Here is a 576,716-nt window from a genome sequence, read left to right on the forward strand (position 1 = left end):
GGGAGAAGATGCGACCCTTTTCCCCCACCCCACCGATTCCCCAGCTCCAATACTGGCTTTAACTAACCAAAGTCAGCTGAGCTGAAGTGGCAGTAAATTGGGGTAAGGCACTGGGCACAAGCTCAGACATCCATACGCAGGGTCCGGTGTTTGCAGGTCTGGCACAAACCTCTGGCCACACAAAATGCTCTGTGGGAAGGACCAGACCCATTTGCCCTTGACAGGGACCATTTTCATAGCTGGTTGAATTTGTCAGGGGTTTTCTTTTAACATTTGTCAATGACCATTGTCAGATGTTGCTAAGGTTGCAGGAGAAAGGTTTCACTTGATTGGCTGAGCAACTGTATTCCATAACCAATCCAAATGCTGTGCCTGGGGGAGGGGAACTCAACATGATAGAACAATATCAAGCACAGGCAGACACATTCCGGGTACTAATAAGGTGTCTGGAAAAATAGAATTATAGTGTGCAGGAATCCCATACCCTTCTACAGCTCCAGCCATGGCTTGGTTGCTATTCAAAGTGCTACACCCTAAGTTAAAGCCATTCCCACTGATTGGAGGATATCAAGATTTCAAAACAGGGGAGTAGCAATTGTAAGAAGGAAGTAAAACTCCTTGCTCATTGTGTTTTACAGCCTTCCTTAGTAAAACTGCTGAATTGTAATTTAAAATATTCCACCCTTTCAAATAAATTAAGTGCAGCTTAAAAACAGGAAATGAGAGAGGCACACATGTATTGTCAACTAAACAGTCACAGGCCTTGTGCCACAAAGCAAAGTTGAAAATCACAGAACAGTCCCATGAATTCACTTTAGAAGGATGACAAAAAGGGTCACCACCAAGGGAGACGTTATGCCTCTGGCAGTGTACTCTTGGGCTGAAACCTGAATGCTAATTAGGAAACAAATGAAAGACAAACATCAGCTTGAAGAGAAATTTCAATCTTGCAAGATCATAGATATTCTGAGATTCAGATAAACCTTATGGTACTAAGGAAAGTTACAGCACACTTGACTGTAGCAATGGCTGAACTCTCCCTTCAGAAAACATAACTGCCAGTCAGCCAGATGTTCCTGTGAAATTCTGGCAATATATCAAAAGCAAACAGCATTATCTTGCCTAAAAAATAAGTTAAGCTTCTGTACAGTACTGATTTCCCATTGAGTTATCAATATAATCACCAAACTTTAGCATTTTTATTGTCAGTTTTTATTTAGTCACAAGAAAAGTTTGTTTAGTCTTCTTCCTTGCTATGGCTCTCCCTTTGCTCTCAGAATGTTCCTCCCAAAATGGAGCTGCCACCAAAGAAGACTAGTGTAAAAAAGGAAGGGCGGGATAAAGATGTGTGGATACCTCCCCCTTATTATCCGTTTCCCTTATCCAACCCATATCTTCTGCTCATGAAGGAACCCACAGTCAAGCCAAGTTGCTTGAACTTAGTTTCAGACTGAAATGGGGTTTCAGGGTTTTGCATTTTACTTTACATACAGTTTGAAGTAGCTCAAAATGAGAAAAAAATAAGAAAAGATTCCAAGGCTTAGTTTTGGACAATTTCACTTCCCACTTCCACTGATATAAAAACGACTTTGCATGAGCAGAAAATGATCTTGAAGAGGGTTGGCAACAGGACAGCATAAGAGTTGCACAGAAAGTACAGCCTTACAACCCTCCCCACCAAATTCAAGTACAGTATCCACTTCACTACCCACACTGCAGGCCAGTGGGACCCACTGAGCTCAGACTTTGCCCAAGATCCTCTGGTGCCATAATGGACACACTATAACAACAGGCCTCACTATTCCAAAGGGGAAAAAACTTGGTGAGTATTTTTGGTTCATTTTTTTGTTGTTGCATGTGATTCTAAACACAGATATTTGTGTTATTAGTGACGTCTTAGGAAGTGATTTAACCCACTTGCATAGCCTGGCATAATTTGTCACGTGGCCCTATGACTTGAACCCCATTCATTTCTCCCTTCTGATTACTTCAATCATCTTCGTATATTAATTACTTAGGACATATCTTTATTTCAGAGGTCCGGAAGTTCTACTTGATTTTTCTAACTCAGAACCTAGCCATCTCTCGTGCTGACCTTATCTGCTTTCTTCAGGAACAGTCCAGGATGCCAGAAAAACTTACCACCCACCAAACTTACCATCTATTCTTTGTACTCAAGCAATTGGATGAGGACTGGTGAGTTAGGAAACTCATCATTATTCTAGATCCTTTCCCAGCCTGGCAGGCACATCCAGAGAGTCATTGGTGAGTATTCTCCATGGCTAGAATTGCCCAGAGCTTTGCAAAGTGGTACTCTCTCTCCATAGTTCATATTTCAAGATAACTTCCAATGAGAATCGTAGTCAGCAAAATAGTAGATTATAAAAACCTACTGGATCAATGAAAAACCAAAATTCGACTGACAATTTCAACTTGCAATCACACAGTAAAGATCATCCATTTCACCCCTTTTCTTTCCTGAGTCACAGTCTCTAATAAAGAAAGAAAACAAAAATTGATGATAAAAAGTAGAGAAGTAAAGAAGCAAAAGGCCCGGGATAACCCACAACTAAATTAGTACTTGCAGAACATGAATGACCACAGGAGAAGATGAAATCAGAGATGGAAAGACACTCCAGGGAGTTTGTATGAAAGTTTGAAAGACCACATTCAGTCTGCACCTTCAAGAAAGTGTCTAAGAGAAAGTAGGCCAGAATAACAATGAAGTTAGGGTGAAAAAGATGTGAGTTTAGTTTTCAAAATGTCATGTCCGTATTGAGTGTCCCTTTGGTCCAAACAAGAAACAAAGGGAGAAATCGAACAGCTTCACTAACAAGCCGAGCAGTTGGCAAAGAGTCTGGGGTAAAATCTTGGGGGAAGTTTTAACATGTAGCCTAAGAACAGGTTGGAAGAATCACTAAGTCCCTTTAGCTGGTCTGTGTTTTTCCAAGTCCTTCTTTTCTCACTGCTGACTATTCCCCTTTTCAATGTTCTTAATTTTGCCCCATGCTATCACTGACACCTGGGTCTCTCTGAAATATTTTTTTGTTTAGTTTAATTTCAAGTCTTTATGGGAAAGACTTTTCATTCATTTGTGCCACACATTGAACAATTTAAAATATGATTTCTCAATAACATGATTAATTTATAAAAACCTATTTATGATGCTCATAGGAAGCGCTGACTTGATACCATAGCAAGATCATGACCAGGTTGTTTTATTGGTGGTGACTCTTTCCACAAATAAAACAGAAGTCTTGTTGTTATAAAGCAAAGTGAAAAGGGAGGTCTAGAATTTGCTTCCTTCTTTGGGATGCTCTTGAGAGTGAGTGTTTGCAGTTCACCAGGTTTTCCTCAGTTGGCCTCATTATACACGTAAATTGATGTTTCTTTAGGCAAACACATCTATTACAGTGAACCCAGTGAAGCTTTGCGTTTTCTTGAGCATACAGTAGATTTTGGGAACACCGTTTATTAAGATCGATGTGCTTTGTTTAGGTTAATGGAAGCAATAACCATAAAAGAAAAAATCAACAAATCAGACTTCATCAAATTATAAAACTTCTCATCTAAATAGACCATTGAAAAAAAGAACAGGCAAGCCATGGACTGAAGAAAAATTTTGTGAAACATAAACTTGACATAGAGGACCCATGTCCAGGAGGTATAAAGAACTCCCACTCAATAGTAAGACAAAATTTTTTTTGAATGGACAGAAGATTTAAACAGATAGTTCATAAAAGAATATCTATGAAAGGCAAATAAGCACATGACAACATATTCAATGTCCTTAGTCATTGGAAAAATGCAAATGAAACCTCAGTGAGATATCACTACACACGCACAAGGATGATTTAAAAACAAAACAAAACTGAAAACATGAAAATGTCATCAAGGATGTGGAGCTACTGGAACTCTCATCCATTGTTGGCGGGAATATAAAATGGTACAGCCACGTTAGAAAAAGCAATAGCAGTTTCTTTAAAAACTAAACATATCCTGTCATTCAGCAATTACACAAGTAGGTCTTTTCCCAAGGGAAGTGAAAACATATGTCTATAGAAAGACTTGTGTATGAATGTTCCCAACAGCTTTATTCACAATACCAAAAACTGAATACAGCCCAGGTGTCCACAAACAGCTGAATGACTACACAAACTGTGGGATGGTCATATAATGGCGTGCTACCCAGCAATACAAAGGAATGAACTCCTGTCACACACAATGACATGACTGAATCTCAAAAACAGTATGCTGCATGAAAGAAGTCTTGTATAAAAGAGTTCATTCTATGTGATTCCATTTATACAAAATCTTTGAATAGGCAAAACTACTCTGTAGTGAAAAAAATCAAAATAGTGGTTGCCTCTGGGAAGACGAATGGGGATGAGGATTGACAGGAAAGTGATATGAGGGAACTTTGTGGGGTGATGGTAATGTTCTATATCTTTATAGGGATTTGGGTACATGGGTATACATCTACAAAAACTCAGAAAATGTACACTGGAGATTTTACATTTTATTGTATATAAATTTTACATCAAAAGAAAAAAATAAATATTGAACTAAAGTTTTTAGGTGGAAATTGGTTGATGTCTACAATTTACTTTTAAAGGCATGAAAAAGGTAAGATGGATTAATGAAGGGGTGATGTATAGATATGTGATTTCAGCAAAACTAGTAAAATAGTAATGAGAGAGTCTACAACCAGATGGTGGGTGTATGGGTGTTCACTGTAAAATTCTTTCAACTTTGTGTATATCAGGAAACACTCATAATAAAGTGCTGGGGGGCCCTTTTAGTTTTGTTAGATCTGAATGCTCTCTCTTTTAATATTCATATTAGATTGTAAATAGGGAAGATGAAGGCTTGGATTTGGAAGAATCTCCTATCTGACTTCTTTTCCTTTTCATATCTAGTCTTTTTATTTTAGCAGACAAAAGAAGGCAGGAAATGCTTATTACGAGAGGAAGGGAGGGGGAGAGACCTGTGACCATAAAAAATAACAACAACAACAAAAAAACACCCTCCTACTGTAAAATATTGAATATCAAGAGCAGGCAGGCACTCCAGACTTGTAGAATCAAAAAATTAATGAAAACACCAAGACTGCATCATCTCAGAACCACTGAGGAATGATAATTACAGACAGTATTTCTGGAGCAGACACATAACCTTGATTCCCAGGATACCCCCTAAAGCACTCTAATAGTATGCTATTTGTGGAAGGTTTTTCCACCTTTAATAACAGAGAAATAATGTTAGAAGGAAAGAAATCCCTTATTTAGCCACTGGGGTGTCGTTATTGAGCCCAGGCTGAAGGCCCCCTTAAAAGCATCCATATGGTAAAAAAACATGTTTCCCCACAAAATCAAAACTGAGTACATCTGAGACTTCTGAACATCTTTTTCTTTGGATCTTAAAGTAGATTTGTGCATATTTGTGAAAAAACATTTATGATGTGCTATCTTCCAAAGTGAATGGTTATTTATAATTCATAAAAGACCTGAGCACAGGAAAATTCTTCCCTTTTATTAGCCCTGTAAAGTTAGACCAGCTGATCTTTTAGTACATATTACAGACATCAAATTCTCCGTATGGTTGAAGTTTCTCTCCTTGAACTAAATGCAGAGGCAGTGCGACTGAAGCTGTTGTTCAAAAGCTGGTGGGTCCAAATCTCTTTTGAGTAAATGTTAAATAAACAAAAAAAAATCACTCTCACAGCCAGTCTCTAAAGACACAGAAGGGAAACTACTTGGAATGCTAAACACGCTTTTAAAATCTTGCATGGCCTTTGTAAAATACAACAGCATATTTATAAACGGATTTTCTTTTCTGTTTCTAATGTTTAACCATCGTTTTCGGACATAGTTGCCACATCATTTCCTCTCAGCTGCTGCTGGCTGCTTGTGAGTCACAGCACAGGTTCATGAGCAGAAGAGTGACACCAGTCAAGGAGTATGGGCAGCAGCGATTTGGACCCTTTACAGGGAGCCCTGGTGCCAAGGGCTCCACCCAGCTGCATCTGCACGCCCTCATCATGATATCACAGAAAGTTTTCTTAAAAGAAGCCAGCTTTCTTAGCTAACCCTGCCAGAGTCACATCTACCTCGATTACTGGCGTGCCACGGACCCACATAAGAGAGTGTCACAGAATTTTTGGAGATCTCAGTTCAATCTTAAAATAGCACCTGCTTCTCCTTTCTTTGATGTTCCCTGCCCTCTGATATTCCAGATGAGCCTTTTGAGCTCTATTGTAGAACTATCTGCATAGAAACTCTTTATGTACCCTGCCTTTAAATACCTGACCTAAAGTATAGATTGCTAACTGCCAAACAGAAAAAGCCGACTCACCCATAAAACAGGATCCTTGGTCAGAGAGGATTGCCTCCCCTTGTAGGGATAGGGGATGAATGATTCAAATGCGCTTTGAGCAAGTTTTCCACCATCTTGTGCTGCCTGACTCAGAAGATAAGAATGAGGAGATCTCACCCCCTTGACGATGTGCCAGCTGCACTGTGTAGTACCAGCAGTGGGAATGCAAAAGGCAATATTTATTCTGAGGGCTGTGACAACATCAGCATTAAGTCATTCATCAACTCCTGAGTGCTTTGCATTTTACAAGGTCCAGGGAACAGAGAGAGACAGAGAGAGAGGCCCAGGAGCTATAATTCTAGGCATTTTCCCCCTTTGCAGCCTTACTCTTACATAACATATCTAAGCACCATTGGGAACGAGCTAGATAGATGACAAAACCAAATATGCAACATGCTATCATACTGGTTTTAGTTTTAACACTTTCAGAATTTATTTCCCTATAAATGAATGAAATCTTTCAAGTCCTTCCTCCTCATCTTCCACCACCCAAAATATGAAATCATTCCATAACACAAACGTGAATCAGTTATCTACCATGTTATATCCATCCACCCATCCATGCTACAAGTACTCCTTGAGTACTTACCATGCCCCAGGCCCAATTGTGAACATATAGACAGGAATAATTTCTATAATCCTTACCGTTCAGGAGCTCACAGTCGTGCAGAAGATGCCCTCATTTGTATCTCCTATGACTTCATTAAACACAGTTAACTTTCTGCTGTTACTTCATCAGGGCAAGAAGGCAGGAGAGCTTACTTTGCCCAGACAAAGCCTCTAGGTTCATGAACTTTGCCTATCCCATTTCTTGGCTTGCCACCCCTCCGTGCACTGAAATCTGATACACAGCCATGAGGAAAACTAATGTTTACTACGGTGGGAGCAAATGTCAGGGCATAGCTCAGAAAAGACACAGAATAGTGTCACATACTCACTCTCCATGTTTAAAATGTAAGCAGCCACTGCCCAGTACAGTGTATTTGATTTTGTCCCCCCCTTTCCGGGCGACTGACCCCTCCTTCAGTACTAGGCCTTTGGGGTTACAGTTCATCTGGCTAATTCACCCTAATCCACCCTTTAGTCCAATCATCTTTCTGGTCCCCAGAGATGAGCCCTGGGATCCTGGCTTTTGGGAGGCCCTAAATGTAGCTACCTTATTATCTAACATCCACTAAGCTGTGTCCTTTGAAATACTGCTGTGCTTTTAGGGGAGCGGGAGGGAAATTGAATCAGAAAGAAACATAGGTTGGGGAGAGGATGTCAAGAAGTCACCCAAAGCTTTCCTTTATGCTGCATCCCACACAGCTGCCAACATTCAGGTTTGTTTGTGGCGTTTCATAAACAGACCAGACAAGTTCCTTTGGCCAGAAGTTTCCATTCCCGAGGACAAGGCCAGAGCTCCACGGTCTGCCTGCTGTAGCTCCCCAAGGCTGGGCTCTAGGGATGCAAAAGTGTTACAGGTGTTTCAAGATGTGGAGCCCCTCAGCCCCAGAGGTAGCAGGCCCAGGCTGGAGGCAGCCACTACAAGAGGCAGGTCAGCTGTGCCCGTGGCTTAGCTCATAAGAGGCTTCTGGAGAGACAACCACAGACAGAGCCCCTTGTTTGCCTAGAAGCCAGAAATTCTGGTCTGCCCTCAGTCCCACGTACTGGCACTTGGTGCAGAGTCCTGCCCCTGTCCTGGAGCTTTACCCTTATCCTCAAAGCCTCCCAACCTTCCAGGGCAGGTTCTCCCACAGCCCTCCTTCCTTCTTGCCCTGAACCAAAGGTCAGATTTCTGGCTGCTTTTCTGCCCCGTGTTTATGACCTTCACTTTGGGTACCAGTAGCCCTGGGGCTCCCCAGCTTCTTTACCCTCAGTCTCCTTGGCCCAGCAGGTTCAACAGAATATAATACCAGCTACTTATGCAATTTAAAATTTTCTAGTAGCCGCGTTTTAAAAAGTTTAAAAAATAAACACACACATTTTTTTTTGGCATCCAAATGTAGTTCTTTTAAACAGCATTATTGAGATATAATGCACATACCATACAATCCACCCATTTAAAGTGTACAATTGAGAATATTCACAGAGCTGTGCAACCAGCCAGCACCACATCAATTTTGGAACATTTTCATCACCCCATAAAGAAACTCCATACCCATTAGCACTCCATGTTTCCCTCCCAAACCCCCAAGCCCTGAGCAACCACTCACCTACCTTCTGTCTCTTTGGCTTTGCCTCTTGGACATTTCATGTAAGTGGAATCATACAATGTGTGGCCTTTTGTGTCTGACTTCTTTTACTGAGCGGAGTGTTTTCAAGGTTCATCCATGTTGTAGCATTTATTTTAACAGTATATTTTGTTAGCCCAATCTTTCCAAAATATTATCATTTCAACATGTAGTTGATCTTACAAATGATTAACGATGTTTTTTGCATTCTTTTTTTTCCTACTAACTCTGTGATCTTTGGTGTGTATTTTATGCTTACAGCACATCTCAATTAGACCAGCCACACTGCAATGGCTCAATAGCCACATGTGGCGGGTTGGCCATTACTTTGGACCTCAGAGCCCCAGCCAGAATTTTTTCTGTTACTTTTTAAAAACAACAGCTCTCAGGCCGGCCCGGTGGCTCAGGCGGTTAGAGCTCCGTGCTCCTAATTCCGAAGGCTGCCGGTTCGATTCCCACATGGGCCAGTGGGCTCTCAACCACAAGGTTGCCAGTTCAATTCCTTGAGTCCCACAAGGGATGGTGGGCTCTGCCCCCTGCAACTAAGATTGAACATGGCACTTTGAGCTGAGCTGCCTCCCGGAGGGCTCAGTTGTTGGTTGGAGCACGGGCTCTCAACCACAAGGTTGCCAGTTCAATTCCTTGACTCCCGCAAGGGATGGTGGGCTGTGCCCCCTGCAACTAGCAATGGCAACTGGACCTGGAGCTGAGCTGCACCCTCCACAACTAAGACTGAAAGGACAACAACTTGAAGCTGAACAGCACCCTCCACAACTAAGATTGAAAGGACAACAACTTGACTTGGAAAAAAAAAGAGAAAGTCCTGGAAGCACACACTGTTCCCCAATGGAGTCCTGTTCCCCTTCCCCAAAAAAATCTTTTAAAAAAATAAAAAAATAAAAAATAAATAAAAACAACAGCTCTCTCTTCAGTACCACACTCTTGCACACACTCTCCACTCCATCAGCACCTCATCCTGGTTCACAGGTGGCTTTATGATTTTAAGGCATGCACTATGCTTCTCCTGCCTTGGAGAGAGCCCTGAGCCCGTGCACCCACCTGGGCAGTGGCTGCTAAAATCAGACAGAGCCTGCAGCAGGTAACGGAGCTCCCTCTGCCTGTTCACTTTCCTGACCCAGGTGCCGTGCTTGGATGATGTATCCTGTCAAAGTGAAACGTCCTGCTTGGAAAAACTTAACACGAGAAGATTTTCTCTTGCTTTAAAAAAACAAGTCTATCATTTCTTGATTTTCTCCCTGGTACATTTTTCCAGCCATTGTTTTGCTAATAATAGCACTAAGCACACAAATAAAGTTCCCTGGTAGTGATAGGTTGGGGAAATTGCTGCAAGCTTCCTCACAGCTTTATCCTGCTTCTGTCAGCCAATCCCCCCCACCCCCACCCCCACCCCCAGAATGGACGTTTAATCAGTGTGAGGCTGCAGCTTAGTAGTCTAGCTCGTCAGCTATCAGCTTCCAGGCTCGAGGGAGAAGACAGAAACCTGCAGCCCTGCCACCAAACGCCCAGGATGCAGAGATTTCAACAGGAAGCAGCACCTTTATGAACTAAGCACATGATTTATCTCAGTGCGGCTATGTCTACATGGTAATACGTAAGCTACTTCTAAACATTTGTGACGCTTAAGATTGGCACACGTAAATGTTTGTGAAATTACCTTTTTGTAGGAAAAGCTTACAAAATTGGTTATTTTAGTCTGCAAAATGGAAGATGGAGGGCAAGTTTAATATGTACACATTTAATAGAGATGCAAGAACAGCAATATCAAAATCTTTCCTGTTTCTCCTCAGAGCAGGAAAGGAGAGAATGAACTAAAGTTGCTGGAGAAGGGATTTGGGGTTGACTTCAGGAAGAACTTCCTGTAGAATAACATTGATGTGAAGGAGAATCTCATAGAAGGAGCTTCAGGTTTTGGTCAACATTCGTTCCACCAACATTTACTGAGCGCCTTCTAGGGATTTCTGGTTTGTGTCTAATTCTGTCCCAGAGCTAACTCGGAAAGATTTTATCCAAATGCTTTTGTGGACTCTGGTTTTCCTAACTTAAAGTATTGCATTCTCTTTCGCTCGCTCTCTCCCACCGCCCCCCACCCCCAACTTTTCATCTTTTTCTCAGCCACCTATGAAGGTTCAAAGGGCCCACAGTCCTGGAGCCTGCTATGGCCCCCCACCCCTATCAAAAAAAAAAAAAAGAAAAGAAAAAGAAAAAGAGCTTTGAAAATGAAGAATGATTTTAAAAGTAGAAAATCTGACCCACTACGCCAGTCAAGACTTTGGCCTCTTGACCAAACAGCTACTCATAAGGCAATGGCATTGTAAGAAAAGAGGCAGCAATAGTAGTCACCTCCGAGGTTCGGAGACTTGTTTATATTACCTACCTCCTTTTGCTCAACTGAAACTTTCTTTTGTACAGAAAATGGCAGCACCATTACCATTCTAGGATCCCCTGTACTAGGCCTCACCCAACAACTGCTCGGCTGCCTATCCAGAACAGTTAAAACACCCAGTGTCCCAAGAAATGTCATAAAATTTCACCATATTCAGTGACACCCTGTTCAAAGAATGGCAGAGAAACGAATCTTGTGGGCACTTGGCTATGAATCACTGACTAAGTGACCTCCATTTGAGATCTGATTTCCTGATGTAATTAATTTATCCACATGAGATGGAGGTACCTAACCTTTCTTAGGGATGCATGCCTAATTCCACATAACTCTGAGATTACTTCATTTGTTTATATGGCAATCTTGTCTGATCCCAGCAACTCCACTAGTACTGCTGTCATTTTGAGACCATTTAAAACATCTTAATAGTCTCTCTGTTTTTCCCCTTTTCCCTCTTCCTCATTTCCAAATGGAAGGAATTCTTATGAGGTATTAGGGTGGTAAGGAGAGAGACAGTTTACTTTACTTCTTGTTGGTTTTTCCATGTTATGCTTGAGGGGGTTATGTGCATCTGGTCTCTATTTGTTAACATGAATGGGCTATATTTGCATAACTAGATCAAATTATAAAAGGACTTCCATTTTGAATGGTTAACTCTCACCAAAAACAAAAACAAACAAGCAGAAAAAAAAAAAAAAAAAGAATCCCAAGCTCTAAGCTAGAGATACCATACCAGCCTTGGGAAACCTGTGCTGGAGAGAAAAAGAATCACTTAAAGTTCATCACTTTAAAGCCTTTCTGGTTCCAATTTCCCCTCTCCTTTTGAAATAAGATCTAATACCCACATCCCTCCACCTAAAGGAAAGTAGCTGGGACTTGGCAGGAAATGGCATGGCAGACCACCCATGAATTCAGCGTGTCTGATGTGGAAGGGGTAAGTTAAATGAAAATCTGAAGATGAGGTCCAGTAGATGAGAATGAGTCATCGATACCCAGGCTCCCTTTTCTCTCTAGTGGAAATCCCTATGCTGGAGTGTTCAGTTGACCATCCAGCTGGAAAGGGCGGGGCTAAGTCACTTTCCAGTTAATACTGAGGCCTCCAGGCAATGTACAACATACCCTTTCCAAAAGACCTCCAACACGTTTAAGTTTCTGAGAAACGTTCCTGTTCTCTAACCTCCCCAGGCTGTCTTCTGGCCACACACCTTTCTTTTCCCTTTACTCACACACGTTTCCTTATCACCGTCTGATGCGTTTTGTCCCTTCCAATAAACTGTGAGGTTCTTGATGCCAAACAACAGGTCTTATTCCACCTGAGTGTGCCCCACACCTCCCTGCCAATACCCGAGCCAGGGAGTTACTCAGTTCACACCACTGGGCTTGAGTTACTTAACCTGTTCATTATCGCTCTGGATCAAAGTTCTCGCTTTCAGATTGCTAGATTTGGAAGGGCAGCACCTCAATTAGTGAAAAGTGCAAGTGACTTCCTGCCAGTCAGCTTCACTGGTAGATGGAGGAAGCAATCATATCTGGGGTGTTGATTTGAGGGGTTTAAGAAACATCCTTTCACCTTCACCTTCTGAAATTCTACCAAGTCACCCCTTTTCATTTATGGTTTTGATCTTTGTTAACATACAAATGTCCCTGGGTACAGTAACACAATAAGTTACCTGTGGTTTAGAGCAGATAAGGAAAAGATACTGAGCCTGGGGAAAGAAGGAGATACCATGGGAAATTTGGGAGAAGTTTGTGGGTCAATTGGCCCCATTCACACCAAACTCTTTTCAAGAAAGTGTGATGGCAGTATTGATTATTCTCTTTCCAAAGGCCTGGTCCAGACTCCTCATGTATAGACCAGAATATAGATAAGGACAGGGGACATTTAGAGAGCACTTCCTATGTGCCAGAGTAGTCAGTTAAAAAACAGTAACCCATTACACCCCACAACTCACTGAGCTTGGCCCTATTATGATCCCAATTTAACAGATGGGGAGACTGAGGCATGGGGATCCAAAAGTTACATACCAGAAGGTGGCAGACCCAGGAAAAGAATAAGAATTATTGACACTTCTAAATAATTAAATTTGCCTTCCTCATCCTTTTCCCACATTCACCCCATGATTTTCATCTACTTCCCACCCTTGTCAAATGACTTACCTTAGACAATCCTAATGAATCTAAATGTGGAAAACAAACAGGTACCTAAGAAGACAGAAACAATATTCCAGGTGTACACGAGCTCTTTTATAAAGAAGTGTTTTCAAGGAATGGCAACCACATGTTATCACTGGTGACACCTACAAAAATGTACATTGTGATCCAATGCTTTAAAGGTACCCATGCCTATTTGGGGTGCTTTTCCCCCACACTATCCATGAAACAGAGATAACCATGGCAACTTTTACATTACTTGACACATACGAGGTCAGACAATTAAGTTCGCAAACATGTTGCAACGATGTTGCTAACCTTTTTTGGTATCAGAGGGCTTATTCACTATGAATTAGTACCAACTGGACAAACAGTTAACCAAGTTTACTATTTGGAAGTGCTGTAAAGGTTGCATGAAAAAGTTAGATGACCTGAACTTTTCGCCAACAATTCATGGCTCTTCCATCACAACAATGCACCAGCTCACACGGCACTGTCTGTGAGGGAGTTTTTAGCCACTAAACAAATAACTGTAATGGAACACCCTCCCTACTCACCTGATCTGGCCCCCAATGACTTCTTTCTTTACCTTAAGATAAAGGAAATATTGAAAGGAAGACATTTTGATGACATTCAAGACATCAAGTGTTATATAATGACAGTTCTAATGGCCATTCCAGAAAAAGAGTTCCAAAATTGCTTTGAAGGGTGGACTAGGCGCTGGCGTCGGTGCATAGCTTCCCAAGGGGAGTGCTTTGAAGGTGACCATACTGATATTCAACAATGAGGTATGTAGCACTTTTTCTAGGATGAGTTTGCAAACTTAATTGTCCAACCTCGTGTATGGAACATAGTCATCCTGAGAGAGGGGGCGCTGCATCTATGCATGTATGTGCTGTTTGTAAAATGTGTATAAACGTACACATGGGACTCATCCGACGACTTCTTTTCCTTGAGGAGTATGAGTTGGGAAAGTTCATCCTGTGCATCAGACTAGAGTAGACTCCTTATTAATCTTTAGATTGGAAAAATAAAATCAGCATTGGCTTCCTGGAATCAGAGGTGATTGTCTAATAATTTAAAGGAGACCAGGTGAAAAAAAAAAAGCAGATAAATAGAATGGGAGGTAGGGTGGTACCATGCTTTGTTCCCAATAGGCACTTATGTTTCATAAGGTTTTATTAAGTGGAAGGGCATGGGGTTGAAAATTGAATTGCTTGGAGAACACCATCACAGTGATGCTCACAGAGCAACTGGACTGGCAGATGACGTGCCTCTCTCAGAGGACCCCAGGATCCTCGCTGCCTGCAGAAGTTGGTGTTATAGTCAGGTGCAGCCAGGCTGTATGGCTCTATCCTTAGGGGCCTACAAGGACAGCTCCCAGGTTCTGCTGGGTCCTTCCTGGGAATGGCTCCTACCCGGCCAGCATCAGCAATCAGCAGCAGAAGGCAGATAGCTGCGCTTTCACTCTAAACTCCACAACATTTCTTGTGAGCCTGAGGTGTTCTTACATGTTGTGTGACTTTAAAACTTTTAAATGATCTTCACATAGTTTATACTAAAGAAATAGCTCTTTGAAGCACACTTCTTAAACTTTCAAAAATTGTCTTTATAATTTAAAGTCTTTGAGTTGATTCATTCTATGATGAGCTATGCAGAGAATTTCCCAAATTTATTCTTTCCTTTCATTATCACTGGAGGCCATATTTCATGTTCTTGTACATAAGCAGTGTAGGTTCAACTTGTTGAGGGTTTTGGAGACTTATAATTACCAATAAAGCATTGATAATTACTGTGCTTTACTCTTGCATTTGTAAAAGACATGTAGTATATTTTTTACTTGAAAGAAATTTCACTTTCGTAAAGACCTTGGCTTGTACGCATATTTAGTGCTAAGAAAAGTATTGATAGCTGGTGAAGTTGGGCATTTTCTGCTTTCTGTCATCCACGGTTAAAATTAAAGACACAGTAAGAATTCTGCCCAGCCCAAACATACCTACAGTTAACAAAAATTATAGGGGTTCTCTTTCATTCTGGAAAGAAAAGGAATATATATACGTATTTTTGTGATGACAGAACCCACCCTTGGAAATAAGCAGATTTTATAATGGGTTCAGATATCAACCTTCAGTTTCTCCTTATTAAGATGTACAAATTGCCAATTGTAAAAATAGTCATGGGTATGTAAAGTACAGCATAGGGAATATAGTCAATAATGTTGTAATAACTATATATGGTGTCACATGTAATAACTATATAGGGTACTAGACTTATCAGGGTGATCACTTTGTAAGTTATATAAATGTCTAATCACTGTTGTACACCTGAAACCAATATAATGTTGTATATCAACTGTAATTGAAAAATTAAAAATTATTTTTTAAAAAAACAACATAAATTGGAAAAAAATAAATAAAAGGTAAAAAAAAAAAGAACTGGTGGGAACCCTTAACTGTTGGGGCAAAGAAAATCTAATTGTTCACACCTGCCCTGGAGAACTGTTGGACATCCTATGAAATCTTCTCAGGTCTGTGTTGGAATGTCACTTTCTTTCTTCAGAATCTTTAATTGCTGATTCATTGGTTTCCTTTAAGTACTGTGTCTAGGTACTGAGTCCTTTTTGCCTTATTCCTGGGGGAGACTTTGGTCTCTAACACAGCTGTTGCTGAGTACACTGCAGCTTTTGGTATCTCTAACCTGGGCACTCTGTGTTCACAACCACATTTTCCTGGGGAGATCAGAGCTCTCAGAGGACCGTGGCAAAAGCAAGGGCATTTTAAACGCCCTACCTCGTGAGAACAATTTCTCTTTGCATGGAGTTTAAATGTAAATAGTTCCTTCATCATGGAAGAATTATGAATAAGACTATGGACTAGCCCTTGTCTCTCACCCAAGGTTTTGCTGTTTGAACACCTCATGTTCAGTGTCACCTTGAGTACACAACACCCACGGCCTTTAGGACATTCTGACATACAGGGAGGCAGTATTTGATGAAGTGGGTGGGCCAGCCAGGCCATTTGGCCATGGCATCTAGCACAAGGGGACCTCAGGTCCATTCTGTAGCAAATTTGTGCAGGAAAGCAGACAGTGTATCACCATCATGTGGATTCTAAACTAAATCCATCAAATTCTCATGGTATCTACTGGAGAAGGGCCAGATCCAGGAGTAAGGGGCCTAAAATTTGTAAGCTTCTTTGTCCTTTCTGAGGCGCCTGGACAAATACCTGTTGATGCAGTAATACTTTGCCAATTCCTACAGCCAGAACTGGATAGAATTTTGTTATATAAGCAGTTGTCAGTCAACAAACCTCTCTCTTGTTGGTAGGGTGCATCGAAGGCCATGACAATACCAAGAATGGCTATTAAGTGTCCCAACAGCAAAGGAGGCATCCATCACCCCCGTTGCTGGCCTATTGGTAAGAAACAGGACGTGTGGAGAAGTACACACGCTGGCCCAAACAAGGCGTGCAGACAGATGAGACAGCTGATCCCGGCAGCGTTCTGCGTTACCTCGAGGGGAGAGCCAAGCTCTAGCTCTTGGAAGAACTGCTCTCTCCACTTGCAAGCAGAGGCAGGGCACACAGGAGGGGCCCTGGGAAGCTGGGACGAGGCTCAGGCAAACGTGTAACTCAAGCTCTGAAAGCTAAACCCCAAATCCAAATATGCTGTTACGCAAAGCATTCACAGATTGGCTCGCGTTTGATTACCGTATGAGGTTACTTGTTGGCATGTGCTGAGTAATTCCCTGGCATGCCCATCGCTTGTCAGTGCCATTCCTTCCTGAGTCACCACTGGACCAAAAGCCTGGCTCAGGGAGCAGGGGCCAGAGCTGTCCAAGAGGCTATCTTTTCGATGAAGCCTAAAGCCCACAGTCACGGTTTGCTGATGTCACCACGCCTGCTTTTCCATTTCCAAAGATGAGCTGGTAGGCATTTCCAATGAGTGTTTGACAGACCAGGGGAAACATTTTGGGGGCCGCACATAACTGTTGAAGTGAGGAATATTTATCTGTCATCAGTTGGATGAGAAAAGTTAAACTCCCTGCCAGAACTCTGGAGTCCAAGGGAGATGGTATCTCTCAGGGGAACAACATTAGGCCAATTACAATGCTCAGCATTTTCCCAACACTCTAGGTTCAGAGCTCTTTGCGATCAGTTTGTTTCTTTAGCTGAGTTTCTTAAACACACACCACCCCTCGTGGAGCTCTTTGGGCCTCCACCCAAAAGCTAAAGGATACAAAGAGGAGGAAGAAAAGAGAGCAGCCAGCTCTACCCAAAGAGAGAAACCAAGCCAAACATTTCAGCGTTTCATTATTCTCCAAAAGCCTGTCAATACTTACAATGGGGGAAAACCAAGAGCAGCCAAAATGTGCAGCAATAGAAGATTGGCCACATACAACGTGGAAAAATAAGCAGTCATTGAAATCACGCTGTAGATTATAGAAGAAACTTTAATGACAAGGAAACATATCAACAATATGTTGTTAAGTGAAAGTAATTATAAGACAGCAAGGACAATACGGTTATATTTTGTAAATATACATGTATATTTCTTTGTGACATACACATATAGAGAAAAGATTGAAAGAATTAAAATGGTAATCGCATTATTTCTAGGTTGAGCTATATTAAAATGATATTTTTTCCCTCCAAACTCTCGATAACAAACATGTTTGAATTTTATTTACATCTTCATTATTATTTTCATTATCAAATAAAACATGCTTACAGTATAAGGTTCAAACAGTACAGAAATGTGTAAGGTCTAAAGTGAAATATCTCTTAATCCTGCCCAAGGGAGTCCCTGCAATATACAGATCTATATTTTTAAAGTTGTTCTAGACTATTTATGGGATAGAATTACATAAGTTTCTTCAATTTGCCTTTTTTTAAAGTTGTACAAGCAGGGCTCCGGCAGGCCAGCTGAGAATGGGAGGGACAGACACAAGCCCACAAGAGTGAGGGTCTCCGCCTTCCAGCTGCAGATAAGCAGGACAGTGAAAGGGCACTCGAGTCCCAGGATATCAGAGCTGAAAGGGACATTAAAGGGGACTTCATTAATCGACCCCTTTAGTGATGAACAGATGAAGGTCCAGAGACAAAAATCCAAGTCTTTTTACTCCATGTCCAATGTTGGTTTTTTTACTGCATAGCTTAAAATTCATAAGTGCCTTTCAAAAAGCTCTCATTTTGCTCACCTTTTGTTTCAGTCATAGCACCTGTTGAGGGAACTGGGGAGATTCTGTCTCCCATTTTACAGATAATACTAGCGAACACTTGCTAGGCACTGTGTGCCGGTTATAAGTGAAACGATTTGCCTGCACTGTTTGAGGTTGGTCCTATTATTATGCCCATTATACCGATGAAAAAAAATGAAGGCTCGGAGAGATTGAGTAACTTGTCAAGACCCCAAAGCTAAGACCTCAGGGAGCCAAGGCTTGAAGCGATCTACGTCTAGCACAGAAGTCCCTCCTTTTACAAGTTGCACTCTATCTCTTGTAGGCTCAGCACATAAAGTTCTCACATAAAACAAGTTTTAATTACTCTCTCCCTTTCTCTTTTGTTGTTACCCAGTCCTTCTCAAACATAGCAAAACAGAAATGACATTAGAGAATGCAGTTTAGTGTCAGGCTGGGTTCAGGGGCCCCACTCGGCGTTCAGGACTCCATGCCAAACACTGGGGTGAAAGCAAAACAAAACAAAACACCCAGTCCAACCACAGCTATTGTCACAGTTGGCAAAGGAGTCACTTGGCACTTTTCCTCTAGGGATTCTGCATGTCCCATACAAGGTGGTCAACTGCTTGCTCCCCAAGTATTTTTATTTCTTATGTAATTGTGCACTCACTTCAACTCGGCCAACACGTTAGCACTTGTAGGTAAAGCTGATCTTTTTTTTCAATCAGGCACGCGCTCTTGTGTAGAAGGCCCCATACAATGTTTTATTGTGAAGAAGCCCCGAGGGCCTTTGTCTTACAATGCTCACGTGTGTGTCACTGCCATGGAGAAAGGGCCTGCCTGATGCTGCAGCATGTTGGCCACCTGCACAGAGCAGCAAGAGGCCTTGGGTGTGCAGTGAGTGAGCTGTCACTTCACCCACCCAATGCTGGCCCTCCGGAAGCTGCTGTTTCCAAACTTTCCAGAACATTTATACTACAGGCTCCTTTATAATTTGTTCACCTTCTTCTCTTTCTATCCACTTTTAGTGTTCCCCTTTCTCTGCCCCCGTGCTTCCGTTAAATCTCTCTGTCTTATCCATTGTCTGCTTTGTTTCTTCTCCTTGTGTCCTGGCAAGCTGCACTAGTTCCACTATTGTTCCATAAAGCACAGAGCTGGTCCCCTTTCTCTTTCTTCCATGCTCCCAAGAGCCTCTTCTGTGCCCCACCCCCAGCCCCCATGCGTCATTCCACCTCCTTTCTCTACTCACCAGCTTCTCTTTGTCACTATTATATCCATTCTCAACTAACAGGCTGGAGCGCCGTCCTGAATATGGAGACTGCATGTGCTGAAGTGATTTCAGTGCATTGGCTCAGGGGCTCAGTTTGCTTGGGTAAACTTCTCGGCACTGCTATTTACTAACTAGGTAAGCTCCAGGGAGTCACCTAGCTTCTCTAAATCTCATGTTCTCTGCAAGTCAAATGGGGATAATGAAAGTCCCTTCTTCTTGGAATTGTTTGAGCCTTACATTATGCTCTGGAGCTTCGGATTTAGGTTCCAGACCTATATCCCTTCAATTCAGTGATCTTGGTACTGGGCTTCTCTCTGTCTCAGTGCCCTTACTAATAACAAGAGGATGATAATAATGCGACCTACCCTATTGATGTATTTGGAAGATTAGTTAATAAACACAGAAACACTGGAATAGTGCCTAGCACGCAGGAGACTTCCCTCACATTTTTCCATTGTGAGACATTTGTTCATGGATTTAAGATGCCTAGAGTGGCTCCCTAGAATGGCTGTAGACACTCAGTGAGTAACTGGTAGTTACTCCTTTGCTAGACATCTTTGTTCTCTGGCTGCCCGTCTACTGGAAAGCCTGATCATCATGACCATTCTACCCGAGTCTGTTCTCATGAGAACTCTTTTCTGCCTTCTGCACCAAGTCAAAACCAAACCATGGTAAAGCCCAGACTATGAACATACAACTAAAGAACTGAAACAGGAAGGGAATAATATGGCAGATTTTCTATCATAGTTTACTTTGCTTTTGTGCCAATTTCATAGGTGAAACAATGTCTTTCTCAATAGTTTTGCAAAATACCTTTTCTTAAATTTAATTTCTATCCTTAAATGAGAAAATGTGTACAAAGAGCTTTGGGCAAGGTTTGGGGCTCCGTAAATTGTAATTCTTGTTTGTTTTATTCTTGTAAGACTAATATAGCCACATTATAGAAAACTTAGAAAAGGAAAAACATACCCTTTCCTTAAGTCCACCATCACCACCTATGGTCATTTTGTATTCTCATATTTTAATGCACCATGAGAACTCATATTTTAAAGGAGTTTTGAGAATAATTTTGAAAAGTAAAGATTCTTTCTTGCATTAGTTAGGCTCTTCAAGATTGTAAGGAAAGGCTGTGCCTGGATTCTCCTTAGTAATATGAGGAAGCCCAGAGTATCATCTTCATAAGTGATCTCCAGGTCAGCACACTCTCAGCATCCCTTGGAAGATATTCTGGGCATTGGTGTCCCCTGCGTTTATATTTTCCAAAAGAGAAACTGATAGGATTCACTTGTCATCAACCAACTCAGAGGATGGAATATAGCACCAGATCACCTCAGAAGTACTTGAATTCACTTTTCTCAGAGGTGAGCCATGGTTGTGGGATATATATAATACATATATGAAGGTTAAGTCTCATGGATTTCTTTTTTGTAAAAATAACAGTGGTCACCTTGGTTCCCGTTCTATGGAAACTCAGCTTTTCTTCCAGTGGGGTTCACTTTCAGTGTGACATATATATTGGGTATGTAAGTGGTAAGTATACTGAGATCACTCTTACGACGAGTGAAGCCTTTATATTCTATGCTTTCACTGCCCCCTTCCCATCCGCACTAAAATATTCTTTATTTGGAGCCACTTAAAGTTTTTATTTCATAGGAAGAAAGAATATGACGAAGAAAAGCTTTTAAATTGGAAAGATAATTTAAACTCCTTAGAGTATCACATCCTAAAGGGCGGGAGAACTCTACAACAGCCACGGAATTGTCAGCTTTTAATAATAAGCTATATTTCATGGCACGTTGTCATTTGCAAAGCATTTTTTAACAGTCATTACATATTTATGCATTTGTTTACTTATTCTTTCAACACCAGGACCACATTACATCTTTTGTGGGCCCTAGGCCCTTTTGTCTTCTTGGGCCCCTTTCTCCATTTAAAAATCGTTAAAATAGTGAAAGAGATTTGGGGGCCCTAATAAAATTTTTTTTTTTTCTGTTATGAGAAAAACATTAAAAAATTTTCTTCCACTCTAACAGTTCTTTTTTTTTCTTTTGATTTTAAGAGAAATTAAAATTTTTTCATAGGCTCCTACGAGCTGGGGTTTAAAGATACAAAGATGAAATACATGGCTCCACCCTCCGGAGCTCAACAGTCCTGCAAACAAGCCATTCTGATGCTCTGCAACGAAGGCTAAGGCTGTGGCTGTCAGCAGTCCGACAAGAGCACGGAGGGGCCCGCTTCTAACTCAGGGGAGAGCAGAAGGATGGTTTTCTGGAGGAAGCATGACTTGCAGGACGCTTTAAGCCAGCATTTTTCAGCAATTTTGTGTGTGAGGCTCAGTTTCAAATTTTAGAATTCCTAGCAGGCCACTTCAGGTATTAAGAAATGAACAATGGGGCACAGAAGCGCGTTTCAGAGAACTGAAACAATTCACTATTTATCTTGGTAAGTGGAGAGACACACAATTTTATATTCTGATCATTATGTGAGATTTATTTCTGCTACAACTACGGGTATATCCAGTTCTCGGTGTCATCAGACAGTGTCAAGCTGAGCAGGTCCTGTGGTGCTGGGTGGATGGGAACACAACTGGCTGAGAGGGACAGGGTGGGAAACTCAGGACATCTCCCTAGTTCTACAGGAAGACCATGGGTTCATTGGGGGATGAAAAACTTTGCCCTCCTGATTCTCTGAAAAACCATCATTGAGACAGATGATAATCCTTCTCAATGCTGAAGAACCACCAAATAAACCAGGTGATGATAACATTTAGCCTCATTTATGAATAGGTTTTTATACTTATACTTGAATATGGGTATGTCACAGCATCTGAGCATTCCCTTATAACAACTTAATGAAGTAAGTTTGTGAAGAATTAGGTAGCTGCCCTCTCTGTCCAGGCTGCCCTCCTGCAATGGCAGTTCTAGGAAAATAAAAGTCCTTTCCCAGAATAATTCAAAGGTTTGTGCCCCTTTAGCTTTTCCTAGAGGAGAAGTGATGATGTGTCTCATATTGCTTTTCCACATGCAAAGAAAATAGAGTTGAAATGGATCAAGCAAAGCATTTTCTTTGGTATCAGTATAAATGTTGTGCAAGATGTATGGAACATAAAGTCATAGTAACGGCCATGGTTCCAGTTCCATTTCAACCAAAGTCTGTGATTTGGTTGAGGGGCTGACCTGTTAAACAGGAAGCAAGCCATTGCAGTTTACACTAAAAAGTTAAGATGATACGGATGGCTAAGGCTATAAAAGTTCAAAAGAACTGGAGACTGGAGAGAACTGGAAATAAGAGAAGAATTCAGGGGGGGGAAAGGATGACTTAAAGCTGGGCCTTGGGAGCTTTAAGGAAAAGGAGGACATTCCAGCTAAGAAGGATGAGAGCAGCACAAATGTGCACGAGAGTAGGGAAGGGGGTTCTATGCATGAGTGCTATAATATTAAGCAGCTAGGGTTCTCCCATTGAAAGTAAGTGAGATGTTTACAAAGCAACCTTCTCAATAGAGGAGGCACTAACAGTGCATAAAGAATAAGCAGACGCGGCCATAAAAGATAATGTGGCAAATCCAGCCATAATTAATTGGGAATCAGCCATAGTCAACATGTATCAGACTGTGACTCAGAATTATAATTCTTGGAACACCCACCATCCATGCATATTCAGATTGAAAAGTCCTGATATTTTCAGCTGATGAGAAAATTAGATTATGCACAACCGATTTGATTTGCTATGTAGCCAATGTTGTCATTAAGATGAACCTCCCCCCCCCAAAAAAAAAACTAGACATTGATAAATTCATGAATTATTTGAAGTTATGGACTCTGTGTGGCAGGTATTCTAGGCCCAAAGAACACAAAAGTAATGAAAATGAGCATAACATATATCTAGGTGTTTAAATGTCTGTATATTTCTTAAAGCCTGAGGTGGCTCTGAAAAATGAAGGACAAGGGCTAACGTGTCCACTGTGACAGAACCCCCAGGCAAATACACATTTCCATCAGTCTAATCACCAGTCTTCCCTTGTAGGAGGTGGAATGACCAAAAGTTCTGTCTATAGGACAGTGTGTCAGTTCGACCATGTTTAAAGTTTAAAAAAGTTCAGCTTCCTCACATATAGCCTGATATGCCACTTCCATTCCCCCCCCCCCCCCCCAACAGGCCTCTAGTGTAAGGAACTGGGCCCTAGAGAAGGAAGCAACTTGCCCAAGAATGGCATTGAGTGGAGCCAGGGTGCATGTCTCAGGGAAAACAAGTCAAAAAGCCAGATAGTCTACCCAAAGCAACTAGGAAAAGAGGGGGAAACCCCAGTATGTGCAAATATCAGACAGTGGGGCCTCACGGCAGTTGAGTCCTACTATTTATGAGAAAATTAAGCAAGCCATTGGAGGAAGTCAGGAAATCTCCTTCCATAAATATTTAGGACTTTTAAATACAGTATTTATTTAAAGACAAGTAAATGGGAATAATCAGTTCTTTCTGTTTATTTAAACATCTGCTCTCAAATATCTTTCTGTGAGACAATAATTTTTAAATCTTATTGGGAAAAAAATGGAAAAGCCCAAAGTAATCAAGTAAAAACTTTGTAACTGAGTGAAAACAGGAAGGAAAAAAAAATGCTTTGACATATGTTGAGACTCTTGGCCGCAAACAACAAAGGTTCTGTCAGGTTTTCTTGGAAAAATGGAGGTTTACCAGGAGAAGGTGTGTGAACTGGGGGAAGTCTCCAGGAAGAGTGGCAGCTCTGGGTCCAGCTGGTCTCCCAGCTCTGTGCGGTGGGCCACCCTCACTCACTCTCTTCTCCTGACCAGTTTGTTGACTTCATCATAATTTCTGCTCCCCCATAACTAGTTTGGATATGGCATTATGTCCTCTCAGGCCCCTCTCTAATCAAGACCCTTCAGTTTCAGCTCCCTCATACTAACTAGCACTTCCTTGCTGAACTTTAACTTCTCAAGAGATTAATCTGATAGGTCCAGGTCACCTGTTGGTGCCAGGCCACATTATAGGCCATCGTCCGGCCAACGCAATGGTTGCCCTCTGGTCAGATAACCACCACTGGTCCAGTTTCTGGGAAGTAAGAAGATCTGGCCAGGGCATTTCTCATCAGAAAGTGCTGGGGCATGGGCAGCTGTGTTTGTTATCTCTATTAAGACGTCATGGTAACTGGCGGTTGTTCAGAACTAGCCAAAGTGCTTTCAAACTGCAGCTTGAGGGGATATTTTATTATTTTATTTATTCAATCATTTATTCATTCTGATCTATGTCCTATCACAAAACATTTGAGGTGACTTACAAATCTACATTCAATATACAAGGATCAAATAATTGAGAAATGTAGGCAAATTTTTATTTTCCTAAAAATAGGAAAATAAAAAGCCAGGGACCAAATTATCATTATGTCGTGCATGACACTCAGCATTGGGAAATTGCTGAAGGCAGGCCTTGAATTTGTCTCTAAATCTGAGACCTGCCAATCTTAATAGCAAGTGGCTAGATGCAAAGGAAAAGTCCTGGCAGAAGATGTCATTTATGTTTGAACAGGCTACTAGCCAAGCCTGTGGAAGCCAGTCCCTCCAAAGAAACAGACTCTCTTATCTTTTTTTTTTCTTTTTATAATTTATGGGCCACCTCGATGAGGAAGAAGACTCTAGATTATGTCTCGAGGCTTCTTCTGGTCCTGATTTCATAATGATAGTTGAGAGTTCATTGATCAGGCAAGAAAACAAATAATTAAGAAGGCAAGATTTTATGTAGCTGAAACTAACCTCCAAGACAACTTCATTCCAATGATGCCTTAGCCCTCAGCCCCCTCCAAAACTGGAGACATAGTTTGAAAGCCTAGAAAGCAGATCATAAACTTATCATTTCTTTTTTATTGTGCTTTGTAAGGCAAGAAGTACATAGGAAGACTGGCTCAGTGATTTTTTTCCACTTCCCAGGTTTTTTGCCTGTAGCATTTCTGACATTCACAGATTTTCTGAGGTTCTTTATTTACTATTGCCCCCCCTCCCTTGTTTTGATTATAGAACAGCAGAAAGTCCTAGAAAGGTTGGTCCTGGAGCATGACACTGGAAGAGATCTACCCTAGAGAACCAGGTCTGTTGTGCTAGATGAGATGCACTGTGGGAGCTCTGGAAGCAAAATGGGATGTTTCCTCTCAGATTGTAACTGGGAATCATTCTATTTAAAAGGACAGCTGTCATTTAATATTCATTGAACAGCCACCCTGTTCCAAGTGCCATATGAAGCATATATGTGATGTGACATTTACAAAGAGGAGACTGGTTTTTATAGGAACCAGTTAACTGCTGATACTTGATTTGATGACTGTATAGAAAAGGGTGGATGGAAAGGATTCTTGGTGCTTTAACTTTTGCTAACTGAGAAAAAACACTAGGTGGATTGCCAAGATGGTGATCCTGAAAAACCATTTACAATATTCAATTAGCAATAATTAAGGCACTCAGTGGGAAGCTCCTCACTGACTTGCTAAATAGCAAAAATTGGTACTTGGCATTCCCCGTGGATCAGAGAAAAGATAATAAGTACCCCAAATCTAAAGACAATCGAAATGAAACCAATTATGATCAAATTACATTACTCAAATAGAAACACAAGTTGAATCAGGAATATTTAAGTTTTTGACAAGAAATATTAAAAAGAGATATAATAACATTTTAGCCATTAATTGATCATCTAATCTACTTTAGCTCTCGGAAGGGAGCTGGTTTATAAGCCTTCAAGTTTTACATATGTTGATGAGGGACCACAGTCTATTATAACAGCCTCATATTTTTAGGAACTAATAAAAGCTAATTTTCTGTTAATACAGTTAATAATGAAACATAATTGATTCTATTACCAATAGTATTAAAAAGACAGCTAGCTAGTCATTTAATCCATATTTTCACAATCACTTACAAATATTAATGCTAACTTGATTTATATATGCAACTTCAGTAATTTTAAACTCTTCTACTAATTTCCGATGGTGTAACTTCTTTACACAGTAGTGTCCTGTGGGGCGGCCTGCGGGGTCTCTGGTCCCGCTCCCCACATAAGAACGCAGGATATGGTGAGGCCAAAAAGGAACACCCACGGAGCCATAGGTAGGGGAGCCAGACCACTATATTCTCACTGGCGGCTGGGTTGGAGACACAGGAAGCAGGAGCCACACTATCCACAGCCTGCCGTCCACTACTTTGCAATCCACAACCCACACTCCACCGTGCTAACTGCAATCTGCGCTTGCTAGCTCAGCCACCATCTTCTTGCTAGCCCCCATTTGCTGCTAGCGTAGCCACAGCAGTTATATTAGTGGCCAATGGCTCACTGGTTACAGCTGACGGCCAACTAGCCACAGCTGATGGCCATCCAATCACAGTTGATGGCCATTTACTACCTGAGCCAGCACCTTTCTATGTGAGGCCGAGAGCCTGGAAACTGCTCTCTGGGGCTCTGTCCCCACAGTAGTCTCCCTTTATCCACTGGGGATACGTTTCAAGACCCCCAGTGGATGCCTGAAACCACAGGTAGTACCAAACCCTACATATATACTATGTTTTTTTCTATACATACATACCTATGATAAAATTAAATGTATAAATTAGGCAAAGTAAAAGATGAACAGCTTATAACAAAATAGAATTATAAAATATATTGTAATAAAATTATGTGCATATGATCTCTCTCTCTCAAAATATTTTATCGCATTGTACTCACCCTTCTTCTTGTGATGTGAGATGATACAATTCCTGAGATGATGTGAGGCGAATGACGGTAGGCGTTGTGACGTAGCATTAGGCTACTAGTGACTTCTGAGGATGAGTCACAAGCACTTTTCCGCTTCTCTTTGGCATACTTGAATTGCCAGCATCACTACTCTTGCACTTTGGGGCCATTTATTAAGTAAAATAAGGGTTACATGAACCCAAGCACTGCCACACAGCCACAGTCAATCTGATAACCAAGATGGCTACTAGCTGACTAACAGGTGGGGAGCATATACAGCATGGAAACATGATTCATATCCCAGGTGGGACAGAGCAGGACTCGCGAGATTTCACCATGCTACTCAAAATGACATGCAATTTAAAACTTACAAATTATTTATTTCTGGAATTTTTCATTTAATATTTTCCGACCATAGTTGACTGCAGGTAACTGAAGTCAAGGAAAAGGAAACAGCAGATATGGGGAAACCACTGTGTTTTCCTCACCTACTCTGTTAATTAACCTTCACATTCTCATCAATTTCCCCTCCCCCATATATTTGAAATTGTACAAACAACTTCAGACTTACAAGAATCCTCCAATACCCAATTAAGTGTAAGTTAGGGGTTGCGTGTATTTGCTTGTAATGCAGTAAATCTAAATCATGGAAGGCTTGTTAGATTTAATGTAATCCAATTTCTCCATTCCTATGTGAATATGTATATATGCATATTTTAAATTCACTAATATTTAAGTCTGAAAACCTAACCCAGTCTGATCTCTGGCAAAGAAAAAACAATTAGTGCATTCATCATTAATCATGCAAGCATCAGTAAAAGTTCTCTTTCAAATCCTCTGGTCTACTTTTCTGAGGTTATGTCCGAACCTCTGCCAACTCAATTAAACCTTTGCTTATTAAAACTTTGTATGTTTGAGCAAAACCCTTACATTTGAGTGAAGCTCAATCAACCCTTTCATATGAAAACAACTCTGAGGAAGGCATAAATCATGGCTATCATGCAGATGTAAACATATATGTTCATATATACAAACATGCGTATGTAGTATATATAAATATGGTTTTCAAAAACTTGATCATACTTTTCTGTGGCCTGCTTTTTTTCTTAATATGTTGTAAATATCTCTCTATTCTAATTAATAGATACCAATTTTACCAATTTAATGGCAGGATTAATAGTATGGATGTAGTTTACCTCATTTGATTAATCCTGTTGTTTAACATTTAGGCTCTTCCAATTTGCTTGTACATATTTATCTTTACACACTTCTTTGATTGTTTCCTTGGGTTGAATTTCTGAAGGATATATATATATATATAATTAGCTGAGACAATTAGAGAATATTAACAAACATGAGAGAAAACCTGTGCTGAAACATTTGCACCCAGTAGGTTGATACAGCAATGAAACCTCCTTACAGACTTTCAAAAACAAAGCCAAACTTTGGCAGCAAATAATCCTGAAATGAGAAAGAAGTTCTACTTTTCTTCATAAACTCTATGAAGTAGAACCTCTCTTTACTTTCCCTTTGTCTGCTGGAATCTTCATTATGAAGGAAGGAAGTTACAAGGAATGAACCATCTTGCAGAGGTGAGAAAATCTTTCTCTGCAGTGTTGCTGGATTTGCTCCTGGAACCAGCCACCTCTGTAGCTCTCTCCAATGACGCTTTTTCTTACAGCAGCCCAGGGAAGCAGATGGATTGAATGGCTAGCTCTCGTTACCTATGGCTGCCTGCCCAGTCCCCTGGGCATTCCAAGGCCCCACCTTCCACCTGGCCCGTGACCTCTGACCCTGGCCCTGTGGCCAACACGGGAGTGGGGGAAGTAAAGGGGGGCAGCGTAGGTATCAGGCTGCCTGGGCCCAGGCCACAAATGAAAGAGTCAGTTGTTTCCATTCCTCAGGCTGACTTGTGAGGTCCTGGGAGCTGCAGAACTGGTATTTCTCCAAATCCTGGCTCCTCACCCGGCTGTGTAGACAAGCTGTACTTACAGCTGTACATGTGTATGTGTGTTACACGGGAGGTAGCAGTCTGGCTTCCAGTCTCAGCTCTGACACCAACTCGCTCTGGGACTTCAGTGAGCCCCTTTGCCTCTCAGGAGCTTCAGTTTTCTCATCTGTGAAACAGGACAGTTGGATCCTTGTAGGTGCAGGGCAGGGCTGCTGCGGAAGCCCATCCATCCGGACCACGTCCTGCAGTCCTCCTGGCCACCACCCAGTCCACTCAAAGAATTCCACTTTTACCTGTCTCCCACTGTGTATCTCACGCAAGATTTGCTTTGTCAAAAGGGATCTGTTGCTTCTAAAAACCAGTGGAGTAGGCTATCCCTGAGTGACCTTCCCAATTTATTCTACAATTCCACGATTCCAAAACAAAAGACTTAGCCTTTTTAAAGGATTGCATGCTGTTTGGAGGGTGAGAAAATTATGGGATATGTGATGATATGTTTCTGATACTGAAGATTCTCTTATGTATCACTCCTACGGGGATATAAAGTTTCCAGAGCCCAAGACCTCTCCTTTGTTATACCCGATAAAGGCTCACATGTTAATTATTTAGCCACTGGCACTAACTGGAACATGGCCATATAATGAAGCGGCCTTTAAAACACTACCACTTAAAACATAAGGCTCTTGCAATTTGAACATATTTTTTCTTCTTTTGTATCAGCAGTTATTTTATGGACTGGGTTTAGACAGCTTGGCAACAAAGGGCACTGGATTGGTGAATTATTCATGTAATCTACATTTCCTGGCTGCTGTGGATAATTGACAGGTGTCATGTCACCTTTTACAAACATCCCACAATTAGGGACTATCTATCAGTGTTTGACTTCAATGTAATGCTCCTTTTCTAAGCCAGTTTCATATTTTATTTACAGCTTGGTGGCGTTTTTGACTTGGCTGCCTATTTCTTTCATTTTCGATTCCAAATCTTTTGCTTCACTTAATATAACCAGGAACATTTAAATAATAAGACTCCCTCTCTCTTTGCTAAAGGCAGTCACTCATTGCTGCTGTTTTTTATTCATTCAGCCATTATGATAGTCAATTTCTTGATTTAAGAAACCGAGGATGAAATGCAGCTGTAAAGAAACCATGATATAAATCTGTTTTTATGACTTGTTTGGTTCACAGGGAAAAAACTCAAAGCAAATCTTCCTGGGCTCTGACACAAGTTGTAAACTGTGGGGAAAGTTAGCTAGTTAAAGAATATGACTGACTTAATAGGAGCAATGGAATCATTCAGATCTCCACCAGAGTTGGAAGGCTTCTAGGTAATGAATAAAGCCAAGGTGAGGTCTATTTAAGCCAGTGAGAAAAATCAGGTAAGAAAATAAACCTGGAATTGATAACCCTGAATACTAATGAGAGAACGTAGTGTAGCCATGATTTAAACACTAGAGCAAAATGGAACCTTGGAAACCTTTAGTTCTACCTTCCCACTTTACCTAACAGGAAACTGAGGCTTAAGGCATGCAAGGGCTTGCCCACCATCCCAACACTAGTTAGTAGAAAAGCTAAAAGCTGGGTCAGCTGACTCCTACTCCAGCACTTTTACTGCTCTGCAACGTCACGGATCGTTCTTGCTACCTCACCAGTATCCACTCACCTCTTCTGCCAACAGTTACTTCTGTTCCTTGGGAAAATGCACCCATCTGCATTCTCCGTTAAATGATTTGTGTGAAATTATCTCGTGAATACTCTAGGCTTGAATGTGAGTGACTAAGTTCATCAGCAAATCCATTTTCCCAAATGGGTGCTTCGGGAATGGTCATGTGACCTAAATCAGACCAGTGAGAGAGAGTCCCAGCACTTCTCTAGGCACTGTTGGAAGATTTTCTGTCCCACTAGATTGAGCGGCATCATAGTGTGAGGTTTGTAGCTGTTACAGATATTTTGCTTCCCATGTGGAAGAGGCTGCAGCTATAAGGAATGGGTAGGGGGGAATTCATCATGTGATACCTAAGGATGAATTCTGCAACACAAAAAAATCTGAGCAGAGAAAAAAACCTTGGTTAAGTAAACATATCATTTATATTCTAACCTAGGACAACTTTGAGAATAAAGGAGGCAAGACGAACGCCTAGCAGACAGGATGCATAAACAGAACTGGCCTGGGCAAATAGGGATATATGTTCCTCCTGAGCTATGATGCCGTCATCTGAGCTGCTGTGTTAAGTCTTGCCTCCTGTTTAGGCTAGCTGGCACTCTCTTTGGCCTTTTCAGTCTAGGGGACAATGAACCTAGACTAAAAGGAACCAATTTGAGTTAGAGTTTTTTTGTAACTTACACATAATAGTTTTAACTGACACAAATATGCTGCTTCCTAAATATTATATTTTCTGAAATCTTATCCTGTATCATATTTTAAGCTTGCGAGTAATAGTGATCATCATATGCTTTAATTTTCATAAATGTTAAAACTTTCTATTTAACATTTTCCCTCAAATGATTAAAAAAAGTATCACTTGTAGAACCTTTACAATTTACAGAGAACTTTCAAGTTAATTGTGTTATTTACACCAATACCCCTGTGAAATAGGTATCACTCGAGGTTTGGAGAAGTTACAAAATTTACCAGGTTCACACAGCTGATGTGGCAGCGCTGCAGTGGTGACTCTCAGCGGGGTGAGGGGCACAACACTGAGTTTTATTGTTTGCCAATTTCTGTGGTGTAAATATTCCAGCAGGCATCAACCCGAAATCACTGAATGTGGAGTTGGGAAGAGGAAGATGCATTGGCTCTCCTGAATCAACTTCAGCACCTCTCTGCATAGAACATGAGTCCAAGACTTCTGACACCATTTTTTAAGTTTATCCTATTTTTCTGGTTCACATGTTTGTTGTGAGGCAGTCTGTTCTGAATTGTGGAATGGCACATGTGTCCCTGGGCCTGTAGCACTACATACAAGCCTTCAAAAGACATTTTCCCAGAGCAGAGCTGCATTGGCCAACCCAATTCAAACCTATGTTTCCTGTCCCTGGGTCTTCAGCATTCGCTTGGCTCCCCACTTGGATGTGGCTACTTCCCTGCCCCTCTTTTTCCCTGCTCTGCTTCTGCTTATCCTACAGCTGGTTTAGGTGATTTGTCCAGGTCCAATGCTCTGCTTCCAGGGCCACCACCTGGAATCAGAGTAGTAATATAGAAAGGTGCTGTCTCCCTTTGTCCCCAAGTGAGAAGCCGAGGCCTTGGAATATCCTATATCCTGGAGTCCTATGGGCTGGTTCAGAGACAGCAACTGTCTATGCTATTCTCTGATCACTGCTGTCAGACCTAAGCCCCCACAGGGGAGGGGACACTCACATTGCTAATCTCATTTGAAGGTCATTACCTGGATTGTGTGCTAAATGCTTTGCCTCAGTAGAGAAAGCTTGGAGAGCAGTTGAGTCGTGTGAAAACCCTAGTGGCAGCAACCTAATTTCCATTCCTGAGGCTTAGGGGAAATGAGGCAGGCTTTGTAGGGCTTACCTTACAATCTCAAACTCACCGATTGTGAGCAAATGCCACAGTAATGTTAATTATAAAACATTATGGAACCATTGAACCATGTGGTAAAGTAATTTTGCATCTTTGACATCCAGAATATGTAAAACTTGAGAATAAGAAGGTCTTCTAGTAACATTTCGACTCAAATATTTCTAGACCACTTTTTAATTGTGACTGCTATTTCCTCCCCGTGATATGGGGAAGATGGGAGTGATGACGACACCACGGGATTGACAACGGCTAATTCTACTGTGGTCAGTGCTCAACTGTCCATTGTCAGCAGGATAATTTAAACTGTCATTTAGGCTTCATTTTTGAATAGGTTTTTATACTTATACTTGAATATGGGTATGTCACAGCATCTGAGCATTCCCTTATAACAACTTAATGAAGTAAGTTTGTGAAGAATTAGGTAGCTGCCCTCTCTGTCCAGGCTGCCCTCCTGCAATGGCAGTTCTAGGAAAATAAAAGTCCTTTCCCAGAATAATTCAAAGGTTTGTGCCCCTTTAGCTTTTCCTAGAGGAGAAGTGATGATGTGTCTCATATTGCTTTTCCACATGCAAAGAAAATAGAGTTGAAATGGATCAAGCAAAGCATTTTCTTTGGTATCAGTATAAATGTTGTGCAAGATGTATGGAACATAAAGTCATAGTAACGGCCATGGTTCCAGTTCCATTTCAACCAAAGTCTGTGATTTGGTTGAGGGGCTGACCTGTTAAACAGGAAGCAAGCCATTGCAGTTTACACTAAAAAGTTAAGATGATACGGATGGCTAAGGCTATAAAAGTTCAAAAGAACTGGAGACTGGAGAGAACTGGAAATAAGAGAAGAATTCAGGGGGGGGAAAGGATGACTTAAAGCTGGGCCTTGGGAGCTTTAAGGAAAAGGAGGACATTCCGGCTAAGAAGGATGAGAGCAGCACAAATGTGCACGAGAGTAGGGAAGGGGGTTCTATGCATGAGTGCTATAATATTAAGCAGCTAGGGTTCTCCCATTGAAAGTAAGTGAGATGTTTACAAAGCAACCTTCTCAATAGAGGAGGCACTAACAGTGCATAAAGAATAAGCAGACGCGGCCATAAAAGATAATGTGGCAAATCCAGCCATAATTAATTGGGAATCAGCCATAGTCAACATGTATCAGACTGTGACTCAGAATTATAATTCTTGGAACACACACCATCCATGCATATTCAGATTGAAAAGTCCTGATATTTTCAGCTGATGAGAAAATTAGATTATGCACAACCGATTTGATTTGCTATGTAGCCAATGTTGTCATTAAGATGAACCTCCCCCCCCAAAAAGAAAAACTAGACATTGATAAATTCATGAATTATTTGAAGTTATGGACTCTGTGTGGCAGGTATTCTAGGCCCAAAGAACACAAAAGTAATGAAAATGAGCATAACATATATCTAGGGGTTTAAATGTCTGTATATTTCTTAAAGCCTGAGGTGGCTCTGAAAAATGAAGGACAAGGGCTAACGTGTCCACTGTGACAGAACCCCCAGGCAAATACACATTTCCATCAGTCTAATCACCAGTCTTCCCTTGTAGGAGGTGGAATGACCAAAAGTTCTGTCTATAGGACAGTGTATCAGTTCGACCATGTTTAAAGTTTAAAAAAGTTCAGCTTCCTCACATATAGCCTGATATGCCACTTCCATTCCCCCCCCCCCCCAACAGGCCTCTAGTGTAAGGAACTGGGCCCTAGAGAAGGAAGCAACTTGCCCAAGAATGGCATTGAGTGGAGCCAGGGTGCATGTCTCAGGGAAAACAAGTCAAAAAGCCAGATAGTCTACCCAAAGCAACTAGGAAAAGAGGGGGAAACCCCAGTATGTGCAAATATCAGACAGTGGGGCCTCACGGCAGTTGAGTCCTACTATTTATGAGAAAATTAAGCAAGCCATTGGAGGAAGTCAGGAAATCTCCTTCCATAAATATTTAGGACTTTTAAATACAGTATTTATTTAAAGACAAGTAAATGGGAATAATCAGTTCTTTCTGTTTATTTAAACATCTGCTCTCAAATATCTTTCTGTGAGACAATAATTTTTAAATCTTATTGGGAAAAAAATGGAAAAGCCCAAAGTAATCAAGTAAAAACTTTGTAACTGAGTGAAAACAGGAAGGAAAAAAAAATGCTTTGACATATGTTGAGACTCTTGGCCGCAAACAACAAAGGTTCTGTCAGGTTTTCTTGGAAAAATGGAGGTTTACCAGGAGAAGGTGTGTGAACTGGGGGAAGTCTCCAGGAAGAGTGGCAGCTCTGGGTCCAGCTGGTCTCCCAGCTCTGTGCGGTGGGCCACCCTCACTCACTCTCTTCTCCTGACCAGTTTGTTGACTTCATCATAATTTCTGCTCCCCCATAACTAGTTTGGATATGGCATTATGTCCTCTCAGGCCCCTCTCTAATCAAGACCCTTCAGTTTCAGCTCCCTCATACTAACTAGCACTTCCTTGCTGAACTTTAACTTCTCAAGAGATTAATCTGATAGGTCCAGGTCACCTGTTGGTGCCAGGCCACATTATAGGCCATCGTCCGGCCAACGCAATGGTTGCCCTCTGGTCAGATAACCACCACTGGTCCAGTTTCTGGGAAGTAAGAAGATCTGGCCAGGGCATTTCTCATCAGAAAGTGCTGGGGCATGGGCAGCTGTGTTTGTTATCTCTATTAAAACGTCATGGTAACTGGCGGTTGTTCAGAACTAGCCAAAGTGCTTTCAAACTGCAGCTTGAGGGGATATTTTATTATTTTATTTATTCAATCATTTATTCATTCTGATCTATGTCCTATCACAAAACATTTGAGGTGACTTACAAATCTACATTCAATATACAAGGATCAAATAATTGAGAAATGTAGGCAAATTTTTATTTTCCTAAGAATAGGAAAATAAAAAGCCAGGGACCAAATTATCATTATGTCGTGCATGACACTCAGCATTGGGAAATTGCTGCTGAAGGCAGGCCTTGAATTTGTCTCTAAATCTGAGACCTGCCAATCTTAATAGCAAGTGGCTAGATGCAAAGGAAAAGTCCTGGCAGAAAATGTCATTTATGTTTGAACAGGCTACTAGCCAAGCCTGTGGAAGCCAGTCCCTCCAAAGAAACAGACTCTCTTATCTTTTTTTTTCCTTTTTATAATTTATGGGCCACCTCGATAAGGAAGAAGACTCTAGAAATTCAAATATAGGTTTAAACTAGGCTTTTAAATAATAAAAGAAATCTATGCATATTTTGTATAAAACATGGAAGATAGAAGAGGACAAAGAGCTAAATGAAAAATCACCTACCTTATTTAAGTTTATAGACTTTGAAGGTGATGTCTTATGTAGTACACAGAACCAAAGATATAAATTCGGATGAATACAGAAGTAATCACTGATTAGCTCAAAGCCACATTTAAACTGATCTTTCCTGTGAAAAGATATTCGAAAAAGCAATCTAAAGAACACCTGTTTAGATGCACTAGCATCAACAATTAGGTTCTTCAGGGAATGGGGAGTTTTCAGCTGCCTTCACTCCAGTGAGAGGCAACAGAACTCAGTGTTTTTATGAATTTTACTGTAATCAGGAACATATGAGGGGCCAAAGGAAAATACGCACACCTACCTCTTAATCTTGAAGAGGAGGCAAGTCCCTAAATCACTTACTTGATTAGCATGGGCTGGGGCTGGAGGAGGGGGTGCGCCGAAGGATTCCCTCCTTGACACTATGTCTTTAAGAAATCTGGGTTCTAGAGTTTAGAGTAAAAGAAAAAAAAAAAAAATCAGTCTCCAACACGTGACCCAAGAAGGCCCAGGCAGTGAATCTGACTGGCTCAGAGCTGGAAAAGGCAAGCTTGGTGCCTCCACATGGCCTCTAGTCTAGAGTGGCTGGCGCTGCCCATCCCCTCCAGGGGTCAGTTTGAAGCCAGTAAAGCCGGCACTGCACAAGTCCAGGGAGCGTATCCCACAGAGACTATGATGAGAATATCAAGTGGGAAAGCTGGGCTTCACTCCTTGTTGTCCCCTCTTCAGTCACCTTCTAATTATAATAACAACAGCTAACATCTATTGAGTGCTTACTATTTGCCAGATGCCACGCATTCTATGTGCAAAATCCCATTGATTCCTTGCAACCACTCCATGAGCAGGTAATATTAATATCCCCATTTTGTAGATGGCAGAGTGACCATACAATATATTTATTATCCAACCAGGGCACTTTTGAGACAGAAAGGAGGTGCTATTACTAATGACACTGCAACAACAGGTATAAACCAGGAGTGACTCAGGTGAACCCGAGCGTATGGTCACCTTACTGATAAGAGTGCTTGGGTGCAGAGTGCTAGTTTGCATAAGACCCAGGATGCTTTGCAGTATCAGCCTCAGAATGTTTCCATTGCACAGCTTTCATCTTTGTGCCAGGACTTCTTGAGCCTTTGTGTTTTTATCTGTAAAATGGGGGTAATGAAACCTACTTCATATAGTTATGCAAGGATTTAATCTATGGTTATTAGCTCAAAGTGCTAGTCAATCAACCTCAGTTCCCTTCTCTAGCTTCCTCCTAGAGTCTGGGCAGCCATGTGACTTCAGGCAAGCCCCTTCAGTTTCCTCATCCATACAAGAATGGGGTTGGATGAAGCACAAACATCCCTTTCAACTTTGACATTCCTTCTCTGGTTCTTCTGAAATTCACTTATGTTCACCCATATGCACCAAGACGAATGCCCCTCTCCTGTGCCTGTAGTTCAGAGAAATGTCTCCTTTACGTTAGGCTTACTCTCATTTTCTCATGCTTTTTCTAGGAGGTTGAAAATGGTGGATGAGGGAAGACTTTTCTCTCCCCTGTTCCCATCTTTCCATTGTCATTTGCCTGTGCTGGAGCTCCTGATGTGGGTGACTCTTCAGTGGGGGCGGGGGAAGGGGGCAGAAATACCAGGAAACAAAGAATCCCCTTTGGTTTGGGTTGGATGGAATTTTCCCCCTGCAATTTCACATCTATCACCTTGTCCTTTCTTGGGACCACAAAATGGTTGTACAAGGAAAAATATGCCACAAACCGCATTCTGAATTCATAGTATATTGCCAGCATAAGGACAATTTTTCCTAAGAATCAACACTGGAATTGAGTTGACAATTAAACGCCTTCGTGAATCAAAGGCAGCAGGAGGTGAGAGAAGCATGCAAGGCTTGTGGTGTGAGGTGGTTCCTGTGATCACCGCAGGTCCTCACAGCACTGTGGCTTCCAGAACATTCTGGCATAACTTTTCCGTTCCTTCCTCGCTCCCTGTCCTTCTTATTCCAAAGACAGGAATTGAGCACCTACCATGTTATATCAGGAACGCTAGGCTTTAAGGGTTGGAATAAATCCAAAGTAGACATGGCCTCTGCCTTCACAGAGCTTCCACTTTAACAGTGAGAGATGTTAATCTAATACCCACAGAGATTAGGACACTGAGGAGCGCCATGGAGAAGTACACAGTGCCTTAGAGAGGTTTGACCTCATTGGGGAGGCTGGGCAAGGTCTCCCTCAGGAAGTGATGAGGCTCCGGAACCAGACGGAGAGGATGAGTCGGCGTTCCGGGCAGAGGAAGCAGCTTGTGTAAAAGTCCTGAGGTGAGAGGAAGCTTGGTGGGTTTGAAGAACCGAAAGAAGGTCAGAGCGTCTGGAGCCCTGAGAACAGGGGGGAGGGTTCAGGATGGGGCTAGAGCGGGAAGTGGGGCCCAGTTCAAGCCTGGCCCTGTAGGCCTTTATAAGCACTTAGGCTTCTCCTAAAAGCCACAGGGAACTCCTACAAGTGTTTTCCGCAGGAAGGTGAAGGATCAGAGTTTGCTGAAAATGATCACTCCAGGAAAATGGATTCAAATGAGTCAAGAAAGAAAGGAAGGACATAATAACGAATAACGGTAGCTCATGTTTATGGAGTGCATTACTCTGGAGCAAGTATTGTCCTATGAACTTTATCTCATGTGATCCTCACATAGCCCTATGGGCCAAATGCTCTTGTCCTTCTCTTTGCACGGAAGAGGAGATTGAGACACAGAATAACTAGGGCGATGTTGGTTGGCTAATAAGTGCTGGAACTAGGCTGTGACCTAGGCAGTTGGTCTCTAAGGCCCTCTGCTTAATCGCTACAACACAGGCTTCTCCCTGCCTGAGGGCCAAGAAGGCAATGCGGTAAAGGCTTGCTCCAGGCTAGTGGCTGTGCACAGGCCCTGGACCCATGAAGAGGTAAGAACTGACAAAACACAGAGCAGCAGTTGGGGTGAGCTAGAGTCCCAGGTTTCCATGTGTGTGCGAAGCTGGGAGGGAGTGTAAGTAACTCAGGGTGCAAGAGGGTGTGGGAGGGTTTGTGGTGGAAAGCATAGTTTGGTTGTCGGTACTTCTTTATAGCTCTGGATCTAAGGAAAAGAAAACAGCTTTGATAATCCAGTGTGAGCAGTCATTTTTCTTTTTTGCTTTCTTTTCCTCTTTCTGGGAATTCTATGAGAACTGCTAAGAACTAACCACTATAGTTCTCTTCTTTCAAAAACTAGACCTATGCCATTTCTTTTCCTGCTTTATTTATTTATGCAACTTGATGTTTAATTCTTTTAGTTTCTTAAAGTTTTACTTTCACTCTGACTGCATTCCTAGAAATCCTGTCTGAAGGTTGCTTGGACTCACATGAGCACTGATCTATTTTCCCCCTTTTCAGAGTTAATCTGAGCAAATAGACATATTTTCCAGCTTCCAAACACTTCATCTTCTACCAACAACTGACATTCTTAATTATGACATTAGTCAGCTTTGAGCCTTAGAAAGTATATATTGCTTTATTTCAACAATGTACTTTAGGTATATACATGTTAAAATTTCTTAAGCAATACAGACTGTACTTGTCCATAGCTGCCACTAAAATACATTTTTAAACACACAATTACTACATTCTTGCCTCAATATAATTTTTGGAAAACTTGCTAAAGAATAATTTTCTCACGGATTTCTAGTTCAAACCACTGGACTACAAAGACCAATTTGGCAGAGCTATTCTGTGACACACATGTGTGCGTGCACATACACACCACACAGAGTTTTAAAAAAGATGAAGGCATGAACTATTGCAAAATATATCACCAGAGGGACAGGTCTAACAAATTAGTCAAAATTATAATTCTAACTGTAAAGTACCTCAGCTAAACTATGTCTCCGTAATGATTCCACAAAAGCAGAAGACTCCATTTATGCTTCTTTGTAAAATGCATTTTGAAATAGGGCTCAGTTCGTACCTTCATCAAGTTGTGCCATGATTATGTGGCTTTTACTCTATGCCAGAGGCTATGGCAGGGGCACAGGAAGGCATAACTCCATCTTAATTGTCAACCTGAGGAGGAATCAGAACTAAAGAAGCAATTATGTGACAGAGTTTCTGGGGAAGAGAGTTTTAAGCTGCTACATGAAGCATAAGTAGAAGTTATCCAGGAGAAGAAGAAAAGAGTTCCAGGCAGAGGGTGCAGCGTAATGCAAAGACTCAGAGGTGAGCAAGAACAGAGAGTATTAAAAACCTTCAAGTTCCATAGGGCTGGAGTGTAGAATGCACGGGGGTGGTTGGTGAATGAGGCGAGCTCATGAAGGCTCTTATGTCTACCATGTTAAGGAATCTGAAGTTTATCTTGAGGGTAGGGAGAAGCCATTGAAAGAGTTACAGCAGGTAGTAAGGAGAATTGATTGAGGAGAAGCTGATCTAATGACACAGAGAAAATGGTGGCCTGAGCTAGGATAGTAGCTGAGGGGGCAGATTGAAAGGATAACTGGAAAGTTGGCTACAGGAGAGCAGAGGAGGGGAAGATGACAGGATGACTTCCGTCTCTGGCTTGGCCAGCTAGATGGATGACAGAGCCATCCACAGAGAGAGAACACTGAAGGGGAGATGGGTTTTGGCACGCTGAGGTTGATGTGCCCGTGGGATGCTTAGAGAAGATGACCGGTAGTCAGTCAGTCGAGGGATATGGACTAAAGATACGGACATGTTAACTGAAGCCAGCTGGAGGAGTAATGAGAAGTGTCGAGTGATTTTAGCAACATGGAGGTCACTGGTGATTTTGGGGAAGCAAGTTCAGGAGGGCGGTGGAGGCAGAAGCCAGTTTGCAGAGTGAGCAGGGAGAGGAGCAGGTAATAGGCAGTGTGGACAACTCTTCCAAGAAATTTTACCACGAAAGGACAAAGAGGGTTGGGGGTAGCATCCACGAACTGGGGGAGGAAAGAAAGTGGAAAAGGTTGGTGTGGTGCAGGAAAGAGTCTAGGCGTGGCTGCGGGATGAGTGGAAGATGTTCCCTCTGAGATTTTACTTCCCTGTTAGTGGAAGGCAAGATACTCTACTAAGAATGAGGGGTAAGGAGGGGAAAGTTTGCAGGATAGGAGGGTAGGAGAAAATGGAGGTTTCCTTAGAAAGAAAAAGCACTAGAAATTTTTTAATTAAAAAAGTGTGTGCCACGGTTTTTAAAAATCCACGAGTTATACAGTGAAATGTAAATCTGGGCTCCACCCCAGAAGCCCAGCCGTGGAGCCCTTCTCTCTGGAGAAAGCGACAGGCCTTCTCTTTGTACCTCCTTTCAGAGATGTTCTGTGCCATGATTGCTACCGCACTTTTTCACTTAATATTGTGTCTTGAAGATGGTTCCATGTCAGCACAAATAAATGCACCCCATTATGAAGCACACTTTCTTTAACCAGTTCTTATACACACTTCTTCGCTCACATGTGAGTGTCTATGTAGGAGAAATGTGGGGCCCTGGAATTGCCCTCCAAAGAGGTTTACACTGTGTTACATCAATTTACATTGTGTTCTATTCCCCCCCAGTCACTGACAATATTATTTATTAGTGAATAGTTTTCTTTTAGCCAATCTGATAGGCGAAAAATCAAATCTTTTGTTTACTTTGGATTTTTCAAATTGTGAGGAAGAGAATTATTTCATATATTTAGTCTCTTTTTGTGAACTGCCTGTTCATAACTGTGATGGCTCATTTTATGGATCAACTTGACTGGCCACAGGTGCGCAGATTACACCTTATTCTGGGTGTGTCTGTGAGGGTGTTTCTGGATGAGATTAGCATTTGAATCCGTGGACTCTTAAAGCAGATGGTTCCCCAGTGTGGGTGGGCAGCATCTAATCCACAGGGCCTGTAGACAACAAAAGGCAGAGGAAGGAGGGATTCACCCTTTTTTCTTGCTTCACTACTTGATCTGAGACATCTCATCTCATCTCCTCCTGACGTGGGACTGAGATTTACGCCATTGGCTCCCTTGGTTCTCCGGTCTTCGGACTTGGACAGAATTACGCCACCAGTTTTCCTGGATCTCCAGCATGGAGATGACAGATCGAGGGACTTCTCAGTCTCCATAATCATGTGAGCCAATCCCTCATAATCAATCCCTATCCATCTATCTCTCTGGAGAACCAGGACTGACACAACGCCCTCGTCCATTCTTCTGTGGGGTTGTTGGTCTTCTTCCTATTGATTTGTGAACATGGAGGAGGTTCTAAGTAGGCTCCACGGAAGAGAGGAAAGGGCTGAACAGGGTTGGTGTCAGGGCAGCTGCAAGGCCCCTCCTTCTTTGCAGCAGCAGGAGCGAAGTACAGAACTCTGCAGGCACTAGATTTCCACAGAATTGTCTGTTTTCAGCCCTGGCTTGTGATTTCATTCTCTGCGAGGTTTATAATTCTGAGGCTATTGCTGACCCTCGGGCCTGCAGTCAGAGAAGGAAGGAAGGAAGGCCCCATTCTTTGAGTTCCCTTTGTCGCCTGCGAGTGGGTGGGGGAGAAACTGCCTGAACCCCTGCGTCAGCCTGGGGAAGGGACTTGGGGGCCTCCTTGCTCAGCCTGTTTACTTTGGGCACCAGTTCCCGTTCTTGAGCTACAGGGTGTGGTCTTCCAGACCTGGAGTGAATCAACCCATGTCAGCTGTGCTGGACACTGTCCTTCTGGAGGCAACTACTGATGCTGCCCACCCCCGGCTGGGTGCCTTCTCGTCCACACACAGTCCTAGGCCCAAGAGCCAGAGGTAGGCAGACAACGCAGGATGGAGCTGGGGCTGCCTGGTCCTCAGCAGGTAGCTGGCTCCCTCTAGCCCTTTTGCATTGCCCAGAGTCCCACGGAGGAGGGTCAGTGCCTTGTGAAGCCAAGAAAAGTACCTTTTCCCAGGGCGGAACTTGGAGCTTCTGGCTACCCATGAAACCTCGAAGTGGTGTGAGTTGTTCTGTAAACTGTCTTACCACAACATACAAATCACACAGTTAAAAATGACCTAAGGAATACAAGTCATCGTTAGCTTGAAAGAATCTGCGTGCCAGAGTGGCTCATCTTGGGGCAGCCTGCCCTGAACCCCATCACACATTTCAATAATTTGTTAGCGCATGTGACGTGCCAGGTGCTGAGCTAAAGGCTTTACATGATTTGGCCCTTACAACACCCTATAAGGGAGTGACAGAAACGAGGCGTAGGGAGGTTAGGAAATGTCCCTAAATCACAGGGCTGGTAAATCACAAGGCAGGCATTGGAACTTAGGGCTGTATAATGCAGAACCTTTAAACACGGCACTAGACTATGGCTTTGTGTGCCTCCTGTGGCTCCCTCATCAATGTAACTGGCAAGGGAGGCCCTTACTGAGCGGCCAGTACTTCATGTTTCCCAGTGCTGTGCAGACTCTTCTTTTCTAAAACAGAGGCCCCTAGTTCTTGTGCTTCAGGATACTTACACGCATCACAGGTTGTCAAAAATGGACTCTTCTTATTAAGCCGACACTGTACCTGAGTCCAGTGGAGACTGTCTAGAGACTAGACGAAGGACTTACGGTGGGTGGATGATTACTTTTAGGTTCGTTTCTGTAATGAAAAATAATTTCTTGTCCCCACTTCCTGTCCAACCCCTTCGCTTGTGAGTGGAGGTTTAAGCTTGGAACCCTGGCATCTGTGCTCTGACTCTGAGTTAACGCATGCTGGGATGCAGACCCATAACTAGAATCCAGAGGGGCAGACTGGGTTCTCTTTCAACCTTCTTCTTTGCTGAAGGTGCTCAACACGTCACTATGTAACAGCTGAAAAAAAAAAAACATTGAACACAAAGAAAAAAATGACACACCCCTTAACCCACTATTTAAAAAGACAAACATTCAAAACACACGGACTGTGAAAGTCTCTTGTTTTTAAATCTTTTACTTCGTAAAGGTTACTAATGAGAGGTCTCACTAAAATAAAAAATTAAAAAAAGTTTTAACTTTATTGTTTTAGGCCTGACCTGAAAGTACTACCTTTCTTTATAATAAATGCTCTCACCATGGACATTTATGGAGAGTGAACCACATGGAAATGAGAACATGCTCCTATGGGTAGAAATTAACAATAGTCTTGTTAACGCCTCCAAAAGACAGGCAATTTTTATAAAATTGTTTCAATATCTGTTTCCCCATTGTCTCTAGAGCCCAAGATTTAGAGAATTCTTTCAGAATTCCTCAAGCTATTAAGTAGTACAGGGCTTCTGAGATGCAAAAAATGCCAAAATAGTACTTGCTATTCAATGTTCTCTCTCCTCTGTCAGTTCGTAAGTCACTACCGTGACTGTGACCATCTTCAGAGTGGGAAGAAGTGAAGCTTTTCTTCACAGGCAATGGAGGTGACCCCAATTGTAATTTTTAGTTTCGAATACAGAAAAGTGCAGCCAATTGAAGTGGCCCAAAATAAATTAGCGTTGAAACCAGCTTTTTAAACATTGGCATCGAAAAGGGTTAGTACTAATTTACAAATGACAAGTCACAGCGGAAGCTAGAATCAGCCTCACCTTCCAGGCTGACATCCAGGAGCACAGCTTGGCACCCCCGGTCAGGCCCTCTCTGAACAAGCCAACAGTGGCTGCCTGTGTGGAGTTCCTGTGTTTGAGAAACATACTTCCTAATGTCCTCGATGGTTTTTTTTGTTTTTTTCTCTTACGGGGGATGGGGGGCAGGTGTATAGAGGCAAAGTAGGAAGGAGATGGGGAGAAAGGAAAGTACGTTTCCGAGTTAGAGAAACTTCATGGCATGATAGCCTAATGGACGTGAACTAAATTTCACTGGCAACTGCACCCATAGTCAGAGCGACTAGACAAGGTCACTTCAAGAGGAAAATTCCAATTTCTGGAGTGAAAGCATGAAAGAGATCAATAGCAACTCCCTGAAGTTCTAAAAGCTGCCCTTCTGTTCTCTCTCCCCTCCCGTCTCCCCTCCCGTCTCTCCGCCCCCCGTTTACCCTACCCAATCCTCACTCTTAGGCTATCTCGTAATGTGATATTAGGAAACCTATGTCTGAAGAACATGTCCTCCTCAAGAAAGGCGTTGCATTGTCCGTTACAGAGGAGGCGACAGGGTCAGGCCCAGGTATGAATCTTGTCTCTCTCATTTATAAGCTGTGTGATACAGTCAAGGTATGTAACCTCTCTGAGTTTTAGCGTGCTCACCTGTGATATAAGGACAATAGAACCTACTGTGTGTATCTGTGAGGGGAACTGTGAAGAAGCACATAAATGCAAGTCTTTGGAGTCATATTGCTCATAGTCTCCTTTTCCCTGACCACATTCCAGCTGTGCTACCTCATGTAAATAACTAACTGAAATGTGTCTTATACAGCAGTTCCCCCTTATCCACGGTTTCACTTTCCGTGGTTTCAGTTACCCACAGTCAACCATGGTCTGAAAATATTAAATGGAAAATTCCAGAAATAAATAATTCATAAGTTTTAAATTGCTACCATGTTTCCCCTAAAATAAGGCCGAGCTAGACCATCAGCTCTAATGCGTCTTTTGGAGCAAAAATTAATATAAGACCTAGTCGGACCATCAGCTCTAATGCGTCTTTTGGAGAAAAATTAAGACCGGGTCTTATATTAATTTTTGCTCCAAAAGACGCATTAGAGCTGATGGTCCGGCTCGGTCTTATCTTTGGGGAAACAGGGAAGTTATTCTGAGCAGCAAGATGAAATCTTGCTCCCTCCTGCTCCACCCACCCAGGATGTGAATCATCCTTTTGTCCAGCATTTCCATGGGTATAGGCTCTCAGACCGTTAGTCACTTAGCAGCCATCTCAGTTATCAGATCAACCGTTGTGTCACAGAGCTTGTGTTCAAGTAGCCCTTGTTTTACTTAATAATGGCCCAAAAGCACAAGCTAGTGATGTTGGCAATTCGGATATGCCAAAGAGAAGTGCTTCCTTTTAAGTGAAAGGGTGAAAGTTCTCAACTTAACAAGGAAAGAAAAAAAAAAAATCATATACTGGGGTTGCTAGGATCTACAGAAAGAACAAATCTTCTATCTGTGAAATTGCCTAATTTATAAATTAAACTTTATCATCGATTAGTATATGCAGGAAAAAATGTAGTATAGATAGGGTTCAGTGCTATGCGAGGTTTTAGGCGTCCACTGGGGGACTTGGAACGTATCCCCTATAGATAAGGGGGAACTACTGTTTATGAGTTTCCTCATTTTTAAAGATAGTAATACCCACCTCAGATGGTCAGGGATAATAATATCCACTTTGTGAGGTCTTTCAAAAATTAAATGAGAGAGTTGGTACACCCCTTATGAGTATCTGGCACAGAGTAAATGCTTAATCAGTGCTACTTATTATTATTATTATTATTATTATTATTATTAACTAACATGTGTAATGTACCTATGACTTAGCAGAGGTTTGTTCTATAAATGGTTACACTTCCTACTTGTTCAAAAGCAGTAACGAGATACACTTTGATAAATCTTCAGTTATTCAAGCTAAATACACAGGCACATCTATCTGTAATTTTTAAATGTTTTATTGAAGTATAACATACATAAAGTGCAGACATCTTAAGTGTAAATTTAATTATATTTAACCTTGTTTTCAGGTGACTTTAAAAGCTAGTGTTTTCTGCTGAGTCTGTCAGAAGAAAGAAGATTAAGTTACCTAATTAAAAGACAGAAAAAGAAATGCGACATCAGATATACACAATTTTTACCAACAAACAGCATACATTTTATTTGTATAATTACCCACCATCTTGACTCATATTCTAAAGACTTGGATTCACTAGAACATTGGCAGTTGTTGCCAAGCAGAGGTGATACTTTCATAAAAGTGCCTGTAAGTTTGACCTCTGTAGCACCCCTGATTTAGAATCTTAATTTTTTTTCTTTAATTGGTTATATCTTGTAGGAAATTCAACAGCTTCTCTTGAAAGAGTTTGACAGACAGATGTTTTGCATTTGAGTGAAGCATAAACACCACCATCTCCTGGCTTTGAAAATTCTTTATTCTGAAAAATTTACAAGCAAATGACAATTCCCATTAGCAACTCCTCTACCTAGCAGTTGACATGTTTATTTTGGCAATAATTGTAAAGCTCATTCTGATATTCCTAAACATTCAAATGTGAAAAAGCAGGTGTCTTAGAACTGAAGAAACATTATTTTAATGTTATACTTTGCAACACACATTTCACCAAAAAATATAAGTTAGCTACATGTAAAAAAAAAAAAAATAAATAAAAGGACACTATGATTATGATGCTCTATTTGGCCTCATATCTTGAAAACTAAGTTGTAATAGGAGCCAGAGATTTGAAATGAGGAGTCTTTCATTCATATTAATAACTATCATCACTTTTGAGGGCCTTCTCTGCACTGGGCACTGTGCTCTCTGCATCATCGCTCGTAGTCTTTATAAAAAGCCCCATACAATTGGTATCATCCATTGTTACAGACAAAGAAACTGGGCTCAAAGAGATTATTATTTAGGCTAACTCATCTATGTGGAAGAGCCTGAATTTGAACCCAGGCTTCTCAGACTCCAATACCCTAGACTCTTTCAAGCACACACAATAATTTTCTTCAGTTGTTCCATGTTAAATATATTTAGTGTACTCAGAATATCATGCATGACTTCAAAGATCTGTTAGGGGTAGGGGGAGTGGAAAGAGAGCTAAATGTTTATATTCATATGTGTGTGTGTGAAACACACACACACACGCACACACACACACACCAAGATTCATTAGGGAATCTGCTTTCACTGAAGCTATATAAAACGTAAAAACCTCACTGGTGTGGACTATTGGACAGAAGGTCATATTGAATTACTGAAAAGTATGAATTTTAGTTTCATTTTAAATAAAATAGATTTTACTAATACCTTATGGATTTCAAAAATGGATTCCCATCCATTCTCTCATTTCATGCTCACAAAAACCCCTCGAACTAGGCAGAGTTTGTACTAAACTAATTTTACAGGTAAGAAAAACAAAGGCTGAAAAAGTTAAGTGCCTTGCTATTTAGCGTTAAACCCACACCTCCCTACAATACAGGGTCACCTAACAAATTCTTTCTGAATTACCCGATAATTATTGGATGAGACTGATATGTATTCTTATATTAATTATTCATATATAAGAGATGGCCTGAAGTGCTCAAAGATGTTATTTCAAACATTCCCCTTGTAATCACATTTCCATCATTCTTCTGTAAAACTTAACAAGACAGGTTTGCTAAATGAAGGAAAATTTCTGCCCAGATCCCGATAAAATTATTATAAATTCCAAATTAATAGGGTCTAAATAATTATGAGCTTATTATGGGGCTAAAAGCTGATAATGTTATTTGTTTCTGACATCTTTTTGCATTTGCTTCAGCCCCAAATTGAGCCTTTTATCTATTGCATTCCCACCCCCCACCCCCATTTCCTCATTAGAGAAACAGGACAAGAGAGGCATACAAGGAAAGAATTACTTGTATGTGAATAAAATTAATAACCCAAAATATAGAAGGGGGTGGAGAGGCATCTTTTTGGTAATTTATCATAATGTTTGGTAACAGCAATTTGCAGTAATGAAATAACTAATCTTTACTTCTCCTGGTATGTGCTGTGTTTATCGGTTTATGCTTTACTTACATTTTCTTATTACTCCATTTGTTAAATTATTTAAACTTACAAGGCAACCTCTAACTTATTAATAGTAAAGCAGCCTTCTGAAATGGGAGTCATGCAAACACTTATTTCATTTTTTATCCCTATTTTTAAGGTACCAAGCTGTTTCTGTCATTTACCCAGGGAATTATAGGAACTAAAAAGCTCAAGATCATTTACCACTGAGAACAGGTAACCCAGCTTGAACTCTAAGGGCTGTGAGAACTTATCTTTCTAAAGTAAACTTTATATAAAAGTCATCTGGGTGGAAATGTGGTTTTCCTCATGCTGGGTTTCCTGACGCTTTTAAAAGAGTCCTAAGGGATTAAGACGAGTGAGAGACAGGCTGATAGCATGAAAGGCCCAGGGCTCTTAGAGGTATTTCTTCCATGATTAAAAAATAATGATTTTTTTTTTTTTGTTTGCCAGGTGCAAGGAATAAACACTCCTAGATTCCCTCTGTTCTGTCGTTTCCCTCTAATCTACAAACACGCCACAAAGACTTCTCTGTTCCTTCCCTCAATCGCATTTCTCATTCAGACGTCCTTCCTGTTTGGGGTTCTATTTCTTACTTCCATTTGGTTCTTTCCTTTCCTGTATGGGCTTCTAGGTTTGTTTGTTTTCAGGTTTCTCACATTTTTCTATTTCTGAATTGTTGCTCTCTGCAGGACAATCTCCGTGTCTCACTCCTTTTTCATTTTGCTTCCTGTCTGTTACGTACCCCGTATTATTCATCATCTTTGTTTCTATTTATTTCTTTTCTCCTAGCTCTTATTTCTTTATCTCTGGCCTCTATTTCCTCTCCTTGATTCTCCTGTTCCCATCGCGATGCCCTTTGACCAAACATCCTCTCCCTACTCCCTACTTAAAGCAACGGAAGAAACGTGCCCCACTAGCATGGAACAGAAAGGATAGAATAGAACAGAAAGGTGGCAGACTGAACCCGGGAAGGGCGTGTTTAGTCATGTTAATAACTTCCCTGTCCTCTGTGGGTCCCCTGCAGTCTCCTCCACAGTCTGCATGTGTCCCAAGCCTGAGAACAAGGCAAACACAAGGTGAGGCCTTGGGGACGGCAACTGCGGAAGCTGTTTTTAAATTCAGTCAGGTCAGCATTCGTCTCAGAAACTACAAAACAGGATTGTATTTAAAGCACACAGTCACTCAGATCAGCTTTCCAACAAGCCAGAATCCATACCCTCTGGAATCTAAAACTAAAGGTAAGGGTAATCAGAATGTTTCCACTTGACCCTGAATTACTTTTAAACTACCTGTGGGAGGGTCTACTGCTGACCTCCAGAATAAACATTGCACTTCTCATGACTTGGCTATGACCCAGCCCCACCCTTGGCATCTTTTATTTTAAAAATATTTCCAGATATGTTTATAAATAAATCACGCGTTTTAGAACTGCCTTGCCCCCACTCAATTGTACAGCAGAGGAAAAATCCGTGACAGTGAACACTGGAAAGTTTGCTTCTCTCTTACCCTTCAGAAAGGGGAAAAAAAAAAAAAAAAAAAAGCATCATAGTAAGTATTTAAAAACCAGATGAATAAAGGTCTCAGAAAAACAACTTCACCAGCCCAGCAGTAGTAAGACAACCAAACGTACAAACAACTTGACCTTTCTTCCTTCCCCTCCTGACACCTGGGGTGCTGACACCAGGGGGGTCAGTCTTGAAGAATTGTGCACTCAGAAGTTTGGGGGCAGCAAGGACTGAGGAGACCCGTTAGTACTGCTGCTCGGGAAGGATGAGGACAGAGCTGATTCCATTTTTCCTTTTTCAGGCAGGTGTCAATGTGTTGATTTTGAAACTGAGTCCCAGGGAAAACACCTCACTGTTCAAATTCTTCAAAACAACAACAAACCCTGCACTTTTCACATGTTTTTTATTTTGACAAAAGAAGTCTCTTTTTAGTTTGTATTTTTAGGGTGAGGTAAAGCGGGGAAATTACCCTAAATTTGTAACGTTGTTTACAAGGATCCTTTCTGAGGTCAGTCCTTCCTGCCCTTCCACCCTGGCCTACTCTTTAGACAAAAGAGAGAAGGGCTGGGTCTTAGGAGGAATGAAGACAAAGGCTCAGGGCTTGAGGTTGTCTAATGTGGCACAGTGAGGTGGGGTCTAAGCAGAAGGGTGTGTCCCCAGGCATAGGACACCAGGAGTCCTTCCTAGGAAGGCAGCTTTCAGGCCGAGGTCTGCCCACTCACGTGGGCAGAGCTAAAGAGGAGAAATTACATACCGTCACCTGGGGACCTCTTGGTCCGGGAGCCTCTCTGTAATAGCATCTGAGGATTTTTGTGTTCACTTCCTGGCTTCAAAAAGATAAAAAGATGAGCTGAGAACTGAACCCATATAACAGAAGGACACACACAGAGAGGAATAAATTACATTCTCACAAATACACATACAAAAATTATGCACTGGGGTTTTAATTTTAGTGCTAATTTTTCCCCTCTAAGGATGGTTTAAAATAAAAAGACCCGAGAAACAAAAATGAAACAAGAACAATCATTGGCCAGGTAAGGTCCAGTTCCTGGTATTCTTGAGATTTTCAAGTTCAGTTGTTTGTGAACCCTCATGTCCCCGATTCCTGTCTCCATGGTCTCCATGGTCGGCACGAGAAGGGTCACTGCCTGGTCTCAGGGCCTTTATCCCCTTTGGGGAGCCAAGCAATCGTCCAAGTTAGGATGGTATGCTAGGCTGGGCTCTGCACCTCTCTTTTTCCTGCCACAGAGGGAGGGGTTGACTGGCTCTGCTTCCACCAGAAGAGAACTACCTCCAGGCCGATGTTCCCAGAAAAATGCACCAGCACAATGGAAATACCATGAACTCCTGTTACTTATTTTGTCACACAAACATCCCATGCTGGCATAGGCTGAGGTATCATCCTTCCTTTTCCTGACTCTTGTTAAAGACATGTGACTCGAGTAGATGTATTCATTTCCTAGGGCTGCCATAACAAGAATCCCAAAATGGGTGGATCTCTATTTAATAAGTAGAAACTTATTCTCTCACTTCTGCATGCTGGAAGCCCAAACTCAATGTGCTGGCAGGGCCACGCTCCCTCTGAAGGCAGGGGGGAAGGCTCTGTTGCAGGCTCTCTCCCAGCTTCTGGTAGCCTCGGGCATTCCTTGGCTTTTAGATACATCATCCAGTCCTGTGTCCTCTTACTGTGTTCTCCCTGTGTCTTCACATCTTCTTCCCTCTGTGTGAATCTCGCTCTGTATCCAAATTTCCCCTTTTTACAAGGACACCAAGTCATATTGGATTAGGGCCCACCCTAAGGGCCTCATTTTAACTTGGCTAAATCTGCAAAGACCCTATTTCCAAATAAGGTCACATTCTGAGGTTTGGGGGCTAGTACATCAGCATATCTATGCTGGGGGACACAATCCAGCCAATGCCAGTCACCAACCTTGCCGTTTAAATATTTTCTCAACTTATAAGAAAAACTACTCTCTTGTTTTGTGGGCCAGCATGTGGAATGTTCTGCAATAACTAGATTCAAACAAGCGGCAAAGGAGGGCTGCTTCCATAGGTTAAATAGTGGCCTTGGCTTTAGAATCCTCTGCTTAGCCACTTCCCCTTGTGTGGCCTGTGCAGTTGCCTCTTCCGGTTTCCATGAATGAAGTGGGAATCTGATTTGTACTTTCAACTGAGGTTTCTCTTTTCTAAGCTCTGCTCCAGCACTGGGACATATCAGAGTTGCCTTTCCTTTCTATAATAGTCGCTCTCACAAGTAACAAAACACTTATTATTGATGTGGTGGGGGGTGCTGGAAAAGGTGTTAACACAGGTACTTCTGGTTGCCCAATAGCAATTCACATACATTATTGTGCAGTTATAAGTCTGAAAGTGAAACTTAAGTGTTTTAAGATGCTGAGATGAAAATTGAAAAGAGTAATCGTTGAGGCTGGGTTGTCACAGAATTTTCTTAATACAATCAGAGCACATTTGGGTCAATGAACATCTCATCTCGGGTTCTCTAATTCTCTCAGCAATATTCATAACAAATCCAAGACAGCAGTTGTATCCTCCAGGGCTTACAAAGTGACACGGTTGATCACCTTTCATTTCCATCGCACTCCTGCCCTACCAGATTCTCATACCTTCCTCCTAACTTAGGGCAACAGATGTGATAAGCAGATGAGAAAAATGATGAGGTGCAAACTGTGGGGGCACAGCCCAGGTGGTCTCTGGGGGCCCCGGGGCCTGGGTCTCCAGCCTATGGCTCCTTTCCTTTCAGCTGGCTGCTAGCTCCATGCACAGGCTGGTGGTACACTAAAACATGTTGATTTCATTGACAGGTTGGGCTAGTTTTCAGTGTCTTGTTTGGACGTTCTGTTTTGATTTTGATTTTCCAGTTTTTCTAGTTGGGCAAGACTTGGGTAGATAAGTTGGATCAGAGGAGAGAGCTCTCACTTATCCCACTCTGACTACAAAGGTGCAGGTGAAATTTAAAAGGGAAATGGGTGAGAGTAAGCTTAGAAGAGCCAGGTGAGAGACAGAGCCAAACCCTTGTTTTTGCATAGAGCAGACAGGAGTGATTCATGCAAAAGTGGGAGGGAGGACTGGAGATCCTTTCTTTTTTAAAAAATTTTCCCACCAGTTGGAAAAATTTGTATTTTTCTTTCTGATAATCCATGAGCACTGTACAAAATTAAACAGCACAGAGAAAGGGAAGATTTCTGTGAGCTCAACACTTCCCCACATTGTCTGGGGGGGTGGGGGGCACACTGATGATAGTTCAGCGTATTTCTTCCAGACTTTTTATATAGGTTTACATCTCGATCTAAATAGAATCATTAACAGGATCATAACATTCTGATTATTCTGTACCTGTTCTTCCTCTTCTTATAGGGCAGAGATTTTTACGTATCAAACCATGAAGATGTAACCTATTAAAAAAATCTTTCACATTTTAAAATACAGCAATTCTTGCACAGATTCAAAGCATACAGCAAGCATACAAAATCAAATAAAAGTCTTCTGTCCTTTACCTCTAGTCCTTTTTCCCGAAGTTAACCACAAAACTCCACTAAGTTTCCTATATATCGTTCTAGAAAATACAATTAATAATATTTCCATATATGTACATATAGAAATTATTTTGTTCTGTACCTTGCTTTGTTTATATAATACGTCATGATAGTTTAAATCTATATATAGATATATCTTATTCTTTTAAACAGATCTGTAGTATTCCATTGCATGAATACATCATTATTTAATCAATCAGTTCTCTATTAATGGACACAAGATTTTGTAAGAAAACAAGCAATTCTAGAATAAACATATTTACACATACATCTCTGGACACAGAATAAAATATTGGTGCTCATTTCGCCACATTCTCACCAGCTCTGGGCATTAGCACTGTATTTACTGATTTATCTTTTTACAAATATTTTGCCAGGTTGGTGATGTTTTGCTCTAACTTTCATTTCTTTGGTTATTAAGGAATCTCATCCTATTTTATATGATTTGCTACCCTGAGTTGCCTGATCATGACTTTTGCTTTGGTGTTGTTGAAATGTTTATCTTTTTCTTATTGATTTATAAGAGGATGATTGTATTTCAAATGAAGACATGCATCTAGAACATCAATGATGCACCTCAAAGATTTAAAAGGCATGTATTTTTACATATTCATGATTCTGTAGTAAACTCAACAGACACCAAGCTGAAGTTTACATCTGTTAAAGCAAATTTTTCCTAATAAAGTGTAAATCATGTAAAAAAAAAAAAAAGATACAGAAGGAGAAAACAGCTCGTTTTCCAGTGTCTCTGGCCCTCAGAAGAGCACTTTTAGAGAGACAGTGAACATGCTAAGGAAATCCTTCTTATCTGTGTAACATTCATTCCTCAGAAGCAACTCTTTGCTAGCCTATCTTAAGATACACATCAGTAAAAATAATAAAACAATTCTAAGTGACAGATGTCCACTCATTCTGATTCCCCCTCAGTCCAGATCACCACAGTTTCCGTATGATACTTAAAAACAAGCCATTTTACAGAGCCAGTGACATCATGATGGTCAGCACTGCACTCGTTTTCACTCCCTCGCACACATTTTCCTACGGGATGAGTGGCTTCCTTGTTTAAATATGGAATTCACTGATCATAAAATGGATTCCATCCAGATACAAAATGTGAAAAAATGAACTCATGGGAAATGACCCTTGAAATGCACACCACCCTCAAGACTTGAAAGGATTTTCTATTTCATCAACTTTAGATGAGCCATAATAATAAAACATAAAATATTATACAAAGACTAGAAACATCAAGAGTCACATACCTCATAGTTCTTCCCAAATCTCGTCTTCTTAGCCTAACTCCTTCTCAGCATATACAGCGGGTCCACTTGGCCTCTCTCCAGGAATCACACGCCTTGGTTGGGCTAAGGGTTCCTTTTTGTGCTTCTAGAACACTCTGTGCATGCCTCTCTCCAATCACTTGCTGTACAATTTTGAAATGATATGGGAAGTGTCTTCTCCCCACCTTGATCGCCAGCTTCACAGGTTACGGACCGTGTGGTATTCTTCTTTGTGTGCCTGCCAGCTCTCACAGTGGCTTCTCAGTAATGACTTGTTTTGGTGTGTTATTGTTAATATTTTGAACTATGTGGAGAATAGCTTGCTCCCATTTTTGCTCAGCTGTGGCAAACACAGCAGATTGCCCACTTAACCGCCTTTGCTGCCACTTCCCCCTTTATCCTTGCTGACAGAGCTTTGATTTTGTTTGAAGGTTCACTCGCCACAAAGCTATGTGCTCAGGAAATGAGTCTTCTGGCTGAGCTGGCATGGGGACATGAATGGTGACTGGTCTGGGCAATCTTGGCCATCCCATTCCCCTGGCCTATGTATGGTGGCCCAATCCTAGCCAATGAGATCTGAGAGTACGTCATCTGGGGAGCTTTGGGAAAAGGCTTTCTTCTACTATAGACAGACTCATGAAGGAGATCCCACCTCTTCCTGGGCATTACTGTATTGCATGGGATATCTGTAACTGTGGCAGCTATCTTGCAACATGAGGACATCCTCAATGTGCTAAAGACTGCAGAGACATCTTCCATGGTTGGGCTGGAGCTGCCCTGCCTGCAGATTTCATTGAGAGATAATTAACCTCTGCATGTATCATAATGGTACATCACCACACTTCACAAAAATGGGGAGAAACCAGAAGGGATTTAGGAGCCCTAGGTTGGGGGAAACAGAGTCAAAATCAAAAGTTAGAAGGAATCAGGTTTTATCTTATGGTAGAGAAGCCTGTGTATAAACTTGGTTGCTGTTTTCAAGCTCAGGGAGGGTTTTATGGATGAGGTAACAAACAGTTATTCCCCATGACTTCTAAAGATTTAACTGGAAGAGGAAATTGAATTAAAGCAGGAGAGACTCTGGCTGGATTTAAGTGAGAATTTGCCTGTAGGGATGATAAAACCCTGTCATGGGCCACTGAGGATGAGAATCTGTCCCTTTGGAAAGGGACAAGAATGGAAACCATGAGTCTCTGAACAGTGTATTATTCACCTACTTAAGGCAATGAGAAAAACCAAATGACTACTGGAAATTTGTAATTTCATGCTACCCTAGATTACAGAAGCTACTGAAATTTAAATAGATGAGGAATCAGCTACAGACCCCCAAAAGCATTCATTGGGCTATAAGTTTGATCCAACAAAGCTGGAAATACCTGCTTTAGCCCTATCAGGCCAAATGTCAGCCTGACTCCAGTTTATAATTTACGTTGAACACACAATACTTACTTATCAGAGCTCTGTGAACAGTCACATGCCCCGAATGAGGACTTTGCATGAGAAATGTAGCCTCGGGGAAGGTGGCCGATTGGGTGCTTATTTCGGGGGTGTTCATTAGCAAGGCCGACCCTAATCTGAATCCACTTTTCTATGGAAGAATGTGAAAAAGAGTATCGGAATCGGTGAGTCCTCTGACCACGCTGACATTCTAAGGACACACAGAATTCAAGTCACCTGGCTGCCAAGTGCAGGGCAGCTCTGCTGAGGGCCACCCGTTCCTGAGTCCAAGGCCTGGGTGAAAGGAACTGCTCAAACAAATTATACTGCAAGTTGATTTACTAGCTGTGAAATTAGGGCATGGATCATAATGAACCCACGACAATGACTACCTCTCCTCTTACAACCAATTGTATATAAAGGCTATTATTAGCAAGATTCCACATTAACCCCAGGAGCTAATGTAAATACAATAAAGGCATATTAAAATCGGTTTTAAAAGGTTTGCTCTTGTTGATTCGATTATGTGCATATCACCACCTCATTTTACTGAGATCGCTGCTGGAATATTTCTAAACTTGTAAGGACAAATCTGAAAATGAAGAGTATGTGTACTGAAACTCATTCTTTCACAAATCAACAAGGACTCTTTTGGTCATAGCAGGCCTGTTTCTACTGAGGCTTTTACTGAAACAGCAGGAGCTGACACAGATACTGGCAGCAAATGTGAGTCCCCTCCCAGCCCCCTTTCTCCTTTTCCTTTGCACGGATTCTCCAACTCTCCTTTCCTCTTGTTTTTGAGACTCCCTTCACGCCCTGCCTAAGTCTCCAGTGCACTGGGGCACACACTCCTGACAGCTCACGAGCCCTGGAAACAGCCTGAGGGTTTTCAAAGACCTTCAGATGACACGTGGTGAGGAGCTGTGTGGGCTGCTGCTGTCTTATCCTTTCCCTCTCCCACCGGCCTGGTGCTTGCAGTGGATGGAGGCAAGTCTGTAAATTTAGTTGGTGCCAACCTGACTGTGTTGTTCTGGCCCTCAATCTTTCCCTTCAGCTCAAAGTACAGAACAAGCCCTCATACAGGAGGCTGGAACCGGACGTCTTAGCTTTGGAGTCACGCAGACCCAGGAACAAACCCTCCTCTGCCACCTAATAGCAGAAGGTCTTTAGGCAAGATATTTAATCTCTAAGAGCTTCAGTTTCCTATAAAAAGAGGATAATACCTACTTCCCACATTGTAAGGATTAAGTAACAGACATTTTAAAAGCATTTATCATTCAGTATCAATACAGAGAAGCAAATACCCCTTTTTACAATAAGAGACTTCTAAATACCTGCGCTCAGAACATAGCAATAGATAGTATGCCACTTGCACTACAGTCATTTCCTTTAAAAAGAAACCCCAGCATAGGGCCTCCTACCCCAGGAAAATATCTGCAGAGCCGAAGGACCTCATCCCAAGCACAGGGGAGACTATTTTCCTAGAGCCATGGAGGCGATAGCCACATTGCATGTAGCACATGCCTCCCTGGGACACGGGAAGGTTAATGAGATAACATCTAGGTGGAAAGTGCTGAGTGTGCTAAATATTACCATGTTGCAATTACCCTGATGCTGGAGCAAGCTTTCCTTTGTCCAGATTATTCAAGAGCATGCAGCTCGGAAAGAGAAGGTGCAGCAGATGGGATGTAATGTAGGCAAGTCAAACACACCCTATCCCAGGCAAACTGTTCAGTGACGTGGGGATCCGCAAATAGGGGAAGGACTTCGGCCTCTGTGTTGCTGCAGTTCAAGTGTTTCACTTTCTGGCTTTACAGTGAGATCCTGCCACGTTTCTGTGGCGCTTCCGAGAGGCCCCTGACTGCACAGCCGTGGTGGGCCCACTCCTCAGCCCCCGGACCTGGGGCAAGCCACACCACCTCTCTGAGCTTCAGTTTCCTTTCCTGGAAAGTGGAAAGAATAATCGCCACCTATTTCACTCGGTTCTGAGGCTAACAAAGCAAAAGGGCTTTGAAAATTATAAAGTGATGCACATGAATGTAAACTATCAGTTATCACTTGCTACTCTCTTCTTTCTTATCTGACCACAGCCAGCGTTAAGAAGTAAAGGTCTCTGATTCTAGTTGCAGGTCACCAACCATCATATCACAAAGTCTAGTTGAATTTCCACAAGGCTGAATTATGGATTAGGGGCACTAAGAAAAGAAGGTACTATTGGTTCTATTTTTAAGGACCAGCTTATCCACGGCTCAGTGCTTACAGCTTGTGGATCCACTAAGCCACGCTATTCTATAGAAATAGTATTAGCTTTTACGTATGTAGCACTGGGATTTTTCAAAACCTTCCACATATATTATCTCATGGTGGTGTTTAGTGTCTATCTGTAGGTTTCTGTCTCTCCCAACTAAATCTTTCGGTATACCTGCTTTTCTCCTCACTGTTTTTCAGCACTTTGCCTCTGGAAAAGGCACAAACCCAGAGATTCAGGGAGCCAGGGCGTGACCCCAGCAGCCTTACTGGATGTGGGCCTGTGGCAGCAATGACTAAGGAAATGAAGACGGCTCTGAGCTGCCCAGCCAGTCTCATGGACCGGACACAGACAGCCCTGTTCATAGGAAGACAAGCGTCCCTCCACGACCCGCGGTCACCAAAGCCGTTTCAGGAAAGGCTCCCCTGTTCCCAGACCTCGGCTGCTGGTGACTGACAAACCAGCCCCTCAATAATCTTATTGTACGTTTTCAAAATAATTCTCTGTAATGCCCCAAGAATGTCTGAACTTCTGTGTGAACTCACTAGTTTGCATATTTTTCATCTTATTAGTGGGAACTGCGATAGACAAGGCCCATGACCTTGCCTTTCCATGGATGCAAGGAAGGGCAGTCTCTCCTGCTGGTGACCTCGCAGTGCCCTGCTGTCTCCTGATTCTCCCTTACACCCACTCCAGTCTCTTTCTTCCCTCTCCGTCTTCACAACCAATGTTAAGAAAGAAATAGCTTTGCTTCGAGGACAGGGTCCTCATTAGAGAATGCCACAAGTTTCTGGTTCTGAATTTTCGTGAAGCAAGATTCTGAAAGGAGAGAGCAGAGCTGGTGCTGCCTTGGAGTGCCTGTTTACTCTGACCCCGTGCCGCTGGGACCGCTGGGAAGGGCGCACTCAGCTTCTGATTTCAGGATGACTGCACACGACCCCAGTTCTAATATAGCTTGTCATTCATAAATCCCAAGACATCACAGGCCCAACCAGATGTAATGTGGCCTGGCCTAATCCTTCTACGGTGATGCAAAGGAGAATGGAAGTTAATCCTTAATTAAAAACGAGACCTGATATTGGAAAATTGAGGTTTTAAAAATGCTTGGAATGGGCCTATTTGAGAGTATAGTCGAGTGTATGGATACATCGATTTAGGAGATACTATCTTATTTTGCTAGATGCAGCTAATCATGCAGAATCATAAAGAAGATAAATACCACATTTCATGGCTATAAGACAAAGTGCTTCCCCAAACCTCCACCTAGGCTTCAGCTATACACAGCACAATATGCTTTGATCCACACATGAGATTCCTCTCCATGAATTTCTAGTTGGAAGTATCTGTCACAGAAGAAATAGCCTCAGAGTTAAGGGCCTACAACAAGGACAAGGGCTGCACTGGTAAATAACATTTAAAAGTAATTCCCAAGTATTTGCTTAAGTCATCCATTCACTTATGTATTTATTCAGTTTTTCACAAGAAACCTTTATTCGTAACTAAATTTGGGTACAATACCTTGTATGTATGCTACATGCAATGAGAAGATATAGTCATTCTGGCTATTAAACAACTAAAAATCATGGTCAAGCAGACAGAAATTTACCTCTCAAACTAAACACCACTGCAAGAAACGTCACTGCAACTGTGTTATTAATAACCAAGTGACGGCTATAGAACACGAGGCCTGGGATCTGAGAAAGACAGACGAGCCTAAGTCGCCAGGCAAAGATCAGTGCTGAGCGGGACCTTAAAGGACGGAGAGTGAAGAATTTCAGCCGTGTTTCCACCTTTCCCTCACAACAAAAGGCAGAAGGAACTGTGCTCTTTTTTCACTGCTCCTCCAGGCTGAGATTCAGAACGAGAAATAGCAGATTCGAGGATGCACAGATTCAGTATCCTCCTAACACCCCAAAAAGTTAGAATTGACTCTAGCTTGGAGGGATGAGCCCTTTAAACTAGTAGCATCTGCTTCAGAAGAGGCCTTCAGTCATTAGTTGAATGAATGAATGACCAAGATGATCCCCAGAAGAACTGCCCCACTCCCAACTTTCACTCGCTTCCCAGGTGCCCTTGCAGCCTCCTGAAGTGAAAAAGGCAGAACTTGTCCCCAGGCTCTGTAAATGACTAGATTCTCATTGACAGCCTCCTTCCTGCAGAATGAGGTTATGCAGCGATTTGCAAAGGAGTCTGTAATGTTAGGTTGTTTTCACTCCTTGTCCACATTTCCTTGGGCACGTGAATGAGAATGTTTCTTGGGTCAGCACCTGGATACCTCCTCAGCTTTTCTAGGTATTGGTAATTGCTTTCCAAAGCAGCTACATCAATTTACACCCCCACTGACAATGTACAATAGTTCCTGTTTGATTACATCCTTGCCAGAACTTGGTCACCAAGATGAGAAGCGTAAAGTGACATCTCATTGTTTCAGTTCGCATTTCCCTGGTTACTGTCAAAGTTGAGTCTTTTCTCTGAAACTCCTATTAGATCAGTGTGAGAGCTTATCTACTCTCTGAGTCTCTTGGCTTCCTTTTCATACTTGTCATCTCTTTGTCTCTTTGTTCTACTTTATGAATAATGTCTTCCAGTTCACTTGCTTATTTATATTTTTACTATGCCTAATCTTCTGTTTAACCAATCCATTGGATTTTTAATGTCAGTGATAACATATTTTTATTTTCAGGAATTCTGTTTGTATTGCAAATTTTCAAGATCATTACTTTTAGTCTCTTTTTTCCTTATATATTTTAATCCCCTTTATTATTACTTTTTGCCAATTAAACATCCATTCATTTTATGTGTGACTGATAATTATAATATCCAGTGTCATTCGGGGTCTGATTCTTTTGTGTGGTTTTTTTTTTTTTTTTAATATCCCCCATGGTGTCTTGATTGCTTGTGTGTTTTTTGAGTTTGGCCGGTCAGGCAAGATTCTCCGGTGTTTCATTGTGCAAATATTTGAAGGTGGGTGCCTGCAGAGAATATTGGTTTTATTTCTGCCATGTGCTTGGAAGTAACTAACACCTGAAACCACTTTAAAATAAATTTTTAGCTTAATGTTTTTAGGTTTTCACAGATAATGGGAATTTTGGACCACACACCCCTGTGTGAGTTTGCTTGTGCTCATGAATTTTCAGGGGAGATTTTCTCCCCCCACCACCCAGCATAATGGTCAAGATAAACAAATTTCCTTGTTATCCCCATCTGTTAGGTGGGTTTATTTCTAGTTCACCTGTATACAGAAGGTGTGGCCCACTAGAGTCCTAGCTTCATTTGAGGGTCTCTTATTAGAATTCACCTTGGTTGGGCCCTGGCCTTGATCTCCGCTTTATCTTATGCCACCATCAAGACCCAAAGTTAATGCCAGCAGGGCTCTAGTGATGCGCCATAGAGAAGGTGAAATTCAGAGCACACTTACCTTTCAGGACTCCTGCTTTCACTTCATTTACCTCTGACTATTTCTTACTTTCTTACTAGCTTTGTGATGCATCTACAAATAATTTTTAGTTTTGATAGTTTATGTAGCATTTCTAGTTGTTTTCAGTGAAGGGTTGTTCAGAGTATCTAATTTGCCATACTGAAGGAAACAGGAGTTCTATTAAATCATTTATTGCATTTTTCTGTATGTTTGTAGTATTTTGTATCTAAAAGAATAACAATTTTAAGAAAAACTCCTGGAAGGAAATAGGCAAAAAAGTGTTAAGTTAGGATGGTGAGATTATTGGTGAGTATTCCCTATCCTCATTTTACTGTACAATGTACATACAAAAAATTAAAGTTGGTAATCAAATGAAAGTCTTTAGGATCACATCTTAAATAATGGTTCAGTTCCATTAACTGAAATGCCAAGTAATTCTTAAATAATTTTAATCAAGTAAGTTTAAGGAGCAAGTATACCTTCCCTCTGAAAAAGAACGAAGAAGTAGGTAACACTGAGAATTACTAAATGCACGAGTATAAAACCACTACCCAACTTTAAAATACATAAAATGATCTTATCTAAAGCTTGTTCTGAAAGAGATGAATACATAGTTTCCCCTTAAAAAACAATGTGATGTTTCCAATAAAAATATCTTAGGAAAATTAAAATTTAACACTTGCTCATTAAATAGTATAATTCTTTAAAAATCTCTTTTTGAATTTCTTAAAAATGTAAAAATGGCTGCATAGTGTTTCTTAAGTAAATAATTCAAGTTCATGCCACATTAATTATAGTATCTCAGTCTTCTGAGTATTTGTGGACTAATGGTACCCAACTTTATGGTACCCAAACGTCTCGACACTACCATAGAAAATAGCCCTTCTGACCTCGTCATTCCCACATTCATCAACAGGAGGTTATCAGACTCTCAAATTGTTGCCTACATGGTAGGCGAAATGGTACCTCATTGTGGTCTTTCCCCTTTTTGACAGCAGCATAATATATCATTACATGAAAGTAAAGTAATCTGTTTTTATCTCAATAACTTCTCTATTGATGGTGTTTTAGGTTCTTTCCAATTTTTTGTTATAAACAATGCCACAAACAATTTTTTTGGTGCATACATCTTCACACAATTGTTTTCGCACATCCTTAGGATAAATTCAATATTTTGCTACATGTTGCCAGACTGCCATACTTTGGAGGAGGCTCGAGTTCTTACTTTAGATAAAAGTTCTACATAAAAATCTAAATTCCTAGATTAAATTTCTAGAACTAAAATTTTTTTCATTTACATTTAAAAATTTTACGTTTTATTACTTTAAAGTCTCACTGCCTCCCATTAGCTATCGATGTATCATACTTTCAGAAAAAAATATGTAAATACAATAGCCCAAATGTACAAAACAAATAAGTTAGGGAAGAACGATTTGCATTACAAAATTATTATTTGCTTTACAAAATGGCACCAATTTAAATTGAAAGCACTTTGAGAATATTTGAAATATGACCAAATTTGCAAAAATTCAATTTATACATAACTTTTCCAGAATATCTCATGCACACAAAGTGAAGTATATTTGTTGCAACAGGATTTTATGAATCTGTGTTTGATTGAATCTGCTGCTGCTTTTTTGAGAGGCAAATTGTATACAGTATAAGGAATCCATGAAGGATTAACAAAACTGCAATTATGTGATATTTTTTCTCTAAAGCTCATTTTTTTTAAAGCCTGTGCTTCAAAAGTAGAAAGAATATGCATTTCCCCTCCCCTGCCTTTCAGACTTCCAAATGCATGCCAGCCAACAGAGTGGCATATGGCACATAACAGGCATAGTCAACCTCCCACCAGCTTATTTGCAGAACCAACAGTACATATTGAACTAAACCACACCTCATGTCAAAGACTTTTAATCATGCTTTACCCTTTGGTGTAGGAGAATGGTGGTAGTCGGGGGGCGGGGGGGCGGGGGGGGGAGGAGTGAGACCTGGCTGTTGGCAAGATCACTGAAGGGAATAGAAATATATCATTACCGGGCAGGGTGGTGGCCTTCTTATTCATTGGCTCTAATTCCCTTGCCAGACAAATGAAATGACAATGCTGTAGGGCTTACAAAAACTGGGGCAACTCTGGGGCAGTGGGTGGCCAAAAATGTATTAATGACAGCCTGCCTGGGCCTTTGAGTGGCAGATAAAGCTCAGATACACACTCCCCACATTTAACCAGCGCCAGTACTGTCTAACAGTCACCCAGTCTTTTGTTTCAATCACTCATTTTTTTTTAGCCTGATTCAGAAATATGCAACATACCATTTAAAACACTTTCGTTTTTGTAAGAAAGGTCTAACATAGAAGCTTGAGAGGGGCATTTTTCCAGTCAATTTGGGAATCCCCGCCTGCACCCCGCCCATAATTAGCCTGTGGCCTTCAGAATAGCCCAGGAGGAGGAAGGTGGGCATCGGCCAGGTCCTTCAGCACTTCCCTTCTTCCCTTCCACACTCCTGTCCCTCAGCTCCCATCAGGCCACCAAGCTGTACGCAGCACTTTCCAGATGCCCACTGGTCACCTCTAGATGGCCAAATGAGGTGCTGTGTCCAGGGCATGTTTGGCACTTTCAGACTTTATGGACTCTGGACTAGAAAAAGAATTGACCCGTTTTATTTTTTGAGGTCAGTGGGAAATCAATTAGTGGGAAAAGGACTAGACTGGGTATCAGAGACTTGGGTTTACTCCCAGCTGGGCCACTACTTAGCCGTGTGACCTTGGGCAAGAAACTCAATCCCTCCAGACCCAAGTTTTTTTAGCTGGAAAATGAGGGTTGAACTAAGGGATCTAGGGAGCAAACCAGATCCAACTCACTTGATCGATTTTGTGTGTTTGTGGGTGCTGTGTCTGTGCAGCTGTGTATGTGTATATGTGTAGAGTATAAAAAGATAAACCCAAAGAAAAATGGATTAAAGCAACCACAGTGTAAACACTCAGAAGTGAAAGTAAGCAGCTGGAATGAGGAGGAGGTGTGTCCAAGGAGAGAGCATCCCATTGGCTTGTATAAAAAGTTACCCTGTAATTTAGTGGTGTAAACCAAACACCAATTTGTTAAAAAACAATTAAAACAATATTTTGTGGGGTATGACTTCAGAAAGAGCTTGGTTGCTTTGCTGTCACTTGGGGATTCTCATGAGGTTGCAGTCAGATATTGAAGGGGACTGCAGTCTCCTGAAGGCTCAACTGGGCAGCGTGGCCAAGATGGCCCATCTGTATGGCTTGTGGTAGATGCTGGAAGCTCAGCTGGGCTGTGACGAGAGCTCTTTCCAGCAGAACTTTCTTAGGGGAGGCAGACTCCTTATGTGGCGGCCACCATTGGCCAGAGTAAGCGTCCCAAGAGAAAAAAGCAGAAGTGTCATGGCCTTTACAGATCTAGCCAGAGAAGTCACACAGCGACATTTCTGCTGTACTTTATTGGTAAAGCAGTCACCAGCCTGTCTTGATTCAGGGGAGGGGACAGCATTCCTGCTTTTGATGGGAGGATGTTAACAAATGTTGGGGTCAACTTTTAAAAGTGCCACAGGCACCTGACAAGAATGCTCTGATATTTTGCAATTCTTTGAAATGTCTTGATAGTTTATATACTTTAATCAGCTTTCTGAGATAAGAGGCTTCCTGAATAATCTGGTTTGCTGAATGCTTCTGAAGTGAATGTACTTAAAGAATCACTGAGCTTTTCAAGTAAATTATATAGCTCCGAATCTGAGGTAACTCACCTCCGCAGCTGCTTCATGTGAATAGTTAGCTACATAACTCCTCAGTGCAGCGAATAGGCAGAGAGCTGTGAAAAAGCAAATAACCAGACTATTATTTCTAGACTAATTTGGATGCTTTTCCCTCTGCACCTGGGAATCTGACAGCTCACTGTGAACAATGGGACAATGACGCCACCCAACATGCGGGGAAAAGACACCAACTCACCAGGAGTGCCTTGGAGTGAGCTGTTACAGAAGAAAATTCTCCAGAATTCATCTCAGGTAAAACGTAGGCTACCTGGATCCGAGCTGTCCTGATGCCGGTGGATGAGAGAAGCACATTTCACATGCTGTTCCTCAGGTCTGATTTCAATGATTATTCCTTCCCATCTTGGGCAGCTGCCGTCCGACTGATTTTAGTTCCTGGGGATTAAACAGTTTCTGAAGGTTGTTATCACTCCCCTTTGGTGGAACATATCTTCAAACACCTTCCTGGATAATTACCATGGCCCAATGATTGGGCAATCACCACAGAGTGATTTTATACACACCAACCACACACACACACACACACACACACACACACACACCCACCCTTCTCCAGTGTGTTCCTTTGTGTATGTTTTGTTTTGTTTTGCATTTTCAAAGTCCAGTGGTTTGTGAGAGACAGTAGAAGGACAAAATAAGAAGACATATGGTAGCGCTTAAATTATTCCCCAAAAGGGAAAGTGTCCAATATGAAATTATTCAATTTTTCTACTATTCTGGGGTGGGGAAGGAGGAATTTCAACCAAGAAAATCATAGTATACCCACAATGCCCAGAGGAGAACTGAATTATATTATCAACTTCCAAATACATTCTGCAATATCTCACCAGAAAAGCTGCTTTGCAAAAATTAAACCTCTAATGTTTACACTGGGAAATACCTCCAGTCCTTCTCTGCCATCTCCCCCAACCCCCTGTACACATGAATACACACACATACACACACAATTTGTTTTTCTTCCCAAGATCCTCTTTGTTTTGTTCACCTCTGTTATCCGAATATGTTCACAGGTGATTCTGTAGCGAGGTGTCTAAAATTTCTCCAAAAGTACAAATTACATAAAGTAGCATTTTGTCTCTTATATTTCAAAATGTTCTAAGAACCTATAGACTCATCTGATATAAGCCACGGAAAATGTCAGCCAGAAGGAAATCAATGAGACGATTTCTTGAGACTCTTTTTTTCATCTGAATTGATAAGTGGGGGAGGGAGGTGGGGTTGGGTTTCAGCTTCCTGTTGTTTTTACTCAGTTTATGCAAGTCCAATCCAGTCAACTCAGGTGTAGGCATGTTATATAAAGCTTTTATGAAAAGATAAACTTTGAGAAATATTCTTTACTTTTAAATTTAAAATAGGTGCTGCATTCACATGGTCCAATATGAAAACAATATAAAAACGTGTATGTTGAGAGGTTTGTCCCCATCTAGTCCCCTCTCTCCCCCACATAGGTAAGCACATTTTGGTTTCTTATGTGTCTTCTCAGCGTTTATGCTCATACAAGCAAACACAAACATCCATAGTTTCCTCCCTCTCCCATTATTTTTGAGAAACCCTTTAAGAGAGAAGAAACTGGCTTTGTCTGTGCCAGTGGCAGGAAAATAGAGTAGGGAAACCATAATGGGATATCGGAAGCTTATAAGAATGAAAGTGATTTCTCAGTTATTTAGCTTCCCAGAATCATGTTCTTTGACATTGGTTCTTTGGTTATATCTATTCTTTGGGCCTCTTAATTCTCTAAACTTCCCAAATCCTCATTGCTTGCACAAGCAAAGTTTCAGATAATTCATATAAGTTCCTTTCTTTTACCTAACAACAAAAACATGTCTATGCCACATGCTTAAGAAAAGAACAAAAAGTATAAAAGCAAGTACAATGCGGGTCACCTTAAGAAGGGCTCCCCTCACCCAGGAGTCTGAACATGGACGTCCAGACTGAGGGAAGAACGTTTATTCTGCCTGGGAAGGTTTTCTTTATCTTATACGTACCTATGCATAAAGAGCCTTAGAAACACCTTACTCTTCTGATACTTGGGAATCTACACTAGAGTAGTTTTGTAGATTTTAGAAACAACCACAGGAATGTGTATGTAACCATATAATTGATGCTGGGCATTGTGTGGGACTCTGCCAGACCCCAAAAACAATTAAATAATTTTAAACTCATATTTTGGAAATGAATAGGGAACAATGACAACTGGTCTGTTAAACATGTTGAAATACAACAATGATGTACTTTGTTGTCATTTTTTTATGTGTAGTATTATACTATATACCAGATGAATAAAAGAGAAACTAAATTGTGAATGACATAGAATAGATTATTGCATAGGTGCATATTATAACAATTGCTTTACGTAGTCGACGTTTTCCGAAAGAGTTATATAACGTGATAGGTCAGTTTGTGAAAATCAAATAAACTTTGATTAAATATGTAAAGAAATCCTTAAGATGATAGTTATTTTGCTTTTTTATTTGTTCACTAACTTTTTATTGAAAACGAAATCCATGAACATTCTAAGATATTTTAACAGTACAAAGTGTATAACACAACTAATCTTCCTCCCATCCCATCCCAGTTTTGCCAGCCCTGTTCTTCAGACACAACCAATATACCACTTTCTTATGTTTCCTACACAAATATTCTGCACATTGTAATACGTAAATACCCTATTCTTAAAACACAACCAAGAGCACGGTGGAAACCTATTCTTTCCTTGGCCTTAGTCTGCATTACACAAGCATACCTCTGCTGCCGAATATCTCACTGGAAGGAAGGCTCTCAGGTTATTCAGACTCTTTTATGCAGTAAATGTAAGAATCATTTGTAGAGTAAAACAGAATCACCTTCTAATAATCTCTCTTTATAAACATATCTGTCATACCCACATATCTGTATTGTCTGGCTCTCCCCTTTTGGCATCTGGAAACTCAATGGCTCCCTTCTCAGTGATCACCATCCTATGCTGCCTGATGTCCATGGTCTGAAAACCATTCTTACACTTTGCCCAGATTTCCAGTTGTTTTAGGCACGAGGATAAAGCCAATCCCTGTTACTCCATCTTGGCAACAAGCAGAAGTGTCATATTTTTTAAACACCGAAGTATTTCCTAAACCTGGATTATACAATCATCTGAGCAATTCATTAAAATAAAGATTCCTGGGCTCCCACCCAGAAATTCTGATTCGGAGGGTGACCTAGGAATCTGTATTTTAACCAGCACCTGGAGCAATGTTGATGCAGACGTGCCATGGACCAGACCTGTTGTTTGGAGGCCACAGGCTTTAATGGTGGTATTTATTTGTTGGCTGTCCTAAAGTGATACCACCATACGGACACTTTGTTTTTCAGATGGACAAAATAAAAATAAATGGTGAGATCGATTTCTTGCCAGACTTTGAATTATTGAGTTTTGGAAAAACACAGCCACCTCTGAAGAGTGTCTAAAGAGGCCAGAGTTCTGTTCTAAAGGGACAGCTCAGCTCAGCATGTGACACAGCAGACCCAGTGAGCTTGAAGGCAGGCTGGGCATCGAGTTGGAAGGGGCACATATACTTGTCTGCACAGAGAGGGCACAAATCCCAGCAGCTTCAGCTGAGTTCAACTCATTTTGGAAAATATTTTTGGCTTGTGTGGTTTTATGCTTTTAGAGTTCCATTTTTAAGCCCGGGGCTTGTCCAAACCCACTGAAGTTGAGCTGAAGCATCCAAGGAAGATGCTGAGTTTCACACTGATCTCTGCTGAGTCTGTAAAAATTTCTCAGATTTGTCCAAACTGCTTTGTTGAGAAACCAAAACAAAAATCATTAATCCCCGTGGGGTTTGTAGGGTCCTGTGGTTTTCATCTGAAACTACGGCAAAAGCAGTGGTCGGTCATGTGACTTACAAGCCTAAAGGTTTCATTATGAAACCTGAAAAAAAAAAAAAAAAAAACCACAAGCTTCAGTCTTAAAATATACTCCCATGAGACAAACCAAAAAGAAAAAAGGAAAAAAAAGAAAAAAGAAAATCTTCTTAGTTTGGCCTGGAAGTATAGACTAAGGAAACATGTCCAAACCAAATGTTGTCAGGACCCACTACATTTTAAATCCAAAGATGAATTTTATTCCACTGGAGTGACATTGTTTATTAACACTGTCTGTGGCAACTGGATTGTCTAGAAAAGTTCAGGAGAGCTGGAGGCCCTCTCTTGTTTGTGCCAGAAACAGAACTGGCCTACTGTCCGAGAAACAAAATGAGTTCAGCAACATGAATGATGATATATTATTTTACCATATCTTCCTTCCCCTAGGATGGGCAGGCAAATTATGAAATGAATCTTTTCTGTTCTTTAATATAAAGTTGTACTCATTAAATGTCAGCTCTCTTTAGGAGGACTCAAATTCTAGGATACACAAGAGAAACCTGCAAAATTTGCTACATCTGCATACTTGTTGCCTATGACTATGTAAAAAACTACCCCCAAACTTGGAAGCTTAAAGCAAGAACCTTTAAATGATTTTGTGGGTCAGGAATGCTGGCAGGGCACAGCTGGGTGATTCATCTGCTCTATGTAACTGGGGCCACCCATTGGTTTTCAGCGGGTGGCTGGTCTCACCTGGGGGGTCCCAGACATGCCTAGAAAATTGGAAGGGCCTACTATCAAGCTGACTCTTTTTCCTCTCCACGTAGTTTTAGGGTCTCTCCTGGGTTCCCAGAGACCAAGGCCAGGCCTGGATCTGGCATAGTATCACTTCATTACCCACAGCAATGGGCCAATTTCAAGGGGAAAAGAAGCAGACCCATCCCTAGATGGGAGAAATGTCAAAGAATGTGTGGTCATCTTTCATCTGCTACAATGCAAGTGCCAGTCGTAAAAAATTCTGATTTAGTTGGTGTGTGGTAGGGTCCAAGAATATGCATTCTTAGTAGATTAGATACCCCATGAGACTCTAGTGCAAAGGATGGTACAGCATACTTTGAAAAACACCACTTTATAAGACATGATGGATCTGTCCATCAAGTAACAGATACTGACTTAATTGTGTGAGATGAGACCAGAATCGTGTTAGGTGCTGTGGAGAGTAGAAAAGGAGCATAAAGAAAGCATCCCAGTCTGGAAGGTGCTCACACTTCACTGGAGATAGAGGTTGGAGGGGATGGGGGGTGGAGCCTGAAGTCCAGGATCCCCCCATGGAGAGAGCCAGGTGGAGGGCAAGGTGGGCTTGAATAGCTGAAGTGACTGAGGAAAGCACCTGGAGTGGAGCTATAGGATTCTGATCAAAAGGTGTGTTGGAATGAGCAGGTAGCCAGAATGGATTGCGGTGGGAAGGGAGACGGACTCTGTCAAGTTCCCAGGCAGAAATGAGGCTGGGGCAGAGCAAGGAAGCAGGAGGCATCATAGCTCCCAAGTACATTTTTCAGTGTGATTTTTCCTCCCAGGCTTTTGACAGTATCATTTCCCCTCGTCTTTTATTCCTCCCCAAGCCTGGCTTTCTTTCTGGTGCTATTTGCTGTGTTGCTCCTGTCCCAGCAGGCCACGCAGCTCAGCTCCAGGATAGGACAGCCAGTATTTCCAGTAACAACGTGGCCTTTCAGTGCTGGCTTGTGATAGCCTGCATATGGCTTCAGCAACCAAATTGTGTCTGGGTCCCAACTCCAAAGCAGGCAGTGTGTGTGTGCGTGCCTGTGTGTGTGTGTGTGTGCGTGCCTGTGTGTGTGTGTGCGTGCCTGTGTGTGTGTGTGTGCGTGCCTGTATGTGCATGCGTGCCTGTGTGTGTGTACCTGTGCTGTGTGCGTGCCTGTGTGTGTGTGTGCCTGTGTGTGTGTGTGCCTGTGTGTGTGTGCTTGTGTGTGTGTGCGTGCCTGTGTGCGTGTGCCTGTGTGTGTGTGCCTGTGTGCGTGTGTGTACCTGTGCGTTTGTGCGTGCCTGTGTGTGTGTGCCTGTGTGTGTGTGGTGTAAGGGGGTGACTCCGGGGGAGATACAAGGTTAGGAGGATCTTGGGAGTTCGGTCCAACTCTGACGGACGTTATTGACAGTCTGAGCACATTGCTGAAAACAATGCCGAGAAAGAGCACCTGTAATCTAGAGACGCGCAGATGAGATGACGGTGGTGTCATCTCTGTGAACGGGACCAGAAGGACAGAGTGGGAGGGGTGCTGGAACAAAAGGGTCCCAGAGGCCATCTGTAAAGAGAGGCATGTGTAGGATGCCCAGTGGTGCTGCTCGAAGATGTTTTATTGGGCTGGACTGAAACACTCCACCCCATGGAAAACAACCCCCTCTTGTCCTGATCAGAGGCTGTTGTCAGTGCTAAGCCCTTAAGTTTTTAAGCCCAGGGTCAGAATGGAAAGCCAGGGCCAGCAGCATCCAGGGATGGCGTCAGCAACCAGGCAGGAGTCTGGGCACAAATGGAAGTTCAGGGCTAAGCTGTGAGCCAGGAATCAACCAGGCGAGGAGCCAGAGGGCGGGCAGAGTAAGCTGGGCAGCTCTGGAGCCCACGGTGCAGGGCGCTCCAGGGGCTGGAGGATGCTCTGCAGACAGGCAGAGAACAGGGAGATACGGATCTCATGGGGGCAGGCGGGGAGATAGGCCAAGCTCACGCTCTTCCCCACATGGCTTATTCCCAGCAAGAGCTGGGGCAGGAAGCAGTCGCAAATCAGCCCAGGGCTTCTGGGTCAGTCCTCGTGACAGGATGGGACGGGAATACCAGGCCTCTGTGCCAATTAGATGAAGATGCCCCTCAGGCAAGCAGTTGATGCCTATGTGAGAAAGACGGGCACCCTCCTCCAGGCAGACGCAGGAGTCAACCCCCACCCCAGGTTTAGTGGGCAGAGTGCAGTCTGCATTCTGCCCTGGGCCCTCAGCAGAGCCTTTGTGCAAAGCACAAAGTATATAACCACATGAGGTGACTGGTGTGGAGGCAGGAATGAGGGCCGATTTTTGTCCTGAATGTTTGAATACACTGCCCAGATCTTGACATGTTTGACCGTAAGTCAGGAAAATTCTGGGTTTCTCTGTACCTCCTCAGACACAGGGGTGGTTAGATTAGTCATCACCAGAGGGGTAGGAAACATTAACACTGGAAGAATTAGGAAAACGGGGCAAGTGAGCGGGTCCAGGGCGCCTGGTGCCTAAGCATTGTGGTGCCAGCCTGGCCTGTCCAGTAAGTGGCTGGCTTGTGCAGGGGACAAGCTGAGAAAAGCTACTGAAAGGCACTGCTGCCAAAAATATTGTTCCAGTTGAATGGTAAGCCATGTTCCACGCCCTGGCAACTGGAGGACAAAAGCTTTTGCTGTGCTCCTTTTAAGATCAGGAAAACACCATCTCACTGTGGAGTTACTGCTGAAGGTTTCGGGACACGTGCATCAAAAAGCAACTGTGTTCTGCACACTTCGCTGTCCCAGGGGAGGCCAGTGCCCCTGACCAGTAAGCTTTTGTTTTTCTAGTCAAAGAAAGCCCTTAAAATACCTCTACTTCCTAATTTCTCACCCACCCATTTCCTTATCTGTAGATGCCAGCTTTTCCAGTGAGTGTGTTGGTTCTGGCAAGAGGTTCTTGACCTGATTTTTCTTTCAGTAGGTCTGACCAGTTAGGACTTACTTAAGCTAATCTGTTGTTCAATACTTTTCGAATGCTTGAGATGTCCTCAGGGAATGCAGAGATGATTATGACATGGTCCCTACCCTCAAAGAGTTTGCAACATGTATTGCAAACATGTATGGCCAGCGGCTGCCTACGCAGCACCCATCCTCTCTTTCCTCTTCTTCGCTGAATCCTAACATTGCTCTGACAGTGTTGTGAGTCCTCCCTTCACCCCACCCCCGTCCTCTACCTTCCCCATACTGCCGTGGGGGGAGGGTGCAGGGAGCATAAAGCCAGGAGCAGAATGAATGAGAAGCCAAGTTTAAGGGGAAAGGAGAAGGGCCTGCACTTCCAGTCTGCGCTGGTCCTGGGAGGACTGGCTGTCCCATCCTGCAGCAGAGCGGCACGGCCTGTTGGGATAGGAGCAACTCAGGCCAGCAAGACTGGAAAGAAAGCCAGTGTGTAGTTGTGCTGGCTATTTTCACGGTTCTAAAATATTACATTGTATGGATATACTACCATTTATTTATGCATACAGTCAATGGACATCAGATGGTTTCTAGCCTTGTAAAATTTTGTTTCTTTGAGGGGAGTTATTTGACTTTTGCTATTATAAATAACGCTGTTATAAACATTCCTAAACAGGTCCCCTGGCATGTAGGCAAATGTTCACATTTAGAGGATAGTACTAAACTGTTTTCCCCATTATGGCACCAACTGACATTTTCACCAGCAGTGTGTAAGTGTTCCACAGCCACACACTCACTTCGTTTTATAACATTTTTTAATTTAAAAAAAAGGCTAGTGATTTCCAATGCAAGTTTGATTTTGAATTTTTCTGATTACTGAAGAGATAAAGCATATTATCATGTATATTGGTCATTTGTTTCTGCTTCTGTGAAAGCTTGTTCAAGCCTCTTGCCCATTTTCATTTTGAGATAATTGATTTTAGGAGAGTCATTTATATTTTCTGAATGATAATCATCTGTCAGTTATGTTTGTTCCAAATACCTTCTTACATTTTGTAATGCATATTTTCACAATTTTTATAGTATCTCTTAATGAATAAATGTTCCTCACTTTTATGTATGCAGATTTATTAATATTTTCTTGATGGTTAGTACTTTTCGGGTCTTTTTTAGTTAAGTCTTTCTCTGCTCCAAAGTCATAGAGAGAATCTTTTATTTTCTGCTAAGAATGTTAAAGTTTTGCCATACACACTTAAGTTTAGTTCACCTGAGATTAATTATGTGTATGGTATGAGTTAGGGATCCAGTTTCACTTTTTTTCCATATGGATAACGAACTATCCCAGGACAATTTATTGAATTATCCTTCCTTCCTCCAATAACTGCAATGCTATCTCTGTCATATATTACATCTCCTTATGCACAGTTCTGCTGCTGGGTTTTCTATTTTGTTCTATTGCCAATTTATTTCATCCTGAGCCAATACCACCTTGTATTACTTACAATAACTTTATGAAAAAGTGTTGATATCTGGAAAGGCAAATTCTCCCACCTAATTCCTTTTTAAGAGCACTTAGCTATTCTTAGGCTGTGCTCATCAATATACATTTAGAATCGATTTGTCAAGTTCTTTGAAAACCTCTGTTGGGATTTTCATTGGAATTACACTGAGTTTATAGATCAATTTGAAGAGAATTGATATCTTTATAACATTGAGTTTTTCTATCCAGTGTAGCTCCATTTACTTAGGTCTTTTTTTCAGTGGTTTTATTCACTCAAAATTCAACTGGTCTGTGCCAGACACTACTCCAAGGGGCAAAAACCCTTGCCCTCACAGAACATACATTCTGGCAGGAAGAAGACAATAAACAAAACAAGTAAGTAAAATAATAACTAAAACAAGTAAGTAAAAAAATAACAAGTGAAAGGTCAGAAGGAAGTGAGGAAAGCAGCCACGTGCCTATTTGAAGGCAGAGGGACAGCCAGTTCAGGCATTTTCACAGGAGGAGTCTGGGATGGCTGAGTAGACACAACAGAGACAGGTGTTGTAGGAGATGAAGTCAGAAAGGAGACCGAGGCCCATTCACGTGGGTCAGAGAGAGGCTGGGTTGATGGGACTTGATCCGACTGTGCAATAGGGCAGCCCTGGCTGCTGCATTGAGAACCAGTGATATTGGAAGGAAGGAAGCAGGGAGGCCATAAATGAGGCTCCTACAATAATCGAGATGAGATGTGATGGTGGCTTGGACCAGACTGATGGCAGTAGGTGGTGAGAATGACCAGTGAGAAGTAGTGCCACGAGGATTTGTTGATGGACCAGTGTGAGGTGAGAGAAGATCCAAGGACTGATTCGTCCAAAGATATGCCTGAGCAACAGGACAGACTCCGTGGCCACGCACTGAGTGGGGAAGAACAGGTTGGAGGCGGAATGTCAGGACCTCAATACTGGACATGATAAGCTTGAGATTTCTAGGCGATAGCTCAGAGGCGTGCTCTCTGACCTGCTAGATACAGAAAACTGGAATTCAGAAGAGTGACCCCAAATAAAGTTATACATTTAGAAGTCATCTGCACTATATCAGTGAGGATCCCAACAGAAAATAATGGCAAACTCAAGTTAGGAGTATTTAAGGAGGGTTTATTTATTACAAAGGGACTATTTTGAGAGGTGGGAGTGTAGGGAAACCCAAGAAATAGTGGGACATCTCGGGTGTCCCAAATACTAACAGAAGAATGGAGACAGTAGTTATAGGAACTGGGAAACAGAGAGTTGGCTGGAAAAATGCAGTCTCAAGAGGAGTCATCTTTGGTTAAGAGTCCTCACACAGAAGGACACGAGGGCATCAATACCCCAATGTCACTCTTCTCTCTCCCCTAATATCCTGCCACCATTCACCACTGTTCACAACCAATTAGAAGCCAGAAGGCACAGAGGGCTGCTGATAAAATCCATACAAGCCAACCTCCTGAGGCAGAGACCAGGATGGAGGAAGATGGGAACAGATCTGGAGGGAAAGAGAAGAACCTGGAGCAAGCAGATGAGATGGTGTTTAAAGCCATGAGACTGGTTGAGATGACTAGAGAACGCCTGTAGACAGAAAAGAGGTCCTAGGGCTGAGCTCGGGAACATTCCAGTTCTTAGAAGCTGGATAGATAAGGAGGACTCAGCAAAGGAGACTGAGAAGGAGGGACCAGAAAGGAAGTCCAGGAAAGCATGCGGTCTTAGGAGTCAAGTGGAAAAACCGTTTCAAGGAGAGAGTGTCACATGCTGCCTACAGGTCCAGTAAGATGAAGCCTGAGAGCTGACCACTGGACAAAGCAAAGCAGAGGCCACTGGGGCCTTGACAAGAGCAACAGCAGCGGGAGGGGGACCCCACTGAAGTGGGTTGCAGAAAAAAATCAAAGAATTGAGAATAGATAACACTTTCAAGGAATTTTGCTATCAATTATGAAATTATACATAAAGGGGTTGAGGGAAATGGGCGATTGTTGGAAGGCAAAGACAGGTTTTTGTTTTCATTTTTAAGATGAGAGGAAATAATAGCATATCTGTATACCGTGTTTCCCCGAAAATAAGACCTAGCTGGAAAATCAGCTCTAATGCGTCTTGTGAAGCAAAAACTAATATAAGACCCGGTCTGATTTTACTATAAGGCCGGGTATAATAAAATATAATGTAATATAATACTATATAATATAATAATATAATACTGGGTCTTATATAAGACCGGGTCTTATATTAATTTTTGCTCCAAAAGATGCATTAGAGATGATCCAGCTAGGTCTTATTTTTTGGGAAACATGGTAGTAAGAGGAATGAGTGGAAGAGAGAGGGGAGTTGCTAGGGCAATGACTGCCCGGGAACACAAAAAGGGACAGGGCCTGGTGCACAGAGAGAGGGCTGGGGTTTAGTTAAAAGCTTGAGGAGTTCCTCGATAGGAGCAGGAGGGATGGTACAGCACGTGCCTAGCAGTACACAGACGTGGTGGGAAGTTTGTGGAAGTTCACTTTGGATTGCTTTAATCGTCTCAGTGAAGTAGAAAGCAGGGTCATCAGCTGACGGAATCGGGGAGAAACTGGCATTTTGCAAAGACAGGAAAAAAATATCAAGTAGTCAACTAAGCAATCATCAAATTTTTTTTTGCTTCCATACCTCCTAAAATAATTTTGAAAATGATATCTCTTCATACATTTTAAGGTGATAGCTAAAATTTTTCAGTATAAATTTAAATCATTGCAAAGGATATGAATTCACTTATATAATTGGTTGGGAAGAGGAGTTTTGTTAAAGCAAAGTTGTAGAATTTTTGAAACTTCTAAGTTATTTATCAAAATCTTACAGATTATAATCAAAACTTATTTTTATAAATATTTTATATCTATTATCAGCTGACAACTCAATCAGTCTTTGTTAAGTTTAGCTAAAAGCAAAGAATTGGAAAATAACTGAACTGCAGTAACAACTATTACCCAACAATAAGTCATTCATTTCCTCACCATATACAATAATATTTCAAGTGCTTTCTTTATCTGCTTTCTTTACCCACTGGGGCCATCCACCACAGTAAGACTTTTAATAATAGATGAGATGCATGATTTAAAAAAAATTTTTTCCATAGAGAAGGGCAAGTGTGAAAGCGGACCCCTGAATCCCAGACATTCTCAGGCAAATTAGTTTGGGGAAAGACTATATCTGCAAAGTGATTCCCTTGCCCACATGTTTCTTAGGAAGTATTCATGTGTCATTTTAAAAAAACTGTGGTAAAATATACATAATCCATTTTAACCACTTTAAGTGTATAATCAGTGGCATTAAACACGTTTAAATTGTTGCCCATCAGTCTCTGCTTTTAATTCTTTTGAGTATATACCCAGAAGTCGAATTGCTAGATTACATATTAATTGTATGTTCATGTATGCATTTTGAACACACTGGTCTAAGAGAATGGAAGCAAGAATGGAACAAGAAATAGCATAATTTCAGGGCAGTCGTAGGGCCCAGTTGAGATTAGCAATCCTGAATTTAAAGTGAAACCAGCCAGCATGTTTGTGTTATTTATTCTAGCTACATCCAATTGCACAGGTGCAGGTATACGGTAGATGGAGTGTTGGCTATAACCATGATGTTGGTTAGGCAGGCCAGCGTGTGAAAGCAATGAACAAATGCAGTGGGGTTGAGGATATACATATAACCTTTAGTGATTATAGTTATTGGTTATGGAATATAATCTAGGTAAGGTCTTCAAACAAATTTTGTAGTTTTTTCCATACTGCCCTGGAAGTCCTTTGTTAGGTTCAGTTCTAGGTTTTATTTTAAAATATGTTTTCCAACTGTTTGTTGCTAAAGTAAACAAATAAAATTAGTTTTAATATATTGATCATATTATCAAACCAGCTGGAAAAACCCTCTTATTAACCCTAATACTTTGTATATAGGTTGCTTTGGGTTCTCTTGCAGGTGGTCAAATCCTCCATAAGTATTATCAGTCATGTTTCCTGCTTTTTAATCCTTATACTTTTCTTTCTTTTTCATGTCTTGCTGTGTTGGCTAGTAACTCCAGTACAATGCTGAATACAGACGTGGTGATAATGACTACTATTTAAATGGAATGCTTCTAACACCTCAAAATTAATAAAGATGTTTACTCTAGGTTTTTGGTAGGTACTCCTTATCAAGTAAAGGAAATTTCTAAGAGTTGGCTAAGAGTTTTAATCACGATTAAATATTGAAATTTTTCAAATGCCTCTTCTGCATCTGCTGAGATGACAACATGGTTTTTCTTTAATAATTGGTTAATGGGTGGAATATATTTATGCATTTTTTATATTAAATGACTTGTCTATTCCTTGGGTAGTCCCAACTTGATCATGATATAAAATATTCTTTTGTGTGTGACTAGACTCTTTGAATATTCACGGGACATAGGATTTATTATACCTATTTTACAGATAAGAAACTGAGACTTAGAGAAAAACATGCACAAGATTTATACCTAGCAGGTGGCAGAACAGGGATTCAAACTCAGGTCTGTATGATTTTTAAGTTACGTGCTTTCCACCAGTTATTCTCCTTGAGGGCAGAAAACAAGTCTTTCTTCTATGTCTCAAATGCCCCCAGGGCAACGCTATGCTTGTAGTACCCCAAGAATCTAATCTGTGTTGAATAAATACTGAATGGCTGTTTCAGGACCCTATGGGTTCTTTAAAGGTTACTTAGCTGGATAAAAAACCAAAACACTTTTCCCATCAAATTCGTTTATGTTAGGTAATGGTCACAACATGATATTAAATGTAAACAGAAGAAAACATCTGTAAAAGTGAACCTAACAGATCATCCTAATAGTTCTTTATTATTGAAGTTCTACAAATTCTTTATCACATTGGAATGGATTTACAAAACTGAAGAGAAAGTCTCCTAAAAGGTACAGAGTCTCCCTTGGTCAGTGTTTCTACTCAGGGCCAAAGAGAAATCAAACCTATTGAAGCTCAAGTATTTGTGAGAGCACCTTCATCTCTTCAGTACAAACATGTGGTATTTCCTGGGCAGAAATGTTACAGAAAGATCGGGAATAAGCGTTTCCAATTAGAAAAAGAGAAAGATTGTGCAAAGGCATATCTGAGAACGGTGACAGGTAGAAAAACCAGGTCACAAAGGCTCTGGGAGGAAATCCCCCTCCATCCCACAAGACACTAGAATGGGCCTCAGGGGCACAAACAAGGGCAGGAGACTCTCTACTTAAAAGTTTTGCAAGACAGAATGAAGGAGTCAATCACTGTAGCCAAAACAACATTTTTATGCTTGTTGAAAAACAGGCAAGAGAAACTACACTGTCACCTCTTCTAGGAAAAACAAAAATAAACTTGTATTTCAACCTTAATTTTCCACCCTGTGGGCAAAAATAAAAGGAAAATTACTTCTGGGCAATACTGTACATATTACAGAACAACGCGCCATCTTAGGGAGTTGAGCAAGAAGCAGAGTAACCAACGTTCTTCTCCACAGAAAAGAATAATGCAGTAAGTTCCTTGACAGTAAACTTTACAAAGAAATACTATATTAAAAAGGAGATACAATGAGAGCCACCATCAAGGGTCATTCATAAGGGCCACACTTTCCTGTATTGAAGAGACAGTGTGACACTTGAGAATAAATGGGAAGTTTAGCATTTATTTGGGAGGCTGATCTGATTCACAAACGGCTCCACCACTGCCTCCTGGCCCTCTCTACTGGGAAGTCATTTTACATCAGTTTTCTTTGTTCTTTCTTCCCTTCCTCTCTTTCTTCCTTCCCTCCCTCTCTCCTTTTTATGTTTTAAATATTGATTCACTGAACAATCCAACAAGTTTTTCTGTGAAGCCAGGCATTATGATGACCCTAAACACTACCCGCTTTAGGACTGGTCTCTAACTGCACAGATGTCGCCTCTGTGTCTGTGTTGGCAGAATTCTAAGATGGCAAACACGATTCCTGCCCCTGGTGTCTAACTCTGTGTAATCGCCTCCCCGTGGTGTGAGAGGAACCTGTAAATGGGGTATCACTTCCATAATTATGTTATATGACAGACGGGTTTATAGATATAATTAATATCCTTAATTAGTAGATTTTGAGTTAATCAGAAGGGAGATGATCCTGGATGGGCCTGACTTAATCAGAAGAGCCTTTATAAGAGATCAGAGTGATTCGAAGTGAGAGAGATTTCTCCTGCGGGCCTTGAAGAAGAAAACCACCACATTGTAAACTGCTTTTAGAGGAGGCTGTGTGGCAACAGCCTGAGAGTGACCTCTAGGAACTGAGAATGTCTCTGACCAACAGCCATCAAGAAGCTGGGACCTCACTTCAACAAATGCAAGGAACTTAATTCTCCCGACAACCAGTGAGATTGGAAGAAGAACCCAAGCCTCAGATGGGATTGAGCCCTTGGTGACGCCTCGATTTCGGTCTGATGGAACCCTGAGCAGAACATCCAGTAACCCATACCCAGACTTCCAAACCATGGAAACTGTGAGATAATCAATACATTGTGCTTTAAGCCACTGAGTTTGCGTAGCAATAGAAACCTAATGACCCTATCCTTGAGCTGTAAAGTTTGATGACAGTATCCCTAATCCGAGGTTTTGAGGTGTGGTGAGGATTTATTGGGTAATGTGGGAGAAGACGCTAATGAGCTCCTTCATAAGCTGGGAAAAGGTGTCTCTATTGTTTTAGTTGAGGACATATGACAGTCATTTCTGCTGTTCACTAAGTGTTTCCATCTCTCCCTCACTCCAGACCTGCGACAGCCCTGCACTGTCTACCCCCCGAGAGCAATCCTTGTTGGGTGGACCATGTGCATCTTGTTGCTGATGTGTATCAATTCTGGGCCAGGGCAGTTGTGCTCAGTGCAAGAATCCCAGAGCCCTCTTTCCCTCTGCTGTAGGGCACAGCAATGCTTCTGGTAGCCTGGGTCCTAGAGGGGGGCAGAGACTATGCTGCTGACCCCTGATTTCACTGTAGAATGAAAAATAAACCTTGTTATTTGAAGACACTACAATTGTTACTGCAGCATAACTTGGTCCATGCCGACTTAAATAAGGAATTACTAAACTACACAGCCAAAGACAGCAGCCGGAGACACAGATATGAGAAGATAAGACAGGAGGACACACAACGTCTTACATGTTTTCATATGAGTAAATTATTTCCATTCCTCATTGTAAAAAAACACAAACAAACAAACAAACAAACCCGAATAAACAAAACAGTAAAAGCCTTAAGTAAGTACAAGAAGAGAAAAACCATGTGAACATCCACCATCCCTCATCTATGTCGAAAAGCATGAAGATCATAGGATCCACTAATATCTGAGAAGGGAGAACCAGTGAAGTGGCAGGCTCTCTACTCTCTGGGGGAATAAAGTGGGGACCGTCTTCTTGTTCAACTCTCCTTAGGACAAATGCCATCATCAGTCTTTGGGGCTTCCATGTTCCCTTCATTTTGAGAGCCTAGAAGTCAGTCCTCATATCCTGCTTAGCAAGATTGTCAAAGATAACTCAGAAGGATGGTATCTACCCAGCAGAAACAGCACAAACAAAAGGTCTAATTGAAAAAAAATAAAAAATTGGGGCCAGGGGTGGCCCGGTGGCTCAGGTGGTTGGAGCGCCGTGCTCCTAACGCTGAGATTACCGGTTCGTTCCCGGTTCGATTCCCACATGGGCCAGTGAGCTGTGCCCTCTACAGCTCAGATTGTAAATAACAGCTCTCCCTGGAGCAGGGCTGCCACGAGCAGCTGGAGGTTGGAGGTTGGAGGTTGGAGGTTGGAGGTTGGAGGTTGGAGGTTGGCGTGAGGCTGCTGTGAGCAGCTGACCGACTGCCTCAGCAGGGGCAAGACTCATAACACCAGCATGGGCCAGGGAGCTGTGTCCTATACAACTAGACTGAGAAACAACGGCTTGAACCGGAGTGGGGGGGGAGTGAAAGTGGGGGGAGGCGGAAGAAGAGGAAAAAAAAAGCACTATCATAGGAGAAAAAGGAGATGAACATTAAAATACTGCTTTTAAAAGGGAGAGAAACAGCATCAGGTTAATAGAAGATGTATGTTAACTAATTTGATCAGCTTTAAGGTCCTTTTGAAAACAGTTCAGATGGTTTCTGTGGCAAACATTAAACTTAGACCTTACAGGTAGAAGGTCTGGTAAAATGTTCTTTGGGAAATTAAGAGAAATTCCATTCTAGCAGATTTGGATTTTGAAGATAAAAATATCCCAGGCTCTGTGAATAGTGGCATACTAAAAGCAGACATGTATAAATTAAACTAACCCTATGTATATCTATTCAAAGTGTTCTTCTATTCAGACCACATCAATAATACATAGCCAAGGAAATGGACTGAGGAGGGAAAGAGATCTCCCAACGCCAGCAGCCAGTGCGTCTTGACCAGTTATTATAGACGTGACTAGATTATACTTCGCAGAGAGTTAAATTTGATAAAAAAAAAAAAGATGCATTACCAAGACGTTATTACTTGTAGAACATTTTTCAATTTGGATATATTAGCTGTGTCTATATAGTAAGAGGAAATGGAATACTGAGGCAATGAGTTGGTAATTTAGGCCATAAACTTCTATTTGCAATGAAAACATAAAGTAATTGTGACAAAAGAGGTTGTTAAATTGAATCACCTAAGTTGGTTGCTTCTATTCCCTCACCCCACCTTTTTTATAGGTATGTGGTCACAGCCTTTGGGGGAGATAAGGATACTGTGGGTGCTGAATGTTGGACTTATGTGCTAAGGGACACACTCCTAGTTAGAGACCAAAAGCTATTCTAGGTGCAAGATACTTGCCTGCTAGTCACATGCTCTTCTCACTCCAATGCTGGGTAATATTATTGGCATATGGCTTTCATAGGCAAGCTGGTTACTGTAGTTTTTAGGTTCTATCTATATCTGCCTGGACCTGTGCAATGAAGGCATCTGGATGATGGGAACAAAACACAGCATTCTTTAAAGGAATGTCATTCTGCTCTCACAACAGAGAGAGTAACAATTTAGGGTACATTTAAATATAAATGCATGCATTAGAATTAGCAAATGAATGCTCACTAAAGAGATACTGAAAGAGACAATCCATGATCTTTCATGCTCCACCTAAAATTATAAAAAGGTGGCACAAGAGGTAGTTTGGGTCTTTCGAAAGAATTGCTTCCTTTCTAAAACCAGTTATCCCCTCGGTTTCTCAGCTTTTCTTCTAAATAGCAATGCTGACGCTTTATTAGTTAATCAATAAGACATGATACAGAGTATGGTTATCATAAAATAATCATACCCTGGAGCATTCTGAGGCATGAGCCACTTGCCTCTAATCAGATTGAGTTGAGATTACCTTTGGATAACCACACTCTTGGGAACTGTCTCATTTCTATTATGAGTACATTTTATAATAGGGAAAAATGTACATTTCTGCAGGGGGAAAATGAAGTTGGCAGCTTATACCTAGCAATCATTTCAGTTGAGCCGAGAAACATTCCTCTTTTTGAACAAAGTCAAACTATGCTTCGTCTATTCAAGCAATGTCAGAGAAGAGACGCAGCTCACATGCGGTGTGGGTAATGCAATACAATGGAAACTGTATTTTACTTTGGCATTGCAAGCTTCAAATTATACGCAAACATTCAAAAAGGGCATTTGAAACTTGGCATGCGTGTTTATAAATGGCACATTCTGAATCTGGAGTGGGTTTAGGTGTCTAGGTTACAATAACAGATGATCTCCAATGTAAAAATGGAACAAAGCCCTTTTTTAACTTGCTACAGAGAAAGATGTTCATTTCTGCTTCAATTATAATCCCAGGCACACTGGAGATACCGTTAAGAGCAATTTCCCTGTATTTCTCCCTACCCTGACCAGCCAAATTTTTAATCAAATTACGTATATTGCAAAGTTAAGGACAGAAAAGCCCAGTGAGCCATGGAATCCACTTTACAACAGCGGGCAGAGCACTTACCCCATTGGTTTAGAAAGATGGAAAAATCTATTTAAAATGTTAGATGAACACACTGCGGGCTGCAGAGATGATTATAAACTCTTAGAGATCTACATTTTCATCCTATTTTCCTATGCATAGTATTTATAGCCAGGAATTTTTAACATGGGATAAGTGATAAGGAAAGAAAATGGATGGTGAAAATACGCAAATTGCTTTGTGATGGGAGTAAATATTTGTAACTGATAGTGAAAGGAAGATACAAGAAAGTTGAACAATACGAACAATATTCCTGCCATATGGATAGAATCAGATGATAGTTTTTGTGTTAGTCTTTGTTAGCTGTAGAGGTCTCATGATAAAACAATTATTTCAGGGTGATCTTTTGACTGAAAGGAGAGAAGGTGGGATGCAATCCTGGGACATCATAAAGAAAAATAGTCTCGCTTATGGATTGGTAACATTAGAATTAAATTTAACTTCTATATGGCAATCCTGCCCTTGATTAATGATACCCCCTTTCAATGCTGGTTATTTCAAGAGCCTCAGAATATCTGTCTTGGATCCAAAAATTGCTTAATCCTTCCTACTATTTCATTTCCTCAGAATTCTACTTGATTTCTGCAAAACAGCTAGGGCAGCTGGGCTCCTGGCTTGAAAGAAATGAGGCCTGGCCAAAAAGAAACCAAGCAAGGATTTTTACTCATCATTAAAAATTCAACTCACAGAACTAGATGGAGAGTCAAGTTTTAATCATTCAGAGAGCAGAAAGACTCCCTACCTCCGATTTACCCCAGTTGGTAGATTACTTGTATTTTCTGCTGAAAGTCTCATTTTGTCTTGTCCAGAAGAGGCCCAAACAGCCTAAATGCAAACTGTGGGGCTACCTCCTACATCCCAGAATGAAAGTTCATTGAGGGCTTTGTAAGCAGAGCTAGACTGGGAAAGCTCATTCTCTTCTAGACACAGTCTCTCAGGGCACAGCCCTGCCCGAGACTAACGTGGGAGTTCTCAGAGGCCGGGACTGAACATTCCTTTCCTACAACTTCAACATCCCCTGCCCCATTTTCCTGACAGCCTCTCGACTCCACCACAAGTTTTCTCCACTGTCACTGCATAGTCAAATAAATGGTGTTACCAACATTCTCCTTGAGGGTTTCCACATTCAATTCTATTAATCACCCAGCTCTTGAAATTCCGTCCTGCTTATGTGACAATTCATTATTAGTTCCTCTCCTGTATTCTGCTGCTCGTTCTCTACTTTGCTAGGTCCTTTTACTTCCCTAAATAGTAAACACCTTCCCCACACCAAGAGTGTCTCTGCTGCTTTGCTCTCCTCTCTCATAGCATCAACTATGTCAAACCCACAAGTCCAGCTTGGACTCTTCACCCACCATTAGCTTCTTGTCTCCCACGAACACACAAACCTGACACGGACAGACCTGACTTGTGTGGTCTGCAAATTCTAAGATGGCTCCCTGTGATTCCTGCCCCTGGTACGCACACGGTGCCATCCTCTTCCCTCCAGTGTGGGTGGAGCCTGTGCCTTGCTGCTAGCCAACAGAATATGGCAAAGGTGATGGAACTGAGCAGATGTTATTAAGGTCCCTAATCAGTTGACTGAGTTAATCAAAGGGGAAATTATCCTAGCTGGGCCTGAGCTAATCAGGTGCGATCTTTAAAAGAGGGTATAGGCCTTCCCTGAAAGAAAAGGCTCGAAGCAAGAAGGACACTCTCCTGCTGACCTTCAAAAAGCAAATGACCCTCTTGTGAACTGCTTTGGGACAGGACAGCTGAGGGCCCCAGGCCTATCATCACCAGGAACTGAATTCTGAATGACTTGGAAGACGACCCCTCCAGATGAGAACACCAGCCCTGGCTGACACCTTCATTACAGCTTGTGGGGCCCTGAGCAGAGGATCCAGATAAGCTGTGCCCAGATGGCTGACCCACAGAACTTGTGTATTGCTTTAATCCAATAGGTTGTGGTACTTCATTTTGCAGCTACAGAAAACGAATATTCTAAGCCTTACAACTTCTTGACTATTGTTCTCTCAGGTTCAAAGCTTGACAGTTACTTGTGACTCCTTCCCTTCAGCAGATATCAAGACTTGTCTTTTTTTTCTAGACCACTATTAACTGAACTAAGCTACATTCCTTTATTTTATTCAAACCCCTCATTTATGCAGCAAGTATTTGTCAGACAGTGTGTCCAGCTCTGGGTATGCAATGATGAATGAACAGGCATGCTTCCTGCCCTTCTGCAAAGTAAAGCTTAGTGGATAAAATGAACATGGAACATGTAATTGCAAGGTGCTTTGAGAGAGTTCTGCAGGGGACTTTAGCCCATCTGGTTTGAGGAGGAGGAAGGGCAGGTCTTACTATCTATTTCAAGCCCGAATTATTGTGCCAGCCTTCTAGTGTGTCTCTTTGCTTCTCATTCCTGCAGGCGGTACACATGGAGTTACTGGGGTTCACGTTTCTCAAAGACATTTTAAACTTATTGGCCTGTGAGGACTTTCAATGGCTCCCTCTTACCTCATTGCTATCATAAACAAAATCTTATTATGGGTGTAGCAAATGTCAACTGTCCCTTATCTTACATAGTCCCAGAGAGGTTTAAAGACTTGGCTGAAGCCACAGAAGTGGCAGAAACAGGACTGAATTTCCTGGAAACTAAGTGAATCAAATTCTCTTTTTACACTATTGGTACTTATTGATATTATAAAAAATTATCTAATCACGAGTATGGAGCTTACAAATGTTATAGATTAATCAGGTATAGTCTCAAGAGGAGAAACACTTAATCCATTTTTGGCCCTTATCTCAGGAACATTTTGATTAGTCTACATGCTTAAAGCTATTCTAAGATCAATATTTGGTTAATCCAGCTGGCCTCACAGCCTATGACTATAAAATAGGGTCACACTTACATTTAGACCTAAATTACAATAACTCAGAGACGCCCACCTGCCAAAGAGGAATAGAGCAGCAGGCTTGGTGCTCCTGATGCCAGGCCTCTCCTACTCTGGTTTGGATTGTGACAGGGCACAGCTTCCCTTTTCTCCGAAGAACTGCCCTCAGGAGCCTCTTCATTGGGAAGGCTGTTCCACCCTCCACTGTTCCATTGGCTAAACTGCAGCCAATGACTGGCTGATATACAGACTCCAGAAACTAGCCTCCTTGCCTCAAAGCGGGACCAATTGTGAGAAGCTAGTTACCCTCCAGAGCTTCAGGGTGAGGTCTGATTGAAGCTACCATCCAGCTGAGACCTCATTCTCAGGTGGTTGTCTTCCCCTGCCCCATCTGGCTTCCCTCGTGCCCTTCTGAGAACAGTCCTCAAATCAATCACTTGGATAAAAATTCCCACCTTAGGCTCTGCTTTTAGGGAACTTATTCCCAAACGATAAACTGCTCAAAGTATATCTAATTTGTTTCTGTCAGCCACCAAAGGGAGCCTCGTCTGTGTCTGCTGGTTAATCTGTCATGGAGTCTCACGGGGCGTCCGCCACCTTTTCCTCGCCCATTCTTCCCCACTGGCCAGGAATTTAGTTGAATGAATCCCACTGCTGAAGGCTGTCACTCTGAGAGTCAACAATGTCCAGGCCGAGGATACTGCTTTGGGCTATTCCGCAAACGGCCGGCCCTCAAGATGCCCCCGCTGACCTGGCCTCCATGCAAAATGGCAGAATGGCCTCCACTTGCACTTTTTGGACCCTGACATGCGGGACCCCAAGCAGCTCTTCTTGTGCCCAAAGTTTCCGGAGGTCTGGTTCTTGTCTTTATTTTTCTAATCCTGAGGGTTAAAACTCATTTCTAAGGGCAGGTGGCAAAGCTGACATCATCCCTTTAAAAGCTTCTTGCAGCCTATGCCCTTAACCAAACACATCCCTTCTGTTCCAGTGAAAAAGCAAAGCCCTGTGGGGTGCGTGAGGGTGCGGGAGGAAGTGCTGTCTACGTTAGCATCTCTGGCACTTAGTTCAAACATTTTTTTTTTAAATTTGGTTTTTATTTTAAGCTTGTATCAAGAAAACCTTCTTCCTGAAACTATTTTGGATAGAGGACTTCCATAAAGAAGAACAGATACAACCTGTTTTGAAGAAATTCTTCTTTTAGGAAAGTTATTAAAATGTGCTTAAATACACACTGGAGAAACTTTCAAAGTATAATGCTTCTAGCTTACAAAGTTTGTTTGGTTTTAAATAAGGAAATTCTAGGATGAAACCTAAGATGTTTCCTACTTCTCTTACAGTTTTTATGTTTACAATGGTATTCTCTCTAATATTTTATTATAAACATTTTCAAGCATACAACAAAGTTGAAAGAATTTTATAATAAATAAATGTAATAGAGATTTTACCATTAACATTTTTCTATACTTGTTTCACCATGTATGTATACATCTATCCATTCCTTTGTTAATTCATCTTCAATCTATGATGGTATTTTAATTATTTTTAAAAGGTATTTTTATGCTTTTATTTAGAATGAGAAAGTCTAAGTAAAAATAAATTCTACTGGATATTATCTCTTCAACAATAAAAATATTAGAAACATGATGTGTTATGGTCTTAAAAAGTTCTACAGAGTGGCCTGGCAAAGAAATCTTAAATTATGTTAAAAAACATTTCTGGGTGAATATTGCTTGAAAGCCATGAGTAAATCAGTTATGAAATAAATCACATGGAAAGTTGAGCAGAATGCCAGGTAAAGGTTTAAGTAATAATTCTCTAAGGCCGTGGTTTGTTCAATCATCAACGTGGGACGCTATTTTTTGTTTAATCAGTAGGTAAATGTGCCTATTCATTAACACTTGTGTATGAAGTCAGAAACTGAACTTCACTTACAATATCAATGCACTAAATGAAACCATATATTTTAACACAATGATTTACAAAGATCGCAATCACTTCTCTAACATTTACATTTATATGATCTAATCACTCGAAATGTGTTAAATTAGGAGCAATACTCCATGCTGTGACGTCATTTTTGATAGGGCTCCAAGAAGAGAGACACAGAAGTTTGGTTTAGCAAAAAGCAGACATGCATTTTGTTTCACTCTTGTAAAAGAAAAATTTGATCATGTTGGTACACCCAAGATAGTTTAATCATCTGAAATAAAATAACCAGATAGTTGACTCAAAGAGAGATTTGGCTGATTTATTGCCTAAAATTACAAGTTCTTTGAGAATGTTATAGGAGGATGGAATGGTGTTGAAAACCAGATCCCTACATAAAAACAGGGCGAAACCCAAAATCCATGGACTACATTTACACCCAACCTTGGTGACAGGGTATCTCTAAGAACCCCAAAATACAAGTGGGTGGGAACAAACCAATAACCACCACAAGATCTGCCTGGTTTCAGCCTCTGTGCAACGAGGAGCTATAGTGTATCTGCCTGTTATGAGAACATATCTCAAAACTGCCTACAGGAATCCAGTGAAAGCACAGCAGGCCAATTAGAAGACAGCAGCTGAAACTGGCAGGATTTTACCTCAGGAAGCTACTTGGCCCTTCTGCACGAGCTGGGACTGGGAAGGTAACACATGTGGGGCCCGACTCCTGAGCGATGGGGGTGAGATCCGATGGATACATGCTTCCTTTTTTATCCCTCAGACCAGTTCCGAGGCACATTTTGTAAGCTTCTCTGGGTTCTTATACATCAGGGTCTTCTGAATCAAGCACTAGTTGCACCCGTTTCCTACAGCCATGTCCAACTCTGTGACACAACCTTATGGGCTTTCACTCCTTCTCTGTGACCTCTCACTGTAGCTCCCTGGAATCCTTCCCCAAACAAATCACCGGCACACAAGTCTTTGTCTCAGGCTCTGCTTCTGGGAGAATCAAAATGTCAAGGAGAGAGGACTCGATTGCCAAGAGGTTAAGAGTCCACAGGATATGGCAGGTGGGATTCTTGGGGACCCTCACAAGAGCAGTTTCAGTGGAGTATTGGGGCAGAAGCTCAATCGGGGGAGGCTGGAGAGAACAGGAGATGTGGAAATGGAGACAGTGGACTGTAGATGCTCTCTCAGTGGTCCAAATCCTAGGCAGCCTTGACCTCTCAGCAGCATCCAACACAATTGACTCCTCTCTCCTTTTGAAATCCACCACATTGCCAGTGACTGGGAGAAGAGAAATGGGCCAGTAGCTAGAGCGGTATGGACTGTCAAAGAAAGGCTTTTTAAAACAAGGAGACAGTAGACCATGGGGATGGTGAGAATGTCCAGCAGAAAGGGGAAAGCTCATGCAAGAGAGAGAGAGGGGGGAAACTGAGAATGAGAGGAGGCAGGATCTTAAGCCAAAGTGTCAGGGTTGGTCTTTCATTCCCAGCAGCGGAGGGAAGACAGAGTACAGACAGGTATGGAGGTGGGTAGGTTTGATGGTTTAGAGGGTGGGGAAATAATGGAATTTATGTCTGGTTGCTTCTATTTTCTCAGTGAATTACATTGTCAGGTTAAAATCTGAGGGCAAAAGTAACGGGTGTAGTAAGTTTGAGAAAAGAAGAGGAGTGAAATAATTTTGGAAACTAAGAACACAAACATATTAGGCAAGTGACTGCTGAGTTGTACTGAGTGTCCATATATTTATTTCATCGGAAAGACAGCTAACTCATTTCTATCCCCTTTTCAGGGCAGGTGGCTTTTTAAAGGTCCAGGGTTACATCAGAGACAGTTTATTTCTAACAACTCTTTGCTACCCACATGATGGAGCTGGAAAGAAGATCACAAGAAAGAAGAGAAAGACAGCAATCTAGCCTCTCAAATAAACAGCAAGGTGGCAGTGAAGGACGGTGGCAGTAAAGGCCAGCCGAAGGACAACTGCTCAAAGGAGAGCGTGGTCCAAGGGGAGACGTTTAATTCGGGTCACACAACTGGCTCAATGTTGTCAATGTCCATAAAAAACTCCTGCAAATGCACGGATGATTTTTTTTCAGAAACAAAACAGTTCAGAATATACATTTTCCTCCAAACAATGCATTCAACAGAATGATACGGTTTCCCCTTAAACAAAGTTGTATGAATCTATTACAGAGGTGGAGGTGAGATTTATTAAATAACTGTAGGCTTCTGAAACCAAGAGCCTAAATAGAGAAGTTACTAAGTACCATGCTGAGCAGTGATGTCATTGTTTCCCTAGTTACCCAATGCAGAGGCAGATGAATAAGCTAGATATAAATGCAATATCTAATGGGGCGGGAGTGTTAGAACTTTTTATGGCCATGAGGTCGGTAAGCCTTATAACTCAAAATGTGGTCACTCAAAACATGTCACCAAAAAATGTCATGGGGCCTGTCAACTCTTTGCTTATGGCATTGGCAAAGTATGTTCTATATTCATTTCCTTTGGTGGGAGCTAAATGCAGTTGGTTCTCTGGCTATACCTAAAATCCTGAATTAGGGCTTTGTGGATATGTCAACACAAAAACATACACATATTTTGTATTTTACACAGAGTTAGCAGATAACAAGTATCTAGTAAATATCACAAGATTTAAAAGTATGTATGTGCTTATTTATATAATACACATGGTTCATTCCTTTTAGTTAAATGACACATACTCATGTAGACTGTACGCTGAAAAGCTGAAACCATCCTTTTCTTACCTTGATATGGTACTCAACTTCACTTTTCCTTTGTGCTTATCGTAATATGCAACAATCAAACAGTCCTTTAAAAAAAAGGGAAGAAAGAAAAGATTGTCAAAGACAATCATCTTAATTGTTTTTTGGAGTAACTCTAATAAGTAAACTAGAATGATTATTCCCATTTTAGCCTTAGCAAAACTAAAGCAAGAAGAAAAGTTCTGGCAAACTCAGCTTTTACTGTTATTGTAAATACCTTTCGTTTCACTAAGACTAGAAAGCCTAGTGGCCAAAGAAGGTAGCTTCTAAGGGTGCCTTATCCTTACATCTAGCATCTGGACAGTTGTATGAGGGACAGGTTTGATATACAGTAATTAGAAGATAAAACACACCTAATAGACTAATAGGCTAATAGACATAGTGCCAGAAATTCAGCCTCAGTAACTACTAAACATGCCTGAACAAAAGTGTATTTTCCATCCGAAGAGTAGAACAGGATTTTTCTGCAGTTTTGCAGAAATCCTCAGTTTTATTTTTAGCAAAGTGACATCATTTGCACAATATTTTTCTAGCCTTCTTTTTATCAAATTGTAAGTTTTCAATTATTGTTTGGAGTTTTTTCTTTAAAGCAGAACGATATCTCAGCTGTTTTTATAGCTCATGATTCCCAAATAAAAGTTGAACCTCTTTTCAGAATTTCGGGGCTGCACACTATGGTCATCAATCTAATATTGTGTTTCCCCGAAAATAAGACCGGGTCTTATATTAATTTGTGCTCGAAAAGATGCATTAGGTCTTATTTTCAGGGAAACAGGGTAAGAATTCATGCAAGTGAACAGCACATACTTTTTTTTCAGCTTTCTCTTTTTTTCAAAAAAAGTTAAAAGTAGGCACAGCATGCCTTTGCCATGTGGAAAATGGCAAAAGAATAGGTTGAAAACCAATTGGTTGAAATAATAGATCAACTGACTGGATGAATTTCAGGCAAACTGTCTTCAGGCACGAGTTTCCATTATTTTCTATTAAAATTAAAATTCTTTTAATTTTAGTTAGCCTGATAACCCCTTTTTATTATTTTAAACTTTTATTTTTTATCAGTTGTGAATTTTATAAACAGTTTAAAGAATCAAACAGCTTTAAAAACTTGTAATGTCAACTTCAATCCCATTGCTCCCACCACTAGCCCCCAGGCAACCATTTTGAACTCTCATAGCAGATTCTCTGGTTAATTTTCTTGGTTCTAAATAACATGAGTATTTTGTGACTTTTTCATTCTGGGCATTATCTATTAATTTCCCAGTATAAAAAGATGAGGATTTAGTTATCTTTTACTTCCTGCTCCTCCACACAAATACACACTTTCTATCCCCAATTTTGGCCCTATCACAATTTCAGTTAGATTGCCATTCAGTACTTACACTGATTAAATGTTATTCCTTCCATTTGTGCCACATAATATACTGTGATTATATTTCCTTCCCTACATAAATTCTTTATTTTAATTGAATCTAAGGTACACAGATATGGATTAATTATAATTCATGACAGAGTATACTTATCATTGGTCTCTGCATGGCCCTCTTGTATTTATGTAATTAGCTGTTTTTAGCAATGTAATTAGGTCCCTTGAACTGACATCTGAAACGAAAGTGAGAGCCTTGAAAATAACCTACATCTAACCATCTTCTCCCCACCCACAATCAATCCATCTTTCTGTCTCCATTTACCTGATTTAACCATAGTCCTGAATCATGTGTTTGTCATTTCCTTACTTTCATTTTTATATAACTTCATTGCATCTATACGTATTCCTACAGATAGGAGTAAACAGAGCTGCCGTGTTTCCCCCAAAATAAGGCCTAGCCGGACAATCAGTTCTAATGCATCTTTTGGAGCAAAAATTAATGTAAGACCCATATTATATTGTATTGTATTATATTATATTATACCCGTTCTTATATAAGACCCGGTCTTATACTATAGTAAAATAAGACTGGGTCTTATATTAATTTTTGCTCTAAAAGATGCATTAGAGCTGACTGTTCAGCTAGGCCTTATTTTTGGGGAAATACGGTAGTAGATAAAAAGTACCTTTTGGGAGTTCACTTTAATGACAAATTTTGTCATTAGGACCAACCATTTCACTAAAACAAATTGATATGTTAGCGAGAAATAGTTTTTTAAAATCAGTTTGAAATTACCAGAGAGATAACAAAACAGTAAACATCTGTAAGGTCATTAGAGAAGAAACCCAGAGAGGTGAGCCTGGAATTTGGGGTGTATTCCCCTTAGCCATCTGCTGATTTTGTAATAGGTGACTGAACAGTTGAGCAAAGCTTCTATAGACTCATAAGGCCAACAGGACAAAACTGCAGTTCCATGCCCACCAAGTAAAAGGGTGTCTAGGATATCTCCCAGGTTTTATGTTGAGGTAATGAAAAGCTAAATCCTAGGAGTAAAGTGGAACTAGACTCATCCTCAGAGAGAGTGAAGCCCGGATGAAATTTTCTCAGGCGTCTAAGGAATACAATATTGCCAATGCCTTTAGCAGTCTTCTGGAAACAAGTTTAAATTTTTGCTAGGGTAAGAAGACCTCATCTTAGACCTCAAAATATCTATGCAAGCTTTCATATAAAATGACTGGCATTCAAACCAGGATAACCAAATACATAACAATATGATGAAAAACCAAGAGAAACAACAAATAATAGAGGATGAAGATAATGGAGTTATGAGACATAGACTTTAAAATAATTTTGGTTAATGTGTTCAAAGAAATAAAACATAGAGACTTTTTAAAACAAATTGGAAGCTATAAGAGAGAATAGAAAAAATCTAAAACTTAAAAACAATAACTTACATTAAGACCCCAATGAATAGATCTGACAACAGATTAAACACAGTTTTAAAGAGAATCAATGGATTGGAAGATAGATGGGATAAAAACATCCTACATGAAGCAAGACAGAGAAGAAAATAAAGAAATATGTTTTTTCCTGTTCTTTCTTATAGCTTGCTTTCTGTAAGAAATATAGAGAACACAGTAGGGAAGAAGGAAAATTGGGCAAAAATAATACTTGAAAAAATAATGATTTAAGTTTTGCTAAAAGTGATGAAATAAGCCAAACTCAGATTCAAGTCATATTATAAATCACAAGCAGGAGAAACATACACACACAAACACACACACACACACACACACACACACAATCATAGTACAACTATAAAAACATCAAGGACAAAGAGAAAGAGAAAACCAGAGAAAAATAACAGATTGTCTTCAAAGAAACATACAGTACATGGGAGCTGTGGAAGCTGTAAGACAATGAAAAATATTTTTAACGTGGAAAAAGAAAATAAATCCCAACCTAGAATTCTGTTCCCAGAAAAAGAAATGCTCAAAAAAGGAAGTAAAAGAAATACATTTTCAGAGAAAAATTGAAATTAATTAAAGGATATTCATCAAGCAGAAGGATTAGTCAGAGAAATTCAGAAATGTAGAGAGGAATGAAGAGAAAAAAAAAATAACAAAAAAAAGCACCAGATAAATCTGTGGGTAGACCAACTCAATGTCAATTACAGAAAACAATAGTAATAATGGTTTGTGGGGTTAAAAGCATAGAGAAAATTAAAATACATGATAACAATGGCAAATAAGTAGGAAGTGATAAATGGAATTTAGGTGTTTTAAAGTCTAAATTATCAAGGAAGAGATAAAAATACTAATTCATGTTGGACTTTGTACATCAGGAATACAAGTTATAATCTTTAGGATAACCACAAGAAAAGAAAAAGAATATGACTAATAAGTGAATAGAATGCAAGAGGATTTTTAAAAAATTTTTAAATTTTATATAAATATATCATTCTGTATAATATTTGAAATTTACTTTTTCCATTTATGATAAAGTTGCTGAAATTCATCCATACATTTATCCATCTGTTATTTAGGTATCCAACCTTGTGGATTGGTCTTCTATCTTTTTTCTCTTCCTTTCTATATCTTCATCTTTTTATTTTACTTTCTGGGATATTTCCTAAAATCTTCCTTCTGCATCTACCTTCTACTTAATCTAAATCCCCTTAGTATCTCTTATCATCATTTTCATTTCTAAAAGTTTGGTTTTTTGTTCTCTGAGTGTTTTATTTTTAACATAGCACCATGTCCTTCTTTTGTGAATCTAACAACTTCTCTTATTTTCTGAACATCTCCATCACAGCAGAGGCTTTCCTTGAGCTTCTGGCATTCCCTGGCTGTTTGCTCAAACCAAAAGTTGTCCACCAGAAAGCTGATTAGAAACTGTGGAGGTACATGTGGCTTGTTGAGTGTTCTCTTCACTGCAGGGTTATCTAGCTGAGTCTATTCCTTGGGAGGTCACCAATGTCAAGATCTTAGTTCTATTCCTTGGGGACTTCCTGATATCAGGATCTTAGGTCTTTCCTCTGCCCCAGAGAAGAGTTCTATTTTTGTGCCAGGTGCATGTTGGTTGACAGCCAACAATCTGGGAGCTGAGAAGGTCAAGGGCTGTTGCTTTGCAAAGTGGGGGAAAAATAAAGAATAATTTCTTCATTAACACACTGTCAGGGAAGGCTTAACCCCCATCTTCATGCTCACCTTTCAGAGATACCTGGGTCTTGGGGGATTTTGCAATGTAAATTGAGTTTCTGTTTTCTTCACTGACAGTTTAGGATTGCTTTCTCTAGTCTGCTAAGTCAGTACCTATATGCTTTCCAGCCTCCAAAATTTTGAGACTGCTGTCTTCCTTCCTATTCTCCCTTGTGTTTTATGTTTGTGCCTTTAACTGGAAATTCAACTTAAGCTCTTTAAAAGATTGTCAGATCAATTCAACAAGCATATATCGAGCACCTATCATGTGTCAAGTTCACAGATCCATCACAACATTAATGGATTTGTGGGCTTTGGGCTGTTATTAAATGCTGAACTGGAATGATAGATGCTTCTCAAGTCTTTATTGTTCTCCTCACAACCACGGGGCTACTTTCTCCAGCTCTGAGGTCCTTTGTTTATTTTCTTATCTCTAGGGTATCATTAATTCTTTTCGTCATCTTCTATTGACTGGAAACATCTTTTCTTCTCTTAAATTTTCTTTTAGATTTAAGTACATAACCTATTTCTGAGTCTGTGTCTTCTTTTCTACATAAAAATGTCTCCTTTACCAATTTGGAATAAATAGAGAAGATTTTAAACTCTGTCTAGTATGAAAAATTACTTCCAATTTGTATTCAAGCTAAAAATGGATCAGCCTCCCTGCTCCTATTGGGCAGCGCCGTGATTCTTCCTGTGTCGTAGACCTGGCAATAGCGATTCAGAGCTATTACAATTAATCACTTTATACATTAAAATGGTCATTACTTACTACAGCTCACTATATACCCTGCTTCCCTGAAAATAAGACCTAGCCGGGCAATCACCTCTAATGATTCCTGGTCTTATATTATAGTAAAATAAGACCGGGTCTTATATTAATTTTTGCTCCAAAAGACGCATTAGAGCTGATTGTCTGGCTAGGTCTTATTTTTGGGGAAACACGGTATGTACTAGGAATTTTCCTATGTGTCGGGCAGTACACTTTCTGGAAGCATAGTGTCCGAATTTCAACTCCGCCAGTTATTAGCTATATGACTTTGGATGAATTACTTTTTCAAGCTTCATTTCCTCATCTATAAAATGAGGAAGATAATGGCACCTCCCTCAAATGACAGCTTTTTCTTCTGCAAAATGAATATAGTACGTAATCGTATCTCCAAAAGACCATTTTGAAGATTAGATGACTTAGTATATGTTAAGTCCTTAGCATAGCACTGGTTGCATAGCAGGTGTCATGTGCTATCTATTATCATTATTATTATAAGTATTTCTATCCTCATCCCATTTAGTAGATTAGTAAACATAAGTTCAAAGAAATTCATTTAATTTGTCCATGGCTGCTGAGCTGAATGCAAACTCTGGCAATTTTGATAATACTAACACCTTTCTTGGAGTGTCACTTTAACACGTGTCCATTTAAAAATGTAGTTCTTTTTAGTCTTATTAAGTATTTATTAATTGCCAATTATGTACTAGACGACATGGAGTTTAAATGGAATCAAATGGACTCAGTTGGCAGGAACAATTTCACAAATGGATGAGAAGAGAAAGTGGGAGGTGTCTGTGGAGTGGAGCAGTCTGGCACAGGCGTCAAAGCCTGGGTGGGTGAGGACGGCATCCTCACAGAGTGGGGACTGGGAAACACGGGGCGGCTGCAGCCCTGGGCAGGGTGTCAGAGCCCAAGTGGGATGAAGAAGGCATTTGTATGGGGAACGGGGCAGCATTGGCAAAGGGAGACTGGTTACGACATACAGGGGAGTTAATCAAATAAATAAATATACTAAAGATAATGGGAGACAGATTTCTCATTGTCAGAGAAGGGAGTGACAACTATGGAAAAGAAGAAAACTGACTTCGTGGTGTTAGGTTGGAATTGAGGGCATTGGTATAAACTGTATATCTGTTCAAGAAACAGTAGCTAATAACCTTCCCATAAGAAAAATGCCAAGCCCATATGGCTTCAGGGTAAAATGTTCTAAACATTTAGTGAAGAAATAATAACAATTCTATTCAAACTCTTCCAAAAAATACAGGAGGAAACATTTCCTAACTCATTCTATGAGACCAGCATTACAATACCCAAAACCAGACAAAGATATCACAATAAGAGAAAATTACAAAGTGATGTCCTTCATGAACATAGATGCAAAAATTCTAAACAGAATTTTAGCAAATGAAACTTAACAATATATTGAAAGGATAGTACATCATAACCAAGTGGGATTTATCCCAGACGGGCAGGGTTGGCTTAACATTAGAAAATCGATCCATGAAATTCAGTATGTAAACAAACTAGAAAGAAAAACATATGATCACCTCAGTAGATGCAGACAAGGCATTTGACAAAACCCAACTGAGATTCTGCTGCCACCTTGTCAAGGGAAGCCTCTGTTGAGAATCACAGTTTTAGAGGGAGTAACACAGACAACTGTCTACTCTGTTCTTGAAGGTACACAGAAGTGGGATTCCACAGCCATTCTGCTTACATGCTGCTAGCGTATATTCTAACTTTCAATTACCGCTTGCCTAAATATACTGGGGGTGCCAAAAAATATATATACTCATGATTTGTACTCACCTTTTGTTATCAGTATATATTATTACAATTTTAATAAAGTTTTTTCTTCTGTTAAAATGTGTATACATTTTTTTGTCACCCTCTGTATTAGGCTATAGTTTAACTCTGTGTTTCTCAAACTCCGTTCCTGAAAACACTAGCATCCTTTGAAATCTAAGTCTCTTCTTGTACCCATCGGATGCACTTTGATTTATTGAAAGTTCTAACTCCAAGGAAGAAACCATAGCCAAGATTTTTTCTTTCATGTGACTTTCAATCATTGCTGTCCTATCAGGGGAAATTATTCTCTATTTGCTACGAAAGCATTTTATTTTGACCCACCCATCTCTTCTTGCTTATATGTTGAATAATATTTACAGAAAAGAGCATGGGGTAGACCAGTCTGGACGACCTCTTGGAAGGATAGATGGTCTTGACTCTGGCCTGCTGCCTGTATAGCCTCCTTCAAACACCACTTTATTCTGCCACGTCCCAGCTTGTACGCCTTTCTACATGGGCCCGCTCTACACCGCTGGCACATTTTCTCAGCTACTTTTCCAATTCTGTGATTTTAATATCTTTTAATTTCATAAAAGAATCTATTTTCCCCCAGATTTATAAAAACAGTAAGTTGTCAAGGGGATATTTTAAAATCACAAAGGTATCAGTCAAAAATATACTTTCACTTGACTCGTGGAAGCCCTTTAAGGGGGCTTCTTCTCTCCATATGCCAAGAGAAAGCCATGTGTCAAAAATGAAATTGCTAGTGGTGTTTGCTAACTGCTATGGTCTGAATGTTTATGGCCCCCCAAAATTCGTATTTTGAAATCTTAACCCCTAAGGTGATGGCATTAAGAGATGAGGACTTTATGAGGCGATTAGGTCATGCGGGTGGAGCCTCATGAATGGAATTAATGCCCTTATAAAAGAGACCCACCTTTCCACCATGTGAGATTATAGCAAAAAGAAAGCTGTGTATGAACCAGGAAGTAGGCCCTCACCAGACATTGAAATCTGCCAGAGTCTTGATCCTGGATTTCCCAGCCTCCAGAACTGTGAGAAATACATTTCTGTGGTTTATGAGCCACCCAGTCTATGGTATTTTGTTATAGTAGTGCAATCAGACTAAGACACTAACACAGTGTTTCTTTCTATAAGCATGGAAAACACATTACAGGGAATTGTATTTTGTGAGAGGTGAGTCTATAAAGAAGCCAGGCATCAAGTCATAAACCTACCACAGAAAAACAAAATAAAATGGGAAACCCAGTAGAGCATTTTCCTTTTGTGTGTCCAGGGGATTAGTGACTTATTCTTTGTGCAAAGTACTGCACATCTTGGAAGCAAATAGTTTAAATAAGGTAGCAATATATTTAAGAGCACCTTTTGAAAGTTACAATTCCCAAGGAAGACAAACCATAAGAATCTTTTCATTGCCAAAAAGAATTCAAACACTTTTGTTATAGCAAAGGAGCAAAATGAATCGTGGTGTGGTTAGTATGCTGAATTCACAAGAAGCAGTGTTCTCTGCCAGCCTGATTCTGGATAAGTAAATTTTCAGTTAAAATGCCTTTGCCTCAACACTTGAAATAATTCCTGAATGAACTGTAAAGTGTTCATGTTAACTGCATTAGGCCAATGGTCATTTTGTACAAACAGGAACAAGACTTCAGCTAACCCAGAATAGTGTGACAAACATTTTATTTTGAGTCTCCCGCTAAAGCTTTAGAATGAAGCCCATAAAAACAGGAAGATACTGAAATCAATTGACCGTGATCTGGCCTTACCTGACAAAATCAGACCAAGCCCTAAAACACAGATGCTTTGAAGCACAGAATGATCAGAAGTGATAAACTTGCATCTTAGTGCATTTTCTATTTTGTCTTCCATTTCAAAAGGCAAATAAGCGGCCCAAATTGTACTTTAAAAAGACCTCAGAAATATACTAATATTAGCTAAACTTAGGACATGTAAGACTATGGTAAGAAAAATTATGGAGAAAACAGATTATTACATTGACTCATCCAAACTATTATTTTCTAACATTCAGGAAAGAGGTTTCCAAAACAGAAAAAAATCTAAGTTAAACAAATCCTCTCCTGCCCTCTTTTAAGGGACCTGCCCCTTGGAAATTATACCATTTATACAGATAATTTTAAAGCACACTCCAAAGTATACTTATTGAAGGAATGCATATTTAGTGGGACTTAACATCTTTCCAGCATTGCCATGGTTTCTGCAAAGAACATAAATGTTAAGATACACTTCCTGCCCTCTAAGGACATTTCATCCTGGTAATTTTAGAAATCTAGAAATAATACCAGAGGTAGTTTAAAGCGAAAATATTTTATTTTTATAATGAAACATACTTATATATCTGAATCTTAAGCAAAGGTACAATCCTGGACATTCTATTTTTTATTTACCTGGATGGAAATGGCCATGTCTGTGTCAAGACAGCACCTACCACCTTAGGTAACCAAAAGAATGGTTGTTTCCCTTCATTAGATTACTGGCTCACTAAATCTGTATTTAGCAAAAGAGAGTTTCATTGCCCACTGTGACATCATTAATATTTATTCGCTGGGACTATGTCCAACAGAAAAACATGCCCATGTGCCCCAAGACATAGCATAAGAATAGTCATAGAGTAGCATTACTTAAGTATGTGTGAACTGTAAACAGTCCAGAGGCTCAACACAGCAGGATGGATAAATAAATTATGGTATGTTTATACAAGAGAATACTACAAAGCAATGAAAATGGACAAACTGTAGCTACATTGAATGACGTGGGTAACAAATAGAAGAAGCAAGACTAAAGAATACAGCGAGTATGATTCCATTTATATAAAAGTTGCCAAACACACAACACTGAACTACATGGATGTTTCTGGTGCATATGAGGGCACACTCAAGTGGTAAGACTATGAGGAAAAGCAAGGAAATGATTACCTAAAAAGTAAGGCTAGACTTTATTCAGGGAGGAGGGGACAAAAGTGGGGAGAGAGCTGTGTTTGGGAAGAGATCCACGAGGCTTGTGACATATTGGTCAAATTCTTCTTTTTCTGTCTTTTCTTTTCCCCCACCACGACTGAGAGTTACTCTTACAACCGTTTGTAAACTATACGTGATGCAGTATCACTTTTTTACACGTACATTATACTTCACAGTATATTAAATGCATACCTATATACATGTGTGCATAATACACACACTAAACCCTTTCGGCTTCAAGGCAAAAAGAGTGATTCTGTATTAGACTTCTCTTGTTCTCCTGCTCTTCTGCTGAGCACATATTAGGAGTTCAAATGTATTTTAAAAAATGAAAGAGATAAGGATTTAAAAGTACACCAAAATGTGCTATTCCCTGTCATGAATGTGTCTGAAAGACAGACGTGGCTTTTTGGCTGTTGGTGGAATTGCATGTATATAGTCTTAGTCTCCCCTTTGTCTGTTGACACAACTTGTTGATATAATTACACAGAAGCATCTTCCTATCCTTTACAGCTGTGACACAGAAGCAGCTGTACTTTGATCTTATACCTAATGGTCTGCTCCTAAGTTTCCTGCTCCCACCAGTAATGTTGATTCTAATCTCAGAAAAAGTCCGCTTGTTTGAAAAACAACCCTAAATTAACCCAGCCGTGTCCACCTATAAGCTACCTGACTTGAGGTAAGCCTTAATCAACCTATTTTTCCCCATGTTCCTGAATTAGTTGGGTACTAGGTGACTGTGTTACCTTTTTATCTACGCTGGATTAAACCTGTAACAACATCTAAATACTGGTAATACGATATCCTCCAAGCCTCTTTCAGTGATCTGTAATGCTCCCAATACAAATCTTGGTAACAGACTGACAGTATCAAACTCTGACTTACCACACAGAGAGAGACTGGGTTTACCAACTGCCCACCTCTACACTCCAGAATAGATTTTCTAAAAGGAGCACAGAAAAATCTGTACAACTTTATTCTCCCCTCTGTGATTATTATTATTCTATAGTTCCTGGGTAGGTCAGAATCAATCTTACATTTAAGAATACCTGAATCTGATCTGTGCTCTTAGAAGTTAAATTTCATTTTTCAAAATCAATACCACCAAGTAATGTTCTATGGAAAGAACGTCGAGGGCAATGCAGTTCACTCTTGATCTTCCAAAGGTTTATCCACGGCACAGCTTACTTTAAGCAAACCTTGATCCAAAGCTTGGTAATAACCAACCATACTGCTTGTGACATGTGGCTATCACTCATTTAATCTAACATCCAGAATCAAGGCCTTAAAGGCAAAATAATTATTTGCCTCTCTTTATCCTGGCAAAGATAAACAATGAGTGAAAATGGGCCTCTCTTTTTAGGCTGGTGCTTTATTTCATCCTGAGTCAATCCTTCCTCGAATTGTTTTTAAATAAGGTGCCAAGGGATGAATTCTGCAAGGAGGAAAGGAAAAAGACAGAGATATAGAACAACGTTATAAAGAAGTTGCGTTATTCTACCTAAGTAGTATCTACATTACAGCTGATCACTTGGCTCAAAAATACTATGGGTAAAGGATATTTCCCCAAATCCAACTACATACTGTAAAAACATAACAGAGCTATAGACCATAACTGGTAAACCTGCTCCCCAACAACAGTGTTATAAATGGGGTGACGCTGAATTAGAATTTCCCAAAACATCACTCACATTCAAATACAAATTCTAAGACGTATTTCAAAATCAAATCTCATTGTGTTGGGATTAGTTACCATTTGGCTTATATATACCCTGGTTGCCCTCATTCATAATGAAATAAAAGAGTGACATACAATATATGACCTTTTTTATGGTGCAGAAGCAAATGTGTTCTAGGATAAAAATGTAAACTTTGTATATTAAAGGAGCATTTCAACAGAGGAAGAATAAAAATAATGCCACCTTACATCTGTAACTGGAATTCAAACCGAGGCCTTCCGATTCCACAGCTGTCTTTAGTTTCCTTAATAACCACTCATCCAAATCCTCACTTGAAAAAAGATGATTTTAGTAAGAACTGCAACATCTCAGTCTTTTGGTTTCAATAAGATACACATACATTCTCATTTGCTTCTACCACCTCTCTCAAATGATTACGTATAGAATAAAACCTGAGTAAAAAAACCATGCATTTTCTAAATAAACTTTTTCCCTGAAGAATTTCCCCTGGCAAACATGAGGAATTAGATCACAGCCCTTTTATGCCTTTTCCCCCCACTCTTTAGCAATAGTCAGTGACCAATGAATGAAACAAGCAGGATCTTGAGCCTGTACATAATAGTATAGACATCTGTAATTGAACAGTAGACCAGAAATTAAGTATAAATGGTTTCTAAATCAAATATGGTTTAAAATTAATTAAACACTTATAGCAAGAAGCTTACTTGTTAATTTATTAAAGTCAAGATCACACTTATTCAGAAAATTTCAACCATTCAGCAGCTTCAATTGCCATTTTATTTCCTTTAATTAATTTCTCTCAAGACACATATAGGCATATAGCAAAATCATTATTTTATTGGGTTACACTATTAGCTTTAAAATTTTATAGGCCAGCATGGTGGTTATTGTACAAATGTTACAGTTCTGTTAAAGGGTGTCAACCATGTAAATGCAGCATCTATGAGTAAACAGTTGTTATATTTAAAATCAAGCTTCTCAGCTTGTGGACAGCCAGTGGTTGCTTACGAGGATATAAATAAGTAATGTGCTGTGTGTGCACAGAAAATAAAATTTTAAATGCTTATCTTTGTGTCAAACTGTGTCTCTTCAAACAAGGCAAGTGGACAACAGTCACTCAGTGCACATCCCGCTTCTGGGTTAGATATTTTAAAGTTGACTTAACTCAAAGAAGGAATTCTAAAGCAATCACCCAAAGCATGACAAAAATGTTACCCTGGTGGACCAGAGTCTCATAAAACTAACTACATATGAAGCTCTCAGTGTCTGAAAATGGAATAGAAAAATCTGAGACGTAAAATGTTTGCTATCAGGAAAAATCACAACAAATACAAATAACTTCAAAAAATTTGCAGTCAGCTATTTTATATCCACTGGTGGTCTTTGATTAGTTAATTGTTGTCTTTCAGTGATTAATTTCCCTCTCCTTCAGTGCCCCTGCTTAGGCTCAAGACGACAAAAATTGATGGAGAAGCTGGACAGCAGAGACCCTCCCACCAAGGGCAGGGCGGGGAGTCTCAGAGAAGCCAACGCTGGGTGCTCACGAATCATGAAGGCACGGCTGTCAAGGTCGGTGGCCCCCAGGCTGGTCTGCACACTGGAGTCAACCGAGGAGTCAAAACACTCCTGATACCTGTGTCTGACCCCAAGAAAGTGTGATTTAATTGGTCTGGGGTGTGGCCTGGGCTTTGGAATTTTAAAGAGATCTCCAGGTATTTCTAATGTGCAGACAAATTTAGAAACAACTATTCTGTATTCTTTTATATTTTACCTTAAAATTTTTGGACAAATTAGGTGCATGTCCATTTTAGTATACTTTCTATATTAGTCTCATGACATTTTGGGAACTCTATGGAAGTACTACTCATTCTGGACTATTCCCACAACTCTAAGTCCATGGAGGTAAACCAAGACCCAAAAGCAAAAGTACAACATAACTGAAATATTATCATTGTCAAAAGGAGAATAAAAGTAGAAAGAACAAAGGCAGGAATAAGGTGAATTTCATAGAAATGTTTCTTTCTGACAAGAATTACTAGTGTATGGATGGTTTTTCAAATCCAAACCATAGAAACTTTACTGTTTGCCACACTAAAACCAGACGGAAAATTAGAGAACACTGCCTACAATACTCTGGGTTTAAACACTGATCTGGATTTGTATGACCTGCTCCAGTTTTCCACTTTATCAGATGGAGCAGGGGCAGCTCCTGGAACGAGGCTTAAGGAATTGGGTCTTACATATGAATAAAGCTGTTGAAGATACTAAGTTAATTAACGTTCTTGTTGGCAGGAATCAAAATGACCTGGAGGCAGCCAAGCTGCATTACAGGTTTGATTTACTTAAGAGATACATGTTATGTGGACATCAGCATTTTTTTTTCACATTAGCCTCAAGGCAGGCTTGATGACGAGACAGTGCAATCCCTCCTTTCACGGTAAGATTCAGTTGTATTTTCCTGTGGCTTCTCCGCCTTCTGTGGGGCTATTTGAGCAGTCCAGATTAGAGAAGAAAGAAAATAGTTTTAAAGATTCAAGTGTCAGTTTATCAATAGCAAATAATGGGAATACCAGATATCTGTGCTCCTTTAAAAAAAACCCCAAAATACGAAAAACAGCAGCCACTACAGATGAGTCGATTGAAACTGGAAAGCACAGGTCACAGTGCCAGGGATTTATACTAAAAATGTGTAACTTTGCTCTGATACATGGATTAACATGCTTTAAATAGACTGAAGTACTGAGCTGAGTGTGTTGCTCCTGTGAAATTAAAACAATGACCAGATCATAGGGAGGATATGTGGATGTCACCATCCAAATCCTTTCCACCTCACGACACAATGTCACCTGATGCAGTTCAAAATTCTGCAGAGTTGGGCAAACCAAGGCACTACTCACTTAAGTGGGAAGTGGGGCAAAGGTACCTAGGAAGTGTGTGGTGTGAGTAAACTGTAGCCAGTGGACAAAAAGAAATAAGGGAAAAGCAGCCTATGTGGTTCAGTTTTAAAGGTTTGTTTGGTTTAGTGAAATAGAATGCTTTCTAAAAGCCAGTATAGCGACTTCTCAAGAACTTCCCGGTCCTATTGAAAGCTGACCGCAAATCACCAAAACATATGGAGGCAAAACAGAAGCTATGTTCTCAATTACTTCCCAATACACAGAATCATCCACAAAGATGTGCTCTTTTGGCAACTGACATGGCAATTTGGTTTTCATTTCTAGTGCCAACGGCAACCAGTTGTTTCTTCTGAGGCTTTCCACTTAGGTCTGAAACTGTTCATTTCCGTCTTCTGCTTGTGCTGCGCCCATATTTGCTGCCCATTACAGTCTAACACCCACACAGTCGCAGAGCCAGAAGCTGGGGCTCCTCGTGGGCTCCTCCCCGGGCGTTTCAGTGTCTATTCGCAGGTCCTAGCCCGTCTACGTTCTCAGCTGCAACTGAATCCTCCCGTCCTCTTCGTTCCTTCAACCACATCCGCAGGTCATGTCCTCATCCTACCAGGTCTCTGTACCCTCATTTTGGGTTCTCTCGGCACTCGCCCTACCCCTTCCAGAGTTTGTCCTTTTCTATTACTCACGCATGAACAGGCCATCTCCCTGCTTGCTCTCTGACACTTTGTACCTTCACTCGTTACTCCGTTGTCTGCAATATTTATCCCCCATGGACTAGCTGACTAGCTTTTACACTTAGCATGAGACTTGGCCTAACATTGTCTGTCAAACCTCTTCTGACTTTACCAGGCTGAGGTAGGTGCTTCCCTCTTCTGTGCTTCTTACATCACCTTGTGTATAATTCTACTGGAGCACCTGTCATTGTTACCAGCTTGTTTACATGTTTGCCTTCTCTTGTGACATATGAATAAAGGGTGAGCTCTCTCTCATTCAATGGTACAGCTCCTACACCTGCCTCTCAGATGGGGCTTAATAAATTGATTTACGCAAAATCAGTAATTCTTCATCTACTCACTGGCATTACCTGAGGAACTTTTAAAAATACTGAGACCTGGACCCATTCAAACTGAATTTCTGGGGGCAGAGCCCAGGCACTTGTATTTCTTTAAAACTCAGTGTTGATTTGAATATTGTTAGTGGGTAAAAACCACTGTGCTAAATCATTTATCTGGAAATGTTAGTTAAAGCTGTACCAAAAAATTAATAAATACGTTAAAATAAGAAGTTTGCGCGTCTTTTGTGATTTTTTTCCCCCCTAGGACACTGTACTAAGCTATCTATTGTTAAGTAACAAATTACCCCTTAAAACAACCAACACTTATTATCTCAGTTTTTCTTGGTCAAGAATCTAGGCCCGTTGGGGCTCTGGGTTTCTCACAAGCCTGCATTCCTGGTATCAGCGGAAGCTGCCGTCATCTCAAGGTCTGACAGGGAAGAAGAGCTTGCGGCCAAGCTCACTCACGCGGCTCTGGGAGGATTCAGTTCCTCTCTGGCTTGGCCAGAAGCCCTCCTCAGTTCCCTGCCTGTCCACCGGGCAGCTCACAGCATGGCAACTGGTTTCCATTAAAGTGAGCAAGAGAGGACGAGCACGATGGAAGCCAGACTCTCTGTAACCTAATTTTGGAAGTGACATCCCACATTCTATTCTTTTGCCATATTCTATTCATCAAAAGCATGTGATTAGGTCTAGCCCACACTCAACGGGATGAAGTAACACAAGGGTATGGATCCAGGAAGTGGGTACTATTGGGAGTCAACTTAGAAGCTGCCTACCACAGACATTTAATGACACTGGCTGAAAAATGAACCTACCTTAAAGGAATCTCAACCAGACTGTCTTAGCATGAGGAGTATGCATTGGTTTCCCTGTAAAACTGATTCAAACTGCTTTGACAGAGATGAACTAAAAGTAAACTGACAGGAATACTTTCTAATAATAATTTTATATTTTTATTTCATTAGTTGTTTCATCTAACTCTAGATGCATTCATTTAAGGCCATTTGGACAAGATAATATCAAGGCAGGTCAGATTGCATAACTCTAGCCTTAGCATGGCCTTGTGAATTAGGTCAATGTGCTTTTCAAAGATTAAAAGTGCTCCTCTTTCTTTTCCCAACCAATTTTCCAGTTATACAAGTTCACAGAAAACAGGCCACTTAAAGGATGTAACATAAAATCTGTTTTTAGTGAAGGGTAGGTAATAGTAAATCTAAAAGTACAATAACAAGAAAGGTAGGCAAGTTAATGTACTGACTTTATGTTGATCAGAGTAAACAATTTTAAGTCTACCTCTCCTTTTGGAGGGAGAAGCCAATTTATTGAACGACACTGAATACTCATCTTAATAACCAAAATTTAAACTTAGCTCGAAGAGCTCATCAGTACAAATGGATTCATTTATCTTTGGACATCTTCCCATTTATTTAATGCTAAGATGACAAGTTGAAATTGCTTAACAATATTTAGCAAAACTAAACAAAGCACTAAACGCAAAAAGAAATCCTTGTTAAGGCATAGATGACTTGCATCCTTGAACTTGATGTTGACAGCACATTTACACAGAACCCTACATTTTAAAATTATAGTCCAACTACAAAATGCCATCTCCCCCAAATCAATTAGTTTTTGGTGCAGAGAGAAAAGTGCTAGCCTTCCAGATGAAGAGTACTGCCTTTGACAGCACTTTTTTTTAAAAATCATTTTCTAAATATTTGTTCAAAAATATTAGCAGCTCGTAAAGCCTGATGTGATTTTTATAAGGATATGATGGTAGCACAGGTTATAAAAGCTGTAACTGAGAAATTATATGTTAAGTACTTTATGCATGGGGAGAAATGAGTTATGAACAATCTATTGCAGTTTGCTTTTAAAATGATTCAACAGCACCTTTGGGGGAAAATTTGCCCCTTCCTTCAGCTGAGGTGGCAGTTCTCAGTGACATGATTATACTAAGACCTTGAAGATAAAGCCATGATCAGCTATTATTACCCAACATAAACAATTGTGTGTCAAACCACTATGAGTTACAGCAAACATGAGACTTGAAGTTAGTGATCTGGGCTGTAGAAGTGCAATACAGCCCTTTAAACATTCATTACCCAAGCCACCCAGTTTTCATAGTTTAGACATGCATAATTGGGGCTTAAGTTTGAATTTATCAACCTTACTTAAAAGATGGCTCAGATGGCTGCCAAACTGAGAGACGGGTTGGAAACAGATGGGTCACCTAAAAATCTGGTAAGTTCTCCTTTCACGGTCATATGAGTTAGCAATTCTAAAACTACCTTTCATGTATTCTAGCCGTGAGCAAATGAGTAAATAGTATATTGAGGATAATGGCAGCCAGGTTTCTTTCCGTTGAGGGAGTCACCCAGATGGAAAAGGGAAAACTAAAAAGTAGTGATAGACTGGAATTGAAGGTATTAGTATAAACTCACGGTTTATAAGATATAGAAGTAAACACAGATATTTGTGTATGCATCTGCCTGCTGAGAGGGATCCAAGCCATGACTCACTAACACTGAGCAAATCAAGCACTCAGATCTTGGTTCCTGAATACCATTTTCCACAAAAAGAAACCAGGGCTCCTTGAAGAAATGGCTGGTTCTAGGGCTGGGGCAGGGAAAGGACAAGGTTACCTTGGAACACGTGGTTGTACCGAAAAGGAAGGGCTCCAAGAATGGTGAGGACAAGGCACAATGGGGCTCCTGACACACACGGGACACATTCTGGGGTAACACTGCTCAAATCTGGGACAATTAAAACATCGAAGTAAATAATGATAGCAATGGATTTTAATATGTTGACTAAGAATCTATTAAGTCCATCAGTTATAAATAAATAAATGAACTGGGGAGAAGGGAGAACACTTCCTTTTATTAGAATATCAACTAACAAATACAGATGGAACGATGGAGTTAGACAATCAGTCCCTCACTTGGACGGGGCCTGGGAGGAGGGGCAGGTGTGTGTCCCGCAGTCAAGCATTCAGTCTCTATGGGGCCCAGTTACGTTCCAAGAGCTGTTTCTCAACAGACATACAGTTACCTGCTGCAGATGGCCTGAGCTTGCCCTAGAATCCCAGGCCTGTGTGGGGATCTCCCACTGGACTCGCCATAGATTCCACACGGCATCTTTTCCCACCACTGACACCACTGCAGTCTGCTGGATCCTGTGGTCCGAGGGCCAGTCAAGCAGGCTTGCCCTGAAGCCTGGAACCGTTGCACAGCCCTTTCCTGCTCTGGGCCCCTTTCAAAGCTGGCAGCCTTCCAAGTCACTTGGTGTGTGAAGCAGAGCATTATTCCAAGTTGTATGATGTGTTGCCTCCAGAAGCAAACGAGGCCTACGAAGTGCTCCACTTCCTTCTTCATGGCAGGGGCTACATGAGGCAGTGATTTGTCTTTCACGCCGGAGGGGCGATCCTGGCACTTCCCTGACGACGGCACCTCTAGAAACTGTGGCTCGTCCCTGAGTGTCCCATCCTCTGGAGTGCGTGTATCTTACCGAGGCCGTCAGCATACTAGCCACCCCTTGCTCATTCGTCCGATTGGCATGTCGTCAAGAAAATGGACCAGTGTGGGGTTCTAAGGGCAAGTTAGGCGGTCCCTGTTTCTTCATACCATATTGTGACTGAGGATGGGAGAGCTAACACAGCCCTGAGGCAAAACTCAGTCTAAAGGAACATTGCTCACTGTACTTAGTGTATGAGAAGCATTTCTGATCCTCTTTTCCAACTGGAATGGAAAAAACCCCAACTCGTTGCCAAATCCATGACGTAGCACGTATCCGAGGCCTCCTTAACGTGTTCCAGCACTGAGCCCAGCACACAGCAGCTGTGGGCAGGGTTATTACTTGGTTTAGTCAGCAGTAGTCTACAGTCAGACCCCAGGATCCATCCAGTTTCTTTAGTGCCCAGATGAGCAAATTAAAGAGATCGGACTGGGACTAGCACCCCTATATCCTTTAGGTCTTAAATAGTGGCACTAATGCCATTATTCCCCCAGGATACAATATTGTGCCTGATTCACTACCGTGGCAGGAGTGGGCTGGCAGTTTCAAAGGGTTGCATTTGGTAATCCCCACTTTTACAACTCCTACTCCACAAACCAGGGACCTAATATGGCAGTTACTCCAGTAACTGCCACATATATAAACTCCAATTACACACTTGGAGACTAGAAAATGACCACTGGGTGGGTGCACGGACCCAGTGGGCCCACTGTCAGACAAACTTTAGCCAGAACACCTGGTCTGATAGTCTCCCATTCTAGTAGGAAGGCCATGATGTTGTTTTAGATCTCTGAGTATCAGTATCAACACAGATTCTGTAACCAACAGTCCTCAAACCACCTGCGTTTTCCCCTTCCCCCATGTAATAGATGGCCATAGAGCCCTGAAAACTGTCTTAGGTCTGGGCACTGAGCAAGAGATGACTTTTTATTGCAGTGACTGCCCTCAGCCTTCTGCCCCTCTATTCTTGCTTTTTATGGTAGTAGGTGTTTTGCCCCAGGGAGACTATGCTCTATTAGCTGTCTCCACAACTCCTTGTAGGTCAAGCTCCTTTGGCTGCAAGAATGACCTTGCCAGTCATTATGGTAATTATGGCCTTCGAGCTTCTGGCACTTCATCAACACCACTGGCCTCTATTACTTCAGGGCTCTGTTATTCTCACAGATATTAATGAGCCAACTTTGTGGCAGCTTCTCCTCCCTTCATCACTGCCCTGGAGAGAAGACACATCAAAGTTCTTAGGAAGCCAGTACCTCTCTCACCAGCGCCCCATGGCCTTGGGCGGATGGTATATCCTCTGGGCCCTCTCACGGGCACAGTCCTTGGAGGGATCTTCTGGTCTTATCTAGTACATCCCTTCCTGCAGGTCCACTTCCCTCAGCTTCTTTATTTCTTCCTCTACAATCTGCCAGAGCAACTCAGACATTTTTCTCTTTGCTGAGAAGTGGCTGCTTTTTCCCCATTTCTAAAAGCCACCCCATTAGAAGGTTTCCCCCCACCACTGGGGTCTGTCTCAGTCAGTGTGGGCTGCTGTAACAGCATATCATAGAGCAAGTGGCTTAAACAACACTTTTCACAGTTCTGGAGGCTGGGAAGTCCAGGATCAAGGTGCTGGCAGATGTGGTGCCTGGTGAGAGCCCACTTCCTGATTCATAGACGCTTTTTGCTGTGGTCACATGGGGGAAGGGACAGGGAGCGCTCTAGGACTCCTGTCAGAAGGCACTAATCCCACCAGCCATTAAAGCTCCCCTCACATGACCTCATCCCCGCCCAAAAGCCCCGCTTTCCAATACCATCACAATAGGGATTAAGTTTCAACATATGAATTTGGGGGAGACACAAATATTCAGTCTACAGCAGGATTCTTGCAAGGGCATTAAATACTCCACACCTGAGAAAGCACCCCCAAGCCAATGAATTCTTATTTATCCAATCTCACAATCTGGCCCCCTGGAACCTTTAAAATCCAATTCCAAGAGTCCTCTTCTGGCTCCTGTCTGAACATGACAGTTAAACCCTACAAAGTTTTAGGGAGAACAGTCCCCTTTGCTGGGATTTAACCCAGTTACTGGCTTGTTGCAAGCCAGGAAAGGAGAAAGGGGGCAGCATAGGGAAGGAGGGCTACTGCCTTGTGGGCAAGAGGCGTCCGCAGCCTCTTCTAGTAAACTGGCTAGTTTTCACTAGAGAAGGGCTACCTCTGGGTCCACAGGGAGCAGCAGGGACATCCCATCCAGACGCCCTCACCCCATGTAGGATCCCAGGTTCCCCACCTGCGCAGACTGCCTTGGCTAAACATTCAATGCTCAAATGTCTCTGGAGCTCTGTGACTCCACAATTAGCCAGTTCTTCAGCTGCCCTTCCACTCCAGGTGATAGGACATCGTTATAAGCTACCAGAGGCTCTTCAGCTCGCACACTTAGCTATTTAACTGCGTGTTAACAGCTGTTTCTCATTTTCCTACTGCAGTGCTTCAATACAACCTGGGAGGAATCAGCCAAGTCTGTTGTCCTTGTAGGTATTATTCCCTTCATATTTCCAAAGACCTGTGTCATCACACCTACCACAGTTCCTCTCCAGTGGGACATTGTCCCAGGTCAACACTGGTGAAACCTTTAGCAATTAACTTGCAGCCTCATGCCTGCGGTGACGAGTACCCCACCTACCAACCAGGGTGGCATCTGCATGTCAGGTATTGTGTGAGCCTGTCCCAAATCCAAATGTTACTATCCCAGAAGCCGAGATGGGATTAAATGTGTACGATTTTTATCAGGGAAAATATCTGTGGGAGATAATGGGGAGGGAGCTGGGTGAGGCTGGTGGACTGTCACACCATGATGGGAGTCTGACCGTGTGTGAGAGAGGGCAGGAAGGTTGGGTGGAAGTGTCCCAGACTGCCATGTAGTCCCAGGCAGGCTTGGCAAGGCGATGCGGGCAGGCCTTGAGCCCTCGCTGGCCATCAGAAGTGTCTCCCAGAAATAGGCCTGCCTTAGCATCTCTGTCATGCTCAGTCACTGAGCTGTGAAAGAGGAAGGTTTTGGCACAAATGAAGTGACGGATTTCGGAGCACAGCGGCGGGGGCCCTTGGTCAATTAAGCTACTTGGAGTGAGGGTCTGTGAGATGCATTCTCAGAGCTGCCTCATCATCTAGCAAGAGGCAGAGCTGGAATTCAAACCAGGTACTTTGGTTCCAGAGACTATACTATAAGCACTGCACTAAGAATGCAGTTCTTAGTGCTGCAGAGGTCTGAAATAAATGGTTCTCTATCACGTCAAATATTTATATGGCAGGTTGAGCCAGACTGGTAAAAATCATTAGGCTCCTCTAAGGAGTTTGTACTTCATTCTATAGACTATAAAGTGGGGAGAGGGGCACATCACAGATTAATGTATATGAATGTATTTCGTATGCACTGCATACATACATAAATCATTTATAGACACATATGTAGCTTTAGTTTCCTGTGGTATACAAAGTTTTAGCAGACTTGAAAACAGCTGCAACAAACAGTGATTCCAGGACTGCATATATGGTAAGATGTATCACCCTGCATATATGGTAAGGTTGTCAGAAAGTGCTGACAAAGCATTCATACCTTTTAGGACATAAAAATTTGAAAGAAACATGGACTCAGAGAAGTTCATTTTCCATCAGTCTTTATAAAATCTTAGTATGTTACAAGGCAACCAAAATTCATTTAGTTTTTACTATTTTATTACCAGTATTGAAAACCATCTTCTATTTTTATGCAGAGGCACTCTTTCCACTTATACTCTGTGTCAAACAGGCATCTAGAAGCTAACTGAGGAACTTAACAATTATTTAGCACTTAATGTCCTGGAACTCTGAGTAAGCTCCCAACAATCAATTTACAAATGAATTTCATAGAATACAACGTTTTATAAAAAGGAAGCTACGTGTTTATTCATTAACTAGTGTTGCGAAAAACAGGTATCATTAACTCTATTTTATGGACATGGGAAGCTAGGCACTGAAATATTAAATGATTTTTTTGGTTCACATAACAAGATCAAATATGAACTTAGAACTAGAGATTAAATCAGAATCTTATACACCTATATTCATTAATAATATAAGTCTACAACTACAGTATAGTCCTACAACAAAACATTAAAACCTAGAGATAATAAAAATCTCAAGAGAATATCGGTCCAACTTTCTGTATGAAAGCAGGTATTGTTGTCTGTTACAGAGATGAAAAATTAGTTGATCAAGGACAAATCTAAAAATTAAGGAAAACTCCAAATTCAAAGCCTCCAGAAACGCATGATGTGCAGCACTATTATTTATTATATTTCAAGAGGAGATCTGTGACTCAGAATGGAATTTTCAGATTTCAGATGATTTCACTTCCTAACTTAGAGCCTGAAAACATAAACTGTAAACTCAGCAAAGGCAACTTATGAATTTGGGATTAGGATATGTCTCTAAATGACGGTTTAAGGAACTATATTTATAGTCTGGCATGAGTAAGTTTTTGTTCACTTTTTAAACCAGATGCCAAATACACACATTATATAGCCATTAAAGGCACAAACTAGCTTTTAGAATTAGACTTGGGGATGCAATTCCAAATAATGATTTCCAGTTTCCCTAGTTCTGAGTAATACGGTTATAATACAATTTTAAAATAAACATAACAGTTAGAATACAAAACTTTGAAATAAACATGAAAATTAGAATTAAAATAAACATAAAAATCAGAAATAAAATAAACATAAAATTTAGAATTTTGCTAGCAAATAGCTATTTGTTATTTGTCAAAAGTATAGAGTTCTGAATTTCAAACACTTGACCTACAAACTATACCATGACTTATTTCACCAAGAACTTGAGGTATATCACTTCATGAACATATACGATGATAGATACAGGATATCTGTCCTAGGAAAAATATACTTAAAAGAAATGTAAGTATGCAGGTCAGGATGGATGTTAAACATGAATTTCAAACTTGGCTCCTGAGCTTCCTGACAGTCAAATAAAAGGGAGGTAAAGTTCTTACTATCAAAAAGTGGCTTCCAGATCGAAACCATAAAACTCCTAGAAGAAAACATAGGTAGTAAACTCTTTAACATAGCTCTTAGTAATATTTCTTTTAGATATATCTCCTCGGGCAAGGGAAACAAAAGAAAAAATAAATGGGACAATATCAAACTAAAATGTTTTTGCACAGCAAAGGAAACCACCAACAAAACAAAAAGGCCATCTACTCAATGGGAGAAGGTATTCATCAATGATACATCAATAAGGGGTTACTATCCATAATACATAAAGAACTCATACAACTTAACACTAGAAAAACAAACAATCCGATTAAAAAATAGGCAGAGGACCTGAACAGACATACTAAGAGGACATACAGATGGCCAATAGACATATAAAAAGATGTTTGATGCCACTAATCATCAGAGAAATGCAAAATTAAAATCACCATATCACCTCACACCTGTCAGAATGGCCATCATCAATAAATCAACAAAAACAAGAGTTGGAGAGGATGTGGAGAACAGGGAACCTTTGTGTACTGTTGGTGGGGTTGTAAATTGGTGCAGCCACTATGAAAAACAGTATGGAGATTTCTCAAAAAATTAAACATATAACTGTATGACCCTGCAGTTCTACGTCTGGGTATTTATTTGAAGAAATCCAAAACACTAATGTGAAAAGATATATCCATCCCTATATTCACTGCAGTATTATCTACAACAGCCAAGATATGGAAGCAACCTAAGTGCCCATCAACAGATAACTGGAGTCATATATATATATATATATATATTACTCGGCCATAAAAAAGAACAAAATCTTCTCATTTGTGATGCATGGACCTAGAGGGTATTATGTTAAGTGAAATAAGTCAGACAGAGAAAGACAAATATCATATGATTTGACTTATACGTGAAATCTAAAAAGCAAAATAAATGAACAAACGAATAGACACAGACTCAGATACAGAGAACAAACTGATGGCTGCCAGGTTGGGGAGAGGGGTTGAGGGAGTGGGTTAAAAAGGTGAAGGAATTAAAAAGTACAAACTGGCAGTTATAATATAGTCACAGGATGCAGTACAGCATAGGGAATATGGTCAATAATATTGTAATAACTATATATAATGCAAAGTCGGGAACCACATGATTTCACACATATGTAGGATATAAAACTGAGAGCAACAAATGAACAAGACAAACAAACAAGCAAAAACTCAGAGACACAGACAATAGTTTAGTGGTTACCAGAGGGTAAGGAGGGAGGGCAGGCAGTAGAAGAGGGTAAAAGGGGTCAAATACATGGTGATGGAAGGAGAACTGACTCTGGGTGGTGAGCACACAATGCAATATATAGATGCTGTATTACAGAATTGTACATTTGAAACCTATGCAATTTTATTAATGAATGTCATACCAATAAATTGAAAAAAAAAAGTAGTTACCAGGGTTCAGGTCAAATTTTTATCCTACAAAATTGCTAATCAATCATGATATCAGGAAGGCACAGAGAAAATACCAATTGATGTTTAGCTACAGGTGATCCCATGGGAATTCTGCCACTTATTTTTATCAATAAAGACTCAGAAAAGACCCTGAATAGGCAAAGCAATATTGAGAGAGAGCAAAGTTGGATGTATCATGTTACCTGATATCAAAATATACTACAAGGCTGTAAGTAATAAAAATAGCATGGTACTGGCATAAAAACAGACACAAAGATAAATGGAACAGAATAGAAAGCCCAGAAATAAACCTACACTTATACGTGAATTACTCTAATACAAAGGAGGCAAGAATATACAATGAGGTAAAGACAGTCTCTTCAATAAGTGGTACCGAGAAAACTGGACAGATACAAGCAAAAAAATGAAACTAGATCACTTTCTTTCACCATAGACAAACATAAATTGGATTAAAAGTTTAAATGTAAGACTTGAAATGATAAAACTCCTAGAAGAAAACACAGGCAGTAAACTCTCTGACGTTGCTCTTAGCCAAATATTTTTGGATATGTCTACTTGGACAAGGGAAACAAAAGGAAAAATAAACAAAACGAAATACATCAAACTAAAAAGTTTTGCAAACTGAAGGAAACCATCAACAAAACAAAAAGACAACCTCCTGAACGGGAGACGATATTTGCCAATGATATATCCGATAAGGGGTTAATATCCAAAAATGTAGAACTCATATAACTTAACAAAAACAAAACAAACAAACCAAAAAAACAAAAAAAAAACCCAAATTAAATAGGCAGAGAATCTGAATAGACATTTCTCCAAAGAGAACATACAGATGGTCAACAGATATATGAAAAGGTGCTCAATGTCATTGGTCATTGGAGAAATGCAAATTAAAACCACAATGAGATATCACCTCACACCTGTCAGAATGGCTATATCAATGAATCAACAAACAAGTACTGGTGAGGATGTGGAGAAAAGGGAACCCTTGTGTACTACTAGTAGGATTGTAAATTGGTGCCGCCACCATGGAAAACAGTATGGAGGTTTCTCAAAAAATTAATTATCTTATGACCCAGCAATTCCACTTCTGGGTATTTATCCAAAGAAATCCAAAACACTAATTCAAAAAGACATATGCATCCGTATGTTCACTGCAGCATTATTTACAATAGCCAAAATATGGAAGTGATCTGAGTGTTCACTGACAGACGAATGGATAAAGATGTGCTACATAATGAGGGTGCCAAAAACATATATACATGACTTGTATTCATGTTTTGTTATCGGTATATATTGAACATTACAATTTTAATACAGTTTTTTCCTTTCTTAAAATGTGTATACCTTTTTTGGGCACCTTCTGTATATATAATGGACTACTACTCAGCCATAAAAAAGAAATCTTCCCATTTGTGACAACATGGATGGGCCTACAGGGTATTATGCTAAATGCAATAAGTCAGATTGAGAAAGGCTCATACATATAGGGAACAAATTGATGGTTGTCAGATGTAAGGAGGTTGGACAGAAGGGTGAAAAAGGTGAAAGGAATTAATAAGTACAAATTGGTAGTTACAAAATAGTCACGGGGATGTAAAGCACAGCATAGGGAATATAGTCAATGATATTGTAATAACTATGTATTGTGTCAGATGGGTACTAGACTTATCAGGGTGATTACTTCATACGATACATGTGTCTAATCACTATGTTGTACACCTGAAACTAACATAATATTGTATGTCGACTGTAATTGAAATATAAATTTAAAAATAAAATTAAAAAAAAAATTTTTAAAGTGGCTTCCCAAACTTTTTTAGAACCACTTTCTAACATTATCTTATATAAAAAGCATGATATGACACAAAGAACAATGTCCTTGACAACAGAGCAAATACAGTCAACATGTTTTATATGGTTACTTTGAGTAGCTTGCTTAGATGAAGGGTGAAGGTATGAAATTAAAATGCTACTCAGTGAAGGTGATGCCTGTAGGGGCTGCTTTTGCAATACATACTGCTTTTACACTGAAGAATTCAGATGTACGGGTTAGTTTTCCCAATTGGACAGCAATTCTTATTTAATGGCTAGGAGATCCCACATCAGAAATAAAAGGGGGCTTGACATGGCTAATATATCACTTAGGGATAGGCCTAATAATCGAAACTCTAGATTCAGCTGGAAAGCTTAAGTGTGTCTCACAACTTTAACAGGACTGCAACCAAGGCTTCCGAAGAATTTGCTGGAAATTTTACCACTTTAAAGGGTGCGCTCTAAGTACAAGGAATTAGTTTGCTGCAAATGCATGTATGTAGTACATTCTGGAGATATAGAATTGTAAAGATAAAGCATTTCAGTGTTCAAAAGCAGAAATACCCAATTTTCAGCATTAAGTAAAAAGAATTCTATAAACTACCCAAAGCAGCAATGTATAACCAACCACCTGTACTGACTGTGCTCAAACACAGTAAAATGTTTCTCAAATGCATGGAAAAGGCCAGGGGCAGCAAGGAATAATCAAGAAGAGAAGCATCTGCTATCTAATTCCAGTATTTTTTCCTGCAATCTGCATTGGGAATCATAAAGCTGAAAAACATCTAGAGAGGGCATCTAGCCTGCATATACACTCATACCCCATTTTCAAATACCAAGATCTCTGTTTAGATCTCTTGTTCTTGTTCTTATCTGCTTGTCCTTATCTTAAATCTTAGCACCTGTACAGTCAAGAACTAATTCCTTTTAGCTTATCAATGAAGATGATGAATCACATTGTTCCTTGTACATACTTTTACATACTTGGAAATCATTAATCAACTAGTCTTCCCTTATTAACAGGCTAACCACAATTATTTTTACCTTTCCCCAAACATCTTACTTGCTAATCTTTAGATTTCTTCTTACTGGGGCATCCCTTATTACTTTCAGAACATATTGCAACAGTTTGGTACTTTAATATGAGCTTCACAAATTCCCAGGATTTAGATTATTTCATGGTTTGTTCAAACACTAACAGTTTCATTTGTAATTAGCAATGCTATATCTTGGAATCAATTATGCAAAACAATATTCTAGGTACTGGGGTAACAAATCTCATATGGCTTACATTCTAGTGGGAAAAACAGACAATAAACCAGTAAACAAATAAGACGTCAAATTGAGGTACTGTGAAAAAAATTAAAGTGTTAGGGATAGAAAGGGCTTTTCTGAGGAGAAAGGAAGGCAGTAGCCCTGCAAAGATATAATAATAATGTTCCGAGCAATTTTTGACTAAAGTAGGTTTAACTAGTTATTCTGCTATATGTTTCTATGCATTCCTTCTGCATTACATATCCTTGTACTGCTCCCTACTGAACCTTCTTGTTATTTTGAAGACTAATTCTCTTTTAAAAGCATTTCATTACCTCCTTAAATGGTGTATCCCATAAGGTTTTAAGAAGGATGCCTTCTAATTTAAACAAGTATTTCATGATATTAGCTAATTATTTAGTTTAGGATGTGTCTCCACCACATTACATTTAACAATGGGTAAAAATAACAATATTTGGAAAAAAAAATTCTTTGTGCTACTGGATAGGACTAAATGAACTTTCTAGAAAATAATTTGGTGATACTTTGTAGGCAAAACAGGCTTGAAAGCAAATAGGCAGAGTATGACCCATTTAGAAGATGAGGTTGAACAGAGGATGGAAGATGGAGTGAATCACTGATCGGTTGGTCTAATAGTGAAAGGGCCCAACAGAAAAATAGAGGTTGGCAGACAGGTCATGTATGTGAAATGAAGAGGCAAATCAACCGGCAAGGTTGGGAGAGAACATTCTGTACCTCAACAGCTCTTTGAGACATGCTGCCACCACCTGGGCAATAGGCAATTTTGAAGTATGGGAAGATTTCAGTTGTGATTATCAGTTAATTAACAATTACAGATTTAAAAAACATACTTTAATTTTATGAAATCAGCATTTTTTTGTCAAGTCTTTGGACATTAAAAAAGAACAGGGATTTTGGCAGATGTCTTTAGAATCCTGCTCTACTTTTTAAGTCTCTGGTTCCGTAACTGTAAAATGGGTACCAGAATACTATTTCGTCAAGTTTAGATTATTATAATAGAATCTTATTCAGGTTTCACTCATTCACAATTTTGACATGAGTCAGAGTCAAATGAAACTTTTTAGCATCCAAGGGAAAAATACTCTGAAACAAACACATGACAAAGACTAGGAATTACCTTTCTAAGAGGAAAAAAAACTTAGAATTTTGTAAGAGTCCATTTTCAAAATATAATTGCAATAGAGCAACTAGTTTGGACGGGGCTGGTGGTGTGCTATGCTACACAGAAATTATTCTTATACAAAGATAAACCCTCCTTCATTAATTGTGTTAAGGTTTAGTTCATTTGGCTAGTTATGTGAATAAGATTTTATTTCTTAAAAATAAATACAAGCAGACTTTATGTCCTTGTTATTCTAAGCTGGATTTCTGCAGACGTTTGAGAATAAAAACCCAATTAAGGATCTTTTCAAATAAAGAATAGGACCTTAAGAAAACTGGCAACGATGTTTCCACTAAATTCCTTATTTTGATTCTGCTTATGAAACATAAGTTAGAAAAATGGCCAAACCCAGTCCAACTGACAGAATTTTAAAGTTGAAAGAACACCAGAGATGACATACTACGCTTTCCACAAATAGAAGAGGAAACAGGCTGAGAGTGACTTATCAAAGGATACAGATCAGCAGAGACAAGTAAATCTCAACTCACAAGGTAAGACTCTCACTACAGGAAGAACCAATCTTGACACCGTGTCTCATTAAGGCAATGCAGGTTGCATTAAGAAGCTCAGCTCTGGCAACCCTATGCCATTCCTGGGCTTGCAGCCTGCTCTGGAACGAGAAGCTAGCTCAGGAATTCTAGCCTGTGAAGGGCATGGTCTACACTAGAGCCAAAGAGCTATGGAGGCTTACTTCTTACGTGTCTTTTCTTCTGGCTCAAAACTCATGCCTTTAAAGGGATGCAGCAGAGCAAGTAATTGGGAACATTGTCTCTCCACAATTAAAGTAAAACTCACACACCTTGGCCTCTGGAATGAAGGATGTTAAAATAAATTCTGACCTCCTCACCTCCTGGAATGCCTATTTGGGCAAGTTTTTTAAAAAATCACATAAAGTTACCTTCAGCAAGTCAAGCTTTCAGTACACACAGCCCAGCGACTGAGTCTGCTTTTTCTGGCTACTACAGGTACAGGCTAGGTCCAAGCAGCCCAAGCTCTGAAACCATCATCCAAGTGTTCAAACAAGAATGAGTAAGAAAACAACTGCTACTAATACAACATACAAACATTAACACATGCCCAACGAACAGTATTTTAGATCATTAGATTATTTGCCAAAAGCCTGTTCCCTAGTAAATAATAGTTACTGTTGTTATACCTAAACTAGTTATACATGTCACAGCTTGCTCCTCAAAGGGAACATTCTATAGTCTTTCAAGAATAAAAACCTGCTTTATTTGGCATACAACAGTGAAGAGGTCTTGCAACATTTGCAGAAGTAGTCAAACAGCAGTTCCTTGCAAGCAATCAGAAATTTGGTCACCAACCAAACCAGAGCTAATCTCTCAGCTCCTGTAGATTTAGAAGACTATTAACGCACTCCTTCTGCTTGTTGACTTTTGCGTCCCTTCATTTGTGTATTGAAAGAACAAGTGCCTCTGTGGGAACTCTATGCCCAGACAGTTTAATTATTTATCGTTTACTTAGGGCAAATATCGATCATTCTTTTGTGAAATGAGTTAGGTTCTTAAATTAAAAACAAACAACAACAAAGAGCCCTCTTCACACAGCATGGCTGCATTTTCCCCTTAATAACAAGATTCAGTGGATCCACCACGGTCCAACTGCTTCTTTGTCTCCTTTACGTGAAGCTTTGACCACTGTCCAACTAGAAGATGAGAGGGGCAAGGGGTGGGGTGTGCACCAGAAGGAACTCGCAAGCATCCTTCAAGAGTCGTTGTGTGACCCTCACCTTGACTTTGGGTGGTTTGTGGGGACCAACTCCTCTCTTGCCGCCGCTCTTTGGTCTCAGTTTCCAGGGACCAACAGACCTCACCCACCCGGGCCCTCCACGAACTGGCTCCAGCAGTTTCCCGGCTGGCCCGGGGGGCAAAGGGAGCGGGCCCTCAGTGGTTCCGGACCCGTTCCCGGAGGCCTTAGCCCCCCGCCAACACCGGCAGGAGGCGCTGCACTCGGGCCCCGAGCCAGAAGCCAGCCCGGGCCGCGACCCCGCGCAGCCCCACCTGCCGCTCCCCGGAAACCCCAGCGCCGCCCCGCCCCCCCGCCTGGCGTCCTGGAAGTCGAGGACCCGGGACCCACGCAGCAATGGCGCAGCCGGAAACTGGGCCCTCAACTTCCTCAGGCCGGATCCCGGCTGGGGCCGACTTGTGGGCGGGGCGGGAAAGCGGGGGCTTCCGCCTTCCTGCTTCCGGCCTGGCGGTGAGTTGCGAGTGGGGGTCCGAGTCCAAGGTCCGGGGCGCGATGCGATGTGGGGGAGGCTGGTGGCGCTTGCTGTGGTGGTTTTGCCCTCGTGCCCGGCAGAGGCGGCCACGGCACCGGGGACGTGCGGTGGCGGGGCCGACCTAGGATTTCCCGGGACCGCCCGCTCTGCACCTCGCAGGGCCCGCGCTCGCCGAGGCCGAGGGTTTAGGGAACGTGGCCCCCCCAGGGTCCGGCGGCCGGGTGGGGTAACGGAGGAGGAATGAGCCGGGTGTGGGGGGGGACATAAGGGAGCGGAAGTGCGGAGGGCTGTGAAGTGCCATCCGTTATCGCTTCTGGCGCGGGTCTCGTCCGGAGATCAAGCCTGGTCAACTCCTTTCGGAAGGGGGAATAAGAATTATCCTGAAAGTGTGGGAAGCGAATGTGTGGGTCCGAAATTGAGGTGCACGGGAGGTTTGTGGCCTCTGGATGATAATTCCTTTTTGTTAATGGCTAAAACTTTGCCAAGAACCAGGCTCCTCACTCCCGTTTTACCCTTTATTGCAAAGTTATTTTGCTTATTTTTGAATTTTGAATGAATGCGTTACGAGGCTGAAGTTGAAACAGATGGCTCTCTCTAGAGCCCAGTTGCGGCTGTGAGAGCGGGGGCGTGTCAGTCGGGGGTGGGGGTGGGGAACCGGGCTAGGATATTTAACAATATCCTGAGCACTGTAGTGTGTCTTCAGTTGAAAATATGAAGAAACCGTAGAAGAATATAATTAAAACCAGTGGCAGTAGTTTCTTGAGGTGATGGGATTGTGGATGATTTATATTTTGATTATCTCTTCTGATTTTTCTGTGAAGAACACGAATTGTATAATAGGGAGGAAAAAAAAACCTTTAAAGAGTAAGGCGAGGTGTTTGACTTTGTAATTATGTACCTAAGCCTGTAAATAGTGGGCATTTTTAGTATAGAAAATTCAAGATCTAGGAATAGATAGGCTGTAACATCAGTGAGCAAACGTCTTTTTATGTCAGTGAGCTTCATAAATAGTTTTATTGTTGAAAGAAGTTATTTAGTAAAGTACATGATCTACAGTGATTAGAATTTTCTTACAGGGCATTTGCAGTTGTAGTAATTCTTTCTTCAAATTAGGAAAAAATTAGATATTAAAATGTCTATAATGTACCAGGCAATTTTACATGTCATTTATAAGTTGCATATATAGAATTTAGAAATTTTCCATTTAAAATTGTATAATTATCCTGTAAGTTGTGCCTTAAACTTTTCATTCTTTCATCTATTCTTTTCAACCCATCCAGTATGTAGAATTTAAACCTTCTCTCAGAAGTGTATAGTAGAGCTAAAGAAGAAGACAACCAACCAAGGGTCATCTGAAATTGTAATTGGCTCACTAATAATCCCAGGACAAAGTTAGAGATCACAACTCAAGCATAAGGTAGATAATTTTTTAAATCCCAACTGAAATTATAAGTGACTGTATATACACTCATTCCTACCCAGGTGTTCTAATTCTCCACTTTGAATAGAGGTTGACACAAACATGAAAGTTTGAAAAGCCTCTGGGGCAAAATACAAAATGTCATTCAAATCCACACTCTCCTCCTGTGCTATGTGGTCCTCCCTTACCAACTCAAAATGGAACAAAATGCATGGCAGCTGTTATGGTTAGCTTTCTCATTATTAAATACATTCTCATTTGTTAAATTGTGTCTTTAAGTAGGAGTCCTCAAAGCTGACAGAGGGCATAAAATAGCATATCACTGTTTGCTTAACGTCTCTTTGCATATGAATGTGGATATTATCATGGCTTCCTTACCCTTTTTATTCCTGGAAAGACTGCCATCCACTACCTCCCTTTCTCCAAGCATTTCACATACTCTGGCTTGTCCTTTCTAAACACCAAATTTGATGATTCATATTTTTGTTAATTAATACTTAGTACTAAGGCTATGTCAAAATAATGACAAATGGGACTCAGCTTTTTCTGGGAATGAATGCATAAAATGCAAGATTCTTACAAAAGTCTGCTGCTAAATAAAATTTGTCTTGACTATAGGAGGCATGTGAGAATGCATGGTCCTTCTGAGTCCACGTGGTTTTTACTTTTATTACCTTCACGTTAAGTGTTACTCTTCTGGTTGTCCTAGTTATTTCTTAACTGGAGATAATTTGTATTAAAATAGTACAAATTAGTACTTTAAAAAAAACATGATTAATGAGAGATTCTGAGTTAACTGATTGTATGATGTAACTTTTTCAAAATCTGATTAACCACAGTCTTTTTCTCTCGTTCTCTTCCCCCACCCCCCTTTCCTAAGACCGCTACAAAGATGTTTGATATAAAGGCTTGGGCTGAGTATGTTGTGGAGTGGGCTGCAGAGGACCCATACGGCTTCCTTACAACAGTCATTTTGGCCCTTACTCCATTGTTTCTAGCAAGTGCTGTACTGTCCTGGAAATTGGCTAAGATGATTGAGGCCAAGGAAAAGGAGCAAAAGAAGAAACAAAAACGCCAAGAAAATATTGCAAAAGCTAAACGACTAAAAAAGGATTGAAGGAATGAACAGGCTCCGCAACCAGAGGAAAATCATTTGGAAAATTATGCAGCTTTGGAAGGAGCCACTGTGCAGCTTTGGAAGGTTTCTTTGGATTTTATGGCAGTATTTAGTAAATGAAGTCTGAGCATATGGAAGAACCATGTTCTGACCTCTACTGTAGCAACTTTTAGGCTTTGGTGTAGAAATCTGTTGACAGTTATTGTAAATTGGCATTTATTATGCTATAATTTCTTTATACCTGATTTAGTCATTTGCCATTTTGAAGCTTAAATACTGAAATGTAAACATTCTGTGGATGAAAAAAAATGACTTTAGATTATGAACTCTTAAATAATGGCTTAATATGGGGTCCTGTTCTGGACAAAGGAAATTAAGAATGTAAAAATCAGAATTGTCCTGAGGTGAAAAGGGTGCTTTGGCTTAAAAGAGATAAAGCATGTTAACTACATCTCTTATCACTATTGCTTATTTCTTAGACTAGAATTATTTCTGGCTTTCTTAAAGCAAAATAATGAGTATTTTCTGCATTTTTCTCAGTTTAGCCTTTGAGATACAGGTAATTTTATCAGACATTCTACATTTTAAAAATCTAATTTTATAAAGAATTCTCTTATTATCTTGACAATGTAGAATACCACCTACTGGACATAACAATTTTTATGTTTATGAATACTGCTGTTTTCTTAGAGATGTCTTATTGAGTAGAGTAACACTGATTTAAAGCTTGCAGTAAAAATGCCAAACCTTGTAGTACTTTGGAACCATTTTATTCTAATTTGTGCTAAGTGGAAATGTGAAGTAGTTAACATGTCTTATCTGATAGTTTGCTGATTATTTAGGTATCACTTTTACTTTTTATTCCATTCTTTGTTTTAATTCATGTGGTAGTGATGTCCTATACTTTTTGATAAAACAGGTTTATGGTGAAAATTAAAATTTCAAATTTCTTTTAAGGAACTCTTAGAGTAACTCATATTTCATTAATGGTAAAGAAAAACTTAATGCTTGCAAAAATTTTGTTTGGCATAGTAATTGGATTAAAAAGGTCAGTTGTCAAAATGTGAATGTTATAATTAGAAATAAGCTAAAGGACATTTCCTTCACTTAAGTAGTATAACTGGAACTTTTTACTTTCAAACTTGGCTTTTATAAATGCATGGTCTAATAATTTCACTCACTGTCAGTATTTAATAGCTTATTAATGTTTCCTCACTTCTGATAATGAATTTTAAATTACAAAAATTGTCTAACAGCTTTAATTTAACAATGAAAGTAGATATGGAAATAAATTTGATACTTTTATAAGGAAGTTCTGGGGTTTTGGTTTCTTTTGGGGGGTAATTAAATTCAAGTTAGATCTGAAGTTAGACTTTTCAAAAGGTTATGAATTTCATTTATAGCTAAGCACTTGTAAAAGTGTGAGGGCAAATATGAGAACCTAAGGACCCCGGAGAGTTTTTATGGACTGGTTTGAATACTATTATTTTAGGTTGTCAGTTCCTACTTGATGTCATTGTAACCAATATATTGCAACCCCAGGTAAAGTGTTCAGTTATGAGTTAGTTTTCAGGTGATCTAGGATATGCTTTTTGTATTACTGAAATTAAAACCTCAAAAAAATGCTTAGGTATAACTACTGACCCTCATGGGTCTGCAGAGCCTAGTTTAAGAAAACTAGGTTAAGATAGATCTAAAATGCTTTTGGGTTTCTGCCATAAAGCTGTTCATGGAAGGACTTCATAGACATATGTCTTGCTTATGGTCACATTTTAGAATAAAAGTACTATAGCAAAAGATATACTCATCATAATTCTTAGTTATCTACTGTAATTTCATTGGTTCTGTTGTGATAAAGGTACTTAACTGATCTGTTTTTCTATAATCTCTTAAGTCCTAACACATGCCCATTTTATATTTGTTTGGCATATACCATTTGTTGTTTCTTCAGCTTTCCCCAACATTTGTGGAGACTTTATACATGTGAGGTCAACAAGGTTTTACAATGTTTGTGTCTATATATTTGTGTGTCTGTGTGCGGAGGGGGGGAATGAGATTTAAACAGACTATTGTGAGATTTGGGATTCTTCAGAAAAATCAGTCTTATTGTAACAAACAGTACTAATGTTGAATGAATCCCATTTAGTATTATCCATAATATTACTTTTAAAAATTGCCTACCTATTTGTTTCTGTAGTTCTGAGAAGTAATACAATCAATTACCTTTTTGGGGGCTGGTTTTGGGGAAGAAAACCAGACAGGTCACCTAAAACAGGACACCTACTCCCCCTCCCAAAAAGTGTGTGTCAGAATTTGATCCATAGTGTCCGTGTGATAAACTTCAGCATGTTATTGTTACTGTATCAGATGTGCAAGGGCATTTTTGTTTTTTATTTTTTTGAAATTACAGTAAGCAAATAAAATAAGCTTAGGAAGCGATGAGCTGGACACCCAATGTTGAAATACATTACAATTTACAACTCTCACCCATTCATACTTTCCTTACACATGAATAAAGTGGCAAGGGGGTACTTTACAGCTCTTCTGGTTTAAGTTAGATTCCTATTTAGGAATGATTGATGTTATGTTTGCAATTAGTTATAGAATCACTCATTTACTTCATGTCTGGAATAAATATATAAGGACAAATTCTGTATTTCTCAACCATATTAAAAGGGATTCCATGTTCAAATACCAATAGTTTGGAAGACAAGGTAAAACAGCATTCATTCTTGTGTGATTTCTTAAGTCTTTTAACTTAATTTGACTAGCATAGACTCTCCTCACCTGTTTTTCCCCAGTGAACACAGTTTGAGAAAGCCTGGTGTAAATAAATTCATGTTACATTTTGAATAGTGTGGTTAATGAAATAACATTTTTAAAAATCAGTATAATGGTATTGGTTCAAGGCTGATTAGAAAATAAATAACAGCTGCAAATCTGTTAGTAAAAGTAGGAATGGAAAAGGATAACAGGTGATGGGGAAAAAATTTCTTCCGTTTTTGTTCATTGTTAACTTTAAATATCCAAGGCATAGCTGTTAGGCTAGATTTATATGCTTTAACCCAACAGCCAACACATTTGCTATACTGGAGTAGTCTATAATGTAATAAGCCCATTACTGATAAAAATACACTATATGTATGTATTGTAGAGGCATAGGAAAACAGGAAGGATTTGCCTCTGAGAAAGTACATAATGTATATATTACACTGTTTTAAAATGAACATCTTTTGAAGTAAACTGCATAGGTTTGAAGTCTGTCTTGAAGAGATGAAAACATTTTCATGAAAAAATTATAAATGCCCAAAATACAACTATTCAAAATATGAAATTCTCTGGACAAGCTAACATTTTATTTAAAACTTGAATTCTGCTTTGCATGTACCAGGCCTATAAGCCAAGTATACAAAAAAAAATGTTAATTAGGCCAAGATTACAGTTCAATTTTTACATAGGACATTTCACTCTTCTGATACCACCTAACAGTGCAACCAGACAACCAAAAATGTTAGCTTTGAGGAAAGGAGTGTAGATGGACTACCACAATGTCATTCCCACCTGTCAGAATCACTTTGAAAGTGCGTACTCTACGAATTATGGTGGGCTAATATTATACTGTATCAGGTATTTTCCCACAAAAACTTGGCTAAAAGGTGTTTTTTTTGTTTTGTTTTTTTCTTGGTTTTTGTTGTTGCTTATTAAAAAAATGGAAACTAAAAAATTTGAAATTAATGTAAATTCTGTCAAGTATTAAGACATCTATCTATAAACAGGCTATATGGCAAACGTACAAAAGCTGTATATAGAATACAATTAATAAGCAAATGGGAGTTTGGCAGTAGAAATATTCTAGCATGTTAGAACATCTACAATTTTTCCTGTAGTCCAGGCTTCAAGAACATCTTAATCTTAATTTACAATGAATTATACTATAAATGTTACCTTTTTATATTGCCTGGTGGCTAGTTCCTTTTTTGTCGCTATGGTAAAATGTCGCATTTGTAATGATATAAACAGGGAATGGTTAACCTGATAGTAACAAGGCTGCTAGAACGTTAGTATCACCGAAGGCTTTTTTTTGTCCCTCAGTAAGTACGTTACAGTGATTACATGACTTAGTATATTTTATAAAGTATTTTTATGTAATTTTATTTCTTAAGCAGTAAAAAAAAACTACCATCTAACAAGTTAAAATCTTATCCTGTGTTTTTAGGAATTCATTGCTAACATTCAACCAAAGATTTCTTCATATTACTCATGATTGCCTAGTATAATGCTAAACATTATGAAAGAATTCTGTATTAGAGTTAGAACTCTAATTAGCAACAAAAACTGGGTTGTGCACTTCAGAAAATGTATGACCCTTCAAAAATGCTTTACTCTAAAAGCAGTGTTTTAATGTTGTCATCTGTCTACACTTTTCTTCAATATACAAGCCACTCGGATCCCACCATCAGTAGAATCACTTTCCAAGAACCTTCTCCTATTTTCCATTTTCTCAAAGTAATTTTTAGTTTCATAGAACTCTAGTTATTGTACCATTTCTCTGTTTACTATTCTTTCAGACTTTTGTGATGGATTGTGTGGTTCCTGTCTGCAAACTCCAGCCTCAATCCATAAGCTAGCGTTTGTCCCATCTACTCATCAAGGGGGTTAAGGTTTTGTTTTTGCTTCATTTATCAACTGAATTTTTTGGGCCGCAAAATGTTTTATCCAAGTTCATGTTCTTGATTAGTCCTTAGACTCTTACAGTCTCTCCGGAAATAGCAGTCTTCTCATTTTCTTTATATTTGATCATTTAGGAGACCTCACTATTTATCCTTATCATGTCTATCAAGACATATCTTGGGTAGTTCTTAAATGATCATAAAGATCCAAAATGTACTGAGCACTTACAGTGATACTTCTTAAGGGAGCAATATAATGGGAAAAAATTAAGTTCATAAACAGAGTGATGACTAAATCAAATGAAGGATTTAAATCTAAAAAGTTAGGTTTCTGTTGTCCATATGTCACATTTCTTATGCATACCGAAAACTAATTCTTCAGCTTAATGGAATAGAGAACTATTGTATAGTCAGAAAATACAAAGTAACTTTTTACCTTTTTTATTTGTTAAAATAGTCACATATCATTTAAATGAAATGATTTTATCACAGTGCATTTATTGATTGTGCCTCTTGCCATCTTGTGGCATCCAGGATCCTGGCTGAAAGGTTCTACCAGTGCTGGTGGGAGCCACTGAGGGTTCTTCCTTTCCGAAGTATGGAGCCGACGCATGCCCTTTAATCTGAGTTTCGACTGGTGGAGCCAAGAGTTCCTCATTGTTCTCGTTACTAAGGAGTTTTCCTTTTTCGTAAAAATCGCTGCTTTTTATTTTAATTTCTTCTCTCTGTTTTTCATTCTTTAATATTTCCTGTATGTATAAATTGGACAAACTTAAATTTCTAGTTAGAAAAAACCCCCAACTACAGGTTTTATTTAAAAATAGCTTAAAAAAAAGTACATCTATATATATGATACTTGCTTTGCATTTAAATAATACAGATATTACAGGATAAGTTTGAAAAAGCTGATTATATATCAGTGTTATTTGAAGTAAACAGCTCTGTCCTCATATACTAATAAAAAGACGTGAAGGACCACAACATAGAAATACTACACAAGTGAAATAAACTACTTACCCCGATATATTACAGAAGAGCCTAACAGTCACTCTATCAAAGATTTTCTAAGCATAACAGCTATTTTTGCCTCAAAGCTAATCATCAGTAGTAATTATACTTTTTATTGGAGATGAAGTGAAGGTGAGATGGCCTCAGAAGGATGCCCCTACCAGTCTTCCTTCCTCTGTGGGAATGAAAGCATGGATGCTAAGGCCACCCTCTGTCGTGCCAGAACCACCCCCATCTACTTCCTTTTCTCTGGAGTGGTATGGCATTGAAGAGGACAGGAATGGAGTCAGTTCAGCATGCCCCAGACACCAGTTCCAGAGAGGCATTTTGCGATTGGAAATGCTTCCTCAAATCAGTGCAAGCAATTTGTGCAATGCAGTTCTGTCCCACAGATTTGCTATTCTATCTGTAAGGATCTATACCCCAAATTATAATGAATCTATTACTCTATTAAATTGGATACAGGACCATCAATTTTAAGAGGCACCATTGTTATGTGTAATTGCCACTACTTAAAAAGGCAATTTATGCTCCTTCACACCTCTTGATTTCAGAGATGTTAAAATTTGAAAAGATGCGCATCTTAAAACAGATGAAATAAATTACATCTTTTTGTTGATTCCTTCTTCCTCTTTTTTTTCTATCTTAAAATGATTATTACTAAATGGGTGAAATTTTTAATGTTTTTTTTTGCTTACTGATTTTTTTAAAAGACATAATATGAAAAAAATTGTTAATGTAACTAATATCTGACAAGTTCTCCCAAGTTATTTTTTAATTTCGAGACTTAAAAGCAAAATCTCGGTATCTGAATGACGCAATCTGTTTCTAATATGAATTTCAAGTAATAATAATCCTTTAAAAATGTAAGCACCAGTATTTAAAATCACATTTAAAATAATGGTTTGTACTTAAAGGTTTGAAAATAAGGGTTTGGGGGGTTATAATGTTACAGACTTTCAGATTTAGATACAAAGGACCCATCTAATGAAACTTTCCCCTCAAAGCAAACGTGAGGGAAAGAATATATTCTTTTAATTTCCACAAAATGACTAATTCCCCATAAATAGTTTAATAACCACAGTAACTATGAGTTTAGGAACAGTTGCTCTGAATGAAGGTGAGAGTAGTCTGCCTTTCACACACCCTGTAGAATTCTCAGGTGAAGTGACCATATATCACAAAGGAAATCCCTCAATATGATACTGGAAATAGTGGAAGGAGATGAAAATACTTTTCCGTATCTCCATCATACTTTTCAAGATCCTCTATGTACTGCTGTGTCTTCATGGAAGCTCGTTCTCTTAAACAGAATGAAAGGTTCAGGACTCGGTTGAACTTGCACTAGTAACCCACCACAGGTAGTAACAGCCTACGGAGAAGCTGGCATGCAGCTCACTTGGTTTTTCATAGGAGGATCAGTCACGTGGCCTGCAGCTGCCCACGCCTACTTCATTTACTTCAGCTCTACTATGGCAGTATTGCAGCTGGTGCAAGCCTATGCCTTCTGCATAGAAGGAAATGGAGGGCAGAGAGCTGTTCTTTTTTCCTGCCTTCATATAATTTTTCTTTACTCACCATTACTGTGCCAAGGAAGTTCTTTCTTATAACAGCTCTTTCGGCAAAATGAAAAGCCAGTCAATAGAATGTGTTAACATACGAAGATGGAGTAAACATTTTAGAGTTAAAAACAGTTTTTCCTAGACTATAATTTTTCCTAGAAAAGAATTTTCCTTCTTGTCTTTAAAAAAAAACAAAAAAACAAAAACACCAAACCCTGCCCCCGAAAAACTAATTGTTACCAGACCCCTGCTAACAGCTTCCAGGAAAATTAAACAGAACATAAATCATTTATGAAAGGAAATCTACTTTTGTAAATATTTGGAATAGATAAAATGAAAGTAGGTAGGAAAAAAATAGGAATTTGTAGACTTAAAGATAAACAAATCATAAGTAAGCCTATTTTACAGTAGAAACTGCCACAAAGCATGGGTTTTCCTTATATTTCCTTGGAACAATATCACCTTCAGTCTCAATATGTTTACCAATAAAAACAGCGTGTTTGTTTCATTGTTTGTGTAGGGATAAACGAAGAGTAAGCGGGCCCTCCTTCAAATAAATGTTTATATATTTAACATAAATATCCTTTTACATACTGCATTTCTCCCTGTCAATAAATATTCTTTAACAGTAAAAAAAAAAAAGATGGCTGTGTCGTATTTTATAACTTACATTGTACCATGATGTACTTAATAACTACTCCATTGTTTCCAGTATTTCACTTTTTCATTTAAAAAAATAGCACTCTGATGACCATCCATATACAGTTTTTGGGCACAAATACAGTTTCAATTCCAAATCTACTTTACTAGCTATGACACCAAGAAAGTCACTTAACTTTTTTTCAGTCTCAGTTTCTTTATGTGAAAATGGGAATAAAGTGACTGTATAACTATTTACATCTTAAACACTTGTATGTATACTGTCCACATTGTTAGGTCTTCTGCAAGTTTCTAACAGTGGTTAAGAACATGGGCTCTGAAGCATGACTACCTGCAGACAAATTCCAGTTTTGCCATTTACTAGCGGTGTGACTCTGTCAGTGTTGCTTAAGCCATCTGTGTCTCAGTTTCCTCATATATAAGTGGAGATAACAATACTGTCTTCTTCAATGGGCTGTTGTAGGGAAAGAACTGGCTGCTGGGCCATGATCTAGTACAACAGAAGGGTATGCGTAGAGTTTTAAATAATGATTGTTTATTCCATTCCATTAAAAAATAAACATACCAAACTTATATCCATTCCTCTTATCTCAGGGTATAGTCTCAATACTTATACTTTTAAGTACTTAATAGCTATTTGTTGTGAAAATTTTGTAAACAGCAGAATCCCCACATCAACTGCTATCCTTATGAAGAATAAACAGACAAAATTCACAATTTGCTGGGATAAAAAATCTCTAGTGTTTTAATGTGCTACAGCCTCCAACAAAGGCAGCAATCATTAACAATGGATTGAGAACAAAGGTGTTAGGAAGATGTAATCTTAAGGCTTGAGAACAAGATGGAGTACTTGGTGCCAGATGAGTCCTCCTGCCATAAACAACACGAAAACTGGACACAAAAATAGTAAACTTTTCAGATAGTAAACACCAGGCAGTGAAGTACTAAGATCCCCAAGAGAGGGGATGCAAATGAGAGAAGCCTGGCATCATCTCAGTTTTCTGCCTGGCAGCATATTATGGGCTGCTGCCCAGGGTGGGGGAACCCAGGCAGAGGTTGGAGATCTTGCCGAGCTAAAGAGATTGAGATGGTTGGTTGGAGAGGCTGGAATTTGTGGTGCAGAGTACCAGAATACACGGAGAAAGAGTACTAAAATCTGCAGACGGGTCCACTCGAGTGTTGAGCCGAATATTAAGCTGTATATGGGTAGGGTGAGACTACAGGGCCAGGCAGGTCCATTCTTGGCTAAAGAATAACTACTGGGGAGCTATTAACTGAACAACTTAGAGTTTGCATGAGACTAGGAGACATTCAAGTTCTGATCAGCCAGAGATTCCTCACCAAATACGTAGGGCATTCATGTAAAGACTTCTGAAAGGTCACTCCTTAAGAGTAAGGATAAACTGGCATGAGGTAGAGGTAACTCTAGATCTGCACTGTTTAACACCACTAGCCACATGTTATTTAAATGGATTGAAATAAAATAAACAATTGCACCAGACACATTTCAGTGTTTAGTAGCCAATTGTGATGAATGGCTACCACATTGGAAAGTGCAGATATAAAACATTTCCATTGGGGCGGCCGGTTGGCTCAGTTGGTTAGAACGCAGTGCTCATAACACCAAGGTGGCCGGTTCAATTCCCACATGAGCCAGTGAGCTGCGCCCTCCACAACTAGATTGAAAACAACGACTTGACTTGGAGCTGATGGTCCTGGAAAAAAACACTATTCCCCAATAAAAACTGAAAAAAAAAAAAAAAAAACCCAAAAAACATTTCCATCATTGCAGAAACTCCTATTGGACAGCATTGCTTTAGATCCACCCTAACAAAACCTTAAAAATAAGCCTCTGAAAGTTTGTGCGGATTCAAATCTAAATTAATGTACTCCAAAACAATGGATTGAGAACATTTTTTAAAGGATGACAAAATACAGACAGTAAACAATACACCATTGCAATGTTCATGATCCAATTAAGAAATGAAGTGTGATCTAAAACCAGTCAATAGAAACAGAGCCAAATAATGACAGAAATGATGAAATTAACAGACAAGGACTTTATCACAACGACTAGAACTATGTCAAAAGCCTAAAGGGAAATTAACATAAAGAGAAAAAAATTGAAACTATTGAAAAGAACCAAATGGAACTTCTAGAGGTGAAAAATACAATACATAAGATAAAAAAAGTAACGCATATGCTTAACAGCAGATAAGACACTATAGAAGAACAATGAATCGGAAAAGAAGGCAATGGAAATGATCCAACCGAAGCAAGAGAGAGAGAAGTTTAAAAAATGAACCAGAGCCTCAGTGAGCCGTGGGACAAAATCATGCAGTCCAACATACATATATTTGGAGTCACAAAGAGAAAAGAAAGGGAGGAGAGGAAATAATGACTAAAAATATTCCAAATAGATAAATACATAAATCTACATACCCAAGAAACTAAAAAAAATTCCAAGCAGGATAAATATAAAACCAATATAAAATCAAAATCAGTTGCTAAAAGCTAATCAGCTACAGAAAAAAAGACATATTTATACAAAAGACAGAGATAAGAAACACTAGCGTTCTCATGAGAAACAATGCAAGGCATAAAACAATGGAATGACTTTAATGTGCTGAAAGAAAACAAAAACTGCCACTTTACAATCCTATATCCAGTGAAAAACACCCTTCACAAATAAAGGCATACTAACATTTTCAGACTGAAAATAACAAATTCAGGCTGTATTTGTCACAAGCAAGCCTCTACTACAAGAAACATTCAAGGAAGTATTTCAGGCTGAAGGAAAATGATGTAAGATGAAAACTTGAATCTACATAAAGGAATGAAGGACTTCATTGCTGGGGAAAATGCTAAGATTTCTGGACACTCTGCTAGGTGTTCAATACGCTGTAACTTTATGTCCACCCACCTCAAGCTCCTGTTCATTAAAGCACTATCCATTGAAACTACTGCTATGGATTTTGAGGCTTGTCATGATTGTACGCCCGCCAATAGGACATTGCAAGCTTTGCAAAGATATCAGTTACCACTGAGCTGAGAGGAAGTGCAGCTTGAAGAGAAGAAGACTACAGTGATCATATGCAGCCCTCAAATTAATTAAGCACTATCTGGGAGGCAAGACAATGCCTCGTTCCCTGCCTATTCCCATCTGACAAAGAGCTTCTGCCCACCAAGCCTTCCATGTTTACACCATTGTCCTGGCTTCCCTGGCCTGGGACCTGAAGCAGTGGACCTTCTCCATCTGAAGCTGAGCCCAGTGGAGTTGACAACTGGGAAGTCCTGCATGAGGACAACCCCATTCTAAGAAGGTATCATCAAAGAGTCCCCTGGTATGAAGTATTGAAGGATTCCGACCTCAGGGAAGGAGAGAAAGAAACCAGATTGACAACAGAGAAAGCATGAGCTGTATCAAAATCTGTTATTCCACACTTTTCCTTAAATACATTGTCTTTGAATGACTGTTGTTCTGTGACAACCTCTCTCCTTTCAACAGACAGCAGGGGTGTTTGGTTGGAGCAAATTAGCTTAGGCTTGAGTTGTTTATGGAGTCTTGACATTGGGTAAACAGACAAATTCAGTTGTGAAAGTATTATGTATTAAGTGTTTGAATTTATATCATTTTCTATATGAATTATCAGGTTATAAATTATCATTGTTTGTAAAGGATTACATTGAAAAGAATTTTTAAAAAAGGAAAAGCTCTGGATGCTTTTAACGAGCTCACCGTTTTTGTGGCATAGACAAGTTAACTGTCATTTATTGTGTACGACTCATTAGTTCAGTGATGTGAATGAACTCAAGCCCCCAAAGGGTTGTAGCTCGAGTCTTTTCCAATGCCATCTCCTTGCTAAGAGCCCTGCTTAGGCGCTCTTTTGGTGGCTGTACTATTGTTGTACTCAATGTTGTAAATTGCTAAGTGTGGTAATGATAAAAGGCTTAAATTTTTTTTTAATTAATAAAACACAGACGAAAACAATGCTTGAAAATGCAATCTACTAACCTGCTGACTCATAGCTCACTCACAGGCTTTAGTCACAACATATCCTACTCCAACCGTATGTGAACCCCTAGTACACAGGAGTTTTCCAAGACGGTAAGGAAATCCACTCTCATATATAGTGATACGTAGCTGTAGAAGGTATTAGATAACAGCACTGGATATTGGGACATAAAAAAGAAGTGAAACAACTGGCACAATAGGACTAGAGGTCTCTGCGATGATGCCTTGGAAGAGACAAAGGAAACCGAGGGAATGGAAACCTGAACCTTGGAACTGCACTCTGGCATCTGAGAAAGGAGGGAACTGAGCACAACTGCTGTCTGATGAAGTTACTCTGATTGGACGAAAGTTTAGTTTACTCGATAGGTACTGTGGAAAGAGAAGGGCCGAGAAATACCCAAGTTAAAAAAGTGACCCAAAGATTTTTCTGTCTCAGGTACCCAAGTCATTCTGCATCTCTGGGGTTACATTTGGGTCAGAAGTGTGTGTGTTAACAGTTCTGAGTCTATACTATTAAACAGAATGGCATATTTGGACGCAGATTTAAGCATACATACAAAAACACTTTAGAAATATTATCTGTTATTATACATATACCTAGTGAACAAGGGAAGGTAAATACAAATGATAAATTATCCATTTTTACTAATTTAAGATACGTAAAATGTCACTAATAGTTTTTTCATTTAATGTGTTTATTTATATGTATGTGCCATATGTATGTATAAATAAAAAAGAAAAATGGTTTTCATAATATATTCAAGATCTCAATCCCCTAACCCTATTTCTCTCTTTAGCATCTCAACCTGGTGAACTGAGAATTCGTCTATCAAGGAGTGTTTCAGTAATTCTCTATACATGTATGATGCTGCTGGTGTTATATTCATATTAAATACACAATTCCTTAATAATAGCCTTCAAAATTATTTGCATTTTTAAATAGAGACACACCTACAAATGGAACAGAGCTAATGGTCAGGCCTTTATTGGGGAACAATAAAGTTTGTTTCTGAAATGCTATGACTCCAGCTTGGAGGAAAGGCAGGCAGAATATACATATACATATCATAACCCGTTTCTTGTTTCTTCTTTGATTCTCTGGCTCCACACTTCTCTTCAGTATTTATGTAAACGATCTACATTTGGCTTCAAGTACTTGTGAATTAAAGTATGCCATATATAACTATGTTCAAACTTAAGTATAAAACACATCCCAAGATAAAATCTAAGTACAGTGTAAAGTAAATTCAACAGTGCTTCGTTGTTAGAAAGTTTACTATATTCAAGAGCAAGCAAAGACTTAGTTGGTCTTATGGATAATGATAAAATTGTGCTTGTCACTGGATATTTTGTTTGTTTGTTTTAGTCTTCTGTGGGAACAAAACTATGGCCATTTCATAACGATCAAGTTATATTACATAGAAAACCAGGAACCTGAATTTTTAAAAAAGTTTTAATTTAAAATTATATAATTAGAAATAATCTGTGGCAAAAGCTTAATGTAAATATATCTTTAGTAACTACTGGATCTAGATATGTACTTGTCAAAGTGTACATCAGATAAAGATATTATACAATGAAAGTTTTGGTTTCATAAATAGATCAACTTTTTAAAATATTTAAATTAAACTAAATATATTTTTCCTAGTCCATACATTTTTCAACTCTCGTTAGATATGTGCTATATGTAATATAAATATATTTGACTTTGATAGCTCCATTAATTTCTTTCCATAATTTAAATTACACATACTAATAAATAACTTTGTTTTAATGAACATTAAAAACTTTAGAGTATGAGTACATTGGCTTTGAGTGAATTTAAGAAACATTTTGAAGATAGATTATAGTAAATAAAAATAAGTAAATAGATTATATGTGAAAATTTGGCATAAGTATGTTCCAGGTCCAGAAACCATAGACATTTGGTTACTGTAAAATGGTCTCATCCAGGAAGGAGCCTCCCAGAGCGTGCTGCACCCCGCCACCCCACAATCAACATAATTATAATGGGAATATGGGGAACAACTGCTTCAAAATGTTCTCAACTGAATATTCTTTTTACAGTGTCAATTTTGTAACATAACAAGAAACAATTCAAGCCTAGCAAATCCAATAGCCATGCCTAAGCTTGAAAATATTGCCAAATTGTTTAATTAAACTACATTTTCTAGTTCTACAAGTTGAACTGCCAGGATGAAATAATAAGTTATTAGATCACCCTTTTTCAATATATGAAAGAGAGAAAACAAGGCAGGGGGAGGTACATAGGTCACTAAAAGATACTAGATGTTCAGACTCAAGGCACACCTGCTAGATTCGTAATCAAAAATGAATTTACTCTTGCCTGGATGGGAGCATAAACCCAAAGGGTAAATAAATGACAAAGCTGGGTTAGTACGAGAGCACAGGGGTGCTAAGAAATCTATGTGAATGAAACAACCAAGCAGGTTCTGTTTTAGCAGAGGCTGCTCCTGCTGTGTATTCCTGCCAGTCACCAGTGTGCCTCTGCCAAACCAATGTCACATTTAATTTATTCACATTCAAATCTACTGCAAACAGACTTTGATCAGTTACAATAATGAACATTCGACCGAGTTTTGTTGTTTTGACATGCTTTCTTGAACTTTTCGCCTGTATTTTTTCCAAAACATTTCTAATTGCAAGAAGTTGATCTCAATGATTCTTGTTATTTGAGGGGACAATTGTAAGGTTTGTTTATAATCCTTGCTGGCTAGGAATTTCTGGCACTGAGTTTTCTTTCTTTGAACTTGAGCCAGATTAATTATTAAATCTCAAAATGTCACAAAAATGAACTAATCACAGAGCTCAAGTCATTAATAGTTTTGTTGGTGGTTATTTCCTTTAATAATATACAAGTAAATGAACTTCCATATATATGGAAAAAAGACCTTTGAGCATAAAGATACAATTACTTAATTGAAAAAGAAATTTAGCCGTTAAACCTTAATAAAAAAATAATTAGAGTCTCTTAACTTTAGTCCTATTTAATTGAATTGCCCTGGTGGGAGACAAAGAAAACCTCGATCCCTTGTGTGAGAAGGAGAAAGACCATAATCCCTGGAAGAGAAAGCAATGTCAGATCCCCATGGCTTTCCAGGCTTAGGCTCAGGAGTGGGAAATAAATGGCAGAGAGGCTGGAGCCCTGGAGGAAAGAGGCGGCTCCATCTGTGAATGACTGCTAACATGTATGGAGCTGTTATGTGCCAGCTGCTGCAGGGAGAAAAGAGTTTTTCTCTCCCAGGTTAAGGGAAGGAAGTAGAGGAGTCGGGTAAGAGGAGGTGAGGCCCAGAGTCAGGGAAGCTGCAGCTCCAGCTTTACAGAGTCTGCCCTAGAAAATAAAAACTGCTGTGGCCAAAGGCTGCACTCCGAGGTATACTCATTTATGCATGCATTTTTCATTCTTCCTTTTATTCAATAAACACATACTGAGCACCTACAATTCAAGGACTTGGGGACCCAGAGAACAAAACCTGGCTCCTACTCTTACAGAGCTTCCTTGGGAGACGGGGACAGGCAAAGGAGGTGGCTTGCTCCAACACTGACTCATCCAGGGGGCAAGGTAGGGAAGAGGTGGGTAAGCGCCAATGCCAGTTACGTTAATGCTTGTGGGTTCTTTCCTACATTCTCACCTACTCATTCACTGGTTCATTCATATATTGAGAGCCCACCATGTGCTAAGGATACAGAGTTAAAAGACACAATTTTTACTCTGTCACAATCTAGGGAAGAGAGACAGGTAAAAAAGTAAATTACAATATGACACATTATGTCAGGGGTGTCCAAACTGCGGCCCGATCCATTTTGTATTGGCCCGCAGAAAGTTCCAAAAACATATTTAGTTTACTTAAATAAACCAGGTGAGGCAATACGTACTTCACCTCGAGTGAGTGGCCCGGCTGTTTGTGTATTTTACCGCATATGGCCCTTGGTGAAAAACGTTAGAAAAACGTTTGGACAGCCCTGCATTATGTGATAATATTAGCAAAAAATGACATGAAAAACAGAAGAAAAGCCGTTGCTCCTATTATTATCCATCGAGTGGGGAGTAGGGGGTTAGAAATGACTTCCCAGAGACGGTGATGCCTGAGTCTTAACAACAGGAATGAACCAGAGCACCGCGGAGAGAGGGGCCATTCTGGGGAGAGGTAAGCACACCTTCACAGGTATGGAGGAGTAAAGCAGTGCAGCAAATGCAGGACACTGCCAGCAGTTCATATGGCACTTGGGTCAGAACATGCTGACTCTTACAATGCAGTGTTAGGACACTTACATTTTATCCTGAAAGCCATGGTGAAATATTTTGACTTTGAAGCAAGACTAGGATTTCCAGATAAAAGAGTAGAACCCTGTTATAATTTGAACTTCAGAAAAGCAACAGTTGTTGTTTTTTAGTATAAGTATGTCTTAAATAAATTGCATGGGACATACCTACCTTTATAATTATTCACTGTTTGTTTCAAAGTTAACTTTAACTAGGTGCCCTATATTTTTATTTGAGAAATCTGGCAACCATAGAAATTGGATTGGGGGGAGGCAAGGCTGGAATCAGTTATTACAGAATGCTGCTGCAGAAATGCAAGCGAGAAATCCTCAGGGCAGGAATCAAAGCAGTGGCAGTGAGGTGGGGTAGAAAGACAGATTGTTCAGATAGTCAAAGGATAAAGGTCTTGGTCACCACGTATGTGGAGGTAAAAAAGATCAGGACAATCCCCAAGTTTCCGATGAGTGATGAGGGATAATGCCCTTGACCATGATAGGAAATAGAGAAAATGAGAAGGAGTCCCACTTTAGACACACCGAATTTGAGATTATCTGTAAAATATCCCAATATTTTGTATCAAACGGTTAGGCTCCTTCTTCTCAGCCAAACCTCTGAATACTGAAGGGCTTCAGGACACAATTCTGGGCCTTCTTCTTTTTTTATACTCTCTCTAAGTAATCATTTCCAATTTTATCAATTTAAATACTGTCTGTACATACTGAAGAATCTTAAATTTGTACTTTCAGGCCTGAACACTATCCAAGCTTCTGAATCCTATATCCAACTATCTAACTGATGTCTCCACTTGGATGTCTAACAGACATTTTACATGAAATATATCCAAGGTCACTGAGGCTCAGAGAACTAGCTCTGCGTCACACAATTTGCCTAGACTTGAAACAGAAGCTCTGTCTCCACTGTGTTCTTTCCACTGCTCCTTACTACCTTGCACAGTTTTCCACAAGCCCCACACTAGGCGCAGCAGACAGCTGAGCTCAGGATATGCAGCCTGACTACAGCGTTCCCCTGACCCAGACAGCCTGCCTCGTTTCAGTCGGCCCTTGCCCTATTCCCGTTCTTCACAAGCTTCAAGGTGACACCCCACTACACACACATAGAGAGGGGCCATGCAGCTAACGAAGCCCCAAAAGTTCACTACCATACTCTTAAAGTAGACCCTCTGACCTATCCAGTGCACACGAGTGGGGGGCTGGATCTGGGGGGAAGGAAGGGGCTACTGGGAGGTCCTCATGGTGGGAAGCAGCCTTCAGCCATCAGCAGCCTCCCTTACATAACTGTGTACATTTGCTAAAACTACTCCTATTTTCCCTCACCTTTTCCATCCACTTAGCACCAAATCTTATCAATTCCTCCACCAAAATGTATCTTTTATTTTTATTAGTTTCAGGTGTACAAAAGAATGCAATAGTTAAGACATTTCATCCCTCACAAAGTATTCCCCCAATCTATTGCCCCTCTGACATCGTGTATATCTATTATAATTCCATTGACTCTATTCCCTATGCTGTACTCCATATCCTGTGACTATATATATTAAATTATAGTTGACATACAGTATTATTCAGCTTCAGGTGTACACTGCAGTGATCAGGCACCTACACCATCCATGAAGTGGTCTCCCTAATAAGACATGTGCCCATCTGACACCCCCCAAAATCTTTACAACATTATTGATTATATTCCCCAAACTGCCTTTCATATCCCCGTGGCAATACTGTAGTTACCAATTTATGCAGTCTAATCCCTTCCCCTTCTTCCTCATCCCCACCGCGCTCCCTTTTGGCAACCCTCAGTTTTTCCTCAAAATGTATCTTGAATTGTGCAGTTCTTTCCACCTCCACTGCCAACAGCACTTCTTGCCTGGACTATAATGGTCTCCTCATAGGTCTCTGCAGTCCCTCTATGATCTAATGCCCACATAGCAACCACTGACCTTTCATTCCACTTCCCACTAACAATCACTTAATGGGTCCTCAGAACAAAAGCCAAACTTACCATGGCAGACATGGGGATACTCTGACCAGTTCCCACTTCAAGGAAGGACCTGCTTCCCAGCTGCAGGGAATGGTGAGCAGACAGCCTCCACTGTGCTGCTGGACCGCGGCTTATTAACAAATAGACATTTGGGTGGTTTCTAGTCTTCCACTATGCCACACTTACTCTTTCTATTAAGAAGTAGCCATGCGAATTATGCCAAATGGTGTATTTTCATCCGATGCCTAGAATAATGCCTAGAACATAATAGGTGCTCAATACATATTTGCTGAACGAATAAATTTGCCTCTGTCTGTGCACTTTACTCACCACTGAATGAGCAGATTGACTCTGTATTTTGCAATTGTGCTACAAATCCAAATCTACACTTAAATAGCTGTTAATCAAGAAGAAATCATATTCCATTATTAATAAAACAAATTCCGAGGCGAGATGACTTAAAGCCCTTCTCTTCATAAAGCTGAAAAAGCCTTAATAACTCCAAAAGTGAGAAAAGATAGGTACAAATTTATTTATACTCTTGGGAGTTACACTAGTTTTTTTAAAAAAAATCAGCGTGGTAAAGACTGTTGACGCTTTTGAAAATTAAGAAAAAAATTATTTCTCCTTTTTGTGTACCTTTTACCTGTCAACCTGTAAGTATTTAACTTAAAATATATCACCACCAAATATAAAACTCCTAACTTAAGAAGTCGATGCAGTATGAAACTTTAATAATAAATCAATTATTTTGGACCTAAAATACTTTGTTCAGAGAAACAGTGTTATAACGATGGTTCTATTTCTTGCCTAGTATATATTAAGCAATTTAACCACAGCGTAGCACATTTGCAATAAAAAATATAATGTGATAGAATCATAATACATCATCCACAGTGCCTATGACTGGCCAAAACTTGAAAACAGCCTGTTGTTTTTAGTCCCTCCGAGGGACTGCTGGTGCTGATTTCCCAAAGCGGGAAGGGTACTGTGGGAAGCCAGACGGGTAAGAGAGCCTCCGCTACTTCAGGTGGAACTCAGGACTCCACTCTCCTCACTCCAAAGCCAGGCCAAGATTTTCCCTTCCTATCATGTGATTGATGAAGGTAGAAATGAAAGCGCAGGATTGGGAAAGCGGGCTAGTGATGGAGGTGGGAGAAGGTGAGCATGTAGCAGTTAGATAAACGACTACCACACCACCAGCCATAATAATAACATCCGCTTTAGGCAACGTGAGTAGCACCGACAGACAGGCAGTCAGGCTGCCTGCAGCAATTATACTGGGAGGGGAGCAGAATTCCCAGAAGAGCAGCAGCTGATGAAACCAATCGAAATGACACTGTGGGAAGCAGGGAGGAACCGCTAAGAGAAAATGAAAGGGCTAGGGTATTACTAGGGTTATAGAGTGAGTTCTAAAGGTCAGGCAATCAGGTAAGCAAACAGGTGTAAGCTCAGTGGCGTGAATGGTAGCTCAAAAGCCACACTTCCTTTAGGTTTGGTGAAAAAGAGAGGCTCAGGGATGTCCCAGCAGTGATGGAGACAGGATGATGAAGAAACGAGGCGGGGTGAGAATTCTCATGGCACTTGTGGGAGGGCAGCAAAACAGTCACTGAAAAATAAGAACAGAGGCAAAAGGAAATCAAGGGCAGAGAAGGAACAGGGCCTTCCGAATGCACTCACCAAGAGACCTTGGCTGGAGCCCGTTTTCTTTCACTTTCATTCACACACTCATCCCATAACACTGAGCACCTACTCTGAGCCAGGCACTGTTCTAGATCCTAGAGACAAGGCCGGGAACAAAACACAGCCCTGCTCTCGTGAGGCTAAAACTCTAGTAGGAAGAGACAAACGATGAACCAACAAATAACACAGCTAGGAAAGGTGACTGCTATTGCAGAAATAATGACACCTCTCATTTAATCAGCCTGCCGTTTTGGGTTTGCTAAAAACAGGAAACGAACTAGTGTGGGAGTATTTGCAAAGGAGTAAACAGAACTTTTTTAGCTCCTTTTGAACGTTCTCTTTTCCCCCTGAAAATGGAAACCACTTAGATGTGCATTATCCTTCTTGGTGGCCGCTTAGTAGCTAGTGTTCCATTGTACAGAGGTACCACAATTTATTCACTCAATCCCCTATAGATGGATGTTTAGGATGCTTCATATTTTACAACGCTGCAAACAACATCCTTGTATAAAATTTCACACACTTGCCAGTCATCCCTTAGGATACGTTCTCAGAACTGGAACTACTACATCAAAAGGTTCCTATATGGAAAACTGGTCTCTAAAAAGTCAACATCAACTTACACCTGCACCTGTGGTGAATGATAATGCCTGTTTTCCCATAACTGTGTCAATACAAAAAAAAAAAGAAAAAGTCCTTACCTGTCCTGTATTTTATTTTATTTTATTTTTTTAAAAGATTTTATTGGGCAACAGTGTGTACTTCCAGGACTTTTTTCCAAGTCAAGTTGTTGTCCTTTCAGTCTTAGTTGTGGAGGGCGCAGCTCAGCTCCAGGTCCAGTTGCTGTTTTCTAGTTGCAGGGGGCACAGTCCACCATCCTTTGTGGGAGTCGAACCCGCAACCCTGTGTTTGAGAGGATGCGCTCCAACCAACTGAGCCATCCGGGAGCTCAGCGGCAGCTCAGCTCAAGGTGCCGTGTTCAATCTTAGTTGCAGGGGGCGCTGCCCACCATCCCTTGCGGGACCCGAGGAGTTGAACTGGCAACCTTGTGGTTGAGAGCCCACTGGCCCATGTGGGAATTGAACTGGCAGCCTTTGGAGTTAGGAGCACGGAGCTCCAACCATCTGAGCCACCGGGCCGGCCCCGTATCCTGTATTTTAGAACCCAGTCTTTGGTTTGTCTTTTAACTTTGTCTAGGATTTTGTTTTTGTAAAAAAGTAGAAATTTCTTATGCTGTCAAATTTGTCAAGTCTTTTCATTATTGTATACGACGTAGGTGTCATGTCACTCCCTCTTCATCTTGCTTGGTCCTTTTTATTCACCAGGTCTCAGTCTAAGTATCACTTCACAGAGCAGCTTCCTTAAACATCCCATCTAAAGAAAGCAGTCCCTGTTATTCATTCTTAGAATCTTTGCTTTTTTCTTTCAGAGTTCTTTTCACAATTTGTAATGATCCATTTTTGGTACTTGTTACATATCTGTCTTTCCCACTTGAATATATATATGCTCCATGAGGTCTACGGCGTTCCCCAGGTCATCTGCATATTTTCCACCACCCCTCCAACATCTAGCATAGAATAGACACTCCTAAATAATTTGGTGAATACATTTCAGCTTCTTCCTTCCGGGAGGCTACCGCTAGTTTCCCCTTGAACAGTGTTCCTTCTAAAAGGTAAAATGGATAGTAAAGACAGTGGAACTAAACCTTGACTAAAAAGTAATTTACAAGGAGGGAAGATAAATCTCACTCACGCCTTCTCCAAAACAAACGCATCCAGGTCGGGCACTGCTGGACCCAGACAAGTCAGGCAATCTTGGGCTGGGCTTAACTGAACACTGTAACATGGCAACTGTGGCAACTGAGTCAGGCAAGTTACATGATCTTTGAGGAAATTCTTCTGGTTCTAGGATTTGCAATATTGTTTTTATGACACCCAAGGGTGCATCCACGCAAAAATCTCAAGGATTTTTGATGGTTTAAAAACCTATCATTAGCTCACTTTCAAAAATGAGTACGTTCTATATTACTAATTTAGGATAAAAAAGTGTTGTGATGCCAGAGCACCCAAAAAGTTAGGAACTTGTAACTTAGCTTCTACTGATATCCTCTATGATAGCAATTCATCACTTATTTCAAGGAAAGTGACATATATTTCAGGTATTTAGGCATAAGCTTCAGCAACAGTGGTAGTCAATTCCTTGAATAGTACCAGTTAATAAGGTCACAAACTGAAGGTTAGGAGAGCATGTTTTGCCACTTGCTAGATAAAACAGTTCACTTCAAAGATATCAGGGGTAGTCCCTTTCATTCTGACAATAAAAAACTCTGTAATAATCAGCTTAGATGGATATTTTTTAGGATAATTCTTAATAATGTCTCTTTCCTTTTAGACTAAGATATCTTTTAATTGTGGCAGGAACCAGGGAAGTTCCACACTGGCAATTTTTCTCAATACCTGTAAATCAGGATTCAAAAGTCGAATAAACAAATTTGAACAACAGCTGAGATCTATTTTCATAGTGCAGGTTAATAATACTATTATCCTTTCCCTGTAAATACTTTTGCTTCTTAAATTGAGAGGCAAAAACTGATGGTTTCTTAGGTAAATCCATGTAATGTATTAACCTTCACTGAATATATCTTTGAACTTACGTCTTCTCCAAATCAAACGCATCCAGGTCGGGCACCGCTGGACCCAGACAAGTCAGGCAATCTTGGGCTGGGCAAATATTTGTCCAATACACAAATGAATTTTGTTAACAAATATTATTACTCCCGCATGATAATACACTCTGGCTTTTTTATAATTATTGCACTTAAATGACTATGCAATGTACATTTCTTGGCAAAAATATCCATCTGGTGATGAAAATTTGGAAATCATTCAATAGAAAATCTTATTAGTGAGGTTTATTCAATAAACACACATGAAACAAAATGTTTTTTATGATAAACTGTCATATAAATTGGGGACCAGCATAATGCAATTAGTCTAACTGTGTGAGGGAGAATATTACTGAATCCTTATGCTTATCAGTCCTCACTAAAAAACATCCTTTCCCTGTCTTAAGAAGAGAGACTGTCAAAACAGATAACTACAGAAAAGCTAGAAACAGTTTGAAAGAGTACAAAAAACTTTATTTTCCTCTTTAACATTTCACCTTATATCCAAGTGGGCAATTCAGAAAACATTTACCTTTATTATTGCATATCAGGAATTTCTTACATTAAAACTGAAAAGAAGTCAGTTGCAATTACAACAAAAAGAATGCTCAGGGATTTTCATCTTCAAATTCCTGGACAGGAAAGTATAAAAGTGACCCAGAGAAAAAAATTCTACTCACAAGAATATGATTGATCCTTTATGTACTAGTATTTGGCCCCTGATAATTTGAATCAATCTTTTTTTCCCCTTCTACATGTTTTGTTTTTTTTAAATATTTTTTTTTTTATTGGGGAAAGGGAACAGGATTTGGGGTACAGTGTGTACTTCCAGGACTTTTTTTTCCAACTCAAGCTGTTGTCCTGTCAATCTTAGTTGTGGAGGGTGCCGTTCAGCTTCAAGTTGTTGTCCTTTCAGTCTTAGCTGTAGAGGGCGCAGCTCAGCTCCATGGCCAGTCGCCATTGCTAGTTGCAGGGGGCATAGCCCACCATCCCGTGCAGGAGTTGAACTGACAACCTTGTGGTTGAGAGCCCGGGCTCCAACCAACAACTGAGCCATCCGGGAGGCAGCTCAGCTCAAGGTGCCATGTTCAATCTTAGTTGCAGGGGGTGCTGCCCACCATCCCTTGTGGGACTCGAGGAATTGAACTGGCAACCTTGTGGTTGAGAGCCCACTGGCCCATGTGGGAATCGAACTGGCAGCCTTTGGAGTTAGGAGCATGGCACTCTATCCGCCTGAGCCACTGGGCCGGCCCCTTCTACATGTTTTTAGTGATATCAAGTCCTTATTTAGCAGTTTAGAATATGCAAGACTTTTGTTGAGATCAGGTATTTTTCCCCTTATGAGTAATTCAGTGTTCAGCTGATTTGATGAGGTCTATCCACATTATGGAGAGTAATCTGCTTTACTCAAAGTCTACTGATTTAAATGTTAACCTCATTTAAAAAACAAACAAACAAACAAACAAACAAACAAAAAACAAGTATCTTCACAGGAAAATCTAGACTAGTATTTGACCAAATATCTGGGTACTGCAACCTAGCCAAGTTGACACCAAAATTCACCATCGCAGTTAAGAAACACATTTTACACTACAACTTGGTATACACAAACATGTGCGTGTGTGTATCTGAAACAAGAATTTCAGAAAAAAGTACTTATTCTTAGTAAGGTTTTGTATGCTGGCTTTTTCTATTCCATATTTTTTCTACTTCATTAAAAAGAAAAAATACTTATAACCCACTAAATTGATTTCACAATCCACTAATGTATCACATAAATTGAAAAACCCTACTCTAGATGACACATCCATTTACTCACGTTTTAGAATACTGGTAAAGAAATGCATCACAGTGACACCAGAATGTGATATTTGAGAAGGAAATTAAGTATATTTGAACGCATGAAACACAATGAATATATGTATATCAGAAAAAATACATAAAATGCCTAATTCCTTATTACCATAGCAACAACATCCACTTAGCAAATGAGTATAGTATTTTATCACTGTCGTAATAAGTACTGGAGAATAAAGTCTGGCATGCCTAAAGACATAACAAAATCAGAGGCAATCAACTGTGGCCTGGTGTCTTGGAGGGCACATCACCAATATAATCAATACATTTTCCTAAACACCATTATTTCCCCTCCGCTCCCATTTAAAGAAATACAATTACATCTGATAAAAGTGATCAGCATCAACTTATTTTTTAAATTTAAAATTATGAAGAAAATCATTACTTCTCCAGCATGGACAGAGTAAGAAGAAAATCACAAGAAATTGTTTTGGTGAGATAACTGAGAAAAAAGTGTAGATTAAAAAAAAAGCCTAACCTCATTTTAACTCCTTTAACCTTTTAAATTCTGGATGTAAGCCCAGTTTTAAAACCTAAATGAGACTTGTCTTAGTGACTAATGACATGACTCAGCAGGTTAACTATTCAGAACTAATTCTGTATACCTTTTAATATGCACCTAGTAAGTTATAATGGAACTCAGAAGAACCTGAGCACAAGCATATCTAAAAATAATGAATAATAGCACCTTATTTATATACAACTTAAAAAAAAACACACCTTTTATATTCCGCTCCTTAAAAGTCAGATAAAAGTCAAAATAGAAGAAAAAATATGCCAAGAATAAACTAAGCTCAAACTCAGACCTCAGCTTGTACAGAAGTATATAAGAAGCAATCCTTTAGATTCAGAAAGATGGGATGCTTGAAGTTTGAAATAGTACTTTTTAGTAAGATCCACCTAAAACCAATGTTTTGAAAACCAAAAAGAGTTACAACAGAAACTAGCATAAACATTTCTTGCACAATTAATAAATACCTGTAGTTAGAGAAGCACACTAGCTGTGGTTAAGAGTCCAGACTCTAAGGAGCTCAAAACGATTCACTTTCGTTTCTTACCACATTTCTCTAGAGAAGCATGGCACATTTTATATTTTCTTCATTTTTACAAAGCTAGAGATCAATAACAAGGAAGGTACATAGAAAAGCTATCTCTAAGTGTTTGCTATTATTTCAGGTGCTTGTTTTTATTCATTATGGTAGCTAAGAATACAGAACCAGAATACAAAATAACAAGTACGCCAAAATTACAGTTATGTACCAATGTATGCATGGGTAAATTAACTTGTTAAAGTTAAGAGTTGTGCAGCCATACAACTTGGGGTAATTTATTATTTCTATTAAAAAAGTTATTGTTGTATTAAATTTTTAATAAAACAGAAAAAAATCAAGTGAGGTCAGAGTACGGGCTAATAAGCCTAAGAGTCACAAAAGTGACCCCAAATTACACCAGCAGGTATAAACTGCAGGGCCTCAGGCACTCCTAAATGAGGACAGACCTGCTTCTTTGCCTGGTCAAAGGCTGGCAACAAATGGGTTAGGCACGAGGCAGGGCAAACGACAGGCATAAAAATCTGTCCAACAGGGACCTTTTATTGTGTGTGGCAGTAAACCCATTCAACCCTATCTTCTCCTTTGGGGAGGCAGAAATGCTAGTAGGTAAATAAAGAATGGGACATCGATCAAGCTCAGGATATATCCTTTCCAGTCTCGGAAACCAAAGACCCAAGAATGACTGTACTACTTAAGATATAATGCTCCTGTATAAACTTGAAATAAGATCCAATTTCTGAAGGCAATATGTGAATGTTTTTTCCCTGCAACCTTAAAGAATCAAACAATTTGGTTTCACAGAGGGAAAAATTATACTAAAAGTAGAATCTAAACATAATTTAACAGAGTTACGATATCTACGAAGTCTACAAAGAAATGATGTTAGCTATTAAGGACATAGCAGGTGCTTGATAAGTAACTGAATGAATAATAAAACTACATGAGCACTGGGGCTTTAAAGAGAATTCCAAAACCTGAGCCACAACACTGATTGTTTCTTATGCATATTGCTGTGATAACTCCTTAAGTGCTTTTGGTATTGTAGAATTTCAAGCATTTCACTTTTCAGTTTATTTTGAATATCTTGTTTTCCATCAGAGACCTAATGCGTTCTCAAAGTATGATACAGGTTTCATTGCTTTCTTTTTTTATAAAATAGTTCATATATATAAATAAATATAGCTAATAACGTAACATACACCCAAGTATAGCTAATAATATAACATATACCCACCATCCAACTTAAGAAATAGCACTGTAGTTATGACCAAAACACTATAGATATGACCAATAAAACACTCTGCGACCCCTCACTCTCATACTCTCTTTCCTTAGAGGTAATAACTACTTTAAATTTCCTGTCTATCATTTTCATGCATGTTTTTATACTTTCACTACATCTTTATATATCCATAAACAACAGTAGCATTGATTTTCTAATTTTTTTGCACATTTATCTCCTAAGACTTTTGAAAACTATGTACCACCTTGCACATTTAAGTTGACACTTAAATAATGGCAAAGGATGTATTTTTCAGTTTATTGCATATTGGATGCATGCTTTAAATATGTTTTGTCAAAGCCTTGAAGCTGCAGTTTAGCATATTCAATTTATGGAAAATATAACCATACAACTAATTGGCAGAGCCAATCCTCATTGTCAAACCCAATCAGCCAAATCTGACTTACTCTCTGTCAGAAAAAGTCTAACTTAATTTTAAAATTCAAATAAATGTGTTATTATTGTGTCTTCATGACAACTCTCACTTGTGAATTTTAATTTTAATATAGATAAATGGATACCTAGCTAGCTAGCTAGCAAGAGAAACTATAAGGTATGGAGCCTTGCCATGAGTTTGTCGCCTGGATGAAAGAATGTGTTGCCCCTTCAATAATTTTTATTGAAGCTTTCCCTGCTTTGCTCTCAAGGGACTCTCCCTCAGGAGAGATTCACTCTCCAACAGTCTCTTTGTTTGGTGCCCTGGAGATTTTTAAACCCCAAGGCAATGCACCATAGTAAGATTTAGTGTGGACAAGGGGTAAGCTTTTCTTTTGAAAAGTGGGAGACAGATGATTACCAAAGAAGTCAGAAAGGAGAACTGGCAGACCAGAAGGGAGTTCTCACGCAGATAATTTTTAGGAAAGACTACACATGAAAAGAGAGAATATGGAAATTAATTCTTTAAAGCTATTCATACCTGTATACCCCATAGAAAGTCTTTGTGTACCCAGTGGTATGGTATCCTGATTTGAAACCACTGACCAACAGCAGAGGTTAGCAAACTGGGATACACCTCGCACCTGTTTTGTAAACAAAGTAATACTGGACACAGCCATACTCACTCATTTACATATTGTCTAAAATTGCTTTCACACTACATTGGCAGAGTTAAATAGTTTCAACAAAGATTGTCTCACAATGCTGGAAATATCTACTATCTGGCGATTTGAAGAAAAACTTTCCTACCCCTCTTTCATAGCATTGTGTATGTATTTTTAGATTTCTTTTCTTCAAATCAAAGTTATATATTCACATAGTTTGTAGGGCCACATGGTTCTAAAAGGCTTTTTTATGAAAAGCAGTATTTCCCTTTCCCCAGAAAAAATCACTTTATATATTTTTAGCTAACGTTTATGGTTGTAGTAGAGGCCAAACCAGGGAGCCACAAAAGTGTTTGATAGCTATAAAGCAGACTAACCCTTCCGTAATATCTAAATAACATTCTCATTATTTCTTCTTTATTTTTCAGTTTTAAGCTTTGTATATTAACTTCTCTTTATTAAAAATGAAGATTTATTCCATCCTTCTTGTGACCTAATACTTTCAAGGTAGCTATAAATCAATATTCAATATTTATGTTATTTTGAGTAAACATTGTCAACAAGTGAGTTATCCAGTATACTAGAAATGCTTTTCCTTTTCCTAACCAAGTTTTGTTTTTCTTAGACATAGTAAGTGAATTCTGTTTATTTTCCATGTACTTATCTATAATTCAACTTCACATGATAGGTTTGGTATGTATGTGTTCATTTCATTTCTTTATTTTCAGACTGGTACCTCTTACCTCAAATTTGTCCAGAAAACAGACTGTACTGTTTTCTCTTTCCTATGAATAAAGTTCCAGTTTTCAAATGGGTAGAGAAGTTGCCTGGTTTTCAGACTTTCACAAAAGGAATTCAACAGCATCCATTTCTTTTTCTTCAGGAGATTTACAATTGATACAATGCTATTCTTTAATACATGGTTCATGTTCAAACTTCACCAATTACCCGAATACTGTCCTTTATAACTATTTTTCCCCCTCAATCAAGAATCAAGTATTACAATTAGTTGTCATGTTGATCAGTCTTTCTTTGTTGTTCATGACACTGGCATGACCAGTCTGGTGTTTCCTGAAATGTGTCCCAATTTAGGTTGTCTGGTTGTTTCCTCATGATTCGATTAAGGTTGTGTATTTTAAGAAGCACTACATAAATGATGTCTTATTCTCAGTGCATCATATAAGGAGGCATAGATGATGTCAAGTCTGTCCTACTTGGTATAACTTTTTACCACCAGGTTAAAGTGGTACCCTCTAGATTTGTCCACTATAAAGGTATCTTTTCTCTATTGTAACTAATAAGTAATCTCTAGGGAGATATTTTGAGACCATGTAAATATCTCATTCTCCAACAAAATTTAACCCAATGGTTTTAGGATCCACTAATGATTTTTCCCTGAATCAAGTATTAAAATGATAGTTGAAAAATGGTGATTTCTCAACTCTACTATTTCTTCTCCATTTACTGGTTACCAAATAATTGCTTCTAAACAGATCTTCAACCACGTTATTGTTTTCAGCACAAGCCTCTACTCCACTTTCAGTGTTTCCTGGCACTGTCAATTACTGAGCATTCTGGGGTTTTATGGTTTAAATTGGGTTGCATCTGGGCTTTCTCTTCTGCCAGATTAGGAATCATTCTTCTCAGTTTTCCTACATTTATTACCACTTCATCTGCTTTCCAGCTTCCGAAACATTGGTGCTGTTTTGCCTCTTCAATTTTCCTTAACCGTGTAGGTTTATACTTTTAAAAATAAATCCTTTTACTGTCATTCTCATTATGCTTGAAGAGAAAGTAAACTCATGTGTTTAACTTACTAACTTTCCTTGAAAGTTCATTTTTCTTTCCCTGCTTTCAAACTTTCTATACATGGCATCATACTGCATGAAGTCTTCTGCAGCTTGCTCTTTTTGCTCAATATTATGTTTCTGAGATTTGTCCATGTTGATAAACGCAGCTCTGGCTCAGTCATGTTATAACCCAGTGTACGAACACGCCACAGTTTACTTACCCATTTCTTCTATATACCAAAAAGTGGTATTGTGAGATTGGGGTAAGGATTTATTTTTTTCCACAAGGATATACATTCCATCTTTTCAATTTAAGACATTAGGAAAGTAGGATTACATATGCAAGAGTCAGTTTTAAGACATTTCAATTCTGTAACTTATAAAGTGAACCTAATAATACTGGGCACAGAGAACTCACTCAATAAATGTCAATTACTTGAAGATAGCAGTGAACTGGGCCTCAAGAATTCAGAAATAAGATTCCTCTTAATGTTAAACTGCAAGATCAACACATTATAGGCCAGAGTGGAGTAAGAAAAGAGTAAAATAAAAGAATAGCTGCAGGGCCAGCAACAGTTGACCATAATATAACTATTGTAACAGCAATAGGAATACTATTTCAATCAGAATGGGGAAGCGAAGAAAAAAGAATCATACAGACAAATGCTGGCAATCCCTAAAAACACTGTCCATGGGAGCAAAAATGTCAACCAGCAGGTGGCAATTTTTTCTATTCCAAATCATAAAGCCATTCATAGGATAAAGACAGATGTTGGTAATTCTAGCCAATTTTATTAAAATATTTCCATTCTATGGGTCAGACTATCCCTATTTTGAGATGAACATAACAGGCAATTTTAGGCCTGATCCAATTAAACATTTATTTCACTTAACTCCTCTTATCCTATCGCCATACTCACCAGGTAACCTACTGTTTTTTCCTGTGCCAATTTAATTTCTTACCATAAATTAATATACTGGAATTCTGGCAACTATTTCCAACTCACAGGTATTTTAGTCACTGTGGTATCTTTCAGAGCCAAATCGCCTTGGACAGGGACAAAAATGAGTCTTCGGGGCCTCTAGCCCAGCTCTGAGAACATGGTCAAGGAAGCAAAGTACTATGAACTACATGGTTCTACCCAGCGGCCCAGCCTTTCCTTGGACTATAGCATCACCATCTCCAATTCTATTCTTCACTGGTTTCTAGAATTTCCTCTTCATCTTTCATGAAGAATATGTATTAAAAATGCAGCAAGTGAGCTCTAAGTTGCAGCTTTCTTCAACTATCTATAAACCTATTGCTGAGTCATGTATTCTGTCATGGCATTTATTCGCTTTTGGCATTTATTTACATTTATTCACTCTTGCAAATAGAAAACTTTATTCTGTTTCCTGCTGTGTTGTCAGTATGAAAAGAGAAGCAATATTTCAAAATATTTGCGATATGTGGCTTCTAGTGGAATAGAGTTAGGACTAGGAAAAGTCTACCTCATTGATTTTTGTGAAATGTTAATTCAACTGTACTGCATTATTGAACAGGTACTGAACCATATTGGCAACCTTCAGTAATACGAATTTCTATGAAAAAAGTATAGGCAAAGCTCAACTTCAACATATGTTTAGTTTTACAGGGTTATTTTATAGTTGGTTGTTGGAAATTCAATCTCTGTCACAGGAATTATGTAATATACTTACATGGCGTTAAGATTTTCAAGTCTGCCAATAAAAGCCTATCAAATAATGAATCAGGCTCTGCATTAGGTGCTTACGAGTATGACATACAAATGAATAAGCACAATCCCTGTGCCATGTAGCTCACAATATAGTCAGAAAGATGAATAATAAAAAAATAATTACAATACTTAACTCAAAGGGTTATACAGGTACTCAAAGCAGTGTAGTTATATCAAGAAAGGAGTGATTAACTCTTTGAGAAGTTTTTAAAAAGTGTTGAAGAAACAATCAAGGATTTTAAAGGACCTTTTAAATAGAATTAAGCAAGAGGAGAAGAGTGCCAGCTGATGCCAGACGGAGAAGACATTAAGCTTGACAGACAGCCAGGAGTTCCTTGAAGAGTAGGGTGGGTATGACAAGTGTAGAGAGGAAAGCTAGAAAACTGGGCTGGACACAGATGAGGAGACCTTTTGGCCAGAACTTCCCCCGTAGTGTGCCTGACAATTGATTTTTCAAGGTAGCCAGGAGAGAAATTCTTGGGTAATAGGGTAAGGTGTGTGTTTGATTTCATAACAAACTGCCATTTTTTGAACATGGTTCTATCATTTTCACACCAACCAAACTAGTACTATATAAAAGTTATGGTTGCTCTAGTTATGGCTATTGTCAATCTTTTAAATTTTAACCATTTTTGTGGATGTGTAGTGTTATCTCATGTTGGTTTACCTGATGAAACTATGCTGTTGAGTATGTTTTCATATGCTTAGTGGTCATTGTTATATCTTATGAAGTGCCTGTTTAAGATTTTTACCCAATTTTTATTAGCTTTGTATGTTGCTTTTTTTAATCATACATCAGTGTGGCAGAGTGGCCTGGAGGTTGGCAAAGATAAAAATGACAAACAAGTAGAAAGAAGTATACTTTGATTGCAAAAGTACTACACTCGCCTGGGCCCACAAAACGGAAGAATATTTTCTTCCAGGGCTGGAGGAAAGTAGAAGCAGTGGAACCCACTTTCTTTCTGTGGCTTGTGGGAAAATGGGCACAATTCACCTCCAGGAAAGAAGAGACTTACAATCTTTCAGACACAGGCAGATTTCAGTTGAGGCTATGTAGTCAAGTTCCTAGGACGATATTAAATGATGAAGGGTAATTTGCGAACAAAGAAACAAATTCCTGAAACACAATGGAAAGGGTCAGGAGGGAAAGGGGTGTGTGTGTGTGTGTGTGTGCTGGGGAGGGTGTAGAAGAGTGTAAAGAACGATGTGGTTAATAGTACATTAGAAAAGAGGCAAGACAGGGCTCCTTTTTAGACATTCAAGAATGTGAGCACTACGGACGATATGCCTTGGTCTCACTGTTCTGACTGGAGCTTGTTTGAGATGCTGGGATTCCCTAAAACTTACTGGGTGGTACCTTAGGACTGATTATTGCAGTTGCCTCCATCTGATCACTTTGCATATCAATGTTTCCATGGAAGGAGGCTTTCAAAGTTCTGAGATAAAAGGAACACCTTTTGCTTCGAGAATAGTAGTAGCTCTTATTATGGCCAAGAGAAGGATAATCAGGTCTCCATGATCCATCAAACCACCTAGTGATACTTCTGAATCTTGGATCACATTGACTTCTTTTCCTTTTTATTCCAAGGTTCACTGATATCAGAAAGAAAGGTCTGAGAAGAGTAGGGCAAGGCCAAGATGGAAGCAACATACAAAGCTAGAAATGGGCTTAGAGATGTGCTCACTCAGATGTGGCCAAACAAACACTGATGGGGTCAGTATAGGAGCAATGGGTCGTTATGTGTTCTGCTCTGGACTACCCCCCCTCTCAACACATGAGGTCGAGTGTCAGAGCTCATTCATGTTGTCGTAAGGGTTTGTAGTAGTGAGGAAGCAGGGCAGAGAAAAGAAGAGGGAAGTCCTAAATAGTAGAAGAAGAAAAGGGAAAGGCAGTATACTAATCAATTTGGAAACTTTCTTTTTATGAAATCCATGTATTTCTTACCAAATAATTTTAGAACATTTTGTGCTACTTTTTTAAAATAAAAAATTATAAAATAAACATTTTAAAAACACATATACTACAGCATTGCTATGCTTTTTATTCTGCATATCACCAAAACTAAGTTTTTAAAGTCTTAAATAAAAATACAATTCAACTATTAATTACTGACTGTTACATGTTACCACCTAATTGTATACTTTAAAATTTCTTTGGCTACTAAATAGAGTTAAATTTATATAAAATTTTAAGTTTATAAAATAAGGGCAAATAAGCAGAGCATGATTTGAATAGAGCCAAGATATTCAGTGTTTCTCAAACTTTTCCACCAAAGCATCCATATCAGAACAGAGAACTCCCAGGGGCCAGAAGAAATATCCTGCTACAAGTCTAAACTTTCTATAAACTGTTTTTATTTTATTCTAAATTTTTATTATTTCATTTTAAAATTTATATGAATTTTGTTATATTCCATAATTTGTGATTTATCATAAAAATGTTTTAAATTATTTTCTGTGGAGTAAAATGCACACTTTGGTGTCTTGCATTTATTCTAGGGCTTCATGTATCCCTGGGGGTATAAAGTCCCAGCTGAGAAACAGCGTTATAAACCCATGCAATTTGAGTATTTTCCTTGTATATTCTTACCGCCATAGTAGGTGGAGTCTTTCTTGTTCTTCTAATCCAAGCTAGAAAGAAATATAATATTTAAATGTAAGTTTTCTATAATTTGCACAAACATTTTATTCATTTATGCATAATACAAATATTTATTGAGCACTTGTTATATATTGTTTTAGGCACTGTAGAGTCAACAGGGAACCAACCATGAGTTCCCTCTCTGTAGCATAGATACTAGGGAAGGGAGTACAGAAAAGAAACACACAAATATATGATGTCAGAGGTTATTTCTATCATAAAAAAATACAACAGTTTGGGAGGATAAAGAGGACTTTTTCATATCTAAAATCACACATCATATAATCATCTGAATTGAAGTTAGTGTATGTATGGCATACAGGCCAAATCACAATACAATAAACTTAAAGGCAATCCAAAAGTATGTTATCCTGAAAATCTGAAATAGTTATTGCTCAATTTATAAAGGAAGGGACATAGAAAGTTTTGATTTACAGAGATTTCTCTTCTAATCTGGTCTAGCAAGCAGCCTAACTCCTCTGGTTGGTATCATCAGGTCTTGGAGACAAGCCTCAGAGTAGAAAGAGCTCATATTTGTTAAATGCCTACTGAGCACTGACCACTATGCTAGATGCTTTATAGCAACAGGGAGGGAGTGAGCCAGCTGCCTCTATGGAAGTGAGTGTATCAGAATCACTGATATTAGAACGAAGGATCCGAAAAGAGCGTAAAGCATGATGTGATTAATAGCACACTTTGGTGCCTTGCATTAGAAGAGAGGCAAGAAAGGGCTCCATTTTTTAGACATTCAAGAAGACAGTACCATGGATGGAATGACTGGTCTCACTGTTCTGACTAGAGCTTGTTTGAGATGCTGGGATCTCAAAGTGTTTAGGAGAATAGAGGCAGACGTTCTGGGTTCAAATAACTTCATCACTTTCTAGCTGTGTCACCTGCGGCAAGTTATTTAATTTTCTAGGCATCAGATTTCCCATGTGTATAATATAAATTATAATAGTATCTATATTTTAGGGTTGTTAGTAAAGTAACATGAAATTATGCCTATATACTATATATAAATTTATATATGTATATATAAATTCTTAGCTCAGAGTCTGGCATATAGTAAACATGCAAATCTGTTGTTTACTACTATTATCACTATTATTCAAAAAGCATATTTTTAATAATAAACTGAAAAAAGCAAAATTAATAATATCAGTTTGGCCTATGAGGATATATAGGAAACTGTGAGAAAATATATTGTAGGAAATATGGTCTTTAGAAAGTAGAAAACCACTATTTTATCACTTTAGTTGATTCAACCTTTATTACAAAATTGTGTGGTATCCTTATTTTACAGAGAAATTAAATAGCTTTCCTAAATTTATGCATTAAGTGGTAATGGTGGGATTTGTAATCAGATTTGAACTTGTCTCTGGCTCCAAAAACCATCCATGCTCTCTGCTAAGCAGTCTCCCGAACTTTAGTAAACAAAAAGTAAAGCACACTCAACCAGGAAGAGAAATTGGTTGTGACCCTAACTACATGTAAGGAAATAACAATTATTGACACCATTTTACAAACTGAGAACTGAGGTTCAGGAAGATTAAGCAACTTGCCTAAACTCACTTAACTAGAGTAACACACTGGGAATCAATCTCTCGTGAACTGGCTCTAAAATCTTAATTCTGTTGGTTCACCAGCTACCTTCTCTTCTGACCAGCTCCACTAGCCTGCCTTCCACCATCCAAGTCCCTGACTTCATAACCAGCCCAGTGCTGAATGGATGTGGGGGCAGAAATAGCAACATTCAACTGCTGGCCTGGGATTGGTTCTTTCTCCTGCTCCGTTCTCTCCTGCACTGACGCCATACACCTATTTTTAATACAGTCCCAGTGTTTTGCCTTCTCTACTCCTGTTTCTGAACTTCTACCCCTGATTTGGTCCATGTCTAGCAACAGCTTGCACAGGTTTTATATTCTTTGTTGGGCTGTAAGGTTGTCTATGTATCCATGGGAGATTTATTTTTCTAGCACCTAAATGCTTTGAAAGAGTGCGTATTTAATAGAGCTGTTGAATTAATAATTCTACTATACAATAATTCCACTATAAAAATATTCATTTTAATGGGATTTTGACCTATAGTAGAAAATCCAGCTTAGTCAAGCAAGATTCCTCTGTGCAATCAAGGAAAGAGGTGGTTTATGGAATTTTTCAACAGCCTCTTTATGGTCAAAATAAAAGTTACTTATCTACACTTATAGGAATTTTTTCTAGCAAAGAGGCTTCTTCTAAAATAATTCAACGTGAGCCATATAACTCTAAAAGGTTTTAGGCTATAATTCTTTGGTTGTAATCTAGATTAGAAAATTAATTCAGAAAAATCAACTGGTAGGGCAGGGATTGGTAAACTATAGCTTGCAAGCCAAATTCAGCCAACAGCTTGTTTTCACATTTTCAAATGGTTGAAAAAAACAGTTAAACCAAATATATTGCATGACACATGAAAAGTATATAGAATTCAAACTTCAGTGTCCAAAAATAAGGTTTTATTGGAACACAGCCACACATATGTTTACATATTGTCTATGGGTGCTTTTGTGCTACAACAGCAGAATTGAGTAGTTGTAACAGACTGTACGGCCTACAAAGCCTAAAATATTTACCATCTAGGCCTTTAAAGGAGACATTTGCCAACACCTGTGCTAGGGCTACCATGACATATTAGCAACAACTGTATATCTTGATTCAAAAACACTTTCATATTACCTAAAATAAAAATTATTATTAACTATTACACTTTTTACTAATGATTACCATGTACTCTAGAGTCTATGAACACATACTGTTGGCAGTAGATCATGCTAAAAAAGTATAACGGCACAATGCACACTTACTATCAATATGAGCAAAACAACTCAAAACAACAACTTGCCTTATTGATAGCCTATGAAACAGAATTTAAGGTTTTTTGCAAGGTTGGAGAAAGAAAAATACTTCAATAGAATCCAAATAATTTTTTAAATCCCAAGGTAGATTAATAGGTTGAGGAAACTCTGATATGTGTTTCCTAAAGCTTACTAGTTTTGTATTAAGTTCATGAAATTCATTCATAGCTGTAAGAATGTAATATAACACAGATAATGTATTAAGTACCACCTAGACTATTCACTCTCGTGGGACACTATTCTCTAAGGAAAGATATAAGGGCTTCCTTTAGCTTTGCTTTAAAGGCTGAAGGAAAAAAGATCTTTGTTTAAAAAAATACATAAATGTAATTGCTGAAATGAATTTGTATATTTATAATTCTACAATAACTAGAAATGTCTTCATGAGATGATGTTTGATGCCTACTTTTTGTTATGTATCCAATAAAGGTTACAACTGGAAATTTTCTATTTGATCACTCATTTATACAATCATCCCTAGTTTTCCATTCACTACATACAACAAAGGAAATGTCCTGCTGAAGGGTGGCGAAGTTCAGGAGGAGGAAGAATAAAAATAAACATTAACATCAAATTATTTCTTTCTCTTTTTTTTTACCTCAGAAAAATCTGGCACTGAACCTCTATCCAATTATAAATTATATAATTATTTTGCCATTGCTAATTATATTTGTATGGTGGGGTCTGTATCAGTCTTCATTAAAATGTAACCATTGTTTGAATAGAATTTAGTAAGATAACTGGACAGTTTATGCCTTAAGATCCTAGCATTCTTTCATCAATGTTCATTTGCTTTCTCATCAGCATGCATGAGATTTTCATTGAACTTTAATACTCTTATTGGAACATAACATGCTATAATGAGTGTAAAAGTGAACGTGCAAATTAAAGTTCCATTAATCACTAAAAGAGACTAGAAGAAGCAGGCAGAAAAATACTTCATAAAGCACACGAGTACAGTCTTCAAATCTCCATAGGCACTGAAAATAGCTAATACACTTTTAGAAGCATTGCCAACAGGAGTTAAGGTAAATGAGACATTTATCACCAGATTCAGTAGATGACCATTCAGAACTAAAATTGTAGAAAGGTTCTCAACAGTCTGCATCCAAAAGTTATTATCTTAGAAATATGTGTTGTTTACTTCACTTAAGAAAAAGATGACATTGTAATAAAGCCTCATCTTTGTGTGTGTGTGTGTGGTATAATTGCTTTATTTATTTTTATTTTTTATTTTTTAATTCAAGTTTATTGGGGTGACAACTGTTAGTAAAGTTACATAGATTTCAGGTGTACAATTCTGTAATACATCACCTATATATGACATTGTGTGTTCACCACCCAGAGTCAGTTCTCCTTCCATCACCATGTATTTGATCCCCCTTACCCTCCTCTCCCACCCCCCTCCCCCCTTACCCTCTGGTAACCACTAAACTATTGTCTGTGTCTAGAGTTTTTGTTTCTTCATTTGTTTGTCTTGTTCTTTTGTTGTTTTCAGTTTTATATACCACATATCAGTGAAATCATATGGTTCTCGGCTTTTTCTGTCTGACTTATTTCGCTTAACATTATAATCTCAAGATCCATCCATGTTGTCACAAATGGTCCTATTTCATCTTTTCTTACTGCCAAATAGTATTCCATTGTGTATATATACCATAACTTCTTTATCCATTCATCTATTGAAGGACATTTTGGTTGTTTCCATGTCTTGGTCACCGTAAATAAAGCTGCAATGAACATTGGAGAATATGTCTTTACGGATAAATGTTTTCAGACTGTTTTCGGTAGATACACAGGAGAGGGACTGCTGGGTCATATGGTAATTCTACTCGTAATTTTTTGAGGAACCTCCACACTGCCTTCCATAGCGGCTGCACCAGTCTGCATTCACACCAACAGTGTATAAGGGTTCCTTTTTCTTCACAGCCTCTCCAACACTTGTTACTACTTGTCTTTTAAAAAATGATTTTTGTCAGTTGAGTATTGACACATCATAAAGAACTATAAAAATAAAAACTCCACATTTTTTTAATTATGAAAATTCTTCAAATGACTTATGAAATAAGTCATTGTCTGATTACTGACCCTTAAGCATATCTTAAGGATATTATTGGATTTAGTTACCACATTTAAGTTACAAATTTTGTGATGCTCATAGCTATTACTGTTCTTTTTCCTTAATCAACTTTATTGAGATATAACTTATATACAATACAGTGAGACCATTTTAAGTATGCAATTCCCTGAGTTCCGACAAATGTGTACAACCTTATGACCAGCACCACAATCAGTATACAGAACATTTCCATCACCCACAAAAGATCCCTGGTGTCTGACTATATACAAACACCCACCCATTGAGTGATATACTGTCGGTCACAATTGATTTATTTTGCCTCATCTATTATTTCATATAAATGGAATCTGAGAGTATGTACTCTCGCTTATTTTATTCACCACTATGTTCTTAAGCTCATTCATATTACTGTGTATAGTAGACAGACTCTTACGGTGGCCTCCACAGCGCCCACCTCTTGGTGTTCAGGCCTTTGTATGATCGCTTCCTTTTGAGTGAAGGCAGAACCTGTGACTTACGTCTAACTATGAAAATATGGCAAAGGTGATGGGATGTATTTAATTGCATAATTAATTACTTGTATCAACAGTGCAGAATTATTAGTCTTAGATTAAACTCTGCTCTAGTCCCACCTAACAAATCTTAAAACCAAGTCCTGAAAGGATCAAACTGTTTCCAAGTAACATAACTGTGTCTCAGAACAACACTCAAGAATATATAAAATATCCAGTATCCAGCTAAGCAAAAATTCAAAATGTTTGATAGCCGAGAAAACAAAGAAGCAGGAAAATAATTTCCATATTGAGAAGAAAGGAATCAACTAACTAAAACCAATTGAAAATAGACACAGATGATAGAATTAGCAGACAAGAACATTAAAAGTTATAATTGCACTCTGTATGTTCAAAAAAGCTACAGGAAAATAAAACATTTTAAGCAGAGACCTGGAAGATATAAAATAGACCCCTATCAAACTACAATGTCTAAAATGAGCAATACTCTAGATTAATAGGAATCTAGAGGATTTATAGGAATTTGACATTGTAAAAGGAAAGATTAATGAACTTGAAGATAAAGCAAGAGAAACTATACAAAATGAAACCCAAAAGAGAAAAAAGTCTCCACATATGAACAGGGCATCTGTGAGCTGTGACACAACTTCAAGAAGCCTAAAATTGTGAATGGAGTCCCCAGAAGAGAGGACAGAAAAGGACACAGGAAAAAAGTTTGAAGAAATGATGGCACAGAATTTTTCTAAATTTGATGGAGAATATAAATCCACAGGCCTAAGAAGCTCAAGAAACTCTAAGCACGAGAGACTACATCATAACAAATTGCTCAAAGGCAGTTAACAAAAAGAAAAACTTTAAAACAGCCAAAGAAGAAAATATATATTACATACAGAGGGATAAAGATAAGCATGACAACAGATTTGTCACAGGAACTGTTTGAGGCAGAATATCTATAAACTACTGAAAGAAAAAAAAAGAACAAAAAACTCTCAACGTAGAATACTATATCCAGAGAAATATCTTTAAAAATATATTTCAGACATATAAAAACTGAAAGAGTTCAACACAGGCAGACTCACATTTAAACAGATGTTAAAGGAAGCCTTATAGACTAACGGAAAAAGACTCCACGTGGAAATCTGGCTCTACAAAAAGGAATGAAGAGCATTATAAATGGTTGTAATGTGGATAAATATGTCATATTTTTCTAATTAAATCTCTCTAAATGCTGGTTCACTATTTAACTAAAAATAACAATGTAGTGTGTACTTTGTAACATGTTTAGAACTAAAACATACGACAATAATAACAAATATTGGAAGGGAAACAGGGTGGTATACTTTTATAAGATTCTTATACTCTGTATGAAGTGGAATAATCACATAAAGACTGATCTGTTGAAGATGTAGTCTGGAAAATCTAACCACTAAAATAACAACAAAAAAAGAGATATAGCTAATAACCTAACAAAAAGAAATAAAATTGAATCATAAACAATACTCAACACTAATGTATTAGTTTACTTGGGCTGCCATAAAAGCACCACAGATAGAGTGACTTAATCAATAGAAATTCATTTTTTTTGCAAATCTGGAAACTAGAAGTCTGAGATCAAGGTGTTGGGCAGGCTGGTTTCTTCTGAGGCTTCTCTTCTCAGCTTTTAGATAACGGTATTTTCTCTGTGTATTTACATGGTCTTCCTTCTGTACATGTCTGTGTCCTTGTCTCCTCTTCTAATAAGGATGCCAGTTATATTGGAGTAAGTTCCATCCTAACGACCTAATTGTAACTTAATTCCCTCTTACAAGACCTATCTCCAAATACTGTCTGACATATTAGGGGTTAAGACTTCAATATAGAATTTGGGGAGCTACAATCCAACCATAACAACTCGGTATGAGAGAGGTAACATCACTACAGACTCTAAAGATATTAAGAAGATAATAAGGGGATATTATGGTTGGTTTTATGCCAAAAAAGTTTGGAAACTTAGATGAAATGTACAAATTCTTTGAAAGACACAAGCTACCAAAAGTCACTCAAGAAGAAATAGATAACCTGAATATCCTAGATATAATAAAGAAATTGAATTTGTAATTAAAAACTCCAGGCCCAGATGACTTCACTGGTGAACTCTATCAAATATTTAAAGAAGTAATATCAACTCTATGTAAACTCTTGCAGAATGTTGAAGAAGGAATACGAGAAGATTTACAAAGCTTACAGTCATCAAGGAACTGAGACCTTCAGTTAAATAACCACGAAGGGCCTGAAGCCAGGCAATAGCCGTTTGAGTGAGCTTGGAAGGAGATGGGCTATGGCCTGACAACAGTCATGTGAATGAGCTTGAAAGTGGCTAATCCCTGAGAAAAGCCCTCAGATGGCTGCAGCCAGGCCAATACCGTGATTGCAGCCTTGGAGAGACCCTGAGCCAGAATATCCAACTAAGCCACCCTAGATTCCTGAGCCACAGAAACTATGAGATAATGAATGTTTGCTGTTTTAGGCCTCTCTCTAACTTTTGGGGGAATTTGTTATGCAGCAGTAAATAACTAACATATGTTGCTATCCTATTATCTGATGAAGGAGACCACTATCAACTCAATACTTCCCAGCCAAGCAACTTGGTTGAACAGCAGGTCCAGAGGCTCTGGTTGATTAGATACTTCTAGAGTTATATAATCATAGAACACTAGAGACAGATGGAACCTTAAGGATATTGAACCCAGCCTTTTAATTTTACAGATGAAAACCGGAGAGGTAAATTGATATGCCCAAAATGACCAAGATAGTAAATGGCCATTGAAGGACCTGAACATAACCAAGATCTTCTGATGCTGGGATAAGGATAACATCATACTTTGTCCATTATTTCATGAAGTTTACCTTGAAAATTCTTGGGGGGTAGTTCTTGCGACCTGAGAAAAACATGTTCACTAATTAAAAGTGCATTTTATACTGACAACAGTATATGCATTTTATCATTAACATTATTAATTTGTTAATGATAGTCAGGTGTGGTCTAAAAAGTATATCTAAAAAGTAATTTTTACCTGACTTTATTCTAAAGTTTTACTCCTACCTTTTTATGAGTATGTGTGATAAGGAAAGACTACCTCCTCATTAAAAAGAAATACTGGATGAGGGCTTCTGTCTTTTCCCTCTATATTCTACTTTGCAAGTATTTTAGGGTTTGCATCAATCATGTTTATTACTGTTAACAGCAAATGAGCTTAAGGTTACCAAAATCAAGAAAAAGGGAACAGAAATGGAAGATAAATGTCATCTGAATTATAGACACACAGCTTTTCAGTGGTTCTATATAAGAACAATATATCATGCCATGGATTAAACTTACAAGGGTCCCTGAAACTATAATATTGTTCAGTAGCTAGTACTAAACTATCTCCCACAGCTGAACCTCTGTCTGCATGTTCTATATGTTTGGAACCAATTGCTCTGGTGTGCTGTTCCATGCATTTCTTTTTAAAATGGACTATTTCCAGCAAGTCAGCAAAGTCTCTAAAATGTCTCTTCCTTATGTACTTTCAATTTAAAATGCATTCATCAACAAATATTGATTGAGCTTACATTTGTTTTACATTAATTGTTGAGCTAGGCCTTGAGGCCACAATGATGAACAAGGTAAAAACCCTATCGTAAAGAATCTTTAAGTCCAGGCAGAGGAGGTAGATAAGCAAGGAGGGAATATTTCATAGTGTGTTAAGTGTTATTCTTAGGGGAGGCATAAAGTGAAATGAAAAACAAAATAAGGAACATTCCACTTCGCACTAGGGGACGAGGGGTGGGGTCAGAAAAGATTTCTAAAGGAATCAGTGTCTACTCTAAAACCTGAAGTATAAGCAGGACTTAGCCGGGTGGTTGAGGCTGGCAATATACTCTAATATCAAGAGTGAAGACTTTGGTGACAGAGAATTTGGGGTCAAATCTTGGCAATAGCTGCTGTCTGTATTTAGGAAGTTCTTTAACGTCTCTGTGCTTCATTTGGAGGAATCGAAAGGGAACTGACATGAGTTCTCACTACTACCACATCTACCCATTTACCTGCATCCACGCCCATATGCTCTACTTTTCTGCTATTGCTACTGCTGAGCTTTCCATGCTCTTGCGAAAGGCCAGGGCTTCCACGTGGGTACTAGAGCCTGTCCCGTCCTGCTTCTCAAGAACTTTCTTTCTCCTGCATCATTAATGCTTCCTTCTGACTTGATATTTCCCATCACCGTTACAAAGTTGGGTTACTTCTCCTGCCTTGACTCCTCTTTCCTCTCCAGGTACTGCCTTAATACCTTCCTTTTACAGATAAACTCCTCATAAGCACTGTCTATACTCATTCTTTCCAAATTCTTTCTTGCCATTCTTTTTTCTACCAGGCTTTTGTTCCTAACACTCCACAGAACTATTTTTGTCAGGATCACTGACTTTTCTGTTCTTAAACCAAAGAGTTAATTCTCAGCCCTCACTTGAAATGGTCGATCACTTCTTCCTCCTTAACATTTGGCTTCCAGAATAGGACACTTTTCTTTTTTTCTCCTACTTTTCTGGCGGCTCCTTTTTTTGTCTTCATGTCTCTAAACCTTCGAGTAGCCTAAGGGGTTCAGTCTCTGAACTTCTTATTTTCTATTTACACTCATTCCCTTTGTGAGCTCATCTAGTCTCCAGCCTTAAATACTATTTATTTCCTATTAACTTCCAAATTTTATCTGCAACCCAAACTTTTCCATTAAATTCTTGGCTTATGTACAACTTAATATCTGTATTTGGATGTCTAATAGGCACCCCAAACTTAACGTTGCCAAAGCTAATCTAACTTCCCCCAAACTTGCTCCTGCCACAGTGTTGCCTCTCTGTCACCAGGACTACTGTTTTTTCCAGGTGAGGCCCAAAAGCTTAAGAGTCATCACGGACTGCTCTCTTACTCTCACATTCCACATCCAACCTGTCAGCAAATCCCATTGGCTCTACTTTTACAACAGACCCAGAATGCAACTCCTTCTTTCCATGCCCACTGCTACTTTGGTCCGTCACAATTATCCCTCACTTGAATTATTACAAAAGCCTCCTACCTCTATGTTGCTTACGTCACCTTTAGTCTCTCTGTAATGTAGCAGCTAGAGTGACCCTGTTAAACACAAGTCAGAGCATATGACTACACCTTTCAAACCGCCTATGAGGAAGGCCCTACAAGACTGGGCATCCTATTACCTTCCTAACCTTTTCTATTACTTTCCCTCTGGCTCTTTTCCAGTCACACTGGCTTCCTCGCAGTTCCTTAAACGTCTGAGCATGCTCCTGCCTCAGGGCTTTTGCACCTGCTCTCCAGGAATGCTAGTCTGCTACTTATTTGCCTGGCAAGCTTCTTCTTCTGCCTTTATTCAAAAGTCATCTTCTCAGCAACGTCGTTTCTTTACACTTTCTAAAACTGCAAAACCCTCTCCAACACTCTCTATTCCCTTTCTTTGCTTTATTTTCTGTGGCCATTAACATACTACACTGTTGTTTATCTGGTTTACTGTCTTTCTGCCTCCACTCTCCCACTCCAGAATGGAAACTCCATGAATGCAGAGATTCTCAAAGATGTTTACTAAATAAATGAATGTAAAGAGTAAACTGTCTAATACACATTGTGGCAGGATATGCAGCTTGTGGGTTCCTATACTCTGCTACTAATAATTGACAAATATATTTATCTGGACCTAAAAATACTTCAGATTCATTTGGTGTTAACACTATTTAACTTAAAAGTATTTTTTCTCTTTCCTTTCCTGTATACAGTGTTTTGTGTGTTTACTTACATTTTAATTTACTTTCTCACAGTACAAAGTTTTTTTTTTGTTTTTTTTTACATTAAATTGATGTGTAACACTATAAAACTAATTTTAGTTTCAGTGTTTGGTTGATACACTTGTTTTAAGGATATGCCTCATGAGATAGTTATGCTGAATTACTAGATCAGGACAGAGCCATAAAAAGCATTAGAACTTCATTCTAATTCTCTCAAAGTCTCAAAGGCTAAAAAAACAAGTTATTACCTATTTGTTTATTTATAACTTAATTTATTTCTATAAGCATTTTAATTTTATGCTATTACTGGAAAAAAATGATGAAATAGACTCATTATAAGAAGGCACAAGCATTATTTGAGAATTGCAAATGTAGCTTATAACATTGGAAAGTCTGTTAAAATAAGAAAGCTCAATTACTCCTCCTAGAAGTTGCCAGTTTTATGTTCTGTATTTCTTCAAAAAGTCTCTGGTATCTACCCACTTTTATGTTCGTTTTTCACAGTTCTAGTATTTTCATACTTAATAAGAAGAAATGGAAAATATTTACACTGACATGTTGGCATAAAAGTAACTTCACTCCTATAGCTGCCATATGTAAGGTATCACGCTACACCCATCACGAAGCAGTGGGTCTACTGCTTACACTGCGCAGCTCTGTGACACAGGCAGCTTATCTATTCATTTCAAACTTTAGATTCCCTATTTATTAAATGGATATAATTACAGTGTCTGCTTCATAGGATTGTTGTGATGATTAAACAATATAATGATTGTAACAGCAATGGCATAATACCAGGTGTATAGGGAAACACATGATAAGTGTTAAGTGATATTTAACCTAGGTATTGGTATTTTACTTAAGGTTCGTTTAGTTGCAAATAACAAAAGCTAACTAGAGATAGACTTCATATATTCAACGTGTATTTACTGAGCACTTACTAGGTGCCTCCCTATGTGTCAGGCCCTAGGCTAAGAACTGGTAAGGAAAAAGGAAAATTTTATAACAAGGATATCGGGTGGTACTTAGAACGCAAAGGCTGACTTGCAGCTGAACTTCATTCAGAAAGAAATGGAGCTGGGAACTGGAAGCTGCTGGAAACCTAGGAAATAGGCTCTGTCTTGTATACTTCTCTTGGCAGACTAGTTTCTGTTTTCTTCTTAGTAGATCAGCTTTTTTCTGCAACAAAGCTTAGAGAGTGGATTGAAGATAGCCACCCACAAGCTACCAAGTTCAAATGTCACTGTTCCCTACATACTGAGAGACTGACTGTTACTGTTTCCTCTCTCTTTGATCTTTTACCTTAATTCCAAAGTTTGATAGGGATCAAGTGTCCATCCTTCTCGAAACAGAAGGTCAGCTGACAGGGTCATTGTAAGTTGAAAAGATACTTTAAATGGTATCCACAGCAAGTATTATCCATTATCCACAATTTAGAAAAGATAAAAGTAAGACTGAGAAGTCTGAGTTACTTTTCCAAGTTCATGTGGGTAGTGAGTGCCAGAAACAGGACTCCAACCCCGGGGTTGGCAAGTGCAACAGTATATGACAGTGAGTGGGTCAGTACATGACAGTGAGTGCCTCCTTCAATTTTGTATTTTTGGAGTTTCGCTTGCCCGAGTCCCAGCTCTGCTAATGTTTAATAGTTCTTTTCACTACACAGGTGTTCCTTTACTAAAAAGTGACACCTTCACAACTTTCAAAGAAATGCAGTGTTGAAAAAAAGGTTTCATGGATTTAGACTGTAAAAGTTTTTGCAAAAAGAATAAACATATAATTATATGTGCTCTTATTGACTGGGTACAGAGTTAAACAATTGGCCTTCAAAAACATATTACTAAAAGCAGAAACTTACCTTCCCATTCTGTTGGGATAGTCCCTACTTCATAGTCCACTTCTCTTTTATTTGCTGCTTCTACAATTCTTCTCTCGCGAATAATCTGTCCTATAAGACAAAAGTGAATATTACATGTATAAATGAACCCACGACACAGTAATTACTACAAGTAATATTTTCTCTTTGGATATTGCACACCTCCTCATGTAAAAGAATTAACAGGAAAAACAGTAGATTCCATTTTTAAATTATGTATGTTAGAATAAAGCAATTTCTAAACTACTGCAAAGATGTTAATTTTCTACCACAGGATGCAAAATTAATTTTGGTAGAATAAATCTAGATTCTGCGTACAGAAAAAAGAGGAACCAATTAATCTGTAGGGCACTAATAGCCAATTAAAAAACATTTGAGTAATTGGCAGAGTATTCCATGCAAACTCTGCAAGTATATATATTAGAGGTGCTACTGCCCGAGGGAATTGATAGTCATGGCCTCTATTAGGTCTGTAATGAACCACAAGACTCTGCTGCCACCCTGTCCCCAAAGTACATTGGTGAACCCAAGGGAACCAAGTCATGGACTGCGCTCTGTGGCCCATCTGAGTGAGTACCGCTCAAGGAAATCTAAACAAAGAGAGACAAAAACTGGTGAGTTTCGGGTACGGTGCTTCAGGAGTGAGATCAACATCTGGAGCGGGATGGTAGCAACGCAGAAAACACAAAAGCAGAGAGAAGTAAAGAAAAAGTGGAAAGGGGTCGGGTAGGGACGAGAGTGTCTGTGTTTATATTTTTCAATAATAAAAAAAATTGATTAGTGTGTATTTTAAGGTCATAGGGGAGGCACAAAAATATGTGGTATCTTCTTCTGTCTCCGAAAGTCTTGATGATACCTTTCAAAGTAGGTTTGTCAAAATGGTGGTTTCCAAACATTTTTCATTTCATGTTCCTTTTTCATTTCATGTTCCTTTTTCATTAAACCTTGAGCCTGGGAAAACTATGTATGCTTTCTATTCTCCTAATAGTTAACAATTGTGCCTGCCTACTCCAGGGAACGTGAACTGAAACAGAGAAGACACTGGTAAGTAATGATGAGGGGGAGGAACATGGCTTAACAATGATCAGTCATGGAGAGGAACAAGCCTTACAAAACACTACTTTCTCTGTCCACTCCTAGGCCTGTGCTAAATAGAATGGGTGACGTAACTGAAGACACTGACCTTGCTGCCTGCAATGTCTCTCGTACACTGCCTAAAATTGTACTAACTACAAATTCCTTCAATTGCAGACAAGGAAACTCCTCCTGGGAGTGACTATGCAGGTGTCCTCAGGCCACCAAAGGGTAGCGTAAGGACACTGAGTGGACACTGAGTGCCTAAGTTTTATTTCCTCTGTTTAGTAAGTGAAAGGCTGGGATTTTGTGGACAAGCCAGTAATGGCTGATAACTCTGAAGTGTGGGATCAGGGAATCTATGATCTCACTTAATCAGGCTCATTTCATTCTAACACAGATGTTCCCCAAGTTTTATAAAGGGGTTTTGATCACCTTTTGTTTACTTTATCCAATAAATTTACAGTATGGGGAGGGATCAGTAGTAGAGTCTCTAGGGCGCAGGGACGAGGGTCAGGGTAAAAGGAACCTATAACAATGACAGCTGCATTATTCTCATAGCAGAGGCTCAATATATGTACATGTATTTTTATTATAATGCGATTTATATCCATATAATACACATATCGTAATAACAAGAGTTACCATAAATTCAGCATTAACTAAAGTAGTTTAGATGGCAATTTTCAAAATGTTTGAAAGAGTCAAAATACCTTCATACAGTCTTTATCTAAATACCTGGACGTAAGTATGTCTTTTTAGCAATAGCAGTATAGAAAGGAAAACTGCTGTATAAAATGCAAAATGCTAACAAATGGCCTTCTCAAAGTATGTGTGGTATGTGTGTGTTCTACAAGCTTTTAAATATATATCAATAAAAGCACATGGGGAGAGGATAGAGGGGTCTACCATTCACACTAGTACCACTAAATGCATATGTATTACAAGTATATCAATATGTCTGTGACACAAAAATTAACTTTTTATTTTACCATCAGATCTGTACACTTCATTTAAGGTATCCTAAGATTTTTAAAAATAAAAAGTCATACCTATGTGTGTGTATATGAAAAGACAAAAAAAAATTCATCAGTTTGTTTAATTCCTTGATAATAGATAGAAAAAAAACCCTTTGTTTACAAATAGACGACATCAAAGATGTACACATTTTAGAAATATAAAATAAGGCTGTTCATTTATTAAATAAACTCCTTGTAATCAGATATGGGTCTTGCCTCCCAAATAGTTTTAAAACTACTCCATTCTTTGGAATAAAGAATAAATTCTAGTTGTACAATTTTTATGAATTGGGAATGAAATTTATGCCTCCCACTGAGTAAGAAATTATGCATAAACTGCACACTTACTCATACTAATATGCTTTTATACAACAGTTGTAAAGACAATCCTACTTATCACAGCAAAAAAATAATTGCATCTACTAAATAGCAAATTTAAGTACCTGTTCAAGTGTCCAAATTTTAGGATCTAATTTCCACTAAAAAAATAACAAAAAATTTAAGCTAACATATGTATAGGTTTAATAAGAATAACACAAGAATAAACAGTTGACAGTGGTGAACTCAATGAGTATTAAGTAAAACAAAGCATAGTTGTTTAACTTAATATTAAACAATATTAGACTTAATTAAAACAGTCAAAATAAATGTTTGAATTCGGGTAGATCATAATGGTCAATGGTACATGGATTTAAAGACTATAGTATAAGTAACAATATTATTTCCCAAACTTAAAACATTTTAAAGCTAGCTGCCATTGAACTAATTGCCGTAGGAGGATAGCAGATTTCTTACCCCTTTGTTAAGAAAAATATGGAACCTATTTAGTTAAAAGAAGAAAAAAACAAAAGGCGTGATCCCCGGGTATTGGGTAGATGACAGGTTTAGGTACAAAACAGATTTCACCTGTTGTCCTGGGCTTCTGGATAGAGTATGGAAGGAAAGCCTGGACACAGACATGGGAAGGAGGATCTAAAGCAGAGACACGTAAACTTCAGTCACTCAAGTACCAGCTTTGCAATTTTTGTCACACCATGTAGTATTATATCCTTAACATTTTAATTTAATTTGCCTTGCTTTTTCCTTCAATATTCACTTTTATTTTACCCTAAAAAATACCATGAAATCACTGAGTTGCTCTACTAGCTGTATTTTGTGTCCAAACACACACAAAATAGATACATATCTTAAAAATTTAACAGGTTTGTCTTTGTAGACCCAAGAAGTCATCATGCAGACCTCATTTTGGAAACCACACTAGTCTCTAGAGACACACCCAGCAACACATATGGTGATACAGGACATAGGAATCAACACAGCAGTAAGAAATTCCTGTGGATGGGAACTGGCTGAATAAACTCTTTGTAATCAGATATGAATATTAAAGTCTTACTTGGATTATGTTTACCCTTCATTTTATAAAATCCTACGTTATGTACAACAGTCTTGTATTAGGTTTGAAAAGGAGAGGGCAGAGGTCCTAGAATTCCAGGGGTGAGCAGAAGGAAAAAAAAGCTAAAATTCATGGCATGTTTAACATGTGCCAGCCATTGAACTAAGTTTTCACTCTGTATGAGTAATTTCATTTAAACTTGACAATTCTATGAGGTGCTAGTACTACTTCATTTTATAAATAAAGAGACTGAGGCTTAAGAGAACTTTAGACATTTACCGCATGTCACACACTAGCTAACAGAAATGAGGATTTGAACATAGGTCTTCTGACTCCTGACCCTACACAGTTAGCCACTAGGCTATGTTGCCAGACTTTAAGACATCTACAAATGTTAAATCTGTAAACATACTACATTCCAGTTATTAATAGTAAAATACAAGGCCTAAGCTTATAGGAACAGTAACTGCCATTTCCCAGAAGATTAAAAATCTACTATTTCTCTCCAAAAAAGAAAACTATTGCCTTTCATTAGGGTATTTTCAGAATGTAGAAAACACATCTTAAATCATTTAATATAACAATCCTGACAATCATTTAACTTTCAATAAACATCCACTGAGCAAAATCTGGAAACCGCACACAGAAAAGAAAAAGAAAAAAAAAAAACCATCCATAACCTCACCACCCCCAAAATCATATTTATTTTTATTATATTTCCTCTCAGTATTTTGGCAATATATAGGTTATAAATACACAAATGCTTACATATACATAACACATATTTATAAGATTAAACATTTGTCCCTTCACACAACATAGAAAATATGAAGTTTCTCATGTTGTTATTCCATAACTTTAAAAGCATTAATATTCAGTTTCCAAACAGGTTCACTTGTATTCTGAGGAAGAAGCAAACTCTTATATAAGTGTGTATAATAACATTTCTTTTGTTTAATTGTGTTTTAAACGTACAGAGAAAAAAAACAGCGTGACTCTTTAAGAATAGGCAATAAAGCAAGCTAAAAAAATACTAAAAAAAATTTATACCAGTTAAGAGATAAGTATCAGGTAGGCCACGCAAAAGCAAGTTTTACAAATTAAGGCAGAGCTTCATGATCAGGAGAGAAAGAGGTAAAGTGAGGAGATGTGTTTCATATCCTAGTCACCAAAGGAGTCTTCTGAGAGACAAAAATCCGTCATGGGAAAAAGTCGTCTGTCCCGCCGCCCCGCCCCTCTCCCCCTTTTCTGGAAGAAAGATGAAGCAATACTGGGGAGAGGAAGATGCTTTTGGGAATTCCCTTTAGTAAGCCAGCAGTTACTTTCCAGAAAAAAAGGGTTCACTAAAGACCTCAAGCACCACTGGTAGAAAAAGCCCAGATGTCCTCTACTCTCAGATCAAGTTTCTTCAAGAGAATAATTAGGGTATGTCTTGTTGAAAGGCAAAAAACTAAGACTTTTTGATATTTTAAGCATCATTTTTAGGATGTAGATTCTATGGTCAGTCTGTGGTACTTCCTTTAAGATTTCAAAATTCATTTTGAATAGGCAATATAAGCCCAGTGTGGAAGTCTCCCTCCCATTTCCGTCTCTTGACCATTCAGTTACCCTCCCTGGTGGCACACACCATGGCCACTGTCTGAAGTAATCTCCTAGGGATAGCTTATAGATGTATAAGCAAGTGTGTCTGGAGGAAGACTTTCCTTTGGGGACACAAATGCTATCATACCAATTGTTATGGACTGCATGTTTGTGTCCCCCACCCAAATTCATATAGTAAAATCCTCACTCCCAGTGTGATGGTATTAGGAAAAGGGCCTCTGGGAGGTGATTAGGTCAGGAGGGCAGATCCCACATGACTGGGATTAGTGCTCTCATAAAAGAGACCCCGGAGAGCTCTCTGCTCTACATCATATGAGGATACAAGAAGACAGCCCCCTACAAGCCAGAAAGCAAGCCCACCAGATATCACATCTGCCAGTGGCTTAGTCTTGGACTTCCCAGCCTCCAGAACTATAAGCAATGAACGTTTGTTGTCTAAGCCACCCAGCCTATAGAAATTTGTTATAGCAGCCCGAGCAGACTAAGATGCCAATCATACTGTTTTGCATCCTGCTTTTCCCCCTTAACAACCTACCTCGGAGATGTTTACATGAGTATAAAAAGATCTGTGTTGTAATTTTTACACTTGATCTTAGCCAAAAGGCCGAGAAGCGATATGTGTTGTAATTTTTAATAAACATGAAATAGTACATAGAATGGGTGTACCATATTTTTTTAAATCAATTCGTTATTGATGAATATTTAGGTTGTTCCCAATCTTTTGTTCTTAAAAGGATGATGCAATGAATAATCTTATATGTAGGTCTTTTCATGTAAGTACAAATATATCCATGAACTAAATTCCCAGAAGTAGAATTGCTAGGTCAAATGGAATGTCCATTTGTGCTTTGGATAGCTGTTTCCAAATTACCTTCATAAAAGCTACACCAGTTTAACTTTCACAAAGAATGGATGAAAGCACATATTCCCAATGTCCTTACCCTTTGACCTTTGCCATAGGCAGATTAAAAATGGTTTCTTGCTGTAATTTTAATTTTTCTTTTTGTGAACGAGGTTGGCATCATTTCATTTTAAATCTTTGCACTTCTTTTTCTGTGAATTGTCTGTTCATGTCCTTTGACATTTTTCTATTTGTTGTTGCTATTTTAGTTAATTGCTCTTTCCTCTATATACAGGGAGTTCTTACACATTTGAAAGTTAAACGAGACTTACACGTTAAAAGGATGGTTGGGTTGGGAATTATAAAATTTCTACTTTGACCTCCAAACACTGCCTTCCTAGAGTCTTAATTACCCTGGAGGTGCCTGAGACCCTTGACAGGTGCCAGTCTGAGACAGGTGACACCAATGATCCTGAAGAATGAGACAGCAGACTTAGGCATTTCTCCTCCCTTGGGGCCACTGCTCCTTCCCGAATCCATCCACACAGGCCAAGGCAGATATTAGGGCAGCTTTTAATCTTTACATTTAGGGGCTTCAGAGCTCACAAGACACCCATCATAGTGGAGGGGGGAGCTTCTTCCACCAGTACCAGATCAAAGATGGAGGACTACCTTGGTTGCGGCCCACAAGCACATGAGATACTTGGTGAGAGTTTTCAACCAGCTGTCTATGCCCAGACCACTGGTGGGCACCACAAGGAGAAATGAATGAAATCTGGAGGTGACTTGGGGTGGAAAGATAGGTTGGTCTGAGTAAGGTGACACAGCTCTGCAATAGCTATCCCCTTGTAAAAAAAGCCAGATTCAGGCCTGTGATGCCTGACAGGAGCCCCTGGCTAGGTAGGACAAAGGTGAAGTAGGTAGTACAGCGAAGGTGAGGCCCTTTCTGACTGATGTCTGGCTCTTTATCCCCATGGCAGCAATTAGTGCAGCCAGGTGATAATTCTAAATCAGTTTGTCTGGTGATATATAAAAAACTGAATTTTGCATGTAAAAGGAGGCTTAGAAGTGTCAATGCATAATATGTGAAAGTGAGGGCTACTGAAAGCCAAGAACCACACTACATATAATAGATTTGGGGACTTCAAACCTTGTTATTCTGAAGCATTGTAAATTCAAAAATAAATCAATAAGAATTCTTACACTGAAAGCTACTTTCACATGTGACAAAGCATAATTTGACTGAAGTTACTCAGATGTAGCACCTATTTATCAAGAGCCTGCTATGTACCAGGCAATGTTTAGATGCCTTCCATATAGGGTCTCTTACGTTCAACACAATCTTTTACAGATGAAGTTAAAGAGGCACATAGGGTGACTAGCTTATCCAAATGTACATCACTAATTAAAGTAGTATAACCAGCATTTGAATCTGTGTTTTTCTAACTCCCAACGATAAGCATTTTCCATTGAAGATTTTGACATTAGCATTTACAAAGTTTGCATAAGGTATCATTATACATATCCAATTAAAAACTAACATTTTATTCATAACTATCATAAGTTATTATTTTCCCATAGTGATCAAATGAGGCATTTCTTGAAAATGTGATTGTATAATTTGACATATTCTACATATATTTGTGTGGGCATGGAAGACTATCTCAGCAGGTAACACTTTTGTTTTTTTTAAGCAATTAAAGAGGCTTTCCAGATAAGCTTTCAGAATGTTTAAGACTGCCAACTAGTTCAATGGATTACCTAAAATCCTATTAGCTTCCCCATATTTACAGGTTTCCCATAAGGAATCTCAGCTTCTTCCACTTTAGAAAATCCAAAATTACATCAAAATGTTTGGTTATTCTGAAATACCTTATATAAAATGGTTTAGCCTTTTAGGACCCAAAAGCTGAGAAGACTTAAACTATATCCAAAAGACAGCAGAAAAATTCCAAGGGACCTATTTCCTTTATTAGTGTAAAAGTTTTGTGGTCATTTCTAGCACGTCAATTTTTTTTGTTTTGTTTAAACCTCACTTCATTAATTTCTTAAAAGCCATAAATAAAATTTGTAAAATTTAAGTCTGAAAGTACATATGAAGACTATCACAACTTAAGAAAACAAGATGAACTTACTGCAAATTTGTCTGTGCTTTCCACATGCATAATAAACTCATATTTACTGTTTATTTTTTTTAAAGTTCCACAGCATTATTATATGCAAACAAAAATTTTAAGTTCTAAAAACATATTGTTCAGCCAAAAATTATATGTATTGAATAGTCTTTTGCATTAATCTAGGAAGATTTATAGTCAAAAGTTAAATAGGTTTTCTGATTGTATTCCCAAATCAAGCACATAAGTCTTAGAAATGTCTAGTATTTTACTTCATTTACTTCCTTTCCACTACTGTGGAAATCAAACATCTAAAATAGTTTTCGAAAAATAAAGAAAAAAACACTTGAATGTTATATGAAAAATCATTTATTTTCCAAAATGCCAAAAATCTTTGATCCTTAGAATTAGTGCAGCTGTAATTGCCCCCAACCCCCAAAAGGAGGTAACCATTAAAAAGAAAAATTCAAATAATGGATTCATGACTATTTAGTTCATGTAACAATGTGTTCACTCTGAAGAGCTGATAGAGAAGCAGCCATTTCAGGGTTTGATTGATGTGTAGGAAATCAGCATTTGAAAGTACTTTTTTCATCTAATACATTCTACAATACTTTGTAAAGCTAAATTATCTCCAATGGATAAAGTATATTTATAATTGACAATTTGGGCATTTAACAAAATAATAAAGAAACTAACATTAAGTGATTCTTCTATGACTACGTCTGAATCGTGGCAGATGAGTTAAAGTGTCTTAAATACATATAAAAAGGGAAAGAAATAAAAGGGGGAGAAAATTTGTTTTAGCTAAATTAAATAGGCTTTAAGATATACAGAAACTCCAGGTTTTAAAAAGACTATTTACAATGAGCAAATCTATGACTGACTGAAAAGTTTTCATTTTACAGTGACAGTTGCTAACTAAAGCAAGCAAATTCCAATCTGGTACACCATTAATGTAAAAAGGAATAATATTTTCTTCTCTCAAAATTAGCACACACTCATAGTGTGGTTTAAACCAATATAATTAAGTATTTAATTTTCAATTTGGGAGGCGAACTTGAACACTGGGGCTGTCAATAGAGAGAGAAAGAAACTGAAGAAATTTAATCAAAGCAGTGGCAAATATGACTAGACTTCAGAGAAGTATAAAATTATGCCACTTGTAACTAGCCCAAACTTTATTTTCAGATTTGTAATGCAGAAGATATGGCTAATTATTTGATTGACTTCTAGATCCAAATAGTTTCATAGAAATCCAGTTGTACTTGGTCATTTATTAAAGATCATAAAAGAGTCAAGGACTGCAATGTTAGCTGCAGTTACTAACTCACAGAATATATGACAGTTTTAAATATGAATACTTTAATGAAAATAAATAGAGTACGTTTTGTGGTGCATTAGTCTTAATTGTAAAACTATATATTTATTAATCCATGAAATTACTAATACCCTTCATTAATCTATCTAATTTAGTTACATCAGGCAGTACTTACCATTAATGAATAGAAATCTATTCTGATATAGAAAGAGACCACATAATCATCTAATGAAATGTGATATTCATCAACTTAAAAAGAACTGTACTAGTATTTTTGAAACAGATTCCTGAGTATAAACATTGGGCTCAGTTGGTAAGAGGTTGAGGAATCAATAATTTTCAAACTCTTCTTTAGAAATATCTTCAATGGAGGTTGAATTTATGAAACTGCTCAAAGCAGAGCTTCTCTGGTTGAGGCAGGGGTCCAGAGTATGGCTCCCCTTTTCTACCCTCCCCTTCCCTAGAGGCAACTGCCTCACATTCCTAGAACTCTAAGGAGCGCTGTAAAAATGACTTGATTCAGACCTAGTAGTAAGCACTTCAGAGACTGCAAAACTCGTCCATGAACACAAAATCAAGCTCTTGTGAGTAACCATAAGACCATCATATGTTTTGCTTCTCTCTCTATCTTATCTTTTACATGGTTAAGTAATCTGTGACAAACCTCTGAGTAATCAGGTGTAAAACAATGTCGGACTTTTCCTGCAGTTCCCTACCTCAAGGAGCTATAAGGCCTACTTAAATTGTGGCACTATGATTTAAGGCTGGAAATTGACTTAAGGCTTTGCTTCTAGTATTTAGACGGGATGAGTTAAGTGAGAAATCATTCTCTCGCTAAGGAGCAAGAAGTCCTTAGGAAAAGACAAAGAAGTCTGAATAGCAAAGAGGGAAAACAACACTGTTCAGTTCACAAGTTTTCAAGGAAGCATGCCTTCACGGGAGAGGCATTCTCAATACTTCCTTCATCCTCAGACCTGGAGGCTCCTGTGAAGGGAAAGAGATGGAGGTAGCCTGAGGCCAACCAAAAGCAGTGAAAGGAAAGACAGGAAAGAAAATTCCAGCAAGAACAATTTATTGATAGTGTCTCATTATTTTAGTCATTAGTTTAAACTTTCCTGAGGACAAAACTTTACCCTGGCTAATAACTAATAAAATTGGATGACGTGAATTTTACCTTTGTTCTCTACTTCAGTTCACTGGTAGAAAGACATGGTAATGAAATGTGATTTCACCAAAAGGAAGGCTGTAGGAACATGAAAGGGAAAGGTTGGTCCCATTTTGCTCATCAAAGTTGTAACAAAGACCACTTATCTTGCTATTTTTACTTATTTATTCCGTATTTTCCATTGACGTTGAAAAGATAAAGACTACAGTCGTGAATAGTGAAGATTTGTAAAATGTTAATATTACTTTAAGATACGTTTCTCCAAAAATACTGCACACATAAAAGTGAAAACTACGTCTACTCAAGGGTGTACTGGCAATTATATGTATTAGGATACTTACATACATGAAATACGTATTAGGATACTTACATACAGAAGAATCAAGAAATTGGACTTCGAAGATTCTTTAGCTTAGTAATAAATGATAAAGCATAACATTGTTTTTCCTAGTTTTTCCTACTTCTTGCTACTTCTTTATGAGCTTCCAGGGTCCAGAGATCATACAATTTAGTCTAATTTAGCCAAGTATCAATTACATTATATTAATATAGTTTATTAATCAATGTTATCTGACTCATTTAGATGAACAGAATCAGTTATTGAGCAACAATTATGTGTGTGGTACTTATTAGACACTTTTATTTTTATTTCCTTCTTTAATTCTCACAGCAATCTTCATTTTTATAATTGAGTAAAGTACAGCTCAAAGAAAATGTTACGGATGAGGAAAGGTGTGCTTTGAATTATACCAAATTTTCACATGGAAATTTAAGAAAGTGTACTAGTACAGTCACCTCCTGCGCTACAAAACCTCGTGTCAGCATTGTCCACATGTAATCACGTTCACAGGCCTTCCCCCCTTTTTTTCTTCCTCTCTGTAACAACCCAGTTTAAACCACTTTGCCTACACTTCTCACATCCTCTCTTTGCTTTGCACCCTGAAATACCTAACTGTTGTGTGGCAATACCACCACCTATTGGCTGTCAAAGGGACTGGAATAATCCAAAAGCATCAGCTTCCTTGCCCTTCAGGAAGGCGAAATGCATCATTCGGGCTCTTCTTTTTTTCCTGCCTTTTATTAAACCCACTTGAAAACATTTCAGCTGAGTTAAACCCACCTGAAAAATTTTTTCTCTCATCTTTCTCTCTACATAGACATCTTTTTTTCCTCCTTCATCTCTCCTTCTAAAAACCTGTAGAGTTATTGCATCTCTCTGGATTCCATTGCTAACCAATAAGTGTTTTTGCTAATGTGCAGCAATTCAGATGAATTGTGGATTAAACGGGATTTGTGAATTATTCTGGAAACTGAGTTACCACTTATAAATAGTTTCCATGAAAAAGTGTGTTGAATATAAACAGGCTGCTTAAATGGAACTTTAGGAATTCAAGTAATTTGTCTGTTGGGAACTTGCTATATTACTAAAACACATAAAAGTCTTTCACAGTAGTATCCAAGAAAAATAAAGGAATAGAATGCTTACACAAAGCAATATTGCATATATTTCCCGCCCTCTTCAGAGGATGACCACCTGCATTGTCCGGTGGAATCTGAATCTTGCATTACACATAATGGAACACTCAAATATTTAGTGCTAATAATAACGATCCATTGCCATTTTGTAGTGGCTCATTAAAGTGACACTAAGGATAGAGAAGTGAACAGATTCCATTATTTTAACTTTTATCTCTGTGATGAAAACTTCCAGGATTATATCTGTAACTCTAACCACTTAATGAACTTCAATCATGAACTTCTGTTAAAGCAATGCTCCACTTGGATGTCCTTACACTTCTGTTACACAGAGTTCTACATCGCCTTTAATACGCCCTTAGTAATCAATCCCTTAAATCCTCCTCTCTTTATGCTAAGCTCTGTACTTTCCCATCCGTGGGAATTTTGTGCTAAAGCAGGGGAAGCATGTAAGACACCTCAAACTGACTGGTCAATATGAAGTCACTTTTGTTGCTGGTACCAATCAGATAGCAAAGGCTTTTTGTCCCTTGGCCTTTGTCCTGTATCTCAGTTATAGAAACGGCTCCTCATATCCTGATTTGAGTCCAGTTTCTCATAAGCCGGAGAAGACTGCCACTGCCTTATACAATGTAACCATAACTGCCCTCACCTGCCTAGACAGAGCCTATTCTTGGTGGAAAGACAGACTGCACTTCCTTACACTGATTCCATGATGTACTGAGACCTGTCTGTGGCCTGAAGCTGGTGTCAAGTTCCTGGGTATATGAACTTCTCCTCACTGTTGGCTATATTCCTGCCTTGTCAGTTATCTGCCCAAGACTATTTTATTGGCTCCCAAGACTTGAAACCTATGGTCTAGCCTGTTTAATCAGTAGTTATGATTGTCAGCTCTCCTGAGTCCCAATATTTTCCTTTCCAATCTCTTAAATCTTTTGCTAGCACTATTATTTTACTCATTTCCTAATTTTAAAAATTCAGTTGTTTTTACAATATGAATATTGGTAACACTCAATTTTTATCACTGTTAGTAATTATGTTTTTACCACAATTAAAATTTTTAAAAATTATTTTTAAAAAATTTCAACTGGTTTTACTCCCTAACAAGACAAACTTTCAACAAGAAGAAAAGATATTAATGTTCCTCTGACGTATTCCTTTTATTTCATATTTACCCCACGATCCTCATCTAGGCCCTCCTTGTTTCATGCTTACATAAATGGAAAAATCTCTCTACCATATTTTGATGTCTATTGTTTATTGTTTAGAAATTCTTTCTTTAGAGAACCATTCACTATTCCCTTCCTTTTCATCCTGCTTGTCCATTGAGTTTGGGTGGTGCTATCACCCCTCTGTCTAGAGGCAGGACTGTAAACGAAGTTTGGCCATCGCATTACATTACTTTATACACAAAAATCATTTCAGGGATGACCTCAGCTGGGCTAATCCGTGTTTTTCTAGAACTTTTGCTGGCGCTTCCAGGAAAGACTCTTAACCTCTATGACCATAAGCTATAAAGACCATATAGACCTGGAACTACAGATGCCATCTATCCTACATTGTGGGGAAAACTTACCTATGAATGAAACCAATTTGGAGGAAGGTAGAGTCATGTGATAAGGGAGAACATATCCTGATGATATTAAGCACTTGAATCTAGTTCAATTTCTGTTCAGATACATTTTCTAAAATATTGTATTACTTGCATGTCGGCTAAGCTGTAGTAGCAAATAGACTTTAAAAATAAAGTAGCTGAAATGATAAGAAGGGTACATGTATTTCTTTCTTATGTAACAGTCCTGCATGGCTGTTGTTGGGCCAGCTCTATCCATGTAGTCATTTAAGGATCCAGGTTGATGGCTCTTTGCGATTCCGCTATCTTGAAACCTTCCAAGGTTTCCCTGAACATGGCCGTTTCATTCAGCAAGTAAAAAGAAAAAGCACTTAGCAACACGTATGGAGATTTAATTGGCCAGGACAGGAAGTGACTCACATCACTTCTACTTACAATGTACTAGAGAAAACTTGGTCATATAGCCACACCTCATTTCAAAGGAAACTGGTATATGTAGTCTAGCTGTGTGTCCAGGAAGACAGAGAACGTGGATTTTGGTGGAAAGCTAGTGGTCTGTACAAATAGAAAGTGCCAAAAAATGTATACACATTTTAAGAAAGAAAAAAACTGTCCTAAAATTACACTGATGGCAACCACTTTGAGCACGTCTTGTAATTGCAGAAGGCAAACGTGACTTGTAGTTATCTTTTGTTATCGGTGTATGTTATTACAATTTTAACACAGTTTTTTCCTTTCTTAAAATGTGTATACATTTTTGGGGCACATTTTTTGGCACCCTCTGTATATTCTTGGATAATGTCAAATCAACAAAGAAGTTGAATACCAGACCACAGCACAATGGCCCCCAGAAAAACTGTTTTCATTGAATTAAAACTCTGATGAAATACCATTATCCATATTTCAATGCTATTATAAGAAATACTCCAGAAAACAAATGCATCAAATCTATCAAAAGATGTTGTCAAAGACACTTGTTCATTATACTGTGTAATGTCTTCTAATAAAAATTGTGGGAGAAAGTCACATCAGACATCAACAGTAAGGAGAACAGAAAAATAAATGTAATGTTTGTCTTCCAGGACCAGGACAGATTACAACACTGGCAGCAGTACTACTGAGGGTGCAGGAAACGAACAGGCTCTTATACTGTTCGGGATGTAAATTAGCCAGTACAAATCATAAAACCAACTGTTTCTTTTTCTGAACAGACGGCAAAGAAGTTTAGGAAGAGAATGATCCTGTGACACAGTTTTATTGTATCACAACGCTATCACTCTTCCTACACAAAATTTAAAATTCTACAATGCATATATATTTCTTAAAAAGCAAAAATTATTCACTTTGGTGTTTACTCATTAAATATACATAAATACACATAAATATAAAAATAGAGAGAATAAATGTTTATGTACATACATATATACACTGAGTGCCTAGGTCAAACACTGTGCTGTGTACATATGGGAGAAAGAGAAAAAAGGCTCAGGTTGCTCACAGTCTGGTTCAATGGTCCCAATATTTTTTCTCACCGTGACTCACATCAGATAACCTAATGGCCTCACATTCCTGGAAAGGCCTGACCAAGACGTATGGTATGTACAATTCTCAGCATGACAGCAACAACTTTGTCTCCTTAACTTTTACTGGTCTGAGACATAATAGTGATCTAAGGAGTCAGATGGTTAATAACACAGATGGACTAAACATAGGTAAGAGTAAGAGAGAAAATGCTATATGCTATAATACAACATAGGAAAAAAATAAGGAACCCAAAAAAGTGGAGGAAGACAAATGGGAAACTTTATGTAAGAAATACGTATCATATTGGATTAGGCAGGAGAAGGAGGAGGAAAACAGAGATTAGAAGAATCATTCCAGAAAATGGAAAAATAAAAGGACAATTGGATTTTACACAGGAAAGATTGTGAAAATATTTCTGGGCACTTGAATATATGCTTTATACAGTATATCATCTTTTCTGCATCACTGAAAAATCAGTTAAATCCATATAATAGCATTTTTTTAGATAAAGGAAGCCAATTCATTAAAAAAATATTTCCAGTCTATCTTAATGAAAATAATTTCAAAATAAAGGGTTTTTTTTCCTGCCTTAGTAAATTTAACACCATTCATGTACTCAGTTTCTCTTTGGATCCCATGCTGATTATAAATAAAACATAGATTACTGTACTTTAACATGAGTAGGTCTTACTGAGATTGCATTTTTGACTTTTAAATGATTCCACTACATTACGATTCTCAGTTACTTCTTATTACCAATCAGTGTTACTGCTTCTAACTATTGTACGTCAGCTTTCCCCCCAATCTTTTATGTATAGAAAATTAGGGGCAAATTGGCAGAGAAAGGAATATTATTGAGCTTGTTAAATCCCTAATCTATTTTTACACACTACACCAAGTTAGCAGCTCTGCTCTGAGGATAGCTGTGTTCTGCACAATGTTCAAAGTACATACATTTTGTGATTTACTTTTTTTCACACAACCTCAAAGAAAATTTTACTGAGTTGTGTTCTGGTCAATTCCCAGGTAAGTTTTCCTGACTTCTCGAGCTGTCGTAAGCCTTACTCAAGGACTAGCATTTGTGCTACAGTGAAGTGGGAAAGGGTTAATTGGTAAGTACTCAAATTTAGACTTTTGCTATCATCTCTAAATGAGATTAGATTGTACATTCCATAATAATTTTTCTCTGTGTTAAAGTTTGATTTAAGATATGCTACCCATTAGGATAGCTACTATCAATCACCCACCCCTCACGAAAAAAGCAGAAAATAACATGTTACTGGCAAAGACAGTACAAACAGGAACCCTTGTACACTGTTGGCGGAAATGTAAAATGGTGCACCATATTATAGTGACCTGAAAAAACATAAAAAATAGAATCATCACATGACCCAACAATTCCACTTCTGGACATATAACCAAAAAACAAGCTCTCAAAGAGATATTTGTTTACCCATGTTCATAGCAGCATTACTCACAACAGTCAAAAGGTAGACACAACCCAACAATGGATGAACAAAACACGGTATATAGATACAACAACAGAATATTATTCAGCTTTAACAAAGGAAGGAAATTCTGACACATGCTACAACATGGAAGAACCTGGATGAAATTATGCCAAGTTAAATAAACCAGTCACAAAAAGACAAATATTGTATGATTTCCACTTATATAAGGTCCCTACAGAAGTCAAATTCATAGAAATAGAAAATAGAATGCTGGTTGCCAGGGGCTGAGGTGGGGAAAAGGGGAACAGAAAGCTGTTGTTTAATGGGGATAGAGTTTCAGTTTTCCAAGATGAAAAGAATTCTGGAGATTAGTTGCACAATGACATGAATGTACTTAATACTAGTGAGCTGTACGATTAAAAAAGAGTAAATTGTAACTTTTATGTGAAGTGTATTTTACCACAAATGTATATGTAATTTACAGATTTTATAACTGTGTTTTAACAATTTTTCAATTCTTGGTAATTAGGGAGCAGAAAGCAAGTAAGTGGACATAGAACAGTCCTGGGTGTACTACAGAAAGTTAGAACAAGTATTTTTTAATATCTTTCATCTAGATCTTGTTCTCTAAGTGAATTGCACACTCCTTATCTATAAACACAGTGTCTTCTGCTTGTTTCAGATAATATTCTATACCACGCAAACAGAAAGCAATTAATGCTTAATGACATGAGAACGTTCAGCAGCATGTGCCTGTATCTCCAAATTGGCATATGACTTTAACATAACAACATTAGAGCTGCAAGAAAACTTGAGAGATGAGAATTGTTAGTCATCGAGCCATACCTTAAAACTCTTAAAAACCAAGAGATGGAAACTCATACTCTTTGCTGGCGGAGGGTCTTACCTTCAATTTGTAAAAAACATGGTATCTGAGAAGCACAATAAAGGAAAGTGCCATAAAGTGAGGATGGCCTGTATTGTACACTTTTAAATGGTTAATTTTCTGTTATGTGAGTTTTATCTCAATTAAAAACTATCCTCATATACCTCTGACATTTAAAGATTCCCAAGGACAAGTGCTAAGGCATGAAGAGCTGAGGCTGGTCATGCCCATGGACACTGCACTGAAACCTCACGTAAGCCTGACAAGAAAGGAAGGAATAAAACACTAAAATGAAAAGTAACTAATTTTTAAGTGTGGTGCTGCTTGAAAAGTATTTTATGGTAACAGGGTGACACAAGATTATGTGAACTGATATACCTTACCACCACCACCACCACAGACCAAAATTATATATAAAAGACAACAAGCCTGTGATTTGGGGCTCTTTTCATTTGGCAAACTCCTCACTTATCAGGTCTCAGAATCAAAGGGGTCAAAGTGAGTGGAATCAGATCATGGAAAGCCCAAGTATGCAAAGACAAGGTGCTTGGAATTTTTCCTTGAGACAATAGGGAGTCACTGGCAAATTTAATAACACAGGAAAATAACATGTTCAAAGATGTGTTTTAAAAGAATCACTTGGGTGGCAACACTGAGGATAATTAGAAGAGACAGGATTGAAATAATAAACAATATTTCAGAGAGAGGTTTATGAGGTGGAATAGGGTAAACTTTGGGACCAATTGAATATAGGGTCTAAGGCACGGTACTGGGTACAGGGTACTTTGCTTAAGTTACTCCTTTTAATCTTCACTTTGAAGCTTAATATTATTATTCCCATTTTAGAGATGAAGATAAACTTGGGTCAAGGTAACCTAATTAGTTACTAGAGAAACTGGAATTTTAATTATGGTCTGTATGACATCAAAACCTGTGTATGTATAATACATTTTCTACTACCCTGTAGTGTGAACCAAAATACAACCAAAGTAGTTAAACTGCTTTATATAACAAAAATATAAGTTTGGGTATACTGAATACTTCTTATCAACAGCAGATAGTCCTGAGGGAGGATAAAAATCCAAGTCTCATTCCATAAATAACTTTTCAGTACTTGATGAGATCCTAAATTACATAAACTAACAACAACTTTTACCTGTAAGTAATATAAAAAAAAAAATCTTTCTAAATAAAGGACAGTCTTTGCACCAAGTAAGACTGAACTTATAAAAAATTACTACTATGTCCTTTTCTGATCTATGTATACCATTTTTAATAAAAGGTTACATGAATATATTGACTCAAATAGTATATAATTAGAGGCAGTAATCCGAAGGGATATATTTGATCTTCAAAACTGCAAATTAAAATCCTTTTTATATGTATTACAAAAAATACAAAACTGACATAAACCCAAAATACTTAATTTTAGAGATTAATATATATTGGCTTTTAATATACCTTGGCTCCCACAGAGAGATGACAGGAATGGATAGTTTTACCTTGTGTGTTGTGTCAAAAGCAACTTGAGACACAACCACAAAGCCTGAAAAAGGGGACCTGCTGTGAATGCTCTTCAGCAGCCCTCCTTTCCTCTCTAATCACCCATCTTAATCCACTCTGGTCAGGACTTTGGTGTTCTTACAGTCTCAAAGATGGTACACAAAGATTACGGAAAGAATTCTTATTTATTTTTTGCGGGAAACGAGTAAACTCGTCATATCGCTTTTTATACCAAAGCGCGGGAGACGAGAATAACACATATTTTGCACCTCTTTTTAAACTAAAACACTGAAAGTTTCATAGAAAAATATCAAATAGATCGAAAGATATGAATATTTTACGGAAAGTCTAATTTTGGCGAGAAAATGTCAAAAAAGCCCCGCGTTACGACGCGATTTGGCGGGAAAATGCCCGCTTACAAAGTGTTAAGTACTAGGTTTAAGATCACCTTTGCTGAGACTGGGAAATAAGGTGATCAGCCCAGGTAGATTGGCTTGAAGAAAGTTGCCTGGGAGATAAGTTTTGACACCAACCTCTCGATGCAAATTATCAAACATTTCCATTACCCCCATCCTTAGGCAAATTTACTATCCAACAGGAATCCTACTTTTATAACTCTAATGCCTCATTCTTCAAATATAAAAACAAAAACTGTCCATCCCTTTGAAACAGTTCAAGGTACCCTGTCTAATTATAAAGCATACATATTTAAAACTCAACCTCCTTTTCAAAAAGCTTAATCTGAGTAAGCCCTAATCCCAGGATACAAAAATAATTTGACAACTGAGTTATTTGGCAAGAAATGATATGAATACTTATGTGTTTTCTTGATTTAAAATGGATAAACAAGCAGATATATCTCCCCACTGAGAGTCACCGAACCTAATTTCAAAACTCTCCAAATTGTAACGGGAAGAAACAGCCAAGGGAATGAATTTTTAAACTAAGGTTCAGTACATATTATAACTTAAAAAAAAATTAGACACTGGGTCTTATTCAGAGAGACACTTAAATTTGTTATATGAAAGAGAAATGAATTCATTCGTCAATAATAAGAAGGCCATTTTGAAGGGGAAAATATGAAAAGAAACAAGTCTATTGTGATTTTTTTCACTTCATGTTTAATAAATTGCTTGGGAAGTAAACTTTCTTTGTTCTTTCATTCCATCTACCATGAAATAAGGACTATAAACTCATTGGTAAATGGCTAGAAAGGCTTTCCTTTCCATAGTGACAATATATACACTTACACAAATGCCATTTCAGCTGCCTCTAGGCAGACACGGCATCACCAAACACTGCGTTTTACTCCCTTTACTTTTCCTGACCTTAATAATCTCAGTAGGAAGCCCTACTCGGATGAGATATTATTCTGGGAATAGTTGGGTTGATTCCTTTTTAGGTTGTGGACTCTGTGGCAGGTTATAATCCTACCTGACAAAGACAAGTTTCTCATCACAACATGAAACATCAGCCAGAAGAGAGGAAAATGGTTGCTACAACACTGAAGTACACAGGCGGTGTGTACCTAGTGCAAACCATGCGTCGGTTCACCAGTTGCTGAGGTCAACCCTCATCTTAAACAGTTATAGCAGTGTCTTACCTCACAGGCCTCTACAAATACCAAGATTACCTTGGAATGCCTTGCCACCAGCGAAGCTAAAAAACAAACGCTGAATAAACTTAGATTTTTTTTTTTTTTTTTTTTTTTTACTGCACAGGCGATGGGTAAGAGCACTGACTCTAGAGCCAGATCAGCTGGTTCTGAAATTTACCAGTTTATATTCTTTAGTATTATTTAATTTCCCTTCACCCCGGTTTCTCTATCTATAACATAGGAATAATAAGATCAAATAGGATCATAGGATAAAATGAGCTACTACATGTAAAGTGCTAAGAATAGTGTCTGGCATTTAGTATTATATGTATATTATTATCATTATTATTATCATCATAAATTATTCTGTTGGTTGATTATCGTTTAAAAGTCATACTACAAACCAAATAAAGAGTTTTTTATACTGAGCTGAAAGAGATAACAATCACTTGAGGCATCAACAGCAAAGCGCTACAGAGGTTTGCAACAGTGCTCTCCCTACGCACCATAAGGCTGCTGGGAGCAGAAAGGCCACCCTAGGTCAGGTTTGCACCATTCATTGGAACTGTGTTTAAGATCTGGCAGTTCTGCTGCTGAAAGGCAGGGGTGGGCAAAGGGAAGTCCTGGCACTCTTGACGTTCAGACCAGCCTGGCCACCTGCAGGGCAGCCATACTTTTGCCTGAGAGCTCTAATGACTTCAGATCACAAGAGCATCTCAGAAAAGGCGGCAGAAAGGTCAAAGGGAAAATAATTGTGGAAGTAAGGGGAGGGAAACAAAGGCAACTTAGGACTAAGCATCTATGGCAGCACTACTGTCTTCCCGAGCATGGGGAGCCCTTCCCTTTTCTGGGATTCAGATACAGTGCACAACAGAGTAGAGCTCATCATGTCACCCACCCTCAATCCGAAATTTCACTGGTTTTATTGCTTAGCGACAGGTGATCATGAATTGTGGTTAATTCTGGTCCTTCACAAAATACACATCTGAATTGTTAAGTTTTTCTCTTTCCCAGATGTGCTGTCACTATCCAAGCCTCTTAGAAGAGATCTTATGATAGATAAGAAAATATATTGCAAAATGGATATTAGAGACTATGTAAGAAGTCAAAATGTGTTACCAGAGGGTAAGGGTGAGGGGGATGGTAGAAGAGGGTAAAGGGGGTCAAATATATGGTGATGGAAGGAGAAGTGACTTTGGGTGGTGAGCACACAATGTGATACATATACAGATATTATAGAATTGTACACTTGAAACCTATGTAATTTTACTAACCATTATCACCCCAAGAAATTTAATTTAAAAAAAAAGTTTTGGGTATCTACCCCCAAATTTTGAAACACGTATTTATAAAGATACAGGTGCCATTATATTCACGGCAGCATTACTTACAATAGCCAAGACATGGAAACAACCTAAGTGTCCTTCAAACAGACTCAAAAGTACAGACAACAGAATGATGGTTACCACAGGGGAAAGGGGGTGGAGGTAGGACAAAGAGGGTAAAGGGGTCAAATATAAGGTGATGGAAGGAGACTAGACCGTAGGCAGGGAGCACATGATCAAGTATACAGATGTTGTATTATAAAGTTGTGCACCCGAAATTTATAGAATATTATTAACCAATGTATGCCAAGAAATTTTTTCAAAAGTCAAAACGTACAGAGTAACCCACAAAACAATCTCGGTGGCCTAGGAAAAGCACGCCCTTATATTCTTGGGATACTTTTTTGAAGGTTAATATTTCAGACATAAAGTGATATGAGTGGGTTTTTAAAAAATAATCTTGGATTGGAAATGTCCTTTCTATACATGACAAGAAACCCAGAAACTTTCAAGAAATGTGTTGTATAATTTTTTTATAAAAATAAACTTCTGGGAAGCAAAAAATTACCATTAAACAAAGTCAAAAGACCAAGCAAAAATTTGGAAAAAAGAAGTTTTAACCAAATGAAAGTCAAAGGGCTAAGTGTTCCTAATATACAAATAGGTTGAACAAAAATGGAGAACCAACTAATAAAACTATGGACAAAGGACATTAATAGTTTCATATAGAGAGAAATATGTAAATAGGCAAATAAAGATGCACAACCTCACTAATAATTAAAGAAGTATCGATTTAAAAGGCATTCTCATCTGTCAGATGAATACATAGTAGCATGAACAGAGAAAACAGGCAGTAATACTGTGGTAGAGCTTCCCATCGCTCATCTGTATCAGTGCTCCTCTCCACTTCCTTTGCCCGTGAAGATGGGCCTCTGGCAATGGGTCGTGAACTGCAGTAAAGCCTCTCACCACTATTCCAAATATTTAACTAATGTGAAAAGAAGCTCTAGAGCGCCATTTCCCTGCCCAAGTATCTGAAGACACCACATGTTCTAGGTCTTGAAGCTACAATATCTCTCCATCAGCCAGGTTCTCAACGTGTAACTGGCACCCCCACCCCTCACCTGGAGCAGCAAGTGAGAAAGACACCTCTGTCATGTTAATTAATCCACTGGGATTTCATGCTTATTCTGTTATCACTGCACAAGTACCTATCCTGACTCATATACCTCAAACTGCAAAGCAGTTATACCTTTTATTATTACTTTTATAATTAGAAAAAATGGTAAAAATATAAGAATAAAATGGTGACATCTAAAAAAAATAAGAATAAAATATAAGTATAATGTTGGTAATAATTCCCCCCGATTTGCACTACTAAATTTGGAGAAATATTTCTTATTTAGGTTGATACATTTGTCTCTGAAAGACTGCCAACAGGCATTCTTTTCGGCATCCTCCTATTCATAAATAGATTTTGGTAGGGTCATATTGGATTTATTACCAATATCCAGGCCCCAAAGATAATTATTTCCATAGAACACACAGAATTGTGATGGATACACAGAACAAAAAAAGAAAAAAAAGAAAAACCCTATGTTTCACTTGACAAGTTAGTACTTCGATAAGGAAAATGAATGCACATAAAAAAGCATCCACGTTGCTGGTAATCAAAATTACTGTCCTATGAAGTGGAAAGCTCTACAACCATCCTCCTAAGGTTGTCAAGGATAAGGCCAGCCTAACCTCACCTCTATCCATTTGATTTTTCTGGACACAACAATACAAGTCAAATTAAACTTATAAATTTTCATGAAAATATTTCAAGGGCTGCCTTGGGAGGAACCAGGTTCCAGGGAAACCCCTTCCTTCTTCCATCAAACTCTTCATTTCAACCAAAACTGCTCGATTTTTAGGTTTTCTCCACTGTTATGCCACATGAGATTTCGTCTGTAGAAATGACCTCGAGAAAAAGACAGAAAATACTTTATCTGAAATTGTGATGATAGGAAAATAACACAGACAAAACATTAAACTCCACAAAAGAAATTGCATTATGGTGCTTGCCTTTTGATTTCCAAGTGGTCAATATCCAGGAAAGGATTCTAATGACTGCAAAGCACACAACATTGCCAAAAATCAAACATACATATGAGTATTCTACATGAGATATAATTATGGTCAAGTCTCTGTTCTCAGTGAAACGGTACACCTGATCAACCAAGCTCGTCTAATCTAGTCATAAGAGCGTATCCAACTAGTTCTTCTGTAGAAGTTGGTAAGTTTTATGGCCCAGTTCATCTGCACTGAGTGTACAGACAAGACTTTACTGGTGAAGTCAGCGGGCATTGAACTCAAGGACAGACACTAAGAAGATAGAGTTGCATAACTGGTGAGATTGCTAGGACTTGGGTTTCAGACAGGAAAGGATTACATAGGAGGTATATTTCATCAAGTCTCACAACAATAGGCAGGTACCTTTATGGAAAGACAGCTTCACAGGATAGTAGAGAAAATCTCCCGAATACAAACTGCATGCTTTTTATGCTGTCCTATAAGGCAGGGACCTATTTAGGACATCTCCTGCCCAATGGCAGAGCAGCAGCTTCAACAGGTGACAGTTGTCAGTAGCTTCACAGAGTTATCCAAAAGCGAATAAAACTGCAAAATTTGTCACCAGTGCTAGTCACACCAAACCATGTATTTTCTTGATTAACTCATATCAATCTCCACATGCAACTGTTTTTAAACTTGGTTTCTGCTTACTGGGTTTTTCTTAAAGCAGAATTCACCAGCATACTTTTTTTTTTTTTCACCAGCATACTTTCAAAAAACATAACTTCCTCTCTCCCCCTTTCTTTTTCCCTTTCCCCTCTCTCCCTTTACATCCATCCATCCATCCATCCATCCATCCATCCACATGGTTGAAACGTAAAGCATACAATGGTATACAGAAAAAATGACACTCCCTCTCATGCTTATGTCTTATATCCTACGCATATGCCCTGCTGATTTCCTATCCCTGCACAGATGATACAACTGGCAACCCCTTTATTAGTTTGTTTATCTTTACAAAAATTATTTTTATACACACAGAAGTCAATATAAATGTATATATGTGTGTTTGTAAAATACACACATACATATAAATGTATATGTATATGTGTAATATAAATGTGTATGTATATGTGTGTGTAACATACACACACACACATACATATAATTTCCCCTTTTGTGTTTTCATAAATGTCTTACTCTACAAACTTTTCTACACGTTTCCTTTTTACTTAGTAACATATATTGGAGATTTTCATATTAACACATAAAATACCTAATACCCTCATTATTTTTTACAGCTTCATCCATTGTGTATGTGAAACATAATTTATGCAACTGGTCCTCTAATAATGAGCATTTGGGTTTAAGAGAAACTTAAATTACAATCATGGAATTGTTTATAAAGAAACAACAAATTTGAAACGAAAGGTAAATAGTCTTTTATGGCCAAAATAGTGCTATCAAGGTTACTGGACTCATTTGGGTATTTAGAATAATAGTTCTAAGTCCACAAGTAAAGACTCCAGTATGACAAATATATTTGCTCAGACCTGGATTTTTGAGTTTATTACAGATAATTTTGCCCATATGATTCACTCATATGATGTGTCAGGGAAATTGTCAGGCTTCAAGCAGCATACCTGGTTTGCCCATGGCTGCCACAGTGATTTTTATTTTGATTCATGGCATGTGAAAGCATTGTTGGAAGGCAGAAAGAAAATAATTACCAAGTGGCCCTTAAAATCTTCACTTTCCTCTAGGAAACATGGTGAACAACTGTCTGCAAAGAAATCTCCTCTACTAACAAAAACAGTAACTCTTTTCTCCTTATTAGTAGTAGATAATTTGAGTGTCTGCCCACGGACATATATTTAACCATTACAACTGGTTGGATAAACTAAATTCTGCTTATAATTAATAATTCATTAGTTTATGTAACTAAAGGAGACATATATTTAAATATTTGCCAAATTTTAAATTTGGCATTCTCTTATTCTAGTACTGGTTCATTTCCTATAATGAGAAAGCAATTAATATTTCTTACTTAAAATCTCTAAGAAGGGTGAGAATTTAATATACAAAGACTGAGAATCTTTGTATTAAATTCATGAATATTAAAATTCATGAAAAAAGATGGGACAGGTGAAAACAATCTACAACCACCTCAAAGAGTCATTAGTGCTTCTACTGGCAATAATTCAACTCTTGGGTAAAAATATTCAAAGGGATAATTTAAAACTACTTCTAATTAAAGAGAGATAAAAATGATACTAGCAAATGAAGAATATACCTAAATTGAGACATAAGAATATTATTTAATGACCATTTTTTTATAGCTTAGAAATTTAGGCTATAAACCTATCCTTTAAAATGAAAAAAATTTAAATATATATCCATTTAGATGTTAATTTTAAATATCAGTTCTTCATAAAACACCATGTTACTTTAATTTCTATATTTTTAGTTTTTTACTAAAATGTTAACCTTTGTAAATGATCCATGCTTTAGGACAGAATTTTGATAGTTAAGCAGCTGTTTATTTTCAGCTGTGCTCTATAATGTTAGAGTAAAACTGTGACAAAATAAATATTCTCTTGAGAATTCATATTGAAAGCTCTTTAGAAATTTCATTTACTTTAAAACTCACTTTGGATCTTATCTTTCACATGAATGGGATATAAAGTGCTAGTAAATAGTTAGTATACCTTTTCTAACTATGGAAACCTAAGCCTAGTAATTATCTACAACCTTTTCCATACAGGTTATCCTTATGGTTATTTATATGCTCATCTTTCAAAAATATGCAAATTAATAAAAACTAACATTTTTATTCATGAAGAGTACATTTGGGAACCTTGAGAAATAACAGTGTACACACAGTTATATGATAATAAATATTTTGGGGATACTGAATTATGTGGTTAATATAGATGAGTCCGCATTGTTCTGCCCTCGAGGACTTCACCATTTAGCAGAGGACAAATATATGAAAATAAGTATTTGTAAAATATAAGTTTATTTTTATATGTTTTATATTTTATATATTTTTATATTTTATGTTTTATATGTTTTATATTTTATATGTTTTTAAACATTATGGAGAATGTTTAGGAATACTGACTGTCTTGGTTTCTTAGGTTTGCCGTAACAAAGTACTGCAAACTGGGTTGCTGCAAACAACAGAAATTTATTCTCTCACTGGAGGCAAGGAGTCTGAAACCAAGGTGTAGGCAGGGCCATGCTCCCTCTGAAGAATCCAGGGGAAACTACAACTTTGCCTCTTCTCAAGGCATTGACCTTCCTTGGCTTGTAGCTGCATCATGCCCCTCTCTGCCTCCATCTGCACACGGCCTACCCTGCGAGTGTCTCTGTGTCCTCTCTTCTACAAGGACACTAGTCCTTGGATTTACAGCCCACTCTAATTTAGGAGGATCTTAAGTCATTACATATGTAAAATCCCATTTCCCAAAGATCACATCCTGAGGTTTCGGGCAGACTCTAACTTTTGGGGGACACTATTCAGCCCACTACACTAAGCATGTATGAGGGGGAAAAGCAAAACAAACTCGTCAGACTATGTGAACTTTGTGTTCTACAATTTGTGTGTCATGGTTAAAGTCAGAGAAAGAGAACAACTTAGCAAATTCTTAAAAGTTCTTAAAGTATTCAGTTAAGGTTTGTATAAATCTTCATTTCAATAGTAGATGTGAGATAATTTAATAGAATATCCTCAAAGTCCAAAAGTGTTATTGTGTCTTGATGTATATGAATGGCTCTTCAAAATTTCACCCATGTACTATTACAAATAACAAAATAAAGTCAGGATGATTGTTTTATCCATTCCTGCTTTGCAGCAGTGTATCTCAATCAGAATTAAGGGCAAGGTTCGTTTTCTTTTGGATGAAATATCAACAAGATGCTGTTTGATTTTTATTAAGTATAATTCATGCATCCCAGAAAGAACAGAAATACAACCATAATCATTAAAACAAAAGACCAGCTGTCCCATCATTTGAGGGATTCTTAAAGACACAAGACGTCCCCCAGATCACAGCTTGACAATTGATGATCTAAGTTAATTGGAAGAACAGAGGTTAAATATACATTATATCATTACTTATACTATTTACCAAATACGATTTCTATGGTAGAAAATGATAAAATTATTCACCAATATTCAGTTTGAAATTTGTGCTTAATTACTATTTTCTAAGAGGTAAAAATAGTTGAGTTTTTGGATTTTAAAAATAGATTTATGTCACAGCATTCATGGTTTCCTGTTATTTTGAGAACTATTATATATTTGCTTTGTGTGCTTTATAAAATGTCTGATAGATGTTATACCTTCTTCAAAAACATGATTCTTTACAAAATGAATTCTATAATATGCTTGCCACAAATATGGTCTAGTTTCATCTCTTTTTTCAAAAGTAGTTTAAATAATGCAAGTACAAATGCCACTTCTTTAAATATCTGATGGGTCCTCAGCACTCTGGCATGTGGTAGCTTTGTCCCCAAGCCTTTTTTTTTTTTTTTTTTTTTTTGCCTGTCAGCTGTGAGAAACAGTTTTCTACCAATTACTGTCACAATATGAATAAATTCAAAACTGAAAATATAAGCACTGAATATTTTCAGTAAATTTATCCCAAAACTACATTAAAATAGGAATTTAGCATGTAAACAAGGAATTTAGCAATAAGGAAGAAGCATTACATTGTACTTTGTCTTCTATAAATAAAAACACAATATAAGGGGAAAAAAAGCATTCATGCACAGAAGAGATATGGGCAAATGACAGCAAGCATACGAAATGAAAAGGAAAAAAAATGTTACAGTTGCAAAGAGAGCGTCAATTAAGAAATATGACTCCCAAAATTTTGGTGGATTTTCCCCTTTTTGAATGATTAATTATGACTTAATAACAAATAATTTTCAAAAGATTTATACAGTATTTCTGTCTTTGTCCAGCACCAGCTTCTTTTAGGATGTGTCTCTAAACAAACACCAGGCTAGCAGCTGGTTGCTAACAAGATCTTGGTTTGAAAGGTGTTAAGAAACATGCTATAAAAATTCACAATGTTCTTAAGTTATTACTGTTAATAAAAACTCAAATAAACAAGACATAGGTGGCTCTTACTCTAAACTGGTTTTGCGCCAAATTTTTTTTGGGGGGAGGAGTTGATAAAAATCCTGTTTACAGTCATGACTAATAAATACACATTTTTGTTGGCTATGTCTATACAATCCCAGTGGTCTGGCCCATCAAACTGGTTTGCCAGACCACTGTTCTTCCAGTCTCTGAATCACGGGCCATGTTCACACCATGGTGATGATTCACAAGTATTCCAGGACACATTCTTTTAAAATCACTTTCAGAATAGGCATTTATTGCCCAGTGTACTGCTACTCATTCTTTTCAAATGCCCTTTTTTATTCTTTCTTCTTGATGGTCTGTGTACATTATAGATTGCAGTTAAACTCACACAGGACTAGAAGATTTGGGTCTGAAAGTCAGTGTGTGTCATTACGGATCTCTCTCTCTCTCTCTGACTTGCCATCCTCTCCCTCCCTCTCTCTTACTACCCATATGGAAAGTCACAAAGTTATGTTATCATTTCTTTCCTACTGTCCCTCACAAGCATGCATCTTTTACAGCCAACTACCACCCTTTGCTTCCGAGTAGCACTGCCTGTGTTACTGCACTAGCAATAGCTTCCTAAGTGACCATCTGCCCTCCATCTTGCATAACACTACCAGAATAATCTCCCCAAAATACCCCTTCAGAATACCAGAGTTTAACAAGAGTTTAACATATTTTAGTCAAAAAAAAAAAGTGTGGATTCTCTTGCCAAGTATAGCTTAACAGAAAAGTAGTTTCTGAACAGACAGATTTTTCTGAGCTTTTAATATGCTAAAGACATATTACATATATTCAAGGGTGGGAAAGTGTATATTTCCCAAATTTATTACATTGCAGAAAAGTCTTTTACTACACAACACCTTGTAACCTCTCCCAGAACACTACGACAGTTTTTAAAAAGCACAAACTCCTTAGATTGCTCTTTATGATTCTCTAAAGTCTGACCTCAAACTATTCTAAATTTACCTCACTAACTTTTATGTGAATGTCTACCTTCAACTAGACACTACACTCAACTGTATTCTGAGCAGGCTACGTGTATGTAGGACTTTGTCCTCCTCCTGGGCTATGAAAACACTGTCAACCCCTCACGGCCAAGTTCAAGTTCTGGTTCCTTCACAAAGTCTCTCCGAACAATTTAAGAGCACAGTCATCTCCTCCTCTTCTGAACTATACCAATTACACGTCATCTAATGCTCCACGTGGCACCTAATCACTGCCTGAACACTCGTATTCTAGAGTCTTGCCTTTGAATTCAGTTTTTGCTTGTGGTTCTTTTTCCCTTTACTAGAGGGCAAGATCCTTGAAGGAAAAGGCATACCTTTGTATATGCCCCATAGTACCTACAGCTTTGCAATGAACAGGGTCTCAAAATATGTGCCAACTATATGGAGTAACGTTTTTAGGATAGTGTGCTATCTGCTCCTCACATCCAGTCTCCACCTTTCTGCCCTCTGCTCCAGAAAGCGGGCTACATCAACAATTCCCTTGTGCTCTAGCTTCCTCTGGGATTCAGATAATAGGGAACACCAACAGGAGACGAGGGAAGGAAGAGAGTGAGGTCAGATAATTTATTTTGCTGGCTCACTCTCTGAAAGGTCAAGTGGGCTGGCTGCTTCCCTGAGCCCAAGGTCACAACTTCAGGTCCCAGAAACCACTTCTCCTCACCCTCAGGCTTGGAAAGGATAACAACGCCCTCCTGCATTGCATTGCACGTGTGGTTTCCTACACACTGGTTTCCTTCCTAGACCCTGCTACCTTTAGTAGTCCCTTTATTACCTAATTTAATTTCGCCATCTCCCTTTGGCCTAAATTCTGACTGATACAGATGGTGGATACAAACTGTTTGGCTATTTAAAAAAAAAAGTTGTAAGTCTCAAAATACTAGGAATAGGCAATGGATTTGTTCTGAGACTCTAAAACTAAATACAAGCTACAGTCTACAATGAGTTTTGGATTGTGATCTACTTGAGGCAAGAAACCGTGACTTACTCATTTCTGTATCCACTCCTGTGCCTAGAAAAGTCGTGCACACTCTTTGCAATAAACATTCATCTAATTGAACTTAACCACCCATGGCAGAGGCAGTGCTCAGCAAACACGCACATGCTCCTCCACATTTTCCAGCCTCCCTTGCAGTTAGGTGGGGGTCACATGATCAGGTTCTGGCCAGTGGAATATGGGTGGGAGTGATGTATGCCTCTTCCAGGCCAGGCCTTTAAAATCATTCCAGGTGAGCCTTCAGCGCTCTCCTCCCCTTATCAATCTTGAAGACTTTTAAGTGAAGAAAATACAAGATAAATGAGAGCTGCCTGACTCAAGAAATAAACATTCATGTTTCAGCCCCTGAGTTTTGTGGCTTATTATTTACCTAATACAGAATCCAAGTATCCCCTACTTCTAACAATTTAGCATTTTAAATAACACAATTGACTTTAACTTCTGTTTAGATGTTATAGCTCTGTTATGAAAATTTTCATTACTTTAAGCTATATTAAATACTAATCATATGCTCTAGCTTATACAATGAAAACATATGCCTTAACAATAATTTATTATTGACAAATAGAAAAAAAACAGTCATTCTTTTCATTTGTTTAGCATTAAATAAGCTTAAGAATGAGACAAGTATAAAATGACATGATGGATGATGATCTGAGAAGTTCTACCTCCAGACTGAGTCCCAGGGGCAGGCCCCTGTCTGCTTCCTCTTGGTGCAGCAGTGAAGAGGAGGAGAGAAGGGGCTGCTCTACATCTATGGTTGAAAAAACAAGGTGTAAAGAATGGTGTTTCCAGAAGTTTGGATCATTTTTAGATTTGCTGGGTATTTGCTTCGTTTCTCCTCTTGCCTGTGTTTATTTTGTTTTCAGCTTAAAAGTATTTCTCTTCAGAACATAAGAAAAAGAAAGGAATAGAGTTTTCTTGTTCTCTGTCATCCATTAAAAATATACCATCTTCTCAAGCAGTGGGTTAAGCTTTAGAAAGTTTTATGTTCCAAATGTTTTTAGCCTTTCATGGATATTTAATACTCATATGTAGACTACAGAATATTATCAAAGGAAAACATATTTGTTATCTACATATATTTACCTAATGAAAAACAAATATATACACATACAGAAATTCATACATAAAAGATAGCCATTTTGTGTCATTTGAGAATTAAAAAAAAATCTCATGTCTTTTTGAGATTTAGTCTTTCTAGTATTATGTTTTATTGATTTGAGCAACTGTCTTTGGCTTTGTGTTCTTTTCATAGTTTGAACATGCTGTTTTGTTCATGTTTTTTCTTTAAATGCCTTAGATAATTATTAATTCATAATGTATCACAATATACAGTGTGTGCTTACTGATTATGTGGGAACACTTCAGGCCCCTCTCTGTTGCCATCACATTTCTTGTGGCTACAGTTAGACATTTTTGTGTGTCTGCACTTTTAAAACACTAGTTAGAGCTCCCCCGTTAGCAGACTACCATCTCCTTCTCATCAGGATCATTAACAGATATACTATCAACTCTTTTTTTTTTAGATCTTTCTTGAAACAGAAATACCTATTTTTCCTGCAAAACTTTCCAAAGCTTTCTCTTCTAGTGTATAGGTTAGAATATGCATCTAACTCCCTACAGCACTGCCTTTCTTAGCTATCATAAACTCTAAAATTATATGCTGATTTCTCTCAAGTTTCTACATTACCAATCAATTTTCTCTTTATGATCAGAATTATGCCACAAATAGTAGATGTTTCACTCTCCTTCTGACTAACAAATGAGAATCTCAGCCACTGATTTATCCCAAGAAACACGTGTGAGTGTGTGTTTGTGCATGTATTTATGTATTGTTTTTCCCTACAGAGTTAAATATAAAAGCACTCCTTTTGTTTGTCTAATGTCTCTTTATTCCTTTTCTTGCAAGAAGTTATGGCTCCTACTAAGAGGTCTTCTTAGTATAGCTTTGGTTTATCGCTGCTTTGATTTTTAAAAACACATGTGAACCAAAACATTTTCCAAGAAAAAAGTAATTCAATCTAAGGAGAGTTTAACGTTATCATTCTGTTACACAAATACTGAAATAAATGTAGTTGCATGTATAATAGAATTTTCAGTACTTACCATACAAGAAGTGTCCTAAGCAGTTCTAGGTTTATTAATTACAGGTCCCACTAAATGAAAGTGTAGAACTCCCATGATAAAAATCAAATCTAAACTACAAAATGGGTATCATATGGAATAATATAAAAGATTTATATGGTTAGGGATCATATATAATAAAGCTCCTACTTGAAAGGATGCCTTTAATATCTTCTATATTATTATAATAAATTAATTATGTATTGGCATAGATGGCATAAAAATCTGTATCACTGTATTTATATAATAATGAAGGTTCAGAAAAGCTCTATATAAACCCAATTTCTTAGAAGTTATCTATGTGAAAATATTATGGTTATTTCATGGTTGTTGAGAGGTAAAGAACTTGCCACCTATAGCCATGACCCTCACATGAGTTGAAATGATTGATAAACCTGATGGATACTATAAAGGGGTCTATACAAAACTAAGTTTAAGAGTAGCCAGAGGAACTAATCAGAAGAGCTGATGGTGATATGGTAAGGCTGTCAGGGAAAAGTGACAGAAAAATGGTATATCTAAGGCAAAAGATGATGATAACTAAAGCAGGGTCAGGGAAAATCTTAATGTTCTAGTTAAAAATTAAAAGGTTATATTATGTAAACTGCTTGGTCTTTTGCTAAAAGAGACCTCATTAGTTATCTGGGGAATTAGAAGTAATCTTCAAATATGCTTATAAATGTTAAAGAAAAAAGGAAATGAGGAAGGATGGAAAGACAAGGAAAACAGGAGGAAATAATTATTAAATTATCTAGGTACCATCATCTCTTACTTGTGAATTTAGATTATTGGACTTTTAATAAAACAGATGGAAAGTTTCACATTTAAAAAATGCTAAGAAAAAAACAACAGGTAAGGCAAAAAAGCAAATTGGAAAACATAATCAATGATTTGACATATTTAAGAAATCTAAATTAAGAAGTTAACACCCCCAAAAGAAAAGTGGTCTAAATGAAATAGTAAGATTTAATAAAGGATCAAAGAGCTGTTGTTGGCAGATCTTAGAAGAGTATTATTCCAAGTCTCAGTCTCCAAATTACCCCATGAATCTCTAACAAATAGTAGAAGAGCAGCATATACTTCGCTCACATTAAAATGGTAAGAATGAGTCAGATAGGAAACGCGAAGACACGGAATAGGAAGGCAAAACAGAACAGGCTATTCTGTGTAAGGCAACGCCAGATGTAGTTTGAAGAGTCCACACGGTTCCCTCCTTGTCATGCCCATCTGCCTATATTCTCAAAGCTGTATTTATCAGAAGTCTCTTGGATTAACCAACATATGTTCCCTGTCTACCAAAGACAGTATGGCACGTCCCCTCAGATTCCTGTATGTGCCACATTACTAAAACCACCTAAAAAGGCCCTGGCACTCATCCTACAGTAAAAACTTGAAACACCATCTGGCTCTAGACTAGTGAAAACTGAATAATCTTTGAGACCCACCATTTAAAGGCATGATTTCTGTCAACCAGGGCTTAATCAGGATCACATTTTCTTTTTTTTCCTGAAGTGTAGCTGCTCATGTAGACTACTTCTATGGTCACTCAGGCTCTTGCTGAGTCACCATAACTTCTAGTTCTCTTAAAGGATAAATAAAGGCAGAAACCAAAATATACTATAAACATAACCTTCTGGAGGTGGCTGTGACAAGGAGATTGGGAGAGCTGACAGCAAAATGACATTTCAACATTAAGATTCTAAAATGAAGAGACTGGTTGGGACTAAAGATAAACTTTCTTTACACTTTAGATCTGAAAATGGTAATAAACTTTTATCTTGTTGAAACAAACAGCTTGGCAAATGACAAACAGCTTTTCCCCTTGTCGGACCCCTGTTCACTGGTACACATCACATACTGAGGCGAATACACTTGCCCAATAAAGTGTCAACAATATTACTTCCAAAAATTTTGTAAGCCAGGCTTAGATTATGTATGTGATTTCAGGGCCAGAAAAAAAGACATAATAATCAGCAACAATCTGAAAAATATACCTGTATCCTGACCACAGTTAATGTGCAATGTAAGAAAAATGCTTGCTTAAATCCCATAGAGAAATAGTGTCAAAAAAAAGAACTTGTTTAACCTTCCAGGTAACGCCTTTTAAATGTAATGAGCTCTTTCCAAGATGGCAGTGCCCACAGAGCAGCGCCACTCGGGTGTGGCCATATTCCGAGCCCCAAAAAGCCGCGGGTGGCCACAGAACTGTCGCAGAAGCTGGTGACTGTGCCCAATATACCAGGCCTTGTGTTACTGAAGTAGTGGGGTCAGAGTGAATAAGACATATACTTAAACATGTATTAAAACAAAACATGGTAAGATTGCTAAAAAGTGCTCTGCATAATTCTATAAGGGCACATTGTGCCATCCTTCTAAAGTACCTGCCTAGAGTACACACAAACCGAGCAGGAGATAGATGACAGATGGGTCAGAAACATTCAGAGGTAATACACAAAACAAAGTTACCTAGCGCTAGGAAGGCTGTGGAAAAAAGGACAGTCACCTCCACTGCTGACTGGGACTTGCTCAGGCGTTTTTGGAAGTACTCTGGTAACATTTACTAATAAAATTCGCACATGTCCTTTGCCACAGCAATGCCATTTCTGGGAATTTATCTTACAGATGTAAAAGCATCAAGTCGGAAAGGATATTTGTACAAGATATTTACTGGAGCATTTTCAGTAGTAGTAAAAAAAAAATCACAAGCAACTCAAATGTCCATCAATATACTAATCAAAGGTTAAATAAACTGTGATATATCCATAATATGAAAATATATGCAGCTATTAAAAGAACTGCTTTTGGTCTATATCTTCAGACAGAAGTGATGGTCATGATTTACCGCTGAGTAAGGAACACAAGTACCAGAGAAAGGTAAATATGATTCCATTTTTTGTAGAAAAATAAACAATATCCCCTCCAAAAACTCTTATTTGTATGTATTTGTATGTAAATATACAAATTATATGAGCATACAAAAGTTATGGGAGCTACGGAAGCGTAATTCTAGACTACTAATATTGACTGTAACTACAGGATGGGGATAAGTGGAAAACACAGCAAAATCAGGGGGAAATGTTCATGGTATGTAAGATCAAGGGGAAATTTGTAGAACTTTACACTCCTTCACTTCACTGAGGTTTCTTTTTAAATGGCACATCCTCAAAGAGATTCCTTTGGAACTTTATCTAAATACTCACTGCATCCCCATTCTGTTACATTCTAGCCTCTTACTTTGCTTTTGTTTTTCATATTTCTACATGACATTATATTACATATTCATTTATTTATTGTCTATGACATTTGTCTCTGATATATAAACATCATCAATATTTGTTGAATAAATAATGAATTATGTATCGTGTATAACAACTAAAAATACACATGGGCAGGGACAAGAAGCCAAAATAGCAAATAAAGATACTGATTTGACTGAACGATGGGGTTGACAGCCACTTAAAATAAAGAAAAAGGCGACTTTTAATTAGCAGTAAATTAAATTAGTTAACCTCATACCTTTTGGAATGTTGAAAATAGTAAATCCTCAAATGGGGTAGGCAGGGAGAGAGGTAGAAAGAGGGGAAGCCTAGATTGAATGAATGATACTAAATGTCTGTGCCTGCATAATGCTGTGAAGAAAAAGTACAAGTGAGAAAACAGTTCTTCTAAATACTTTTAAACTTTATATGATAGATACAATGGTACCGCTCTCCTAAAATAGTTTTGCTTTGGTTTATAAACTAATGCACGAAGTAAAAATGTATTTCAATGGCATATGCTGGTATTAACACACAGGGAGTAAAACAATAGCAACTGATGTTGAAAAAAGCAAGCGTTCACAGACTCCTGGCAGAATAAACACACTCCTGTCATCTAACTTGAAGATGATTATTTAATACCCAAAGCAAATTCTGAAATGCTGAAAAAGGTCCACGCATGTATTTTAAACACAAATACCAGAAATGGTATACTGTTCTTCTCAATTTAAAATAGATTACAGTACAGACATAGTATATGTTTTCAAATATAATTACGAACCGAATGGAATCAGTTTCTATGTTCTTATACTCAAATAATCTAGTATGTTAAAAAATAAAGGCTAACAATTATGTATATATTTTCTGGGTAACAGACTTGCTTTTTATATTTAGACTATATAATTTTTAACAAAATGTAGTTGTTTGTTTTTCTCAGTAAGGATACAATTTTAACATATAGTTGTGCAAATACTAATTGTTAAATAAAGCCATATTAGGGTATCCTGTTATGGCTAAAACACACATTGTCCACAGAGACAAAGAACTCTGCAGGAACAATGAACATTCTTAAATCCTTTCGGTTCACCTACAATCCATGAATATTTTAAAATCATGTACCATATGCAATCTCTACAAGACAAGCATTAAACAAAAGAAGTAACTTTTTGTCAATTTTGCTAAAAAAAGAAAAACGAACACTTTAAAATGAGAATGAAATAATGTTCTTGAAAAGGCAACTTGTTATCTGTTTGTTATCTGCTATCTGTTGGCTGTCCGTTCAAAAAATTTTCTTTAATATTTAAAATAATGAGTTGCTATTCTACAAAAGAGAATTGTAGGTTAGTTGCAAAAACATGAAATGATTTTTCAATCCCATAAAACAACAAGCTGTACTGTGTTCCTACAATACTCATCTTCTGTCTTGAGAGGCTCTTATGAAAATAACTTAAACAACAAAACCTTCTCTAACTTAAAGAATTGCCGTATTTTTCTTGTTTAAATAGCAAAGATGAATAAACTGACTTTTAGGTTCACATTACATTTTTTACATATGACAAACACATATTTAGATATCAAATGTAGACATATTTAGCTAAAATCAATTAAACTGAGAAGTCCTTCCCTTCTGGCTGTCTATATTTTTCTTTAATCCTGGTCAGTGTAAACCCTTATTACCAGTAATTTGCCACTAGAACGCTGAGGAAAAATGCTAGCCTCACAATTTTTGTCATTTCTCCCCCCTCTTCCCCTGCAGGCTGCTACTCTTGATGGCCTTTATGGAAATATAAATTCAATCAGCAGTTGCAAATTTCATGAGACGTCCATCTTCATGCTGAATTTCTAACTGAGTGTCAAAACAATCTGTGGATTTCTCCCTGATGAAACACACATTGAATTGTAAATTTCTGCAATTTTCTCATGTTTGAATTTCGGCTGCAGCAAAATAGTGCTAGCCCAGATACACTACCTATCAGGCTGAAAAAAGTAATTTTCTCTTTTTATCCTTTCATGCTATTTAAAGAGTTAAATTTCTTTTAAAGCCATGAAACAAAATATCCCTCCCCATTAAAGAATTAAATTTTATATACAGTTATAAAAAATGAGGATATAAAAAACATTAACATATTTGGTGTGTTTTAAAAAGAGATTTCCCCCAAGAAACTTACTTGTTCTGCACTTGTATTTCCTCCCAAATCAAACAATTAAATTTTATGTACAGTTATAAGAAATGTGGATATAAAAGCCATTAATACAGTTTAAAAAGAGACTTTCCACCCAAGAAACTTAATTGTTCTATATTTATATATTTATTTTTACTGTATTTGGTGGTGAATAATGCTATGAGCTTTGATAAAATTAGTATTTCTATATACAATGTCAAGATAGTACATAAATGAAATGTAGTTACAAAATAATTATTAGTAAGTTCAATTTTAATGAGCTACATTTTCACTAAATATTGTCAAGAGTAAAAATATTAAAACAAAGAATTATAACAGCTAGACTAGGCATTCTTCTTACATATTTACAATTGAGTTAATTTTTTTCACCAAAGAATCTTCACCTGAATAGCTAAGTAGAATTGCTTTTAAATAATGCACTACTATAGGGCCTACATTATTTTGCAACTAACTACATTTTAAACATTAAATATGTTTTAAAAAGAAATCTTGAGTAACTCATTAAGCTACTTGCATGCCAAGTTATAAACTTATTATTCTTACAGACATCTTTTCATTAATATTACTCACAAAATAATTCATAGTGCTTTTAAAAATTCAACATGACACTGCAGTAAGAAAACCTTATCAATGGTCTGTAAAACAAGTAATGAAATGACAGTCATTCATTCACTCAACAAACATTTATAGAATATCGCCTATGTGCCAGGTAATTCCTACCAGCCCATGGGGATACACAGATGTGTAGAACACAGTCCTTTACCTCAAGAAGGTAATCTAATAGAGATTTATTAAAACATAGTGCTCAACTTCACTATTACAGAAATGCAAATCAAAACCACAATGAGATCTCTATCACCTCACACCTGTTAGAATGGCTATCATCAATAAGACAAATAAAAACAGGTGTTGGAAAGACTGTGGAGAAAAAGAAACCCTCATACCCTATTGGTGAGAATGTAAATTGGTACAGCTGCTGTGGAAAACATTATGGAGGGTCCTCAAAAAATTAAGAATAGAATTACCATACGACCCAGCAATCTTCTTCTAGGTATCTACCCAAAAAATCTGAAAACATTTATCTGTAAAGATATATGTACTCTGATGTTCATTGAAGCATTTTTTACAGTGGCCAAGACATGGAAAAAATCAGTGTCCTTTGATAGTTGATTACATAAAGCAAATATGGTATATATATACACAATGGAATACTACTGTGCCATAAGAAAAGATGAAATACTGCCATTTGCAGCACATAGATGGACCTTGAGATTATTATGCTAAGTGAAATAAGTCAGAAAAAGTCAAGGACCATATGACTTCACTGATATGTGGGATATAAAACTGAAAGCAACAAAGGAATAAGACAAACAAATAAAGAAACAAAAACTCATAGACACAGACAACAGTTTAGTGGTTGCCAGAGGGTAAGAGGCGGAGATGGTAGAAGAGGGTAAACGGGGTCAAATATATGATGATAGAAGGAGAACTGATTTCGGGCAGTGAACGCTAATGCACTATACAGAGGGTGCCAAAAAAATGTATATACATTTTAAGAAAGGAAAACTGTATTAAAGTTGTAATAGTATATACCGATAACAAAAGATGAATACAAGTCACGTTTGACTTCTGCAATTACAAGAGGCGCTCAAAGTGGTTACCATCAGCGTCCAGACACTTCTGATTATGGCGAACTTCACTATTAAAGAAATGCAAACGTTGACCAAAGTGTCCACTTGTATACATTTTTTTTGGCACCCTGGTATAGATGATGTATTACAGAATTGTACACTTGAAACCTATGTAGTTTTGTTGACCATTGTCACCCCAATAAATTTTAATTAAAAAAACAACAACGTAGTACAATAAGTACCATAAACTGGTACATTAAGGGAAGACAAATTTCGGAGAGCACTTAGGAGTCAGACAACTATCTCATGATCAGTTATGGAAGCTTTCAGAGAAAGTCATAGATTCTAACGACATATAGGAATCAGCCAGGCTAGAAGTAGAAGGAAGACATGTGCCAGCCAGAGGGCAGAATACTATAAACAACACGAAAGCATAAAATAGCTTAGTGCCTTTGGAAAATTGTTAGTAATTGGAGATGAAGAACAGGGTTGATAAGTGATGTGGTAGAACAGGTAGACTAGAATAAGGTCATGAAGGGCTATGAATGCCATGTTAAAATATTTATTTAAACATTATTCATAAGACCGCGGGGAATCCTCTGAAAGATTTTAAGTAGAGGTGCAGCAATAATGAATATCTCTCAACGAGATATAAAAGTTAAAGTATAATGATTAAGAGGACAGACAGTTCAAATCCATCTCTGTCACTTGTTAGCCATGTGATTTGAGGCAAGTTACTTTCTCTAGGTCTCAGTGACTTCATCGGTAAAAACAATTATAAAAATAATACATACTATAGAATGAGTATGAGAATAAAGTGCCTTCTAAGGATTTGAAGCCACTATTATTATTGCCATCCTTGTTGTCATCATCATCAGCCTTTTATAGTTTGGTTGGTTTTTTAGGTCTAACTAATATACATGAATCCTAAAGCAAATAATCTAATTAAAATCACCTAGAAAACTGGCACAAACTACACATTCAACTTATTTTCACTTAGAAAGCATTTACTGAATACTTATTTTGTACACAAACATGCAATAAAAATATTTTTTTAAAAAACCCACTGGAAGAAAAGGAAAAGTTAAAATAATCTCAAAACAGATGTTGTTTTTTTAATTATTAATGTAATCAATCAACATCCTTAAAATATAGACATTAAAACTCAATCAAATTTCATCAGTATTAAAAAGATACAGATAATTCTTATAACACCGTAGTCTAACCTGATGTATAGGAGCTTCATCCCTGCTATAAACATATAGAAGTTAGATATAAAATATTTGAAAAATAATACATTGTTAAATAATAAAAAAAGAGAATTTCTCAAGTGCTGGAAACAAACAGACATCAAAGCCAGAGCCCCAGTCTTGAATTGAGACAGTGGCAATCCCCAGGGTTTCAGACCCAGCTCTAGACCCTAAGGGCTGAAGGTTTGGAAGTATAGTTTTAAACTCCCTTGCCTGAGAGAAAACATACCTTTAGATGGTAAACATCTACACAAAGCTCACAGCACCTAAGAACTGTGCTAATCATGAAAAAGTAAGTAGAAAACTTTGCCTCCTGTACTTTGAGAAGGAACAAAGAAGAAGGAAAAATCATCAGTAAGAAATCTACAGATGAAGTATCACACGTATGAGGGTTTGAAATTTACACAATTGCATGGCAAGAACATCCTAAATTTAAAAATAACATAAAAATCAGCTGGACCTTGGAAATCTTTAAGGATCTAGAAGATGTTAATGTAAGTAGCCACATAAGGATACTCACATACTACACAGACTTCCACAGAAGAAATAATCCCTACTGAAGATGAGCTCCTAATAAAAAAAATTACAACTTAAGCCACCATGAGGGAAGTTTTAGATGATACAATAAACAGACAAATTCGCCTATTTTAGACAATAGAATAATCTGCAAATGACTAAAACAATTATAGATTTAAAAAAGGAAAAAAGCCACAATGAAAAAACAACTAAAATGTTTTCAAATGAACCAAAGAGAATCTCAGTAAATACGTAATCATTAAAAAAAAAAGAAAACCTCAAGAGACATAAAGAAGACAACTTAAATCTCTAATAGCCATTCTAGAAGGAAATGATGGGAAGAAGTAGAGAAGGTGCAATATTTAAAAAGCTAATGGCTGATAATTTTCAAAAATTGATGAGTCATCACATAAACCTCTTCCCAGGTCCAGGAAGGACAAGAATCAGGATAAATGAAAAGACTAAATAAACTAATAAAAATGCAGAACATCAAAGACAAAAAAAGGATCTTAAAACCAATCAGCAAAAAAGGGGCAGATTGTTTACAAAGACAAGGCAATTAGTTTGAAGGTAGATTTTTTTATAAGCAACAAAAAATGTTAGAAAACAACAGAATAATACCTTCAAAGAGCTGAAGAAAGAAGACATGTTAACCAAGAATTCTATACTCAGCTAAACTATCATTCCAGTTTGAGGGCAACATAAAGACATTTTCAGAGAAACGAAAACAGAATTTATTTCTATAGAGTCTCAGGAAATGTCTATTAAAGGGGAAAAAAAACTGAACACAGAAAGTAGGGTGAACTACAATAAATTATGTGAAAAGATATTGATAAACATATGGGTAAAGCTACATAAGCACAGAATCTTAATAACATAATAGTAAAACTGAATAATTTGCAGGGTGTGATGGTTTTATGTGCCAACTTGGCTAGGCCATGGTGCCCAAATATTTGGTCAGACATTATTTTGGATGCTTCTGTAAAAGTGTTTTTTGGATGAGATTAACATTTAAATTGGTGGACTGTGAGCAAAGCAGATTACCTTCCATAATAATATGGTGGGCCTCATCCAATCAGTTGAAGATTACTATAGAATAAAGACTAACTTCACCCAAGCAAGAAGGAATTCTGCCAACAGACTACCTTTGGACTCAAACTGCAACTCTTTAAGCCTGCTGGCCCAGTCTGTAGATTTTGGATTTGCCAAGCCACTACAATTGTATGAGCCAATTCCTTAAAATAAATCCTCCTCTTCTGGTTCTGTTTCTCTGGATAACCCTGACTAACAGAAAGGACATTTAAAAATAAAGGAAAACTGAAATGCTAGAGAATACAAGAAAGGTACAAAAGGAGACAGCATTCAAAAGTAAAATTTTAAGGTCTTTAGTTTTTGAAGCTCAACAGAGATATTAACTTCAGGCTTTGATAAGTCAAACATATACATTAAACATTTAGTAGTAATACTGGGAAGAAAACCAGAATGTAGAACATCCAAGATAGTAAAGGGGGAAGGTTGGAGAGGGGGAATACATAGAAAAGTTGATCAATCAGAGAGGTCTGGTAAAGATAGAATAAAGTAAAGGCATGATCAAGAGAAAACATGAATAAGGTGACAGAAATAAGTCCAAAAATTTCACAAAATATAAAATAATAAATGGGAAGATTACACTCACCTATTAAAAGACTGAAAAATCTCAGAATATTTAAAAATATCCACTTATATGTTGTTTGTAAGAGATTTACCTAAAACATTATATAACACAAAAAAAGGAAATAAAGTGATAAAGAAAAGACATACTAGACAAATATTAACCAAATAAGGTTGGTATAAAGTTCATATAGACAAAAGCATTAATAGATTTTGAAAGGGCCATTATTTAATGTTAACAGGAAAATTTACTGGAATGTAAAACAATTTGGAAGCTAAATACACCTAACAACATAGCCCCAGTATGTGTAAAGAAACAATTGATAGAATACAAGTTGAAATGTACTAACATTGAATAAAATTGGCAAATCTTAACATACACCTCTCATAATCTACTAAAGAAACAAAAATCAGTAACGATTTGGAGTATATGTAACAGGTTCTATCTTACAAATACGATCTTGCAGAGAACTACATATACACAACTAGATTCTTTCAAGTACATACCGGAATCTTCAAAAAAATTACCCATGTACTAGGCTATAAAGAGAGCCTCAACAAATACGAAAGAGTTTTGTTACATGAAGATATTCTAACCATAGTGAATGTGATGGGCAGAATAATGCCCCCCACCCCAAAGACGTCCATGCACAAATTGCTGGAACCTGTGTTACTTTACATGGCAAAAAGGACTTTGTAGATGTGACTAAGTTAAGAGCCTTGAGATGAGGAGATTATTCTGGACTACATGATAGACCCAATACAATCACAAGAGTGATAAAAGAAAGGCAGGCAGGAGGGTCAGAGTAAGAGACGATACTGTGTTTCCCCGAAAAGAAGACCTAGCCGGACCATCAGCTCTAATGCAGTCTTTTGGAGCAAAAAGTAATATAAGACCCGGTGTCTTATATCATATAAGACCCAGTATTATATTATATGACATTACATTATATTATATTAAAATAAGACCGGGTTTTATATTGATTTTTGCTCCAAACGACACATTAGAGTTGATGGTCCGGCGAGGTCTCATTTTTGGGAAAACACGGTATGAGGACAGAAACAGGTTTGAGAGTCAAAGCGACATCTGAAGATGGAGGAAGGAGCCATAAGCCAAGAAATGCAGGTGGTCACTAGAAGTCAGTCCAGGCCAAAAAACAGAACCTCGCCTAGAGCCTCCAGAAGGAACACAGCCCTACTAATACCTAGGTTTTAGCCCAGAGACATTTTGAACTTCTATCCTTCACAACTGTAAGATAATAAATTTGTGTTGTTTTAAGCCACTAAATTTATCGTAATTTTTTACAGAAGCAATAGGAAACTAATATAGTGTTAGAACCTTAAAAATGAGAAATCAGTAACAAAAGAAGCACCAAATCAAGTCACCTAATACATTTGGGAACTTAGCAAAAAAAAGTTGAAAATAATTCATGGGTTAAAGAAGAATTCACAATACAAATTACAAGACAGTTAAAACTTTATCAGATAAGCACAGTATAATGTACCAAATATTGAGGGATGTATTCAAATTATTATTTATAAGAAAACATATAGCTCTAAATGTTTATATGTATCAGAAAATAAGACTAGAAATTGGAGATCTAAAATTTAATTCAAGAAATTATAAAAAAAATACTTGGGGGTAAACAAAGGAAAAAGAATATATGAAATAACAGGAAAATTAATGTTTAATGAAATAGAAAGTAAAACAGTAAGAAGAAGATATAAAAGTGAAAACTGGGTCTTTAAAAAGAATCAGAGACAAATATCTTATTCGTTGGTTAGGTTTTTAAAGGGATGACATGAATAATATTAAAAATCTACAAATATATGTAAAAGTATAAGAATACTATAAACAATTTTATGTCAATAAATTTGAAAACTGAACAATTTCCCAAAATATATAAATAAAAATGGATCAAAGAAGAATTGGTTCTATTTAAAGCTGAAACTTCTAAGATTTAATTCATAGTCAAAAAAATCTTCCTGTAAGAAACACCACTGAGCATAGAAAGTTTAACAGGTACATTTTTCTGGACACACAGTAACTGGTATCCCTTGTCTTATATGACCAGTTCCAGAGAATAGAGAAGGAAAAAAATGCCACAGTTCTTTTTAAGAGATTAGATAATCTGATACCAAAGTCAAAGGAAGCCAGTACAAGGATGGAACAATAAAGCTAATCTCATTTGTAACAATATATGAAAAAATAATTTATTAAAAATATATTATCAGCTGGGCATTTTTATAACGTTATATTTTATTCAGTACTACTGAATATTTTGTAGCAGGAGAGTTTTCCATGTTTTAGTCTGCCTTGTCGCTGGAAAAAGTCTTTCTAAGAGACTTTAAAGTTCTTCCTAATTTGTTATAAACTTACTAAAGTGTATTGAACTTTTAAAGAATATTTCTTAATACTCTACTTGTGAAGAAGGAAAAGAGTGGTATTTTAGTATGAACTGGATACACATTCACCATCAACCCTCCAAAGAAAGGAAATGGACAGAAAACAAAGAGTAAGATAGGATAGGAGAGGAAAGGGAGGTGGGAAAAGCAAGGGGAAAAGGGGAGAGAGGGAGAAGAGGAGGAAGAATGAATGGTAGCTGATATTTATACAGCATGTGCTTTGTACCAGGAATTCTTTTAAATACTAACACATTTACTTACTGAAACTCCAAACTAACATGATGATGATAGGTACCATTATTATCCCCATTATACAGAGAAAGAAACAAGTGGAGAGATAAATTGCAATCATGCTCATTTTCTTCATGGGAGAAGATATACAGTGGACGCAGAAACAGTACTGAAAAATAAATCCCTATAAATGAAAGGTAATATTTTGATCGACCATCTTTTCTATTTTAAATATTATTTACTATAATCTCCTTATTTTAACGGATGAGGAAATAAAGCTCTTTAAAGAGAATGAGAAATACACATGAAAGGTAATAAAACCCCAAAATGACAGAGTCTGGACAAGAAAACAAATCTTCAGACTTTTCGTGTGTAGATTTGGATAAAACTTTCTTAGAGATGAATTAAAAAGATCGTTGCGGTATATTGTTAATGGTATCCTAATAGCATCAACATAAGATGCAATAGTGTCATTAAACTCGATAGAAGAATAGCATAGAGTTTGCTAAAGTTCCTTCTCTTTTTTCATTTTACTTGTTCCAAGTAAAGGTCTTCAAATATTCAAAAAGGCATTGGAAATTATTATTGGAAGTACAGTGACTCCTAAACCTGGCTGATAACAGGTACCAAGAGGGGAGATTTATGGAATGTAGGTTCTTAGGCCATCCATAAACTTATGGAATCAGAATCTCTAGGACACAACTCATGTTTTTGTTGTCATTCCTTTTAAAGTTTCTGTTACTTTAATCAGTCACTTAGGGAACTTTTAATACAGAGGCTAGCTGTGAGGATACTAAAATTTAAGAAAATACAAGCTAGCTGTTTATTATAAATGTATAAACATATCTCATGTTCTGGTCAGTAACTGAAATGGATGTATAAAAATACACTTTATTGACATTTGTGTAGCTTAAATGTAAAACACTTATGTTAAATCCTAATTTCTTAATTAAAAAATTAACGGTTTGATGAATTTAAACCAGTGGTATGCTAATATTAAAAAACTGGCTCTCTGAGTATAATTCCATGAATGTTGAATGGATTATAGTTTTTAAATATTGGAAGAATATTTCCTCAATTTTTGTACTATTCACAATATAATGACTACCAATACAATATGCACTATTAACATTTTCTCCATCACTTTAAGTGCAATCAACAAAACAATGTATCAAGCCCCGATTTGAAGCATTTGCCAATTTCTGTGGTATAAATACTCCACCCACGGCCAAGTTCAAGCTTCTAACATGATGTCACTTAACATGTCACTTCAACATGTCACTTAGAAGAGATGCACAGTAGCCCATCACTATGTAGTATTTCTACCATATATATATATATTAGGCATAAGTAACCTTTAAACACAGATAATAGTAAAATGTTGTCAATTAGGAAGTAATAAATTGAGTATTATCTTGTTTTTTACTATAACTTAATTTTAAGTTTATATGATTTAGTTTTTAATGTCTGTGTTCAACAATCAGTACATAAAATTCCTGAAAAGTTAACAGTCAGCTCTCACAAGTCAGTGCAAGCTGGCTTCAGAACACCTTTGAAAAATCTGTAAATACTATTGCTGTTTCTGAAATTTCACATAAAGTTGAAGAAATTCTAGTTATCTGATTTAGCAAAAGTCAATTCATAACAAATTACCAGTACGCTCAAAGAAAACACAAGTCAATAATCTGTTTGATTACATTTTAGTTAGAAGTTTTTACAAAGATTTTTAATTTAGATTATAAGATTATACAGAAAGAATTCCCACGCTTAAACTCGCTGGGTATGAGGTTTTTATTTTGCCCTAATAAACACTGTCAACATAACATTAACACAAATTTGTGATATTGCAAAATAATTTCATTAGGATATAATCAATTCTTATGAAACCAACTATTTATTGTAAGCTGTCCCATGCCCAACCCCACCTCATTAGAGTAGGAATGAATAGTACAGCATGGGGAATATAGTCAGTAGTATTGTAATAGCTATGTGTGGTGTCAGATGGGTGCTGCATTTATCAGGGTGATCACTTCATAAGTTATGTCTAATCAGTGTTGGACACCTGATACTAATATAATATTGTATGTCAACTATAATTGAAAAATTAAAACAAACAATTAAAATAGGAGTAAAAAATAAAGCGCTAAAAACAGAGAAAAGAAGGTACTTATGATTTGAGGCATCGAATCCTTAAACTAGAAAAGAGGGATAGAGAGGAGGAAGTAAGTCCTTTCTTTGGGATAGTCCTGACTTGTAACAACGGTGGCCAGGCCCTCAGGGGCTACGACTCCCGTATACGTCAGACGTGTAGTGAGACATCCAGGCTACCCAGGCACAAGCAACCTGCCAACCCTTTAGGAAACATACAGCTAAGAGCCAATGTCACACTTCAGTTTTTCAACATAACATTGGCTCCTAAACTCCAACTACCTGATTATAATCTAGACTCGTAAATCAGGTGCATATGTAAAACTACAAGCTTCAGCTACTGTAGGTGACATTTAGATGATTACAAAACAAAGGAGCAGCTCATCTGGGATCCTGTGGCTTTCGGGAGAGAACTGTCCCAGAAATTCCTACTGTGATTGCAGGGGAAACCATGGTAACTGCTGGAGCATTTATCTCCACCTTAAGAAAGCCACCATTTTAAGACAGAATATATTAATGTGGTAGAATGCAAAATGAATAAAAAAAGAACAAAGCTTCGAAGTCCCTCCTGACAGTTAATCCATAGTTTTCCCACCACATAGTTATTTGCTACCAGCTCTCATGCTACTTGGCTGCCACCTACCAGAAATGTCATTATTAAAATTTCAATATGCATGTAACCACAGCAATCATCCAACAGGATTTTGTTGAAATCAGTCCTATTTCCCCCAACATACAGTTATGTAATTCCAGTCTTTTGCCGCTCCAATTTACACAGCATCCCTTTTCCTACCTCTGCTTCCTTTTGTCTTTTTCTACTTTTATACAAAAAGGGCTCCTTACTGAATCCCAAAGGTGAGTAATTTTTAAAAAATACTGCTAGAAATGTACTTAATTAAAATATAATCCATAATTATTGTTGTTGTTTAACCTCTTTCCTTCAGATTTCAAGTCATTCTTTAAATAGAAGCTTGGAAATTTACAGCACTGATTGTTTTCTGACATGTAGAATTTTCTGTGCAGTAATGTGGAAAGATTTCTGAGTGCTGGAGAAGGCCAAGAAATATTTAAACAATCATCTTGTTTCCATGACTCTACTATTAAATATAGAAATACCAGAAACTGGGTGTTATCTTTAGTAACACTTTAAGTAATTAAAAAATAGTGTATCAGATAAATATACATTGGTTTAGTCACTCAGAACTTTTTTTAAATTCTACCATTAGTAATTACAAACTTTCATATTTAATAGTTCATACTTAAGCAGGTCTATTTCAAGAATGTCAGAAACTTTTCTACAAGTCAACCTTGCTTGTGATTGTTCTTTTACTTCAATTTAGTCTCAATAGGTAATAAACAATTACTTGAGAGGAAAAGAAGAATCTGCATTCTTATTAAATTCCTATATCATGGGTGTTCAATAAATATTAAACACATGCAAAAGAAGTTCTCTTCTCCCTGTAGATGGTTAGAGTTTCATATTATCCCTAAAACTTATAAAACCCAAGGTCTGCTATTTGGTTAATTACTAACAATATTAGGAAGTTTATCAGCTTTGGCATTTCCAAAACAGCCTCAAATAACAATTATGTCAAAATAAAAATTGAAAAACGGCCTACAATAAAGGGGGGAGAGAGGTGGTAGATGGGGGCAAACAGGGTCAATTATATGGTGATAGAAGGAGAACTGACTCTCGGTGGTGAACACACAATGTGATACATAGATGATGTATTACAGAATTGTATACTTGAGACATACATAATTTTACTAACCACTGTCACCCCAATACATTTTAATTAAAAAAAAAAAGAAAGAAATTAAACCTAAATAAATGGGGGGGGGGAAGAAAAATGCCTACAATCAAATTTAAAAATCTCCTATAGGAAATGTCCCAGGGTCCGTTGTATAAAACAGAATACCTATAAAAATGCTTTGTAAATGACTTACATAAATTATATAAATGTTGCAGAAACTTCTCAGTATATTTTCAAATTTCTAACTTTGTTTTCTCTAAACTATTCTTTTGAATGCTGAATTTTACTCTCATGAATTTCTAATTCTACAAAAGGAAGAGATAAACTTGGAAACAATCAAGACCAAAAGATATATTGCATAGGCCCCAGTGATGCACAAGCAATAGTCCACAGAATTTATGACTATAAAAGCATATTCGATGTCATATGATTCACAGCAATGAATATAAAAACCGGCTTCATTCAGAATCTTCAAACATTCAAGCAGATGTCAAATACAAAATAATAATTTATTAGAAACAAATCCACTAGCTTTACGATAATCCAAGTATACAAGGCACAGAGCATTATATCAATATATCAACAAAGAGGACTCTTAAAATACTTTATTTTAAGAGAGTTGAAAGAAATTATTATAAAGGGAAAAATTTCTTTTTATGTACCTTTGAACAAAAGACATTAAACAAAATTAAAATCCAAAAGAAACTGTTCTCTCATAAATTAAGTGTTTGAAAAAAATCTAATTAAGCTTACGGGTTTCAAATGAACAAAATTACACTAACATTTTTATGCATCAGCTATTTCCTGGGGGTGATTAAATATAAAAAGCTACCCTGCAAATTTCAATAATTTTCTCAACTTCCCTATTTGAATGTTTGCAATATTAACAACCAATTTTTATTTGTTATGTGGTTTAATAAGCCCCCAAAATGAAGAAGATGCTTTTCTTACAAGGTAAGCAGACTGTTGAGGTATCTAACTGAAATTGTCCTGTCATACTATTTACATGATTGCTGCTTAAAGATTTCAGGTAAGATGAAAATTTGGTTAAAATAAATTACTGTTATCATTTTCAAAACACTTAACTGAAAACGTCAAAGTGAATAAAAGATTATAGGTGAAATTTTTATATAAGAAATAAATGTAACTTAGTTTGACTATCTTTTCAATTACTATGTCCCATTTCTTTGTATGTTTTATATCACATTTTTCTGAAAGCTAAGATACTTATTCTACTTTGAAAATATTAAAAATTCTATTAAATAAAAATGGTAAATTAAAAGTGTTTAAAATGTAATTGAATTATTTCTTAAAGTAGACAAATATCGATGCCAATGTATTCTATAATTTAGGTCTATTTAATATGCAATACTAATGTATAATATTATTTGTGTCTACATTCAATAGTAAAGTCCTGGTACTAAACAGAATTGTGGAAATTATAAGCAGTCTTAATTGTATACTACTAGAAAAAATAGAAAGTACTAAAGAAAGAAAAAATATTGAGAATAAATATTAACTGTATTTACGCATGCATATTAACAATTCCAGCTAATGTGCTGAGAATTAGATTAAGCAAATGATTTAGATAATAGCCATATTTATAATATCTGTCTGTGGGGGAGCGATAACAGAATTTATTTAATTGTAGACATGTAGGATATGTTGAGTTTGAGAGGTGTGTGAGCTATTCACATGGAGATACTGACTTGGCATTTGGACATAGTGGTTTGAAGTTCAAGAGAAGGGTCTTGGTGGAAGATAAGGTTTAGTAGTCGTCATATATAGATACTGATGCCATAGGAGTGGGGGAGCTGAATAAAGAATTCTTGGGGAACACTGAGATATAAGAGCTGGCAGGTAATGAAGAATAGCTTCAGAACCTGAAAGAAACAGTCAGTAGACAAGTGGAGCTAAAGTGAAATTTACTGAGGTAGGTAAGCAAGTTGAGATCAGAGGCCTGGATTCCTCATTTAGTAAACAAACACAAACCACCGAGCACCTACTTAATGTGGCAGGCACTGAGCCACGCTGTACTCAGAGGCTAAGCACTGTGGGATATACTGACGAGTAGACATCCATCACAGCATTTACAGCCCGCTAGGGAAGACCAATCATGACTATTATCAGTAAAGGATTTTAACTGCATGCAACAGAAACCTTTGCTTAGTTTAAAGCAAAAAGAAAATGTTAGATAGTTCACACAATTGTTGGGAGGATAAAGAAACAGGCACAGAAACTATGTAATGAAGGAGGAAACCATGGAAAATGATGCCACCAAACCAGTCCAGTGAAGACCTCCCTGCTGCCAGGAAGCGCTGGCTGCTACAACTGGCACCACTTACCTCACCGGCACTGAACAAGGATGGTGCCTCCAGCCTCAGTGCGGTCGTGCTGCCCGCCCCCAAACTAATTTAACTGTGGAATCCTGGGTCTAGGGGATACCACATCCTGCCCACTAGACACCCATTTTTCCCTCTTGGAGATTCCCAGGGCACAACAGCAAGTAAAAAGCTCCAAGAAGTTCTCCATTTTGTTAGACAATCTACCTAACTCTGTCGAACAAATTGTTTCCCAAATTTATTGGCTTTCTTGTAACACCTAAACATACTCCATGATCTGAAAACACTGCTAGACACTTAACACAATGTAGGGGATTGCTGTCAACCATGATAATAATGAAAATAAACATGGATTAGTAGTCAAGACCACAGTAGAAGACATACATGACACCTAGAAATGATAATGTAGAAAGACACAAGCAGTAGAAATGAAGAAGCTCAAATAAAAGACACATTTTATTATTTATTTCCCGAAAGACACATTTTATTTATTTCCTTAAATAAATAATAAAATTGGAAAAACTGATGACAGACAAGGAACGCTATTCGTAAAAAGCTTAGAATGCTACAAATGCAAACCATCTTTCAAGGCCCCATTCAATGCTCTTTTCCCTACCAAGTTTAGTATGCTCTGCCTCTATAGAAGAGGTAATAATGGAAAGAGATGAACATGAGCTTTGGAATGAGAAGGATCTATGTTCACATCCTGATTCTGTCACTCACTCGCTTAGTCCACTAGCCAATATGTGCCTCACAAAATGCACATAATGATGAAGGTAACGGTAGTAACTGTGACTCCCATTTGTTTATCACTTACTGCATGTGAAGCCCTTTACATACTCACTACGGACAAAGCTTCAAGGTAGGTGGACTCATCCTCATTTTAGAGGTAATAAAACTGAGTGAGGTTCAGTGAGTTCAAGCAATTTTTCTAAGATCTGGAGATATCATTTTGAACATCAAGAGGAAGTATTCTGAAGGCTGTAAAGTGCCATACAAATTTTAGGTGTTATTAAATAAAAAAAATATAAATACCTTTCCTATCTGTATAACACATGCTTATTAATCCTTTTTATAAAGACTGCTCTTAGTAATGCCAGTTATCAAGATTTGGGAAATGTGAGCATGTGAACTAAATGTGAACCTTTAGTTTTAGTTCCTTAGGAACTAAACACTGATTGACAGCCTTTTTGTACTGTATTGTTTCAAAACCTGAGACTTGTATCGTGTTTCCCTGAAAATAAGATCGGGTCTTATATTAAGGTTTGCTCCAAAAGATGCATTAAGGCTTATGTGCAAGAGATGTCATCCTGAAAAATCATGCTAGGGCTTGTTTTCCTGTTAGGTCTTATTTTGGGGGAAACACAATATTACCAGTATTTCTGGAAGCTCTGGTGAGTCAAATACTTTGATCAAAATTATCACTGAATTTAAGTAAATAAAAGATCATGTTTCTATTACAATATTAACTAACTAGATAGTAATATCCATACTCAAGGACATTCTCTAGACACATCTCCAGGAATGATCAATTATGTGTTAAATACATTTTCTGATTAAAAGAATAAATGTACAAGTCCTACAGATATGATGGACATTTTATAGCCAGAGAGGATTAGTATTCCAGTGTCTGCAATGAGGCCAACCTAAAGACTCGACTGGACCATTTTGGGCTCAGTGCTATGGGTAACCCACCATAAGTCAGAAAACCTTTAAGTTCTTATGTATGTGTCCTTGGTTTGAAACAGCTCTTTGTATGTCTCTCTTCATGACTGGTGGAACTTGATCACTCAGACTCTATGTATTCTTCCACAGGCACAATGTTATTCATCTGTGAAAGTATGAGATACCCAGCTATGGTGCTGAGGCTACAAAACTTAATAAGATATAACATCTGTCTTCAAGAAACACTCAGTCTAGTAGGGGAGACACTATCACCATTGAGATTACAAGCCAATTTTATTTTATTTTATTAAAATATTAAGAATTTTATTCTTAGTTGTTTAGATTAAACAAACAAACAAAAAAACCCTAAATGGCATAACTCATTTGTTACTTCCATTCCGGCATCAAATTTCACAAAATGAACAGGCCATTTTAAAAAAATTAAAAGGCTAAAAGGAAATTTATAATGTCATCATATTTTAAGCAAGGAGACCTACTTAAAATCTTTCAATAGTTTCCAAATATATTTAGAATAAATACCAATCTCATTACCATAACCAGTAAATCCTAATTAATCTGGCCTCAGACTATCTCTGATCTCATTTCATATTACTCGCCATTTTGCTCCCTGGACTCCAGCTACAAGCCTTCTTTCTATTCTAGGAACAGAAAAGCATTCCTACCTTAGGGCCTTTTCTGACCATTCAATCAAAAGAAAAATCCACATGTCCCTGTCCCTATCTTGTTTATCACATATTCCAATTTATTTTTTCATAGCACTTCTAGTTATCTGACAGAATATTGTTTATATATTTGTTTATTGTCTGTCTTCCTCTTCTAAAATTAGAATGCCATGGCACCTCACATCTGTTAGAATGGCTATTATCAAAAAGACAAGATATAAGTGTTGGCAACGATGTGGAGAAAAGGGAACCCTTGTGCACTATTGGTAGGAATGTAAATTGGTACAGCCACTATAGAAAACAGTATAGAGGTTCCTCAAAAAATTAAAAACAGATTCAGCAATCCCACCTTTGGGTATACAGCCAAAAGGAAACAAAATCAATATTTCAAAAGAGTTATCTTTATTCCCATGTTCATTGAGGAGTTATTCATGTTAGCCAAGACATGAAAACAACCTAAGTGTCTGTTGATGGATGAATGGATAAAGAAGATGTGGAATATACATTCAAAGGATTATGATTTGACCATGAGAAAGAAGGAAATCCTACTATTTGCGACAATATGGATGGATCTTGAAGTCATTGTGCTAAGTGAAATAGTCAGAGAAAGACAAATACGGCATGATCTCATATGTGGAATCTAAAAAAGCTGAACTCATAGTAAAGGAGTAGAATGGTGGTTGCCAGAAAGTGGGGAATGGAGGAAATGAGGAGACATTGGTCATGGGGTACAAATTTCCAGTTATCAGATAAATAAGTTCTGGGAATATAATGTACCACATGGTGACTATAGTTAACAATACTGTATTATATACCTGAAAATTGCTGAGAGAGTAGATCTTAAATGTTCTCACCGCAAAAAAGTAAAAAGTAATTATGTAAGATGATGGAGGTATTAACTAACCCTATTGTGGTAATCATTTCTCAATATATATGTTATCAAATCATTATGTTGAACACACACAATGTTATATTTCAATTAAATCTCAATAACGCTGGAGGGGGAAATCAGAATGCCATGAGTGAACATGTACCTTCTATATCTTGTTTACCACAGTATTGTAGCACTTAGAATAATACCTGACACACAGTAGGTTCTCAATAAATATTTGTGAGTAAATCAAAGAATCACTAAGCAGTTGAGCTAGGATTCAAGTCCAGGTCTGATCAGTTACCCATCCTTAGAATTTGTCGACAATGGCATACAGTTTGTGATGACAGGGTTGGCTCTGACTTATCTTTGTGTCTCCCAGTACATTGCTGTGTATAAATTATGCTATCAATACACATTTAATGAATAAAGCAATATTTTAGATTTCGTGCCATAAGTTGTTAGCTACTGGAATAACAAAAACAGTATGTGAGTATCTGTAAGTACAGAACCAATTCACACCATTCCTTCTTCCTATAATACTTCCCTAATTCCACATCCCTCCTTTTTTCATTTAAAAAATTACTCTGCTTTCAAGAACCACAGCTTGTTTCTTTGTTTCTTTGTTTTCTCCAGCACTGAAAAAAACTGATATACAACTTCTGAACTCTCATAGCAATTTTTTCTTACCCTTATCATATGACTAATATTCCCCATAAGACCGTGAGCTAAGGCATGGACCTGACTTAAACTCTTTTTTTTAAATCTTTTTTTTCCCATTTCTTCCTTCTTTCCTTTCTTCCTTTTTCCCTCCCCTCCCCTCCCCTCCTCTTCCTTTACCCCACCCCTCTCTCTGTCTCTCTGTCTCTTTTCCTCCTTCCGAGATATCTCCACTTCTTCCCTCTTATCCTTTCTTTTCTTTTTTAGATGATTAAGGAGAGAGGTTTAAAATGCTTTTAAAACACAAGCACCTTTGCTCCTGGAATTATAATAAATTACAATCCTTTAAATAATGTGACTATGTCTTAAACACTATCTAGTAACACTTCCCACAAGAAAACTGTCAATAAGGGTAGACGATAACAAATGAAAGCATTCTCAGTGAAGCTGAGATGAGAATAAGAGTTTAACAAGAGCCTCTGTAGGATCACGAGATCCCAAAGACCTCAAATACTAGATTCAAATTTACTTAGCCTCCCATAACGTACACAAAAATATTTATTTTCATATTATTACAGGTAAAAGATATCTTAGATCTGGAATCTTTCAGTTCTGATGTTTAATACATTCAAGAACGCTCTTTATTTTCCAGTCAAGATGGCAGAGTAGGTAAACACTGGGCTTACCTCCTCTCACAACCACATTAAAATTATAACTAAACTACAGGAAAAAAATCATCATTGAGAATCACCTGAAGTTTAGCTGAATCAAAGTCCTACTACTATGGACAAACAGAAGAAACCACCTCGAGACTGGTGGGAAGGGGCAGAGATGTGAAACGGGCTGGACCCACACCCACGTGTGACCATTTCAAATCAGGAGGGATAGTTCGGCTGTGGAAGTCCCCTCTGAAGGAATGAGGGGGTCCAAGCACCACACCAGGCTCCCCAGTCCAGGGTTTCAGTGCCAGGGAGAAAGTCCCCATAACGTTTGGCTGTGAAAACCAGTGGAGATTGTGGTTGAGTGAGCCGGAGGACAGTTGGAATCCCAGATGCTCCTCTTAAAAGGCCCACGCAGGCCCATACTTGCTGACGGACTCACTTGCTCTGAGCTCCAGCACTGGGGCAGCAGCTTGAAAGGCAACCGGGACATATGGGGAGGAATTGAGTTGTCTGGCTTCTGGGCAAGGTCTGGAGGAGCAGCTTTCTTCCAGACGGAAGAGCTGGTGGAAGTCATTGTCTTTTTGTTGAGCCCTCCCCATTTCTGGCATATGTAGGCAGGCGGCCGCCATATCTGAGTCTCCATCAATCTAGCTAACACCATTCATTTGCCCCACCCTGGAGATTCTGAGACCCTACCCTACCCAACTTTTGGCACATCCAAGCCACTTCCAGGGGCTTTCATACAAACTGTCTGCCTTGGCTTATGCTGAAGACTTTCCAAAAATCTCTCAAAGGTTCACAAAACCCAAACAAGCAGCATCTGGCTTCAGTGTGTCCTGTGCCTCAGGCTGAGCAGCCTTAAGCCCGGCACTAGGGACTGTCAGCCCTGGTTTGCAGCTTGGCCACTTGAGGAACCTCCAAGTACAGTGCTGGCAGAAGTCATCTGTGGATTACTTTCTGGCTCATGTCAAGTGACCCCAGGTATGGCACAGGCTGGAGTTGAATTTGGCTTCAGTGGATTCCCCCCGCACTCCCCAGGAGGTCTCAGAGCTGACATGCCCAGTGGCCAGCTTTAGACCCACCTGGAGCATCAGCCAGCTGCCTCCAAGGATGACACACCCAAAGGGCAGACTGGAAAGGCACCAGAGCCCTGCTAAAACGAACCCTGCTCTGTTGAGTCAGTCCCTGCACCATAGCTCCTCCACTGTAGTCATGGCCAGTCCTCACAACAAATCAGCCAGAGGGTCAATCCCTCTCATCGATGTGCAAACAGCAACCATGGCTCAACTACAACATACAATCCACACCTGGAGCAACTGTCTCTGGTGACCAGAAAGACTGCACCACTGAGCCCCACAGAACACCTACTACATAAGGCCACTCTACTAACAGTGGGAAGCACAGCAGTCCTACCTAATACATAGAGAGAAAAAAACACAGGAAGTCAGCCAAAATGGGGATACAAAGAAACATGTCCCAAATAAAAGAACAGAACAAAGTTCCAGAAAAAGAACTAAACAAAATGGAGACAAGCAATCTACTAGATAGAGTTCAAAACACTGGTTATAAGGATACTTAATGACCTCAGGGAGAACTTCAACAAAGAGACAGGAAATATAAAAATGGAGATAGGAAACATAAAAAAGAACCAGTCAGAAATAAAGAATACAATAACTGAAATGAAGAATAAATTAGAGGGAATCAACAGATTAGATGAAGCAGAGGATTGAACAGTGACTTAGAAGACAAGGCATCAGAAAACACCCAATCAGAACAGCAAAAAGAAAAAAAGAATCCAAAAATATGGGGAGAGTTTAAGGGGCCTCTGGGACATTAAGCACACCAACATACACATCATAGAGGTACCAGGAGGAGAATAGAGAAAGCAAGGAATTGAAAACATATTTGAAAAAATAATGATGGAAAACTTCCCTAACCTGGCAAAGAAATAGATATTCGAGCCCAGGAAGCACAGAGAGTCCCAAACAAGATGAACCCAAACAGTCCCACACCAAGACACATCGTAAGTAAATTGCCAAAAGTTAAAGACAAAGAGAGAATCTTAAAAGTAGTAAGAGAAAGGCAGTTAGTTACCTACAAGGGAGCTCCCATAAGACTGTCAGCTGATTTCTCAACAGAAACTTTGCAGGCCAGAAAGGATTGGAAGGAAATACTCAAAGTAATGAAAAGCTAGGATCTACAACCAAGATTACTTTACCCAGCAAAGCTATAATTTAAATTTGAAGGACATATAAAGAGCTTGCTAGACAAGAAAAAACTAAAGGAGTTCACTACCACCAAACTAGGATTACAAGGAATCATAGAGTGACTGCCTTAAGATGAAAACAGATAAACAATATGAATAAAATAGCAATAACTACATGTCTATCAATAATTACTTTTAATGTAAATGGATTAAATGCTCCAATCAAAAGACACAGGGTGGCTGAATGGATAAGAAAATAAGACCCATACACATGCTATCTAGAAGAAACTCACTTCAGATCAAAAGACACACACAGACTAAAAGGGATGGAAAAAGATATTCCATGAAAATGAAAACAAACAAACGAAAAACAGGGGTAACAATTCTTATACCAGACAAAACAGACTGTAAAAGAAAGGCTAAAACAAGAGACAAAGAAGGACTCAATAATCCCACTTCTGAGTATTTATCTGAAGAAACCCCAAATGCTACTTCAAGGGGATGTGTGCATCCACATGTTTATTGCAGCATTGTTTACAATGGTCAAGACATGAAGGCAACCTGGGTGTCCCTGAATAGATGAATGGATAAATAGGTGGTGTATAATATATAATGTAATATTAGCCATTAAAAAAAAATGAAATTTTGCCATCTGCAATAACATGGATGGAGCTAGAGGATACTGTGTTGAATATAGTAAGTTAAAGACAAAAATCATATGATTTCACTTATAAGTGGAATCGAAGAACAACATAAACAAACAAACAAAACAGAAACAAACTCATAGATACAGAGAACATTTTGATGGTTGTCAGATGGGAGGAGGGTTAAGTAGGTGGGTGAAAAAGGGGAAGGTCTTAAGAAGTACAAATTGGTTGTTTCACAGTAGTCATGGGGATGTAGGGTATAGCATAAGGAATATAGTCAACAATATTGTAATAACTATGAATGGTGTCAGATGGGTATTAGATTTATCGGGGTGATAGATGGGAGGGGGACTAGGGGCAGGGTGAAAAAAGTGAAGGGATTAAGAAATACAAATTGTTAGTTATAAAATAGTCATAGGATGTAAAGTAAAGCATAAGGAATATAGTCAGTAATACGGTAATAACTATGTATAGTGCCAGGTGGGTACTAGTCTCATCAGGGGAATCACTTTTTAAATTACATAAATGTCTAACCACTATGGTGTACACCTGAAATTAATATAAAATAATATTGTATATTAACTGTAATTGAAAAATTTAAAAAAGGGAAAAAGGTAAATTTCCAGGTATAAAACAAAGAACTCATGGGGATGTAATGTACAGCATAGAGAATATAGTCAATAATATTGTGATAGCATGGAACTGTGTCAGATGGTTGCTGGACTTATCATGGTGATCATTTCTTTAGGTATATAAATGTTGAATAACTGTGGTGTACCCCTAAAACTAATATAATATTGCATGGTAGCTATATTTTAATAAAAATCTTTTTAAAATTAAAAAAAAGAGTGCTCTTTTATACCCTTATATGATATCCCAATGTATTTCACAATCGCTGCTTTTGAAATACACCATACAAGGTCTGACAATTAAGTTCACAAACTCATCCTAGAAAAAGTGCTGTATATCTCATTGCTGAATATCACTACGGTCACATTTGAAGTACCCCCCTTGGGAAGGTATGCACTGACACCAGTGCCTAGTCCACCCTTCAAAGCAATTTTGGAACTCTTTTTATGGAATGGACATCAGAGCTGTCGTCGTATTGCACTTGATGTCCTGAACGTCATCAAAATGTCTTCCTTTCAATATTTCCTTTATCTTCAGGTAAAGAAAGAAGTCATTGGGGGCCAGATCAGGTGAGGAGGGATGGTGTTCCATTACAGTTATTTGTTTACTGGCTAAAAACTCCCTCACAGACGGTGCCGTGTGAGCTGGTATATTTTCGTGATGCAAGAGCCATGAATTGTTGGCGACAAGTTCAGGTCATATAACTTTCTCATGCAGCCTTTTCAGCACTTCCAAATAGTAAACGTGGTCAACTGTTTGTCCAGTTGGTACAAATTCATAATGAATATTCCCTCTTGATATGAAAAAAGGTGAACATTGTTGTAACAAGTTTGCATGTTTAATTGTCAGACTACTGAGTAGTCTACAGTTGGTTACCCATTATATCAAAAACTTTACACCATAAGAAAACAATTTCAATTTAAAAATATTAGCTTTTAAATTGTTTAGCATAATATATCACTCAAATATAGTACTCTAACTTACTCATTGATTTGATCCACAGGAAATTATGTTTACTATAGGAAGGTACATGAAACATAGGAAAGTAAAAGGGATATCTATAAGCTGAAAGCATGGAAAATGAGAAAAAATAAAAATAATGACACAAAAACTCACTGAGTACAGCCATGTAGGATAAATAACATAAATGGAAACAACCCAATATGCTACCTCCAAAGGGCTACTGTGGGACTTCAGAACAAGTCACCCAAGATGTGCTTTTACGTTATGTGGATTATTTTGAGCAAAAGGCAATTTTAGCTTCAGGCTCAAGAGAAACTTCCCTATAACTACCTAGAAGAACTTGAATTAGGGGCCTTGCCATAATAAGAGATTCTCAGTAATACTCTCTTTTTGACCCACCTATATGGCAGGGCAAACTTTTATTTACTAAACATCTGCTCTTCTTATCATCCTGCAATGACACTTTGAAGTCCCAAAGTGCATTACCTCACCCCTAGCTCAGAGTGCCTTATATACCTCAATCACCCTTTCTATCTCCGAATCTCTCCTGCAGGTGGGGTCTCTGATTCTCTCATGTGTGCAGGATTCCCATACATACGTCTGTGTTAAATTTAGTTATTTTCTCTTGCTAATCTGTCTCATGTCTATTTGACTATGAGAGCAGCCAAAATAACCTTGGTGGGTAGAGGAAACTTTGTTCTTCCCCCACACTATGAAGACACAAAGATTTTACAGGATAGAAAAGTAAATGGTGGTCATTATTGCAATGTAAACCATCACATAATCTCTTCAAGAAGACAAGTAACAAGAGCCAGTACAGGATGTGTCAGAGATGTTTATTAAAAGTGTAGACATTTCAAAGAAACCCAGCTATCTAGAACAATTTTTTCTGGGGTTCAGCATAGCTGAAGTTTTAGTGTACTGCTATGTTTATTTTACATTGTTATGAAAATTAGTTATTTTAATCCTTCGCTTGAGGGAAACAATCTTGATTAATTCACTACACCTGAAAATGCTACCTGGTTCATCAATAGAAAGGTGGTTTGTTTCTTTTTTGGTTAATTGAAATTAGAATATTAATAGTAAAACTCTTTCTGCCATTTCAGTAACAAAACTTATTTGAGGCAATATTCTTAGTTCTTTAAGTAAAGAGTTAAAAACTTTAGAGACAGTATATTGCACAGGCCTCCTTAGCCAGTTTTCTAAAGTACAGAATGATCAATAAAAAATACCTTCCAAAAGTCGATCGGAAAGAGTCTGAATTCAATGGAATGCCAAATAGTACTGGCAGACATTTACTCTTATAGAAAGAGAATGCTATGTTTGCATTGTTCTGCTAATAGCATGCTAACAAGTATGTTTCCTTTAGGGTCACTAACGGGCACAGAAAAAATACATAAGAAAAAGTGAATAGTGGACAGCCATTCATGCTCTACTGGGCTACAGTTACTAGAGAGAAGAAAGAGTAAGTCCTATAATCTTAGGCAGCTATGAAAAAAGTACTCTCTCTTGTTAAAGCTCAAGAGAATCTGAAGAGGAAATTTTTAAAAAGTCAGATTATGCTGTCAATTTTAGTTGTCATAATGTGCTTTTAGACTTAAAACATTCCTCTGAATGGCAATTGAACAGATGGAAATTTTCATTTGCGGTTAACTGGCTGGAAGAATTGGACCAGTACCTAAAATGACATTGAAATGAAGCTCAAACCCCCTCCCACAAGAAGGAAACAGATGCATCACTCCAGATACAAAATAAATTATTGAACAGTGCATATATTATATTGGTATCATTGTATCCAACTGTACATCTGCACAATGTTTTAGTCTCCTGGTGAGAGAACAGACATTTCTGAAAGAGAAAATAGGCAACTATTGAAGTGAATCAGATAAGTATACCATTTGGGTAAGATAAGCCAAATAACACTTCACTGAATTTGAAGGTATTCATGCTGAGAGGGAAAAAGAGCCGTAAATTATACTGATTCCAATGCCCTTGAACTTATACATTGATTTAAATGTAGTAGATTTTGAAATATAAAATCACATTTTCAAGATTTTTGTAATCTTAAATCAGAATGAGTAAAAAATATATGACTGCTTAAGACTCTAAAGGGGTTAGGGCTGAATACGCTCCTTGCTTGACCAGAGAAGTGAGTGACTTATTAAATTAAAACTACATACCTTATCATAAGCTATGATTAGAGAGGACTCAGAACAGGTAACTAAAAGGAGACGCATTTGATAATTTAAAGTTAACAACTGACCCTGTGAGTTGTGTACTAAGAAAAGAGTTAAGATGAACTCCTTTTTACTCCATTGTAAGTTCCAGTCACACTGCTGACAATACTTTCCTACCCAGCCCTGGCGCATTCCTAGGGCTGATGCACGCAGGCAGCTAACACCAGCCAACACCCACATCCGTCTCCCTATGAATCCTGTCCACTCTTTCCCAACTCATTCAAACTTTAGTCCAGCTGTACAGGAAATATGAAGATACCAGCTTTACAGGGTAGGTAAGGGGCCTTGATTAAGCAGGGTTTATTATTTTGCTCTGTTTTTAAGGTATAATCTTGGTTGGTACTGCGCCAGCCACACTGCTGTGTTAGAAAAGGGGACTGTACAGAAGGTCAGATCAGGGGATGCAGATGACGACAGGACGTCAGCAGAATGAACCTGAGGTTGCACCGAAAGGAGAAACAGGCAAAAGGAAAAATGCCTTGAACACAAAACGATTTTATAGTTAAATCACAGAAATTCTACTTCTTTTTATTTATTAAACCATTCATCACAATGTAATAAGATTTTACTAAATATCCAAAGTGACAGAATTATTTCATCAGACATGACTCCCAATTAAATGTTATTTAATAAGGATTTACTATCTTGAATTATGCCTCCCAAGACTACTAGAGCAGCACAGGTGAGAAAAATATGTTCAAAGCAACCCTACAAAATATTAAAGGAGAGCAAATACCATGGCACAACGAGTTACAGGTCTGTATTGGTGCAGTCTTCACAATGGCATTCCCTTTAGAAAGAAAGTGGCACAGGGAAGTCATTCTTTGCATTCTCCCAATCGTTTTTAAACACAGGCAAATGTGAAACAGAGCTCATTAAAAAGATATAGAAAGACAAATATAACCTAAAAGTAACGTATAGGGAGGTTGGGCCCATCTGGACTTATTAGACAGAGAAAAGCCTTGAGGGGAATAGCTGGGAATGTGGGATAGGAGAAATAGTCAGAAGGTAATTGGGAAAGGAGAACTCGAGTTGGCTCCCTCCCTGGGGTGTTTCTGCCAAGGAAAAAGCATAAGAATAGAACCTTTAGGAATAGTATCATGTGGTGGCTGACGCCCAAAGAGAGTCTGTTGCTAGAAAAAGGCTATGGTATAATATGGTAATGATTCACGGAAGAATAAGAAGTGGACCAGAAATCGTATTTTGTCCCTTGGACTCATGCTGATGCTTTTCCCTTATTTAAACATAAGTTGCTTTATGGTTTCCAGCCACTTTTACCCACTCTGTTAGGCGTATCTCTCATTTTCGTAATTCATCTTAATATGAGTGGTATTTAATAGGTAACCTAAAACAAAAGATTTCACAAAACATTTCACATATTCAGGTGTCTGATCCCACTGGTCATGGGACTAACAGAGGCTGATGGGCCATCACCATGGAGCCAGGTGAAAATTTTTAAGTCACAGAGCAAGAGAACAGATAGGAGTCCCAGGTCTTCTTAAATGAGGGCAGAAAAGGAGCTCAAAAGGGCTAAACTGAAGGAAGCAGTGTGTTTTCATCTCTGGTTAAGGCTACCTCTAATTGCATTTAATTGTCAAGTATCAATAGATATTTAAGATTCTTATTTTGATATCTGTAAGTTTTCTTATCAAAGATAACACAGCATATCTTTACTGACTTTAAACTTGAGATAAGCTAATTTATGAATAAAGCATTTCTAAACATGGTGCAGAAAGTGTTGAAAGAACCTTTGAACAAACAGTACACATTCTGGCAAGTCTGATGGGAGGCTGAATTTACTTCTCTAAGTATAAAGCCTCAAATGGGGCAGAGAAAAGCTGAAGTACTATTAATGAAATCATATGTGGCAAGTGACCATTCAATCTACTCACCTTTCATTGAAAAGGAACACTAGAGACTAAAGCTCTTTGAATCGCTTTGCTCATCTTTTTTGGGGGCAGATAGATGATTAGCGCATTTTCAATGCTGAGCATGATGAAGATTTTACAATACTCTTTAGCAATCATTTATGACAATTTTAATTATTTTCTTCTATCACATTGTCTTCTAATATTTTTTATTTTTCCCATCAAAAATTATTATGCAAATTCCAGCCAAAAAAGAAAAAAATTCAATCGGGAACTCTCATTATTATTAGCTTTTCTGATTTGTAAAAGGCAAAAAACAAACACACCATACAACAAAGCAAAATACAGGACATCTAGTATTTTTGAGAACTTTCTAAATAGTTCCAGAATAAAGATTCCGACTTCACAGCAAACAATTTCCAAATTAAACTGTATTTGATATGCTGATATTGAGAGCATTATCCCTATGTACTCGTTATCCTTTTCTTTAAAAAAATCAAGGTGAGATTCACATAAGATAAAATTAACGCTACTAAAGTGCACAATTCAGTGGCAATTAGTACATTCAAAATGTTGTGCAACCACCCCTTGTATCTAGTTCCAACACATCTTCATCACCCCGAAAGAAAACCCCGCAGCCATTAAGCTGTCACTCCCTGTTCTCCCCTCCTCGCGCAATCTGCTTTCTGTTTCAATGGACTTGTTTTCTGGATATTTCATGTAAATGAAATCATACAGTATAGGACCTTCTGTGTCTGGCTTCTTTTATGAGGACAATATTAATACGTTCATAGGTTCATCCATGTTGTACCATGTGTCAGTACTTTATTTCTTTTTATGGCTGAGTAACAGTCCATCGTAAGTATACAGCACAATTTGTCTTTCCATTCATCCACTGATGAACATTTGGGTTGTTTTCACCTCTTGCGCACTGTGAATAGCGCTATTAACATTTGCATACAAGTATTTGTTTGAGTACCTATATCAATTCTTTTGGCTATATACTTAGAAATAGAATTGGTTGGTCATATGGTAATTCTATGTTTAACTTTTTGAGGAACTACCAAACTGTTTTCCAGAGCAGCTGCACAATTTTACGTTCCCACCAGCAGTGTATGAGGCTTCCAATTTCTCTACAGAGTCTCTGTCAGTTTTTATTTTTCATTTTAGTATTATAGCCATCCTAGTGGGTGTGAAATGGTATCTCATTATTTTGATTTGCATTTCTCTAATGACTACTAATGTTAAGCATCCATTCATGTGCTTGTTGGTCATTTGTATATCTTCTTTGGAGTAATGTCTATTCAAATCCTTCACCCATTTCTAAATTCAATTATTACTTTTTTGTCATTTGTTTTGGATACTAAATCCTTATCAGATATGATTTGCAAATATTATCTCCCATTCTCTAGGTTACTTTTTCACTTTCTTGATAATGTCTCTGATGAACAAAAGTTTTTAATTTTGATAAAGTTCAATTTATCTATTTTTTTCTTTTGTTTACTGTGCTTTCAGTGTCAGAACTAAGAATCCACTGCCAAATCCAAGGTCATGAAGATTATGCCTAGGAGTTTTATAGTTGTAGCTCCCATAGTAGATGGTTTATTTTCAGTTCATTTTCGCACATGGTGTGAGGTAGCCAACTACATTTCACAAGTGGATATCTAATTGTTTCGGCATGATTTGCTGAAGAGACTATTCTTTCCCCCACAGAATGGTCTTAGCACCCTTGCTGCAAATCAGATGCGCATGGAAGTGTAAGTTTATTTCTGAACTCTCAATTCTATTCCACTGGTCTGTAGTTATCCATTTAAACTATATTTTTCTAAGTGTTGAAAGCTTAAGTACAAAAGAGTTTGGATAACAAACACTACTCCAAGATCTCAGTTTGATCTAAACTTTCCCACTAAACTGGTGACATGCTTTCTCACTAATAGCCACCACATGGGTAATGTGACTATACCTTCGTAGGGATGATACTCTGAGCTGACACTGATTTTAAGCACCCTCTTCCTGGAGCTGGCTTGAGGAAAAATGGAGATTCTTTAAGTTTTCACAAATCAATTTCAGGTATCCTCATCATAAACTTCTATGGCACTGAGATAGCACTACCAACCTTCCTCTTTAACTCATCATCACTAGGAACAGAAGGGCGTAGAAGAAGAAAAAAGACACAAGCTCTACTCTCAGGAGATCTATAGCAATTGTTAGCAAAAGCTAATACACTTGGACCAGGTGACTAAGAAGTCAGTTTACCACATACCTATAACCATCTGCAACCATTGCTAGTAACCTCACAGCCACAAATACTGTGAAGGTTTCATTGGAAATTGTGTGAATGCTTACTGTTTGTGCAAATGGCACTCGTGTTCTGTTGATTTATTAATTCAGGAAAGAGTATGTGGAAATAGGCAAATGAAAGAAGTGAAAGGGTAAAATACTATTTTATGTTAGTTCCAACTTTGAAGCTACTTGCAAGACTCATTTTCAAGATAGTTTTAAGGAAAAAAAGTCTTGTGAATTATTTTTTTATCCCCATATTATGAAAAGTATAGGAAACTGTCTTTTTCCTTTTTAAAGTTTTTTCAATAATCTTCTAGTAGCTAAAACATACCCTAACTAGCCCTGATCTACCAAGTCTATTGTTCTCAACAATGAACACTGTTAAGGGATTTACTTATAACTCACAGAAGAATGACATTAAAAGGTAGACAGAGGGTCATAAATTCTAAAGTGTAGTATGATCATGGAAATCTCCATCATTTTTACTTTTAAGAGGGAGGAAGGTAGCCTCTTTGGTGCCAAAGATGCCATTAGAATTAGATGCTGCTTGAAATTTACTCATGAGATATCAGAATTCCGCTTCTTTCCTCATATCCTCCAGAGAAGCAGAACACTTATGAGAAGCAACCGAATCAGTCATCTGGCTGGAAGCTGTCAGCCCTTGTGTTGTGTACTGAGAGAACACTATCATGAAAAAAAGCTCTACCCCAGCGTGTCCCAGGATGTAACAATCCTGCTTCCTTACAGAAGAGGCTTTCTGAGTTTATAGGGAATCTCTTCTGAAGGCTTGCACATGAGAAAATATTCCACCTTCTGATAAATCATTAGGTAGGTGATGAGGGTCATACAAGAGGGAAATTTGACTTATTTCACCAACCTCTTTTAGGTGGTATATTTCTTAGCACATCTTCCTCTCTTCTTCCTCTTCCATGTTTGAATGTGGAAGTACCAAGGATACCTAATACTGAGTTGAAAAATAAGAGTCTAGAGTAGCCTGGACCAGACAGATCAGACTAAAAGGGCAGAAGACGGCTGTGGGGGAGCAGTGGGGACGGCGCGGCGGGTGGAAGGGTTGCTTTCTAAACGAAACACGCTTGCTTGGCTCAGACGCCCGTCACTCGGAGCAGTGCTTCTCAAACTTGAATATGCATGTGAATCACCTGTGGATATTGTGAAAATGAAGATGCTAATTCAGCAGGTCTGGAATGGGGCTGAGATTCTGCACGGACGTACAGTAGCTTGTATCTGTCAGAGGGAAGGAGGGTTCTCAGGGAGGCACCACGAGGGCTCTGAGCAAAACTACAAAGTCTACCTTGACCATTCGACTTCCTTTCCAAAATGTCTCTCCCATTTTATGGCTCCTCATTTTTTTGTATCTAAAAAGTCTTCCACCTCAGAGGTAAGCCTCACACGTAAGAGAGGAGGATTCCGCTCTCCTTAAACTACTAAAACGACTCCCAGTCTTAATGGCCCTTTAATCCAATTTGATACTATTATCCTTAATGGTTAAAGCAATCCAGATTAAAGTGAGAATAACTTTACTCCTTCAAAGGGGCACTTACACTTTAAAATATTATCAACCTATAGTAATATCCAGTGGGGACACTGTTACGTGGAAAATATTTTTGAGATCCTCTGTTCCTTACCCATCTGGGGTAACATGCCATTATTTCCACTAAACTTTAATTGGTCTGCTAGGGTTTTAAATACATAGAATCTATATTAAGAACATGTAGCCTCAAAGCTCCTAATTTCACTTCCCCTGCCATGGTAAGTGGCTTGTACTTCACAGTATACTAAAAATATGATACAGTGCACTGAAGTACTCAAAATTTTAAATCATAAGTCTCTGAGTACTACGGGTCTCCTATACTTAAAAATCTCATTTTAACAAGAAATTATCTAGCCAAAAAAGAAAAAAAAAAGAAAATTAAGGGACTTAGGAAGGTTTGGTAAAAATAACTTTCCAAGGTTAGATCATGGGAGGGAAGCCAGAGAAAGGTATCACATACAGTGTGGAATGTTATTAGGAGAGAAAAATGGGATTTTTGCAGAAAGAAAGGATGATGGCGGGGATCTGTGTTGAGTAACATTATCTTTCACTTTGGAGGGAGCTCGTGACTCAAACCTTTAGAACAGTTTCATGGTTTACTCGATAGCCTAAGTCTCTCAACATGCATACCACTCATAGGATAAAAATATGTTTTCAGCATGTGTGAACAAATAAAACTTTGTAAGTTTATTCCACAAATTTATTAAACAAAAGAAATATTTTTTAAAGGTCATCAAGCTACTATAGTTCCAAATCAGCAGTAATTTCTTATTGCTGAAACAATTTGTTTGGAGTTTTCACATATCCTATTTCATAATTTTCAGAAAACAGATATAGAAGAATAATCCTCCAAAATGATACATACTATAATTGAAAGAAAAGTTTTTTATCCTTTCGGTATCAGTTTCTTAAAGGACACAGTTAAATGTTAATGATCACAATTGCCCTTATTAAAATTAAAGCTTTAGATTTGTTGGTTTACTTATTCATTCATTCAAGATTGTAGTTGCTCCAAATGTTCCTGAATATGTCAGCTTTTTGACAATTTAAGCAGTAGCGACAAATTTAATTCTGCTGGCTCCAAACCTGACCCAGATGCATGTCTGCGACTCCCAGAGTTTAAAAATTTGACTATTTTCTATTCCCAAAAAAGATATAGGTGGGTGTCACTTATTGGCTGGGAGTCAAAGTACTTGGTTGCCAATAATTTAGCAGGACACTTCACAGGTGGCCAGTAAATAAGCTTTTCTCCAAGATGTTAATACCTCATTTAGAGGCTGCTATTTTAGACATTTAAACAATTTTGTTCTTGCACAAGCATGTAATTAAAAAATATAAGGAGGAGGGAATCCAAGCACAATAAAGGTAAGAATAGGAAGAGATATACTGAAAGATTTTATTTGTAAAATGGTGGTCATTAAGATAATTCAAAATTTTTTTTATTAGTTGTAAATAATTGTGCTTAATTCTTTTATTTTCTAATTAAACTCTAATGCCATATCAACAAGTTATCAAGATTTATCTTTCAGCTTGTAAATCAAAAGTAAGTTATCCAAAGAGAGTTCAATTAAGTTTTTAACTCCAATATTAGCAGCTCTAATTTAACTAGACAAATGGTTATATAGTAGCTGACTAAAATCTGACACTAGCTTTGACCCATTTTCCTTTGTTATAATTTAACCAATCATTTTTACAGTGTTTCCAATGATTCAGTTATTTTCTACATTTGGACATCCTGTCTAAATTTGGACATCCTGCAAACTTCTTAGTGAAGTCATACACAGTTATAGGAATATTGCACAATAGAGTCAGACTTTTTTAATGAGTTTCAAAAAAGTCTGATTGGAAACTATACTGCAATCACCAAACCTCTGTGTTGATGGACATGTTATAACACCATACTAGGTTACTATTGTTGGTACGTGTCAATGCTTCCATTATAAAACCTTGCTGCTGTCACAGTTTTGTGAACTAGCTAGAAAGCCTGATTTGGTTCTGATAAATAGAAGATCATTTTCATAAGAAAAACAGATAAAAAGCTGTAAATGTAGCAAACATGAGATACACACATATATAAATAAAGTAATAATGGCACTAAAGAAAGTTCAAATGGTATAAAAGAAGAGTAATGTATGTATTGCGTGGAGCATACTTATAAAAAGGAGCATAATACAAAATCACTTTAAAGATCATTTTTGTTAAACTATACTGGGAAAATATAGCCTGAGTTCCCAGGAGCTTTGGGCCAGTAACAATCTCTTTCAGATCTCAGTTACCTTATCCATAAATTAATAAAAATACCCATTCAAAAGGCCCTCCAATTGGCATCTAGGAGGAAATAATAGTCTTAAAAATACACACACGTATATACACAGAGACAAACAAGGTTAAAAATTTAAATGACTTAATGATTTCTTTACCTTTCTTCTTCAAGCTGATTATGTGGTTTCTAATATTAATATAATAAAATCAGAATAAAAGCATTTTAATTCTAATTTTCTATTGGAGTAACTTTCAGTGTTTAACAAAGACAGAAAAGAAAAAAATTCTGGAACTATTTAAATTAGAAATACTTTTTAATATAAATTGTGCTAGATCATTTTTACATTGCTCTTTGGAAAACTGCAATGCAAAGTCAGTGGTCTCACGTGGAAAACTTAAAAATCAAGCAAAAGAATCTGAGATTCAGAGAGGGAAGAAAACTTTGTAAGAGTCATGAAGGAAAAATATAAGGTGTCTTATTAAAAATGGATTTAGAGATGAGTGTGCTGTCTTACCAGCAACCACTTTCCTTTGGTACAGATGGTTGAGTGGTCAAAAGAAGCCTTGAGAACAAGAGTGCTTTGGAAAACACAGAGAACACATGTGAGATGAGTGCCTACTAATGATGTGTTTCAAATATCATTTGCATTCTGTTACTCCATAGTCATGTCATTGATAAAATACAATTGCATGAAAAAGTCTGCTTAATAAAAGCACAAATTTTACCATAGATTTGAAGTATTCTGCATGTGTTTTAGCTTTGATAAAAGTTAATTTTTAAAAGTTGTATTAACATGTACATAAAATTTAAATATCCCATGTCTACATTTAACACCTTCTTAATGGCTCATAATTTTATTTCTGACCTTGACAATGTATATAAATGTATATAAATGACAATGTATATAAATCTGTATTTGAGCGGCCAGTCGGCTCAGTTGGTTAGAGCGCAATAGTCATAACACTCAGGTCGCCAGTTCGATTCCCACATGGGTCAGTGAGATGCGCCCTCCACAACTAGATTGAAAACAATGACTTGACTTGGAGCTGATGGGTCCTGGAAGAACACTGTTCCCCAGTATTCCCCAGTAAAAATTAAAAAAAAATTAGGGGGAAAAATAAATTTATAGTAATATATTAAAAAATAAAAAAGAAAAGAAAATGTCTCTATTTGATTATATTGTATTTATTTTATGATTTTGATCATTAAAATATTTGAAATATTTTATTGCAAACTGGATCTTAGTATACAAAGTAATTTGTGAAAATGACACTTCTAAAAAATAAAGTCTATTAATTTTAAAGACACATACACACACACACACTCTTCTAGCAAATGCCTGTACATAGATGATATTCAATAACTAACTATTAAAGAGATGAATGAAAGTGGTAGAGAACAATATATCTAATTTAAGAAGAAAACAAAAGGTATTGGTAGGAACAGTCACTAAAAGTGCGTTCATTCCAAAGGCTTCAGAAATAACGTCTTAGAAAATCAAACTTTAGACGTAAAATAACAAGGAAGTCTTTAGGTTTAATGTGAAGCCATCTCATGGGCTTTTATATTTTCACTACTTTTCTCTTTATTTTTCTGCTGCTTAAGAAAGAGAAGCAGCACAAGCCCTGGAAGGCAGGAAATGAGATAAGGTAAGCCAAAGTCTACCCCTTTGGAGTCTATTTCTTTCAATTTAACAAACACTAATGAAATATCTAGTACATGTTAGATACCAACGTAAGTGCTGAGAATAACACCCCATTTCATTCGGAGTAAGAGCTCATTTACACCGCTATTTCCTCTGCGTGGCGCACGCTTGCTCCAGATCTCTACTTAGCTAACTTCCTCATCCCCTTTAAGTCTGTTCAAAATGTCACCAAGCTACCCTACACTAAGCTACCCTAACCATTCCCTTAAAAATTTCAATCCACTCCCTACTTCTAGGACGCCTGATACCATTACTTGGATTTACCTTTTCTTTTTTCCTTAGCACTTACAGTACTGTAACAATTATGTAATTTACTTTTTATGTGTACTTTTTATCATCTGACTCTCTTAGCTACAATGTAAACTCAAAAAGGGCATGGGTTTTTGAGTATTCTTATTTATTGCTATATCTCAAATGCCTAGAACTGTACGTGGCACACAGTGGGTATTCAATAACTGCCAGTCAAATCGATAAACAAGCTTTCCTAAATACCTGTTACAATCCAGACATTGTCCAGAAGAACACAGATTTAGGGAAGTAGGTACAAGAGCAATCAAGTATTTTTATTTATGCAAGTATTATACAAGTATTCTCTAAGTGTTGAATTTTGTACTATATGCCCCCATTGTACCTATGGGGGCATATAGTACAAAATTCAACACTTAGAGAATGGTGAATTCTAGGTGAGGGTTAAAATAAGTATACTGACTATGTTTTTAAAAACCTTGCCAGTGAGGGGAAGGAAAGCTCCAGAGGTATTTAAGTCCAGGAGTTCCTCACTGACTACATATTGATTAACCAGAGTATCTGAAGTTTCCAGTACATTCAGGAAAGCAATAGTTTTAACATAAATAAAAATACTTGTATACAAAGTTATAATATTATTCTACATTAAATATCTACTCAATATTTTAATCCCTACCACTCTTCAACACCTCTTTATTTATAAGTCAATTTCTGTAATTTTCCAATGTTTACAAACACAGCATCAGTTGAATAGAGAGTGAAACTGCAAATCTTGCAGAAGATAGTTTCATGAAGTCTATGAAAGTGATATAAAATTACAAGAAAATAATTTCTAATTGAGGTGGCCAGGATAGACCAATAAGGATTAGAATAAGAAAGGATATTAAAAGAATAATAGAATATTAATCAAAGATTAACAAAAATCCTTAGAAAATTTGATTAAGCCCTCAAATTATACAAAAAGGACTTTTTTCTTAATCCTACTGAAAAAGATAACTGTGAAATAAAGGATGTCATATTGTGCTATAATAATTTTGCCAGAAAAAAACTGTAAGAAATCAATATTTGATTAATTCTCAATTCTATTAAATAGTTTATAGTTAAAATTACACAATAAATTTTGTTGAAGATTTTAGGTTTCATTTTTCAACATAAAGAGCTAATCAAACTTTCTCTCTCTCTCTCTCTCTCTCTCTCACACACACACACACACACACACATCCGCACAAAACCACTACCACCATCAAAACAGCTTTTTTTCTAGAACACTTCATTCTTAAACAGGTCATTTTAAGAGGTCCCTTTTGAGTACCTTCTGTCCTCTTTGAGGGTGAGCAAACAATGAAGAGGAAAAGATGGGAAATGAATGAAAAGGAGAGAAGATGACTTTCAGAACAAAGCCCTGGAAAAAAGACTGGTTCAATGTATGTTTAAAAAGAATTATGCTTTTAATAAACAAAACATAGAAAATAAATAACTTTATACGATACATTTAGCAGAGGAAAAAGAAAAACTTAGTAAGAATCTCTGGCAAAGGTGCAATTTGTCACTTGGACCACAAGATGGAGACACTAATCACCTAGAAGGCAATAAACATAAAAGGAAATAGCTTTTTTAGTGTTAAAGTTACAAAACTTATTTTTAAAAATAACATATACATTCCCAAGTCATTCATAAAAATGTAAATTTTTTCTAACAATCAGATAGTAAAGTCTGCCATATGGTTCTGAAGATAATTCTCTACTCAACCCCATTCAATGGTCAACTCTCAAAAGTGAGCATGTTAACCTGATTTTGTCATTCTTGTAGAGTAACTAACACTTAGAAAGTTCTCAAATAGCAACAGAAATGAATTGTTGAAGTGCATAGTACTTTGAAAAGTGAGAGATAAGTAAGACAAGTAACGGTTTCATCTGATTGACACTGACGCAGAGAAACTGGGTTCCATGCACATAACACAAATGGAGTTCATCATTAAATGGCCTTTATGAATCAACACTAGATATATAATTTTTCCTCATGTGTTATAATAATTCCACAAATACAGTGAATCATAACTGCTAGGAATAGTGTCTAATTCACAGTATTTAATAATACTAATTATCATTATCGTCATTGACATTATAATTCTTAATGTAAAGCAATTATGAAACCCTCAAAATGGACAAGTGGACAAGTACTTCTTTTCTCTTACATGAAATATTTTCAGTGTCACTTAGAAACAGACATAACATAGCTTAGTCGCTCACTCATTACTAGTTTTCATTTCTTCTCAAAAGGTCCCATATTTCCCTGGCAGAGAAAGGCAGAATTCAAGATTAAAACTGCTTAAATTCATTTCAAAGCGAGCATAAAGGATCGACATATATGACTGTAGACATATTTCATCCCCATTTTTCTCTTGTAGGAAGTATGACATAGATGTGGTTCTACTAGTATGAAACAGAAATGTAATCAAGAACTACAGGAATGTTGGTATTTTCCCTTCACTGAAATACATAAAGTGTTTAAGTACATACATGCATATAGACACAAATTAAGAGAATTCAATAAGCAACTGAAATAGTCTCACAGAATAACACAATTAAGAAATGAAATCTTAAAATGAAGATCAGAAAATTAAAAGTCCAACCTTCAGACAACCCTGAGACAATACATATAAAAAGTTTATAATTATTATTTTATATTCAACCAAGTATTTTCAAGTAAGTTCAACTTTTTTGAGATGTCCCTAAATACAAGGCAAGTTTAAGCTAAAATTGTAATAGATTTTAGGCTATCCTATCAATTTGATGATGTCCATGGTGATGATTATGGGATCACTGACAACTCGACAGAAAATTAGTTACTGCTGGAAAAATTATATGTATAATTAAAAAAAATTTTTTTGTCAATTCTTTAAAATAGAATTGCCACTTACATCATTGTGCATTACTGACTACAAATAATCCATAGTGTCATTTTAAAATCCTTGTCTAAAGAATTAGCAGTTTATAAAGCAGTAATGCAGGGTTTATTTGGAGGAAAAATATAAAGCCAATTATTTTAGAGAAAAGGTTTCTTCCTCAAATTGGCTCAAAGAAAAATACCTGATAACCGGGCAACCTGCAATATTTTAAAACAATGCTGCCACCTGCTGGAAAAATCTGTAATGTCTTCACGATTTCCCTATCATGATCTTCCTATTACCGACAGAAACAAGACACACCTTCTTAATAATTTTGACCATTTAATTTATCTGATTCTTAATAACTACATCATAATTGAGTGCTAATTCATTATAGTTTTCAGTATATTTAAATACAAATAGTTTGAGGTGACATCATCAAAAACAACGCAGCTCTGTAAGGACACCTAACAGTGGATAAGGCAGGTTTTAAATTATCAGATGATGATATACTCTTTCTGAAATTAGTCTGGGTATCTTAACAGAAGTTTGATGCTAGCAATAAAACTAAATTTAAAAGATTACTGACTAACCTCCATCCAAACAGAACCACACGAGAAGTCATGGAAAAGATACTTTTATTTCTAATGAGAAGAATATTCTCCTCCCTGAAGAATAGTTGGGCCCATTTATAAAAAATAAAAATATACCTTAATCTCCCATTTTAACACTTTGCAAAACTACACTATCATTTCCTGTGGTTTTAAAATTTTGTTTTGCTGTTTTTGTTTTTATAGTTCTGGGCCCATAAAAATCTCAATTCATTTAACAGCTGTTTTTTGAGCACCTACTCAAAAAAAAACTTATATGTACCCATCCACATATAAATAAAGCTCATTTAAGTATCCAGAAATGAAACAATCACCCATGTTTAATATGAGGATAATAATCCCTAGTTATATGTTTGTTGTAAAGACATGAAATAATCAGAGTTAACATTCAATGAATGCTATCTATCATTAATGTAAGCATTACTAAAAAGATTGGAAGGTATGGTAAGTTGAGAATAAAATGGAAGAAAAATGTATTTCTAATTTGTTACAAACAAAATATGTAAAGTTCAGTTTAAAATAGCCATTGATTCATGTCTATCTCATTTATCTTTCCAAATCCCATTGAATTTATTAAAGAATTTATAAAGAGGTATGTAGCTATACTGGTAAACAGATAAAGGTACTAATAGGCCAGAAGATATGAAATACATAAAATGGATATGTTTTGCATAAAGCAGTGTTGAATAAATATTTGTCCCATGGGGAGATTAAATAATGGTACAGGATGAGTTAGAAGGCAAACTCAGCAGTGCTGACTGGCCTGTGAAACAGCGCAGACACATAGGCCACAAAGGAAAGAATCTAAATGGGTTTCCCAAAAAGAAATACTGGGGAAATCATAAGCTTAGCACAAGAGGCCTGAAAGCAAGGGGCAAATAAATGGTAAGGGTAAAGTCACAAAAATTTGGAAACGCTACCAGCGCTCCCACAGGGAGGTCTAGTTGCCACCAATATGAACGGCTTGTAAGATGTCACAAAATAAGGTAAAAAAAACAAAAACCTCTCAACAATAGCATGTGCTAGGTATCCCAATGGGCTCCTTCCTCATTTCTCATAGGCAACTATGATTCTGACCTGATACTGACATTAAGATTCGAACATGCCCGAGCTAGAAGTGAAGGCATCCTGAGGACTTAGTACAATTCTTCCAGAGAAATTCTACGAGAGCCCTCTGAGAAGCCACAGGCCTATAGCATTCCCTCAGGTCTCACTTGGTACAGATAGTCAATTTCAAGTAAAAAGAGGGCTATGCTGCAAAAGGCATCTAAGGAGGGTAGTCAGGAATAAGAAAACACAAATAACAGAAAACATAAAAAATAAGATGACTGAAGTAAGACTAAATGTACCACTTATTACAACAAATGTGAATGGGTTAATGCCATTATTTAAAAAAAAATTATCTGTGGCACTTACTCCCAAAAAAGCAGGGGTATGTGTATGAGAAAGAGATATGAGGAGGAAAAAATCAACATAAAGAGAGAACATTTAAATTACAAGAGGCTAAATACATATTAGCAATCATAATGTAAAGACTTTGGAACTCAATTTATATAAACTGCAAAAATAAGTAAACAAATCAATCATTAAATAAGAGCATACAGCCAAGAAAATGAGAGGGACAGGATAATGTTAAGGAATTGTTCATTTCTATGTGATGATGGTATTATTATATTTAAAAACATTAAATATTTAATTTGCGTTTAATGTTCATAGGTAAATTGACATGAAGTTTGGTATTTGCTTTAAAATAAGAAAGATGAGTGGGGGTAAGGCAAAACTAAAATTTAGCCATGAGTCGACAACTGTTGAAAGTGAGTAATGGGTACATGCAAGTTTCTTTCATCATTCTCTTTACTTTTTATGTTTGAAATATTTCATAATTCAATAGTTTAAAATAAATAAATGGATAAATTAAACACACGTGATTCTCAGGTTAGACCAAAAGGTAAAATCCAACTAATATTCTTTTTAAAAGGGGAGGAACATAGAAATGTTATAAAAATAAGCTTCAATTTTAAACAAAATTCAGTTATACATTAATAAACCTCAGTTTTAAAATCACACCTTTAACGTTTGGCTTACACTTCTGATTTGGCTTTCCCAAAGTGTTTTAGAACTCCATATTCAAAAGCCATCTTTCTTTTTTTTGAACCAAAAAGCATGAAATATAAAATTCAGGAAATGTTATTAAAATATTGTGTTTGACACAATGATAATCCAAATATATGTGAGTCTAAATATACTCACATAAATATAAAAAATATAAATTGGCAGTGAATCCTTTCATGAAAACCTTAGCACGAATTTTTGTTTTGCTCACAATTTTTATAAATGTACAATGCTTCATTAAAAACTGAACAAAATTTTAAAAATTTAGAATATAAGATTTTCTAAGAAACTGTTGAACTTGAAGGGATTTATTTCATAATTATTAAAAAGTGAACAGTTTGAAAATCACTGCTAGTACCCTAGTGTAAACAAAAGATACAAAGATGAAAAACCTAATGAAGGTTATACAGTTTTTAAAAATGTATTCCAAAAGTAAATCTACCATGATGAAACATGTGTCCTGCATTCTAACAGCAAGCATCACTGTTAACGGGTTCCGTCTACTCCTATCCCTGCCTTGCTCTCAATCGATTCCATTTAGGGAACATCAACTAAAGCGCAGTATTATGAAAAGTAACAGCAGAATACTACTTGGGGAGGACAAATACTCTGTCCGTGATCCCTCAGTTTCTAGGTATTAAATAGGTGTCCAAGCTGAGATTCTACACCATGCCGTTCTGACCCCAAAGTCTGAGATCTTTTGCATAGCGGTGTGGGAACCGCACAGAAGAGCTTCTGACGGCTGCTACGAGGTGTGATTTCAACCAACAAGAACGTCACCTAACTCCCCAAACTCCACGACAAACTTCGCACGAATCCTACACAGAAACATCACGATTAGAGTCAGGCATGTTAAAGTGAGTTCATCGGGGTGGTAAAGGTAACATGAAACCTTGTGGGGATCTCTTTTCCACACTGTGCACGGACCTACTTCTGATAGGTTTTGGTTGCAAGGAAGGCGACTGCATGGGGCCAGCCCTGGAGGCACTGAGAAAGGTCAACACCAAGCAAGACGAAAGCAGAGACGCCTAAAATACACCTCTTCAATTACACCACTCCGGCTGGATCGCAAGCGGGGCAAAGGCCACCTTTCTCGCCCTCCGAGGACCTCTGGTAGTAGACCTCCGTGGACTTGTCCCCGTCGCGTCGCCCAATGGCAAGGACCAACATTGGGGAGACCTCCGCTCGCGTGGTTGTCGGCGCCGGGACTACAGAGGTGTGTGCCCAACTCACGCGGGCCACGGGCCGGGCGCAGGGACCGCGGACACAAACCCGTCCGGGCAGCGGCACAAGGCCGCTCCGCGAAGGCCATCAGACTGAAGGGGCGGCGGGGTGAACAAACCGGGGCTGTCCCTCAGGTGACATCACAAATGTCGCACGTTGCATTAGTTAACGAGACACTCCCACTTTCCACTCATTTACTGACCACGCCACCGCTGCTCTCGCTCTCATCTCACCTCTCCAATTCTCGTACTCCGGGATATGGTAGTATTTGTTCCCGAACTGGTCTGTGCCCACTTGCTCCTTCACTTCCTTTGACAGCGCTCTCCACAGGGCGCGCAGCAAATTCTGCGACAAACCCATACCCGCCGCCTTGGTTCCAGCGCGAGTAGCAGCAGCATCCGTCGCTACTGTAACCAGAACACCCCAGCCGCTGACCCCGCCTACCGGCCCAGAAAAGTCCCTCCAGTAACGGCGATCACCATTGGTCAAATGGCATCATTGCTCTACCAATGGGAGACTCTGTTGTTACAGCCCCGTCTCTGAGCTTTGTCATGGCGGCGTCCAGAACTCTATCCAGTGTAAAAGAACGGGATGCTAGGGTTTTTGTCGGCGCGACAAACCGGATTGGACGACCCTCTTCGCCTACGAAGAGTGGAGTCCACACGAAGGTATAGGAAATCTTACTCTTTTTTCTAAAAGGCCAGTTAAAATTTGGACCAATGGCTGTGTTAGGCTTTCCTTCCACCAAACCCGGCTTTCCTCTTCTTTTAGAACACGTACCAAAATTCCTAGCATATACTAAAATTTCAGACTTCCAGAAGGAAAGCAAGTATTTAACATACAGCAAACTATTTGATTGCTTCAAATAGTTTAGTCAAGTGAACCATTCTTATCCAGGAATGATGGGAATCCCCCTGAATTCTTAGGAACCATGCAAGGCCCAGTCTTGAAAGCAAGCTTTTCTAAGGATAGCAGTCTCAGGCCTGCTATTGTAACTCTTTTTGTGTTTTTTTTTTGCACACCTTGTCTCCTCCCACACAAACTACCTCCCCCTTTTCCCTTCATCTTAACCCGTCCTAGTTCCGGAACGATTCAATCCTCAAGTCTTTAGGATGGACAGAGGTAGGCTTCCAAACACGGGCAGGGATTAGGCTGGCCTAGAGTGATATTTCAGAGCGTGAACAGGTTGAGAAAGTAGTCCAAGTGTGGGGACTGACAAGCTCAGGTGATAAGGGTGTTGCAGGAGGCAGAAATCAAAGCCCAAGCCTAGTGAGCGGCATCCTTGTAGGAGGAGAGGATGGTAGCAGTGAGGGGAGATTAGTTATATACAGGGGGATTGGTGAAATAAATAATTAATGATAATGGGAGGCACATTTCCCACTGGTAGAAAAGGACTCAAGGAAGGGATGATTAGCACACGTTTGTATATTTTACTTGTTACAAGAAGCTTATATTACTGTTATAATTTGAATAATCATCAAATAGGAAACGATTTTACGAAGAAATGGAAGATTCAGTAGAAAAATGTGAAAAATTATTTTCTGGTTGAATATTGAAGCTCAGAAGCGGCAGGACAACATAATGGTCTGGAGGAAAAAAAATGTCAGCGTTCAGATACAGTTCAGACAATTATTAGATGAATGACCTTGGACAAATTACTTATGTCTTAGTTTTATAATCTGGAAAAGCTCTTAATAATACAACCTACCATCTAGGAGGTCTCCCACTAATTATTACCACAGATTGCAATGTCAGCAAATAGTAGGATCTTAATTTTAACTGTTGTTATTGATCAATGTCAGAGGAGTAGTAAGTGTTAGAAAGTATTGGACTGGATATTTGAACCTAAGGCAAAAGTGCCTTCCAGAAGACAAAGGGCCATGTATATCTTGAAATCAAACACTTGATACTGCTAAAATGATTGCCAAAATGCTTTTAATTAGTACTGCTACTGTCAGTGTGTAAAAGTATCAGTTTGTACCTTTTCTAGCACTGTGTATTATTTTTTTTTTAAACTGATAATTTGATAGGGTAAAAAATTTCATCCAAGTTAGCATCATATTGATTAATAATGAATTTAAAAATCATTCTGGTTAAATTAATGTAAATTCTTTTTAACATCCAATAGATTAAGACAAATTTTAATAGTTAACATTCCCTAGGCACTTACTATGAATAGGAATTATAATGAGCACTTTTTAATGTATTAACTCGTTTAATCTTAATATCCTCACCAGAATAATGATGGTTCAGTTATGGAATATCAGAAACTTCATTTGTCTTAATTTGTGAGAGTACTTGTTCATCATTTTTATTTGTAAATATTTAATTAGCTTTATTTAAATGCACCTAATTGTTGAACATACTCATTTTGTATTTACACCTAAGGCATAAGAAATACTCTTGGGAATTAAAAAAAAAATACTGTTGTTTAAGCTTTTGTCCACTAGGTGTCCTCAGTTAAGTTTATCAGAATTTAATTTTTCATGGAAATTTATCTCTAAATATAATAACAATAAATATTTATTAAAATAATAATACTTATTAAAATAATAACTTAATAAAATATCTTTAAATGAAATTTAAGATCATGCTTCAGGATAAATTCTTTACATGTAATTGTTATTGTTGATTTTTTAAAAATTTGTATAAGGTCTTTAAAAATCTATAAATATCTTTAGATGTGTGATAGAAAGAGATCTAAGCATTACTTGTGATTTTTGTACTATATGTAATCTTGGTAAGGTAAGGACAGTTTTATGTTTAAATTACTTTCTTATTATTTAGTTTTATCTGTTTCCCCCATTTAATTTTTATATTTTTTTAAAGGGTTTTGGGACTGGAGTTAAACAAAGACAGAGATGTTGAAAGGATCCATGGCAATGGAATTAACACCCTTGACATTGAACCTGTGGAAGGGAGATAGTAAGTTTATTATATTTATACATTTTTCTTTCTAAGTGAGATGCAGTAAAGTCTTGCTTTCAGATTATGTAAAGGTTTATAAATACAAGTAAAAATATTAAATTGTAGCGTTTTTAATCTGATACTACTAATTTCAAATAAATACAGAACTTCAAACCTACAAATGTTGCCAGATAAACATTTCTAAACTATTTTAATATACGTATATTCATTTTTAAATCAGCAAACATTAAACTTCTTTTACATGCAGAAGGCTTTTAAGTGCTGGGGTATGTAACTGTAGATGCTATTTTAAGTCATAGTTGCTATTCTAAAGGAGTCTAATGGGAAAACAAATATTGAAATATTTTAGAGAATTAAGTTTAAAGCAAACCAGAGTTATATTTGAGTTCCTCTTGGTTTTACCACTTTAGGAGCTGTGTAACTATGAGCAATTTACCTAACTTTTCTAATTCTTAGTTGCCTTAGCTATACAATGGGAACAATAATACCTAACAAGTTTGTTGTGAAGATTCATTGAGATAATATATTTAACATGATTAACATCATGTTAAATAGGACCTGACATATCATAAATGGTTGCCACTGCTATTAATCAAAGTATTATCACCTATATTTTCTCTCCTTTCAGTATATTCTCCACACAGTAGCTGAAGTGCTTTGAAAAATGCAAACCCAAACGTGCTATCCCTCCACTTAAAACTCATCTTGACCCCACATGACTGTTACAAGAAAGTTTAAAACTCTTCATGTAGTCCATTAATTAGAACAAGTATAAAAGTAACTAAAGAAAAAGTTTATCATGTCATATTATGTTTAGCATTTGCCCCACAATTTTTATATTATAATGAGGTTATTATTACTATTATTACATACATTAAAATAAGCCAGGAAAGATTTGATAAAATTCTGTTTTTTATTTTCAGCTTCATGGTCTCACCTAATAGTATATGAGAAACAGGAACAGTGAACAAATTCTCACTTTAACACATGGTTACATCTAAAAGATGACCAGCGATAACTTATTTTTTCCTGAACTTTTCCAGGCTTAACATAACACCTCCTATTCAAGGACAGCTGTGGGCATTTGCTTATCAAATAATGCAGACATGAACAGCAAGGGATAGCTGATTATTTTCGGTCTTGGGTATTGGTGGAAAAAATATTCAGTACTGCTTCTGCAGCCAGCCATTTTGGATAGTGATCAGTTGTTTGACCTGTGAAGTACATGAAGCCAGTAGGCTACCAGTTGGCAGTGTCAATGCGAAATGTGGGAAATTATAGGTTATATATGCATGAAATGTGTGTGAGAAATACAGGCTGAAGAGTTTTGCAGAGCATATAGAGAAAAGCCAAGATTCTCACTAAAATGTTTTCTCTCCCTTTATTGCATGGTCAAAATCTACAACTATTTATTTCATTGTTTGCTGTATTTTGCATTAAACCTTTTTGGCAGAAAAGAAAGAAATAAAAAGGAAAATGGAAAATGTATGTCTAATGGAAAATTATATACTAAATTTTTTTTTCTTAAAATCAGTGCACATGAAAGTTGCTCAAAATAGTTAAGATTTATCAACCACCATGAAAGCTCTAAAACCAGAATGGAAAACAGAATACACAGATCTGGTAAAAAATTTATTTCCAAAGTTAGGAATTATTTTAAGAGGTCTACCTGAAAATAGTATTTTAAGAGGTGCAACTTCAGAGTGCATTTGCATTCTGTAAATCTTGACTTTTCTTTTGCCATTACAGTATTTTATTTTATTTTTTTTTTAAGGAGGGCACAGCTCACAGTGTCCTATATGGGGATCGAACTGGCAACCTTGATGTTATCAGCACCATGCTCTAATCAACTGAGCTAACCGGCCGCCACTTTGACTTTTCTTTTATAGCTTCAATTCTTCTAAGTTAATTTCATTCAATTTTGATACCAGGTTATTTTGTCCATATAAAAACATGAAGCCATATCTCTTAATTTACTCTTTACAGAATAATAACCTCACAGTTAAATAATCTCAGGGCCGTCATATACTTCAAATACAGTTGGTTAATTCCGATAATAATTCAGTTTTCTCATCCTATTAATGAACTCAAAGGAAGTCATTCTTGCAAAGAATGACTTTTTGGAAGTCATTCTAGCAAAGATGAAATATCTGGCATTTTTGTAAATACCATTCAAATTCAGTTTAAAAGTTCCACTTTGAAAATATTTGTTTTTGTTTTGATAATGCATGTAGTGCCATGGTAAAAAAAATATATATCTATTTCACAAAGTTCATATATGAAGTATAAATGTTTTTGGAATTGATTATGGTACACATGTAACTCGTATCTGTGTCTAAACAAGGTACAACTTTTTTACCAACCAAAATAAAAATTGTAGTTGTTAAAATTTACAAATATTTCTCTTTGTATACAATTAGAGTAACAGAACTACAAAATTTTTGTAATGAAGTCAACATTGAATATATAAAAAAAATACTTCAGTGGTATTACTTGCTGTCTTTCTTTACTGCCTATCATCAGTTGGACTTCAGAACTGTTTGAGCAAAGAACTTTGAAGAACTACTTTTAAATTAACCTAGCTGTTCTACAAATTGGTATTGCTACTTGGACATGCTCCTAGTTCATGGACCTTTTGTAACTGATTCACAACAAGATGAGCTTGTACCAACTCAAGAAAAAATTAGATATAAAAGAAAAATGTTTCAGAAATGAAGATTAAAGCATAAGGAATACAAGCAAATAAATACAAGAGATAATTCCTTAGGTGAAGGTAGAAAGTAGGAAATGCTTTAAATAAAAAAGAAGTGGAGAAAAAAGGATTCAAGAGATAGGGACATATGTAGATTATAGGCAAAGTACATCCACTGTACAGATAGTAGGCATTCTCAGAGAAGAAACCCAAAGAAAGAGAACAGAATAAATATTAAATCTATAATCCAAGGAAACTTTCCTAGAATAAATAAGATCTGAAACTATACGTAAGGGGGAAAAAATCATATTGTATCTTGACTTTGGTTTTGGGTTTTATGCCCAGAGAAATGAAGTTTTCATTTTTCATCTAAGATATTCAAGGAAATAAAATGAGTCAAAGATTTTATATGCAGTCAGACTGATTTTCAAGTACAAAAGGACAGAAAAATTGTCAATAACATACAAAAATTCCGGGAACGTGGTTCTCATTAGCCCTTTCTTAGGAACCTACCAGAGAATAAAATCAGAGAACCAGAATGAATAGAGAGACAGCAACATGAGGATTAATGGTGAGCAATAATATTAGCAAATAGCAATACTTTATGTAGATATATAAATTTGTAGATCTGTCTTCCCTACTGGATTTTAAACTCTGAGAAGAAAAGAACCATGCCTGTCTTGTTCACAGTTGTATTAGCAGAGTGCCTGGCATTTGCACTTCTCAAAGTTGAATGAATTGAATTGAGTAAATGTGTTTGTAATAGAGGAGGAAAAAAATCTAACATTTGTTGTTTTTTTTGGCCAGGTACTATAAAAGGAACTTTGCATATTTTATATTTACATCAACTTTATGATTTAGATAAAAATGTCCCGCTTTTCTAAAATGTTGAAAGGCTTAAATAGGTGAAATAACTTGCCCAGGATCAGATAGCTGGCTAGCATCAGTAATAGCTGTCTGTCTGATTCCATTTTCATTTAGCACAATTATAATTAGGACATTTAATATAATTTTGTAATATTTTACTTTATAGTAAGAAATATCTTTTACCATCTTGTTTCTACTGTCCTTTCTTTTTGGTATCGTGAAGATAAATTTTAAATGATCACAGATTGAGTCTTTCCATATTCATTCTTCTACAAATATTAGATTAACAGGATTTAGTTTATTGAAATCTATATTAATGAAGATTTAGTTGGTATTTGTGGGCATAACGCATATGGTTGTTTATAGATTAGTAATGTTCAAAAGTATGTAATCATAAGTGAACTACGTAAAATAAATTGATACTAACTTTTTCATTATTAGCATGTTATCAGGTGGTTCAGATGGTGTGATTGTACTTTATGATCTTGAGAACTCCAGCAGACAACCTTATTACACATGTAAAGCAGTGTGTTCTGTTGACAGGTGTGTATTAAAAATGTAATTCATGAAATTATAAACAGTTGAATGTTTTTTTTACATCAAATGCAAAGTGTGAAAATAGCAGTCATATGAATGTCTCAAGCAAATTGTTCCAGTAATCTATTTACATGAATAGCTCTTGACATTTTCTTGAAAATAATAACGGAAATTCAGATGTATATGTTTTTAACATGACTTTCCCCAAACAACTTTGACATCAATTTCCAAAAGGATTTTATTTAAAAACTTTTAATGATGTACTTTTTATTCTATACCTGCATAGCACACCTCAGTGACTAATTATAGTTTTTAGTACCACTTAGTATAAGATTCATTTGTTCGTCTTTCAGCTCATTATAAACACAAATTAGATTTTTCAACTGATATTAATAGAACAAAAAGATTAATGGCTAGAAGCAATAAATATACTGGCAATCCCTTACCAAACAGACACACACATGCAAACATAGCCTTCTTAACTCTCTACTTACTTACCCAAAGCTTCCTAACTTAAAAGTATACCTCTCTCTGTCTTGAGTTTTCTGACTATTCTTTACTGTCTTTCCAGTCTTGTGATAATTATTTTTAAATCTTTAATAAAATGTTTTTTGACTTTTTTGTAATTTGTTTATAATGGTCACCACTTAATTCTTTCTTAATTCTTTCTTGTCACCTGTATTTGATCTGGTAGCGAGCAGAGCTTTGAATTTACAGAGAGAATAGGTGTTGAGAAATGTTTTCAAGAGGATAAACTTCATGAACATTAATATCAACAACTACTCTGTATTAGAGCTCTTCCCAAAGCACTAGGATAGGTGTGTAAGTCCATGAAATATTTGTGAGGAGATTTATGATTGTTTCTTGGCTCTGGTGATTTACTTTGGGAATACAGACTTGGGAAACTTTTTCTGAACCTCAGATTCTTACAAGGTTTCTGTGAGAATTAATTATTTTTCAAAAAGCAACTTGGAAACTATAAAGCCACTGTGTAAATGGGAAGTTAATACAATTATAGAGAAACTTGGTACAAAGCAAAATACTACCTCAAATATTCTGAAACTTGGTTTCTAAGAGGCTTTACCATTTTATACTCTCCACTCCTACCAAAAAACCAAAAAAAAACACCTAAATTCTAAAGTGTAAGACATATTTAATTCGTTTTTATCTTATTTTATCTTAGCTAACATTTTAACATTGTGTAATTTTTTATGTAGCAAAATAGTATTTCCATGTATACCACATGGTATATAGATAATGTTACTCCACGAAGGAGCTGCTTTTCTGGCGTATGAGGTCAAGTAAATGCTTAGTGCATCAATCTTTTGCTTTACTATGATTTTCTTCTTGAATTCAAACTCTGTCTTTAAAAGTATGACTGGGAATGTAAATGGGCATATAGTGAGCATCTTTACAAAATAAATCAAGTAGCATATTTACATCCAAGGACTTTATAAACTAACTTGAAAAGATAATTTCAGTAAAAATCATTATTGAGTTAATGTGGCTTATGATGTTTCCTGATATTTAAGAGTTTTGGCTTTACTCAATGTATTTGTTCTGGAGCGCCAAAAAGATTCCTTTCCTCTACTAAAATTCTTATTAAATGTGAATGAGAATTATAGATCGTACATAGTAAAGGACTAATATAATATTTTGTCTTATTTTAAATTTTGATTTAAAATATAACTGAGCTTTTATTTGTGATCACTACATTAAAGATTTGTTTTATTTAAAACTGGAAAATCTCTGTATAGATCAAGATTCTAAGGAGCAAATAGAACTCAGTTCTGCTTAAGCAGAAATGTATTGGGAAGATAATTAGTATCTCACATAACTGGTGGGAAGGGGTGAAAATCAATGTAGAAAATGAGCACAAAGCCAGACAAACTAGGGTGGAGAACACAGTCGAGGTTACACGAAGGGACACTAGTTTGGGTTCTGCTACATGTCACCAACGCTGACTCTCAACTCCACAGCTGTAAATCATTGCGAACTATCCCTGGGATTTACGTTATTAGCTGGAGTTTTATTAGAGTCCCAGGCAGGATTGATGAAGCCCAGGACACATCTCCATGCCCTTGCTGCCAAGGAGAAGGGAAAGAGCATTTCTGGAGTCCCTTGCTTTCTGTAACGAGTCAGGGTCCCGCCTCTCAGTAAAACAAGGGGGCTTTCCCCCAAACAGGAGGCGTTTGGGTGCTCAGCAGCCAAGAAAAAGACACACGTCTACTACTGTCGACATTTGAATATCCAACATCCATATACGCCTTTCTTCCCATTCTTACCCTTCCTCTAAACAAACAAACAAACAAACAAAAAACAGTTCTAGCCTAGCATAATTAAAGTATCCACTATACAACCAAAAATGTATCACCTCTTTCTCTAAAGGGTGATGACCATCGGGCTGTTATTCAGTTACCACATCCAGCTCCAGTTCAAGATAATGTCCATTTTTCCAGTAGTTTTACATGATCTTACGTCAGTAGTATGTGAACGCAATTGTATAGTTAACCTATAATGGAGGTAAGAGAGAAGAGAGAAAGGTGAAATTAAATGAGTTAAAATATATAAATATATACATGACATGGAAAGAAAGGAAATATGGGTAGGCACTAGAGTCCTGGTATTTTTGTAGCTGTCTTAAGACGAGATCTGACACTTAAGACTTCCCTTTCTTCATGTTGTCATTCCTTCAGGTAGCGCTGCAAGTGTTCGAGGTCTTTTACCCTGTATTGTGAGCCAAACCTTCACCTTAAGGAATCGGAACTCATGATGGTCTTGTCTGCACAGGGTTGCAGTAATCTTCTGATGACTTTTATCATATTCTGGAAAATTTCTAACGTATACAAAAGTAGAAAGTAGTGTAGTGAGCTACGTACCCGTTAGCCAACTTCAACAACCGTCAGTCATAGCTAATCTTGTTTCATCTCTACCCCATCCACCCACTCTGAGGATTATTTTGAAGCAAATCCAGAATCATATAGTTTTAATCAGAATTATTTGCTTGTATCTCTAAAAGATACTTTTTATAACCATAACCACATCACTCACATACACAATAATTCCTGATATTAAATATCCAGTAAGTGTTCAAATTTCCATCCATTATGTCATACGTGTTCCTTAAGAGCCAGTTTGTTTGAAGGCAGATTCCGTGAAGTGACACACTGCGTGGAGCACCAGTTCAGAACACGTGCTGCCTCCTTCATGCCAGCACAGCACCCTCACCAGGTGGTGGATTGTAGCTGGTACCATAACTGTCATCTACACACCGTGTTTCTGTGGTGATGGGTAACGTAAGCGTGGTGAATCCATGGGCATCTACCAGTTGCATTCTTTTATCATAGAGTAAGTTCCTTGATCAAAAGTAATACCGTTTGGGGTACCATGGAAGTATGTGAGGCATTCAGCAATTCTAAGAATGGCAGTGCTGATCAAATGATACTGGGAAGAGCAAATCCCAAACCAGATTAGGTATCTTCCAGAAGGAGAAATCCCTGCCCCTTCCATGAATAGGTCCAGCGTAGCTGTATGGTCCCTCCAGGCCATAGCACAGAAATAGGCAGTCTCTCGGTGTGTGAGCCTTAGTGGGGAGCGGAAGCCTGAAACCAGAAGTGCCTGCACATTCTGTCTCCCTGGACAGCTGGGACACAGGCTTGTGGTCTACATTTGGCCATTCATATCATCCTTCCTGCAACTGCTATTTGTTAATCTAGGATCAGTTTCAAACTCACGTAAGTCAGTTATCTCTAAATGTTGATCGCTGTTTTGTAGAAACCATCCTGATGTTCACAAATACAGTGTGGAGACTGTCCAGTGGTATCCTCACGACACTGGCATGTTCACGTCAAGCTCATTTGATAAAACTCTGAAAGTATGGGATACAAATACATTACAAGTAAGTATATTAAAACCTTTCCAAATGCTCTGTAGGATGAAGGAGAATTTAATCCTAAACCCTCTCAGTATGATTATTTGCGAAGATAAGATGTATGTTAGATGTGAAAGCAGTGTAGTGGTTAAAGAGAGCTAGACTGCGTAAGTTCATATCTTGGTCTGCAGCTGACTAGCTGTGTGACATCAGGCACGTGTCTGAACCCCTCTGTTTTACTTTCCTCATCTGTAAATGTGGATAATGATTGTACCTTATCAGAATGGGTGTGAGGATTAAGAAGGTTGATATATGTAAAGAAACTAGAATAGCACCTAGCCTATAGTAAGTGCTAATAAACCATTAGCTAGTATTATCTTCATTATTTGAAAACGACTATGGTCTAGTGGATTAAAGAAGAAAATTGGTTTTATCTCCTATTGAACTAAAAATAAAAACTTAAAGGAAAAGAAAGTTATTAATATAGTTTAGTAAAGGTTGATAGTAGATAATAGTTTTTCCATCTGGTCAAATTTATATTTCTAGTGCTAATTTTTCCCGGAGCTCTAGTCCCATATTTCTCTACCTGTTTACAGAACCTCGTACTTGAATGTGGGGTCGTCTCAAACTTAACATGTAAACAAACTGAACATGATCATTCCTTAACCCATTTTGTTCTCCAATCTTAGTACTCTGTTCTATTTCCCTCCCCATCACTGGCTATCTAGACTACTACTGAAAACTCCTAACTAGTTTTCCTGCATTATTTTTCTTCTCACAGTTTCCGTGATAACTTCTACCCCAGAATTAACCTTATTATAAAGCAGCTTCATCCTGTCTCTACCCAGCCCCTTTGGTGACTCCCATTGTCTGTGAATTCAGCCTGGTATTCTGAGTTCTCCGACACCACTCCCTACTTCCTCAACCTTAGCTTCTACCTCTTTTCAACATAAATGATTTGCTGCCACTAAATTGGTCTCCTTTTGCCTTCTGATCACATTTTGATTGTATTGTATTCCCTGCCTCAAGTCCCGTTCCCTAGGCAACTTTTTCCTTCTCTTATTTGTCTTATAAGTTGAAGTTTGTACCCTATGACCAACATCTCCCCATTTCTCCCATCGCCCACCCCCTGATAATCACCATTTTATTCTCTTTCTATGAAATTGTTTTTTTGGTTTCAGATTCCACACATAAGAGAGATCAACTGGTATTTGTCTTTCTCTGTCTGACTTCACTTAGCATAGTTCCTTCAGGGTCCATCCATGTTGTCACAAATAGAAGGATTTCCTTTTTTCTCATGACTGAATAATATTCCATTACACACACACCATCTTTATTCCTGGACACTTAGGTTGTTTCCATATCTTGGTTATTGTAAATAATACTGCAATGAACATGAGGTGCATGTATCTCTTCAAATTAGTGTTTTCCTTTTCTTTGGATGACTACCCAGAACTGGGATTGCTGAGTGATAAGGTAGTTCTATTTTTAACTTTTTGAGGAACCTCCATATTGTTTTCCATAATGGCTGCACCAATTTACATTCCACCAACAGTGCACAAGCGTTCCCTTTTTTCCACATCTTCTCCAATGCTTGTTATTTCTTGTCTTTTTGATAATAACCTATTATTTTCTAACGTGTGAGGTGATATCTCATTGTAGTTTTGATTTGCATTTCCCTGTTGATTATTGATGTACCTTTATATGTATCTGTTGGCCATTTGTATATCTTCTTTGGGAAAATGTCTACTTAGTTTCTCTGCCCATTTTTTAATTGGACTGTTTGGGGTTTTTTTTTGCTATTGAGTTATATGAGTTCTTTGTATATTTTAGATATTAACCTCTTCTCAAATACATGATTTGCAAATATTTCCTGCCATTCTGTAGATTGCCTTTTCATTTTGTTGATGGTTTCCTTTGCTGTTGAGAAGCTTTTTAGCTTTATGTAGTCCCACTTGTTTATTTTTGCTTTTGGTGTCAGATCCAAAAAATCATCAAGGAGCTTGCCCCTATGTTTACTTCTAGAAGTTTTATGCTTTTAGGTCTCACATTCAAGTCTTTAACCTATTTTGAGTTGATATATTGGTATAAGATAATGGTTCAGTTTCATTCTTTCACATGTGGTAGTGCAGTATTCCCAACACCATTTATTGAAGAGACTACATTCCTCATTGTAACTCTTATCCCCTTTGTTGTAAATTAATTGACCATGTATGCCTGGGTTTATTTCTGGGCTCTCTATTCTGTTACTTTGATCTGTGTCTGTTTTTATGCCAGTACCACGCTGTTTTGATTACTACAGCTTTGAAATATGGTTGGAAATCAAGAAGTGTGATGCCTCCAGCTTTGTTTTTTTTCCCCTCAAGATTGTTTTAGATATTCAAGATCTTTTGTGGTTCCATACAAATTTTAGGGTTATTCTTTTCCATTTCTGTGAAAAGTAGGAGGAATTTGGGTGAAAAGGTTTTTTCTTGTTTTGTTTTGTCTTGGGGAGGAGTTTGCTGTTAAGATGAAAGAGAGTTGAACATTTTTAGTGCTGTTGGGAATGAGTCAGTGGGGAGGGAGAGGTTATAGATAACAGGAAGATAGAGGAGATAATTTGTGGGCTGAGGGGGGTTAACTTTAAATATGAGGAAGGATCATTTTTCCATAATAACAGGAGTGAAGAAGGAAGAACAGTAAGTGGAAGCAAATGTGTTGTGTGTTTGTTAATAAGACATTAAAGGAATTCTCATTGATTGGCTCCTATTTTCTCTTTGGAATAAAAGATCAGATCACCTGTTGTGACCAAGTGGAGATGTTTATGGAGAGTGGAAGTTTGAAATAGCTACGGATATTGCAGAGAATACTGGTGAGATATTGCAGGACTGGCAGTCAGTTCTCAAAGGCCTGTTGAGATGAATGATCTTTTATAGTGATACCAGTCTTCCCTATTATAAAACTACACCTTTGTAAAGCAGAGCTCAGCTAACTGTAACCAACAGGCCAAGTCTGGACTCCGAGCCAAGTGTGGATTATGGTCTCTTTTTGTAAACAAAGTGTTATTGGAACATAGGCGTGTTCATTTATTTTCTATGGCCGTTTTGAAGCACGAGTGGCAGAAATGAGTAGTTGGTCCTCAAAGCCTAAAATATTTATAATCTGACCTTTTACTTTAAATGTTTGCTGACGTCTGGTGTAGATCAACCTGAAGATAGGTGTACAGAAGGCAGATGTTTGGACTCATCCAGAATATAAGGCCTTGACAAGTGCAAGGATAAGGACAAAAGAATTGAAGATGTTGGTATTTGAAATATTGTACCTTGGAATCCAAGGTCAAGAAGGAAAAGAAGGGAAGACAGAAGGAAATGATAGGAGTTCTGAGCTTTATTTGGGTGTCTTAGAAGTGCTTGGGGAAAAAAAAGTTGAAAATGAGAGATAATTGTGGTCATATATAACTGAAATGTATGCTTTTAAAGGAGGAGCAGTTTAGGTGATGAGAGTGTCCTGGGTGTGGGAGCTGAGGTTGTGTGGAACTGAGAGGCAGAAGCTGGCGAGGTCACCTGCGTAGGTGCTGAAGTCCCTGGAATGGAGGAGAGAGGAAGGTGGTGAATCGGGGTTGTCTTTACTTAATCTCTGGGATCTATTAGAGAAAAACTGCTTTTTCTCATAAAAGGGATTAAAGGGTTATAAATAACAGGATTTAAAATTATCAGTTTTTTGAGGGTATTAACATTCCTATGTTTAAGTCAAATAAGTTGCTCACAGCCAATTTAAAAATTGCTAACATACGTCAATAGAAAGTGTGTTGCTTTTGTGACTGTAATTAGAACTTACACTTTTAAAATGTCTTTTGATTATCAGGCTGCAGATGTATTTAATTTTGAAGAAACAGTTTATAGTCATCATATGTCTCCAGTCGCCACCAAGCACTGTTTGGTAGCAGGTTTGTACATGCATTCTTTTTTTTTTTTAACATGTTGAAAATTTTCCCCCTATTAAGATCTACTTAGTTTTGATATAGACATTTTAACCCAGATGAAGATCACAATTCTTTATTTAAAAAAAAGTCTTAAGTATATGCTACTCTTTATATTCAGTCTAACAGATTTGGGCAAGTTAGGCACTGTGGTAGTGGCTAGGATTCAGAGATTAATTAAGAAAGTACATTTATTTCTGTTCCCAAAGAGTTACTTTTTAAACCACCGAAGTTTCAAAGATTTTTACATGAACGAAATTTGGCAACTTTTTCAATTTGACACAATAAAACAAGGAAATTATTTCTGTTTCTCTAAAATTGTGTGTGATTCAAATTAAACATCCATTTTTATGAAAGCACCTGTAATAAGAGTTTCATGTATATGGAAGAAAAAATGATTTTCTGGTATCGGGTATCAAGTTCCTGTGATTTCGTTATTTCTGTGGCACTGCTTGAATCTCCTCACCTGCGAACATCGGTTTAGCTACTCAACTGTAAAGAAGAGCTGGGCGCTAAATTGTCTTTGAGGTCCACCAAGTCTGTGTCCAGAGTTACTGTGAATATATTACTAGTGATTGGAAGTGTTTCATTATCATGGAAAAACTGAACTATTAAAATTTGATGTATAAAATAGCATATAATTATACACACACATTGTACCAATACAAATTTCCTGTGTTAATGTTGTACTAAATGTAGTACCTAACATATAAGCATTGGGGGAGCCTGGGTGAAGGGTATACAGGGCCTCTTTGCACTACCTTTGCAACTTCCTGTGAATAAATATAACTATTTCTAGATTTAAAAAAATAATGCAGTAACAGAGTTGTCTTGGTACTAAAGCATAACTACTATTAAAATAATTTTTCTAATTATAAACAAAAACTATTTGAAGTGTGTTTTTAGCATACATTTTTATATTTCTGCATGGATACAATGAAAATGTCATAATTTATAGTACCGTTTTTCCCTGAAAATAAGACCGGGTCTTACATTAATTTTTGCTCCAAAAGGCGCATTAGGGCTTATGTTCAGGGGATGTCATCCTGAAAAATCATGCTAGGGCTTCTTTTCCGGATAGGTCTTATTTTCGGGGAAACACGGTAGTAGTGTCTTATTTCCTTTTAATGGTGATTTACAATAAAATTGTCTTAAACCATTTTTGTTTTTGTTTTCCAGTTGGTACTAGAGGGCCCAAAGTACAACTTTGTGACTTAAAGTCTGGATCCTGTACCCACATTCTACAGGGTATTTTTTCATTTGTAACAACTACTTTGAGTAAACCATTCAATAAAAAGAAACATTACTAACAGTGTATTCTTTGTAAGTGACATGACTGATGTATTTTGTGCTAGTTGTTAAAAGTCAACAGGGAAATAAAGATCCTTCTGTGCATTATTCTTATAAAACTGAACTATTGAGGAGACATTTATATGAACAATGGTCATAGAGGAACCTCAAAGTATATGGAAGGTCTAACTAGAAACTTTGTTATTTCTACATGTTAAAAAATAAACTGCTTATGAAACTTACATGAATACATTTGTCTCATGAGCATTGTTTAATATTATTCTGACCGAGTAAACATTCTTAATATTTAGGTCCTTTTATTCTCAGTAAAAATACTTTAGAAAAAGATACTGAAATAATACTTGGTAAAAGTTTATTAATTTAAATTATTTTTGCTACTTTTTAAATCAATATTAAACCGTCTAATCCTAAACAATGAAAAGATGAGGTATAATTCAGAAGTATACATTCTTATACGTATATTAAACATAATATATATGAGGAAAACTTGGTAAAATGGATAGCATTTGTTTTACATTATCATGAATTTCTATTACTATAAGCTAAGTAGATGAAAATAACTGAATAGTTCGATTAGATAAAAGTGAATTAAAATACTGAAATCACTTATCGTTGAATTTATCACCTGTGCTTTCTAGAAAAATTTTTTTATACATATACTATTTTATAGTGAATTAAAATAATTTTTCTATTATAACTGAAAAGTTAGAGAACATTTTCATTATTTAGAATGTTTTTCTTGTATAGTGTATTGCAGTGGCTTTTGTTGTAGAAATAAATAAGTGAGCTTAAATTATATCACTTACTCATGGATTGACTTAGTAGGCCAACAGCTATTTTTAAAAAGAAAGACTCACTTGCTCTGCTTCTTCTTTCCAAAGCAAAACCGGGCCTTCTCTGATAAAATGCCCACGTGCAAGAAATGCCCAAAGACTTCACATTGATATTTCAACACAGATTATTGTAAAAGTGAAAAAATGTTGATCGTATAAATTTAGTTTTAATATTTAGTCTTCACTTCAGAATCAGACAAAATGAATTTCACTGTATCTTTTGATTTTTCAAATATTTTGCAAGACGTTTCATATAGTTGTATTTGCAGGTCACAGACAAGAAATATTGGCAGTTTCCTGGTCACCGCGTTCTGAATATGTCTTGGCAACTGCAAGGTAAAAATGTTAATTGTTTGGTTTTGAAGTTAGTAATGATGAGTATTTTGAAAAGAGTATATTTATGTAAGATGCATATTTAGTTATTAGGCCCTTCAAAACAGAATAATTGAGTTGCAGATTTTAATTCATATAACCAAAAGATGTCTTCCTTTGCATCATAGTTGAATCCTGACTATCTGTCTGGAAGCTGCTCACCTTTTAAAACAGAGAATGAGAGAATCTGCAATCTAGTACTGCAAATCTCGTACTGCCATTAAAACAGTAAAACAACTGTGTTGTGTCATTTTTGCATACAAAAGTATAAGCACTCTGTTAATATAAAAAGTAGCATTTTTATTCATTTTCTTTAATCCAGAATTATTTTGAATCTCATTTAACACATCTATCATTCATTGATTAAGTTTACTAACATTTAATGTCTGCCTCCCATGTGCCAAGCATCATGCTGGGGATAGGAGGCGTAATATGGAAAAAAGAGCAAGGGCACTTAACTCTGAGAACCAAGGGCTTGGGGGTCTTTTGTGTATGGGAGGGAAGAGTTTTGCACATTTACATGCTGAGGAGAAAGCACCGATAGAGAGAAGTTGGTGAAGATAAGAAATGCAAGGAATAGGTAGTATATCAGGACTTTAAACAGACTAGATAGGATAGTATCAAGGCCCAGGTAGAAGGGGGACACTTGATTTGACACAGGAACGACATCATGAGGCTAACCGGAAGGAGGAAAAGGTAGACATGAATGCGGTTAAATTTGTGGCTTTGCAGAGAAGCTCAAGAAATGCAAACCTAATGGCTTCTGTTGTTTTTTAGTGGAGTAGAATTTCATGTCATCTATTGAAAATACTGGAATAGGAAAGCAATGTTGAGGGAAGGTCGTAAAGATTTAGAGTAACCGGTTTAAGGAATGGGCTTGGGAGGTGGTTAGGGGCACACAGGAATGCTGGGCAGTGTTGTGTGCTAAGTTAAAGGTGTAGACCACAGCTGTGCAAAGCCACAGAAATCAAAACATTAGATGCCACAGATTTCACATTGTCTGAAAATTGTTCAAGTCATGGGTATAAGGAAGGAAATAAAATCACAGTCTTATGGGCTTAGAGGAGGAATCAAGGAAGGACCTAATGAAATAGAAGTACGATGTGTCTGAGTAAGAAAATTAAAAACTGAAGGGATAGGTAGTCAGAGATTTTGATACAGGCATTTTAACAAAACTTTTTGCAGAAGAATTATTACAAAAGCTCTTCAGATTTGTTTTATAAAGCTATGTGTCGACTTTTGTAAAACTGCCAGCTCTCTGTTTCTGTCCCAGTTTCGTCCTCAAAGAAGCTTTTGTTAATAGTTTGTCGAATGTGACATTGAAATGTACAATTTCTGAAGTTCTGTAGAACAAGGTCTAGAACAGGGGTGTCCAAACTCTTTTCAGCGGTTTTCACCAAGGGCCCTATGCGGTAAAATACAAACAGCCGGGCCACTCACTCGAGGTGAAGTACGTATTACCTCACCTGGTTTATTTAAGTAAACTAAATATATTTTTGGAATTTGCTGCGGGCCAATTAACAATGGATCATGGGCCGAAGTTGGCCCGCAGGCCGCAGTTTGGACACCCCTGGTTTAGCATGTAGCCGTAAGAAGGCTTGCTAAAGAGGTATGAAGGTGAGGAACTAGGTACTGGTTGTGGGTCCATGCTAGGGGAAATTTATAAGGTTTCTACCTAACTGGGTTTTCCTCAGATCAGAGGGAAGCTAAGAAGGCTTTCAGTTCTTAGAGTACCCCAGGAATTTGGATCAGTACCAGAATGAGCCTAGTAATCAGTTTTAGAAGTCAGGTATGTCTAAGGCTAATATGTTTTAGAAGAAATTTAAATCCTCAGCCTTATCCCATTGCAGACGTTTTCCCCAGCTGGAAAGAAAGAAAACCAACTTGAGAATGAGAAATGCTAGCTTTTTGCTAACTATTCTAATTGGCTAGGTTGGATGGTGATCTGTGAAATGAATCAAGATAATAGGAGGAGATAAACCCTGAATATGTATTTTAAAAGGTTTATAAATGAGAAAAGGATTTATGAAATGCAATGCAATGCTCCTAATTAAAATGGCCTGGATAAACCCAATGGGTTAGATATTGTTGAGGTCTTTGTGAGGATGTGATAGCATCTGTGGAACTGATTTATATGTTCTTTAGGAGTAGTTTAGAAACTGCAATGAATGTGTGATCATGGTTCTGCCTTTCTTTTTATTTCCTTGAAATAAAATGAGGATATGGGTCTAATTTCTAGGAGACATGTAGTTTTTGTATATCGGGCACTGATTTTGAGTACAGGAAACCAAATAAAATAAAAATATATTGTCATTATTCAACCTTGTTCTCAATTTTATGTCATATAAAAAGGGGGAAAAAACCACCACCAAATTTATGCCAAATGGATTCTTAAGCAAAATGAAATTAGTTAACTGCTTGATTGTCTAGAAAACATTTGAATAGCAAATAATAGTAAGGATGTATTAATAGTAACAAACTTGCTTAAAGAACAAGCTCTAAGCCTATCTAGTCCTTGAGGAGAAAAATGCTTTCAAGTCATTAAAAACAACATAAAAAGCAGCAGAATTCTGTCATTGATTTAAGAAAATTACTTTTTTTCCCCTGTTTTTTACTTCTTTGTTCTACTGTAGACTATTTGCTGAAAAGGCAAAAGTACAACAACCTAAATGTACAAATATACTGAGACCTCTTTGTGTCATAGTATCGGACAAGCAGGCGAGGCGTGCAGTCACTATCCTTGTTTTATATGACAATGTAACATTTATTTCTTCTCAGTGCTGACAGTAGAGTAAAATTATGGGATGTGAGGAGAGCATCAGGATGTTTGATTACTCTTGATCAGTATAATGGGACAAAATCACAAGCTGTTGAATCAGGTAATTAAGAATGCATTAATATACAAATATAACAATGATGGCATTTTTTATATTGAAAATTTTGAATGGAACCAAATAATAAAAATATGACAAATTACAAACTTTGTGATTTTTTTTTTAAAAAAAGGTATTCAGAATAAATCAATTATTAAATTTAAATAAACTAAATTGTGGTTGTCTTTCTTCAGGATACAAATAAGTATGGCATTTCATCTGTTCCTGAATTTTCAAGTGTAGAAACTTCTCTGGAACTTGTTAGCTTTTTTTCCCTCAGTGATGCCAGCTAGTACAACTTCATTGCCATTTTGGAAGTTACAATAAATTAAAAGAATAGTATTAACATTTCATGGCCATTGTGTCAGAGTAAAATTTGTAAGTTGTGTTGAATGTGAGTCAGCTGCAATCCAGGTGATAAAGTTCCTCAATTGCATTTTTATAATAGAATTTAATTTCTGTGTAGTTTAAAATTCTGATTCAAAATTAATTCTGGACCAGAAATATATTAGGATGAGCTATATGAAATCTATGTTTCTTTTAATATTCTTTTTACTTAATGGGGTTGTGAGAATTATGCTTTCTCAAATTTGTTTATTTTGAAAGTAATATAAATTTTGAGACTAGAAAAGTTGTCCTTCCCTGTTACAGTTTCTTTAATGGGAAATACTAATATTAATGATTTTTAATAATCCATGGAATGACTTTAGATTGAAAATAGTATATGAGATGTTTGAAAGCTATTTAATGTAAAATTTTAATGTTAAACTGAGCATTTAATTGAATTTGATAGCACAGCTTACTCTCTGATGAAAAATGTATTTGGCAGGATTCTTTCCCCTGTGGTTTTTCAGTTTCTCCCTATTTTTATGGTTCTAATATATATAGCTTATGTTCAAATAATCCAAAGGGATGATTAATTTTAAATATAATCAATTTATATATAAATGATTCAGATGTCCTTTAATATGTTTAAATAACCAGATCATCAAGCATTAAATGTATGCTGATTACAAGAACAGATAAACTGAATTGCATTTTTTTATTGCAGCTAATACTGCTCACAATGGGAAAGTTAATGGCTTGTGTTTTACAAGTGATGGGCTTCACCTCCTCACCACTGGTACAGATAATCGGATGAGGCTCTGGAATAGTTCCAATGGAGAAAACACACTAGTAAGAGATTGTAAATACCTCCAACCTTTTGGATATAAGTTAAAGAAATAGATCTATGTCATACATTTGATGTTTTTTTGTAGTTTTAACTCTCTTTCTTGCCTCTGAACCACAGCTTTTTATAACATTTTCCCATTGTGTGAACTAGTGCTTTTCAATTCAGGACAACTCCCCCCCACCACCACCACATTCTCCCCTTAGCACAGAATCATTGCTCTACTGAGCCATTGTGCATGATGGGAGTACGCCATATCTCTCAGAGTAGAGAAGAGTAAAAGATGGAGAACTGATATAAATTAAAGTTATAAAGTTAAAAGGTCAAATTTCATACTACATATGACTTATAAACAAAATCCAAAATTAATGTTATAGTACCAGAACATACAGTACTTTAAAAAAAGAAAATAATTTTATTTCTAGTACACCTACCAGTCCAGTCATTGGTTGGAGGCCAGAATTCCTGGTGGCTTTCGGTCTTCAAGAAGTAGGGGAGGGGAGAGGGTTCATTGAACACTCTTTATTGATTTCCCCAGAAAGAACTAAACAGGGCTATTGATCACCTCTACAAAAGCAGTTTGGGGGTGAAACTAGCGATTCACATTCATAAATATTTTTGCAACTCAATTATTGAGCATAAGATTGGGATAAGAGGTACATATGTACATGTGGGAGGTTAGGCAGTTAAGTTCATGAATATAGACAATGCCCGAATAAAATGAAGTGATGTTTTTAAAATGAGGTAACATTGAGCCTACATATCTATCTACAAAGAGCTGCATAACACTTCCGTGAACATATAGTACTTTAGTAATGGAATCAGTGTGTTTTAAAGGTGCTAGATTCTTATGTGGTAATTGATTTCTAGTACTTTTTAAAAATTTACATTACGGTCCTTAACCAGGTATGCCTATGTTTAGTAACTTTCAGAATAAACTACCAAAAGTTTATAATAATGGCTAATATTTATTGAGAGCTTATAAGCTAGGTACTCTGCTAATAAAAATTAGCATTTAATATATGTGCTAGTGCATATATGGTCTTATTTAATCATCACAACACTATGAAGGTAATTACCATTATAATACCCATTTTGCACATGTGGACAATGATACATAAAATAATTAGGTAACTTGCCTGAGTTTACACAGCTAGAAAGCAAGAGTTTGACTCTAGATTCCACTCTTACCCTGATGCTGATTATACCCAGACCTCTTAAAGCATTTACTTAATAACTTGTAGGTATTTAATATTAATTGTATTTCTTTCTTTAATCATCCTTTCTAGCTCTTTCACATACTCTAGGTATCACTTTCATTTTTAAAAACTAATTTTATTATAAAGTCAAAATTGTTTATACTAGATTACTTTAATCTTCCATATTCTTTATAAAATGCTTTTCCATCACGTCTCAGGCTAGAGAATCAGGCACTGTGAATTTTAATTTAGAATCTTACATTTATTATATTATGCCATGCCCGTAATTAGGTCACACCTTCCTTTCTCATTTTATTTATCTGTTTGATAAACACGTATAGAGTATTTCCTATTTGCCAGGCAGTACTATACAGCGGTAGAAAAAACATAGAAAAGTCCTATTCTCATAGAGCTTACATTCCATGTAGAGGAAGGAAGAAGCTACACAGACCCTGAGGTGGGAGCGTGCTAGGAGTACCCGAGGAACATCTAAGACACTCTTGTGTTGGAATAGAATAAGCAAGGAGGGAAGTGATAGAGGAAGAACAGGAGGAAGAGGACACCGGAGTATATAGGCTCATAGCTTTTATAAGGGCTTAGGCCTTTTCTCAGGGTGCGATGAAAGCCGCTCAAGGCTCTTGAGTGGAGAAGTTGACAGAGTCACTTTGGAAAAGTAGACTGGCATGTGCTTCAAAGGTGAATGATAAATGTAAGTGGTATTGAGTATGTGCATAAACTGATAGTGTGATTTCATTCTGGTTTTCTCCTTGAAGGTGATACTCATACCCTATGGATTTGCGCTAGTAAGTCTATATCTGGAATGCTGTGTGGAAGATGGATAATAGCATTTTTAAATGGACTTGATCAAAGTACGGTAGAAGTCATTCACACAAAGATGGCAAGAGTAGCCCAGAAACTCACCTACAAAGAACACTTAAAGGAATTTGGGACACTGATCCAGTCAGAGTAACTCTCGGGAAACACACTATCTTCAAATATTTAAGGGCCTATCAGAGTAAGAAACAAATTCTAGTCCTGCCATTTAGTAATTTGGGGACATTAGGCAATTTGTTTATAGTGACATCATGAGGGAACTACGGTTAGAGTTTCAGTGTCTCCATCGTGTAAGTCAGGATTGTTATGCACCTAACCAGTAACTGGAAGGGTAAAATGGGAATACGTAAAGAGCAGCACGGTACCTGCTAACAATAGGCCGTAATGATATTGTGTGGTGTTGCCTTAGCAGTAGGAGCCTTATTAGCTTAAAAAAGATGTATGAGTACACGCTTCTAATGTCATGATTTATGAATTATATACAAATGCTGTTGTGAGTCTATATAGTTTACCAAAGCTTAATTTCTTATGTTTTACATAAAAATGAAATAGAAATTCTGATTTTTTTTCTCACACCCTAATAGATCATCTTGCAGACTCCCTGAAGCATGGGAACTGCTCTTGGAAGACCATTGCCTTGTAGTACAGAACAAGTATTGGCAGGGAAAATTCACACAGAGGTAGCTTTTGACACAACAAAAGAAAAAAGAATTTCAAAAGTTGCCATTCTAGTGCATACTGTTTAGGTGCTGGCATTATCGTTCACTAGTCACCAATGTCCAGAAACTGGGAGTCTGTCCTTTATTCTTCCCTGTCCGTTGTCCCAGCTGTTAAATCAGTTACAAGTCTTGTTAATTCTTGATTTTTTTCATATCTCTCTTCCCTTTCATCCTCACTCTGGGCCTTTATGATCTCTATTTTATTATATTAATCTAATATCCTTCTAACCTTTCCCAAATTCATCTCCCAGTGGAAGTTTTTCAGTGTTTCCTCAGTACACTCAGGTTATTAAAACTGAATGCCTTTGCCTCTTGTGCACAAGGTCTTTTTTATACGCTGTACCTTCTAACTCGCCTGCTTTGTGTCTTGCCAGTTTCCCATTTTTTCCCGTCCTTAGCCGTACTGAACTACTTAGAATTCTTTAAATATACCATGCTCTCTCGCCCTTCCATTCTGCTGCACAGACTGCTGCCTTTGCTTTAGGACACCGTTCTTCTCCTTCCTGGCCTAGCTCCTCAGCTTTCCAGACTCCTCTCAGGCACAGTCTCTCTTTAGCTCCTCTCGTCCGGCTTAGGTGCTTCCAAGTACCCAGTGCTTGCTTGTGTTACCGTGTGCTGGATCATCACTTCATGGAATGAAAGAAAATTAATTTACAACAACGTGCACAGTTCTTTTTGATTAGTGTGATCTAGATTCAGTTTCAGATTCTGTCATTTACTAGCTGAGAGACCTTAATTGAAATACTTAAACTTTCTGTTTTCTTTTTGTATAATAATGCTACATATCACAGTATTGTTTTAGTATTATGTGAATAATGCATGTAAAATATTTAACATATTTTCTCATACTTACTGCAAACGTTGACATTTCGGTAAATGTTACCTGTCATTATTACTTTTATGCTGATCGTTATTTGACAATAAAATGAGCCACCTTGTGATGGAATCTCTGCATCACTGACGGGGTTCACATAGTGACCCGATGTATATATTTCCTGGCACAATAAAAAGGATTCATAAGATGGGGAATTGGGTTTGCCATCATCATATCCCAAGTCTGTGAAATCTTTCTCCCCATCAAACATCTTTTCAAAGCCTGCACATATTACCTTTAAGACATCACGGCCAAAAGTAGCCTGTTTCCTATATAGTAATTTCATAATAATACAGGTCATGCCATTTATCACACACTGCTTTTTATGGTAAGTCATAAAATGGGGACTTTAGATAATCTTTAGATAATCTTCTAGCAGTGTATGACACATAGTAAGCACTTAGTAAATGATAGTAAATGATAGATCCCTCTTTTCCTTAATCTGTTACTAGAGTTTCATTCCATAGGCATTGAAAAAATATTGATAGTTTTGAGCCCACAGGTGATTTGGTCACAGCAGTGGTTTACAAAGATTAATAGGCGTATAGATTGCAAAATGGATTGGTGGAAGAATGCCTAAGAACAAAAATAAAGGGTTAGTGAGCGGGTTCAATATTCATACCTAATTCAACACTTTCCAGTTCACATTTTGTAGAACATCGGTTTTGTAGCGAGGTGCTCTGATAAATGTGAATAAGATCACTGTAGTCTAGCAGTTCGTAATTTTTTAAGGAGGAGGAACAGAGAAGTGCTAGTTGAAAAGATTTGTGGTTTTCCTCCACCCCCCGCCCATGTTGTTCTACAAATTGTTGCACATTGTAAGATCAAAAGACGCAAATGGGGATGAATATTACACTTTTAAGTAAATATAGGAATTAATAATCTAGAGACTTGCTGAATATCTTTATGTCTTAAGTCCTCTCATATGCATTATTTCATTTGATTTTTCACAATAACTCTGGTAAATGATGTTATTTCCATTAACAGATTAGAAGAATAAAACTCAGAAGTTAAATAATTAGTTACTCATAGTGGCAAAAGAAAAGTGAGGGGGGAATGGAATGGGCTTTCAAAACCCAAGTCTACTGACTACAAGCTTGATGTTTTACTGTTGCAGTCTGCAGCGGGTGGCTGAGTGCATGTGATCGTTTCTGTTACATGTTAACTTGAAGGGTGGGTAAGCCAAGTGTAGTATGTTCAGATTATCAGCAGATATTCATTTTGGCCTCAAATATTTATACACACACGCACATACTCCCACCCACCCTTTAGGAAAAGGCAAATCACTGTCTGTTCAAACTCTAGTATTAGCCATAATGAAGGGAGATTTCGGTGCTCTGCATGCTCATATTTCCCAAATGATTAGCCACTGGTGTTTCACCTACTCTAAGCCGCCTACCTAAATTATCACCAGGAAGGAAACTTGACGGTCAATTTCTTTAGTCCAAAGTTTCTCAGACTTTGATGATTCTACAGATCACCTAGGAACCTTGTTGAAATGAAGATTCTAGTTCAGTGGGATTGGGAGAGGGCCTGGAACTCTGCATTTCTAACTGCTCAGGTGATGCTATTGTTATTCGTATCCCTTTGGCATACAGGTGGGGAATTTTTATTTTTTTTCCCCATGCACAATTACTTATATAAAGCTGTAATTATAGTATGCACACTATTTGTGTTCTGCGCTTTTTATACAACTTTCATCCCTATTTTGTACATAATTTTTATAATTATCATTTTCATTTGCTATATAAACTATACAGTTAACATTATAACATTATTAGGAATTTACATCTATTTTCGGTTATTTTGCCATTTTCTAGTTAATGCTGCATTGAATTCCTTCAGGCAGATAGCTTTTTGCTGTTTAATTATTTCCCTAAGATAAATTCCCAGGAGTAGTTACTAAGTCAAGGACCAAGATGATCTTTGTTGTTTAATGGATAGAGTTTCAGTTTTACAAGACGAAAAGAGTTCTGGAGATGTGAATGAACTGAATGTCACTGAACTGTACACTTAAATATGATTCAGATGGCAAATTTTGTTACAAGTATTTTACCACAATTGAAAATATTTTTTTTAAAAAAAGGTGATCCGCCCTCCAATCCCCACCCCCCAAAAAAAGAATATTTTTGTATTTAGTTGCATAATAAACCTATTTGGCTTTTTAGAAGGAATGACCAAATTACAGTGCCCCCAACATGTTTACCTCACTTGTACCAGTATTGAGTGGCTTATGATTTCTTAACATCTTTGCTAAATGATTGAAAATGATTCTTTAAGATTGCCTTAATTTGCGTTTTTATTTTTATCAAAGTTGAAATGTGAACATTTGCTTTCGTAGGGTTTTTACTATTTGTGTTTCCCTTGTCTATGAAACTGACATGTCATTATCTCTTACTTATATTAGGACATTGCCCATTTTCTTTAGATTTATAAGTTTATAGTATAGTCTAGTGTTTTAAGTAAATATTTCTTGTAATCTTTATTGTCTTTTAAATCAAATTTAAGAAGTTAGTAACTTTGTGATTTTACATCCTACAGGTGAATTATGGAAAAGTTTTTAATGACAGTAGAAAAGGATTGAAATTCACTGTCTCCTGTGGCTGCAGTTCAGAATTTGTTTTTGTACCATATGGTAGCACCATTGCTGTTTATACAATTTACTCAGGAGAACAGATAACTATGCTTAAGGGACATTATAAAAGTGTTGACTGCTGCATATTTCAGTCTAATTTCCAGGTAAGAATGGTACTTAAGGGAATTTAAAATGTTCATATAGTTAGCTCCAGACTAGTTGTGTATATGAGTAAATTGCAATTTCATTCTGAGGAATTATACTTTTAACCCACATTTGAGCTAAGGTTTATTTAAGAGAGAATAATACAGGATATATTTTTAGATGGTATAGGATATATATCTAAATTAGTGTAATACTGTACAACTTGAGTGGGATAAATTCTGTCTTTTGTATATGAGCTCCATTTACTTGGCTGTTGAAAATCTCTGGCAAATTAAAATAATTTCTTGCAAACAATCTTTTTGGAAAAAATAGAATATATGAGTCTAATCTTAAAATATAGTTTGTGTATCTTGGTATATGGATGTGTGGTCTGTCTAAAATTTTTTTTCCTTCCTCATTTTCTACTGTTGGCTAGTAAATTTGCTTTTGAGTTGACACAACTTACATCATTTCTTAAATACATGCCTATAACTGTTAACATCCTGACCTTTCCCTTTCATCTCACCAATGGAGCAGATTGTTTTTTTCAGAGAACATTTGCACAAATTACTTCATGTGCTCCTTTAAATGAGTCTTTAATAAATACCAAAATACCAAAGACTGTTGGTATTTTCCTTGTTTTGTGGGTAAGGGAAATGAGGTTCATGAAAGTTAAATACTGGTAGAATGAAAATTACTGATCATTCGAGCTAGGATGGACTTTTAAGTACCACCCTGTGAAGCTCTTATTCATTCATTTGTTAACACTAATTAATTTGTGCCTGACACTGTGCTGTGAGATGTTCGGGGCTGATTTTTCAGCCAGCACACATCAGTACGGCAATATTATTAAAACATTCAAATACACATCCTACTGTTTATTAAATTGCTGTTGCACCAAGCCCCCTAAGTGACCTCTGGCTTCATCCCCTTCCCTGGGGCTACCTACACTTCACCCCAACCCAACAGCTGAAAGGGACCTGCAGGACCTTGCTCCTACTTTGTGGCCGGTATCTCTTCTGATTGGTCAGTGTCCTGATGTACCACTTGTTAAATATTTTTAGTGTTGCTTCTGGGAAGAGGAAACTAAAGCCACCAGAGAGGTGCCATGACTTGCCTCAAACCTGCAAGTAGTTACTGACAGAGAATGATTATCCATTCAAAGAAATTCTTAGAATATTGTACCTCTTTCCTTGTCCCCGAGTCACTTAGAGACACAGCCAAGATTTTAGCTCAGGTATCTGATTATAAATTGTTGCTTTTCCGTAAATCAGAACTCCGTAACAGTTGTGCCTACAGTGGATTAAAAGTGTCAAAATATTGATTTCCCCTCAGTCTCTGGAATAGTTGGGACCATCCTGGGACAGCCAGAAACCTGGAGCCACTTGCCTCCTGACAAATACCATTTCTACATGTGCCGTGTACTCAGAAAGATTTGAATCACTGCACTACATCAGAAAGCTTCCAACTCTTATCCCATTCCATCTATTATGATTTTGAAAAGGAAAATAATAATAAATCGCAAAAGTAAAAGATGGTGGTACTTTTCCATCCATTTAGTAGCATAACCCTTTTCGCTATTAAATATTACACAAAACTTACTTTCTGAAAACAAAACTGATACTTATGGTAATTCTATCATAAATATAAAAATCTGACAAGATGTACCCAATGTCAAAATAAATAATGATAATAATGGATTATAACCCACTGACTAAAATAAAGATCCACAAATCCATCTGGTATAAGTAAGTAAACTAATAAATTTAAAGTCTGATGAGGAATAGGATATTTATATATGTCGAAGTACCACCCTATAAAATATTAATTAAAAAAGCAAAATGTAATTTTACTTTGAAAGAACCTGGCATACATTACTTTAATCAAATGATCAAACTTAATATAGTTATGGGACATCACTTCTGTGACGTTCCTCCTGGCAAAGACACATCACCTGAATTTAGTCATGAGGAAATATAAGACAAAACTTGAGGGACATTTCTACGAAATAACTGATGTGTGTCTTCAAAATCATCACAGTCAGGAAAGCCAAGGAGAGACTGAAGAACTGTTCCAGACGGAAGTAAAGTAAAGGGACATGACAACTAAGTGCAGCATGTAATTTTGAACTGGACCTTTTTGCTATAAAGGAATTATTGGGACAACTGGTGAAACTTAAATAGGGTCTAAGAATTAGCTAGTAGTAATATATCAATGTGAATTTTCTGTCTCGTTGATAGCATTGTAATTATGTAGGATAACTGAACCATTAAAGGGTGCTAGAACCTCATACCAGCAACTTACTCTCGTGTCAGGAAACAAAATCCTTTGTACTGCACTTGCAAATTTTCTGTAAGCTTTGAGATTTTTTTTTTAAACCTAATTTCCCTACACTTATGGCCAGAACTTCAAGACTCAATTCCAATACCTCCATTTAAGTGAAGTCTTTATTAATCATTCTGAGTGAAGTGCTGTGTCTTCCCAAGCTCTTTTTTTTTTTTTAACATCTACAGAATTCCTTTATATCTCCATCAGTGTAGCAGTATGGTGTTTTCCCAAAAATACGACCTAAGTGGAAAATAAGCCGTAGCATGATTTTTCAGGATGACAGCCCCTGAACATAAGCCCTAATGCGTCTTTTGGAGCAAAAATTAATATAAGACTTGGTCTTATTTTCAGGGAAACATGGTACTTCTCATGAATTGCCTTTTAAGCTTATCCGACCAAGTTATCTTGGGTGTGTATCTTGCTTTCTCAAAAAACTAAATTGCTCAAGGGTACTGAACATTATTATCTGTGGATAATTGTGCATTATCCACAATTAGTGCAACCGTATATTCTAGATGTAACAATACAGTTTATAGAATTTGTTCCATTTAGGAAATTTGATCATGTACAACTAAATCTAATTTACTTTAATTTTTTTACATCTATATTTCCTATAAATAACTTTATAATCTTATTTTCCCTTTACTCAGAACCCCTACTTTTTTTTTTTTTTAAGAAAATTACTAATTGTACCAGGCTTCAAATAGTTTTAGAGATGAACAATAATAAAAATAAATAATTGCATACCAGAGCAGGAAAAAAGTTATGTTGTTAAAAATATTTGTGTAGAAATACAGAAATACATTTGTGAAGGGGGAAAAATTATTTAAGTCACTCAGAGTTTTACAACCATTTAACATTTTGCTATTTTTTTCTTTTTATCCCTTTCTCCTTTGGATAGTAGCTTTTCTTTTCCTTTTTTTTTCTTTAACAGACCTAGTGTTTTAAATCTGTTTTTTTCCCTTCACACTATGAGTGTTTAGTTTACATCTTATCCTTCTCTTGTCATTATGAGTATTTTCCCATGTCATTAAATAGTCTTCAAAAATAAATTTAATGGTTATGTAATAACTCATCATATAAATGCAACATAAATTTATATAGAAATCATTACTTTTGGACAATTATTTCTATTTTTTATTATGAAATGCTGATGATATCCTTGAATTTCATGTATGTCTTTGGCATGACTTCTTAGAAATGCTTATAAAAACTTTTGATATACATTGAGATTCTATTCTCCAAACAGATTATACCAATTTATGCCCCCTGTATCTGAGAGGATCTATTTCACTGCCCTATAGGACTGTTTTCAATACTAGCCAATATCCTTAAGTTTTGTTGGGGAGGGAAATTAACATGTTCTGCCATGTGCAAAGAGCATATCCATAAAGAAATGGACATAGACTGTGCATCAACTCAGCTTCTTTTATAAAATAAACTTCTCAACAAACACGGCATGTGGATCTTAAAGCTCCTTCAGTTAACTAGCAGCCAGTTAAGCAGTTGTGAGATAAGTAAAACTTTGTGAACTTTTGGCTAATTTTAGCTAGAAACTCATATGATTTCTTCATTGGAGTCTTAATTAAAGCTCAATTATTGATGGAAAAAGACAAACTCTTTATTTCTTCCATTTTTTCCCCCTTTCTTTACTCCGACATTTGAAATAAATGGATACTATGGTTGATTAAAACCACTAGGATGTTGAATGTTTACGTAAATTTTCACATTGGCAAATTTCGACATATCATGATATTGTTTTTAAATACAAAAGAAAGCTTTACTACATCTTAAAAAACAAAAAAGGGCATCAGCCCTGGTTCTTTGGAGTAGAAATAGAAATAAATTGATCTAACCTAAGAATTAATCACTTAAAAATTGATGTAGTTTATTTCAGATTGGTACCAGCTTTAAATTGACCCACAATCTGCTTTCTGTGTTGTAGGAACTTTATAGTGGTAGCAGAGACTGCAATATCCTTGCTTGGGTACCAGCATTATATGAACCAGTTCCTGATGATGATGAGGTACGTATTATTTGTACAAATTACACAGTGATTTCTAAATCATAAACAAAAAGTTTTATTTACATGGGAGAAACTTTTAAAGCACTTCTTGCTATTTTCTGATTTTAAAAATAATTTGCCTGTTGCAACATTTGGAAAATTCAGAAAAATATTAAAAGAAGAACATACATTTCTAAAATTGAATAAATTTTTATTATTTTGATTTACTTTATTGTTTTCCTATGCATATGTTTTTTATTTTTTTAAACATACTTAATGTCATGCTTGGACCTACAATTTGGCATCTCATTTAATGTCCACTAAACCTTTTCCCATTTCATTAATAACTACTGTTTTTAATATAGCATTCTGTCATTTATATAGCACAATTTATTTAAATATTTACTAACTTGGAGACATTTCTTTTGATCATTATTAACAAATCAAGGTAAATATCTGTTCATAAATTGTTTACATTTCCGATTATTTCTTTCGATAGATTCCTAGAAGTAGATTTATCTCTTGAGTTATCATGCATGACATTTTTAAGGCTCTTTATTCACAATGTCAGATTTTACCAATATACATTCCTACTAACAGTGCCTATCTCAGAGTATAAATTGGTACAAATATGACAGTATGAGAAGAGCCTTAAAAGTATGGTGGGTAAAACGAGATGAAAAAGACATGATCCCTGGTCTTAGTAGTTTTTGTATTTTCCTTTTATGCCAAGCGGTCTATAGGTGGTATCTTTCCTACCAAAGATTATTTTACTAAGCACTGTTAATCATCCCATTCATCCTAATTTCTAAAAATCAATATTTACATATATATATAATTTTTTTAGTTGGAAGGAGAAATACTGTAGTTAGAAACAACTTAAGTTAATTTTACCTAAGATCATAGTAAAAATAAAGGTTCTTAAATGGAGATAGAAAAAAGTTGTTGCTAGAGCACGTTTGGAATTCTAGAAATATTTTTCATATATTTAGTTCCTTTATAAAAACAGAACTTTGTCCAAAATCACATGGAAATAAATTTTTATGGAGGTAGTTATTAGCATTTCACAGCTATTGACAATATATTTCACTCCTAAGTTTGCAACTGCTATGGTTTACTGCACTGTAAAGCCTGTGAATTATTTTCTTTTGGTCCTAATCCGAATGAAAGAGAAAAAATGCACAATGATAAATCTTAAAGCAGCTGGCCAAACACTGTATGAGTACTTCCAGATTTCATCACGTGCCTAATTTGGTTCATTATAGCATTAGTTAGCTTTAGCGGACATCAGCTTTAAATGACTGAATATTCTTCTGTAGAAAGCTTACTATGGTCAAATAGTTTGGTTCAGCCATTTATTTTGCATTACAATTTAATTACTGTTCCCTGCTGTTTGGGAATCACTGTCTACATTAAATCAAAGTAACAATACTATAGGTCCTGGTAAGAAGTATAACAATTATTTACCAAATTAAAACAATAAAAATAAAAGTAAATCTACTGTGATTTGTATTTGGAAAAAGGATATTAGATGAAAACTAAAATGCTTAATTTATAAAGACAGTATGTGATTCTGATGGTTTATTTCCTTATGTTAGTTATAGTGATAATTTGAACTCATCTACAAGAATTTTGGTATATGAGAAATTAAGCTGAACAAGTAGAAAATCAAATAGAAATACACAAGTTAGCTTTATTTTTAAGTTTTAGAGCTATAAAACCTTATCTTTGAAAATATACTTTTACATTTTACTGTTAAGATAGCCATCGTTCATGTATTAAGAATGATGTGACTGGTATGTGCTAAGATTATTTTCACAAAACTTTAGTTTGAATGATTCCTGTGAATGTAGGTGGAACATGAATGTGATCATGGTGCAGATTTCAGAAAAGAATTCCTTCCTGACATGCCCCAATTTCTTACATGTGGATTTACTGCTTGACTCATATTTAAGAGGTTTTCATCTCAACTGTCAAATAAATGAGTGCTGCAGCTTCCCAGAGAGGCAACACAGCAGTTCAAAACACACGCATACTCGCACATACATATACACTCACTTAGTTTCAGTTTCAGGTAAACTAAATAATAATACTGGTAACTGAGTTTGAGTCCCAGTTTTGCCATGTATTAGTGATCTGGGACAAGTTTATGGTATCTCCAAAGCAAAATTTTTCTTAGGTTTTTTTTTCAAATCCACCCTTGTGATTAGATTTACTTCCCCATCAACCAAGATATAATCCCTTACGGGTGTTTCTTCTGAAATCTAAGACAGAGGAGGAATTTAATTCTGTCATAAGACACTGAAGGGTACTGGGTGACAGGGACAGATTTTATGGTCGCTAAGCATAAATCCTATTATTTAATTTGCAGGCTGTTTTATTATATTCTGAGTAATCTGCCTTCTTTTTGCCCCTTCTTCCTAAAACTTAGTCATGGTCAAGGTAAACCTATATAACTCTCAACAGTTTGTCTTGTCGTTGTCTGAGATCTGTAAGTCAGCCACATTAGAGTTTCCATCTGACTTCTCACCAAGACTCTTATTTTATTTTGACAGTCACACTAGCTGTTTTGTTTACCATTTGTGTTGGTGTGTAATTACTTGCTGACTCAGACAACCCAATATTCTACCTATGGAGACTTTCCAGTAATTACCAGTAAGAAATTTAGAATTTATCAAGATGTATGTGTGGTAGATGTTAAGTTTGGTTTTGTTTTTTTTCACCTTATTTGGACCTGGACTCGATCTCTTCTAAAGTCATGCTTCCCTAGTTCCATAACATTCACAATTATCAGAACAGGCAACCTGGTGAGGTAAGGTTGGATATATGTGCAAGCATAGAAAGGTTGTCCCCTAGGGGGAGATATTGTAGAGAAAACTGAAGTAGGAGTTGGCAGTTACACTTGATCATTGGGTCTCAAACAGTAATATGGGTACCAAATCCATATATACATCATTTTTACTACAGCTTTTAAATATAAGTATGGTTTTTTGTATGTGATTTTTTTAGCAATAAAACACATTTCTTATAATACTGTAATGTGTTCATATTGTTACCCGTTATTAGTATGAACATTAAAATTTATATTCAACTGCATTTTGATTTTCACTTGATTATTTTTGTTTCTTTGCTCACCATAGCAACAACAATTTACAATAAAATATAATTTCGCTTCGCTGTTGAGCCTTCAAATGAAATGAAAATGTTTAATAGGTAACATATTGGCCTTACACAATGAAATTAGGAGGCATGACTTTCGTATGGCTTATCTACCCAGGGATGTTTTTGGTAGATAATTAAGGCAGAGTTAAAGGCTTCTGAAGGAGTAGGGAAGAAGAATCACCTAACCCCCAAGGACAATACATCTTTGAATAAACTCTCACTAAATAACCTAACTTAGGGCCGGCCCGGTGGCTCAGGCGGTTAGAGCTCCATGCTCCTAACTCCAAAGGCTGCCGGTTCGATTCCCACATGAGCCAGTGGGCTCTCAACCACAAGGTTGCCGGTTCAACTCCTCAAGTCCTGCAAGGGATGGTGGGCTCCGCCCCCTGCAACTAAGATTGAACATGGCACCTTGAGCTGAGCTGCTGCTGAGCTCCCGGATGGCTCAGTTGGTTGGAGTGCATCCTCTCAACCACAAGGTTGCGACTCCGGCAGGGATGGTGGGCTGTGCCCCCTGCAACTAGAAAATGGCAACTGGACCTGGAGCTGAGCTGTGTCCTCCACAACTAAGACTGAAAGGACAACAACTTGACTTGGAAAAAAAGTCCTGGAAGTACACACTGTTTCCCAATAAAGTCCTGTTCCCCTTCCCCAATAAAATTTTTAAATTATATATATATATATATATATACATATATATATATGTATATGTATATATATGTGTGTGTGTGTATATATATATATATGTATATATATATATACACACACACATATATATATATATATAAAACTTAGTAGTTAAGTCATACAACCAGAAAGGTAGGAAATTCAGTAAATGTTTGGATGAAAGAATAAATGAATGCTATTCTTGCAAATCCATGGACTACTGCTAGAAATAAGTGAATAGTTAGCTGAGGCTAAGTAATAATTTTGTACCTGGACATTTGGGGTGTAATGGAATTTTGTTTGTACGACTAAGTGATGATAGGCAACATTAGGTTAGTAATGGACTGTGATCTGTAGCTTTAACAGCTATAAAGAATCCCTCGACATGTTGTTTTCCAACTATCCTGGCTGATTCTTGGGGTAGTTACTGGAAACACCTATTTTTTCTACTGTGATCATTGTTTGAATTATAAAATTCTAAATCATCATGTTCATCAAAAAGGAAATGAATGTTCTCATACTTACAGTGGGGTGACCATTATCAAAAAAATATTGCTATATGTTATAAAAGGCAATACATGTAAGATAATTTAGAGTAATCTTGGTCCTAGTGCATTATTGGATTTTGGGTCTGAACAAACTTATAGCAAATGTAAAAGCTACAGAATAAGAAGCAAATCTGGCTCATAATATCCAGATACTCAAAAAAATCAGATCATCTTAAAGCCCTGTAGTCATTCGCTAGAGAATAAAAAGGTAGCCATTCAAAATGATTCCAAAAAAAGTGAATTGATTTGAAATACCACAGATACTTAAAATTCCTTAGTTGCTGATTACCTTTATTAGGCACAGCTCTAAAGTAAGAATACTGTGATGTTTTGTTGTTTTAAATAAACACCACCTACATGTATGTTATCTTTCAAAGAAATCTGCTAGGGACGCTTACGTGCTAATGACAAGCATGTTAACCAGTTCTGACACGTATCGCATGTGTTCTGAACTACTTTACCAGCTACAAAAAAAATGAATAAACCTCACGACTTAATAACCCACATCACGTTTTGAACCAAAAATGGTATTGCTTAGTTTGATGAACACCTTACGCCTATATGTGGATATTTGCTTATTTATAAAAGTCAGGTCCATCCAAATGATGAAAACTTGCCCACATTAATATTTTGGGCTGTCAAGTCAGACTGTTGACCTGATTTCCAAAGAGTTGCAGAAATGCCTTAAATAATAGCAGCATCTGTGTGTGTGTGTGTGTGTGTGTGTGTGTGTGTGTGTGCGCGCACGCTGAGGTAACTACTTTGAGGGAAACATAATTTGAATAAAGTCTTGTATGTTTATTTGAAATGAAGGTACATGATGTTGTATATGGGGTGTTTCTTACACTACTTTTGTTTTGAAATTAACGATTGTACAGTTTCTTTAAAAATAATCTAATTGCTTTTCACTTGATTTATTTCATAACTGTATTGTAAGCCTAAAATTATGAGGTAGATTAATCAAATCTTCCCTTCCCCCCCTTTTTTTAGACTACAACCAAGTCACAGTTAAATGCAGCCTTTCAAGATGCCTGGAGCAGCAGTGATGAAGAAGGATGAATATCAATCCTAAGTACCTTTGCGTCTCTGTTGGTGAAACTCTTAAAATGGGACTTTTTTCTTTAACTGTCCAGTGACAGCTAAATTAGCCCTGAGTTTGGGTGATTTCCACCCCCCCTCACCACCCCCATGTTTTAAAATGAGGTTACTATTTTAAAATCCTGAAACAAATTTCTGTATAGTTTATTTCATCAGAACATGTCTCCTTGATCCCCATTGGCGTGGCCCGGGAAGCCCTGTTGCCGCAGTCCAAGGAAACAAGTTGTGGCACCCCCATGTGGGACGCTGAGCAGGCTGGGAACAATAGCATGCGCTCTCCCAGGGTGAGCGAGTGGAGGTTATCAGCACGGACCTTCTCCTGCTGGCTGTACCATCACCCTGTTCATTTTCACTTTCAAGGATCATTATACTGAGGATGATTATATCAAAAATAATAGTTGAAACGTTCACATCAAAATTTTTTATTCTTTCTTATTCGTGTATGCAGTTTTTGCAATGATTTTATTTAGTTAACTATTGTCTAGCTTTATGTTCAGTATTTTTGTACTCAGTTCCTCTTACAATCCAAAAAGTGTATCACAGGAGTTTTTTAACTTGGGGAGAAACCCCATGTTTCCTTTATTTTCATGCATCAGATGGCAGCTCGTCCTCATACTTGAACTCCCTTTTTCTGAGTTTTGTTAAGATGTGATCAAGTCCTATGTCATTCATCGAGGCAGAAAATGTCCTGACAGGGATTCTGGTTTAAATAGAAATGTCATAAAATTTCTGTTTTATTGTCTACTCTTCTGTGTCACACCCACAAGTGATTATTATGAAGCTAATCTTATATTCCCTTTCTTCCTGATTCTTATCAGCAGGAGACTATTAAAAAGTTTTTGTGAGCTTGAATACCAAGTATACAATTGTTGAATTTTTAAGTGTGTGTTAGGCCTCATATCAGAACTTTCTGGCCAAATGTTGTACGTACATTTACTTCATAGTTGATTTTTCTTAAGCCTTTGTCATTTTACTCTCACTTTTGTCCCCCCTTGGTGACGATGCTTATGACCTTTGAGAATGCTACTGAAATTGGAAATTATTTTTTTTAATTTTAAGGAAAAAGAAGTCTTCCTCCAAACTGCAAATAACTGTATTGCTTCTTTCTAGTTATATAAATATAGTCAGCCCTTCAGATCTGTGAGTTCCACATCTGCAGATTCAACCAACTATGCATCAAAAATACCCCCCCAAAAAAGTGACATTGTTGCTGATATATACTATGTAGTTAGGCTGCATCTGCACTGAACACATACAGATTTTTTTTCTTGTCATTGTTTCCTAAACATTATACATTATAACAACTAGTTACATTGCATTTACATTGTAGTCAGTATTATAAGTAGTTTAGAGATTATTTAAAGTATACGGAAGATGTGCATACTATGTCGTTTTGTATAAGGGACTTGAGCATCCTCAGGTTGTGGTATTCATGGAGGGTCCTGGAACCAATCACCCATGGATCCCAAGTGACAACTGTACACAGGCTCATTGTAAATAATTCAAGCAACATAAAAAGTTACAAAAGAATGTCATGTTCACGTGGAATCATACCACCCTAAGGTAACCACTACTAACATTTTGGTGGCCATTCTTCCCTGCATCACTTTATGACACACATAATTATACATAATGGGATGTTCGATATGCTGTTGTTATAGAAACTCCTCCCACATCAGCACTTTCTTCCCCATCCCTTAGAATCCAAGTTATTAACCAAGGATTTGTTCTTTCACACTACAATCCTATATGGACCTATGTAGACATAGATGGGGAAGTATTTTTATTTTGCAAAAATGGGATATACACAATTCTGTCTTTCTTTTTTTTTTTTTTTTTTTTTCAGTTACAGCTCATAGAAATCCCTCTATCATTTGGTATAACTAAGTATATTGGCTGTATTTTCTCCTTCTCTGTATTCTTGATACTATGGCATTTGGGACCTTGATCCTAGTGAGACTGCGCCTTCCAGGACTGTGTAATTCAGAGAGAGAGCAGATGTCCCCCTGGGAGTGAGCCTTTGCAAACCAGCCATCTCCATTATCACACTCACACTCCAAGCCTATATTCCCCTGCCCTAAATCACCCCAGGACTAGCACCAGACCACTAGGGACCAGCACTGTAGCCCAGAGTCTACCAAAATTAGTCAAAGTATCCAACCCTAAATTTACTCAGTGTAGCCAGCCTGCCTTGCTAGTTCCTTCCCTGAAAACCTCCATAAAGGCTCTGGCCATGCTCTGTCCTCTCCCAAGAGAGGAGGCCTCCTGACAGAGCCTGGTCCTTCCCCCGTAGCCCTGATGGTATGAGGTGCCATGCCTCCATGTTCTAGGGATCTGCGAGTATAAACTTCCTTCATGACAATCCTTTCCATGTCTGCGTGTCTTACCACCTGATTAGAACAAATCCCAGGTCAAATCGTAACATAGTTGGCACAGCAAGCTGGGTGGTTTGACACCACAAGGAGATGATATGTCCTTAAACTGCTTTGGCTTACTAACTGGATCCAAAAGTCAGTGGCCACTGCCTGTTGTTGGCACACTTGCTGCTTGGTGGCTACTGCATGGTGTTGTTTCTTGTAGGGTATTGCCATGATATCCCAACCGAAATGGGGCAGGTACTCAACGTATTTCCCCACACTGGTGGAGTACCCAGGGTCCAGGAAAGAATCCCTGGGGGTGTACAGGTAATTGGCTACAACTCGAAAAGTTCCCTCCGAAGAGCATGAGGAGCAGCAATGGCAAGCAGTTGGCCCACCTGAGTCGTTTAGATGAAAGTACCTCATGTCTAAGAAGTTATATGCTTCTGGAGTCACTCCATCAACCACTTCCCTTTTCCTCTCTGAGCTTTGATGAGTCAAATTTCAGTCTGTTTCTTGGAGTAATAGGAGATTGCTTCCCCTTGAACATTTGCTTATGTGCTAAGGGCCTGGTGGATTTGATGTGAGGGCCTCCTCAGGAGGTCCTGGCTCCACACAGACGTCAGGTCACGTGTGAGCTCTCCTGTGTCTGCTTGCAGCCATTGCAAGAGACTTGTTCCCCAACCTAGTGAGGTGTAAGACATCCCATCCCTGGATACCAGTGGCTCCGTGTTTAATGCAAAAGGTGAGGAAGGGAAAGAGGCATCTGGTTCCAGCCCTCCCCCACCCCTGAAGAGGTGACCAATCAATAAAAAGTGCAAAACACTTAATCCATGTTCCTGGGCTCTTTTGAGAGCTGCTGTTTATCAGCCTACAAAGTGTCTCGTGCAAAACAAAAAATGTGAAAAAGCTGATGCCACCATTGCTCTAGATGTTGACCTAGTCCCTCTAAAATTGATTGGGACACCTTAGTGAGGGGGCTGCAGCTCACAGCAGAGGCCACTGGGGACCACCCAGAGCTTGGGTAAACATCCAAAAGGTAAAAAAAGGAAACAGTGTAGCTGCGTTGAAATACAAGCCATTCTAAAAGATTTTGTTTTAAAAAAGGTAGGGGTGTGAAGAAGGGACTGATTATTCTGTGGACACGGTAGGTCGTCCCAGGGAGAGGGTACCCAGAGACGGCTGGTCCCTGCAGCCAGAAAGAGAAAGCAAAGACGGCGCCTTCAGGGAGCAAAAGCCTGAACTAGGAAGAAAACGGAAAAAAGACTGCCCCTTTCTGTGGCTACAAGCTCAAGGGAAAAAATGGGAACTTTAAACCTTGGGTACTGAGCCAATGCCAGTCTAGCAAACAATGCTAGTCCTGGATTACGTACTGACTTAAAAGCAAAACCAAAACTACACCCCTAAATACAAGGGGAGAAAATAAAAAGTAATCAAATCATAAATACATACAGAATATGAAAGCTAAGGTTTATAATTTGATCTAATTAGAAATCCAAAACATCTATGCCGAATATACTGAAGAACTTATTTAACAGACATACAAAGGACACTTACGATGGATTATGGTGATGTTCATGTAGCCCCAGTCCATTGGGGCCCCCACACCCAATGTCCAATAGTATTAAAATTACTGATTGTGGTCAGTCACCAACCAGTAGGTATTTTGCTCTTGTAGACTTGGCTAACATGCTCTGTTCAGTGCCTATTTCTGCAGCCTCTTAGCTTCAGTTTGTCATTACCCCAAAGTGGCACAATACACCTTTTCCAGGCTACCTATCGGGCATCTCAACAGCTTTGCCATTGCACACATTCTTTTCAGACAAGATCTCAGCTACATCCGCCTTCTTCCAGGGGTGCAGGTGTGACATTACATTGATGACATCCTTCTCCAAGGAGACTCATCTGATACAGTCCTTTAGGATCTACAGGTCTAACATCTTTTAGTGCTTCTGGGGTGCTAAAGGCAACATTTTCTTTATTTACAATATTGACTTCCAAATTAAAATCAACAGGCACTCCCATTAGTCCCCTCAAGAACTCCTTCAATAAAGAGACTTTGGCACCTCTTGTCATGCCTCCTGGAGTCTCTCGACCGCTTAGGATGGCCATAAGTTTCCCAAGGAACTGCCCCTCAGCCTCATACTGTACTCCATTAAAACACAAAATAAAATATATGTGGGGCTCTCTGGCAAAGAGGCTCTCAGCCTGTGACCTTCCATAACCAGCTGCCTATTAAGCTTTCAGTTATGGAAACAGCACGTCAGAAAGGTGGCATGGACACCAAGGCCTCTTTGAGACAGGATGGAGCCACACCTGGGCTCTCCGGCATGTTTCACCTGCAGGAGGATGCGGCCTCCCCTGTCCTGTGTCTCTGGCCAGATGCCAAGGTGCTGGAGGATGCCCCCCCACCCGCAACCACATGGCTACTTTAGGATTAACTAAACGATCAGCAGTGGGAATACATAGACTACGTGCATGGCACTGCTGACCACCATGCATGATGGGGCTCAGTGCAATATTCCTGCTTTCCATCTCTTAGCCAGGATGGGACCCAAGAAACACTTGGCCAAACTTCAGGCATCTTAGTGCCAGATGCTCTGGCCCACGAGTATCCCCATCTCCACATTTATTATAAACTATCGGGCCATTGCCTAAAAAGAGTCCCTTTCAGGAGAAACACATAAACTTTGGGACTCTCTTTCCTCATAGATATGAAAAATATAAATCAAAATCATACATCTTCACATACATTAAGGCTGCAATACAAGGCCTTGCCAGGATACTCTGTATTACTTTCAGAGTTACAGATATTACTATAATAACCAAGACACACATTACTTCTCAAAATACACAATGCTTACCTCTTGGGAAAGGTATTTGGTAGAAACTTCATCTCCCTAAATGGTCCCAAATAACCAGTTTGAGAGACAATGCTTTTCCAATTCTAGCCAAATAAATGGGCCCCTACATGGGTCTTGCTCTAGGCCTTTATCTCTCTTACTGCAAGTCTCCTTGGCCAATGTGCACCTCACACCAACTTTAAAAACTTCCCATCACCCTTCCTTATAGGTAAAGGTGGATGTGTGTTGCCTCCATGTTTATAAAGACTCATTATGTGAGGCCACTTTTATAATGTCTTCCTCTATAAATTTTTTATCATCCCCACATTCCAGAAAGGCTGGAGGCTTGATCAAAGGTGTAAACTCTTCTGGGACCCATTAACCGGATTGGATTATCCATGGACCAGACATTTGCTCATCAGATACAGGACGCATTTGAATATAAACTTCCACCAAAAACCAAAAAGCCTGCCAGGCACAACTGTACACCTTTCTGTTGACTGTTGGTCTTATTACTGCTGGCCTGAGTGCTTTCATTAGTTTACAATCTGGAAGGCCAAACCCTTTAAATAAGCCATTGTTTCTACCAAACATGGCAAATGCGGAGCTCCACGTCACCTGCAGTGGATACCCTCTTGGAACGGATACCCCAGTTCCACACCCCAGATGACATCATGTTAGTCCAAGGCCTCACCACTGGAGATGATTTCACCCCAGACCCTAAAACCTTGGCCCCAGCAACACCCATGGGCTGCCTCCTAAATTGGACACAGGGCATTTTTGCTTTTGTTCCTTGATAGTAGGGGTCTCATTATGTTTCTGAGCTTACTGTCTGCTTAGCCCCTGATCCTGCTATAATCTGTTCTGTGCCCAAAGGCATAGCCCTCCCCTCCCATGACTGAAGGGCAATCTGATAGACGTTACTAATATATGCCTCATGCCAGTGAAATCCTTCAGCCCTCTGAGGAGAAGACCACCTACTTTCCAAAGCTTTTTCCTGCTCTCTCCTTCTGTCTTCTCCCCTGAGCCCCACAACTACTCTTTCCCCTGGTTACACACAATACCGCTGATCTTTACATATACTTTACTAACAAATCATTTCATACCCTCCAACAAAATAACTGCTGGACCTGCCACCTTGATGTATTATTATATGTAATAATAATATATAAAATAATATATGTAGATTATTATATATTATGTTATATATATACATATATATGTATATATGACTCATACTTTTAACACACTTTACACCTCCACCAAGATATTGTTAGAGACCCCAAGAATTTCAGATCTGTTTTCTTGGTTAATGCCATATGTAGAGAAAATCTAGTTATGGGCTGACCTGCAAGGATTCCTTATAACTCTACTTGTGTTCCTCCTTTCTACTTGCATAATAAAATGTTTACACACTATTTTGGGCAACTTATACCCTACTCTCCAAAAGTCTCCACTAGTATCACCCCAAAGTTTCTTAAGTAAGATGCCAAAGTATCACGGGGCTGATTGTATTGACTACATTTCCTTATTCTCTGTGTTCTTGATACTGTGACATTTGGGACTTCGATCCTGGTGAGACTGCCCCTTCCAGGATTGTGTAATTCAGAGAGCAGATGTCTCCCTTGGGAGTGAGCCTTTGATATGCAAACCAACCAATCCACAGAGTCCACACTCCCAAGCATCTCCATTATCACACTCACGCTCCTAGCCTGTATTCCCCTGCCCTAAGTTACCCCATCACTATAGCCCAGAGTCTACCAAAATTAGTCATAGTATCCAACACTAAATGTATCTCCCCTGTCTTGCCCATTTCTTCCCAGAAAACTCTAATAAAGGCTCTGGACTGTGCTCTGTCCTCTCCCTTGACAGGAAGCTACCTGACTAATCCTGGTCTTTTCCCCTGTGGCCCTGCATGGCGCAGTGTGCTGTGCCTCCTGCTTCCACGTCTGCATATCTTAGAACAAATCCCAGGTACAAATACACTAAGTCATTCTTTTTTATTAATTATATAATAGTCCGGACATCTTGTGAATATACTACAAATTTTTTTTTTTTTCACCCAGTGCCCCATTTATGGCCACATGTACAGCAGTAAAGATTGTGAACGGCACTATATTGTCCTTAGGTGGTGTATTTGGTTGATATATTTTAGTCATTGAATATCATCTTTTCGTCTGGCAGAGGAAGTGATCATTTTGCTGGGTATGGGATTCTTGGATTGTAGTCCTTTTCTTTCATTAGTCTTTAACTATTACGTTCTTTTTCTTTTTGCTTCTAGTACTGCAGATGAGAACTCCAAGACCAGTTTGGTTTTTTTCCTTTTATAGGGAACCCAATCTTAGCTGGCAGCTTGTCAACTATGAGATTTTTTTCCCCTCTCTTTATCCTTTGAGTTCTTTAAATTTCTCAGGATATCTGATAAGACTTTTTTCCCCCCATCACTTCTTGGATCTCTTGTGAGCTCTGTCAGTCTGAAGCCTCAAGTCTTTTCTCAGCTCAGCAATATTTTCTTCTAATATCTGTTTAATTGTTGCTTCTCCGTCTCTCTTTTTCTTCTTCTCTGCATCACCTAGTAATTGCATGTAAAGTCTACTTTGAGTTCTTCATAGTCATATCTTTTCCTTCCTGCTTGTCCTAGAACAGTGCCTGGAATATAGTAGCTGCTTAGTAAACACTGATTTTGTTGGTTCTGCTCTCTATATTTTGATATTTTGCACTTGATCTTCAAGGTCACTAATTCAGGCCTGACTGTGATCATCAGGAGAGACTTTTAAATGATTGTTTTTTTCTCCTCTCCACCCTAAACCTTTGTTTTGTTTTTAAATACTGGCAGAAATATATTGGAGAAACATGAGAGACCTGTGGAGGTTTCCACTTGAAACTTTAAAAAATTATTTCATTCAATTGATGTTTGTCCAGCCTTATTGACACTATATATCAGTGAACCTATTACAAAGGTAATGGTCACCTGTAATTTCTCTCCAGTGCCTTCTACATTTTACAAATTTTCCTTCCATGCTGTCTTGCCTAATGGGTGCTTGTATCCTGTCATATTTCAAAGGATATTTATGCCAATTGTTTACGTCACCTCAAATTTGTCCCAGTTTTAACTAAAGTCATTCATGATATAGCACGAAATGCCTAATTTAAAAAAAAAAAATATGTAGAAACAATAAATACATCTTTTATTGACTTAGCCCTGAGCCTATGCTTAACAGCAAGCCTGAAAATAGCATCATAGATAACTTTCATTCTTCCTACCAAGGCTTTTCTTTGCAATTAATTAAGAAAACACCATAATAGAGGAAAAAAGTCTTTTCTTCAACTGAAGCATTCTTTCTGTTCAGTTTATAATAAAAAGTCCCATTTAAACTAAATAAAAACCTTTAAAGGAAATTTGGAAGACAAACCCCTGAACTGTACCAATGTTTTTAACAGATGAAAATAACTTCAAAATGGAAACTTCAGTAATGGACACATAGGTATACAGAGCCTACTACTGATGAGACACCAGAAAACAAACACCTTTAGCTCTGTTATTTAAAATCTGATTGAGACAATAGCAGAAAAAGTTTGTCTCAACCAACCAATCTCAATTATCTTTCAAAAAAAAGTCACTATCTCACAATAGAAAGGAAAACCTCAAATTAGGAATTAAACTAACGGCTGCACAGTTCTACCTCAGTCATATTTCACTACTCTTCAGTTAAACGTACACCGATGCTTTGTGATTTTTAAAAAAATGTATCACTACTGAAATTAGAAAAGCTAAAGACATTTCTGTACATTAGAATTAACTGTAAATAAAAACATTGATAAATTTCCTTTTTAAACTTAATTTTTGTCTGTATATTCAGATGCCCTTTACTGACTAGCCACTCCTGTTTTTCCTCATGGGAGGGCTCATAAACTTTGTGCTAATGGGTTAATATGGGTCACCCAGTCTATGCTTTCCCAAGGCTTACAAAGAAATGAATGTTACAATCCTAACCTGGTTTGTTATCTGTCACTAAAAATACAAGTGAGTCAAGGTTGAAGGCCAAGTTACTCAAGCTCCTTATTTTTTTATGCCTGATGTTCTGTCAGTGGTTTTTGCACAGGTGGAGCCTTAGGCCTGGCCAGAGGCCTTGCTTCCTTGGCATCTGTGGTCAACTCTTGAAGTCAACAACTGATTGGCTCAAGTGGTTTCTCTTTTGTTCATCTTATCCCTCCTGGCAAGAGTTAGCAACAGCACTAAATTAGGGCCTGTTAACACAGTCCTGTGCAAACACCAGCAGGGCCAGGAGAGCTGCTACTTCCTAAGTGGCTCACTCCCCAACTTCTCTTCACCCCACATTGTGGCATCATCCACTCTTGTATGAATCTGTACATTTGCTATGTAAATATACTGTTAGAGTTGTGCTCAAATGAGAAAATAATATTCCTAATAAGTCTTTGAGAATTGAGTGAACTCTTTTTATTGTACTGTTTTTTCTATGTATATTGTATAGACAAAATTTTGTCAGAGTTTCAGTAAATACTGTGGGGAAAAATATTAAAAATAACTCAGTGATGATCACTATGAACATTAAAGAATGGTAAGATTATCAGAAAAGAAGTGTAATGATTTCATAAAGAAATAAATAAGAAACAATGGACTGGGAATCAGAAGACCTGAGCCTTAGTCTTAGTTTTACCACCAAGTCAACATATAAATTTGAATAATACATTTTTACTTTCTTTTCTCATTAGTTAAAAAAAAAAAGGAGGAAAGGAAGGGTACAGAAAACTGGAATAGAAAATTGTTAAGTTCAATCCACTCCAAAATCACACATTGTAACACTTAGAAAGCATTTTTAAGTGGTGTTTACTGTGTGAAATATGTAAATAAAGATTTTTGTTCAAGATTGAGTTCATTGAAGGCAAAGGTGGAGTGTCTTTATAAAAATGTCTTAAATTATCTTATACTGAATGAACATTCAAATTCTAATGGACTGAGAATGCTGTTTTGCCTAAACTGAAACTTTTTTTTTTAAATGTCTTTTCAATTCTGATAATTTTTTTTTTTAAGATTTTATTGGGGAAGGGGAACAGGACTTTATTGGAGAACAGTGTGTACTTCCAGAACTTTTTTCCAACTCAAGTTGTCCTTTCAATCTTAGTTGTGGAGGGCTCAGCTCAGCTCCAGGTTCAGGTCCAGTTGCCGTTGCTAGTTGCAGGGGGCGCAGCCCACCATCCCTTGCCGGAGTCGAGCCGGCAACCTTATGGTTGAGAGGACGTGCTCCAACACACTGAGCCAGCCAGGAGCTCAGCAGCAGCTCAGCTCAAGGTGCCGGGTTCAGTCTTAGTTGCAGGGGGCGCTGTTCACCATCCCTTGCGGGACTCGAGGAATTGAACTGGCAACCTTGTGGTTGAGAGCCCACTGGCCCATGTGGGAATCGAACCGGCAGCCTCCGGAGTTAGGAGTGCGGAGCTCCAACTGCCTGAGCCACTGGGCCAGCCCTAAACTGAAACATTTAAAGTAAAGTTTCCATCCAAATTATTATGGAACTGCCACTGATTAGCTGTTTTATTTAGCAATTTGTGAAAAGGGAATAAAATACACTTTACTGAGTTGAAATAAAGTTCTGACATCTAAGATTGTTCAGCTAATAGAACTCTTACTATTTAAAATCTCAAGATTATTGGGTTCTGAACTCTCACCAAAATTTTCTCAAATTTCACCTCCTTATTTATATTGCTTCCTTCTAGAATGTACACTCCGTAGGGCAGGGATTTTGTCTATTTTGTCTGTTTTGTCAGGACCTGGAACATTGCTTGGCAAATAGAAGATGAAAAAATATATATTTATTGAATTAATTAGTACGTAACACCATTATGAAGCACTTACCTGCAAAACAAACTCCACTCCCAATTTGCAAATGATGAAGTGCTTAATTGTGTTATTTTTGTAATTTACTATGTATAAAATTTTAACCGTTATTAAGTCTTAGGTAATAACCTGAGTATTACTTTAATCTTGTAGTCTCTCTTCTTGCAAAATGGCAAAGGGTCCTATTCGCAGGGTCATTGCTGGTCCAGTGTAGATCGTCCCTGAATCCTTTAGAGGCTACTGTTATAGTGGGGACTTGCTCTGTGGCTTTCAATAGCTAAACAAAATTAAGGGCTCTTTGAAACCTTGAGTTTAGATTTCTAAAGATGGTCTCCAACCCAAGCCCATTCCTACCAGGTAATGTATGGTTGGACTGAATTTCTCCATTGCCTTTGGCTCTAAAGTTCTCAGCTTTCTTTTCTTGTGACCCCAGTTATGGAAAAATAACAGATATTCTGGAAATTTTACATTTTTCAGGACATTGATTATCTTTGTATCCAGAAGGAATTCAGGAAACTCAAGATGCTTACAAAGGGCAGAAGAACATGATAAATGAGTGAAGGGGTTGGGGTAACAAGAATCAAATGGTGTAATACTTATAATCATACCCTTTATTTTTATTGCACTTTAGTATCATCAGCATGTAACATAATACTCGTAAATATATAATATTAGAGATTAAATTTTTCTGATTAGAGATTAAATTTAAAATTCAAATACCTAAATAAAAGTAAATGTTTTGGTTATTGAGTTTTTTTCTATAATTCATTTTTTACCTTGAACCAGAGAAATGTGACATTTTTTTCTATATTATATGGGAGCAATATTAATTTTATTAAATTAGTAATGCAAAAGTTTTTCACAGATATGGTTTTCCTAAAATAATCCTTGCTCAAAAATTTTTTGTATCTGTAACGTATCTGAGTTGTATGTAGAATTCAATTCATGGTTAGTTTTCAGAACTACACTTCAATGTACTACCTTTTTTTTTTTTTAGCTCTTCATTCACATTATCCATATTAAATGCAAAAAAGGAAACTGATTCCAGTTTTGTTCATTTTTATAAATATTTGAAATGAATAACTTTTTTACAATTCAGTGCTTAGCTCCACAAGGGGTAATCATCACTTAAATTTCTGGACAATGATTTCTCCATATGTAAGTAGGCCAGAATTTTCCTGGTTAACTGAGTTCCCTAAGGCACAATTTGGTTAGAAATTTGATGAATAAAATGGGTGATTCACTTGTGTAACAGGTTGTGAACCCACCTGTAGAGAAAAAGAGTGTATATAATGTCAACCAAACTCGCAATCTTTAACTAAATCTTCGCTAATAAGTTCAGCTGACACTTTCTTTAGAGAACACAAACCCATTTCTTATAACCATCCAAAATAAATCTCTTCAGTCTGGCACCGCATCTATTGTGCATACCATTCATCTCATAAAGAAAGCATTGACGCATGTCTCCTGGGGTTCAAACTATGGTAGTACATCCCTTTCATAGTATTCATTGCTACATTCATGACATGTTCTCTTTCTGTAAATTAAACATGATTCCCATTGGATTATAAAATAAGCATGTTGTATGACTCGTGCAAACTGCCATCATAGATTTCAGTTTTGTAAAACAAGCCCAGTAGTGTTAGCACTGACTTGCTGGATCACATCCTGCTGTCCTATTTACCCAATTTACCCATCACACAAAGGATAATTTCCTGGTATGCCCATTACTGGCCTGATGTCCAAACGCTATTCAAACACTTAAAACCTTGTGGAAACCACAAATGCTATAGCTAATTGAGTAGTATTTATATCTTTTATATCTGTAGTCTCTTTGGTTGGGGGAGGGAGGATATAAATGATTTAATCTTTTCATACAACTTTGTACTATAAGTCCTTTTGCTTCAGCTTCAGCATGCTAGGAAATATACCTGGTTAAACTCAGATTTGCAAATGTTAGTTTCTGTTCAGGAAGCAATTTCTGTTGCAATCCAGCTTTTGGTAAACCCATCCTTGGCAAAACGTTTTCATGCCAAGAAAATTTTTTTACTTAAGACATTTTACACCTCTATCACCACTATAATTCCAGTCTGTGTTTTCAGTCCATAAAGTTTTTTATTAAGTGAATTTTGTCATCACATATCTTAGCTATTCTGGTCATAATTCTTACTGTGGTTAGTTTCATAATAGCTTCTCAAGTCATGTACATTTTACAATGTGCATTAATAGTTGCTGTACAGTATTAGTGACATAGGAATAGTCTCTTCTTCCACAACGACATATGCTATTTTACTTCTCACCAAACACATGGCTATGTCTGTCTTTCATTTTTCTATTTTTGATGGAGGAAAAAATCTGATATGCTGATAACTGGCAACTGCTGGTCAATGTTAGGTCTATGATAAACCTGAAAACGGCAGCAGTTTTTATGAATTAGAATTAGGTTTACTTGAAAGCCCAAGCTAACATAGATTATATAAAATATAAATGCATTTCTTTTGATAAAAGTCCTCAGCTGGTATGCTGGTTCCAAGATCATCATGCATCTAGGCACTTTTTACCTTATTGCTTTCAAACCCTCTATTAGCAGCTTCCCCTTGTGATTCAAAATAATTTCAAGATTCATCCGTGTTGCAGCATGTATCAGTACTTCACTCCTTATTGTCAAATAATATTCAATTGTATGGCTACATCACATTGTATCCATCAGCTCATTAGTTTTTTTAAACCATTTATTTATTTATTTGTTTATTTATTTTTTAACATTTTTTATTAGTTTCAGGTGCACAAAACAATGTAATAGACATTTATCATTTATATCCCTCACACAGTGACAACCTCCTTCCCCCACCCACTACCCCTCTGACATCACACAGAGCGATTACATTTCCACTGTCTCTATTCCTAATTCAGCTCATTATTTGATAGTCATTTGGATTATTTCCATTTTTTTGCTATTATGAATAATGCAGCTACAAACATTTGTGCACAAGTTTTTGTGTGGATGTATATCTCAATTCTCTTGGGTAACAACTATGTGGCAGTGAACAAAACGGACTAAATCCTTTGCTATGGTTAAATATTTCCATTAAGAATGGATGTTATAGCGTGACTTTAAAATTGAAATTGAAGAAATGGAATGAGGAATGTAATTTTTAAAAGAATATATGGTCTTATACTGATGTGGAGGAAAAAGACAATAAATAGAGTGAATATAAAAAATCAGATATATTATTGAAAAGTGCACAAGAGAAAAGAGGGAATGCGAAGTGGGGGGAGGAAACAGCATTAAAATTTTAGATAGGGCAGCCAGGAAAATCCTCACTGGAAAAGATGAATTTTGAGTGATGACCCAAAGAGAGGGAGCTAGCTATGCAGACTTCTATGAAAGGTGGGTTTTTAAAATCTGTTTTATCGTCCTCCCTACCCACCCTCCCTGTTAATCTTGATCCTTTAGTCGTGATTCCATGCTTAAAACTCACAGCACAAACACACGGGCCACGTTTGTCTTGGTGCTTGGATCAGGACTGCAACCCCTGAGGTTATTTTTCAAGTTTCTGGAAGATTGATTGTTCAATTCCAGTGCATGATTTTGCTTTTTAAGCTGGTAACTTCTTTCGACTCCTATTTCGCTTTCCAGCTATTGATGCCATGATTCCAAAACGTAACAGCAGGTAAGAAGGTGGTAACCAAATACAAGGCCAGGTAAGTTAAAAAATAACGGAGTGCCTAACGCCCATCCTCACCTCACTTTCCAACCCGCCAGTAGCAGATAAGGAGAAAGTTTGCTAGTCTTTGTTCCCTGCAGCAGCTGCTGTTACTAACTAGGAAAGAAGTTAACTTAGATGATACACAATTTGATTTTAATTGCTCTAAAACCCCCCTCCACTCCCCGATATTTGCAGCAATTCTCCAGTATCTTAACAAGCAGGGGATGGAGGTGATCTAAATTGGGCTTCTCGCCCTGGTTGGGTCTGGCCTCCATTTTAAGAATTAACTCTTTTTAGTATTTAAGAATTAAGCCTTTTTCAGGAGCAGGGACGCCCCTTTTCTCCCTCTCCGCCGACAGCATCACACCTCCGCCAGATTTTCCTCATTTCAGATTTTCCTACAACTCATTCCTGAGTCATGCCTGACGACAATTTTCACACAGTTTAAGCCTCGAGATGACCTCAGGTGAGATGACCTCAGGTGATGGCATGTGTGCTCAGAAAGAAATGAAATTAGTCCACCGGTCAGAACCGATATCTCACAGCGGCCAGCGGTCGCCTGTGCACGGCCAGGCTCCGAGCGCCCGGCTAGCAGCGCCGAGCCGGGGAGGCGGGGTGACCGAGGCGCGCGCCCCTCCCGGGCGCACCCTCCTGGGCGGGCGGCGGCTCCGCCCACCGGCCCCTAGTGGGCACCTGGCGGCGGCGGAGGCGGCAGAGGCGGGCGGACTGGGGGCGGCGCCGCGCGACGTCACGCAGCTGGGTGGGAGAGCCCGCAGGTGACATCCCGGGGTCCTCCTGCCCTGTTTCAGCTCGGTCGGCGGCCGGGACAGCAAGGGCCGCTGTGAGGAGCTCCGCGCTCGCGCCGCCACGCGCCGCCGCCCTCTGTTCTGTCGCGCGCCGGGTGCTTGGGCTCCGCTCCCCGAAGGGTGAGTGCGGGGCTCTGGGCCCGCGGGCGGGTCCAAACTTTTCCTGGGCGCGGAGGAGAAGGCGTGGGAGGAGGGAGAGAGACCCTGAGGGTAGGGTTCGGGAGCAGCGGATGGAAGAACTTGGGCGCGGCGCGCGGGGAGTGGGGTCCGGGTGCGGGAGACTCAGGGAGCCTCGCCCGGCCCTACCGGGGCTCGGGGTGGGGGGCCCTTCGGAAGTTCCCACACCACGGCCTGCGGTGCAGAGGGCGAAGTCCCTTCCCCACTGGAGGGCGGGACCGCAGTGCTCACCTGCGCCCTCGGTGGGAGCCCCCCCCCCCCACATCCCCCGGCCTTCCCTGGAATCCCAAAGCGACGGTGATCCCAGGCCATCCCGGGGCTTCGCTCCTCCCCCAGGCGCTCCCACGCGGCGTGGGCCCTGCTGTTTCGGCGGGCATGGCAGAGGGGCTCGCCTGTGGGACTGGGAGAGAGAAGGACCAGCTCGACCTTGGCCACTGAGGTCATTTTCCCAGCTCCGGGATCTGGCCTCGCTAGGCACCCCGAGAATCCTGAGCCCCTTTCTCCCTGCTCCTTCCCTTCTGTGGCGCTTTTTTGTCCTTGAGGTAGGGAAGAACTTGGGGTGATGCTCTTGCAGCGGGGCGCTGCCTCTTTGGCTCCCCGAGCTGCATCCTGTCCCGGCGGCTGCTGGTGGCCGAGGAGCGGTGATAAGTAGTACAGAGCGGTGGAACAGGTCGTGCCGAACAAGGAAATGGGAAAGCCTGTTGTTTCACCTTCCAAGGTAGCGTTCATTAGGAAATGGGCCTCACCCCCTAAATAGTCGGCGTTGATCCAAACTTACCGATGCGCTCTTTTGAGCTCCCTGGGGAGCTGGGACAGGAAGGGTCGGCTCTCTACCCAGTCCATCTCCCTGTGTGATTGGAAAACGAGTCCCACAGCGACTGAAGCATAGTTTTGGCGAGCCAAGCCTTTTCCTTCTTGTTGAGATATCCCCACGGAAAGCATTTTCACTTAACCCTATACCAGCAGGTTAGTCTTTATTTCACCCCTCACTTTTATTGTTTAACTGCTGTGAGTCATGGATGCTGTGTGGCGTCCGTCTTATTGCTGTTCACTTGCTTATTAATTCTCTTACTTTGTAGTTTCTGCTCCTACTACTGGCCAGAAATTGTTCTCCCCAAGGTCACTGAGGACTAAAAAAGTCTTTTCCTCCAAGGGCAGCTATTTATCGAGTGCTTCACCAGGGCAGTGTTCTGAGAACTTGTATTAACTCTTAATCCTCCCAACGATCCCGTGAAGTAAATGATAATATTTGTGGATGGAGACACTGAGACACAGTAACTTGGCCAAGGGCACACGAGTAGCAGGAGGGGCTTCCCACTGAGGGGCTGTGGTTCAGTTCTGGGGGCTCCTAACCACTGTGCTACTGCCTCCCCTAGAGATCCTTTCTTCGTCCTTTTTTTCCTGAAGTACTGTGCTGTGTCAAGCATCATTCACCAGGCTCTTTCTCAGATCCCTCTTTTCCTTCTTGTGTCGTTTTGTACTAGCTTTAAGATGTCATAGAACTTTATTACTTCAGTTATCACCCCCACTTATTTGGCTTGAGAGCCTGTACTTTGCCTGTGTCTTACTCAGTTTGAGAATAGCATCTGTCACTCAGTGCATACTGTAATATTCCATTTGGACTTGCCCTGCTTTGCCCCAAAGCGTTTCTAGTTGACATGATTTCTGTCAGGGGCCCCAACATTTTTCTAGTCACCCAGGTGCCAAACTCAGTGGTCCTGTCTCCAGCCGCCCCTCTCCCAATCATGAAATCTCTTCTATTCAACTTTTCCCTTGTCTCTTCCTTCTAGTCTCCACCCCTGCCCGTCTTGTCTTCACTGGTTTCCCTCCTCCCCATCCCTGAACACTCATTTATCACTTATCACATGTCATTTTCTACTGTTGGTTATCTCCTTTCATAAATGTTTGATGTCCACGGAAAGATTGTAAACAACTTAGAACATTGCCTCTTCAGGACTTATAACGAGCAGTTGCTTGATAAATGTTTGCGCAATATGATCGATATGAATTAAGGTAGTACAGATCGGGTAGATTTGGTGACGGTAGAAAAATTTGAAATTTTTAAGCGAGGTTTCACACGATGTTCAGGAGTTTGCATGGGTAGACATGGGGGAGCTGGTAGGCCTCGTAGAAGAGGACAAAACCTCTGCCAACTCCATGGCTGCAGACAGGAACCCCGCTATCCTGGCTAAACATTACACTCTGAAGTGTAATGAAGTGGACCATATCAGCGGAGAACCATGAATCCTAACCTTATCTCAGCAAAACAAGGTATGAAACCGTAGTAAGTTACAAAAAAAGGGAAAAAACAACCCATTTTTATTGAAAAATAGAACATACATAAAAGTGAATAAAACACAAATGAAGGGATTACCACAGTAGATATATTTGGCTATAGAATGACTGTCTTATTCTGGCAGTGGATGTGATAGTTGGAAGAGACTGCAGACAGGCCAAACAGGAATCTTTCCCCCAAAACCTCTATATAAGGTGATGTGGGACTGGATTAATTCCAAAAGGCATTGTCAAGAAAGGATTGGCTTTTTGGGGGGAGGTTTGAGGGAAGAGAAAAGAAGACTGGAAGGAAGTACCGAAATGATGAGGAGCTAAGAAAAGAGTTCTGGGATACACTGAGCATAATTCTAGCACAATGAATATTTTTTGCCATTTACCTTTGTCTTTTTTTCCATACGTGTTTTCCTACATCGCTCCATGTGGAATTTTAGTATTCTGTGTGTTCCATGTAACATATAGTAAGCATTTTTCATCTTATGTAATTTCCAGAAGTCCTATTGACTGTGTTACATTCCACTAACTACAACGTGATTTACTTAACTAACCCTCTATTTTTGGACTGGTATATTAGCAACAAATTATAAACAACCTGTTACAGAAAGACTTATCTTTGCAGATATATCATTGAACAAATTGGGGTTTGTTTCTTTATGATAGTGTTCCAGAAGTGGAATTACTTTGTCAACAAATACGGTCATTTTTATGGTTCTTAATACACATTGTCAGATTTCTAAAAGAAATTTTAAAAACAGAGTGGATGTAATGTGCCTACTTTCTTCTCACGGCAGTCGCAGCCATCCAGTTCAATATGAAAAGGATTACTAAACTACTTCTGCGTGTTTGGCACATTTTCTAGGGCTGCTGTAACAAAGCACCACACACTGAGTAGCTTAAAACAACAGAAATGTTATTGCTCACAGTTCTGGAAGATAGAAGTCTGAAATCAGGGTGTCGACAGGGTGGCTTCCTTCTGAGGGCTTTGAAGGAGGGTCTGTTCCACACCTCTCTCCTAGCTTCTAGTGAGAGTGGCAGTTGTTGGCTTGTAGACGTTTTATTCCAATATCTGACTGTCTCCACGTGGCATTCTCCCTGTGTCTGTCTCCACATATGTTTTCTTATAAGGACACTACTCATATTGGATTAAGATATGATCGCTTCTTAATGAATCACATCCGCAAAGACCCAATTTCCAAATAATGTCACATTCTGAGGTACTTAAGGTTGGGATGTCAACATATCTTCCTGGGGTTCACGATTCAACATATAAGAGGGACTATGATGGATGTTGGGAAAGAACATGCATAAAAGAAAGCCTCTGTTCTTAACTAATTGCTAGTGGAGTTGAAGAAATAAGACTTTTCCTAATTTGTTTGTCTATTCTCCTTGGTATGCAACCATCAGAAGAATGTTATTTACCAAGCAAATAGTTTTGGAGCATTTGTAAATATGGTGGCATGTTAAGTTGAGAGATAACCTTGAATTTCTATAATACAAACCATATAACATGAAAAGAAGTGTGGACAACAAGTTATAAAGAAGTTCAAAACTAATACAAACTTGGTACTTTATATGATTGGTCTTCTAAAAAATTAAGATGTCTAATTATCCCTAATTGATTTAGATACATTAAAAGCATTTAGATTGCCAAGTAAAATTATCATTTTTTAAATGATAGAATTAGGCACACCATCCCCAATATTTCTAAACAGACTATTATCCAAATGAAAAAAGTTACTGTATAACTTATAAGTCTGCCGTCTTCATCCAGCTGGAGAAGCAGCCACACCGGCCATGAACACCAGCAGCCCAGCTTCTTTGTCCCCTTTAATATAAGGTAATAGAGCCAAACCGACCCCAAACGAGGGTGTTTCAGAAATGCCATATTCAGCAAAACATTTGAGTGTCAGCTTTGTAGGATGATAAAGCCAGTCCTGGTCTGTGTGGGTTCGAGGGAGGTCAGCAGTTACAGTGCAGTGTGATACTGATGATGAACACACCCAGGGTGTCGGGGAAGCTAAGCAGAGTAAGGCGACGTCGTCCTGCGGTGAAGGAAGGTAGATGGGGAGTTAGGGCAGCAGAGAAATGGGGTGAGGGCAGGAAATCAAATTCAGGCCAAGAGGACGTAGGTGTGATCAGAGAACTGGAAGTACTGTAAAGTCACCCAGAGGAGGCTGTGAAATGAGGTTGCCGAGGCGGACGTGGGCTGGGGTACTGAGAGCCTTGTTTGACCTATTAAAGATTTTGGATTTTATCCTACAGTTAATGGGGAGCCATTGCAGACCTATAAGAAGGGGAGACCTGTTAAGATTTGTATTTTACAAGCACCCCTAGGGCATTTACAGCTTCACCTCTCTTCAATCTCTCCTTCTCCTGTTGGAGGTTCTGTCTCATTTCTCTGATATGTCTCAAACCTCATTTCTCTATCTGATCTGGAAAGGACAGCTACCTTCGTCGTTTATATTAGCTATCTTGATTATGCTCAGTTTGCATAGCAATTTTGGACTAGAAAATAAACGTCATGGGTGTCCTCTGTGCCACACGTTTATAGAAGGCTCATGCTTGCACTTGTTTTAAACCCTTTGTTGACAATCGTGAAGTGAAAAGTTTTGGTACCTTTTCAATATCAGTAACAGTGGCAGGAAGGCACTTGGTATGCATTTTCTCGTAAATCCTCTGAAGCCCGCAAGGTGTGCACCATAATCCTCATCGTACAGGTGGGTACAGAAAAGTGAAGACAGGTGCTCACGTGAAAAAAGCAGAAAGGGTGCTCCTTGTACACTGTTGGAGCATGCAGCAGGATTTGAACCCAGGTATAATAACTGCAATGTTTGGGCTCTTCCGTTCTGCATGCTAACTCTGTGGGTTCATGTTTTAGAGGGTATAAGAGAGGCTAGAACTAGAGTTTTGTGTGGGCAGAAGGGCAACCATAAACACACACCTGACTCGGACGTTTTAGGGTGAGTGGTAGAAATGTTAGAACTAGAAAAAGAGGGTTTGCTCATAGTCCATCGACGAGCCCCTCCTCTTCCTTTCTGTCTCACATTTCTGGGTTTTGTCTTAATAGCACATTTGCGATTTACTTTTATTGTTATTATTATTATTATCAAATGACATAACAAGGACAGAACAAAAGTAAAGGGTGCTTGTATTTAAGGGGGGCTTATCCTAAGTGTATCCAGGAGCTTCTCTGCTCACTCCTCTCAGTACCTGTCTTTTTCCTGCCTTCTCTATGCAGGCAGGGCTGTGTGATTCCCGTGGGCCACAACGATTTTTGTCTCTGAAGCAAACCAACAAGCAAACAATCTAATGCTGACCTCACATCTGTTGTTTATCATTTAGTTAGCTAGAAGCACAGGTTTATGCCTTTAGCCTCTTTGAAATTCTAACAGGTGTGACTTCAACTTGACAAAAGAAAGAAGGTAGAAACAACATTCTTAGGAAACCGGAGTCCAATCACTGATTACTCAGTAGCTTAAGGTGAGTTCCTGAGGAAATGTGGAATGGCACTTAAAAAAAAAAAAAAAGTACTCACTGTTCAAAGGGAGAAAAAAATTGGTCTTAGATATAATATTTAACAGTAGTTAATAAAAAATACTGTAGCTTAGGTTGAACAGATGCACTAAGCTATCTCTCTAGCTACAGATAGTTAGATGTTGACAATTGCATGGGGTTCGTGTGCCACAAAGGTAACCCTCTTGACATCTAACCAGTGACCCCGTGAGCCTGTGTTCTTTGTTTCCCCACACAGCAGACAGAGTGCTGCCCAGGCTGCTGCAGGCCTGTGTCCTGCTCCAACTGTGGGGTTCCTGGTTCCACAATAACCTGTTGTATCTATTGCAAACCTTTTGATGCCAGTTACACTTGTTATTGTGAGTAGATAATGTAAATAAGGATGTAAATGTATGAAACATAAGTGCAAACAGAAAGAGTAGTATTGTTTCTGTGCAAGCAATGTTGAATTCTTTGTAAAGATTCCATAAAAATGAGTGACTAAAAAAATGGGCAGGAAAACTATAAAAGATTGGAGAGAAAATTGTAAAAAACTTGAAAAATAATATCCTGAACTTGCTTTACAAGTTTGTTGTTTTTGTTTTTCAGTTTTCACTTAGAAAATTAACACTGGAAATAGTAAAATAAAATCTGAGTGTGGTTTATATAAGAAAAATATTGGGGAGGTATTCCTTCTCAAGGAAAACTCGAAACTACTTCGGAAAATTGGGAATGAATGCATATTTATATATCTTAAGGTAAAGTAAATGTTTATGGTATGTATCTAATTTTTTGATTCTTTACTATAAACAATTTTTTTATTAACCAACCATAATCAGTTAAAATTACTGTTGCTATAGTCTGGCTAGAATAGTGTATGCCAGAGCATAGTAAGTAGTCAGAACCTTTGCCTCTGTAGTTATTCTAAGACCATACCTTAATAAAAGTGATATTTGTCGTTGGGAATGTAAAAAGCAGAGTACACGGAGATTTCTTTTTTCTTTGCTTAGCATACCATGCTAATGGTACACGATCAACTCATACTTTTTACTTTAAATTAGGCTTTTAACATCCATGTAACACTTAAGTTTATTTTAATAATGTGAACCAATATGTATAAACTAGAGCTGGCTCCTGCCTCCCTTAAATGACCTCTATAAAAATTGAAAGCAAAAATACATAGTATAGCATCAGCTGGAGTCTATTAAATTTGATAAATTTCTTAGTGCTATTAAGCTGACAAGTTGAGTTGGGCAAGATAAAACTTATTCTAGATTCAAATACTAACCATAGAAATATAGTAGGTTCTAAAGCTTTATAAGTTAGTGAGAAAAGACTGAACCTATAAAATGAGAAAATAGAAGTACATTTTATAATAACAGCATTTATTGAACACTTGCTATGTGCTGCGCACTGTGCTAATTTCCACATAAGCCTTATCTTGTGTATTCTTCACAAAAGCCCTGCCAGGAAGGGGATACTGTTTTCATTTTATAGACAAAGAAATGATGCATATAGAAGTTAAGTAACCCGCCCAAAGTCGTGTGGTTGGTACGTAACAGAGCTGGGAATCAGACCAATTTAGTATGAACGTCAGTGCTCAGATGCCCATGCGCTTACCACTTTCTAGCGTAGTACTTTTCATCTGAATTCTAATGTAATTTGTTGTTTTTTTAATCAGTTTGAGAGGTGATCCTAGGGTGTTGATGAAGATCCACTGCCACCACGGTGGGCACCAGGGACGCGCCTCAGAGGGATGCCCCCTAAGGAAGGGGGAAGAAGCCACACCTTTGGTGGGACATGAGTCTGTAGAAAATTTGCTAAAGACACGTTAAAGTGTGTCGAGCTGGAAAGGACTTTCGAGGTCATTAGGCCAACCTCCTCTTTTACGGATGAGGAAATGGAAACCCAGCAAGGCCAGCTCATTGGCCAGTGCCACAAGCCGCCTACGTACTCGGCATGCTACAACCAGGAGCAAGTTCCTAAATCAAAGTTCCTAAATCGCCCCGCCCCATCCTTGTCTATGAGTCACAAAATTAATTACTCTTGATCCTTTATTGTAGACCATGAATGGGGCAAGCGTTATACCTCCCCTGTGTTAGTACAAATGGGAAAACCGAAGCTCCACGCAGTGTCACGAGGTACCTAGTTCTGAGGCCCGTGTGGTATAAACCCTAACCCCAAACCACACCTGAAAGTGTAAAAGAAGAAAGATACATAATCTTAGCAAAGATGGCTGAGCCATCCAGCCCCAGCCAGAGCTCTCTCGTTTAACAACCCCTTCCCCTCCTTATTCTATGTCCTTAGCTCAAGTTCGCCCCCTTTAGGTGACTGCCTGAGAATCTCTTGGAACTAGCATTTGTGGATCTGGGTAGGGCTGAGGTCAAAGGAATGTTAGTGCCCACTGGTTTGCTGGGCACCCCCTAAAAAGCACAACTCCAGCCTTTGGTCTTCACCATTTCGTTAGTAGACAGAGCAAGGACAGGCTGTGAGCCGTCCTCTCATTAACAGCCAAATGTGTGCTGCAGCTGCCGCTGCTACTGTTTCTCCTCCTTGTCTTGCTTGACCTTTACACGCCATGAAACACTTCAGTGAGTTTTGCCAAGGTCACCTGGTGAGTGGCAGGTGCAGGTCTAGAATCCAGGTGTTCTGACTGGACACCCTGCCACCTACTCCATGTGCCTGTAGAGTCTCCTTCCTCATTTTTAGGAAGTCAGCATGGGGTAGGGCAGATGATGTGATTATGAAATAGGACCATTGAAAACTTTGCATGTGATAGTATATAATTTACATTCCACTTTTTTTTCCAAAAAAGATTTGAAATGCTCACAATAAATGCGTTACGATCCAAGCATAGAAGGAGAAAACCTAGGTAATGTAGTTGTGATAAATGGAACACTAAATTTTAACTATTAGCTGGGAGCTCATATTGAAAGAGTAAGAGATGGTTTCCACAACTCTAATGGTTTGCTTTTTAACCATGAAACATAAATTTGTAAGGTAGTATTTTTGGTCTCATTTTGGCAAGACAGTCTTACTGACTAATACAAGTGAGTACACATAATGGGTCCTCTAAAAGCAGATAGTATAGAAGACTCAGGCGTTTCTGGGAATGTGATATACAATACCTTATCTTCAATTTTCATTTGAAGCTTGTCTTGGGCAGGGTTCATGCCTAGATATTGATGTGAAGCTATGTTTTTTTCTGCCTAGAAATGAATTGTAAAAGGGATTTATCAAGTAAGTTCTTGTAAAGAGGCTCTTGAATTGCTTCACGTATAATATTTTGAATAACAGTTTTGCTAAAGATGCAAAGATATTCTTTAAATTAATATTGGTTCTTGATAACTCATTTATTATGGACATTAATGAAGGTAAACTCTCCGAAAGCATTTCTCCAAAGGCTCCAGGACTAGGCTAATAAAGTATAGGTTTTCATAATGGTTTACAGTAACAACTCACCTTAGGTGGAACAGGGCTTCTTCAACCTGAGCTTGGTCTATGGATGGACTTTGGAAGGTACATAAACTCTCCAAAATATCAAATTTGTGTATACACGTAATCTCTGGGGAGGAGATCCAAAGCACCTTAGTCTCAAAGGTTAAAGCTCTTTAGGAAAGGCATGAAATAATATGTGTAAAATGCTTAATAAAATTTAACTTACTATATGTGTGGAAAGGATTAGCCTTCAATGTTAATGTTAGAATTAGGCATATAATGTGGACATGAAACAACTATGGAGACTGTCCATGCTCGAAGGACACAATTACCACAGACAGTTAGACCCTAGAAAAAAGATACCTCCGGCATCCATGGTTTTCATGTCTGTTGTCCTAGTTCTCTAGGAAGGAAGGTTTCTACTTTTTAAATGTTAGATTAGTATTCACTCATTTATGAAGTAAACATTGGCTATAAACACTGGAGATGTAAAACTCTAGACGTCATTTGCTTTCCTCGTCTCTTTAGCTCATGTCCACGTCCAAGTTAGCAGCAGTCCTGTCAGTTTTGTACAAAAAATGTATCCTGAATCCATCTGCTCTAATAAACTCCTAATCCTACTGTCTCCCTGCAGTCATTTCTCTACTGAGCAACCAAATTCATTTTTAAAAATGTAAGTTAGAGTATGTCAACCCTTTGCTTAAAAGCCTCTGATGAGAGGTTCATTCCGTTTACCTGATGTCAAGAGTCCTAGAGATGGATGGTGGTGACGGTTGCACAGGAACATGAATGTACCTGTTACCTCTGAACAGTACACTTAAAAATGGTTAAGATGGTAAATTTTATGTGTATTTTACCATCATTTTTTTTAAAAAGAAAAATAGTATATAAAAAAAAGGCTCTGATGCTTTCCCATTGCACCTAAGAATAAAAGTCTAGCTCTCTAACTGAGGCCTCAAGACCAGCCTGTCCACTTCTCCCAGCCTTCTAGCATCACTCTCGTTCCCTGCTTTCTGTTAGCGGACATGCTAAGTTTGTTCCTGCCTTCGGGCCTTTGCCCTTTCTGTTGTGTCCTCCAGGACCACTCCCCCCTCAGATCTTCCCAAATGTTCTAGATCTTCCTGTATTTTAACAGTTGCAGTCCTATGCCTTTGGTGACGCTATCACATCACTCTGTCATGTGTCATTTCTTCATAACTTTTGCTGCTATTTGTCTTACATTTGTGTTTATCTTTTATCTTTGTATACTTGTGTGTCTTCCCACAAGGACAGTGATCTTGCTGTATGTGTCCCCAGTGTCAAGAAGTATGCTTGGCACATAGTAGGTGCCCAAATATTTATTGAATAAATGAATACAGATGTGGTCCCTTCCCTCATGGATCTTGCAGGTTCTGATGCTGAGTTTCAGGAACCCTGAGTCGTGATTATGAGCGAGGTCTTTGAGAGCGTCTCAAGGAGGTGTCACACACAGAATAAGCAGCTAATTCTGCCCAAAAGGAAATGATTATGGGGGAAGGAGGAGGACAGGACGATGTTGGGGGCAAAAGTGTCAAAAACACATGAGCTGTTTCCTCTTATTCAAGGATGGAGAGAAACTTTTCCTGTCTTCTACGTCCCCATCTAAAAGAAAAACAAGAGAAAACAAAAACATAGTTTCACATCAATATCCAAGCATGAACCCTGCCCAAGACCAGCTTCAATTGAAAATTGAAGATATCGCATATCACATTCCCAGAAATGCCTGACTCTTCTAGACTATTTGCTCTTAGAGGACCCATTATGAGTACTCAGTTGTATTAGTAAGACTGTCTTGCCAAAATGAGACCAAAATCTTATCAACTTTTTTTTTAATCATTTTAGAGTTATCTCCTCGAGCACGAGTTTCCCCAATAACAATCATAACTCACCCTTTCTAGCCTGCTGTCATACTATTGGTAGTTTTGTGGATAACTGGACTTTCATGTACATATTTTTCATGGTAAATATAGGAAAAGGTATAGAGATTTATGATATAGACAGATTTCCTGTGCTTGACATGTGAAATCATACTTCCACATGTCAAGCTATTACCACTAGGGTAATAGTATATGCTGATTTTAGAAATATGGACAACTAATAACAAAAAATAACAAAACAAAAACTTGGAACAAATAAGTAGACATTACCCATAATCCCACTGTCGATGTAAGAAATGTCCTGTAAATAATTTTTATGAGTTTATTTGAGACAAACTGATGATATATGCTGGAGAGCAAGATCTCAAATGCTCCAAAGAATAACAGTTTTGCAGTTTCTTTTACGCATTAAAAATTAAGGGGGGGTACATAGGAAGACTGGAGAAAGCATAACCAGGATTGAATTACAGGATAGTTAACAAGATTGTATGTTTTCTTGAGCATTAGGGGTATTCATTCCAGCATCTCAGAGATGTGTTAAGCTAGATGCACAAGAAAAATGGACAGGGCTTAAAACCTTTCACTAAAGAAGTTATAGGACCAGGGCGTGACTACCCACCATGACCTGCCCAGTTAAGAATTTGTGATCAGATCACCCTGTGAGGTTACTTTCCATAGAATCCCTGTTTGTCGTCCACACCACCAAGAAGAAATTACCGTTGCTAACATTTTGGTAAATTTCTTTGTAGCCTCTTGTAGGCATTTTTAAAAGGTTGTCAAAGTTTTTCTTGGAAAAAACTGGGAACTATTTAGATGAAGAAACAAAAACCATCTCCTAGTATACTTTAAAAAAACAACAAAAAATGAACAACCTTATAAGCATTTTCAACGTGGAAATTTTATTTCTTCCTTTTTAAAAAACTTATGGAAATTTCCAAACATTTATAAAAGTAGAGAGAATGATATAATGAACTGGATGCACACACCACCCAGACTCATGGCTAATCTTATGTCATCTATAAATATTTCAGTATATCTCCAGAAGATCAGTACTTAGCTAAAATTACTACAATACTATTATCTCACCTAAAACATTTTAAATATTGCATTAATGCCATCAAATATTCAATCAACAGAAAAATTATAAAAAAATAAATGTAACGCAGATGCTGATACAAGGTAGTAGTGTAGAAATCCTTGGCTAATAAGATGATATGCAGTCTACTTAACAAATTGTATAAGCCGTCATGAGAAAAGATTAAAAACAGTAGAAATTCACTTAGTAGTGCTTATTTCATGTAGATAAATATTAATGTTATTAAGCAACCTGACAGTTTGTATTTTAATAACTCTGCTATTTCTTTACTCCCAGTGTCCATCAATACCAAATGAATTTTAAAGCTCTCATGCATTTTGGGGGCTAATACAGGGGAAAAGTGTGAATTGGGAACATAAAAGTCAGCAATTAGAAATGTTCCTACATGTCCCATATTGTGATGCACTTAATACATATTCCTAAAGCTATAAACACTTTACCTGAAGGGGGATAAAAATGAGACAATGTTAAGCATACGCTCTGTTAAATTAAAGCAGAGCAAATCCATTCTTAGGGTTTATTTGAGTAGTAGAAGTAATTTTTATGCTCTTAAAGGTACATGATAACTTTTAAAGGAAAAAAAAAAAAGCAGCATCCTGAAAGTCTTCGGAATAATTTATTCCCATTACAATAGTTGTGAGGGTGTAACAGAGAATTCAGGGAACAGCAAGAAATTTTACTTGGCTGAGATTAGTTTATCAGGAGTCAAAGTGAGAGGGAGGTAGAAAGGAAAAGAAGTCCAGTTAATGAAGCGTATGATCAGGGATTTCAGCTTGGCTCAAAACCCCAATACAGATTTCTGAAAAGAGAAAGGACCTGATCAGACGTGTGTTGAGCTGGGTGATTCTGGTTGCTGGCTTTGCCACACATCAAGTGGAGAGGAAACCAGGGTGTGAAATAGGGGCAGAGAACATGAAGGGAAAGTGAAGAAGAGGAAGGTCTGGGATGAGGGAAGCATAGGAGGCCGAGGCTGGAGCCTGGAAACATGCGTGGGTTGTGGTACCAGAGTTGGTCTTAAGGAAACTGGGTCAGGGGAATATTTTGGTTGGGATCCTGGAAATTCCTTTATTCCTTGTTAATCATCGCAAGTTAAGTGAACAAATTACGTGTTCATTTGTAGAATTTGAGACTTTTAATCAAGGTGGCCTCTTCTGGGCAATTCCTTTATGATGGGGTATTTAGAGATTTAGAAACTGTTGAGATATTCAAAGATCAGATGATTAGAATTCAATGGTAGATAAAATCAGAATAACGAGAATTTTCTCCCTTGCCTCTCCTCCCCCACCAGGAGGAAAATCCATGGAAGTTAAGTATTCCATGTAAAATTAACTAGGAAGAAAATGTCCTTCTTTGCCTACCTAAATAAATAAAGGTAAACATTTGTAAATATTTGCCATGACCACTTTTATAGGGCAGTCATGGTTTTAATTTTGCATCGTCTATAATTTTTGTTTGTTGAAGTTGAGCTATTGTTTGAAAGAGCCATACGTGGAGGGGTCTACACTGAGACAATATTGAACTAAATTACATTTTTCTATTCAGATAAATAGTGGGGAGAAATGTTAGTCTTTCTAAGTTGTTGTTTCTGGAATCTTTCATATCAAAATTATCTCTAACTTAAAAATTAAGTAATGCTATTTAACAATACTATACTTTATTATAAATGTATAAGTATTTTCCATATATCATGCATTACATCAATTTGTCTTGTAGCCTAGAAGTGTAACCACACTTCTAGGGAAAATATTTTCTTTGGTTAAAATAATCAAATTATAAATTTTGATCTCAATTGAGAAATCTATTGCAGACATTGAATAAATACAAATCCTCTGTTGTTCTTAATACGTTAATTTTTAATTTATGAAACAGGCTTGAGACATCTTAATAATAATCACTTTGGTAGAAGTGAAGAAGGTAATATAGACACAGGAACAGCGTGCCAACCCAGAGGCCATTTATCATGAAGTTTCACAACCCACCCAAAATGCTGCTGGTCAGTGAAATCATCCCTGGGAAAAGAAAACAGTGTCCCTAAGTCCACTGAGTAAATCTCTACTTATAGGGATACCCTCTGTTTTCAATCACAGCCCATGTACATCCAACATCATTGGTTATCTCATTTCCCATCCCATAACAAATTAGGGACAGCAGATTAGAATGAATGGGTCTTGCAGAAACCGCAATGCTGGTGACAAACAGTGTAGTGGCTACCAAGCTGATAGGAAGAGGCAGGAAATCCACTAAAAGCAGATGCAGGTATTTGAAATGCCTGACAATTTGGAATTTTTTATTGTAGGGCAAAGGTCCATAGCCCTGGACATGGATAGTCCCAGAGGGTACTGCTGTGTTATTATAGCTCTTAATAATATGCCTGAATCATCCAGAAAAGTTCAGTGTATAAGATGATGAAATCTTTTGAAAAATGTTTTACATTTTTTCCAACAGAAAATTAAAATTCAAGTCATTGCACCTACAGATAAACATTTCAGTTATCTAGAATGTTCACTTCTCTGGAACACTGCATTCCTGGATGAGGCTAAATAAATGAATTTGTCCATAAATAGAAACAGGATGAATTAATTTAATCTTACTATTCGTTACTTATCCACTCTTTGAGCACCATTTTTATTCTCTCTAGAATTAATCCACGTGACCTACCCATCCAGCTTTGCATACCATCTCTCTCCCCCGATGGGGCTCCATGCCCCATTCCTTTTCCCACTGCACTGAACCTGTTACTGCCAATTCTGGCTTGTCCCAAAGGCAAGGTTTTGCGGGCAGTTGATTCCCACCTTTCCTCTCATTCTTGTAATTCTTGGTTACTGCCTAAAAGAAAACCCCCTTACTAGGTATTACAGCCTTTCTCTTGTCTCCTCCTGCCATTAACTACACTTTCAGCTCTGTCCTGTATCCTTTGAAACCTGTGTTCTGCTGTGTTCAAGCTCTTATATTCTCAGTCACATCAGCTTCCAAACATATCCCCTCACCCCACGCTATATACTGCTTATGAGAAGGTTCATCCGTTCATCCATCCAACAACTGTTTGAGTGTCTGCCATATCCCAGGCGCTGTCTCAGGTGCTAGAGGGTCAGCAGTGCACAAAAGAGAAAAAGATCTCTGCCCCCGAGGAGCTTGTATGTCTAGAGTTTTATTGGGAAATGGGAGGCTCAGACAACAAACAAATATAGCATACTGGTGAAATATATGTGAGTATAAAATGATGAAAAGTGCTACAGAAAAAACTAAAGCAATGAAGATAGGAAAGCTCATGTTGGTGGGGGCGTGAAGGTGACATTTTAGCAGAGAGCAGGAGGAAGTGAAACAGTGGGCATGGCAGATATCTGTAAGAAGAGAATTCTAGGTTGTGGGGAGAGAGTTTCAAATGCTTTGAGGTGAGAGCATTTCTGGTGTGTTCAAAGATGGGCAAGGAGCCCAATGTGGCTGCAGCTTAGCATGAAAAGTGAGAAGGAAATGTCTGAGAGGTCATCAGGGCCCCGATCACGAAGGGCCTTTGCAGCCATTACTGGGACAATGACTTTTCGTGAGCGAAGTGGGAAGACATTGGCACATTTTAAGCAGAGAAGTGACATGACTTGGGTGTTTTTCATTTTGTTTTGTTCTGCTTTTCCTTTAATTCGAAGAATACATTGAAGAGGGACAAAGGTTCCCTCTTCACCAGGTGAGAGACTATTTCAGTAATTCAGGTAAGAGAGGACAGTGACTTAGAATGAAGAGTGGGTGGATTCTAGAATGTATTTAGAAGATGGAGTTGTCAGGATTTGTGATGGGTTTGATGCAGGGGTGAGAGACACAGAGGCTTTCTCCCATATCCAGAGTTACTACATGTCTGGGTAGACTGGCCAGAATTCCCCTATCTTCCCATTGCCACATTTGAATCAGACTGTTACTCTTCACTTCTGTCATGCAGGGTGTCATGCAGGGTCTGAGCTCCCGCCCCCCACATAAGAATGCAGGACAAGGTGAGGCCAAAAAGGAACATCCACGGAGCCATAGGTAGGGGAGTCATACCACTATAGTCTCACTGGCGGCTGGGTTGGAGACACAGGAGGCAGGAGCCACACGATCCGCAACCCGCCATCCACTTGTCTCTGCCAAACAACTTCACTTGTTAACTGCAATCCACCTCTCTGCAATTCGCAATCCACAATCCGCCCTTGCTAGCCCCCATTTCTTGCTGCTAGTGTAGCCACAGCAGTTATATTAGTGGCCAATGGCTCACTGGTTACAGCTGACGGCCAACTAGCCACAGCTGATGGCCATCCAATCACAGTTGATGGCCATTTACTACCCGAGTGAGCACCTTTCCACGTGAGGCTGAGAGCCTGGAAACTGCACTCCTGGCTCTGTCCCCACAACTTCCATGGGAAAATAATACAAAACTCCCCTTTTCTGAACATCTCCCGCTCGAGCTTTGCCCTCTCTGCCTTTCTTAATCCTCGTTATCTATCCTTTCCGTCTTCAGCCCCATGTGCCTCGTGAGCTTCAGTCAGGTGCTGAAGGTCCATCCCCACACCTGCTGTAGCTCTGGGAGACTCCCAGCCCTTTCAGACAGTAGCCTCGTCAGACAAAGCTCCGTGTCTGACCCAACTGTGATAACCTCTGCAGCACTGCAACCGCCTGCTTTCGTCGCCAATCTCCGGGCCTTCTCACCTGGAAATGTGCCGAGAAGAAATCCTTAGCTCTGATATGCCACCTTCAAACCACAGCCTCTGGCTTTTCAGCTCTCTGACACCTCCCTCTCTTTACTCTCAGAGACCTGAGTTTTCCTGCACTCTGTCAGCTGTCTACTTGTCTCCCTTCCTTATTTATCTGGCAGAGCCTAACTCCAAATTAACCCTATGGCGGTCCTCTGCATATATACCCAGGCAGCTGAACGGTCTGTGGAAAATAGGGTGACATGGTGAATTGATAATCTACAAATTAATTGTTTCCAGTTTCAGCTAAACTCTAACCACCATTACTTAATCCTTTTATTCAGTGACTCTCAACCTTGGCTGCATAATAGAATCTTCTGGAAACTTTGAAAGACCCCAGTCCCATGGCTGCCCAGGCCAATTAAATCTGAAATTTCGGTGTGGGACTCAAGTAGTTCTTAATGTCCTCCAGGTGATTCCAATGTATAACCAAGACTGAGAACCACTGCTTTAAATTTGTCCTTGAAGTGTTTTCATTTTTCGTTCTTCATAAAAGCTATCCTGTTCTTTCACTACTCTTTAAAAACCCCCTACCTAACCCTATCTTATAAACTCTCAGCCATTGACCTATGTTACTAGAAAAATCGAAGCTTTTGTTGGTGAATCTCTTAATTTTTTGTCCCTGTGTAGTCAGCTAAACATTTAATTGGTGTCTCGTGTGTGCCAGGCATTGTGCGAGGCATTGGGCATAGAGTGGTGAACAGGACGAATACCGCCCTGCCTTCCTGGAGCTCACAGCCTAGTGCTGCATGTAGGCAGGGGAATTGGGCAACCGCAGCACAAGGTAAGGGCCATGGTGAGGCAAGAAGGTGTTCACTGGAGCAGCCAGGAAGGGCCCTAAACCACTGTGGGCCTGGCTTCCGCCCCCTTATTAAGTTACCTATGCCCCGCCCTCCTGTCTCTCTTCCCCTCTCGGAGGATGAGCTGTCACCTGCTCCAGTGGAGGAGGAGCACACCTTGCAGGCCTCCGTCTCCCTCCTTGCCATTTCTCCTCCAGACCTTCATTAGTTGTTCCTCCCGTCACTACAAAAATCCTTAAGGTTTTACCCAAAATGACAAGGTTTGATTTTATGCCTCCCCCCTGTTTTCTAGCCTTCACAAGCAGGCGTCTTGAGAGTGGCCTGTTCAGTGCGTTTCTCACTTGCCTTTCGAGTTTGGCTTCTACCTCATCGCTCTCCTTCAAGTTCCTCTCCCACAGTCACAGGGGCTTCCAGGTTCACTTAAGCTGGTGGAGACCACTCAGCCCTGTCACACTGTACCTCTCTGTGCATTTCGCTGGGTTCATCCCTGTCTCCTTCTTCAGAATTTCCCCCACTTTTGTTTCTGTGATTCTGCATGTACTCAGTTCCCCTCGCGTCTTTTTGACTCTTCCTTTGTCATCTTCTTTGTAAGATTCCCTACCTCAGCTTACCCCTTAAATGATGGTTTTAGTCAAGGGCCTGTCCTTAGAGCACATTTCTTTTCATCCATCCATTCTGATTGTAATCACCACCTAGATGGGAAAGCTGCCAAAATCTGTGTTTTGAGATCCCCTGACCTTCCTCCCAAGTCCCTGCTGGACACCTCCCCCTGAATGTCCCACTGGCTTGTTTTCCTGAAATTTGTGAATTTCCTCCCCCTTAAACCTGTCCAGTTTTCTTTGTTCCTTATTTCATCTAGTGACAGCATCACACACATTGTCACTCAGACCTACCCAGAAACTTTCCTCGTGCTCCCCTGTCCCTTTATTCTGTCTAGTGAATCACCAAGCCCTTCCCCAGTTGCCTCATAAACCTTTCTTCGTGGCTGCCATCACTGCACGTCCCAGACTCCCGCTGCCCTTCTCAGGCCCTTTAAGCATTTCTCATGGGATGACTGCAGTGAAAGCCTGCTTGGTCTCCCTGCCCTAGGCTCTCTCCGTCATATTCTTCCTAGCTCACGGCACTGGGTGAAAACCCATCAGGATGAAAGCCTATCGCTGGGTGAAAGCCTATCGCTGAGGCTTAGAGGCTCTGCAGTGAGGAGGGGCTTTGGGGTAAGCTTGCGGGGACCCGGGTGGTGGGACTCGGGCAGACCATCTGGTTGAGCTCTCGTACATAATTACGCTTCTGCACAGTGTTTCACCATGTGAAAGCTCCCCATTGCCTGTGCAGTATCTTTAAACATATTTCTCACTATTCCTCACTTGCACTCCTTCCTCAGTGCGTTTGCTCATCCTATTATCCGAAGGGCTCAGTTCCTACCAATCACTAAGAAGTAGCTCAGATTTCATGTCTTTCAGGAAGTCTTTGTATCGTTGACATGTGGATGAACTTATTCACTGATATTTACTGGACATCTGTGTCGTCTCAGGCAGCAACAACATCCTGAAGGTGAAAGACGAGAACACACCTGAGCATTAGGGCCGTGCTCTTCAGGACATGTGGTGGTGGACAGTTGGGCTTTTTGTGTTTGTTTCTGCTCTGCCAGGGACAAGAAGTGGTCCTGTTGCACGTGATTGAAATGCAGTTTGTGCCACACGTGAGTCATCACACAAACTCAGCAACACCCAAACTGGTTGATCAAGTATCACATACTTGGCTGTCATAGCGATGTCAATTTGCCATAAACATTTCTAAGTGCTTATACTTGATTTCTGGATTGCCTTGTGCCAGACTGGCAATAAACCATTTGTCCCTCTGCATCAGTCCACAGGCCGCCTTTGAGTAACCCAAACTACGAGGGTTTGCTGTAGATGCCTTGGTGGGCGAGGGGACAGTTTACGTCAGTGGCTCACAAGAGACTGGACACTTTTCCTGAGTGGTTGAACTGTCGGGAGAAGAAGCCCTGTTAGAGGAGGGTGAAGTCTTAAAAAAAAAAGAGAGAGATCTGCTTACAAGCCAGGTGAATAAGTTTTTTTATCCAGAAGGGGAAATTGGAACATAGGGAGAGACGCAAGATAGAGCTTGGAACTAATACTAGGGGAGAGAAAGGGGGCTGCTCTGAGGCGAGACAGGAGGTTGGAGAGTCAGATGTGGTTAATTTTATTCTAACTCAGCAAATACTTTCCAAGAATCAGCTATGTGCTGGATTCTTCCTAGGTACTGGGTTAGAAGCCACGCAGAGACAGTTATCACAAACTCTACTAGGGCAAAGTTTTTGTCCTAGTAGAGCTTAGAAGGGTTGCTAAGGATAGCCAAGGAGTAAGACTTTTACTGTAGGCAGCCTTCAAAGGATTTTGAGCTAGAGCATAGCATAATCAATTTAACCCTTGAAAAGATGACTGGTGGACTATGGAAAATGGATGGCTATTGAGTCAAGAAAGTTAGTGGAGAAGTTATTAAGATAAGGTGGAATAAGAGATGTTTAGGGCAGGAAATAGAAGCTAGGGGTTTGTGGGAAGCAGTGGGGGGTGAGGGAGAGAAAGGGACTTTTAGGAGAAATATTAGGGTGATATAAATCACAGGTCTTGAGGGGGTCAGTAGTGTTTAGGATGGCTTGCAATTTCTGATTTGTGATAAGGTTGGTGGTCCAATTCATTGGTAGAAAGGGAAAGAGTTAGGGAAGTGATAAGTAAAGCATCTGAGGATGTCACGCGAGTTAGGCGCCTCCTCTGTATTCCTGTAGGGCTTGTGATAACCTCTATCACAGAATTGTTCAATGAGTGTCTGTTCTTGTGACTCCTTGAGGACCTATACCTACTAGTCTGTCCTACACACTTGGCCCAGGGCCTAAATGTGGAACAGGCTCAACCAATGGCTCTGAAACTGAATAGAAAGACAGTATCAGTTTTTACTGCTGTCATAATGAGTTATCATCACACACTTAGTGGATTAAAACAACACAAATGTGTTATCTCACAGTTCTGTAGGTCAGAACTGAGGTTATCAAGAGTGATGGCTCTGCTCTGTGTTTCACATGGTGTTGGCTGTCTGGCCTCTTATCGGAAAGCTCTAGAAAGAATCTGTTTATAAGTTCATTCAGGTTGCTGGCAGAATCCAGTTTCTTGTGGTTGCAGGACTAAGGTCCCCAAGTCCTCGCTGGCTGTCGGCTGGGGGCTGCCCGTAGCTGCCAGGGGGCCTCTCTCCAGTCCTTGGACGTGAGCCCTACATCTCAGAGCCAGCAACAGTGCATTGAATGCTCATGCTTCGAATTTGTCTGCTCTCCTCTTCCGCCACATCTCTTCTTCCAACCAGAGACAGCTCTCTGCTGTTAAGGGCTCATGGGGTTATACTGGGCCGCCCTGGACAGCTCAGGATAATCTCCTTATTTTAAAGCCTGTAACCTTATTTACATCTGTAGAGCCCCCTTTACCATGTAACGTAGTCACAGAATCCACGGATTAAAGCATGGACTATTTTTGGGGGGAGCATTATTTTTCCACCCATAATAGTATTTATCCAGTAAGTCACATAAGGATATGACCACAGTTCTTAAACACCCACACATTCCAGCACCTCACATTTGCACAGGTTCTCACAGGAGACTAAGGCTTGCCCAGGGTCAGAGGTAATGGGAGCAGAGGTAGATCAAGCCCTTCAACTTACAGTCTTTCTTTTGATCACCCATTTGTTCATCTATTCCATCCATCCCATCCATTCACCCATTCAATTAGTCACTCATTCATTCATTCATAAATATTTGAGTACCTGCTTTAAGAGTCTATACTAGGCTAGGAAACGAGGGAGAGAGTGAGCTACAAAGATAAATAAATGAGCTGATTTTTGTCAGCTCGTTTTCCGTGTATTGGGGTCTACATCAAATTTTCTTAAATCCAGGCCATCTACTGATGAGTTTGGCCTGTCTTGATGCTGTTTTCTTCCCTGCTTAGTGAGTACTCTGTTTTCAGTATGCTGTGGCTTCAAACCACAGTAAACCACAGACTCAGTAAATGTATGTCATTGTGATGGTTACTACTTGGTTCACTCCCTTCTATGTGTGGTCATAAAATTAGGAAATATTAATAAATATATATATATAATTGTTTTACATTTTAATGGTATTTAGATAAGTAACAAATGTTACCAATTTCCTATTGATCTTTTTAGAAACATTCTGTGCAGATAAACGGAAGTATTTGTCTTGTACCTGGCATTAATTATCTATTTTAGCTATTATTGCATAGCAGCATAAGTAAAGCTACTTCACCTTTTTTTTTATAACTACGCAGTATTCCCTGGTATGAATATACCAGTTTGTTAACCACTTTCATGTTGGAGGATATTTGGAAAGTTTCCATTTCTTTTGCTGTTAAAAAATTGTTGTAAAAAATCTTGTACATACAGCTTTCACACAAGTATTAAGTATACACATAGGATGTTTATATTGCAACAGATATTGCCAAATCACTCCCACAGAGGTTGGACCAATTCATATTTTCACCAGCAACGTATGAGAGTGCCTGTTTCTTTACACCTTAGTCAACAATGTTATCTGACTTTATAGTCTTTGTCAATCTGATAAGGAAAAATGATATTTCACTCTAAATTTGCATGTGTCACATTGCTGAGTAAGGTTGGGCATCACCTTAGTATATACTTTAGAGTTATTTCTAATTTTTTTTCTATGCACTATTCATATCTTTTATCCATTTCTCTGTTGGATTGTTGGCATTTTTCTTGTTAATTTGCTGGCAGTCTTTATACAGAGGATACCAAAAAAAGTGTACAAACATTTTAAGAAAGGAAAAAAACTATTAAAATTGCAATACTCTACATATACCAGTCACGTTTGACTACAAGTCACGTTTGACTTCTGCAATTACAAGAGGTGCTCAAAGTGGTTACCATCAGACACTTCTGATTACGGCGAACTACTGCTTGAGCAACGTTGTCCAAAGTGTCCACTTGTATACATTTTTTTGGCACCCTTGGTATATTAAGGAAATCAGTCCTTTGGGATATGAGACGCATGTTATTTTCTTTGTTTGATTCGTCTTCTGGCTTTGTACACTTAGGCTTTGACATGCACAACCATTTAATTTTAGGTGGGCCTATTTAATTAATCTTTAAATCTATGACTTCTGTGCTTTGTGTCATGGTTGGAAAGCCTTCCTCATTTCAGTATTATAAAGTAATCATCTCAGTTTTCACCAAATAATTTTTTTAACTTTTTGTTTTGAATTAATTTCAGATTCACAGGAAGTTGCAAAGTTAGTACAGAGACATACTGTGTACCTTTCACTCAATTTCCAGCAACCACTATGTATTTTTACAGTTTCCTTTTTACGTTTAAATTTTTGATCCATCTGAAACTTATTTTGGTGTGAGATGAGATATAGATTCCAATTTATTTTTTTCCAGTTGGTTACCCATTTGTCCTAACCGTATTTATTGAACAATTTATATTTTCCCCAGTAATTTAAATGCATACGTATCAATCATGTGCTCAATTTTTGCATGCACTGGTTAATTTTTAAAAATATTTAAAGTATCACAACTTGAAGGGAAGCTCAACTCTCCGTGTATATTTTTTCAAGAGCTGAATGTTGAGATGATCCATGCTGATCTTGTTTCAAAGTCCTATTATGGTGTAATTTGGCCCATTGGTCTAGAATTGACTTTGAGGTGTTGTGGGTTGTGCTGGGGTACAGGTAAATAACATTCATTCCTTGGCCTCCAGGAGTTCGTCTTAGCTTATTGATCCCAATCTATTAAGATAAAGTCTTTAGATTATGTAGTGCTTAAGGTTAACCATGCAATTAATCCTCACAAAACCTTTCTGGGAGACATACTCTATTATACCCATTTTGTATATAGGAAGTAGAGATTCAGAAAGAGTAAAATTGCCCAGACTTTGGGTCTTGGAGCAAGACAGCAGAGTTCAGACAGGTTCCGGCCTTGTGATTCGTATCCAACACTATATTTCATATTATGCCCGAGATCTGCATGAGACGTCCCTTCCTTGATCTGAGATAAAAACCACCGTAACTTCTCGGCTCCAAAGTCACTCCACTGTTCCATATCTGCCTTAGCACACCTGAAGGCTTTCATCATACTTAGTTTCTCCTTTTTATATAAAGGTTAAACAAAGACAGATGACTTATCTGCTTATTTAGTCATGCTTATCCCCCTTTACCTGAATTTAGGGGGCAGGTTTAGATAATTCTTAAATCCTTTCCCAGCTCTATGATTCAGATATGTGTTTTTCCATCTTGGTAGTATTTCCCATAGTTTTATGTTCCCATATAGGAGGGAGTGAACAAAAGCATGTAAAGAATGACAAGTATTTTCATGTGGGTTATTTAGAGGGAAAACATGCGAGAAATTCTTTAGTCCAATTAAAAATCACATTTGTTAGGGGAAGTCATGTAGGCTGGTTATTGTATAATATAATAGTCTTAATATCAGTTCATTAGATTAGATTGCTAGCATTTGTTTAAACACCACCACCTAAAATTCTGTATGAGTCTTGAGTTTAAGGTTATCACTTCACACACCCTGTGAGGTCCTCCTACAGTTTCCTAACCTAGCTGCCGCGTAGTCCATGTGACGCTTTTCATGGGATAGGGATTTTAGGAGAAGTGAAGCAGGTAAGTTTCTAGCTCTGAATTTTCCTCTCCGTTAAGAATTATCACGGTAGCAAAGTAAGGTCTTCCGGATGATTTTACCCACTTCTCTTAGAAGTCATGTCTGTGTGGGGTCTCCATGGGCAGCCCTCAAACTGGCCGATTTGGATACATAGATACATAAGTGTGTTTTGCGGGGAGGAGTATATTCTTAGGGTCTAGTGAGTGAATACAAGGCCTGCCACGCCCAAGAAACTGGTTCATACACTAGAATCCCGAGTCATTCATTTAAAATTGGTTGTATATGTAGACAAAGCCAAGATTGAGCAAATATACAAGGGACAGTTGTGCTCAGGAGATCAAGGTCTAGGTGAGAAGGTTGGTAAAAATTAAAGCAAAAACAGCTTGACTAACCCCATGCTCCTTTTTAGAGGTGACTCTGTCTTTTAAAATCTTCATTCATAACACCCTTCTGTGTAGTGCTGGAAAACCCTGGTGAGTACGTTTCCAACTGTGGTTTTGAGTCTTTGAGGGGATCTCTGCCGTTTGCATTCAGTTTTAGGTCAACTTCCTTCATTTCAACAGAACTGTGATAACCTACAAAGTTTATTCACCATGTCAACTTTAAATTATTTCTTTTGTATGAAGGGCGGCACCTAATTGTTACCGGTAGGCTGGCTGGCTTTCATTCCCCGCCCATAGGCTAGCCAGACTTCTTCATGCAAAGACCTACAACTCCACATTAGCCTTCAACCTGTGAGGGTGGGTGGTTGACACTTAGATTTTGTCCCTGCATGTGGTGATTTGCCACATTGTGGGGCCTGAACTTTCTATTCCTGAGTGTACCTTTACAGCTTGCTGAGACTTTTCTTCATGATGGGTTAGGGAGATGAGCAATAATGTGAACCACGAGCCATCTCAGGTTTAAAAGTCAGTCTGATTATTGTTAAATAATCAAGGACAGATGGAATCGATTATATTGACTTTCTCTTATTAGATATTCCCAGGTTACGTTCCGCAGGATACTATATTGTTTTCACCAGCCTGGCTCCTACTTATTCTTTGAATGGTCTGCTCTAATATCACTTTCTCCAGAAAGACTCTCTTGATCTCTGCCCATGACTTTGGCTCCCAGGCTGGAGTAAGTAACCTCTCCTCTTTGCTGCTAAAGCACACTAGGCTTATTGCTATTATTCTGCATGTCCTATATATTATAACTGTTTACTTGTATATGAACTCTAAGAGGGCAGGCAGTTTGTCTAGTCCACATTTTAAAAAGCTTTATTGGGGTGTAATACACATACCATACAATTCACCCATGTAAAGTGTACAATTCAGTGGTTTTTAGTATGTTCACAGAATTGGACAAGCAGCACTGCAGTCAACTTTGGAACATATTCATCACCTCAAAAAGCATCCCAATACCCATTACCAGTCACTCCTCACTGTCCCTCTCCCCAATTCCCCAGGCTTAGGCAACCGCCAGCCTGCTGGCTATCTCTATGGATCTGCCTATTCTGGACATGTGAATGAAAGCATAGAATATATGATCTTTTGTGACTTACTACTTTGATTTAGCATAATGTTTTCAAGGTTCATCCATGTTGTAGCACAAATCAGTACTTCATTACTTTTTATTGCTTAATAGTATTATATTGGATGGATATACCACATATTTATTGGGTCATTAGTGGATGGACACTTGGGTTGTTTCTACTTTTTGGCTATTATAAATAATGCAGCTACGAGCATTTATGGACAAGTTGTGTGGACATATGTTTTCACTTCTCATGGGTATGCACCTAAGAGTCTTATGGTAACTCTATGTTTAGTATTTTGATGAACTGCCCAACTGTTTCCTACACAATCCCAATAGCAATGTATGAGCGTTCCAACTTCTCCACGTCCTCGCCAACGCTAGTTATTGTCTGTCTTTTTGATTATAGACATCCTAGTGGGTGTGAAGTGGTTGGTCCCCTTTTGAATCCCCAGCGTAGGGCCTGCTGTGGTGTTAGTACAGTTGGTTGGTGAGTTAAATCTGTCTTGCCATCTTGCTCTCTGACCACCCTTCACACTAGAAAGCTGTCTACTGCAGTGGTTAAGCATAGACTAGGGTCCTGTTGAACTGTGAACCCCTGCTCTGCAGCCTCTCGGAGCTTTATTTCCTTATCTGTGACAGGAAGATAATGATACCTCTTTCATAGGGTTGCTATTAAGGATGAAAAGATAATGTGAATGAAACAGCACAGTCCCTGACCTGGAGACCTTGATAAGTGGGCGCTGTTGTTATTCTCTTGAATAACTTGGGTAGCAACTTGCCCTACTCCCTTGCCTCGGGAAATAGGCAACATTTGATTTCAGATGTGCCTCGTTTCGCTGCCTGTGGTATGCAGGGTCAGCCCCCTTTCCTCCTTCCAGAAAACTCCCTGCCAATCTCCTCACATGATCTGTAAACACCTCTTTCATTTTTTGAGCAATACTTTGAGAGGATTGCTGAAACCTTATCAGAAAACTGATTGTCATCTGTGGTTCTGCTTCTTCCTTATGAATTTCTACTGAAGCTTTAACTGATCCATTTCACAGATTTGTTTGCTTCTACTAACTCATTTTTAAAATGGTATTCTTTTCAGAAGCACCAATTTTTAAAACTTTAATCAAGGCAGCTTTTTAATTGCAAAAATCCCTAATAATAAAGATTCCAAATTGGCACAGGTTGATTTGGGCGACTGAAAAAAGTCTTTCCGACTTTTGTCAGGGAAGTGGCTCAGCAGAACTTGTTGCCGCCTTGCTTTTGAACCTCTCGGTTAATTTATGAAAGCAAAGGAACTGCTTTCATCTGAGGGACACAGTGGTAAAATTCCCCTGGCAGGAAGTATTTGTTCTTATAAATCTCATACATGGTGGCCACAAGGGAGGCCTTGGTATTTTGTTTTAGTTCCTTGCGCTTCATTGTAATTCGTGATTGTTGTGGTGTTTTTCCCTGAGAACTAAGTCTCTAAGAGAAATCAGTATGACACAGTTGCCCTTGGGGATCTTTGTTATTCAGCCCCCATCTACCTGTCCAGTTATAGTGCTGCTTCTCCTCTTTACAAATCCTAACGTACAACTGGACTAACGGTGTGTAACAGGCGCCCTCTGAAGTTTCCAAGTTCCTATTTCTGTAAGTCGAAAAAATGTGATGGGAGCAAAACCAAACAGTTGATGACTTTTGGAGTTGGGAGGGAGGGAGAGGACAGGTGGGAAATAGCTTACTGGGGGGAAAGGAGATTTTAACATTAGAGAATAGTAGGGAGCGATGTGGGAAGTTGAATGGGGAGAGTGGAGTCAGATAATAGAGCAGAGAATATGGGGCTTGCTGTGATTTATCATAGGGAGTCATTGTAGGTTCTCGAGAAGGAGAAAAGATGGTGAAAGTGGTATTTTAGGAATTTTTCTTTTCTGGTAAAGACATTAACCCTAAGCATGAATTTAAAGGAAATACGAGTGGAGGCAGAAGTTGTCCAGGCCCACTTGCAGCAATACAGGGTGAAGTGGCGTTCTTTCTGGTTGTTAGCAGTGAGAATGTTGGAGAAAGTTTCCACCTAAGAAAAGTGAGAGGAATTTGTAACAGCGTGCAGATTAGAAGTGAAAGAGCATACTCGAAGGTGATTCCAGGGTTTTAGGTAAGAAGAAAAGTCAAGCCAGTTACACCGCTAGAGGTGTTAGACAAAGAAGCCATTGGTAGAAGGTAGAAATTGGGCAAAATGACTTTCTCCTGTGATTGGTTTGGTTTCCTATGACAGTGGAATATCCAAGTTATAATGTTTATTGGCAGTTGGAAATGGTGGCCTCTGGCTTGGGTGAAAGGTTGGGGCTCAGAATGCAGATTTGGGAGTCGTTAACATACTGTTAGGAGTAAGTAGATAAAAGGAAAAAGAAAGTGTCAAGGGTTGAGGGGAGAAACCCTCAGTCCAGGAGTATGAAGAAAAGCACCAACAGAACAAGTGAGTAAAGGCTGAACAATGGAAAGGCATGAGACCAGTTAGAAGAGTGGTATGTTCTGAAAGTCAAAGTCAGGGCTTCAGGAAGGAGGAGAGATCAACAGTGTGGGACTCTAGGGAAATAGGGTAGGTAAGAACTCAGGAAGAAGCCTTTGGGTTTAGCAACAGGGAGGTTCCTAGCCTGTATGCACAGTTTCAGTGAGCGAGGACACCTTTCACCAAGCGAGATGGTTATCCAAGGACAGTCACACCCTCCATCAGGCGCCCCTTAGAGATAGATGCTAGGGTCCAGAATCCCCACTGTATGAATCCCAGTATGACGGATCTACTCAAGAATGGTCCCTCTCCCTTAGTTCGTTACCATATGCTATTTTTTTTTTCTCCCCACTTAGGTTTAGCAACTTGTCTGTTCCAGCCAGTGAGGGTCTTCTTACTATTGCTATTGATCCATCAACATAGATCACAACTGGTTAAACTTTTTCCTATCACAACACATGTTTTATGACGAAAATGAAATATATACCAAACAGTAAGTTTTGCTGTGTGTTGTCAGACTTATTGGCACGTATCTCTGTTACTTTGTGCTCTTCCCTTTTCCCTCAAGAGAAGTTTTTATTGTTTATATTCTTATTTTTGCTTTTGCTTGTCTGAAGATTATGACTAGGTGAATAGAGAAGCATTGTTAGTAGATAGATAGACAGATAGATAAATAGATAGATAGAGTCTAATTTAAATATATTATGTCTTCCTTTGAGCCATGAGGATTTGGTCAAGTGGTCATAATTCGAATGAATAAAATGCAACTAATCTTATTTCTAAGGTTAAAAAGAGGTACAACTGACCTTAAAGAAAACACATTCCTCAAGTTTTCCAGAATCAAATCTTATTAAAGAAAATCTTTTGAGAAGATCAAGTACAACCTCCCAGTAGAAGTCAAGAACACAAACAGAATAGTTAAATAGCAAGAACTTGAAAAGTTGACCTTGTCGTGTGAGTTATTTAGAGATAAATATGTCCTATTTGCTTATGCATCTAATTTAAATTTGAATCTAAGAAAACTGGGCTTTTCTGCTAGCAGCAAATTGTGATCATCAGCTATGACAATTTGCTTTATTGATTAACTGTTGATACCATGACATTTAGTTTTTGCTTCCCCTCCCCTGGGTTAGTTCTATGTAATATATAAATTTGCATATGACAAACTTCCCACCCTACCCCACAAGAACTTACGGAATTTAGGTGACGTAAGATATGTCTACAAATCAAATAAAATGTATGATGACTACCAAATATATGACTTACAAGCTGGAGGGAGAATCAGCATAATTAACAACCACTGTGGCATGGATGTCCAGCCAATAGAATGGATGCCAGACATGAAACCCTGACTGGCTGTCCCAACGCACAAGAGTGGAATGTCAGTACTGGTTACATATACTGTGCTGTAGGATTGCATATAATTTGTATAATTTAGTACTGGATTCAGCTGAATAATAATATATGGTGATGGACTAATATATTACCAGTTTTGGACAGAACAATATTTCCGCATCATGAATTCTCCATTAAATCTCTTTAAGCAGAAGTTTAGGTAAGCAGTAGACAATAGCTAAACAGTAGGCTTAGAAAAATCCTTGTATGTAAAAACTTTTAACGAATGAATGAATTCACCTTCTCCCTGCCCCTTCAGTATGTGATTCTAATGTCAATGTCCTGTCCCATGAAGTGAAATGAAGATGTGTGTTAAGTATTAATATGTAGCTGGGAAAGGATCCTGACGCACTGCCTCAAGTGAGGCCAGCCTGCCTCTGCAGTTCTGCCCCAAAACATTTTCCTTCATACTGTAAGAAATGCTTTATTTCATTTTCTTAAGTGAAATAAAACTAAAATACTCACTTAAAAATTCACTGTGGTCACAAGCATTGTCTTAAAACAAAAACGGAAAATGATAGCACAGTGTTCCCCTAAGTGTGGTTGAAGGACCACTGGAATGGGATTGCCTATGTGGGAAGCCCTGGAAATAATGCCTTTTCAACAAGTATCTCAGGGAAGTCTAATGCACATTAAAGTGTAAGAATTATTGTTATTATAAATAATGATGCAATTGTTTTCTTTCCATCATCTAGCCAACATGAGTTGCAACTTCATAATCTGATGTTTTCATTTGTTGTTTGAGTGATTAGGTAATTGTGTACTTGGACCATTTTTGGTGGGGTAAAGGCCTTGGTACATAGCTATATTGGGTGAATGCTATTTAGGATAGAATGAGATCTCTGGGTATAAGATATATCCACGTGAATTTTGTCTTGAGGCCCTAGGAAAGGTGTTCTCTTACATCTGTTGTGTTGACTGTCACTATTTCCTAGAGCCTATGTTTTTGTTTCTTTCAAAATTTTGTAAGTGTTAATTCATTTATCATTGAATGTTGCTTTAGAGAAGTCTATTGCAGCCTAAAGTTTTTCTCTCTTGTATATGATTTGCCCTTTTTGTTTGTTTTTAATTTTTTAAAAAATTTACATTTAGTAAATTCACTCTTTTTATTTGATAGTACTACGAATCTTTGACTCATGCATAGAATTATTTAACTACCAATTAGATACAGATAACTCCATCACCCAAAAATTCCCTTGGGCTTTGCTTTGTTATCAACCCCTTTCCCCAATTCCATCCTCTGGCAACCACTGATCTGTTGTCTCTTAATAGTTTTGCTTTATCCAGAGTGTCATAAATGGAATCATATAGTGTGTAGATTTTTGAGTCTGGCTTATTTCACTTAATGTAAATGCATTTGAGATTCATTCATGTTGTTTTGATTATCAATAGTCCTTTTCTTTTTGTTGCTGAGGAGCATTTCATGGAATGGATATACCAGTGTTTGTTTATTCATTTATCAGTTGAGGAACATTTGAGTTGTTTCCAGTTTGGGGCTGGAAACATAATCTAGTGATCATGAAAAAAGTCACCAAAAACATTTATAGACAGGTTTTTGTGTACATGTAACTATTCATTTCTCTTGGGTTGATACCCAAGGAGTGAGATTGCTGGGTCATATACTAAGTGTGTGGGATTTTGATTGGGATCGTGTTGATCAATTCAAGGAAAATCGATATCTCAATAATAGTGAGTCTTCCAATCCATGAACATGGTACAACTTTCCATTTATTTAGATCTTCTTTGATTTCTTTAATTTGCTTTTCTGCGTATATGTACACTTATTTTTAATTCTTTCAGGCCACCAATTTAACCAGAATTTGTTTTGATAGTGATTGTTATGCATTAAATTTTCTTGCAATCTGGTTTTCTCAGTCTATATGTAAAGTCAGTAGGAAATTTTATTTTAGTTGACTGTTACTATATTTTTTTGTTGAATTTTGTACTTAAATATATCAGTTATTCTAATATTGGATCATCTTTGCCTTCTCTAATAGCTTTTCTCTATTGTTTTAACTTTGTCATTCTTATTTGATTATTTCAGCCTCCCTTCTGTATCAGGAATTCACTAGTTAGCTACAACTAGTCTGTTGCTGGCTATTTCTGATTTATTTATTAGTGCTATAATAATGCCTTGGACCTCAATTTGTTTCTGTGATTCTACATTCTCCAGTTCCATTTAATTCTTCTTTTTTTTTTCTTTTTCATTTTAAAATATGTGTTTTAAACTAAAAGCACTTCTGGAGAATTTCCTTTTGTTACTTTACCTTTTTTATTTTTGGCTGGATTCTTTGCCTGCTATGTGTTCTTGCTTTACTATTTTTTTTTCCATAATCTATTTGTGAAAAATTTCAGTCACTTTTTTTTTCCATTTTTTGAATACTTGGCACCTCTAATCAGACCATCTATCTACCCTTATATACCATGGATGCCGTGTTGTCCCTTTCCCACAGTATTTTTGAGTCTAGTTTTTTTTTTGTTTGTTTTGTTTTTTTTACTGAGCTACAGTTTGAGGGATGAGAATTTCAGTTTATATACAGTTTTCTATACCCTGAGGGCATGGAGAGTGAAAGAAAGAATTCAACTAAGGCAGGTTGGACCTGAGTTGTATTCTCACTTTTAAAATGTTGTTAAATATGCCAAGATTCACTTCTCAAAGGTGTATTCCATTCCTTTAAGGCATCTGTACCTGTTTACCAGTTAAGTGTGAAGCCTCTGTCACCAGAGTCTGTCCTGTTGTTCCATTCCCCAGCTAAAGAAGGGAAAATGAGATTATTAGTGCATTTGTTTCTCTTTAGATTTGAAGGAATTTGTGTGAATTCTCCGGTTCCTTTGCATCCTTGGTACAGCGGGGAAGAGACCATGTTGGCTTAGGAGCTTTGCCGTGGTATGGATGCCACTCTGCCCCAGAGCCTTTCCTGGGCCACAACTTTGTGAGATGTAGAACATCTTTCTGTAGCCCTTCCTTATTTTATTGCTTTTGTGAAATTTTTTGGGCAATTTTTGACCATGTATTTTATTTTTTTCAGTATCTGGACGGAAATTCTACCCGGCAGCTTTATTCTGTAGCTTTCTCTGGCTGTTGTTTCTTCATGTTTGTCCCTGGCTTCACTGTCTGTTTCCTAAACATGGGTGTTCCCTGAGATGCTGCCCTTCGCCATGTTTCCTTCTATATTATTTATCACAGACATTTATTCTGCTCCCATGTTATCATCTCTCTTTGTTTATAGTTAATGTTGTACTTAATCTTGAGCTCTAATTCTGGATGTTTCTTCAAGTTAGCTAAACATTTTTACTTGTTTTATTAATTTGCTAATGCTGCTGTAACAAAGTATCACAAACTGGGTGGTTTAAGTAACAGAGATTTGTCATCTTACAGTTCTGTAGGCTAGAAATTAAAAAGCAAAGGGTTGGCAGTGTTGGTCCTTTCTGATGGCTGTGGAAGAAGGATCTATTCCAGGCCTTTCTCCTGGAAAGGAGATGGTCATCTTCATGTTCTCATTGCATTCTTCTTACATCTGTCTCCCAATTTCCCATTTTGAAAAGGACACCAACTGTGTTGGGTTGGGCCTCACCCTAATGACTTCATTTTATCTTGATTATGTCTACCTCCAAATAAGGTCACATGCTGAGATACTAGGTGTTAGGAATTCAACATAGGAATTTTGAGGGGACCCAATTCAACCCATAACATTTGATTATTCACTCAGACCACAAATATTTTCTGCTGCATGCCAGACCCTAGGTTAGGCACTGGGAACATGAAGATAATGAGGCTTAGTCTCTTCCTTCTTGCTAAGTGGAAAGATAAGAATTAATACAGAGGCATTTGCAATGCTGTGCAATAAGTGCTAGCATAGATGAGACAAATTGTGATGAGAAACCTTAGTGGGACACCAGATCCTGACTGATCTGATTGAATCATGGATAACATCTCAGAGCAAGTAATACTTATATTGGATTCTTCCCAAAAGAATGCAAGAGTTGCGTAATCGTTCTCCCTGCTTCCAAACCACACCTTCAGGCACCCAGCCCTGGACTCTACCACCCAGTTCATCTTTCCAAACATCACTTTGATTAAGACAGTCCCTGGTTGAGAAACCGCAGTGACTCCTCGTTGTTAACAGAACTATGTCCAAAAAATTCTTTAGCCTGGCTCTTGGTTCCTCCACAATCAAATACCACCTCTGGAATATACTGTTCCTGTCTTGGTCTTTCTCTTCTTCCCCTCCTTAGTTCTGTACGTTACCAAAATGGACTAACAAACATTCTGGAAACATATGGTGCTTTTCTATAATTTCATGAAGACAGGATTTTTGTTTTGTTTTGTTTTGTTTTCTACTATTACATTGACACCTAATACAGTGCGTGGCATATAACAAGTAACTTAAGAGTATTCATTGAATAAACAAATGAATGAATTATGAATTTTCCCTTGGAGGTCCCTCTGCTTGGGATGCATGCCTCTTCTCTCTCCCAGGAGCACATATTTTTGCCTATTGAAATCTTATTCTCAAGACTCAGCTCATGTATCTTCTCTCCATGATGCCTTTCTTCTGTGTCATATGACAGATGTGAACCTTCATTTTGGGAGGCTGTGGGATTCTATGTAAACTGTTTGCGTGACCTTGCATTCTGCTTTGCATTTTAGGTATGTGTGTAGGCGTTTATTTTTCCTGCCAAACTGGAAGTTGTTTGAATTCAGGGACTGTATTTTAAAAATAATATTGTGTTCTGCTCATCACTTTTCACACAATAACAGATGCTCAAAAAATGCTTCCTGTTTGAAGAGAAAATGAATGAGAGGAGTACTGCATTCATTTGGGGGGGAAAAAGTGGAGACGAAGGCGTAAGGAATGGAATATTTGTTGTCCTTGCCGTCCCTTGTTTTTCTCATTTTACATTTTAAAATTCATTCAGCAGAGTTTTAGTGAGCACCTGTTTTACTCAAGGCATTGTAGTAAGACTTAGTTTACAAATAGGAATTAAACTGCTCTTGTGGTACTTATCACTTCTTCTGACAGCAAAACAAGAAACATTGGTTCCAATGGTCACGTTAGTCTATTAGTCTGGTGGGTCATACATAGTGTTATATTTCCCAGAGGCCTCTCATCCAGACAGTTTTTCAGATGCTTTTCTCTTCTCAGACTTATCCCATTTTCTAGAATCTTTCCACATGTTGAGGCTGCCTGAGGTCAAGGTCCCAGCTTTATCCTCTTCTCCTTCTTTACTACCCAGCACCATTTTATATCTGCTGGTGACTTGGTCAGGTTCTTTATTCGCCCTAAAAGTTCTCTGCCTCTTCTCTAAATTTCCCTTGTCTCTCTAATTATAGAATGCTGCCCTGGGACCAGAGACTTGGCAAGAATACTGATTGTTCTGCTTGGCCTGGGAGGCCCTCTGTTACTATAAGAGTAATAATAAGCACACAAAATAGCACATGGAGCATTTTGCTAAAGGTGCACCATGAATTGTATTTCCGTCTGGGGCCTTTTGCTAGTGTCATTGGTTTCTAGGACTCCTTCATTTCTAACAAGTTGTCCTATTAACACGTAGAGGTTGTTAAGTGAGCATCTAAGAAGTTTGTCTGCCTCTTTGCTCAAACTCACAAGTCAGGGTTGTGCTGCAGAGCTCGAACCAAACAGAAATGCAACCTGAATTAGTCTGGAGGGTCATGCATACAGTGTTATATTTCCTGGAGGCATCTAATTTTAATAGATCTTTCCATGAAGGGAAAGCGAAGTAGTGAAAATCAAGATGAAATAATGGAATAGTAAGAAATGGAGGGGACGGTAAAGATGCTTGTTTTGAACTCCTGCTTGACACGGACATTACAACTCTTATACCTGATTGAAGGGCAGGCTAAGTCTCTGCATATAGTATGTGTAGCATATGTTCTGCGATGTTATTGTTATTGGGGGTGGGAAACACCCATTTTATTTAAACATGCCACATACCAGTCAGAACAACATACATTCATGGGCGTGGTGTCACAACAATTAACAAGTATGAGCCCTATGCTGTCTGTGTTTATGGGTTTACGTATCTGTATCATCAAAGAGACTGTGGCACAAGATAATTCTAAATAGCAGATATATAAAAGTCACTAGAAAGTCTTATATGGTGCTGCACGGCATGCTTATTAATCACTTTTTGTTTTAAAAAACTACAATTAGTTTACCCTGAGCACATGTCCCCAGGACGGGCAGTGAGCATGCAGTTGGATGGACTCTCTGTCTGAGCTCCGTTCATATTTGATATGTCACCGCAGAGTAATCTCTTCAAGTCACAGTTCCAGCAGACATTGTTTCTCAAAGATAACCTCCTTTCTTCCTTGTGGGGTAACCACTCTTCTCCCTGTGTCAGGCTCTTCCTTCCTCTCTGAAGCTGTGTGCCTCCCCATGTGACTGAGGGGTGGGGGTAAATATAGTACCTATCACCCTAAAGAAACCACTGCAGTCCCAATTCATTTCCAGTGCTCGGGGTAGATACTGGCCTGTGACACAATTCTGGGGAGGGGAATTTAAGGGGCTTCTGAGTAGCCTTGGGGAGAGTTTTGAAGATCCTAAAAAGACACACCAGACCCTTTCAGTGCTCTGGGTGAAGATGTATGAGAATGTGACATTTGGAATGCTTGCCACCACCTTTCCCCACAGAAATATCAAAACGGAAATCAACTAACTCAGAAGACATTTGCCTACGTTTGGGCTACTTTTTCTGTGGGAAAATACATCCCCTTACAGCAGAAGCCATTCGGAGCATCTTGCCTGATAACATTCCCATTTGACAAATAAAAAGTTAGGTGTTTAATATCTTTATTTGATATTTGTGTTGACAGTTTTATTTGCCTAAAAGACAAGGCTTATATTCTAATTTTCTGTAGTTTACTAAGACCTAAGATGTAACAGTGTTTTTCTCTTTTACAGATGCTTGAGAACTTCAAGCTTATTTCACTCACGAAATAGGGAGTTAGTTTTCTTATGTCCTGGCTGTATGTGCTGACTCAAAGATCGCACATCTCTTGCAAGTTGTTCTGAATCACCAGAGAAATCTTTCTAGTATTGCTTGCCCCTCCGGTTCTGCCCTCTTGACCCTGATGCCTTATCATAGCCAGTGACATTCATTAACTGAATCCTTTGTCATGAATTTTGTGCCAATTCCTTCCATGGTGGTATTGTCACGTCTGAGACTGGTTTATACGGTATTAAGAAGAGGTTCCCAAACCTTTCCCCATCATCAGACTCTCTCCAAACATGCTAACTATATCCGAATCTCTCTCTAGTTGATTCTGATTACCCACCAGGTCCGGCAATCACTGATGTAAGAGATACAGAAGAGAGAAAAATAGTACTGACCTGATCCCAGACCTAAAGTAAATGGTTTCAAACCTCACTTGACAAAGTCAGCTACGTAAGAACAAAATTTTATTTCTTTATAGCTTAATTTTTAATCCAGTTTTCTTTCTTTTTTGGGGTGGTAGGAACCTATTTTAGTTAACTCTAAATACGACCACCACGCGCTGCCCCCTCTCTGCAAGTTAGATAAAGCTTTGGTAATATTAGGTTAGTTGGGGGGGGGGAGTCCTTTGAGCTCCTGACGCCCTCTGTCTACATGGTGGGCATCGGGCCCACATCCATGGTCCCATCGGCTCTTTGGCCTATGTTGTTGCGAGTTGCATGAATCCTTCATTTTCTACAGCTCCTGTGCAATATTCTCGCATCTGTTGAGCGGACTCAGAAGTCTGTCTGCTGCTCTTGCATCACGCTGGAGTGAGAGAAATTCTCTGTGGCTGCCTAAGTGCCCATCAGCTACCGGTTCCAGCTCTACCCAAGCAGAGAGCCTGACCCCTTCTGTTCTCTGTTCCCATAATCCCGCAGGGCACCTTGCCCGGCCTGTTCCCCTTCTCTCTGAGATCTGCACTTACTGCTTTCCCTCTCATTCTCCCTTTCCTCAAGCCTGAAGCATGCTCTTCTGTGCTAGGACCCATGGAAATCTCTGAGGTGTTCTTCCAAATCTCCTGTCTGTGCCCTCAAGTTCTTCTGTATAGCTAAGTGATTAAGCTCTTGTAATTCAAAAGCTGGATTAAGACTTTATGTTTCTCTGCCTTCTGCTGCTCTGTTTCACTCCCAAGGCAATTTGCACAGCCTAGCTATTAAATAGACATGGCAAAAGTGGGGCAGGGGGATGATAAAGGCAATCCCAAGGAGAAACATATATGTATGTATACATATGCATATGAGATATTGAAATAAAGTGCAAAATCCTGTATTGTAGGTATAACAAACATGTAATTTTGCTTCTGTGTGTGTGTGTGTGTGTGTGTGTGTGTTGCAGTACACATACACACACATACATAGTAATTAACACAATTGAAAATCTGTCATTTGGAGTAATTTTTCACTGTTTATTGATGTTCTAGATTCACTGTCTTTGAATTAGAGTTTATAATAAATGATAAAGATTAAAAGGATTTAAACTAATATGCTGTAATGTACACATCTAAGTGAGTGTTTCCTTTAAAATAGTCACCTCAGTCTACTATATATTTATTCCACTAATATTGCCTTTGCCCTAGACATTTCTGGATTTGTTCTTTTGGAATTGTCCTCATTTTCTAAACCCTGAGTTGAAAGTGTTAGAAGTAAATTATCATTAAACCCACTTCCACTCCCATATTCCCATCTAACATATCAAGATGTAGCTCAGCTTGACCCATTTTTAACTTATGATAAGTTATGAGCTTGATTTTTAGAGGCAATAGAAAGAAAGCGATTTAATGAAATTTTGAAAATTTCTGAAGTTGATTTGTAAAGATCAGTTCAAAAATTGTTTTGAACAACAGCATCACTGAAATAAATGGATACATTAGTCCCCCCAATCCTTGGTTTTGCTTTTTGTGGTTTCAGTTACCCGTGGTTAACCACGGTCTAAAGATATTAAATGGAAAATTCCAGAACTAAACAATTTATAAGTTTTAAATTGCATGCTGTTCTGAGTAGCATTATGAAGTCTCATGCTGTCTCACTCTGTCCCACCCGGGATGTGAATATCCCTTTGTCCAGCGAGCATATCCGCCTCACTTCATCTCATCGCACAGGCATTGTATTATCTCATCACAGATAGAAGGGAGAGTACAGTACAACAAGGTATTTTGAGAGCAAGAGTGAGAGAGAGCAAGCACATTCACATAACTTGTTAGAGTATATTGTTATAAGTGTTCCATTTTATTATGTTATTGTTGTTAATCTCTTACTGTGCCTAATTTAGAGATTAAACTTTGTCATAGGTATGAACGTATAGGAAAAAAACATAGTATATATAGGGTTTTGTGCTCTCTGCAGTTTCAGGCATCCACTGGGGTCTTAGAACGTATCCCCCATGGATAAGGGGCGACTACTGTAATTGCCAAAGTGATTACTCTGAAGCAAAGTGCTCTTATCTAGATGAATAAATGTTGGTAGTTTATTTTAAAACAGTGGTTCTCAACTCGGGATGACTTTGCCCCCAGGGGACATTTGGCATCTTCTGGAAACCTTTTTGGTTGTCTCAACTGGGGAATGGATATTCCTGGCATCTCGTGGGTAGAGGCCAGGGTTGGTGCTAAACATCCTACAATGCTCACAACTAAGAATGGTCTGGCCCAAAGGATCAGGACAGCCAAGGTTGAGATATTCTGTTTTAAACGAACAAATTATTACTTTATAGTCATCCTTCACATTTTAATATACTTAAAAGTTTCTGATCCCCTTTCCCCAGCCTCAGTCTTACTAAATTGTTGGGATAGAACAAAGTCAAGTAGCCAGATCTTTCTGTCCAGCACTCAGGCTCACAGCCTCTTGGAGGCCGTTCCTGCTTAACTACAGAGGGTGGAAGTGGGAGGGGGCAGTCAGTTCCAGTAAGAATACAGCCAGGGAGGGAAATACACAGGGCACACACAGATTAATATCTAGGTGGAAGTTTCCCTATCAATCTTTGAATTTTTAGTGAGAAATTTATGTCTTATCTCAGTGTTCTTCTTCCCCAAGACAGCAGGCGTAGAAACTCTATCTGAACCCCAGTTTTTCAGTCATAACCCAGAGAGAGGCTGTCTGTGATACGTTCACCTGGGAAGTCCTTTCACCCCCAGCAGACTGAGTTCCTACTGCCTGTTCTGACTCACTGCTGACGTTCCCTGTGCTTCTCTAATGAGCCAGGGTATGCTGCCTTCTCCTTTTGCTCTCTGAGCTGCCCCTCCTCTCCTCCCTTGCCACACCAGCTGCATGTGAAGGGGTGTTTCCCTTACCAGTTCCCGGATGAGCAATTACTATTGCTGTTGAACAGCTTGATTCTCCGCGTCCTCTTCTCCTCCCTTACTTTGTACAAGGGTAAAGCTTCAAACCACCACCCCAATATGAGGCCAGACTTGGCTTTCCTCAGAAAACGTCCCCAGTTCCTACCTCCATCCCATGCTGGTACCTTCGTGTCGCTCATTTAGGTGTTATGTCCCTGAGCAGCATCCATGGCTGGCCATGTCTATTTTTTTGTTTTGTTTTAATTTTTATTAAATTTATCGGGGTGACATTGGCTGGTAAAATTGTGTAGGTTTCAAGGATGTATTTCGATAATACATCATCTATATAATGCATTGTGTGTTCACCACCCAGAGTCAAGTCTGTTTCTGAAGGTTTGTCCCTGATACCTGATTTCCAAAGCAGAGCCTCCCAAACAAAAGAAAAAGGGAAAGCATGTGACCTTGTTCCTAGACCATAGACATGGCCTAAGAAAGTCATAGGATGACTCTACCACCCCTTCACCCCAGGGCAAGTGTCCCCAACACATTTTGCTGGGTTTGGATAAATCTCAACATTTGAGGGCCTGCCTGAAAGTGGTGGGCCATGGTTTTAGATTTCTGGACTCCCTGCGAGGTACTTCTCACCTCAGGCAACTCCAAGGTCCCGTCTCCACTGGAGTGAATTCCAGCCAGTTCTCCCAGATGAGTTCTGCCTTGTGGTTACTGTTGAGAAGGTTTGGGCAAAATAGACAAAGGGATCAGATACTTTAAGCACATCTCTATGTTGTGGTGTGAGTATCTCTGGTGTGTTGACATAAAGTGCCCTTGGGAAGCTGCCCTGTGGGAAGGGCCTTCTCCTATAGGCAGCAAGCATCTTTCCTATAGCCCTAAAGAAGTTAGTAGGTTAACTCCTTTCTGTACCAAATGACTCAGTTATCATGTGATATTGTCAAAAACAAGGAGCAAAATCTGTGGGTCTGTTGCAGATGCTGGGTGATGGGAGACCAGCACCAATCCCCCAGGAACAAACTCCTGTTTGCTCTACTCCTGCCACATACATGAGGCCTTTGCAGTCAGGCTGAGCTCAGACAGGCAGCTTTTCTCTCTTCCTCTGTAGCACCTCCCTTGTCTCTTCCATTCTTGATGGAAGTATGGTGATTTATCTGCTGTCCTTGAGTTTTAAATCTCTGCTTCACATCCTTGAGAGCTCTGACTTTTCTGGCATCTCTAGCCCTGAACTTTTATGCCATTGAATATTTAAATTGGTAGTTAAGGTGCCAGGTCTGCTATCAGCCAAATCTCTCTATACCTTCACCACGTAGAATAAGTTTCTTCCCATATCCGTACCATTGTCTAGCAATCAAGTGTCCATGTTAAATCATGGTAAAGGGCGTGGAGGGGGGAGACGTGCATGGCTCCAGTTCAGGGGCACCTCTATATTCGTGGAACAGCCCAGGTTGCCTCAAATTAAGGTGTTACTTTTCTAGACCAGTCCCTACAATGTAATGTTGGTATCCAGTCCATCATGGTCCCAGCTTAGAAGGAAATTCTCAGCTGTTTATGTTCTGTTTCACCAAGGTAAAGGGGTCAGGTTTTCCTTTCGTGTCCTATCCCTACAGAATTATAGCTGTTCCTTCTCTTCTGGTGGGCCCACAGTGTTAAGAACTGAGGGATGGCAGGTTATCTGCAAGGCAAGGATCAATGAGAGACTCTTCACTCCAGGAAACTTGGGCTAAAGGATTCCTTCCCTACCTCCCCAGGCCTCTGTCTCTCACCTGCTTGGAAGATGTCTGTTTCTGCCACTCCTTTCCCTCCAGTGTGATTGCTCCTCTGACCACTTGCCCTCTTCTTCCATCTCAGCCTTGTGTAGTCTTTGGGATTAGAGAACCTAGTTTTGTTTGCTGCCCTGACTATTTCTGGCCTGCAGTAGAGTGTAGTTTCTTTGAGTCTTTGTGCTTCCGTAAAGGTTGGGGAGAGGAAAACGGTGGAATGAGTGAAAAAAATGAGGAGGTGGGAATTGCACAGAAAACAGGAATAATACTTTGAAATGTAATTCAACCATATGCCATATAGAATGAGAATCTTTCACTCTGATTCTGAATAATTTAAACACCATAATTTTGGCTCTTTAATTACGAAAATAATGGCTTGAGTCTGTTATACCAGTGGTTAAGGTGACGGGAAAAGCTCTTAGCATGGTCTAAAATACTCACATCTAAACAATCGGAAAACAACAAGGGAAGAATCATGGGCAGTCTGTGACATACCAGCTCTTAAAATGAAAGTAGTAGAGTTTTCTCCAAATTGGTTCCATAAACTGCCGCTGTGCCTTACAAGATACTGAGTTTGGCCAGACATTTTCCAGTTAAATTGACACAGTTTGTCTTTACAAATGATAATGTCTGACTTTGATTGAATGTTCATTCTTTATCAGATTCTGTCCTCAAAACAACTCTATGAGTTAGTTTATTTTATCTTGGTAAATTGTAGAATTCCGATTTTACAGATTAAGAAACTGAGCTTTAATTTTGCCCAGGGTCACACAGCTATTAAGTGGTGGAATCAAACCAAGGTCTTTGTGACCCGAGAGCCCCACTCCTAACCCCTTCATCACACCTTCACTATGGAAACGATCCATCAGAAAACAAGAATCCAGCCTGACTCTGTCAAGATCCTGGCATCACCACAGCCAATCCTGAGTGTGAACTCAGCTGGAGGACACAGGATGTACCAAAGCAGAGGCCATGCTGAGATGTCTTCCTGGACTTGGAGAGATCCTCTGGAGGGGATAGACCCTTGAGGAATTAAGAAAACAATCTCACTTTTGTGTGTATGTGTATTTGTGTGTGGGTATTTAAGTAGGAATTGTCCCAGCAAAGGTGCAGCTGATTCTATTATTTCTTCCTTTATAATATTTTAATTCTTTACTTTTGGATAGATAATATACTCACATGAATCAAAAACCAAACAGTATAAGGTCTTTCTTCCAACCCTTCAGCCCAGTTGGTAGGTACCCTGTCCCCTTTCCCATGGATATCTTTCCAGAGTTCCTTTTATGCTAATATAACTACATGTAAATTTATATTCCTACTCCTTTCTTCTTTTTTTCTATATAAAAGGTAGTCATTTAAAAATTCTGTACCTCCCTTTGCTTTTTTTGACATAGAGATTTATCTTGGATAACTTTCCACATCAGGACACAGAGAGCTTCCTCATTCTTATTTACAATGACATATTATTTCACGATGTTAGATGTATTATCATTTATTAACCAGTCCCCTTTTAATGGACATTTGGCTTGTTTCCAGTCTTTTGCTCTTACTAACTGCTGCAATGAATACCTTGAATATATGTCCTTCTGCCTATGTGCACATGTATATATAGGATAAGTTTCTAGAAGTAGGATTGATGAGTTAAAAATAAAATATGCATTTATAATTTTTACTGATAATGCCAAATTGCCCCCCCTAAAGGTTGTACTAATTTACACCCCCACCAGCAATGTATGAGTTTCCCATAGTCCTGCCAGCAGAGTTAACACATTTTTGGATTTTGGCCCATCTGCCTGATACAAATGTTTGGACTTTGGCCCATCCAATGCAATAAAATATTGTAGATTTCTTACTATGGTTAAAGTTAAGAAACTTTTCATGTTTTAAGAGCCATTTGTATTTTTTTTTTCTGTGAAATTTGCCCATTGCTTTCTTGGCTTATAAATCTTATCAATTTCTAGGAACTCTATATTAGGGAGCGAAGCAATTTTCTGTGATATAAATTGAACATCTTTTTTTCTTATGTGTCATTTGCTTTTTATTTTTCTTCTTGATTTTCACATGGTTAAATTTGTTAGTCTTTTCTTATAGCTAATGGATCTTAAGTCAAAATTAGGAAGGTTTTCCCCACTCCAAGGTTATACAAGTGTTCTCCCATGTTGTTATTCAGTACTTTCACAGCTCTAGTTTTCTTATTTAAACCTTTGATCTACTTGAAGTGTATCTATATACTATATACATATATATAATATGTATTATATATATATAATATATATATTATATGTAGCCAAAAAATTGTATACACATTTTAAGAAAGGAAAAACTATTAAAATTGTATTACTCAATATATATACCAATAACAAAAGATGAATACAAGTCACGCTTGACTTCTGCAATTACAAGAGGTGCTCAAAGTGGTTACCATCAGCGTCCAGACACTTCTGATTATGGCGAACTATTGCCTGAGCAACGCTGACCAAAGTGTCCACTTGTATATATTTGTATATATCATTTTGGCATATATATATATATATATATATATATATATATATATATATATAGCTTTATTTTATAATGCTAGAAGGAAGTCTGATTTTCCCTATCTTAGACCTAGAGGGCTTTTTTTTTTATTGTAAAATATACATAACGTAAAATGTACCATTTTAACAATTTTTAAGTGTAAAGTTCAGTGGCATTAAGTACATTTGCATTGTTGTGCAACCATCACCGCCATCTATCTCTAGAACTTTTTCATTTTCTCACTGTATGATTTGGAATCAAATATACTATTAATTTTATGATATATTAGGTTTGTGCAAAAGTAATTGCAGTTTAAAAGATTAGAAATAACTGCAAAACCGCAATTAGTTTTGCACCAACCTAATACTATCCATTTGTAAGGTGTTAAAATGTGGGAAAACGTATGTCTTAGAATTTATGAAATACAGTTCTAAATTACCAAATGTATTTGGTATATTTCTGGATGTTCTGTTCTGTTTCATTGGTTTGCTTCTACATGTACCAGTGTCACACTGTTTTAATTATTGAAGATTTAGGATATCTTTTACTCTGTAATATAGGTAGTTTTGCTTTTCTGGTCTTTTTTAGAAGACTTCTTTCCCCAACTATTCTTGTCTCTCTGTTCAGATAAACTAGGCAGCTTCCCCCCAGGCTTTTGTAAATCTTCTTTCCTTCTCTCTTTCTACCTGTGTTCCACATAAATTGTAAAAACTTGCATGTAGAAGACGTTGTTATGCCTGAAGTTCAGCTATAAGTCTGGATCAGAGAAGCTTCTCTGAAAGTTTATGTATCTTCTCGACTTTATTCTCCTGGGTTTTTAATTGCCAAAGAGGTACAGTCTATTCCTGATCGATGCTGTCCCATAAAAGGGAGAGGCTCCCATAAAAGTTCTTAGAATCATTTACTTCTTTATACCTTGTATAGAATATCAGCCTTTTTCAGCAAAGTAAGCATTGTTCTTACAATGATGAAAAATCTTAAATGTTTGCAACGGCATCAGGGTTTAATATGGCTCACTAATGCACTTATCCTCAGGAGGAGCTTGTTGTTTTGCCAGTTATTACTATTAAATTTTTAGCATTTTTAATATTGAATTGCTAGAAACTTGGCTTTATTTGTATTCAAAGATGATAAACACATTCTGTTTTGTTTTATTGAAGAACCCATTGTAAGAGCCAGTAAATCCTGTGGAAAATGGCCTTCAGTGATCTTACATCGAGGACCGTGTATCTTTATGATAATTGGATCAAAGATGCTGGTAAGTAACCACATTTCCTAATTGAGTCTTATCCTTCCTTTTTATGTCAGGTTCCCAATTTAATAGGATTTCATTGAAACAACACGAGAGACTTTGTACCTTAACCCTCCCTCACAGACACCCACATGTTGATTTTTATTACTACTTAATGAAGATGAAGTATCATGTGTTTCATTGCAGACCCATACAATGGTAGAGGTAACCCCCGAATAATTCTGAATTGCTTGCCTTCCCCCCTGGCCCATTAAAAACACACACAGTGTTATAGAAGAACATTTAATACCACAACAAGACGTTTAAAATACATTAAATGAAAGCAGGTTATATTATAAAACACCACATGCATTTCTTTTGCAAGGATTAGCAGTTATCTCTGTGTGGTAGGATTATCGGTAACTTCTATTTACTTATCTATATCGAGCCAGATTTTTTAAAAAAATCACCAAATGTGTGAGACCCAGAGATGTGACTTGGCCAACATCATGATTAGTTTTTGGCAGAAAAAAATCTAGAACCTTTGTTTTCTGATTAGGTTTAGTATTCTGGTGGTTCACATTTGAATTATTTGGCACATATTCACCACTATCACCACTTTAGATTAGTTCTTACGTATCAGCCAGAAACTGTACATTCACCAAATTCAGGAGGAAAAAGTGCCACCTCTTGGCGTCTACCACAATTGGAGTTATATTCCAATTTACACTGGTTTCAGCAAAGGTACAATGTTTCGTGATTCCTGTCATTTTCAGTAGACTGCTAAAGACCAATTTTATTTCACTAAAAATGGTCCCAATAGTTTTACCCCAGAAAAATGCCAAGGATCTAAAAAGATTCCATAAATAGAGGAAGTTCACTCTGGTGGTGGATGAAGAGGGACTGTTTCCACTTCTTCTTCTTCTCCCCCTCCTCCTTCTTCTTTTTTAGTTTTTTCAACTTATGTAATGATGCAGAGAACATATAGGTTTCTTTAGAAATCATCCTTCTCTGAAGGTTTATAGAAGTTTGTTCAGATAGTTCAGTACTTAATTTAACTATTTTTTTGGTTTTCTTCCAATTGTTCTTATTTATTTATTTTTAAAAATACTAATATTTTAATGGCTTTTCAGAGTAGAGGTGTACCTTGCTACCTGAACTCCCAAGATTTGAACTAGGGAACCAAGTAGATTTGGGTACATTTTTTGAAATAGACCTGTTTGGAAGAAGAGAACCCTTGCTATCTAACTCTTGCTATTCACTATTCCAAATGCAGGCACCCAAGAGACTCACATAATCAATATGCTAGCTCAAGAGCCAAATCAATTTAGATGATGGTGAATATCTATACAGTATAAAATATTTAAAAATGAAATACTTCTGAATTCGACTTCTTTTATCCATGCATCAGCTCTTTAGTTTTTGTTAGGAATACTTACATTGAAAATCTGAATACTATTAGGCCAGAAAAAGTAGTAACCAAGGGTGTGGTTAAGGAGAGACAGGGTAAGCCCTGGAAACAGTGTTGTAAACAGTGCAGGGAGGGTGAGAGGAAGAGGCAGGCAGAGCTGCAGAAGGGGAGGGGAGGTATGGGATGTGTAATAAGAAAACCTAAATTTAAGTTCTGATAATACTAGTTAGGTAATCTTGAATAAATGATTTGTTGTCTGAGTCTGTTTCTTTGTTAGCAAAACAGAGATGAGAATGGTACCTACCAGCTACCAGATAATATGCATGAAAGCGCTCTGTCATTTAGGAAGTATCCCGATGCAAGTGAGGGTGGTGGTGGTGACGAGTGATTGATAGGACATTTTCATCTTAAAATACTGTTGATAAAGCATATCACCCTTTAGAAAAGTTTTTTCACATTTTTTCCCCCGTCGGGCTCTAAAAAGGTTAAAAAGTTTTGCGTTGAGATTTACATCTTTACAAGAATACTTTCAGGTATAAGAGGAGAGGCTTTTCTTCTGCTTAGTGTGGTATTGATCTCTGAAGGCCATTAAGAATCATTTCCGGCCGTCTTAGTTCAGTTTTACTTTGCTTACCCTGGGAAGGTCTGAGTCCTTGATCAAGGGCCAAGAATTTCAAGTGTATTCTTGGCTTTGGCCCTAATCTTGAGTAGCCTTTGGGAAACTTACTGATATTCATTGGTTTTCTGATTGCTAGAGAAGTGGTGGTCATGCATAGTTATTTCATGTGGAAAATTCCACAGCTACAGAATTTAAAATAGGTTTCATTATTATTTAAGCTATAAGAATATTTATTATGATTCTTAGATATGAAATGTCCAATTTTGAAATAATACTATAATATTTTTAATGTTTAAAAGCAACTTTCCTTGGACTGGATAGTAATAATGACTTGTCAGAGTCAGTTGTGATCTCTTTGCAAGAAGATGGAGACTGAGTGAATGTTGCCATCCTGAAGCTTTGGTGCTTCACAAAGTACATGCTTGCTTCTCCGTCCAGCTTTTTCATCTTATTGGTGCTTATTGGAATTTAGAGGATATACTCTCTGAGCTAGTACATGCTACTTAAGAAGAGAACACTCCCTTACAAGTAGTTGATGGACACGCTCATTAATATTCTATGTATGTGGCACTTGTATAATACTTCTTCCCCTGTATTCTCTCTCTCTCTGGATCACTCTTAGAAAAGTGATCTGGCTAGTAATAAGTCAGAATGGTGGTAGTCACGGCTATGGACTCTCAGACAGCCTTCCCAGCCTGTGCTTTCATTCCGGCTCTACTCGTGACTCTTAAACCCAACTCTGATGCCAAACAGAAAATACAGCATCAGCCTTTTGTCTCTGGGGAAAACAGCTCTGCTTGCTCACCCCTGAACCTTTTGCAATGCGTGGAATCACAGATGGAGTCAGGATTAACTTTAAATGTTGTCAAGCAGTCCCCTCTACAGCCCCCCATCAAGTCACCAGCTATACCTGCCTTGTAACATCTTGTCGTGGGGAAGCCACTGCCTCACACGGAAGGGGGCTCCCCATTCAGAAAGGTGTCAGTGTTGCTGAGAGAGAAGGCAGGAAAAATGAACAGTCATCAGAGTCATGAACGTATATTAAAGATTTTGAATTTTATCTGCTCAACAGGGAGAGCTGACTTAGCAGAAGAATAGTCTGAGCAGAACTGTACTTTTATGTAGTGAATTTGGCAGTTGCGTGGAAGACTAGATGTAGTAGATTGGGTCAGGAGGCAGGAAAACCACACAAACACCGAGTGAGGGACTCTGAGGCCCTGGATGTAGGAGAAAGAAGCTCATGGAACCCCTGGTTGTCAACTCTGACAGTTCATCATAGTCACTTGGGCAGGTTTTCTCAAAATATGGGTGACGGGGGCCCATACCCTACGATTCTGATTCAGTTGGATCAGGGACGTTTTTTGGCCACTTGACTTTTGACACTCCCGAGGTGAAGCTGCTGTGCTGACAGAATTGAGATCTGCAGTAGTAGCATCACTTACTGAGCATGTGCGGGGCTCTTTCCATGCAAGAACTCACGAAATCCTCTATGAGATATATGCTGTTTTATGTCCAATCTACAGATGAGGAAACAAGCAAAAAGAAGTTAAGTCAATGTCCCCAGGTCACATAAGGAGTCAGTAGAGGGTCCGGGATCAAAGCCCAAGCCAGCTGACTCGAGAGCTTTGCTGAAATAGGACTAAAAAGCTTACTGTTTTGTTTTATTATTTGCTTTAAAATAACAAGAAATCAAATTAACTGGTTTCCCCAAAGAATGTAATGATTTTTTCTTTAATCTATAGAACTTGAAAGTCACACACAGGGTTAAAAAAAAAAGGTGGGTGCTTAAAATGTTAAATTACAGGAAAAAGTTATTTATTTTAAAATTATTTTCTTCTGCTTGCTGAGCCAGCCCAGCGTGCTTTTCCTGGCTTGTTTTGTTTCTACTGCCACCAGTGGAATAACAGAAAGATGATGTCATTTGATTTTCTCCCCCCTGCTGAGTCAATAAAAGAGTAAAATGAAATACATCTCTAATTCAGGAATTCCTTTACTGACACTTTTTAAAACCCCTAGTTTTCAACCATACAAAAGAGGTGTGCTAACAGAAACGTTTAAAATTGCTTATAAAGAAAAAATAAAAAAATAAAAGTCATCCATACTGTTGCTATTTTTGAGGAAAGCCCACGTGAATATAGGATAAATTATCTTTAATAGCTAAAGCCATACCCTAGAACATTCGAGTGTCTAATGGGAGCATGTTCCCTAGCAATAAAATCGAGGCCAGCCGAGTCATCTATCATGGAGTCTATTGAAGAAATTTTTGCATTGGGAAGGAAGTCAGACTTGAAGAGTATTCATAGTTTTTTGGTAATTGGCTACATCAGTGGCAGTTTAAATGAGAAAGGGCTGTATTCTCCCATCTCTCTTTTCCAGTTCATAAAAATGATGGTATTTAGCAACCTAAGGTTAGTCAAGACTCAATTTTGAGTCTTGCACCTGGAAATTTGTCCATACTTCTTTTCCTTTATAATACCCTGGCTTTATGAGTCAATTTAGTAAAATTAACCCTGAGCTACCTAAAATTATTATAGAATTAATCACATGTTTTCATCTTGAGTTGCCATTTTTAATTCATCTAACTCTACTGGCCTGGAACTAGCAGTGATTGGGTAAATTGCATTTTACTTGTTGTGAGGCTAGCGATGATAACGTACTTTTTTTTTTTTTTGGTCAAAATATCAGGTTGACTAGCCCATGTTTTGAATACCTAGAACCCACATTTTAGATTCTTAGGTGATACTAAGGTTGCTTTCAATTCTGCCATACAGTACATATGGAAATGTCCCAAATTTCTTGGGGAAAGAAGAAAGGTAAGAAACAGAAAACAAACTTCAACATATAAAGGAATGTCTGGATGGAGAAACTCTAAAATTCTATGAGTGGCTATAGATGGATTGTAGGATCTTGCTAGGTGTTTTCTTGCTTCCAGCTCTACCCTGCCCGTTATGCTGGGCCCTGGAGAACGACCAGTATAGACTATATCCATGGGCTTTGTCCCCTTCCCTCTGGATTCTGGTTGGGTTCAGCCTGTGGAGAGCCCCAGAAAACTAGAGAGAGAGAGAGAGGAGGGTGGTGTTGGGGTGTCGGTTCCTCTGGCCCCTTACATAGAATTGCTTTGTGCTGCCTGAATTCTCTCAATGGAAGGTCACAGCTGCTCTCCACCGGGATTCTCCATAGGACTCGCCTGGGTTCTCCAGTACGTCCCTTGCCCTTCGAGGCATAGGGTGCTAACAGGCTCATTGTTTCAGGCCCCCTCACTATCCCTGGTGATTTCTCCTTCCTGAAGGGAGTAGTGATCATTGCCCAAATAGCCCTCTGTCAAAGTTAGGGTCTAGGCGCTCACGGAAAGAAATGCTGGTTGCCGTCAGTTACCTTTTGGCTAAGTGGATGTGCACTGACATCTTGTTTTTCTCTTAGATCCAAGAGTCGAAGACTGGCTCCTCATGTCCTCGCCTCTACCACAAACCATCATCCTGGGGCTCTATATCTATTTTGTCACTTCTCTGGGACCAAAGCTCATGGAGAACCGAAAGCCCTTTGAGCTCAAGAAAGCGATGATAACGTACAATTTTTTCATAGTACTCTTTTCTGTGTATATGTGTTATGAGGCAAGTGTCTTCAGTATTCCTAATGGGAGAATTCTGCCTGAGTCTTCCTGTTTATCTGTCATCATGTTTCTTGTTATGATTATAAAACTCTCCGAGATTTAAAGAAGTTTAGAAACATAGCTCACTAGAGCAGGGATTAGCCAAAAATTGTTCGTTATAGACCAGACAGACTTGCAGTAGTTTACTAGATGATTGAATGAATCATTTCTTTAGTTTTAAGAAAACTCAGACTTGGAGAAATGAAGTAACTTACTCAAAGTAGCACCGTTGGTAAGTGCAGGACTGATACTTGAATCCAGGTCTGTCTGACATCAGAGCTCATCTAACTCTAATGACTTATCACCATCATGGCAGGAACCTTTGGTTTCTACACGCTCTGAGGAGCTATAAGGTGGTGGACGGTTTGGGTGTGGTTTAGCTGGGCTTTGGGGAAATGAAGAACTTAGACTCACACAAAGTAGCAGGTGAGGGAGCCTGTCCCTAAATTGTCAGTAAGAGAGATGGGGATCTTTCAGGACCCAAAACAGACTCATGGATTCTCTTCTCTCCCTCTGCTACTAATGTGCCTCAGCCACCCTCACTTACCTGCTTTTCTCAGCTTCCTTGCTTCTTTTTCAGTGCTGGCTGGCTTCCTCTGCCTCTGCTCCTGCTTTACTTCCTCTGCAACAGTCTGTGCTTGCTCACACTGGGACTCAGGAGAGTCCAGCGGGATTCTGGCCTGTCTCAACACCGTGGCCTCTGCACATGCATCCTTCCCACCTGATTCCTTCTGTGAACCCACCTGATTCGGTCACCCTAAATGTATTCTGGCCTCATTTCTCACCTGCCTCCCTGAATTCTGGACTCACTTTTCTGCCTTCTGTTTCTTCTACTTTATTTCCAAAATTAACTCAAAGGCCACCTTTCTGGAGCATGAATAACTGAAAGGGAAGGAGTAATTGGGTGGGGAGCAGAGAAAATACATGCTCTTAGCGTGTTAGTAGAGATAGGAGATGGCCTACAATAGGACGGTGTTAAAATCAGACTTGGAAGCCAGGAGACCAGGAGCTAGTTAGTCCCAGTTACACTACTAACTAGCTCCCTGATTTTGAGCAAGTCATTTAATCTCTCTGTTCTTCAGTTCTCACATATTATAGAATCAGGATTGAACCAAATTGTCTCTCAGTTCCCTTTATGATCTGTGTCTGATTGTGTCATTGAATGTGATGTCCTCAAATACATTTTTTAGGAAGTAATTCAGTTATAACCAGTAAGTTTTGATTCCTAGTATAGCAATTACAGCATAAAAGAAAGTTTAAAAATATCTGAATTTGAGAGTTTCTATCTCCCATTAGCCTCTAATACTAGAATTACTTATATGCCCATTTTGGGATTTATTACCTGCTAAATGTAAATTATTACTTTTTCTTCTTGAAAGCTTGAAATATAGACATATGTGTGAAAAGCTCCACAGACTTTTAGAATGTTCTTAAATGTAATATCAGAAAAGCACTAAGTTCCTCTCTCTGTTTAAACAAAGACTTTTGACAGCTGTGCAGCATGTATACACATCTGCACATCTGGTTTACTGGGTGCAGCATGACTGCATTTGGTCTACAGAATAAACACCTCCACTAGGATCGCAGGGCAAAGATGAACAAGCTGAGACTGAAGTACGTTAGACTGAAGGAACCCATAGGCCTCGTTTTATAGTGATGGCTCGAATGCCCTGGTTACTTGGCACCAATCAGACACTAATAAGGAAAGACCAGTGAAGACCCAACCCACAGAAGGCCAAGTTCCTCAGTTTCGCCCGTTCAGCGCCGTGCTTGTTTGGGGTTAGGGAAAAGTGGAGAATCAGTCATCCCAGTTTAAGTAAATGGGCTTAGAGTGGTACTTACGTCAGTCACAAGTTCAGTCTGAGCTCAAGAGGATATGAGGAGGCTCACTGACACATCAGAACTTTGTGGCACAGAAGTCGTCATTTCTGTACTAGACTCCCTTGTTCCTTAGAGAACATTTATTGACTTGTGCTTGTAAGATTTTTCTCACGCATGAAATATTTTTTTTTTAAATTAAAGTTTATTGGGGTGACAATTGTTAGTAAAGTTACATAGATTTCAGGTGTACAATTCTGTAATACATCATCTATAAATCCCATTGTGTGTTCACCACCCAGAGTCAGTTCTTCTTCCATCACCATATATTTGGTCCCTTTTACCCTCATCCTCCAACCTCCTCCCTGCTTACCTTCTGGTAACCACTAAACTTTTGTCTGTGTCTATGCGTTTTTGTTTTTTTCCACATTTTAATTTTCAAGATTTCATATCTTACCAAGTTAGCAGTGTGATTATTATGTTATGAATCAAGCTAGGAGCTTGTTTCAGAGAAAGATGTTGTATTTTTATTTGTTTTTAATTTTTTAAAATTTATTTTTCAATTGCCATTGACATATAATACTATATTAGTTTCAGGTATACAACAGAGTGATTACTAGACATTTCTATGCCTTACAGAGTGATCACTCTAATAAGTCTAATACCCATCTGATAAGGATGGTGTTTTAAAAATACCACAGTCTAAGTAGATTTTTTCTTCTCTGTTTCTTCTCTTTTCTCCATTAAAATACCATTCTGATAATACCTCATAAACCTTTGCTTTTAGAAGTTAATTTATTGTAAAGTTGTCATTTTAGCTTTAACAGTAATTAAAAATAGGAATATAAAGTGGCAGAAGATGATATAAACGTTATACTGAGAAACAAGACATTCTAGGGACAGTGTTGGCACTTGTGAGAATAGGATGTCAGAGGAGAGAAGAACTGACCCCATTGTCAGAACTCTAAATTAAGCCAAACAGTTAATATAGGCATGAACTTAAAATTGTAGCCTGTAGTTTTTCATTTTCAGATACTGTTTTAAAGGAAGACCTTTCCACCATCGTACTGAAAGAATGTCAGTGTAATCTTTGAACTACAGTTCAGATTTATCAACAATAGGCTTTTTCTTCTAGTAGTCTGAGGTCACTTCGTGGGGGTGTTGGAATTAAGGCTTGCTAGATTGCCCTTTTGTTGTTGAGATTTTCCTTTCTTTTCATGTGAACCCAAAGCAAAAGGAATACCTGAGTCTTACATTTGGTCAACCTTGATTTTCAGAGCCGTGGATTGCCACTTCACATTACACCCACTAGCTGAGGACAGGAAAAACTCAGTCATTGAAACCATCTTCTGAGTACATTGAGGAATTTTGGTTTGCGCATTTATTTGACTAATTGGGAAGGTTGGAAATCACCAGAAAAGACTGAATTCGGATCCAGTTATTCCCTTTCGAGTATATAAACATATGCACAGGCATATATTGATAGACATATATGTACACATCCTAGCATATACCTACCAGTTTTGCTGTTTAAGCAAAGCACTCCCAGCATTTTGTTTGCCACTGTATTAGAATGAATGGGCATCTTAGTCCAGATACAGTTTATATAAATAATATACAAGTTTACAATTTTAAAAATTCTTGTTGCTTTCTTATCAAGTGAATTCCTAGTTCATAATTGTTCTAGCCTGCCTTTCCCTTTGCACTGACTGCTGACTTAGCTGAGAACATAATGAAGAGACAATCAAAACTACCTTTGTTTTAGTTTTTGAGTAAGTGCTTCCTTCTTTAATATTCATGTGTTGTCTTACAGTTTGTGATGTCTGGCTGGGGTACAGGTTATTCATTTCGATGTGAAATTGTTGACTATTCCAGGTCACCTACAGCGTTGAGGGTAAGTTTCTCTTTGGAAAAACTTGTAATTCAAAATCAATGTTAAAACTATTTGGATTCTATTTGTAACACTTTATGTAAACTCAGAATGAGTAAATGACTCAATTATTAGAATATAAGTATTCAAAGAACAAAAGCTAAACATTACTGGAAAGAATCAAAGAAAGTCAAGTATATTGTTTTCTGTAAAATGAAAAATTGTCTTTTTAAATTTCTTGCATTTAAAGGTAAATTCATATATGCTTCTGTAAAAAATTAAAAGTAGAATTACTATATGATCTAGCAGTTCCACTTCTGGGTATATACCTAAAGGAATTAAAAGCAGGGACTCAAAGAGATATTTATATACCCATATTTATATGAAACAGCATTATTCGCGATAGCCAAAAAGTGGAGACATCCCAAGTGTCCACTGATGAATGAATGGTTAAACAGAATGTGGTATATACATATGATGGAGTATTATTCAGCCTTAACAAGGAAGGAAATTCTGACACATGCTACAACATGGATGAGACTTGAGGACATTAAGTGAAATAATTCAGGTACAAAATGACAAATACTGTGTGATTCTCTTATTATATGAGGTACTTAAAGTAGTCTTCTTTCAGAGAACAGAAAGTAAAATGGTAGTTGTGAGTAGCTAGGGGGAAAAGATGATGGGGAGTTGTTTTATGGGTAGAATCTCAGTTTTGCAAGATTAAAAAAGTGTTCTATTGATGGATGGTGGTGATGGTTGCAAAACAATGTGAATGTACTTAATGCCACTGAACTGAACACATAAAAACAGTTAAGATGGTAAATTTTATGTTATGTGTTTTTTGCCAAAATTTAAAAAAAGAAAATTTTCTTCTATGTAAAAAATAAATAAATAAATTCATATCTATGTGGTTTCTGCAGATGGCACGCACTTGCTGGCTTTATTACTTCTCCAAATTCATCGAGCTATTAGATACTGTGAGTATGTAGTCACCACATTTAGTAAATGTTTGATTTTCCGTGAAAGCAATTAACTGTTATGAGTTCAGTTGTCTGATAACTTTGGTTATCACTCCTCCTCCAGCAGACTTACTATTATCTTTTACCTTTTATTATCAGTAATTTTAGAGAATAGATAGGATAAGCTTATTTTTCAGTCTGTTGTAGACTCCAAAAGGTTTTCTTAAGTATATAACACCTGTTTAAGATAAGTATGTAACTGTCACATACACTACAAAACTATCTTTTATGTAGATCGATGGCAGTTGTTTTGTGAAGCAAGTTTTAGAAAACAAAGCGCAGAGAACATTTCACCTTTTGTTCTTCATATCAGAGCACTGTGTCATTCATACTCCTTTAGGAGGATAAATGCTTCGAAATTCATAAACTTAAAGTATTAGGTTGGTGCAAAAGTAATTGTGGTTTTTGCCATTATTTTTAATTGAATGTTGAATTACCGCTGGAATATCAGTAATTCGGTAATAGCAAAACTACCTCCAGCAGCCCTGAAAGTCCATGCTTAGTGGGTTCTCTCTCTGCCTGATGATCAACTCTGAATTTAGGTGACTGGACCCTGGGAGAAACAAGTGCCATGGATTAGGGTCCATAGAGAGAGGAGAAAGCCATGCACTGTTCTTTCCAGAGTAGAAAAGCTGGATATGTATTGTATCTTTGTGGCATGTGGGTGTTAGTTATTTGGAATCAGCCCTGGACCTAAAACGGACAAGTGTGTTCTCTCTTCTCTCTCACTACATTTCTTGTAGCAAATCTCAACATGCTTTAACCTTCTCAGATGACTACGCATAATGTTAGAATTGGAAAGGACTTTAGGGAACATAGAATCAGTCTAGTGGTTCTCAAACTTGAGCATGCCCTAGAATCCCCTGGTGAGCTTGTTAAAAACACAGATCTCTATATCCTACCCCCAGAGTTTCTGATTCAGTACATCTTAGGTGGAGCTTAAGAACTTGTATGTCTAGCAAGTTCTAAGGTGCTGTTATTACTGTTGGTCCAACGTCCACACTTTGAGAACCCCTGCTGTTGTCCAGTGGTTCTCAACTCTCATGGTCCAGTAGATTTAACTGCATTAGAAAGCAAAACAGCTAGGGCCTCATCCCCAGAGATTTGGTGCCAGATGGTCTAGAGTAGAGACCAGGGATGGCTATTTTTAAAAGCTTCTTGGACATTGCAATATGCAGCCAGGGTTGAGAACTACTGAGGCATTAAAGTCCAAAGCCCTCAGTCTGAAAATACATTGAAGCCAAGAAGTTAAGTGACTTACCGGAAGGAATACTGCTACTGGGATGAGGATGCTGATTTTCTGTTGATGGCTTTTTTTGTTGCACCATGCTGTTCTGCCACATGCTTAAGCAAATACATGGTGGCTTTGTTGTTTCTGCTTTGTATGTTCTCAGTTCTAGCTGCCATAGGAAACTGTTGCCGCCTCCATGTTCTTCCTAAAAACCACACTTCTGAAATACTCCTACAAATATTTTTGTTTTATTTCTTCTACTTTGTTTAGTGACATATTTAGAAGTCTAACTCACCACTGGTCTTCCGAATTTCGAGTGTTTTTTTGAACATTTAATTCTGCTTTTGAATAGTTTTTGGGAAAAAAAAAGAAGAAAGTTTCCCTCAAATCTTTTCTGTTCATTCATTTGTTTGTTTGCAGAATTTCTGCAAACCACTGGGTACATTCAGTCTGGGTGGTGCCTTCATTGCCTTTCTCAGTTTACCTAGGCAGCTTTACTTCTTTTCCATCCTATTTCCCCAATGAGCTCTTTAAGTTTTCCCTTTTTATTTCACTTTCATAATAATTTGCTAACTTTTGATTTGTTGCAAGTCCTCTTTCAGTTTGCTTAAAACCCTGTGTAAATTGGTAGGATGTGTTTGAGAGCCATGTAGAATAATTTCAGTCATAAGAATTCAGATTCCCTGCTTTTCCATATACTTAAAAATCCATGTGGATTTTTTTTTCTACCAATAACATTTCTTTCAGTAAGTTTTGGCCATATTCTTCACTTTATAGCTTTGATTTTCAAGTCTGCTTACAATTTATTTTTACCTTTTTATTGATCCTCCCATGAGTAGGCATCATACCTAAGTTCCTTCATACTAATAAGCCTTTGAACTGCCCCTTGGAGAATCAGCTGCTCCTCTGAGCATTCCATAAGGCAATCCTTTCAAAGCAAATTTTGATGTGAACTAGTTTGGACTTTGCCAATATTTTTATAACATTAGATAAATTACTGCATGATTTTATATGAACTTGATTTTCTTTAAATTATTTCAGATCTTTTTTGTTCTGCGTAAGAAAAATACCCAAGTGACTTTTCTGCATGTCTTCCATCATACCATCATGCCATGGACCTGGTGGTTTGGAGTCAAATTTGCTGCAGGTAGCCAAGGGAGAGTTGGGATCATATGTTATCAATAACATTTTTGTATGCTGTAAACACAAAATCTATCCTTAAATTGATTTAAAAGCAACTCAAAACATCAAAGAGTCACTTTGATCAAACTTCTGGCTTTCATTATTACTTGAAACCTATATGCAGGATTCTTACCTAGATCCCTCCCCAACCCTCCATTCTATAGAAATGCATGACTGTGGGGAACAGTCTTCTACACATATTTTTCAGTTGTTTTGTTTGGATTTTATTCATTTTCCATATAGTTCTGTTAAATAAATAAAATGTTGAAAGCCTTGGTTTTATAGGAGTATATTTAGATATCAATCCCTTATATGTTTCCTAGAAGGGAGACTGTTCATCTCAAGTTCTAACTCTACCTTGTCTTCAAATTTCCAATAGCTGATACACACCCTAACCCCTAACAACTCTCTATAGATGTGTCAAATTGCAGTTTTCCTAACTACCTTTAAATATCCTACCACATTAAAAGATGTTTTGATAGTGTTTTTCAAGTCACAAATAGTTTAAATCAAAAGCTTGGGAAGCTGCAAGAGAAAGACAATTGTTACTTATAAGGGAGTTCCCATAAGATTGTTAGATGATTTCTCAATAGAAATGTTGCAGGCCAGAAAGGCTTGGCATGAAATATTCAAAGTGATGCAAAACAAGGACCTACAACCAAGACTACTCTACACAGCAAGGCTAGCACTTAAAATTGAAGGAGAGATACAGAGCTTCCCAGATAAGAAAAAGCTAAAGGAGTTCATCACCACCAAACCAATATTACAAGAGATATTAGAGGGACTTCTTTAAGAAGAAGAACGAGAAAAAATAAAAAGAATGTAAATATGAATAATAAAATGGTAGTAACTATGTATCTATCAATAATCACTTTAATGTAAATGCATTCAATGCTTCAATCAAAGAACATAGGGTGGCTGAATGGATAAGAAAACAAGACCCATACATATGCTGTCTAAAAGAGACCCACTTCAGAATAAAAGCCACACACAGACTGAAAGTAAAGGGATAGAAAAAGATATTTCATATGAATGGAAATGAAAAAAAAGCTAAGGTAGCAATACTTATATCAGACAAAATAGACTTTAAAATAAAGGCTATAATAAGAGTTAAAGAAGGACATTACATGATGATAAAGGAATCAATCCAACAAGAGGATGTAACCCTTATAAACATTTAGGCACCCAACATAGGAGCACCTAAATATATAAAGCAAATATTGACCAACTAAGGGAGAGATTAACAGTAATACAATCATAATAGAGGACTTTAATACCCTATTGACACCAATGGACAGATCTTCCAAACAGAAAATCAACAAGGAAACGGTGGCCCTAAATGACACACTAGATCAGATGGATTTAATTAATATATTTAGAGTATTTCATCCCAAAGTAACAGAATATACATTCTTTTTAAGTACATATGGAACATTTTCCAAGATAGACCATATGTTAGGTCACAAAATAAGTCTCAATAAATTTAAAAAAACTGAAATCATATCAAGCGTCTTTGAACAGAATGGTATGAAACTAGAAATCAATTACAAGAAAAAAACCTGAAAAACACACAAGCACATGGAGGGTAAATAACCTGCTACTAAATAATGAATAGGCCAACCATGAAATCAAGGAAGAAGTCAAAATATACCTGTTGAAACAAATTAAAATAAAAGCACAGTGACCTAAAAATCTATGGGACACAGCAAATAGAGTATTAAGAGGGAAATTCATAGCAATATAAGAAGCAAGAAAAATCTCAAACTATCTAACCTTACACTTAAAAGAACTAGAAAAAGAACTGCAAACAAAGCCCAAAGTGAGTAGAAGGAAGTAAGTAATAAATATCAGAGTGAAAATAAAATAGAGTCTAAAAAATAATACAAAAGATCAATGAAACCAAGAGCTGGTTCTTTGAACAGATAAACAAAGTTGATAAACCTTTAACCTCACTCATCAAGAAAAAAGAGGACCCAAGTAAATAAAATCAGAAATGAAAGAGGAGAAGTCACAGCTGACACCACAGAAATACAAAGGATTATAAGAAAATATTATGAACAATTATATGCCAAAAATTGGACAATCTGGAGGAAATGGTTAAATTCCTAGAAACATACAATCTTCCAACACTGAATCAAGAAGAAATAAAAAATCTCAACCGACAGATTACTACTAAGGGAATTGAACCAGTAATCAAATAACTCCCAACCAACAAAAGTCCTGGACTGGATGGCTAAATTCACAGGTGAATTTTACCAAACATTCAAAGAACAATTAACACCTATCCCTTTCAAACTATTCCAAAACATTCAAGAGGAGGGAAAACTTCCAGTCTCATTTTATGAGACTACCATTACCCTGATTCCAAAACCAGAGAAAGACATTCCAAAAAAAATGATAAAATTATAGGCTATGTTATATCCCTGGTGAACATAGACACAAAAATCCTCAATAAAATATTAGCAAACCAAATTCAGCAATATATTTAAAAAGATCATATGCCATGATCAAGTGGGATTTATTCCTGGGATGCAAGATTGGTTCAATATCTGCAAATCAATTAACATGATGCACCACATAAACAAAATGAAAGATAAAAATCATATGATCATAGCAATAGATGCTGAAAAAGTGTTTGACAAAATCCAGCATCCATTTATTATAACAACACTCAATAAACTGGGAATAGAGGGGACATACCTCAAAATAATAAAGGCCATATGTAACAAACCCACAGTTAACTACCATTTTTCACAGAACTAGAAGAAATAATTTTAAAACTTATATGGAAGCACAAAAGACTCCAAGTAGCCAGAGGAATCTTGAAAAAGAAGAACAAAATTGGAGGTATCACACTACCTGATATCAAACTATTCTACAAGGCTATAGTAACCAAAACAGCATGGTTCTGGCATAAAAATGGACAAATAGATCAATGAAACAGAATAGCGAACCCAAAAATAAACCCAAGCCTATATGGTTATTTAATCTATAACAAAGGAGGCAAGAACATACAGTAGGATAAATACAATCTATTCAATAAATGGTGTTGGGAAAACTGGACAGATACATGCAAAAGAAGAAAAAAAAAAGAAACTGGACCACTCTCTTATACCATATACAAAATAAACTCAAAATAGATGAAAGATTTAAATGTAAGACCTGAAACCATAAAACTCCTAGAAGAAAACATAGACAGTAAACTCTCTGTCAGTAAAATATTGCTCTCAGTAATATTGTCTTCTGATCTATCTCCTCAAGCAAGCAAAACAAAAGAAAAAATAAATAAACGGAGTGTATCAAACTAAAAAAATTTTGCCAAGCAAAGGAAACCACCAACAAAACAAAAAGACATCCTACTGAATGGGAGAAGATACTCACCAATGATTCATCTGATAAGGGGTGAATGTCCAAAATTTATAAAGAACTCACACAACTCAATACCAAAAAAACTAAAGAATCCAATTAAAACATGGGCAGAGGACCTGAAGAGACGTTTCTCTAAAGAGGACACACAGATGGCCAATAGACATATGACAAGATGGTCAACATCACTGGTCATCACAGAAATGCAAGTTTAAACCACAGTGAGATATCACCTCACACCTGTCAGAATGGCCATCATCAGTTAATCAACAAACACGTGTTGGAGAGGATGTGGAGTAAAGGCAACCCTCATGCATTGTTGGTGGGATTCCAAATTGGTGTAGTCACTATGGAAAATGGTTTGGAGGTTCCTCAAAAAATGAAAAATACAACTACCTTATGACCTAGCAGTTCCATTTCTGGGTATTTATCTGAAGTAATCCAAAGCACTAATTTGAAAGTATACATGCACCCCTGTGTTCATTGCAGCACTTTTTGCAATATCCAAGGTATTGAAGCAACCCAAGTGCCCGTCAGTAGATGATTGGATAAAGAGATAGTATCTCGATAGATAGATAGACAGATAGATAGATAGATAGATAGATAGATAGATAGATAGATAGAGATGCAATGGAATATGATTCAGATATAAAGAAGAATGAAATCTTCCCATTTGCAACAACATGGATGGACCTAAAGTGCATTAGGCTAAGTGAAATAAAACAGAGACAGATAAATACCATATTATCTCACATGTGCAATCTAAAGAACAAAATAAATGAACAAACAAGATAGAAACAGACTCATAGATACAGGGAACAAACCGATGGTTACTAGATGGGAGGGGGAATGGCAAGCTGGGTGTGAAAGGTGAAGGGATTAAGAAGTACAAATTGGTAGTTACAAAATAGTCATGGGGATGTAAAGTACAGCATAGAGAATGTAGTCAATAATGTTGCAACAACTATGGCTAGTGCCAGGTGGATGCTAGACTAATTGGGGGAAATCACTGCATAAATTATATAAATGTCTAACCACTATGCAGTACACCTGAAACTAATATAAAGTAATATTGAATGTCAACTGTAACTGAAAAAAATAATTTTAAAGATAATAAGTGAAAAATAGTAATAAAAAGAAGCTTGGCAAACAGGCCCTTTTCTTTGGTTTTAGTTTTATGCTTTTGTGCATCTAGAACTAGAAAAAAAACAGGTTAAGTAATTTTACCTTATCACAAAGTTTTAAATAAGTAGTATCTCCAAGGACATATTCTTGTTAGCCAAAGCTGATTGGGGTACTTATTTATGCTTGTTTCTTAAATTTAAGATGTCTTCAAGTGGGCCCGCAGCCCATATTAGATAATGCTTTAAACATTTCTGTGAATAGCTCACCTCTATTAGGCATTCTGACTTTGCAAGACTAAAAGAAAAGAGGAATAATAGCAATCCAGCTTTTCTTTTGAATATAATGAAAATATTTCTGTGGCAGATTTTTATATTAATTATGTACAAACTCCCTTCCAGAGATATGGAGAATTATGGTAATTACCCAGGTAATTCCTTTATTTTTCCCAAACCAAATGAGTAAAATGTAATGACTCTCTAATTGTAATTCATTCTAAGATTTGGCTTTTCAGAGCTGTTATTGTAAAAAAGAAAGCAAGCTCAGAAAATACTTTATTAGAAAAGCCTTCCAAAGAAGATGTGAACAACGTTACTAATTAAAATGTGATTGTTCTGTGAACAAATTTATTAAAATAACTCATTAGAAAATAATATGCAAATGAATTTTATTTGATGGCTTATTTTGATCAGTAATCCTTACTAAACACTCTAAGCCACACTAGTGTTTTGATAAACTCCTTTCCATAGGATCATCTTTTTAGGGTATTTAAACGGTGAGATCTTCTGAATGGACAATAGACCCTTTTCCACCGAAAAACGGAGAAGTGGTGTCTTAGTGAGACAGGCTCTGACGTAGTTCATTATCAAGAGTGCAGTAGATCTCCTGAGTGCATATAATCGTGAGACACAAATAGACTTCAGATTTAGCTCAAACCCTGTTAAGCAGCTTGACTCCTAAACTATCAGAAATAGACAACTGTTCTATTTTTAATCACCCTAGAAAAGGTGTTTTCACACCACTGTAATTTATTTATTTAAGTTTCTTTTGGGAAAGAAGACTAATCCAAATGTAAGTAATAAAAGCTGGGAAGTTGTTAAGCTTCATTTATTCAGTTTCTTCTGATTTGAAATTTGTGATAATTAAAGGATTCGCTGAAGTTTTATTTACTGTATTCAGGAAGGAAAAGTTTGTGAAGCAGAGTACAGCATTAATGAGGCATTAGGGGAATATTTAAACTATTTAAAATAATTATTTAAAACAGGTTTTCTCTAAGGGACTACTTCAGCAGTATACTACTTTAGTACTACTTTAGTAGCAGCAATATCAAGAATTGCTGCAATTATGAATGATTATTACGAAGTACTTAGTTTCTACTATGCAACAATTTTTATTTTGCCTTAAATTTTCTGTAATTCATAGTGTTTATGAATTTGGTACTTCTTCTAACATAATTAGTCCAAATTTGTGATGTTTTGCTTTATTTCTGGAATTAAAGTATACTGGGATAAAGAACAAAATATTATGGAGAAAAATTTAAATTTCAGGCCAACATTATTCAGCAAAATCAGGCTGTACATAAAGAATGGACTTTCTTCTAGGTTGTGCCACTTTGGAAACAGATGCTAGGAAAGAATATTGTTCCTCCCACACACAGCTAATCACCCTGTTACCCCTTCCACTGTAGTAGTGGTCCAGCTAAAGCCAGTGAAAATGATCTTTGCTTACATTCCCCCAGACTTCTTTCCCTGTATTCTAAATTGAGTGTGATCAGTAGGAGCTGTGGTGAGATTAGAAGAGGAAAACCAAGCTAGGAAGGCACAGTTCATAAGAATCAAATGGAAGCAGTAAGCAAAGATGGTTTAACAATTAACAAATGTTTATTTTGGTAAAACAATAATTGATTAAAGCAAACTTAGCATAGCTTGCTAATGAAAGCCTGTGGTTTCACTGCCAGAGTTTTGTGGCGCTGAAAATATTTATGGAAAATTGAGAGTGGAAAAAGTGAACTTGATTTCACACAATGACATGTGCAGCAGTATTCTTTGTGGCTTTATTCTTAACTACGCAAATTGGAAACAGACCAAGTTATTTTTTAATAGGAGAATGGATAAATTGTGATGTATTCATATTGTGTATTACTACATAGCAATACAAAGGTGAACTAATATGTACACCAACTTGGGTGAATCTTAAAAACATGTTGATTGAAAGAAAGGCAGAAAAGGGTATAGACAGTATAATTCCATGTATATAAAGTTTAAATGCAGGCAAAACTAATAGCTGATGATAGAAGTTAGAATAAAGTTTACATTGGGAGGGGTGTATTCTTTGACGGGGGTATATGGGAACCTTACCTGGTGTTGGAAATGTTTTATATCTTGAATTCAGTAATAGTTATGTGGGTATATACATATGTAAAAAAATCATCAAGTTTTACACTTAAGATTAACATATTTTGTGTACTTTATATATGTTAACACTCACTAAAAAATAAATGTGATTACTATTTAGCAATATAAAAAGTAACTCAACCATGTTTGTTAAAATAAACCCAAATCGTACGACCATCGTAAGTCAAGATATAACAGAATAAAGACATGCTCATTTATTTTCTAGGATTTGTATCTTATATTTTACTAAATGTATATATTATCCAGTTCCCTCTAATTTGATAGCTGTTTAACAAGATTGATGTTTTATACATTGTTTGATTTTCTTCCTACTAAAATTAAAGAAATATGTACTAAAATCTCAGTTCAGTAAAAAATATGTCTCATTTTAAGGAACCATTCCTTATTTTATAATAATTTTATTTTCCAGGTGGTTTGGGAACATTCCATGCCTTTCTAAATTCAGCTGTGCATGTGGTCATGTATTTCTATTATGGCCTGTGTGCACTGGGACCAGCCTACCAGAAGTATTTGTGGTGGAAAAAATATTTGACGTCATTACAGCTTGTGAGTAATTAATTTTCTTTAAAACAATATATACGACTAAACTAGAGTCATTTGTCTTCCCTGTATATTAGGATACTAACTAAATAAAGAACAAAATTTACAAAACAATAAGGATATAAAGTATCGGGCCACTATATGGCATCACACCATTATCATTTCTATGTTATTTAAAATTTTGTCAGTAATTTTATTGAAAAGAAACCATATTTGGTAGCCAAGAGGCTCAGACAATTAAACCAAAGTGTGTATCTTTATACTATTTTATGCATTTACATAAAACATTTGTGATCAAAATAATCTCAAAGTTATGTGGACCGCAATAGGCATCATATTAAATCAGAAGTTAGAAATTCCATACCCTAGGTCTAAATGACCTTGAGGAAATGTGACTTGTGAGAATTTTGAGCCTTCTTGTGTGTCTGCCTATCTAGTCCTCATATTTATAAGTCTATTTTCCTCCAACTGGTAAAAGTACTGTGAGGATTAAAGAGGTAATTATATAATATATATATATATACTGACAAAATCGACAACACCCTAAATAACCAAACATAAGGAAACGGTGAAATAAATTCTCTTAATTCCTACTTTGGAATATTACAAAGTCGTGAAAATTATTCACAGTTGATTTCTAAGTCTTTTTTTTCTGATAACATAGAGTACTTTCCTCAAGTAAACAATGTTCAAAAGAGCAGAGGCACTCAATTGAGACCTAATAATAGTTTCCAAGCATTAATCCCAAAAATATATGGCATATCATTTTTTTGAAGTGTAACCATGGGTTGAGATGATGATTTGCTTTAAATTTTGTCTTCTGTTAAGAGAAAAATTCTGTGATTCTCAGATTTCCAAATTTATAGTCTATAACAAATTAGTGTCATACTCTGCCAATAACACTAAAAAGAAAATATGAATTTAGGTATAGATAGCTGGTTGAAGCTTAATTTCTGGTAAAATCCTACAACTTGTTAAGTGAAATTTGGCATAGTCACATAGTGTGTTCTCCCAGGAGAGAAACTGATATTTTAGTCTGTATGGATGTTAAATCAATATCAGAGTTAAATCAATATCCTTTCAGAGTTGCTTATTGTATCAAAAATTGACATCACCCAAAATAACCAACTATAAGGAAATGGTGAAATGAATTATCTTAATTACTACCTTGGAATATTATGAAGCCATGAAAATTATTTACAATTGCTTTATTTTTAAGTAGATTTTCTGATTTTAAAGTAATATATGGTCATTGCAGAGAAGTAAGAACATCTAATTAATCAAAGAGAAAAAAATAAGCATAATTCTACCACCCAGGGATAATCAGAGCTGATATTTTATTTTCTACCTTCATATACAGAGGGTGCCAAAAAAAAGTGTATACACATTTTAAGAAAGGAGAAAACTGTATTAAAATTGTAGTAATATATACCGATAACAAAAGATGAATACCAGTCATGTTTGACTTCTGCAATTACAAGAGGTGCTCAAAGTGGTTACCATCAGCATCCAGACACTTCTGATTACGGCGAACTACTGCTTGAGCAACGCTGACCAAAGTGTCCACTTGTATACATTTTTTTGTCACTCCCGGTATATAAATTATATATATATATATATATATATATATATATATATATATATATATATACACACACACACACACCTTTTGTATGATTTGTATTATACTGCATATACAATTTTGTATTAGGCTTTTTTCCCCTTAATACGTATACTCTTAAATGTTTAAAGACTTTAATAATGTGGAAAAATACTTATAAGGAAAGAGTAGACATTTGTTCATTATTATTTTAAATGTATTAATTATACACAAACACACTTGCATAGAATGTTGCAGATGTTGCTTTGTTTTCCTAAGTTTTCATTTCCTCCTCTGCATAATGAGAGGAATAATTGTAGCTATTGCACGGGAATGTCACAGAAGTTCCTTAAGATAGTGCAAGGAAAGTTCATGATAACAGTAAAAGAAACTATGTGAAAATCTTAACTGGTTTTAACTGTGTGGATTGTGGGTAATTGTTGTTTTTTTATTAATAGATTTTTACTTTTCTAAAATTTCCACAGAACATATGTTGCCTTTTAATCAGGACAAAAAAGATATCCAAGAAATCTGGACATTAGCCTAGAAAGTGTCACTCTTAAGGCTGTGTAGAATGTTCGGGTACACGGAGCCATTGGGCATCACTAGCATGGCCCCTAATGCTTCCCACTCCTTGCAGAGTCTCTGCTGCTGTTGGCAGATAAGGATATAGTTTTATCTATGACAGTAGAGGACGGATGGCAGATGCGGGGACTCAGAGATGCTTTGACTCCTACAGAATTAGCGAGGCTCTAATGAGAATGTTTTTATTTTCCTAAAATTGAAATATCTGGTTTAACCACAAAATATTTGAAATTGAAACTGTCCTAGAAAATTAGGCCATAATGTAGTGCTCCCATGTGCATTTCATCAGTCAAGGACTCAAGTCGAGGCCTTGCAAAGAAAACTTGGTTTGATGGTTCTCTGAGTAGGAAAGGGCACTGCACAGCTCTAGGGACATTTGGATAGAACCCCCAGCAGTTGTGCAGTTTGGTGGGACTGAATAGTGGTTCCAAAGTCCCATTTGGATTTTGACACTGTTCCACGCACTATCACGCCCATGGAGGCTAGATTGAAAGAGAAAATTCCCTACCCAACAGTAGCCTGGAGTGTGGTTGGAGTGTTTAAACATAAGCAGGCAAAGAATGCATTAAATAATTGCTCCATTGTGACTCTTTTTATCGAACAATATTTTTCGTTCTTTCATCTGTTAGGTGCAGTTCATTATTGTCACCATCCACATAGGCCAGTTCTTCTTCATGGAGGATTGCAAGTACCAGTTTCCAGTCTTTCTGTACATCATTATGAGTTACGGATGCATCTTCCTGCTGCTCTTTCTCCATTTTTGGTACCGTGCTTATACCAAAGGTCAGAGGCTGCCCAAAACTGTGAAAAATGGAATCTCCAAAAACAAAGATCACTGAAATTGAAGCACAGCATGAATCTATGAATCTATGTCTTTTCAATCAATTTCCTTGACAATCAAGAGATATTTCCATGTGCAGTGCATTTTGTATATTTTTCAAAACCAAGAGCTTGTATTTTTATGATAAGTTATTGGGGTTTCTGATATTTGAGAGCCCAAAGCTCCCAGATAAGTGTCTTCTGATAATTAGAGCCTAAAGCAGCCAGTTTTTCAGCTGCTTTTAACCCTAATCCAAAGGGTTTTGTTTAATACATTTTGTTACAATGAGAGTAGGATGTGAAACAGTACAGTGTTTTTCAAAGAAGTTCAGTATAAATGAAAAATATCATTAGATATTTGGAGCACGGACAGAGATCCATGCTGTACAATGGATTCTTTCTGCCAGGTCTGGAAACCTCTAACTGTGGACTCTGGCTTTGTATCAAGTTGACTGTATTCAGAAGACACTGTGTTTACTCTAGAGTTAAATTCCTGTTTTAAAGAACTAACAAAGGTGACCATGAAGTGAATTTTTGGTAAGTTATTTAAAATCAATAACAATTATTTGTAATGGATCTCTTGAGTAGCCACCACCAGTTTTGCTGATAAAAGACTTCCTCACAGCCTTTTGTTGTATAAAAGTGTTTAGAAGTAACAATCCTTTTGATTAGTACATTGATGCACTTGACACTACGGTTATGTTAATATTTTGAAAAAAGGTGATTTGTTTGGATGGCTTAATGAACACTTTGCTATTGCTGTTTTTTAATTAACTTCCTTTATATCTGGAAAGAGGTTAAGTTGTCAGTGGAAGAAGTACTGTGTAGTTCAGTGGGAAAAATCTGTTGTCTGTTGTATTATAATGTGACTTTCTCATATTTCTCACAGTTTAAGGGATTATCTTGGTGAAATATATATTGGTTAGATGTGTAAATGTTCATATTATTAGCATAATAATATGCTACTGCTGGTACTCTTAAATCCTAAATTATTTTAGACCGCCCATCACACAGTTTTTAGAGATGTGTTAAAGTGGCTTGTGAAGCCATTAGAGGCAAATGGTGACACAGAGATTATCCAGGGAAGATTTAGTATATAAGGGTCTCTCTCAATAAAGAGATAGAGAGACTGCATAATACTTACTGTTATAAATACACTGCATGAGAAAAATGTTTTCCAGAATTATTAAATAACAGCCTAGATTTTTTTTTCACTTATAAATTGTATAATGAAGGACTAAAATTTATTTTACATAGGTTTCATTTCTTTAAAATTGCTACTTTCTAAAATTCTCACATTTTCTTGGAGAACTCAAACTAATGGTCAGTCAGTAGAGTTTTGTCCAAGAAACAGCAATATTTGGACATTTCTGAAGTTTTCCTTATAGCTTGTTTTTTCCTGTTATATTTATACTCAATTTTTGAAGGGCTGCTTATGCTTGTATGACTTTAAACAATTAGTACTTATATAGGGCCTCAGTTATTGTGTAACACACAGTGATACTTATCGTACAATGAAGTCTGAATGTTTACTTCCTATAAACTCCTGTAGTTCTGTGTCTCCCCCCAAACCATTACGTTAATCTCTACCATGGCCTTTTGTCTTCACACTTACCAGATTCATAAGGTTATGTGCCTTTCAGTGACCTTTCGTGACTTCACTTGCTTGCAGTATGAGAAGATGAGGGTTGAGAAATGGGGAGAATTTCATTTAAAAAAAAAAAATAAAGAATAAAGAACAGGAGAGTGGAGCTAAAAGAAAACAGCAGGTCTAATTTATTTCTCTCGAGGATCTCAAGATTCCTTAAGTGTTTTCCTGTTGGGCTCTTCAGATCCAACCTGTGCTAGATGAGAAGGTATGGTAGGTGCTGTTATGTACACACACAATTGCCAAAGATCCCATTGGGTAAAGACCAAAACCAAGCAAAAATAAAAGAAGATGAAACGGGAGAGTTTGATTTTTTTCTTGCATACTTTCTGACCTGCATTGTACACCGCTCCTCGCCACCCTGTCTGTAGTCTTTGAAATGTTTGACATGCTTATCAGCTGACAGCCACATGTGATGGAACCACATTCTAAATGATGTGAATCAAAGGGGAGAGCTAGAATGTTACATGAAAAGAAATCGCAGCTGGCAGAAGCGTCCTCCATATAAACATCAGCAGATCCTTGGACGTAGAATTTGCACAGGCAATGTTTTATTCAAGGGCTTTGTGGGTCACAGAGAGTTTCTACTGGGGTTTCATCCCACTGTTCAGGACTTTATTGCCTTTGGGTTTGCTTGCCTACCAAGTAGAGCCCAGTTAGAAAATTTGCTTTATAACATAAGGCTCTATGAATCCTTGAGAACCTATATCTGTGTTATAAATAAATAGAAATACAAAATTTTAAACATCCATGGGGACATTGCCATTGTATCGTCTTAATTGAGTAGAGTTCTTAATTGCACAGACTACATTGTTACCTACATTATAAGATTATGTTATCTTAATTATCTTTAATTATCCCTTATTTCTGTCAAATTTTTAAAGACTGAGGAAAAGTCTGGATATTGTCAAAGTTTGGGGTGTGTGTGTGTGTGTGTATGTCTGTGTGTGTCTTTTTCTGTAGACTAACTGCATATGTTTGCATGGGTAGGTTTTTAACTAGAATACTCGTTTAGCCAAGGCATTTGACACATTTGTTGTACACTTGCTATGTTCTGAGTCCTGTGCGAGGCATTAGAATAATACAGAGATGCCTGTGACATAGTCAGGACCTCCTGGAGTTTACAGACTGGCTGAGGAAATTTTGTTATGAGGCAGTAACTGATAGATGCCATGTGAGTGAGAATCCTGTACTTAGCAAGCAGTGAAGGCTCTAGGAAGGAATTTTCATTTGAGTTCTGTGTTTAAGATGTACAGAATTTCATACTGGGTGGTGGGTTAGTGGGCAAAGGGTTCTAATTGAAAAAGAAATAGCAAAAGAAGAGCGAGGGGAATGAAAGTATTAGGAAAGCTGAGGGAATGGCTGATAGATTAAATTAAAGTGAGGCTCCCTGTAGGTGCTACGGAGAGGTAAGACCAGAAAGGGAGATGGGCTCTAACAGGGGGGACACTACAGTGTGATCCAGGTGGTACCTTAAAAAGAGTCATCTGGGGGGTGGGGTGGAGGCATGAGACACTAAAAGCAAAGATAAATTAGTTGATTAAGGATGAGGTAAAGAGAGCCTGAGTGAGTGATGGAAAGAAAGAGGCTGATGCATGAGAGCTTATAATGGAGAGTCGGGTCTGGAGACTGTCCAAGGATGAAATGTGTAGCAGGGCCCAGGGAAGCAGTGTGGTGGTGTGGAAGTTTGGCTGAATCTGAAGCTGTAAGGCCTGGGAGGTAGATGCCAAGTGACCTTGGACGAGCCTGTTAACCTCTCTCAGCTTTTGTTTCTTCATCTATAAAATGAGAATACTGTTATAGTACAAATTCTCCTTGCTGGATGACTGTGGCTTAAATGAGATAATGTATTTAAAAGCCCTTTGTATTAATTGCTAAAAATGTGAAGTAACGTATGCACAGAGAACACGGACTCCGCAGAGTTGAGTGGGGAGGAACAGAATGTGAGTTCCTAGCCTAAGATAGAGCAAAGGTTATGATTCTGTCCACTTCAGGGGGAATAATGTAGGTGTTGATTGGAGATGGGGTGACATAAAAGTTCCTCTAGATGTTTCCACCCAAGCCGCCATGTGGAACGGGCTCACAACACGTCCTGTCATACCAGGCTGCCCCAGAGGGAGGAGCAGAGGGGTCTTCTATGTGGCTCTCTGGGGGTGGTCATGGCTTTTCTTGACAGCTTGTGGCAGGTCAGGCTGTACGTGTGCATGTAACCCCCAAATCCTTACAAATTACAACACTGTTAACATCCAAAAGAGCTTTTGTGTCTATATTCAGACTGCAGGATTATGAAAATATTGTTGTACCTTGTGTGTATTCTAGGGCCCGCAGTATTCAATGTTACTAAAGGGAGAAAGCTTGCTGCCCAAGGGGGCATTCTGTGCCTAGTACTTACGACTCCAATAGGAATGGTGTAAGCATTTGACTACCTAAATGTGAAAGCTATGGGCTCATAGCTGGTCTATCTTAAAAGCTGCACAAATCCCTGTCAGTGTGTCTTCTGCCTGCTTTGTGTTTTCTTGCCCATGAATCTGTTTCTTTTCTTTTTACTCCTGTGCCAAACATTTTTCTTCAGCCCCAAATAGTTTTGCCTAGATTATAGAATTCTCCTTGATCTTTTTCCATTTTTCCCCAATACAAAGTCCTTTTCTCTGACTAGGCTGCCCTTGCGGAGGGAAACTTGGTGTAGTGGTTCAGAGCACGGACTCTGGAACCAGCCTGTCTGGTCAAATCCTGGCTCTGTCACTTACTAGCTGTGTGACCTGGACAACCTCTCTGTGTCTCAGTGTCCCCACTGAACATGGGATGAATGACACTGCTTCCTTCATCAGTATAGTGTGGGGATTAGATGAGGTAATGCAGGGAAAAGCTTTTAGAGCCACGGTGCCTTCTTTTCAGTTGTTCAGGCCCCAACCCGCAGTTCTCCTCTCTCTCCATCAAAGGCTTCACCTTAAACTAGAACCAGAATCTGACCACTTCTGGCCCTCCTGATGTCATGCCTTGATTTCTGGAATGGTTTCCTATCTGACTCTGCTTCCACCCTCACCTCTTTACAATGTGTTATCTACATCTTATTCGAAGTTATCTCAGCATAAATTAAATCATGTCAGTCTTTTACTCAAAACCCTCCAGTGGCTTCTGGTTTCACCCAGAGAAAAAGCCAACGTCTTTACAATGGTCTCCAACGCCCTCCGCGATCTGCCTGTCACCTGCTGGTGTGCCTCTGTCCTCGTCTCCTACGACTCCCCCTTGGCTGCCTCCGTCACACTGGCCTCCACGTGTTCACCGGCCCATGCGAAGCACACTCCCATCTTAGGGCCCTTGGTTTAGCTTTTGCCTCTGCCTGAGGGACTCTTTCCCAAGTAACTGCTTGGCTAAACCCCTCACCCCCCTCCAGTCTTTACTCAGATGTCACTTTCTTAGTGAGGCACACACCCTGTTTGTTACTACTACTTGCACCTTGATCCATTTTTACCTTGTTGTTTCTTTCTTCCATACAGCACTTATTACCTTATAACATGCTATCCAATGTACTTAGTTATTTATATTATTTATTAACTGTCTTCCTCATTAGAAAGGCGGATAACCTTGTCCTCAAGGGTAGACATTCTGGACTGTTCTGCTCACTGCCATTGCATAGAAGAACAATGGCTGGCATATTATAGGAGTGAATGTGCCTCATCTGGAAGTTGTCAGGTGTTTTCCTCATGATTAGACTGGGGTTATTAGTTTTTAGGAGAAAGACAATAGAGGTAAAGTATTCTTATCACGTCATTATCAAGGTTACATACTTTCAGTATGACTTCACTGTTGATATTAACCTTGACCAGCTGGTTGAGGTAACGTTATTTTTTTCCTCCTTTTATACTTTGTTCTTTGAAAGGGAGTCACTGTGCACAACTAAAGGATACTCCCTTGAAGGCAAAGTATCTACATAAATGATTTGGAATTCTTCTGCACGGGCCAGTTACCTGTTCTATTATTTATTTACTCATTTGTGTATATATTAGTATGGACTCATCAGTATCTGTTTGATACTTTGGGTTATAATCCAGTCTGACCTTATTTATTTTGTTGCTCATGGTTTGGCCATTGGGAGGTCTTCTTGGTGTCGCTCCTGTGTCACTGTGATATATCCCCACTTCCTTGCTTTCTGGTACTACAATATGCTCCAGTCTCATCTTGCACATTTCCTGCTCTGTCCTAGAATCAGCCTTGATTCCTTTGATTGAAGAATGGTGTTAGAAATCAAGAGCTAGCACTAGGCGTGCTAATTGCTACTGAGTATCATGGCTTCTAGGCCCTCAGCTGACAGAGCAAGGAAGTATATGTGTGTATACTAACCAGTGTATATATGCATATCTATAACTATTTCTATTTGTAACTATATCTATGTTAAGATAAATAGGAGTTTATATCAATATCTCCAATTCTACCACATGGATCATTCTCGTCTTTGCCTCTTGCTTGTCTATAACTCCAACAGTGAGAAACCTGGCTCCCAGCATCTGCCATCTCTTGACTTAATAGTTCAATTCTAGTATACATGTATAGTGGTTTCAGAATTCTTCACCCATATTCCACTTCATCAACCAAGTTTCTTTTGTCTTTCATTTATAGACTCCACTCATTTCTAGAATTACTTAGGTCAGCACCTTTCCCCCTCATCTTCTTCAATGAAGTTGTTTCATATATTTGTAATACAGTTAGATTATTTTGTCACATTCTACATTCCGTTCTGAGACTGTCTCACATTCTAAATGATCTAAGGTTTTTTTTTGCATCCTTTAAGGTTGACTCTGTGCTATAAAGCTCTCTATGAGTTTTGACAAACGGGTAGTGTCATGCATCCACCATTACAGTATCATATGGAACAGTTTCGATGCTTCAATGCCTTAAAAAAAACTGGGCGGCCGGTTGGCTCAGTTGGTTGTTAGAGCGCAGTGCTCATAACACCAAGGTTGCCGGTTCGATTCCCCCATGGGCCACTGTGAGCTGCACCCTCCACAACTAGATTGAAAACAATGACTTGGCTTGGAGCTGATGGGTCCTGGAAAAACATACTGCTCCCCAATATTCCCCAATTAAAAATAAAAAAATGTTACCCTTTAAAAAAAAAAAATCCTCTGTGCTTCACCCATTCAACTCTTCCCTACCCTGAATTCCTGGCATCCACTGTTCCATTTGCCATCTCTAGAGTTTTACCTTTTCCAAAATGTCACATAAATGGAATGATACAGTACGTAGTCTTTTTAGATTAGATAGTTCCACTTATAACTGTGCATTTAAGATTCCTCCATGTCTTTGTGTAGTATAACAGCTGTTTTGCTTTCTTTTTTTTTTTACTGCTCAATAATATTCCATTGTCGGGATGTACCACAGTTCTTAACCCATTTGCCTATTGAAGGACATCTTGAGGTGATTATGAATAAAGCTGCTGTAAACATTCACATGTTGGTTTTTGTGTGGATATAAGTTTCAAATCAGGTGGGTAAGTACACAGGAGCACAACTGCTGGATTGTATAGTAAGACACGTTTAGCTTTGTAAAAAAACACCAAAATGTCTTCCCAAGTGGCTGTACCGGTTTGCATTCCCACCAGCAGTGAATGAGACTTCCTGTTGCTTCACATTCTTACCAGAATTTGATATTTTCACATTTTTAGATTTTAGACATTCTAAGAGGTGAATAGTATTATCTCATTATTGTTTTAATTTGTGTTTTCCTCATGACAAATGATGTTTAATATACTTGAGGGTTTTTTTTATTCTTCACATAGGATGCCATTTATTTTCTGATCTTTGCATATTTCTATATATTCTCCTGTCTTTCTTCAAGTGCTTTCTCCTCTATGAAATCTTTACAGATCTTATTATCCCTTAGCAACACCTTCCTCTTTTGAATTTCTATTGTACCATAGTGGAGTTACATCATACCCATATCTAACTTACTCAAATTCAACTACAGATCTACAATCCAAAAGGCCCTGGAAAGCAAAGTTCGTACATTTGCAGCACACTTATTTGGTAGCCAAACCTCACTTGGACACTGAGAAGCTGTTTACCATTTTATTCATTCACACAGGGTGAATGTTCATATATTTTAATGTGGGAATATGAACACAACTGATTATGGGGTGTTGCCAGAGCCTCTTCTGTGGTGTTAAATAAAAAAAACCTCTTCTGTGTACAATATATTTCTTTCAGAAATATCAGGGGAGTAGAAGTATTTTAATTTTCTAGGGACTGGAAGGGAATGAGTCTGAAGAGGCTAAGTGATACCTTTGTTTCCTGAGAGCAGAGAGGAACTTCACCTTTCCTTTGATAATATCTCTGGAGATGCTGTCTGGTCCCACAGGGCCAGACCGAGCCTGATAAGATTTCTGGGCCTTAAAGCTGGTCATAATGTAGAAGGGAGCTGTCGAATCCATGAGGGGTGGGAAGGAAAGTCAATGGACATTGCAAGGACGATCTCTAAAGTCAGATGACAAAAGGCATGCTCTGGCCCATCCACTTTCCTATATACCTTGAGAAACTGGGGAAAAAACTGAGGGTATATTTTTATCTGTTAAAATAAATAGGACCAAACCAGTAAGAATAAATATCAGGGTTAGAAATTAAGTTGGACTATAAAAAATAGAAGAAGTTCTATTTCTTGGAGTCATGAGTTTGTGGACTGAAAATCATATCTGACACATGGAGGTAAAATTACATCTAGTTCTCACGGAAAAGTTGATTTTACTCTCTTCATTTTATTGAAATAAACTGCCCAGGGTCTCACATTTTGCGGTCTTGAATCAGCATTCAAGCCTAAGACTACTGATTCCGAGCTCAGCACAGTGTCATCCTGGTTTCTGTTACTTGATAGCCCTGTGGTGTCACGGGGACTGATTGCTTACATTATGGTACTTTATCCATATATTTTTCCCACCTGTATACTGTATAACTCTCCAGCTTTCTTGTACCATTTTACGAAGTGAATCAAGATAAATGCTTTTCACAATTCCTCTACCCATTGTAAGAGTAATCACAATTGTCAAGAGAGAAGCTTTAAGGCTGATATTAAGAATATGAATCAGTTTCATACCTACAGGCAAAGTGGCCTAGCATGCAATCCATCATTTAAAACACATTCCTCCTGTCATTATTTACTTCTTTCACTGGAGAGCACTTTTGCATAAAACTGCAATATATTTTTGTCCTAGCCAAATCAAAGACTTACTTTAAAGGAATAGCATCTGATTTCCTGCCCCTGACTACAGGAAGGAAGGGAGCATGTGTTGCTGCTGGGTGGTGGTGGTGGTGGTGGTGGTGGTGGTGGTGGTGGTGGTGGTAGTGGTATGATGTATGATTACTTCCCATCTCTAGTGGACTCCTTCCCCACTTCAATAACTGCCAATTTCTTCTTTCTGGGCTACTACTGACTACCATGGACTAATTATGCAAGCTCTTCGTGGTCTTCCTTCCCAGGGTGGGGCCTACACACATAAATCTTCAAACTGAATATAACTACTAGTAGAACTTTCTGTCGTGTGTGTTCCACTATCACATTGTCATTTTTGTACAGGACTCTTGGTGTCATTTCTTAATAGGCTCTAACACTTCAGGGTTGTGGAATCGGTAATACACTTAACTTTATCTTTGCCTAATTCATTGTTGTATGCTTACATAATGTTTTTGTTTTTTTTCTCAGCTTTATTGAGGTATAATTGACAAATAGGAATTGTATGTATTTCAGGTGTGCAACTTGATGTTTTGTATACATTGTGAAATGATCACCACAAACTAATTAATATCCATTACCTCAAATAGTTACTATTTTCTTCCTTACTTATTATTTTTTATTTTTGGTGATAAGAACACTTAAGATCTACTCTCTTAGCAAATATCATATATATAATACAGTATTGTTAACCATAGGCAGCAAGTTATACATTAGATCTCCAGAAATTATTTATCTCGTATAACTGAAATTTTGACCAATATCTATACATTTTCCCTGCCCCCATTCACCCCAGTCTCTGGCAACCACCATTCTACTCTCTGCTTCTATGAATTTGACATTTTAGACTCCATATATAAGGGAGATCATATTGGTATAGTATTTGTCTCTCTCTCTGGCTTATTTCACTTATAATAATGTTTTCCAGGTTCATTCATGTCACTAAAGAAGAATTTCCTTCTTTTTAAAGGCTGAATAATATATACACACCATATATTCTTTATCCATCCATCCATCAATGGGCACTTAACTTGTTTCCATATCTTGGCTATTGTGCAATGAACATGGGAGTAAAGATACCTCTTTTGAGATACTGATTTCTTTTCCTTTGGATATATACCCAGAAGTAGAGTATGATCATTCCAGATCATATGGTAGTTCTGTTTCTAATTTTTTGAGGAACTCCATACTGTTCTCCATAGTGGCTGCACCAATTTAGTCCCCTCAACAGTGTACGAGGGTTCCCTTTTGTCCATATTTTCACCGACATTTATTATTTCTTGTCTTTGATAATAGCCTTTCTAACAGGTGTGAGATGGTTTTAATTTGCATTTTCCTGATAACTAGTGATGTTGACTATCTTTTCTTATGTCTGTGGCCATCTGTATGTCCTCCTCGGAACAATGTCTATTCAGATCTTCTGCCCATTTTTTAATCAGATTGTTTTGTTGTTGTTGTTGTTGTTGTTGAGTTGCATGACTTCTTTATATGTTTTGGTTATTACCCCTTCATTGGAAGTATCATTTGCAAATATCTTCTTCCATTGATTTGGTTAACATTTTGTTTTGTTGATTTTTTTTTTCCTGCTGTGCAGAATTTTTTTAGTTTGATGTAGTTCCATTCATTTATTTTTTGCTTTTGTTTCCCTTGCCTTTAGAGTCAAATTCACAAAAACACCTCCGAGACCCATGTCCAGAAGCTTAGTGCCTATCTTTTCTTCGATGTGTTTTATTATTTCAGGTCTTACATTCAACTCTGTATCCATTTTGAGTTCCTTTTTGTAATAGTACAAGATAGTGGTCTAGTTTCCTTCTTTTGCATATGACTGTCCAGTTTCCCCAACACCATTTATTGAAGAGAATTTCCTTTCTCCATGTACGAGTATATTCTTGACTCCTTTATTGTAAATTAGTTGCCCAGATAGGTGTGGGTTTACTTCTGGGTCTCAATTGTGTCCCATTGGTCTGTGTGTCTGTTTGATACCCCTCCAGCTGTGGTAGCAGCAGGTGGCCCCTTTTGCCTGTGTCCTCACCAGCTGGAAGTAGCCAGAGAACTGGACAGGCTTCCATCCTTGTCTCCCCAACACCTGATACCACCCTTTCACATATTTATTGGCTACTTCTATGTCCTCTTTTCTTTTTCAGCCTTTATGTGCCTGTCCTTTGCTCATTTTTCTATCAATTCATGTCTTTGCGTTTTTTTAAAATAAAGGCTCTTTTTTACGTTTCCATAGCAACCCTTTGCTTTCTCATTTTGAAATGAAACATTTAAAATGGAACATTTAAAAGTGTTTAAAACATTTTTATTTTTAATTTCTTCATTTATTTTTATTTTTTCTATATCTCTATTTTCCATAATAAGCATATGTACTTTTATAGTGTAATAAAATAAACACACACCATTAGGATCGCTACTATTTGAAAACACAAGCAAACAAAATAACAAGGGTTGATGAAGATATGGAGAAATTGGAACCATTATGCAGCTGCTATGGAGAAAAGTATGGTAGTTCCTCAAAAAACTAGAGTTACAATGCAATCCAATAATTCCAATTTTGGGTGTATACACAAAAAATTGAAAGGACTCAAAGAGCTATTTGTACACCCATGCTCAGAGCATTCTTCACATCAGCCAAAAGGTGAAAGCAATCCAAATGTCCATCAATGGGTGAATGCATAAAAAGAATACGGTATTTACACGCAATGGAATAGTATTTAGCCTTGAAAAGTAGGAAAGTCTGACACATGCTTCAGCATAGGTAAACATGAGAACATTATGGTAAATAAAATAAGCCAGTCACAAAAAAACATAGTGTATGATTCCACTTATATGAGGTACTTAGAGTAGTCAAATTCATAGAAACAAAGTTTCCTGAGGCTGAGAGAAGGAATGAGTGGGGTGTTATTATTTAGTGTCTGCAGAGTTTCTGTTTTGCAAGATGAAAAGAGTTCTGGGAATCAGTTGCACAACAATGTGAATGTACTTAACACGACTGAATTGTACACTTGAAAATGGTTACGATGGTAACTTTTAAGTTACTCCTTCCCCTTTACATTTACTGTGTGTATGGATTTGGTGTCAGAGTTATGCTAGCATTGTAAAAGGAGTTGGAAAGCTTTCTGAAATCTTTTAGAATACCTTTACATAGCATACAGATTGTATATAGTTTTAAGGAATCATTCACGTTATTCTCTGAACTCCTTTGTCCCCGCTCTCACTGCTAAAATTCTCTGTCATTCCCACTTTACCTGCCCCCACCTTGCTGCAGACCTTGGGCCTTTCTGCTCTGCATTCACCATTACCACTACTCTCTATTTCAAACTGTTTCCAGGGCTGGGACAGATCACGTTTTTAGTGAGGCCACACGTTATGGTAGCAATAGGACAGATCCTTAGGAGTAAGGTAAGACACTTGCCTCCTTTAACCTCTCACTCAATCTTCCCTCCTCCCCACAAAACTCCAGAGAAATTTCCAGCTCCTGTCTCATCTCTTTCCCTTCCTCCAGAGACTTCTACTACCCTTTTGAAGGCTTTTGAAACGTTTGTTTATTGGGTTTGTGTACCATTGTGTTCCTAAAGTCCTACCATATCAACTCCACTCTCATTTTGTATTTTTCTCCCAGATACAAAAGAAAAAAGACGAACAGAGAGAGTGGGGGCTGGTCAGGAGAAGTTAGGGAGGAGCCCATTAACTAGATTTCCCCATTGTCTGTAGAAGTCTTTAGAGAGCCACAAAATGGGTGTGTGCTTGCTTCAGTGACAGGAAGTGACAGTGATGTTTCACAGCCACCACCCTAGAATGCTCTCTGAGCACTACTGCAAAGAGCCTTGCACTGAGAATGCTGACATGCACCCGTGGCCCCAGCCAATCTTTTCTGCATTAGCCAATATTCATTTTAAAATATCAATCTAATTCTGCCTCTTCCCTGCTTAAGCCCTTTAATGACTTCCCATTACTTGGATGATAGAGACTAACCCTTCACTTGCCCTCAGGGCCCTGAGGAGTGAGCATATGCCCAGCATTCAAGCCACCCCAGCAGCCCCTTTCCCTAGCTTTTGGCTGAATAAAGACCTCAACATTCTTTTGGTTTCTCAAATATTCCAATTTCCTCTCTTGATCTCTGTCTGAAACCTGCTCAGCCACCTCCCTCTCTGCTGCCCCTAACTTATACACAAACCCCCTTACCCTTGAACTAAATAACTCTTATCCATTTTTCAGATCTTAGATTCAAGTTCCTATTTTTAGGGATGCCTTCCCAATTACCCAGAGTATATCAGAGTCCCTGTTGTATGCCTACAACTGTGTGCCTATTTTTTGAGCACGTACAGTATTTTTAGTTACATATTTCTATGCTCATCTAATTCATATTTACTCCCTCCACTAGACCGTAAGCTCCATGAGGGCCATGATTGTGTTTGTCTTGCTTTAAATTTTATCCTGGGTGCCTAGCATAACCCTGCGCAGAGTAAGCATTCCAAAAATATTTGTTGAGTCAATATAGAAATGTAAAGATAAGATATGTTTCTATTCTGTATCACACTGGGTCAGATGTTGAGGTGTAGGAAGGTGGCATCTTATTTTCCCCCTGTCTGAGTTTGAAGTGAACTTGGAGATAGATACAGGAGCAAACAGGTAAAGATAAAACCTTCACTGTTAGTACTAAAGAGAAATAATATAAGAAATCCCCTCTCCAGTGTAAAGGAATGGAGGCTCCTTGGAGAAGTGGTTGATTTCAGGTCTGGAGAAGAAACTATACAAGATGAGCTTGAAACATCTTGCAGTAGAAATAAAGACACTATTTAAAGATTAATGGGGATATATTGAAAGGACACAAGAGCTAGTTTCAGAAAGACAAATGACAGTAATGGGTCATACATAATTAAATAAACAAAGAATTCATGAGTCCATAATGATACTCAAAAAAGAAAGGTGTGGGGTGAAGGGGAGGAATGCTCTTCTTTACATAGAATGCCAGTTAAAAAATGTAGAAGAAATGATATAGAATTAGAACCTTGTCATTTGCAGCTACCACTGTACTGAAAGATTAGCAATGGATACAAAACCCATTGGGTATAAAGTTTGTTGGAAAACAAGATATTCATATTGTTTCATAGTTATCACCCTTCAGATTTTTTTTGGAGAAAATTAAATATGCATTGTACATTAGATAATGTATACTTGTTAAACTTCCTGGGAGTAAAAATGGTATCATGATTAAGTAGAAAAATGCCCTTGTTCATGGAAGATGCTTACATAAAAGTTGGGGAGGTAGGTGGTTAGGAGAAGATGGCTTTAGGCCTGTTGAGTAAGACGGCTTGCTCATGCTTCCTAATAGATGAATTCGATAGACTTACATTGCCCTAGTCACTTCTGGACAACCACAGGCTTCTCCCACCTTCTGTTTCCTTGGCCCCTTGCCACAGGACCTGTTCTTATAAAATTGATGGCTCAGAATAGCAGAATACATTTGGTAAACTTTGTAGGCAGGCAGATCCCACAGAAAACCCAGTAGGGCATGAGTTATGAGGCCAGAAACCCTCCTCTAGGGCGTGGTTCTCAGACTAGATAGCACGTTAGAATGACTTGGGGATCCTCTGCCTAGACCATCACCTAGAACAATGAAATCACAATCTGTGGAGGTGGAACCCAGGCCACCTTTCCAGTGTGCAGACAAGCTTGAGAATGGCTTTAAGGTGAGTCACTCCATGTGGAAATATGATTAACTGAGAAATAAGTATTCACTCCCAACATCAGTCAGCAAAGAAAAGCAATCCACCTGGCGCCCCTAGGTTGGGATAGGATACGGAAGGAAGAAAATAAAAAAGCTCTTCAGGGCTTCAGAGAAGAAAGAGAGAGGGAGAGAGGGCCTTGGCCCTCCTCCCATCCAGCCCCTACCCTGCTGCAGTTTCATTGGCCACAGTATTGTACCACTTGCTGATTAGTTCCAGTAGCTATTTTGTAGACCTCATAGGATTTTCTGCACAGTAACAGTTGTCTGCAAATAAAGACAGTTTAACTTAGTCTTTCCAATCTGGATGCTTTTTATTTCTTTTTCTTGCCTCGTTGCACTAGCTAGGACCTCCAGGACAGCATTAAATAGAAATAGTGAGGCCCGACATCTGTCTTGTTGCTGATCTTGGGGAGAAAGTTTCTGTCTTTTGCCATTAAGTGTGATGTTAGCTGTGGGATTTTCATAGGTTCTTATTAGTGAGAGACTGAAGAAGGTCCCTTCTATTCCCTAGTTTGTTAAGAGTTTTTTTTTTTCTTTAATCAGGAATAGATGTTGGATATTGTCAAATGATTTTTCTATTTCTCTTTCCTTAAAAAACTTTTTAAAATGTAAATTTCAAACATAACAGAAGTAGGCAGAATAGTAATATGAACATTCATCTACCCATCATCCAACTTGTTAGAAATTGAAATTTCCAGGCATCCCAAAAAGTCCTGAAGAATCGAAAACTCTGGAGCAGGGCCCAGTAATCTGTGTTTTACCAAATCCTCCAGGTGATTCTGATGTGTGCTAAAGTTCTAAAACCACTGCCCTAAAACATTAAGGAATCTTTTAAAAGTTAACTGCAACACAATTCTCACACCTAACATTTTAAACTGTAACTTTTTATCTTCAATATCTATTTAGTATTCTAACGTCCAATTGTCTAATTGCTTTTTAAAATTTTTTGGTTTTGTTATTTTTATAGTTGGTTGAATTATGATCTAAATAATGTTCACACACTGTGATTAGTTGATTTGTCTCTTAAATATCTTGTGGGTTGTCCCTCCACCCCCCACATTCCCCCTTCCTTGCAATTGCACACACCTGGTCATTTATAGACTCTTCCACATTCCAGATTTTGCTGGTTTCAACTTGTAATTCTCCTCTCCTCTATATGTCTTATAAATTGGTAGTTGAAACATAATGCTGAGATCAGGTTTAGGTTGCATTTTGGGGGCAAGAATTCTAGGTAGATGGTGTTGTCCTCACCTCTTTAAAAGCTCCAGGCCAACACTTCGTTCTAGCGATTTGCACTGCAGCTCTGTAGTTACTCCAGGCGCGGCCTCAAGCTGCCTCGCTCATCCTACTTTCTCTGTTCCCATCTCCTTGCATTCTATACTTTTCGTGGCCCTGTTTGGAGACCTGACTTGATTCTCCTTATGACCTTTATCTAACATTAGGATGCTACGTCTGGTAAGTTCAGCTTTAAGCACAGAACAGGCAAGAGGCTCTCTCTTCCAGGATACTGCCCCGGTCCTCAGGGCACTTCCTGGCATGTCCTGCAGAACCCCACCTTCAGCCCTCAGCTTGCCTGTGGGAGGGGATCAGAAAATAAGGGCATTTCTGTGTCACTTCTCTGTGTCTCCTCTCCCTAAACAACAACTGTCCGGACACCTGGAGTCAGGCCTGCATCTGTGTTTCAATAAGTCTCCAGGGTTCTGGTAAGTAGACAGGCTGGGGGCACTGCACTAACTGCAGAGCTACTCTCCCTCCTGATCCCTCATTAGAGCTGGAATCAAAGCACTGCCCTATTGTTAATTCCAGGAACAATCCAATAAGAGACTTTACAGAGAAAGCTAGATAAGAAAATGCAGTCAAACAGGTTTGAATATCTAGAAAGTCTCTCTTTAATTTTAAATAAAAGGAGAAAAATCCACAAATGGTACAGTCAAGCTTAAAACTAAATGCTATGTTTTTTTTTCCACTAAGAAAATCCTTTAATCCCCTCACTTTTCACAGTTGGCCTTCGCTGCCATGGGGTTCCAATGTACAGGGACTAAATTCCTGGTAATTTTTGAGTTGGCTCCTGTTCCCTCTTTGGTTCTGGGCTAAACTCCTTGTTTCTTTTATTTTCTTACAAGCAAAGGACCTGGGCCAGTTAGCCTTAGGGGTGGGGTGGAGACTGAGAAGGTCTGCTCATGTGCTGGTTGTTTGTGTTTTGTTTCTTGATCTGGGTGCTGTTTACAAGGATGTGTTCCGTTTGTGAAAATTCCCTAAACCCTATGCAGTTAATCTGTGGCTTGTCTCTATATGTGTTATAATCCAAGAAAAAGTTGAAAGATGACCTATGTCAGAAATAAAAAATGTAAAACATAAAATCATCATCATCAGTAAGGACAAATGCTTAAAATGATTTTGTTGTTTAATCCAAGCCAGTTTCAGTGAAAATAAAAGTGGCAGTGTTGCAGGCATACACAATAACCATTGTTGCCTTTGTCAGCTCTGTAAGACGGCCCAACACATGCAGACACCCCGCCCCAACCCCAGCTCACAGACCTCCCTTGTTCTTCAGCTGCTTTTGCCCCACACTCTCATTTGCATTCCACTCTGGCTTTGTGCTGCTGACCACTGTCCCAAATAGGGCTCTCTGGGCTCCTGTATTTGTTTGTGGTCCATGGGCCTTCGCTGCCAGGCTTCTCCGCTGCTGCCTCCAGGGGTAGGAAATTCCCTGTCAAATATTTTGCCCCTGCCCTGAGCACCTCACTACTTATGAGTATAAGTGTCTGGCTGCGAGACCTAGCGGTGGTGTTTTACAAAAGTTCTGCACATTCTCCCTCTCCTCCACTTTTTCTTTTTGTAAATTGAATTCTTTCTGGCTGTATTAGGTACATTGGCTATTTCAGGGACCATTTGTGATGAATGTTCTAAAAGTGAAGATAATTTTATCTTGCTTTTCAGATTTTTCTTAAAACTGAGCTAAGGTGCTATAGGTCAGACAACTGATCTACTAAAACTGGAGTTGATCATTTCACTGTTTGTCAGCTACCCGAAAGTGCAATAACAAGTAATGATTTGTAATTCTGCTAAGGCAAAAACTTGAGTCTTGTGACTTTGAGAGTGAAAATAGAAGAGAAGGTCTTTGATGGATGTCCAGAGTTTAAACTTCTAGGGACGGAACTAAGAGTGGGACAAGGCCTTCGTCCAGCTGTCCCTAGCCCAGGGCAGGCTGAGGAAGTGCCAGGAGTGGGCCGCGAAGCCCAGGCTTGGGTGAAGCAGCAGGGCTGAGAGCCAGAGAATCAGGTCGGTCAGGGTAGTAAGTCCTCTGTTCTCTCTGTATTCTTTCTTCCTCAGAGTCCTCATTTATCTGCAGGTCTTCAACGTCCCAACTCTACCCTGCCCTCTTGATCTAATATTTTCAACCATGGGTCATCTCTCTTTGGATGTTTCACTGTCAATCAAATGCTGCATATTCCAAATTCCAACATCTTTGGCCTTTAGCATTTATGAGGAACAGGTCCAATGACTTGGGTGAATTCTCAAATACCAATATAATATGTTTTCCACATAACATGCGTAGGCATGACGAGTAGACAACATCAAAGTCATATTGAGCAGGGGATCCCAGGTGGTTGGGGAGGTCATTTACAAGCTGGCTGACACGCTCTTGCATACCTGCCTTTATGATGCGATTGTGAAGGTTTCACCTCATCTAAATTAGAAATCTGGACATGTCATGGATCTTCGCAGTTCCTGGTAAAGAGTCAAACCATAGTCACCTCAGGAATCTGGGTATTTATAGATAACTCTGTGGGTGGAATCCATAAAATGAATTTTAAGCAAACTATTTGGTAATTCTTATGAATAATGAAGTCTCTTCTCAGGGCTCCTTCTTGCTACCCAGACAATTCCTGTTTCATTGTGGTTAATGGTTCAATCTTTTGCTAGTCATGCAGCTGACATGTAAGGCCACCTTTAGCTATTCTTCTCCCTCATCCTTTATAGCCAACCGTTCACTAAATATTGGCACTTCTGCTATCCCCTCTATTGCCAGGTGTCACTACAACAAACATTTGTTGAGAGCTTGTATATACAAAGTGTCTCAGTTTCTATTGTGATGTAAGAAATTACTATAAATTTAGTGTTTAAAAACAACACTCATGTATTAGCTCCCAGTAGGTCAGAGGTCTGGCATGGTGTGGCTGTGGTCTCTGCTCAGTATCAGAAGGCTGAAATCAAGACATTAGCCAGGCTGAGTCCCCTTTGCAGTCTCGGGGGGGAAAAAGAACTGCTTCTAAAATCACTCAGGGTGGCAGAATTCAGTTCCATTTCGAATCTCTGACTTTTGCAACCAGCTGGAGAAAACTCTTAAAGGGCTCATGTGATTAAGTCTGGCCCACCTAGATAATCTCCCCATTGCAAGGTCCACTGATTTGAGACCTTTGTCACACATGCAAAATCCCTTTCCAGCAGTAGCTAGATTAGTGTTTGGTTGAATTAGTGGGAGAAAGTGTGTATATCCAGGGCTGAAAATCTTGGAGATTACCTTAGAATTCTACCTACTATACAATGCAAGCAGAATTCTAAGAAATTTGCGTGTATTTTTCTCAGCTAAGTCTTTCAGTAACTCTGCGAAGCAGATGCCACTATTGTTTCCATTTTATTGGTTAAGAAACTGAGGCACAAGAAGAGTCTTGTCCAAGGTTAAGCAGTTATTGTCACAATACTCCATTGCTCTTGGAATTTCATGTCTGTATTCATTAACTACCTTTTAAATGGTTTTCCTCCTCCTACATCTTCCTCCTCTAATTCATCCTATATTCCTTGGCCAGTCCAATGTTAGTTAAAACATTTTTTCCCCCCGTTAGGTCACTTTCCCAGGTATAGAGAATTATACTTAGCCATAGCAACAAAGAGTCATGGCTATGATATGCCAGAAACTGAATTTATGCCCAAATATGAGAATCCTTTCAGCTATATCCTTTGTAAAGGTTTTATTCTAACTGACCATTGTAACGATGTGAGTGTGGAGACGGCAGGAGGTGTGTGTGTACATGAGAGTGATTATAACACCAGGTATGGAGTGTGGATTGTATCTTCCCAGACTCCAAAGGCAGAAGCAAGTACAGATAATCTTTTAACGAGAAGACATAACAGAGTAGTAGTAGGTTCAGAAGCAAATTTTATAGGTTAAATTGAAAATGTAAAAATTAGCTATTATAGAGTGTATATATATAATATACATATATATTACATATATAAGAAATTTGCTTATAGACAGAATGAATCTCATTAATCTTTAAGAGAGAAACTTTTCCAGTTTAGTTTCACTAGCTTATTCATTTACCCATTTAATAAACATTTATGGATTGTCACTGTGTCAAGCACTGTACCAACCAAATTCATTATTTTTTTCTACTGGAGTATTGCAATAGCTTCCTAACTGGTTTTCCTGCTTCCATGCTGCCCTCCCCTCCTATGCCCATCCCAGTCATTATCTACATAGCAGCCAGAGTGATGTTTAAAAAGACCTATTTAAGATCTTGACACTCTGTTGCTCAAAGCTTTCTAATGCATTTTTAACTAATTTCAGAGTAAAGTCCAAATTCCGTGGCCCATCATGTGGCCTAGAAAGCCCTTCTCCTCTCTGTATCCAACCCGTCTTCTCCACACTCACTCTACTCCAGCAAACACTGGCCTGTTCCCATGTTCCCTGGACACGGCAAGCATGTATCCACCTCAGACGTTCACATAGGCTGTTATTCCATCATCTTAAACAGCTGTTCCTTTAATTCATACAGATTGTCTACTAAAATGTCACTTCATCAGAGAAGTGACATTTAGCCACCTGAGCCAAAATAGCAGCCCCCCCCACAACCCTCTCCTCTTTCTTCTACTTTTCTTCCCAGCACTCAGTTACCACCTGATATATATATATATATATATATATATATATATATATATATATATATATGTACAGATCATGTGCGTATATATACTTTTAAAAAATGTATTATAGTTGGCTGATTGTCCCCTCCCCTACTAGGATATCAGTTTCTGGAAATAAGGGCTTTATTTTATCTACTATATTGCAGTGACTCGAACAGTGTCCAGCACATAGTAGGTACTCATACATGTTGAACAAATGAATGAATGAATGTAAATTCTCTTATTTCTTTGTGGCATTTATTTTTTAAATACTAAAGTAAAAATATTATTCAACCATTTCAATGAAATAGTATGGTTTTATATTTTTCACATATTTTTATCATTTCTTGTTCACCCATACCCCCTAAAATATGATGCACCCATTAGTGAATAATATTGATATAATTTCTAGGGGGGACATTTCCCCATCAAGTGGAGATGGTATAGACCAATAGCAGTGGAAATCAAGTCACGGATTTTAGAACTTTTAAGAACCTCAGCAAATGGACTGTCCTGATGGCTCAAATGCCAACAAACACAGCTGGATGCAGTGTAGTACAATTGGAAAGGCTATAGTCTAATGTAAGCAGTGAGTGACTTAGATTTCAGCAGAGGAGTTCTTTTGAAATGACCCATCCAACCAGTTGGGAGACCTTTCAGACAGCAGGACAGAATGTGGCAGTCAGGAATCCTTCTGGGAGTAAATGCACCGCTCCCAGCCACTCCCTTCTCAGTGTGATTGAGAAATACGACTTTCAGCCCCACAACATACTTGATGCCAATGTTGCTTTTTGCACCACAGTTTGGAATTTCCTCATGTCAGTGAAAAGTCAGCTTGTGATGGTGAAACTGCCAGTTCTCAGTATACAAAGACTCACCTTATAGATGTTCTATAGCTGAATCAAAGCTTGTACAAGGATCTTGATGGCCTCCCACTAAAATATGCCAGAGAAGAATATGCATAGTCATTTATTAAAATTGCTACGCTTAGAATGTGGAAATGAATTTTGATAATTTAATTGAGATAATAATTTGTGTGGGGGGTAGTAATCTGATTAAATTTATACTTTATATGCAATGAATCCCGGTTAATACAAAAATAACAAGCCAAACCATAATCAGAGGGTTGAAAAAGAATTCAAATGTGTGACTTTTATGAAACTCATTCCTGGGAAGGGTCATTTAGATAGACTTATGAAAGGTTTCTATCTTCTCCTTTTCCCTCTCCTAAAATGTGTCTTGCATAAATATAAATGCAAAATTCAACTTTATATTTGAAAATTATCCTTTTTGATTCTTGAAGGTATTAGTAAAAACCAACCCATCAAGCAACCAAACCAAGCCAAACCAAACTCCCTGGGCTTTCATGGAAGAAGGGCTAGGTTTAAGTCCAAGTTTTGTTAATTATTGGTTATGGGACACTTAACTTCTCTAGTTAAGCAAGAACTGAGATGCGACGAGATAAAAAAGTCCTTAGTCTCATGGAGTTTATATTCCAGACCAGAGCAAGTCACTCAACTTCTCTGAAGCTTAGCTTCCTCAACAGTTAAAAAGGGTTTATTCATATTTACATATCCAAATAGTTCTGAGGATCAAATGAGATAATATGAAAAAGTTTTGAAAGCTGCTTTACAAATGTAAGGATTGTAATTCATTTCTTATAAGAAGTGGGTACCTCTTTCCAAAAAGGAGCTGAGGCAGCTTATGATATATTTATATAATATCATAGAATAAGTAGAAAATAAAGGTAGAGGAATAAAATAATTCGCCATTACATTCTTTATAGTTATTTGGAATTGGCCACAAATTTGACTCTAAGTTCCCAGTAGATAAATCAGAGATAAATTTTCAGTTACAATAGTCATGAGTCTGTCAGACAAAATAAATAAACAAACAAACAAACAAACAAACAAACTAACTAACATTTTTGTGTGTGCTTATTCTACTGGGGTAACTATGGAGAGGGAGGGGGGATTGTGGTATGCTCAGGAGTGGAAAGCCGTAGGATAAACTATCTTGTGCTTCAATTTTACTTAAGTAAGTTAAAACATTTTTACATTAAATTAAAGGTATATCATTTATTTAAAATTTTTGTTTAAGTATCTACTATGTATCAGACATTCTAGGAACCTAGATGCGATGGGCTGAAAAAGGTCCTTAGTCTCATGGAGTTTATATTCCAGACCAGAGCAATGGTTTCCAAATGGATCAGAACCAATACCCTTTTAACTTTGCTAAAATGAAATTCACAGTTAATCATCCTACACATAATTAAAACTTAATCCTTTTATATAAAGGTGACATAAAAAGGAAGTAACTTATAATAAAGCAATATTCATTTGAAAATGTAAATAAGTATCTAAGCATGTCTACACCTAAAGATATCTTGAAATAGGGAGGTATTTGCATCTACTTATAGAAATAAATTTGAATAAAGGACTAAGTAATTATATTGCCTCAATATGTACCATATCCATGAATTGAACCATTGCAGATGTAGAATGTCACAGATATGTGTCTTAAAGACTACAGACTGTGTTGCTATTAAAACACCACAAGCTATGTTGCCATCCTGACATGGTTTTTTGACATGGCAAAGCAACTTTTCCTAAACAAAACAGATTACTAGTCCTGGAAACTTCAGTGTGTATAAAAACTGGCTGAAACCATTTTTTATTTAAATGTAAAATAGAGTTATGTCCTCAGCTCAGATAATTACAAAGAGGTTTTTCACTTACATGATTGCCCAGTGGGACACTAAATGTCATGCAGAACATGGGGCAGTTGTTGGTTGTGCAGCCTGACTTAAGCATCATAGGATGTCTAGCTCCTGCCCACCAAATACTGATAGTGGCCTCCTGTCTTTTTGAAAACCAGAAAACAGCCCTGCAAATGTCAAAAATACTCCCAGAAGGTGGGACCCCTTTATTTGATAACCATGATTATAGAAGTAGAAGACAAAAAATAAATTATTTAGATACAGGTAAATGCTATGAAGGAAATAAAACAGTGCAAGAGTAGGGTGGGGTGTAAGACTTCTCTATATAGGAAGGTCAGGGAAGACTTTTCTGGGTTGGAAGCATTTGAACTGAGACAAAGGGAACAAACTTAGCATGTTTAGGAACAGAAAGAAGACCACTGTGGTTAGAGCTAGGCCAGAAAGGTAGAAAGCACTGGCTTTTTAGGGCACGGAAAAATTTCCCAATTATTTTTATGCGAATGCTGAAAGACTGATAATCAGTAGCCCAGTTTAAACTACATTCTCAAAGACTGCCTTTGCAGGTAGCCTCCGATCATTTGACGATGTGCCTTTCCAGTAAAAGGAATATCTTGTCCATCGCTCATGACGGACTCTTAGGAAAATGCTCAGGGAGCATGGCCTGATGTTTTGTCCCAGCTCCCACTTGCACCACTGTGGCAGGTCCTGGAGGGACAAGGCTCTGAAATTCCTTTTCTCCTTCTGTCTCTTGTGCTCCATTGGTATTCCTTGCAAAGGACAAGCAGACCTATCCCTTGGAATTCAGAGAAAAGAAAAAAGTTTTGACAAGGATTAAATCATTGGAAGTAAAATGATCTTTATTGCTTTTTCTGATTATAAAATATGTATATATTACCCCAGGAATTTTTTGGACTTCCCAAAATGCAGATAAATACATACCTAACTAAACCAGCAAATGAAGGAAGGGTGTTAGGAAGATGGGCTAAACTGGGAATCTAATCTTTTACTAGGCTCTGGATCTTTTCATATGTCTTGTTTTGAGTACTCACTGAGGCGATCAGATTTGAACTTTTAACTCGAGTCCTAGGTATTGAGTGGTGGCCTCATTTGTTCTTACACATCAGACCACTAATTCCTAGAGGGAAAATTCTGAGCATCAAAAAGGACTCACAGCTCTATGGCAAAGCACTGAAAATTTCAGTCTGATACAACGTACAGAACTTAAATTCAAAGAACAAATAGAAAGCAGAATCCGGGCTTTTTTCCAGCTTTTCATTTTCTTACATGCCATTGACATTCCCCGTAGCCAAGTGCTTCTAACTACTTCTAAATTGTCCCTCCACTTGCAGAGGCTGTCCACTCGCTTCATTTCACTACCCACTTCTCCCAATCTTGGCAGCACCTCCGGGTTCACAGCGCACTTGGAAGGGCGAATAGGGATTTGTCTATCCAGTCCAGCCCAGCTTCGGTCACTGAGTTAGTTTTTCACAGGCGCTTTTGCAGAGAAAGTATATTGCGTGCGGGGTGGATGGGTCTAAGAGAGGACAGCAGCCAGGTTCGCCCTAGACATGGAGGAGATAACCCACGTACGACCAGTCCACACTCGCCCCTGGAGGGTGCGCAAGGAGGGACAAGAGTCAGCAGGCGACCTTGCCCAGGGTCCTTGTGCGCCCCCAGCTCCCTCCGCCGCAGGACGTCTGGGAAGAAACGCAGGCCCGGCCCCCAACCCCGCGGGTCCCGGTGGCCCCGCCTCTCAGTTCCCGTCACGTGCCGCAGAGCCGCCCAATCAGCGCCCGCTGCGCGCAGGCTCGCGATTCAAACTGCGGAGCTGTCGGTTCCGAAGAACCGAGTTGTCGCGGCCGCAGCCGCCGCTGTGTGCGGGCCATGGAGCACCGCATCGTGGGCCCCGGGCCGTACCGGGCCACCAAGCTGGTGAGTGAGCGTGCGGAGGCCTGGGCAATGCTGTCGGCCCCGCGATGCCTCGGCCTTCTCTCCGACCGCGTCCTGGTCAGTCTTCGCTTCTCCAGGGCAGGCCGGACCCGGTTTGGAGGGGGGCGGTGTTCTGGCTGGGGCGGCAGTTTTCTGGACGTTGCTTAAAGAGATGCTAACCACGATTGGAACCCAGGCTGTCGCGGGTGGGCACAGCTTTGTTCCCGAGATCTAGACTGGGTTCTCGGCAATCAACGGCGCCCCCGGATTTAAAGCGCCCGGAAGACGAGGTGACCACCCCCCTCTGCTCCCTCCAGCCTCTGTCTTCGGTATCCTAGGCCTGTAGCCGGGAGGAAGAAGACCCACCCTCATCTTGTAATGCTACCCCTTCGCTGCAGTCCGGGCAGGGCGTGTCTCCGTCCTGAGTGTCACTTGTGGTGACGCTTGAGGTTCTTTCTAACGGTGCCCTGAACAAAGGTGGATCGCCCTGGCCACGTTTCCTGCCCGTCGTGTTTCTGTTTCTGTCAGCACCCGCAAATGACGGATTGACCTGGAAATGAAAGAGCATTTGCATGCCTTGATGGTCCAGGGTGCTGCCTTTTCTCCTGGCAGAAGAGCTTTGGTGTTCAGAGTTCTGAGGTGTACTTGATTTCTTTATGACCTGAAGCAAGTAGTTTAAGTGATTTCTGTTTCAAAGGATTACCATCAGAGGTGACAATTTGGTATGTCCATGGCAGGTTTCAGACAGCTTTCTGTGAAAGCATAATGGTAATTTGGGAGGAAGGGACTCGCTCCTTGGTCTGTCACCACATCTAGCCACATCTTAACTTGGGAATTAGTATCATTGCTCTGTGCATCCTAGTGGATATCCAGAAAAAGATGAGAGCTAAGATCCAAAGTATCGCTCGGCTATATGTATATATGTGGAAAAGATGAGGACAGAGGGACAATGGGAAATATAAATAGGGTTCCTTTTCTTTCTAGAGCTTACACTATGGCCAAGCCAGAGCTAAGAAGGCCAGCTTCTAGAAGAAGAAATCATAGTTGGGGCAGATGGTTGTTTACTTTTTTATTTGGCTCACAAACCACTTTGAGAATCTGAAAAAGATGATCTCCTTTTTACCGAAAAATGCACATGTCACATATTCATGAAATTTTACATATGATTTCAGGAGGTTTGGGGAGTCTGGCATTGTTTTATTTGTCCTCACGATTCAGTGAGTCAGCAGTCTGGGCTGGGCTTATGTCTGGGGTTCTGTTGGGGTCACTCATGTGCCACCAGCGTCTGGTAACTTGACTAAGACTGGTGGTTTAACATGGCTGCTTGACTTGCTTCTGGCTGTTAGCTGGGCCAAGTCTCTTCACATAGAGTCTCATGGTTCCAGCAGAACCAAAAGAAGGTTTCTGCTTGTGACTTTTTGTTCAGATCTCGTTGGTCAAAGCAAGTAAAACAGCTAAATCCAGACTGTAGAATTTCAGCTCCATTTCTTGATAGACGAATGTCAAAGTCACATCACAAAGGTGCCTATAAACAGGATAGGAGGAATTTATCTTTGGAAACAATCTATTACAGACCCCCCCCCCCCCCCCGAATTATTCATTCATTTAAAGAAATTCAACTAGTGTCAAGTCAGGTTTTCCTTTGGGCTAGCCACTAAGAGATATGGCTGGTGATAGCAGGGAACCAATAGGGTGTTTTAGAACTGTTTTCATATCTGCTTCCACTTCACAATTGTCTCTACCATTTGAAAACATCTAGGGTCAGGGCTATTGGTAGGTCCACCTTTAGGGATGAGGTGTAGCTTGTACTTTATCAGGGTTTTCAAAGACTTGACTCTCTTTTGTGGATGGAAAATAATGCATCCTTCTTCCCTCAATTTGTTCACATCACTTATTCAAGGCAAACAGAAAGGCTCTGGATCTTGGCAGAACTAGTTCTCATTCTTCTTCCTGTTTTTAGACTAAAACAATTATAAATTACATCATAATTGGAAGTGTTTTTAATCTCATATTCACAGAATTGTATGCAGTACGACTTTTCATAGATGCAGAGTGCAAAATGGACAACCCACTAGAAAAATGGCAAGTCTCAGATGAAGAAATAAAAATAACAAGATGAAAATACAAAAATACAACCAAAACATAGAGATATCATTTCTTGTCTATAGATTGACAACAGTGGGAAGAATGATAACATCTAGAGATGGTCAAAGATAAGGCAGTAGGCTCTTACACTGTTGGTAGGAGTGTGAATTGCTACAACTGATTTAAATATGCTGATATGCTTTAGAAATCTGTTCTATCAAAAGTAAGTAAATCAAAGCGTTGGTACTTTAGGTTACATAAACAAGAATATACTTTTAAAACAAATTGGAAATAGCTGTATGCCCATCAGTTAGAAAATGATCGAATGAATTATGGAACTCATTTATTTACTAACTCTATAGGTATTGACACAAAGAGATCCATGGTATGTTAAATGCAAAAGCAAATTGTAGGATATTATGTACAATATGATTGATTTTGTTTCTTTGAAAAGGAAGCAATCAACGACAATAATAAACAACACACATACATACAAAGGGAAAAGTTCTGTATACGTGTGTATATGTTTGGTAGGTATGTGGGATTGGAGAGAGACAGGACAGACTTGTATATATTTCTGCATTTAAGTTGTTACAATGCATGTTATTTTGTAATTTAATTAACAAGTAGAGGGACTGCTAATCAACCTGAGTAAATTAATAGACTTTATTTATTTAATACATTTTATTTATTAAAATTTATTTGTATTTTGAAATATTGGGTCCCAGAGAGCCATGTCTTTATTATAAAGTACTATACATTAAGTAAGTTTAGCTGATAATGATTATGATACTTTAATCAACAAAAAATAAATGAAAATATTTAACCTTTCCTCTCACTCTACCTCCCAACATATTTGATCAAGACTAAAATGAAAGCTAGGCACAGTGTGAGGGATATAAATGATAAACGTCTAAGTTTTGCTTTGTCTTGTGCACCTGAAACTAATTAAAAAAAAAAAATTCAAATTAAGCTCAAATAAAAAAAATGAAAGCTAGGTGTCAGCAGAGAATTTTTAAAAATGTTAAAAATACATGGGACTCATTTAAAGCTATGATACTGTTCAAGGGTACTTGGTATAGTGAGCTGATGACTTGGGAAGGAGACTACAGAGCAGGGTTCCAGGCCAAGCACCTGAGTGACAGGTGCCGCTTCGCGAGTCCCCCTGAGTCTTGATTTTGCCCTAAAGTGTCTTTCCAGCTCTAGAATCGATTGAACACCCTAATTTGTTTTAAGAGGTTATCCTGGAAATTTTATATATTATTCTTATATTTGAGGAATGCATTATCTTTTACGAAGGGCTTTTTGTAATGATGATTTTATTTGACTTCACATCTACCATTACAACCAGCCAACTCATATTTACCAACTTTCAGGTTAGTAATCTAAAATTGTGGATTGCCCTTCAGTAGGATTTTATTATATGAGCATGTGTGTGGTTTTTTTTTTTTTTTTTATTAAGTATAATATATATAGGAAAGTGCACAAATTATAAGTGTGCAACTCAGTTTTCACAAAGTGAACACCCAGGTAACCAACACCCAGGTCAAGAAATAGAGCCGATCACTGAGAGCCAGGTTGTGGTCCTCACGCCCGGAGCCCTCCCCTGCCGTCCCCTGGCATTGATCTGGGACCTGAAGATCCCTAGACACATTTCTAGTTGCTTGGAGAAACCAGGTTTCCTAGTGTCTCTCAGGCTAACCCATAAATATGTCATGTGGTGTGGAGGTGGGGCTTGCTCTCTCTCGGAGGGCTTTGGCTGGCACACCTAGCCCGCTGACCTTGGAATATTTGTACCCAACTTATGCTTTGGAATAATGAGAATGGACGGCAGCCACGACACTGCTGCTTTCCTGCTTGTAAGTTTTTTCCCAGTAAACCCTAAGTTATATCTGCAGCATACGGCACTAGTGATGTGTACGCAGAACCCCTTGCGTGACTCAAATCTAAAGACAGGTAAGTAAATCTTTCATAAAATTTCATTTTTTATCAAATTCTCCTTTTGTTTTGGATTTATTACTGTAGCTGTTATGCAGTTCGGTGCATATATATTTATGACTATTGTTTTTCATCAATTGTGTATTTTATCATTACAGAACACCTCTCTTTGTTCTGTTTAGTATTTTAATCCTAAAATCCACATTATTTGATATTAGTATCAAATAATAAGATTCTCTTCTGTGTTCTTTGGTTTGCATTTGTCGCATTTACCCATTCCTTTTATTATCCCTATTGCTTTCTTTTAAATGTATTTCTTCTAAAGCATATATTTGAGTTCTTTCCTTTTAACCTAATGTGATAGATAGTATATTTTAATAAGAAATTTCAAATTATTACATTTAAAATAACTAATGCATCTTATTTCATTATGTTATATAGAAATACATATAATAAATATGTTACTCTGTTTTTATTTATTGCTTAAAAAGAAATACAGCATTACCAGTACCCCAGAAGTACCTTCTGACCTCAGTTTCCACCTCCATACAAATTAAGCATTATTATAATTTCTAATGTCATGGATTAATTTTGCCTGCTTTTTAATTTTAAGTGGGACCATGTAATATTTACTTTTCATATCTGGTCTTATATCAGTATTACATTTTATCTATGTTATTCATCTATTTTATTGCATGTAGCAATATTCCATTCATTTTCACAGCTGTACAGCATTCCATTGCATGAATAAATCACAATTTATCTGTTCTGATGTTGATGGACATTTGGGTGGTTTTTGCCTATTAAGAATAGTGCTGTTATGAACAGTGTGTTTTTTGGTGAACATATGTATGCATTTCTGTTGGATATACACTGTGGAATGGAATTGCTGGGTAATAAGGTGTGTAATAAGGTGTGCATGTATTTAGCTTTTATAAATATTGCCAATCTGTTTTCCAAAGCAATTGTACTGATTTATTACCTCCAGCAATGTATGAGATTTCCATGCTCCACATTCTATCAGCACTTAATATTGCCTATTTTTTTCATTGTAACCATTCTGTAGGCATGGAGTGGATTGCATTGTGGATTTCTTTTGCATTTCACTGATAATTAATGAGGTTGAGCATCTTTGCACATGTTATGGTAAATTTGGAGATCCTTTTATATGAAGTGCCTGTTGAAGTCTTTTTCCATTTTTCTATTGGAGTGTCTTTTTTCCTTGATTTGAATTTTTGTTTTGTTTTGTTTTAGAAATTCTGGTCATATGTTTTCCTACTCTATGGCTTACCTTGTTTCTGTGTTAGTTTTTAAGAGGTTAAAAAATGTTTTAAATGTGTGCCATCTTAATTTAGAGCATTGCTTATAACAGTGTTAAATGAGGTACGAAGATTAATATGCATAAGGCAAAAAGACGTTTGGATTTGACCAGGAGAAGACATGATTGGGAGTCAGAGTGGAATTAAATTGCATGAAGTTAGAAGGTGGTTTTAAAAAGCAGAAAAAGTGAAAGACCAATTAAGCATTTGCATATTAGATACCTACTATGTGTTGTACACTGTGCCACATGTCCAGGGTGCATACTGTTGGTGGCAACCTCTTTGGGAGCTTCCCAGTGTAATCTGAAACTGGCCCCCATGCATGGAGGGCAGGGAGAGACCAAAGTAAAAGGCAGACCACTCAATATTTGTAGGTGGTAGGTTTAATAAGTAAGGAAACTTACATATGAGAGTTATCTTGGGTGGCCTCAAGACGAGTAGTTTATGGCACCCACCCATCCACCCACCATATCTTAAAGTTTATATAGGGGCCTAAACTGGGGTCAGTCACGTACCCAAGAAGCCCTGACTGGGTTTAGGCATGTACACAGTCCAAATAGTCTCATTACCACATTTCTATGTCAAGGCTGTATCCTTGGAGCAGCTTCTGGGAGCAGGGAATGCCAGGGGCAATGCACTTCCGACCTCAGTGGAGGGAGTCAGAACCTCCAGTTGCCCAGGTCCAGTTTGTGGGTCAAATCGGTGGTCATGTCTTCTTGATAATCTTCCCCAGCACATGCCTGCAAAGACCCTACTTCAGCCCTTTAAGCACCTGGGTATACTCATGAATTATTACTTGGCTAAGAAAGTTAGCCATCAAAGAAGAGAAATGTGACAATAATTGCAGACGTGGTTGGGCAGTAGAGAATAGGGAGAGAAATCTGGAAGAAAGGCCTGATCAGAAGGGAAAATAAGGAACTATTGTTGGTCAAAATAAAAAGAATATATTAAGATCAGAACATACTGAGATCAAACACTATAGTTGAAAAATAAAAGGTGAAATCAGAAAATTTGATTTGAGTAGAAAAGGAGGTGAAAAATAAAATTCAGAGTTTGCGAAGTGACATACCGTGTTTTTCCAAAAATAAGACCCAGCCAGACAATCAGCTCTAATGCGTCTTTTGGAGCAAAATTTAATATAAGACCCGGTCTTATATTGCATAAGACCGGGTCTTATATAATATTATGTAAGACCCGGTCTTATATTAAAATAAGTCCAGGACTTATATTAATTTTTGCTCCAAAAGACGCATTAGAGCTGATGGTCCGCCTCGGTCTTATTTTTGGAGAAACAGGGTACTTGAAAGAGAAGAGGGAATGGTCACGAGAATGTCAACCGATGATTGTTGGCACCAATTCGACACTAACAGGAATCACCAATTTGAGGTGTGGTGAAGAAGAAAACTTTATTCGTGCAGATAACTCAGCTGTGGAATAGCATGGCTGTGAGGCAGTCCTGGGGTGAGGTGGCAGTCCTGGGGTGATGAGGTCTCTTTCTGGCTAGACAGCTCTGCTCTGATCTGCCTACCCTGCTCTGCTCTGCTCTGGTCTGATGAGATGTCTTTAGTGTTTCAGCTCCAGCAGGGGAAATACAGTCTTCAGTTTTCGTTGGAAAGGGAAGGGCTGCTCTCAGAGCAGAGGGGAGCTGACTTAAATAGAGAATTTCCTGCCCCTGTTTCCTGATTGGTCCGTCCTATTGCGCATGAGGACTCCAAATCCTTGGGGTTTGATTGGTCCAAATGACACTGCTTTGGTTGATCAGAATGGAGCTGTTCTCATTGGTCAGTGAAGATGCTAATGTAGCTGCACAGCTCTGATTGGACCGAGAAAGCCTCAGTCCTATTGGTTGAAATACAAGTGCAGGAACTCCTTTATAAGGGCTGACTCAGATGTCAGGAACACAGTACAGGGAGGCAGTTCAGTGTGGGCTTCTGCCTGAAGTACGGTTTGCATGATAGGCCCCTGTTTAGAAGCAGCTGCTAGGCTCTGCTTTTAAATGTTGGTCTGGGTAGCCACCAGGAGCTCTTCTTGGTACTATCTTCTTTCTCAGGGTCCACAGACTTAGACTATGAGTTTTCAGGACCTTTAGGAAGATGGACGGGGCGATTACGATCCTAAAAAGATGTTGGGAGTAATTATGTATGAAGAACACCATATGTGAACATTTCGTTTAATCTAGGGATGAGTGTTGAAGGTGTGGGTGTTGAGTGTTTTGGTTTGTTTGTTTTAATAGGAAAATGTTCTGCAGAATTTTAAAATATGCTTTGACATCAGGCACTGTATATTGTGTATCTCTCTTCCTCTCCCCATACAATACCTTTCAGGTAATAAACAGTAAATAATTAGTGAGGTAACGTTATATTAACATAGGGTTCCAAGAAGTCAATCAAGCTTATTGAGCTCACTTACCATTATTTTTGATCATATGTTTCTCATTAATGTAAAAATTTATGTTCAAATAATAGGAGAACGTGATGGCAATATCTCCAGTAAATATTTATTGAATGAATAAATTCATTTTTAAAAGTTATTTTTTCTTTAGAGTACGAAGCTTGTAAACATAAAAATTTCAAGGTTCCATCTGTTATTAAGGCAGTCTTCCAAATAGAAAAATTGCATTCGTCTCAAATATTTTGGATGTAAAAACCTTTAAAAAATCAGTTGATTACTAAATACCTTTTTTTTTTCTCCTAGTGGAATGAAACAGTTGAGCTTTTTCGTGCTAGGATGCCATTGCGGAAACATCGCTGTCGTTTTAAAAGTTATGAACGTTGCTTCACGGCGGCGGAAGCTGTGGATTGGCTACATGAGCTGCTGAGGTGCAGTCAAAACTTTGGCCCTGAGGTGACCCGCAAACAAACTGTCCAGCTGCTTAAAAAATTTCTGAAGAATCATGTTATTGAAGACATCAAGGGAAAATGGGGTCAGGAAGATTTTGAAGACAATGGTCACTTGTACAGGTAACGGCAACCAGTAAACCCTCAAGGGGAGGAGTGTGGGAAGGACAAGTGGGTCTGGTCAGAGTCTATTGAAACTTTCTCATGTGAAAGAATTTACCTTGCCCCTTGGAGGGATGCTACTCCTTGGGATTTGTTGAGTGGAGAAGTGAATGTGTAGTTACAATAAAACCGATTTCAATGTTTCTTGGCTCCATAGAGCACCCCATTGCAGTCTTTTGTTGCAGTGACTTTTCAGTAAGGAAATCTTTTCATCCTTTTGGGCACCTGAGAGAATGGCTACAATAGCTTAGCCCTAGAGAATCTAAAAAGGGTGAAACAGTAGCTCTGGGTTGGGTCTTTGTGAGCAATGAGAAGGTGTACATTCAGGGGGTTAGTGGCAGAGTGGGTCTGATCTTTAAGCAGAGCTCAGGGCTCATATGAAAAATTGTACTATAATTCCCTGTTGTCTCAGCTTAGCGCTGCCAAAGCATGTCTGCTTTTCGCCAAGCATTTTTGCTCACGTTTCAATGCTATTTTATGATTGAACACTTACCACCAGATAATCTGAGGGCAATGGATGTCTCTGCTTGTACTTCCATTCCCACTGCATGCGAGGCTGTTACTGTGGAGGTGGAAGGGACCTACCTAATATTCAGGTAATGGGAGAAGACTAAAGAGGAATGAAGTCACTCAAGTCCAGAAAAGAGAAATTGTTGAGTTATCTACAGAGAGGCCTTCCAAAGTGCTAAGAAACGGGAATTAAAAGAAAAATGGAGACTGTGGACTCTTAATATTTGCTTGCTTTTATTCCAAGAGAAAAATAAGGACTGCTCTTACAACACATTTAGTGAGGGCATTTCGGGGCCACCGGGACACCTGGCTTTGAGCATAGAAAACCTGACTCTTTCCTCCCTGAACCGTTTCTTTGGCTTCATTGAGAATAGCTGCTGAGAAAGGCTGCAGAGCAGGGAGAAGGGTGGTCACCTGCGCCAAGGCTAAGACCAGACGTTGCTGTACATTTAGTGTCTAACTTCCTCATGGGGCTTCATCAGCAATCTTCAGCTTCTAGATGTCAGGATTGTCATCTGGGCAGTTAGTCATTTCTCCATTTGACAGTTATTTCTGGCTTGCTGATCGAACTTGTAATTAGGATTGTGGGCGATTTTAGCCTCTTCTGAGGCCGTCGTGCTTTTTAGCATCAGGCAGTGGACACTCTAGCCCGGGTTCCACATGCTGCACTTCACTGGGAATTCTGCAGTGATCATTTCTCTTGGGAAACTAACTGCTCATATACCATCAAGATTTAGCGAGCACACTTCTGAAAGATTCCCTGGATGAGCAACTTCCAGTCTGTTCTATCATGGCCTTACCTTCGATGCCTTTCATTGAGTCTAATGAGGCTTTTAGAGTCATCAGACCTGTAAAATAGGACCATGCTCTAGGCGGCCACCCAGCATCGACTGTGAGAGCATGTTCACTTCAATGTGAAGACTTCTTCCTGTGTTCCCCTTTAAAAAACAGAGTACACACACAGATTCCATTCATCTGTGAAATAATGATTTTCCTCTTGGTTTCTCCTATACAATATTTGTGAGCTATAGAGGGAGCAGTATTTTCTTTCATTATTTACTATCTGAAAACTCACAGCCTTCCATTTTCCTGAGTGGAATTTTGTAAGTTAACCCCTGAGGTTTGATGTTCTCAGATGAATCTGGAATGAAATCTATGTAGACACGTAAATGACTATGGAGCATCTGCCTTGAATTGAGGATAAGCTACTGAGTGTGGAGGCAGCTGCTGCCCTCAGACAGCTTCCGGACTGCTGCTCCGTCAGGATCCTGAGGGTTGCATGCCAGGTGCTCCAGGCAGGAGGGGGGCAGCCTTCCCTACTTGCTCTATTTCCAACTGCTTTTTGTAGTTGAGCAGTACTACAGCCAAATTATAAGGAAAGCAGATGAGGGAGGTTAGGAGCTAGAGGAAGATTAGATTTGCAAATAGATGGAGAGTCAGTAAGGTGGAGGAATTCTAGAACATGCTTCTAAATCTCAAGTTTATGGAAGAGGAGCCTTTATAAGTAGTATTAAGAAGACTGGAATGGGCAGTTGAGAGTTCTTGCTGGGGAGGAAGGAACTAAAATTCTAGAGCACCTATGATGTACCAGATGTGTTGCATTAATTGTCATTTAACTCAACACCTATAGATGTAGGTGGTATTCTAATTTTAAAGATTAGGAAATTAATAAAGCCAAAGTTACTAACTTCTCCAAAGTCACTCTGCTAGTAGTGAAAGTGAGCTGAGGTCTCTTTCTTTGAAGCCCGTGTTGTGTGTGCCAGACTGCCTCCATTTCTACAACATGAGGTTGACCTAGCTTTTTAAATAAATTAGCAAGTGAATGAGTAAACACACAGAAAAATAAACAAGAAGCATTTGGTGTAGTCACCACATGTTTATATAGTCACAGAATTCTAATGATGTATTATTAAGTACTATATATGAAGTGATCAGCTGTCTTCAAGAAGTTCTCAAATAAAGGCGGTAAGGTAAACATAATCAGCCTAAATGTATAAATATCGCAGGGGATATGTAGTTTCCTGGGTCTGAGAGTTAGAGCAAGGCATAATTAGAGAAAGCTACATGAAATATAAAGGCTCTTACAGTATTTTTTAAAAGACAGATTGTATATACACACACATATATATTGGAGAATTTTATAACAAAGATGATGAATTAAGCTTCTATCTTGGAATGTGTCAAATTTTATTTCTAGTTTAAAAAAATGTATGTCATGTTCTGTGACTGCATGGACATTTGACAATGATTTTTTTTCTCAAGAATCAAAGAGCTGAGTATAGAAGATAGAAGAAAATAGTGAATTTTAGTGTCAGAAAGGAAAGCAAGATCCTAATATCTGAATGTTCATAATAATCAGAGGAGATGTTGCAGAGAAGTACCCAGAGCTATTAACTGAACCACTTCTTTCTGTTACTAATGCAGATGACTAGAAAGAGTTCTGGGTTTGCTGCTAGTGAAGACAACTTGAGATTGCACTGAACGGTTCTCATAGTTGAGTCTGAGGCCGTTTTCTGCATCTGAGAAAACTTCGTGGCCCTAGACTGCTGATAAGGAAAGCCAGTTACACTACCTTGTGTTTTTATAAGAAATTTCAGTTTATGAAGCAGTTTCTCTTCCATGATCTCATTTGATCTTCACAAAAACCCTGTGAGGTGGACAGGTATATATTTCATCCTCAGAGAACCAGACACTTTTCTCTCTGAAACATCTAAACAAAACACTAGACATGTTCTAGTTAAAGAGATTCTCTACTGATCATTGAGTCTGCCCATTTATGTATGTGAACAGACAATTATGTAGGATTATTTAAAGCTAATGTAATGGGTTATATAGATAGAGAAGTGTGTATTATGATAATTGCTTGTTTTGGACTATTTAATGAAGAAAGTGTTTTGCCTAGTGTCGGTCTTTAGCAGGAAGGGATCCCCATCCTGGAGCCTACACCTGGCCCTTGACCTGCTGTCACTACAATGCAAGCTCTGGTGGGTGCTTGTAACTGAGCAGGTGTCTGTGGTTTAGATGTTCTGAGCCAGGAAGGGAGTCACTGGCTCAGCTGTAGTGCTTGAGAACTAATGTGTAGAGAACCATTTTCTCTTTATTTTCGTACCTCTCTGTGTTCTTTTTATTTGTTCCTTCTCTTTTTCCTTCTTTGTTCTATCTCTTTATGTGTGTCTTTCTCATGTTCTCTTCTTTTTATTTTCCTTTTTCTTTTTCTCCGACTTCATTTTTCTCTTTTTCTTTCTGTTCCTTTCCCTGTATATTTGCTTTTTTCTTTTCCTGGCCTATTTCCAAAATACTGATTTTAATTTGAAACTAAAATTTGTTATGTAGATATCGTCAACTTTATTGAATACTGTTACTTTCACAGTTCTTAATTAAAAAGAACAGAGGACCCATGCTACCGAGATTTAAGACTTGCTATATAAAGCCACAATAATGAAGATTGTGGTGTTGGTGAAGAGATAGACGCTTGGATCAGTGGAACGGAAGAGATCCCAGAAACACACTCAAATACGGCCAGTTGATCTTTGACAAAGGTGTAAAAGCAACTTAAAGAAAAAAAGAATAGTCTTTTCTGCAAATGGTGCTGGAACAATTGGATATCTGTCCTCTATATGCAAAAAAATGAGCCTCAACCCAAACCTCATACTTTATACAAAACTAATTCAAAGTGAATCATAGATTTATGTGTAAAACTATAAAACCTTTAGAAAAACAGGCAGAAGTCTTTATGCCCTGGGGTTAGGCAAAGAGTTCTTAGACATGACACCAAAAGCATGATTTATAATAGAAAAAAAAATCATTAATTGGACTTCATCAAAATTAAAAACTTTTGCTCTGTATAAGACACTATTAAGAGGATGAGAAGACAAGCTATAAATGGAAAGAAAATATTTGCAAACCATATAAATGAGAGTAGACTGGTATCAAGATTATATAAAGAAGTCACAAAACTCAACAGTAAGAATACAAATGAACCAATTAAAAAATGAACAGCACAGTTGAGCAAACACTTCACCAAAGATAACCAGATAGCAAATAAACACTTGAAAAGATGGTTAACATAAATAGCTTTAGGGAAATGCAAATTAAAACGGTGATAAGATACCACTATGTATCTATTAGAATGGCTAAAATAAAAGTACAATAGCAAGGGCTAGTGAGGATGCAGCACAGTTGGAAATCTCATTTATTGCTGGTGAGAGCCTAACGTGGTAGTCACTTTAGAAAACAGTTTGGGTTTTTAAAGTTAAACACGTATTTACTGTATGATATGACTCAGCATTCCTGTTCTGGGCATTTACCCTAGAAAAGTGAAAACTTGTGTTCACATGAAAACTTCTACATTAGTATTTATAGTACCTCTATTGATAGTTGCCAATAGCTGAAAACAACCCAAATATTCTTCAATGGATGAATGGGTAAACACTATATCTATACAATGGAAAGCTCCTGTGCGTTGGTGGTGGCAGGGTGCAGTGGGAAGGTGTAACTACAGAGTCAGAGCAGGAGGGAGTGTTTTTTGGTTGGGGAATAATGAAACTGATCTGTTCCCTGATTCTGGTGGTTATACAAATGTGTTAAAACTGATAGAACTGTACACCAAAAGAAAAAAAAAATCAATTTTACTATACGCTAATAACATTTTTTTAATGCTGGAGATTTGAAAATTCTCTATTTGTACCTTTAATGATGGAAATCTGAATTTACGTTGTTTTAGGTATGTGGCCCTTCAGTCATTTTCAGTGGCCCTGGGAAAAATTTGTCATTACTACCTTAGATCTTTTGAAGGGAACTGCTTTAGGAACCTCACCTTTTAGTTAATGGATTATTGGCTCCCTCTAGTGGAATCGTTTGTTTTCGTAGTAAAGCTCAGAATGTGTGCCTGTGATTTTTGTTTTTCTTTTGTTTTTATTCATTCCATCAAATCTTAGGCTCTTGTGCTATAATAGTTGGATAAGTTCCCTAGCCTTCCTACGCATCAATTTTTTCCATCTATAAAATGACAGGGATGGACTAGATCTTTAAGGACTTTTTAAATTGTAAACTCTTATGATTCCAAACATTGAGTACATACCACATGTTTCTCAATCCAAGGCAGTGATGGAGATAAAAAAAAAAGATATATATATATATATATATATAAAACATGATTCTTTTCCTCTCTAACTTTGCAGTCTCATTTGATTGAGTATTCATATGTGAAAAAGATAACTAGCAGAACTAAGGCAGTATTTAATTAATTAATCAAAATTAATCTGTAACAAACAATAAATTAGAAGTGCTACACTGGCAGTTCTTGGGTTGGCACATCTATTTTGTTTGACTGGCATAGTGCTTTTAGTCATTAAAATTTTTTCTATCTCATTTTTGTTTTTCAATTTTGTGTATTTTGTGAAAGTAATACTTCATATGGTTCAAAATTTACAAAGTACAAATGAATATATACAAGGAAAAGTCTCCCTTCCACCTCCCTTCCCCAGCTACCCAGTTCCCTTCTCCAGAGGCACTTAATGTTATCAGCTTCTAACGCAGTGTCTTAAAAAATTACGAACCTGAAAGTTTTTAGATGGGGCGAACCCACTTTAGTTGCCACACTTCCCGCCATTTCCCTACATCATACCTGACTGTATCATGATATGTTGTCTGCCTGGCCAGTGCAGGAATTGTGTCTGTCACCTATCGGTGTGGCCTGGAGTGTTTTGAGGCCTCGTGGAGGAGCAGGTGGAGGACTTCACCCTGGATTCTGAAAATAATAAGGGGGAAGGGGGATGGGAAGGGAGATGATATTTCAGGTGACAGGGATGGCAAGACCAAGCTCTTAGTCAGAAGTGCACGTCAGCTTTATATGCAGAGCAGGGAGGAGATGGCCTGGCTGGAGAAGAAGTTTTAGGTTTAGGATGTCATCAGGGTATATTTGGCAGAATTTCTTAAACACCTGGCTATGGAGGAGACTTGTATTTTAAAAGAAGGCAGCGAAGGTTAGTGTATTGAGCAGGAATAAAGTCTGTGTTCTAGAATAGAGTTAAATTGAATAGTAGTAATACGTAGGATAGACATTTGACTTTGTTTTACAGCCAAGCAATCTAAACTTTCCTGTTTTGTGAGAGTCCAGTTCGTATGAGCTTTGGTGGGAGGCAGGACCCTGTGTCCCAAGGGAACTCTAGGTAGGAGAGACTCCCGCTTTCTGCCCCGGCAGTTAGGGTGCAGGCATGTATCCTACTCCTGGGGCATCCTATTCTTGGAAGTTGGTATTTTCCTACTGAGGACTTTGAATTTGAGTGAGGGATGCAAAGAGGGGACCTCCAGAGAGGTCAACTCCTACATGCTCATGGGACTTTCTTCCTGAGGCGAAAACTAGGAGATGGCAACTACTTGGAAGAATACAGCCCCGACTGCTGCAGCTAGTCTCATGGTTATGACCGGTCCTCGTCCTTTTCCTTCTCCACTCTCCATTGTAAACTTCCTCACACTCAGGTCACCTTGGTGGGTTTTGGGTGGCTGGTTTACCTGGTATTGTGACCCAAAAGTCTGTTTCTGAGAGTCGGGACCCTTGACAACCATGCACTTCTCAGGCTGATATTTCTGCACATGCTCATTCACAGTTACAGTGGGACAAGGAAATACCAAGAGGTGCCAGTCATTCCTCCCTGCCCCCATGCAGCCTGCCCTCTTCCTGCTGGTCTGGATCAATTACCCCTGCCATGTTAGTGATTCCTCTTCTGGACCTGCTCCCTGACACAAGGAATCCAAAGTTCCCTGCTATCTCATATGTCTCTTGACAAGAGTACTTACTTCTCTTTTGAGGACAGGACCTCTAGTTGTGGGGATGGGTCACTGGGAGGGGTGGTAAGCAGGGGGCCTCTTGCTTCCACCCCATGTTCCTGAGCCATGTATTCATATGGATATGGGACACAGCACCATGTATGTCCTGTAAGTCCAGGACTCTACAATATGGTCTTGACGACAGTAGGTTTATAATAAATCTTGAAATCAGCTATGTGTCCTCCAACTTTGTTCTTTGCCAAAATTGTTTTGGCGATTCCAGTTCTTTTCACTTTTCATAAAGATTTTAGAATCAACGCATTTATAAAAATTTCTGTTGAGATTTTAAATGAAATTGTGTGGAATCTGTAGATCAGTTTGCGGAGATTTGACAAATTAACAAAATTGAGTTTTCCAAATCATGAACATATGGTGTATCTCTCAGTTTATTTATGTTTTTAATCTCTCAGCAGTGTTTTGCACTGTAAGTATACAGACTCTGCACAAGTTTTGTTAGATTGGGATCTAAGTAGTGCATGGGTACTATTGTCAATGGTAGTAGTTTTCCCTATAAATCTTGCACATTTTTAAAACTTCATACGTAGCTTACATATTTCTGATACAAATGGAATTTATTTCCTAAATCATTATTGCTAATCTAATGTAGGAGTGCCTTTCAGATCAGGTCACATCTCTCCCCTCCTTAAAAATACTCACTTGATCCTTTACTCACAATGGAATCTTCATTCATACGGAATAAGGGGCAGTTTCTGAGCTAGGAGTTCAAAGGCCTCCTTAGTTTGGCAACTAATATATTTTTTCAGCTTCATCTCTTATTCTCCTTCCCTCAAACACTGTATGTCCCCGATACATCTTAAAGCAATATTGTGAAATGTAGTCATTAGCAGTTTTTCAACATTTAAGTGATACAGTACTATAGAGTACTACTGGCCTGGAAAAATATGTTGAATGGGTACAGAGCACAGTGAAACCCACCACGTTGCTATGGATTTGCCTAACCCAGGGTTTTCTGGGAAATGGCAGTCTCAGAGAGAGGTCAACTCCTACAATAATCACTAGTAGGCTTTTGTTTTTTTGTAATATTAAGGCTTTAAGTTACATACTAAGGCAAAGAGGCAGGCTGGCAAAAGCTGCAGATGCTGTCAATTTCTGCTGATACTAAAGGAATACTTTTAGCATATGTGATGGCAAGGAGTTTAAATCTTTGTGCCCTCTGTTGTTTATGAGTCAAATTTATTAAGATTATAAACTATGTTTTACTTGTGGTTTAGATACTCTAGAATATTTTTATTAATTGATTAGGTAATACATTCTAATTTATTTCAGGTAATTGCATCAAAGGATAGTAGTTCTGGTATGGATTATTTTCTAATTTTTTTTTTCCTTACCAATATTTGGTAACAAAGGGGCAATAGGAGACTTGAGTTTTGTTGGATGACCAGCTGTGGCCATTTCCTTTTCTGGCCTCACTTTCTTCAGTGGTCAAATGTGGAGTTTATACTAGATTGTTTCTAAGGGTCTTTATAATTCTAGAATCTGTGATCATGTTAAGATTAAATTTATAATTTTTAAAGCAAAACAAATGTAGCCCACTAGAGGGAGCTCTGCTCTTTTTTAAATACTCGAACAATTTTTTTGAAAACTTTGTCTTTCAAAGAAGAGCGTATAAACTGTATCTGAACAATTTACATAAGAGTGATAAAGCAAACACCTGTTTATCCACAATTTGCATCTTCTCCTCAGAGGTCATCAATATCCTGACTTCTGTCTTAATCATTCCCTTGCTTCTCTTTATTGTTTGAACACTTACGCTTGTATCCTTAAACAATATATTGATTTGTCTGAAATATTTTTTCTGTTTTGAATTCTATGTACAAGTAAAATATATCAAAGAGTATGTATAATAGTCTTCTCTGATTTGTTCTTTTATTTCTCATGATTTTTGAGGTTTATCTATGTTGATATGTTTAATGTTCATGTTCAACTTTATTCGGTAATGCCAAAATGTTTTCCATAGTGGATATGCTAATTTTTATTCCAGTAGTAGAAAATATTTGATATTGACTGGCTTAAAATTTTGCCAATCTGGTAAGCATAAAATAGAATGCTATCTCCTTGTGATGTTATTTTGAATTTCCTTGATTACTGATGAGATTAAGTATCTTTTTATATTTTTATTCATCATTCCTGATTCCACATCTGAAAATGCCTGTTTATGTCTCTGGCTTTCTTCTATAGGATTTTTTTCTTTATAAGTTCTTAGGAGTTTTAAAATATATATTCTGATATTAATCCTTTGTCAATTATATGGATTACAAAGATCTCTCATTTTTTCACTTTATGGTGTCTTGATGAGCTGAAAAGTTTTAAATTTTAATGTAAGTAAATGTATCAGTCTTTTCCTTTATGCTGGGTGGTTTTTATATCTTGCTTTTTTTTAAAAAAGACTCACTTCATTACCGAAGGTGAGAGAGATGTTTTCGTATATTATGCTCTAAGTTTTATGGTTTTGCCCATGATTTTCACTTACTGTGTGAATTTGGGATTGTTCTGTTTTTATTTTTATAGCTGAGAAACAATCTACCCCAAACTTTAATGGCTTAAAACATTTTATTTTGCTCATGGTTTTTGTGTCAGGAATTTAGAGAGTTCATCTGGCAGTTTGCTCGTTACCCACAAGGCATCAGTTGGGCTACAAAATTCACTTCCAAGGTGGCTTCTTTACTCACAAACATGGTGCCTTTGTGCTTCTTGGTCCCTTTCTCTTTCTGCATGAGGTTTCATCCTCTATGGCATCTCCATGTCGGTTATGCTTGTGGCATGAAGGTCTTAGGCTGGTCGCTATCCTTACATTGTGCTGGCTTCCAAGAGGTTATGTCCCAAGGCTGGGCATCTCCAGAACAAATATTTCCAATAGGCAAGGAGAAGAAGCTGCCAGCAGCTAAGATCTACCTGGAAATGGCAAATCATCGCTTCTGCCCTATTCTATTTGTCAGAGCTATCACAAGGTCCACTCATATTCAAAGGGGTAGAGAAATCTCCTGCTGATGGGGAGTGTCAAAGTCACAGTTGTGAAAGAGCATATAGGATGGGAGGGAGGTTTTGTTGTGGCCATCCTTGGAAAACTCAGTCAGGCCCCAACATTCATTTGCAAAGTGCATTCACTTCTTCCATCAACACTCCCCAAATCCATCCCATTTTGGCATCACATATAGCAATCGCTGACCCATAGCACTTCTAGAATGCAGTTGAACATCTCTCTCTCCCATTCCTTGATTAGGGCACAGTTCTTTTTCTTGGGAGTGATTCTGTGTGGTTCCTGTGTCTGCCTCGTGGGCTCTTCCCTCTGCATTCTGAGTCATTCTTCCTTTTTCATAAGAAAGGGCCTATGTTTGCTATGGAGGGGCTTTCTCAGATACCTCTTGCTTATAGAAGCTTCAGAGTCTTGACTGTTCTTTTCATTTCGAACTGTTTCCTTTTTCGTCCAAGTGGATGGTGATTCTGCTAGTACTGTTGTCTTAAAATGGTGTGGCTTTTCTATGAATCTTATTGTGATTTAATCCGTGGGGTAGAAGTCATGCTCACAAATCTCTTTGAGATAGGCTCTTCTCTGCGTTGGGATGCTTATAAGTCTGCTATGGTACAACACCCTTAAGATTCTTAAACTGTTCATTTAAGCAAGATGGTCTATAAGGTACTGCTTTAAATCTTTCTGAGATTATAGCAAAAGTCTTACAGCACATTTGTAACTACTCTGAGACCATATTTTGCCAGAAACATCTTGAATTTGATATTTGCTATAAGGTCATTTTTACTTTGAGAACCTTTTGCTGGGAGAAATTGGGGAAGATAAATAGTTTTGCTTTTGAATTAAGCCATGGCTCCTTTATACTATTTCCTCTAAATTCTTAAAAACTGAACAGTTCCTTCTTTAGTTTATCTCTATCCATACCTTGTTACCGAGTCTAAAAAAAACTAGTTGGTACTGTCAACATTCATGCTGGAAAACTCTGTAGCCAGGTCCACCTTTTGTACTTTCCATGTTACTGCAGGTGACAGTTTTAACTGACCTTTACGCCACTACATAATGTGGGTCTTTCTTCCAGCTTCCAATGACAACATCCTCTGTTAGGCCAGGCTCCACGAACAAGTCTCCCTGAGCCCCTTCAGGCCTTGACTCACTGCCGATCCTGACGCCCCAAATTTCTGTTTTGGTTGTCTGTTTTCATGTAACAAAGCTATGCCTGAAGTTAGTGGCTTGAAACAATTCTTCTAATATTTCCATATTGTTTTTTTTGATTGGGAATTTGGAAGAGATTAGCCAGGTATCAGCTGGGGCTGCTGAGGCTGAAGAATCTATCTCCATGATGACGTCTTTATTCCCAAGTCTGGGGCTTCAGAGCTCATTGACCTCAATTTCTTTCCATGCAGAGTCTCACCTTTTAGGGGCACTTCCTGTTGCTGAGGTGTCTCAGGGCATGCTGACCTCAGGGTAGTCGCTCTTCTTACATGATGGCTAGTTTCCAAGAGGGAGCTTCGCAAGAATGAGTAATAGAAGAGTGAGAGTTCCAAGGGACAGAAAGAGAGTTCCAGGACAGGTAAGGGCTAGTGCCCAGAACTGCCACACCGTCACTTCTGCCATCTTCTATTTATCAAAGCAATTAGAGAAGGCTTCACCCAGAATCAAGAGTGGAGAAATTCACTCTACCACTTGATTCAGTAGTGGCAAGATCACGTTGCAGGAGAGCCTGTGGGCAGGAGGTACTGTTGTAAAACCTCTTTGGAACCGCAGCCTGCTCAGGGATGTAATTTCCTTTTTCCCAAATGGATATCCAGTTGGCCAGAACTCTTTATTGAACAGTCTATACTTTCGCTTTGATCTATAATGTCTTTTCTGTCATAAATCAGATTTCTAAATTGTATGTGTGTTTATTTTGGATTGTCTCACTAGGCCCGTGGTTTTTAACTGGGGGCCATTTTGTAGGGGACAATGTCTGGAGACATTTTTGGTTGTTACACTCGGAAGGGGGTGCTACTAGCATCTGGTGGGTAGAGGCTCGGGATGCTGCTAAACATGCTGCAGTGCACAGGACGGCCCCCACAACAAACAGTTATCTGGCCCAAAATGTCACCAGTGCTGAGGTTGAGAAGCCATGTTCTGTGTTGTCAGTATTGTCTTATTGGCCTCGATAGCTGGCAAGTCACTTCACTTTGATTTTCTTCTATAAGATGTTTTAATTATTTTTGGCCCCTTGCATTTCCATACAAATTTTGAATCAGTTTATCGTGTCCTGAAAAACTCCTTATATTTTGATTGGAATTTTATTGTAACTATATATCTTTATGAGGAAAATTGACATTTTATGATTTTGAATCTCCTTATTCACCAACATGATATATCTTTCTATCAATTTAGTTCTTTAATGTCTTTCAATAAAATTTTATAATTTTCTTATTAAAGGTCTTGCAAATCTTTTGTGTAAGATTTGCTCTTTTGGCCAGTTTGTTGTGATTTTTAATAAGTTGCTTTCCTCTTTTTGGGCCTTAATTCCCCAAAGTGAAAAATGTGACATTTGGAAAAGACCATTCATAACAGGCTTTCAAGCCAGAAGCGACATGATTAAAATACAATTAAATTGAAAACTTTCAATGCACAAAATTAAACTAGTCCACTCAAGGGAGCTCTTCCGCATTTCCTCTCCGGACAGGTTGCCAGACTGCTATGAAGATACCACATCTGCTATCGATAGCTGCAGATGTTAGGCAGACCTCATCTTCTCAGAGTGGAGCAAAAGTAGTTCTCTGGTGTCTGTTCCATCACAGTTCTCCACATAAGAAACTCTGCTCTGGTCTTTGGAAGACCTTGAGCAACATAGTTATTGGGGTGCTGACCCCCATGTAACTGAAAATCTGTGTATAACTTTTTTATTTATTTATTTTATCTCAATTCCTTTTCTCTCTCTCTCTCTTTATTTTTAGGGAGGGCGCAGCTCAGTGGCTCATGCAGGGATCGAACTGTCAGCCTTGGTGTTATTAGCACCACTCTTCAACCAACTGAGCTAACTGGCTACCCCTTTCTCTCTCTTTTTAACTATATTAGTTTCAGTGTACAAAACAACATCATGATTAGACATTTACTCACATTTACTCACAAAGGGATAACCCCGACAAGTCTACTATCCCTCTGACGTCGTATATAGCTGTTGTCCATTGGCTATATTCCCTAGGTGTACTTTACATCCCGTGACTATATGTATATACTGGGGGTGCCAAAAAAAAGTACACATTTTAAGAGATGTTATCTATGTAATACTTTTTGAAGTTGAACTGAATTACGGTAGCAATGTGTAGTATGACGTTCGCTTAAAAGATGGCGTTAATGAAATGAATGCTAGCTTCATTCATTGTATTACAATTTTAATACAGTTTTTTCCTTTCTCAAAACGTATATCCTTTTTTTTGGTTCCCTCTGTGTATATATATCTAATTGTAGTTGACATTCAATATAATTCCACTTCAGCTTCAGGTGTGAAGTGCAGTGGTCAGGCCTTTGCAGTCTATGAAGTGATCCCCCTGATAAGTCCAGTGCCCATCTGGCACCCCACGTGATTTTTACATCATTATTGATTATATATCCCCCATATTATACTTCACAACCGGTGACTATTTTGTATGTCCACCCTGAACACGCCTGATCTCGTCTGTGTATAACTTTTGACCCCCCAAAATTTAACTGCAGTCATATCTCAGTGACTGTGGGAGATTGGTTCTAGGACTCTGCATTTACCAAAATCTGCTGATGCTCAAGTCCCTTATATAAAATGGTGTCGATAAATGCATACAGCTGGCCCTCTGCATCCTCAGATCCAAAATAATGTTTCAATTTATGGTTGGTTGAATCTGCAGATGCGAACCTGGGCACATGGAAGACCGACTGTATATTTATTGAAAATAAAATTGCATATAATCAGACCCATGCAGTTCAAGCTGTTGTTGTTCAAAGCTCAACTGTACTTGTTTCTGGGTGTAGAAATATAAAAAAAACCCATTTTTAATGTAGGAGGAAAGTTATAAGTCATCCAATTTAATTCCTTCATTTGACCAATGAATAGAACTATGATTTAGAAGCACTGTTACTTTCCAAAGGACACACAGATAGTTTGAACTTAGGTTCACGTGTCTTCATACAATAGTTGAGGGAATGGGGAGGGAGGAGTAAGGAATGGGTATTAGTGGTGGGGCGGACGGTAGGGGTTGTGTTTAATTTTTTAAAAGACTTAGAAGTTGATGGTCTGTGGCTTCTCTGGAATTATATTCAGCATTATATATGAATGGGAGAGTGTATCTAAGAAAGAGGAAGAGAGAGAGAGAGAGAGAGAGAGAGAGAGAGAGAGAGAGAGAGAATGTGTGCTCACACATGCTATACTTTGGCTGGAAATAGGACTTCTGTTGTGATTATTAGCTTCTAAGAAGCAAGATTGGATTTCTGTAAGCCAGCCTCTACTTATAAACTAGGATAACTTTCACTGGCTTTAGAGTTTCATTTAATTTATATTTTGGAATTATTTGGAAATAACTGCCTTGGTAACTTAATACCCAGAATTCAAGCTGTCTTTCAGTTTATTTATCTTTAACTTGATTTAATGATTTCCAGACCTCATTTTATTCTTACTGACTCAAAACTGACCTTTCAAATGAAGTGCAGTTATTGGATGTTCTTTTCAGAGAAGATGAAACTCAGCTTCTCTCCATCCTTTTACAAGTCTATTGTGACTGTTTTTGAAACGTCTCTCCATAGTACTCTTATTATTTGTGATTATCCTGATTCAACTTGATGAAACTTTCTTTGTAAAGTAGACATTTTTGAAATTCTTTATTTCTGCATTTGCCTTAGGAATAAGATCTTTATAATTTGTTTGAATTATTTTTTCCTATATATATATATATCATGGACAAGATTTTCAGCCTTTATTTTGGCTTAAATAAATAAAAAGTCAAAATAAAAAGTTGATCACCTACTGACTTCTATGTCAACATTCAGAACTACAGTTTTTGCATTGCTTTCTCAGTGCAGTGCATTGCAGTGTATTTTCTGTTAGCTTTCGAACAAGCTAACAGAAAATATCCTTTGAGAAAAAGATGTATTTGATTACCTTTCTGTTGTTCTTTATCAGGTATGGTCTAGACCAGTTTAAAGAGAGTTAGATTGTATTTAAATTTCTATGTGTGAGTCTAGAAATGGTGTGTGTGTGTGTGTGTGTGTATTATAATAAGTTTGTGGCATTTCTTGTGTGTGTGCACGCGTGCTGATACATAGGAGGGATAAGAGAAAGAGTATTTATTGAAAGGCGGAAGAAGGACATTGGACAGCTTTCTACCTCTTTCGAGATGGATTTCTAGACCGAAGCTTCAATCTCAACGTTAAGTGTTGGATATTCTAGGGAAGGAGGATTAATCTTTATTAGAAATAGTTATAAAAAATGGGTATTAGGTCAAATAATTTTTGTGCTACCATAATATACTCTTCCTCAGCAAGTATTACTGAGGACTTACCTATCAATAATTTCTATTTGTATACTTACCATCTATGAATTTCAGCTGGAGTTTGAGGCAGTAAGGATTTTGAGTTGGGTGAAAGGTAGCTTACCCAAGCATCCCATTAAGAACATATGTAATCATGGAAGTCAAATGATAAGAGAACAAGTTTTATTTATTTAAAAATGTGTTACATGTTTGATTCCTGTTTTTGTTCATAAATGTTATTTGATGGGCATGATGAATGAATATTTAAAAAAAATATATATTGTTGGGCACGATTAGCCATGATTTGCGATGATTTGATTAAGTATGAATTCATTTATTATATGAAGTTTGCTGTTTTATAAATTCTTAAGGATACAAGAAGTGGGGACTATTGTTAAAATATCTGTGTCTGCTACTGACTGTAATAATAGAGCTTTTCTTTTTGGTTTTTAGATTTCCTCCTTCTTCACCCTTGAAACCATATCCAAAGAGGCCCCCAAATCCAAAAGATGTTATTAAATTTCCAGAATGGAATGAGCCCCCACCAGGCACTTCACAGGAGAACATCCCGGTGAGGCCGGTTGTGATGGTAAGTGCCATTACTGAAAGACTGAGGGCTAGCAGCAGAGAGAAGTAAGCAGCAGGCTGAACCACCAGGCTTAGTCCACTTTTTTCTATGGGTTCCATATGAACAATGGTCCGAAAATACTTTAAAATAATATCTTACCTGTCAATAGCTAAGAGACCAGTAATGAAAAATTGGCTTTTGTATTATGTTACTCTTGCCTATTGACATTTTGACTGTTTTCATATGTTCAGACCAAGCAGTTTTCTGTTAAAACTCCCTTCTAATCTCCTTTTCCTTTCTGTTCTATATTCTGCTCTTTTCCTTCTTTGTCTCCTCCTCTTGAACTTTGTTATAATTATTACCAGTTGAAAATGAAAAGATTGGAGTATTGTGGAATGAACCCTGCCACAAAGTATGAACAAAGATAGGTTCTGCTAATCTTGGAAAACCTAAGCTCACTATAGAATGAACTCCTTTTTGGGGGGCATACATATCCCTTAAATTATCCCCGATAGAAGACTACCAAGATTGAAATAATACTAGATAATAAAATACAGAGCAAAGCTTTTATAGGGCAGCTTTTAAGAATTGTGTTAACACCAATGTTTTAAGTTAATCTGGTCTTCTAGGACTAGATATCCAACTCATACTTTTGTTTGCAAAGATTTGATGTAAACATTTTTAGGCAACATAATTAGAAGAATTTTTTTTTTTTTTTTTAATCTGAGGAGGTTGAATTATATCTTAGTTTGGAAAGAATAGTTAAGCAATTTAGGCTTTATTAAAGACAATTCAAGAAAAAGAGTGACTCTGGTGACCTAAATGGGGAATCCATAAAGGCTTGCAGATTTGTCAGGGACAGTGATGAATTTGGTTTTAAATATGTTTGATGATAAGTTGGGTTGCATTAAATGGAAATGTCTAGTAGGTAGATGGAGATAATGGCTCTCGAATGTAACAGGAGAGGTCATATTTGGAAGTCATTCATTTATTCACTCAACAAAGATTTATTGAATGTCTACTGTGTGCCATGCATTGTGCTAGGCTCTACAGTTAGAGTAAAATGTGATACAGTTTTTGGTCTAAAAGAGCTTATAGTCTAGTGAAGCATATAATACAAAAATAGATTGTTAGAAAGCAAAGTGGATCTCCTCTGAAAGAATGAGCACAAAAGTTATTTGAAGACTATTCAATTCATTACCAATGAGGACTACTTAATTAAGGTCTAGTTGATAGTTCCTTGCCTAGAGAAAATTAAAATATAAGTTCTGTGAGAGAAGGTACATTTTTTTTTGCACATTCGTATTTGAACACTTAATATGACTCCATTAATAGGGTGATTTACTCAGTAGATATTTTTTTTTATTATAAGGTAACCCAGTGTTGTTTATACAAAAGAGATAAAATGCCATATTAAGTTAATGTGTATTTATGTCATCAATATAATAACGTCCCTTTTCTGTTCTACTTGGTTCTGTGAAGTAGTAATACTCCTGGTAATACCTCTAGGAAAACCAACTGCTCATTGGCACATGTTAATGCACCAGTGACAATGACTCCTGTTTTCTATTTTCAGTTTCAAATTTTTTAGGAATGCAGAAGTGGTATACCAGTGTCTTGACTCATCAACCATTTCCCCCCAAAGTGTATCATTTTCCTGCTCATCTGTATCCACATTTCTTCTTTTTTTTTTTAACAACATTTTTTTTTTTTTTTAATTTTATTGGGGAAGGGGAACAGGACTTTATTGGGTAACAGTGTGTACTTCCAGGCCTTTTTTCCAAGTCAAGTTGTTGTCCTTTCAATCACGTTCAGCTTCAAGTTGTTGTCCTTGCAGTCTTAGTTGTGGAGGGCGCAGCTCAGCTCCAGGTCCAGTTGTGGTTTCTAGTTACAGGGGGCACAGCCCACCATCCCTTGTGGGAGTCGAACCGGCAACCTTGTGGTTGAGAGGATGCATTCCAACCAACTGAGCCATCTGGGAGCTCAGCGGCAGCTCAGCTCAAGGTGCCGTGTTCAATTTTAGTTGCAGGGGGCGCTGCCCACCATCCCTTGCGGGACTCAAGGAATAGAACTGGCAGCCTTATGGTTGAGAGGATGCACTCCAACCAACTGAGCCATCCGGGAGGCAGCTCAGCTCAAAGTGCCATGTTCAATTTTAGTTGCAGGGGGCAGAGCCCACCATCCCTTGCGGGACTCGAGGAGTTGACCCAGCAACCTTGTGGTTGAGAGCCCACTGGCCCATGTGGGAATCGAACCGGCAGCCTTCAGAGTTAGGAGCATGGAGCTCTAACCACCTGAACCATCGGGCCGGCCCACATTTCTTTTGATAGCTATTGTCTTCTTGCTTTTTTTCATACTTCCTCTTGAAATGAAGTGGTAGAGGTTTGAACACTCCCTGCTTGTAATTCCACTAAAGCCTAGACTGCTGCTTCTTGAGGATTGTCTAGAGAAAGAATGGCAGAGCAGGATTTCTTTCCCCAGTTTGGCCTTGATATAGCTTCTAGAATGATGAGGTTGATGGTCAGGAAAGAAGCAGTTAAGCTTTCATAGAGAACCTAAGCTCATCATTCGTTTCTTCCTTCTTACTTTCCCTCTTTCTTGTCCCTGCCTCCACTTTGCTTATTGGTTATTGTTTTTGTTTTGTCCTATTTTCTCTCTTGCCTAGCCATTATATCAAATAAAATGAAATACATAAAATAAAATTATTTCTTGTGTTTGCTGAGGGCACAGTAAAAGTGAAAAGTTAAGAGTGTGGGCCCTGGAACCAGACTACTGGGTTGAATCTGGGCTCCTCCATTTATTTACCAGCTATTTGAGCTTGTTTCTTTGTTTCACTCACTGTGGTTTTGTCTCAGTTTTCTTTTCAGTGGAACTGGGATGATAATACTCTGGGGTAGGGTTGTCATGAGAATCAAGTGAGTTCCTATCTAAAAAGTGTTTAGAATGGTGCCTGGCACACAGGTACTTAATAACTGCTATTTCTATTATTAATGTTTATATATATTTATAATATATATTTCTATATTTAATTCTATTAAATATAATTCTGTATTTAATAGAATTGTTTACAGGCAAAGACAAAAGATAAAAAATTACCCGTAATATCATCCAGAGAGAATTAATATTGCATGTTTTTCACACCAAGATGAGATCATGCTGAGTTCTTTTGTAGCCTGTGTTCTTCACTTAGAACAATGTTATGCCCATTTTTCATGTTATTAAACATTCAATATCATTTTTAATATCTGCATGATGCCTATTGTAAAAGTAACATTTATTTATTAGAAGTGGATTTGCTAGGCAAATGCAACAACCTATATATGCCTGCTTTCAGAAATGAATACCTAATTTAGGTACTTTTAAAATATTCACAAATCCATGTGGCCTTCGACTTTCTTTTGTAATTCAATAATTCTCCAAAAACCAAATCAAAACACAACTTTCCATCTCCTTTTTTCAAAATTAATAAGTTTTCTACAACGACACTTTTGCAAAAAACTACTACAGAAACTCTTCGTAAATGATTTTTTATGTTTTGTCTCTACTCTACAAGTTCAAAGTTTGTCTCTGTGATTACCAAAAAGGAAGTTTTAAGACTTATTTATGTCTAGTAGCCTAAATGTGAGAAAGGAAATACTAAGAATGTTGAACTGGTAAAGCTGTGTGACTTTGAGCAAATTATTTAACCTCTCTGAGCTTTAGTTTTTCTCCTTGCCATCTCCAGCTGTCCTTTAGGAGCTCTTGTTTTACCTGCTTTCTACAGATGTCTACGATCTGGGGGCTGCTATCCAACATTATACTTATTTGATTTTTGCTTACCAAAAGATAGAGAATTCTTGAGTATAGTATAATTTTATCTTAAATAATCATTCAATGGAGATAGCGTGTGAATTTGCATAGATTTTTCATCAAACAATATCATTCTGTATTGAAATATTTACCGGCTCTCTTCCTACCCCCTCCCTGCCTTAGAATTCTGAGATGTGGTTCAAGCGTCACAGTATCGCTATTGGAGAGGTGCCGGCTTGTCGTCTAGTCTCCCGCAGACAGCTGACAGAGGCCAACGTAGAGGAGATATGGAAGTCTATGACGTTATCATAGTATGTGCATTTGATTTGATGAGACCTTTTAGTGTTTTGTTTTTCTAATTTGCTTCTCCACTATTCTCTGCATATTTAATTTTCTGAAATGATGTATAAAAATCTCAACTTTGCATTGTTTGTAGCTATGCTGCTTATCAAATATAATTTAACTGAATTCTGGGTATTTTCTATTGTCATTTATATGATAGATAAGAATTGAAATTTGAAAGTTCTTAAACTTTCTAGTAACATTGAAATCTTAAGCTTAATGAAACACATAATGGGAAAATATGGTCTTTTAGACATTTGATGTACTATAGGTAAATAAAGTCAAGGGTGTTGTACCAAGTTTTGTTTTTTTTCCACAAAGATGTACTAGTAGCAGTTTCTCATCATTGGATAAACTATTTTTTGTTTTTATAATATCTTTACTATCATTTTCTTGGCATTCAATGTGTTATGTCATTAAATTAGTGAAGCAGTATGTCAATGGCAAAAGGATATCTTTCAAGTTTGTTCTGTCATACTCAATTTTTAGTCTTTTTGTCCCACAAAGCTTGGGGGAGATGCATGAAAACAACACATTTTAAGGATTGATCTTTTATAGTGCCAGGTTCTGGGTAAACAATGATTTTTTAAAAAGTAACTAATTGATTTAATTATGATTTCTCTCTTTAGTTTACAGAAAAGCCTTGGACTAGATTCTTTAGAAGAAGTTCTAGACATTAAACTTGTCAACTCCAAGTTCATCATCCATAATGTATATAGTGTGAGCAAGCAGGGAGTTGTTATCCTTGATGACAAGTCAAGTAAGTGTATAAAAACCATTTTGTTTCCGGTTGACCTAATATTTTGCCTACATAGGTCTGTCGCCTTCTATTTGACCCTTCTCTAAACCCAAATAAATCTACCCCCTCATTACATATAGCCTTCTCATCCTTCCTAATACCTTATAACTAATTGTTTGGGTTAAAGAAATGTCCTAGAAAAGTGGCTATTCAGAAATGAAAACCTCAGCAAAATCCGTCCAGAGGCTAATTCAGTGTTAGCCACGGGGCATCAAGTACTGTATTATCCCCGGAAAATCCCTGAGAAGTGGTAGTTTTAAGACCTAACTGAGAGCTTGAGCAAGTTTTTAGGTGGGTCCTTGGGTCTGATGGATTTTAGGTTCTCATTGACCTTTTTATTATGGTGTCTCTGTGTCAGATTTTCTGGGAAACTCTTGGTTTATGTCATTTTTTTCTTTTTAATAAAGGTAGCTCTTTAAATGTTGAAAGTATTTGAATTTTTTATACCTTTCCTTCCAAGCCAGTTTACAAATCAGAAAGAAAAGATGTTTAGCATCCACCTATCCTGGTTTTTGATTTGGAAAATTATGGTCGCGGTACCAGTAGTGGCCCAGAATCCCCAAACTGATTTTATAACTTCCTTCCCTGAATAAGGGATGGACTAGAATCAAATGGGCTCTTTGGTTTTTTACTTCAAACCCTTGATCCTGGGAATTAGCTGGAGCTAGAATGATCTTTGGATGTGGGAAGGTAGTAGAGTACTTCTGCGTTTTTATAATTTATTATTAGATTTAGGGCTGGAAGCTCCTGGGCAGCAGACAGAGCTGTACCAGAAGGAGCCTGCGCACTGTTGAGAGGGGAAGAGGTTTCTCAGGGCCATGTTTCCTGACAGAAGCACAATGTATTTTTGAAACCTGAAATGCTTCCCCTTTTATAGCCCTTGTATCAGGAATGGAGGACATCAGGAAACGGAAATAGATCTGTGACTTCATGAGTTGTCTGGTTAATATCATCATACAAAATTAAGTTATACAGAATGAGAGTGGAATACATCTTTGAAATACATCTAAAATCCTTCCACATTCTCTGAGCACAGCAAACATTAATACTTTTAGCTACCAGTTAACCAGTTATCTTTCGTCTTATTAAGTAAATTCTTCAGAAAGAAAAGAGCACTTCACAAAACTCAAGATTCATTAGGTTTAACAATTCAAGCAGCGTCTTTGCAGTTTTACTGGAAGTGGAGAAGGTGAAGAAGTGGAAGCATGAGTGCTGGCCCTTTTCATCAGATATCTGTGGCAGGGCCCGGAAGAAAACAGAAACCCTACCAAATGTCTCAGCTAGAATTTTCTGTACTAATGTTAACAATTATTATTTTCAGACTGTCCTAATACGAATAGCTTATATTAATATGTCAGTAGAACTTTGTTGCCTTAAAACATTTTGAAAATTGAAACATGTAAAATGATATTTAAATTGGGAATTGGTCATACAGAATTTACTTTTTTTTTTTTTTCAGGTGCTTGATGTATTGGTTTCACAAATGTATTTGATGACTAATAGTTTTGCTTTTTCTGTTTTTTTCTTTGCCTTCTATAAGTCCTAGGATAATTGATTGTTTGTTAGTTTATTTCTTTGTAACAAACTATCAAATTTCTTTTTTTCACTAAAGCTTTAAAAAGTGTACCTTGTCCTTAAAGAATTTTGCAGGCATGATTTATAGGAGCATATGTTATAACACTGTTGCCAAGGAAAAATTTCCATCTTTTAAATGTTCTGATACCTAAATAGGTGATTTGTGATTAGCAGATATGTTTCATATTACTTGGGCAAGTACTACTTTCTTATGATACTACCAATGTATATAATTCTTTGAGTTATATGCAACTGAATAAAATATCTCTTTATTTTTATTTTATTGCAGAAGAACTTCCTCATTGGGTACTGTCAGCAATGAAGTGTTTGGCAAATTGTAAGTACTAATTATTAGCCAGTTTTATGAAATTAACAGAAATTAGTGTCCTGAATTAGAAAGCATTTTTGCTCAATGGCATGTGTATTGATTTGACACATGTGAGACTGGCAATAAATGTTTTGGAGTTGCTGTACTTTTAGTGATAAATTTGTGACTTAGTGAAAGGGCTGAGTTACAGAATGTTTTAAAAGGAATTTTATGCTTCTATTTTCTAGTAGATATAATCACACTGTAGATAAAGTCCACACGACTTCTTCTGACTGTTTCATCACAGGAAAAAAAAAATTAGTAATATTGTTAACAGTTCATAGGTTTTTTTCCTAAAACCTGTATTTTTATTTCTAAAACATGTATTCTTAAGTCCTATATTTACATCATCAGCTTGCTCAGCAGATCCTGTCTACTATTGGATTTTTAAAGAGCAACAATTTAAGTGAGAGAGAAATGTTTTAGGAGACTAATCGAACTGGTATGCAGGGCGGTTTGGAAGGAGAAGAACCTGCACGCAGAGAAACAAGAAAGACTGTTTCAGTAATTTGGGTGTAAGATGAAGGAGCCTGGACCAGGGTGGTCCCTCTGGGGCTTTTCATAGGCTTATGAAATCCATTTGATAGGCATTTGATATCTACTTCATTGGATGTCATAGGCACTGTAAAGGAATGTGTTATTATAGTATCTCACTTAACACAACCTTTTTCTGGGGGTTTCCAGAAGGCTTGACCCAAAGAAGGGATTCCAATTGTTAATGCCTTAACCCCAACAAGTGATTTCAATTAGAAGAATTCTGGTTATTTTGACTGACTAATAATGGTGATATTTGGTCGAAAGGGCCTTTTGAAGTCTCGCAGATCACCTCAGAGAGGTAATTTGTTCCCTTTTGGGGGAAGACTTGAATTAGTAGACTCTGAATTATTTGTTTGACGAAATTAGTTTTTTAAAATTATACAATGAAACTGAAATAACTATTCAACTGACTGTGGGTAGTCTCAGTGGTAATATGAAATGGTTATATATATCATTCTGAATATGAATAGTAATATTAGTTTGTGTGAAGCCCAAATTTCTCTGTTTAACTATTAAAATTTTCATTGGTTTTTGATTAATCTTTTGGAACTTCTGAGATGTACATCATTTGAAATCAATTAAATTGAAATTATATCTTTGGCTAGAGTTGGCAATGATGAGATAGAGGTATAAATGGGAAGTTAAATTACCCGTTTCTGAATTCCTCGCCAACCAAGGATTTGGAAGTGGACCAGCTGGGAATGAACAGAGGGAGCCAGTATAACAAATCTAGGCTATAATATGTTGTAAAGTCTATACTAAGGTGTGGTTATGATGTTGAATTTTCAGTGATGATCAAAATGTGGTGAAGAGTATAGTTCTCCCTCAATCAAGATATTTGCACAAAGCCCCAAACTTCTGCAGAAAGGTTAGAATAGCTGGAATTCCTCATCAGTGGAGAGGAAAGCCGTGAGGAACTACTTAGTAATGTTCTCCACATGTATGAGGTGGGGTTTATTAGGTAGAATTTCTTGGGGACAGGAACACGTTGCACATGGAGCAAGTGCAGTGCTGTATGGCTGGCTGGCATATCTATAAAGATGCTTGTTTTAGTATCAAAGAAAGAAAAGGGGGGCCAAGGGGCAAGGTCAGCTTTTTGAATAGTATTACAAAATTAATAACTTTTCCAAATTCGCATTGCCCACCGCCCCCCGCCCCAAAATTGCTTTGATTCTGTCAGTCGTGACCTGTTCCTTATCCTTATTTTCATTACAGTTCTCTAATCAGGAGCAGAAAGGACAGGCTGATTATATGATATTTTGAAAGCCTCATGCCTGCTTTTCTATAAATCTGCTGCTCCCCTCTTTCCTTTAAGTCCATCTGCCTTTATTGTAGACCATGTGCATATAGGCCTGGGTACTTCGATGTTAGCCAGCCTCATGGTTGGCCATAGAATGAAAGATAGATGCTAAAGAAACACAAAACCGAGTTGACTCTGCTTTTTTTCTTCTTTCTTCATGTAGTTTGCAAAAATTCAATAAAAAATGGACACAAACAATTCTTTTCCAAAATCTGTCAGGAATAACATTTATAAAAAACTGAATTAAAAAAATATTCTGAAGTTCAAGATGATTATGAAATAAAAGATCTTAGAAATATGGCCTCGTGTTACAGGGCTCACTATGCACTGGCGTTTTTAGAGAAAAGTTTATTTATGTATTTATTTTGCATATTTTTAATAAGAATGATGAAATGTTCACAAAGGGGTACAACAAAGAAGTAATTCAAGGCAATGTGTACTGCTTGCTGAAATATATCAAACTAATTATAGTATTTCAATTGACTAAGCTTGCAGTATTTCAGGGGAGAAAGCAAGCAAAAATGGTGGCTATGTTTGTTGCTAGGTTAATATGGTACCACACATAGAGATCTTTGAAAAGTTTCATTATTTTAGTCAATCAGATTTATTTTTTAAGAAGTATACAGAATATTAAAAGGTTAAGAAGAGTTTTTAAAGGGACCAACAAGGAGCCATGTTCACAATGTCCCAGTGGCCTTGAAATGTGAAGGCCCAGAATGCTTCGTTGTCTTTTTTAGTTTGATCCTTTCTTTTTAGTTATGGCGAGTCTGTAGGAAGAATTTCCTTTCAGTTTTTACTGGCTTCATCTTTCGTTCTCCTGAGGGTAGAGATCTATTTGGGTACAATTTAGTCTTGTGTTCTGCTGGCCCAGAACTGGCCAGGGCAGTTGCATTCCTTTCTTCTATGCTGTGTTGGAAATAGAGAAGGCTGGCTACACTTCCTCATGGCACTGCTTGCCATTTCCCCCCTGGCACCTTCCTCTCTCCACTTGGTGGTGTGAATCTATGGTGTCTGTATGGATTGTTGGGGATATTTGCTGCCGACTCTATGGAGAACTAAGGGCTTCTTGTTCCTCCTTGGTTCCAGATACAAGCGGATCTTTGCCTCACTGCTGGCATAAGATTGTTCCAGGCTTCTTGAAGTTACTCCAACTTTGCAATATGACTGATTGATAAACTGTAAAAAAAACTGCCTTTTGATTGTTTGGTTGGGGATCAATTAGAGCCTTTCATTATCAGAATGAATTATAAGACACAATATAAAAATTTCCTTTTCAGACTATCTTTAAGAAAAAGTATAAATTCTTCTTAGTCTGAAATAGTTTAGTTAGAGGTAGAAATTGATTATTTCACTCAACTCCGACTCTAGAATTTTATAATATAGCAATGATGAAATAACGGAAAGCTTTAAAATGGCTTTTTATGTTGTCTATTACACGTGAGCTAAGTGTTATCATGGTCAACTGTATCAAGATCAGGAGAATACTGAATATTTCAAAGAAAATTATCTTTGTTCACGTTTACGAAAAATGCCTTTCAGAAAGACATGACAGAGAGTTTCTTTTAAAATGGAAGTAAGCCAGTGATTTTTTCTCATCGTTTTATAATAGATTTCAACTTAGACATAAAGCATATTGGTGTAAACAAAATGTGTGTCAATTTATTTAATGTCAGTTTTCCCCATGAAAACGTTTCTATTTTGAATATCTATATACACCACACGTATGCACAGACAATAACACTTAGAGGTGGTTGCCCTGTTAATGTGTCTTTTTTTATCTCTTTTTTTTTTAACAGGGCCTAATTGTTCGGATTTAAAGCAACCTATGTACTTAGGATTTGAAAAAGATGTCTTTAAAACTATAGCAGACTACTATGGTCACTTGAAAGAGCCTCTGCTTACATTTCATCTTTTTGATGCCTTTGTCAGTGTATTAGGTAAGTTGGAGTATAACCTCATTATTGATATGAATCATTTCATTTTCGCTATCTTGAGACTTCCGTTATCCAAACTTCCATAGTATTCTTGAAATAAAAACTGATGGAGTGCTTTCCTAGTTGGTGTTCTGCTCTGTGAAGGAGGAAAAGAAAATAGTTAAGCTCTATGATGAAACTCAAAGCAAGGACCAATAGTTTTTATTTCTTAAGAAATTAATATGTTACATGTCATTTTTGCATAAAAATATGACTTTATTGGTGGGTGAGAATGTAAATTTGACAGTTACTGTTCATGAATAAATCTTCTACTCAGGATACAACTGCATGAACAGTCAAGTATGGGAGATGTATTTTCATTTAGAAATCTAATTTCTTTTTACAGGAGTAACAGGTTTTTTATTTATTTATTTATTTTTAGGACTAATTATTATTTGTGATATGTAAAAAATATAGTAGCTTTATCATTCTCTAAAACTTGTTATTCCTCACATAGATTTATACTTCAGAATTTATACTGTCAAAGAAACATGGTAAAAGGAAAAACATCAACATTATTGTTATAGGTCTTCCTGATATTGTTCATTCTCAGAAATCAGATTTTCCTCTTTGTGTTGTGGTTGTTCAATGAATATTATTGTTTTCTTGTCAAAAGATTTGCTTTAATGGCCAAATCATTGTGTGGGTATCATACTCTGGTATGTAAATTTGTAGGACTTATGCATACCCCTGTATTTGAGTATTGTGGGGGTTAAGAATCTTCCTCTTTTCTTCCCTTTCTTCTTTTAATGTGACTTTACTCTTGAAAAGTATAGATGCTGCCATAGTAGCCTAACAACATAGAGTATCAACAATATGTGAATAATGTACCTGATATCATAGCATAATACTTTAAATTTTAAGATAGTGTAGGTTTTCTGATAATAAAAACCAAAATGCAGCAATCATGTACATAAGAGTGAGTTTGTTTTCTGAGAGACTGATATGGGGAACAGATGAAGGGATTAGGCCTATTCCTGGGTTATGTGGCCACTGGTTCTTCTTGGTATTTTGTTTTCAACCAAAGAGAACTAGGGGCTTATGTACTTGTGAACATCATTCCCGATGATGAATTCTTGCTGTTGTTTCATATGTGTATGGGACTGATTGAGTAGATTCTCATTATAGCTGCTTACTGCCATTATGCTACTGGTGAAACAAGAGTTTTAAAGCCTGGGTTAAGAATCACTTCTTAGATTTTCCTCTCATTTTCATTTTCAAAATTGTTCTATTATAAAATTTGATTTGGAAACAGAAGAACTTGGAACTTTTAAAAATGAATTCTAATTTGAATCATTTGTATTTATGATGTCACTGGTCTATTCTACCACAATTGTTCATTTTGAACTCAGCTAGGCATTAGAGCTGATTATTTACAAATTGCTGTCAGAGTTGTCCACACTATATCATCTATAAAGGGTTTAGGGTGGAGAAAGATGGATAGAATGGAGAATTTATCGCACTTAGGTATCAGCAAAAATAGACTAATATGTGTAGATGATCACAGTATATGAACCTTCCCTGATCCCGTCCTTCTCAAGTGAATACATGTGAGACAACCTGCATTGAAAACCATATCCTTATGTAGTGAAAGGCGAGTCTTCTAGATTATGGAAGACCGTAATTTGTTTATGTGATTAACAAAGATTATCTAATATACGAATAACAAAGATTATCTAATATACAAGCAATCCTGTTAGAGCCTGTAGGAGAAGATGTCATATCTAGAAATTACATAATAACAAAGTAGATACGTAGTTTGAATCTCAGTAGGGTTAACTCATTCCATTAACCTTTTGACTTAACTTTGGAATAGGATACCATTAGATAAAAATATATTAAAATAGATAATCAGTCCATTTTGTGCAGTAGCTAAAAATTCTACAGCATTTTCAATGGAAATGATTTTCACTTTCAGTAATGAATTTTTTTTGAGGTCTATTCTTTTGCTTCTAAGATGAAATCATGCTGGCTTGAGGCAAAACTGTGACCCTAAAAGCAATTAGCCATTATTGGTATATGACACAGGACATCTAAGAGTTCTTAACATGTTGCGTACGGATCACAAGAATCTTCACGAGGGATTTAAACCCTGCGGTACGCAACGTGTTAAAACAAACAAACAAAAAAAAATGGAAAGAAAAAGAACAAATAAATTTTTGGAGGTGTAAGACTTATTTTTACTTAAAATTTAAAAAAATGATTTAAACGGACTCAGCAGTCTGACCTGACATAACTGCCCGTAGTGATTAATCATCATTTCCAAAATGGCAGTTCCTTGTGTTAAGATCAGAGTTCATCTGACTCTTGAATGGTGTTAATGAGAGAGTATAGCATACTTTACTCACACTACATCCCCCCGCCCCCCAGAATAGAATCTGTGTAGTTTGCAATCATTTGGGATATTGAGAAGGGCAAGGCAGATAGGAAGCACAGTAGGGCATGGGAACAGGGAAGAGTGTTTTGGAAAACTGGGTGATTTGTGAGTTGTATAGTGTTTTTTTTTGTCTATCCTGCACCCCTTTTGAGGATTCATTTTTTTTATTAGTTTCAGGTGTACAAAACAATGTAATAGACATTTATACCCTTCACAAAGTGATAACGCCCCTCGCTCAACCTACTACCCCTCTGACATCGGTTATAGCTTTTACAATTCTACTGGCTATATTCCCTATGCTGTACTCCATATCCTGTGAATATATGTGTATATATTTATAGTTGACATTCATTATTATTCAACTTCAGCCTCAGGTGTATACACTGCAGTGGTCAGGCATCTACACCGTCCATGAAGTGGTCTCCATCGGATCCCCTACAAAATCTTTACATTATTGATTATATTCCCCAAACTGTCTTTAGTATCCCCATAGCAATCTAGTGGTTACCAATTTCTGCTTTCTAATCCCCTCACCTTGTAATATCTGAAACCATGAAACTCCTAAATATAGGAAGTAAATTTGCAGATATCACCCTTAGTAATATTTTTACTGATATATCCCCTCAGGCCAAGGAAGTAAGAGAAAAAATAAACATGGAATTACATCAAACTAAAAAGTTTTTTCACAGCACGGTTGTATAATGTTTTAATCTGAGATTCCACACTGGTGATCTGGCCCATATCGAGCTCATAACTACATTTTGTTTGACCTGTGTGTTTTGAAAAGAAATTTAATTAATTGTCAAACTCTAAGAAACAGGAAATTCATATAATAATTTATAATTTTGGCTTGTTCAGAAAAGTGGGAAAATTTGGCTGTTCTGTGCTTGCAATGTCAGTGGCACAAACTGTGTCGTGAGTGTCTCTACTAGGAGCAAGGGTTTTGGAGACATGAGCTCTAATGTCCTAAGTCTCCAGTGCTCCCCATTGCTTCTCAGACTCTGAGGCAAAGGTCACTGGACCCCCTTTGGTTATTTATTCCATCTGTCTGCTTCGATAGGCAGTTGAGCTTGCGACTCCTAGTTTATTTGCTAGTGGGCTGGAAGACTGAGATAGTAACTTTGCTGTTCCCTTCTTCCTAAATGTCAAGTTTAGAAAATGCCATTGAAATTCACTAGGCTGATTGGACACTGAATCGGCTTAGTAGGTTGAGATCTTATTCTGTGTGTTTTAACCTAGAAGTATCCATAAGGTTAGGTTTTCTATTCTTTGGTGCTTTTGTCTAGTGACTTTTAGGAGATCCTCTGATGTGCACTAGCTTTGCCTTGTTACCGCTCTGCCCATAGGTTCTTCGCGTTCGTTACCTCAGGGTCCGTATCCCATGATAATTCTTAAGGGAAAACAATTCTTTTTTCCAGAGAGTGCCCAGTTGGTGCGCTTGACCAGGTAGAGGGTGCTTGCCCATGTTAGTCCAAAGTTCTGGCTGTGGTGCCCTCTGCTCTGAGGGCCCAGGGCTTGCTGATGGCTGGAGCTTTGGAAGATGCAGATGGGCCACAGTAAGGATGTTGAAACACCTCCAAATATAATGATTACTGTTATGTCAAAATTATTGGAGTAGAGTGGTTTTAGGTACTCCTTAAAGTGGAAATTTAGGGAAATGCCTAGGTATTCCCTAGCTATAACTAAATACATAAACTTTTGGGTTGGTTGGTGCAAAAGTAACTGTGGTTTCAAAGGTTAAAAATAATTGCAAAAAACACAATTACTTTTGCACCAACCTAATAAGTATACCGGTAATCACTAGGATAATTAACAAAACTTTTGGGAAAAAACTTAAGACCTTTCCCATACCACTCAGCAGGATACATTCCAGCTGGGTTAGAGAATTAAATGTAAAAAATGCAAATCGAAAATACAGTTGATATTTACCTGATGTTGGCATGAGTGAAAGACTTCCTAAGCATAAAAGTAAAAGAAGTCATAAAAATGCTAAGGCGTTGGGACTCTTCCTGTAGGAAATGACGTCATCTTGTGTGTGGGTGAATCTGTATCTACTTTTAAGCAATTCACAAAGGCAGCTTGTTTGCCTTTCCTTAAAAACCTCTAGAGAAATAGTCCTTCTTGCTGTGTCTTTCTTTAGGCAGCAAGTTCTTGCCAATTGATGTGTAGTCTGAATTCTTTTGGCTTAGTATAAACCTTTTCCTCTTTATACCTCTTCTCAGTGAAAATGAAACTGTGACATATGTTTTTATTCCTTTGGTTACTCGAAAACAGCAATGCACCGTTCATGAGTTTCTTGTTCTCTGGCTGAACAGACGTGGTCCCAGTGACTTTGTGGGAACTCTCGGCCTTCTCAAAAGTTCATATTTCAACTCTTTGTTGACACTCCCATAAGGAATGGCTTATGGTTAACATTGCATATGCTAGTGGAATGATCAGGTCTACTTTGCAAAAATGAAAATTCGTGTTCCTAATGATTTGAAAATAGTGCTCTGTTGTAACCATTGGGGAATGGGAGGGAGTGCCACAAAGGAAGGACATCATGGTCAAAGGATTACCCAACTTCTAACAGTACCACAGTAGGACAGTATAAATTACCATTGGTTCTGATTTTATTTATTTCTATGATAAGGAACAGTTGCGTTTCTTTTAGTATTAAATTATTTACTCACGTATTGTTCCTCAATTCAGCTGAATAACCAAGTATTTCCTTGATTGAAAAAACTCTCACAGATGAATTAAGTTATTTGGTAGATTGTTTATTATCTTTTCATTATTTTATTCTTATTTCAGCAATGGAAACATCACCACACTCAGATAACTTGGTTTGTTGACCTAGTTGTTTCCACTTTGGTAAATTGTTATGCCTTTCTGAGCCCGTTTTCTCATTTGTAAATGGCAGTAAAGCCTGTCATACTTATAGATAGGAAAACATGAAACTTAAAGCAAGGAGTATACTTATCTTCCTACTAAGTATCTTTTCTTTGTTTGTTTTGAAAACAAAAATTGGAACAATGCATAAATTAAGATAGAGTAATCATATATTGCTCTCTAGTTATTCTCTCAAGTGATAGGAAGCTTTTTTATGTTAGAGTACTTGGGACAGATCTTTACAATCTGTAATTGGGATAAGCACTGTTATATAATCCTGAAAAGCAAGCAACAAGCTGGGGCTACAGAAGGCCCTTGTCATTTTCTCAAAAGAAGGAAGATTTTTATGATGACATTGAGATTGTAGTAATACTGAAAGATGAAAAAGTTACTCTTTTAGCTTCTGTTTAGCAAAATAAAATGAACCCAAATAATAAAATAGTTACAACATTAATACTCTTTGGCTATACAATGAGAATAGAATGCTAAGATCCTTCAGAAGTTCTGAAAATGGAACCTAAAATAATCAGGGAGCTGTTTAAAATCAGTAATACTTTATGGTCTTGAAGAACCAGAAAGTACTTGCTGAAGATGTCTCTTGAGTTCAACTGTATTTTAAAGCTAAGTTATCTTATAATCATTTTTTCCTGAATCTTGTAGTGTGCTTTTGTCAGTAAGCTTTTATTGAAGGGGGAAATAAAGATTAGGTAATGGTCAGCAATGAGAAAGAATTTAGGAAACAAAGATAGAGCTCAGAGTAAACTATTTTTGAGAAATCTAAATATTGCTACATGTATTTCAACTGAGAAAAGCAAGACATAGCACTCTAAGATTCAAAGGCAGAACTAAAAGCCAGTCCTTGGTGCTTTGACATTTGAACAGATAGAAAATAACATCTCTGGGACTGGATGCCAAGAAGGACATAAGTATTATAGATGCATCAAACTTCAGCCCTTTTCCCATACATCTTCTCTTTGATCACTTCCATACCACTTCATGAATCACCCATGTGCTGAATATTTTCTGTTCCGTATCCCAGATCTATCTCCTGAACTCAAGACCAGAATATCTGTCTGACTTCTGGCTGTGTTTCCTGGATGTTTGTTATACAAGAGCCTCAGTTCAAAGTCAGTCATTCCTAAGCCATTTTTCAGAAACTATGTGTTGGACGTGAATTCTATGTAGTTGAGCAGCATTGAAAAAACAAAACAAAAAAGACAGAGTAGTGTACAAAATATGAGTGCATTGTACATAGTAAAAGTAGGTATTTTTATAAACTTTGTTTTAGTTAAATACCTATGAATATGCATATGTAGTGTTGCAATGTAAAATACATTTTTAGTTTTAGTTGTAAAAAGTTTTTGAAAAAAAAACCAGATCTGAATTTCATCTCTACCTACCTACACAGTAAGGTAATTGTGAGGATTTAATGAATGTAAAGTCCTCTCAGAAAGCATTATATTGCTCAAATATTACTAGTATTGCTAGTAATAATAGTTAATTGTGACATGTTTCTATTCCACATGGTTTGTCCTTTACACTTAGATAAAGCAACACGTGGTTTATTCTTTACACTTAGATTAAAAATAACTCTTACCTGGGCTCATATTTTATAGGTTTACATTCAGTTTTTCATTCCTATGTGTTGTGGAATTAGCATTTTAAAGTGATTTTAGAGTTTCTTTAGGAATAAACTACATTCTGTTTTTACTTTATGAGAGAGAAACTAACAGTAGTTATTCCCTGGCTTTCACTTTAAACTCTCAAGAAAATGGTGTTGAGTGTCCTCATTAGTATAAAAGAGCTAATTTCAGGGTTAGCTATGTTCAGAAATTCTCTGTTATTTTTGCTGTGTCTAATCCTTGCCCCAAGTTGAAGAATGTAGAATGGTATTTTATTTGACTATCTATTTATTAAATGTTTGTGATGCTCTTTGAACCAACATTTCTCCTAGGAATTTATCCTTAGGAAAGAATTGACCACATAGAAAAAGCAGGTAAATATAGCGTGGGATCTAGGAGTGCATGCCCTAGACTATGTGGTCTCAAATCCCGCTCTGCCACTGTCTAGCTATGTGACTTGGGCAAATGACCTCATCTCTTTAAGCCTCACTTTCTTTATCTGTAAATGGGAATAATAATTGTGTCTACCTCACAGAGATTGTTGTAAAGATTAAATGAGATATATTAAGTGTTTAGCACACTGTTAGGTACCTAATAAAATGGTTAACAAATGTTAGCTATTTTCACCATCGCCATTGTAAATGTTAGGTGCTATTATTAGTTCTAATTTCTAAGGAAGGAAAATTAAACTCCAAAACCACTCTCACACTTTAAAAAAATTTTTTTTTATTGGGGAATAATGTGTTTTTCCACAACCCATGTGCTCCAAGTCAAGTTGCTGTCCTTCAGTCTAGTTGTGGAGGGCGCAACTCAGCTCCAAGTCCAGTTGCCGTTTTTAATCTTTAGTTGCAGGGGGCACAGCCCACCATCCTTTGTGGGAATTGAACTGGCAACCCTGTTGTTAAGAGCTTGGGCTCTAACCAACTGAGCTACCTGGCCGCCCCATCCCTATCACACTTTTAAAAATTCTTTTCTGCTGTAGCGGGAGATCTTCTACTCAAGTTCTGAAATATTTTATGAAATTCCTGTGCTTTTACACATAGTAGAACAATATGCTCCCAGCAAGAGGAATAGCGTGGAAGTGCTGCATCATTACTTGCTGCAAACACAGCTTCTATTTTATTCTTCAGCTGTTCTATTTTTATTTGATATGTATAATGATGTGATAAACTGGGGCACAGCTAAATGTCCTTGTGACCCAATTTCTTTTCCTGTCTATAGCATCTGTGTTTCGAATACTTAAAGGAATTCTAGGATTGTGACTTTACACTATTGCCTCTTTAAACATTCAAAAACTTAAAAAAAAAAAATTATCAAGTATTTCCCTTCCAGTTTTCTAAATTTTCTACTAATTAATTTTTTTGGGGGATTTCAAATTATAGCCTTGATTTGGTTGAAAAATGCTTTTAATTTATGTCTGCTTTATACTCTAGGTTTAATCTCTTTTGAAATATAGACTTATTTAATGGCTACTAGAGCTTTAAGGTTTTTTTTCCCCCCAGGTTCCTGGAGATTTTGCCAAAAGATTACTTAAGACATAATACAATGATAATAGGTGGCTTTTAAAAACACAATTCAAAATTAAAATGATTTTAATCTAGGACACATATAGTAGCCAAGAAAAGTATGCCTACAAATGTGTGTGTGTGTGTGTGTGTGTGTGTGTGTGTGTAGAGAGAGAAAGAATGATATTAAGTAGAGAGAGTAATCTTTAAATTGATAATTAATAATTACTGACCATTCAGTTTTAGCATTAGATAAAAACCAAGTAGAGTTTATAGAGAGGAGATTGATAATTACTGTTGTTTCAGAAAGCCGTCCTCCTACTGATAGGATAAGTTAAGAAAGAATAAATAACACATAGATTTGCTAGGGCTTATTTTCCAGTTAGGTCTTACTTTCGGGGAAACACGGCAGTTAGACTATCTTTTGTAATATACTTTTATGCTTATTCCTTTATCTGTCATTTCTGAATTACATTGTTACTCTGGCAGCTATACAGGGAATTGATTGTAGGAGGGTGAAAAAGAGGAAGAAAGATGCAAGGTCTGGATGAGGTTGTAGCAGTTGGAACTGGTAAGAACTAATTAAATTATAGATCTATTTCTCTACAAAGCCTTCTACTTTTTCCATGAAGCCTTCTATCACATTAGACCATAAATCCCTTCTTTTCTCAATTATAAAAGAGTCAGATTTCACCTTATCTTGTTACGTTTCATGTACATATATTGCCCAGAATTCTTCCATGGCTTCTCAGCTCACTTATAACAAAAACACTGTCATTAATGATAGCCTACTAGGTTCTCTGTGATCTGCCTCTTGGTTTCCTCTCTAACCTCATTTCTGATTTGAATATTCATTATACACTCCTCTTCACAAAGGCCTCATTGCTGTTCGTCAAACACTTCAAACATACTCCCACATCACAATCTTTATAATTGATATTTCTTCCTCCTTAAAAATCTGTCTCTTCAATATTTCCCCAGCTTACTCCCGTTCTTTCAGATGACTGCTTAAGTGTCACCTCCTTAGAAAGAAACCTTTCCTGAAACAATGTTTTCCCATCACTCTCCAGCTCCTTTTCTTCTTTATTTTTTTCATGGCATTTTTCTACCTAACATCATAGTTATATATCTCTTTGCTTATTATCTGCTGGGAAGGGAGCTCCATGAAATCAGACAGGATTTTGTTTTATTCCCCACTGTATTTCTTCTAAAACAGTTCCTGCAACATAGACAGGGCTTAATAAATATTTGTTAGATCAATGCAAGAATGAATTAAAATGTCATAAACCTTATTTTCTTTAGATGGATTAGATTATGTAGAACTGAAAGCAAATCTATATACATGATAATAATCAGTAATATTTCCGGTGAACATTTAGGATCTGAACTTGGTACATAAAACTTCCTCCTCCTACCCCGTTTTTCTCCCATGTACATCCATTGCTTTTGGGATCAAACCCAAGCTCCTTAGTCTAGCATTCAGTGCTTTCTAAGATCCCATCTCTGCTAATATTTTTAGCTTCACTTTTATACCAAGGCCTTACCCTCACAGCCTATGCTGTAGTTATATTGAGGGACTTATAGTGACCCTAATATGCCCCTTGCAGATGTCTCTTGCAGCACCTCTTAACATTTACATTTTGTAAATTATCATTATTGTTATCATTATTATTATTGTGGGTCTTTCCTTCGCACAGTGCATATGCTCTTCAAAGGAAGGGACCTGGCATATTTTTGTAATTCTAGGACCTAGTATAGTTCCTGGCATATCATACATGGTCAGAGAATAGTTACTGAATGCTAAAGATGGTTTTGCCTTCAAGTCACAGACTAGTGGGAACTTGAAAAGGTTGAATCTGGACCAATAAATTGGTGAAAGTTGTTTGATCTCTTTAGTGGGTTTGGGATGGCTATGTCTGGAGACAAATAGGGTTGAAGAACGCACAATATTAGAATACCTTAATTTTTAGCAAAATCATGAGGACGGATGTCATGCAACACAATTGAATCAGCACACTTAACTAGAAAAAATCACTTAGGTTGGAGGAAGGGTTATTGGACAGGTGTTATTTAGACAGAAGCAGAGCCATTTGGCAGTGGACTGAGCATAGCAGGATTCGTCCTATTATTTAGTCTGTGAGAGTTGTGCGAGGTGGTGACCCTGCTCATCATGAGGAAATGATACAAGGGGGAGAACTCAGGGTAGCGATGGCACAATCATGTTCTCGTTCATGCTGCCTGGACTTATTAACAGTGTGAGTGTTAAGGGTTAGGTTAGGCTTAGCCGGACTGCTCTTGGTTCAGTGAGAAAGAATGCTATGAAAACTTGGTTACATCTGTTAAGGGTGAGCAGGAGGAAATGGCTGTATTTGTTCTATATATTTGTCATTCCTAGTTGATGGTTTGCTTTTTCTGTGCTGATTTGTGAGTGACAGCAGATCTATTATCCCTTGGCCCAGTATAGTTGAATACGTGAACATGTTCTATATAATTTTAGTAGTATATAGTTTGTAAAAAATGTGAACATAATGAAGTTAGGGTTTCCGGGCGAGAATTCCCACCCATTCTCAGGAATTTTTTTGTCTTTCCCGTTCCCGAATCCCGAGATATAAACTGTTTTCTGGTCTCCATGATGAATCGTTTCCACAAAGTGACAGCCGATACTGCCAACCTCCTGGGTTCAAGGAGCCAATTTTCCTGATTTCCCGACCAACTTTTCTCGGGATTCGGGAACGGAAAAGCAAAAAAAATTCCCGAGAACAGATGAGAATTCCCACCCTGAAACTCTAAATGGAGTCAAATACGCTATGGGTTGTTGAAGACTAAAACCTCTTTTTCTAAATCAGGTTTGTTACAGAAAGAGGAAGTGGCCATTGAAGCTTTTCAGATTTGCTGCCTCCTCCTACCACCTGAAAATAGGAGAAAGTTACAGCTGTTGATGAGAATGATGGCCAGGATCTGTTTAAATAAAGAGATGCCACCACTCTGTGATGGCTTTGGCACCCGGACACTGGTAGGTTGAATTCTAAGCTCTAACATGACTTGAGTTTTTGGAATAAAATTTACTTGAGTAAAGTTTATTAACTTGGCAACCAGAGGAAGGTATAATACATGGCAGGCTTGCTTATAGAGCTGTGGCTTGGAATCCACCCAGACTGGTATTGTGCTTTTGGTCTTTGTGTCCTAAAGAACAGAATGAAAAGGAAAGAGTGAGGAAGGGTAGACTCAGAGTGGAGAGATATCTGCTGCATCCTGCCTACTGTTAACACAAAGAGAAGGAAGGGTGGACAGAAAAGAAAAGTGGTCGCAAGTAAACATTTCCTCCTCCAGGTCAAAAAGGGCTGCAAAGCCTTTGTTACTATAACCAGTAGGAGAGATGCAGCTTCTATAAATGGTTTAAAGAGGGAAGAGGTAAAATATAGTGTTGAACCAGACAACTTGGAAGGAGAGAGACAACTTGTATCTCCCACGAGATGATGTAAATGTCCATGAGTGAGGATGTTTCTTAAAATATTCTCAGTTTTCCTTAAAAACATATGCTAATTTTGAATTCTACTTTTTAACGTTAGCATGTGTTTTAAAATAGAGTTTATGTTTAGAATTATTTACTGGCAAAATTTCTTAATTTTCCTCAAAAAAAGTCTTGGAGCAAAACTGATGCTGCATTGGGATGTATGTCCTTTCCATCTCCTGGTGAACTCCTGTGTATCATGGGAGTCCACTGGCCCAGTTCTAGAAGAGTGGAGAAAGATCAAAGGAGCACTGCCCAGTGGAGTGATTCTTGACCTTTTTTGGTGGTGGGTGGGTGGATATGTAGGGGAGCTAGCTCTTCAACCTGTTTGAAAAGCTGAAGAAAACTTTGCACCTATCCTCCAGAAGAATGCATGTGTAAAATTTTGCATACAGTTTCAAGGCATTCATGGATTCCCTGGGGTCTAATCTCCAGGTAAAGCATTTTTGTCTGTGTGTCTCTCTCTGTGCACATAAATGCGAATGAAGATAAAGTATCATTATCAGAGTATTAATAAAGTGATGGCTTATTAAACAGAATAACATGCTTATAAGTTTTGAACTAAGATTGTCAGCAATAAAATTAATTGGAAAGGAAAAAAATAATTCATCCAAAGGATAGCATTGAGAATGGCGTAGTTACTATGAATTCTGTGGAAGCAGCTGCTATAATATTTTTTATATTTCTGCTTACTGTAAAGAGCCTCATCACTTAATGCACTTCTTGTAAAGTCTCATCGTTTTCTTCAAAGGTGTCTGTCAAATGTACATACAAAATCCTAGAGAAAATAACAGTTAACTAGGAAAATATATAACAGTTGAACATAGACTGTGCTAGATTTTTAAAAAATCAATAATAAAATTAGGATATTAGACTGTAAAGTACATTGGCTGTACTTTTCAGTCTATAAAGTACGTACATTGAATGGCTGTAAAGTACATTGAATATAAAAGTCTACATGACCCCCATGTCATGGTGTTGATAATAATTTTCAGAATTTGTTTCAATATTTATATTTAAGATCATCTGTGAAAAGGGGTGCCTTTCAAAGCTGTTCAGACACACATCTCTGCTAAGTCTGTGTGAGGGGAGATGCATATTCTGTTCATGCTGGTTGATGAGAAGAGCAGCTCATCGGAGATGACCAGGCGTGGCCAGGTGCCAGGTCGGGTGTGCGCCCTGTACTGTGGGCCATTTCTCAGTGACTAGTCACATTTGCTTTTTGCAAATTAGATTGCACCCAGTTCAGAGTAGGGAAAAAAATATCTGTGTTTATTTAAAAATCCCCCACTTTTTTTTTTTTTTTTAGATGGTTCAGACATTTTCCCATAGCATCTTGTGTTCCAAGGATGAAGTGGACTTGGATGAGTTATTAGCTGCTAGGTTGGTGACATTTCTGATGGACAATTACCAAGAAATTCTGAAAGTCCCTTTGGCCTTGCAGACGTCTATAGAGGAGCGCGTGGCTCATCTACGAAGAGTCCAGGTAAAGGAAGGGAAATTATCAGTCCTATGAAATTGTCAGCAGAAAGTCATGTAAGCCTGGTAGGCTTTGGGACTTTATGTTATGAGGATTAAGTGAATTAATCCGTACAGAGTGCTTACAACAGGGCTTGGCACATAGTAAGCATTACACGTGTTTGTTATCATGAAAAATGTGTGGAATGCCTACTGAGTTTTGTTTTGTTATGTCAATCAATGCTGCTTACTTTTGATTGCAAATTCCTTAAATGAATTTGTTCAGAATCTACATATACTTCCTGATGGAAATGATTTACATGTCTTGACTCATAATAGCCCTGTGACCCAGATACTATTAATATTTATATTTTTTGGATGAGAAAACTGTGGGACAGAACTTTAGTAACTTGTCCACGGTCACAGAGCCAGGATTCAAACTGATGAGATCAGTCTCCAGAATCAGTGCTCTTAACTACTGTTTCCCTGAAAATAAGACCTACCCCAAAAATAAGCCCCAGTTAAGATCGTCAGCTAAACGGACGCATTTAGCACGTTATGGCGATGTTCCAGAAGAAGATGATATGATTGTATTTGAATAAATATAGATTGTTGTAAATGAAAAAATAAGATATCCTCTGAAAATACACCCTAATGCGCCTTTTGGAGCAAAAAATTAATATAAGACCAGGTCTTATTTTCGTGGAAACACGGTACCATGCCTACTGCCTCACTTAAAGCGTGGTGTGGTAGAAGAACACAGCTTTACAAGCCGTAAAGACCTGGCTGGCCAAACTCCTGGCTCCCGTCTTTCCTGGTTGTGTGGCTCTGGGCAAATCCCGTAACCTCTCTGGATTCTAGTTTCTGCAAGTGTTGAAATGGCCATACTTGCTCTATAAAGTTGTGAAGGATAGAATACTATACTGTAAAACCCCTAGCACAAACGTGACATGTGACAGGTACTCTTTGAAAGGGAGTGCTATTATTGTTGTTATTGTTATATCTAAACGATACAAAATAAATTTAATATAGCACTGTTGTGTGGGCCCCAAAGTGGGGTTTGCGTGTCAGCCTGTGGGAGCAGAAACTTTTGGTAAGAAGCCTTTTGGCAGAAGTTCTGCTTGGCTCCTTCTGAATGACTAGATCTCTTTTCGTTTAAGAGCTTTTTGAGGTTTCACAATTTAAAGACCAGTGAACTGCTACCTCTCAGTGTATTATTAAGGTAAATAAACTAGCCGTTACCAGTGAGCAATTGAAACATCAAAGTAAATTTTTTCTTCTATTTTGGTAATTATTAACCTAATACATTGAAGGAATTTGAAAAATATAGAAAATATACACTAAAAAATATCAGAGTAACACCAAATATTCAGGCAGTATTATAGTCTTTAGGGTATTTTTCTGTCTTGCCTTTCCCTCCCTCCCTCCCTCCCTCCTTCTCTCTTCCTTCCTTCCTTCCTTCCTTCCTTCCTTCCTTCCTTCCTTCCTTCCTTCCTTCCTTCCTTCCTTCCTTCCTTTCTTCTTCTCTTTTCTCTCTTTCTTCTCTTCTCTTCTCTTCTCTTCTCTTCTCTTCTCTTCTCTTCTCTTCTCTTCTCTTCTCTTCTCTTCTCTCTCTTTTATAACTTACTTTCTCTTACTTGACAATACAAGAAAAATTTCCCACATCATTAAATGTTCTTGATTGACACGAGAGTGGCCAAGAGCATAGACGTTTGCATTCCTGGTGTGCCCTTTATTAGCTGTGTGACCTTGGGCACGTTATATAATGTGTCTGCTTCAGCATCTGCCCTGACATCGCTCTTTCCTCATCTGTAAAATGGGATAATAATAGTTAATACCTACGTCCTAGGGTTGTTTGGGGGATCGAATGGCTTAAGACATGTCAAGTGCTTAGAATAATATCTCATAGTAAACTCAATTGATAGCCGTTGTTATTATTATCATCATTATTGTTTTATTATTCCATAATATCACTATTATTGCTAACATAGTATTCCATAATATGATTATGCCATAATTTATTTAAATGGTTTTCTTTGGTTGATATTTAGATTATTTATATTTTTTTCCTATTCTGTAAACAATTTAACAGTAAATATTTTTATACCTGGATTTTTGTTGTTGTTGTTGTTAATCTGTGATTATTTACTAAGAATAACGTCCTAGGAGCATTGCATCATCCAACGCCAAGTGTTCTGCATATGCGCCTTTCCCTTATGGTACTGGTCGTCCCTCTTAGATTGTCTAATTGATCTGGTAAACTGATGCTGAGCCATGGAATGTACTTCATGTAATAACCCTTCTTGGCAACATATTTATTTTTAACTGTGGTTTTTGGGTGGGAAAAAAGTTAAACCAAAGAAGTGAATATAATTGTAGAAATTTTATCCACTGCAGAATAACAAATGGTGCTATATTTTGGAGAAGATGAACCTCTTGGACTCTAAAATTAAATATTTGTAATGGATGCTCATTTATTCACAGGTCTTTGTATCATCTTTTCTCTTATTTCTCCCTTTGCCCTGTGCAGTTTCTGCACATTTGTTTTCACCTGATTCTCACTATTAGCATGGTTGGAGGTGGTTGCCGTACTTCTCTCTACATGACAGCTGAGCTGAGGGTGTACCTCTGTCCATCCCCAAGGGAGGGAGGACCAGTCTCTCCAGATACCAGAAGGAACCTGGGTACTTCACTGTGTGTGTTCAGCGTCAGCACTGTGTTGAATCGTTTTTGTCAACACATTCAGTTTATGTTTCAGTTTCAGATCTTATTAAAAAGAAGGCACACTTTTTTTGTTTATTAAAATGGCTCTTGTGTTTAAAAAAGTAAAAATCTCATTTAAAACTGTCTTTAAGTGATATATTTTTGAAGTTCCGGATACACTTTTTAATATGGAGTTTTCCCTAATCAAATTGAGGAATGATATGGCATTCCTAGTAAAAGATATGCTGTGTTTCATCTGAACAAATATTTGTAATTTATTTGAAAATACAGTTGTTTTGTTTTTCACTACTAAATTTTTTCCTCAGATTAAATATCCAGGAGCCGACATGGATATCACTTTATCAGCTCCATCATTTTGCCGTCAAATCAGTCCAGAGGAATTTGAATATCAAAGAGCATATGGCTCTCAGGAGCCACTAGCAGCTTTGTTGGAGGAAGTCATAACAGATGCCAAACTCTCCAGCAAAGAGAAGAAGAAAAAATTGAAGCAGGTAAAAAGGATATTCTTCATAAGTAATTTCATCTTCTCCTCTCTACTCTTCTTACGTTTTTAAAAAATTCTCTATTTTAATAGGTTTCATATGAATCTCATTTTCTGAGACATAGCAGTTTTGAAAGTATATTATTCAGTTTGTGTATTCCCAAACTCTCATTGATTTACACAGTTGAGGTCAATTTCCCACTTCTATATTCTCCAATGTAGATCTTTCATCATTATTAAACTCATTTATAGAATTATTCTCTATATTTGCCTTTTGTTTTGATATGAGGCATGATATGTGTTACTTTAAATTCAGAGAAGCTATCAAATGAGGACAGATTTCTTTGAGAGGCAAACCAGACTGAAATCCCAAATATAAAATGTCTAGAATTTAAAAGCCTTTGGTTTTAGATAGCCAGTATCAAATTGGTTTCTTGCCTCAAGCATCGCTAAGTATTCAGTTCCTGTTAGGCAACATAGCTTAGGGTTTTAGAGAATAGTTTTTTAACTCAAAATAGGTTTACTGTGATCATTCCCCAAGTATTGATCAAAGATTAAGTGAATGGTTTTTATTTTTAAAGGCTGAATCCTGCCTAGCTTGATTCCTGATTTTCTAGGCTCCCAATCGTACCTTTTTCAGTAATTTTGAAGAGGTCAGTGCTGAAGATCAAAGGAAAAACATATTGCCTCTCTTTAAGCTTTTCATAAAACAAAATATACTAGAATTTTTTCTCTTCCATTTGGGCAGGAGCAGGTGTGGCTGAATTGGAGATGCAGGGAAATTGTGAATGTAGTTGGGCCAAAATTTTCTCTAACTGTGTAGAACTTAAGTGATTTTTAAGTTAGAGTTACTTGTGAATGTTTTTTAAAGTAAGGTCTATTTATAGTTGGCAGTGGGGGAGATTGTAAGAAATGCGACTGAAATGAGAAGTTTATTTGAAGATTGGATCAAATTAAAGATGAATTCAATATATAGAAAGTGGAATTAAATGATTTAACAAAAAGAAATGGATTTGTGTTGAAGTAAATTTGATGGTGATCTGTTTTCTTCTTCTTTGTTCTCTTTTCTGATGGAAAGCAATAAACATTAAAACAAAACAAAAACAGGAAAGTATGGACTCAGAAACTCTTATTTTAAAATTAGATTGCCCAATTTTATTGGCTCTTATCTGTTTTTCTGACTCATCTTGGATCCTTTTTTTTTTTTAGTTTCAAAAATCCTATCCTGAAGTGTACCAAGAACGATTTCCTACACCAGAAAGTGAAGCACTTCTGTTTCCTGAAAAACCAAAACCAAAACCACAGCTGCTCATGTGGGCACTGAAAAACCCTTTCCAACCATTTCAAAGAACTAGAAGTTTTCGGATGTAATGCTTCCATAGCCATGAGAGATCTCTGTTATTTTGAGTAAATGGGTGGTTAGAGAGTATGGTGGTGGAAGAAAGAAGAGCAGAAAATATAGACTACTGAAATATAAGATTATCTGACTTCAAAAAATGTTGAGCCATTATCAGTATTTTTCTGAAACTCAATGCTATTTTTAAAGTGTAAAAATCAGTTAAAAATTATGACACAATTATATAGTGGTAATGTTAACATGTTTGTAATTTTTAGAAAATTTAAGAGTATTTTTATTTGTTATTTTTCATGGTGTTTATGAAATAACTGTGTGTACATCCTAGTTACTGATGTCTTTATTCAAACCAAGTCTTAAAAATAGTGTATATACTTGAATAAGAAAGACACTGGGTACTGTTACTGTGATGCTATTGACTTAATAGCCAATTCTGATATCTCCTGTGTAAATTCTGTTTTTCATTTTTGCACAAAGATTCTTAAATGTCCTGCGTTGTGATGGCTGTGTCTTTTATTGCAGATTTGTTGGATGCTAGGACAGATTTTACTAAAGCTGTTTCTTTTATAACATATATATTTGTTGGTATTTACCTGTAAGCAGAGTATATTTTCATCTGCCAGGAGTGGTATAATTTCAGTCTGGCTAGAGATGGAAAATTGAACAGGATAAATTCTTTCCATTCTTTTAGATATGTGATTCTAAGTCAAATCTTTATTGTTTCATGAAAAACACAAATGGATTAAGTAAAATGAGACTACTTGCTTTATAAATATATTTCCTCAGGCCTCCTCATCCTTTTGGGAGTAAATGGAATGTAAATAAACACTGCTTTTCAAAACATTGTACATGATGTGGTGTTTTTTGTTTGTTTTTTGTTTTGTTTTTGGATTTATTTAGGTCAGTTAGAAAGCATCCTCCGGTGCTAAACATCATTGCCTTGGCCACTGTTCTCACACCAGTTGTTCATCTCTATGAAATTATAAGAAGTATGATTTGGACTTTTGCACTGGCATTTAGGAGGGTGTTTTGCCCATTTCTTTTGCTTTTCTTTACGTTTTTGTAGATAGTGTTACATTTGCATTACGGAGCATCTGGAAGTCTTCTGAGAGCAACTACCCAAAAAGCTAAGAGTGACACTCATTAATGCGCTTGCTGTGCTCTCTTTTCTGATCTCTCCTTGCACTTGGGCTCTGCCTCTGTTTTTTCATAGCAAAATGCCTCCTACAATTGACTCAGATTTTGCTTACTTAAAAATGGATAGAAGTATTTGTATTGGTTTGGGTAGCACTTTACCTTGCAAATATATAAGGTCATGGGAGTTTTTAGTGTTTCAAAATTTATTCTCAGACCTTGTAATTCTGTTTACAACAAATAATAAATCTACTTTTTGCTCTGTTTGCTCTTCAAGGTAGAGTTTACTTTCCAGAGTCTCCTTTCCTATTGCTTATCTTTGGAAATAAGTTCGTTTTCTCCTCCCCCCCCCCTTAATATTTCTCTTCTTTTAAGTATAGCATACTTATGGAGAAATCATAAAACATCACCATCACCTCAGTGTGAAATTGAAGAATGGATAATATCAATTTTTCGAAGTGGTTGTACCAATTAACACTCCCATCAGCAGTACATAAGAGTTCCTTTTGCTTAATGTCCTCACGAAAACTTGCTATTGTCAGAGTTTCAGCTGTCCATGTGGTGGGTGTATAATGGTATCTCATGATGGTTTTACTTTGCATTATGAATATAGTTTAAGAGTATTCCCAAATATTTTTTGACTTTCCAGTTTTGTTCAAATTTTAATATCAGCTTATCAAACTGCACACACACACTTGAGATTTTGATTAGGTTTGTATTGAATTTATAAATCAATTTGGAGAGAATTGGTATCTTTACAGTATTAAGTCTTCCAGTCCATGAACATAATTTATACCTCCATCCATCTAGAATGAAAGAAAAATATTTAAATTTCTCTGTAAAGGTTTGAAAATGTTTTGTTAGATTTATTCCTAGGTATTTGATATGTTTCAAAAATGTAAGTATTAAAATTTTCAAATATTTGTAAAAGTAAAGATAATCATACCCATCTCTAGCTTCAACAGTTATTATTCAATTGATAAAATCTTGATGTTTGATTCTATTGTAAATGAGATTATTTTAAAATTTCCATTTTCTGTTTGTTGCTCACATATACATAGTATAAAGCTGATTTTTGTGTACTCATTTTTGTACCCAACAACCTCGCTAGTTTCCTATTCTAAACTTCTAGTGTGATTCCTTTGAATTTTCTACATTCACTACTATAAGCAAACAATGACAGTTTTTGTTTTTCATTTCTGTGGTTGACAGCATCTAAAATGTCCCCAATGATCCCTCCCTCTTGATATTTATGCCCTTGTGTAGTTTCTCCTTGAATGTGTGTAGGATCTAGGCACACTTATAACCAACTGAATATGGCAAACATGATGGGATATCACTTCTGAGTGCATTACAAAAAGGCTCTGGCTTCCATCCTGCTTGCCCTCTTTCTCACTCTCCCTGGCTTGCTCTGAGGAAAGCCTGCCGCTCTGTTGTGAGCTGTCCTGTGGAGAGGTCCATCAGACAAGGAACCGATGTCTCTGCCCAATAGCCAGTGAAGACATGAGACCTGCCAACAGCTGTATGAGTGACCTTGGAGGTGATCTGAGGCCCGCCAACAGCCATGTGAGTGATCTTGGAAGCGGATTCTCCCCTAGCCAAACCTTGAGGTGAAGGTAGCCTTAGCTGACACCTTGATTGCAGCCTGTGAGAGACCCTAAGCCAGAACTCAACTAAGCTGGCTGTGCCTGGATTCCAGAGCCACAGACACAGTGAAATAATATTTGTTGTTTTTAGCCACTTAATTCTGGGGTAATTTGTTATGAAGTGATAGAGACAATATACTTCCCAATTTTTATCCCTCCTCCCTCCCCCTTGATTTTTTTATCATTATGAAATATCCTCATCTCTAGCAGTGCATTTGTTTACAATCTCTTTGTATTCTTATATTTTAGTTGTGCTCCTTGTAAACAACATGTAGTTGGATTATTTTTTTTAAGAAGTCAATTTGATAATCTTTATTTTAAACTGTAACATTTAGACAAATTATATTTAATATAATTAGTCCATGTTTGGGTACAAATATTGATGCTTTCTAAATCTTTGTCTTCATTTTCTTGGCTTTGTTCAGATTTGAAAAATGATTTCATGTTTTCTACTAATTTGAAACTTAAGCACTCTTTCCAATCCTCTTGTTGAGTATTAGAAATTATACCTTGCATACTAATTTATCAAAAGTTGAAAATTAGTCAATACCTTTTACCCCCCTCTCAGAGTAGTTAGGGACCTTAAAGCACCAAGGAGACCCTCCCAAATTAGATACTATTGTGGTAATGTATTTTAATTTTATTGTTTTAAATCTCATACTATATTGTTATTACGTATAGCCCTTGTTTATTAGACTTACCCACATATTTTACCACATTTTTCCTTCCTCTTAAAGTAACATTGTTTAGAATTTATCTTGAATAAGGGTTTGCTGGTTTTGTTTGAAAACTTTTTATTTTGCCCTTATTCTTGTTTTTAATAGCTTTATTGAGATACAATTGACATTCCATACAATTAACCTATTTAAAGTGTATAATTCATTGGTTTTTGGCATGTTACATTTTTAATTTTTTAAAGTTGTGGTCAAAGATCTATAACATAAAATTTAAGATTTTAATCATTTTTAAGTGTGAAGTGTCATTTTTATTTTTATTTATTTTTAAAGATTTTATTGGGGAAGGGGAACAGGACTTTATTGGGGAACAGTGTGTACTTCCAGGACTTTTTTCCAAGTCAAGTTGTTGTCCTTTCAGTCTTAGTTCTGGAGGGCGCAGCTCAGCTCCAGGTTCAGTTGCTGTTGCTAGTTGCAGGGAGCACAGCCCACCATCCCTTGCAGGAGTCGAACCGTCAACCTTGTGGTTGAGAGGACGTGCTCCAACCAACTGAGCCATCTGGCTGTTCAATCTTAGTTTCATGGGGCACTGCCCACCATCCCTTGCGGGACTCGAGGAATTGAACTGGCAACATTGTGGTTGAGAGCCCACTGGCCCATGTGGGAATCAAACCGGCAGCCTTCGGAGTTAGGAACATGGAGCTCTAACCACCTGAGCCACCAGGCCGGCCATGAAGTGTCATTTTTAAAAGATTTCTTCTGTGTTTAGAATTGTAAGTTGATAATTATTTTAATACATTGTAGTTACCATTCCTTTGTTAGCTGGCTTCCATTGTTGAGAAATCAGCTGCCACACTAATTGTCCCTCCTTTATAGAGAATGTATCTTTTTGCAGGCTGCTTTTTAAGACTTTATCTGTGTCTTTGGTGGTCTTCAGTTTACCTGATCTACTTTTTAAACAATTCTGCTTGGGATTTGCGGGGTTTCCTAAATAACAAGATTGAAGTCTTTCATCACTTTAAACACTGTCTTTGTCACAGTCCCTCAGCTTTTGTTTCTCTGAACATATGTTAGATATTTTCACTCTATCCTCTGTCTCTTAATCTCATGTAGCTGTCTTTTTTCGCTGCATTTTGTATAATTTCTCCAGTCTTTCTTCCATTTCAGCACTTCCCTCTTCAGGTATAGCTAGTCTCCCGTTAAATTCTTCTATCTACTGTTAGGGAATTTGCATCCATTTTACAGCTCAGGAAACTGAGACTGACTGAGGTTAGGTAACTTCCCTGAGAGTTCCTGGCTTGTGAGTGTAACATCGTAGGCAGTCACAGCCGGCTCTGACCGCAGAGCCCAGCCTTCTGACCAAGATGTCTTCTTGTCTCCCAGTGAGTAGTTTCATGGTTTTTATGAACAATTTTAGATACTTACATATAAGCTCACATGATGGTTTTCATCCTATACTTTCTAAAATTTAAGATCTCAAATTTCTTTTTGAGTTGCAGTATTTTCATTGTCCTAACCTAGCTTTGCAAATTTATTTCCAGTTTGTTTTGGTCACTTTCTGCAACTATCTGCTGAGGATTTTTCACCAAGTTTCCTACAAATTTCCACAAAAAATACTGCAACAGTGATGAAAATGAAGTATTTCTTTGAAGCTCTGTGGATGCACTCATGTATTTGCTTTACTTGTAGGTATGATTTTTAAATAGTTTTTTAATCTTTATGTATAATTGCTTTTATTTTTAGATATACGTAGAAAATGCCATAGTGATTATCATTAATCTGAGAGACTATGACAGAGAACTTATCAAATGAGTGTTCTTTACAGAAAATGTGAGAGCACTACAGAACATTTTTAAGGTTGAATATACCCTGTGCGTGATCAGGGTGATGGAATTCAGCCATTCCTCATTCTGATTTCTCACAGATCTTTGTGTTCCTGCATCTGCCTTCACGGAAGTCATATCTGGCGTCTAGCAAATACAATAGATATATGGGTCATGACTTAGCATTTGTGTTATCCAGGAGCCTGAATCTGATTCACAGCTAGAAGAGAGTTTCTGCACATTTTTATAGGAAATATAACTTAAAAAGAGCTGGTATTTAAGAACTGTTTATGTACAAGAGTAGGAAATTATTCCTGTTTGAAATGTCACAAAAATATTTTATCATAATTAAGAGAGGAATCAGTTAAAATGGCTCTTTACCATATTTAATACAGTGTGGCTGTATTAGATTACACTTTTACCATTATCCTCAAGAGCAAAAACCTATAAACATTAAAGGCCCATAGTAAAGTAAGACTGTTATTACATATTAAAATTGGTATTAAAAGGCAATTCAAATGTATTTCTATCCATCATCATAGTATTTGCCTAAATTTGAAGTATTCACTTCAGAATGAGACACTGGAAATTCTAATTTTAAGGCATTTAGAACATTCTTGCATTTGCTTGCTTCCAACAACATAACCTGCAAAAAACTGTAATACCTTGACATCATTGCACATTGGGTCTTACAGGCAAACAAATTACTCTAATATATAAACTGATTGTTGGGCGTTTATTAAGAAATCATTTGCTCCTAGGTAGCCAAGTGATTTGAAAGTTGGGATTATATTAGTAAACAGAGAATTTGCTTATTTGTAGCAACTTGGCAATGCATTTATTATTTAATTTGCAAATATACTTCCTGGGATAAGTGGAGGGTATATTCACTAATTTAACAGTATACTGAGTAACTTCTGATGGAGTTTTTGGTGTTCCAATGTCTAGTTAATCTGCATATTCAAACTTTCAATTTGAGGGAATAAAATGGAATGGAACAATAATCGGGGATAATAGGGTACTAGCCCAATTTTTAAAAATGTTACTTTTAGTTGTTTTGTGCATATTTATGTTGCTATGTAAGTTTCATAATTTCGTAATGAATCTAAGATTTAGTTAAAAATCTATAGTTTTTGCAAATTCCACCTTGGAGAATTTGTTAAGTAAATTGGTTGCCTCATTTGAGGATCTAGAATGAATTATGCTTTGCATAAACTATGCCTATTTCAAAACAAAAAATAATATACATATTTGGCTATGTCTGCTCACTCTGTAATACCTCCTTTGGGGGCTCTTCTGTCAAAACTGAAAACACCAGTATCCAGAATCTTCTAGACAATATAACAAAAGTTATCCTTCTTCCAGTCCCCATAAATTTTATACATTGCCACCAGCATCTCTCTAACAGTAAAAAGAAGATAGTGTTCTTGAGTATTCTTATGAAACAAATACAGCCTAAAAAAAACAACAACAACAACAACAAAAAACGAAAACCAAAAAGAAAAAAACCAGGAGGACAGATTATTTTATTTTCATAAGAAATAAGTAAATTATAATTGACATTTAAAATTGAAGTACTTTTATTTTTCTTAGTTATAGGCTAATCCAATATGAGAATGAAAGAGGCCTTTTGCTCACTGTTTCCACTAACAATGTGTGACCTTTTGAAGGGTCCTGGCAAGAACATTTCAGTGATAATTTATCAAGATAGCAGAAAGGTTTGCTGCTGAAAATCGTTATGCCAGGATAAAATGCAATCTGATTTTCTGAGAGCCCATGATTCCAGTTTACCTCTAGTTACTGACATTTATATTTATGTATCTATATTTTAAAATCAGGTGTGTTCTAGACTCAGGTATTAGAAAAAGCAATGTCAAACCATGGGAAAGCTGTTTTGAAGATTTGAATCTGTAGCTAAAATCAACTTTACATGAGATCTTAAAACAACATAATATGAGTCACAGAGGAAAATAACAATTCAGCCTTTTTGCCTAGTGGTTCCGTATAATTTTTTTTTTTTTATTAAACCTAGTTTTTGTCCATATGCAAGGTTGTCCTAAAGATTCAAATATTTAAAAATCTTTTTGACACTTAGAAAAAAATTAACGTTTTTCTAAATAAAATATACAAGTGGTCAAATCTGATTGGATAATACAGTGTTCCAACTCTTAATCACCTGAAGCAATAATTAACATTTAAAACACACTGACATCATTTGTAAATTTCTTAAAACTTCCTACTTATCAAAATACCAAGTATAAATAGACACACTTACTGCTTAAAGATGATGAACGTTTTGATTTCGGAAAGTTCCTCTTAACCTTTTCAGAGAATTGAATTAATCTCTGTTTTAGGCGATCTGACTTCGCAAGTCATGAGCCATCTAACAAGGACAGATGTTCCCAGTAGGGGTCAGTATTGTGTTGGTAATTATTGTACCATAAAGGAAAAACTAGGGGTTTTATTTAAAAGTCCAGCATATTTTCTATAATTAGTAAGTCATTAATTATGGAAACCAGTAACTTAAGAATTGATCATTATTGTCACAAAGGTAAATGGGTAATATTTTGGCTCCTCTATTACCGTATTTTCCCCCAAATCCTCAGAAGGCTCTGTTGTTTGTTAAAAACTCTCCAAAAATGGTATATAAGTGGTAAAAGTGAGAAGCTATCTAAATGTAGCAACAGATAATTTGGGATAAATGTCAGATGATTAGATTTTTTTCTTTTTAATTTACGTGGGTGGGATCACTTAGCAATATATCTTTTTTTTTTTTTTTTTTTAATTTTATTGGGGAATATTGGGGAACAGTGTGTTTCTCCCGGGCCCATCAGCTCCAAGTCATTGTCCTTCAATCTAGTTGTGGAAGGTGCAGCTCAGCTCCATGTCCAGTTGCCGTTTTCAATCTTTAGTTGGGAGGGCCGCAGCCCACCATCCCATGCGGGAATTGAACCGGCAACCTTGTTGAGTGTTTGCGCTCTAACCAACTGAGCTAACCTGCTGCCTCTAAGCTAATCTTTTGATCTCTATACCCAGCACATTATAATAAGTACAGAGATGGAAATCTGGGATAAAACATGCTTACAAATCACGTCTTTGGACTTGTGGACTTATAGTTGTCAACATATTACAAGAATCCAACAAGCCCAGAAAATGTCTTAAAGGTTACTGGGGTGCTAGGTGACTTGACTGGAGGTGGACAGCATAGCAGAAAGAGTACCATGTTAGCAACCGCAGAGATGCCATGGGAGAGCTTGGGGAGGCTTTCATCTCCACTCCTTAAACAAACATGATTAACTAAAAGCTGTGCATTCTCTATGCAAATGCAACCTCAGGGCAAGACATTTAGTCCTTTCTTCCCAACTAAATTCCTACCCAAAGGTCCTTCCTACTAGAATTTGTAGCACCAGTAGTGGTTAGAAATCAGTGTTTGGATTTTAAGTTGTAGCACTACCAGTAAGCAGCTGGACAAGTGGCCCTGAGCAAGTCACAACCTCTTTGGGCTTTGATTTTCTCCTCAGTAAAGTGAAGGGATTGGATTTCAGAGGTGACAAACTCCAACGTCTTCCAGGGACAGGGAGATACAAGCTGCTGAGAGTAGAGGTGCCAGTGAAGAGCAGGTTCTACAACAAAGTATTTGATACAAAAAAATGTCAAATGCCCCATGTTGGCTGAACTAATCCTATGTGTAGAGATGACTATCTTTGGATTAGATAATTTGTAAAGTCACTTCCAGTTCTGTTGCGTGATTTTTTTTAAACCATTTTCCCACAGTTGGCCCCTTATCACCTTGTACTTATATTCCTATCTGCATCTTTTCTCCTTTGCTTCTGAGTGAAACACGTGTATCAGCAAGCTCAGTTGCATATCAGATAGAAGAAAGCCACTCAGGTAAGTTTAAAGTCAGTGCTAATGCATCATGAAATGCTTTCTTCTGAAAGAAGTTTTGTCCTCATCCTTAGGCTTGTCATAGGGCGACTAAGTGAGCGGCCGTTTGCCTCTGTTTATATTATTATGCCAGTTGGTTTGATCCACAATAGCTAACAAGTTTTCCTTCATTAGTGTCAATACTTGTGTGTTATATGTCTGTATCTATTTCAGCAAAGTTGTTGATAAAATACTCAACAATTTTTGGTAGTCATTGTGCCAACCTAAATTGCTAGAGCCGACCTTTAATCTCCTTACATATGATATGTGTATTTGTGCTAACAGGTGGCTTTTTACCTTCCTTATCTTGTTGGTTAAACCAAAACAAAAATGCTTTTCATTTCTAGAGCGCTTTGTGTAGTGATTTCACAGTTATTTTCTGACTTAATCCTTTCAAACCCCAGTGGGCAGAGAGAATACAATAAGGAAACTGAGGTTCAGAGAAGTACCCAGTTACAAACACAAACTTTCAAATCTGATGATCCGGTACCCTTTCACTTCATGACACTAAATCCTGTCACTGTCATGAGAGGTATGTGGGCTGGATCCAAGCAAATCCCTGAAAAGGGGGCTTAGTTTTGGTTCCCTGTATCCTGCATCTGTGCCTTCTTTCTTATTGTGGCCCTTTGCTCTTCAACCTCCTCCCCACCTCCTCAGCAGTGCTCATGTGTTCATTGTTTTGTATGATGAGACACCCTTTTAGGAGCTGGCAAAACAGCCCAGTGTCCTCGTGGTATTGCCCTCTTGCTTCAGGTCCATCACTGTGATGCTGACCTTTGCTCTTAGCATAACTTATCCAAGCTGCACTACATTTCTTCATGAAGGCTAACTAGTTAGCTATCCAGATAGGTAGTGCTCTTTCATGCTTTCATTTTATTTTTAGAGTCTTCCTATGCTAGGCCCTAGGCTGGGTAATGATAGGGGAAGAAAGACAGCTCTACCTCGGAAGGGGCTTGAGCTCACCGAGGAAAATGAACATGTCTACGTGTAATTGTGGATGATGACCTTGGTGCTACAGGGCCCGGTACAGTGAGTGCAGGGGGCACAGAAAGAGAAAGGCAATTTTTCCTAGGGCAGTTGGAAGGATATGGAAAACCTCACCGAAGAGCTAATATTTAAGCTGACCCTGAAGACAGAGAAAGGCAAAAGGCATTCTCTCAACAGGACTAGCATGAAATAAGACTCCAGTGGCAGCTGGAAATGATTTGTTATTCCATATTGTCCACATAATACTAATATTTTACCATAGAGCCTTAAGTGGCTTTATCTAAAGGAGCAGGTAATAAGGGGATTTCATGAACTGTGCAGAACTGGCAGGGAATTATTTTAAATGAGTAGTTGAATGGCACCGCTCAAATAACGCCTCCACGATGGCGTCCTCTTACTCCAGCCAGAGGGTCTGGATCCCAGTGCCCTTTGGAATTAACTTTTGGATCCTTTTTAGGTTGCTGTTACATCGTGGTTTCTCTCTCCAAGCTTTCACAGGGCATGCCAACGCATTTACAATGGTTGCCAAAAAATTGTTGGTGTTGATTAAACTTCCTTGCATTTTATTCGAAAGAGTCATCCTTTTATTTGGCCTCTTCTATTTTTCCATCCACAGCCTGATACTCCATGCCTCCGGGTCTATACTGTTCCATCTCATCGCATTTAATGAATGTTAGAACTGGCTCTGCAAATGCATTGCCTTAATCTTATTGCCTGCAGTGAGATGCTTTTAATATTTTCTCCACATGTGAACTCTGTTTTTCTTTTGCTTTTCTTTAATTTTCATGTGGTTAATCTCCTTCTACTGCAGGGAGCCTAGATATTTATAGATTTTCCCCTTCCACTCTACCTTCAATAATTTGCCTTTACATTCAGTGACATCCATCACAATAAAAGGTATTTTCCCTATTTGGATTGACTTGCATTTCTATAACCCAGACTCCCTTTTTATATCATTAGTAATGTTCATGGCAATTTTCAGTAGCTTGGGAAGCTGGGTATTAGAGCTGGCACAGAGCTTCAAGTTGTCCTATCAAATCAAATGACTCCTCGTGATGCCTGGTTTCAAGTTTTATCATTAAGTCAAAACCAAAGGTTTTTTCCCTTAATTGAGTCAATACAAAATGAGAGTATTAAATAAGCATCTCTAACTTATTCCTCAGTTCATTAAAATGTTCTTGACTTAATGGCCCTTTTACACACCAAAAGATACAAAATATTCCCTTTACCAGTGTTGAATATTTTCATAATCAAAAGCCCAATTTTATAAACTATAACCCCTAGTAAATATGTAGGGGATCGAGTTATAAGCCATTAACTTTGGTCATGCTTAGATGCTATGGCTTTCTGCTAGCTCAATTTATTTTAACAGAGTCTAGAATGATGTAGTTTTAAAATTCTTATACTTTTTTTATTCTCACTTATATTCTTTTACTATCAGGTCATTTTGCAGATGTGGGAAGGCTATAATCGACTGGACTTGTATTGCTGTTTATATTATTTGTTGCTTTTCTAGGTTACACCAATTTTTCAGGGAACATCTTTCGAAGACGTGTGCTTCTGAGCACCTTGTGAGCCAGTCATTCTGCTGTACGACAGTCCTGTGCTTTCCTGTTACTCACCATTTTGCTCATTCAGGAACCTCTTTAGATATTAATGGCATTTCCGTGATTCTATTTGTTGTATATGTTTTTTCATTTCGTAACTGAAGCACTTGAATATTGTGACATTTTGGGAACATTTAAATATTTGTTTCAAAACCCTACGTCTTTGTTACATTTTTCTATAGTAAATTCTGTATGTTAGAAATGCTGAAAATATTTCTTTTTCATTATTTCAGAAGTTCTCATTTCAATTTATTACTCTTGTAGCTCTTTTTTGGTATTTCCAATATAATTTTAAATAATCAGTTAATTTTTAGGATTCAATCATCTCTACTACTATATTTCATTAAATTATGGATCTGTAAGGCTATTTTTTTTAAATCAATTATAAAGTATGTCTAGGTCCTCTGTGAGTCTTGTTATACCTGGGCTCATACAAGCTGCACACTAGGTAGGCAGTAATGAGAGTGATTTTAATTTCCAAATACAGGAATAAACATTCAAATTAATCGCATCTTTTTAAAGAGTGAGATTAAGAAATGTTAAAAGGCACTCAATTAACAATGTTTCCACTGTTCAAGACATTTTTGGCACCATTTGTCTTTTTCAGGCAGGAAAATGTCAAAACTTGATAATCACATCTCATGTATATGTGTATGAGTGTGCGTCCATATATAGTATTAGCTAATAACATCACTTGTTTCCAAATGCCTTTTGGCTGTTTCAAAACTCAAATATACCCTTAAAGGAAAAAAAATTCACCATCATTGAGAATATTCTGAAGAATGGGCTGAATGGGTCTCACAGAACAGGTTGGAAATGTCTCAGGAATTTGGCAGGGAACTTGGCAGGAGAAGACACAGTGGTAATCTCACTAGGAAGCAATGTGGTTTAGGATGTCCCTTCTAGCATGGCCACCATTAGACTTTTACCCCCAGTAGTACCAACTGGCCATGGAGTCTTGTATCACTTCCTTTAGATGCACAGTCCTTGGTGGGAGTGTTGGTGCAAGTGGAGCTTATGTGCCCTGAACCAGACATTTTCCCACACAAATTCACACAACATGTTTCCCCACAAGTGTCCATTACAAATTTGTTTCCATTAAACGTTCATATTGTAGATGCATCTTTAGATTATTTTAATTAATTAAAATGAGCATGAATTACTTTGTAATAAAAAAGTAGAACACAGAATCATTATAAAAAAGAGAGGTATGTTTTTCTTTCAAGTTTCAGGCAGAGTTAGCACCTGTGCTATGACATGGGCGAGATGAGCAAGAAGGCTGCTGTACCCCCAACCCACTGCTCCGCCCCGCAGGGAGGATAGAGCTTTGACCTTTACAAAATTCCACGTGGTGACGGAACTTGGCTGCAGTGTGAGTTGGTGGAGACATCAGGTGAGAAGGAGAAAGAAATAGTAGTGAAATGTGCACACGTTTCTTTCCCCTGGCCCCAATCATCAGTGGAGCTCCACTCAGAAATTCAGTTTAATCTTTTGTTTGATTTGGAAAAGAGAAAGTACATTAAAAAATCAAAACAAAACAACTCAACAGCAACAAAAAACAAAGCTGGAAAGACAAATGTTCTGCTCTACTTTGTTAACAGAAATACTGTTCCTAAGCTGGGGGTAGGGGGTAGGTGGCCTGGGGTCCCGGCAGCCTCTCTTGGCTGTGTGATCATTGCTTGCTGAGAAAGTCAGTGTGAGCGTAGGGACACTCGAGGAAGCTTTTTCTTCATTTCATTCTCAAAACAGAGGGAAGAATAAGGTAAGGGAAAAATATAGATGAGTAAATACAGCCGCTGTCATTTAGGATAATTGGTGCTGGTGCATCTTTTCATACTATCAAGTCATTTTCTAATTGGCTCTTTTTGAAATAGTGCCCCCCTCCCCCGTTTGCTCATTCGGTTCTATTTTCCTGTTAATGTCTTTCTTTAGGGGAGAGGCAACTCTACCCTGGTGAATAACCCAATGCTCAGGCTAGTGTGTCTTGGTGTTAGGAGCTCATTAAGTGTCTTGTCATTTCCTGCATTAGGTGGGGAAGTGCTGTTGGCGGCCCACATCTGCAATGGAGAACCCGCCTTCTAAGGGAGCCGGAAGCGCCTCTTTGATGCTTGGTCTCCGGCCTAGTCAGAGCCCTTAAGAACTGAATAAACTGCCAACACCTATGGATGTGCAGAGTCCTGTGAGTCTCCTGTTGCTAACTGCTGCACACGACATTTGGAGAGGCTTCTGGAAGTCTTCCTCAGTGGTTCTCAAACTTCAGTGTGCATTAGAAACACCTGGAGGACCTGTGAAACCACTGATGTCAGGGCTCCACTGGGCGGGAGTGATTCAGTGTGAGATGCAGCCTGAGAATTTGCACACCTAACAGGTTCCCAGGTGATGCTGATGCTGACGCTGCTGGTCCTGTGACCTCACCGCCAGAGCCACTGGGATTTTCAGCTGCAACCGATATATTAACACCCGAAGTAAAACGGAGGTAGCAGCGCAGTGAAACATTGACTTAACGTTTGTTAAATATCATCGGGTGCAGAGGAGTTTGGGAACTATTTCAGGTAAGTGTATATAATTCCTGCCACTTGGGATCCTAATATTGACTATAAGACGGCATTTTTGTTTTTCAAGTGATTTTAATAACTCCCATAGAGAATGTAATTTAACAAAAATTCTCCCTTTTGTATAAAATAGTAATCTAATAGTTTCTTGTTCAATCGAAAAATGAAATGTTACTTCACAGAAGCAGCAATTGACTATTTTTCCGGTGTTTTCCCATGTAAAATAATTTGAGAAAATTATTTTAAAATAGAAAAAATGTGGGCTTCAAAAAAACTTTGCAAGTATATTGCAATAACAAAAATGATTTCACTATTGAAATCCGTTTGTGAAAGCAGACTTTGTTTACATTTTGGGTCCTGTCTTCTATAAATGGTTGCTTTTATTAAGATTATGCACTTTAGGACCAGGGGAAGGTTATGAGTAGCTTTTTAGACCATAGCCTGAGTTTAGCTTAGGGAGTTAAGGAACTTTGGGCTGACATCTCAGTCCTGATATATATGCAATTTATCCTCTGATGAAACAATCTTCAGCTTGTTGATTTCTCTACTGTAGATGTGTTATCAATTTCTTTACCTTATGTTCTTTAATTTCTTCACTCTGTTTCTTTGACTTTAATTTGTTATTCTTTTAACTTTGTAAGATAAAAGCTTAGATTAATAATCACCGGAATTTCATCTTTTCTAATGTATGCATGCAAGCCTATAAATTTTCCTCTAAGCACAGCTTTAGTAGCTTCCATGAATTTTTGATGTGTATTACTTTTATTATAAGTCACTGAAATATATTTTAATTTCTATTGGTTTCTTAGTTTGTAAACATTTGGAGGTTATTTAATGTCTTTGAGCATAAGGTTCTTTATTTTTAAAACATAATAGAGTTCTTGGGAGGATGAAATGAGCTAATGTAATCAAAACGTTTAGCACAATGTCTGGCAAGTCAATTTTCAATAAACAATAGCTATTGTTACTATTATTTTTGTATGATCCAGGGGCCCAAATTAGAAAACTTAAATAGCTAACCTTTCTATACAATAGTTTGGATTGGAAAAAAAACTAATTTCTTTCCACAACATATGTGAAACATTCACAATATTTATACTTTACAAATTTACCTTATAGAAATTTTGTGACTGACTGATGGATTTAGCTATTCTGTTTCAGGGCTCACTTTTCTGCTGATGTTATGGTATAGCAAAGGCCATGAGAATGTCTGATTGTAGTTTTTATTTAAGTGACTTTATATCCTACAGTCGAATATATTTCTTTTGAAATAGTAAGATGCATCTAAATTCTGTGTATATGTAATGTAGTAGTATTTTAACAAAACTGAAAAAAAAACCTGATAAATTAATGTCATATTTTAACATTTTCTGGTGTCTTATAATTGAGGAAACATAATTTTTGATGTTGGTGGTGGTTTTGACCTTCCAAATTGATTTTATGACTCACAAGTGAGTCATATTCCATAGCTTGGGAAATGCTGACTTACCTACATGATAATTTATTTGCTGGGGCTGGCAGGAAGCTATACAGGGTTCTGTGAGCCAGGAAGGTGAACAAATGGTTATTAGGCGTATATTTAACTACGAGTCACAATGTTGTAAAGCAGCTTATCTTTGGCCTCTCTGCTTTCCTTCTGGTAACTCTCTCTTACCACCTGCTTCTATTCTATGCCTCCTGCTATTATCAAGTGCCCAATATGGACATTATTTGGTAATTATAGTTTTAACTCAAAGGGTCATGGTATGCTTACCTGGGTGAGCAAGTCAAATGGTTCTGAGTAGTTTTGAACTCTTTTCTTCAGGACTGTCTCAGGTGCAGTCTTCCTGAAGCCAGGAAGATATTACACATAGGTGAGGACAGGAATCTATTCCAGTACTGCCAACTACAAGCAAGGACTTTGCCTGGCTGGTGCAACTTCACTCACTTAAACATTTTGGGGAAGACGTTTGGTACAGTAACCTGTTTCCCAAGGTTTTTAAACCAAGTTTTCCCAAAATGTTTAATTGCCATTTGGAAAAATATTTTACCCAGCTGATTCTGCATCAAGGGTTGCGCCACGTGGGAAGATAGAAAATGAAAGGAAATTTCATTTTCCTTTCTCGATTTCCTTGGCCAGCCTCTCCCCCAAAAGGACTCTACCCTACATGACCATATTAAGAGAAGCTGCTTTCTTTTCAATGTGAAAAGTTGAAATAAGTGGAGCCATTTTAAAATACAGCTAGGGCAGCCATTCTGTAGGAACTGCCTTGCATGTCTTATTTCTGAAAGCTTTGGGATGGTTGGCTGGGCCATATAACCTTTGGACCGGGTCAAATTAACATTGTATTTCAAACAGCTGTTTACAAAGCTAACAGGAAAGCAGACATTCTGACTATGGGACTGAAAATTAAAGACGTTCTTTAGAATCAGCCCCACCATGTGTAGCTAATGAATAACTTAGCTTATTTACACCTGTGGAAGTCCCTTCTATTCATGTAAATGTTTCCATTCACTTTCTCATAAAAACTCCTTGCCTTCACTCCCCAAGCAGAACAGCATTTGGGTTTCTGCTGGAATCACTGCTTTCCTAATAGTTATTCTTCTTTTTAAAAAATCTCAAATGCTCTGTCACTCTGACCTTTCAATTTTAGGTTAAAATCACTCTCAGGGACAAGGATTAAATTGCAAAAACCCCTGGCAGTTCCTCAAAAACTTAAAATTATCCTATGAACCAGCAATTCTATTCCTAGTTATATACTCAAATGAATTGAAAATAGGTGTTCAATAAAAACTTATACATGAATGTGAAATTATGATTTATAATAAGAAATGCATATTTGGTCTTCAGCCCTGTTTGTGGCACAGAGCTCCTAAGTGATGAGAGCAATAAAGGTGTTACACTAATGAGGTGACTATTGGAAAGCACCTAGGGACGGGAGCTGGTTGTCAGGAGACCCAACCATGTGATTAGAGAGTTGGAACCTTCAGTACCACGTCCTGGGCCTCCAGGGAGGGCAGAGAAGGGCTGGAGGTCGAATCAATCACAAGTAGCCAATGATTTAATCAATCATGCTTATGTAATGAAACCATTAAAAACCCAAAAGGAGGAGATCAGAGAGCTTCCAGGTGGTACACACATGGAGATTTTGGGAGAGTGGCTTGCAGGGAGAGGGCATAAAAGCTCCATGTCCTATCCCCTTATCTTGCCGTAACATCTGGCTCTTCCTGAATTTATATCCTTTTATAATAAACCGGTGATCTAGTAAGTAAAATGTTTCGCTGAGTTCTGTGAGCAGCTGTAAGCAATTTAACCCAAGGAGGGGGTTTTTGGAACGTCCAATCTGTAGTCAGTTGGTCAGAAGGACAGGTGGAATCTGAAGTGCGGGTAGCAGTGTTACAGGACTGAACCTTTACCCTGTGGAATCTGACGCTGTCTCCGAGATAGTGTCAGAATTGAGTTCAATTGTGGTGTTCCCACCTGGTGTTGGAGAATTGTTTGGTGGTGTGGGGAAAAGAAAAACCCACACATTGGAATTGGGTGCAAAATCCTTACAAATGTCTATTACAGCGTAATTCACAGTATCCAAAAGTTGGAAACAACTCAAATGTCTGATGAACAGATAAAACAAATGTAGTCTATGCATACGATGGAATATTATTCAGCCATAAAAAGAATGAAGACACATGCAGTCACATGGACGAACCTTGCTAAGAAGCCAAACACAAAAGGTCACATACCGTATCGTTTCATTTATATGAAATATCCCAAATGGGTAAATCTATAGAGACAGAAAACAGATTAATGGTTGCTATGGGCTGGGAGGAGGGGAGAATGGGAAGTGATTGCTTAATGAGTGCAGTTTTCTTTTGGGGTAATGAAAATGTTGTGGGGACAGAGTCCCAGAGAGCTGTTTCCAGGCTCTTGGCCTCATGTGGAAAGGTGCTGGCTCGGGTAGTAGATGGCCATCAGCTGTGGCTAATTGACCCCCAGCTTTACCAGTTAGCGCCTGATATAACTGCCGGGGCTGCACTGGTTGGAGTCAGTCGAGTCAGTTGAGTGAGTCAGTCGGTTGTCAGGCAAAAAAGCAGAGAGCAGGTTGCAGGTCGTGTGACTCCAACCTCCAGTGAGACTATAGTGGTATCACTCCCCTACCTATGGCTCCGTGGGTGCTCCTTTTTGGCCTCACCATATCCTGCGTTCTTATGTGGGGAGCGGGAGCTGAGACCCCGCAGGCCGCATCACATGACAAATGTTTTAGAACTAGATATGTTGTCAAACAGAATGAATTCGTCCACTGGTACTAGCAGATCCGAAACACTGAACACCGAGAATTGCAATGGAGAAAGAGTGACTATTTTATTATGAATGGTGCCACCCAGGAGAAAGAGATGCTAATGCTCAAAAGCCCAAACTCCCCATTGGCATGTAGGTAACAGATTCTATAGGGCAAAATCATAAGACACCATGGATTAGGGAGTCAGGGTCATGCTGGGATCTGATTGGTCGGAGGTGAGGTAAGGGTAATAAATCATTTCTGCAGGTCTTGAGGACAGTTCTGAGGTCTGTTCTGGTCTCTCTCTCTCTCTCTCTGGTCTCATGGGAAAGTAGCCAGGGGGTTGTTCCACCTTAGGGCTCAGGAGCTGAAAAATCGCTTAGGTCAAGATGCTATCTTTAGCCTGCGAGAGGTCTGCACCCTGTGGTCATTAGGCAGGTCTGGCTACTGTCCTCTGCTGCCTCAGGGATTGCTGATTGTGGGGGAAAGGCTAGGTCTCTGAGAGGCACGTGTGTGTGTATGTCTGTATGTATATATAGAGAGATGATTCTAGAGCTAAGATCTAAAGCTCAATTTAATCAAAGTCATGAGGACCCTCAGTTTCAGATAGAGAGATGTTTGCATAACACTGAATGTACTAAAAGTGACTGAACTGTAGATATTAAAATGGTTAATTTTAGGTTATGTGAATTTTACCTCAATTGAAAAATGAAACAAACCAAAGTAAACAAAATAGTACTGAAGAATCTGCACATAAAGATGCCTTTGACCACAAATGCAGTCTTCCGCATTTACTACCAGGAAAACAAAAACAAAACCAAAACCTTGGGAAAGGTAAATAATAGGTGAGAGAATAATTTCCCTGAACCTACTGAAGCTTTGGTTAGAAGATCTCTCATTTGCATGGTCCCATTTTAAGTTCATTTTCAGAGCCCTTGCAAATGTCTTGAAACTAAGGTATTTCATCTATAAAACCTACTAGAGTTGTGAGGCTTAATTGAGTTGATATAACCAAGTCTTGGTTTTTGTAAAATTTATAAAAGCAATATATTCTAACTTCAGTTAAGACTGCTCTTTCTATTCTGACTTCTAGGACATATTTCCCTGTGGGTTATGGTGGTGAAGTGGCTGCAGGCATTTTTGGAATCCAGTTGATGGGAGGTTGAATTGCACTTACACTTACTTTGGGTTAGGTGTGAGACATCTGTTACATTTATAAGACTTAGATACTGTGATCGGCTGTATAATGGCTCACACTGCTGTTCAGGTCCTAAAACCTGGAACCTGTGGCAAAGGAGACTGCAGATAAGATTAAATCAAGAATCTTGTGATGGGGAGATTGTCCTGAATTATCTGGGCAGCCCTTAAAAGTATCAGAAGTACCCTCATAAGACGGAGGCAGAGGGAGATTTGACACAAAAAGAGGGCAAAGTGCTGAATATATTGCTGAAGCCAAATGCTGCACTGCTGCCTTTGAAGATGAAGCAAGGTCCCACAAGCCAAGGAATGCTGGCAGAGGCAAAGACACAGTTACTGCTCTGTAGCCTTCAGAAGGAGTATGGCCCTGTCGACACCTTGATTTCAGCCCGGTGAAATGCACTGCACATTCCTGATATCCAGAACTGTAGGAGAATAAACGTGTGTTGTTTTAAGCCACCAAATGTGTAGTAATTTGTTACAGCAGCCATGGGGAACTAATACAGAGAGAGAGCTCAATTATTGCTGGCTATACTGGTGTTGGAATGGCTTCACGTAATTCTGCTCACTGTGTCAGTCCACCTAGCAGAGCAGAAACATGAAAGGATACAACCAGAGTTTTATCAAGATAGGAATGCGTCTTGCCCTAGGAGCATATATGCTGTGTAGCAAGGCTTGCAATGTAAAGAACCGGAAGTTAGTCTGGGAAAACTATTTCAATTTCTAGACTTGTGAAATTATTTTCATTGATTTCTAGTCAAAATGGAAATTCTCTCCTGTCAGCAATATATTCAATAATGCCCCATGTCAATTACAAATACACCATACCATTTTTTTTCTTTTTTGGTTGGAAATGTACAAAATAGAATTTACCAGAATTTCCACGTAAGACCCAAACCAGTTGCCACACTACAAGCAGTGTGTGAAGTCATGTTGTTTTATGTTTCCCAGTGGATTGTATTGTTTTTCAGCTGCACTTTGTCCTGCTAAAATCCTGTGTTTCCAGATGAAATGGCACACCTATTGCCAGCAATGCAGTAAAACAGCTAGAAGAAGGAAGTGTTCAAGTGACCAAACTCATAACATTCACTAATATATCAGTGTATGCAGCATAAAAGTTGTTACAAGAATAAGTAATATGAGTAATTGTGTAACTCAGTACAATGTGGCAGCGCTTTAAAACTATATTTGAATTGCTCTTCAGCTGGAGTTGGCAACCTATGGCCTGGGGACCAAATCCAGCTTGCTGTCTTATTTGTAAATAAGTTTTATGGAATGCAGTCATGCCCACTTATTTACATATCGTCCACAGCTATTTTAATGTTCTAAAAGCAGAGTTCTGTAGTTGAGACAGACTATAAGGCCCCCAGTGCCAAAAGTATTTACTGTCTGACTCTTAACTAACAGTATTTACCAACTCCTGCCCTTGGGTATGCCTTGATTTCAGATCAATTAGGTTGTATAAGTTATGACATATATTATGTAATTTATTAAAGAATTATTCACTATACAAAAATATAAATATGAAAGAAGTATCCCTAGGGGAAACCAAAAATTGAAAGAAAGAAGGCTAGCAGAAGCTTCAACCTATCAAAAACTCTCTTACTGTGTCACAAGGTAAACTAAAAGCTCTAATGCTCAAAATCATGAAGATAAGGGAAAAACTCAAGATAACCAAAATCATAGTTAATAATAATGAAAAAGACATAAAGATGTTTCTGAGAACCAGGACCTTCTCAAACAGGAAGTGAAAAAGCAGAAGGAAGATGAAAATGACAGTAAAGAAAAACTCAATTTGTACAGTCAACAGAAGGGCATGAAGGTCAGAATGGCCGAAGCATGACTAGGACATTGATTTAGATAAATAGCCATCTTTTGTTTGACTTATTATTTGAGCAATATTTCATTCAACAAAGTTTAATGATTTTTTTTTTCAGAATCACGACCTCATAATATTTACTGAGAACCAAACAGAACATAGAATGGACAAAAGAGAAGCTCTTAAATAGATATTTTGAGGAAAAAACCCCCAAAAAACCATTGTCACATGAAAAGGCAACCAAATTATTGGGATAAAAGTATTCTGGAAATGGGTTAGGCAGCTAATTAATACAAATATTTTTTTTCCTAGAGTTTTGTAACCTGATCATCACCTTTTAAAAGTTTATAATTTGTTGTAATTTCTTTTTTCATTTTAAATACATATTTACTTTGTATCTATAGCTGTACCTAATAGTGTATAGTATTCTGTATCAGATATTCTATATGTATATTTATATTCACTTTAAGTACATATTTATATTTTATAATTTTATTCATTTTATATTTCATATTCTTAAAAACTAAGTTTCTAGTTTTCTTTGTATTTTGTGGGTAGAAGATTCTCATTCACTGAATAGCTGACCATTTTACATACCTAGTAAATTAAATGGGGTGAAATTTGAGGCAATAAAATTAAATTTTAAAAATCCTTGAGCAACATCTAACTTATAATTCATTCAAGTAAATAGAAATTGCTTAAGGAGTTTTCAAAGCCTTGATGAAATATCATCAGCATGATACAAATGTGAGATTAGCTAATGTAAGTAGCAATTGGAATTAGATTTAACTTGTACATGTGGAGTTAGATGCAAAGCGCTTATGAGGCCTCATTGCATGCAAAAAGAAATATGAGAAAAAAAGGAATTGCATTTTCTGTATTTTTCCTGAGGTGCATTGCTTTGCAAGATCCTCAGGGAGCAAAAGAATAGATGAATAACGTGAAAGGAAACTATACAGAGGATTTAATTATTTCAAAATTGCCCAGTTTTTGTTTTTGTTTCTTTTCAACCAGGAATAACTACTGAAGCCTTTATTTTTATTTTTATTATTTTTAAAAGGACTGGTTAGTTTTCCTAGGGAAAATGACAATAAATATAGCAAATAACTATAATAAATAATTTTGTAATCTCATTCAAAGGTCTTCATTGTGAAGAGTCAGGTTATATTTCAGTTCCCATCTAGCGTCTGATTTGTCGTTTGATGGGTCACCTAAAGACTGTGTAGCATTGGTCGCCTCGGAGAGACTGTGCTTCCAGGCAAATGGGATGGTCACCTAGGCCATCACACTTCAGTGTTCACCCTCTAAAATTTACTTCCGTTTGCAAAATTTGCTTAGATCTCACCCACATCTACCTTTGCCCCCTCTCATTCGTAAAAGAATATGAATATCTGTAAAACAGAATTTCAGACCCACAGAAGTTAGAGATACAGAGATCTTCAGAGACCATCTCTTTGTCAGCACCCTCATGTGACAGACAGTTGAGAAGGGAGGTCCAGAGAGGTGAAGGCTCCTTTGGAAGCTATAGTTTCCGTTGTTAACGGTGGAACCGGAGGGACACTTGTGGCATTTCCCATCGCACTTTCCTGCTTATTATCTCTTATGAGCTGGTCTTTAATATTGCTTTAGAATCATTACACTTTAAATCACACTGACAAAGCATACCCTTCAGGCAGTCTTAGGAAACAGCCTATTATAAAACATCTGAGAAAAGTCATCCGCTATTCTCTCCGATGTTTCTCCAAACAATTTTTATTAGAGGCAAACAAAATGAAACCAAGAAATAGCCAGATGAACTTTTAAAAATAAAGATTTCGTGATTTAATGGGTTTAATTCTTAATTTTAGTTTAGCCTCATTTTGACACATTTCATGAATTATAGTGGCAGAATTAAAGTCACTTTTAAAAGACAAATTTTGAAAACAGCTTGTATAGTTCATTGTTTTTAGTATATTCACGGAGTTGTGCAGACATCACCACAATCTAATTTTAGAACATTCTTATCACTACCCCTCCCCCCAAAATCTCATATCCATTAGAAGTCATTCTCCATTCCTGCCCTTTCCCCTTCCCCCACTAATGAACTTTCTGTTTGTATAGATTTGTCTATTCTAGACATTTCAAACAAATGGAATCATGCCATATGTGGTCTGTTATGACTGGCTCTGGTTTCTTTCACTTAGCATAACACTTTCAAGATTCATCCGTTATAGCATATATAAATACATCATTCCCTTTTATGGCTAAATAATATTCCATTCTATGCATATATTATGTTTTATTCATCAGTGGAACATTGGGATGGTTTCCATTTTTTGGCTATTATGAATAATGCTGCTATGAACATCTGTGAATAAGTTTTTGTGTGGCTTTGATTAGCATTTCCCTAATAACTAGTAATCTTTCATCCTGTTGGCCACCTCCATGTCTTCCTTGGAAAGTGTCTATTCAGGTCTTCTGCCCATTTTTTAATCAAATTGTTTTTTTTTGTTGTTGTTGTTGTTGATGATTTGTGTGAGTTCTTTATTTACCCCTTAACAGAGAGATCATTTGCAAATATCTTCTTCCATTTGGCTAATTGCCTTTTTGTTTTATTGATGGTTTCTTTTGAGAGTTTTGAAGAAACTTTTAAGTTTGATGTAGCCCCATTCGTTTATTTTTGCTTTTACTTTTCTTGCCTTTGGGGTCAAGTTCACAAAAACCCTCTGAGACCAAGGTCCATAAGTTTAGTGCTTATGTTTTCTTCTATGTGTTTTATTTAAATTAAAGTTTATTGCGGTGACAATTATTAGTAAAGTTACATAGGTTTTAGGTGTACAATTCTGTAATACGTCATCTATATATCACATTATGTGTTCACCACCCAGTCAGTTCTCAGTCTATTGTGTCTGGTATAAGTATTGCTACTTCAGCTTTTTTAAATTTTTTTATTCTATTTCCATTATCGTGAAATATTTTTTTCCATTCCTTTACTTTCAGTCTCTGTGTGTATCTCTCTCTTTTATAAATTTTTTTATTGGGGAATATTGGGGAACTGTGTTTCTCCAGGGCCCATCAGCTCCAAGTCAAGTCGTTGTCCTTCAATCTAGTTGTGGAGGGCATAGCTCAGCTTCAAGTCCAGTTGCTGTTTTCAATCTAGTTGCCCGGGGCACAGCCCACCATCCCGTAGTGGGAATTGAACCGACAACCTTGTGGTTGAGAGCTCGTGCTCTAACCAACTGAGCCATCCGGCCGCCACCTCTGCGTGTCTTTCAATCTGAAGTGAGTCTTTTGTAGGCAACATATGTCAGGGTTTTGTTTTGTTATCCATTCAGCCACTCTATGTTTTTGAATTGAAGCATTTAATCCATTTACATTGAAAGTAACTGTTGATAGATATGCAACTATTGCCATTATATATATATATATATATATATATATATATATATATATATATATATATATATATATATAATAAATATCTGTCCATGTTTATATAGGTTTATTTCTGGTTTTGCAGTTCTATCCCATTGGTCTGTGTGTCTGTTTTTCTGCCAATATCATACTGTTTTGATTACTATTGCCCTGTAGTACAAGATAAAGTCAGGGAGTGTGATACCTTCAGCATTGTTCTGTTTTCTTAGGGTTGCTTTGGCTATTCGGGGTCTTTTGTGGTTCCATACAAATCTGATGAGTTTTTGTTTTATTTCTTTAAAAAATGCCATTGGGATTTTGATGGGGATTGCATTAAATCTGTATGTTGCTTTGGGTAATATGGCCATTTTAACTATGTTGATTCTTCCAATCCATGAGCATGGATTTCCATTTCTTTCCATTTCTTTGTGTCTTCAATTTCTTTTAAAAATGTCCTATAGTTTTCAGCATATAGGACTTTCACATTCCTGGTTAAATTTATTCCTAGGTATTTTCTTTTTTTTGAAATTGCAAAAGGAATTTTTTTTTTTTAATTTCTTTTTCTGAGATTTCATTGTTAGTATATAGGAATGCAATGGACTTTTTGTATGTTGATTTTGTAGCTGGCAACTTTACTGTATTCGTTGATTGTTTCTAATAGCTTTTGGGTGGAGTCTTTAGGGTTTTCTCTATATAGCATCATGTCATCTGCAAAGAGTGACAATTTAACCTCTTTATTCCCAATTTGGATGCCTTTTATTTTTTTGTCTTGCCTGGCGAGGACTTCCAACACTATGTTGAAAAGCAGAGGTGGTAGGGGACAGCCCTGTTGTGTTCCTGAACGTAGAGCAAAGGGCTTCAGTTTTTCACCATTAATTCTGATATTAGCTGAGGGTTTGTCTTATATGGCCTTTATTGTGTTAAGGTGTTTTCCTTCTATATCTATTTTATTAAGTGTTTAATCATAAATGGATGCTTTATCTTGTCAAATGCTTTTTCTGCATCAATTGATATAATCATATGATTTTTGTCCTTTATTTTGTTTATGTGATGTATCACATTGATGGATTTGTGTATGTTGAACCATCCTTGTCCATCTGGGATGAACCCCATCCCATTTTTTGTTGCAACTCAAGCAAGGTGTTTAGCTGCCGGACTTAGAGTGTCTTTCATATTAAATCCTGTTTCAGATCCCCATTACATCTTTGGTGCCCTTTATGGTAAATGTGTCCATCTGGTAGTCTTTGGTCATAAATTGCTGCCTCTTGGCTTCCGTTCCTCTGGAATCCCACCATCCTATTGAAATCAGGGGTCTCATTTCAATGGAAGCTTCTTTCATGGTCATACTTTGCCTACAAAGTGATCAACCTCAGAGCTTTTCAAGGATACAAGTGCTTCACCCAATTATGATGTATCAGTACCTTAATGAAGGGAGTATATTCTGGGCCTTCTTGGGGAATATAATTGGGAGTTGAGTATGCAGGTCACACATAATAAATCTTCTCCAACACTCTTATCTCCCTAAGCTTTTGTATTCCCTGATATCTCAACCTCATTAAATGTGGACTGCTGTTGAGACCAAGTTTCAGTCAACCAGACACAAATTGTTAGAGCCACTTCTTGTTGCACAAGCTAATACATTAAATTCAGAATTTTTGGTAAAGATACCCATATCAATGAATTTGGCCCAAATGAATATTGTATTCCATCCTTGTTCTATCACCCTTAGAATCAATCTACTTCCACACAATTCTCCAGGTTTATGCGAATGTATTTATCAAAATCTTGCAATTCTTTTGGAGAGCAATGTGACTTATTTCCTTCTATGTGATAGGGTGTGTCTGACTCCCTGGAGCATGCTGGGAATTAGCCCTAGTTATGGGGCTACAAGAGGTAGTTGTAGTAGGTGTAATTATGAGTCTTGAGAATGATCATCACCTTTTCAGTCATCTTGCCCAGGTGATGTTATCATAGGCTTTTCAAGCAAAGAAAGGCTAGTGTCCTCAGACAAGAGGACAAGCTACTTCCACGGGTGAGGAAGACTCAGGGTAACTTGGGGCTCTAGGATTGTCAATTTCATTTCCATACAGTCGATGTCTTTATTCTACACTTTTCGGGCTCCATTCTTTCCAAATCAGTACCCTCATTTTCACATGAGAAACTTGGTGAAATTGTGAATTCAACTGATGTTGAAATTCAACAACCTACACTGTTAATTTTGTGTTTGAATTTTAGCAATATTAGCCCAGGCTACAATAAGAGAAAGCAAATGTCTTTGGACTTTCTCATGCCATAGGGTTAAATAATACTTATTTTGGTCTTATGTTATGATGTCATTGTTAGAATATTTTCTGAGGACCACAGGATCCATTAAACAAATGAAACAAAACTATATTCAGTTCTATCCCTAACCTGCTCTGTTTAGATTCTTATGTCTTAGTGTTTTTATCTGCAATATAACAAACTTTTCCTTCTGACCTGCAAGTACTGGGCATTGTGATTGCAGAAACGTCTGTGAATTTTAAGCTTCCTCACTCTGCACTGGTTTCACAATGCAATAAAAATAGATAAGCCCAATGAAATAAAAACCACAAGTGTCTCTGCTTAGTTGAAAAACATACTCTAAAGATTAAATATTACCTTCCCTGTGGGTGTGAATCTCAGTCCACAAATATTGGTGTCTTTCCTGTAATTCATTATAATTTCTATTCTCAACCCCCATTCTGCTAGTGGTGGAAACAATCTGTCAGGCCTGGTGTCACATTTTCTCTCATTTCTCACTTGGAGTCTGGGGTTTAGGGAATGCTGTTAAAGTTGAAGATGACTCATCTGGTCCTATGCAGTTGGTTGTGACTTTTCCCGTGTGGTCCTGGGTCCGTGGGCCTCATGGGTTGTCGAGTCGTTCCTGGTGCCTGTCTACATGGCATGTTCACTTTTGGAGGCTCATCCCACTTCGTTCATGCAGTACTTTGGGGTGCTTTGTCATTATAGTTTCCTGCTTCTCTGACATGCCGGGGGATCCAGAATCCCTGCATGGGTGCTGGATGCAGCCCCTCTCTTTCTGGAGACTTGTCGCCCAGGAATCTCTTTTTAGGACACCCCCCTCCAGTGGCTGCTCTCTAGTCTAGGCAAACCTGTTTTTCTTCTGAGGTGGTGGTAAGGTGAGGTGGGAAATTATTTTCCTTTTTGTTTGTCTCAGACACTTTATAAAGACCTCAGTTTATTTTCTTAGCCTTAAGGCTTTAGTTTTCACACCCGCCTCAGAAATCAATGCCAAGAAATTCCATAGGCCTTATCTGTTGTCTGCCTCAGTTTACATCTTTCCTAATGCAATGACAAAGAGCTAACATTCTGCTTATAAAGGGGGAGTATAGTAAACAATGATCAAAATATAATATCTCACAACTGTTTTTCTACCTTTTAGTAAATATTGATATTTCCTAAAAATAGCTGCTATTTGAAAGTTTACCAAGTAATTAAATTCTAGCAATTATAAATTATATATTTATATATAATATATTATGAATGTCATTATCTGTGGCATAAATATACATTGTAATCAATTCCCTTTAAGCATTTTCTCTTGAACTTTCAAAATTTGAATTGGATTCAGAGCAGAGAAGAACCACATCTCTTAAAAGTGTCAGACATGCCAGATTTCTTTCTCGACTCCCACGGAAAAAGTAAACACAACATAAAACACCTGACACATTTGAGACATTAGCGATGAGCTTTATGTGATTTATGCTAAAAAATTCCTGAGTTATATAAACTTGTAAACTACAAATGAGTTATTGTCATTTGGAGATGGGAACAGAGCAATTGGCAGATTAAGGAATTTACACACAAAGGTGAAAGGCTTTTTTTTTTTAACATTTGGATGATTTTATTTTTAGCATAAGCTTTTGTTCTTCTATAAGAAGTGTCTCTCTGGATTCAAACCACAAATGTCAATGAATGTTATTTTCATTGTGTAATCATTTAAAAGTCACCTACAAATTGAAATTTGATATAATGCACTGAAAGTTTATGATCATTTTCCACTGTTCCCATGTTCTTGTCATTCATTTCAAGTGTTTGGTACAGGTGATTTTAAGATGAAGTATTCCATGAAAACAACGTTCATGCTGGGATCATAAAATTACAGTCTTTAAAAAAAATCTATTTTTAACTTTTGTCTTCAAGAGCTACTTTCTTCTTGCTGTTCTGACCAGTGACCTTTTTCCGTTTATCCTTCGCTTTTTCTAAGAAACATTTTGGAGTTGTACTAATGCTCTCCCTTTCCAATGGTTTCTTAATCATCTTTTTCTTTTGTTTGCTTAGAAGTTTCTGGAAACCTTTTATGTATTCTGGTACAGGACATCCGGCCTGTTGTATAACATTGGCAATGCTTCTTAATAATGGTTTATCATCTTCAGTGAAAAATGTAACAGCTTTTCCTTTATGCCCTGCTCTTCCAGTTCGACCTATCCTGTGGATATATTCCCCTGAGCTGGTTGGAAAGTCATAATTAATTACCAAGTTCACACCTTTAAAATCAATTCCTCTGGCTAGCAAAGCTGTACAAATAAGGACCCAGATTTTTCCTGCTCTGAAGCTGTGGACTGTACTATCTCTCTGTTGCTGTGTTCTCTGTTGCATGAATAACATCCACATTAATACCTTCATATATGAGCTCATGAAAAAGTTCTTTAGCCCTTTCAATGGACTGAACAAAAACAAGAACAGGTGGATTGAAACCCTTTTTAATAAGTTCTCTCATTGCTAGAAGTTTTCCAGTCTCAGACCCAACAAAGAGAAGCTCTTGTTCTACAGTCTCTACTGCAGAATTCCTTGCTCCAATGGATACGGTGATGACATTGTCCAGGTTAAGTTTGCACCACTGCTCGACGTCATATGCAAAAGTTGCACTGAACATTGCTCTTCTGACCTTGAGGGATGTGCAGGCCAGGAAAATGGAAGCCAGCTGGTCCCTGAACCCAGTTTTGCCATCTTCAAACAGTTTATCTGATTCATCTACTATCAGCCATTCAACTTGTTAAGTCTATTCCTGGAGGATCCTGTTTTAATAAATAGATTAGTCGATTTGGAGTAGTCACAAGAGTATCAAACTTCTTAGATGATTTTGGTCCAAATTTCTTGGCTGCAACTGCTGCTTTGTGGGTCATGTGTATCCTGAATCCTGTTCCCTCAGATATTTTTACTAACTCTCGGTGAATCTGGTTGGCGAGTTCTCGTGTTGGTGATATAATCAGGGCTCTAAAGCCTTTGTTTGTGGGCTGTTTCAGGTGCATTAATATGGGAATGCTAAAAGCCAAAGTCTTTCCAGATCCAGTAGGAGCAGAAGCCAGAAGTTCTCGACCATGCAGCACAGCTGGCATGGCTTGCACTTGGATTGGCGTAGGTATCTGGAAGCCTGAATCTAGAATGTTCTGAAGCAGTAGAGGATTGATTTTATATTCCTGTTCAAGTTGCTGAAATGTAGCAGTTGGGTCAGGAAGATCAGTTCCTTGAACGTGAATTTTGTGTTTATTCCGGAAGAAGTTTATCTTTTCTGAGATGCTCCAACTTTCCTGAAGTTAGTTTATTTTCTCTTTTAACTTTTTTATCTTCAATTTTTGCTTCCACAGATGATATCCACTGTATAGTAGAACCTTCTTCTTCTGAAGTAATTTCTGAACTCATCTTCTTTCTCTTTTTCTTGATCTGCTCCCTCTTCGTTTCAGTCAGGCTTTCTTCTTTGTTCTCTTCATCTTGGAGCTCTTGATGAGTTCTTGGTCCTCCACACTCACCTGGGACACACTTCTTGTTTCCAAAAAAGTCCAGTCCCTGCAGCACCTTTGGAGAATCAAAGTCATATTTCCTTTTTCCTACCTGGAATCAGGCTGCGTCCATCGAGAAGCGCCTCACGCGCCAAGCCGGCGAAAGAGATCGTGTGCATCCATCTTTACCCAGAAAGCTCTGCCGTGAAAGGCTTTTTGAAACAACCAGTTACCTTTCAAGTCTAAGTTCCTGGGTAATTTATCTGAAAAATCTTTAAATATCATGCAGGAAGACTTTTAGAATATTCAAAATTATTTTCTTTTCTCCAATCGATCTGATTTGATTATGTTGAATTGGAGAACAGACAGGTCAAGAATGTAACACATCCTAAAACAGGAAGAAATGAAGTTAGTTTATTGTGAACATGGCCTTTTGCATTTAAAAAAAGATGATAGTTTATGTTACTTTGAGAATTGTGGAGTGGGAGAAGAGGACCAGACTTTTATACTTCTCAAATAGAATTTTCTTGGTCCCCACACTCCCTCATTACTTGCTCCCAATTTTTTAAAAAGAAAAAATACCCAAAAAGCCTTGCTTCCTTTTCTTCTGGAATATGTTTATAGTTGTATTTACCAAATCTTTAAGCACGAATGTGATAAACAGGACAAATAACTTATTCTGTGGTGGAATAAAATGTTTGAGAAAATAACTATTTTCTCTTTTTTTTTCCCTGTCCTCCTTCTCTGTCCCTACTAATTGAAGGTAGCTAGAGGGTTTTGTGTGGAAATCTGTGTTTCACTTTCTCCAGGAGAGAGTTGAGCTCCTGGAGCTGTTGCAATGGATTGATGCTGAGGGAAGACTAGAAATTTCAAGGGTAGAGGTTGAACCACACAGGATGTTGGAATGCTGAGGGCCCTCGGTGGTGGAGCCCACTGACTGAATAGGAGACACTGGCTTTTAGAGGCAGGAAAACGATTCCAGTGGTAGGGTGGATAACAGAGTTGACCACCATGGAATGAGACACGTGGGTTGGATAATCAACTCCAAGGTTCTACAACCAAGACAGATAGGACCAGGCCTTTCCCCAAATGGGTTGTAAAAGTTCCAGTATTATTATGAGTATGTTGGTAGGTGAGGTACATGGTGGTTGAAAATGACTGAGATTGGAGAGTCTCTCAATATTAATAGGAAAGGGCCCATCTAGTAAGAATTAGATTTGGGAAAGTAAAGAAACGTGACATTTCATGGACCTGGGGTTTATGGAATCTATCCGTACCCATTACATTTGTTTTCAAAACATACATAGTAGTTTCTGCCTTCTTTCTTTATCTATTTTACACACATAACCAAGGCAAGATGATTTCAGGTTCCCTTTTGGGCCAGGAGATTAAGCTCTATAAAGAGGTGAGAAAAGTCAACAATTTAATATAGGAAATGTTTACTAACTACTCTGTTTGTCAGGTAGGTACTACCTGCTAGGTACTATGAGTAGGAGGGGAAAATGTGATAGCTGCCCTTGAGAAAGCAGGACCAATCCAAAGAACTTATAAATTAAGTCTATAATATATTAATGACATCAATAAAATGTCTGTGTGAAGGATGTGGCCAGGGCTGGGGCTGGGAGATCCACCTTAAAAAGCGGTGCAAAATAGCTGGTCTTCAGTCATGTTTCATGGAGAGAAACGGACATGTTTAGGCCCAAGGAACTGCAAGGGAGTGGATAGAAATCTTATTTCTGTTCATCCACAATGTCAGTTTCTCCATTATAAGACACAGTCATGTAAAAAGCAGCTTAGTAGACAAGGAATCAGCAAGATTGTTTACTATGAAAATCTGGAGACTTCGATACAGATGAGGCTCCTATTCTGACGCTCATCTTCTGAGGCTCATTCATTCTGAAAGAAATGAATGTCCACCTTTCCCAGGCAGATGGTAGGAAGCAATCATCTGATTACCTTCAATGGGGAAAAATACATTTAACAACCCACACTGTTCAACAACGCACACTGCTTTTCAAGCCACTATGTCAAACCTTTTTTCCTCTCCTTTAGATGTAAGTGTAAAGTCCTGAAAATCCCAGAGACATTTTTCTGAAAGTATTGTTAATGAATGCACTGCTTTTGAAAAAACTCCTGGCAAGAACGCTGATAATCAGAGAGACCTAATGAACCAGATGTAAAACAGAGAAGACAGTGTTTAAGAATTATCTGTAAATGTCCGTCTGACACCAAGAGACCAAGAGCAGACTAGCCTTGGAGGCTCTGTGCAGTGCAGTCCCCAGCAGAAGATTGAAAGCCTAGCGCCAGGAGCCTATAAGAGGATGAATGCGGGAAGGAGCCCTGCCCTGCTGATGGGAGAGCCTGGTCTGGTGCTTCACTGACCACTGTGGGCCCCGGGGCAAACCACTTACCTCTCCGAGCCTTCATTCTCATTAAAACTTAGGATATTGGATTAGGCCCTTCTGCAAGTCCTAGTATTGGGAGTAGGTTCCAAGGGAAGCAGGTTGAGAAATGGAGACACCAAGTGAATTCAGGTCTTTGAAGGAGGTTTGTTGATGATTTGTTATTACATCGGGTGAATTGAGAAGGAGAATTTATGACCAGAGAACAGCCTTCTTTGAGATCTGAGTGTAATTGCTTCTGAGGCCATGGAGAGTCAAAGTCATTTCAATTTATTCATTCAGGGAAGCAGCTTCCTAGAAAGTTTACACTTTCTCCAAAGGGAGTCAATTTCTCTTGTTTGAATGTCTCTTCTTTCTAATACAATGCATTCTGGGGTACAATGCCAAGCAACCTAATGAAAATTCCTTCCCCGATGAACTCTCGTTTTTCATAGATTGAGGTGACAGAGCAAGTGCTGGTTGGCTGTATTTGGTGCTGGGCTTGATCTCCCAAGGAGAGAAATTCAGCCTTATGATCACGCCTCCCTTAGCTTGCTACCATGGTTTCCTGAGAGCTTCACGGAATGTCTGGTAACAGCTCTGGCATCCCCCCTGCCATGTGGTGACCCTCGTCTTGGAACAAATTGGCTCACTGGGTGGAAGGTGATGGGCAGGACAGATGAAATCATTGTTTTTGCTTCAGTGTCTGCTTTTCCCAAGAGGATTTTCACAGCAAGGGATTCTATGTTTTTAGAATTAGTGTGTTCTGTTTCAATGTTATGAACATTTATTTTAAACCTGCTATATTTAGTGAAGGTTTAATTATTCAAGTAGGGAAACTAGTTTCAAGCCATCACCTTTCCACCTTTGCTCATCAGAACAGACCCGCAGATGAGAATGATAATTTCAGCTACACCAGGTGAGGGCAGCAGACAAGAAAAATTCCACTGCAGGAATCCAGTGTGAGCCCAGCATCAGGAGAAGCTTGTCTCAGTGTCCTCCCACTCTTGTTACTCCTGCATGCACCCTCTGTGGGCCGGGCTGGTGGGGCTGGGTGTGCTCCAGTGCGTGGGGACTGTCTTCCCTTTCCACACAGAAATGGTCACCAGATTTTTCAAAATATCACTCAAGTAACAGGATCTATTTGGGCCATTTATAAGTATGTGAGATGTTGGGAATGGTCGTCTGGACTATGAGGGTCCTTGGATTTTTCAGCAGTGCCATTCATTCTTCATTTCCTCACTCACTTCTGGCAGAGCCTTCGCCAAAGCGATGCCTGGGCATTAAGTTGGGCCCGTCAGAGGGTTGGCTTGAGGCATTCCAGGCTGATGCAGGTGTGGGTGAGTTTGATGCAGGGAGGCCACCGGTGAGAGAAGAGGCAAGTGCCAGCCACTGGCACTAAACATGCTCTGAGAAATATAGTATTGTGCATGCTCATTTACTCATTCAGCAAATTTTTAATGATTGGCTTTGGGATAGCCATGGAGCCTGGCACTAGTTTAGTGGGGGAGATGCTGATGAATAGAAAAAATTATCCTAGTAAATGTATAATTACAGAGTATGAGCTAGAAGAAAAGGAACATTTGATGTGTGTTTAACAAAGGAGCCTGAGGTGACTGAATCAGCAAAGGGGCCTGATACTTGACCTGAGATCTACAGCACGTCCTTCAATAATGTTGGTTCATTAAAATGATGAGGAAAAAAAAATTGATTCTCGGCCATGGCCACTGCTTGTGTGGAATGTGCACATTCTCCCCGTGTCTGTGTGGGTTTTCTCCAGGGACTCCAGTTTCCGCCCACATCCCAAAGAAGTGCATGTGAGGTTAATTGGTGTGTCTACATTGTTCGAGTGAGTGAGTGAGTGTGAGTGGGTGCGCGTGTGCCCTGCGATGGAAGGGCGTGCTGTCCAGGTGAGTTCTCACCTTGTGCCTTGAGCTGCTGGGATGGGTTCTGGCCACCTGTGATTCTGAACTGAAATAAGTGGGTTGGAAAATAATGATCTTACGTGTTCTTATTACTCATCCTTAAATGTATGCATAGCTCACATTTATTTCAATGTTTAATATTGAAGTGTTTTGGGTCTTTATTTAGAAGTTTAGTGATGTTCTTGTGATCAGAAATACGTCATAGAACTTAACTCTTGTTGATATCAATTAGCCTAGGGCAAAATTAGTTTCACCTTGAGTTGTTTCGCTTAAGGTCACAGGTCCCAAGAACCTATTGACAATGTTAAGAGAAGAATTACTATACAGTGGTACTTCCCTTGTCTGCATATGACTCACCTGGGGATTTTGTTGAAATGCGGGTTGCTATTCTGGATCTGGGGTCTGGGAGGGGCTTGAGTTTCTGCATCTCTAATTGGCTCCATGTGATACTGATGCTGTAGGTCCATGAACCACATTTTGAGTACCAAAGACTCTAAAGAGAGTTCCACGGGGAGGAAACAGCACACACATACCCTGCACGTTGGTCTTCTCAGCCCCCTCTGAGGCACTGGTGAAGTAATTGTTCCACTCCCTTCCATGTTCAGTGCTTAGGATACATGTTTTCCTGCCAGGACAATTTCCCCCTTTAAGGTTGCTCTTTATGTTTACTTTAAATTTCATGTTACCTTTTATAAATACTGGGGCTTCTATTTAAAGGGCAAGATTAAAGAAATTGTTCCCATTCTTCTCCTCAGCGTTTGCCAGAAAAAAATGATAGAAATATAAATTTCACCTTTGACAAAACTTGAAGACTAACGCTCAAGAGATAATATATGGGGAGTGACGCCAATACAATAAACAATCAAATATGGGTGCATAAAGACTCCCATATGGGGTGGTTGTGGATATAGGTCTCAGACAAAGCTGGCAGGAAACCATTTTCTTAAGTCGATAGCCCTCTGAGGGACAAAATCAATGATCCTTTCTTTGGAATCACAGGCATAGCATCTATGTGTGTGTGTGTGTGGGGGGCGGGGGTGCTGGAACTTCCCTGGACCCTATTTGATCCCACAGAGAAGTGGAGAAAGCAGAGCTGAATTAAAAAACAAACAAACAAAAAACAACACCAAAAAATTGGTCTGTCTCCTGATAGGGCAGGGTGGAAGAGAGATACCAAAATGTGTTTTCTCTAGCTGCCAATATCTGTTGGCTGGAGAGAGGTAAAAGCTAAAATAAGTCACACAGCCTTGTCACAATGAGCTTCTCCCTGAACCAGGGATAATTCCTGCTAGGCTGCAACTGATCATCCCCACCCCAACGTGAGCCACCTCCCAAGTCCAAGAAGAGTGCACTTCATTTAGGGATAAGAATAAAGAGGCCACCAGCACAGGCTCTATACAAAGATAATACAAGGCAGAAGGAGGGAGAGGACGGTATATATATGGCAGAAAGAAATCCTCACAATAACAAGTGACCACCAAGATGCTGAAAATTATGACCAAATAAATGGCTATGGGTTAATAGAACTTAATGAAACAATAAAGAGGCTCAAAGCAGAGCAATTGAGAGCTCAGGGAAAATAATAGGAACACCACAGAAGGAGATGAAACAATAACTTCTAGAGCTCAGGAAAGAAGCAGAAGATAAAAATAAAGTCACCACAGCAATGCAGGCATATTGGAATAAACACAAAGGAGAATAGAGACTGCTGACATCAGTGAAAAAATAGGACAGGGATAAGGGAAAACAAGCAAAATAAATTAGAAATGAACAAAGTTAGAATGGATTAAAGAGAATGTGAAAGATATAGAAGATTAAAGAATCACACCATACACATTATTTGTATCTTTTGAGAAGAAGCCTGAAGATATTATTCAGTAAAAATGCTTCAGAAAATAAAATTACACTTGAATTTACAAATGTAAAGGGCATGCTGTGATCGAGGAAAACCGATATGGAATGATCAATATTGACATGTATCCAAGAAAATTTACTAGCCCTCAAAGACAAAGGAAAAATCTTCTATCATCCAGACAAAAAACAAACTAGTACAAGTGGTGAAAAATCTAACTGACATCATAATTAAACAGACTACACAGTGGAATATCAAAAGCAAGACAAGGGAATCATAACATAAAAAGTGAGAACCAAATTTTGACCAAACATATAACCATACCAATAAATTTAAATTGTCTAACTTGCCTATAAAAAGAGACCCAATGTATAAAAAGAGTGAAGTCCTAGTATGTGTGATGTATGAGATGCATTTGAAACAATGACGCTCAGGAAGGCTGAAGATGAAGAGCTGGTGGGCAGACATTGCTGTGGGTTGAACTGTGCACCACCCCCATTCCCAAGTTGAAGCCCTAAGTCCCGCCCCCCATGTGATTGTCTATTGGAGATAGGGTTTTTAAGGGGGTGATTAAGGTTAAATGAAGTCCCAAGGGCAGGGCCCTGATCTGATAGAACTGGTGTCCTTACAAGAAGAGGAACTGACACTAGCGCTTTCTCTTGCCATGTGAGGACATAGTGAGAAGGTGGCAGTCTGCAAGCCAGAAAGAAAGCTCTCAGACGAACCTGGCCGTGCCAGCACCCAGGGCTTGAACTGTCCAGCCTCCAGTACTGTGAGAAACTACAATTTTGTTGTGTAAGCCAGTCTAGGGTATTTTTTTAGGTCAGGCTGAGCTGAGTAACACAGCCTATCAAACAAATGCAGAGGGAGGGAGGGAGAGAGGAAGAAGGAGGAAGAGGGAGAGGGAGAGGGAGAGACTCGAACAGTAGTAATAACTATATTGTTGTATTTCAGAACAAAACTCATTAAAATAGATAAAAAGGGCAGTTGATAATAGTATAGGATGTAACTGATAATGTGATAAATAAATTGTCATGAAAAAATGGTGCCAAAGTTATAGGAAATACTGGAATAGATAGAAATGCTTTAATAATCGAAAACTTTTATTCTTATCTCTTAACTACTGACAAAGTGAAAAAAAATGCAGGTAAGAATATGGACTGTCTACATGAGATAATCAGTAAGGTAGCTCTAATAGATTAATATCAAGCTATATACCCTGAAAACATTATACTTTCAAGTATCAGTGGAGCAGTTACAAAAAATAAATACATATTAAACTGCACAGAAAACTGCAATACAATCTCTCAAAAAAGTCTATATTCTCTGATGACTATGCAATAAAATCACAAATAGAGACGGGGAAGGGTGGTATGTTTCACAGTATTTTCTTGTATAACGTTTGATTTTTGTACCATTTATGGTAGTATCTCTTCAAAACTATAATTCATTTTTTTCCAACCCAACATAGGATATGAGTAAGGTAAAACATGCTGAGGATGGGTAACGAGTGATTTGCTTGGATCGCTCCAATAAGGGCTCGGAACGGCCTATGTGGGAAAGCGTCCCAGAACCTAAACAGCTTCAGAGAGACTTCGGAGATTCATACCAGAGTAGACACATTGACAGATTTCCATCATTTCTCAAGATTTCCCTGCTCTGGCTTTTCACCTCTTCTTTCACTCTCCAGGGGGGAGGCTAGAGGGTGGCTTGGATAGAGGGGCTTCACCATCAGCTCCATCAGCTGAAGCTGCTTTCCTGATAAAACCCAAGAAGCTGCCCAATAAACCAGTAAATGCAATGTGTGTAACCGCAGGGGGCTTGCAGGCACAGCTTTAAGCAAGTCTCCTAGGTTTTTCCTCTTGACAGCTTCCTGCTCCAATCCCTTCCTATATAGAAACTTTGGAGCTCTCCCTTCCCTGCCTGTTTTCCTCACCTCCAACTGCAAAGGGATGTCGTCTTCTGTGAAAACTGCACTTTATCGGTCAGCATGTGGAATGCTACAAGTGTATTTGACTTTGGTTTCAGATGGCAACTCAAACATGGGTGTGTTTATGTTGTCCTTTACGAGTATTCCCACTGGCAGAGCCTTTGATAAGTAGTAGAGTCGGTGGCTTAGCAGAATAAAATTCAGCCTTGAAGTTCTGTTTTCATCCTGTTTCCTGTGGGAAAAGGCTATGAAAGCTAAGGGTGGTAGCTGAGTCTTGAAGGCCAGGGTCATCGTCAAACATTTGCTGAGAATCTACCAAGAACACTGGTCTGTACTAGGTCAATATGACGCAGTTGTCCTGGCAAGGAAAGAGGGGTTCAGATATGAGGTGTCTCCTGGGAAAATGCCCTTCCTCCACTTCCCTGAATTGAAAATCTGAGCTATGGAGAATTCCGTGTCTATAAGTTGCCAGAGCAAGGGAAGCAGGACTAAAACTCTACTTTTGACTTGGGGAATACCCCTAAAAGTGTAAGCTCCTGCAAACTCAGTTTGTAACTTTGTCCTTAAAAAAAAAAATAGCAGATTTTTTTTTTTTAACCACTGAAACTTAAGCTTGTTATAACCACCTGAGGGAAAAAACCAAAAGCAAAATCCTTCATTTTTAACTTCATTCCTAAAATGGGTTAAACATGGATTAGAAATGGACAACTTCCTTTTTAAAAATTTTTTTATTCATTTTTATTTATTCTTATTTTCTTTTTTAAATTAAAGTTTATTGGGGTGAAAATTGTTAGTAAAGTTCCTTAAATGAAAAAGAAAAATAACTGGATTTTTCCTTTAAATGTATTTTGTTGATATTTCATTTTAGGTCCCGGTAGCAAAAGGTGCCGAGATAAGGAATCTGACACAGTTAATTTATTGTGCTCTGTATTATAGCAGCACGAATGCTTTTCCTAAAAAATCATTTTGCTTAAGTTCCTTTCTTGCTCACATCTAATTAGCTGCCCCCATCACCTGATTTCCCACAGCAAGTTATTCTAAGCCTTCACTGTCATTTGTTTCCTCCTCTGAATTTCCTCTCCATCAGCAGGATTCCTGTTTCTTTCCTTCGCCAACTAGCTGTGTGTCTAAGTAAGAGCAGTTACTTGAGTCTCGTGATCCCTTTGTCCTGGCCCCATATATAGGGTGTATCAGAGTCAGGGGGAAGGTGTCCTATGACAGACATTTGAAAATAAGGCAGCAAATAAGCTTGACATTGAGAGTAAGCTGCATCGAGCTCTGTTTTCCCCGTTACTTAGAAATGAAAAGATAGTGGTGAGCAAGCACATTCTGTGCTCACATTGTTGCTACGTGACGGACGGAAGACATATGTATCTTTCAAGATCAAAAATAAAAAATTTTCAGAGATACCATTGCATCCATTTTTTTTCCTTTTAATACTGAATTTATTTCAAAATTTCAGATAACACTAGAGGAAGACATGACTTTTGTGGCTATCCAAAATGTCATTTTTGTGGCTTTGTGTGTGTGTGTGTGAGTAACTTAAGGATTTCTAAGGCACTTGCCAGTTCTGAAAATCATATGATCTGTGGACGTGTGCCCTTCCTCAGCTCAGAAGCCATTTAGAGTAAACTGACTTATCTGCTCTCTAGGCTATGCTTCCTCCCCTCTACAGCCATCTCTTCTACCCGGAATATTCTCTGACATTTCTGACAAACCATGAGCCTCTTAGCTTCCCTGCCCGAGAGAAATTATTCTGTTTGTTCATGCAGCCTGGGAGCCTCCTTATCTTTAAGGTATGGGGCAAAATATAGATGAAAATAGCCATGGTGGTAAGAGGAGTAGTAGTAGTAGTAAAAACAAATGATTTTATGATAATAATTGCAGCTCACATTTGTTGAACTCCTTTTATGTGCTAAGCATTCTGTGTTCATTATGTTACTAACTCTTCACAATAACCTATGAGATGGGTATTGTTATCAACTCAGTTTTCAGAAGGGGAAACTGAGGCTTAGAGAGGGTTATAAAACTTGTTGAAGGTGGTGACTCGTGGAGCTAGGGTTTAAACCTTGGCTGTTTGACTTCCGTGACCCATGCTTTTACTACTATTCATAAATATTTACCTGTGCCCATTCATATTGTTTTTGTCTGTGTCTGTCTCATCTTTCTCATGAGATTTCTGGAAGTCAAGTAATGTCTCTTTTCATTCTTTTATACCATGTCAGATTTCTGAAACCATAAATGAATAAATAAATCTTTTTTTATTGGCATTACCTCTTTGGGGAAAAGAATTCTCAAGCAAGCTGTAACTCAGCTAGATATTTGAATTAGAATGAATTTTCCCCAACAGCAGCGTACATACCACAGGCCATTTGGGTGGTGTCAGAGGTTTGAAGGTTTTGTTCAAGTTGTTCCTCTTTGTCATTTCCTGGACATACTTCTGAGTTACTTGAATTGGCTGATAGGGATTCTGAGTAGGAGAGATACAGACTGTTCACTTCCAAGTTATGTTAATGGCTGATAAAGATTTTAGAATAATTTTCAACAGGATAAGTCAGTACCCTAGGACTGAGTTATTTTGGTACATTAATTTCAACTTGTTTTAATGGCCGTTGGCCTCCTCCTGCTTCATGCCAATGGAGGCAACAGATTAATTGTCCATAAATAGTGGCTTGTCATGTCTTGTTGCTTAATTCTGGGTTTTATGAAGAACCAAGATAGATATTTGTCGATTAAGCACATGACTGCACTGTGTCCTCTATAGTCCTTCGGGTTCGTGTCTCACTCTAACAGCTCCAAAACTTTTTATGTAATCAAGTGATCAATGAATATATGTGTGATGATTCTGGGTTGTTAATTTTAGATGTCTTAAAATTACAGTCTCAACAGTAGCTCAGTTATTAATTGATTTGGGGGTTGTATTATGTCCCAGGGAAATACAGAGGAAGGAAGATTTTTAAGAGTATAAATTTCTCTGAGATATTAAAGAGAAAAGGATGCCACCAGTTGCCCACTCCATTCTTTAAATCGAGATGCAACATGGCACTTTCTTTCTTACTCTCTATCTGGGTCAAGAAGAAGTTGTGAGTCCTATTTATTCTTCACTTCTCTTATTCAGAAAAATTTGACAATTTCTGGTTTTAGTTCTCTCTCTCAAGCTTCTACCATTTATGGAAGATGATTTTCTGCCTGCCGTCTTAGACTAACGCGCCCAAAGGGAGGAAAGGCAGTGTGGGAGTTACCATGGTTACTTCCTCTCCCTTGCCATAGGTACTGACCCACCACTCATTTCTTTTTCTACTGTCCTGACTTCCTGTTGCACAGGTGTGTTGGATAGTCAGTAAGTACATGAGTTCTGGAATCACACTCTGTAGGTTTGAATTCATTATGTGACATGGGGCACACTTTTCAATCAAATGGGACAGTAGCACCTACTTTAGAAGGCTGACATAAGGATTCCCGTAAATCATCTTGCATTTAGTCCTTGTTAACGTGTCTAAATCTTAGTTAGTGGTCCCTAGATACTAGTTATGAATATTTTCTTTCACAGGTTCTGGTTTTTTGGCCTACTATGTCTGCCCCTTACGTTCTACATAACATGGTCAGAGTTATCTACATACAATGCTGTTTTGATCTTATTATGAGTTGGTGAAAAAAATAATAAAACCTTCAGTAGTTTCCCATGGCTGTGCAATCAAATACAAATCTCTCATTATGGTATTCAAGGTCTTCTGTAATGTTACCTGATTCTGTGGCTTTGACTGATGTCCCAATCTTCTACTTAGGAAGCTTTGCGTTGTAGCCACTAATTTGACAAGCACAGTGGGGATTTTGATAAAGGTGGTGTAGAGGATGTTGTGGGAAATGGTTGCTTTGGTGTTCTCCAGCAGGCTACACCTACTGTATGCATTGCAAATTCTATGTATAAATCTTATTTCTCTAAATGTTAATTGCCTCAAGGGCAAGAACTTGGTCTTTGTGTCTGTGCAGCAAAGAGTTAAGATAGCAGGCCTGAAGCTGCTACCCATAGAAAGGCTAGCTTACAAGGTTGACCTTTGGCTGACATCTAGGAATTTGGTTCTCAGAGTGCTTTCAGTCAACAGTTAACTGATAAGTGTGGTTTATTGTGCCTGGAGTTTTGTACAAACAATATAGTTTATGGTTCACACTTGCTTCCCTTCTGGGAGTTTGGAATTTTTTTATGTTCTAGGCAGAGAGTGACTACAAGACCAACCCTCAATAAAATCCCCGAGCCCTGAGGCTCTGAGGAGCTTCACTAGGCTGATTCATTGTACACATGTTGTTGCATTTTTGTTGCTGGAGGACGTGTTCTCTGTGTGCTCTCTCATGGAGGGGAGAGAGCATAAGGAAGTCTATACAGGTAACCCCTGTATGATTTGGCACTTCTATAACATGGTTTCGCTCTAACACGGTTCGAGAACTGGGAAAAACCCTCATAACAACACGGCATCCTAGAACACGGTTTCACTCTAACATTGTTTGAGAATTAGAGAAATCCCCGAACAACATGGAGCGTAATAAGAGCTTTAAGAGCAAAAGATATCTCATTTGACATTTTTCATTTGAGTGTGGATGTCGTATCAGATTTGACTGCAGAATTTTAAAATTTATTAGAATTTTAAATCCATTTTGTTGGTGGAGTATTAAGTTCAGAGGATGAAGATACCTTGTTAAAAATAAAATGCCCTTGGTTAGTGGTACTTAGTAGTGATGATGAAGAAAACATTATTTAATACATATTAATATGTTACACTTTTGGTGAAAATTGCTTTAATAAAGATATTTGTCTTAATTATAAAAATATAATAGTATTTTTTTTTTTTTAATTTTTGGAACCGAAACCATTTTTCTGTACTAGTTCTTTTTTTTGTATAACACAATTTTGTATAACACGGCATTTTTAGGAACCTAACAACCGTGTTATTTGGGGGTTACCTGTATATGGAATCCTCTAGACTTCTCCCTGTGTCTCTTCCCCTTATTATCTGGCTGGGTATCCTTACTATATTGCTGTAGGAACTCTTAGCTGAAGTACAACTATAAGCTGAGTTCTGTGAGTTCTAGTAAATGTCCAAATGCAGGGGTGGTCTTGGGTACTGCTGACACAGTAGTCTTTCCAAAACAATTCTTATAGTAGGTGCTCAATAAATGTTTTGTGATCGAGTGTCATAAGTCTCTTAAACATTGTGGATGCTTAAGAAATTTAAGCACTTTCTTTTCTTTGTACTTTTTCCTATTTATTTAGGCAACTTTAAATATTATCTATATATCAGCAGGCCATCATTTGTGATGTAGAGTAGTTTTGAGATATTCTTCTTTCACTGCCTGCAAAGAATGGTTCTGGTTTTGCTTATTCATTTTTTTCCCATCTCAGTGTTTCAAGCCAGGTTTGAGATTGCCAGACCAGTTCTTTTGGGCTGTTGTGATGCAGAATCAAGGGAAAAGGAGGAACGAAAGAACTGAGGTTTGAGGACTAGGTCCGGGAGAGGAATTTTGGTGGAAGATCTAAAAAAGAGAGGAGCATGGAAAGAACTTGAATGATGCGAAGTAACCATATGAAAAAAAAAGAGGGTTTTATGAATTGTTGCTGTGGACTAAGATTCCCTTTCACAGTGTTTGAGAAATGGAAAAAGAGAATTTGTGGTTTTAAATGACTTCTTGGTTGCTGAGTTGTTTTTCTTTGATAATGATCCATACCGAAGACCAACGCATGGTTTTACAGTTCAGGTCTTAAGTTTTTCAATGATTTTACTTGAGCACAGGAACCATATATCATTTGTAGTTCTAAATTTAGCATGTGTAAATCCTCAGTAAGTTCTGCATGATACTGTCTGATTGCTTCATTCCCAAGCATTTATGGAATACCATCGATGTGCCAGGTACCAAGTGCGGGGATACAGCAATGAGCGGACAGCGGTCGTTGGCCACATCATGGACGGGAGGCTGACTTGCACACGTGTATTTCCAATTCTCTGTGGTAAATACAGTGGCACAGGATGGGAGCCCAGGGGAGAGCATCTCTCATGCCTACCAGATCATTGCTCCCAACCTGGCTCCATGGTGCACAAGGAAAGAGCAACCTGGTTCACCTAAGTTAAGTACCAATTAGAAGAGTTTGAAGAGAGGATACGTGGCATGTGTAACGGGGAAGTAAGTCTTTCAGAGAAGAGCATCCAGCTGTCTTTCTGGAGCCTCTGCAAGGTGTCTTTGCAGTAGAATTCTCCAAGTTCTAAGGTTTAAACCTCAGCCTTTCAGGTCCAGAAACTTGATTTTGTGAGTCTACTGAGAGGGCATCTTCTTCTTAGGTGAGGACTCATATTAAGCAGCTAATGAGACTGATGTATCAGTGAGAATGACACATTGATTTGCAATGACAAAGACAATTGTCCCAGAAACCAAAATATTCATCAGCTGGACAATTATATTCTATTTCAACAGACAGACCTCATAGCAAATCAGTCAATAACCAGGCTTGATAAGCACAGAATCAGAACTAAGGAGTCCATTAAATGACCTGTGTGTCTTATGCCGGGTAAAGTGGGACATTCACCTCTATCTTAGGAACAGCCTTGGCCGAGAAATGTTAAACTCAAAATCTGCTGGTCAGGATTTCTTTCCATGTGGAGAGAGCTCGGGCAAGCACTGCCCACCTTTGCCTCTGTAGTTCTTACTTTCCTATGATTATATGAGTGATGACCACTCTTTGTACTGAGTCGTTTTCTTAATGAGATGTGCTTTTAATTGTATTATAAATAAGGCAAGTTCTGCTCATCCGGGAGCCATTGGCTCTCTTTAAGGTGACAAAACATATGGCTATCCTGATCATTAATTTTAAATAGTTTGAATTATGAACCTTGGAAGGGAATCTGATTTCCACGTTGTGGGGTTCGGCGGAAGAGGGGCATCTCACAGTAGCCTTGATGCAAATGCTGGTGGAGGAGCCCAGAGACACGGACCCTGCATTTCATGGCCTTGAATTCACTGGTTTGTTTATCTAGTGATCCTGGTGAAGCACATATCATTTATTTTTCTCATTGTCTCATTAGCAATTTCCTTTGGTTGCTGCATGCTTGATTTCCCTAGAATTAAGTAGCATTAATAATTTTTGCAAATTATTGGCACTAACATAGAAGGGCCATCCATCTGCAGAGCAGGCCATACAAGTACAATGGTCAGAATCATAAATTCATAAGCTACCCATGAGTTTTAATTTTATACTTATCAACACTTACACAGAGTAAGTGATTTTCCCAAAGACACGCACCTAGATGGTGGTAGAAGTGCCATGATTTTGTAATTCATACTATTTTGCATGTATCTTATTTTATTGGTTCTATGTGCCAATCTCCCTGAAAGAGAATGTATATTTATTGCGTACAGGCCTTTGTTTCTTTATTGTTATATCTTTATTGCCTAACATATTACCTAGTGGTGAAAAAAGATTTGATGAATAAATGATTGGAGGATAATAAAAAAGTAAAGCACTTGGTTTTCTTCTTGGGTACTCATGAGATGTTTCTCCCATTATGTCACATACAAAAAATAAAGAGCAAATTCATTATTTATTCAGCACGTCTGAATAAATATGCTTGGGGCAATCTTCCAGGTGCTGTACTGAACAAAGATAATAAAGACAAATCGCTGTCCTAAAGATGCAGAGACCATAATATAAAGCATGCAAATGACTGTAATGCAAGATAGAATTAAAGTGCCTTAAAGGAGATGCAAACGCACAACTAAAGCAAATCAGAGAATGGAACAATCACACATTGTGGGAGAATGAGGGAAGTCTTCATGGAGGAGGTGACTTGACCTGAACTTTGGAGGAGCCTTTGAGTATCAGAGATAATAATGAGCTGACAGAGTGGGAGGGCAGGGTGCCAGAGGGAACCATAGGAACTAGGAAGGCGGATCATTTTTGGAGAGCTGCGAGAAGTCTCTCTTAGGTGTGCTATGTAAGGTGAAGTGTACATATGTGGAGGAGAATGGACCAAGGCAAGTATAGAAAGTTGGGTTTTTCCCAGGCATCTTTGACTGTTCAGGCTCAGGGCCTTGCACTTGGTTCATCAACCTCTATAGTTTTCGAATATGAGAGTGACAAAATAGGTTATTCGGCAGCAGGAGGTAGGCTGGTTTTGAGGGGCAGGAGAATGAGGCAGTGAGAGGTGATTGCAGTTCAGGAACAAGGTAGGGAGCAAGTCAGCCACGGGGTGGCAGCAGAGATGAAAAGGAAGGGGCAGTGTGACAGCCTTGGGGAGAGATAATGACAAGGGAAATGCAAGAGGAAGAGCCAAAGGTGAAGATGCCATTAGCAGATGCATTTTGTAGTTACCACAACTTATTAAGAATTTCTATATAAACACCATCTCTTCATTAGACTGTAAGCTCCTAGAGGACAGGGCCCATGTAATCTTCACCCAGCGAAATGAACATGGCAGATGCTTAGTAAGTGCTTGCTGGGAAGTAAATGCAAGTCAGGAGACTTGGCTTGGTAATGGCAGCTGGGGGATTGCTGTAAATGATATGTTTCTTCTGGGACATCCTGGAATTTGGAGATGTGGTCTATTCTTCTAATGCAGTTTCTAGAACTAGTTTACAGAATGAACTGGAGAACACTTACAAGGTGATGTATAAGTGAAGGCAAAATACAGAGTAGAGAGATGGTTTACTTGAGAAGAGAGAAAATGCAATAACTGCTCCTCTTAAGATGTCAGTAGAGGTGGGAGAGAAAATGCAGCACGGCATCCATCAGAGGAGACTGGAGTCTGGAGTGAAGCCTGGATGGCTGGGGAAGAGTGGGATGGACACGTGGGCTGCGTTAGCGAGTGAAAGCTGGAGCGAAAGCCTAAATGGGAGGTGACAGAACAAAGAATTGAGTATGCAGGTGCTGGAGTCAGATTGCTGGAGTTCAAACACTGGTTCTCCTACTGAGTCATGATACGGTTTCAGTGATTTCACTTTCTCTTGCCTCAATTTCCTCTTCTGTAAGATGAGGATAATAATACCTGTGTACACATCGGTACAGCATCCAGAACAGAGGTTGGAATGTAGTTAGCACTCCATAAGCATGAATTACTCTCTTATTGGAACCTACCAGTACCACTTTGTATGTGTTACACCATTTAATCTTTAATCACTATGTGGGCAGGTGTTATTATCTTCTTTCCACAAATGAGGAAACAAGTGCAGAGAGGTTTCATAACTTGCTCAGATTCATGCAGCCACAGTGGTAAAGCTCACCTAGGATAGGCTCTTACCCAGGACATCTGACACCCAGGCTCAGGCACTTTCTATTATAACACCCTGCCTCAGCGAGGCAGCTATGGCAAGACTGCTTGTGAGCAATTTCGATTTGATCAATATTAGGGAGCTGTGGCAGCCCTTGTAACAGGGCAATAATGTGAACCATCAATATGCTGGGAAGATTCCTCTGTCAGTCTTGTGAAAGAGAGCCGGCAGGAAGACTGGGGTGCTAAGGAGCCATGAGCGATGGCTGAGGAAATGGCAAGGTGTGGCAAACCAGAGACAAGCGGTGATAGGAAAACTAGCTGAATTTGTGCTTGATGCAAATGAGATGCAGCTGATGGTCTATGACAGAAACGGACGGAAGAGGCACATACAGGGTGGAGCTTGGCATTTCAGCTTGACAGTTTCAAGCACAGGACTCTAAGAAAATATTGATACCGTGAATGGTAATGAGGAAGTTAGGAGGGAAGTCACTTTAGCACTCTCCCTTCAAGAAAAGTGCCTTTAGAGGAACTAGCTCAGAGAATAGTGTCTCAGCTTCAAAATGGGGCACTCGGTTATTTTTAGTGGCAGTTTGGTTCTGGGTAGCCTTTAATTTACTTCACTGTCAATCCCGCTCTGCTTTCCTGTTTCATTTAGAAAGGAGGCTGATGGATTGTTTCTTTCTTCCCTGGAGTAGTCTGTTTTCTGTACACAACTGACAAATCGACATGTGACCTCTTTTCAAAACTGAGGTTTATACCTTACCATAGTTCTCATCCATAACAAGTGCAGTGATTTGCTTTTGGGGAGTTAGGAAAATCAGTTCTGTTAACTTCCTGTTTTCTATTTTGGGCCTCTGAGCAGAACTTGCCATTCGAGTGGGACCAAGCAGAAAATACAAAGCTGGAATTTTCTCCTGAAGTTGATCTGCCAAGGGAATAAAGTAAGTTCATGGTCTGAGGTGTTTGTCTCACCCCATTCTCAAAGTTTGTCCTTCAGCTGCTGTTGTCTTTACACTACAGGGACTGAAGAATGTTGGTCTTTTTCTGCAGGTCAGACCTAGAGCTTTAGTGCAATGCTCCAGGCACTCAGGGGTTCAAAACATGCTGCTCAGTCTGAGCTCTTGTCCAATTTGGAGGTAACAGGGACTTCTCCTTTTGACAGTTCCTAAGAATATTATATTTTGAATTATCTTCTTCAGGTTTCTGGTCTGAACATTTTATTTTACCTGCTTGGGTGGAAGGGTGAGGGAGGCAAATCCTTTTAGTTTTTTTCTTCCCTCCCTGCTTTTCCTCTTTGTTTATAATTCAAAATTATGTTCACTTTCATTATCTCATTTGCTTTCTTCATAGCATCAAGTGAGGTGAATATTACAATCCCCATTTTACAGAAGGTGAAACTGAGGTTTCAGTGAACTTTAGTGATGAGGCCAGTCTCTGAGTTGATAATAACCCTGAGAATGAATCCTCACTCTTCTGTCTTCAGATCTTCCATGTTTTCTTTTTCCAAAATCCACATTGCTATTCTGGTGGAAGTTGCAGTGGACAGGGTGCTGACAGAAAGGGGAAGCAATAGTAGCTGGGCTGGGAAGCCTGATTAGATCTCATCCTCCGTAGAACTGTGGACACTGATTAATAAAATACCAAATGTTAAATGGATTGCCATGCAAGTCTTCAAGCATGTAGGGCTTTGGGTCTTTTTTTGAGTCACAGACATAGGATGACATGACCAAGGGAGTCATTCATTCACTGCGTGCAAGGAGGAAAAGTATGAAAGTCAGGTGAGGGCCTCATGGTGGTTTACATCTTAGACTCTGTGGATTTTCTGTTGGCGGTTGAGCTGGGGGTGATAGCAAAAAGACACTTTCACATCCCCTGCTCCCCATATCTTGGCAAGGCAAACGGGGAATGGGGAATCAGTTGTGAGTTGGGGTTGATAAGGAGTATCAGGGCTTTTAAATCAAATCAATCCTAGAGGTAGGAAAATGGGATTGGAATTAGTGGCTGCTTAGAAGAAGCTGGCGAGGGAGCTCTGCTTCTTAGGAACCAGTGAGAATGAGGATGGGGGCAGCGAAGCGAGCAAGGCCTGTGGAAGTCTTGGCTGCCCGTCGTGCCTGGCACGTCTGTGGAATGCCTCCACTCTGCCAGGGCTCCAGGAGGGTCCCTTTGATTTTGGAGGAGTCCTCAGGATTATACATGTAGCCAAGTTGCCCCGATGACAGTTAACTCCTGTGTCAGGGCCTCAGGCTGGCAGTTATTTTCCTGATGGTCTGTGAACAGTACCCATGCCAGGAGGTCCTCTCTCTTCCTGAATCAAGCCCTCCCCTCCTCAGCCCCAGGGCAGAAGTGGCTGGCCCAGAGCCACTGCCCACGCTGCTGTGAGACCTGACTGTTCTCTTTATGGACTCACAAATGACAGGGAGTGCATGAGGGGAAATCAAATATTATGGCAAGGAGGGACTGGCAAACATGGGCACCACCAGCAGAAGTCTCTCGCTGCAGCAAGATACAGAGAGAGGAGGTTTTTGATTTGGGAAGGAATCTCAGAAGTCTCCGTCCTAGGGCAAAAGATTAAACAAAGAAAAAACACACTCAGGCTTGAACTTGGTTCATGTAGAGGGTGAATATTCCGTAGAACTGGTCACTGGTCGGCAGAAATGGGTTGGCAGAATCTTCCATGGAACTGGTCATTGGTCGGCAGGCACAGAGCGGGCCTGGAGATAGAAAACAAAGGAAGTGATAAAGGGCGTAGTCTTGCAATTGACCTGAGGCTGACGGCATAGCACAGTCCTCCAGAGAGGGCTTCTGTCTCTGCATATTGCACCCAAACAGCCAAGCAGTATGTTCTTAAGAAGCCTGTGACAGAATTTTGAAGACAGAATTCTGTTTGAAGACATGAGGGAATATCACCACTTAAAAGAGACTCACGGGAACTAACTTTTGAAAAGCAAAGACTCATTTTAGGGAGTAGCTACTCAACAGTTGGTGTGGAATCTCTGAATTTTCACACATTTGCTCAGAGTAAGATTCAGCATTTCACTCTTTCACTAGGAGGGTAAAGTTTTCCCCTGCATATATGGCATGCAAAGTTCTTCACTGAGCATGGTAATTAATTATTTCCCAGCTATTTTTACTTTTCATGGACTGAAAGTTAGGGGAAACCATTTCACATACCAGAATTTAAACAACTTGAAAATGTTTTTTTTTTTTTTTTTTTAAGGAACTGTACTTTTTCAAGAAAATGCCTTTTCCAGCAGCACTTTTGGAGACAGTTACCAAAGGACAAACCTATCAACAGAGACACTCAGCCTCTAAGTCTGGCTTTTGAAAAGTGAACATTTATTTTTTTCTAAACACGACGCTGTGAACTCCGTCATGTACACTATGAAAATAATTGGTGTGTTAGTACGCCTTGTGCCAGATTTCATGCTTGTTGAAAGGTGATTGGATTCAAACCAGCATATTTAAAGGTCAACTGATTGTTCTTAAATGGTGCAGAATTTTAACTCTTTCATTGTCATGGATTTTCACCAAATGGCCATTTTAGGAAGGAGAGGCTACATACTGTGTTTTAACTTTCTGACCCTTTTCTCCTTAAATTTTAAAAAAGTTCCTAGGGTTTTCTTATGGATGAAAAGGGTCTGAGAAATGAGTTCTCAGCTGGCATTTGGAAATAGGTGGGAGCAGAGACTTAGTTCTTTTTCAACGACTAGATTTAGGTCAGGGCTCTAATGGGACAGTGCACATCACATAAGCAGTGTCTAAATGTCAGGCTGCAAGTTCTTCCTCTTTTTAATAAGTACTGCAAATTTGCTAGTGAGAGCTAGTAATAGCAAACTGTCTCCTTATCTTCCTAACTTGGAGTGATTTTTTTTTTAGTTCCTTGAAAAGCTTGGTGTAGGAACCACTGTGTAATCAATATTTGGCCCAGTTGTTTGACGTTTGCTTCCTTTCCAAAGTGGGTATTTCACTGGCTTTGAGATATGATGACTTTTTTTCCCCTCAGGGATTTTGGATGGGTATGTTAAGTGTTTTATTTTGTTGACCTTCAAAATACCTTTTGTCTAAACTAGCCTTTTTGCTGGGTTTCCCAAGATAATGTAGGAGACTGACCTGTCTCCAATAAGTAGGGTGCATTTTAGTCATCAGATGGTAAGGCTTCTTGCTTTGTGGTTTAGTGTCCTGGTGAGTCCCTAGAAACTTTTCAACATTTTGTTATGAAAATTCTTGTTTGGAAGTTACAAAAGCAGTGTCTTTCTTAAGAAAAAAACTCTGAGATTGATATTGGTGATTTCCACAAATGCCATACAAAAGTTGTCAGGTAAAGGCAGTTGGAATCCAAGCATCTACCTACCTTGACTGTGTATGAAATCTTGTAGTTCTAACTAATGGCAAACTAAAGATACCCTGAAAAATTATAGAGTCTCACTCTGTCAAGCAGATATTTGAATAGTCTCTTCTTTCTTCATAATTTACTCGTAGTTCTTTTCTTTCTATATTCTCCAGAATGTTTTAGCTGTGAGACTGCATGATAGTTGCTGAAAAACTCTATGCTTCATTTGCCTTATCTGCAAAACGGGGATAACATTGCCTACCTCAGTGTTACTGTGAAAATTAAATGAGTTAATTCATGTAAATGCTTGGAACAATGCCTGGTACAAAATATATCTCCTATGGGTTCTGTTTCTCTGGAGAATCCTGACTAATACAATAAGCATTTATTGAGTCTCTAACAAAGAGGTGTTCTGCCTTCTTGTTTCAGGTCTTATACTGTAAACACATGTCCTTCTCTTGGTATATTTAGTACTGCAATTTTTGCCTTTCTGAGCTTTTCCTTGGTGATTTCGCTGTGTAAAATGGCCCCCAAGTGTAGTGCTGAAGTGTTGCCTGGTGATCCTGAGTACAAGAAGGCTGAGATGTGCCTTAAGAACAAAACACATGTGTTAGATAAGCTTGGTTCAGGCATGAGTTACAGAGCTTTTAGCCATGAGTTCTATGTTAATGAATCGACAGTATATTAAGTAAAATGTCTTTAGACAGGGACACACATAAAACAAGATTATGTTTCATTTGGTTAATGAAAATATTGTGATCAGAGGCTTACAGGAACCTAACCCTGTATTTCCCCAGAAGCCAGGGTTCAGTAGTCACTAATTCAGTGTTCTCAGTGAGTTAGTAGAACATCACTACTGTGAATACTAAAACTCAACTGTGTAAATGTTTTGTTTAAGCTGAAAAGATTGCTAATGACTGTACATATTTAGACATTTTGTAGAATTATGGTCAACCCAAACGAAACAAAATTACTTTTATTTAATTTTGAAAGATATATTGTTGTTTAGTTTGGTTTATTTTAGCAGACATTTACTGGTGAATACGTTAAGCAAATCAGGCACACTTGAAGGAGCTCCCCCATCTACCATGGGAGGCCATGAGATAAGTGCAATCAACAGCAGTGACATTAATCTGTACTCGTATTCCTGGAGCAGATGACGTAGAGACAGAAAAGGCCTTCGCTCTTCCTGAATACATCAAGGAATGCAGCCTAGGTACAGAAAATAACCATGGAATGTCCACAGAGCAGTTACTATCAACAATGTGTTAGTGAAGCTTAACATTCTCTTAGAGCTTCAGGGTTTTACAGATGGAAGGGATCTTAGGTGTCAGTGTGTGATAGGACGTAAGTATGATTACACAGAGTTAGAAGCAGAAACCAAGTCCCGTGGCTCAAATTGAGCCTTTTCGCACTAAACCATGCATGCTCTTCACATATGTGTTTAAACTAAATATTGGGGTTTAGGCTTACGCATGAGCTCATGTTCCAGAATTCTACTTAGGTCTGATGTTTAGAAGTCAGTTGGAGGTTGTTCAAAGATGAAATCCAAGAAGCTCATTGATTTCATCTGATTATCAAAGGAGCTCATAATTCTAAAAAGTATAAGTAGTCTGTGTATATTCAGAAGTTGACTTTGTAAATAAAAATAGTAAACTGGATAGTTTACTATAGTGCCTTTGACATTGTGTTTTGCACCTTTATCAATTTAGTAGATGATTTTTTTGTTGTTGTTGTTGAGAAAATACTCTTTGGCTAGGGTGTGGTAAAACAAACCTACCTGTACAGTCAGTGGCAGTATAAATCAGTAGAAAATTCCTAAAAAAGACCTTTGGCACCTTTTGAACCAGGTACCATATTTACCCTTCATTAATCTATTCTAAGGAAGTAATTAGAAACTTGGACAAAAAATTATGTATGAAAATATTTACAGCATTATTGCTCAGAATAAACAAACTAAGAATTGAAGTGAATGTCTAAAAGTTGTTGTTTCAAAAATGATTTAACATAATGAAAAACTATCTATGGTAAGATACCAGGTGAAAAAAAAATTTACAACATACACAGTGTAATCATTAGTTGTATACATGTGACCAGAAGAATATATAAGTATGTTAGCAGAGGTTATCTCTTGGTAATGGGACTATAGGTGTTTCTTTTCCTTCTTTCTTTTTTTTTTTTGTACTTTTTCAGATTCTTTAAATGACTACATGTTTTTAAAATCAGAAAAAATCTGTTAACATTTTGTACCACTTGAACTATGCTTTACCTAAGGGAACTCCTGTCCTTTCCTCGTAGTTTCTACATTTTAAAATGTCACATCGCTTGTTTTGGCTGAAAGTTAAAATGGAAACTCAGTTATATCACATTTGTTCAATTACAGTCCCCTTTTCTTCCCACGGTGTCATTTCAGCTTCAACCTTTGTACACAGCCCCCTTTCCCACTCTGGCCTCTTTCCTCTCCTTTTTGTTTTTGTTCTTTCACTGATCTCTCTTTTTTTCTTTTTTAATTTAACTTCTGTCTGCTTTTCTTTGGCAGCATTAGCCTTTTTCTCCTCTTATCTGTTGGGGCTACGATGTGCACTGTTCAGTTTCAGAGTCACCCCATCTCCCCCTTTTTTCCTTGTTTCTTCTGGTTTTTCATTTTGGAAGGCAGAAGAAGCATTTATGGAATTGTCTCTTCCAAACCTTAGAACCTTGGTAATACTTTGGTGTTAATTTAAAATTGTTATTCATTTGGGGATTTCACAAGGATTTCCCCACTATATCAGGAGCAAGTGTGTATGTGTGTGTACATGTATGTGTGAGAATACGTGCATGTGTGTGTGAATATATGTTTTGTTCTTCCATATCAGAAACAGCGTCATTTCCTCTACTCCACAGAAACAGGCACTTGAGTAACGCTGACAGCCTGTTGGCCTATCTCTGCTTAGAGACCTTTCAGGGCTTGACACCTGGGCTCAGACTGTATGCATAGGAAGGGGATGCCCTAATTCACTCTGGTACCAGCCAGCTGGTGTCCACACTTTGAAAGCTTTGATGAAGATGATGCAAATTGGGTTTGCTCTGTGGGCTCTCCAGCTGCTGCCAGGCTGTTTCCGAGCCAGGCAGGGTAACTTCCAGTCTCTCCCAAAGCCTGCCAATTAGCAAAGAGATACATATATTACACAAGATGGTGGAACTGGATTTACATATGTGGGAATGCAGGACTGAATTAAAATGATACCATGAGGAAGGAGCTAAAGACCAAATCAGGAGACTCTTTGAGTCAAAAATCAAGGCTAGGATTTATAGGATGAACATTTCTACGTATAAATTGGAATTCAAAGTAAATATTCATAAATGAAGTTCTGTTTATTTTATTTCTGTAAATCTAAAGTCTGGCTTTGAAATGGACTCCAGGGTAGACCTAGGACACTTGAAAATCTGCCTGATAAATCAAACTGATGATGAAAAGAACCAGGCAAATGTGACACTGGCTTGCAGTGTGCAAATGCCTATGGCTGTATTATAGAGTGTTTGGCTCAGTGTGTCCTAGTGGAGGAAGATGCACCTTGATATGCTTCCTGGGGTTGAGAGCTCTTCATTCTCCATTCAAAAGACTGAGCCGGGTAGGGAAAGGAATAGCCAATGAGACAACTGTTTTATCCCAGTGTTATTGTTTTTCAAATACAAAGTCAGAGGGTAAAAATGGAATTTTATTAAATTTATGTGATTGGAAACAAGCATGCAAATTGTATAAGGTTCCTGTTTTGCATGGAGGGTTATGAATAATGTTAGTGCTGTTTGTGGCCCTTGCCGTGATAGGCCTTTGGAAATCATTTGAAAAAGTTGACCTTTTTCTCTGCTTCCTCAGTCTCCCACCTTACAGCGCTTTCTCCTTTTTCCTCCTCCCCGTTATCAAACTCCTCCTTCACAAGAAATGCTAGCTTTAAGGGATGATCAAGCAAGCACATTTTTGTACAAATATTAGATTTATATTAATTCCATTTAGGCATTTGAATTTGACATTGTATCTTTTGGAACAAAATGAGTATTTCCTATAGCAGAGAGGTGATGCATTTTATGCTTTTGTGTGGGGAGGGCTGGTTTAACAAAGTGCTCTTGCTGGCAGCCCATGTTTCAAGCCCTATCTGGTATTGAGTACACAATTAGACAGACACTCTTGTGGTATTGGAGGTCTGGCTTCTTGTTTAAAAGCATCCCTCTGTTTTTCTTACCATGCTGATTTTTCATTTTAAAGTAAAAGTCACTGCATCAACTTTCATGTCCCATAAATTTGAAAAAGAAGGTGCAACCTGTTGGAAAAGATGGTGGAAACAATTACATTCCAGGCTTGGAGCTTATTGAAATTGATCAACTGTCTAACAGCTTCAGACTGAATTTAGATCATTTTGGTTTGGCGTCCCCATTTCAGTGTGGAGAAGGCTGTTTTGTAACTTGATCTTTTTTGCAGAGAGAACATAACTGAGGGACAATCTAAGAGCATTGTTAAGGGCTGGAATAAAGTCTCCAGGCTGCTGTGCTATACAACACACCTCAAACAGCAGATGCCACAGGACTTCTTTTTAAAAAACGTTGGCTTTTCCATGTCACGCTAAAAATAGATACTGAAAAAGACCGGAAAATTTGAAAGACCTAGAGAAGCAGGCTGTAGTTGTACAAAAGTAATACGCAAGACCGTGGAAGTAAAGCACACACATATACACACACACATGCACACACACCCACACACACATACACACACCAAAAAACTGTATAAAGTAAGACATATTAAGTAAGACATATTCTTGAGTTCCAAAGCAACTTTTGATAATATATTCAGAGCAGAAATAGGAAAGGGATCAGGAAACAGGATAGTCCCTAGGAGACTGCAAAGGGCTATAGAAAAGGATTTAATAACATTGGTGGGTCAGATAGAATGCCCTTGTTTCTCTAGATTTTATATGTCCTTCTTTTTCCTTTTGAAATTGACCTTCATAAAGCCTTACGTGGTCACCTCTATCTGGCTAACTCAAACTTGTTCCTCTGTTTGAACTCTAGTTATTTGCACATGTGATAGATGTCCCCTTGAGTTGCTTATTATGTGGCTTGTCACTCTGACTAGGCTCTAAGCTTACTAAGGTCAAGTGACATCTTTGTTATCTTTGGAATTTCCTCTATAGTTTTGGTACAATGATTGTGTCTGCAGGTGGTGTTTAATGAATGTTGCCTAATTCACTGGATACTTTCAGAGTTAAAAAAAATTGCTTAATATAAAGACGTTCAGCTTTGCTCCTATTAATATTTATGTGCAATATTCTGAAAAATCTGGAGAAGACCAGATAAGATAAAAGTCAGAGGAACAAATTATAGGCACAATAGTGAGAATGCAAAAGACATTTAATAACATCTTGACAAAAATAATAAAGATGATAGGAGTAATAATGATACAACTTTACATTTTTATAGCACTTGATTATTTTGAAAGCACTTTCATTCTATAAAGAACAAGGGATAAATGAAAGAGTATATAAAAATGAATACAAGGAATAGTGAAGCAATCCAGAGAATAAAAAGCAAGAGGACAAAAGAAAGACAAAGAAAATAAAGCCAAGAATAAAGAAATGGAAAAAGAATTTACTCACAACTTGGAACAGTTGGCTAAATTACACACTGAGCAGGTTGTCAACTAAATATTTACAGCATTGGTGTTCTTTTAACAGGTAGCGTATTCTGCCTATAGATCATGACATGTTTTCACTTGTTTTCTATCAGGCAGTGGGGGAGGGAGTGTCCTGGGTTCTCTGAATCTCTTTCTCTACATTTTCGTTCACTGGGGTTTATACTGGTACTAGTATGGCTATCTGTACTCCAGATATTCTATCCATGTCATCAATAAGATATGGAGTTGTGTGTTCTACTCAACTTTAGTCGCTTATTTTAATGATTTCACAAAAGCTCACTGAGGCTTACTGCAGAGAACACCATCAATTTTTGTTCTTGTTCTAAGCTTCTGAAAATTTCCTAACTTTAGGAGGCAGATCTCAAATTATTGTCAATAATGCTGCATGTAGTAACTAATTAAAAAGCAGTTCCAAGAAGAAGACATCTCAACTATGTTCTAGAACTTAAAAAGTAAAGATAAGAAATTTCTGTTTGGCATGTATCAGAGGCCACACAAGGTCCTAAAATGGCCCTTATTTCTGCTTTGGAGGGATGAGCTACATATTTTAAATGACATTTAAACAAGGGGACCTCTACCAGCATTGCTGAGATGGCAAGCTTCTCTTACTTTTGGGTCTTTTTTTTGGCAGAAATTATATTTAGTAGTTGAAGGGCAGGTGACCCGCACCAAAATGTCAGGATTAGTGAATTTTTGAAAGCAGGTCGGAAGCAAGATACAATTGATAGTCAAGATAAAACTCATCAAATCCTTAGAAAGTTTTGCCTGGGTCAAAATGAGAAGAGAGGTTCTGCTGAATTAAGTCTGCTTCCTGTTGACGATACTAGCAAGGAGACAGAGTTTTGTTTTAATTGCCTTATTTGCTGCTGAAAGCATGGATCAACTGTTTTCAAGATTCATTGATCAACACCCCTATTTTGGCAATATCTCTACTTTTCACAGTTCAGATTTTGAAATAGAGCAGAGAACTCTTTCCTTGGGTGGGTTCGAAACCTGTGTTTTGGTCTTAGCTCTGGCCCTTATTGGCCGTAGTGACTGGTCAGATCGTTTAATGTCTTTTAGCCTCAGCTACCTCACCTGTGAGAGAGGATAATTCTATCAGTCCTTCTTTATAATAATAAAAATTTCCATTTCTAAACGCTTGCCATGTGTCAGGTACTCTGCTGTGCCTTTGGCATATGCTATCTTTAAGTCTCTCATCCACTCTGCAAGGAAGGAATAATTACCATTCAGGTTTTACAGTTGAGAAAGCTGAGGTTCACATCCCTTCAGTAACCTGCCCAAGGTCAGATGGCTAACACGTGGTTAAGCCAGGGTACAAACCTTCTTATATATTTTCACAAAGCCCCTTCTCAGTCGTCCATGAGATTTTTGAGGTTTACTTAAAGTGATATTTGTGAAAGTATTTTGAAAATAGCAATGTTCCCTAGAAATGCATATTATTATCCTGATGAATATAAAGTAGTTAATGTGTATTTATTGAGTTCTTTGTAGGTGTTTAGTACTGAGTCAGATATCATTTTGGATAATCTATGGGATTAGGTTTTTTTTCTCAACATAGTATTTTGTAAGGGGAACCTTAAATATTTCTAAATGGTATCGTTTCCATCCTGGGAAGAAGGTATTTGTTTCTTTTGGATTCTTTTTGGGGGAAAAAGAAAAGAAGCAAATATGTTAATTAAATGGAATGAATGTTTCAAGAAACAAAAACTGATTGCATGTAGTCCAACCTTAGAGCCAGCAAATAAACACCCCAGGAACCATGAAAGTTGATAGGAAAACGTGAAAGGATACGAGAGAAATATACCATAGGGCTTAGCAAATTTCTGCTGAAAATTCACTTGTTCACAAATATTCTGGACCAATATAACTGCCCCCATCGGGTTCTTTGTTTAATTTTTGAGTCTTTAATGACCAAAAGGTTGCTGAAATTTACTTGAAGAGTCTCTCCTGGATTTAGGAATATTAGACTTCCTGTGTGAAGATGGCTGGGAATCCACAGAACTCTCCTAAAATAAGCACTAAGTTTTGGAAAGAATTTTCTTTTGTGGGAAACATCCTATTCCCAAAGAGAGCACAAGCATGAGATCACTTTTTTTTTCCAGGGAGGAAGCTGAGGGGAGTCAGTTGGTCCAGCAGCCCCGAATGAACCTTCAAGACAGGTTAACATTCGAGACAGACTCCATCATTCTTTTGCCTTGGTCTTTTGGAAGAACTGCTCAAAGTCACGATAAAAGTTCAGGACATTCTGTAGAAGAATCAGCTGAGTACACAAATGAGCTATTCCTTATTATTTTCTCTGTTTCCTTATGTATCAAGAGCAGATAAAAAGACCTACCTTAGAAGGCAGTTGTGAGGATTAAAGAGCATAACGCATGTGTGTCTCTTGGCACAAAACAATCATCACTACTGAATCCTATGCCATTTTCCCAAGTCTGCTTATCCAATTGTTCTTCAAGTCTCAGTGTGACTTATTTATTCTGTTAGACCACATAATATCTAAAGAGTTAAGAAAAGTGCTTTTGAATTGAGAAAAGATGGAGGAGGCTGCCCTTCTAGGCCTCACCGAGGATGTGTGTGGGGTGGAATATAGCCTCTATTTAGGTTTGGTAAGAGCTTCATGATGGGACAGGCATAACTACTGTAGAGAAGTTGCTAATGCTACTGCATACAGGGCTGGCTACTTGTCTGGTCACCTCAGTGGAATGAATATGGGGCCACAGACCCATGCATTTTTCCACAGGTGAGATGGGATCGAGCAGCCCATGTCCAGTTCTCTTGTCTGAGATTTTGGTTACATTCAGGGCTCTTTTGGGATATATAACTCAATAAATATATCTGGGAGGACAGAACCACTACATGACCACGCTTGTTTTTGTTTTACCTCAGGGTCTAGAATCTGAACAGACAGGAATGAACAAACTAAGCTAAATACACACGTGATATTTGTAAGAAAAACAACAACTGGCTACCACAAAAGCTGCACATCAGGCCTGGTTTGGTCCTCTGCTTTCTGGAGTAGAGGAACAAGAGGGCAGCCTCACACTGTCCCTGTAGCCCTCTGGCCACAGCCAGTCAGAATGCTGCCCGATCCTAGCAGCCAAGATGCTGGTCAGGCGTGTGGTTCAGGCTCCCTGTGTCGAGGTTCCTGGGCCAGGCGTGAGGGTGCTTTGCCATAGAGCCTTCCAACATAATTCGGGTGCTGTGGGAGGCAGAATGAGTGTTTTAAGCTCTGGGGATTCAACGTGGGGCTCTGCTTTACTTCAGGTCATTGTTGTCTAGTGGAACCAGCTCTGCTCATGGAGTCTAGGGATTATCATTTATCAGTTGATTTCAGCCAAGTCACTTGATGTCTGTGGGTCTCAGTTTCCTTGGAGTGAGAACATCTCTAACCTGGGTCTCAGCACAAACAATCTATGAGTCTGTGGTCTGTCTCTGCCAGGGACACAGAACTGTGTGTGTGCGCGTGTGTACATGTGCATGCGTGTGTGTGTCCGTCCATCCATCCATCCATCCTCATGTCCTCCCTCTATTCTAGCCCCTGGTTCTGGGGATGTTCCTTCAAACTGTCCTTGGCGCCTCTTCAGTTATCCACATTTCTCTGTGCAGAAGAACAGATTAAGTTTGAATGGATCATTGTTTCTTATAAGAAAAACAACTGCTGATAAAGTCAGGGGATGATGATCTATTTATGAAACAGACAACCAAGGAGAAGTTTATGGCTTTCTGTTCTTTAGACTTAACTAGTTTTTCTCCTTGGAAAATGTTTTATGGAACTTGAATAATCACCCTGGCAATATGTTGCCAAAGTTTTCTTGGCTAGAGATCAAAGTCTCCAATACATCAGCACAATGAGAAAGCAGAAAGAGGCAGGAGGAAGTTATTTGCAATGAATTCTGGAGTCAGGCTCCAATAGAAAAGTAGAAAAAGGATAGGGATAATTAATTTCTGGAAGAATTGCAAATGGCCAATACATAGGAAAGGATGTCTAATTTCCCTAATGATGAAAGAAATGCAAATAAAAATAATAATGCTATCATTTCCCACTATCATTTTGAAAGAAATGTAAATGGTTGGTTAAACCTGGTGTGTCTATGAGTGTGAAGAAATGGGTACACTCATGTAGCTACCTGATACAACCTTTCGGAGGGCAGTTGGTGATACGTTCTGGTATGTAAAATGTACAGTCGCTGCAATTTTCAGTCTTGGACTTACCCTAAGGAAATAATTACGTAAATGTAGAAATATGTTTGCAACATTCAATATGTTTATATGGAAAACTAGAAATAACTTCAATGTGTATTACTGGGGCACTGGCATAGTCAATTATGGTAAATGCCTTCCAGACAATCCTGTGTAGTCAATGAAAATGACGATGTAGAGCTTTACATATGATCGGAAAAATATTTAGTAATACAAAACAGATTATGAAACAAAATGATCACATTTCTATAAAATTACATTAATAGAAATATGGGAGTTTTTTCATTTAAATCTTCACATAGAGGTTTGAGGCTACTTTTATTTCTTATTTAACTTCCAGCTCAGCCAATTATCAACTCTGTATTGTATCCTTAGGAAAACTTATTTAACCTCGCTTACTCTTGGTAAAAATGGGGCTAATGATATCAACCTTTTACCTTTTAGAGGTCACTGAGGGAATCAAGCAATAAACACATGTCAAGCACCTGGGATGGAGTAAGAAAATACTTTGATTTTTATCATTCACAGTTTCTGTTTTCCTTTCATTATATGAGTATAAACAGCTGTGTTCCTATGCCCAGGCTTCAAAGCGAGAAAGCTAAGTGGGCTTTGAATAGCTTCCATTGATTTAAATGCAGAAATATTATTTTCCTAAGGGTGCAGTCTGTCAGTAAAAGGCCATATTGAGTCATTGTTTTCTGAAGCCAGGAGAGGAGATTGAATGACTGATGCTGTTGGAGAGCCTAAAATAATATTTCATTCTTGTCATCCGTACACAGTTTAAGACCAAGTGATTTTGGATAGATCTACAGTTTCCCTCTTTGTTTGGAAGAACAAAGCTTTTGTTATTTATGCTTTTGAACAACAGAGCTTTGTCTTATACTCAGGAGCATTCAAATTAAACAGGAGGTTTCCTGGAGGGCTGTCCTATTTATCGTGAGGAGTGATCCCAAGTGGTAAGTAGACACAGTTAGCTCCAGCCACCTGTGGAGGGTCCACATCATCAGCAGAGGAAAATGGCCAAGACTCACAGAAGCACAGCAGCCAATAAGATTTGGGACTGACTTCTCTATGTTGTGTTAACATTGGTGAACGAATCCATTTAAAAACTCCCTAATTAGTCGGTGCCTGCTTTGCCCTGTAAAACAAATAACCTTGTATTACTTTTGGTGTCTGAGGTGGAAAAATGAAAATGCCAGTATTTTGAGTGTTTTTACTTTGGAAATTTGTTGTCCATACACAATTATTTCAAATACTCCTATGTTATGTTTTCAGAGCTAATGGGGGTTGGTAATCCGGCCTAAGGGTTTTCATCAAAGGCTCACAGATCATTAGAAAGACAGAAATTAGGTTGTCTCTGTCCTGTATCCCTCTTGTTATTTCTCTCTCCTTGCACTAAACCAGCTCCTGGCTTGCTACCACCCTGCCACACTCATGTGCCATTTGCACTTAGCAAAAGGTCAAGTCTAGGTAGAGTATATGAAGTTGAGTCTGTACTGATTCTTAATAATTATAGCTAGTAAGTTTGGAGCACTTGAAATATGCCAGGCTTTCTGTTAAGTGCTTTGCATGCATTGTCTCGATGCTTCTCAAGGAGTAACCCATGGATAACTGGATTTAAAAGTATCAGGGATGCCAGTGAAAAGTGAAGTTTCCTAGGCTCCATTATAGGCCTACAGCATCAGCATCTTGTCGTGGGAGTCAAGGGTCTGCCATTTTAACAAGCACCTTCAGTAATCCTGATGCACGTGAACTTCAAGAGCCACTGCATTATTTTATATTGTACATGGGACTCAACTGCAATCTTCTTTCCTTCCACTCCTCTGATTTCTGTGCTTAAATTCTTATGGTGAAAAGAAGAAAAAAAAATCCTATGGACTGTGAGACATGGAGCAATGCATGCCTTTCTTTTAGCTGCTGGTGATTACAAATGTTTCTCCATAGCCAAATTGCTTTTGAGGCACCAAGTATTTTCCTCTACTGTAGTAGGGTTAAATAATTGAGAAATCTCTTCTTGTTTGCTGGTGGCTGTGCTCTGGATATAGAGAGAAAAGACTTAGGGACTATAGACGGTGGACTGATATGAGTGGTTGGTTGTACTAGTTGTGCCCTGCCCAACTCTATGTGGTGGCCTTGCATGGCGGAGTGAAAACTTAGCATTCTTCTTGGCCGAGGGCTGTGTATGGAGGGCTGGCCCACCCCTGAGTGGAGAAGGTGGCTGATGTGCTGGTGGTTCCCATGGCCCAGAAAGCCCTGCCTGCCTTCTGCATGCTTTTGTTGTCATGCTGCAAGGGGGTTCAGTTGTTTACTGTGGTTATTTCTCTGGTTCCTAACTTTATTTCTAGGAAGTCCCCATTAAAATGAAGTGCCCATAAAAAAGAATGAAATCTTACCATTTGCAACAGCAGGGATAGACCTACAGGGTATTATGCTAAGTGAAATAAGTCAGACAGAGAAAGACAAATACCATATGATTGCACATATATGTGGAATCTAAAAAAAACAATGACCACAAAATAAATGACCAAACAAAACAGAAACAGACTTATAGATACAGAGAACAAACTGATGGTTGCCAGATGGAAGGGAGGTTGGGGGGCTGGGTGAAAAAGGTGAAGGGATTAAGAAGTACAAATTGATAGTTATGAAATAGTCATGGGGATGTAAAGTACAACATAGGGAATATAGTTGATAATAATGTAATAACTATGTATAGTACCAGGAGGATACTAGATTTATCGGGGGCCACTTCTTAAGTTATATAAATGTCTAACCACTATCTATATACCTGAAACTAATATAATATTGAATGTTAACTGTAATTGAAAGGAATAAAAATTAAAAAAAAATAAGATGAAGTGCTACTTGGAAGGTAACAGAAACATTTAATCATATTGGCACAGACTGGTTTAATCTGGCTGCTTGAGGGATGGAACCACGCGTTGGGAGGGGAGTACAGGCCCCTTTGTGGGAAGCTGGGGAGCATAGGTAAACTATTTTTTGGTGGGGGGAGGGAGGCAGAGCTGAAGTGGGAAGGGGCTAAAGACAAACTGGAACTGTGTCACAATTCTGAAGGTCACCTTCCAGCATACTGTTTCCTAAAATTCTCTGTCCCATCCCATCCCATCCTCCTCCTCTTTGGTGAATGTCAGTGCCGAGTGACTGTCTCTTCAGTCACAGGACTGGACCGCGGTGATGCTGCAGGTGGCAAGGTCTCAGTGGCACAGATGGTTCAGGAGAGAGACTTCATGTCCGACTCTGTACCTGAACCAACATAGGGAGAAATGGAAGCTTCCCCCTGAATCTGAGCCCTCCTTCCCTTTCCATTCCTCTGCCAGGAGCAGGATAATTAGAACAATGAGACTTAGCTCATTTGACTCCTTGCCAGCCTCCATGCAAAGCTTTCACATTTGCAATAATTTCTAGCAACTTCCTTGCATTTCTTTATCAACTTGTTGAGAAAGACCAGAGATGAGTCTTTAGCTAGTGAAGAGTCTGTCCAAAGGACTATTAAGCCTTAATATTTTATTTCATTTGGGATCTTGCAGAAAGAGCCCCAAATTTCATTTTTAAAGCATTTTTTGCTAAACTGAAAATGTTTCCCACTTTTGCAATGGTTTTTTTTGGTCCATTAGAGCTCATTTATGTGGTACGTGGTACTGATTCATTAATTTACCACCTTCCATGGAGAAGAGGTGGGTAGGAAGGGGTTCCCTGTGAAGGAGAAAATTTTCCTTGGTCTTAATGGTGGGTGTTGGGGAAGAGCGTGCAGATGAAGGGGCACATCTACAGAAGTACGACTGTGTGGGGCAGCATGGGTTCCTCAGGAACTATAAGCAGTTAGATATAGCTGGTGGGAGTTTGTGTGGCTGGAGGGAGATAAGGGGCAAGACCATTCATGAGTGAATGAATGAATGAATGAATGAATGAATGAGTATAGAAGTCCATAGTCCTTCCCCTAGGGCGGCTGTTCCCTCACCAACCCAACTGTTCTCTTCTGTCCCTTCTCAGTAGCAGGTTGAAGTCTCAGTTAATATTCTGCTCTGAGAAATCCCTTCCGCAGGGAGAACAGGAGATAATTAATTTCAGTATTCTCTCATATTTTAGCTGAGAAGTCACCATGAATTCTAGACATGGTTCATATAGTTGGATAATCAGCACAGCTGCTCATGATACGTAACTCTCTTTTTTTCTGCTTGAATCTTTTTTAGTTAGGGCACCATGACTGAAGATTAATGGCTTTCATTACTTTTTTGCCTTCGTGCAGGAATCTTTAAACGAGTCTGAACTTTGTACCAACTATCACATGAATCTTGTCTACTACAGTTACCCCCTCCTGTGTCATGTCTTAGGTGAGAGTCCTTCTGTGACACACAGGGTAGGGCAGGGTTAAAAGTGCCAAGTGATAACCAGGCAGAAAACTGACCATTCACAGTGACTGACATACCTCCTTGAGCGGATAGCTCAGAGGCATTAAGACAAAATCTTACTCATAAATATTACCTGAAATGAGATATGTGGTATGAGCAGATATATTTCACTGTATCTGGCTGTTCAATAATTCATCTCCATTTGGGGTATTGTGTAATTTATTGAAATCAGCTTGATGATGATGACAGTTTTCTCTTAATGAATATTCACCAAAGAATAGGCTCAGTTCTGAGCATGCATTGCCCATTTACTCTTCACACCAGATAGTTATTGTGTGTCGCACTATTTTACAGGTGAGGAAACTGAGGGCATACTGCTATTAAGTAGCTTGCCCAAGTCCCACCGTTAAGGGTCGGAGCTGGGATTTGAACCCACGCAGTCTACACAGAGTCTATGCTCTTAACCTCCATGTTATAATGCATACATACTACTTGAAGCAAAGAGGTTGTTTAGTCTCAAATATTAGGAACGCACCCTCCATGGTTTTTCTTACTAAGTGTAAGTCATTGCCCGATTTTGTCTATGTTATGTGTATGTTGTATGGCTTTTGAGAAACTTTGACAGGGTAAGGTCATAGAAAACCTGATTCAGCTGTCATCACCTAGAATAGTGTTGAATATATGTAAATGCAAAAAGTTGTAGGTTTATGTTAATTTTGAGTATAATATGTTTTAGAATCTTGTCAAATACATTATTAGTATGTTTTTATACATTCATGTTCTTAGGAGAGACTGAATTAAAAACAACAACAGAAACCACTAACTCAAAATTCCCTCCGTGGGCCAAGAGCAAAACTGAATTTGAGGTCTGTGTGCCCAGATAAAGTGTTTTGCTCTCTGAACAAAGAACATTAGCTTAATCCTTGCAATGACCATAGACTCTCATCTCTAGCATCCATCCCTTCTTATTTAAATGAAAAGAAAATTATTTTCTTGGTTAAAGTGAGGCAGGCCTTCTCCTTCTCACTGACATTTTTCTCTTTCGGTTTATACCGTATGATGCTGGCTCCAAGTGTCAGCGTTTGAACTGTCAGCGGTTCCCTACCAGCGAACGGGTCCTGAGGTCCTGGGCTCCATTAGGCAGAGTCCAGCACTGTGGAAATAATGGGGCTATTTATCCCAGTCACCTGGAATGGAGTTAATCCCCTGCCAATCTTTGACACACTAACAAGGTAGGTCTGAACCTTTCTTATAGTTTTCCCAGGAGCAACTCCTTTGGCTATATAAACTGCAGGGCCAGACAAATGAGCGTATGGGCCTACAAATCATTCTTGGCCCAGGGTTAGGGACTCTTTTCAGTCGGCTGTAGCTGTTCTGATACTTGAGATTTGCCGACACTTCTTGGTTCAGAAAAAGGTTTCCATTCCTGAGTACTTTTCTTTTACAGGGATCATCTTAATTTTTGTCTGTGAGACTGAGATCAAGGAAGTGAGTAAGAACTGAGTTCAGCTGTTTGAGTCCCTCTTTTATACCATGAGCTTCTTAGACGGGGCCTGATGTGATTGACAAAAAATATAAATTGATGGTGATGACAGGAGGTAGTATCTCTAGCTAGAATCTGCTAACACAAGCCCTGCTGAACTGACCATGATGTCTGCTATAAGCAGACTCTAATACATTGCACTAACAATTTTAGGCAAAAGGTTATAATATGGTATGTATGTTTTTTAGTTTCCTCCTCTGTTGCATTATTTGCAGTAGGGTATTGAAAACAAATGTAAACAGCAGAATTGGCTCACATTGGATCACATTGAGACATTACTTCCTTTGTTTCAGTGTGACAGCTCCAGGAACAAAATATCCAAGTCCCTCCCAAATTGCCAAAGGGCAGTAACATGTCTTCGGGTATCACGATTATTATGATTATAGGAAAAGAAGGCAGTGCTGGTCTTTTAGGAAGCTCTTACCATGAATGTGTTTTGAGGTAAACAGTACCTACTCACTGATGAACAGCTTGAAGTTGAGTCAAATAAAACCTTTAGTGTTTGTAAGAATCAAGGAGCCAGAGATAAGTGTAATTTAGCTACATGCTAACACAGAGAATGTGGACAAGCCATGAAAGCTTCTAACTCAAAGACGTTGGATGGTTATTGGCCATTGTCTTGCGTGGTGAGATGGTTGTCTTCAAAGTTGTTGGAGATACAGTCTCCCTATGGAAAATTTCTGGACAATAATACATGTGAAATGACGTAAATGCCTTACTTTAGAGTATTCTTGGCCTTGTCTGTTGAAAATGGAGATGTGAGCATGGGTGTTCAAGGGGATTTTAACGGAATTTTATTAAGGAAAGGAGAACAGGGAGCTCTGTGTGTTGAGGATTGTGACAATATTACCGTAAGGGTTCACTTTCCATTTCAGACTAGATTATCCATGTTATCTTTGAGTAAAGGGAACAACAATTTTAACACCCTGGCTTCCTCAGAAGTTTCAGTTCTCACATAGTCACCGTAGGCAAGAGCACTGTCAAATAAACAAAGATTTAATTAAATGAAAAAAAAGTTAAACAGAGCAGAAATATTCTTCCCTGGCTAGTCACACATTGGACAATTCAAAGAACAAATCTTTGGGGAATTGCTGATGGATTACTTTCTCTGTTCCTTGTGTACTGCTCTGTTTTCCTTCTTGGTGTCAAATCTCAAGTTGAATTCAGTCAATTATGTATGGCAAACAAAAAGTGCATAAATGTCTCTTCTGTTACTGTTGTTTATATTTCATCACTAAACAAAGCAAGTTTCCCTTCCAGCTTCTTCCTTTGGCAGCATATAAAACTGACATGATTTAAATATTGTGAAGGTTCTATTGTCACTTTGAAAGCATAGTGATTGATTTAGTTATTTAAAAGTTTATTACTAAGATTTTGTGTTGTTGCTAATGTTACACTTGCTTTTAAAATTTGTTGAAGAAACATACTGTTTGCTGAGGATTTGACAGGATTTGTTACCGTGTAAAGCACAAGTATCTAAGGGTGTGGTGTTGGGGTTACGTGTATGTCAATTCCATTTGGGTTTGTTTGCTTCTATTTTATCACCTCTTTTGACTTAAAAATGTTTTCCATAGATTCTTTAATAACTACAAACTTGGAAGTATGGTATAACAACTCGTTGGTATAACTAACACTTCAAAATGTAACGGGAAACATAAAAAATATTGCCAAGAAAACAAGAAGAAAACTGGACCACAGGGGCTCTGTCAACTTTCTTACGTCATTGTCTCCCTCGACAATCCCACATAGTACATTCTTACATAGCCTAGGTGCCAAGGACCGGAGGAGCTGGACAACAACCCGTCTTCCCAATTCACTTTCTTTTAAGATATGAAAAGCATTTAATCGTGCTCATAAGCACCTTTTCCCTCCTGCCTGCCTCCTGCCTTTATTCTGGTTTCTGTGGGTGCTTGAAAAAGCTGCTCGTCTGAAAAGGTAGCTCTAAAACTGTTCTGTAAAATGATCTCTTTTCCTCCACAAATGATCATTTTCGTTTCAAGTTTATTCCAGGTACATTAAACCTCCCTCTACTCGTACTTAATAGCAAATGATCCTACAAAAGATTAGAGTAGAAAAAGGTAAAATAAAATTAAAGCATAGGAAGTTGCCCAAGAGACTTAATGCATATAATTTGGCTCAGCATTACTCCTACTAAAAATAAAAAGATCAAAATTACCTCAGGTTTTTGCTGCTGTCCTTGCCCTTTGGTTTCCAGGGGTAACTTGGTCCTTTAATGCCGGCACGGTTGGGATTGCCAAGCCAGAAAAGATCTTGCTCCACGTATAGCTGCGTTTTCCCAGGTCATCTGTCCTTTCCTCAGACAATGAAGCTATGAATTTTCTCTGGCCTTGGGAGGGAAAGTGAGTCCAGATAAGCAGATTATTGTGTGGACTATCTCATCTTTGTTGTTCTAGTGCAGCCCTTTCAGCTTTCCAGAGCCAGTTAGACTTGTTATGAGGAGCTAAATGATTGGCTGGATCTGAGGCTCAGTTTCATAAATTATAGCCCAGTGTACGAGAAGCATGAGTCCTATAGTTGCCGTAGTCCAGAGCCCTGCCAGTTCCTGCTTTAACGCATATGTAGTCGTAATTGAGTTCTAACACGGCCTTGGATGTTTCTGTCCTAAATAGCTGACATTGCATCTTCAAGACTGTGTGAGTAATCCTGACTTTTTTTTTTAAACTCAGTAAATTAATTACATGACCTGAGAGGGAGTAATTTTAATGAGAAAATACTGAATTTGCAGATGATTCATTTTCAAGGTGCTGTTTTATATGTATCAAGTTCAATGCAATTTATCTTAAAGCTTCTGAGACCTGGCAGGGTTACTCCAGCGTTTTGCCATGAATCACAATCAAGCTGCCTTTGGAAGGCGGCTGTTCTGTGCATTTGTAGCCCTGTTTGCTTGATGGGGTCAGTAGAGTGATAAAGGTCCAGCATGAGTCTGTTAAAACAGGCTTCTGGTGTCAAGGCAATGGCTGAGAGAGCACTTGAGTCAGGCAAGTTTTAAGATTTCTCCCCCAGTGTCCTAAATTGGGAGAGAGCAACAAATGATAAGCAATCCTTTTGGGACACAGGTACACGGCAGTTAGAACGCCGAAGAATGAGAAATGTAAAAGGAGGGCAATAATACTTTTTTTCACCGTCATTTGAAACTGTACTAAGACATACTCTATAGATAACTAGAAAATTGTTCTATGTATAAAAATGTTCCTCAGTGGTTTTGTTTACGTGGTAGAGAGCTGAATGAGAAATCACTGGCTTGTTTTTAAAAGCCTTAGAAAAAGTATATTAAACACACACAGACACAACCATAACAGAAGAAAGTATGTGGATTGGAATTTGTGGTTGGAGCAGATCAAATTATCCCAGGGAAGCTGTTAGGTTTGTGTAATTTTGGGGGTGACCTGAGTTGCTAACAAGTTTTAAGGTATGGCTTGAGCAGACTGAAATGAGAAACTAGAAAACATCAGCGTTTAATTACCTTTTATAGCATACACTACAGGATAGAATTAATACTTAGTATGGACTGGTTAGTCTAAGCAGTTTACTTTGTTACTTTGAAAACATTATTGATTTCTCCCAGCCTATCATTAAAAAAAAGAAAAAAAAGAAAATAGGGGTCTTGCTTATAAAGTTACCGCTTAGAAATAATTTTTCCCCCTCCCAAATAATTTTTTATACTTTTTCTTAAAACAGTACAACACCAGGCAATTTCTAATAATTTTGGGTTATTTTCCAGTTTGCTTTTTGTCTAATTTTTTCCTCTTTTTCGTATAGATGTAACTGTATATATGTTTGTGCTATGTATAAGCCTCATGCATAAATCTTTTGAACAGTTTTTTTTTTTAAATCATGGGTCTTTGTGGCAAATATAAACTTATAACAGCTATTGTAATTACTTGCCAATTCTTATAAAAATATTATTTATACTCAAAAGCAGTTTATTTTCGGTTGCACCTATTTAAATGACATACATGATTTAGCTGGTAGGAGAGAAATATAAGTTATGTTTTTGCAAAACTTTTATGTTTAACATCATACTGGAAATGCAAAGTTTTGTTGTTAGAAATATTTTGCTTTCTGAAATATGATCCCATTTAGGTCACTCCAGTAGATGAGATTCATAAAAGGAAAGAAAAATAATCAACATAGAATTCCTTTCTGTATCAACCAAATGTATATTACTTTTTAAAGAAAAGTAATTCTAATACATTCTTTGAGAAACACATTTGCTTTATAAAGAAATGGTATGAGTTCCTTTATTGAGATAGAAAAGCGAGTTCATTTATTGAGTTTCCATAGCCAGAGACAAAATAGTAATATTTGATTCGCTCACTCTGCATTCCTAACTGTATTAGTGGAAGAAAACGATGCATCTATAAAAGGAATATAATCACATCCCTCAAGGTGGTCTGGGGCCTGTCTAGAGTTAGAAGGAGTGAGGGGGCTAGCTGCTTTATCTGAACTCGCTTCTGTCCTCTAACTTGGCTCCTCTTCTTGTCGTAGAATTTGTATAGTTTTTTTCTTGATGTAGCAGTCACCTTCCCTTGTACTTTTTCCTGCCTTCGTTCTTTGTATTAACTTTCTTGGGCTGTCATGGAGATGAATCAAATAAAAACGACATATGCTTAATTGTCAAACCTTAATAAGCTGCCCATACAATTCAGGTGTTTAGAGCCAGGCAAGTAGAGCTAAGAGAAATTCTGGTGAATTGCATACTAGGAATATTAACCTCTTGCACGGGTGCTTCCTCCAGGACCTCCATCTTTTCAGTTCTCCCTGAGATGCCAGGGTGAAATCTTTGTTGTGAATGGGCGGGATAGTAAGAAAAGCAAGAGTAGAAGAGTGCCAGGCGCCCAGGGGACAGAGAGCTGTGGGCAAGACACTGTGGGAGACGGAAATATCTCCAAAACAGCAATAGCTGATCTTTCTTCTCTCTACTCCTCTTTATTTTGTAAAGCCATTTTTATCTGACTGTGGAAGTTCTTTGCAGATAAGATTCTGTAAAACTATGCATATCTGCCTTAGACAGATGGATTTGACATAAGATGTATCCAAAAAGGAATGTATTACATCATGAACTTGCAAACTGTTCATGAACACACATTGGCATTTGGAAACTATTAATACTGCCTACTAAAGGAATGACATAAATTCAAATTGAAAAAAAATATTATTTTTGTTTGAATTACATTTTCCAGTGTTTTATTTGGTGAATTTTGCTTTTGGAAAGGCTAGCTCTTCTCTAAGACATTTTTTCCAGTGTTATATAGTATATAATGAACTAAACTTATGGCTTAATTTTGCCCCCAAATTTAATTATTCCTAGGTAGCTTTATTCAAAAAAGTTGCTTCCCCACCTTGAGCATGTTTTAAAGAACACAGAGCAAAACAAATACCCCACCTTCATACACAACACCACAAAGAGCCAAATGGTTTAGATTTGTATAGTTCCCTTCTTTTGTGGAGCTCAACACTACACTGGTGGAGGAGGAGCTTTCATTTAATTTAAAAATAATTAGTCATTCAATTTAATTATATAATGTATACAGGTAATATAATTCCCCATTATATTAGTCACTAGCCAAAATTATGTCCCTCCAATTTCCAATTTCTTTTCTTTATTTTTTTTTTATTTTTAAAATGTATTGGGGTGACAATTGTTAGTAAAGTTACATCAATTTCAGGAAGCAGAATGGCTTAGTGAATTAATCTTGGTCAGTGAGAATATGCTCAGGTCATTAAATTTTTCCAAGCCTCAGTCTCTATGTCTATAAAATTAAAATAATAATAAATGTCCTGGTATTTTACCGTATTAGTGAATATCACAGCATGATGAGAAAGCTCATGAAAGAATGTTCTAATTTTTTGTACATCATAATGTACTGTATAACTATAGAATATTCTTATTACAGAAGTTGGTAGCACTAGTTACCTTCCTTTGCTTCTAAAAGCATATTCCCAGTATTGGATAAATACTTTTTAAAGCAAAGAAAATCTTTACTGTTTCATCTTGAAAAGTTACAAAGACTCTTAGAGCCCCAGTCCTTATCTGTCTGTTACTTGAGTATAAAAAATACCAGTAGGGTTACTGTGACAAGTAAATGTGGCATTGTATGTGGAAACATATTTAGTATACTTCTTAAGTGCCACGTAAATATTACTTATGACAACTATTTTCAGTATATTAATAAAAGTATAAATGGTCAATTTTTAAAATGAAAAATACCAGATACATTTCTTACGGATTAGTTTAACATTCTAAGCTATGTCTGTCTCCCTCAGGATGTATTTTCTTGTTGGTTAAGCTTGTGCTGTGACTTTACTTCCACTTAGATATAGCACTAAGCCAAGAGTCAGATAAGCATTCCTTCACAGTCTACATTTAGAACTGTTAATGGCGGTGTTTTATAGGATATAGTTTTCTCACAGGAAAAAGTGAGTTAGGAAATTCAGACTGCCAGATTTTCTTAGACTTTTTATTCCCGTCTTGACTTTCTTTATTACATTTCACTAATGGAATAATCATGTAGGTTTCATGGTATTGCTTATACCTAGGACTTTTCATCGCAGGAATAAAAAAAAAATGGTCAAAATGACTTTGTGAATGATTCAGAAAGTTCAGTCAGCAGTTTGGAATCACACATTTTTAACTGGTTCTTCTTCGGAAGATCATCATGCTTTTTGGAATATCGGTCCCAGCTGTGTCCTACATTTCAGCTGCTTGAGTGCACTGTTGTTAAGAGTTTGATTATTTCCTAACCGTAATATCATTTAGTCAGAAGCAGTTCTACCACATGTAGTACTTCTTATTCTTTTTAGATGAAATCACAGAAGAGGAAGGCACAATAAGCAAAACAAATTAAAATGAAACGGATCCTTTCCTATCTTTATCCTACCCACCCTACCCAGCAATTCATGAGAGAACTTGCCAGAAATGAAGGAATTTCATTTGTAGTAGAGCTTGCACATTGCCATGTAGGACCATTGTCCTGACTTTCTTGTGCCTTTGGTGATTAGATAAGAACACTCTTTAGTAATTTAAAATTGCAAGGAAAGAATGTTTTTTAACTTCATTACCCCCTAACTTTATTGAGATATAATTGACATATAACATTGTATAAGTTTAAGGTGTACAACATGTTGATTTGATACACTTATATATTACAAAACTATTGCCACCATATCGTTAGGTAACACCTGTGTCACATCATCACATAATGACTCTTTCTACTTTTGTGCTGAGAACATTTAAAAATTACTCTGTTAGTTACTTTCAAGTATATAATACAGTATTGTTAACTATAATCACTATGCTGTACGTTAGATTGCTATAACTTGTTCAATTTATAACTGGAAGTTTGTACTCTTTGACCAACGTATCTCCTTTTCCTTCGCTCCCCTAGCCCCTGGCAACCACTATTCTAGTCTCTATTTCTATGAGTTCAGCTTTTTAGATTCCACGTATAAGTGAGATCATACAGTATTTGTCTTTCTCTGTGTGACTTATTTCACTTAGCATAATGCCCTCAAGATTCATCTATGTTGTTGCAAATGGCAGGATTTCCTTCTGTTTTATGTCTGGATAATATTTTACTGTGTGTGTGTGTGTGTGTGTGTGTGTGTGTGTGTGTGTGTGTGTGACATTTTCTTTATCCATTCATCCATCTATGGACACTTAGGTTGTTTCCTTGTCTTGGCTATTGTGAATAACGCTGCAATGAACATGGGGTACAGATATATCTCATCAAGACAGTGAATTCATTTCCGTTGGATAAATACCCAGAAATGGGATTGTAGGGGTCATATGGTAATTCTTCTTTCAGTTTTTGAGGAACCTCTATACTGTTTTCCATGGTGGCTCCACCAATTTACTAAAATGAATATTCTTGATCAGTAAATTTCCCTTATTCCAGTGGTGTTCTTGTCATCACTTCATTACCACCAGTTTCCAGGTCCTTGTGCTTTGGCAAAGGGGAAAGTACATGGAGAATTGCTCATATTCTTTTGGCCAGAGTTTGGTCACATGGCCCCACCTAGTTGCAGGAAGGCTAGGGCGTGTAGTCCTCTTTGTGTTTGGGAGAAATAGAAAGTTGGTTTGGTGATTAACCAACCAACCTCTGCCATACCTTTTTTTCTTTTCTTTTTATCCCTTTTCTTTCTCTTTCCTTCCCTTTCTTTCTGTTCTCTAATACACCTACGTAGAATCTAGGCCTTGTAACCACTAATTAAAAGTTAAATTTAAAAAATTATTATCTTTGCCTCTAGAAGAAATTAGGAATATAATTTTATTTTTAAATTCTTAATCCTACATGTTAGTAATTTTCCAAGGCTATTTATTATAATATAACTGAAAATTATGATTATAGAGATTACTATTTGTTTAATATGTATGTCCTATGGCGAAGAAAATGGTAATGGGATGTTTTTCTCTCTCTGCCTAGCCCATTCTCTTCTACATCAGGTATTTGCATTCCTTTCTTTGTAGTTTTAGGAAAGGGTGGGAAGCAAATGAGAAACTGGCAACAAAAATAAAATGACTGATCAAAACTTATTTATTCCTCCCAGTTCCTTGAGTATTTTATAAGCTTTGTAGTAAAAGCTGACTTAATATTGGGGAAAGCTACTGTGAACTGTTATGGAGAACTGTTTCTTGCATAGAGTTGAGCAAATGGTTGAACTAATGTTAGTTTGGTTAGCCTGTATTTTCTAGAGGGTATTTCTCTCCACTCTGAACTTCTGGAGATTAGCAAAAATATTCATATCACAAATAAAAAAGAACACAGATGCCTACTCATTAACCAAAAATATTTTTTTTCAGGTCATTGCTATTTAAAAAATGTCTCCACAAACTTTGAATTTCTTTTAATAAAATATCATAAACTGATTTTTGTTTTTCACTATGGATATATTAGGGTCAAATATTTTTGTTGGGTGATAAACCATTAGTAACCTCTGTTATTTTAACAGCTAAATTACTTTCCTTCCATATAAGCCAAATTTACAATTAAGCTATTTAAGAAATAAAGACAACAAATAAAAATCTGTTTTAATTTTCATATCCTGACCTAAGAAATAAAATGACTAACTCATTTGATATCCTCGTATTTATCTGTCTAAACTAGAAGCACCTAAAAAAGAATTTTCCCATAACTCCACTTACTTGTTTATTTCCCTGACTCATTCCAAAAACAATTTTTAAAAATATTTTTTATTAAAATGCAGCTAACATACAATATTATGTTAGTTTAAGTTGTACCCCATATTTATTCAACATTTATACACCTAAAGAAGTGATCATCATGATAAGTCCAGCAACCATCTGACACTGAACACGATGTTATGGACTATATTCCCTATGCTGTACATTACATCCCCATGACTTATATGTTTTATGCCTGGAAATTTGAACCTCTTATTCCCCTTCACCTCCCCTCTCTTAATTTTTCAATTACAGTTGACATTTAATATTATTTTGTAGTAATTTCAGGTGTCCAGCATGGTGGTTAGACATTTATATAATTTAGTAACTGACTAGTACCCTGACTAGTACCCAACTGGCACTATACATAGTTATTAACATGTTATTGACTATATTCCCTATGCTTTACTTTACATCCCCGTGACTATTTTGTAACCACCAATTTGTACTTCTTAATCCCGTCCCTGTTTTTACCTTGTCCCCCAAAACCCCCCAAAACAATTTTAAATGCAACACTGAAAAAAAGAATCTCCTCAGTATAACATCCAACAATTTTTTTTATTTTGGTGTAACTGAACGAAGATAATAGACACTTACAGTCTTTACCCTGAGGCATTGAAAAACACTGATATGTCTCCATCATTAGATTGGGAAGATTATATTTACTTAGTAGAGATTTTACATATACCTTATCATATTTATGGTCTTTGAAATAAAGCATCTCACATATGGTTATAGGGTAATGCCTTGGCATAGTGTAGTATGTATTTGAAAAAGGGGTGGTATTTGGAGCCACACTGCTTGGTTTCAGATTCCAGCTCTGCCACTTAGTAGCTGTGTCATTCTGGGCAAATTTTTAAGTCTCCCTGTACCTCAATTTCCTTATCTGGAAAATGGGATAATAATAGTACCTACTTGGTTGGGTTGTTGTGTGCAATAAATCAATATACATAAAACACTTGGAATGATGGTTGACTCAAAATAAGTGCCTTATAAATGTCTTCCTATTATTATTGTCTGATGTATTGATTATTTCATAAAATATATATTTTTGATAACTGAAGTTTATTCACTCAGTTTCAAAACTTCTAGTAGCCAATTTTCGTGGATCTTTCTAAGTGGATTCTGTGTGTCTATAGAGGTTAAGTGGGATATTTTTGTGATTCAGAGTCATCATTAACATTCAGAATCATCATTATGACCATCAAACATGGAACTCTTCTGTAAGTAAGTGAAGTTAAAATGATTTAGATGATATTAAGCGGTTTGTTTAGGGAGAGTATTTTGCCACTAAACGAGCTAGTCCAGACTGCTCTGCTGTTTCAGTCCCCTGGCTGTGTTATGAAGGCTTTCGGCCTTCATAAACTGGCCAGTGCGATCACCCCAGCTTTGAAATTCCTGTTTCTCTTTTGCTATAGATTGTAAGCAAGGAAATAACTTAGTTTTTAAAGAAAACTGTGTATAAAATGAGAGAATAGGCTTTTGCACAGGGTGCCAGTTCTCCCCTGAGAGTAAATAACAACATGAGTGCATTGTTTTCCTTTGAAGTGAGGGTTAAGTTTTTAGAACAGGGATTGGCAAAGTACTGCCCGTGGCCCAAATCTGTTTGTACAAATAAAGTTTTATTGGGACACAACCACACTCATTCATTTATATACTGTCTGCTGCTGCTGTCACATCACTAGGGCAGAGTTGTGTAGTTGCCACAGAGACCATATGGACCCAAAGCCTAAAGTATTTACCATCTGATCTTTTAGAGAAAAAAATTTGCCAAAGCTTTTTCTAGGACAGTAAATTTGGGCAAAGTTGAAGTAAATGAGATGTTACTATGTTTTGCTGTCTCTGTTAACCTGCATATTCAATTACCTGTAGCACTGTGGCTCCTAAAAATATTTTGGATAAACAAGAATTTATTGTAGTAATTTATATTGGATTACGGAAAAATAGCCCACAATAGCACATTTAGAATATTAAGAGGAAATGAAAATATGATTGTCAAGCAAAGTTATGTGGGAATCCTCACTTTACTGCTCTACTGTTATCAGTACATAGCATGATATAAAATTATGTAGCTTTCTGTTGTGTTCCGTAGAGTGTTCTAGAAATGTTACCAGTTAGTGGCTGGGTTTCTCGCACAATTATCCTCTTTTCTCACATAAACTATCTATTCCTTATCTTTCTTCTTACATATATCTCTGTTCTTTATCTTTCCTGTGAATATATATATATATATATATATTTATATACTTAGTTAACCAACATTGTGTTATTCAGGAGCATAGTGTACAGAAAAGGACTTTGAATTCTGATTTAGTCACATTACAAAAGAAAACCTCAAGGAAGTTACTTTGCCATCCCTAGCCTCAGTTTCCTTGCCTCTAAAAGGGAGCCAAGAATCCTGGCTCCGCTTGCTACATGCTGTAGGCTGAATTTGTGTCCCCCCCAAAATTCATATGTCGAAATCCTGATGCCTAATATGATGTTATTAAGAGGTGATTAGTAGGTCATGAGGGCAGAGCCTTAATGAATAAGGTCAGTGCTTCATAAAAGAGCCCCACAGAACTCTCTAGTACCTTCTTCCATGTGAGGGTACAGTGAGAAGCCTGCAGCCTGGGAGAGGGCCCTCACCTGACTGTGCTACCACCCTGACCTTGGACTTCCAGCCTCCAGAACTGTGGGAAATAAATTTCTGTTGTTTATAAGCCACCCAGTCTGTGGCATTTTGTTGTAGCAGCCCAAATGAACTAAGACACCATGCAAGGAGGAACAAATGAGAGTAAGCATAGAAGAAGCCTATGCAAGCTTGTATTATTATTTGTATCCTAAATAACGTCCTCAGTTTGGCCCACTTTCTTCTCATACAAAGATGTATATGTTTATGGAACAGAATACAAAAAGGATTCTGCATGAACTAAAATTGTCGCCTGGGCCGGGTATGAGGCTGTGAGCGTGAAGGAAGTTAGGTGAGAAAGCCTCTTCGAACAGCATATGTGTTTCTTGGGTGTCTGCTTCGTTATTCACTTCTCTGATGTGAGAGTTTACGCTTTAGTGCAGACCTCTGGGAAATATGCAAAGAAAAAAGAAAGAAGGAAAACCTTGGAAGGGGAAAAAGACAGTGCTTATGTCAGTACAAAAGTCTGAATAGAAGAAAATTATTGTTGGTTTATTTTAGCTACAGTTCTTTAAGTGAATTTGGCATGTGGGCAGGATGGTTGTTAATTTTTTCAGGATGAAAGAAGGAATAGTTTCCTTTAATAAAAATAGACTCTCAGTGGTGTGGCAATCAGAAGTCCCCTGTGATGAGACTAGGGTAGAATTACTGAAGGATGAAGAGAACATATGTGGTTATATTTTGTTTTTATTGGAGCCCACAAGGAAAACCAACAGTCTACTGGGTGTAAGATATTTTTACTTGTAAAAGATCACCCCACTTTTATAATTTAAGGAAATGCTAATAGATCGGCTTTGAATTGCAATTGCATTGAATATATTTCCTCATAATCCTGTTTTGAAATGATTTTAAAAACTTGAACCAGAAAATTAAGACTTTTTTTAAATGAGGTAGCGTGTCCTTTTAATTCTTTTGACGTTTAGAGAAAATATTTTTAAATTGTGATCTTGAATTTGAATTTAGGGAGACCCCCAACCTCCACTTTTAATCTGTTGGTTATTTGGAGGGTAATTATTCAAGTTATATCAGTTAGCAATTATTGTGTAACAAACTAGTATAATTTTTTTTTTCATGTGTCTACTGGTTAGCCAGTGGAGTTCTGTTTATTTAAGTCAGATTCTGATTATTTTAACTGGCTTTACTCATGCATTGGTGGGTAGCTGTCAGTATGAGACATCTTTGACTGGGATAAGTCAGTATTTTTCCACATGTCTGTCATCCCTGCTCTCATCCCTCCAGCAGGTGAGTCCAGGCGTGTTCTTATGGGAGTGGCTGGGGTCCAAAGGTAGACAAGCTCAGTTGTACAGGAGGATATGTGGCAACACACAAGCTCTATTTGTGTCATTTTCTAATATCCCGCTGGCCAAAGCAAGTCCTGGTGGAACCCAGGGTCCCAGTGAAGGAATACAAAGTTATTGGTCAAAGGGTGTAGATCTAGAGAGGGTATGGATTGGGACCTCAATCTACCAGATGTCATTTCATTTTTTCCCTCCATTTTAGCAGCCTCCATCTGGCAGTTTTACTGTTCATTAGCACTTCTACGGACTGGTCGGAAAAATAAACAAACACCAAATTTCTACATAGTTACTTTTTAACATTTGTTTTTAAAACTTGGTGAGGGAGTAGCTTGTCATTAAAGACTAAAATAAGATTTTTATTTTATTTATTTACTTACACACCATCTCACTCTTTTTTTTTTTTTTTTAACCAAATTAAGCACCACCCATTCTTGTATAATGAACTTGGTTCTTTTACATTTCTATCCATTTCCATCCCTGAGGGCTATTCTGTCTCCAGCTAATTTTTGTATTGTTGGGCCAATATTCTAGTAGGACTTTGGTGGGTGAGTCTGTGCATTTTTGGAGGACTTTGGTGGGTGAGTCCGTGCATTTTTAGTCTTACTTTCATATGTTCTTGCTTCCCTCTCTCAAACTCTAGTTTGCATTTCTTACTGTCTACAAGTCCTAGAGAAACGTGAAACTGAACATGTTTCAAAGAGTACTCATTACCCACACTTTGTGCATCCAATCATATCTTCAATTAACAAATATTTGTGTACTGGCTTCAATTGTATTTCAGGCATTAGTAACATAGTAGTGTACAATATAGACCAAATATATTGTACAATGTATCGTAAGCTTCTGGAGCTTACAATCTAATGGGGCTTGACAGACAGTAAACAAATGCCTGAATAGCTCATTTACTGTTTGGTAGTGAAAAGTGTTATGAAGGAAATAAAACAAGATGAGCAGTAAGACAGTGATGGAGGAGTGAGTGGGCATTCAGAGAAGGCCTCTGAAGTGAGAGAGTGAGCCATGAAGGATGCTGCAAGCAGAGGAAGGGCAGATGCAATGGCTGTCTGAATAATCAGTGTGGCAGCAAACATACATCCAGTGGGAAGAGTGGTAGGGAATATGGTGTAGAGACAAGCAGGGGCCAGATCATGTAGGGCCTTTGAAGGGCTCTGACAGCTCTTTGCATTTATTCTAAGTGGGATGGGAATTCATTGGTGGATTCAGGGCAGAGAAGAGACATGAACTGGTTTTAAGGATAGAAGCTGGGAGGCTAGGATGGTCATGTTGGAGAGAGAGGCTTAGGGGATGCCTTAGCAGAGCAGCAGTGGAGGCTGTGAGAGGATGGCAGACCCTGGAGCTCTCCACAATGTGTTTCATTTAAATAAACCAAGTTTAGATGCTGAGATTAGCTCTGCAAAGTTGAGCATATGCAGAAGTGTTTCCCAAAGTAGATTCAGCATACGTCCAGTGATGTCTGAGTTAATTTTAGGTGCTAAGTCATATGAATGGATCTTTTACATTTTAATAATCACATATGAATTCAATGTGTATTAGGCAAGATATAAAACTTGTATATAAAACCCATGATTCTGTAGTTATTGCTTGAAGTGAGGATAAAGTATTGAGTATACTACAGAGTTGAATGCAGAAACAGCAAAAATTGTGAGGGTTGTATCTGAATGATTAGATTTAAGGCAAGGTGAAAGGATTATTTATAAGATTTAGTTCTGAGGGATAAGTGAATGATGACTCTAGTTTTAGGGTAGTGTGTACTCATAATTACGTATTACCACTTATTTATTATCTGCTGAATATGAGGCTCTGTACTAGGCACTTTGTAGATGATATTTTACCCAATTCTCACAGCAGTCTGTGGTATAGGTGGAAATTTGATATTCCTATTTAACAGAAGAGGAAAGTGAAGTTCATAGGTAATAAATAGTTTGTTCTAGGAAGTCACTGAATTTTCAGCTCTTACAAGATTATAAATGTAATGTATAGTTCTGATAAATTCTCTGCAAACAGGGACGTAGTTATTTGGTACACTTATGTATCAGAACAGTTTCTGATATATTCTAGACATTCAATCAATACTTGCTGAATGAATGAAAGAAAAAGAATGGGTCTTTTATTTAGGGTCAACTCAAGAGTGGTGAATATGCCTGTTTCTCACAATAGTATGAGTTTTAGGAAGTAATCACCTGGAGTTTTAATGGAAAGGCCATATTTGGGCACATAAAGTGACTTACTGTGCCCCCTAAATGCAGGTTTTCTCAATGTCCCAACATTGGCCTTATGTTTTTTCCTATCCTCCCTTAACACGTTGCGTACGGATCATGAGAATCTTCACGAGGGATTTAAACCCCGCCATACGCAACGTGTTAAGAATCTCATCCACTCTTCTGGCTATAACTAAGTGTGCAACTTCAAAATCTCAGACTTGGGTCCTAAACTCCAGTCATAGAACAAATACACCCACTTACAAACTTGGAGCCACTTCTGGACCAACATAACCTTTAGGAAGTCAGTTTACCTCCCTTGAGACCCAGTCTCTGTTAGTAAGAGGGAGAGATAGAAGCTAGATCTGAGCCCTAATCTGACTGAAACGTATGTGTGCCAGAAGGAATAGGACAAGATACTTAGGGAGAACGACATTAGGGGAAAGATGACTTGAAAGGCAAATGAAATTCAATTTCCATTCCTCTTGGGCATCCTTGTTTTGCTTTTTACCTAGAACTTTCTCAGTAAGGAGTTAAACACAGTCTTGTGCTGTGTAACAACCATTTGATAAACAATGGGCCGCATATATGGTATAACCAGGGTCCCATAAGATTATAATGGAGCTGAAAAATTCCTACCGCCTAGTGATGTGGCAGCCATCATGACAGAATAGTGCAATGCATCATTCACAAGTTTGTGTGATGCTGGTGTAAGTAAATCTACTGAGCTGTCAGCCGTATAAACGTAGAGCACGTGCAGTTACAGTAGTAGACTCTACCATCTAGGTTTGTGTAAGTGTACTCTGTGATGTTTACAGAACTAAAGCACCTAATGACTCATTTCTAAGAATGTATGCCTGTCGTTAAATGGCACATGACTGTAGTCCTTTTAGGTAAGTTTTCTTAAAAAGCCCGAGTTGTTTTCCTTAAAAAAATTAGAAGGCAAAGCTTTGAAAGCAGTCATTCAAGCACTTAGACTCCTGGGTGCAGCTCTGTCTGACTTGCTGAGGGAACCCTGCCTCCCCACTTCCCACTGGACACACTCTATCTCTGCTGGGAGCCACCAGATTGAGGGCAGCCAGCACTGGGCAGAGCATGCGGGGAGGTCTCTGTGCAACAGGGCAGGTGGACTGAAATCACTGGACAAATGGGCTCCTGGAAAGGGACAGGAGCTTCCTAAAGGAACACTGTTAGAGGGTAAGGCAAGCTCAGGGAGGATGTGACGGAGTGTAGAAGGACCCTTCCTTTTTGCCTTTCCTCCGGGAGGTGGGGGCTGGGTGGAGGGAGGAGCATGCCCAAATGAGAATAAGAACTTCACATGTTTAGTACTCACTGCCAGACTACACCTTCTCCTTGTCCCTTCATAGCTCTGCCTCATATCCCTGATCAGCCCTGGCAGCACACATTTTTTTTTGAATTGTGAAACACATAATTTTTGCAAAATTATGTAAGAGGAAGAAGTAGGAGTGTAAGGATGGAAACCACATTATTATCAACCTCTGCAAACTCATAATCTCCTGGGTAAAAGACACATGAATAAAATGTCCAATTCAAGTCTGAATGGAGGTAAGCTATATACAGAGGTAAACACCTGCTTTGAGAGGGCAGGGTAAGGTAAACAAATTCCAACGGGTGAATTCGGGAAGCCATTTTGAAAGAAATCGGATTCAAATTAGGCTTTGAGGGAAGGACATGACTTTGCTATTTATCTTTAGGAAAATAGGGAGTTCTAGTCTAGGCAATGGAAACAGCCTCTTCAAAGAAACAGGGAAATGCTGGGGCTAGGATAGGATGGGGGTCGGGTCAAGGGGAATTGCCAGCTGAACAATGCAGAGGGAATTTGTGCATGTTGTTGGGAAGGGGTGCTAGGAGATTGGAATAGAAGTGTGGGGAGGTTATGCATTACTGTGCGTGCCAGCTGAGTTCTTTGAACTTTATAGGGTCTGCATGTTGAGCTTTTCATGCTTTGGTGAGGGGACTTGGAGAGTGGAGTGAAAGGAGAGGGCCATGGTCAGCTGCAGCAAGGAAACTAGTTAGTTTTTCTTAAAGCTTTTTTATTTTGAAATAATTTAAATTTAGAGGAAAGTTTCAAGAATAGTCGAAGAGCTTTGACATATCCTTCAATTGGATTTACCAGTTGTGAACATTTTGCCACATTTGCTTTATCATTCTCTCATTCTCTAACACATACATATTACTAAGAATTTTTTTTCTAAACCATTTGAGAATAAATTGGAGACATCATGCCTCTTTATCCCTAAATATTTCAGTGTGTATTTCCTAAAACAAGCTTTTATTTATATAACTTTGAGACAGTTATTGAAATCAGGACACTTAATATTGATACAAAACTGTTATTTGATCTATACACTTTATTCAGATTTTACCAATTGTCAATATAAAGGAGGTATTTTTTTATTTTTTATTTTTATTTATTTATTTATTTTTAACGTACTGGTACGTGTCAGTGAAACAGTCTGGAACTGAAACACTGGCAGTGGGAATAAGAGATGGATGCAATAGGATTTGGCAACAGTGGGTTCTGAGAGTGAGAGAGGAAGTAACGCTGATGATGAGGTAGTAGTTTATAGGGTTGATGTCATTTACCAACAAGGAATTCAGGAAAGAGATTTAAAGTGCAAGAGTGAGTATATGTTCTGAGTGTTTGATTTAATAATTATAATTGGATTTCTACAGTGCATTAAAAAGCAGAAAGGCGATATAATGAGAGACAGCTTAGTATAGTGGTCAGGAGTATCCATTTTGGTGGTATATTGCCTAGGTCAGAATCAGGCATTGCCATTTATTAGCTATATGACCTGAGAGAGTCACCTAAGCTGGCTCTGCCTCAGTTTTCTCATCTGTAAAATGGGAATAATAATACTACTGGCTCATAGGGTCCTTGTGAGGATTAATTAAATTATTATTTTTAAAAGGCTGCATCAGAAGCCTGCCTGACACATAGTAAATGCCATATATCTTGAATCAATATAAATAAATTGGACTTTCGATTGTTGTTATGGAAACCCAAGTTTGTGTGCCCAGTGCTTCGAAAGGCTAAAACTCAAAATGTCAGAATTTGCAATAAGGAAAAATGTATTAATCAAGAAGCCACCGACCAAGAAAATGGGAGACATAATGGTGTCTCACACCTTCTTGCTCACTGGGCTAGGTTAAGGTTTTTTAAAGGGTTAGGGAGAATAAGTATGCAGGAAAGCTGGTGGGGCAAGTTATAATTGGAGGATCTTGGAACTTAGCTGTTTATGGTAAAGGGGCATCAACACCAGATCTTCCTGAACAACGGATCTTTGGCTTCTGAAAGGGTTCTGGTGTTTAAGTTCTGGTTATGTCCTGGTCCTGGTTCTCTCTCTCTCTCTCTCTCTCTCTCTCTCTCTCTCTCTCTCTCTCTCTCTCTGTGATGGGGGGAGAGACTTTGTTTCTGGGTGTAGCTGGAGGCCAGCTTTCTCTCCTTTGCATATGCCTCAGCTGCATGACTTGCGATATTTGTCTGTTGTCTCTGAAGAGCTTACTCAGTATATTGTTAAACAGGATAGGACCATTTTGAGCTGGTTCTGTGGTTACACCATTATATTACTGAATCCTCACTTGCAAATCTGTAAAGTAACTACTACTGTTATTACCAACTGGAATTCATGTTACATGGTTCACCCAAGCCAAACAACTGTTGATATAGAAAATTCATTTTGTCCCACATACCAGACTCTCTTCAGGCTCTCTGCACGAGAATACCTGATAGGCTGTAGAAATGGTGTAGTGAGACCGTGTTGGGATAAGGGCTGAAGGTTTAGAGATGAAAGTCCTCTACACAGAGGTGAGTGTTGAAGACATGAGATGTATGCTAAAGAGAGTCTATAAAAGAAAAGACTGAATGTTGGAGCTGGTGGATGAGACTGGGTAGGAACAGTCAGAGAAGTAAGAGAGACAGCAGGAGGGTGTGGAGTAAAGGAAAGGAAGAAATATGAGAATTTAAGGAAAATTTGCCCTTTCTTTGGGAGTCAAAGTAGGACAAATTTAGAGCAGAGACCTGAATGGTAATGAGTGGGTTCCCTGTGACCTTAGTGAGAATGGTTGTATTGATGTGTGAAGGCAGAAGCCTGTGTGCAGGGGCTCAAGAAGAGAATGGAAAGAGGAAATGTATTTCATGAAAGTAGATTATTCTTTCAAAATTTTTGCAATACATAAAAAGAATGAAATCTTACATTTGTGACAACATGGTTGGACCTAGCAGGTATTAATGCTAAGTGAAATAAGTCAGACTGAGAAAGACAAATACCATATGATCTCACCTATATGTGGAATCTAAAGAACCAAATAAATGAACAACAAAACAGAAACAGGCTCATTGATACGGCGAACAAATTGATAGTTGCAGGGCAGGGGGAGGTGGTAGGGGGCTGGGTAAAAAAGGTGAAGGAATAAGATGTACAAATTGTTAGTTACAAAATAGTCACAAGGTTGTAAAGAACAGCATGGAAAATATAATCAGTAATACTGCAACAATAGAACTATGTATAGTGCCAGGTGGGTACTAAACTAATTGGGATCAATGCGTAAATTATATAAATGTCTAACACTATGCTGTACATCTAAAACTAATATAAAATAATATTGAGTGTCAACTGTAACTGAAAAAAAATAATTAAAAAGGGATATTTGGCAATAAAAGGAGGGAGAACTTTGGGAAACGCAGGATCAAGAAATAATCTTTTCCCAACAGAGGCAATTGTCTTTGTCATCTAGGAGGGGAAAGGGATAAGCTGAAGATGCCACATGTTTCTGTAATGACAGAAAAGTCAAATAAAAGACCTTTCTTTCTTTTTTTTTTATTGTTAAAGATTGAAAATCCTGAAGTCTTGAGTTTTCTCTTTAAAATATTTACAGTTCCATTATGGATCTGTATTTGTTTCAATTTAAGTATTAATGTATTTATTATTGAATAAAATAGATTAAGTTATTAGCTAAAAAGTATATGCCATGTTTTTCCATGACTAGGCCCTATACTGGGGATGGGGATAGGGACGAGGCTGTATATCCTTGTTTAAGAAGCCTGGGATAAAAACAAAAAGAAAAAACAGAACTAACTGTAGGGAACAACGAAGGCATAGGATAAATAGAACAAAAGGCAAAAAGTAGGAAAGGAGGAAAAATTTGAAGTGGTAGCTAGAGAGGGGGATATCAGCATGTCTGATCTTGAAGATAAAACAACTGTAAGTGATGATGGGGCCGAAAGTGTGATCAAACAACCCTTGGGTGAGACGAAGAGATTAGGCTGCCTTGGGTGATTTCCATCTTGTTGAGTTGCTCCTGACTGAGACACAGAATACAAAATTTCACTATTATGGTGCACAGAAGAAAAATCCATGTTTAAAAAGCTTTTGTAAAATGTTAAGCCAAGCCTTTATTTTTAAACATTGTCGTAAAGTCCGAAAGAGATTAATAGAACTAATTCAGATCCCTTTAGGGAACACTTGGTATCTGCCTCTTGCCTTATATGCTCTATTAAGTGGAAATGAGAAGACCTGTATAACTGAAATATCAATTTTGATACTAATTTTTGAATGAATGCATTTTTCAGTTCATTGATAGACATCTTATTTACTTTTTCTGGAGAATCTCTGTCTTGAACAACAAGCAGATAATTTGTGGAATTAGTGGCTATTTCAGGAGGGTAAGTAAGGGGTCCTTTGTGCCCATTTTGTGCCTATGATTTAAAATAAGGTTGCAGGCAAATACTTCCAGTCAAACTTGTAGATGGACATTGGCAATGGCGGATAACACAGCAAAAGAAGTGATCTGGTGCCTAGAGTATTGAAATAGTTAATTATAATGTCTCATGTTGATAACTTTCATTGATACATAACTTCAATACTTTCCAAATCCTTGTAAGCTTGAAAATCATATGAGTAATAAATGTTTATAGTAGAAAGCAGTTAAGTAACATGAACAGAAGTCTTGGACTTTCCCAAAGTGACCAGTGGGAATATCTCTGTGCACGTTCTGCCAAACTTGGTTTCAAGCTATTTCATGACAAATTTATGCTGGCACAAAGGGCATATCTTCTGTCTTACAATTTTTGGAAGTCATGATTTATGGAAGGTGAGCATTAAGCCTCACTTTTAAACCACTTAGGAAAATTATCTAAAGCTTAGTGAAAAGAACAATAAAGTAAGATAAATGAGATGTCAGTTACACATTTAGGAAGTAAGTGGGTTCATTTTCCACATTTGGGTCTGGTCTTTTTATCTTTAACGTGTACTGCTCTACTCCCTCCAAAGCCGTATCAGCCTGGTGGGTGGGAACTGGGAGCCCACACTAAGCACTGACTTGCTCCCTTGTGTCATGTGGAGGTTTTCAGCTGTCAAGATCAGAGGCAATCTTGTCAAGGCTCCACCCCCCGAGATCTGTGGGAACATCCCTGGAGACAGACAGCAGTTGCTTCCAGAAGTAGGGACACTCAATGCATATATTACTTTACTTAGCTGGGTACTGCTGAGCCAGAGGAGTAAAGCTCATTTCACCTCCTCTGCTCTATCACCAGCAGACCTCTCTGTGGTTTTGCCGTTGATGATAACAGCCAGGTTGATGACTGAAGTCCCGTGGTCACCCTTTCCGCTGACAAGGAGTCATTTCTATTTGATAGCAAATCTCAAATTTCAGTTATAAACTTAGGCTTATTTCTGATATAGTAGGCTGTTTGTAGAACACAACATTCAAGTTGATTGATTAGTATCGTTTGCTCCCTTCCATAGTCTGGATGAAGCAAAGATGAAGCTAGCAGCATTTTTTATCCTTTGAAAACATTCCTTTTATTTCACAAATAGAAAAATTGCATGGTTTCTTGGAGATGTTGATGTGTTCTCCTAGCAGGGTTGGGCTTCCATTCATTGTGAATCATTAATTGAACAAAAAGCTCACAGATCACAGTACATGTGAGATGGGGAGGAGAGGGGAGAGAAGGGAAAGAAGTGAGTTAAAATTTCATTGAAAGGAACAGTTTTATCATCGGATTAGAAACTCAAGTCCATCAATAAAAAATGGATTATTCTAAAGTGTCCATAAACTTGCTGCATGTGCATCCTTTTGTTTCTGAATAAAGCTCAAATTGTTTCTCACAAAAGGGAATGAATACAGAAGCCTTCCAGGATGAGTTGGAATTGGCAGTGGGTTGGAGCTTGGCCATGGCAGCAAAGGACAGCTGTTGGTTGTGGCGCCGCCTTGTGCCAGGGTGCTGGGCAGAACATCTTTAGTTCTCTCTGGGAAGATTCCAGTGTGGGAGCAGGCTGGGAAAAACAGAGCACGAGGGCGTGGCGGCATCCTGGTCGGACAGCATCCCAGGCTGTGTTACTCTAGTTGAGCTTCTCCAGGGGTTAGAATGTTTTGCTTTCATAGTTTCTGGATTGTTTACTAAGGGTAGAATTGTCCTGGCCTCACCTCTGACCTGCTGATTTAGTCTCTGTGGGGTGCTGCTTGGGAATCTGTATGTTAGAGAAGCTCTCAGGGTAATTATAATGCGTGGTCATGTTTAAATTATGGTAGACAGTGGGACAAACTGACTGGAAGCATTGTAGGAAGTAAGTGTGTGTGTGTGTGTGTGTGTGTGTGTGTGTTGCCACAGCTGTGAGATGAAATCAGGCTCCTGGAGTTTGCCAAGAAGCAGCAAGGGAGACACGTCAACCAGGTGCCAAGGACGTGGCCTTTGGCCTTACCAGAAACTCCCTCCTTTAGGGTGTGAGCTTCTGGAAAACACTAACTGGTCCTGATTAAATCATACACTCAGGCCCAGTGCAGGGTTGGCTCCAGAAAAGGCCATCATAATATTTTCTTTTAAAGTTCTGTTTACTATCTAGGTTTTATTTTCTATCTTATACAAGAATCCTAGTATCTAACTGTCTTAGTATGTTTTCAGATGTCCAACACTTCTCTGATTTTTTAAGTTTCCCCTTTATTTTCTGTTGCATTTAATAGAATGCCAATCTATGATTTAAGAGACTGAATCTCCTTTGCAGATAAACAACAGACGCTGGAACTGTTAATACCTATGATGCTTTCTATTATATATACATGTTGTACATGATAAGAATGAAACTTTTTCTACTTCATGGGTGCACCCAGAATAAACACTCTCTCATGAGGGGGAAAAAGGAGCCTGAAGGGGAAGAAAAATGCAATGGATGGCAATGGATGCCAATTATTTATGGAACTCAGTGTTACTGAGAGATCTTTATAAGGGAAGCCACGACCTGTGGTTTAGTGTGGAGGGCATGACTTTATATCCCAGTTTGCAGGATGGTCCTGGCTTCACCAGTTGAACTGGTATCCCATTTGGTTGGGGTCTCTTATATTCAGCAGTGTCCTGGTTTGTATAATAAGTTATGCAGTAGCTGTGAGTATAGGAGAAAGATAAAAAAAGGTTTCTTGGGATTTGTGAATAGCACTCAGTCTGTGATTTATCTCATTCCAGAACCACCACTTATGTTTGTGGGCCCTACCAGAGGCCCTCGTGTCCCAAAGCCTTTCTCTTCCTGTCCTGGATCTACCATGCAACTGGAGAAGCCTTATAGGAATGTATGTCGACAAACCAGTCTGCTCACTCAAGTTTTATTCACATCCATAGCCCAATAGCTAGCTGCCCACGGTCATCCCTCAGTCCTAGGGGCCTGCCCTTGGGAGGGTGAAGACCCACACAGGCCCCGGAGGCTGGCTTTGGACCATTTGCGACAGGGAATCATAGGGACATGGGTACCTGGGGAATGGTGCCCAGGTGGGTATGTCCTCCCACCTTGCAGACTCCTAGCCCCATGGGGAGGCGAGTTTAGAGGAGCGCCCTGAATCACGCGCCCCACATTAGTGTTATCATCTGTCCCGCCTCTGCTTCTCAGTGATCCTACTTCGAACATATCGTTGAACATCCCAGGAAAGAAGACTCACTCTGTACTTCTAAAGTGTTTGGGATAAGAACACGTCGGACGTTGATACCACTTGGTCACGTGACTGAGGGCCAGGGACATCCTGCATCTGGCCTGATAGAAATCCTTTGTCTTAGCTTCCAGCTGGCTTCTCCTTAAGTGACATATATTTATGATAACTCCATTTTTCAGGTTGAAACAAAAACTTAGATTATATGGCTTATTGTTTTCAAAGTCACCCAAAGCGAAGGCACCTCTCTCCCCAGTATGTTTCATCAATGGAAATTTGGTGACTATTTTCTTTGTTTGTTGGTATGTTCCACCAGGCGTGTAAATGTGAAGACAGGAAAACTGTTTGCTCAGCCATTCCCATTGTAGTTGTGTTTATCTGAGGATCAGTCAAATGGAAAGACTTTCATTTCTTGTTTGATTACAGAATCAAATCTTTTACCATTTTAGATACTTGTGCGTCTATTTGTGGAACTCCTTGAGTAATTAATTATTAAAGTCAATGAACACTTTCTCCTTTTTCTCCTTATCTCATAAGGACTGAACAAACTCGCCGGGAAGTATTTTCCTGGACTAGGAGTACTTTCCTGTTTTGTGGGTTATTGGGTGCCGTGTACAAAGGGTCACTGTACATAGCACAGAGACTGTGCACCACACAATCCTGGAGGTAAATTTCATAAAGCGTATAAATGGGATTGTGAAAAGTGGCAGGCCTGCTTATGCAGTTTGGTCAGGAATGCCTCGTGGCTATGAACTCCACAACAGGCCCAGTTTTTCTCCTTTTTCTTTCACTTATCATAAATATATGGAGAAGATGAGTGTTTGCGGAGAGGAGGTGAAAATCGTTTATTTTCTACTCTTGTCTTCATTTTTTCTGAAGGAACTCATTCTCCTTCTAGTAGCGATGTAGGTGTAGGAAAATAGAAGCCACTAAGGATGTACAGAAGGATTTTTATATAATCAATAATTTTGGCCAATAATTGCAGCAAAAATATGTTTTCAAACTCCTGCTCTGTCCTGGTGGTTGTGTCCATTAGCTTTGCTGGGGTTTGAGCAGCTATGGCTTTTTCAATTTAATAGGTGGTTCAGTATGTGATTTCTCTGGAAATAGTGTAAAGCATACTTTACACTTAATAGTGTAATAGCATTAAGTGTAAAGTATGCTTTAGTGTAATAACATATGAAAATGTGTTATTGCTCATTGATAACCAGTAAAACTTGTACCAAGTCACACTGCTTTGGGTAGTAGAAATTATCCAGTAGAAAAGTGCTCTTTGTATCCAAGCTTTAAAGAAACGAATCTACCTCTATTTGATCATAACTAGGGACTTAACTGAGCAGGATTTATTATTCAGATTTTGCTTGTTACATTTTTGGTTGTCAGTGGTGGTAGAATGAGATTGGGGCACATTTGGATTGCAGAATAAGTACCAGATGGGTCTGGTGAGCAACATATGAGCTTACTCATGATCTTTGTGTGCTGCTCATTACCACTTCTCTTCTTTGATTATCTGGAAACTTCCATGTTTAATAATTTAATTCATCCCTATCAACTCCAGCCTCCTGTGGCAGTCTAAACACCAGGCTTGATAAAATCCAGATATGTTGTAATTCTCTTTTATCAACCTAAGAGAGAACTTCTCAAAGACTGCTGATTTCTACATCTAGAAAAGCACTCACTGTGGGAATTCTGATGTATAATGAAGCCCAGGGTGGGATTGCAAATAGAATTTAAGCAAGCAAGCATGACATACATTCTTAACTATTTTCCAAAAAAGAAAATAGTAGAAGAGAGGTAATTTGAAAATAGAAGCTATCAAATAGCGATGGATGGCTCATAGCCCTAGTAGTTCTCACGAGTGCTTACTGGAGAGTCTGACATATTAGATGCTCAACAAAGTTTTGTTAACTGAATGAATGAATGGATCTGATCTTGTCCTGAGAAATTCCAAAGTGGAGAGAACACGTGGCATGAATGGTCACATCAACCACACATACTGAGCACTGTTGCGTTGCGTGCTCTCCCGCACATTCACGTACTGTTTGATGTAGTCTTTGCTGAAACAAATCCCATTTTATAGATGACACCAAGGCTCAAAGAAGGATTGAACAACTTCATCATGGCCACTAAGCACTGCAATTGAAATGTGTGCCTTCTGACTCCAAGTCTAGGGATCTGGGACTTCAAAGATTAACTGGCTGTTTGAAGTCATGGGCGAGAGCAACGTAAATAAGCATCTGGAAAAACTGAAGCAGAATCGCTGTTCATCCTTATGTAGAGAATAAATCTAACTTTTGAGGACCTTGATCATTGACAAAAATAAGACTTAAAAGATAAAGGCACATAGAACCTAAAAAAAATCTTTCAAAAGGCCCAAGTTCTGGGCATTGGAAAAATGAGGGAGCAGAGAAGAAAGGGAATGTGTCTAAGTTCTTCCAAGCTATTTCTTTTGCTCTTCAAATCAAGTCTTCTGTCTCTTACTCAAAATTTCAGAGTAAGCTCATCTGAGACTTTGGAAAAGTATTAGAAGTCAGGAGGGAACAGGCCTTGTAACTCATCCATTTGCATCCTTGTGTTACTTTGTAATGTTATTAAGCCTTTTTCATTTCACATAGATTCTGTCTCTTCAACTGTGCTGCAAACCTGTTAGGACAAGTTTCTTCTCTCTCTTATCTCTTTCTTGTACCCTATCCATAGGCAGAGGCCTCTCAGAGGGACTGGCAGTTGCCTGCATGATATATTCGAGATGTTTCAAGAAGCTTCTGTGCCCCCATTGGCCAGATCCTATGTTTGCAAATATATACATCTCCTATTGGAGTCATTCCTACATATTAAGGAATGATGTGTTCTCAAGGCCCTGTTCATTAACTAACAATGGCTTATTCAGCTAACACTCATTAACCCACTGGTACAAGGTGGGTAGTTTATTCTGTTACTTGACCACGACCAGATAAAACCCGGAAAAGATGAGAAAAAAGTTGACTGATGGTAGAAAGGGGGAAATACTGGAAAAGAATATTTTCTTGGCAAAGTGGATCTTCCTTTGTTCCCATGGAAACAACTCAGGCATGTCGGGGTGAGGTGTATCAGAAGGGAGAACAAGAGAGAAGGTCACCATTAAATTTGGCTTCTCGCCTTGAATTAGCCTTGGCCCATGATACTTTGTAGACTGACAGTCGGGAAGGAGAAACTGAGACAGAAACTTTGCTCTCTGCCTGGTCACTACTTAACAGCTCGCAAAGCTTTTCTTTGTGCTAGCTTGTTCTTAAGCAGCATGTGTGTTGTATCTAGCATTTTCTTGCTGAAGGAAATGCATCCTCTTGTGCTAACTGTAGACTCCATGGTATTAAAATAAAAATCATTTGATCAGCTGAGCTGAAATAATTTTAGCACTTAGGTTGGTTATTTTCACTATATATTACAACCAGTACTATCCAGTCTGGCTGCCTGGAATATGAGATGACAGCTAATTAGACTTTCTGGCTAACCCAGATTAGAAATATCACATCAATAGTAGTAACACCCTTTGCCCTTGGACAAGAGGGCCTCTTGCCCCAAGTCCCTTGCTTTAAAGGGCCCCACTCTGGCCTTCCTTCAGCTGTGCCACATCCCCTGAGGAGAGGATTCTGTAGGGCCAGGGGATTGTTGTCCATCCAAAGCACCCTCACCCTCGCTTCTACATCACTCAGGACCTTATCTCCTGGCTACATGATCCCCAAATTACTTCCATAGCCTGTATGGGTCTCTTTTGGGGTCAAATATCCCCAGGGTGAGCACTGCTAGGACCAGAGTGTGGAGCTGGGTGTGGATCCTGAATGTGCAGGCTGAGTGTCCTCCTGAGTGTGTGCAGGGCCCCTCACATTGCAGAACAGAGGTAAAGTTGGGAAAGAGAAGCAGAGTGGGGTTACTGATTGGGGGCCTTTGGCTCCACAGGTTTTATGAATAAGCTAGAATTTCAAACTCTGTAGTGGGAAACCATTTAAAACTGTCAATTCATATTGACTTTGGGAAACTAGGCTTTAAATTGACCACTAAGGTCCTTGCATGGCTTCCTGGTCTGCATGTGGAGCAACAGTGGTTTACTGTACTGTGGATATTAATGATGTAAGAACTACCATGTTTCCCCGAAAATAAGACCTAGCTAGACCATCAACTCTAATGCATCTTTTGGAGCAAAAATTAATATAAGACCCAGTCTTAATATAATATAAGACCGGGTCTTATATAATATAGTATAATACAATATAATATAATATAATATAATATAATATAATATAATATAATATAATATAATATAATATAATATAATATAATATAATACCTGATCTTATATAACATAAGACCGGGTCTTATATTAATTTTTAGCATAAGCTCCAAAAAACACATTAGAGCTGATGGTCCGGCTAGGTCTTATTTTTGGGGAAACACAGTAGAAATGGCTGTTCTCTAGAGGTATTCCTAGGGAGCTGCTATGGGTGGTGGTGGTGACCGCTGTTATTATTTCATGGACAATGAAATATTTTATTTTCTTGTAAATTTATCTTTGTCCTTGAATACTGAACTGTAAAGGTGTGTGTATGTGTTCTAGCAACTTAAAGAGTCTAGTTATTGAGTTCTGGTTACTAAAATTTTTACTTGCACCTTGTTCAGAGTCTTACACTTATGTGGGCATATTTTTATCCTTTTTCCTATCTCCATTGTAATGTATGGTCTTCGAGCTCAGGAAGATGATTCATATGTCACTTTAAAATATAATATTTCTTTCTTTGTCTCTTTCCTCCCTCCTTTCCTTCTGAGTTATATTTATGTCTATCATCTCCCAGGCCTGGTGTTAGAATTTCTCTTGTACTTATTTTTTAATGAGAACACATGATTGTTTAACATGTCATCATCTAGTGTTTAGTAAATTCATAATAGAAAATAAGTTTGTTCCTTCATAAATATTTAGAGATTTAAAGTTATTTCAATATCCAAATATTTCACCTATTTCTTTGTTTCTGGAGAGAAACAAATAGTTTATCACCATAGGAAAAAAATGTATGAGAAAAATTTCAAATTTTATACATAGAGTTGTGTACTATTATTTAAACCTCTCTTTAGTTCTCTTAACTATACATACCTTTGTGTGTATCATCTCTTACTGTAAGTACTTTGCCCTGCTCCCCACTCATACTCCCATGTCTCTAGGTTTTTGCCACTCTCTCCTTATTATTCTCTCTTTCTTTCTTCCTCTTTCTGTTCCCCTACTCTGCTCCTTCCACACACCCTTCTCTACCTGCTTCTTTCTTGTTTTACACTATCTCAGATATGTACCCTTTGTCTGGGTTTATACCCACCAGGAGAACAGGAGAAGGGCCAACCATCTTTTAATGAAGCAAATGGCATCCCGGTGTGAGGTCCTAAGTCAAAGAGCTAGAGAATCATTTGGTTTCAGGGTTGTCAGAACCTTTGAGATTGATCACCTAGCAGGGTCCTCCTCGTTTTGTGCCTGAGAAGACAAGTCCTGTGAATTATATAAATGTCCCAAGGCTACACAATGATCAGGCTCTGTAGCTCCTATTTCCCAGTTCAGTCCTTTTCTTGAAAATAGCGTCTGAATATATATTCAAGTAAATATAAATAAGCCATCATAAGTTATAGACTTATTTATGTGTCCTCCTGTGGTACCAAGAAAGGGAAAAAAGGGGAGGGGCATGGACACAAAAGAACATAAGAGATGCCTTGATAAGTTGTTTCCTCAAAAGATCACTAAAAGATGGTTTAGAAATAGCCAGTAAGAAGTATACACAAATAAGTTGAGACAAGTTACTGCAGAGACGAGTGTATTTAAGTTAGAGGGCAGAAGTACATTCGTTAGCATATGCAGAGAAAGAGGAGCTTTATATCTTACAACTGGAAAATAAAGGAGTTGATCCTTTTCCTATTTTGTGGCAAAACGCACAGCAATCCTATTTTAGCACATAAATTAAAATTAGTATACTGTAATTTACTCGTGTTAATATAAATTTAAAACTTCAGGCTAGACCAGCTGTAATCATATTTCCAAAGATCTCCATTTTATCATTATTTACAGCTAACAAGACATTTATGATCTCTTTTTGGTTGTCTCTGGTGGAACATTGTTGGCAAAGCTTTCCTGACTTGAAATTCTCATGTGCATGGAAATCTAGTTAGGAAAATGAGTAAATCAATAACTTCTCCTAAGAGGATAATCTCTCCTTTGTGACATAAATTAGATATCCATTCACGTCTATGGAATAATTCCCAGTTTTGCAATGAAATAATCTGAGCACAAGCAAACATGCCAATCTCTTTTTAGTCTAGGAGAATTCAGTCAACTTTCTACTTGAACAAAGAAGCTATGTTTTTAAATAGACGCATCATTTTCTCAAAATTGGATTATAAAGAGCTGATCTGAGCTGCAATCAGATGGATAATTAAACAGCAAAGGTAAGAGACTTCTGACTGTGCATGTTTACTATGTTAATTGAAAAAATAAATTCTGATCTTTTTAATTCTAAGGGTAATTTTACCAACATGCGTGTATAATGCATGGCTTCACATTTTAATGTTGAAGTTGCTGGTACATTTGAAACTAGCTTTCTTACATGGGATGGACAAAATTTGATTGAAGAAATTTGATCTCATTTTATGTTTTTCTAGAGTGTATGTAGTTGAATGAAAAAATGAAGATGCTACTTTAAAGGTTCTTAAATTTTGTTGTTTCCTCTTTTAGCTGTGATGCTTTGTTTTCTCAGATCTGTTCAGTAATCTGGAATATTTCCTGGACTGACTTTGAAAATGCTGGGAAATGCTCCCTCTTTCTCAGCATAGCTGTTGCCTCTGAAGTGTCATAGTTTTTTTTTTGTTTTTTTTTTTGCTGTTTGTTTGTTTTTGTTTTTTAACTTTATTTATTGCAGTTATCACTTTTTTCTTCATGTTATAGTAAATTGGCTTGCAAATATGTCTTCCATACCAAATTTTAAGTTCTTTGAAGGTAGGGTCTGTATCTTCTTATTTACCCAAGGCCTTTCATTTGGTTGGTGAAATGTTTGTGGAATTGGTGAATGCAGATGAGACATACATTGCTCTCTGAGAGTGTACAGATACATGGCGGCGATAGGCTGGATAACTGGCTGGCCAGTTTACACCTACCCAAGGATTCAGAGACAACATAGTCATGACATCCTGTAGATTAGATTGTTGCTTTGAGCAAAGATGAAGTGTAAATGTGGCTTTGTGGTCCAGCCTTTTTTCAGTGTGATTGAAAACAGTTCAATATGATTAATTACATTGAAAATGAGTGGGAAATTAGATGATACTTAGGTTAGTTGACTAGTATCTGGATTTTGTCCTTGGTTTTTTGGACAACTAGTCTTTCAGATATTTAAATTCTAAGAGCTGAGTATTCTTGATTGTAGAGTCAAGTCCTGAGGCTTTTAATCTTTTAACCCTTTCCAAGAGAAGGGATAAAAATATAATTGTGCTTTTGCTGTTAATTAAATTTCCTATGAAACCTTTCAGACACTGTTTTGGGCTAATGAGAAAAACTGGACACTTTTCTGGGCTTTTGAGAGTTGTAAGAAGAGTTCTTTATTATTGTCATTACATAATAATAATAATTGCAAGTTCATTTCACTTTTATGTAGCATTAATTTTGCAACAAGCATAGCAAGACATCACCAACACTTCCTGGTCAGTAAAGATGCTGTGATCAGTCCTGCTGTAGAATATTACTGAACTGATAGTGCAATCAGTCCGGTTTCCCACTTTTGGCTTTGTAGAGAGTCCAGCAGTAGGTCCTATGGCATCAGGAATAAAAGGACACTCTTCTTTGGCTTTTCCAAATCTTGTAACACCCTTTAAGCTCCGAGGAGTTTTCCCCTTGGGAGGAATAGGGTGGTTCCAACATCTTTAACGTCTACAGACTGTTGCTCAAATTCTGCCTTTAATCCTTCTGTGGATGGGAAAATAAAGAAATCTATTATGACTTCCCTAAGGCCAACGGTTTGGGGAGAGCTGGGAAGACTAGGTTTAGAACCCAAGTTTCTCCTGTTATGAATATATTACATTGTGAACTCACTTGGAGCAAACTTGGGTTGTCTTAGAAGTAGTGAAGAGACCAATAAAGAGAGATAGGGACAAAAAGAGATGGTCAAAGGCAGTAGCAGAAATATGTGCCTCATGTAATTTTCATATGTGAGCATCTAGGGGTTGTGGCAAGTGCCGGGACTTGTCCTCCACAGGGTGGTTGGAAAGCTTTGGAAAGCCTGGCCTGGGGAGTATCAGTTCATTCATTTCCTTTATAAACATATGTTAAGTGCTTACTGAATGCAGAGCAGTATCTTCAATACTTGAACAATTTGAAGTCCCAATTTTAACCTCATCCTCTATGTTAGGAAACTTGTTTTTTTTTATTTTATGATTTCTGCTTTCATTTTTTTTTTTTTTCATTTATAGTAATAGTGATGAGCAATAGTAATAGTAGTGGTCTGGTAACCTTACAGAAAACTTCAGGTTGATTAGTAGGTGAGCAGCTTATCCCAATAAATCCGTATAAAAACATAATGACAGCATTTATATTTTTGTAGTCAAATCAATTGTCAGTCTTATTTTCTCCAGGTAAAGATATCACCATGTGTGTGGCCAATTATCTTTATCCAGCTCAATTTAACCAGGTCAATGAACCTTGTACTTATATCATAATTTTGTGTTGTGAGAGATACGGAAAGCATAACAGTTCTCCTGATTTACATTTGGTAGAATTGAAGTTAAGTGATTTCCCCAAATTTATGCTGATATAAATTATAGATACAAGCTTTTTGTCCCTAACCTTGTGTTCTCATCTAATTGTTCTACAAAGAAACAATGCATAGCAAAGTTATCTTTTTTTAATGGCTCACTCAGTCTTCCTGTCCCTCTCTGCCCCAAGTAAAAGAAGTAACTCCCATTCTTCATTTGTTGTGAATTCAATTTGTCCAAAATAAGCTGGGGGTAGGGTCATTAAATAATTACACATGATGATTAATTTGGAGTTAGAATTTATATCAAATTGGGGCAAAAACACTTCAAATAATTAGAACATAATAAAAAACACTTAGTACTGACATTATCACGTGAAAATAGATGACATCTTTAGAATCCTTTTGATACACACACACACACACACACACACACACACACATATATGAGAGAATGAATCTCCACTGATCATATCCTAATAGTTGCTTTTAAAAATAAGTCTCTGAACCAACTTGTTTATATTTCATTTCTCTTTTTCATGAAAGGTGACTTAATAAAATAATGGTTGTGTGAACTTGTGATTGTTTAATTTCAGTTAAACAGGTATTTAGTTTATTATGATTAGGGAGACAAAGTTTCTTACTTTTTAGTTCCATTTGTGAGGAACTTGTTTCTTGCAGAACACCTCATAAAGTCCTTTCATTTGCCGTCTCGAAGTGTCTTTGCACTTAGCTCAGCTTTCTTGAATTTGGACATTTTACAAAATCTCCTATGATTTTCCAGGTGATTTTTAAAAATGAATTTCAGGGAAATGTTAACAATCAAATTATTGATTTCTGTGTTAAACTCTTTTAAAACATGTTTTCATGCTCCGGTTTGTGAGGGTGGGGTGGGGAGACCAAATAACGAGAACAATCCAAGTGGGACTTCAAAATGTTTTCTTCCATCTTATTTGCTAATAATTATTCAGGCAATTTTATGTAGGCTTTTTAGAAATTCTAGAAGCTTTTCCACTTCAGGCCTAATATATGTGGATCATAAATAAATAGCAGGTACCTTTTGGAGGCATTAGAAACTAAACATTATGCAAAGTTTACCCTCATTTGCGTCAGGAGCTTGAATTGTTTTCATTAAAATATCTGCTATGAAAGCATTGAGATTAGATGGATGTTAGTTAGCTCTCCCTTTTTTCCTGCTATCAAATGTCAGAGATTTGTATTGTTGGTAGGAACTGAGATTTCATTTTCCTTGGCCACATTCTTATGCTGGCTCTACTGCAGCAACTCTCCCGTGCCAGATTTTTATGCCCAAGGTAAGTCAGAAAGCAAATTTCAGGATTGAAGCATAGGTTGATGAAATGTGGGGGAAACCAAACAAGCATCGTCAGAATGAAAAAGTGTACATCTTTGTCTGCCTGAATGTGTGAGAAGTGGAAAACCCTTTACACAGCCTAACCCTCCCACTGGTGTGATTATCAAGTAGTGATTATGGTCAAAATCTGACTGAAAGTTTTTCTGAAGCAAAATGTTTTATGTTATGTGTGAGGCAGGCATCTCTGTGTCTGCGTTAAATTTATGAAATAATAATAATGTTCTGTTCGAAGAAATACTGCCAGGTCTTATAACATCAGGGTTTTGTTCTGAGTTATTCTGGTAAAGGGATGATTTTGCTTTTAAATTCCATTCCTGGAATTTCCAAACATAAAGGAAAAGCCACACATAATTTATGAGGAGGATGCCTTTTTGTTCAATGCAAACTTTCAGAAATGACTAATTGCATTTTTTTAAACAAGATATCATTTATTACTTTCTACTTTTTGGAATGACTGTAAATGTCAACAAAATAAATTCAAGCAAATTTTTATGAGAGTCTAAACAAACGATAATAAGGAAAATCATGAGCTAGATCAACCAAAATAATTGAAGTAGAATATACTATAAGTAAAACAAAATAAATTTAAAAATTATATCCCTAAAGAACTATTGATAGTAAAATAGAAATCCTCTGAGGTTACTTTCCAGGATAAAAACAGTAATTCTGCTGAAACCAACTGGGTACTGGTGAGAGCAACTTCTTGCTGCTGAATAAGGGAACTGGATTCTATAGTTGGGTGTCCTCAGTATGTGTTCAGCTCTCTCCTGCTAATGCACCCTGCTCTTAAATAAAACAGAGTGGTAAATATTTAGAGTGAGTTTTATGTGTCTTTGGGATTTTTCCTTCCTTGTCATTGGTAAATAACATATTTCCTCTGTCAATCTGTGACCTTTGAGATAACTTTCCTTGTTAAACACATACTCATTTGTGTGGGTGTTTGTTTCCACACCCCCCCCACCCCAACGATTTCAAAAGCTACTTCTTTTTTTCGCCTCATATTCATAATGCTTTCAGCACAGAGTAAGCTCTTCTGATGAACCCTGTTTCTGTAGTTTTGAGAGGGAATTAGAAGCAAAGGAATTAACCATCACAAAGATAAGTCTGCAAATGAGACTCAGAAACATGCTTTTATCCATTGCAAATTATTGCTTAATATTACTGGTTAATAACTTCCATGCTGACATATCTTAAAATGAAACACAGGTTGGTAGAGACACTATCTTAAAATTTATGATATGCTTTTATTGCTTGGCAAACTGATCTGTATATTGGTAGATTTTTAGGGGCCCCATATGGACCTTTTAAAATAAAAACTTTTATAATGGAAATGGATGAAAACATGGACTTGCCCTGCTCCATACAAACTGGAATACTTAGAAATCAGCACATGCTGGTGATTTGGAGGCAGGGAATGGTGTCCAAGCACTCCTGTGCTAAATTATACCAGGGCCATCACCACGTAGCTGTCAGCCCATCCGTCTGGGGCAGTGTTTTCCAACTTACGTTAATCTGAGAACTGAGGTGCCCAGAGGATGCAACAGTATCCCCAAACCTCCTTTTTGTCCCTGCATAGTTTTCATCTCCATCTGCATGTTGTTTTCCTGTGCTCTTCCCTCTGATTTCTGGGCCAAAATTCGCCAGAGGGAGGGGATGGCATTAGGATGAAGAGACCAGTACGAGGAGACATAACAAGGTCCATCACGCTACACTAGAGGTATTACCTCACTCCAGTGAAGTGGTTATCAAAATTGGCTCCCCATCTGAATTCTGTTATTGACATGTTAACTGTGAGTAAGCCTGCCATTTGCTTAGTGTCATGTATTTTTTCTATTGTTATTTTAACTGTTTTCTATTGTTTTTTCAACTCTTATTACTACTACTACTACTGAGGATGATATTAGCTATCATGTGTTGTATCTATGCAATTCAATTGTACTTTAAATTAAAATCTCACCAACTTACATTGTCTTGTTTATGTATGGTAGTATGGGGTGATAGAAGGGTTGTACCAGGCTAGTGTATGTAATAAGTTTTATAACCCATTTTGTTTTGTTTTTCCATCTAACGAGCTGGTGTGAACATCTGTTCATGCCTGTAAATATTCAACATAACTTTTTATATGTAGATAATTTTTTTACAGTTAGATAACATTCACTTATCCAATCAAATTTAGAATTTTTGGTACTGTAAAAATTCTGTATCACCTTGTAGCTAAATCAGGATTATTTCTCTAGGACACGACCCGCTTTTAGAAACAGAGCTGGTAGATTAAAAAGTGTATGTATTTATTTATAAAAATTTGATTCTTTTTGTCAAATTGCCTTCCAAAAGTTTTTTTCCCTTTAATTTATTCTCTCACAGTAGTATATGAGAGAGTTACTTTCCCATATCTTAAGTAGTATTGTTTCAAAAAAAGACTTTGCCATTCTGATATGAGAGAAATGGTATCTCACTGTGGTTTTATTTACATTTCTTAAAATACTAGTGGAGTTTGATATTTTTTTCTTTGTAAACTGTCTAATAGTTCCCTGTTTATTTTTCTTTCGGGATGGTTATTTTCCAATTAGTTTTATTGAAATTCTTCATAGAGATAGTATTTCACTTGTCTATGGGGTTTCTATAATGTAAATATTTTCTCCAGTTTCTTAGCTACTTCTTGACTTTTTTCCTTTGGTATATTTTTACATAAGAATTTTTTGTGCATGTGGTTGCGTCTTTATATGCTTTCCTTTTATAGTTTCTGCCTTTGGTGTTGTGTTTAGAAAGGATTTCCCCATTCCAAGATTACACAAACTTTTCCTACATTTCTTCCAGTACATTTTTGGTTTCTTATTTTACATTTAAATTTTAATCCATTTGGAATTAATTTTGTTATATAAGAATGTGAGAATTTATATTTTTTTCCAAATAGTTTCTACTTGTTCTGACAATCATTTACCAAATAAATACCTTTTCCCTTTCAACTTTTACCTTTAAAAAACAGCACAAAATTCTGTATCTAGATTTTCTGTCTTTTTCATTGATTCACTACCTTTTTCTTTGATCAGCATCACATTGTTTTAACTATTATAGTATATTTACATATTGGATGCTTGAATCACTTTATCTTTCTCAAAAATGTCTTGGCAATTTTTTTCATCATTTCCTGACCAGATGTTTGTCATGATGTCTTAATTGCTCATTCTACCATTGGTCTCACTTGTGTCTGATCTGTTTAAAACACAATTGGCTATTCTAAAACACGAATTGGATCACATTGCTCCCCTGCTTGTTATGTACTCTCAGCCATTTTTAAAATCGCAAACTAGGCATGTTGCCTTTAGCAGGATTTTAAACCTAAAGTCCAAGCAATTTCTGGGTTTCTGAATATTTGTGAACACTGTACACACTTTGGTGGAGGTGCTTTTATTTATTTATTTAGTTTTCTGAGAAGAAGGCTCATAGTTTCACTGGATTTTAAAGAGCCATGACCCCAAAACATTAATAACCATCGGGCTACAGGAAGGTAGTCTGTCATGCGGGAGACCCTGCTCTCTGTGCCATTTGTTGTGCAGGGGACCCTGGTCACTGCGCCATGTGTCATGCAGGGACTCATGTGGGGGTCTCTGGTCCCGCTCCCCACATAAGAACGCAGGACATGGTGAGGACAAAAAGGAACACCCACGGAGCCATAGATAGGGGAGTCATACTACTTTATTCTCACTGGCGGCTGGGTCGGAGACACAGGAAGCAGGATCCATACAATCTGCAACTTACCATCCTAACTGCAATCCACGCTTGCCAGGCCAGCCACCATCTTCTTGCTAGCCCCCATTTTCTGCTAGCGTAGCCACAGCAGTTATATTAGTGGCCAATGGCTTACTGGTTACAGCTGACAGCCAACTAGCCACAGCTGATGGCCATCCAATCACAGTTGATGGACATTTACTACCTGAGCCAGCACCTTTCCACGTGAGGCCAAGAGCCTGGAAACTGCACTCCTGGCTCTGTCCCCACGTAGTCAGAGTCCTCAGAATGGCTCATAAGGATCAGACTCTCCATGGTGGACTTTGCTTACTCCCCTCACCACTCTCCTACATCCTTCCTGCTTCCCACCCATCCAGAACTGCTGGCAGTTTACCAAACAGTCTGCTGATTCATGGCTCAGTGCCTTTGTACATGCTACTTCTTCTGCCACAATGCTCTCCCCCACATTTCTCACCCACCTGGAAAATATCTGCTTGTCCTTCAACAAATGATCAAAGGGTCTTCTCCTCTGCAAAATCTCGCCTGGTATCCTTATGCAGAGCTTATCACCCTCTTATTTTTTTTAATCACTGTCCTTAGTCTGTATTTTATCATTACTTTTGTACTACCAGTGAGTTCTTGGGCAGAAATCAGAGAAATTTTGGGGACAAAGGAGAGTGGGAGGATAAGTGAAAGCAGGGAGAATGGTAATGAGGCTCTTACCATCTCATGTGCCTATCGTGGCCTGAGCTCAAGTGACGGCAACGAAGATGAAAAAGGGAGTAGAGTTAAGATTTCTTTTGAAAATACAGTGGACAGGATTTTCTGATTAACTGTTGTAGGGGAAAAGAAAGGGAGAAATCTGGTATGACCCCTAGGTTTCTGGCTCAAACACCTGGGTATAATAGATAGTGTGGCCATTATTTTCCTTGTTTAGATTATGGACACAGTAAGGTTTCATACAGTAGATAATTTCCTTAGCCACCACTTTTTCTGATTCTGTAAAAGTCTGACAGCATTTGGGATTGGATGAATAGTCCCTGTACTGCCCCCTGAGACCAAGGCACTGGGGATGCTTGTCATGTGGTGTTCACAGAGGTACAGGGGGAGGTCTTCATGAAGCAGATGTATCTTGAAATGGATCTGTCATGCGGGAGACCCTGCTCGCTGCACCATTTTCGTGCGGGGCGGCCTGTGGGGTCTCTGGTCCCGCTCCCCACATAAGAACGCAGGATATGGTGAGGCCAAAAAGGAACACCCACGGAGCCATAGGAAGGGGAGTTATACCACTATGATCTCACTGGAGGCTGGGCCCACCGGACGCGCGACCTGCCATCAGCCTTTCCGCCAACCGACCGACAACTCTCCTCCACTCTGTTCCTCTCCTCTCTTTATGGATAAATGCTTTCAGATTTTTTTGGTAGATAACCAGGAGAGGGATTGCTGGGTCATATGGTAAGTCTATTCGTAATTTTTTGAGGAACCTCCACACTGCCTTCCATACTGGCTGCACCAGTCTGCATTCCCACCAACAGTGTATGAGGGTTCCTTTTTCCCCACAGCCTCTCCAACACTTGTTACTATTTGTCTTGTTGATGATAGCCATTTTGACTGGGGTGAGGTGATATCTCATTGTGGTTTTTATCTGCATTTCTCTGATGATTAGTGAGGTTGAGCATCTTTTCATATGTCTGTTTGCCATTTGTATGTCCTCTTTGGAGAAATGTCTCTTCGGGTCCTCTGCCCATTTTTCAATTGGGTTTTTGTTGTTGTTGTTGTTGAGTTGCATGAGTTCCTTGTATATTTTGGACATTAGCCCCTTGTCGGAGGCACTGTTTGCAAAAATCTTCTCCCATTCAGTTGGTCACCTGTTTATTTTGTTGATGGTATCTTTTGCTGTGCAGAACATTTTAAGTTTGATATAGTCCCATTCATTTATTTTAGCTTTTACTTCCCTTGCCTTTGGAGTGAAATTCACAAAATTCTCTTTGAACCCAAGGTCCATAAGTTTAATACCTATGTTTTCTTCTATGCAGTTTATTGTTTCAAGTCTTATGCTTAAGTCTTTGATCTATTTTGAATTAATTTTGGTACATGGTGACAGATAGCAGTCTAGTTTTATTGTTTTGCATGTGGCTTTCCAATTCTGCCAGAAGCATTTATTGAAGAGGCTGTCTTTTCTCCATTGTATGTTTTTTGCTTCATTGTCAAAAATTATCTGTATTTATGTGGTTTTATTTCTGGATTCTCAAAAGTCCATTGCATTCCTATATACTAACAATGAAATCTCAGAAAACATAATAAAAAAGTTCCTTTTGCAATTGCAGCAAAAAGAATAAAATACCTAGGAATAAACTTAACCAAGGATGTGAAAGACCTATATGCTGAAAACTACAAGACATTTTTAAAATAAATTGAAGAAGACACAAAGAAATGGAAAGACATTCCATGCTCACGGATTGGAAGAATCAACATAGTTAAAATGTCCATATTACCGAAAGCAATATGCGGATTGAATGCACTCCCCATCAAAATCCCAATGGCATATTTTTTTAAGAAATGGAACAAAAAAAATCATCAATTTGTTAGAACCACAAAAGACCCCAAATAGCCAACGCAATCTTAAGAAAAAAGAACAGTGCTGGAGGTATCACACTCTCTGAGTTTAGCTTGTACTACAGGGCAACAATAATCAAAACAGCATGCTATTGGCAGAAAAACAGACACATGAACAAAGTCTTAAGAGTAAAATTATTAGATACAAGCAGATACCAAATTGTCACCATAAAACTTGTACCAATTCACCCTTTCAAAAGTGTTTATGAGTCACTGCTTCTCCCACTACACTAGCAACATGAGTGTGGGATAGGAAAAACAAAACCCTACCTCATTGTTGTTTTAATTAATGTTTCTTTTATCAGAAGTACAATTGAGTGCTTTCCCCATGTTAGCGTTTCTATTTCCTTTTCTCATTGTTAGCTACTCTTGAACCTCTGAAATTGTGAGAAAGTGATAAACGTAAAGGGAAAAGTTGGTCATTTTTCCTGACATTTTTCTGGGCACTCAATAGAGGGCCCAAATTCCAGTCCTGTGGAGACTGACTTAGGTTACTCAGCCAATTGACCCTATGCTTTCCATAAACATATTTATTGAATGCATACTATATGCCAGATTCTGTCCTAGGCACTGGAGAGATACAGTCAATGAGCAAAATAGGCACAAAGTCCTGCCCTCACGGAGTTTACGTTCTATAGGGGAAAGCATACTATAAATATATTAGCCAAAAAAATACAAATATTAGATGGTGATAATACCATGAAGAAGAATAAAGCAAAGAAAGGCTTTAGATGTGAGGATGAGGGGAGGTGCTATTTTACATAAGGTTGACAGGAAAGGCATTTCCAAGCATTTATCCTTGCTTCTTTCTTGTCTGTGTGCTTTAATTTTATGCCCCTTCCTTTCTTTCTTATTATTTGTTTTCAGTGTAAACACTCTGGTGCAGAAATATGGCTAGAGCTTTATTTAATGACCTCCCCACAATAGTTGCATTAAAGTGATTTCAGTGTGAATTCTCTGGTATGTTGGAACAAATGAATGATAGATATGTAAAGGCCTTTTAAAATTTGTTACATTTATAGGGTGACAAGGACTACCAATATCTGATACAGTAAAGGTGTCGAATATTTCATCACTTACTGAAGGACACTTCATCCATTCTCAGCTGTCTCAGAAATGCCTGATGCCAGTCACAGAAGAGAGAGCTTCTCAGTGGGACTGGTTTATGGCTTTTGTCCTCATGACAAAGGCAGTCTTCATTTGGAAAAATACTCTTAATAAGAGAAAGTGGAAATGAAAATTTATCATGGCTCCTCAACATAAAATGTCTGCAACAGGGTTGGTTAGGAAACACAAGTTTTCATTGGTTTGTTTATCTGGATGCTTATTATCTGGGGAAAATATGCTCCGACATTTTCACCATGGAAGCAATAATCTCTGAATTTTCATAATGGATATTAAAAATCTGGAGAATATTCTCAATTTACATATTCTCTTTATTCTCAAAGAAAGTGTATTAATATAAATTAACATAAGGAAAATCCTAAGTGTATTAACAGTATTCAAAATTGCAGGCAAAGCACAGAGGAAAAGGCTACCACTGGGTTGTTGAAAAAATCAGAAAGAAATTTTGAGTCCAAAATTAGGAGAGTTTGCCCACTATTAACTTTTCAGTGAAACTACAATCTGGCCGCTTTTCTTTTGGTCTAGAGTCAACATAAAATAATAATAGCCTTTATGTATTAAATACTTTATGTAAAGCACTTTGCTAAGTACTTTATATGTTTCTGTCTCATTTCTCACAGCAAGCCTGAGAGGTAGGTAATTTCATTACATCTTATAGATGAAGAAACATAGGCTTAAAGAGACAGGTTAATTGATCTGCCAAAATCAAACAGTTAATAAATATTGGATTTGGGATTTGAGCTACATTTGTCTGATTCCAAAGCTTGTGCCCAACCAATGTTTGCCTCCAAAGGGCCTCCAAAGGGCCAAGCAATAGTTTGAGATGGATTCACATATGTTCAACCATTACAACAACCAGATAAAGTTGATGTTCTACTCAGCATGAGAAAACAAGGAGTAGAGAGGTAAAGTGATTATTTTGAGGTCACATATTTTAGAGTGTTCAAGTCAGAATATGAACACAAGACCTCACTTTTCAAACCCAATGATTTTTAAAAAACTGTATCACAGCCTGTTCTCTGTTTGCAATATGATCATGATGTTATTCTTACAGTTGCCTGCACTTTGGAGGTAAAGTGATAATTAGCAGAGATTCCTAGGAAAAAGACGTCAAATATCTGCACTGGATTTTCCCATCATTTCACCCATGACCTTGTTGAATCTAATTTGGTACTTTAAAAACAGCATGAGTTCTGTGGGTAGTGTTCAGTATGCTTCAGTGAACTAAATGGCATCCTGGTGGCCCAAGAAGACTCCTACTGCTGCTAAACATGTATGACTAATGGCTGCCACCTGCAAGTAGCTTAGGCAGTGGGCAATCAGACTTCAGTTCTGAAGGGCTTGGAATTGATGGGCATTTTCTGATTTTCTTTTCCTCCCAGCTTTATTGAGGTATAATTGACAAATAAAAGCATAAGATATTTAAAGTATACAAGATGATGATTTCATCATCACGTACACATTGTGTAAGGATTCCCCTCATCGAGTTAATTAACACAATCACCTCACATATTTGCTTTTTCCTTTTTTATTGTTTTTGGTGAAAATGTTATTCTACTCTTTTAGCAACTTTCAATTATACAACACAGTGTTATCAACAATAGTCACCATGTTATATATAGCTTCTCCAACCCTATTCATCTTGTAACTGAAAATGTGTACCCTTTTACCAATCTCTCTCTATTTTCCATACCCCCCTGCCCTGACGACCAATTTTATAATCCTTGTTTCTATGATTTTAATTTTTTAAAAAAGTATTCTACTTATAAATGATACAGTGAGATATTTGTTTTTCTTTCTGGTTTATTTCACTAAGTATAATATTCACCAGGTTCATCCATGTTGCCACAAATAACAGGATTTCTTTCTTTTTTAAAGGCTGAGTAATACACACACACACACACACACACACACACACACGTATGTATCTGGTGTGATAATTTAAGTTCGCGAACTTGTTGCAATGATGTTGCTAACCTTTTTTTGATATCAGAGGGATTATTTATTATGAATTTGTATCACCTGGACAAAGAGTTAACCAAGTTTACTATTTGGAAGTGCTGAAGAGGCTGTGTGAAAAAGTTAGATGAAAATGACCTGAACTTTTCGCCAACAATTCATGGCTCTTGCATCACGACAATCCACCAGGTCACCCGGCACTGCCTGTGAAGGAATTTTTAGCCAGTAAACAAATAACTGTATTGGAACACCCTCCCTACTCACCTGATCTGGCCCCCAATGACTTCTTTCTTTACCTGAAGATAAAGGAAATATTGAAAAGAAGACATTTTGATAACACTCAGGACATCAAGGGTATTACGACAATAGCTCTGATGGCCATTCCAGAAAAAGAGTTCCAAAATTGCTTTAAAGGGTGGAGTGGGCACTAGTGTTGGTGCATAGCTTCCCAAGGGGAGTGCTTTGAAGGTGATCGTAGTGATATTCAGCAATGAAGTATGGAGTACTTTTTCTAGGATGAGTTCGCGAACTTAATTGTTGACCTTGTACAGGCTGTCAGTGGGATGACTCCGCTTCATTTTAATGTATTAGATTACAACTAGGTTCCTGTAAGAAGCACCCACTTTGCATTTTGGTTATTTTTTATTGTCAGTATTTATAACACTTAAAACAGCATTAAAAAATGGTTGGGATTGGTTTACAATGGCTACCCAGAGTGTTGAATGAGCAGTGAACTGTTTCACAGTTTTGTTTGTACCAATAGAAACAGGTTCTAGATTACTTCTTTACTTTCTCCCTAAAAACAATTCCTTCCCTGATCTTTAACTTAAATTTGTCCCTGACTATTCCAGGGAGGAATTTTATAATAGGCCCAAGATATACTTTCTTGTTTTTGTGTACACGTTTTTTTTTTGTTTTATTAAAGTGGTTTGATCTCTGGATGGACAACATATATCACAACAGTGTGTAAGTTCGGACCCATAAAATTACTCAATGAAATCAAAATTGTTTTTGATGACTAATATTTTTATCCATTATCTAGGGAGACAGATTAACATACAAGGACTACCTAAAGAATGTAAAAGCAACTGATAGACAATATGCCATAAACAACACATGATTGATATGAAGTAGAAAGTCGAGGATTGCTCAATGTCCAGAAATGGTTTTTGGAGGAGACTGGTCTTTACATGTGTCATTCGAGGCGACCTACGTGGTCTCTGGTCCCGCTCCCCACATAAGAACGCAGGACACAGTGAGGCCAAAAAGGAACACCCACGGAGCCATAGATAGGGGAGTCATACCACTATATTTTCACTGGCAGGTGGATTGGAGACACAGGGAGCAGGAGCCACACTATCTGCAACCTGCCGTCCGCTTCTGCCAACCAACCCACCCTACTTGCTAGCTGCAACCCGCCGTGCTGACTGCAATCTGCACTTGCTGGCTCAGCCACCATCTTCTCGCTAGCCTCCGTTTTCCTGCTAGCGTAGCCACGGCAGTTATATTAGTGGCCAATGGCTCACTGGTTACAGCTGACGGCCAACTAGCCACAGCTGATGGCCATCCAATTGCAGTTGATGGCCATTTACTACCCGAGTGACCACCTTTCTATGTGAGGCCGAGAGCCTGGAAGCTGCACTCCTGGCTCTGTCCCCACCACATGGTCCTAGTGCATGTGACAGACAAGGATTATCAGCATGGCGTGTACTGCGGGCACGTGACCCCTTCTCCTTAACTTCCAGAGGGGAGAAAGTACAACTGTCAAGAAACTTGGTAGAAAAAATGAAAGTACATGAAATTAGTTAAGTAAAATGTAAAATATAGTTCATGGTTCCATTCTTCTCTAGAACTGTATAAAACAAGATTGACAAAGTAAACTATAACTCCAATAAAGCACCTAGAAAAATCTAGACGTTCCCTGTGAGTTAGGAGATGCTTATAACTGGCTGGTTGTGATTCAGCCTTTCAATGTGCAGTTATATATCAGGATCGTTTGTTAACTTGGGATCTAATGCAGGACTGAAACAATCAAACATGCGATTTCATGACACTGTGCCAAATTGGAGTTCTTCAGCTATTTTTTCTCCCCCCAAAATTAAAAATTAGAATAAACCATCCCCAAGCCCTCATATCATTGGTTTTCTGAGTTTATAAGAATAGTCTATTACTTTTGGCCCCGTTGTAGTCTGGTTTTATGCCAGTGGGAGAAATGATTAGGCTTCATGCAAAGTATTTAAAGGTACATTGTGTCATTTAAAAAAAAAACATGTACCACTATGTTCCTGACTCTGTGTAGTCTTCCTGTCTCCTAAGTCCTTCCTTTCCTTTTCTCAGGCAATTACTCTCATTTTCAAGAAATGAAAGGCTCTGGAAGCCCATTATGTGTTAGTACCTTTGGGACCAACATAAAACAGCAATATGAATGCAAAGGATGCTTTCCCTTCAAGGTTGGAAGAAAGATGGATTTAAATGAAAATAGATCTGATGTTCGAACTTTTTCTGCCTGTGGGTCTGATGAGGTAATATAATAGTTATTGCTCTCTAAAAATCTTGAGCGTTCTTGGATCAGTGACATAATAAAATAAGGCTACATCAATCATTAGTAGGAATATAGTCAGGGAATACAGTCCAGGAGTAAATATAAAGCTGGTGATAGCATGAAAATTATGTGTTCGTGACATCAGCTGGCAAGGGGAAGAAGGTGATTGCATTTACTAAATCGATTGGTTAGAGGAATTACACATGCGTTCCATACCCGAAGCTGTATAATGTCATGGTTACAAGCATGGTTTTGGAATCACACGAAGGTGGGTTTAAATCCTGGTATCATGGCTTAATAACCACATAGGCTTAAGCAAACAACTCCATCTCTAGCCTCGCCTTAGTTTCCTCAGCCATAAAAATTAGTTGCTAAAACCTACCTAAGGTAGGTTTGTTGTGAGGGCTATATGATATAATGTTATAGCCTTTGGAAATAGAAAAATATATATGAACAGCAAGCTATTATTATAATATTATACTGTGGATTACTTATTTTTAAATAACCAGGATAGTTACTATGAATTTAATATAAAAACTGCTGTTTTTAAATGTTTCAGTATGTACCTTATGATCTTGGAGACCCTCACAGTCATCTGTGGAGATCTCATGATTATTGTGCTTTGCTAAGACCAGTAACAGAATTCCAGGTGACAGAATGCCAATACGAAAATATGCAAAACATGCAGGATTTGAACTGGGTGTAAAAGAGACAGGATGGTGTGTGAAAAATTTCTGTCTTCCTGGAGATAATGGAAATCATACATTGTCCCTGGACAGTGACCCAGAAATGTAGAAAAAAGACAAAACACAATAGGAATTGGAAAAAAAAGAATACATTAGCAGCTCAAAAGGGAGGGCAGAGCAGCTACCTGGGAGATTGGGCATCCAGGAGGGACAAGGGAACAACTTATATTTGACAGGGCAGAATGTGATCCTACTTGGTCTCACGTATTTCTTGTCTTACCAAAATAATGGGAAATAAAGCACATTCATTTTTTTCAGAAACATTGAAGTGATATAAGATGTGGTCAACATGCTAATCAACTAAAACAACTTATTCAAAACACACACACACACACACACACACACACACACACACACACACACACACACGAGGAACTGAGCTGAAACACAGTTCAAATATTTGAGACCACCCAAATATCCAGATGGAGTAAGGCTTTCCAGAAGTGTTGACTGATTGTCTATCTCTTGAGGACTGCTCTTTTAAATAAGTGTGCAAATATGTCTACTGATAAAAGATGTAATGTGGGGTAATGGGAGCAAAAGAAGTGATTGGGGTCAGAGTCTTCTATGGCTATCTTTTCCTCTAACTTGTTTTTGTCTTTGATGCGCTGTTTGTAAATTGGAAATAATGGAGATACTACTTTCCCATGTTGTTTGGAACACATAACTAATTGTAGTTGTGTTGGTGTATTACCAATTGTGTGGGTGGATCTAGCTATGAATGAAGAAAACCTCAAGGAAGACAAAACAAACAAAACAAAACAAAAACAAAACAAAACAAAACAAAAGCAAGCCAGATTTTCTTCCTGGGATAAAAATACTCAGCCAAAAACTAATAGTTACTCTAAGAATTTTACTGTTTAAGTCAGTGAGTTAAAAATATGAATCTCTTTTAACATGATTTGCCTTTGGGGATCTTTATTCAGACAATAAACATGGTCAGTGTTATACATACGGAGTAAGTTTCTCCTTGTATAGTTGGGTGACTGGTGGTGGGATAAACTCTGTGTCTATGTTGAGATTTTTATGTAGAAAAAGTAGAAAATGTCCAGGTAATTGCTTAGAACTATTACAGGTGGTAGAAAAATATTTCAAATTTTAGGGTTAATTTCATTCACATTTTCTTTCATTTGACCTAGTCTTTAATTCCCTGATTTATAGCTGATCTTTAACACTGTCATTTCACTCCTTCAGAACTAAATTTGGATTGGACTTAAATGTTCAGAAATAACATTAAAATATGAAATTCCTTGCTTTTGATATGGATATGAATGACTCCATTGCAAAAAGTGCCTTTTTATATAAGAATCACTTTGCTGTGTTTTGAGTCTTGGTTTTATATAATAATTGCAATGGTGATGATGATGATGATAATACTGAAATTAGCTAACACTTAATGTGCCATTTCCTCTTGTGATCTTTCTTCTGTTACCTCACACAGCTCTGGTAATACTATACATGAAAGTCCAGGATAGTTCTAGTCATTGAATAACTTTGCTTTGTACTTAAACTAGTCTTTTGTTCCATTTTTCTTTTAAACATCATAACCTATTTTGGGACTAGCTAATAGTTATAACTGTTTTCAGGTAGATTTTCACAGTGAATGGAAAATGAACACTTCTGGAAATTAGATTTCTTTTTAAAAATATTTTATTTTATTATTTTTCATTATTAGTTTCAGGTGTACAAAACAATGCAATCGTTAGACATTTCATCCCTCACAAAGTGATAACCTCCCTCCCCTAATCTATTGTTCTTCTGACATCGTATATATCTATTACAATTCCATTGACTCTATTCCCTATGCTGTACTCCATATCCTGTGACTATATATATATTAAATTATAGTTGACATACAGTATTATTCAGCTTCAGGTGTGCAGTGCAGTGGTCAGGCATCTACACAGTCCATGAAGTGGTCTCCCTAATAAGACATGTGCCATCTGACACCCTACAAAGTCTTTACAACACTGTTGGTTATATTCCCCAAACTGCCTTTCATATCCCCCTGGCAATCTTGTGCAATTTATGCTGTCTAATCCCTTCCCCTTCTTCTTCATCCCCACCCCCCTCCCATCTAGCAACCATCATTTTTGGAAATTATATTTCTTTTTATTAGTCATGAAGATTATACTATTAGAGATTTTATTACAACCGAAAACTATTTTGATTTGAAAAAGTTGGAGTTTCCAAAGTTATTTGACTCCCTTTTTGTCCAGTGTAGTAAATAGCTCATTTCTCATTCTCTGTGGCCTGAGTTTAAATATTAATTCCTCCATTTATTAGCTGCAAAATTGACATGCTGCAAATTATTTCACTTTCTGAGCTCAGTGTTCTCATATATAAAGTGAAAATGATAATAGTATCTACCTCAAGAGATTGGTGAGATTAAACGAGTTCATCTTTGCAAAGCAGTAAGAACAGTGTCTTTCCCATTGTAGGTTCTCACGAGTGTTTTAAATAAATAAACATAAACTTGTGATGGCCATTGTCATCACATTATTAGGAAGCCTGGGCAGGGAGGCAATACCTACAGTGGTCGAGCACTCAAACCTATGGTTGCTCTATATGAGCTTTGGCAGATTGTTTAACCTGACACTCACTTTCCTCCTTGTCAAATGGGGAAGAGAGTCAGAGACTTCTTATGGTTGTTCTGAGGATTAAATGAGATGATATTTGTAACACACTTGTGGTGAGTCATAACTTTCCCTTCCACTACATCTGGATAGACAGAGAACATAGAGGTCCTTAATTTTGATTTTAATTAATGTGATCTTCCTTCTGAGCAAACTCTTGCTGTCTAGAAGGAAAATTAAGTATCCAAGTTGCTTTAAATCTTAGTCTGCTGTATTGATTTTAGATAATGTTCTGTCTCTAGAAAAAAGCGGTCAGACTTTCAGGTCTCTCAGTGTCTCAGGCTTTTCCAGGCTCCTCTCCAAGATGAGACGGGAGCTTGCAGGGGGAGGGGGAGGGGCTTAGGGCGCCTTTTGGTGGGAGGGAAGAGTCTGGAGCTCTAGACATGATGTCACTGCTCCACTCGTCCTCTCGCTTGCTGTGTGGCTTGCTGGCATTCTTGGTTGAGGTCTGAGTTGGTGTAACACAGATTCTGGTGTCTTTTGGGATTGGCTCGGGTCTCGCCGTCTTCCTCGCTCTCAGCATCGTCTCATGCTCACTGCTGTGTCCCCGGCCATCTGAATCCCTGCCCTACTTCAGGAACAGACTGGATGACCCTGGATGGATTGTCCACAGCCAGCCTTAGTTACGGTGCCATCTCGTTCCTCACCAGGCTGGCACACTGGCTTTCAGCTCAGCTACTTTCTTATTCCCTGCCCCATTATGCAGCTACCGTGTTTCCCCGAAATAAGACCTACCCCGAAAATAAGCCCCAGTTAAGATCATCAGCCAGACAGACGCATTTAGTATGTTATGACGATGTTCCAGAAGAAGATGACATGACTATATGTGAATAAATGTAGATTGTTGTACATAAAAAAATAAGACATCCCCTGAAAAATTGCTCTAATGTGTCTTTTGGAGCAAAAAATTAATATAAGACCTGGTCTTATTTTGGGGGGAATACGGTATAAGACCCGGTCTTATTTTCAGGGAAACATGGTATGAAAACCTTGAGCTCCAGCACTACCACACTGGTTCTCATAGAAAACCAAGAGGTGCTCAGAAAAGCTGCATTCCAAGGTCTCTATCTGCCTAAACGCCTCCAAATGTACTTTGAGATTAAATACAAATCGAAGAGGTCATGTCTTTCTAGAGCCCTAAATAGGAACAGAATCAGAATCCTTTATTCCACTGGCTCCCTTATAACTAACTACACAACACACGTTAAGACACATTTCTGACCACTTCCCCCCTCCTTTTCCTTCTCCCAATCCCTGGGATGACGGCGAGACAGTGGTTTAACCACACTCTTCTACGTCACACATTCATTTCACTGTGGGAGAACTCTAAGTCCTCCTGATATGTGAAAAATGATGCAAGCATTTAAAAATTCTTTCTCAAGACACTATATTAGTAAGACTTGCTTGAGGCCTATTTTGAATGCCAGATACTTCTATCAGCTCCTTTTTCCTTTCTGTCATAATGACTTTTCTTTCTTTACTTGAAAAGCAAGGAGAGAGCACAACAATATTTTCCAAACTATTAATCCAAAGTAAGCACATAATCAATATAAACTTTACTATTGTAATTATGATGATTAATACAGGATGTAATTGCTATTTAGATTGCTTTTACCCTTGGATACCTTACAGTTTCAGAGACATGAAGAGACCAGACAAAGGTATTTTGCAATTTTCAGAGTATTCACACACTTGGCATAATACTACATACTAGCTTGTCCTCTCACAGCTCTTGTCCCCTCTTTTCTCTGGTCACACAGGCCTTTCTGTTCCTGGAACATGATGTGATTTTTCTTGCCTTGGGGCTTTTATACCTGCTGTTCTATTACATGAAACCCTGTACCCTATATCTTCTTCCAGCAGGCTCCTTATTTTTAGAACCTGTCTCAAGTGCCTCCACCTCACTTGCTTTCCTGGGTCTTCTCTGACCACCCTAACGAAAATAGACATCCCACTTCCACTTATTTTCCATACTGCATCATATTCCTTATATCCTTTTCCTATATAAGTCACACTTTTAAAAATGTTTACATGTTTATTGTCTGTATCCCCCACTAGAGTATAAGCTTCAAAAGGACACTGACCATGTGGGTCTTATTCCCTGGGGTACATTCCTCTAGAGCTTAGCAGAAGGCCTGGCGTATACAAAAAACTCAATAGTTGTTGAATATATGAATAGTGACCGAGTTTTATCTTATTTCACATGTAGGAATCATTATTATCATTAACACTGGTGATACAGATATACATAGAGCGAATATACCTTGTAAGCACAGAAATAAGATTTTCTATAGTTTTATTATGCATGATGCAGTGATAAGAATGGATCTCTCTATTGTTTTGTTCTTTAATGCTGCTGGGAGAGCTAGCACTACCTTCCAACCAAGATTAGAAGCCCTTTGACTCGTATTTCTCTCACATTTTTTATTATGTTCAGTTGCTCAACACATACATGTCAGTGGTTATTGGTAATGGTGGTAGGCGACGGGTGAGAGAGGAAATTACAGGCCATTAAACTCTGTGTGATTAAACTGGGAAGGCTTTCAAGAGAAGACTTCATTCCAGAAATTATTTGATGGATATAAGGAAAGCCACATATGTATTTTCTGGAAGAAGGGTGATCTTCAAGCTGTGTACTGAGGAGCCTCAGAACTTCTGTCAGCCATTGCTTATGTAGAAATTTTCATTTGAACAAAGAGATTTTGGGTTGCCCAATTAAAAAATGGGCAGAGGACATGAAGAGACATTTCTCTAAAGAGAACATTCAGATGGCCAACAGACATATAAAAAAATGCTCAACCTCACTAATCATTCAAGAAATGCAAATAAAAACCACAATGAGATACCATCTCACTCCAGTCAGAATGGCTATCATTAACAAATCAACAAACGACAAGTGCTGGAAAAGTTGTGGGGAAAAGGGAACCCTGGTGCTCTGTTGGTGGGATTGCAGATTGGTGCAGCCACTATGGAAATTAGTATGGAGGCATCTCAAAAAACTGATCTCACTTATATGCGGAATCTAAAGAAAAGAATAAGTGAATGAACTAATCAGAAACAGTTTTGGA

General features: G+C 38.1%; 6 protein-coding genes, 1 long non-coding RNA gene, 1 other non-coding gene and 1 pseudogene across 31 annotated transcripts in view; 5 read left to right on the forward strand and 4 right to left on the reverse strand.

Moving 5' to 3' along the window:
* Positions 1-17,624: 17,624 nt before the first annotated feature.
* Positions 17,625-124,479, reverse strand: LOC109453655 (uncharacterized). Of its 12 annotated transcripts, none has more exons than XR_012495132.1 (7): positions 124,346-124,479; positions 92,548-92,612; positions 66,129-66,325; positions 65,924-65,988; positions 55,039-58,436; positions 50,977-51,045; positions 46,591-50,224 (listed from the first exon to the last, which is right to left on the reverse strand). It is a non-coding gene; the product is annotated as an uncharacterized LOC109453655 (transcript). The 12 variants fall into 12 exon arrangements; XR_012495134.1 differs by having other exon boundaries at positions 46,591-49,771; positions 50,977-51,049; XR_012495129.1 differs by having other exon boundaries at positions 50,977-51,049.
* SMIM15 (small integral membrane protein 15) lies at positions 123,523-128,683 on the forward strand. 4 transcript variants are annotated; one of them, XR_012495122.1, is made up of 3 exons: positions 123,523-124,812; positions 126,115-126,251; positions 127,135-128,683. XR_012495122.1 is itself a non-coding variant. In XM_019743600.2 (3 exons), the coding sequence occupies exon 3, from the start codon at positions 127,147-127,149 to the stop codon at positions 127,369-127,371; it is 225 nt and encodes a 74-aa protein (XP_019599159.1). In that variant the 5' UTR covers positions 124,673-124,812; positions 126,115-126,251; positions 127,135-127,146; the 3' UTR covers positions 127,372-128,683. The 4 variants fall into 4 exon arrangements, 3 of the variants coding, with proteins under 3 accessions (XP_019599159.1, XP_019599150.1, XP_019599168.1); XM_019743600.2 differs by having other exon boundaries at positions 124,673-124,812; XM_019743609.2 differs by having other exon boundaries at positions 124,773-124,842.
* A 3,783-nt stretch (positions 128,684-132,466) lies between these two features.
* NDUFAF2 (NADH:ubiquinone oxidoreductase complex assembly factor 2) lies at positions 132,467-255,446 on the reverse strand. The gene is made up of 4 exons (XM_019743577.2): positions 255,237-255,446; positions 174,453-174,542; positions 161,262-161,302; positions 132,467-132,790 (listed from the first exon to the last, which is right to left on the reverse strand). Exons 1-4 carry the CDS (start codon positions 255,361-255,363, stop codon positions 132,539-132,541), a joined length of 510 nt encoding a protein of 169 aa, XP_019599136.2. The 5' UTR covers positions 255,364-255,446; the 3' UTR covers positions 132,467-132,538.
* A 72-nt stretch (positions 255,447-255,518) lies between these two features.
* ERCC8 (ERCC excision repair 8, CSA ubiquitin ligase complex subunit) lies at positions 255,519-293,420 on the forward strand. 4 transcript variants are annotated; one of them, XM_074328911.1, is made up of 13 exons: positions 255,519-255,671; positions 257,833-257,928; positions 261,932-262,033; positions 265,802-265,925; positions 269,742-269,823; positions 271,036-271,104; positions 272,270-272,336; positions 275,151-275,251; positions 276,297-276,421; positions 278,389-278,418; positions 282,584-282,781; positions 287,035-287,115; positions 292,461-293,420. In XM_074328911.1, the coding sequence occupies exons 1-13, from the start codon at positions 255,595-255,597 to the stop codon at positions 292,527-292,529; spliced, it is 1,221 nt and encodes a 406-aa protein (XP_074185012.1). In that variant the 5' UTR covers positions 255,519-255,594; the 3' UTR covers positions 292,530-293,420. The 4 variants fall into 4 exon arrangements, with proteins under 4 accessions (XP_074185012.1, XP_019599063.2, XP_074185014.1 ...); XM_019743504.2 differs by lacking the exon at positions 278,389-278,418; XM_074328913.1 differs by lacking the exons at positions 261,932-262,033; positions 278,389-278,418 and having other exon boundaries at positions 255,539-255,671.
* Positions 293,421-308,013: 14,593 nt separating this feature from the next.
* Positions 308,014-384,255, forward strand: ELOVL7 (ELOVL fatty acid elongase 7). 5 transcript variants are annotated; one of them, XM_074328917.1, is made up of 8 exons: positions 308,014-308,258; positions 353,842-353,939; positions 359,363-359,507; positions 363,223-363,303; positions 364,203-364,259; positions 366,574-366,679; positions 374,026-374,162; positions 376,971-384,255. In XM_074328917.1, the coding sequence occupies exons 4-8, from the start codon at positions 363,229-363,231 to the stop codon at positions 377,178-377,180; spliced, it is 585 nt and encodes a 194-aa protein (XP_074185018.1). In that variant the 5' UTR covers positions 308,014-308,258; positions 353,842-353,939; positions 359,363-359,507; positions 363,223-363,228; the 3' UTR covers positions 377,181-384,255. The 5 variants fall into 5 exon arrangements, with proteins under 5 accessions (XP_074185018.1, XP_074185015.1, XP_074185017.1 ...); XM_074328914.1 differs by having other exon boundaries at positions 308,015-308,258; positions 353,809-353,939; positions 359,363-359,553; XM_019743475.2 differs by having other exon boundaries at positions 308,016-308,258; positions 359,363-359,553.
* A 17,754-nt stretch (positions 384,256-402,009) lies between these two features.
* On the forward strand, positions 402,010-456,476 carry DEPDC1B (DEP domain containing 1B). The gene is made up of 11 exons (XM_019742994.2): positions 402,010-402,315; positions 410,349-410,614; positions 426,929-427,064; positions 431,016-431,143; positions 431,804-431,934; positions 433,838-433,885; positions 437,549-437,689; positions 448,947-449,113; positions 450,921-451,097; positions 454,099-454,284; positions 455,484-456,476. The coding sequence occupies exons 1-11, from the start codon at positions 402,268-402,270 to the stop codon at positions 455,643-455,645; spliced, it is 1,590 nt and encodes a 529-aa protein (XP_019598553.1). The 5' UTR covers positions 402,010-402,267; the 3' UTR covers positions 455,646-456,476.
* Positions 456,477-484,798: 28,322 nt separating this feature from the next.
* Positions 484,799-486,588, reverse strand: LOC109453247 (putative ATP-dependent RNA helicase DDX52; annotated as a pseudogene).
* A 9,576-nt stretch (positions 486,589-496,164) lies between these two features.
* PDE4D (phosphodiesterase 4D) overlaps positions 496,165-576,716 on the forward strand; it is a 1,269,731-nt gene continuing 1,189,179 nt past the window's right edge. The window contains exons 1-3 of one of the 3 annotated variants that reach the window (XM_019743390.2): positions 496,165-496,289; positions 504,607-504,685; positions 554,502-554,632. The gene's annotated coding sequence lies outside the window, so the exon portion shown is untranslated. Of the gene's footprint in view, positions 496,290-504,606; positions 504,686-526,389; positions 526,510-554,501; positions 554,633-576,716 lie in introns of those variants that run through there. The other 2 variants (XM_074328918.1, XM_019743396.2) reach the window with 2 other exon arrangements.
* Positions 502,058-526,415, reverse strand: LOC109453627 (uncharacterized). The gene is made up of 2 exons (XR_002138339.2): positions 526,032-526,415; positions 502,058-506,455 (listed from the first exon to the last, which is right to left on the reverse strand). It is a non-coding gene; the product is annotated as an uncharacterized LOC109453627 (long non-coding RNA).

Source organism: Rhinolophus sinicus, linkage group LG03 (genome assembly GCF_036562045.2).
Source record: "Rhinolophus sinicus isolate RSC01 linkage group LG03, ASM3656204v1, whole genome shotgun sequence".
In the NCBI taxonomy this organism is placed as follows: domain Eukaryota; kingdom Metazoa; phylum Chordata; class Mammalia; order Chiroptera; family Rhinolophidae; genus Rhinolophus; species Rhinolophus sinicus.

Coding starts and splice junctions, on each gene's coding strand:
- SMIM15 (XM_019743591.2), top strand. CDS start 124,699: ATGGCGCAGCCGGAAACTGGGCCCTCAACTTCCTCAGGCCGGATCCCG. Junction 124,813..127,134: donor TTCCTGCTTCCGGCCTGGCG/GTGAGTTGCGAG, acceptor CCCTTTCCTAAG/ACCGCTACAAAGATGTTTGA.
- NDUFAF2 (XM_019743577.2), bottom strand. CDS start 255,363: ATGGGTTTGTCGCAGAATTTGCTGCGCGCCCTGTGGAGAGCGCTGTCA. Junction 174,543..255,236: donor GGAGTACGAGAATTGGAGAG/GTGAGATGAGAG, acceptor TTTGTCTTATAG/GACAGATTATTCGCGAGAGA. Junction 132,791..161,261: donor AGACTCCACCTACTATGGCG/GTAAGAATATAC, acceptor TTATACATACAG/GAAATATTAAAGAATGAAAA.
- ERCC8 (XM_074328911.1), top strand. CDS start 255,595: ATGCTAGGGTTTTTGTCGGCGCGACAAACCGGATTGGACGACCCTCTT. Junction 265,926..269,741: donor GGGATACAAATACATTACAA/GTAAGTATATTA, acceptor TTTGATTATCAG/GCTGCAGATGTATTTAATTT. Junction 282,782..287,034: donor TATTTCAGTCTAATTTCCAG/GTAAGAATGGTA, acceptor TCTGTGTTGTAG/GAACTTTATAGTGGTAGCAG.
- ELOVL7 (XM_074328914.1), top strand. CDS start 353,876: ATGGCCTTCAGTGATCTTACATCGAGGACCGTGTATCTTTATGATAAT. Junction 366,680..374,025: donor TGGAGTCAAATTTGCTGCAG/GTAGCCAAGGGA, acceptor TTTATTTTCCAG/GTGGTTTGGGAACATTCCAT. Junction 374,163..376,970: donor ATTTGACGTCATTACAGCTT/GTGAGTAATTAA, acceptor TTCATCTGTTAG/GTGCAGTTCATTATTGTCAC.
- DEPDC1B (XM_019742994.2), top strand. CDS start 402,268: ATGGAGCACCGCATCGTGGGCCCCGGGCCGTACCGGGCCACCAAGCTG. Junction 427,065..431,015: donor CGGTGAGGCCGGTTGTGATG/GTAAGTGCCATT, acceptor TCCCTGCCTTAG/AATTCTGAGATGTGGTTCAA. Junction 431,935..433,837: donor TATCCTTGATGACAAGTCAA/GTAAGTGTATAA, acceptor ATTTTATTGCAG/AAGAACTTCCTCATTGGGTA.